Source organism: Phyllostomus discolor, chromosome 1 (assembly GCF_004126475.2).
Source record: "Phyllostomus discolor isolate MPI-MPIP mPhyDis1 chromosome 1, mPhyDis1.pri.v3, whole genome shotgun sequence".
Taxonomy (NCBI): Eukaryota; Metazoa; Chordata; class Mammalia; order Chiroptera; family Phyllostomidae; genus Phyllostomus; species Phyllostomus discolor.
In genome coordinates this window covers 61,933,716-62,510,431 of record NC_040903.2, presented here as the reverse complement: position 1 = coordinate 62,510,431, position 576,716 = coordinate 61,933,716, and the positions used below count along the sequence as shown (strand labels likewise).

The window sequence follows — 576,716 nt, the reverse complement described above, 5'->3', positions numbered from 1 at the left end:
AGCATCTAATTATATTTTATTTCTCCCTTTCTCTTGTTTGTGTTAAGAAAACAGATTCTTACGCATGGGTGAAGTGGGACGTTTATCTTCCTCTTTCAGGTGGATTCTCCCTAATACTTCTAAATTTTATAAAATATGTTGGAGCTAATTAGTCAAGGAGAAAATTAGTCTAAGCAAATTAATCACTGGTACTCAATGTGGAATTGCAGTGCTTTGTGCCTCAGGGACTATTTAGTGGCTTCTCCTGCTTTTCTGTTTTCTGTGACATGAATTCACCCGTGACAATAGGATGGCTTGTTAAGGGCTACCCTCTGTTGTCCCCTCCCTTTCTGCTGGCACAGGCTCAGCAGGGAGCTCTGAAAACATGGTCTGAGCTGATGCTTTTATACTAAGTAGGGAAAGCACTACCCTCTCCCCACTCGGAGTACGTGCTTCATTTGGGTAGAAACCTCGGGGCTGTGGGAGAGAGAAATGTACATCGCAGGCACAGAACATATTTAAAAACTGCTTTTTCTTCCCCTACCTGTATAACTGAATCAATAACCCCTTGCATATGCATACATACATTTTTAAAAGGCATAATTAATAAGCCATAAAAGCAGAAGTTGTGGCAATGGCTTTTCATGGCTTCATACACCTTAACCAATGCTCAGGCAGGCATGGGAACAGGGCAGTTGCCAGATGCCCATTTCCTGGAGCGACAGTCCTTTAGGGCCTAGGGTCAGCAGGGTACAGTCAGGACCATAATTTCTACCAAAAAACAAAAGACCAGGTATGGAACAGCTGGGCATAGATAATACTCCACAGTCTACAATGGACTTTTATATTTGTTGCTTAGTTCTCATGCACATTCTGTGAGGTGAGTTGTAACTGTTACTGCTTATAAGAGGAAACTGAAGTCACTTGATTCCCCAACAGCTAGAAAGTGGCAAAGCTAAGCCTCAAATCCTGGCCACCCTGACTCTATTATTTACTCTTAGTGCCACATCTGTCTCCTCTACACTTAGAGACGTTTCCAGAGTAAAGCTTAATGTGATAAATGGACATTTTCAGACCATTAAGACTAGAAATTTCTCCTTGTGAAGCTCTCCTAACAGACAAAGATTGAAAAATTAACTACATCACAAACAACTGTATCCCTACTTTGTGAAGACCTGGGAGGCAAAACCACGTAGGCATTCATTGACTGAGGAGACAGGAGACATAGTTTAAGATCTCATTCAGAAGGTATCCCTGGGTGACTTACTGCTCAGCTGCTCTGCACCTTTATTTCTTCAGCTATGAAATGGGGAAATAATTCCTATTCTGTAACATTATTGAATTACAAATATATGCTAAAGCATTTAGAATATTGTTGAGCACATAGAAGGTATTCAATTGTGAGTCCTACTGAGCTTTGTATGTTGTAGTTTTCTGAAAGATGGAATGTAAATGTAGAATGATACTGACTCCTATAAGCAAAAGTGATATACATGAATTTAATTATCATAGCATGTTGCTATAAAAATGCCTAATAAAAAGAAAAACAAATCAATGGCTATAATGCTAAATTGTAAATCTTATCTAAAATATATTAAAAATGCATGCTGCTTCTGAAGGCATTTTCTTTCTATATCCTTAAAAACTGAAATATTATAGCATGTATGACTGAAAAATATAGTGTAATAAAGAATTCAGAAATCTAGAGGTTAATTTAGGATACCAATAACAACTTATATTTGAACATATTTCTCCAGATTCTGTCAATTGTAAATGATTTCTGTATTCTTGTATGACCAATTTTTCTGAAACATTGTTATATAATACATATACATAAGTACTTCATTCTGTGTAATAAATATAATTTAATATATTGCATGTTCCATAAATGTGTATAGTTTGGATTGCACATTTTTCACTTTATGGTTCTGGAAATATAATTATTCTTAAAGCAATTCTTTCATCCTCTCCTTTAGCACTCTTTTTTACCTTTTTTATATTATATAATTTTATTCTCTACTTTGTATCTCAGTTATTTTCTATAATATGTTTTTACTTCATATTTAAATTTATACTCCTACAAATCTTAAAACATGTCTTGCCCACCCTCTATGTATCTAACAGAGTTCTCTTGTACATAATGAGCATTCAATAAATATTTTATGAATAAGAAATTACTGATTTAGTGAGGAGTACTCAGTAATCAAATCGGAAGAGTAGGAAAACTAAAGTTGTCTATGTGTGCTCTCATAATAGAAGAGCCAGCTGAAATCGCTTAAATGAGAAACAATTTATTGGCTCATGTAGCTAAAGTGTCTAAATGCAGAGGAGGCTTTGAACAAGAGCTGATGGAGAAGTTTGCAATGCCATTAGGTTGTTCCTCCATCCCTCAATGATTTCGACAGCTCTGTCTTCCTATTAGTCTATTTTAGCTCTGCTGGCTTTTGTAGCAGAGTGGTAGCAAGAGGACTCCCTGAGCTTACAGGGCTCCATGTTTCCTTTTTCACATCAGAGTTGGAGAGAGTATGTCTTCTTTACAAATGCACCCCATGGTAATAGAATTCTTATTGGACGAACTGATGTCCGTGTTTCTTTTTTCTTTAAGATTTTATTTATTTATTTTTAGAGAGAGGGTAAGGGAGGGAGAAAGAGCGGGAGAGAGACATCAGTGTGTGGTTGCCTCTCACATGCCCCCTACTGGGAACCAGTCCCACAACCCAGGTATGTGCCCTGACTGAGAATCTAACTGGTGACCCTTTGCTTCGCAGTCTGGCACTCAGTCCACTGAGCCCACCAGCCAGGGCTGTCTGTGTTTCTTTGTGAACTATCCCCTGTTGATGAGAAAGGCCATGTGGCAATAGACAAAATCATGAGACAAAACATTGTGCCAAGGAGACCAAGGTAACAAACCCTAAGGGTCAGACTGAGGTTCAATCCCAACCAAACCATAGACATGCTTACAATTTGGTGGAGGGAAGGGAAGGTGCTAGTGTGGTTAAATGAATGTGAGGGGGGTATTCATAACATGCACTATAATTTGGTAGTAGTTTGTACTTCCATAGGTACAAAAAAAGGCTTGCAGTCATTAGGTATCTGAAATAAATGACAAAACACACAGCCCCATATTAGCTTAAAAATTAGTTTTTCTTCATGTTCGTTTTACTTATGGGTGCTGTCTTTAAGGAAAAAAAGTGATTTTCTTCCCTTCTGTCAAGCTTAATAGTTACTTTTATTGGTTAAACTAATTCTAATGACTCAGTATGAAAATATAAGACCTCTAAAATAATTATATCACATGTAACATTTTCTTTTTCTTGACATTATAACAAAACAAGCAATCATTCTAATTTAGATTGAGGTGTCTTAGTGTTGCCACAAGTATTATACAGGGTCTGGCACAAAGAATGCCCCTTTTTTATTACAAAATCTTTTTTTACGAAATCATAAGCATGTAATTCTGCAACATAATAATATCACACTCAGGCACACTATATGACATTTCAGATGAAGTGTTCAAATTAAAACTATAAATTATTACACCTATATTATTACTCTACCAACCGCACTCAAGCATGCCTTACATCTGCCAGGCCTTGCATAATACTTATAGTCTTTATGGAACCATTTGGATTATACAAAAGGTTAAATTACAATTGCATTCAGCCTTGTTTAGTCATAAAATAGCTAAGATACAACCTAGATGACCTTTCTTAGCATATCATTGGTGCTGTGGTTTAGACTCCCTGAACTTTTGCATGGCTGGTCATACAGTTCAGACCCTCCCCTGATCTTCCTCCTCTGGTTTGTCAATAGTCATGTGGTAAACCTCCCTAGAAGAGGAACAAGGGGCCCTTTGGTGAACCAAGTTCTGGTAACATTCTGGTGCTATCTTGCAGCTAATAGTTGATAGGTAGATTGATGATAGATGGATGATGATAAATAGATAGATTATATATGTATATATTCATATATAAATATATAGATAACTAGAAAAATGATAATATATTGATGATAGATAGAAACATAGCATTCATGCTTTTTCTCAGTATGGTTTGGATTTTCCCCATTCATTTTAAGATGTTTCCCACTGATATTTATCTTAATAGATACATTCAGATACCCACAATATACTAAGTGAAGATTAGTACAACCCTGATGCCAGTGAAGTGGCATTTTCAAAATATGAAGGAGCCACATTAACCCGAAATGAAAAGCTGTCCCCGTCTCCAGGCCACACCAAGTTTGTGCACATGTGAAAGACTGGCCTGTAGAATCACACTGTCAATTGAAGATGGACAAGAACAATGTCCTAAGGGTTGTGAGGACAAAGAAACACAATGTTAATATGTGCATGTGAGATGGGATGCCACATTTTGCAAGGACACTAGGTGAAAGAACATACTTTAAGCACTTTAAAATGAATGACCATTAGAAAAGAAAAATTTAAAGTGCAGAATGTGAATGAAAGAGAAAAATAAAGTAAACAAATAAAGGAAGAACAAATAAATAAACTCAAAAGAAAAAATATCCAATTCTTCAACAGTTCTAATTTACTTTAATTTGAATTTCAGAGACAGCAAAACAATCACATTGTCATAAATTTATACCTTTTAAAGAATAGCTACTAAGGAAAGAAGGCATTTTTATGTACTTCCTAAAACCTCTAAGCTTTTTTTTCACTTTTTATTCTATTTTATTTTATTTTAATTGTTGTTCAAGTACAGTTTTCTGTCTTTTACTCCCACCCTAGCCCACCCACCAGCCCTCCCCACCTCCCTCCAATTTCCACCCCCCCTAGTTTTTGTTCATGTGTTCTTTATACTTGTTCCTGTGAACCCTTCCCCTTTTCCCCTGAAATTCCCTCCCCTCTCCCCTCTGGTCACTGTCAGCCTGTTCTCTACTTCAGTGTCTTTGGTTATATTTTGCTTGTTTGTTTGTTTTGTTGTTTAGGTTCCTGTTAAAGGTGAGATTATATGGTATTTGTCTTTCACCACCTGGTTTATTTCACTTAGCATAATGCTCTCCAGTTTCATGCATGCTGTCACAAAGTGTAGGAGCTTACACCACTCTGAATGCGCCCAATCTCATCTGATCTCCGAAGCTAAGCAGGGTCGGGCCTGGTTAGTACTTGGATGGAAGAGCCTCTAAGCTTTTTAAATTAAAAAAAAGCTATTGCTTTGTGAAGAAATTGCTATTGAGCATTCAAATTTTCAAGTTCAGAAAGAGAGTTGAGAGAAACTATAGTAAATGTGTGCTGAGGAAGCATTGCTTCTAACATCCAGCTTTTATTTAAAAGCTAGTTTTTAATACTATTTTGTAGCATGTACCGTGAACCTGACGAGAAATTCAACTAAACCCTTCTTAATTTGTATCCGGTTATTTATGGTAAACAAGAATATGTATACAAGCGTTCACACCCATAAACAAACACATACTACCAGAAATATTCTGACATGTTTACCACTTAGAAATAAATATTCTCACTCTGTAAGGCACAATCTCATCCCCATGTCTGAACTGTCTGAAGGCCACCTATATCAAAGGAGATGCCCCCAGTAGTTAGACATTTCACCATGTATTTTCCTAAGTAAAGCAAAGGGACTGAAATTCTAGTAGTATTCCTCATGCCTTCTGTGAGACTATTAACCTTATTCCAAATCAATGAACTGGAAGGATCATCTGTTTTGAATGAAAAATAAATATACTCTGTGATCTATATTTATGTTATTCTGTAATTTGAATATCTTCTATCAGTATCTAAAATAACTTATATCCACTTACTATTGGAAAATGTGCTAGATTTTAAGTGAGACAAGTGATGAGTAAAGTAATAGGGACACTGGTGAAAGGCAAGTCAATTTTTGAAAACAAAAAAGGAAACCTGTGAAAACCAAGTTCCCACCTTATAAAGTCAAGAAGAAGATAAATCATGAACAATCATTATCTTACACAACAATGTGAAAATAATAACATTTAATTTTGTTTTGGCTTTAGGTTCTTATCAAAGTTACCCACATGGCTGGTGTCTCACTGTTTATTGACACTCATCATTTTATTCCATGACAATACTGCTAAAATATGTCTCTACCTTTTTTTTTCCCTTATTATCATGTTTTATCTCATTTCCAGATGTGGACAAGGATGGAAAGGAAATCGATGCCACATCAACGCTAGCCTGTCTACAGCAGATTTTACATACTCTCAGCATAGTGGGTACCATTGTGACTAAACAAGTCACTTGGTTTTGAATGTCTAATATTCTTAGCTGTGTATTTACCTTTTTCACTAATTTGAAATTCTAGATGTTTGGACTCTGCTGGGTGCTGGCTTAGCTTTTCTGATGGCTAATATCACAGTCACTATCTTGTGTCTCCTTGCAAACAGAAAAGTGCCAGTAAGGTAAGTGATGCATTTGATTGCTGAATAAAATATTCTATGGTAGGACAATTTTCTGAAACATTTAATTTGCTGTATTTTCCTTTCACTTCATTTTCTGTGCAGGTAACTTTAGCATTTCCATAGTTTATGGATTTCTTTCTCTGGGCAGAAAGCAGGAGCTACTTAACAGTAATTCTTTTTTTTGGACAGGGAGGTAAAAAACCTTAAATTGACTTTTCAGATTATGTTAGGAGCATTTTTGATAACAACAAAAAGAACATGGCATTCTCTCCAGAAAAGACAGGAGGGGATGGGCATCCCACTTTCGTGTAGTTCCCAAGGAAGAACTGCAAAAGAGATCCTTTCACGTCCTGCCCAGGTAGGCTAAACTCTAGGCACCAGGTTTCCAGGCCAAGACCCCCATGTACTAAGCAATGCACATAACACAGGCCAAGAGCTGCTGCACTGGAGGCACTCTGCAGGCTGGGTGCAGGCGTAGCTCCAAAGACCTCACAATCCACAGTGCTGGTCAGAATGCTAGGTGCTGCCTACTACCCATCTTCCCATCACCTGTATGGGATATAGGTCACCCCAATAATGAAAGTGACTGGTTTTCCATGAACAGAACAAGATAAAGGCTGAGAATAATATTTAATAACATTTTAAGAAATTGAAGAAATGCATCATGTGTTGTATGCTGAGTTTGTGGTCAGGGGGTTAAATTGGCTCCAATGCTGATGTGTCAGAGCCCAGAATAACTCAACTACATTTTCCTTGGTGTCAATTGATAGGTGCCATGACTTGATGGATTATCCTCAGATCTTCAGCCTGTGATCTTGTTAATTAGCACACACCAAACTTGGTATCATCAATTAAAGCAAAATTATTCTACAACTGTGGTGTTTATTAGAATAAAAAGATGACATTTTTAGTCCATTACTATCTAGAAGATCTTACTGATCTATTAATTCTATAGTTATTTCTTATGTGCCTAAAATATACCAGACAACTTAGATACAAACATGAATGAGAAACACTCAGGACCTAAAGGAGTTTGTAATCTAGTGGGAAAAACAGACACAAAGCTACTAAGTAGAATCCTACTTCTGTGATAGAAGGTACACATGCATTAGTCAGTGTTCTCCAAAGAAACAGAAATGATGGCTAGCTACATAGATATATTATTGTTTCCATCTTCATATATGTGTATCTTGAAATATCTTATTATATAAAATAGTCTATAATATTAATACATCATCAAATTGAATACATTAAGATAAGAGTAGCATGTATATATGTAAATAATAAGGTATATTAACATTATCATTTAATAAATTACATAAGATTAATTATACTTATTGGGATATTAAATAATCACTAATGTAATCATGTTAATGATGTACAGAGAAAGAATAATTTTGAGGAGTTGGCTCATGCAGCTTGGGTTGGGAAGCCTAAAAGTTGTTGAGCAGGCTTGCAAGTTGCAAATTCAAGTAAAAGTTGATGGTGCAGGCTTGAGTCCCCAGTCTGCCAGGCGTGCTATCAGTCTGGAAACACAGGTGGGGGTTTCTATGTTGCAGCCTTGAGGCAGAATTCCTTCTTATTTGGAAAACCTCAGTCTTTGTTGTTAAAGCTTTTAAATGGTTGAACGAGGCCCATCTACATTATGGAAGGTCATATGCTTTACTTAAAGTTGGCTGATTGTGAATGTTAATCACACATAACATACATTTACAGCTCCATCTAGGCTATTATTTGAGCAAAGAACTGAGCACCATAGCCTGTACAAGTTGACCCATAAATTTAATCATCACACTCTGTGAACAAGTTATCATATTAACACAACCAGTGAGAATACTCAGGGAGAACCCTAAATTTCACACCTTTTCCAGATTTGTATTGGACAGGCTATGCCACTGGGGCTTTGGAGGGACCTGTCAGGCAAATTTTGGTGGCATTATGCCAGAGCCTGAAAGAGCTAGCTCTCCTTTCTCTCCTTTCTGTCGTTCTTCTTCAGTGTCACACTTACTAATCACTTCTCACCTTTCTTTGCCAAACCAATTCTATTTCTGTTTTCTCTTTTCCTGTTTCTTTATTCATCACTTCTTAATCTTTCCACTATCTCTGACTTTCTAAAAATGTTTAGTCTCTTCTCTTTTCCTTCTCACCCCTTACTGATGGTCTCCGAGGTTTGCCTCTATATCTAGTTTCTTTCCCACCCTACTTATTCTCCATGGAAGATGTCATTCATTTCCAAGCTTTCAAATGCCATCTATGCATTAATGGCTTCAAATCATCTCTCTCTTACTGGCATTCTGTTCCATGCTCCAGATTCGTGCTATACTTTCAACTATTTTTCTAGCTACATTGACTTTAATGTATAAAATATTAGTGCCCATCATTTCCATACCCTGGAACCTACCTTTGAGAACCCCAAAATAAAGAGTAACTTCATTATTTGAAATGGAAAGTGGAGATTGCGGTGCTTTTATCATCCTTCCTGAACACACCAGAACTTTTATCTTATAATAATAACCCTTCTTGCCCAAGATGCCTGAGATATGAAGTAGAATTTGCTACATTCTACAAACAGGAGGCTTCTAATATCACAGATTTGAAAGAACTGTCTAGGATTACTAGTAGTTGGGATGAGATGCAACCCAATGAGGCTCACTAGTGGAAGCAGAGCCATCTATACTGCCATCAGCCTATATTTCATTTTTCTAGTCTATATAAGGAGAGGACTGGGAAGAGAAGAGAAGGGATCCTTGAAGTCATTGCCTTTGGAGCAGTGTCATGTTTGTAGTGAGAAGTTTTTATCCCTTTCCCAATGGAGAACAGAGAAAAATACCACCAGCAGCATTACCCAAAGCAACATGATGGAAGGGCCCCAAGAGAATCAATAGTTAAGACTGGTGATGCCTAGAAGAAAAGATGAAAATTCTGCAACATTGATACCTGTGCTGCATCGGAGTGCAGTGTAGAGAAAAGGTTCTTAGGAGTATTTAGCACATGTACCCTTTGTAAAAAGACATAAAGACAATTTTTGGTGCACTGCTCTGGAAGTAGATGGCCCTGGGAGCATCCTGTACCAGCTGGACTTAAAAGGACCACAGTATAATGTATCTGGGAACAATAGGAGAGTGAGGGATGGAGGTACTCTACTGTAGCCCAGTTATGCACAGCCCTCCAAACATATGCAACAGAACCTAGTGTTTCCTGCTTCAGTCCACTTGAAGAAGCACAGAGAGTAGAGATAAGTTGGTGTTGTGGTGTTGTTAGGCAGTTTAAATGAGGTGATGCCCCTCCTGAGAAGAGCTCTGAGGAAAGGACTGAGTTAAAGTTGACACAGCTGCCTTACTTTTGAAAGGTATTCAATGATAGAAGGGGCCCAGATGAAGTTGATTCACACACACAGACAAATGCACGCAATTCATGTGCTGTCACCATGGAGGCCACAGACAAAAGGGACAATCATCCACTGTGCCATCAAGGGTGACTTCCAGCCAATGACAGTTGACTAGTTACTAAGAAAATTCTAAGTCTGCATTCCTGTCTCACCTCTATGTCCCCACAATAGGGCCAAGCTTTGAAAAATGGCTGAGGGCAGGGGTGTGGGGTTACTTGAAGCCAGCTCATGAACTTCACTCTCCTCCTGACTTTAAGAAACAGCCATGGTCAGATCTCAAGACTAAAGTGGGGAAAGAACAGTCAACAAATAAAATCTGGTGTTTCTTGGCAGCTTTAGAGGGGATTGGACTACATTTAAACATTAAAAACTGCCTTCTAAAAAAGGGCTTCTGTTGTGAGTGGCACACATAGGGCAGCTTGATTGCTCTACGTACGGAATTGACATCAAGAGATTTCGGAAGCATAACTTTTTGGTACCTGGGCAGCTAGTGATTTTTGGTCCTGGCACCCTTGACATACTAAAAAACAAAAACAAAAACAAACAAACAACAAAAAAACAACCTACCTTTTAATCATTAAAAGAGACAATAATGTTATGAAATTTGCCTAAGATGTATGTGAACTGGACCAAGAAAGAAGAATGGTTGACAGAATATGGTGGAAATAAATGATTGGAAATAGATATAAATACCTCCATCAATCAGTTACCCAAATCTTAAGTCTCTGCTCCTATTACAGGCAGGGAAAGTTTAGGGCTTGAGAGCCAAACTAGTATCTCTCTCTGACACTGATTCACCACCTCACCCGCTTCCCTCTCCCTTGTAACTTCTTTTCTGATTTCCAAAACCTCAAAATAAGTTTTATTCCCTTTTATTACCCCCCAAAAAACACTACCGAAGACTGTATCCTCAGTCTTTTTTGTTAAGATTTTATTTATTTATTTTTAGAGAGGGAAGGGAGGGAGAAAGAGAGAGAGAGAGAAACATCAATGTGCCGTTGCTGGGGGCCATGGCCTGCAACCTAGGCATGTGCCCTGACTGGGAATCGAACCTGTGATGCTTTGGTTCGCAGCCTGTGCTCAATGCACTGAGCTGTGCCAGCCAGGGCTGTATCCTTAGTTTTGAGTGATCTCCTGAATCACTGATTGTACCTATTGCCCTGGAGGCCACAAGGATGAAGTTCCAAGTAGTGGTACTGAAGAGAGAAGAACTTCCTCTGAGAAACAAGACTGGCCTTGACCCAAACATGGGCAGAATGCAAGCAGAATTACCACCATTCACTATACAGGGATCTATAGACTGGAGGATGCTTATCTTGAGGCCTCGGAGACTTCTTGAGGGTACATGACATAAATAGTGCCAAGTGAGTCCTTTTGTGGATGCTTAAATTTCATGTGTTTTCTCCCAGGTTGAGAAAGATTCATTTGGCCTGCTGCTTCTGCTTTCTCATTTATTCATTAGCTTGTGTCCTCTTCTTTGCCCACATCCATCCTGATTCTTATTAAAATAAACTACCCATAATAAGTAGTAATAAACTACTACTACCTGTAGAAGAAGGGCAGGGAATGCTCCTGGGAGCCAAATAGAGATAAATTGAGAGTAAAAGTAGATTATTTCAGGTAAGCAATATGGAAAGGGGAGAAGAAGGTAAATTTTTGCCCATTTTTTCCTCTCTCTTTCTCTCTCTCGCTCTCTCTCTGTCATCCCTCCCTCTCTTTTCCTACTTAGATTTTTTTTTTTCAATCAGAACAGATGACCTTGTTTGGATGTTTCCAATTTTTTTTATCCTCACTAGAGAAAATGCTTATTAATTTTAGAGAGAGGAGAAGGGAGGAAAAGAGAGAAACATTGATTAGTTGCCTTCTTATATATGCCCTGATAGGGGACCAAGCCCACAAGCTAGGCATGTGCCTGACCATGAATGGAACCCAGAACCTTTTAATTTGTAGGACAACACTCCAATACACTGAGCCACACTAGCCAGAGCTCCCACTTAGATTTTGAAATCACAATTAATTGATATGATTGCCCTAGGACACGTTTTAGCATGCCTATTTGTGTTGAACATTGAGCTCAATCTTTTTCAGTCAAATTATTTTAAAGAAAATGCAAGTGACAATGGTCAAAGACCACTGCACCAAGTTTAATTTCTTGCCATTCAAACCCTTCCGCACCCAATCTTTGGGGAAAGTCTCACCATTCCCCCAAAGCACATGGCTTTCTCCACCCTCTACCTGGCAGAGCTACTCAGCCTCACACATTTTTGATGACAGAAAAAAATTTCCTAGTGGCCCTTTGGGGTTAGTTACTGAGATGTCAGAATATTGTCATCAAGAGGATAGATACAACACTATTATGTAGTGTTATTACCTAACTATTTACATATTAAAGAGTCTTCACCTTTATATTACCAGTAGCTAGCTTTGTGTGCATAACTGATACCCAATACATGACTATTGAAAACTGTGCTTTACTGAATATTATCAATACTCCTGAGCATCACCAGAATCAATGTTTATTATTACTAATTACATTCAAATAAAATTTTTTCACATCAAATTTTTTAAAAAGTTTTTTGCATGAAATTATTTAAGCTATAAAGCAAGCTGGAATGTTTGGCCCAGAGATGGATAAATGAAACAACAGTGAGTCACCTTGAAAATAATACTGAAACTTTGAGATATATAGGAATTCATGGAAGCAGGAAATTCATCACCGTCTATAAATAAACCTTAACCTGAAGATTTTCCATTAGATTTTGTAAAAAGAATCTGTAGCAAAAGAGGCCTTTCAGTGACTTGGAAGAAACATTTCTAATTAATTTTTTAAAAACATAGGATGGAACACTGTCTGCTGAGGTAATGCTAAGCACAGCAATGAACCTCTTAATGTTGTTTTTAGAGATCTGGTTTCCTGGATTTTATTGTACATCCTGTGACCTTCTGTTGGGTATTTGCCACCTAAAGTATTAGTGAGGACACTTTGATTGCAGGTAAGAAAGTCAACTCAAGCTGCCTTAATCACAATAAAGAATTTGGTATAAACATACTCATGTCTCCCAGAGTTCAAGGGTAGGAATGAAAGAAGTTGGGCCTCAGAAAGGCTTAGAACCAGTGGGGTTCTCCACCTGCCTCTCATCTCTGCTTCTTTTTGCTCCTCTGCTTGGTGGCTTTTCTCTGAAAGCATATTTCCTCTACTCACTGTCTATTTAACAAAACGTTGTCACCTATAGGATGGATGCTAGACACTTATTAGAACTCAAAACATGGGGATAAACTAAATATTAGTCTTTTTGTACCCATTCAGTATTCTAAAAGAAGATCTTTGATTAGCCCACTTGGGTCAAGATCCCATTCTGGTCAAGTCTACATGGGTGAGATATGAGGTTAGGTCAATAGTATAAACATGGTTGCATGGATCCCTATCAAGGCATTCCAGTGGTGGGGATGGGCCAAGAAAGGGGTTATTGTGAAAAGTCTCTGAAAGGTATCCACTAATCTGTCCCCATGGTCCAGACTTCACCAGACTGTCATTCTGCCATGGTACTTTAGAGGAAGCAACAAATATGGCAGCCTTCTAGAGTTGTTTATAGTAATGCAAAGAAGACCTGATAATCAAAATCTATTCCTAGAAATCAAGATTAAAGTATACAAATAAATAGTAGACTATGCTTTCCTTACCAGCAGCCACAAAATACCCACTATTTTCCTAGTTTATATGGTATCATCTCTTTTTTTTAATTAAATGTATTGGGAAAACATAGATTAATAAGATCTTATAGGTTTCAAGTATACAGTTCTCTGATACCTGATCTGTATATTGCATTGTATACACCCCAAGTCAAATCACCTTTTGTCACCATACACTTGATGCCCTGTACTCTTCACTACTCCAGCACCCCCTTTCTGGTAACCACTGTATTGTCATCTCTGTGTATGAGTTTCACATATGAGTGGAATTAGGTGGTTCTTAGCTTTTTGTGACTTATTTTACTTAGCATGATATTTTCAAGGTCTATCCATGTTGTTGCAAAAAAGCAGTATTTTATCTTTTTTTATGACTCAGTAGAATCTGTATAAATGTATCATATCTTTTTTTTTACTATGCTATAGTTCTGGAGCTCAGAAATCTGAAATGGGTATCACTGGGCTAAAACTTTAGGTGTTCTTTCTGGGGGCTTTAGGAGAGAATCTGTTTCCTTGCCTGTTTCAGTTTCTAGAGGACTTCTGTATTCCTTGGGTTGTGGATCTTTCATCCATCTTCATCTTTATTTTATTTTATTTTTATTTTATTTTATTCTCTTTTACTTATTTGTTTATTGATTTATTATTTTTATTGTTGTTCAAGTACAGTTGTCTCCATTTTCACCCCACCACACCTGCATACCCCACCCATTCCAATCTCCCACCCTTGAACATACCCGCTTTGACTTTGTCCGTATGTCCTTTATACATGTTCCTTGATGGCCCTTCCCCTATAATCCCCTATTATCCTTCTTCCACCTCCTCTCTGGTTACTGTCAGTTTGCTCTTTATTTCAATGTATCTGGTTATATTTTGCTTGACTGTTTGTTTTGTTGATTAGGTTCCACTTATAGGTGAAATCCTATGGTATTTGTCTTTCACTGCCTGGCTTATTTCACTTAGCATAATGCTCTCCAGTTCCATCCATGCTGCCATGAAGGGTAGGAGTTCCTTCTTTCTGCAGCATAGTATTCCATTGTGTAAATGTACCACAGTTTTTTGATCCACTCATTTACTGATGGGCACTTAGGGTGTTTGCAACATGTGGCTATTGTAAAGATGCTCCTGTGAACACTGGGGTGCATAGGTTCTTTTAGATTGGTGTTTCAAGGTTCTTTGGGTATAATCCAATCAGTGGAATTGCCAGGTCAAAAGGCAGTTCCATTTTTAGTTTTCTGAGAAAAATTCCATACTGTTTTTCACAGTAACTGCACGAGTCTGCATTCCCACCAACAGTGTACTAGTGTTCCCTTTTTTCCACAACCTTGCCAGTACTTGTTTTTTGTTGATTTGTTTATGATGGCCATTCTCACCAGTGTGAAGTGGTATCTCTTTGGCTTTAATTTGCATCTCTCTGATGGCTAGTGATGCTGAGCATCATTTTATATGTCTCTGGGCCCTCTGTATGTCTTCCTTGGAGAAGTGTTGTTCAGGTCTTTTCTTCATTTTTTAATTGGATTGTTTGTCTTCCTGCAGTGGATTCCTGAGCTTGTCAGACATTTTGGAGAGCAAACTCTTCTCCAAGGTATCATTGGCAAATATATTTTCCCATACCAGTTCCCTTTTCATTTTGTTGATATTTTCTTTAGCCACACAGAAGCTTTTTAATTTGATGTGGTCCCATTTGTTTATTCCTTCCTTTATGTCCCTTCCTCTAGGGGACATATCAGTAAAAATATTGCTGCATGGAATATCTGAGATTTTCTTCCCTATGTTCTCCTTTAGAACTTTTATGGTTTTGTGACTTATATTTAAGTCTTTTATCTTTCTTGAGTTTATTTTGGTGTATGGTGTAAGTTGGTTGTCAAGTTTCATCTTTTTGCATGTAGCTGTCCAGATCTCCCAACACTGTTTGTTGAAGAGGCTAGTTTTATTCTATTTTATGCTTCTGCCCCCTGTGTCAAATATTAATTGAGCATAGAGACATGGATTTATATCTGGGCTCTCTGTTCTGTTCCATTGATCTATGTGTCTGTTCTTATGCCAGTACCAGATTGTTTTGATTACAGTGGCCTTGTAATATAGTTTTATATCAGGTATTGTGTTCCCTCCTACTTTGCTCTTTTTTCTCAAAATTGCTGAGGTTATTTGGGGTAATACATTTTTGTAGTATTTGTTCTATATCTGTGAAATCTGTCATTGGTATTTTAATAGGGGTTACATTGGATCTATAAATTGCTTTGGGAAGTGTGGACATTTTGATGATGTTAATTCTTCCAATCCATGAACGTGGTATATGCTTCCATTTATTTGTGTCTTCCTTACTTTCTTTCTTTAGTGTTGTGTAGTCTTCAGAGTACAGGTCTTTTACCCCCTTGGTTAGGTTTATTCCTAGGTACTTTGTTTTCCTTGTTGCTATAGCAAATGGGATTTTTTTCCCCTAATTTCTTTTTCTGATATTTCATTGCTGCTGTACAAAAAATGCCTTCAATTTCTGAATATTGACATATTGGATCATGCAGGTTTTTGGTGGAGTCTATAGGGTTTTCTGAATATTGACTTAATTCACTTATTGGATCATGTAGTTTTTTGGTGGAGTCTATAGGGTTTTCTATGTACACTATCATGTCATCTGCAAACAATGACAGTTTTACTTCCCTATTTCTAATTTGGATGCCTTTTGTTTCTTTTTCTGGTCTCATTATCATGGCTAGAATTTCTAATACTATGTTGAATAGAAGTGGTGAAATCAGACATCCTTGTTTTGTTCCCGATCCTAGTGGGAAAGCTAGTTGTGTTTAGTGTTTGCCTATTGAGTATGATGTTGGCTCTAGGTTTCTCATATGTGGCCTTTGTTATGTTGAGATATGCTCCCTCTACTCCCACTTTGCTGAGTGTTTTTATCACAAATGGGTGCTGTACTTTATCAAATGCTTTTTTAGCATCTGTTGATATGATCACGTGATTTTTTCTTTCCTTTTGTTTATGTGATGTATTATGTTTATTGGTTTGTGGATATTATACCATCCTTGTATCACTGGGATAAATCCCATTTGATCATGGTATATGATCTTTTTAATGTAGTGCTGTTTGTTGAGGATTTTTGCATCTATGTTTGTCAGCAATAATGGCCTGTAGTTTTCTTTCTTTGTTGTATTTTTAACTGGTTTTGGCTGGATTCATAAAAAGAGTTTGTGAGTCTTTCCTCTTTTTGGACTTTTTGGAATAGTTTGAGAAAGATAGGGGTTAGCTCTTCCTTAAATGTTTTGTAAAATTCTCCTGTAAATCCATCCGGTCCAGAGCCTTTGTGTGCTGAGATTTTTTTTTTGATTACTGCTTCAATTTTATTAGCTGTTATCAGTATCTTCATGCTTTCTGCTTCTTGATTCAGTTTTGGAAGACTGTTTCTAAAAGTTTGTCCATTTCACCCAGGTTTTCAAATTTCTTGGTATATAGTTCATAGTAATTTCTTACATTCCTTTGTATTTCTGTGGTAGTCATTGTAATTTCTTCTGTTTCATTTCTGATTTTATTTATTTGGGTTCTCTCTCTTCTTTTATTGATGAATCTGCTTAAAGGCTTGTCAATTTGTTAGCTATTTAAAGAACAATCTCCTGGATGTATTGATCCTTTGAATTGTTCTTTTAGTCTCTATGTCATTTAATTCTGCTCTGATCCTGATTATCTCCTTCCTTCTTTAAAAAAAAAATATTTTATTTATTTATTTTTAGAGAGGGGAAGGGAGGGAGAAAGAAAGGGAAAGATACAGCAATGTGTGGTTGCCTCTGGAGTGCCCCGTACTGGGGAGCTGGTCCACCACCCAGGCATGTTCCCTGACCAGGAATCAAATCAATAACCCTTTGGTTCGTAGGCCAGCACTCATTCCACTGAGCCACACCAGCCAGGGCTACCTCCTTCCTTATACTCACTCTGGGCTTTGTCTGTTGTTCTTCCTCCCATTCTTGTAGATGCAGAGTTAGGTTGTTTATTTGAAATGTTTCTATCTTTTTAAGGTAAGCCTCTATTGCTATGAACTTCCCTCTCAGGACTGCCTTCGCTGTGTGCCATAGGTTTTGGGCTGTTTTGTGGTCATTTTCATTTGTTTGCTGGATACTTTTTGATCTCTTCCTTGATCTAATTATTAATCCATTCATTGTTTAATAGCATGCTATTCAGTCTCCATGAATTTTAATGTTTTTGAGTTTTTTCCTTAAAGTTGGTTTCTAGTTTCAAGCCACTTTTGTCTGAGAAAATGATTTCAATTGTCTTGAATTTGTTGAGGCTTATTTTTTGTCCTATCATGTGGTCTATCTCTGAAAATGTTGCATGTGCATTTGAAAAGAATGTGTACTTTGCTTTTTTTTTGATGAAAGTTTCTGTACATATATATCAGTTAAGTCTATTTGATCTAGTACATCATTCAGTGCCACAATATCCTTGTTATATTGTTTGAGAGATCTACCCATTGTTGACAAAGGGGGGTTATAATCCTCTACTATAAGTGTGCTGCTCTCTATATCTGTTTTGAAGTCCTCTGAGATTTTCCTTATATGTTTGGGTGCATATATATTTACAATGTTTGTGTCTTCTTGATGGATTTTTCTCTTAAGTATTATGAAGTGTCCTTCTGTGTCTCTTTTTACGGCCTTTGTTTTCAAGTTTATTTTGTTTGATATAAGTATTGCTACACAGGGTTTTTTCCTGTCCATTTGCTTGGAATATTTTTTCCAACCCTTTGCTTTCAGTCTGTGTAGGTCTTTTTTCCTGAGATGGGTCTCTTGTAGACAGCATATGCGTGGATCATGTTTTCTTATCCATTCAGTGACCCTATGTCTTTTAATTGGAGCATTTAATCCATTTACATTTAGTGCTGTTATTGATAGGAGTTTATTCATTGCAATTTTTCCCTTTTGTACCTGTGTTCCTCTCTCTTTCTCACTCTTTTTCTTCTCCATCTCAAGGCAGTCCCTTTAGCATGTCTTGCAATGCTGGTTTGCTGGAGGTGTATTCTTTTAGCCTTCTTTTGTCTGGGAACCTACTTATTTCATCTTCCATTTTAAATGAGAGCCTTGCTGGGTAGAATAGCCTTGTTTGCTGGCCTTTGCTTTTCATTACTTGGAATATTTCCTGTCTTTCCCTTCTGGCTTATAGTGTTTCTGTTGAGAAGTCAGCTGCTAGTTTTATCGGAGCTCCCTTTTATATTACTTCCTGTTTCTCCCCTGTTGCCTTTAAGAGTCTCTCTTTGTTGTTGAATTGTGCCATTTTAATTATGATGTGTCTTAGAGTAGGCCTCTTTGTGTTCCTCTTGATTGGGACCCTCTCTGCTTCCTGGACTTATGTGGATTTTTCTTTCATCAAATTAGGGAAATTTTCCATTATTACTTTTTTGAACAGGTTTTCTATCCCTTCCTTGTTCCTCTTCTCTTTCTGGTATCTCTATTATGTGGATGTTAGTGCTTTTCATGTTGTCCTGCAGTTCCTCAACACATCTTCATTCTTTTTAGTCTTTTTTCCTTTTCTTGCTTTTTCTGGGAATTTTTTTGTACCTTGTCCTCCAGCTCGCTAATTCAATCTTTTGCTTCATCTAGCCTACTCTTGATTTCTTCTACTGTGTTCTTCAATTCAGAAATTGAGAACAAAATTTCACTGGGCTCTTCATTTCCTTCTGGCTTTTATTGATAGTTTCTATATCCTTTTGCATGCTGATGTTATTCACAGTAAGTTCCTTGTAGCTTCTCTATAGTTTTTTGCAATTCTCACTGAGCTCATTGAGCTTCCTTATAACCATCATTTTGAACTCAATATCTGATAGTTTACTTGCCTCTATTTCACTTAGCACTCTTTTGGGGGATTCCTGCTCTCCTTTTGATTAGGGGTTGTCTTCTTTGCCCATTTTAGGGGAGATTCTTCCTGTTTTCTTCTGTTTCTTAAATTGATCTGCTTTGGCTGTCTATCTTTGTGGTATGAACTTTTATGGTAGGAGACCTATGTGATTCAGTGGTGCAGCCTCCTTAGTCTCCTGAACTTGATGCTCATGGGATGACTTTATGCCATTTATGTTGGCTTTCTGGATGTAATTGGGTTTTGATTGTTGTTGGGTCATTCTTTGATGGGTCCTACCCTCCAGCTGGCTGACTGAAAATCACTCTGCCCACTGCATCTTGTATGCTGTTGTGCAGGTGCTGCCAGAACAAAATTACAAAGCCTGGGAAACAAACCCACACCTGAAAAAATAACTCCCACCTACAATCCCACTATTAGCAGCAATGAACCAGTATTAGTAAAGGTATAAGGAGGACATGACCACTGGTCTGCAGTGACCACAAAACACTGCGGATGACTCGTCAAAACACGAGAAAAACATACACAGAGACAACCAGCTCCTGTGGGGAAATAGGGATGGAACGGCCGCTCTATCTAGTGAGGAGTGCTTCGGCCACCCTCCCTAGGGGAGAGTGCCCCATTCTCCTACCTGAGCAGGCTTTTATTGGGTTCACTTACACAAGAATTCAGGTAAAGCTCATTAATCATTGCCAGGAAGTAAGGATCAAACAATAGATAGAAAAGAACGCTGAGGGCCTATTTTGAGTCAAGGTCAGATAGCTAAAGAGTTGTAAAACTTTGAGGAACAAACTTACTTCTTGCTTGGACCCTTATCAGTTAATTGAGAGTATTCTAAACAAAGCAGGTTTTACAGGATTTTACATATTCTTTCTTAGGCCTGATTGCCTGGGGAACCCGCCCTTTCCAGCACAGGGCTGTACCACCCTCTGTCATTGTTTCAGGCTTAGGTGGAGCAAGGGAAGTAAGGCAGCTAAGAGATTAGATTTTCTCACAGACAATGAGGACCCAGGCTTTGTCAAAGCCAATGGGCAGGGGTCCGTCACCCCCTTTTGCTGTAGCCCCCAAAGTCCTTCCTTGGGGGCCTCTCACGTGATCGTGCCTGTCTTAGATCGTGCCCCCCCTCCCCGTTGGGGAATCTTACCCATTATTGGCTATCCAACCAAGCATTGGGGGCCAAGCAGGGTGAAGTAGAAGGAGCAGAAGCAGTGCGTCTGCCAGGGAGATAAGCTTTTGTCTCCTTGCTGGCTTATGTCCAAGGTCATTCCCTCAGCCTTAGCCTTGGCGGGGGTTACAGCTTCTGAAAGCAGGCAGTTCCCAACATAAAGAGATTAAGACTATTATGAGAAAGGAGATAACCTACTGAAAGAAAAATTTTGGCAGGGTAGAGGGAGAAGCACTATAAGAGTAGGGAATCAGAGCAATATGAAGAAAGAAAGTAAAATCACATCATAAATAAAAAGGTGGTGAATAATGTAGAATAGAGTAAGAGAAGGGAAGCATATCATATTAAGTTTAAACATAAATTTTAAAAAATAAAATAAAGTGAAAGAAAGAAACATCAAAAGTAGCTAAATAAATAATTAAAAATAGGTAAGAAATTGGAAAAAATGATCTACCACAGCACTATCTACAACACATGAGCTAAAATTAATATAGGTGGGATGGTAATAAGAGGGCAAAAAGGAAGAAATAAAAGCTTAAGAGATGTGTAGAAGAAAGGGAAGTGGGTTTGAGATAATAGAAGGAGTGGGAATACTAAGAATTAGGAAAGAAAGCCTGGCTAATACAGGGAAACATTAAAATTTGAGATGAAAAAAGAGTAGGAGAGGGAAATGGTAGCATTTGAGATTTTAAATACAAAAATAGTGAAGATCTAGAGATAAAATTGAAAAAAAATGCAACAACTACCCTATTCACAACCAATGAGCAAAGATTGCTAAAGGTGGGGAGAGAGCGCTGGTATTTTAAGAGCAGAACAAAAGAATGTGAGATGACCATTGACAAGAAAATTGATTTTGAGAGGCTGGACAGGGGAGAAATAATAAGAATGCAGAATGGAAACAAGTTCTAGCAAGAGAGAAAACAGTTTTAAATGAAAATAAGAAGAAAAAAGAAGATAAAATGAGGTATAAGAAAAGAGCAAAATATGTGAGTTGAAATAAATTATAATATAAATTTTAGTGACTTAATATGTACAGACTTAAAGGACAAGAAATGAGTGTTAAAAATCTATGCAGGAAAGAAAATATTGCAAATCATGGAAAAGACCATGGTGGATTTTGTCTCAGTAGCCTCTAGTGTTTACCACTGTTTTTTTCTTTCTGGATCTGTCTCTGGTAATGGCAGATGGTGACCCAGTCTGGCTTTAGGCAGCCTTTTCGAAACTACCAGGGGTCTATTGTCTATGGCTGACACCTTCAGTTGTTAATCTAGTCACTTTTCACTCATCAGTCAGACTTAAGTATCATAGGGCGGGGCAGAGTCTTCCCTTCAAGGTGCTGTTGCTCATAGGGGAGTGGCCTGCCTGAGCAAGATGGCTGTTGCAATATGGAGGATGACTCAGCACTGGGATCCTGCCTGCTACTCTCCATTCTCTTGCCAAAGCCTCCATCCCCACTCTCTCCACATGCATCCCTAGTCCGTTCTGCCCAACGACCCTGCCTTTGCCAGAGCCCAGGGTAAGTGGCTACAAATGAAAATTTATGTGTTGGCCTTTTAAACAGTTCTCTGTGTCTCCAGCTGTCTGTCTCTGGCAGAGAGAAAACCTACTATTTTTTGCAGCTGGATGTTATCTGGGTACTTTTTGGGTTCTGTTGCTTTAGACTGACGATCCCAGCTTAGAGTTTAGATCGTTCACTTCTCAGGGGATTCCAACTGGCTGCTTAAATATCCACCCAGCCAGCCCTCTCCCATCTCCACTACACTCCTTACCAGTCATCTTGTGTTGAACCTAATTCTTCTGTCTGTCCTTGGTTATAAGGCTTCCCTCTCGCTATTGTTCAGTTGTTTGCTCTGGATGATTTCTACACAATTTAATTATAATTCCAGATTGGTCCTGGAATGAGATTAGTGTAATTTTCACACACTCTTCCACCATCTTGGATCTCTCTAAATGTACCACATCTTCTTTATGGAATCACCTATCAAAGGACAATTCAGTTGTTTTCATGTCTTGGCCACCATGAATAGTGCTGCAATGAACATATGGGAGCATATATCTTTGCAAATATTTTCAAAGTTTTCTGACAGATACTCAGAAGAGGGATTGCTCAATCATATGGGAACTCTATTCTTAATTTATTGAGGAACCTCCATACTGCTTTCCACATTGGTATACCAGCTTATATTCTCACTGATAGTGAATCGGGGTTCCTTTTTCTCCACAGCCTTTCCAACATTTGTTATTACTTGTCTCGTTGATAATAGCCATTCTAACAAGTGTGAGGTGGTATCTCATTGTAGTTTTGATTTGCATTTTCCTAATAGCTAATGAAGTTGAACACTTTTTCATATATCTGTTGGCCATTTCTATGTCATGTTAGGATAAGTTAGACTGTGCCATCTTTGCTTGGGGAAAATTGTCAATAAATAGCTACACTGAGACAACTTAATAAATACACTAACAAAACTTTAAAAAGCAAATATTTTAGTTAGTTGTTCTAAGAAATAATATGTCTGTGTAAGGATTTTTTGGAAAAGTTTAGATGTGTAAATTTTCTAAATAATTTTGTAGAATTGTAGGTAAGTGTGTAATAGTAGAGAAATTGCCAAGTAGGAAATTATAATGCCTGAATGTAATCTTGAGAATTCCTCATGATTCAATTCCACAAACCTTTATGGAGACATCCTATGTCTTAGTCTTGAGAGATCTCAAAGATACATAAGATGGTAGCCCAGGTTTCTGACTCACACTCAGTTACAATATATGTTTGAATATGATGTGTATAATGGTAGAAATGTACACCAAAATACTTTGGGGGTAAAATGGAAGGAGAGAATATTCAAAAGAATAATTAAAAATATTTTTGGTAAAAAACAAAGGTTATTAGAATCCCAAAGCCGGACATGCTTTTTATTATCCCATTAATTACCTATATTACCCCACTGGAGATATAGATGCTCTTGTTTTTTGAGATTCATAAACAAGTGGTCCTGCCCTCCAAATAAAATATCTATCTTTGTAATACAATCTCTCTACCAGACCCTTTCCTACTGCTAACACCTTGTACAATAATGTGGAGCTTTGGAAATAGAAGTTTAACCGCTCATGTAGTCAGAGATCCTAATTACATGATCCTAGTTGCAGAATCCTAACCTGGGCCCAGCAGTGAATATTTATCCTTAACAAAAATTGTAACCTTGCTTTCTCTGTGCCTCAAGGCATTCAGCTGCTTTTATAGCTAGAGTATCACCAGTGAGCCTGTCCTGGTCCCACAACTGAATAATTAGTCCTAGTGAAGTGGACTCCACTAGTGGCAATGACCACAGTGGTCTCACAATGCTGACAAACCTTTGCTTTCTCTGCACGTGTGTCTGCCCATAGAAAGTACAGCTCTTAACATCCATGAACCTAACTTCCCAGTCTCAATCCCTCATGCATATAGTGACCAACTCTGCCAACACAGCTAAATGTTTGTTTTGAACAAGAAAAAGGAAATTGAGAAAAAGAATTCAAAATCTTTCCCTTAAAAATGGGATTGGACCACCTCTCATGATTCCTCCTCCTTTTCCTTCTCTACCTCCTCCTTCTCCTTCTTTTCTATTTTAAAGAGAAGCCTTTGCAGCCTGCTCCCTAATACTTTCCCCTTATTTCTCACCTTTGTTTTCTTGTCCTGAAATGGTAGAAAAGGACCATAAGAGAGAACTCAGAGGAAAAGAGCATTTGTCCCAAGTTGGACACATTTCTATTCCTCTCATATGGCCCTACTTCCTACCCTGTGGCCAGGGATTTCATCATAAAGTTGTAGCTCCTCTTATCAGAGTGGAGTAAATGGTGCACTGGGCAAGTCTTGGTCTATCATGTGGAGGTGGTATATTCCAGGGAGCCAACATCCAGATGGATGGAGTAAGAGGGCTGCAAAGGGGATGTAGCATTTGTATTAAGACTTAAAGGATGAAGAAACCAGGCAGAAATGAAGAAAGAGGGTTTATGAAAATAAAAACAATGTAGAAACTCATGGTTTCAAAATGTCTCACATAGCTATAGAATGTGGGAGGGGAAACAATAAATTGCACTTAGAAAATTATGTTGCAGAGAGATGGTTAATGGATTTTGAATGCCTACTAAGGAGATTTTGATTCATTTTAAAAAAACAGGACTGGGTACTGGCTATCTTCTGTCTGTCCCCAGATCTACTCTACCTTTCTTGACCAAAAGGAATGGAGAAGTATAAAATGTAAATGTGGAGACTTGACCTTTTTTTGGATTGCATCAGTGACCTCCCTTGTCATTTGAATTTATGTTATGTTTGGTCAATGGGGAGCACCTTGAGGAAGAACAGAGAAGGGGCTGGTTATCCATAACCCTGTCTCCTTCCTGCAGTGGAGTTCCAGCTGGCTGCTGTAAATGATGGGTCCAACAGGAGCCCCTATGCCTTTGACAGCTACCTGCTCCCTAACTTGTCCTTTTTCCTCCTTCCCACCTAAGGTGACAACAAGCCTGATGTCATTGGCTCTGCAACTGCACCATCTCTTATTGTTTCTCTACATTCGGGCCATAGTTTTGCAAATTGTCACTTTATCAAACACTCCGCAAATTTTCCAAATTGAGTATTTCAGCTATTTCTCACCAGGGTCTTAACTGATACAAGCTAGGAAAGGATGGCAAGACCATGTCTGTGCTCAGAAAAAAAAAGAACAAAGAGCATAAAAATAGATTAAGAAAGATAATTGGCAGTCTAGAGGACATACACCTGTTCAAGAGGTTTAGATGAGAGATGAGAACTTGAAACTGACCAGCGGTGATTGACTTAATATCAGAGATGAGGAAAATGCAGGTGTCAAAGTTGACTTGAGGGTATTATTCCTAAGCACCTGCATGACTGATGATGCCACTAACAGATCCAAAAACCCAGGAAAAAAGATAGACTTGGTTTGGGTAATAGAGAAGAGAATTACTTTAATATTCTATATTTTCTTATGTATATAATGAAGAAATTTAATTCAATCAATTTTTCCAAATTTTTATAATTTTTAGGCCACCCCACAATTTAGGACTTGGCTATGTATTATGTTTACTATTACTTTTATTTATCTTTAAATAAACTACATTTTTTACTTTGCCTTCTGTTAAGAAATTATATTCATGAAATCATGGGTTTAATATGCCATTTATATATTTTATTATACTTTTAATATAAAATGTAACTATAAAGTTAAAATGTTTGTGTTGCCTAAATTACTTTCTTATAACCATTTCTTCATGACTACATAATGGGAAAAGATAACTAAATTATTTTAAATTTTCTCCAAGCTCCAAAATGGCAGGATTCAAATAGAATACTGAGCTTGGTTCTTTGGTCCCTGAGTATTCCCTATTTGTAAAGTAAGCTGCATTCAGCTATCAGGGTGCCTTTTATTTGAGTAGTACCCAACCTATCTGTGCATTACAATTCCTTTAGGTAGTTAATGCTTATTTTAAAAAGTAAAAAAAAAAAAAAAAAAAAAAAAAAGCCCTGGCTGGTGTAGCTTAGTGGATTGAGCACCAGCCTGCAAACCAAAGGGTCACTGGTTCGATTCTCAGTTGGGGCACATGCCTGGGTTGCAAGCCAGGTCCCTGGTGGAGGGAGCACAAGAGGCAATGACATGTTGATGTTTCTCCCCCCACCCCGTTTCTTCCTCTTTCTCTAAAAATAAGTAAATAAAATCTAAAAGAAAATAAAAGAAAAGTGCCTAACTTGTAATTGAATATTAGACCAAACACGTGGCAAATCTATCTGCACGGTGGTCTCGACCACACAACTAACAGTTATAAACCACAATGTCTGGGACTCGGTTGTGATTCTGTTCACTGATGACTCTGGAAAGCAGAGACAGCATTGTTTGTTTATCTTCAGTCTTGCCCAACATATGGCCTGCATTTCACAATAACATGTAGGGCAGATTTAAAAAAATCAGATGGCTAGGATTTGTAGATTTGCAATAATGCATCAAAGTCTTGGAGTTCTGGCTCTGTGGGCTGATTATACTCAAGACTAATGCCAACTGCCACCTTTCCAAAATAAAATGGCCAAAGGAAGGTAAAACAGATTTCCAAAAATGCTAGGCTTACTTCTTTCTTCACCATAAAAAAATAAAACATAAAGAGCTAAGACTTTCACAAAAGCTAACCACAGAAGTGGTGTCCTCTGTACATCTTCCCAGGGCACTGTGGGGAAAAGCAACCACTCCTGCCTCTGAGCTTCCAGAGCACTTTGTTCTCAGCTGGGTTTTCACTCATCACATTGACTTTTGGTTTGATACCTTTCATAACAGATTTGAGTCTCTTCATGGCAGGGTCCTTGTCCTATTCATATGTATATCCCTAAGGTGACAAATAGCAGGTAGAAATTCATTTCAGTAAATATTTGTGCAATAGAATTTCTCAGCCTATCTACAATAGGGTGTTCGAGCCCAAAGGAACAATTTATATTCCAAAGCAATCTTTCACTTGGACTTAACACTCCAGAATTTATTCATGCTAGAATCCTCACAGATGACTGACTCTAGATTAGAAGTCCAGATATCAGTGCTGGGTATTCTTGAAGAATTTCCACCCAGTTTGACTGAACTTCATTGTGATCTGTGAAAGCTCAAAGCATATCAGAGAACACCAAATGGTGCTACATGTATGACCCTTGGCAGACTGATTACTGGGGTCCATGACAGACTACAAAATCAGTCCGTAATCAGAAGCATAAATACTAGGATATTGATGAAGGACATTAGAGAGTACCAAGATCTGCAAATATAAGCATTCAAAATCTATGGAAGAAATTTAGCATCAAAAAAACTGGGCATTTCAGGGAGGCAGGAAATTGAATTTGGTTAAAATTGTAACTGTGTTCACTTTCCCCCAAACTGTCCTCATACTAGACCATTTAATTTAGATGTACTAATGCATGACAGGTTTTACCCTGAAACTTCTGAAACAGAAGTTGCCATCTGTCAACCTAATGTAATTAACAATTATACTTATGAAGATATTGTTCCTCTCATTCTATTTTCTCAGGAAAGTCATTTCCAAATTAGTGTATAGAGGAACTCTTTTCAAGAAAATAGTATTCATATTATCTATGGAACAAAAGAGGAAATTTTATAAGAGTTTCAAAATGATTTGCTATTTTTCCTAAATATCTAGTAGATTTTAAAATAATTCCCTGATTATTTAAAAATATATTATTTAACTAAACAAAATTAGTGTACATGCAATGTATCAGGAATACAAGTCTTGAATAGTGTCAGATTCATTTGGTGTGTACATGTGTGTTGTTTCAAATTTATTGTCATTAGACCCAAATTCCAAGTAGTCTAAGAAATTAAATCTGTGTACAATTTTTAAAGAGCACTTTACTATATAAATAGCCCTGTACTCTAATTATTTGCTCTGAAGATAGCCATGTCTCTATTTTGAAGTAGATGACCCTTTGGCAGAGACAGTTCCCAGGGCAGGATTCAAGACACTTTCCTCAGTTCAGTGTAAATCTTACATAGCAAAAGACAGCATTTCAGGACACGATATAGTTCTATGTTGCAATTGTTTCTCTGTATCCAGCCATCAGTGTATATCAAAGTATTATAGGAACATCACAGTTGCTCCTTGAAGAGGGAAGCTTGTTTAAATGAGGAAGGACAAGAAGGCAGTAAATGTAAGTGAAATGTGTATTATTAGTAAACCATACAGCTCTACCATGGCATGCAGCAAATATATTCAGCAACTTTGGGGAATCAGAATTCTAAACGTTGTTCTTTATCAGTGTTACTAGAGGATTGGGAATTTGGAGCAGGGGAGGATGGGAGCAGCTTCACAATTTTTCTTTAGTAACTGCTTTAGTATCCTCTTGATAGACTCCTTCCTGCTTTCAAATCATATTTCACACAATTTCTCTTTAAAAGCATCCTTTGGGACCCTCCTACAAGTTCAACACTATGTTTATTGTGTTGGAATTTCTAGCTCACTAATGAATCAAAGAAAAGATTAAAAAGAGAACTTAATTGAACACATTATTTTCATCTTTGTAAAAAGAAATACATTAATCAGAAACTGAGTGATTCATTAATATATTTGTTGGTAAACATTTATTAAGCACCTATTATGTGCTAGGTACTGTGAAAGGGGCTGGGAGTAGAAAAAGTAAAAAATACTTTACACTGTGGTAGACAAGGCATATAGTAAAGCAAATAATATCAGTCCTTCAACAAGCATAACTTTTTTTTGAGAGCTTGTTTGGGGGTTCTAGCAGGGGAGCGCAGCTACTCCTACACCCTTGACTGAAGACTGGTCCTCTCCTCTAGTTAGGAAGGTCATCCTCTTTGACCCAGCACACAACTTTTGGAGGGATGCGCATGGATCAGTGAGGGAAGAAGAGGATACCCGCCTAGCCAGCCAGAGCAGCTGAATCAAACCTGGCAATCAATGGGGTGACAGATGTCACTGCCCGATCGCCCTCACATCCAAGCATAACTTTTTTTAAACCCTCACTTAGGATATATTTATTGATTTCTGAGAGGGAAAGGGAGGGAGAGAGAGAAACATGAATGTGAGAGAGAAACATCAGTTGATTGCCTCTCGTACCTGCCCCAACCAGGGATCAGAACCACAACCCAGGTATGTGCTTTGACCAGGGATTGAACTTACAATCTTTTGGTGCACCAGATGGTGCTCCGACCAATTGGGCCATCTGGCCAGGGCAACAAGCATATCTTAATAAGCACATACAGTTGCTTTCTAACAAGCACCAGAGAAACATGGGTCACGGAGAGGTTGACATTGCTTCAGGGGTGAAAGTAATATGGTGGTGAAGGATATAGAAAGGATGTGCATCATCACAAAAGTCTGAATTCTTGGGTTGAAATTAACCAGATGAAAAGGATGAAGAGCATTCCAGGACTGAAGCACTAGTGTAAAGGCACAAGTTGTGACAGAGAAAGACTGGGTTAGTGTGAATAAAACATGGGTCAGGTAAGAAAAAAAAGGAGGGAATCATGCTGGGAATCAACAAGAAGGGTTATTTCTAACAAATCTACATGGAAAGCTAATTGTGTGCTTGTGCATTTATAATCATTTTTATGTTTAAAAACACAAGAAAATGCAATTTTATTGCTTTTTAAAGTTTGTAAGTATTGTAAACTGAACTTATTCATAGTTCCAAGAGAGCTTTAACTACAAGTATTAAATTCAAAATAGGGTCTATTTAAAGGAATTTGTGAATAATTGAGAGTTATAATAAAACAAGCACATTTTGCTATACAGATTTCCATACAGCATTGTCAAATTTAAAATTATTTAACAATAGCCCTGGCTGGTGTGGCTTAAGGGATTGAGTTCTGTGCTGTGAACCAAAAGGTTGCCAGTTTGATTCCCAGTCAGGGCACATGCTTGGGTTGCGGGTCAGGTCCCCAGTTGGGGGAATGTGAGAGGCAACCAATGGATGTTTCTCTCACATGTCAATGTGTTTCTCTCCATCTCTTTCTCCCTCCCTTAACCTCTCTCTAAAAGTAAGTAAATAAAATCTAAAAAAAAATATTAAAATATGATCTAACAAGGTTTAGAAAGAAGCAAGTTGCTAGGTGATTGCTAAGGGAAATTACAGACTCTGATAATTAACTTCAACACTGCAATCACTTTAAGTAAACAGATTATGTGTCTAAGAGAATTCAATAAGAAAATTAGAGTGAGTTTTCATATAAAGCAATTTACATGAAAGAAAAAACATTTCATTCTTACCAGAGGAAGTTATATAGTACTTGGTATTCTCCCTTTGTTGGAGAGGACCAAGCACGATAAATGCGATATTTTGCAGTATCAGGAAGAGAAAAGAATATTTTCAGAAGAGGTAGGTAGCTCAAGTTATAGAAGGAAAAGAAGTCAGCCAAGCAAATGAGTATTTGCTTATATGTGGATACCCAGTGTTTGAGGAAAAGAGCCATTCAGACTATTTGTGGTGAAGGACCAGCTCTGTTTTGGTTTGTTGTTTTCAATCCATCACATACCAATGCTTTTGTAAGAATTGTTGGAAAAATGAAACTGAAAGATATAAATACTACTCCAAATTTCTTATTTTTAGCCTCAACAGACATAAATGTGCTCTGTCAGATTGCTACAAATGATTCTAAACACTGCTTCTCAATTTTTATATTTATCTGATCATGGAACAATAAATAGAATAAGACCAAAGCATAAATAAGTCACACTCTGAGTGACTCTGTAAAAGAGTACATGGCATATAACTGGGGCTCAGTAACAATGCTCCTGAAGAAATTGTAAAATAAAGACTTTAGCTATGCCCAGAGGTAGTTAACATTCAACTTGGAAAAACGAATACAAATAAATAAATGCAATTAAGTCCATTTTCTAGACAGATTCTTGTATAAGGTTTTCAACTTTAAATTGTCAAAAAGACTTAACAATGAAGCAAGTTGCTAGGTGATTGCTACTGGAAACCACAAAGACTGACTATTAACTTCAACATTGCAATTAGTTTTCAACTAAAGAGATTATGTGTCTAAGAGAATTCTATAAGGAAATTAGAGTGAGTTTTCCTACAGAGCAACTTACATGAAAAATATTTCATTCCAATTTAAGAAGCACTGCATGTCCCGAGAGGAAAATGCACAGCACACAATGGAGTACAAAGAAGAGAAGGGTTTATCTGGCTCTGGAGCTAGCAAAGGTTCTGGGTGATGCAGAGGGCATTTGAGAGCAAATCAGGAGTTATGGGAAAATGTGACCCATGCAAAATCTGTACATAGTGCAACAAGACTGGCAGGTGGACTTTGGGAAGAAATATTAAAAGAAGAGTCAGGAAAGATTGGAAAAGGAAAGACCACCAAGGATGTGGATCTTCACTTTTAGGGAAATGACTCCCAAGGAGCTAGGGCAGGGTGGATGTGAGGAGCGCAAGCAGGAGAGATGCCTCGTGATCTCTTCCCAACCGTAAAACCTTTACCACAATATTCTTGTGCATAGCCTAATGAATACAATTTGGAAAATACAATGAAGTACCAGGAGAAAATTTAAAATTACATATAATGTCATCACCCAACTATGTATACTATTACCATTTTGATGTATTTTTTCTCAATTTTTATCATTGTGCATACATGTACACATGCATACGCATTCTTTATATCTTGAAATCTGAATTATTGTCTATGAATTATTTCTCCTTATTTCTCCACATTGATCATTTTCACATTTTTTTGTTCTCAAGGTACCTTTATATCTTTAAAATTTATTGAGAACCCCAAAGGGGTTTTCCTTAAAATGTGGTTATTACTATCAAAATGTATAATACTAAAAATTAAAACTAAGAGATATTTGAAATTATGTTTATTAATTTATTTTTAATTAATTATTAATTATTTTTAAATTAATTAAAAATAATTACATGTTAACAAATATACATGTTAACAAATATACATGTTAACAAATATAACAGTTATGAAACTATAACATTATAATATATTACATATTATTAAAATATAAGCGAAATATTATAACACTTTATGAAAAATTACCTTTATCCACTATAGGATTTTGAGATATCACATTCAGAAGGGAAAAGAAAGCAAGTTAAGTATTTTCAGAAGCAATAACTAGGAAAAACTTATACTTAAAAATGTATGTATTAGCTAGAAACATGAGTAGTTACTGATATTTGAAGGCTCAGTGCTTAGGAGAACAGAGGTACTCAAATCAAAATAAAATTTTAATGAGCTCTGACACTAGAGTCATATCTACTTTTGCATTAAAACCTTAGCTATATTGTTCTGATTTAGTATAATAAAGGAAATTTAACATCACATATACATATATTTTGAAAGGAGAGGTATATTTTCATAATTCTTCAGGTAATCATTCTTCTAGTGTAGTTGTAATGTGGAATCTGAAACTCTTACCAGTAAACTTTCTGTACTGTTACATTAGAAATTCATTAGCCTATCTTGCACTTTGAATGGGTCATTTACCCATTGGTGATTTTGTGATGCCATGCATTTTTCATTTAGAAAATATTGGTTTGGTGAATTATGCAGCTTGTCAAATTTTGAAACATTTTATTATGCAACATAACAAAAATATCTCATCAGACAAGTCTTTAAAGTTTTGGGTAGCTGTTGCGCTCATGATGAACAACATAAGCTTTTTCAAAATGCTAATTTTTGTTTGAAAGTTCAAATTTTATTATTGGCAAGACATCTTCTGATGTGTCTTATTTTATGTTAACCAGCCTTGCTCCATTCATTGTTAAGAAAATGTCTGCCAAATTCCCTAGTCTGAATGACCAGAGTTTGTCTGCCACTCATTCATTCAAACAAAAATGTTGTTCCATGAAAAAGTGGTTAGTTTAGCAAGTAATGCAATCTCACAGTGCTTTTCCACATAACAGCATTCACTTCAATATAGCACAGAAGTGTTTTATTTATATTTTTGTAAGTGAACCATAGGATAAAATGGACTCAGAAAACAACTTACAGCACAAGAAGGGCCCTTGGAGCTTAGTGGGGAAAGAGGGGGTGGGGGGGAGAGAGAGAGGGAGACACCCCTGGGGAAAGAAGAGGGGCAGGGAAAGGCATATTCCGTAGAGAAAGCTGTCACAAAAGTGTATAATACATACTTCTAAGAATATTAAAAAGACTTACACTGAAGCCCATGGCAGTGAAGAATATAATGTATAATTCAGTAGTACTGTCCTGATTTCTGATAAGAAACCAGTAGTTTTGACCCACCATTGAACTTGCACCTTTGGTGCAAATATCAACACAGTGAAAAAAGTAAGTTATAACAAAATTAATTGATCTAGTTTGCAATTTGAATTAATCTTTTATCCCTGTGTCTTATTCTAAAAAACAGTTTTGAAGGGTTTAGCCTCTAGAGATGTCTCAGGACCTCCAGTGGTCCACAGACCACACTTTGAGAAACACTGCCTTCACACCACCAAGGCATTACTTGGAAGGGCTCTCTAATGCTCTTTCAAGTACACGTATCATTCAACCATCCTCCTACTATTAGACATTTATGTTGCATCTATTTTTTTCATTATTATCAGTAATTTGTAATGAGGCTCTTTCTGTGTAAATCTTTGTCCTCCTATCTAATTACTTCCTAAAGATTGACTCCTAATAATTTTACTAGTTGAAGAAAACATTTCCCAGTGTGCTATCAAATATATTTCCAAAGGACTCTACTGCTCTGCATCTGGTTCACGTTAGGCGGTTGTGAATGTGCCAACACTGCAGGCAGAGGAGAAGCAGCCCCTGGATCCTGCGCTCCCACTGGCAGCATGGGGTCTCCTGCAGGTTAAGCTACAGGAACCCGGGTCAGCTTTATTCATGCTAATTGCATCCATATTCCTGGGTATGTTCCCATTTAAGCACCCTGCCACAGCAAGATTGCATTAAACAGTGACAGGTTTTGTGGTCAGTGATACTTATTCCTGACTGAAAAGAAAGGAGGAAAATATGACAGCTGCTATAACATGTGAAGGAGTTTAGTAAAATTTGGTGTCCTGGTTGATGGTTTTGTGACCCCAGATGATTAATCCTTTCCTCTCACTTTTGTGGCATTCCCAGTTATGTTTGTTAACCCAATTCTTTCTGAACTTTTTCACCCAAACATTTGGTTCAGCTTGTTCCTTAAGGGCTTGGAAATGAAAACCTGAGTTTGTTCTCTTCTATTTTTTTCAGTCAGCTTGTTTGTTTTCTTTCTTCTTTTGCTCAGATTGTTTGTTTGAAATATTTTTATAAAAAGTCATCTTTTTGCCAGAAGTAGAGAGTATTGTATAGCTTAATATTTCCATTCACTACTCTGCATGATTTCTTTACTTTTTTCTTTACCAATAGTAAGATAATATATATTAGTATTTTACAGGTATATACACTCAATGAAAAAAGTTTGATTTGGTAGACTCAATTTATTCTTTCTTATATTGCTTTGTGATATCAGATAACTTATTCTACCTATAGATTCTTATAACAGATTTAATATGCCAACTCTAATTACACACTACATATTATAATCTTGGTGACTATTTTATGATTAACAACACCAAAAAAACTAAATTATGGGTACCCTAGTTAAGAAACAAACATTTCTAAAATATCTTTTTGACAGAGACAAATATGTTTAATGAACATTTAAAATAGATACAAGCAAAAGTGGAAACCCAGGAGTTTTTTATTTTTATTGGAAATTTACATAGTATTTTCTTTTTATCTGAAAGAGTAGCACACTCAAAAGGGCTTTAAAGTCCCAGGACCAGAAACATTTGGGGAAAACCCCTGATTGAAGAGGTTAAAATGACAGAAGTGCAAGTGGGGAGAGTGGGATTGAGGTTTACTTTCCAGGGATACCCCCAATTTACCATTTATCAGGCTAAGCGAAGTTTAATGTAATAGGCAGAACACTCAAAATAAATAAATTACATCTCCACCAGTGAAATGGTTATATTTCATAATTTATGTGATTCATTTTTTTAAAAATGTATGGTAAATGTACTTTTATGGTTAGAAAACATTTTCCTCAGTAATGACAAATAAAATATTTCATAGCCTTAAATTCATTTTAAGACCCTGGTATTTATACATGGGTATTTCATGCCTTTCATGTTTCAGATATATATGCTATATTAGGAACACAGACCTTTATTTTTCAAATATTATAAAATGAGTTATTTGTCCCAAATTAATTTTTCTTCAATAATATGACTTTTTTGGTTTCTATGTAATAGAAAGGGATAGAAGGGCCATCCTATGCTGTTCTACTCTGCTCATCCTCAGGGAAGCCCCTAAGCTACTGCTCAGGCTGGCTGGAAATAGAATGAGAGAAGGTAGAGGACAAAAGTAGGCTCCTGGCCCAGTTAAAGTCTTCTGCTAAGTGGAACAGAAAGCTAACTACAAATGTGGATCTATGATAACAATAGCAAAAATGAATGTCTTTTCTCTCTGGGTACTAATGAAGTATATTTTTGGAAGTGGGCGTGGGAGAACAGGGTAGAGAGAAGTTAGTGTATTTTGTCCCATCACTAAGGCTTCAGATTATATGCATTCATGAAATTATCCTTTCTATAAGTATTCAATTGATTTCTACTAGGCACTTCACTACCAAACAAAATTCCTTATACCTTCTGGTGGGGTAAGAATCTCAGTGGCCCCATCTGTCAAAAAGGCATTAACAAGATGATTACAAAAGTACTTGCTAGCTTTAAATTAAGAAATCTACTTTTAAAAATTAAAAAGTACTACAGTGATAATTATTACTAATTTTGATTATTCCTTACTTTTTTTATCTTTATCCTAACATCACTTCAATAATCCCAGGCTTTGGGTTCAAGTTTTAAAGAAGTTTAAAAGGAGATGTCAATGACAAAAGGAGGAAAGAACAGGAGAAGCAGGTAAAGAGAGTAGCACTCAACTATTAGTGAACATCTACTTGTGGAAGGCATTTTTATAAACATGTAATTTCAGCTAAGAGACAGAAATCTCATAGCTGTTATCCTCCAAAAGAAGTTCCAGAGTCAGGAACCATCCAGGACCTAGTGTAGTGTTTAGTATGTAGTATGTGTCCTAGAAATATTGGATAAATTTAAATAATTGAATATGAAAGATGGTAAATAACATAATCAACACTCTGTCATTTTACCTCTTAAGGAGTGAGTCACTACATTGTAGAGCATTGTTTTTCTTAACTCAAGATAATCATTTTTTGGATCTTAGGATACTCTTTAGCATTTAGAAACAATATATAGAAATCATTTTATTAATGGAATCATGAGAACAATTTCTTCCACACACATAGGCCCAGCAAAACCTTTTGATAAAAAAAATTATCATGTTTATCCTTTCAAATCATTTTGACAGCTGCATTATCATTATTCTAATTTCAGTAGTGTAATAAGAAAACTTGACTAGAGCCATTAGACAAGGAAAAGGAACAAAAGACATCCAAATTGGAAAGGGAGAAATAAAGCTATCTTTATTTACAAATGACATGAGTTTATGTATATAGAAAATCCCAAAGAATCTACAAGAAATTTACTAGAGCTAATAAATGAATTCAGCAAAGTTGCAAGATATAAGTTCAACACAAAAATAAGTTGTGTTCCTAAATACCAGCAATGAAAATTCAATGAAGAAATTAAGAAAGCAATTTCATATGACAATAGCAGCTAAAAGAATATAACACATTGGAATAAATTTAACCTGGGAGGTGAAAGATTTTTACTATTAAAATTACAAAGCATTACTGAAAGAAATAAAGAAAACCTAAATAAATGGAAAGACATTTCAGTCTATATATTGATAGGAAGACAATATCGTCAGGCTATCAATACTACCTAAAGCAATCTATAATACAATGCATTTTCTATTAAAACTCCAATTGCTTTTTCTCTGCAGAAATGAAAAACTGATTCTCAAACTCAAATGGAAATGTAAGGGCACTAAAGAGCCAAAGCTATCTTGATAAAGTATAAACTTGGAGAACTCACACTTCCTGATTTCAAAACTTACCATAAAGCTACAGCAAATTAAGCAGCAAGATATTACTGTGTGAATGGACTAAATCAATGAACTAGAATTGATAATTCAAATATAAACCATACATCTATGACCAATTGATTTTTGGCAAGGTTACCAAGTGTATTCAATAGGAAAAGAACAATCTCTTGAACATGTGGTGCTGGGACAACTGGATTTTCACATGCAAAAGAATGAAGTTGGCGCCTGGCTGGTGTAACTAAGTGGATTGAGCACGGGCTGCAAACCAAAGTGTCACAGGTTCGATTCCCAGTCAGGGTACATGCCTGGTTTGCAGGCCATGACCCCCAGCAACTTCACATTGATGTTGCTCTCTCTCTCTCTTTCTCACTCTCTTTCCTCTCTAAAAAATAAATAAATAAAATCTAAAAAAAGAAAAGAAGAATGAAGTTGGCCCCCTACCACACAGCGTACACAAAAATTAACTCAAAATGGATCAAAGACCTAAATATAAGAACTAAAATCATAAAACATTTAAAAGAAAACATAGGAGTAAATTTAATGACCTGGGATTTGGCAATGCATTCTTAGATATGCATGACACGCAAAGCACAAGGAAAGAACAAATAATTAAATTGCACCACATCAAAAACTTTCATGCATCAAAGGACATTATCAGTAAAGTGAAAAAATAACCTGCAAAATGGGAGAAAATATTTGAAATTATGTAGCTAATACCCTAGAACACTGTTGATGGGAAAGCAGACTGGTACTACCACTATAGAAAACAGTTTGGAATTTCCTCAGAAAACTAAAAATAAAACTGTCTTTTGATCCAGTGATCCCTCTGCTGAGATTATACCCTAAGAACTCCAAAACACTAATTCAAAAGAACTTATGCACCCCAATATTCATAGCAGCGCTATTTACAATAGCCAAGTGCTGGAAGCAACCTAAGTGCCCATCAGTAAATGAAAGGCTCAAAAACTACAGTACATTTACACAATGGAATACTACACAGCAGAAAGAAAGAAGGAGCTCCTAACCTTCACAACAGCATGGATGGATCTGGAGAGCATTATACTAAATCAGGCTAAAAAGAAATAAGCCAGGTTATGAAAGACAAATACCATATGAACTCATCTGTAAGTGGAACCTAATCAACAAAATGAATAAGGAAGAAAAATATAATCAGAGACATTGAAATAAGGAACAAACTGACAGTAACCATAGAGGAGAGGGGAGAGGGAAAATGGGGCAAAATAGGGGAAGGATCATCAAGGAACATATATAAAGGACACGTGGACAAAGCCAAAGGGGGTAGGATTGAGAGTGGGAGGCAGGGATGAGTAGGGAGCGGGTAGTGGTGAGGGGAAAATGGAGACAACTGTACTTGAACAACAAATTTTTAAAAGCTTAAAAATAATAGTTTAATATACATATACAGAATACATTAAAAACTCCTAGAACTCTCTTCAGCCAGGTAGCTCAGTTGGTTAGAGTGTAGTCCCAATATGCCAATGCTGTGGGTTCTATTCCCAGTCAGAGTACACACCAGGATCAACTGATGAATGCATAAATGAGTGGAACAACAAGCCTCTCTCTTTCTCTTCTTTTACTCTCCCTCCCTCTCTCTCAAATCAATAAATTAAAAAAAAAAACTCCTACAACTCAACAACAAAGAGATTAAAGACCCAACACCCCAATTTAAAAAAAATAAGCAGATTTGAATAGACATTTCTTCAAAGAAGATACACAAATGACCAATGTTAACATCCTTAATCATTAGGGAAAAAGCCAATCAAAATTACAATTAAATGCCATTTCACACCTATTGGGATACAAGAATAGTAATATGAAAAAATGTGTTTGTGAGGATGTGGAGAAATAGAAAACTGCATACCTTATTGGTAGAAATGTAAAATGGTGCAGCTACTATGGAAAATTGGTGCTTCCTCAAAAAGCTAAAATAAAATTACCATATGACACGGCAATTCTACTCCAAGTTATACATGCAAAGGAATTGAAAATGGGACACAGATATTTATATGCCACTGTTCATAGAAGAATATTCACAATAGCCAAAAGGTGGTAACAGTTCAAGTGCCCATCATCAGATGAATAAATAAACAAGATGTAGCATATGAATACAACAGAATATCATTCAGCCATAAAAGTGATTGAAGTTTTTATAATACTAAAGTATGGATGAACTTTGAAAGCATTATGTTGAGGGAAATAAGCCAGACACAAAAAGATAAATATTACATCATTTCACTCATATGAGGCATCTAGAATAGGCAAATTCTTGGAGACAGAAAATAAATTAGAGTTTATAGGGCATGGAGGAAGGGGCAAATGGGGAGTTACTGTTTAATGGCTACAGGGTTTCTATTTGTAGTGAAGAAAACGTTTTGGAAATACATAATGGTAATGATTGCATAACACTGAATATAATTAACACCATTAAATTATATATTTACAAATTAGTAAAATGGAAACTTTTATGTTATTTTACAACAGTTCTCAAAATTAATAATTAAATGAAAAGAATATTACCTAAAATTTTATTTTTTCTTTTTAAATTAGATTTTATTGATTATGCTATTACAATTGTCCCAAGTTTTTCCCCTTTGTCATTCTCCACCCAGCATGCCCCATTCCTTCAGGCAATCCCCACACCATTGTTCAAGTCCATGGGTCGTGCATATAAGTTCTTTGGCTACTCCATTTCCTACAGTGTATTTTACATCCCCATGGTGATTCTGTACCTCCCTATTTATACTTCTTAATCCCTTCACCTCTTCACCCATTCCCGCATACCCTTCTCCCATCTGGCAACCATCAAAATACTCTCTGTATCCATGATTCTCTCTCTGTTCTTCTTGTCTGCTTAGTTTGTTTTTTAGATTCAATTGTTGGTAGATATGTATTTATTGCCATTTTATTGTTCATAGTTTTAGATTCTTTGAAACCTCAAAACTCTTTCTGAATGCTGTGCCTATCCACAAATAAAGTAAGTTAAACATTGCATTTTTAGCATTGATGCAGACTTACCATTGTACCACACAATGTTAGAAAATTTCATAATCAATCATTTTGTTTTCCTCATATAAGGATAAATCATTTTAAGTAAAATTGTTTATGTTTGAATATCAAACTTATGAAATTGATGAAGATAAGAAACTGCATCATAAAACTTGAAATCATATATGGAGATGACATTAGAAATTCACTTAATGGAAGTATTTATGGGTGGTGAGTTATACTTTACCTCATAAACAAGAAAGACATTAAGAATTTATCCTAACAGTTCAGATATTTCCAATATTGGAAGACATCTTTTGATGTGGAAAAAATAAAAATTTGAGATTGCTGATAAAGATAATTCGAAGTAGAAAGAATTAACCACTGCTTACCTTCCACTGCTCATAGTGTGACCTTTTCCTCTTTATTACAGTCCTACATCTTACCCTCAGTAGCACCCTTCCTTCTTCACAGTTACCAAATCCCCACAGGGTAGCCACATACATTTTTTTATTTTAGTAGAAAATTTCTTAAGACTTAAAATTATTTTAGAAGAAAAGTAGATTCGATGCCTGAATTAAGGGCTGGACAAGTGATCTGCTTACCTGACTTCTGCCTGCTAATCCTGGTCTAGCTTGTCTGGGGTCCCTGCAGTCCAAAGCCAAAAATAATTGCCTGATATCAAGATCTTCTGTGTTGCTTGTGCCTTACTTCTATCCAGTTGGCTGCCAAGTCTGTCCCTTGGTTCCTGGTTGCCTGTCTGGCCTTTGGACCCCCTGTTCTGTCTGGTTCTGTGGTTGGAGTTTTCCTCCTGCTTCTGATTTCATGCCTGAACTCAGCCAGGATTAATTCTTCTGAGCTGCCGATATCTGTGGCTGTCCCCTCTTTACTTAGTTCCTAAGTTTCATTTTGTTTTGATTCTCCCCACTTCCATGTCAACCTCTCCTGTACCAGCTTTTCCTTTGACATTTTGACATATTTCAGAACTGCCCTTATTTTCCTACCAAGTCTCATCTTTGAGAGCTGCCCTGCCCGCGCCCTAATTGTACCATTTACTAAGCTTGCTACTCTGAGAAGTTAACATCAATTCGTCTTAGGAGAAGAAAAGCAAAGAATCGCTGCTTGTTTGATTTAATTGTAGTGAATCACAAGTATTCAATTAATGATACTTGTTGATTCATCATTTAAGAGTATTCTATGATTTTTTTTCAAAATATAACCCACAAAAAGGCTACTCTTGCCCTCCTCATCAATAACCAAAGCTTAGACTTAATGAAGGTGAACTGGTGAGGCTATTGCCCATTTAAGCCAATTGCACAGCACAGTGGAGGTCAGCAAACTTGGAAGACAATGAGTCCACAAGCAGAATGCATTGCCAGCCCAACACAATTACTCATGTTATGCTGTTAGACTCACTCTTTTCAAAGAGGACCATGTGTTTGGTTTGGTGTGTGAAATAAGAGGTCATGCCTGTGACAATTTACTTTCAAAAAGCAAATCAGCAAGGACTTCTTTTTTACTACCTTTTCTTTTAGGATTAAAGGTGTATTATTAGCAAATTTATTGCCATTATACTCCAATTAAGCAAAAGTATTCAGGAATATATTTTTCCACAGTTGCCCTCAAGACACTGGTAATCCTGGAAATCATCTTCTATTCTCCATTATGCGCATATGGGTATCTATATGTGAGTGTGTATGTATGTGATCCTTCCTTCTATCTTTAATAGGGTATATTTATTATCTTGTTATACAATTTTCTGTTCCTGTGATGGGCATTTTTTGTTATCTATTGTGAGCAACTATTCCAAGGCTAGTTGTCTTCTGATAAGTCTATTGACTCTTAAGTAATTACAGTGTAAAATGAAAATGATCACTTAGGACCTCAGTAAATCTGAGTAAATGATTCAGATTTAGGATTTATGTGAGATTACCAATGACATGTCTTTTTGTGATTCATAAAAGGAAACAAATACATAAAGAACTCTTCAAAACACTCATATTTAAATTTTCTGTTTAAAATATTAAGGACTATGATGCCATAAATCTTTATGACAGACACTATAATGGAAAATACACCGTACCATGTGAGGGTTTGTTACTTTTGAAGTTAAACGGACTTCAAGGTGGCCTTTCTTTCTAACCAGTTCAGTTTTATATTATATTGTTCTTTCTAACATTGTATCCCTAATACTAAAATCAATTTTAAGACCAATCTATGCCATTTATGTCTTTGTTTGGGTTTATTTGCATCTAAGCATTCAGAGGTCAAATAATATTTGCTTTCAAGAATGTGGTTGCTTCGGTGTTCTGCAAAAAATTCTTGACTTAAGGTAATACATAAGTGTGCTGGCTAGACAATGTGTCTCTCAAAGATTTTTACTAGATAATAACCTAAAAATGTACTGTGGAGCAATGCAATACACACTTTTTGTTTTGGCCCTGTGTGCTTTAAAGAAAACTAAAAGAAGTGTTAATTGTGCAATTTGTTAATCCAGTTTATGGGAACTGGATCAACCCAGAGAAACCAGAGATAAGAGGTGACTGTGAACTGTACTATTTCAGAAGCAGAAACACACACACACACACACACACACACACACACACACAATGTTGTCTGAACATGTTTTCACTAAGAGGAATGTTTTAGTGGAGGGTGGAAAGGAATTTCAATCTCTCTAAATGTATTAGGAGAATTTTCCATTCCAGGACAGTTTCAATCTGCTTGTAAAATCAGCTCACTGTTAAATGACTTTGTGGTCAATGTTTGTAGTCAGAGAACTGACACATCTGGAGAAATATCCATTTAACGCACAGAGTGTTAGTCAGCTACTCACCGTGCCTACTCACTGACTGTTCTTCATATTTTATTGTCAAAGACAAAAGGGGGGATGGCATTCTGTGCTCTCTCTCATTATAGGTGTGGGCAGTGAGGGCCTCTACTTGATACTCAGAAACTAAAAGGAGAAAATAAGTGCACTCCATCTTTCTCGATTCTTTTTAGGGCTACTCCTTACCAGCATAATAAGAAGTAGGCCAGAGAGAAAATGGCAAGTAAAATCTGTCTCATCCTTTACTTAAGTAGGTAATATAAGCATTCATTTGGGTATAAAATGGGGTTATCCATGGCACAACGGTCCAATCTATAAAAGCTTCCCTAGAACTGATTTTAGAAATGTTGTATGAAATCCATTCTCTTGTCAAAGTGAGCACATACAAATTTTAATTTCCCCTATTATTCTTTTATGAAAATAGGCCATGAACAGTCATTATTGTTATGGAAAATGAGTAGCAAAGGTGTCAGATCAGGTGGTTTCCAGTAGTTTTGAGTCTTGGTTGGTGAGGCTGAAGTCTAAAAAACCCTGGACTTGTTTCTGTTTCCATCAATAACGATGTCATACACACCTTTAGTATTGTTTAGGCAGGAGTGAAAACAAGAAGTAAGATTACTTCCCAGAGCACAGAGAGAACTAATTTGGATAATGTGCCAAGTTAATCAACACATTGAATAAAAGTGAAATGTAGTACTGCTTAATGAGTAATAAACAAATAAATGCATATTTAAGGAAACCAAATGTATCTTTCTGACAAAGTAGGAAGAAAGTATAATATAAACCTTTTTCATATTTACTAAAGAAAATAAATTATAATCTGCTTTATTTTTAGCTTAGTTTAACCTTTAGTACCTGAAGATATAAATGATGTAGGAATTAAAATGTAGTATTTTAAGTTTGGTATTTCTAATATGAATATCTCATCAACTTGCAATAATTAAGTATATGCTAGGAAGATGTTATTCATCCTTTACTTTCTACTGAGAAGATGGCTTCTCTGGGGCCCAGGCAGAGGTCCGTATCCAAGACCCACGTTTCAAGGTGGTTTCAGGATGCTTTCTACTATGTATGCATGTGGCAGTGCAATTGATGATTCTAGAAAACCTTGGAAGCAATTTCTTTTCATTTTCTATTCTAATGAGAAAATTCTTCCTCTTTCACATTCCCTTTTCCTTTCATTAAGAATGGCTAGAGCCCTGACTGGTGTGGCTCAGTTGGTTCGGCATCATCCCACAAAGTGAAAGGTAGCACGTTTGATTTTCAGTCAGGGCACACACCTGGATGTGAGTTCAGTCCCTGGCCGGGGCTCTTACAAAAGGCAACTGATTGATGTTTCTCTCTTACATTAACCTTTCTGTCCCTCTCTTTCTCCCTCCTTTTCCCTCTCTCTAAAAATAACTAAATGAAATATTTTAAAAGAAGAAAGAATGGCTAGAGAAGAAATCCTAAAATCTCTCTTGATCTTTGTTGCAATTGTGATTATCTGGTTTCAGAAACAAATGCCTTTGTATTAATTAAATTAAGTGTATGTATCTTCCCAGGCTTTATAGCAGAGAAATAGACTTCTCCAAAGTACTATTCTAAACACTCAGAGAGCCCTGGCTGGTGTAGCTCAGTGGATTGAGTGCGTGCTTCGAACCAAAGTGTCGCAGGTTCGATTCCCAGTTAGGGCACACGCCTGGGTTGCAGGCCATGACCCCCAGCAACCGCACATTGATGTTTCTCTCTCTCTCTCTCTCCCTCCCTTCCCTCTCTAAAAATAAATAAATAAAATCTTAAAAAAATAAACACTCAGAGAAAACTCTCATAATCTGATATAGAAATTGAGATAATTGTATAATTAACCACTAGGTTCCAGTCAGCAAAATTCAAGTTATCAACCCATGGCCGTTCTGGCTTCACTTCTAATGTCACCTACTTTCTCCACCCACCAGTGTGGTGGCAGTTTTTTTTCAAATTGATCTTATTTTCTTAGAGTAGTTTTAGGTTCACCCAAAATTGAGCACATGGTGCAGAGAGCTGCCACATATCCCTGCCTCCACTCATGCACAGCCTCCTCAGTCATCAACATCCCACCCCAAAGCACTAAGTTTGTTATCATGACAAACCTCTATTAACAAGTCATTATCACCCAGAGTCCATAGTTTACAGTAAGGTTCACTTTTGGTGTCAACCAGAGTGTTTTTAAGCAAATCCCAAATATCATTTAATTTCATCTGTAAAGACCTCGGTGGCATTATTAAGGGATTAAGACTTTTAAAAAATATAATCACAGTATCTCACCCAAACATTTAACAATGATTCCTTGATACTATCAAATGTTTAGTCAGTGTTCAACCTACCCCAATTGTCTCATAAATAAGTATAGAGAGGTTTATATTTGTTATTGATGTTGCTATATTTTTTAAAAATCAGGGTCAGTATAAGGTATTGGGTTGGACAAAAAGTTCATTACATTTTTTACACAAGATGACTCTAGTGGCATTTTGTTGTCTTTAACTTCATCCAAAACAATTTTGTTAGATTGTATTGTGACAGCTATCATATCAGTGTACATTAAAAAAAAACATTAAAATTGGTGAATTTTTATGTAGTCATTTTAATCTTGAAGATGGAAGAAAATAAGCAACATTTTTGAAATATTATGCTTTATTATTTCAAGAAAGGTAAAAACACAACTGAAACACAAAACAGATTTGTTCAATATGTGGAGAAGATGCTGTGACTCTGACTAATCAAACATGTCAAAAGTGGTTTGTGAAGTTTCGTGCTGGAAATTTTCATGCTGAACAATGCTCCACGGTCAGGTATAGGGACTAGATGAAGTTGATAGCGTTCAAATCAATACATCAATTGAGATCAGTCAATATTCTACCATGCAGGAGCTAGCTGACTTACTAAAAATATCCAAGTCAAAAAAGTTACTGGTGAAAATGAAAAGTGTATCTTTTATTTTACAGAAACAACTAAACAGACTTTTATGCAGCCCAATACATGCAATCCAAATTTGTAGACATGTCTCTTGAGTCTTTTTTAATCTGTAGATTCTATTTTCTCTTTTATTTTTTCCTTGCAATTTATTTATTAAAGAAATCAGGTTGTTTGTCCTATAAATGTTCCAGATTCTAGATTTTCTAATAAACTCTGCAAAATATAAGAATTCCAACTGAAAGCTGTTGGTTGTTTCTTTTATGATTTTTTCTTTTGTGAAACCTAAGTAGAGTGAATACAGTGGGCTTAGAGAAACCAGCACCATAAAAAGTAGTAGACAGGATCCTGACAGCTGCATCCCCCATCCCACCAGAGGTGAGGATGCAGCAGTAGCTCCTGAGCACAGGCAGCAGGAACACATCAGGACCAGGTTTGTGTCAGAGGTTCAGGCAGTGTAGAATTAATGTGATGGAGGAAGGAGGGGCTGCTCTAGTCATTACTCCAGTAGAAAGTCATTAAAAAGTCGCTTCATTCTGCATGATCAGGAAAGAAGTCTCTTATTTTAATGCCTAAAATCGTAACTTTTTCAATGTGTTTTTCTTGATAGTTCTATATATTTCTTCTCCAATCTGTTATATGGCCCAACATCAGGAAGCCTGTAGACTGTATCTAATCATGTCAAATAGTGCCATCAAGATCAAGTATCATCTAGTATGTGAGTAGATAGAAAATTCCAATCTGTCAAATCTGATAGAAACTCATGCAGTAGTAAAAACAAGGCATAGTAAAAACAATACTGCTGTAATTATTACATTTAAGAATAAATATTTTTACTGAATATATCGAATGTTTTCATGGAATCCGAATCAGAACTGTGTTATCATTGTATATCTGAATATTTTAAAATATTCTAGTTAAGGTTCTCATTTTTCTTGCTTTTATCATGGTTATTTAAAATAATGAATCAAATTGTTTCAGATCCTGAATAAGAAAAGTTTTAAAATGATTATTTACATGCCATAGGCTTAGAAACAAAGGTGAACAATCAGTATATAAACTCTCAGGAACAGAAAAATCATAGTAATAATTCTACTCAACATAACTATGAGTAAAATTTATTTTGGAAATTTGGAAAAAAATATGATAAACTATTATCCTGAACTTGCCTTTATTTGAATAATCATTTAACACATTTTAATGTACAAGTCATTATGTTTTATACCTTAATACAATGGTGTATGTCAATTACATCTTAATAAAACTAGAAACATATAATTCTTCACTATAAAAATAACTTGTATTATTAACTGCTAAGAAATTTGAAAATCTGGATAAAAATGAATGATTTTGTAAGGAAATGCTGGTTAAAAAAATTGATCCAAGGAATGACAGAAAATATGGAGAAATCAAAAACATAGATGGCTTCAAAAGAAATGACTTTACATCTTCTAGAAATAAATTTCTATTCTATTTAAGCAATTCTAAACCATCATTCCCTTTTCAATCATAATGCATGCATTATTTTGTTACCATAACTAGAAGATGAAAATGGTGAAGAAAAAAATAAAATTTTGATTCATTTTTCTTATAAAAGTATATATAAAATCCTGGGTTATATTTTACCAACTCCAAGGCAGGCCAATTCTTTCTGATGGATTTTTGCATCTTAGGCAGACACATGAGAATGGAAGGCTGTTGGACCGAAGACTAGAAGCTGAGGCATCTGATGGAAATGCCTAGAAAGATGGTGATCTTACTCCTGCTACAATATTCAAGGCAATTCTCCATTCAAACCCTTCACATGTTTGATAGTTCTTCTTTTTCTTTGATTTTGTGAGCTCACTGGTATCTTTCCAGTATATTTTGTTTTGGTTAGAGTCAGTTTCTAACAACTGAAGAAAAACAACTGAAGCATAAATTCAGCTTGCCTTAGTCAGCTGGAACAGCCATAACAAACATAGCTTAGCCTTGTGACTTAAACAACAGAAATTTCTCTTTTGCAGTTCTGGAGCTTGGAAGTTTAGAATCAAGGTGCCACCAATGTAAGTTTCAACCTGAGGTGGCTTCTCTTGGCCAGCAGGCAGCTGCCATCTCACTGCGTGCTCATATAACCTTTTTCTTGAGGGAGGGAAAAGAGCTGGGGAAGTTAGTGCTCCCTGTGTTTGTTTTGATGAAGGCACGAATCCCATACTGTGGGCTCCACCCTCATGACCTCTTCTAACCTAATTACCTTCTGAACGCCCCATTTCCAGATACCATCACATTACAGTTAGAGCTTCAACATATGAATTTTGAAGAATACAAACATTTCACTGCTGTTAAATGGGATCTGCAATGATTTCTTTTTGTGCCATTGTTAGTTCATAGGCAATAATAGGTATGGGGAATATATTAAGAATTGACTAAGAATGTAATAGGAAAAGAGCATAAAGTTCCAACTCTAATTTAGATAATGACCTGTGATTATAGACCAAGAATGGATCAGGAAATTCATCTGTTCAGGTATCTAATAATTCTTTCATTCTTTTTTTACAGGTACAGTTTGCATATTATTCATGACTATGGATACATATCAGTGGAAAATTCTTAAAATTATTAAAGTAATATAAAAATGCTATGTTTATAGATTTTTGTGACACATTCTGGTATGAGAACAGACTGTTAGAGCAGGATAAATAAAAGCAGCCTTCATTAGAAACTTTTAAGAACAAAAACTTATAGAAGGTTAATTAACACTGAGTTAGTGAAGTTATTAAACCTGCTTTTAAAATAAAGCATAAACAATCACAATACATATTTATTTGCCAAGATTTCACAGATTTGATTTAGTAGAATACAATTCCACTTAACTTTGCCAAATTGTGTTTGTTCCCTGCAAACACTATTCCACTTAATTTTGACTTTCTCAATAAACATTCTGTGCTGACGATTTGGAGATATGTTATTCCTCAGAAATTAATTCGTAGTACTTTAGGTTTGTTTCAGATGCAAATGTGTCAAGTTTTGAAGTATGTTAAACTTGGGAACAATATAAGTAAAAACAAGGTCTCAGTATTATTCATTACTAATCTGCACATGACACCAACTTTCAAGAAATGGAGGTTACTTAATGCTAAATTAAAACAGTCATTGGATAGAACTTGCTGTTATAGTAATGTCAATATCAAGAATGATAATAATTTATGTCAGTGTGCCCACAAATTAGTAATGATTTTCCAGGTATAGTAGCAGGAAATATATTCATTTAAATTACATTAATTCTGACTAAGTAGGTAAGCAGCATGATCAAGCCCATGTATAATTCTATTCTATGTCTATACACAGGTGTTACATTATAGGAGAGAAAGAAAACATCCTCATGTCTATACAATGTGCAATTCAATAGAGACCTTTGTGGAGATGTCGCAAACTACTGATACAAGTTGAGGGCTCTCAAGAACAATATATACATGCAGATGTGGGTACAGATGCAACAAGATATAGATACAGATGTGGATATTGATGCGGGGTATAGGTGTAGATGCAGGTGTGCATGTGTAGATGTTCATGTAGGTTGGTAAATAGATAGGAAGATGATACATCTAGAGATGGGGGAGAGATCATACATTTTGGTTTGAGTCAAATCTTGACATCGAGGCCTAAATCCTTTCTTTTGAGCCCTTCTCTTCAGTCTACCCAGATCAAATTAAGACAGCTTTACCATGGCCTTCATAAAGAGAAGCCACCTCTCTATACCTGCCCAGGTGAGGCAAGACAGGAAGCACTCCTAGTGGTAAAATTCTTAGGTCACCTGCTCTATGTCTGCACACTCCTTGGGTTTCAGGAGCTCTGCTGCTCAAGAAGGACCTGCTGTGACAAGTCTTTCCCTACAGGAAAAAATATTAAGCATTAGAAGCCAAAGAGCAATTTCTCACAAGATTTTTTAAAATATAAAATTGGTTGTTTTACATTCTTAATAATGTGCCTGTTAGAAAAATTTGTTTTTTTCTAGTGCCTGTAAAGCTACAAAAACCACGCCAGTTTTTAATACATTTGTATACATCTTTCAACAAAATGAATCCTATGGAAAATTTTTGTTAGGAAAAGACCTTGGAAGTTCACTTTCTGAAAATAGTTGATGAAGTACACCATAATCAGAGATTTTGTATTATAAAATGAAATAGAATAAAATATTTAGCAGTTTCGTTAAAGTTATAAATGTTAGCAGAAAAAAATGGTGCAAAGTAGCCAAGCGCCCTAAACATGAAGACAAGACAAATTATGGGTATGCCAAGTAGGATTATTATGGTTTCTGAAAACAAATTTAAAGATTCTCAAGAGCACTAGATATTTTGCTCTTAATGGATACGTATTTGGCAGATACCCATTTGCAGTTCCCTGAAGCATTTGCATTTCTCCACACGTAAGGCACTTGCCATATATAAATATGAAAATAAACAATTTCTAACTCAAATGTCTGCCAGTTCAGCACTTGGTAATATACATTTCAACGCTTGATCATTTAGTATTGCCACAGTAATTAAAACCAATTCTTTGAAAATGAATTACTCATTTGATGTGACTTTCATTAACTACAGAACCACCTACCAAACTAAAAATGCACATCCAAAAGAGAGAGGATATCTTTCTTGGGAAAGCCTGCCTCAGAATGATTATTTCTATCTGATGCTACAGAAAAAGCTTCAACAATAGGCACATATTCATTCTGCACAATTCAGCTCGTCTTTCTATGATGGATGCATAATAGGTACTGTTGTAGCTGTTCCAAACATTCTTGTTCCTTTTCGTCACTCTCTATTATACCATGACTCGAAAGACAATGAGCATGTTGCTGCTTTTGAGAAGCTTTGATCTACTGCAAGCATCTAGAAGCAGAACGGAAGAGAGAAAAAGGAGGATGGAAAGAAATTTCAGGAAATCAGCCCAGTTGCTGCTCATTCCCATGCAGAGCATAAAACCATCCCCAAGCCAAAGATTAAAATGAATGTAGTTCAATTAATGCAAGAAAAAATGGTCAGCATTTGATGTATTTCTATCAATTATATTACAGCAGCAACTATACTTCTGAAGTTACAGAAAATCTTATATTCAGATTAAAAGCTCAACTTTTTATGTTTCATTGGAGCTAAATGTGTCTTATGACAACTGAAAAGATAAATATCCTATTTTCCCTATGTCTTTTGAATCCAAAATACCAGTGTAAGAATGAAGTAAAAAGTATGAGGAACACTCTTCTTTCTTCCCACTAAAGTCCCTGCTGTTGCTTGGGACAATACTGTCTGTAGATTTTCAATGGTGTGTTTGAAAACATGGTGCCCTGGAAGGTGATGTTATAATGAAAGACAGTTATTTTTGCTACTGTTGTAGGAATGGAAAGTAGAATAGCTCAGCTCAGCAATTATTAACCTTTTTCATCTCATGGCACACATAAGCTAATTACTAAAATTCTGCAGCACACCAAAAAAAATATATTTTTTGTTGATCTGCCAAAAATAGGTATAATTTTGATTAATTCACACTGGACAGCTATTACTGTGTTGGCTGTTGTCCTTTTTTAAATTTGACAATCTAAGGGAAAAGTGGCCAGTGCCCCTGACTAAATAGTAAGGTATTGCATGATTTAAAAATTCTCGTGGTACACTGGTTGAAAATTGCTGCCTCAGCTTACTGCTTGCTGTTTAAGACAACCTGGTTTTAAGCTGTCACTATTAGATTTAATAGTGCTGAGAGTATCTAGAGTAGAACAAATATTACCCACATTGTCCACTAGATTCTTTACCATGTTAATCCTAGTAATTTTATATTTGAATATGTAGGGAGCATAAAAAAGATAAAGTGTACTGATTTTAGGATTAATGACTTACATTAAAACTATTTGTGTTTTCAATTGATAACAAATTTTTTATAAGAGAACACTGTCTTCACTAATTAACAAGGTTTTTTGGAAAAAAGGATAGAACTTTTTTATTCTAGAGGTTTCCCATATTATATAGTTAAATTGTTATATTATTTTTCAACTACTGTTGTAGAGTTTAGAATGTATGTCATGTTATTACAACCTTCACATATCATTTCATGTATAGTGTAAGAACTTTCCATTTTCTCTTAAACCTATGTGCTTTTTTGTCATACCATTTAACATCTATACTGATATGTCAAAACTATAAAATGCATTGTTACTACCTCTGCATTATCTTCTAAAGCAATTAAAATCATGAAAAACATCTCCTATAATTTACCATTATTTTTACCCTTTCTACTACACTATTTCTCAATTTGGTCCCAATTTCCATCATATTTGTCTAAATAACATACTTTAACTTTTTAAGCATAAATTTATAGTAATAAATTCTCTCAGCTTTTATTTGCCTGAAAAAAGTTTTTATTTTGCATTAACTATTTTAAAGATATTTTTGCTGAGTACTGAAGACTGTGATGAAAGATTTTTCTATAATTACTTTAAAGGACATAACCCCATTTTCTTTTGGGTTATATAGTTTCTAGTAAGAAGTCTGGTGAAATTATTATCTTTGTTCCTATGGGGTTTTGTTTGTACTTTTTAATTTTTTTCCAGATTTTTCTTTTTATCATTGAGTTTTAGCTGTTTGTCCATAATGTATGTAGATGTGTTTGGGAAAAATTTATCCTGCATCAGTTTCTTTGGGTTTCATGGATCTGCGAGTTGTTGTGTTTTTTTCAAAATTTCAAAATATGTTCTAGATGTTACATTTCCATATTCTTATTGTCTCATCCTTTCTCTCTCCTTTTGAGACTAAAATATCGTGTCTGCTAGACCATTTGATATAGTCCTGAAGGTCTTGAGCACTCCTTTTTGTGTTTTGGTTTGCTTTTCCTCCAGGGTTTTTATCTTTGAGTTTCTGTTTGAGTGATGTTCATTGACTTACCTGCAAATGTAGTTTTGTTTTTTCTTTCTTCAGTTGCCCTTTGTCTGCTGTTTAGTGCATTTGAGGAATTCACCATCTCTGGTATTGTTTTATTTTAGTGTTCTCATTTGACATTTAAAAAATAGTTTTCTCCCTGACTGGCGAAGCTCAGTGGATTGAGCACAAGCCTGCAAACGAAAGGATTGTTGGTTTGGATCCCAGTCAGTGCACATGCCTGGGTTGAAGACCAGTTCCCCTGTGGGGGTGCGCAAGAGGCAACCACACATTAACATTTCTCTCCCCGTCTTTCTCCTTCCCTTCCCTTGTCTCTAAATGTAAATAAATAAAATCTTTAAAAAATATTTTATTCTGTCTGCAGAAATCCTGCATCTGCTCGTAAACACTTCCACTTTTTCCACACAATTTTTGTTAATTATAGCTATTTTAAATTCCCTATTAGATCATTTCAACCACTGGGTCATTTTGAAACAGGGTCTTTTGATTAATGAACCTCTTGATTATGGATTGATTTTTCTTGCATTTTTGTCTGATATTTTTACTGAATGCTTCAATATCATAGGGAGAATAGATGGGACTGAGGTAAGTAGTATTTATCCCAGAAAGGAGTATACCTCTGCTTTTGTCATGCCTCAGTGTGGGGAGGTCTTATTCCAGTCAGGAGTTTTGGCTTGTTTGGGGTTTTACTGCTGCTCTCATAAACTTCTGTTTGCCACAGATTTCAAATATCTATAACAGTTGATTATTATTATCTTCTTGTTAGAGTGAGGCCTGAGGTTCCACAGGTTGGTGTTTTGTTTGTTTGTTTGTTTGTGTATTTTCCTATTGTACCCACATGTTCAGAAATATATAAATTATTTACAAATATTTTCTGTCACTCGGGGGATTGTCTTTTCACTTTCTAGATGGGTTCCTTAGAAGCACAAATGTTTTTAATTTTGATTATTTCAATTTATTTTTAGTTTTGTTTCTCCTGTTTTTGCTGTCATATCTAAGAATCCATTGCCAAATCCAAGTTCATAAAGATTTACCTCTGTTTTTCTCTAAGAGTTTTATAGGTTTAGCTCTTATATTTAGACCTCTTTTTTTAACCATTTTGTATATTATTGTGTACAGTGCGAGAAAGAGGGCCAAATTCATTCTTTTGTTTGTGGATATCTAGTTGTCTCAGACATTTTTGTTGCAAAGATGCTTTTTTTCCCATTGAATGGTTTTGGCACTGTTGCCGAAAAGCAGTTGACCACAGCTGTGCGGATCTGTATCTGGACTCCGAATGCTATTCCACTGCTCTGCGGGTTTGTCCTGCGTCAGTGCCATACTCTCTTGGTTACTCAAGCCTTGCAGTAACTTTTCAAATAGGAGGTGTGAGTCTTCTTTCTTATATTTTCTTCAAAAATGTGGGCTATTTTGAGTGCCTTGAGATTCCATATGAATGTTAAAATCTGCTTGTTAATTTCTATAAAAATGTCAGCTGGAATTTTGATGTGCACTATGTTACATCATGTATATCAGTTTGAAGAATACTGCCATTTAAAAATATTAAGTATTTTTATCCATAAACATGGAATTTCTCCAATTATTACATCTTCTTTAATTTCTTTAACCATTGCTTTGCTTTGTAGGTAATTTTCTAATTATCTGATTTTTCCCCATGTGCGTAAGTCAAACTTTGCCTATTTATTTGCTTATCTCAGAATTTTTTTGCTAGATTAAAGGAAAGTTTATATAATACATTACAGTAACTCTGAATATTATCTCCCACTCCAAGGCTTGTTGTTATTATTTGCTTATTTATTTGTGTACTAGACAGGGGGCCTGGCCTGAGCGGGTCTGCCTAGGTCCAGCTGGTAGCATGTGGGTCCATGACCTCCTGTAGGAAAGATTTCATAACACAAGTCCCAGTGACTATGAGGGTATGTTTATTAAAGCTGGGACAGTAAAACAAGGAAGGGCTCAGCATAGAAGAAGCAACAGGAGAGCCTGGGCTGAGCTGCATAAGCTCACAAGTCAGAGAAAAGGGGGCCTTGGGGACAGGCTCAGGGGATCAGCCTGGGATGAGCTGCAGCTGCCATGGCTCCCCTAATTGCAAGTCGCAGGATCCCTTGGAGTTCAAGAGACACGTGCTTGGCGGTGGTAGGGAGTGGTGAGAGAAGAAGAGGGGAAATGGAGTGGGTCAGGCTGCTCCCCAGAGAGACAGCATGTGCACTGGGTCCTTATTCTCTCTCTTGAAGGCAGGGATCTTAAAGGAAGTCTCAGGGGAGGATGTTAGCAGAATATTCATCAGTTCTCCAGGTGTGCTGTCAGGGTCAGGGTCCCCACTGGTTGGTCAGTGCCAAGGCAGGAGGTTCTTTGTCATTGTTTTGCTGTTTTTCTGGGCCTAACGCTGAAATACAACTGAGGCCCAGATGTTCTCTCTATGGAGGTGACCTGTATCTGGCTGAAAATTGCTTGGCCAGTTTGTTCAGCCATTTGTCTCAGTTTCCCTATCCCACTTGACAGGGAATTTTTCTAGCTTCTTACTGTCCTGGCTCAGTAACTCTGAGTACTGTCTCCCATTTGGGGCCTTGTTATTATTATTTGATTATTTATTTGTATGGTACTCAACTGGATTACTTTAGTGACAGCTGTTCCAACCCCATCCCTCCACCCTGGACCCTCAGTGTCAGCTTCTGATGTTATTCTTCAGGGCAGTACAGCTTCGGGCACGACCAATCTTCCTGGAATAACAGAGGTACTGGTAGGAATTTTTTCATAGTTTTGCCCTGACCACCCACCCATCCTGTTCAACTCTACAGATTACTAGTTGATTGTTTTTAATAATGCCTGAGGCCGTAAACTGTTCTGCAAGCTAATCCGATCACATGTGATTCCTTTGAAGGGACTGTTTCTCAGACATGTGTTCAATTTTTGTTCTGCTGTCAGGAGGACTTCCCCCAATTGCATTATTTCCTAGTTTTCTCCTTCAATGTAGCTGACCTACAATTTAACTATAACTTCAATCTCCTTCCAATTGCCTTCATCACAGCCTTCATTATTCTTCAGAGTGCCTTTAGCTGGGATTTCTTCCTTCTATTGTAAATGAAATCAGTTCCTTTGGGCAAAATGTGTAGTTATGTTTTTGTTTTGTGCTTGTTTCTCTTCCTAGGCAAAGGTCTCTCAGCCAATGTTCTGGAGTTAGGGGTGGGGACAGTAGCAATCTTCCATGGGTGGAACTCTAGTCCAGGAACCCAGTGCTTGATGGGTGGGGGCAGGAGCCTGAGGTCCTTCTGGCTCGCCTCACTTAGCACGGAACCACCACTTCACCAGCTGGGGCAAGAGTGATGAGAGTGCCAGCATTTCAGCATGCTGCAGCCAAGGCAGAATTTCCATTCCCTAACTGCAGGCTGGGCAGAAGAAGGGGGCTCTAGTGTTTCAGTTGCATTCATTCACCCAGGACTTATCCTCAGTAACAGGTAGCTGGGGCTAGAAATAAGACATGCTGACGCCCTACTGCTGTTGCGCAGAAAGCCCTCCCTCTAGGATCTGCATTCTTGAAGACAGTAGCATGGAATAGAGTCTCTGCCTCACTGAGCTAGGAGAAGTTAGGAAGAAGTAGTCTTGGTTCAAATACTACGGACAGTCACCTTTATTACCAAATTTTCATATAAGTTCTTCAATAGTTTTTTTTAAAAATTTGCTGTTTGTCCTTGGGACCATTTTCAGAGGTCTTAAATGTTTTGTTTTGGTTATTTAATATAATTTTCACTATTTTCTCTGGGGAGCAAGGCAGTATAGCTATACATACTGTCCTGTGGAAGTCTATCACCTGATTTTCTCTTACCTGGCTGTGTGGTGCTACCTCTCTCTCCTGCATTTTTCAGGTTGGAACAGTTGTATCTTCTCTGTCCTCCAAAAGGCAACTAAGGAATTCAGTCAACTTGCTTTATCTTTCAGCTTCAGCTCTCTAATAGGCTCCAAAAGATCTAATTTTGTAGGTCATCTGGGTTATTTTTCATTGTAAGGTCAAAGTGGCATACTCTTTATTTTCTACATCCTAAGCTATAATCTGTTTTTATTTTTTAATATTAAGTGGCAACTGTCTACAATTCACTTACATTATAGATGGTTAAACTACAATACGTATAGTTTAGGAGGCAGAATGTAAGGAAAGAAAATAACAAAATTGTCCAGACCTTTCTATATCTAAATATTATTGAATACAAATATACTCAGATGTTACTAAAATAAACTGTTTTAGCTTTTGCTTGCCCTTTGAATTTCCAGTGTATTCAGAAATAGACTATTAACATTTGTTTAAGAAAATTTATCACATTCTTCTATACACAATGTTCTATATTGTAGTTGTCACTGACTGGGGGGAAAATCTTGAGTGTTAGCTTCTAGAAGATGTTAGTCTACTTGAAGAAACACATATGTGGACAGAGAACTAAAGAAAGTCTTAATAAAGGAGATAGTATAGGCTAAGTCTGAAAAATAAATGGGAGATTTTTAAGGCAAGAAATATTGGGAAAACCCAATGAGGTACAAGTTAGAACAAAAGCACAGAAGTAGAAAAATTCTGGATAACTTCTAGAAGAATTTAATGAGTATGAGGCAGGCAATGTAAGATAATAGGGGCAAAAACATAATAAGAAATAAGACCAAAAACATAAGTCAAGGCATATTAATAAAGAACTTTTTGTCTTGACAAGAAGTTTGGATTCTAACCTAAATTTGCCAGAAAACCATAGTGGTTACTTTAGCAAGGAAGCAACATAACCACACATTTTTATTATTATTTTAGAAAAGTATGTATGTTTTCAACGTGATAGATAGTTTCTGGATAAGAATGAATAATGGCAGTGGGATTAATGCAAAGGCTGTCATATGGACCAACCGTTATTTGACTTGGACTAAACACATAGCTGTAGAGATAGAAAGATTTTTGAGACCCACTTTTATGGTATAATTGGCAGTGTCTTTGTAACACGGTGTATCTGGCCACATCACTGTGGGGCAGGAAGGAACCCCGAGGCAGTGTAAAAAAGCCAGCCTTCTGCAAGAAGAAGGGAGGGGCCACAGGTGGAGGCTGCCTGAGGCAGCAGTGGAAAAGCCAGTGGGGTGTGGCAACTTACGTTACCCCACAACTATACAGCACAGTAGAAGGAAGTTAGCACAGGGCATGTGCCAGGCTAGTGGAATGTTTGAACAGAGGAAAAGACCCTCCTACACGCTTCTGAATTGTGGTGGCAGGAGCAGGGGCAGAGACCCAGTGCAGGCTGATGCAGGCGATGGATGTTAGCCTAGACTGAATGGCAAGCTGGACCCTCCCAAAGAGCACAGGATTTGGGGATGGAAGATTTAAACAGAGGGCATGCAGAACCTCACTCTCTTTCCTTCCCGTTGCTAACCTGGTCAGGGGTCAAGGGCCAAAGCATTCCTGGGCCTCAGACTCTGAAGACCTCTCGTCCAAGCAATGAGCGCCACACCCCTACCTGCATAAGAAGTGGCCGCGGTGTAGGCAACCCATGCTGCGCTGCATGGTTCTGGCCTGCCAGGTGCACAGATGCAGGCACAGGCCAGCCGACAGCGGGGGTACAGGGTGTAGGGCCTGGGCCAGTGGTCAGAGGCTGGAGGAAAGGGCAGTGAGCACCAAGCAAGACTCCAGCAAGCACACAGTCTCCAAAAGCCGCCTGAAGCTGGACTGGGACTGGGAACCAGCTAAGCCACCTGGATAGTGCAGCCAGGTGCATTTCGCAAAGGACAGTAATTTGTAAATAGGAGAAGGAATTCCAGGAGCAGCCTTGAACTGATCTGGCAAAGGGTGGAGGGGTTGTCTTTGAGTATCTTAAAGGGAATGGGCTTTGAGGTAGAAGGCTGTTGTTTTTCTTCCAAAACTGCATAGCCTTTAAATAAAAGACCCTTTTTTTGTTTTGTTTTGTTTTATTTTGTTTTGTTTTGTTTTTCACCAAACCTCTGCCTCCAGGTTTAATGGGTGGTTAGCAGTAGAGCCCCATGTGGCTGTACGGTAACATCTTGACTATACGCTACAGTTGGTTAGGGGAAAAGAGGAATGTACAAAGATACTAGGTTTCTGGCTTGAGAATCTAGGTAGATGTTGATATAATTAACTAAATTAGGGATGTAAGACAGAGAAACTAATCTTGGAAGGAAAATAGTGAGTTTAGATGTTAAATTGAACTAACCTAGATATCCCAGTGAAGATTCTAATAAAGAGTAGGTAATATGGGTCTACTGTTCCAGATCAATGTAGAGGTGAAAACTGAACATTTGCACCCTGATTTTCTTGAACAATATATTTTAATTTCATTTTTTAAATGGAGACAATATCAACTTCATCACAGAGTTTTTAGTGGGCAAGTAGGTGGGAGGTACACAGTGCCTCAATAAATGACAGCTCTGTTGCTTTTTATTTTTGAAGTTATTTGAACTAATAGAAATGAGTTAAGTCAACCAGAGAGAGCATATATAATGTATTTGAAGTTAAATTCAAAGAAGCACTTCAAGGTGCATTTTTGTGGGTTAACAAAATACTTCAACTGTAGGTCAAATGTGACACTTTGGGTAGCAGAGCAGGAGAAAACCGAAATATAGGTTGAGATTTGTGCAATTTTGCATTTTCCAAAGTGCTCTCCCAGGTATCATTTTATCAAATTTTAAGCAGCTATTATCATCCCAATTTCATATCTCATGACTTGCCTGCCAATGGTAATCCACAAAGTAGAGTGATGAAACTGACCTTGCAGATCTGGCTTCTGACCCTTAGCATGCAGCCCTGTCATATCAAACCTGCCACTCAGTGAGCTTAACATTCACCCCCTTGCTCTGGAGTTTACCCTAGACCTCAGTAAAACAGCTCTATGAAATAGTGCATTTGAAAGGCAGCTCTGGTGCACAATCTTTTTGATCTTGAAAGCACTTCAGTAGTTTATTACTCCCATAAAAAATATCCAAGAGGAAGACAAAGGTTCGAAACCTACAACAAAATTAAGATGTTAAGTGCACAATTCAATTAAATAATTTGGAGATATAGGTGTTACTGATTTTTTCAGAGTTTTTGTTGAAATTCTGATACTGTTATGACATTAAACCAATAAAAACTTTAAAAGGTGTCTATTATCTCTAAAAATTCAATAGCTACCTTTACAGAAAAACACGTAGTGTGTTAGTACAATGCCAGTATGATCAAGTTTGAGATAAAGCAAAAAAAACATATGCTATAAACTTGTTTGTTACCTTTTCACCCCTTCCACACTAAAAGTTTTTTGCAGGGGAGGGTGTTTAAAAGGTAGGAATTCTTGTTTTATGAAGAAAGTTGAAGCATGCCAACAGTATTTTGTTAACAAGTCCATGATACATTTTTTTGCAAACCTGCTCCTCTAGAGGCAGGCAGTAGGACTCCCTACCCTATGAACAGTTTCACCATCTGTAAAATGGAGTTTACTTTTTACGTTAGTTCATGTGGCATTTGGCAGTTTCCTGTCTTTAGGGAACTTCAAAGCATTCCTAAAGTGACACTTTTGTTATTATAAGCATTTCTCCTCAAGCTAGTTTCTATTTCACTCTCATCTTCCATGAGATAATATCCTATGACACAGGATGATTGGAACTTAATTCTGTTCAGGCACATAACTGCTCTAGTCCATGGAAAATAACAGCAATAGATCTGGAATTCATCTAAAAGGTATAATTACATATTAAATGATCCAATGTAGGCTGGACATCTGCAGCATATCATTGTAATTAATCAAGAATGGGTAAGTGTAAAAATATTAAGTATGAGAATAAGCATGCTCTGTCTCTAACTTTTTTCCATTTCACTAAAAGTAAAAACAAACATCCTGGAAGTATGAATACATTGTGAAAGGTTTATTTGAAAGAAAATCTTGAATCTTAAGAGCTTTTATATAAATAACTCTCAAGAAATTTGATTCTGGGTAAAACCTTTATTGATAAATCCAAAATAGAAAGAGTTAATGGAAAAAATTATGATTCCCAGAGAAGAAATAGAAAAGGGAGTGGAGGAGAGAGGTACTTTGGGGAAGTTTTAGGCTAGCCATCATTCTTTGAGGAAAAGTTAAATGATCAAATAGGATTCTAATATTCTGTAACAACTCAGCCTTAGGAAAAACTGCAAGGTATTCAAAACATCCAAGAAAAACACTACACTGTGAGCCCCAAGATTATGTGCATTTTATGATAAGCATACATAAACCCCCATACAAGAAGGATTTCCAGTGCTCTCACATCTACACAGAAAAGGAGTTTAATTCAGGAAACAACTGTGAGGCACCTACCGTATTACCCTGCGAGTTGAGAACACTTGAGAACAGTTGAGAATGTCTTGGCTCGCAGGGTAATATGGTAGGAACACAGAGATGAGTAACATGTGGTCCCTGCCTTTGATAAGCTAAGAATCCAGGCAGGATATTAACGCACATCCACCAACCAACCAACCAACCAACCCTCAAAAATTATAATCAACTCTTGCAATAGTAATATGAACAAATTATCATCAGGACACAGAGAAATATATTAGCTTGCCTATTTAGCCTAGTGGAAGCAGAAATGCAGAATAAACAGCCTCTTAGAGGAAGTGGCACTTGAGCTGATGTTTGATAGAATAGTTGTTTCCAGGTAGGCCTGGGGAAAAAGTCCTTTGTAAGTTCTGAACTCTCTGAAATACTTAATGTTCCATCAAACATGTTTAAAATGTGCCCATATCAGATATTACATATACTTTATAATGTATACACAATCATATGAGTTGGATTACATTCGACAAGAGGCTGTAATGCTACTGCTGTTATGTAGACGATTAATTAGATGTTGATCAATTTCATTTTGTGATTTTTCCCCTGCATTTAGTACAATATATTTAATAATAAGATCACTGATTAGCCCTTTGTAGGTAAACTCATTTCCACATTTGCATAAAACATTCTTTCTTTCCTGTGGTCAGATGTCAGCAGCAAAGTGCTTGAGTGAGGGCCTACTCTGAGAATTCATTTCCCTAAAACTCTGTGATCATGGACAGCACCTCAGCTTCTTCGGGCTTTGTTTCCCTGTTCATAAAACAATGATGGTGGTGTGGTGCAATAAATGTGGTATATTTGAAGTTTTATATGGAAGAATTTCTAGCGATGGGAGGCATGATAGCAGCCAAAATGACCCAGTGCTTTTTATCTAGCACTTTTTTAAAAATCTAGAACAAGGAATGGCATAAGTTCTTAAATTTTTTTACTATAAAAAAAAACATATGAAATACAAAATGAGAAGGACCCCTCTCTTCTCTAAGGAAGCATTGAAAGAGACCTTGTTTGTTCCTAAATAGAAAACTCTTGAAAAATGTTGATTTTCTTTGTGAATTATCATTTGTTAACTTTTACTCATTGTGGGTGGGTTTTTGAAACACAGTGAAACCATGAAGTCGACGGTACTGGGAAAGCAAGCCTGCCAGGAGCAGCGACATGCAAGGAGCATGTGAGATGTCCAAGCCAATCCAGCGCCCTCCATGCCCGTTTGGTCCTGGCCATAGGCCAAGAAGGGGAATGAGTAGACTTCAGAACTGGACGAGGGTGCCTCCCCTATTTCATGTTCAGGGCCACATACATCTGTCTTTCTTCTGTACAACAGTGTGCAAATATATCTGCAAATATCTCCACACGGAGTCACAGCGTAAGTTCTGCTGGGCAGTTTTGGCCTAAGAAACATTCGGGCAGTGCAGAAAGAATCAGGCAGTTTCTTCCAGTCCTTCTAAATGCCAAGTTGCCAGCTGCCTCTGACCCTGCCAGCCAGGCCTTCACTCAGCATGTCCGCTGTCACCCTCTTCAAGAGACAAAACCGGCTTCTCCTTGCCACTCAGCAGTGTTTCCTTCACCATCAGCTATTGAATTATGGCTTCGTGTAACACCACTGATAACATCAGAAAAATACTGTTATGCCAAAAACAAAAAGCAAGATGCAGAAGGTCATAAAGATTATGAATTTAACCAGAAGTTAAAACTTGCTTTGCTAAACAGAGCTTTGTTTGGGGTCATAGTGTTGATGAAACTATACAGAACATGACGATAGCAATAGAATGCTTAGGATGGGTTTAACACTTAGGAGCAGGGGAAGGAAGGAGAAGTATAAGGAGCATGGAGGAGAAGGATCTTGTAATTGTTCATTTGTTATGATTGTTTTCATACATCACCAGTACTTAATAAATATTATGTATTGATTCAATGTTCAAGAAAAAAATTAAACAGTGATCGGCAAATTACCGGCAGCAGCTATATACACTTTTATTTTCGGCTTATCCCTATGGTTTCTCAGTTCCTCCTTACCCTTCTCCATTGTCTACCTTCAGGGATTCGCCTTAGTTTCTTGTAGTTTACCTACACATTTAAGAAGATGTTTGTTATATATACTTTGTCCAGTTTTCTGCTGGGAGGCTTTCCAAGATATGTATGTTACCACATTGCAGGAAACTAAAGCCTTTCCATTCACGTCTCTTATTGCCCTCTAAGTCAGACTCCAGATCCCCACCCTCATCCCATTAAAACTATTCTTGTCAGAGATTAAATGTTTTCCACGTTAGCAAGTCTTAACAGACACTTTCCTTTTTTTTTTGTACTCAATTCATTCAATTTAATTCTCCACTCATGTCCATTCAACACAATTAACAGCTCCCTATATTTGGTACATTTTCCTTTCTTTGCTGCTATGAAACCACAGACTTGGAATTCTCTTACTATGTCTTTTCTCAGCCTCATTCTCTGGTTCCTTCTCTTGTGCTGGTACCTAAAGGTTGAGGGCACTAGGGCTCAGTTCAGGGCCCTTTTTTCTATCTACCCTTCCTTCTTCCTACCTGATCTTATCAATCTCGTGACCTCATTTAATTCTCTTAATATCTCCCAAATTTTCATCGTCCGCCCAAGTCTCCCATTTTAGAACCAGATTTCTATATCCAGTTGCTTACTATTTGGATGTATGATGGGCATCTCAAATTATCATTTCAAAACAGACCTTGACATTCAGTCCCTCTCCTCAAGCCATTTGGTATTACTGGAGATTGAATTCAGTTCAAGTAAAAGAAAAATATCAAAAAATAGTGGCTTGAAAATACAAATTTTATTTTTCTCTTATATGAAAGGGGCTTGAAGTTCAATATTCAGAGCTGCTATGTAGGCTGCTTGGTCATGGGGTGGGGTATATCATTTTGATTTACCATCTTAGCCGGTTCTTCCATCTTTCAGATCATTTCAGTAAGCATGGTGGTCTTGGCATGCCACCCTCATAGCCAGGTTTCATGGAGGCCGACAGAGGGAAGATAAAAGGGTGAAAAGGGAACCTCACTGTGCTTGAAACAATCTTCCCAGAAATCTCACAAAGTATTTCCAATTACACGCTTTTGGCCAGAACCTACCCAATGGGCACTCACTTAGCTTCAAGGAAGGGAATGCAAAAAATGGATTTTAACTGGATCTGTTTCCATCGTTAGTAAAATACGAATTCCGTTACCAAGAAACAAGAAGAGAATTGATACTGTGTGTCAAGTAGAGGTCTCTTTCACACTATTCCTCCTTTAATTCTTACCATCTCAGTAAACAGAATTATTGTCCACCCAATGATTTAAATTAAAATCCAAGAGTCATTCTTGATTCCTCCTCACATCCAGTCTATTAGCAAGTTCTCTTAGTGCCATTTCCAGAATATACCTTGAGTTTATCATCTCCTCTTCTTCTCTCCTCTGCTGACCCTTTAATATGCAAAAGCCACAGTCATCTCTCAGGTAGGTGTATTATTACAGTGCCTCCTATTGGGTCTGTTTCTTCTAGTTTTGATCTCCCGCCACCGGCCACCCGTATAGCAGCCAATATGGTTTGATTTGGTTTTTCCTGCTGGTGGTTTGTTTGTTTTTAAATAAAACCACGTCAGCTCCCTACGTAAAAGCTTTCAGTGGCTTCATACTGTGTATAAAGTAAAAACTCAGCTTCCTAAACAGTGGCTGGCATGAGCGCCTACATATACCACTCTCACCCTTTGTTCACCTTTTCCAACCACAAAAGCTTCCTGCACATGAAGTTCTCTCCACTTTAGGCCCTTTGTGCCGGAACAGTCCTTCCAAATGTTTCGAGCTTGTTTGTTCATTTGTTTTGTAGTCTGTCTCCAAGCAGGGGAACACAGTCTCCAGGAAGACAGGGTGATTGGGACTCCCCACCCACCCCAGGAGCAGTAGGTAGTACTCAGGATTGGTGAATGAATCGATGCATCTTTTATTTGTGAAGCTATGAGAAACTTTTATTTATGACTTCCACTATATTCTAAATATTCCAAATATTCTATAACAAAGACGGATTGCTTTTGAATGTTAAAAAGGTTTATTTGAGTTAAATAATTTATTTTAGTTAAATGAATGTCAACATCAAATAATTTGTAGTGTATAATTATTGTCTGAAGTCAACTAATTAGTTAAAATCTAATATTTTGCAGCAGCACTTATAATATGTAAGATCTGGGCTAGGAACACCAGGTGATGAACAAATGAGTTACATCATAACTTCAAGGAGCTTACAATTCAGAAATGGAGCTAAGAAATAAGTATAGCTGTATGTAGTCTACCCCAGACTTTGATGAGTACTAAAAAGGACACATAAATTACATCTGAGCACTGCTACATAATGCCCCACCTCACTATACCGGGTAAACAGGGCCTCCTGTGCAGCTGTTACATAGACAAATTCAAGTCATTTCTTGCTCTTGCAGCAAAATGTTTATTCTATCCTGATTCATATTTTGCCATTATTTACTCCAAAAGCAAATCTAAACAAAAATAACAGAAAACCTAACAAAACAAATAAACAAAGATATTCCATTTAATAAGTGACAGAGTTAGAATAATATTTTCATTTATAATCCCCAAAACACATTACAGTGTTTTCTCAACATTATAGTAAAATATGCAAATGTGTACTAAATACTTCAATGTACCCAGTTAGAATTAAGTTTTATGAAGGATATAGGAAAAGTAAATATTAAGTATTTTTTAATCTTTGCAGAGTACTGTTTGCACAATAAATAGCATCTTATTATTATTATTAAGTACTTTATATCTAGAATTCTGAGTATGCATTATATGGATAAAACTCTAACTGCTTATACTCTCAAAAAGTAACTAGGAAAAGAAAAGATAAAGGAATCATCTAAATGAATTTAAAATAGCACCAAACATTATTAAATTTTGCAGTGCTTAATATAAATAAACAGCTTACTGGACATCTTTCAATGTCCTAAGGTATTTATTCTTCCAGGTAAACTAAGGCTATTAAATGTTTCCTCTTTTAATTCACTTATACCTTATCTCGAGAGCTCTTTAGTGGCCTTAAAGTTTTTCTGCTTTGATTTTCTAATGGTGCCTTTCCCTGAGCCTGTTATTTAATAAAAAAGCAGATTAATCAACATTTAACAGGTATGCTGCTTACTTTCTCTGACGTAAGCAAAGGAGCATTTCTAAGTTAGGTCAGGTGCCAAAGAGGAACTTTGAAAATACTGGGGTAGGATGGCAGGTACTCTGGGCACTTGAAGCACAGAGACAAAAGGTAGGTAATTATAGGTGGTGCTCATCTTCCAAACACATCAGTGCCTAAACCACCTTTAAGATTCTGAATGTAGACCTTTATAATCAGCTGACAAACATTTCAAACTGTCACAAAAAGAAACTCTTCCTAGGCTATAGTTCAATTTAAGGAATATCACCATGTATGTGCACCAGTTTTTGTAAGTACAGGTGGTCCCCAAGTTGCAATGGTTTAATTCAGGATTTTTCAATCTTATGAGGGTATAAAAACAGTGGGCAGTCAGTAGAAATGAGCTAGGCTAAGCTAGGATGTTGGGTGGGTTAGGTGTATTAAATGCATTTTCAACTTACAATATTTTCAACTTAAAATTAATTTTTCAGGATGTAACCCCGTGGTAAGTCAAGGAGCATCTGCATTTAATATCTTTTTGCATTTTGTTCTTACCCTTTTATGAAAAATGTGAAAACTGGAAAACAAAACATGCTGAGTCAGGTGTCAAGAAGTGTAGATATAAACCTAATATATGTAGAGAACAGTAGAAAATGTTTAAAGTTTTAATAAACTCATATCATCACCAGATTTTCACTAGATTTAAAGAAGTCAACTATGTATTTGATTGTCAAATTAAAACAACAAAAACACATTTAAGGACATATATATGGAATGTTGGAACTTTTATCATTAAAGATTATGACAGCTTTGAAGAAAAGAGATCATTTTTTTTCCTTTAAACTCTCTGAGAAGAGAAACTCTTCCTGTAATTATTATTTGGCTGTGTACAGGAGACTTTCACACACATTCTCAGAAATGCACTAAATATGAAAGCAGACCCACAAATGGAGGTATCTGGTGGCCTCTTGTTGGTAGTATTCATTCCACACCAAAAGTAGCCCTCCCTTCCATTTCTTTTTGTTTGGCTTTCCTTCTACCTGCCTTACTGCTCCTTTGTGCATTTGTAGTGCTTATACATTAGACCTGCTAGTGACACCTAAAGCTGCTCACAGCCATAACATAGCTTAAGATAGAGCTAGGAAAGCTAGAGTGGGTTAACCTCTGCTGTGAATTTTAAATAGCTGGAAGTTTTGAAACCTATATGCTTCTGCTCTCATATTGCAGAATGCTGCAGGGTATTTGAAAATGTTAATCTTAGAAATACTTGACTAGCATAGCACGGCATACTGGAAATGTGTGTGTATGTTTGCACTAGATTGAAAACTTGACTCTAATTGATCAGCTGTGTAACCTTGAACTATTTATCCACTGAGAAGGTCTATTTTCTACTTGTGGCCAAAATGGAGGCATAGGTAGATACACTTTGCCTCCTCGCACAACCAAAAGAAGGATAATGACAAATTTAAATACAAAAAACCAACCAGAACTGCCAGAAAATCAAACTGTATGGAAGTCTGACAAACAAGAAGTTAAAGGAGAAACATTCGTCCATGAGTAGGAGGGACAGAGACATGCAGAAAGGGCAGACAGGGCAGAGAGAATGTGTTACAAGGTGGTGGCTGGAAGACCAGGTGGTCCCACATTTGCATATGGATAAACCAGGAGGAACAACTGGGGAGCAATACAGACCATGCAACCCAAGTTTCCAGCACAGGGGAAAGAAGGTCTCAAAATGTAAAAACACGTGGGGGTTGTGGCAGTGGGAGAAACTCACAACCTCACAGGAGAGGTTGTTGGAGAGGTCCACAGGATGCTAGAACATCCAAAAACCCACTCTCCCTGGAATCAGTACCAGAAAGCTCCAATTTGCTTGTGGGTAGCAGGGGAAGTGACTGAAAGGCAGTGGAGAGCTGAGCAAGCGGCACTGTTCCCTCCCTGACCCCTCTCCCACATACAGCACCACAAATCAGTGAAGTTGGTTGCCCCACCCTGGTGAATAATTGAAGCTCTGGACATTAGCAATGGCTGGACTTTTTCAGACAGACCTGGTATCTGGTCTAAAGCATCTGGTATATGGTAGACACTCAATAAATGGCATTATTAACATGATGCTAATTATACTGATTATTTTTTATTATGTTGGAGTAAATTACTATTATGTTCAAAACATGGATATAGTTTAATGAAATTAGAAGTTCCTTCCTTTGAAAAATCTTAAAAATTAAAAGTAAATTTACTGCCTTATCCTATTTTTATTTGATACTAAGAAAGTGATAATCAGCCCTGGCTGGGTGGTCCAGCTGGTTGGAGCATCATTTCATATACCTAAAGGTTGCAGGTTGAATCCCCAGTAAGGGCACATACCTAGGTGGGGGGTTCAATCTCCAGTCAGAGTGCATACAGGAAACTACTGATTGATGTTTCTTTCTCACATCAATGTTTTCTCTCTTTTTCTTCCTCTCTCTAAAATCAATAAATGTATCTTCAAGTGGGGATTTAAAACATTTCTTTATAGAAAGTGAAAATCAGTTCCTAAATGTTCAATAATAGAGTCTTGAGAATCAGTGACAAATGCTAAAATAATTACAACTGAAAAAGTTAATTGTTAAAGCAGACCTCTTTCTTAAAAATTAGACAATGAACAAAACATTTATTGATTTTCTTATAACACCAAAGTACCAAAATGGTAGTGAATCATGACTTCCCTCATATCTTCACTTAGTAACACAAGAAAACTTCCCAGAAAGTGTGCAATTCAAAGAAGTTATATCTGGAAACGAAGCTAAAATCAAAATAGCTACTTCTCTCACCTTTCTCGAACTGTAAAGGCCTTTAAATATTCCAGGAGCACACAGGCTACCATCAAAACTAAGAAAAACCAACAGCCAAGGGACGGATGTGAATCACTTTCCTTCTTCAATATTTATTGCTTTCCTTAATACAGTTCCTTTTCTTCTCCCAAAAATTGTATTTTCCTCCACCATCCTAGATAGTGACTTCTTTTCTCAACATCTCAAAACTCTTCTCACCACTGTTTCTTTTTATCCTTCCTCATGATTTGTTTCGCTTGTAGTCTGTCAATTGATTCTGCACTGTAAGATATGAGGACGAATTGAGAATGTGCTGAGCTCAGGAACAACATTAAACAGATAAAATATGAGCTCTGAAAATCGAGTCATGGACACAAAAACTGTTGGTCTTTTAAAAAGCAATGGGCATAAAAAGGAAAGATTGCATTCTGTGCTAGGCTTCCTCTCGTAAAGGCAGTGGGTTAGGTCTTCAATGATGGATAGAGTAGGAAGTGAGGATGCAATAAGGAGGTAGTTGTCCAGGGTGGAGCAAGAGTAGGTTTGCAGTTGCAAGCACATGAACATGGAATTTATTCCTGTATTGTTATTTATTAATTATTATTTTCTGTACGAACAACCGTAACCCTACTTCCCCCCCCCCCACTTTGTACATTTTTGGTACATTTAATGTCACAAGCAAATAAACAGACAGAAAAAATATAGGTTTGGGCACAAAGAACAAGCAATGGGATTTTGGGGCTACTGAAAGAAGAGCCAAGAAAGGTGGACAACACTGAGGATAGTGTGGAAGGAGTCTGACTCTAGTAAAGATTTCTGAGAAACTGCTCTGGCAACAGAGCAGAGAAGAAGGATCACAGGCCAAAGTGCAATTTGCAAATAACTGTAAATAATCCAGGCTGAAGACTTCAAGTCCTTGGAACATGAAATTTGTGAAGTAGAGAACAGTGTTAGTGATAGAATGAAAAAAGAGGATGAAACGCATTAGACCAGAAACACAAAACCTTCTCAAATTACGGGGGGCTTGGAGAATGACATTGGTATTTCTAGAAACAGTAAAGTCAGAAGGAGAAGCTTGGTGATGGGAAAGGGGGACAATGAGTGTGGTGCGAATGGTGCCAAGATAGCCAGAGTATAACCGGTAGAGCTGTAGATCTTGAGAGAGTTATGGTACAAAGAAGATATGAACTTATGTTTTCCTGTCAGTGAACATGAGCTTCAGAGTTAGAGTCAGTATGGTTTTCTCCACTGTGAAAATCACAGTAAAGTTGCGAGTGAGGCAAGAAATAGATGGGGCGTGAATCTATACTCCCCACATGGGAAAACAAGAGCCATTCAAACTTGGCACTCAGCAAACATTTGTTGAGTGCATGCATGGTCATGGTTTTTCAAAGGTCTAACTACACATCTAGGCCAAGGAAAAGGAATTTCATGGACCCTTATTTTTTTTCATTATTGTGGTAAAATATATATAAAATAAATGTTACTAATTTCATAATTTTAAAATGGATAATTCAGTGGCATTAATTACATTCATAATGTTTTTTTTTAAGATTTTATTTATTTATTTTTAGAGAGGGAAGGGAGAGAGATAGAGAGAGAGAGAGAAACATCAATGTGCGGTTGCTGGGGGTTATGGCCTGCAACCCAGGCATGTATCCTGGCTGGGAATCGAACCTGGGACACTTTGGTTCCCAGCCTGCCCTCCACCCACTGAGCTATGCCAGCCAGGGCTACATTCATAATGTTGTATAGAACATATCCATTACCCCAAATGAAACCTCTGTACCTATTGCGAACTCCCATCCCCCCGCCCTACCAGTCCCTGGTAACCTCTAATCCACATCCTGTGCCTGTACATCTGCCTATGCCGGGTGTTTCATCTCAATAGAATTGTGCAATCACAGCCCTGGCTGGCATAGCTCAGTGGATTGAGCTTGGGCTGCGAACCCAAGTGTCGCAGGTTCGATTCCCAGTCAGGGTACATGACTGGGTTGCAGGCCATGATCCCCAGCAACCGCACTTTAATGTTTCTCTCTCTCTCTCTCTTTCTCCCTCCCTTCCCTCTCTAAAAATAAATAAATAAAATCCTTTAAAAAATTTTTAAAAATAAAGAATTGTGCAGTCACACAATAGAGTACTTTTTTATTTTATTGTAGTGAGAACACTTAACACGAGAGCTGCCCTTTTACCAGACTTTAATGTGCAGCAGGTTGCCGTTGACTCTGAGCACAGTGCTGCACAGCCGATCTCTAGAGCTTCTTTATCCTACTTCACTGAAACTGTATCCCTGCAGGTTTAATAATTCCCCTTAATTCTGGTTTTGATTCTATGAATTTGACTACTTTACATACCTCATAGAAGAAAAATCATATGATACTTGCCTAATGTGTCTCATGGTTCCCTATTTTCTAAAGATGGATAATATGGAACAGGGGGACATATTTTAGTAACACTGAAGCTGAGGGGGCTTATCCAAGCACTTGATATCTCCAATAGAAAATAATATTGCATCTCTAGTTGCTTTAGAGTTTACAACATGCCTCTATATAATTTCATTTTCACAACCTTCCTGTGAGGTAGGGCAAGAGTTATTATCTACACATCACATGGACAGTGAGGCCCATAGGTACTGGGTTGCTTGCTGTGGAACATGTAACTAAAAAGTTACAGTTAAGTGTCAGGTCTTTTGATTGAAGCTAGAGACGTAAGAAAGAAAACAAACAAATAAATAATCACTAATAGTTATTTAGAGTTATCAATGATTGGGCTAAAAATATGTAAACGTTAACATTTCTATCTCTAAGTGTGATACAGTTTCCATGTAAAGCTACAAAATATTTCTAAGTAAAAAAGTAAAAATTAATTTATCTGATGAGTTAACTACTCATCAGATAATGCCTTAATGACATTCATGTTATTAACTTTAGAGCATAATCAGAAATTATCTATATCTGAATTACTAAAACTGTGGTTGATGGAATTAGCCAGAATTACCAACATTTCAAGAATATAGGTACCTTCCCAAATCTTATTTTTAAAAATTTCTCCAAATAATAAAAAATGTTATTAGATTGTCACAGAGCAAAAATACACAGAATAATTTATGCATTTTAAAACATTGCATTACTTTAAAGTCCTTGATGAATATTTGAGGAGAAATTGGCACTTATATTTTCTACAAATGTGAAGGGAAGAGTCTCAGGAAGGTTTTAAATGACCAAAAGAACATGACTGGCTATGGTATCCATGTAGTTAAATTTCTTCAGATTTTTCTTTTTAATAAGCCTTTAAAATATAGTGCCTCAATACTTGGTAATTTCAATAATGTGCATTGTTGAAAAAAGCAGAATCGGGTGGAATCGTACATTGAATTCTTCGGTCTTTGGAATCGTCACCTGTGGGAAGCCTGCAGGGTGAGACCAGCCCACTGACACTGCATGTCAGCCATTTGGTGTGTTCAGGCCGCGCACTCTCTGGTTTAAAAAAGGTTCAGAATGGTGCAGCATCAGTGTTTCTTCTAAAACTGAAGAGTGTCCCATATATAGAAAGGGAATGGAAAGTATAAATAAGCAAGATGAAAACTTGTACTTACAAATAACTGATTTCCCTGCTTTGCTTAATTTCTAAAAACAGCTGTCTGTGTGCTGTCCAGCGAAACAGATGGAAAACTCCGAGCCTGAAGTCACCTGACAGCCTTCATGGAAGGTTCTGAAGGATGCGTTTCAGACCCAGGTTTTTACTCAATGCAGTTTTACAGTGATGGTCAGTAAGAACATAAAAGACTAATTGCTTTGTAATCAATTCTACCCAAACATGTGCATATTTCTTATATGTGTATGTGTAAAGTGATATACTAGTAATGTTTAAAGAGGCATTTTCATTCCCCACTGGTTTATTCTATGACCCTTAGTCAGATTGGCATGTTGTTTTCTGATGGTTTTTCAGGGCACCCACAGTTAACAACTACATGTGTTTGAATTAATCTCCAAAAGCACAGTAAAACAATACCCTGTGATTTGGACAAAACTATAAGAGTGGTTAGGGTAGGGTGGTATGGAAGGAAAGCAAGGCTAATTAATAGTTGCCAGTCTTACTGCTTCTCATCTAGAGTTTTGTTTTATCTCAGTCAACCCAGGGACTTGGGTGGAGTACTTGAAAGACAGACAGGAGAACTTGAAAGTTCCAACAAAGGAGGAACTGTCAAGTTTACAGATGTGGCTCAGTACCCAGCACAGAACCCTGTGTGTAACAGGATCTCATTCACATGTCCAACAGCTGTTTATTGAGTGCTTACTATGTTCTGGGCTCTATTCCAGGAACTGCAAATGTATCATTGGAACAAAACATAGAGTATTCATTGTCCTTTGGAATTTATATCTCAGCAGGGGAGGACAAATGATAAGCATAACAAATAAAGCATTAGAATACTAAAAGGTGATATGCTATGGAAAAATAACAAAGCTGGGTAAGAAGGATCAGGAGCATAGAAATGATGATACAGTAGAGGAAATTGGGGAAATTTTAAATGAAGTAGCCAGGGTAGGCCTCAGGGACCTGAAATGTGAACAAAGACTTCAAGAAGTGGGGATGCGAGCCACATAAATATCTGGAGAAGAGTATCCCAGGCACAGGGGAACGAACCTCAAGGGAGGTGGGAGCAAGACTCTTCTTAGGAACAGTAAGCAGTGGGTAAAGCTGCGGCTGAATACGAGCAAAGGAGGTTGTTGAAACAGGTCACATTAGAGGCCGCACATGGTGGAAGGCTGTGAGCTCTACTCTGAGTGAAATGGGTGCAGGGTTTTAAACAGGAGACACAGTCTGATTTATGTTTTAAACAGATCACTCTGGCCATTGTGCTGAAAACGGACAGTGGCAAGGAGGAAAGCAGGGCGGCCTGTGAGGAGACTATGGAATTATTCAGGCAAGAGACGAGAGTGGCTTAGGCTAGGTGGTGAGCAAAGTGAGCAGCAGTTCACTTATCCACGTGTTCCTTTTAAAAGTCACAGTTTAAAAAAGGCACCGTTTTAAATACTTTAAGTATTCACATGCCCTTATTTGCTTATAAAATGTGGTAAGCTAAATCATACCCCTCCTCCAAGGATGTCCACATCCTAGTCTCTAGAACCTGTGAGTATGTTACTTTCCATGGGAGAAGGGACCTGGCAGATGTGATTAATCTAAGCATCTGGAGATGAGGAAAGTCCACTGGGTGATTCTGGTAGGCACAGTGTAAGCACAAGGGTCTTTGTAAGAGAGAGGCAGGAGAGTCACAGTCAGGAATAGGTGATGTGGGGATGGAGACAGAGGGTTGGGGTCATGTGACAAGGAAAGGCCAAGAGCCAATGAATGCAGTCGCCTCCAAAAGCTGAAAAAGCCAAGGGGAAGAATTCTCCACAGAAGAAACACATCCCTACCAACCTCTTGATTTCTCCCAGTGAGACACACTTTAGATCCATGACCTCCAGAACCTTAAGGTAATACATTTGTGTTCTTTCAAGCCACAAAATTCATGGTGCTTTGTTACAGCAGCAATAAGAAACTAATATGAAAATAAGATTTCTAATTAAATGCATAATAACAATAGGATTCTGCTATAATTTACCATTCCTGTATTGTTCAAATTTTAGGTTGTTTCCATTTTTTCTTATTATAATTAACACTGAAGAGACTACTCTTATGAATAAATCTTGGCATGTACTTGTGATAATGTTCTTAGGTTTGGAAATGGAATAACTGATATAATAATTGATTTTTATATTTTAAAATACAGTGAGAATGCAGAGAATCATACAACAAATACTATATTCAGACACTGAGGCTAACTTTTATTAACACTAGCTGTTTAATATAATAAATACGATATAAGTAGTAGAAGTTAAGTATCCTTTAATCCCCTTTCCCGTTCTGCTTCCCCACCCCCATCTCCTCCTAGACGGAGACGGACACGTGCAGAAGGGTAGGCAGTGTGCGAGCCGCCTTCCCACGTCAGCTGCACTGGTCTTCTCCGTACTGTTTCCTCTTTAGTTTAGTGCATACCAACAAAGCAGGCACCAGGGTTTTCCTCTAATCCTAAGAAAAACTTGAAGAAACACAGCCAAAGTCATAAATTATAGCTCGTTTATGACAAAAACATGTTTAGACAAAAATATGAATCTTCATAGAAAGTAAAAGGCAAATACAAGCATTAAGAGAAACAAGAAATAAAAGATTAAAATGGGTAATGAACTGATCATAGCTACTTTTTTCTAGATGTGCATTTGATCTGTTTATTTTTAAAATCTCACATTCAAAGGATTAAGTTAAACATATGAAGTCTTTAAATTATGCACTTACAAGCCATTACTAATTTTGCCACAGTTCCCAAATTAGATTGGCCTGTGTTCTGAACTGGGAAGAAAAGGGTATTGTTTCTTTTACTGTAATTCTACTGTTTCATTGGGGTGGTACAGTGGCTGCTGCACAGTCCAGTTTGAGAATAGGTCCCTTTGTCAAGCTTGATCATAACTGGAGCAAACCCCTCACTTAAGCAGAACACAACTCAGTTATGAGGATGAGGATTCATTTCTATTACAGGATATCACGAAGCTACAATTTTGAGTAAATGCACTCACCAATAAAAGTGTCTGAAATATAAGATTTTCTCAAGATCTGTAATTTTTAAATAGAATTTCAAATTGCATATATAACACTTTAAGTTTGTATTGAAGCAATCATTTTGATTCATTCAGAAGAATACTTCTTTTACTCTGGTCAATGTAAACATTCTAACACAAAATTTCGATATTGTAATTTATGTAAGAACCACAAGGGGCAAATTATTACTATTGAAAAGGCACACTTTTTGAATTAATTCTTGTAAAATATTTTAAATAAGCAAAAGCCTATAATGGTGAAAACTAGTATTTATATAGTACTTGAAACACAAAATATTCATTTTATTTCTTAATTTCACAAGAGAACTATTGTGTACTGTCTTTTCATATAAAGCTAAGAACAACATGGTTTGTTTATTAGCTTGAATGATAATTGTTTTAAGAGTGGAAATGAGTAATTAAATCATAGATGTCTGTCTTTATATTACATTATACACAATGAAAGATTGTGTCTGTATTAAAAGGGCTAGTCTTTTGTTCTAGATAGAAATTATATCCCTCTTTTAAAACCATATGAATAATGAGCTGCCCCATATAGAGATATTTTTTTTTTACTTATTTTGATTAATGAAACAAGGAGGGAGAAAATTCCAAGTGTCTTTAAAAAAACTAAAGAGTTTCATTATTGTTTTGGGATCAAAAGGATTTAAGCTCTGACTGATAATAACTCATAACCAAGGAGAAGCTATTTAATGAGATGGGTGTGTCCTCAACTTGACTATTACTTTCTAAATTCTGAATTACAACACCTCATCATATAAGTGAATTTAATCTTAGAGGAATGTGCTTTATCATTAATTTTTAATTTATGCTTACTTTCTAACCTGCATAAGACTGAATGCAGAAATTTAGATACTCGAGAAGGTTATTTTTAAAAATATCATGCATTATTTTATAGAAGTACCTTTCCTTTTCTATTGTAATTTACTATGAAAAAATGAGAAATAGTAAAAATATGAGAAAAAGTAAAAATAGTAAAAATATGTGCAATTATATACACATGTATAGTGAAAAGGATCTTTATTGTCATTCTTTTACATTAGGTAAATGTTTTCCAAGTGTGGTGTTAGGATAACTTGTATCATTTAATCACCTAAGCAGCTGTTAAAAAATTAGTTTCCCATTTTTCACCCCAACTCAGACTCATTGAAGCAGAATTCTCAGGCAGGGCTGTGGACCAGAGGTATGTACACAAACAAGCACACCTGGCAATACTGATAGAAACAGTTCAAGGAGTGATCCTAAAGTCATGCTTTATGAGTTAATGTCACATTTTTCTAAGGTTTGTTTATAGAGCTTCTTTGAAGAATTATAATATAATGTCATATGTGTATCTATCATATATTTATGAGTCTTATATTTGAACTTTTGATTTATAATTTGTGGAACTGATCAGGATTTTGGCAATGATCACAAATTTTTAAATATCATGAAATTAGCGCAATGCTTGCTTTGGCAGTAGGCCAGTCAATACCACTGAGATGCTGACTGGTGCTCACGCTTGAGTGACAACCTTGGATTCGTCATTATGCCACATTGACATTATTTTCTGTGTCATTTCATATTCCCCTTTGATAAACATAAAACTTGCCATCCTGGAATCTAATGAATCAAATGAACTGACAAACAAAATAGAAACAGAGGCATGGATACATGGAACAGATTGACAGCTGTCAGAGGGGCGTGGGGAGAGGGGGACTGGATGTAAGAAAGCGAAGGGAGTAGTCAAAGAACACACATGCATGACCTATGGACACGGATGACAATGCGGGGACTGCCTAAAGGAGGGCAGGGTCTGCCTAAAGGATAAAGACGGGCAGAGGGGGGAAAGTGGGGACAACTGTAACAGCATAAACAATAAAATATATTTACAAAAACTGCCATCCTTTCTCATGAAGATTCTGATATGACCCCTGCCAACCTATGCCAGCTCTGTCCCAGCCCAGTTAAGGATCATAATCTTATTCGCATTCCCATTAGCTCAGGTTGCAGTTTTTTTGTAGTTTGTATTTTCAAAAGTAGATTTTCAATGTTTTCCCAATAGAAAATTATAACACCAATTTTTTTCTGTCTATGCAGCCTTCTTCCCCCCAAGTATCCTCTTGCCCTGCAGGAAGTACCAGTGTGCTCATCCTGCTGAGAATCACATTTATATAAAATACTATCATGCTTCAGATGAAAATTTAGAAATCAATTCAAGTTGCCATTAATCTTGGAACCAGTTTTACAGTTTACAAGATTGACTCCACAAGTCACATGGTTAGTGGGTGGTGCTGGGACTCTCAGGTATCGCTTGGAATGGGGAAAGAGATCATCCTATGGCTGTAACTCCGTGACTGCCCTCTGATGATGTTTTCTTTGTATATGTCTCTGTCCTCTACCTAAAATCATTCCTTGGTACTGTCTCCAGAAACCCTCTGTATACTATTTCACATGTCAGTTATATGGGAGACCGAAAAAAAACCCCAGAATTTATTTATAAAAAATTGTGTATTTATTTTTCATGTTTAAATTTAGTCACTTTCAAAGTATCTTCCATTTGCTGCAATATACCTATGGAGACATTTTTGGCACTGCTCAAAACAGTTTTTGAACTCATCAGTTCTGATGCCTTTTAATACTTCTCCATTTGATTGTTGCACCTCTTCCACCTCGGCAAAATGTTTCCCTCTGGGGACCTATTTTCGTCTGGGAACAAAAATAAGTCATTGGAGCAAGATGGGGTGAAATGGGAGGGTGGGACAAGGGGGTCAGGCCATTTTTGGTCAACACCTGCTGAACACACAGCATGGTGTGGGCAGGTGTGTTGTCATGGTGGAAGAACCAGTCACCTGATTGCCATCATGAAATGGGCAGACACTTGCAAGAATCTTCAAAAATAAATTTGCTGAAGCCAAATACAGCCTCTCACAACAATACCAGCTGGTACGCTGACACAGATGGCTTCCTAGAACACTCAGCTAGTGGGGGAAGCCTGTACTACAAAGAGCCTACCCTCAGAAGATAATTCTGGGTTTCTTGCCCCTTCCCATACATGGTCATCATTTGTTAATATACATCTCATCTCTATTTAGACCACGTTTTATCCTTGCAGGCTTTCAGAGATCTTCTGAGTCTTTATAACACAACCTCCTGATTTTTACCATTCAGTGCATTTTCCTCCATTTCAGCTTTGAGTTCTTTGTTCCTCCCATCTACACTCATTCTCCATTTCCATAATTAGATACTGCCAAAGAAACTATTGTGTATGTCCTCCCTACTGTAATGCAAACATTTCTTGCCTGGACCTTTATCTTGGTTGACCCTCATTAGGTAAATTCAAAAGTTAAAATTCAAAAGTTAATCCTCTGTCCCTAAATATGTATATCTTTCCTTTCCGTGCCTCACATAAGAAAAAGTTTAAATGATCTCCTAAGAATTAAAACTAAACACTTCATAGTTCATAAAACAAGAAAAAGTCAGTAGCTAATGATCATCTGAATCCAATACATTAGAAAACTATTACCTCTAGGTGTCACAGGATTTAGGGGTTGTAGAATATTTGCAAGCTATATAATGACAATAGAAGAGTGAGGTTTTTTATTTGGGGGAGCTCCTTATTTTTTGATGGTCACAAACAGTTATGGAAATCTAAATTTTCAAAAGTTAAGTTACATTTGCTGGGGAAGAGACTTAAAGTATAAAGAATAAGAAATAGAAAAATGAACTGACACTAAAGTGAAAATTAAAATGCTATAAAGGCATTCATTAGAGAGTCCTGGCAGGTGTGATTCAGTTGGCTGGAGCAACCTCCTGTACACTAAAAATTTGCCAGTTGGATTCCCGGTAAGGTCACATACCAAGTTTGCAGGTTCGATTCCTGGTCAGGGTGTGTATGTGAGGCAACCAATCAATGTTTCTCTCTCACATTGATGTCTCTCTCTCCCCTGTCCTCTCTTTCTAAAATCAATAAACATATATTTTAAAAAATTTTCAAATGATACTAGAAAATTTAATGTAAGAAAGTCACTGAAATATTTTCAAAGTGACATATCTGGAAGAGAAAGTAGCAAGTAGCTTAAACTACTGAGGCAATATTGAAAACCAATAAGGAGAAAAATCTTCCTAAAAATGATGGATGATTTAATCAGGACAACTAGAATTAAATCAAAAGAGAATACACACAGGTAGCAAAATATGTCAGACCAGATTTTGTAGAGCTAGGGAAAAAATAGGTTATTGGATTCTTTAATAATAAATGGAATACTCAAAGTGTTAAAAGAAACTAGTAGACTTTTCCAGTTATGTGCAAAAGGCATTCATTAACAATAGCACATCAGATTCATTAAATATTTTTGATGCTGTATGAGATTCTAAAGCTTTCATTTGCATTTTATTATAAATTATAAATTTATTACAAATTACACTGTGATTTCTGTCACTTTAAGTAGGCCATAGAATGCCTGAGTTTTAATGTTTCTTCATTTTTGCAGGATTCCAATTAATACTGCATATTTCAATGAATCAGCTACAATTAAATAAAACTGATGTTCTAGAACAAAAATGCAATGACAACAAAGTTCTATGTATTGGAAAGTATCTAACTATGACAAAGACAACAGGACTCTGTAAGAAAGTTTGAAATTGACAATAACATATTACTTGAAGATTACTTTTGTTCCTTTCATAGTCTATTGCCATAGTATTACTTCTTAGATCCATATAATATTATCCCATGTATTTCCATGAAATATCCTTTACCCCTTTCTGTCTCTAGTTGAATAATAGGATATTTTTAGGTATGCACTCAATATATGATAGTATTGATTGTGTTTTTCTTTTGACAATCTTTTTTTTTCTGAAATAAATACAATTTCAGTAGTATTATGAAGTAAAAAGACATTTTGGACTGTCCTGGTAACTTATTATGATATTAACATATTTCATAACATATATCACAGCATATTTGCTATAAGAATACTTGTTCTAGGTTAAAACTTTTAAATGGCATGCTGGGATCACTGGAACACAGTGCCTTCTAACCAGGATTCTACCTCTTCCTCTCTTGAAAGATGCTGGTGAGCTACTTGGTTTTAAAACATCATAAAAGGAGTCTTATGCAAAACTTGATCATACCATTTCCATCAGCTTTCTTTGAAAGCTATTTTAAACTTTTTTCCAATCAAAATGGGGATTGCTTGTTAGATTATGGTCAACTAATTTCCTACATATTCGTCTACTAATTTTTGATAGTGCAATAGAATTTATCTAATACTTATTTAACACAACTTAATTTTATTTTTTAATTATTTTTTCATCCTCACCCAAGGATATGCTCATAGATTTTAGAGAGACAGAAAGGGAGAAAAAGAGAGGGGGAGAAATACTGATGTGAGAGAGAAACATCAATTGGTTGCTTCTTGCACATGCCCTGACTGGGGACTGAACCCACAACCCAAGCATGTGCCCTGAGTGGGAATCGAACCCGCAACCCTGAAGTTTATGGGACGATATGCCAACCAGCCACACAGGCCAGAGCTAGTCTTTAACTTATGTGAAGGGAACATGGTTTATAAAATTTGGGGTTTATCTTCTCATTCTGACATAAATAAAGAGGCATAGTTCAGAATCTTCCAGATGACTATGGTTGACAGTCTGTTTATATGGGTGTGTAGGAAGTTACTGGAGCCATCAAGTTTCAGCTGAGTGCACAGCTGAGTTTCACCACACCCTTAGCTGACTCTTCAAGCTTTTGCATCATATTGCACAAGCAATCCTGCCTCTTGCATTGCTGGTTTTAACCATCCTCATCCCACGTGAGGTTTGGCCCCATTCCTTAATGAAGGTTGCTATAGTTGTGATAGCCTATAAACATTTCTCACATTTAAGTGGTGCGTATTTGTAATTGTGTTCATATTAATTTCCCTTCCCAACAATAATATAATGTTGACGTTAAGTCAGCTCCATGGTTTTTTCTTATTGTGGAGTAAAAGAGAAAAATAAAAAATAGAATCATAAGGTCTAATAAAAAATTATAGTAATATTTAAAGAAGCAAAGGAGATCTTTAGAGGGGAACCAAATGACCAGAGAAATTCTGAAATGAGTGACAAAAAAGCCTAAGTTAGAAGAAAGAATGGAACCAGACTCACTGGATACCAAACAAAACACGCTTATAGCAGAATCAGTGCCATAAAGGATACATTGTAAAATATTCATGAAGACTTCTGTTGTGGGTTATGTTTTATGATTCTTAATGTTGAGAATAATTAGAGACTTTTGCACAGAGTATGTTAACCTAAAACAAAATCAGATGAATGTTAAATTTCAGCCAGGAATCAGTGTTGTGCCCATATCCAGGTAAAGAGATGAAAAAAAAAAATCAATTTTACCTGCATACTAGCCATGTAAATGTGTCATCATAATAGATGTATGTGCCTAAGGGATTTATATCTACTGTGATTTCTTTTTCACTTGCTGACATAATCTTTTTCCAACTCAGTTCTCAATTGCACATATGGACTAATTACATACCATTGTCCTGTTGAGACAGCCTCAAATGACTGTCAGTGGATGAATGGGTAAACAAAATGCGGCACATATATACCACAAAGCTGAGACTCAAAGCCATTTAGAGAGGGCTAGGAATGAGGAAGATCTACCCCAAGACACATTATAATAAAACTACCCAAATCGGAGAGACTCTTCACAGTAGCAATGAAAAGAAGTTTGTCACTTTCATGGGAACCCATTTCCATAAGGCTATAGCAGATTTCTCAGCAGAATCTTACAGGCCAAGACACAGGAAAGTAATATACAAGGGGGGATTCAAAAAGATAAAACCACAGCATTTATTGATGAAAAATTGTGTGTTTATTTTTACTTGTTTAAACTCCAGTCATCTTCAAAGTACTCTCCATTTGCTGCAATACACCTATTGAGACATTTTCTCCACAACTCAAAACAGTTTTTGAACTTGTCAGTTTTGATGCATTTTAGTGTTTTGTGCTTTTTTTGTTTCACCTCTTCCACATGGGCAAAACGTTTCCCTTTAAGGACTTTTTCATCTAGAAACCAAAAAAAAAAATGTCATTTGGGGAGATCAGGTGAATCAGGAGTGTGGGACCAGGGGGTCATTCCATTTTTGGTCAATACCTGCTAAATACTCAGCACAGTGTGGGCAGGCACACTCGTAAATCACTCATCATGAAATGGGTAAATATGTTGAAAGGGCCTTTAAAAAAAATTGCTGAAGCCCAACACAGCCTCTCACAGCAACACCAGCTAGTACACTGATACAGATAGGTTCCTATAACACCTAGTGGGGGAAGCCTGTACTACAAAAGGGGCCTTCCCTCCAGAAGATAATTTCTGTCTTTGGGGGGAGGTCCCCCTCATATTTATAGGCCTTAAAGGAATAAACTGACAACCAAACACTTTGTCTAGCAAACCTGTCCTTCAGAAATGAAGGAGAAAGAGTTTTCCAGACAAAAGCCGAAAGAGTTCACCACCACTAGACCTGCCTTGCAAGAAATTTTGAAAGAAATTGTTCAAGCTGGAGTGAAAGGACACTAATCAGTAACATGAAAACTTGTAAAAATATCAAACACATTCATAAAGGTAAGCACATAGTGACCCTATAGAGTACGCTAATGCTGTAATTTCGTGTTATGTTAAACATTTCACTCTGGTATAAAGATTAAAGAATAAAAGTGTTAAAAATAGCTATAGCAACAATAATTTGTTAATGGACACACAATATAAAAATATATAAATTGTGAAATTAGAAATAAAATGTGGGTGTAAATAAAAGGGTAGTTTTTTTGTATAAGAATAAAATTGTTATCAGCAAGTCACAAAAGACAGTAAGAGAGGAAGAAAGGAACTACATTTCAGCCAGAAAACAATTAAGAAGGTGGGATCACAAAGTCCTTACATACCAGTAATCAACTAACTCTAAATGAAAAGGGATTGAATTCTGCAATCAAAAGGCATAGGACACCTGAATGGATTTTCAAAAATGAAAAAACAAACAAACACATGAACAAACAACAACAACAAAAATAAGACCCAACTATATGCTGCCTACAAGAAACTCACTTCAGCTTCAAGGACACGCATAGGGTTATAATGAAAAAGGAGAAAAAAATTGCCCATCCATCAGTAGAAAGGAGGGGTAGGCATGCTTACATCAGGCAAAACAGACTTTAAGTCAAAAACTGTAATAGTAGATAAAGGGTCCATATATCAAGTAGATATAACAATTGTAAATACATATGCACACAACAGCAGAGCACCTAAATATATTAAGTAACTACTAACAGATCTTAAGGGAGGAACAGAGAACAATACAATAAGAGTATGGGAATTCAGTAACCCACTTTCAACAATGAACAGATCATCCAGACAATCAATAAAGAAATATTGGATTTGAAATGTGCTTTTGATCAAATAGACCTAATAGATTCAGAACATTGCACTCAACAGCAGCAATATACACATTCTTCTCAAGAACAGGCAGAATATGCCTCAGAAGAGATCATATGTTAGGTCACAAAACAAGTTTCGGCAAATTTAAAAGGATTAAAACCATACCAAGTATCTTTTCCCACTACAGTGGAATGAATCAGAAATCAGTAACAGGATGACAACTGGAAAATTGTCAAACATGGAAATTAAACAGCACACTCGTGAACAACCAATGGGTCAAAGAAGAACTCAAAAGGGAAATCAAAATATATCTTGAAACAAATGGAATTGGAAACACAACACATCGAAATTTATGAGATGCAGGGAAAGCAGTTCTAAGAGGGAAGGTGAAAGTGATAAATGCCTATATTAAGACAAACACACACAAAAAGATATCTAATAAACAATCTAACTTCACATTACAAGGAACTAGAAAAGGAAGAATAAACTGAGCCCAAAGTTAGTAGAAGGAAGAAAGTAGCAAATATCAAAGGAAAAGTAAATAAAATAGAAAATAGAAAAACAATGGAAAAATCAACAAAAATCAGACTCCTTTTTTAAAAGATAAACAAAATTGAAAAACTGTAGTTAGACTTACCAAGGAAATAAGAGAGAGGACTCAGGAACATAAAATTATAGATGAAAGAAGTGACATCACAAATGATACAACATAAGTACAAAGGATCATAAGTGACTATTATGAACAGATGTATGCCAACAAATTAGATAATCTAGAAGAAATGGATAAATCCTAGAAACATACAACCTACCAAGTCTGAATCATGAAGAAATAAAAACTCTGAGCAGACCAATATTAAGGATAAAAGTAGAATAATTAATTATAAATCATCCCCCCCATAAGAGCCCAGAACCAGATGGCTTCACCAGTGCATTCTACCAAATATTTCAAGAATTAATGGTAATTCTCAAACTGTTCAAAAATGGTGAAGTAGGGAACACTCCCAAACTTATTTTAAGAGAGCAGTAGTTTTTGGATACCAAAACCAAATAAGAATACTACAAGAAAAGGAAACCATAGACCAATGTAGCAGATAAACATAGTTGCAAAATTTTGAATGAAATATTAGCAAATAGAATTCAACATGTTTAAAGTATAAAATAATATGATCAAGTGGTATATATTCCTAGGGTGCATGGATGGTTACCATATGCAAATTAATAAATATAATATACCACACTAATAAAATGAAAGCTAAAAATCACTTTATCATCTAAGTCATCCTAAAACAATCAATTACCCTGGTACCTTGGTACTTGTTGTTAATTTGTTTCAGAACTTGTGATGAGTGCCAAAACCATGAGGAATGAATGATGAAGCATTTTCTCTTATGGGTGGGGCTGTGACTTACACAAGTTCTAGCAAGTGTAATGAGTCCCAAGAAAGTGCCAAGTGCAGAAACATTTTTTTTCTTGTCAAAATGTGACAAGTACAGGGCTTGACAAGTTCTGAAGCCAATGGGCACTGAGATATGACTGCATTATATTGTTTTAAAAATGTAAATTTCATATAGAGCCACAAAAACATTTCAAATATCCAAAGCAATCTTAAGAAAGAACAAAGCTAAAGGCCTCACCAAGCTACAGTAATCAAAACAGCATGGTACTGGTACAAAAGTAGATATGTGGACCAATGGAACAGGATCAAGATCCCACCAATAAACCCACTCATATATAATCAACAAATATTTTAAAATGGAACCACAAATACTAAATAGGGAAGGGATAGTCTCTTGAGAAAACAATGCTGGGAAAACTGAATATTTATATTCAAAAGGATGAAATTTTCACCTATTTTGCATCACAAAAATTAACTAGAAAAGAATTAAGGATCTAATGTGAGACCTGAAACCATACAACTCCTAGATAAAAATACAAGGAAAAGCTCCTTGGCTTTGGTCTCAGCAATGACTTTTTTTCTTTTTTTTTTGATTTGGCATCAAAAGCACAAGCAACAAAAGGAAAAATTAACAAGTGCAATTACATGAAGCTGAAAATCTTCCGTACAATTAAAGAAACAATCAACACCTTAAAAAAGCAACCTGTGGAATGGGAGAAAATATTTGCAAACCAATAAGGGGTTAGTATTCAAAATATGAAATATATATAGGACTAATAAAATCTATTAGCAAAATTCCCCAAATAATATCATTTTAAAAAATAGCCAAAGAGCCTGGCTGGTGTGGTTCAGTGGAATGAGTGCTGGCCTGTGAACCACAGGATCGTCGGTTTGATCCCCAGTCAGGGCACATGCCTGGGTTGCAGGCGAGGTCCCCAGTAGAGGGCGCAAGAAGCAAACACACATTGATGTTCTCTCCCTCTCTTTCTCCCTCCCTTCCCCTTTCTCTAAAAATAAATAAGTAAAATCTTTTTTTTAAATGGCCAAAGGACCTGAATAGAAATTTTTCAAAGGTAACATAAAAAAGTGTTCAACATCACTAATCATCAGGGAAATGCAAATCAAAACCACAAGGTATCTCATACCTGTTAGAATGACCATTATCAAATAGGCAAGTGATAACAACAAATGGTGGTGAAGATATGGAATAAAAGGATCCCCTGTGCACTGTTGGTGGGAATGTAAATTGGTTCAGCCACTATGGAAAACAGTATGGAAGTCCTTAAAAAGTTAAAAGTGATCCAGCAATCTCACTTCTGGGTGTATATCCAAAGGAAATGAAATCACTATTGGAAAGAGTTATCTGCACCCCCAAGTTCATTGCAGCTTTATTCACAATAGCCAAGACATAGAAACAAATGAGAAGTTCATTTATGAATGACTAGATTTTAAAAATGTGATGTAAATGAATGAGTGAATATTATTTATCCATAAAAAAAAGTAATCCTGCCATTTGGAACAACACAGATAAAACTTGAGGGCATTATGCTAATTGGAATGTCAAAGGACAACAAATAATGTATGAACCCACCTATATACAGAATCTAAAAAAGATACATTCATAGAAACTGAGAGGATTTTGGTCATTACCAGAGGCTGAGGGATGGGGCATATGAACAGATGCTGGTCAATGGATACAAACTTCCAACTTAAGGGTAATAAATTCTGGAGATCTATGTATGTATTGTGGTTGTAGCTAATAATGCTACTATATAGTATATTGGAAGTTCCTAATTGTGTAGATCTTAAATATTCTTACCATAACAACAACAAAAAAATGATAATTATGCAAGGTGAAGGGTGTGTTAATTACCCTTATTGTGATAAACATTTCTCAGTATATATTGGTATCTAATCATCACATTGTACACCTTTAACTTACATAATGTTATGTCAATTTCATCTTAATAAAGCTGAGAAGAATATCTAAAACCAGTAACCTAGCTTTTCACCTTCAGGAATTAGAAAAAGAAAATAAGCTAAATTTAAAGCAAGCAGAATGAAGTAAAGATTAGAGGGAAATGAATGAAGTAAAGAATTGAAAAACAATGAAGTCAGCAAAACCAAAAGTCATTTCTTTGAATAATCAAAATTGACAAACCTTTAGCTCAGTAATCAAGAATAAAATAGAAAAGACTCAAGTAAGTAAAATCAAGAGTGGAAAGTGCACATTACCACCAGCCTTACAGAAATTTTTAAAAAATGATTATAAGGAAATATTATGAACAACAGTATGCCATCAAATTAGGTAACAAATGGGCAAATTCTGAGAAAGATACAAAGTACCAAAACAGGCTCAAAAGAAGGTAGAACATCTGAACAGGCCAATAACAAGTAAAAACATTGAATTAGTAATCAAAACAACTTTCCACAGAGAAAAATCCCAGACCCAGGGGGTTTCATTGGTGAGTTCTACCAAATTAATACCAATTCTTCAAACTTTTCCCCCAAAAAAGAGAAGATGAGGGAGTACTTGTTAACTCTACATTCTATGATGCTAATTTTATCCTGATTTATCAAAATTGGATAGCACTCACAAGAAAAGAAGAATATAGGACAGGCCACTATCTCTTAGGAATATTGTTGCAATAATCCTAAAAAAATCCTAGAAAATTGAGTTCAGAATCTTAGTAAAAGGAATGTATCCCATTGAAAAGTGAACTTTATTTCATAAAGGCAAGGTGTATGCGACATACCAAAATCAATGCAATACACCACACCAAAGAATAAAGGGAAGAAAGGCCTAGTCATGTGAGTAGATGTGGGAAAAGGAATGTGACAATATCCAACATCCACTCATGACTAAAAAAAACACTCAACAAACAAGGGATAGAAGGGATTTTGTTAAATCTGTTAAAGGGCATAAATGAAAAATGCACAGCTAATATACTTAATAGTGAGAGAGTTAAAGTTTTCCCTCTAACATCAAGAACAAGACAAAACATTCACTATCAACATTTCTATTCAGCACTGTATTGGGGAGATTAAGGGGATGGAGGAATTGAGCAAAAATGGAAAAGGACTCATGGACATGGACGACAGTCTGGTGATTGCAGGGGGAGGGAGGTATAAGGGGTTTAATGGTAATGAAAAATATAATACAAATTTTTTAAAGACAAGCTCATAATAAATAAATTAATTAAAAAACAAAACACTCTATGGGGTTCTGGCCAGGGTAATTCAGCAAGAAAATGAAAAGTAATAATATTGGAAAGAAAAAAATGTTTAACTATATTTGTAGATAAAATGACCTTACATATGAAAAAATAAAGAACCCATACACCTATAAAAATTACAAGAACTAATAAATGAGTTCACAAAGGTGGCAAAATTTCTTTTTAAAGATTTTATTTATTTAGTTTTAGAGGGGAAAGGAGGGAGAGAAGGAGAGAAACATCAATGTGTGGTTGCCTCTTATGCACCTCCTTCTGGGGCCTGACCTGAAACCCAGACTTGTGCCCTGATTGGGAATCAAACTGGTGATCCTTTAGTTTGCAGACCAGTGCTCAATCTACAGAGCCACACCATCAAGGGCCCAAGGTTGCAGAATTTGAGACTAATAAGCAAAAGTCAGTTTTATTACTGGTCAGATCATATTCCCCAACATTCATGTTGAAGTTCTAATCATTAGTACTTCATTATGTGACTCTGTTTGGAGATAAGTCCTTTAAAGAAGATATTATGTTAAAATGGGGCCATTGGGTGTGCCGTAATTCAGTCTGGCTGGTGTTACATGAAGAGGAAATTTGGACACAAAGAGAGAAACTTCAGGGATGCACAAGCACAGAGCAAAGACCATGTGAGGTCACAGAGAGAATGTACGTATTAGCAGCAAGCCAAGGAGAGAGGCCTCTGAAGAAATCAGGCCTGCTGACATCTTGATCTTGAAATTAGCCTCCAGAACTGTGAGAAATGAATTTATGTTGTTTAACCCACTCAGCTTGTGGCATTTTGATCCCGCATCTCTAGCAAACTAATATACTAGCCATGTACAATCTTGAAATGACATTAAGAAAACAATTCTATTTATAATCGCATCCAAGAGGATAAAAGGCTTAAGAATAAATATAACAAAAGAAGTGCAAGGCTGGTACACTGAAAACTACAAAACAATTTTGAAAGAAATTTTAAAAAGCTTAAATAAATGGAAAGGCATTCCATGTAAATGGATTGAAACATTCAGTATCTATCTAACTATTCATATGGTAAAGGTGAGAGAGGAAATTGAAATTTTTAAAAAAGAAGAAATGAAAACAAGAGGAAAGCACGATGAGGAAAGGAGTTTCAGTAGGAGCCATCAGGACTGACGTGGGCCTGCCTGTGCCCTGTGGTACAGAGCCCTCCAGAAGTTAGTATGAGCCCCACGGACTGCCTGGAGGAAGAGCCTCCACCAAAGGCTCTGCAGAAGCACAGTTTCTGCTGAGGCTGACAAACTTAGGAAACTTAAGGTCTGTCCAGAGGTATCCAGCCATGTACTATGAAGAATAGAGGCGTTTATGGAAAAAGATACAAGATAACAGGAAACAACATACACAGGACAATGACACTTCAGTCTCCTTTAAAGCAGGTACTTTGGAACCTCACACAGTTCTCCCAATCACCATCAGCTGCCTCATTGCATTTTCCTGAATCTCAATGACAGTCTAAAATCTCTTCCCTTTCAAAGGTGATTTTAGTTTTGGGAAAAGCCAGAAGTCACAAGGAATGAGTTCCCAAATCTGGGCCGTAGGGGGCTGGGTGACTTGATGTTTTGCCAAAAAACTCTGTGTGACACGGGAAGCATGAGTGGGTGTATTGTGATGAACCTGCCAATCACCAGTTGCCCATAGCTTTGGCTTTCTGAATCATCCAAATAGCTTCCGATGAGGAACGTTCAAGCTTAACGGAAAATATGGTGCAGGTTTACGGCCCTACTTGCTCAGTCGTTTTGAATGCAATGGCCACACATATACATGCTCACTCAACGGGCTCCGCCGTCTGGCCTCACTGACTAGCACAGTGAAGTCTTCATTGTTCACACATGTGCATTCCAGTCCACTCTCCTTGGCTGCCAGGTTACATCTATGTTGTGCAAACAGTTCTCATTATATTAATAATGTTTGGACTTTTTCAGGACAGACCTTGGTATGTCCTGTAATTCAGATATTTTTATCACTTCAGAAAAATCTGGACAGGATTTAAGGCTGACAGTGATGTCCACAACATTCAGCATTTTCAGAACTTTTCATTTGCTCCATTATTAGGCATTGTGCAGCATATTCGTTAACATGTCTATTTTATGTGTTAAGTCACTAAGTGCTTGCTGAGCACTTGCCCATTTTCCTTCCTTACAAAATGTAGGATTTGAATTAATCTTCAATATAATTGAGGGATAAGGTCTATGTTTCTACTACACACTGTTACTACTTGAAGTGTAAGATTATGCTCTTACCCTTTTAAAGAATGTACAAGTCCATTTTAATAATTTATTTTCTACTATTTTGTGTAGTAGTTTTTGTACTTTGCTGTATGCTGATCAAAAACACACATTAGCTTATTGAGACTTAAAAAGAAGATGGTATAAACATTTGCCACTTTAAAGCAATATATTATTTTTCTATGAATGAACCAAAAATAATTTTAGTGTTAATATCATAAATGTAGCAATGATATGAGGATAAAAGGCATTATGTATTCTTGCATGTTAAATGTTCCCATAAATAAAGAGTAATGTTAGCTGTTAGGTGGATTTTTTTAAAATGCTTATTTGATTCAAAACACTTCATAAAATTTTTATTTAAAACTATAAAAGAGCAAAAAACTAAACTATGCATAAATAATGTAATGAAATTCCTGTTGATTCTGAGAGCAGAAGTTAGCCAAAATGAACGAATGAGTCTTGTAATTGCATACTACAGGTCAAAAATTAGCCCTATAAAAGGAGCAGAGAAAGGAAGTGCCATAGACCTAAAGGAAAATGTCATAATATTAGTTTAGGATTGAATTAAAGCAATCCACTAATAGCAATTTTCCTTTATCCGACAGCAACTATAGAGAGTTTCAACAAATTCTATTAAAATGAACACTAATAACAATAACAATAAAGATTACAATAAATACTAAGCACTCCACAGCCTGTTTTGCATCTCATTTTTTCCTTAAGTAAGCATAATAAGTATCCTGTTAGCCAAGCTTCATTTACAACAGGTCCTTAGAAACACAGAAAAGTAAGAGTTGGAGGTGGGAGGAAGCGGGTTAATTATAATTACCTTTATAAAGATAATATTGCACTTGTAGTGTTTAAAAACCTCTGTGAAAGCTGGTATAGATAAGGGTTGCAAACACATTTGAGATCTGTAGAGACATTAGCTCAGGGGCTAACGTCTATCTAAAGTTCTATGTAGTTGCAAATGATTCTGAGATATGATCCCAAGATCTTAAAGGAGCCAGTGTTCCTCTAATTCCACACCTTTGTCATGGACGAAGAACTCAAGTGGTACTCTTCTGTGATTTCTGATTCATTGTTCTTTGAGAGGTGAGCTAAAATTAAACCAGTGGGTTAAAAAACAACAACAACAACCAGCAATTCAGTTAACTACAGTAAAATAGAAAGAGAACTCACTCATTATAACACTTCTGACAAGTCAGATGGACAATGACACTTTCCATAAGGAAATCTTAGTTTCTCTCCATGAATTCAAAACAGACAATTCTATGGTGAAATGTATTGGCAAACTCAAAGGATTTAGGCCACAAGGTACTTTTTTGCTACTTTTAATTAATTAGCCAAGGTTATTTGAGTAATCAACTCCATTACACTCTGAACATATTGTCTTAAGTCCATTTCAATGATTGGTTGCTTGTTACAATGCAGAGAAAAAATATGATTGATTTTTGCTCATCTTCATCTTTCATACTTATTTTCTATGTGGTCGGCTCTTCAGAATAAGATTAAGATATGAGCAAAATGAAATAATTAAACAGTACCAGTGAGAGAGATAAAACACATATATTAAAAGCCTCTCCAGACTCTGGATTACTTACTACCTGGCTGTCTTTCATTTTGGGCATCAAATTTCCACTGACAGGTTTATAGCTTCAATCTGGAGGGCAAAGCATTCCTGATAACAAACAACAAGAAAAATAAACATGGCTAATTTGTACACATAATAACGTTAGTTAAAAAGAAAGAAAATGATACCAGGAAGAGGTGGGGACTTGTTTGGGAGACACCCATTTTTCTACTGTGAAAGTAGAGGGAAATACTCCAGACCAAAAGAAGAGATGCTTTCTTGAGATGGCTCCTGCTGGGTTCCTGTGATTTTTCATGTAGTGGAAATTGGAGTTGAATGAAACATGGTTTTAGGATGCTTTCCATATAGATTCATGTAGACAAAGAAAAAAAATCAGTTAAAAGACAACCACATTTTGGTAAGACTCAGTTTTCCAATTTAATGTTAAAAAGATAGTGTCCAAGGTGTGTGGGACATGTCCAATGTAACATCCTATATGTAATATTACATTGAACTTAAAAATTCTTGTTGAGCAGAAATTGAAAAAAAAGTTTTCCTATGTATATTGAGGAGGGAGAAATGAACCTGCTGGGAGACTGCAGCCATTGGGCATAACAGAGTGTGTATGATCTCTCTCTCTCTATATATGTATTTACATTTAATTCTTAAAAAAATACATATTTATTCTGAAATAAATAGCAACTTGAGTATTGAATTGGGGAAAATGTTACACTTCCTGTTTTCCCTCTCACCAGCTAAGTGACCAGGAGACAGCCATTCTTTCTGCATCAAATTAGCAAAGTGGTGAAGTGTTTATTGATGGCATCTATAAACTCCTCCGAGCATGGAAGAGTGCACAAGAATACACTAAAAAGACCTTTTGCACTTAGAACACTGAAGTGAAATTTCCATTTGATTTAGGAGTTCCTCTTTCCTCTCCCTTCTCTGAGAAACATTGTAAAAAGTCATGTACTTAATTCCAGGCACTGATCTCAATTCTTTAAAGTCTGGAGTATTAACTCATTTAATCCAATACAACACCTACTAGGGCGTTACTACAATTCTCCCCATTCGATGGTTGGGGAACTGAGGCACCAAGATTAAGAAAATTGCTTAAACTCATATAGCTATTTAGTGGGGGAGGTGAAATTCCAGCCCATTCTAGTTACAGGATCTGTACTTTTAACCAATATGCTTTACTTTCTTTCTTTGCATTATCCCATTAAAATGAGGTTAACTGCAAAATAAGATGTAAACTAATGAGAGGAGGTGGAAAGGGTTAACACTAAAGCACATCCGCGAGCATGAAAAAACAAAAACAAACTAGCTAGCGAAAGCCAGTTAAAGCCTCCGCAGGATATTCAATGGGCCTCCTGTTTCTTCAACCTCTTGCTTTCGCTCCGGCTTACACTTTACAAAGCAGCTGTGGCCAGTGGACCACGCTGCCGCGCGCCTCCGTCCTCGACTCTCCTCGCGGAACTGGGGTCCAAAGGGGCTTCAGGCGCGCTCTGGTTTGCTTTCCTCACACTCCAACCACCGCCACACACACTCTTCCGGAAGAGAACTGTAATTAACCCTTTAGCGTCCTTGAAGAACCCCTTCAGTGGGCCGCGAGCCCCCGCAGTCCAGCACGGGAGGCGACGCTAGGGCCAGGTGGGTGCGGGCAGCTCCGCTGTCTAGAGGGCGGGCGGGGTGCAGGGATGGCACTTGGTGGGCGCAGAGCTGTCATCCAGCACTCCCGTCCTGGTTCGCCTTTCTTGCTGCCTTTCCTAGTGCGCGGGGCTGGAGTTGCCCTCTCACTGCCCCTTGCATTGCTCCCGGAGTATAATCTCTAGGCGACTTTTCAGCCAGCGCGGAGGAAAGTGCAGCCATTGGACAGGTCGGTGCTAGCTGCTGGTTTCGGGGAGGAAGCGGGGAGGGGGGGGGGGCTGGAGGAGCAAGGGGGAGGGAAGAGAGAGGAGGGAGGAGGGTGCAGCGGCGGATCTGGCAAATTGCGAGCTGCCTTTCCTTCCCAAAGTGTGGAGCAGGAGCGCTGGGGTGCGCGGCGGCGCCTCCTCCGCCAGCAAACTCCAGGTTTCGGCTGGGCTTGGGGCCACCTCTTCCTTAGCCAGGAGGAACCCTCTCCCAATAGGTTTCACCCTGACTTTTTTCCACCCATCTCTTTCTTTTTCCTTTTCCCTTTTTTTTAAATGAATTTTTTTTTTCCTGGCTTTGGACTTCAGACTGCTGTAGCCTGAGCCTTCCCAGGGCTCAGCTGTTTGGGGCTTTCCATCCCTCCGGCTGCGAGAAAGGACACGCGCCCGGCGTCGGGAGAAGAAAAGAAGAAAAACTTGTCGGAGGGGTTTCGCCAGTCCACAGTAACCCCTCCCGCAAACCCAAACCTCCCTCTGGGCCATCCCAAGACTAAGGAAAGTTCGTTCAGTGCCAACTGCTTTCTTGGATTTGAAGGAGGCACCCGCGCTGGCTGTGGAATTAGATCTGTTTTGAACCCAGTGGAGCGCATCGCGGGGCTCAGAAGGCACCGGGGTGGCGCTGCCTGTGCGGAAGCGAGAGTTTGCGAGCCCCGGGTGCAAGTGGTCTTACCTCCCCGTGGGTGTTGTTTTGTGTTGGGGTGAGGGCTGCGAGTGTTGTGGCAAGTTGCGAAGAGAGACCCGGAGGTCCGGAGAGGACTGCGCTTCCCCTCGTACTCCCTTCCTTCTCCTTGCTGCAGGGTGTGAAATCCCAGCGAAATATACAGAGGCCTCCTGGTACTGCCAAGACCTGTCCGCAGCGTTAAACCCTGCCATCCCCATTCCCACTGGGAGCCCAGGGCGCCAGGGAAGGACTGGCGGGTAGGAGGAGGGAGGTCGCGGCGGCGGCATGGCGAGGTTCCCGAGGGCCGACCTGGCCGCTGCAGGAGTTGTGTTACTTTGCCACTTTTTAATGGACCGGTTTCAGTTCGCTGAAGGAGAGCCTGGAAACCAAATCAGTGGTAAGATGCACTTTCGCTTGTTGATTTTGTGCGCAGCTAAAGACCTCTCTGGTACCCCTATTCTCAATCCACCCGCCCCCCACCTCATCTGTCTGCCCTTGGGAAAGTTAATGCAGTTGATTTTCGGGTAAATTTGGGCTTCCCAAATGGGGAAAATAGGGCTGGCTAGCAAGGATGGAGGGGCCTGGGGGTTTTCTTGAGGATTCGGGCTTGCGTCACCTGAGCGCCAGGGGGTGGTACTGACTCCTCCAAGTCACCAGAGAGGACTCTGGTTTAAGAGCAAATCTGTGGATTCTTCGCCCAGGAGCTGCCATCCCGGGGTTGTCTCATCTCCGGCTCCTCCTCCTTCCCTGCCGCCTCGATAAACTGAGCGAGCGAGTGATGGGGGCTGTGGGTGGGAGACGTGGTGGCAGCTGGGGATTGCAGGGCTTGGGTCTACTGGACGAAATTACCAGTTGCCTCACCTTTCTCCTGTACGCAATCCCCCGCTTAGCTCCGTTTCTCTGTCTAGTGCTGAGTGCGTGCTGGAAGTGGGGCGGAGTGGGTGCGGCGGAGAGCAGAGGAGCCTAGGAGGTGGCAGAGGTGGAGCGGGCGCGGGTCTGTAGACCGACCCTTGGCGTCGTTGTCCTCCCCGCCTGGCTTCGTAGACAGGCCTAAAGGCGCCGGGGTTCTTGCGAGTGCCCTGACATTGCCCACCGCCCCTCGCCCTGAGCAGCCCTGGCATCTTCATTTTCCCACGGGCAGCGCCTCCTCCTCCTGCGGCTGCTCCTCCCAGGTGTGCGTCGAGCCAGGAGCCGCGCCCCCGCCCCCGGGGCTAGCGCGGAGCCCTGAAAGCCGCCCTCCGCCCGCCTCCTGCCGGCTCTGCCAAACGAGGTGCTCATCGGGGCTATACCTCCCGCGACCCTGCCCACTGCCAACCGGTGCTGCCCCCCATTTCTACCCCTCAGGAAGAAAGCGAAGAAACAGTCAGAGAGGGACCTTGGCAGAAATTTGTAAACTCGAGTGGACTTCGAGAGGAGGTGAAATGAGAAAATAAACAAGAAACACAAGGAAACATTTCTGTTTAGGATAATAAGGTTTTGTTTTCATTTTGAGGGCGGGGTGTGGGGGATGGTAAGTGATTTCTCCGGAAGTACACAAGTGTACGAAAATGTCAAACATGTAAGTGGCAGATGAAAGAAAGCTAGAGAGGGAACCTGGGGATTCCAGGTGAAGTGCATCTCGAAGGAGGTCCGTGAATGAAATGTCACAAGGTGGGACCTAGAAGACAGCTCAAATACTGTGTCTAACCCAGTTGTAAATTTTTAGAGAAAGCACAGATTCATGATTGCAGGGTGTGTGTGTGCTTGTATTGGGAGCGCTGGGGCAACATGATAACAACACTTTTAAAACTGTGAATAAAATGCAAATTTCCTGGATGTTGATTTGTCTTTGACACATGTAATTGTTCTCCATGCATGGACATAGGTCGTTCTTGACTAGGTATTATTTAGATCAGTAGATCATACCTCTGTTTATTTCTCTGACACATACCATTTGTTAAAGAACAAATAAGACTGACCCCTCCAGGAAACAACACATTTATTCTAAAAGGTGCACCAGTAATTTTCATGGACGTATTTATGGAATGAATGAGCGGCTTTAAGCATGTAAACAATTTAATTCATTTCAAAGGAGGTTAGTGATGTGTGTGCCAAAATGCATCCGAAGTTACTGGAAAACTTATTTGGCACTGGGTGTAAGTAATGCATTACAGTAAAAAATAAAAGAAAGGTCAGCAAATTTTTCTTTTTTCTGAAAATTTTCATTAATACTATATTAATGTGGAAAGAATATATATACAAAAAATTACTATTCTAAGTTATTGATGAAATTCATTTCACTATAAAATTGGTTAGATAATTAAAAACCTTTGGTTTGGGAAACATGAAATACTTATATTGTTCTACATAAATATTCAGGTATCATAAACTAATCCAATATTTCTGGTGGAAAACTACTCTAGAAACCTGTATATTTTTAGGATTGAGTGAAAAAGGAATAGTTTTAAATTTCTTGATAAATGTATTTGGAGATTTATTCAAACTGAAGTTTTCTGGATACTAGTCCACACAGTTTTATGAAATAATCTTGGAATTAAATGGTTAGTGTACTGAATATATAAAATACAGCAATGAAATGGAAGAAAAAATACAGCTTCTTTTGTAAAGTAGTCTCGCCAAAAGTTCAACATGATAAATAAAAAAGGGCCCAACAGTCTTGAAATTTGGCATGTAACAATCAGAATTTTTATTACAGACAATTTGGCATGGGGAGAAAAATCTGATTTCATAACAGGGCTATTTTATTATGCATTACTTCAGCAAACTGCAGTTAATTTTATTGCCACCAGAGGGCAGAAAAACTGCTATGGTATTCTATTCCTATCTTTCTCAAATATCTGATTACATGATCCTTAATATTTTGTTTTTCATATTTACAGTTTTTTTGGTATTTCAGTTTTTATCAATGCATGGCAGTTTGATGAGAGTTTATTATATATTTGCTTTTGTTGAAATTAACTATTAATTTATTCAACCCCTGACGTGTAAAAAGACCTACACTTTGAATACTTCTTGTGGAAAGTACAGTGGAAAAGTGCAGTGGAAAAACAAAACACCCTCTTTTGCATTATTGCTGCAGATTATTTAAAAATTACTGTGCAATTGCCAAAAAGATAACTTTAAAATACCTCTCATTAAAAAGTTCATTATTATATAATTAATTTAACTTTAAGATTGAATGTACTTTATGCATATCCAAAAAGCATTTGCTCATACTAAATAGTATATCTCAACACCAGTATTTAGAGAAAATAAGCTTAGGATAATTTTATAAATCTCAAATCTATATTATTAGACACTCATTTTTACACAATGAAGTTTCTGAAAAACAGTTTAGAAATGTCAAAGGAGAAGGATGTCTTAATGTCTTGAAAAATTCTAAAATTTAAGTGAGGAAAAAAAGCCTAAAACATGTTGTTAGAGTTTGATCTGATTATTCTTAATGTGACTTAATGCACTACAATGGTAATGAACTAGTTTATTAGTAGAAAGAGCAAAACTAGTTTGGGACCCAAGGGAATTTTAACTTTTTAAATTTTCTAATATTGTTATATTCTAGGGACAGTTTATTTTGAACAGATTATTTACATTTTTTAGTTGTTTCTCCAGTTTGATATTTTTCTGTTACTTTCTGCTTTCATTGGAATTATAAAACTCAGTTTGAAATATTAATAATTTTGGAGTTGAGAGTGTCTCTGTTGAGATAAACTGTCACTAGTATAAAATTTCTAAGTGTTCATATGTATGCCTCAGACAAATAATAGCCATTACTTGTGACTGCATATAAAAATTTTTAAAATATGAAATGTGAGAGTCTTTTTTTTTTAGATAATAGATACAAGTTGAAGCCTGAAGTTCGGCAAGTTTGGACTGGACTTCAGTGTGATCTACAACATATATGTCAGAGATAAGGCTTTAGGTCATGGATGTCTGCATAGAGACTTTGAATTATTATAATTAGAACATTGTGCATTTATGAAATCTGATCTTTAGAAATGGGTTTCTATCAAGGAGAATGTGCTTGAGTAAAGATAATGGAAGAACTTGCTCTAAACAGTTTTCTTTGCAAGAATTATGTTTTCATGCAAAGAGGTAGCTAATATGGATTCTTTTCAGTTTTGTCTAACCTTTCTGCTTTTTAAAAGACACCTTCTGTGGTAGATAGAGTATAAAGAGGAATGGATTGTTCTACAACTTCAATCATGAAACCTAAAGTCTTGAGCCATTTCCTTTAAATACAATCTCTTAACCATGGCCTTCAAGCGTGTGTTCGCAAACTACTTTCCTACCCCTCTCTCCTCTGCATGTTTTTTAATACTCTGACCAAATGTGTTTCCTTGATGCTTGCTGACTATGTACCATGTGTTACTAGCTCTTTGCCATTCTTCCTTCTTTTGCATTCATAGTCCATCTCCATCCATGCATCTTCCACTTTTCCTTACAGGCTTATTGGGAGGGATACCCTCCACAAAAGGATGTGATTTTTTTTTGTTTTTGTTTTTTTTTAGTATTGCTATGGGCTTTTTCTGTTTCTTTTTTTTTTTTTAAGATTTTATTTTATTTATTTTTAGAGAAGGAAGGGAGGGAGAAAGAGAGAGAGAGAAACATCAATGTGCAGTTGCTGGGGGCCGTGGCCTGCAACCCGTGGCCTGCAACCCAAGCATGTGCCCTGACTGGGAATCGAACCTGCGACACTTTGGTTTGCAGCCCGCGCTCAATCCACTGAGCTACGCCAGCCAGGGCGGATGTGATGTTTTAGAGCCCATAGAGAACTCTGTGCCTTGTTTAAGGCACATGTTTGACTCTGCTTGATATTGTAGGAGTACCTTTTCCTTCCCGCTTCTGCATCCCTTTTATATATACTCTTAGATCACATTACATGTTCTTGGGGTCACGGTTGGAGTCGTTCATTTTCGAATCCCCTGTGGCATCTACCACATAGGCATGCAATAAACAGTTGAACTGAGTGGAATTATAGTTCAAGCTGGACTGTTGACCTGAATGTCACCTTGGGAGGTGTTTTTCTATTTCTTATTCTATCACTTTTTTCTGTCAATAACATGGAAATAAATATATAAATGGGCTTCATAGAATAATATTTAAAAATGAGACAGTGGGATCTACAGGTCTGCCCAACTGCTACAGTGCATCTGGTGGATGACATATACACTAAACTTTCTGTTCAGTATAGAACTTTCAAAAAGTTTATTCCACCATTCTACTATCCTTCTGGTTTCTGACTGAGTTTTCACTCCTATTCTTAATCTAACATGTAAAAATACAGTGTGTTCGTATATGAAAATGCATATGTGCATCATATACAGAGTCCAGCACAAATAACACCCCTTTTCATTACAAAATATTTTACTATAAAGTCATAAGCACTTTCTGTAACATAACTGTCACACTCAAGCACACCATATGACATTGTAGGTGAAATGTTCAAGTTAAAACTATAAATTATTTCACCCATATTATTACCCTACCAACCACACTGAAGCAGCGTTACTTCAGCTGGACCCAGCAGACAGCGGTGGTAGTCTGGTTTCATGGAGATGAACGTTATTAAATAATTTTAGTTCTTTGTGAAATTACTTCAGAACTGAACTGGGCTTAGGCCTCATGCCATTAGCCTGTAGTGAAGAAGGCTTTAAAAACAGTCTCGTAAAACTTGCTATGGTGGCATGGTGGGCGGTCTTGTGCGATGCGTAGAATGTATGACAGTGCCTGCTCCCTGAGTGGCTTAGAGGAAAGAAAGAGACAGGGAGTGGAAGAGGGGGAGAGAGAGTATATTGAGTCTTAATACCAGAAGTAACAGATATAGTTGTTCTTCCAAATGGGTTTGTTTGTATTTGTTTCCATTTTCTGGACATTATGAATAGTGACCAATGCACTGCCTTTTAAATTTTAGTTTCTTCAAAGCTCAGAGTACAATTCATGCCCCACCTCCAACAAGTACATAAATATTTTGTGTGTATGGGACAAGAAATAAGTAAATAAAAGGCAGTGGTTATTATATATAAGGTTATATATTACTAAGTTGCTCTTGGGCTTCCTTTTAATCTGACCAATTCCAGTCCTTTGCCTTTATTCTGAGCACATTTTCTCAAAGCTTTAATTATCTCCTTAGAGTACTCTACTCTGAGAAGTCTTTCTTCTTCACAAAGGTTCACACAGGATGTTTTCCCTTACCATCCCCCAGAAAGGATGGTTCTGTTCAGCTGAGGAAGTTACTGCACAATGCCAGACTAAGCAGTGATGCTTTTAAGACAGCTTCTCCAACTCCTTCTTGAGTCATATTGCCTGGCCAAATTCACAGGATAGTATCTGAGGAAAGAATAGAATATAAAATATCTATGTTGTGTTGTAGCCACTTGGAACCCGTTTCGTGTTTGTTTTTTGGTTTGTTTCTATTTTGCCCTGTTAATTAAAAAGGTGGTGAGGTATGGAATGATGGTCCTGATTTGGGTATTTAAATAGAATTAGAGGTCTTGTCGGGTGCCTGTTTGGAATTAGTATGGCCTATTAAAGATTGCAGATCTGAGCATGGGGTCAGAAACTGTGTGACCTTCCTTGAAATCCAGACTTTTAATCCCTTTCTACAGAGGCCATACAAACAGCTCTAAGCATTAGCAGTGCCGCCCCCACCTTCCTCACCCCCACCACTAAATTAAGATCAGCTGACTTTACTGTTTTTGCTGCAGGCACTCTATTTGGGAAATGGCCTGTGGTTTTGTGAAGAGAGGATCATAAAGGCCAGGATACGGAATGACTTTCATTTTACTTTTCTGGACTCGTTAATTACTTCCTCCCTCTTCTCCACCTACTATTTTTCACTCATTCAGTGGAAATGTTTCCTAGAGTCCACATTACTGAAGATTTCATCATGTAGATAAGGTGCTTAGCTCATTGAGTCTTTGAGAATATAGAGAGAATATGAAGAACTAGTCCAGTAGATAAACTTCATATGAATCAAATACTTAAAAGTAAATTTTCTACCTATTCCTTGGAGTGGTCAGTGATAGAAGTCTAGATGAAGCTGAGATGTTTGGCATGACTGTTAAGTGTCTCCTGGTTTATTTAGATTGGGGTAATACGTTCTTTGGTCCAGTAGGAATGTGGAACATTCAGCATGCAACAATGTTTTTGAGACGTAGTAATATTCTTCTGTGTGTATATGAGGGGGAACCCCCAACACTGCATTTATTTATTAAAATTGTGTATTTATTCTCACATGTTTAAACTTCAGTCACTTTCAAACTACTGTCCATTTGATCTAGTACACCTATTGAATTTTTTTTTCCCATTGCTCAAGACAGTTTTTGAATTCATCGATTCTGATGCCTTTTAGTGCCCCTGCCATTTTTGTTCCACCTCTTCCACATTAGCAAACCGTTTGCCTTTGAGGGCATTTTTCATCTGGGAAACAACAAAAAAAGTCACTCTGGGCAAGATCTGGAGATCTGGTGAGTAGGGAGGGTGGGGCATGGGGGTCTCGTTGTTTTTGGTCAGAAACTGCTGAACACTCAGTGCGGTGTGGGCAGGTGCGCTAATAAATCACCCTTCATGAAATGGGCAAATGCACTGTGAAAGGGTCCTAAAAAATTCACAGAAGCAGAATGCAGCCTCTCACAACAAAGCCAGCTGGTACACTGATACAGATGGGTTCCTAGAGCACTCACTTAGCAGGGTAAGCCCGTACTTCTAGGGGCTCACCTTCCAGAAGATAATTCTGTTTTTTTTTTAGTTCCTCCTTAAATATATCTGTTGGTTGGTGAACCCAAATAAAGCTTCCCATCTTTTTTACCTCTGGAAACCATAATTTGATATCCAATAAAATATTTATTTCCCTAAGCCCTAAATGGGGAGTAATATAGGCAGAATTTGTAATGTTAGAGTATAAAATTCACAAATAATAATGGTTTGTAAGATGTGAAATAGTCTTGAAGGTACATTTCATGTATGGCTCATGATGAATTTAGGTATCTTTGCTTAATTTTCTCCAAGATGCTAAGTCAGCCCATAGCTACACTAACAGTGAAACTGGTTATTTCACTGGCATGTGTTTTCATTTGTTTGGTCAAAGGCCACTGATTTTACTGCAGGCAGGTCTGGGAGCAAGTCCAGTATGTCTGACTTCTCTAGGCTGTCCTGCCTCCTTTTGCTGTCCGTGTACTTCAGTACATTGAGAAGGCATAGACACAAATGACATTAATGGACTATGTATTCTAAAATGCTCATAAAAAGGAAATGTGAGATGCTTTTTAGTATCCCGAATCATAGTCTCAGTGTATATGGGGTCTTGCTATTTAAAGCAATCCTGTCCTGAACTTAGATTGAAAAATAACCTCTTATTTATTTTGCTAGTCCATGCTTTTATGTTTAAAATTAGCTGAAATGTACCACATATGTAGAATTATTTCAAGAGTTATATCATTTGGTAATATCTATTTGAATTTTATTTAGTATTTGTGTAGGTCCTAGAAGTTTACACTTTTGAATATTTTTTCTGTAATTTAAACATTATAGTAGACAATCAACTTGTGATTAACCCTATGTTATTAGTTGCTAATTTACATGATATTTTGATCCGTTTTTAGAATTTTAATTTCAGTTCACAATTTGCTGTTTTACAAAACAAAAAACTAAAAGACATATTGCTGTGATTTGCATTTTTGTTATTTGGTTCTTGCTTGGAGTGCGAACAGAAAGAGTCATTGGAGCTTTTTGTCACACAATAAAATTTTAAAGAGTATTTTCAACACCTATTTGAAAATTCTGTAAAAATAGACTTGTAAAGGTTAAAAAATGCCATTTTATGTTTTAGTTTGATTGAAAGCATTGTTGCTATATTACAAAGATACCACTGATGTTTTACTTCATATGCTTATTTAAAATCATAGGATATTACATGTCTTGTGTAATATGCACGTGTATGTTTTGATTCATAATTTAGATTTAAAAATTTTACATTTTTAAAATGTTTATTTCTTTTAATCAGATTAAATGAATTTTATGAAAGCTTTTCATTTGACATGAACTATATATAAAATTATTTCCTGTGTCAGAATATTGTTGTAACATTTGTTAATCTGCCAAGACTAAGAAAACGCTGAGGAATGTGTTACCAAACACCTTTGGTTGGGGCTGTACTGTGTAATAATTCACATCACTTGCTGTTTCGTACACACGTATTACACATACATGTGTCGGTCCTACTTTTCCCACAATCGATGTGCCTGCAGTTGGTTTATGCAGTCTTCCATTAGTGACAAATTAGGACTGTTCTGCACGCTGGTGCTATGCCTCTCCTTGCATATGTTTCTTCATATGCAGGAGATACTCAGCTTCTGTTTAGAGGTGGAATTCATAAGCTTTTGGGCTTATGAATGTTCTATAAAAGATAATTCCTGATAGATCTTCCAGGATTCGGTACTTCCAAGTTAAAGAGGGGAGGAGGAGGTTAAAACCCTGATAACTATCCATGTAGAGACATCACAAGTCTTAATGACTTTGTTTCATGTCTTTATATCTGGTGGGGCAAACCCATCCTCTGTGTTCTTGATTTTCAGAAGTGTCCTGGCTATTCTAGAAGTCTCTTTGCTTTTCCATACCTGTTTTAGAAGAAGCTTTTCAGATCTCACGAAAAATTCTGTTGGACTTTCAATTTGAAGTCACATTAAATCTCAGGGTCGTTTGGTAGAGATTTCAATTTCGAAACCCCTTGGAAATGATGTAATTTCTTTCCTGCATCGGAGCAAGAGCCACAGTGCTTCCTAACACATTGCTAATAGGGGCTATTTGGCAGTGACCTTTTTCAGTTGAAAGATGTCCCTGGGCTGGGAGTTAGTGATGTTTTCCTGATCACATCATTAAACTAACCCTACATCTAATTGTTTCTTATGAAATACAAAGGGAAATCATTGGTTAATTAAAATGAACAATTCAACTAAGGGAAAGAATGTTAACTCCTAACTTCTTGGGAACTGCCACAAATGAGAGGTGAGTCCCCGGCAAAAGCTACATGGGAATGATGACATTTTTACAGTGTCCCTTGACCAGTGTAGGAGTTCTAAGGAGGACTCCAAGTTTGCTGCTTTATGGGGAATGTCCTGGATTTAGGATTATTCTTAATGTTTAAGGTAATTAATATCAATTCCATGGGAGATTTACCTTAAAGAGAGTACATGAGCAGTTGCTACCATTTAAAGATAGTAAGTTTATGATTTTATTTAGACTCCGGGCATTTATAAATTAGTGGTTTATAATTTGCTTGATTTGAAATTCCTAACTTGACCTCCAGCCCAGCACAGTTTATGACTGGCTGCTGCCCTGAACTCACGCATACTGATCTGGATATTTTTAATCAGGAGAACATGCACATGCTGGGCAGTCTGGTCTGTTTCTTTGCTGTTTAGTCTTCATTATCTTTTTAACATCTGTTGTTCATTTCAGATATTTTTAAAAACAAGCATGATTCAAAGTCATTCTGCAGAGGATAGTCTCATTGTCTGGACATTGCAAAACAGCTTTTTGCGGGAAGTGAGATTTGTGCAATCTCTGTTTTGTCAAGCTGTTTTTAGAAGAGAGATTTGTAAAATAGGCACAGACAATAAGAAGCTGGTTTTTCTAAAGGCAAGTACTGATGTTTGACTTTAGATAGCTTCTCTCTGTCCTCTAGTCCCCTTATCCTGGCGCTGGCAGACCGTCATCCTTTCTAGCCTGGCATACTTCAGTAGCTTCCCATTCTGCCTCAGACAACACCCTGCTGCAACCCATTCTTCACTCCACAGCCCGAAAGATTTTTCGGAAATGCGAATCTGGCTGTGTTATTCCCCTCTGAAACTGCCTTTCTGCCTTCCTACTGTTCCTGGTTTACCTCTGCAGGTTCAAACTCATCACCTCCGACTCTCCCAAGTTTCCTCTCTGAAACTGCACTTGCCATTCACTCCTCTAGGAGCACCCTTTCCTCCTTTTCTCCCTGTTTGTCCTTCAGGTTGGTTTCAACTTGATTTTTGGCATATCGAATTATTTCTCAGTGTTTCTCTGCCACTCTGAGTCTGAGACAAGCCAAAATGCACTCTACACACCCTTATCATACCACTTATCCCCCATAATATAATCAGCTCTGTGTGTACTTGTACTTAGTCCCAATCTGCCCAAGGTTCGAGACCACTCATCATTGCATCCCTAGCTCCAAGTATAGGAAGCCCTCTTTGAAAAGGTGTTGAATGAAGCAATCTTGTTAGTGTCCCACTTGTATGATGGTACTATATTTGTTTGGAGGCATCACAGAGCCAGAATTTTGTTTGTACCTTATTTCTACACATTTCTTAAGACAAAAATCTTAAATCATAATTTTTGTAATATGATGGCTCAGATTTAAATATTAGTGATGAAAATATATAAAGAAACAGATTGACCTCAGAGTAAGGGAACTTATCATATGTATGTGTGAGGAATTCATTTACAGAATGATGGTTTAGGAATACTCAAGGCATTTACTGAGCTACCAAGAATAGAGAAAGAGATGATGTTTGAATGCTTTATCAGGCAGCAACTTGAATAGTTTGACAAAATACTAAAATTCCTTAATTTCTAGGAAGAATTTCATAGTTAATTTTGACCATTGGTTTAGTTAATGAATTAAAATGGGTAATTCTCTGGAGAGAATGCCATAGTTAAAAAGGATGTGTGGATAAAGAATCAGTGACGTAGAAATTAGAGACAAAACTATGACATTTGTGCAAATAGTTTTCCCGGTGCCTCAAAGCTAAAGATGCAAACTGGGAAATACCCAGATTAGATATTGAAAAGATTTCCAGATGCAAATCATTGGCAGCCTTTTAAACATTTTTTTTCAACAAGAGTCTGAAAGATCTCAGTACTGCCCTCAGTGAAGTGAGTTACCTCTTTCCAAGGTCATAAACACACCTGCTGAAGGTCACACTGGTGTCATCTGCACCCTTTGTGTGCTCAGCACCTTGTGTCCATTATTCTACAAGCACATCCTTCTCACCTTTGTCTGTCTTTGTTGTTTTTCTGGAAACATTCTCCAAAGTTCTTCCTGTGTTCCATACCCCTTTTCTGGTGTGAACTTCTGATGTTTTTATTTGCCCAGTATCTCGGACCACCTTCTTCTGGTAACAGCACTTTCTCGTGGATCAGGAATGTCCTCCTGCACACTCTGCTGTTCTCCCGGGCTTTTTATCAGAGTGCGTGCCACCCCAGGCAGTTCAGCTCGTGCCCCAAAGGTGACTGCTCATAATGACCCATGTCTTGGACCTCAGGTTAGTTAGTTCTTCCCTAAATATTCCATATCTATTCTAGAAGAGAAAGGGTTTTGAGTTATTTAAAAAAATTCCTCTAGGGGCTGCTGCATTAGGAAGATGGAAGTCTAAAACATCGGTAGGCAGTCTTACACTTACTAATAGCATAAACCAGAAAATTCTAGTTTTCTCCTTTTTATTTTTATTTTTCAAATATATTTTATTGATTATGCTGTTACATTTGTCCTATTGTTTTTCCTTTGCCCCCCTCCACTTGGTACTCTCCTTCCCTCCAGCAATCTCCCATCCCCTTAGTTCATGTCCATGGATTGAACGTGTAAGTTCTTTGGCTTCTCCCTTTCCTATACTATTCTTAACATCCCCTGTCTATTTTGTTGCTACCACTTATGTTTCTTGATCTTTACACCATTTCCCCCTTTCTCCATCTTCTCCTTCCCAGCTGACAATCCCCCAAATGATCCTCATACCTATGATTCTGTTGTTACAATTCGGGAGTGTCAAATTCATTTTCACTGGGGGCGACATCAGCCTTGTGGTTGCTTTCAAAGGGCCAAATGTATTTTAGAACTGTATTACTGTAACTACTCCTGAACTAGGGCCAAGGAGCTCGGTGCTGCTGCCGGGTAGAAACAAGGTGGAGGGCGGGATTCGGCTCATGGGCCTTGTGTTTGTCACCTGTATTCTAGTTGTTTGCATAGTTTGTCTTTGTTTTTATCTTTTTAGATTCAGTTGTTGATAGTTGTAAGTGTGTTGTCATTTTAATGTTCATAGTTTTGATGTTCTTCCTTTCTTATATAAGTTCCTTTAACATTTTATGTAATAATGTCTTGGTGATGATGAATTCCTTTAGCTTTACCGTATCTTGGAAGCACTTTGGTTATAGGTCGCTGCTTTTCATCACTTTGAATAATTCTTGCCAGCCCCTTCTTGCCTGAAAAATTTGTTTTGAGAAATCAACTGATAGTCTTATGGGAATTCCTTTGTAGGTAACTCCCTGCTTTTCTCTTGCTTCTTGTAAGATTCTCTCTTTATGTTTAACTCTTGGCATTTTAATTATGATGTGTCTTGGTGTGGTCCTCTTTGCATCCAACTTGATTGGGACTCTCTGCTTTCTGGACTTGCATGTCTATTTCCTTCACCAAATTAGGGAAGTTTTCTTTCATTATTTTTTCAAATAGATTTCCAATTTCTTGCTCTTTTCTCCTTTTGGCACCCCTATGGTGCAAATGTTGGACTTGAAGTTGTCTCAGAGACTGTTTATACTATCCTCCTTTTTTTTTATTTTTTCTTGTTGTTCCAATTGGCTGTTTTTTGCTTCCTTCCTTAGCTTCCTATGTACCAAATCATTGATTAGATTCTCAGCTTCATCCACTCTACTGTTGTTTCCCTGTAAATTGGCTTTTATTTCAATTAGTGTATGCTTCATTTCCGATTGGATCTTTTTAATGCTGCTGACATCATCACTAAGTTCCTTGAACGTCCTTATAAAGAGTGTTTTGAACTCTGCATCTGATAGATTGCTTACCTCCATTTTGTTTAGCTCTTTTTCTGGAATTTTGATCTGTTCTTTCATTTGGGCCACGTTTCTTTGTCTTGTTTTGGCAGCCTCCCTGTGTTTATTTCTACTGTTTTAGGTAGAGCTGTTTTGACTCTGTGTCTTGGTTGTGTGGCCTAATGTAGGTGTCCTGTAGGGTCCAGAGGCATAGCCTCCCCTGTCACCCAAGCTGGGTACTCCAGGTGCACCTTTTGTGTGGGCTGAGTACACCCTCTTCTTATAGTTGAGCCTTGGTTGCTATTGGCAGATCAGTGGGAGGGATTTTCCCAGTCCAGTGAGCTGCAAGGACTGGCTGTGACCACTTAACACCAAGCTCTGCCCTCCGTAGAAGATCAGCTGTGCAGGGGCAGAGTGGTGGTGCCCTGAATGATCTGTAGCTGTCCACTGGGTGCCTGGCCCTGGGGCTTCTAGGATGGTGCATGTCAAGGTCAGTCCCCACCTGTGTTTTGCCCGGGGCTGCCCTTCCTAAACTATAAAACTGAGAAGGCTGCTACTTGGGCTTGGCTTAGAGAATCCCAGGTGAAGCCAAGCTGTAAAACTAATCTGGCTGCTGCTAGTGTGAGGCCTGGAGCTCACTGAGGCCAGCTGTTGCTTATTTGATAGTATTTAGGAAGCTGTGAAGCATGAAGCAAAACCAGTTATTCATATGAAAAGCAGCTTGGGTGGGCCCATAAGTTGGGTGGTGGGGGGAGTCTCTTGGGATCTCCAAGGTGGGTCAAACAGTGTTAGCCAGGTTGATGGTGCCTCAGATACAGCACTGGCCTGCCAGCTCTGTGGCTCTGTGGGGATAGGACTCAAAAAAGGGACAATGGCCTCTGCTCGCATTGATGCCAGATACTTCAGCCTCTCTCAGTATGCCACTGGTGCCCTACAGCTGCCACCCCAGCACTGGAGCTCAGAGGGAGTGAATCTGAGTAGGTGAGTCCGTGTGTGGGTTCTTTAAGAGGAACTGCTTGGGACTTCAGCAGTTTCTTCTACCAACTCAGTCCCTGCTGTTTTTTGTAGCCAGAAGTTGTGGGGACTTATCTTCTGTTACTGGAACCCTGGGCTGAGGGGCCTGGTGTGTGGCTGGTATTCATCACTCCTGAGAGATTCCTTCTGAATTTTTATCCTCCACACATGTGTGTTGGACCAGCCTGTTCCTCATGTGTGCTCCTCCTAGCAGTCTGGATGGATGTGGTTTCTTTAATTCTGTGTGTGTTAGACTTCCATTCAACTTGATTTCTGACAATTCTGAGTGATGGCTCTGTGTTTTAGTTGTACTTTTGATGTGGTCGTACAATGAGGTGAGCCATGTCTGCCTGTGCCGCCATCTTCAGAAAATTGCAGTTTTGATTTGAGATTGTTACCTGCCACTGTAAAAGTCTTGGCGAGTACCCACACATCAAAGTATTCAGTTATATTGCTACTTGACTGAAGACATTTTTTTCCCACTAAATTGTAAGTTCAGTGAAAGTAGGATCCGTGTTTGTTTTACTTTACTTTTTTGTTTTCTTGGCACTTTTTACAGTGCTTGGTATATAGGAGGCATTCAATTAATTATTATTAAATGGATTTCCTGCATGAGTTCATTGGGAGAGTGTTATCTTAGTGACCATTAACATAATTCACGTTTCAGGCATCAGGTGACATTGATTAGACGAGTCAAAAGTTTTGACTGCAATAGATTCTTCCCTTTGATTTCCTGAAGTAATGTTTTGTCTCCTCATTTTATACATTAAATTTTCTTACCTAGGTCTTATTTTTCTAGTAAGGCATAGTTTCCCATACTTGGTAGGTGTTCCATTTAAATATTGTTAACTTATTGAATACAGACCCACAAAGATCTGTTTCACTTCTAATAAAGACATTGACTCACTTCTACATCTATTTATCTATTCAATAAGTAATCTATAATTTAAATAAATAGGTGGGCTAAATTAATGCCCTTATTAGAAGTAAAATGGGCTCTTGTAGGTTAATTGAAAAACTAGCTTTTATCTCATATTTTTATATGTAAATTGGGTACTGCCATATGTTATCCATTTATGTGTGATGTCTGCTTAAAATATATGACATTTTCATGATATGATTTGAAATCCCTTTATAAAGTTCAGTTCATCTAATTTTCATATTAGTTCAGCTGTTCATCCAACATGTTAAGTTCAGTTGGAAGATATTTTTATTCATCAACTTAGTGTCAAAATTCACTGTTTTAGATTGAAAAACATGGTTTCTATACTTCAGGAAGGTGATCTTCAGGGGAACACGAGCATGGGCATAGCATGGGTCTAGTGGGAGAACAAGGACGAGCGTGAGTGTAGTGAAGGGACAAACCGATGCCTGTGGGAGCAGCAAAGCCCAGGGAGGGCCTGGCCAGGTGGGAGTGCGGGCAGGCTCTCTAGGGGAGACGGGGTTAGACTCCCTTACTGTTTTAAGGGATGCTTCTGATGCTGGGCTGGCCTGGGCCCCAATCTTGGCTCTGCCATTCACTAGTTAGGTGACCTTGCACAAAAATATTAACCCCTCATACCTCATTTCTTTATCTGTAATACAGGGATGCAATTGCCCAATAGTAATAACTGTAGTGAAAATTTTCTGTTCCCTGAAGTTTTGGTAGGGTTGCTATGGAAATATAAGGAAGCGTGGAAGCAGTAAGTTGAGGGAAGAATGTAAACAAGAATAATGAAGTAGGACAGCAAGGCAAGGAATTCTCTGCAGAGTATTGAGCAGTCTGAGAAGACTTTCATTAGTACTTTTTAAATGTTAACTATTGAGCTATCCACGTTTCAAACTGCCAGAGATAAAAACCACATCATCTTTTGTTTAGTAATCGTGTGTAGTGGTATTGTAGTGGGGTTAGGAGAAACTCAGAGCAGTTAATGCTTCTGAGGGTCAGGTGAACATTAAGTGGCTTGCAGACGGCACCTCCAACAAGCTTTGACTTGCATGACTTGGTCGGGGAATGCAAAGCCTCACTCTTTTCCAGAATCCTCTCCTCCCTCAGTGATAGCCTAGGGCAGTCTTTGGATTTGAAGATTATTCCAGTAAAACATGCATTAAAAGAACACTCAAAGAATTTATTTTTAACAAACCCACATTGTATAAAATGAGGCAAAGCTCCCAGAAACAGATTTCTTTTCCCTGCCTGAGCCGAGGACACACAAAAAAATTCTGCCACATCATCTACTTTGATGCAAGAAAATAAAACTTTGACCTTATTAATATACTTGTTTCTTAGGGTAAATAAACTGCCTTAAGAGATTACACAATACACTTGGGTAACAAGTTAACTTTCTTGGATGATGGTGCTCTGTTTATAAATTGGTCCAAAAGGTTACCTGTGTTTTTGTGAATTTATCTGGAAAGGTAAGTGGTATACATGTAAAAGCAAGACAGCTAGCTGTTCTAAGATTTCATCAGTGAATGAAAGATAAGTAAGGTTAAAGTAAGAAATGAGTGTCTTTAAAAGTCTAGAGTTTCCTGAGCATTTCACCCTTAGCATTTCTTCCAGAACTATATGGAGGTCTTTGGTGTTTTAGTTGAGGCTAGCTCTATATATATGGCCAGTGGAGGTGGGGGCGTTCATGGTGTTATTTGAGAATGATGGAATCATTTCTTATTCCTAAAACAAAGAAAGGTCTCAGCTAACACAGACAGATTCTCAATCTGAGGGTGATAGCTGAGTGTTATTCAGGTAACAACTAGCTGGATAGTTGTTACCTGAATAACACTCAGGTCTCTTAGAAGGGTCCCTCTAGTATTGGTATGGAGAGAAGATAGAAAGGGGGCTGACTTGGAGACAGAGCAGAATTAGGAACTGCTGGATTAAGAAAGATGAAGTGACGACGGCTTCCAGTAAGGGGGAAAAGTCCAAGTTCCCAGGTGTTTTCAGAAATAGAAAGTTTTAGACTTGTTGAGATGCTAGTAGAACATTGCAGTAGAGATATCAACTCTACCAGCTGGGCTTGGGTAAGCTCAAGATGTTGAATCATCGATGTTTAAGCAGTGGTGGAAACCAGCCAAGAAGCATGAATAGACGGAGATGAACAGAGAGTCAGAGTCCTAGTGCTGTGGTCTGGGCAGGGTGAAGGGAGGGCACCAGGGAGGAGAATGAGGAGGAGCAATGTGGAAGGGGGCAGGTCTGTAAGAGGAAAAGCAGATCCTGAGAATTGACAAGGAGGGGTCATCTGGGATTCAGTAAGAGTGTATTTGGTGCAGAAATGGGGGCCGCTGGTGCCAGATTTCAGTGGGACAGGTGATGAGGGTGAGAGGAGAAAGTAGTGATGTGCATGAAATGGCTGAGATGGAAGTAGGAGAGGAAGTCATTGAAAGGGAGCGTGGGTCAAGGGAGGGTTTTGCTAGAGTGGGAAACCTGAGCCTGCCTCCAGGGATGGGGGCGGGCAGCCAGTAGATGGACAGGCAGATGGGGATGTAAGTGTGATGTCAATACATTAAACTGTGTTGGAACTGTCTTTGCGAAGATGATCACAGCTCTCCCAAAATGCGGCCTGACTCGAGGAACCTTGTATTACTTGTAAGAAATTTGCTGTGACATCTAATGAAACTTTAATTAAGGCTTAGATGAAATCACATTTATGAAACCTGAATCATGAAATCCGTTAAATCTCTCAAATATAATAAAGTTTGTTTGAAAGTGAATTTTTTACCTTAAGTAGCAGCAGGAAAATTCAACATTTTATTTATCAGTTAAGTTAGGGCTACACAATGGGTATAACATGATAAATAATATCTGCATTAGAGAAAGTAGTATTTAAAGTCATTTGTTTAGTTTCAGGAATTTTTAATTTTAAGGCAACATCGTACCTTGAAGGAAAAGGGAATGATCACTTCAGTGTTCCTTTACCAACAGGGAGACCAGCAATCAAAATAATAAACTGAGCGAAGAGTGTTGTTTTTTCTTCACTGTAATTAATTTTATGACTCTTTTCAAGATGAATTTTTATAGTGATTAAAACATAAAACAGTGCCTGGCACATAGATGGTACTTGATAAATATTTGTGAACTATGAGTTTTCTAACCTTTATTTGTATTGAAGCAGTGGAAGTAAGGATCAAAAAAAATTTTAATAAAATCACTGGAACTGTCTTTTCACCAATAAACTCTTATTAAAGAAGTATTTATTTCTACCAATATTGCCTTCAAGATGAATTAGAGTCTTTATAAACAGCTTCTTTATAAGACCTTAAGAGGACTGATTGTTATCATTTGTAACATGCTACCCAGCAAGACATTCCTGACCAGCTTGAAGTTAGAAAAAAAAATTAAGACATCAGCCTTATGCAAGTTTGAAATTAAAAACGATAACAAAATTAAAACCGATAAACCCTTCTTGTCTGTAGGTTATCTTTCAGGATGAATTATAAGTGTGTTTCTCTCAGTAATTGGAAGATTGCCGGTGCCTTCTGTGTGTGTGTGTGTGTGTGTGTGTGTGTGTGTGAGGGAAGGTAGTGAATAAGTAAAAGATGAACAATGACATGACCTATGTCATCTTCTGACTATTGAATGATATTTATGGATGTACCAAAGGTAGTTACTTAGTTTGTGTTTTTGTAAGTGATCTGCCCTATTTTAACTTTGTAACTCATTACAAAGACCAAAACAAAATGCAGACTTAATGAATTTTGTTTTATAAGACAAGCAGAAATGCTAATACAGAATATAAATGTGCATCCATCTACAGCAATTGGTTGGCTTGTCACTGAATTCTTTAGGTCGTTTATCACTGTTTGTGTAAATCGCTGTGTCATATGCTTTCTTGTTAATCAGAAACATATACCTCTTGTTTTTTTACTTAGGTTATTTCTAATTCACATAAGACAGTTAATATTTCACCTGACCAGATACTAGTAAAAAGTCACTATCATAAAGCTACTTAGTCTTTCCATTACTTGCATTTTGGTGAAACAAAAAAAAAATAGTTAAAATTCAGTGAACTTACGTAATTTTCTCTTAGTAAAATTTGCAGCCTCTAAATCTCAGATTTCTAGATTATGTAATGTTTTATATATGTATAAAACAGTGAATGCAGCACAAATTGTGCTATTTTACATATCATTTGTAATATATTATAATGTTATTTTTGACCCTGTAGTTTTTCCCAGCATGTAATAATGAATACATTTGAAATTTGTAATCAAGTATGTTTATATCCCAATAAAAAAGACAAATCAGTTTGTTAGTCTCCTAAACTTAATGGAGGTTTTGAAACAGTTTTTGAAAAGTGAAAGCTAAAGTGAACTCAAGCCAATTATTTAATCCTTTACAGCACAGGGGGCAAACGCAAGGCCCTTGGGCCGAATCTGACCCTCCACCTTGTCTTAGACTTTTTGTCTACCTGCAGCAGCACCAGCTCCTTGGCCCTAGTTAAGGAGTGGTTACATTTATACAGTCCTAAAATTACATTTGGCCCTTTGAAGGCAACCTTGAGGCTGATGTGGCCCCTGGTGAAAATGAGTTTGACACCCCTGCTTTAGAGCAAAGATGGAACTATTGGACTGATAAAAAAAGTCAATTTGTAGCTTCCATCTTGTAGCTTCTGTACTGTCAAAAAGCCTTCTGAGAGGTTTTCTCACATTTCTTTGCCTTTTTCTCAGTTCCTGCGTGTTCTGTGTGCACCTGTCAGTCTGGTAATCAGTCATACATTTCATTTTCTAATTGCTGCATTAGTTGAGTCTTGTCTCTTGGATGATTGCGCACATTTGCAGGGAGGGACTTGAGTCAATACTTGTGTACTGATTTACCTGTTTTTGACCTGGAAGATAAAGGGCTTGGTTTTCTTCCCTTTTCAACAGTGGCATTTGTGGGGTAGGAGTTAACTGAAGATCCGACTTTTGATTTGGCTGCTGCTAGCTACTTCAGATCTAGCTGTGGGCTCTCCCATAGTGGGTGGTGGGTCGCACTTCACGGGTCATAGAGGGAAGCTGTGAGTGGTGCTGGATTCAAGCAGACACTTGGGAGTCAGAGAGACCCATGTGGCAGTGAACTCAGCCCCACCACTTCTTTGCGCTGTCATTTGAGCACCTGTTACGCTGTTCTAAGATACTTTCAACAGTGCACCAAAGGGTTATTGGGCGATTCAAATGAATGCTGTATGCAGAACACTAGTTTTTGATGTACTCCACAACTACATTAATAATAACACCTAATTTAATAAAGTTAGGATTTTTTGTCACCAAATATGAGAAATCCATCTTTAATTAGCTTAATCAAAGCAGGAAATTTGGGGAGAAACCTTGCAAAGCCCAAGAACAGTGTGCCTGGGCCTCAGCAACAGTGGTCCACTCTTTCTCCATCTGTCATTTCTGTAGCAGTCTATGCTTTTGCTTGGCTGGTCCATGTGGCAGGACACAAAGTGAGTGTCCTCTTCAGACCTCAGCCACTCTGAAAGGGCTCTGCCTGGTCCACTCCTGGTCTGGAGTTCAGAAGTCCTGTCAAAGGATTTCCTTGTCTACCTCAGGACCAAAGCACTGTGGCCAAGAGGCCGGATTCCATTAAATGTCATCTTTGTATGATGGTGTGCCCTCGTTTAAAGCCTTCCGATTACTTTCCGTTAAAATAAGTATGCAATCCAGTCTTTTTTCCATGGCTTGCATGCAGGTGTGAGCACGCCCCTGCCTACCTGCTGGACCTCATCACAAACCACAAGTATTTATTGTTCATTTACTCTCACACAGGATACGCTTCCCAGTCCTGTTTCCTTCTCGTGACTCAGGTCTCAGTTTAAATGTTATTTCTTTGTAACAGTCCTGCTGACTACTCATTAGACCATAGCCATTCTCTGAAATTACCATTTATTTTCTTATATCTGTTTCTTTGTTTTTTTCCACATATTATTCTCTCTGTGGTCAGGTCAGGGATCTGGTCCACTGTTGATTACTAGATTCTTAAGCTGTGGCTTGGCACATTCTGCAGGATCACAGCCACTGTTTGTTCCAGGGATAGCCTCTTCCCTTGCAAACAGGCAGATGGAGCTAGGCCGGGCTCAGGGTCAGCTCATTCCCAGAAAGAAAAGAGGATGGGCAGGCTTGAAGATGAAGAAAATGAAAGAGCCACTGCACAGATATATGGCACTTTAAACTCTGCAAAGCATTTTATCCTAAAATATCTTATGTAAGCTTCATTCCAATTCAATGACTTTTCCCGTTTTTAAGTTATACTAAATATACATAACATAATCATTTTAAGTGTACAGTTCAGTGACATTAAATACATTCGTGATGTACAGTCATCACCTCCATTAGTCTGTCTCCATAACTCTTCTTGTTAAATTGAACCTCTGTACCCCTTAAACAATAAATTCCCATTTCCCACTTCCCCGTGTCCCTCACACACACTGCTATACCTTCTATCTTCATGAGTTTGAGTACTCTAAGCACCTCATGTAAGTGGGATCATACAGCATTTGTATTTGTCTTTTTGTGACTGACTGACTTCACCTAGAATGATGTCCTTAGAGTCCATTCACATTGTAACACGTGTCAGGATTTCCTTTCTTTTTAAGGCTGAATAATGTTGTCTTGCATGTATGTGCCACATTTTGCTGATCACTTAATCACTGATGGACATTTGAGTGACTCTTACACTTTAGCTATTGTGAACAATGCTTCTGTGAACATTGACTTTTACCAATAAGAGGGAAAAAAGAAACTTTAGGAGGTGAAGAGACTTGTCTGAGATGACACAAATAGTGAGAATAAGTAATAAACATACCACTCCAGAATTCAAATTTGGTCATCTTTCAGCTATGCAGAAAGAATTACATAGCGAACTTTCTCCCTAACTTTCTGGTTATTTGTATACATGTGTGTTCTTGATCATAGTCAAGAAATTCAAATTTTCTTGATTTCATATATTCGTAGGTGAAGTTTATCTAACTTATACTGTGTAAGTAGTATAAAACCAATAGCTTGTACCATTTACTTCCAAATCTATTCAGGAGCGTGAATATTTTTGTCTTCAAGGAGTCTTTTTCAATAAAGAGGTTTATTTATGACACCCATTGAGATCATTATTCTTTAAGGATACCTACTGCCTTGGGGTTAGTATTCAATAAAAATCAATTGGTAAAAAGTATTTATTTTTCATGTGCAGTTTTTAGTTTTTAAATTTAGTACTTTCCTTCACTGATCCTTCATATCTCAGATAGATAGGAAAAGGCAGATGGCCATAGAAAATATAAAACCTTCAGTTACTCTAAGAGGTATTTTAAGTATTCATTACATAATCCAGCTTCATGTATGTTGTTTTTAACACGTGACACGGTGGTCATCATCATTGTAGTTGTTTTGGGATTTGAGTGTAATGTAGCCTGTTCGAAAAGCTCCATTTGAATTATACTTAACTGGAATTAATTTTCATGGTCAATCTCTCACTGGGATCGAAGAATAGGTAAAAATGATTTAAATGCTGACTTGTACAATCTGTTGGTCAACTAGAGAAGGGGTGTGACAAATGCAAACTGGGTGGTGGAGATCAGTGGTGAGTTTTGATGACTTTGGTGTTGCAAGGTTAAGCCACAGCTCCTCGTAATCAGTGCGGAAGATCGCTGCTGTGCTGCGTTTATGGTAGAAACAAAGCAGAAAGGCTGAGACTGGGCTCTCATCGGCCTTACAGATCTGGCCTGCACTGGATTCCCAGTCCCATGAATTACTAAGTCTGTGATTTGGGGAAGTTGCTTCATGCTCAGTCCCTTGGTTTTCTCATCTGTAAAACTACAGTAATAATGCTTATGTCACAATATACTTGTGAGGATTAAAATGTAAAATACGGAACATCCTTAGAACCCCTTCTGGAGCATAAAGAGTGATCACTAATGATAGATATTACAGATGCCAAACAACTATTCATGTACATCAGTGTATTCTTCCAAAAATATGCTTTGAACATGCACCTGTTTACTTTCCTTTTAAAAGTGAAGGTTAAATATGTATTAGCATTCTATAATAACAAAGGTTGAAGCTGTATTCCTCTACTTTTATGTACTAAAAAATAGCCATTTCGATTGTCTTCAAAAAAAACTAAAATTTCATTATGTTTCAATAGTTTAGGCAGTCGAGTTTTCTTTTTAAGAAAAGGATACTTGATCTAGAGGAATAATAGAAAACACAGCCACAGAGTTTTTACGACTTTCAGAGGCCACAGCATGTGCTGTGGTGGCAGGGTCAGGCCTGGAAGGCGCTCCCCCCTGCACGAGTACTCAGTGAGATGTAGCACTGCAACTCACCAAGTTCACAGGTCCAGGACAGAGCGCCCTGAGTAGTTAGCTTTGGTAATAAAAATGTAAATAGAAACAATTATTCACAGATTGCATTTCATTATGCCTTGAGCAACAATATGTACATTTTATTCCTTGCTACTTCATAAAGGACTTTCACATTTACATGAATATGGCATCATAAAAATTATTGAAAATAAATTACTGTGAGAGGAGAGTAAGAGCGGGCCTAGCCTTATCACTGTATGGTGCATCATATACAATATTACGTGGTAGAAGGGAATTTGGTGAGGGGCATATGTAACTGGTATATAACTTCATTTTTATTTTGGAGAAGCCTTAGACATTACTGATTAGATATACTCGTATACTATTTGTGTCATTGCTATTATCAAAGAAATGATTATGACAGGGAAACAGATGTCAGAAAGCAATTATACTAATAACAACATGATTACTGCCACCAATTTAATTCTAGAAACCTGCCTAGAATCCTTATAAAGCAAATAATCTTCCTCAGCCGTGAAGAATAGGCACTGATCTCTTTCTCTTACCCATCACAATTTAAAAAGAAAAAGTGCAAACACTTTAAATTAGATCTACCGTATAACATCAGTTTTCCAGTCCTCCTCTAAATTTTCAATCTTTTTCAAATTAATTCAACTACTTTTCAAAGCTTGCTTTCACAGACAGTGGTTCCCTTCTGTTTAGATGTTTGTGTTTATTTGGTCCGTGATCATCCTTGAAATGTGCACATTATGATAGAAAATAAGTCCATGCTCATTCTTGTTATTTTTGATCTAACATCAGTTTCCACCTTGTTACTCAATGTCTTGTTTGGTTTTCTATTTTTTGTCACTAAATTGCAGTTTTTAATAGAAATATTGTTTGCTTTCCCTGATTTTTCCAAGTTATAACTGCAGTCTTTGTTAATTATAGATATTTTAGGAAGTACACAGTGGTGTGCAAAAGAAGAATCTTGCCCATCACCCAGCGGTCAGGAATTATTAGAATTTGATGTTTTTTTCTCTTTTGTTTTAAAATCCCTGTCTATCTCTATACTTACCTGTCTGTCTATCTACTACCTACCTACCTATTTACCTACATATCTGTTATTTCTCTATCAGTCATTTTGCTTCCATCTGTCTTGGCTTGACCACTTACTGTGACTTGAGTCAGTTAAACCTCTGTGTGTGCCTAACTTCCCTTATTTATAAAATGAGACTGATAACAACCCTTACCTCACAAGATACCTTTGAGTATGAAACAAGTTAACTCATATAAAGCAGTTAGCACAGAGCCTGACACAGAGTAAACTCTCAGTAATCACTAATGATTTGTATTCCAGATTTTAAATTTATATCTTATCTGCCTGCACTTCTACAGTAGTGTTTAAATTCTAAAAGAGAAACAAAACAGAAATCAAAAAGAACAGAGCACCCAGTGGGGGGGGGGCTGCCCTGACCCACCTTGGACACCACTGGGAATGGGAAGCTGACAATTTGCAAGGAGGATAAATGATAGTATTTACAGATGTATTCACACAATTATATTTATTTTTAAGGTTTGGGGTAGAACTCTGATTTTATTTTGAATATCTTTTTACTGAATGGAAATATGATTAAAGGTCATCTTATGGCATTTTAGTTTGAAGCTTCTAAAGTAATCACAGGTTTATATTACGAGGTTCAAAGGCTGGAATTAATTTTAGGGTTCAGCTCAACACCCACTTCCCACTCCTGCTACTTCATAAAAATTTTCCTGACAATTGCAGTGCACAAAAACCCTTGTCTCTATTGATTTCTCCCTGTGCAGTTACTCACTTGAACTTGGACCATTTAACTGCCTTTTCTTCTACCATGTGTATGTCGCAGCATAATGAACATCTTTGCTGACTTCAGGCTTCAGCTCGAGTGAACTGAAACACACAGCCTAGAGATAATCTGCCAAGCCCAGCTTGTAAGAAGCTCTTCTCCTGCTGGGGCAAGTTGAATGTGAAGGTAGCTAAATATGTTCCAAGTTTAAAAGTGGGCCATGGATGGACAGTTATGCTAGGCTTTTCCTCATATACTGTTCATGGGTATCTTCCTCACAGTGGTGCATTCTCTGTAACATGTCCCACAAAGAGGGCCCTTCTTCTTTGCTGCATGAAGGCTTTTCATCCTCTGATGTTGTGTTTATATTATCTGGCATAATATAAATATATGTAATAGGAGTCATTTTCTAAAAGCACAGCAGAACTAAGATATAAGTATTATTGCATGTTTATTAGCATAGTGAATTTCCCCATATAGCTGGACTTTAAAAAATGTTTTTATTATTCTATACTATATGTGCTCCCTCTTAGTAATGCTTTTTACTTATGGCACTTTTTTTTGCTATAAAACTAAACTCCTAATATCTGTGCAATTACATATTCTTTTGTCGTGGTTTGAGGGTTTCAATTTCCCACCAATGTTTGTTTAACTCATATTTTGCACAATAACTTATTTATGCATATTGTTTCATAATAACATGTTCATGTTCTTTGGCTGCACTTTAAAGGGTAACAAATGCATTTGAATAATGATTTTTATGTTTTATGTTTTTATTTTTCACAACTTAAAGCTAATATATTAATTTGATATTATTCAATACTTTAGTTTCATGTTCTGTATTTGCAATTTTTTTCTGTATTTCCAAAGAGTTAACTAATGTTATGTCCACCTTATCTCTATAAGAACTCCATTCATGGGTGTCACTGGGAAATTTTTATTATTTTCTAGTGAAGAAGATGATCAAGGAGAGAAAATGTTAGAAAACAAAAGAGATGAGAAATGTGGAAAAATAAAAAAAAGGAATCAGTAAGGTAGAGACAATAAAGGAGAAGACAGCGGTCCCACGCCCGTTGCCTCAGTTTCTCTTTAGTCTTTTACGACATGACTGTGAGGAGGAGCAGCAGCGTGACTTGTTCAGCAGTGACCTGATTCTTCATGGTGGAACCAGGATAACATCGTAGCTCATTTTGTAAATTTGCTCTTGAACCACGTTTTCTATCTCCATGGATAGAGAATTACATTCAAAATTACTAACAAAGAAGCTGAGTTAAACTGCATTTTCATGGGTGCTAGCTGAAATCCATGCCTGACTGCTTAAAATTATAGTTATTAACTGGCTTTGACTCAGTTAAATGATTAACGGCTAACTACCAACACTTACAGCTAGAGGAGGATCTTGCTTCCCCGAAGGCTATAGGAATGTGGAATTTTGTAATGCTGTTTTCAGATTGTATACAAGGTTATTTGTTATAAGCAAAATTCATGGAGTTGTGGCCATTGGAAATAGTGATATAAACTCAGGTTTTTCCCTATATGTTCACAGCCTAATTTTATACTACAAAATGTCCCCCTTTGGTTTATTCTGGTTATTAATTTCTCATGGGTGACAGGTACTTGCTGGGATATAATGCAAATCCTTTCTTAGCGAGGTGACTGGACCTTGATGTGGTTCTCCTGGTGAGCCTCCCACTCCTGACATGTGGGGCCGGTCACTTACCTGCTGTGTTTTCACGTTCCCCGTGTGCATCAGAAGACCTTTGCACCGGCTCTGAATGTCTCACCAGGTGCGCTGTAATGTAAAGCTTTCACAGGTGTACTGACAGATGGTAATAAATCTGTAGGATTTACTTTTTGCTATGCTTTTTGAGAGGCAATTATGGTGACTTCTTGTCAGATAAAATGTTAAAATGAACTGTGTAGTGTAGGGGCAATTTATTATAAGCAGGGGGTAAAAGTGTAATTTTAAGCCCATGCTAAGAGAAGAACAGGTGTTTGTCGGACCCTGTGGGAATTCTTCTCCTGCATGTCAATCAGGCAGCAAAGCGCAGCATGAGACAGTTCCTCTCGGTAACACCATCCGTGTCAAGGGTGACCAAATCAGTAGGGTTTTATCTAGGGAGGCTATTTATTTAAATCCTTGAAGTCAATTATCTTATTAACAAAATTTTGCCAAGCTGCACTCAATTTTATGCATCAGACCTCCCACTTCTTGCTTGGTACCTCTAGGTGTAGTCATGGCAACCACCTTAAGAAGTAAATATAAACCTGATGGTCGGGCCAAAGGTGAGTAATTTGGATCTGGTAGTGGCAGGAAAGCTATTTTTAGGGACGGAGGAGGAGAAAATGAAAGGGAAAAGGGCATTAATAGCACTTCTTCCTTATTTCCTTATGGCTCAATGTTTTTACCATAGAAGATAGAGAGGAAAGGGAAGGTGTGGGCTTTACGAAGTGATTGAATCTATAGGGAAGGCAAAAAGGAAAAGTGAAGTCTTACTGATGGGTTATGAATTACTTGCTCCTTCAGTCTTTTAGCTTTTGAAAGCACAGTGTTAGTGACATGATATATTTTGTTCATCTTTTCTTCATGTATATTAGTTATCTTCTCTTTGTAGAAACAAACCTTAACCGTAAACAAAATTTTGTCCATACAGATATACTTGAGGTTTTTGTTTGGGTCCACAATCACATCTGAGTGTCCAACTTCCTTTGTCTCCCCAGTTATTTGGAGGTTCTGACATCAGTTATTCTACATGGAGCCAGTGACAAGAGGCATGATATGGGGAGGAGGGAAATGGAGGGGAAAGTGTCAGAGGTCAAGACCACGAGGCACATAATTGACTTAGTGACAGGTGGCCATTTGAGGAGTGTGACGAGCCTCCCACAAAAAGAATTTATTGGTCATTTTGTTCCATTCTATTTCAAGTCCTTACTGAATATAATGTATTTTATAGCTTTGAATGTACATGCTTTGTATATTTGGCCTGAAATAGAAAAGTCCACATTATTTCAAATAGATTTTCATGTGTGACAAAAAAAATATTCTGAGTAACCATTACAAATAAATGGAATGCATATCCTGGAAATTCACAAGTACTCACTTTGGTGTTCCTGCAGCTCTGTAGAACACATTTGGAGAATCACTGATGTAAGTCATTTTCTCTGGTAGAAGGTGCTTCACTGGCATGCAAGTCTTAACGCGGTGGCTCTCCAAGGGTGGAGCGTCATCATCGGTTGGGAACTTAGACCTGCAGAGTTCAGTTCCACCCCAGATCTATTGACTGCAAAACTTTGCGGTGGTAGGGACAGGAATCTGTGATTTAACAAAGGAATTGGGATATACACTGAAGTTTAAGAATCATGGCCTGAATTGAACTTGCCTTCAGATCCCCTTCTGCCATTTCCTTATAGTCCTGAACTCAATTTACTTCAGTGCAACACTTACATGGCTACGTATTACATTCTAAATTGTATCACAGACTGTACCAAGTGAGTATGTGCATTGTTATGTTCTTGGAACAGCCCTATAACATAGACTGTATAATCAGTTTCATTTTAAAGATGGGATAATAGGCGCTTACTGTGATAAGCTTTCCCAAGTTCATGTGATTAGCACATAGGAGGGACTGAGGTCTAGACTGCTTAAACCCTAAATCTGTGCACCTAACCACAGAGCTATATGCCTCTGATATATTTTATGAATGCAGGGCAGTTGGATATTTGGGTTAGAATAAAATAGTCCCAGACCCAGTAGAATCCCATTTTATGGTGGCAATGGATCTGTCTTTGCTAATTTCCCCTGTGCATGCTGTTTTGCTGGGAAAATACTGCTTCTCTTCCCCTTTAATCCAGTTCTGTGGCTGCTTTTAAAATCAAATTTGAGACACACCTACTCCTCATGTACTTTGTGGAATGGATCATTTCTTTTTTTATATATCATTTCTTTGAGTCTTTATTTCTTTATGAAGACCCTGGTGTCATATAAAACTTATCATAAATAAATTCATATACTTTTCTTCTGTTCCTCTGTCTTTGTCAGTTTAATTTTTAGACCCAACCAGGGACCCTAAGAGAGTGGAGGAAAACTTCTCCTCTCCTCATCCCCCTCCACAGTTTGTACCTATTTTTTACTAGAACTAAACTTTTACTCTTTGTCAATGTTGGCATACCTCAAAACTGTCAATTAAATCTTAACCCATTATATACCCTATTATTATATTGAGTATATTGGGTAAGAAAAGTTAAGAGTCCATACATATAAAGTCTATGGGATATGTTTTGGAAAATACTGTTTCTAGTCTTATTTGAGGGTTGGACCTAATTTTAGAGATGTATCCTTAGAAGTACTGAAGAGTTAATTTTTAAAATATAGGTATGTATATATAAATATCAAGGTGTTATTGGTTTTATTTTATTATTTTAATTACAGTTTACATTCAGTATTATTCTTTATTAGTTTCAGATGTACACCATACTGGTTACAAAATTATGTATTTTACAGAGTGGTCCTTCCCATAGTTTAAGTACCTACCTGGCCTCATACATATTTATTATGATATTACTAACTATATTCCCTATGCTATAATTTATACTATTTTGTAACTACCCATTTCTACCCACAGAACCATTCCATTCACCTTTTTTCACCCATCCTGCCAACCTCCCTCCCCTCTATCAGCTGTCAGTCTGTTCTCTGTATCTGTGAGTCTATTTCTATCTTTTTTTTTTAGATTCCACTTATGAGTGAGTCGTGTTATTTGTCTTTCCCTCACTGACCTTTTTTTAAAGATTTTATTTATTTTTAGAGAGAGGGGAGGAGAGAGAGAAAGAGAGGGAGAGAAACATCAATGTGTGGGTGCCTCTCGTACACCCCCTATTGGGGACCTGGCCAGCAACCCAGGCATGTGCCCTGACTGGGAATTGAACCAATGACCCTTTGGTTCATAAGTCAGCACTCAATGCACTGAACCATACCACCAGGGCTGATTTATTTTACTTAGCGTAATACTCTTCAGGTCCATCTGTGGTGTCACAAAAGGGTAAGATTTCATTTTTTTTTTTTACTGCTGAGTAGTATTCTTTTGTGTAAATGTACCACAGATTTTTTACCTACTTGTATATTAATGGGCACTTGGTTTGCTTCCAAATATTGGCTGTTGTAAATAATGCTGCAATAAATATAGGATAGGGATGCATATATTCTTTAGAATTAGTGTTTTAGATCTTTTCTTTAGGCACTTATTTGCCCATGGTTTTTATTGTCATCTTTTATTCCTGTAGATTGGTGGTTTTGCACCGTTTGCATGCTTCCTACTTGGAATCCTCCAAATGAATTGCAAATTCTTCCAAGACAGAAAAAAATCTATCTCTTATTGCTGACTTCTCTAATTTCCCCAGCAAGTTTCTGCACATGGGAGGCATCCATGCAAAGCTTGTTGAATGACAAGGGCTTATAAAATCTCTTTATTGTCCTGGAGTAAAATTTTAGGTACTGTGGAGTAGGGGCCCACCTTGGAGGGAAATGGCTAAAATAAATTAGAAGTACTTAATAAAAGCCCTGAAAGTACAGACAGTTGTTGTTTTTAACTTACATTTCCAAAAGTCTTCAATGATGATCAAGCAGAATTTCAAATGTTATAATGAAATACCCACCAGGTTTGCTGTGGCTCTTCCTTTCTGTGTTGTGCCCACCGGTTGTTCTTTTTGGCTGAGCTTCAATTTATTGAAGTGATTCTATTTGCCTTAAAAGAGACTTTCTTAATGCGTTTTTTAAATGAACTCACTCATCATCTCATAAAAAGCTTTCAGAAAAGTTTCTTTTTATCGCTGTACTTTTAAGCAATGCTACAAAACTTAAACTTTAAAAGAGAATTAATATTTTATCATATGAAGAAGGAATCCCTACTAGTACCCTATTAATATCTCTTGTCACATATATTTATGAAGCATTTCATTTTTTTGATCATTAGGTGTCATACATTTATTTAAATAGTGACTTGTAGAATTTATAACCAATAGTTTTACAAACCATTCACACATATCTGTAGTATTTTAAATGAAAAACTAGTATGTTTATGACAAAAGAAACATGTCTATCATAGAAAGGAAAATAAAATTACACAGTAAAATAAGCTCATTTTCTTTCCCATGTGGTGAACTTAGTGCTATATATTATAAATTAGATAACATGTATATGACAAGTATTCTCTCTCTCTCTCTCTCTCTCTCTCTCTCACACACACACACACACACACACAGTTGTCAGATTTTTAAATGAAAACCTATTCTACAAAATGAAGTATGATATGTTATATGTTCTATGTGTTTTCCTATTCCATTGGGCAGTATAGGTGGTTGTGAAGTTAAAGAAATATAAATTGAAATAGGCACTTAATAGTAGGACAAAGTAGAGGAGAAAATAAATTGCAATAAGAGTTTTCCAGATTTCTTCCATGAGGGAGGTCTGCTTTGCCTGTGGTTTGGGTACTGGGGACAGTCAGATTTGGGGGGTATCAAATGCAGTTCTAAGTTAGATTCACTTATTCCCTAAGTTATTTTAGAATAACTTGATAGACGTAGGTCATTGTCAGTAATAGCCACTCCACTTCAGCAACTTTCGTCAACATATTTTGCAATCTCTAAACCGAGCAAGCTGGAGGAGGATTCTGCTTTGTGCCAACCTCACTGTCTAACTTCACGGATAATAATTTCTTTCCTTTTCAATTTTTTTGAACTGTATAGTTAAATTAGAAATATCCCTTATCTTATGTAGACAAAAGAATGTCCAGCCTAAGAAAAAAAGTCTTGTAAGAATTTATCTGAGCCAAAATGACCTTTGCTGGGAAGTGAAAGCTGAACAGATTGAGAAAATGCTACAGAGAATGGAGGTGTGGTGGCTTATTTTATAATTCCAATCAAAGGAGGAGGCAGAAGAGGGCTTACATGAAATCTATTGGTGGTAGATTAGGGAGGTAGAGAAAACAAAGTGGGAAATCTCTGTAATTGGTTAAAAAGTAAAATGGAGAGACATACACTTATTTTACATTAGCAGGTGCAGGATAGTTAACATTTACTGCACATGGAGATAGCATTTGGGGAGCGAGATAACAATGAGTGATTCTGTCGTCTGCTGCTCTGGTGGTAGATTGTGTCCTGATGAGTCTGAACGAGAGTAGCCCGACATTCCAAAGGGATGCTATTACAGATGCAAAAAGATAATGGCCAGGCTCAGTTAAGGTAAAGATGGACCTTTGTCAGGGAAGATACCAGCCTAGGACATGACTACCTGCCAACACTCGCTTTTAGTGAGAAAGTTTTAATTTCAGACCATCCTAGGTGGTTACTTTAGGTCTCTGAGTTTGTGAAGCCACTGCACAAGCCACTCCTGAGCTGGTCAGGTTTTGTATGTGGCCCCTTTTTTGTCAACACCTACCTAGAAGAAAAGTGCACCTGCCCAACTGACAGATGTTTTAGATACACACACTTTTTGAATAAGGACAAATTATGCCCCCCCCACAGTAATTTTGAGTACTAATTCTTCCTTTAGTAAAAGTGTTTGTATTTTAAAGACACTTTAACCGAGAAGTCAGTTGTTTATAGATGCTGTGTCTTGAAACGTTTTCTTAAAGGTGTTTTGTGGTTTTTTTTTAAGATTTTATTTATTTTACTTTTAGAGAGAGGGGAAGGGAAGGAGAAGGAGGGAGAGAAACATCAATGTGTGGTTGCCTCTTGAGCGCCCCCTACTGGGGACCTGGCCCAACCCAGGCATGTGCCCTGACTGGGAATTAACCAGCAACCCTTTGGTTCGCAGGCTGGCACTCAATCCACTAAGCCACACAAGCTAGAGCTTGAAACTCTTTAGTATTTACTCTTTTATGGGTATTATAATTAAAAGGAAAAATATAAAGCAAATTTGCTTAAAAGATTATTATCTCTTGGATGGTTAGTCATGAAAGACCCACCTAATTGGTTTCTACAGGACTACAACTTATACATCTCATACTGAGAGATTGATTCTATAGCAAATAACCTGTATTTGAATTACCATCTGATAAATTCTTTATAAGAGACACCAAAATATGTATTTTAAGTGAAATATCCTGTATACTGCAGTTTGGCAAGACATGAATGTTAATATATTTTCAAGTAGCCAATAAGAAAGCAACTCATGGCATACTCAGAACTCTCAAATGATAAGCGAAGACCTTAGAGCTAAATGCAAGTGGATTCCACCAGAAACTGACAGAGCTCTACTCTAGATCTGGAGGAGGAGTATCTTCGTCAGGGGGAGCAGACCCTCCTTATCATTCCACTGGGTTTAACAAACATTTGTTGAGTTCTTACAACATGCTAAGCATTCAGATATGTAACCCCAGATGAATCAAACAATAAGACATAACTTACTGCTTTTGAAAGTATTTGAAGATAAAGGATTTTACAATAAATGGACAAAGATAGACATAAACAAAATATTTTATGATGCTAGTAAGAGTTATAAATAATGGTACTTTCATAACGCTGTTTCAGAATGTGATGGGGAGCAGTTGTTCCTGTCAGTGGTCATATTCCAAACAAAGAACTCGTTTTCTCTTGCTTTCTTGTCATCCTTCTTAAGAATAATGTAAAACCACAGTCTAAGGCCTTCCCCATAATAATAGCTCAAAACTTAGTTGCCGGATTGACCTGAATTAAAGCATTTACAGTTCTTGAATTTTTTTAAAGGAATGGTTACACCAAATTGGTACTTGTTGACCAAGGTTTCACCTCCTGCAGCCCACCCTCCCTCACTAACATGTTCTGGTGCCTCAGTCGTCTCTTTCTTCAGTTACCACCTAAAAGACTCTGAGAAGCAGTTTTTGATGGAGTGTATGACCAAGAGAAAGAGCTGGGATATCCAACATTTTTATTCAGCTCTTTTTCTCTTGCCCCTGAAGAAATCCAGTTAGTCAGGCATAGGTGAAATCTCAGATGGTGACTATGGGAGCAATGAACTCAGGGTGATTTTAGTGAAGAATTACACTGACAGCTAAATTTAGGTGAAAGAGAAAGTATTAACTCAGGCTATGAAAAGGTAATGTAGAGTCTTGCTCCTCAAAGTGTGGCCCATGAACTAGCAGCATCAGCTTTACTTCTGGGCTTTTTAGAAATGTGAAACCTCCCCAGACTCACTGAACCAGAATCTGCGTTATAAGAGTATTCTCATGTCCTTCCTTTGCCGTTACACTTTGAGAAGGATTTGTTTAGATAAGCTGAAAAGGGGCCGAATCATTGAGAAAGGAGAAATAACAATAGATTCTAGAAATAAATGTGTTTTTTGCCTGTGGTGATGCTGTTAAATTTAATAAAGTTTGTTGACTATAGAAGATAGAGTATGTAAGTGAGGGATGATCAAGATGTCAAAACACATATTCAATCAAATGGACAATTTTTCACTTCAAACCCTCCTGATAATGAAACTCTGAGTTTCTATGGGGGAGTTTGTTATTTTGTCTGGTCTAGAGAATAGTACATATCAAAAGTATGTACTATGTTAATTTTCTGAACCCTCTGAGTTCAAAAAATTAACATGAGTCCGTTGTTAAGCAGAATCTGACTGTTGAAAATATTTTTGATCTCTTTATATTGTTGTGATGGTTTCTAACTTAATCATATATTCAGCTTGGTACAGTAAAATAAGGAATACATCGTCACCAGGCTGAGGGTGAAAATACATTTTATTAATTTTATGGATGTGAACTAATCAGAATAATTTGAATCTTGGACACAGTTCAAGGAAGCCATTTATTTAACTGCTCTGAGATGTGTTTTTTTTTTACATGCTGGATAAAGGCTGCAGATACAGAAAACATGAAATAGATACAACAGTTTTTAAGGCCAAAGGAATGGACCAAAGTATCCAACGTTTGTTACCTGAACCTGTAGAACTTAAAGTGATCAATGTCTTGCTTTTGTTTATAGGTTTTGTGTCACAGGTCATTACAAGCAGTGCTGCTTATCATACCCATATTGTTTAACCTGTGAAAACTGCAGAGAGTCCGGGTATAGTGTAACTAGATTTACTGTTTTACTATCACAATGTTACATTCCTCCTGTTTTCCTTTTCTTACTGCACTTCTTTTTCTTTTTTTAGTTGTGTCTTGGCTTGGGTCTCTAGTACACTGAGCTTGAGGCTGTTTTTGGTTATTGCTTTTCCAGGAGGTGTGCACTCCCTAAAAACAAGAGTGAGGGCAAAGGGTAAATAAGGAATAAGGGAAGGCAAGTGAATAAAGGTGACTCTGCACTGGCCACCGTTTCACAGGAAAGCACAGCTGGGTGCTTGGTCCCACAAGTTGTCTCATTGTCTCCCAAAAGGATGTATGAAGCTACTCCATCTTGGATCAGAGTTTTACTCAGATTAATTTGTTTTCTGGCTTCTCCCATTTTATCTGTCTTTGGTCAAAACTTATCCCCAAATGACTTCCACTGCTCTGCACTTTGTCCCTCTGGGCAGCCTCTGCAGTACCTGGCATCTCCTCGGATCTGCTTAGGCCAGACCTGTGCACTGGAGGCATACACAGTGCACACCTCCTGGCAGGAATCCGTATGATTTCCTGCCACGGTAGGTGCATTGGAATCCACATGGGACCTGTAACTGAACAAAAATGGTTTGTCTGCCTGTCGCCACAAAAGCCAAACTTGTGAGGCAGATACTGGTGCAAAAGGAAAGAGGTTTATTTCAGGTGCCCTGTGCCCTGGGATAATGGTGGACTCCCGTCTCAAAGACCATCTCCTCTTTTTGGAAAAAGTCCAAGCATGTCCTCAGCAAGGCCAAGACAAAAGCCACAGTGTCCAGAGTTCCTGCCCCATTTTAAAATACAGTCCTTTGGAGCCCACAGGTGTCTGCTAAGTGGTCTTAGTCCCCATCCAGGTAGTTTAGCTTGTTTCCAGCTGCTGTCCATTTCAGCCTCCCTCTTGGAGCTGCCTGGGGAGCCCACATGGCCATGGGCCATGTGGCTGTTGGAGCCACATAGTTTCATGTTCCTGGGCAACAGAACATAGGAACACATAGGCTGGAGTATGACCTGGTGAGCAGAAGAAAGAGGGGCTCCCTCCCGGAGGCCATGGGCCATGTGGCAGCTCAGGTCACATGACCATGGAGAGAACAGTGAGTGCAGGACATGATCAAGAGAGAGAGCTTCTTTGTTCCCTGGGCTGATTTTAGCTTGGGTGTGGGACAGACTAGGTGCTTTCTCAAAATGACCAATGAACTTCCTAAATTTTTGCATGCTACAGGAAGGCTAGACTTCTTTCCCCAGGCTAGACTAATGGCCTCTTTGGCCCAGCACCTCCCCCTGTGCCCTTTTGACTTATATGGCACCTGTGCCTTCCTTCCCCTGGTCCCAGCCCCAATCTGGTATGAGGTGGTGGAGGGGCTTTTTCTATCAATTATGTTGCTAGCTTTTCACATGCTCAGTGTAAGAACCTCCCTGTGCTGCCATCTTGGCCAATGGGGGAGACCCCTGGTGCTCTGACTGGCTGTTTTATGGTAAAACCACCCCGGGAAGGCTGAGTCCCTCTGCTACCATAGGAAGCAAGGCCACTGCAGCAACAGCTGAGTGCTTTACAGGACTGGACTGGCGGAAATCACTGGGGACTGCTCTGGCCTGAATCTGCGCAAGTTGTTGAGGCCTGGGAGGCAGGTGTGCCGAGTGTATCTGGACATCATGTGAATTGTGTTCCATACAGTCACTATGTAGTTGACTGAAATGATAGCATCTTGAAAGAAAATACCTGTTTTTCTTTCCACAACAATGAAACTTGCCTAACACATATGAATCAGTGGCCGTAGGCTCAGGGTAATTGTGCCTCCCAAGACATTCAAGCAGTGTCTGGAGACATTTTGATTTGTTGCAACTTGAAGGGTGCTGCTACTGGCATGCTGTGCATCCTAGAGTATGGAGAACCACCATCCACAACAAAAAAAGCACATGGCCCAAATATCTTGGTTGAGAAATGTTGACATTGGCAAAGAACATACTTTTTGGTTATAGGGTTAATTTAATATTTTTTAAAAGCAACTGAGAAAAAGAAAAATCTCACTCTTTGTTTCTTGAATGCTGGCTGGGAATTCTAGCCTAGTCTGGCCTCCCGAAAGCTTCAGTGCCTCTAGGTACAATCTATGCCTCAGGCAAGAGGGGCTCCAGGGGGTGTTGCTGGGGGTGGGGGTGTGAGAGACAGATTTCAGTGATTTAAAAATGTACCTTAGCCAATTAGGAACAATGAACAGAGGTTAAACTTTGACCTTTACTGCTTCCTTCTCTGTGGTGCCTTTTTGTGACCAAATTCAAGACAAAGAATTTGGATTAGAATCTTTAAGTCTCTATAGTTCCAGTAGTTCTTGGAATAAATATACATCTGTGAGCCTAGCCATTTATATAAGTTTTTCATTATTAAACACTTCTTGACATATGTATCATCGGAATACTACCCATGGTGCATAAATTGAGGCCTTTGGGCATTAGTTAGAACCAGTGTAGTATTCATTAAAAAAATGTTTATATATCACAATTTGAAGAAGTCTCCCAAAGTTTTAAAAATTACTTTTGTTATTCTATCCATTAGTTTGATTGAGTGATTGATGAATTTTTATACCCTAGATCAAAATGTGAAACATTTTATGTTCAATCCATATTTGTCTTGCACATTATAAATGCATTTTTATTTATTTTTAGTAATTTAGGGAAGGGGGAGGGAGAGATGGATAATAATGCCTGTAATGTAATTCACAAGAGCAGCTGTGATGACCTCCAATCAGTTTACTTCATTTCAAAACTATTTCCAATCACAAGGAAAGATTTCTTTAAGATACACTTTTACATCTCATCTGTGGAAGTCTATGACTTCATCCTCAGTATGGTCCCAAATCCATGCTGGGAATGAAAGGACAAACATTATTCTGGAGGGTTTTTCTACTAATTATTATGTGCTGTTGGAACACTGAGCATGTCAGATTTTGTTATTTGAAGATATTTAGTCAACTTACCATACTGCTGCAACAAGTCTTTATTTGTGAACTGTTGTCCACAAGTGTTTCCTGTGCTTTTGTTAATTTTTTTCTTTAGGAGAAATCTTTTAAACCACAACTTTTTTTTTTTGGCACTTTAGACATTGGCATGGGAACATTATACTAAAAAAGGTATGTTTTTCATTAAGGATAGCTAATAACTGAAGCTTTGCACACACGCTCGCACTCTTACCCTGTGCGTAATATCTTACGGTTAAGTGGGGCTTCAATGACAGCAGTGTTTGCCAGTTTGATGATGTGTGATGTACGTGGAGCCAGCGCTGGTCCTTGACACCTTCGTCTGTGAAGTCCGCATGGTGCTCGAGAACTGCTGGTCAGCCCCTGCAGCATCAGTGAGCACTAGGGTTCCGAAGGTCTTTCTGTGCCTTCCCATGCTCGCTGCTTCTGGCCCGACAGCTCTGCTTTGGCTTTTCGCTTGCGTCATTGGCTTTCCTCATACCCAGGGTGAACTATTTCCAGACACAAATGGGAAGGGAAAATCAAAACAACTTGTACTGAAATCTGAAATTTTGACAGTTTTGAAAAATTTTTATTCGTTTTCCAGTATATCTTCCAATTATTCTTAAATATCTTGTTTAATTGCATCCATCAAGATATATGGTGCCCTGTGATGAGGATAAGGAAAAAAATAATTGATGAAATTACTTAACGGAAAACCATCAGGAAAAATAGACATGTACAAAACAACCGGGACTGGAAACTGAAGTTCTGCTATGGCTAACATTTGTTTTCACAAGGGACAAATGATAGTTAAAATTTATTAATCATTTTACTATGTGAGACATGAAGACATGCACTTTACTGGTTTTACTGGTTTCAGTTTTACAGTAAAGTCATACAATATAGTTCTTATATTTCAGCAACAGAAAACAAAGGTTGACTAGAGCTACCTCAGTCTCTGTGTCTCTCCTTTTGGTCTACAACCTACCCACTCCTTAAAGCCTGAATCAATATTAAAATTGTAGACTGCACAAAACTAATTTAAGGGATCAGATAATTCATGTGCCTAATTATGTACATTATGTTTGTGTACCTTTTGGAATAAGAATAATTCATTTACTTACAGATTCTTCGTGACACTTTAGAAGGTATCTGGAAATGATACAGAAGGACCATCCTTTTTATTCGTGTTTAACAGAGAATTATCTTGTCCAGTTGCAAGTGTCCAAAGGGTTCATTGTCAGGCCACTATTTTTCCCCTTTGGAAAAATTTCATCCCTGGCCAGAGCTTTGAAGAAACACGTTACATCATGACTTAGGCTTCAAACAGGAAAACAACAAAGATATTAGAGATGATGTACTTTTAATATATGCCTGTTCTCCATTCCTCTCAGTGGTCAGGAAAGCTAAGCTTAAGTTTTAAAGTATTATTATGCAGGCCAAACAATACCCACAGGGATAGATATACAGAAGTAGTGTTTACCCAGTTTGTAATAGATTAATGAACTCATGGCCAATGGGGACATTATTTAAAATCAACTTTTCTTTTTTCTCTAGAATTCAGACTTGGGACATTTTAAATATATTTGTTGATAGAGTTCAGCTGGTGGGTGCATTTCTCACAAACTTGCCTGTTCCTTGACTTATTTAAACATGGCCTGGAAATTATAAATTACTGCACTTCCCTCTGTTTGCCTTTATTACTGTTTTCTTGGGAGCAGCATCCAGTCAAGCCAGTCAACCAGCCACCTGGTCTTTTGGAGGAACAGATGCAGAAGTAGAGTAAGGGCAGAAGTAAGACTAGAAGATACGAATGACAAGAACAGCTTAGAGATGTTCACTTCTGGGGACAAACTTTAAAGCAGAATGCTCCCTAGTGGAGGAGTCTGGTCTCCAAAATGATCTTCCTTTGCCAGTCGCGTCCTAAGGTTCTTCATCTGACAGGAACCTGTACCACTCAGGTCATCTGCTGTCTTCTACTCTTATGGGCAGACCACATATTCCTTTTTCAAAGTGAAATCTGCAGTTCTCTCTATCTTTCTTTCATTGCTAAAAATTTCTTGTTCCTAAGATTCATATTTCAGACCATACCATTGATATTATATATTTCAGATATATTATGTGTCAAATAAATTGTATCAGGTTGACCTAGAGACCTATTGCCATTTGTTACAGCCTTTCTATGGGGAAAATGCGGAGGAAAGCATGTCAGAATTTTAAGGAATCTTAGAAATTTTCCAACTCAGTGGATTTTTAATGTATTTTAGATTTAGAACCCCTCTCCCACTTTTTAGAAAGTCAGTCTTCCTCAGAGGTGAAATGTGTCACATAGATAAAAGCCGGGATGGTCGCACTACCAACTCAGCACTTCCCCTCTCTCTCTCTTCCTCCCAAGGTGGTTTGGCCTCTCGTGAAAGCCTGGGTGTTGCAGTCAGTTTGCAGTCACTGACCTCACACTTACTCTTGTTTACTGGTGAAGGAAATCCAGTGACATTTAGAAACTTGGCAAAACAAGTTAAGAGCAGACCAAGTCCAGCCATCAGCATAAAAACACCTTGCACAATGGTAGCATAGTGCCTGCCACAGGAAAGATCATAAATAAGTAAGTGTTGTGAAAGTGACAAAAAAGTGAATGAATGAGTACTGGTTAGAGATTAAAGAGGTGTCCAAGTATGTGATGTTCTGGCTCTTGAAGAGTTTGGAGAATGCCTGGGCTTGTGGAATAAGTCAGTAGAGAACTTACCACAAGGCTGTTTTATCATTTTCTGGGAACATCTTCCGCTGTAGTCAAGATCTCCCCATAGAGAAAAACAAACATTCATGAGGGTAGAGAGTATGCCTGTTCTGTTCACCCTATACCCAGTGACTAACACAGTGTGTTAGACCAACCAGATGCTCAATACCAATTTGAGGAATGCAGTGTTCACCAGATCCCTCTGTCTATAGGACTTAACTGAGCAATTAATGTGCTTGAAACTAAACTCATTTCCTTCAGTATTTCTAGTATTGTTAAGGCATCAATAGGTACATATGCTTCATGCCAGAGTAAATCTGAGAGTTAGTTTTAACTAACTTAGTTTTCACCTCTTAAAACCAAATGATTGTCAAAGCTTGATAATGTTGCCTTTTCAATATGTCTTGAATTTGTCACATTTTTTTTCTGGTGCCCAAGATACTGCCTCAGTGTAGGACCTTTGCAGTTCATCCCTGGAGTATTTGTATTTTGCAGTAGCCTCTCAACAGCTCTGCTTTCCCTTTACTTTTTCTTTTTCTTTTTTACAGTGTCTTCTTGTTTCCTTACTCTTGCCTGATTTGTCTTTCTAAAAGTGAAATCTCACTTTGCTACATCCTTGCTTTAAACTTTAATGTTTCCCTAGTCCTTATGAGATTGTCTAAGCCACTTAGCACAGCATTCAAGTGACCTTTTCAGCTTCATTTCTGCCACTTCATTCTCAGCTTCCCCTAAATTACCTGCCTTTGCTTAAAGCACTCTCCTGTCTCATATATGTCTCCTGTTCTTTTTGTCTATGGTGCCCTTTGGGCCCTCTTTTCTGCTCTGCAATTTCTTGCTCTTCTTCAAATCCTCAGTTCAAATCTCCTTTTTTTCCCTCACCTTTCCTGTAGCTTTCCTTTAACCCCAGCTCTGCCTCAGTTAGAGCTGGAGCACATCTTTTAGCAGCCTTCTGGAAGCTAAGATAATTGGCTTCATGCTAATATCTCCATTGGACTATGAACTTGATGGCAGAGACTCTTACTTACACAGAAGCTACATCAAGCGTCCGGTCTTTTACACAGAGAACGTTTCATTTGTGGGTTGTTCACATTGATTAGTAAGTGGTATTTATTTAATATTCCTAGGGAAACACTTGCCTATTTTCTTCAACTCTAAATAATGAGGATATACTAGATGATGTTATTTAAAGACCCTTGACTCTAAATATGGGAGATGGCTTTAAATATCTTCCAATTATCCACCTAATTGTAGAACTTTTAGTGGCAAGATGTTATTAATGATTATAATAACTAATACATAGCATAGCCTGACCTAAGGAAATTCAGACTAAATTATTACAATTCAACTAGTGTTAACTAAATACCTTTAATTATTTCTCTATAAAGCTTATGTGGTATTCTTTTAATTAGTATTTATATGGTATTTAACTAGTATTTAATATGAAAAAACATAAATATAAAATAGATATAAATGGATATGTGTGTTTAGATATATTTAGTATAGTAGTATATAGTGTTTATCTAGTGTCCAACTCAGATGTAGTACTTTTTTGTAAAATATAAGTACATATTACATTTTTACATACTAATTGCGTAAGTAATCTCTTTCAATCCAGAAGAAAAGATTTTATGCAGCCAATATTTGTTGAGTCGTACTATTTATGAAATGTTCACTGTTTTCCAGGCACTAAAAATTCAGTGGTAACTGAAGAGTCGCGGTCAAGGTAGCCAGATGTTGCAATAAAGATAGTTACAGAATCATAGGAGATGAAGAAGGTTCTTTTCTCTTTAGTTTGTCTTCTTTAAGTTTAAAAATTTGAATTGGCTCATTAGTCTTGAATGAGAAAGTTTGCTTGTTTTATGTATTGCTACTGAAGGCGTTTATATTACCCGATCTACACAACACCTCCCCTACAGCAACCCTTTTTCTTTTTTCTTTTTTTTAAATGTTGAATTTCCCATTGAGAAAAGATGGAAGTTAATAGTCCAGGATCTACTTCCACCCTGTCAGGAGTTAGCCAAGCTCTTTAGAGTTACTGTAGGTTTGCATGTAGTTCTCGGGTCCTGATCTCTCATTTCTTTAGAACCTAGGAGTGAGAGATGTGAGCAGCATGGAGCCCTGACTCTTCCCGAACCTGTTTGAGGAATGGCAGAAGTAGGTTGTGAAGAGTCCCCTACAGTCCACTGAACCGAAGCCTGTTTTACATGAACTCTCTTCTGGTTTTCAAGTGATGTGAACAGCTTAACAATTGGGAGGCTTCTTTTCCCCATTTGTGTTAGAGGGTGAGAGGAGGTGATTTGGATCTTTAAGGTCTAAAACAAGAGCCCACCTTGCCCCTATTTGAGTCTTCATGTCATTCTTCAATTTTTTAATGGCATCTGAGTTGCTGAGGAAGTGAATGTTGTACTATTATGTGTGGACCCTCTCTTCCCTCCAAGCTTTGTTTAGATGAGTCTTGGATCATGTTTATGCAAAAGTTGTATTGACAGAGACATCTGTGTAGATCCCAGTTCAAAACAATATGTAGTTCTGGGAATTGTTCACAAACAGCTGCCAGCTGACATTACATTATAAAAGTATTTGTAGGGCTGGCTGGTACACTTTATGCAGCGTTTTGCATTTGTCTCTTATGAATTGACAGCTGGTCTGCTTAGAAATTACATTTCCTGTTTTGAGGAGCAGCATGTAAGGCCGGGTATCCTAGCATCCAGAGGAGCATTGCTGCCCCACCTGAAATAGCCCTGGCAGGGAGCTAGTGTATCCTGTGGCAACTCCTTGTTTGTAAGTTCTTCTTCTTATACATAACACCAAGACTGGAACTTTTGTTTTTGCCTTTTTCCTCAAAGTATGAATGAGTTAATGATTGAGTATCTGAAAGGAGCAAGAAATACATCCCTAGGTTTAATTCAGTATCATATTTTATAGGTTATTATTTCTCCCTGCAAAGGATTGGTGTTTCAATTTTTGAAGGGAGTAGAGTCCAAGGATTTTTTATATTAATATAAGGTTTTATATTAATTACTATTAAGCACTTACAAAATTTGGTTCCAGATAATAGGTCATATGTTGGATGAGAGAGAAAGCAAAAACTGGTTTAGGGAAGGCATAGACCAAACATACTTTCCAAAATATTTTTTTACTATCAGGGGGAGGAATGTTGGGCTTACTAAATATGTGATTTAAATATGATAATTCTTGAAGTACATGGTGGATCTCTGACCAATTCAAACTCATTATCCATGAATTACATATTATTTTATTAGGAGAGGGACTAACATGAATGAATTGAAAGAAAATGCCATTTGTGATAAGCCTAGGCAGATTTTTCCATTTGAATATGAGAAAGAATGGCTTCATGGTGAGTAATCCTATTTTGATTTCTTGGGCTAAAATAGGCACCTACTTGGTACACCATGTTAGGTTAAATCTGAAAAGGTCACTTACAAAGCCATCTTAGTATCCTGATTTTGATTTGATTTGACCAACTGATTTAAATGTATCTTCTTTAATCACATTTGAAGTAAATATTACCACAAACATTGTAGTTACTATAATTTACTATAAAGTTCTATAAATATATTATTTATTTGATTGGCTTGATGTATTGTTTTTAATTTAATTCATAATGGTAAATCCTGCCATGCGGTCGTGTGTTTAACATCATCTTGACTAATAATGTGGCTGAAGCTCAGGCTTACACGTCTGCATACGCTTTGCCTTACACTGTAGCCGAAAATTATATTATGACTAGATTCAGTAGGCCAGGCCAATAACATGTTTCCCAAAAGGCAAAGTGATGTTTTTGCTTTATATCCTTATCTGCTAAATGCCATTTTATCTTAAGCCTCATATTCTTTCTGAAAATATCTAAAGCATAAATAGTTTAAAATAAATAAATGGAATAGTTTTATAAGTGCTTTTTATCAAAATACTATTGCCTTTCTGCTTAGACTAATTATAGCAGTGAAAAGTGCTGATAAAGTGTTAATTAAGAAAAATGGGGAAAATGGACCCTTGATGATAATTAGCTAATTCATTTAATTATACATGCAATGATTATTCATTGAGCAACTATTATATGTGTTGGGCTAGGGAATAGAGATGCAATGATGAATAATATGAAGATACGTCACAGAAAACACAGTAAGTGAATTGGGCAAATAAGTATAAACATCTCAGAAAAGTCACAGCAGGCTGTAGTTGTATATGGTATTAGAGAAACCTAATGTAAGGTTGAAGGGTGAGTCAAGAGGAGCTTCCTGGAGAAGGTGACACCACTCCTCAGTTGCAAAGGACAATTGAGAGTTGGAAAAGCCAAAGCAGAAGCATTCCTGGCAGGGAAGGTCAGCTTAGTTAATGCCCAGAGGATTCAGAGGATGGTGCTTTAGAAAAAAAGACTGCAGTTCAAGGTGGTCAGAGAAGATTGGAGGAGAGAACGGAGACGTGGGACTAGTTCTTTTTAGGTGTTTTACCAGCAACGTAATAGTTTTAGATTGTCTGTCAATATTGTGTTCTGCGTTATCGCAATGAGGATAAAGAGGGAGGAAAGTTGATGTAGTTGTGCAGGGCCATGGACTCTCAGAAAGCTGGTGCATCTGCAGAAATCTCAGGGCCCTTCACCTGTGCTCCAGGTTAAACCTGCACAATCAGAAGAGTCCTCTTTTGCGCACTTGGGCTGTAGGGAACTTAGTTACATGTTGGCTTAAAATCATTTGCGTTCTCTTTGAACAAGAATTCCAAAGGCTGATGGAAAAACTTGGTTCTTCTTTATGCTTGTGAAATGTATTTTTCTACTTCCCAGAGGTATAATTGAGCTGTGCTTCACATTGCAAATTCGGAAAAAGCTTTTATATGTGCTTAAGGCCCTGCCTTCTCATTATTGGGATGAATTTGCCAAGAGATGCCCTCTTTGGTTTTGCGTTTTTAAGGCTGTCTTACATCATTATCATTTGCTTTGCTACTTCTTTGCCATTTGTCATCCCAAATACAGTGAGGAGGAAAAAAACCTCTAAAACACCTTCCATTCCCTGAATATTCCTGTGGGAGTTCTAATTGAAGAATGTTACTTTCTTTTTCAGCCTTGGTCATCTCAGGAAGTTCTATAAAGGATTGAAATGTTAAAAAAAAAAGGAACATTTAAAAAGAACAAACCATTATGGCAGCACTAGTACAGCAGGTTTTCACTTCCTTCACACATTTCTCTAAGCTCTCTCTCAGCTTTCAGACCTGCGATGAACACGATACACTGATGCTTTCTAACCCTCCTTCCATTTCCTAACAGATACACAGCCTCTGTTACCACCCTGCTGGTTTCTGTTACTTCAGCCAAAGCAGAGGTGCTTCCAATCCCTGGCCAGCTCCACGAACTCCCACCTTTATCCTTATTTCTGCTTCATTGCCTGTGAAAAGAGGAATCACTGGCATGAACACATTGTAAAAGCCATCTGCCTGAGCTTTGTAGTTTTCTTGGCTCTTTGGGTGATTAAAATATGAAGAAATGAGGTGAAATTTTGTGGATGAAACTGAGTGAAAAGGTATCACCTGCAGTCTCAGGGTATTCTAAAATGTGGGAATAGTGACCGGGTTAGAGGTAAAATACCATCTGGGAAAATCCCAAGGGAACAAGAGGTAATTGGTATCTATAAATCTGTCTTTGAAAAACCGAAAGGCGTGCCTATATGAAATTTGGTTAATTATTGCTAATATCAGTAAATAGAATTCTAACTAAATCTGTAAACATCAACGTTAAAAACTAATAAATGGTCTCAACTAAGCTTAAGTTTACCATCTCCAAATATGCTAATTTAGAAATTAAAACTGTTATTTAGGGGTGTAGAGCCTGTTCAAGTATAATTGGTGGTTTTATATGTAAACTTGAAAGTCTTATTTGAACTGTCTTCATGTGCATTAAGTAAAGGGGGTGCCTGGTACTGACGATTTCCTCACGCCATTGACACATTGTCAAAAATAAACACTGACATTTTGCAGACACTGTGCCAGATCTCAATTTAATGTAGTCTATCCACTTCTGACTATAAAATGTGCTTCAAAAAGAAGTTTAAATCTACGCTATTAAAAGAAAATATATAACCATTATTACTTTGTTCATATTTTGTTAAGTAATTGCCTAGTTAGAAGGTGAAAGCTACTCCTAATACAAATTCTGTTGATTTGTGGAAAAACATCCTTCTTACTTAATGAATCATCTTTGTTATCCTTGAAATAATTTTGTAGTGTTTTTATTTCATTTGTCAGCCTACACTTTTTTAAGTTGACACTTTATTCTTCTTTAAATATTATTTCAAAACATAGCATTGCATAACCACCAGTATGAAGCATATTTGTGCTTAATTAAAAAAAATTTAATGGGAAACTGCAAATCTTAGGTTAAAATGTGAGAGGTGTTTTTGTTTCTTTTAATTTTTCCCTGTTGACATTCCATTATATGCTGTTAATTTTAAATTAAGTATATGCTAGCACCTTCTGCCATGTGCTACAGACTATGAGAAATAGATGATAATAGTTGCACATAGGCCTCTGAGTGAGAGAACTCAGGGTTCGAGATTTGGCTCTGCCCCTTTACTGACTATGAACAGGTTCATGTACTTTCTCCAAACCTACGTTCTGCTTTGTTCAAAATATTATTCTATCATTGAACTCTTGAAAGGATTAAATAAGAGTCAACACCATATGGTTACTTATTATATTTTTAATTTCATTTTTAATTTTTTATTTTAAATGTATTTTATTGGTTATGCTATTAGAGTTGTCCCATTTTCCCCCTTTATTCCCCTCCACCCTGCACCCCACTCCCACCCACATTCCCCCCCTTTAATTCATGTCCATGTGTCATACATATAAGTTCTTTGGCTTCTACATTTCCTATACTATTCTTAACCTCCCCCCTCCCCCATCTATTTTCTACCTACCATTAATGTGACTTATTCTCTGTACCTTTTCCCCCCTTTCTTCCCCTCCCACTCCCCTACTGATAACCCTCCCTGTGATCTCCATCTCTGTGATTCTGTTCCTGTTCTAGTTGTTTGCTTTGTGTTTTTTTGTTGTTGTTGTTTTTTAGATTCAGTTGTTGATAGTTGTGAGTTTGTGGTCATTTTACTGTTCATAGTTTTGATCTTCTTTTCTTAGATAAGTCCCTTTAACATTTCATATAATAAGAGCTGGGTGATAATGAACTCCTTTAATTTGACCTTATCTGGGAAGCATTTTATCTGTGCTTCCATTCTAAATGATAGCTTTGCTGGATAGAGCAATCTTGGATGTAGGTCCTTGCCTTTCATGACTTTGAATATTTCTTTCCAACCCCTTCTTGCTTGCAAGGTCTCTTTTGAGAAATCAGCTGATAGCCTAATGGAAACTCCTTTGTAGGTAGCTCTCCTTTTCTCTTGCTGCTTTGAAGATTCTCTCCTCTTTAATCTGGGCTAACATAATTATGATGTGCCTTGGTGTGTTCCTCCTTGAGTTCAACTTGCTTGATACTCTCTGAGCCTCTTTGACTTCCTGGAAGTGTATTTCTTTGCCAGATTGGGGAAGTTCTCCTTCATTATTTGTTCAAATAAGTTTTCAATTTCTTGGTCTTTTTCTTCTCCTTCTGGCATCCCTATGATTCAGGTGTTAGAATGTTTAAAGATGTCCTGGAGTTCTTAAACCTCTCCTCATTTTTTTTAAATTCTTGTTTCTTCCATCTGATCTGGTTGAATATTTCTTTCTTCTTTCTCCTCCAAACCATTGATTTGAGTCCTGGTTTCCTTCCCATCACTATTGATTCCCTGTACATTTTTCTTTATTTCACATAATGCAACCTTTATTGCTGCCTAGGTCTTTTTCATGCTGTTGCAGTACCCAGTGAGTTCCTGGAGCATCCTGATAATCAGTGTTTTGAACTGTGCATCTGATAGGTTGGCTATTTCTTTGTCACTTTTGTATTTTTCCTGGAGCTTTGATCTGTTCTTTCATTTGGGACTTTTTTTTTTGTCTCACTATGCCTGTTACATAGTAAAGGGTAGAGCCTTAGGTGTTCACCAGGGCAGGACAACTGCTGTCACTGGATTGTGATGCTCTATGTGGGGCAGGGGTCCCAGAGGGAACAATGGTGCTTGTTCCACTCTCTGCCAGATTTCAGTCACTTTCTCTGCTTCCCACAAGCAAATTGGGCCCTTCTGGTGCTAATTCCTGGGTGGGTGGGTTTGTATACATTATAGGACCCTGTAGGTCTCTCCAATGAACTGTCCTGTGAGGCTGGGAGTTTCTCCCACTGCCTCAGCCCCCATAGGAGTTTTCATTCAGAGGTTTGAGGCTTTATTCCTCCCCATGCTGGAGCCCTGGGTTGTATGGTCTGTCTTGCTCCCCAGTTGTTCCTCTTGGTTTATTTGCATGTGAATGTGGGACTGCCTGGTACGCCACATGCTGCCTTACTTTGAGTCCTCTCTGCCCGGCTGCCCATCTCCACCCCTCCCACCGGTCTGGATATATTTCTTCCTTAACTACTTGATTGTTGGACTTCCATGCAGTTTGATTTTCTGGCAGTTCTGGTGGTTTTTTGTGTTTAAATTTGTTGTTGTACTTCTTTTGGTTGTGCAAGGAGGCACAGTGTGTCCATCTACACCTCCATTTTGGCTGGAAGTTCTACTTTTTAATTTTAATATTAAGTTTAAGTAATATTTAATCAATGTTATATTGAGTAGTGTTTATAGTTAATTATGTATAATGTCTAATTTTTATGTTATTTAATGTAATGGCAATGTAATATATTTCTGAACACCCTGATTATGCTAGAAACATAGCTCTATTTTCATTCAGAAAACTCATGAAACTATATTTTAAAATTCATTGTGGAAGAATATGCAGTAAACTAATAGTCATCAAAATATTTAATAAACCACCACAAGCATGCTCTTAGGTGTTGTTTTATAACTTTAATGAGCTACTATGGAATAAGACTAAAATGCAGAAAAAATAGACACAAAGGAATAGAAATGCACTTCATAAGGAAAAGATCAAGAGTGCTAGAGTGTTTGAGGAAAATTAAAAGTGGAAAGCATGGAATCTGTTATTTATCTCAAAATATGATTGAAGCTGCTAAATTAAATGAAATATCGCATATAAAGTACTTAGGGCATTTCCTGGCATTAGCAGGTACACACTGAAGAACAGTTGCAGTTACAACTACCACTAGCACCGTTTCCACTTCTGTACCTACAGGGTCTGCAGAAGGAAGGCTGCTTGAGTGTGGTTGGTAGGGTAATAATATGGGTGTCATAATTTATTTAAATTTGAACACTTCACCTAAAATGTCATATGGTGTGCTTGAGTGTGATATTGTTATGTTACGGAGTTACATGCTTATGATTTTGTAATAAAAGATTTTGTAATACCGAGGGGCGTTATTTGTGCCAGACCCTGTATTATTACTTAGATGTTAGCTTGCCAGACCTGTTTGGTGTTAGGCTCAAGGGAGGAGGGAAAAATCTGTCATGTAGGATTCATTTTCTGCTTACTCTGCACTGATTCTGTGTTAAATGCTTTTTATGCATTATCTCATGTAATATATACAGCAGTTCTGTGAGGTAGGTTGTATTATTGTCTCTTTTGTTTGAATGTCTAAGATGTGAGCAGGAATTTGAACTCAGGCAGCCTGGCTGCTAACCACCGTTAGGATCTGATTTAATTCTTTCTCACAGTGAGGGACTGGAAATGAGATAAAAGGCCAGTGGAGATCCTCTTAGAAGCTGGAACATCACAGTTTTTAATAACCTAAAGAAAGGAAGGAAGGATGGGAAAGCAAGGAATCACAACAGCATCATTTGTCTTTTTAAAGAATTAGGACCTGATGAAGAAAGTAGTTTACATATATGGCAAAAGTATTCTTGAAGAAGTCATTCTCTTAGCTATAGTATGTTGACACAGGGACACATCAGAGCTTGAAACCGTCCATCATGGGGCACACACAGAGGTAACCAAAAAACTGAAGACAGACAAGAGCATGTGTCAATGTCAGATTTTACCTGGATTGCAAATTTTATTAAAACTTATTCTTGCTTAGATTCTTTGAACTAAAATTCATGTTCAAATGTAATTTCATTAGTGAGGACTTTCTTGACATTTCCCATTAACTGTGCGTGCTCCACTCTTGGTATCCATTTCCTGCTCTGTTTTTCCCTATGGCATGTCTTTTCTAATGTGCCTTGTGACTCTATGTAGGGTTTAGTGTGTGTCACCTTCCTTCAGTGTAAGCCCTGTGAAGGCAGGGATTTGTCTGTTTTATTTACTCCCATGCCACCAGGGCCTGGATACATGCCTGACACATACTAGATGTTTAATAAATATTTTTGAATAAATATTCTGGAATACTAAGCTGATAATGCTTGTCGAGAACAATGGGTGAGTTATTTTTCTTCAGAAGGAACTAGTGAGTTATTTTTCTTCAGGAAATTTAATAAGTCTGAGAAGGAATTCCTGGGACCATTAGCCATAAAGGAGTCCAGAAAGTGAATGAAGACATCTGCAAAAGCAAACTCAGGACGGGCAGGGGGAACACTGCAGAACGTGGCCAAGGCAGCTTCATCCCTGAGGTGAGGTTTCAGCCTGCAATGGCAAGCGCCCAGATGTAAAGAAAACATTGAGAGCAGATTTGAGGAGCCCACAAAAATACCACTAACCCCGACAGTGATGGCAGCCCTATTAGAGTATGTAATAGGCCAGAGGAACATGTTAATCTGGCAGCCATGCAAATCGAGACCTGGAATGTGTGGCCTCATAAAGAGAATCAGCCCGGCAGAGCTAGGATCAGTCTTTAGTCCTCAGCACACCCTCTACCTATTTCTGTGTTTTTGCAATTTTGCCTTAAGTGCCTAGTAAAGTTGCCTGAAACATTTCAACATTGGCTTAGCTCAACTAAGAGCAAAACTATCTCAGCCACACCTAGACAAATGTGTTTGGAATGCTCCAGAGGAAGGGGTGTGGTGGCTGTGGAATTGGGAAACAGGGTGGAGAGAAGGGACACTGGTCAGAGTTAGAATCCAGGCCAGGGTGGTGAGGCTGGGTAGATGTTTGTGATCTCTGGTGCTCTCCAGCAATGAGGGCTTATGGTCATGGGACATAGATTTTCTCTGGGGTAAGTCAATGGAAGTGTAAAGAATTTCACTTTCTTGCTCCCTGAGAAATGCTTTTCAAGTTTCTCTGGGTCTTCATAAAGGTCACCAGTACCCGGGAAAGAGTCTGAGACTGTTTTGTTAACGCCCCTTTTCCACATGTCTAATCCTTATGCTGATTCAAGTGATTGCACAAACTCCTCACAGAACATTTTGAGTGTTTATATGACACCAAAGAATTGTTTTGACAGAAAACCTCCTAGTAAAGCAAAAGGGTCGGTACTGGTTCAAAACAAGGGTGTTCATGCAATGCTTTTATCATGTGTGCCAAAGTCACCATAGTTTAAGTGCTGGTATTTGTCCATGGAGTTCTTTGCTGCCATGATTTAGGATGGGGTGAGCCTAGAGGAGCATTGGAAACAATGAAGGGCTGTTCTGTGGAAAGTTGCTAACTCTATGGTTATTGTACTGCACACCTAGTAGAGACATGTGTTTGTTTTTGTTTTGTAGATGATTCTAGACTTAGAGGTATGTGGATCTGACCCTGGTTCCTCTAGGGGACAATCACTTACGTTTCAAAGTATGATCTTTTGTACAATGGCCCAGGAGGAGACTTACAATGGTTCTAGAATGGAACAAAAAGATTTATTAACAAAACCTCATGAACAATGTATAAAATGTACTCTTTCATTAGAAATTTTAAGAAATTCCATTTATTTTTTGGTATCATGAGAATCTGTTTCCATTGCAGTGTGAGAGGAGGTGGTTACGTGGAGGCCGTGGAGTATTGGGTGCTGCCTAAAATGGTTTGGAGTCAGAAAAGCTTTGAGAGTCAGTCTTGGAACCAGTATTCAGTTCTTATGAGGACATAGCATACAAGATATATCAAGCTTTTTAAAAATTATGAATCCAGGTTTTCAAATTCTTAAAATTTTAGACCTGTTGGTGGGTGGTCAAAGAAAGAATAGAGAAGGGGAAAGGCATTCCAGCAGGTGGGGGATATTGTGTGAAACTTTACCTGCTGAAGGTAGCTCCCAGAAAATAGCAGAGCTGAACACAGTGTGATTGGGGTTGATTAACTCTGCTTCCTCCTGCCAGTGAAATGAGTAAAGTGCGTACCACTACTAAATGGATTTGAAGAATGAGTGCTGTGAAATGGCATGGAGTGGAAAGCATGGGGAGCATTTAAGATAAAGTCTTCCTTCTGTTTAAAAACAATTTATATTAGGCAAATGTACGAGTTTCTCTTAAGTCATTGAATCCCCTCATATTGATGAGTGTGGTGGAAGGCAACTCCCTTTTTCAGAGACATAAGGAGTGTTAAACAGTCAGCAGGGACACATCAGTCACTGTCTCTTTCCTACCCTACTTGCTTCCTCAACTTCAGACAGTCATTGACTGTTCTTTAAAATAATTATTTTTCAATTACAGTTGACATACAATATTATTGATCTGATTAGTTTCAAGTGTACAACATAGGGATTAGACATTTATAAACTTTACAACGTGCTCACCCCAGTAAGTCTAGTAACCATCTGACACTGTATATATAATTATGTATAGTGGAGTCATTGACTCTTGAACCTGAATTAAAAAACCAAATAAGCCTTTGTAAAATGTAGAAATTACAGATGTTGACTCCCTGCCCAAGAAAAATATAGGTCTAAGAGAGGGATAAGTAAAACACACAACACTTAGAATACAGAAAGCAACAGGCTGGGTGCTAGAGAACAGGAATACACTGCTAAAAGGGTGAGGGAGTCATGCAGAAAATGGAGTTGGTTTTGGGGGGGAGCTGAGAAAAGACTAGATAAGCTCCTTGATGGCTGTGATGTTAGCAGGCAGAATTGAAGGCAGAAAGGATTACAAGACTAGAAAAGCAGAGTGCTTGTGAAACTGGGGAACTGGGTGAAAGTTTCCTCCAGTGTGATTGGAGTTGGCGGGTGGGGGACAGGTGGAGTCTGGGAATGTTCATTGGCACCTGGTCTTGGAGGTCCTTGACCCAGGATAATGCATTTTAAGTTTGTATGAGGAGGGAGATCAGCTGCCAGAAGTGTGGAGGAAACCTCCTCATGGGGTACATGACTAGTCTAAATGATTTCTCTGATGCCTTCTAACGGGATCACATAAGAGCCAGTCACATTATTCTAATGAACATTATAGACTGAAGGTCCAGCAATTAAATCAAAAAACCAAAGCAGTTCCCAGTGCTCCGTACTGTGCTCAGCCTTGTTGTGCTTCTTTGGGATTCAACATGGAAAGTGGTACCAAAGGCAGAATTGTTTTCCATTTTAGTTTTTTAAAAAACTTAACAAAATGTGGCAGTGATAGAAAATAAATAGAAAAGAAATGTGAATGTAGTCCATGGCTCTTTTGAAGTTTTACTCATTGTGTTATAAAAATAAATAACTGAAAGGTGTGTGGAACAACATGGAAGTAAAAGAATTACATATATACATTTACTCAGAAAGAATAATTAGAGGCTAAAAGATAAAAAGAGATTTTAGTTTTTAGAAATATTTTTAAGTGGTAAATTTAAATAACCAAGTTAAGTTTAACAGTCTTGGTAAATAACAGTGAAAGATAGTAAAAAGCCCAAAGTTTGTCAAGGAAATGAATAAAAGTACAATAAAAATAAAGGTAACATATTTTTTGTGTGTGTACATATGCTTGCGTGCACAGACTAATCAAATTTCTCCCATAATGCTGAGCTGAGTGCTACTAGGACTTAGAATTCTTGCAATGAATTTGTGTTTTACAATGTAGATGGAAATACAAACTACAGTAATTAGTTCAACTTTTCTAAGACATCAACAGCAAAATTTTTGTTTTCTTCAATTATATGATTTTTTGAGTTAAATAAAATTTGAGTTTGAGAGTCAGCAAAGTGAGAATTTTGTCATCTCTCTCTAATTCAATGTTGTATAAAATATGGGACATGTTATGAGAGAAAAGCTCAGCACATTCATTTTCTTGATATATACAAAATCACTCAGTGCAAATTTATTCCTGAAATTTTTGTAAACTTTTGCCTTGGAAAAAAATTTTAGTAATTTGCCTGCAACATTGGAAGATAGTCAAGGGTGATGCTAGTGAGCCCAGACAATGGTCCATAATTTATTCTTCCCAGTTTCTTATCTTCAAGTCCTATTTGCACCATGCTTTTGGGAGCATGGTAGAAGCACCAGAAGGAAGAAAATACAGGTTGGAAAGGAGGGGTGTAGGATTACAGACTGAGAAATTTTTTCCATTTGTGGCAAAATGAAAGTTTTGCTAACTTTGGAAGATGGTTTTAAAACCAGTAAGAAAAACTTGTAAAGATTTGTAAATGTCTGAGAAACTAGGTATCTTTCCCAAGTTTAGTGAAATGTATACAAAGCATTGATTTCTGGTTTCTCAACCAACATTGTGCTATAGGTATATTTTTCTCTATAACAAGAAAAGATTTTAAAAACCAATTCTTTAAGAGTAAGCAAAGCATCACAAAAATGTGAATAGTTATGACAGAATGGTGTGTCTAGTTATAGCAAACATAATTTTTTCCCATTTCATTTTGCAGTGTCTCTTGGATTCTTAATCATGATAGTATCTCTTGAGTGATAAAAGCATTTCTGCTTCTAAAAACTGTTTACTGTTGTCAGGTTAAATTCAGATATTTATTCAGTGATATTAAATTGAAAGTACTTTAAAAAAATCTCATACAAAAACATATCTGGTTTTGTGATAATTAAATTAATATTAGTCATAGTTGCCATTGAAAGAAACCTAGAAAACAGGTGGTCCTTTATAAAATGCCACTACAGTCATGGATATGAGAATGACCTCAACAAATTGTTTGAGTCCCACTGAATGATTGTTCAGTTCTGTGGAGATAAAATGACACAGGGAAATCCTGATTAAAACTCTTTTATAGATGGAGCTGGGAGAAAGAGGTATAGTAAATGACTTCCTCAGTGCACGCATACAGTCAGCAGAACCGGGACTAGACCAACCCTTTCTGAGTCACCATTATTTCTATCACATTTAATTCAAATCCAGCTCTACAGGTTGCTTTCTGCCCACAGTATCTGTTCTCCATTCCTTTTAGTTATAATTTTTATCGGGCACATAGTTACATAGCTAGTGATGATTTTTTAATTACCACCCATGCATTTAGGTATGACCATATGACTAGGTTTTTGCTGATCATTGAGCAGAAATGATGCTTGCAACATCTAAATCATTGCTTAGAGAATATTGCTTTCTCTCTGAGTGGACTGGAATGGAGATCTGGTAACCCAGCTTCTACTCTGAATTCAAGGTTCACACCCTAGTGCAGCACTAAAGTGGAAGGGAGCTGAGTCAGTGGGTGAACTCATGGAGAAAATCCACTCACTTTCCCTAATTGTTGCCTACCTCTGGAGAGATGTAGAAACTTGTTATCTCAACTGCGTCACTGAACTTTTGGGCTATGTTATAAGAACTTGGACTACTCCCTAACTATGGTTACAATAGCTAAAATGTATAAAGCTTTGATATGTTTTTCTTCCTCTTCCTTGGTCTTAAACATGGGTTAGCATCAGTGGAAGAATATGTCCTACTTAACATGATGCCAGTAAATACTTTGGAGGGAGGAGCTTAAAGCATCTTCAGGTCCCATTACTACCCAAATCAACCTTGCCTTTTTGGGGGGATATATATTAGAGAAAGGGATAGTGAAGACATTTAGAGTGGAATAGGGCAAGAATTTGTCAGCTCATTAAGAATAAGTGATAGCTACTTCTTTATGAGTTATACATTGTGTACTTTCATAAAATAGTGACTATAGCATATGTAGGTATAAATATTCGGGACATATCACAGGAGCATCACATGTACTTTTCATTAGATTTGAAATTTTATTATTTTGGCCATTATCTCACAGCAAAACAGAAGACAAATTATATTATTTTCTCCCTGATCTAAAGTAAGAGAGCTATTCTTATCTCTGCCAATAGTATTAGCCAGTTAATCACTGCAGAATCTGGGGAATTAAATTTCATAGGTACCTGTTAAGAAAAAATAAATTCTTCCATTCAGGGATTCAAGCAATGAAAGGACAGCTAATTAGAACTCTGAGAATTACAACTTGTAGGATATGATTCAGAACAAAATGCAAAGTGAAAATCTGCTTACACTTGAAATACTTATTAGGCTCACATTAACATTGATGACTTGTCAAAACTCTGTGGGTATCACAGTGCTGGCTTATATAATGCACTCAGTCAAGGTTTGCTGACTGAGTGTAAAATCATATCCATTTAGAATGTTCAGATGCTGTTTTGTATAAATTTAGTCAATCGCTGAGTTTCATATCTCAACATGTGAATATACATATCAAATTATTCTATTATTTATTAATTTTTTTGTCTATTATCTATCTGTCTATCTATCTATCTATCTATCTATCTACTTTTAGATAGAAGGGAAGGGAGGGAGAAATGGAGAGAAACATCAGTGTGTGGTTGTCTCTCATGTGCCCCCTACTGGGGACTTGGACTGCAACCCAGGCATGTGCCCTGACTGGGAATGGAACCAGTGACCCTTTGGTTCACAGACTGGCACTCAATCCACTGAGCCACACCAGCCACAGCTATTTATTAAATTTTAGATACCTCAAATGTTAGGTATTTGCCTGGTGCTTCCATTTTAACAAATATAAATATTTAGGGATTTAAATTTGAAAGCATTACTATTTGAAACTTTCTTTTTTCCATCCAGCTATTTTAGTATTGGGTAAGGTAAGTCAATTAGGTATACAAAAAACTGCTGCTGCAATGACCATAGCTTAGCTACTGTGTTATTTACAAGGACTAAGGGATACTCCCTTGATTGTGAGCAAAGCATGGTCTTTTCCTTTCAAGAGAATATAACTAAATTATGGGTTTGTTGAATTACTTATACTCTGTCTACTTTCCAAAAGATAGTTAGGGCAGGCAGTCGTATTGGTCTGGATTCAGGTGAGGAAGGAGACAATAGAGTTGGACACAGTAAATAAGCAAATGCTTTAGGAGCTGGAGTGTGCTCTCAAAATGCAAAAAAGGGAGCCAGCACATGTTGGAGAGATTACAGCATCTTTGTGGTCACGATGCCAAGTGAAGGATCATCCTGGAATGCAGAGAGGGCACATCAGATCAGTAAAAGTGTAGAAAATATGTTAATGCTGTTAAGTGTAATAATCATGCAGTGCCTGTTTTGGAGGTCAGAAGAACATTATCAGAGGTACAGTTCTGGGAAATTATGAGGTGCATTTGACAAATAACAATTAGTTCAGAATTTCTGGGCCATAGTGTAGATATTGTGGGGGTTGGAGGGCTCTGGGGAGATGAACTCCTCCAGGGCCATGTAGGGACAGGCCTTGCTTTTCAAGCTGAGGAGGTTATACTTAGCTTCAGTAGGCAGTGGGAATTCATTGAAGGCATAAGATCAGCAACATGCAGTAAAAGTGCATTCATAAGGGCTAATTCAGCTGAGTTTTATAGGCTGAGTTGAGGTATAATGGAAGTAAAGGTGGGACATCAATTTGAAACTTATTGTGGGTAATACAATACAATTCACAAGTAGATAATGCAATATTGTGGCTGACCTAGCTCTGGTTTTTTGCCAATAAGTTGATTTAGTGAACCTGACCCTTTGGAATGTTTAGAAATACTTCGATCTTGGGGCTTTTCTTTTCCTTCTGTTGTGCTATTGAAAAATAAAAATTTTAGTTGCTTTGGCTCATGTGGACTGATAGCAAAACTGTTCTACATAAGAAACCACAATACGAGTTAACACTGTAGACCATAATTTAAGGATAAAAATGTGTGGGCATGGTCTCAAAACATTAAAAACACAATGTGATCATCAATACCTTAAAGCTTGGGTGAACACATTTTGAACTATGTTAATGAATAATTTTTGTTGTTCTGTGGTATCTATTACATGACCATCTTGAATAGTGATTCTTTTTTAAAGTTTTCTACTTGGAATCAGTGAGAAAAGTATTTTCTATTGTATTTATTTCAAAAAACACATTATTAATGTTAAAAATGTCACATACAATATGTTTGGCAGGGGGGCTCTTTTGGAATTCTCTATAAAATAAAGCACCAGGACTCTTCATGAATTGTCTTCTTTCAGCTTCCTCCTCCTCAGCTCTCGTTGTTTTCTTTCTAGACCCAGTCATCTCATACTAAATTTTTACTCTAATGCTTGTGCCTTACTTCATGCTGTTGTTACTGCTGGGGTGTTTTGTTTTGTTTTGTTTTTCCCAATATTCCTGCTTCTTTAAGAACTGCTTGATCGGTGGAGGTGAGGAGGGTATAGGCTGGATGAATAGTAATGGAAGAAATACAAAATATGCTACAGAAATTGGCAAAACTGATTTTTAAAAATAACCATATATGTATAGTTTTTAGGAGTTTGAAAAACATTTTTCTATCAATTAACTCATTTTAATTCGAGTAACACCGTTTTGAGATCCAGACCATTGTATTTACACAAGAGTAATTTCAAATGAAGTTGTGTTCAAAAGAGCCATGAACTTGCCTAAGTCTTTGGATGAATTGGGTGTTTTCTCCCAATATTGTAACTATGTCCCATTTTTCTTCTCTCTGAAGTTATATGTAAGATGTCAATTTCCTTTAAGAATGGAGTATTTCACTTTCTTCCCCAATGTCTCCTTTATATTGTGAGTCTTTTAACTAGTAAGGCCTCGGCTTATTACAAAAATAGCCTTACTGAACTAGTAACTGTGAGACAGCTTTACAATATGGTGTGAAATACCTACTAGATTTACTATTTAACATCAACTATATGGTGCCAGATAACAGAATTTTTAATGGAATATTTTTACTTGTGACAATTTGTTTTAACATCCCATTCATAAAGTGTTACAAGGCTGCTCTGAATTGCTTGAAGGGCAGATGTGACAACAAAAATCTTAAAGGTCCATTACATTATTGATATGTTAAAAAATGTTAAGGGACTTCAGTAGTTGATTGCAGTGCTAAATAAAGTTGTTTGTAAATTTCTCAATTATTGAAACTGCCAGGAAGTTCAGATAACTTTTCCAAGGTCATGTTATAAAAGGCATTGTAATTATTAGCAATTTCAAGTTATTGTGACATTAATTTTATATATTTTATATATCTTATAATACAGAGCTCATATATTTTATATTCTGTAGATCAGGGGTGTCAATCAAACATATTTTCACTGGGGGCCATATTAGCCTCACGGTTGCCTTCTAAGGGCTGAATGTAATTTTAGGACTGTATAAATGTAACTACTCCTTAACAGTTAAGTGAAAGCTTGGTGCTGCCGCCAGGTAGAAACAAGGTGCTGGGCCAGATGAAACAAAGTGGAGGCCCTCGGGCCTTGTGTGTGCCACCTGCGCTATAGATTCTCAGTGTTGTCCTCATTGGACTGAAAGAATGTCCAGCTTAAGTTAATGTTCCAGTTGCTTCTTCAAGCAATCATCATATCTTTTCAGATACCTATTTTGACAGGGCTTTCATTGCTGGTTCCAGCTCAAGTTCATGTATTAAAATTTGACATTTTCCAATCAAAGTTGATATTGAGTGCCTACTAAGTGCCTAGTTAAGTGACTAGTGGACTTTTCTTTTGAAGGATTCCCCATTTTGGAACTCTGGCTCACATTGAAGTAATTCACATGTTCATAATAATGTTAGGGATAACACTAATTCGCAGTTACTTGTTGGTTTCTTATAAGATCTTAAAATTTTCATTTATATGTATTTTTGCTACAGCTTCACACAATAAAGATACATTCATTATTCTACAGTAGGAATGTTAACTGAATATGGCAATAAAGACTAGGGGGGTCAGGGTTTGTAGCCTCTGATTAAGGAAAACAGGAAGCCCATAGATCGGTATCAGGAGGCCAACAAAATGTGTATGCTAATTAATAACAGTAAAACAGAGGAAGATGAGGTTATTCAGCCTTTGAAGAAATCAGACAGTCAAGGAGCAGATCCAGGATTTCAACCCAGTTCTGTTTCACTCTAAAGTCAGGCAGTTCTTTTTCACTGCTGCTGTCCTGCTTCCATAAATAGATGTCACAAAGCAGCAGGGCAGAGCTAAATCAAGGAATTAAATGCAACAGTGTGAAAGGTTTATAAGGACAGATATTAAGTTCTGCACTTGAATTCAGTGAAGCAACTGTGAACAAATGGATGGCATGTGGATAAACAGTGGCATATGTCAAAAAGATTTGTTTAATGTAAGTTCAGTGTTAGACAACACCTGATGAGGTCAGCCAAGATTACACCTTGACCTGTGTTTAAAAAGCTCAAAATTGAGAACAAGTAAGATGAGAGCCTTGTTTTACATCGGTTGCCTGTGCTTGAATCTTGGCTTCTTTATTCATCTTACATTTCAAGGGAACTGAAATTTATTAAGAAAAGGCAACAAAATGTTAATAATGCATGGATTTTAAGGAATGAGGAAAAACTGGAGGGTGTTTAGTAGGTCCTCAGAAAACCTGGTTGGACAGGATAGATGCCATTAAAACTTGACCTTTTTAAATTAAGTTTATTGGGGTCAGGTTGGGTAATAGGGTCAAATAGATTTCAAGTGTACATTTGATATATTATCTGTATATTGCATTGTGTGCCTTACACCCAAAGTCAAGTCACCCTCTGTTACCATGTATTTGGCCTCTTCACCCTTTACTACCCCCAACCATATTCCCTCTGGTAACCACCATACTGTTGTCTGTGTCTGTGAGTTTCAGTTTTATATCTCACATAAGAATGAAATCATATGGTGCTTCGCTTTTTCTTGACTGACTTATTTTGCTTAGCATGATATTCTTTTTTTTTTTTTAAAGATTTTATTTATTTATATTTATTTTTAGAGAGGGAAGGGAGGGAGATAGAGAGAGAGAGAGAGAAACATCAATGTGCGGTTGCTGGGGGTTATGGCCTGCAACCCAGGAATGTACCCTGGCTGGGAATCAAACCTGGGACACTTTGGTTCCCAGCCCGCGCTCAATCCACTGAGCTACGCCAGCCAGGGCTAGCATGATATTCTTAAGGTCCATCCATGTCACAAGGGGTAATATTTCATCTTTTTTATGTCTGAGTAGTATTTTGTAGTATTTCATAATATATATGTACTGCATCTTTATCCAATTAAATTCTCTTTTGAAGGACACTTTGGTTGACTCCACATCTTGGCCTCCATGAATAATGCTGCAAGGAATGTAGGGGTGCATATATTCTTGCGAATAAATGTTTTTGAGTTTCTCAGGTAGATACCCAGAAGGACAATTTCTAGGTCATATGGTAGCTGTATTCTTAATTTTTTGAGGAACCGCCAAACTGTTTTCCACAGTGTCTGTACAAGGTTACATGCTCATCATCAGTCAATGAGGGTTCCTTTTTCTCCACAGTGTTTCCAACACATGTTATTACCTATCTTGTTCTTTTTTAAATATATTTTATTAATTATGCTATTACAGTTGTCCCATTTTTTTCTCCCCTTTATCCCCCTCTGCCCTGCACCATCCCTCCCTCCAGCATCCCTCCCCCATAGTTCATGTCCATGGGTCATACATATAAGTTCTTTGGCTTCTCCAATTCCTGCACTATTTCTAACTTCCCCCTTTCTATTTTGTACCTACCATTTATGCTTCTTATTCCCTGTACCTTTTCTGCCATTTTTACCCCTCCCCCTTTCTGCTAATCACCCTCCATGTGATCTCCATCTCTGTGATTCTATTTCTGTTTTGCTTGGTTTGTTTTTGTTTTTGTTCTTAGGTTCAGTTGTTGATAGTTGTGAGTTTGTTGTCATTTTACTATTCAGAGTTTTGATCTTTTTCTTAGGTAAGTCCCTTTAACATTTTGTACAATAAGGGCTTGGTGATGATGAACTCCTTTAACTTGACCTTATCTGGGAAGCACTTTATCTGTCCCTCCATTCTAAATGATAGTTTTGCTGGGTAGAGTACTCTTGGTTGTAGGCCCTTGCCTCATGACTTTGAATATTTCTTTCCAGCCCCTTCTTGCCTGCAGAGTTTCTTCTGAGAAATCAGCTGATAGCGTGATAGGAACTCCTTTGTAGGTAACTGTCTTCTTTTCTCTCATGGCTTTTAAAATTTTCTCTTTATCTTTAATCTTGGGTAATATAATTATGATGTGCCTTGATATATGTTTTCTTGAGTCCAACTTCTTTGGGACTCTCTGAGCTTCCTGTACTTCTTGAAATTCTATTTCCTTTGCCAGATTGGGGAAGTTCTCCTTTATTATGTTTTCAAATAAGTCTTCAACATCTTGCTCTTCCTTTTCTCCTTCTGGCACCCCTATGATTCAGATGTTGGAACATTTAAAGTTGTCCTGGAGGTTTCTAAGCCTCTCCTCATTTTTTCGAATTCTTGATTCATCATTCTCTTCTGCTTGAATGTTTATTTCTTCCTTGTGATACAAATTGTTGATTTGAGTCCTGGTTTCCTTCCCTTCACTGTTGGTTCCCTGTACATTTTCCTTTATTTCACTTTGCATAGCCTTCACTTCATCCTCTATTTTGCAACCACACTCAACCATTTCTGTGAGCATCCTGATTACTGGTATTTTGAACTCTGTATCTGATAGGTTGGCTGTCTCTTCGTCACTTAGTTCTATTTTTGAAGCTTTGATCTGTTCTTTTATTTGGGCCATATTTTTTTTGTACGCCCCTGTTATGTTGTAAGGGGTGGAGCCTTAGGTATTCACCAGGGCAAGGCAAACCATATTGCAGTGTTGTGGGGGAGGGGTCCTAAAGGGAACAATGCCACTCTCTCAGCTCTCTGCTTTCAGATGGCTTTCAGTCGCTTCCCCCACTACCCATAAGCAAGTTTGGCCCTTCTGGTGCTGATTCCCAGGTGGATGGGTTTGTGTGTGTTCTGGGACCCTGTGGGTCTCTCTCATGAACTCTCTTATGAGACTGGAAATATCTCTGACCAACCCCACCCCCCACAGGTTTTTCTAGTCAGAGGTTTAGAGGCTTTATTTCCCCATTCTGGAACCCTAGGTTGTGTGGTATGGCTTTCTCCCCAGGTGTTCCTCCCAGTTTATGTGCATTCAAATATGGCACCACCCACTCTACCAGCCTCCACCTTGCCTGACCTGCCAGCCGCCACCTTACCAAGAGTCTTCTCCACCCCAGCTATGTATCTCTGTCCTTCCTACCGGTCTGGATGAATGTTTCTTCTTTAACTCCTTGGTTGTCAGACTTCCATACAGTTTGATTTTCTGGCAGATCTGGTTGTTTTTTGTTTTTAAGTTTGTTGTTATCCTTCTTTTGGTTGTTCAAGGAAGCAAAGTGTATCACCTGTCTTATTGATAATAGCCATTCTAACAGCTGTGTGGTGGAATCTCATTGTGGTTTTGACTTCCATTTCCCTAATAGCTAGTGAAGTTTAGCATATTTTCATAGATCTTCTTTTAAACATATTGATGTATTTCATTCAGGTTTAAAATATCCATAGCATAAAATTCAAAACTGAAAATTCTTCTTCTTCCTATTTTAATTTTGTGTAATTTATTGTACATCTTACAAGAATGTATAATGGCTTACTTCAAAGGGCTGATCAGTCAAGAAGAAAGAAAAGAATGCTGAGAACTCATTTACAGCTCCTGTTTTTTCTGGAATATTGCATTAGTTTCAGCAACACTCCCTAAGATCCATAGTTCATCTTATCTTTGCAGTAGAAAGCAGGATGACAGCTAGAGGGGCAGAGGTGAGGATGAAGGGTTTGAGCAAAAAGGAAAAAGGACTCATGGACGTGTCCCCAACAATCACCACATGAAGGGGAAAATAAGGGGACTAAATGGTAATGGAAAAATGTAATAAAGATAAAAAAAAGTATTTCAGACTTGAAATCAATCATAGGAATCAAAGAGAAGATAGTGAAAATTAATATTTAGCTTAGTCATTTGGACTCAGACTCTGTGTGCCTTTCAGTCATCCAACTTCCCCCACCTCTATATGTTAGTGTTGCAGAAGCTCATCTTTATTTAGATTAGTGGTGCTCAAATGTTTCTGTCTTAGGAGCTCTAGAAATGTTTAAAAATTATTTAGGATGCTAGTAATTTTTATTGTGAATTATATATCTTAATATTACCTGTATTAGAAATTAAAAGTGAATTTAAAATATTTACCTAATTTATTTAAAATGTCACATTTATTTACATGTGACATTTTTATGAAAAATACAGTATTTCTTAAAACAAAAACTTTGGGAAGTAAAAATATATTTTCCACTTCTATAAATTTAATATTCAGCTTAATAGAAGATGTCTTGGTTTATACACCACATAACGTGGAAAATTCCACTATAGATTCATGAGGGAATGAGGGTGAAAAGTAAAAAATGTTTCAGTTTTATAATGAGAATAGTTTTGACCTCACACCCCTCTGAGAAAGTCTCAGCAACACCTATGGTTCCTCAGGACACACTACTTTGAAAAGCACTACTTTAGATATTAGGCATGTATTTTTGAATCTTTTAAATTATGTCTCTTTGGTAGTTACAGATAATATGTTCTGTGTAATCTGGATCAGCAAAACTCTTCTCATCAGGGAAGCTGATGCTGAAACCTAGAACACAAGTACGTGAGTGAAAGATTGGCTTGAGAATGAGGAGACTAAATAAGAAGCATGTGAGTGTGTATGTGTGCACACATGTGCTCACATTTAATTTCTGTACATGTACAATGTAAATGTGTTCCCCCTCAGTCAGTCAAGAATGAAGTAATAGAGACAATTCAAAAGCATAAATGGTATAAAAGATAGTATATGCCTTTCTCGGATGTAAAAGTGTTAAAATTTATTCAGGTCACTTGACACAAAAGTAAAAGTAAAATAGTATTTGCCTGAAACAGGATGGAAAGCTTTTTATACTTACATAGACACCATAGTCAGAATGTAAGTCATTAAACGATGATATTAGTGCTTAGCCAGTCTAAAGACAGAAACACCTAGGTGCTGAGTTACTTCGGCACAGCCCACACTCTGCAGTTTGCAGTTCAGTCTGGTGCAGGAACATGAGGATCGCTGTGCTTCTGACAATGCAAGACGCTTTGGTGTTCCCTATGAGAGAGTACTAACGGGTTGCTATAATTAAAGCATTCATCTTTCGAGGACATTTCCTTTCATATCTTTATGTTCCTTTATTTTTTTTAATAAACTAGCATAATGAGTTGCCTGCTTTGCCAAGAGAATGATAAGAAAGTATTGGTTAGTAAGTATTAATTGAACTGAATTGGTCAAAGGTGATGTGAGTTTTACTTGAGAATTCTGGGAGTATTAAAATTATTGGGAAACTCTTCACCTGTATCTAGGATTTGGCATAAATTATAGATTTTATTTTTCAAGCAAAGTCCTTTTTCTTCTGGTTATTAATCTCCAATAGATAGTTGGGCAGCCTTTAAAGTAATGATTTAAAATATGACCAGGGGGATTACCTACAGCAGGGGGCAATGGCCTACGGTGAGTTAGACCATCATTAGATTGGTGTCTAAGGGACTGTTGAAGAGACTGAAAGAATAGCAAGCTGGGTGACACTATTGTAATTACAGCACAGCAGCAAGATACCCACAAACAGGGAAGCTCAGTACAGCCTGGTGGACATATTTCATGGGGCAGATGGAGCAGAGGCTCACACAGTGTTGGAGCAGACCATACTTGAACAGATCAAGGTGGCCGAGAGACTGGCATCTGAGAGGTGTGTCAGACGGCGGGGTTTGGGGTAGGACTGGCCATACCTGGTGTACATAGGGAGGGGTAGTAACATCAATGAAAAACTCAATTACTGAAAGCGCCATTAAAGAGGGAGACCTGCTGCAAACCTGGAAGATGCAGTATCACCTGAGAGTGCAGAACAGGAGTGTCCTGGTTTCAATGATGCCAGCTAATGTTCTTTGCAGGCTCTCTGTGAAGAAATTTCAGCTTTTATGAATGTTAATTAAAAACTTTAAAGTAATTTGATATAAAACTTTCTTTTCAAGCTTAGCCCATAGCTTGATTTTACATGCTGCAGAGGTTAGTAGAAACAAATACCATCTACCTGTAGGAAACATTCTTATAATATGACAGGGCCTAGTCTTTTACTCATTTCTTCTTTCGAAAGACAGTTCAGTGCTAGTGCTCCCATCTTTTTCCTGGTCTATTGTATAAAATGCTTAAGGACCATATGAAAATTTTTAGAAGCGGCACACCCTCCCATTTGGGGTATATTCTTTAAGTTTACATGGTGACAAGCTCTGCTGATTCTTTTAATTGCCAGTTATTTTTTTTTCTCTTAACAGCACTTACGCTTTTCATCGTGCTCTTGGAGGCATATGCATTAACTCATTCAAGCCTCTTGGGCTTCTCCAAATATATGGATGTGCGATTCATTAAATGATTCATTAATTGTTTTCAAACCACAAGGGTCTCCTTTAATAACTTGCTGTAGTCTGCAATTAAAAAGTGTCCTAGTGCCCTCAAAATGGAGCCTCATTTAATGACTCAGGCACTTTTGAAAAGGAAATTTATTAAGTGACCACAACTATGCCAGGGGTATAAAGTGAACTGAGTTGACGTCTCTCTGTTGCTTTTTTTCCCTTTCTCTGTGGCCTCCCTAGTGTGTTTTGCAAAAGCGCCAACTATGAATATATATTGTCACTAAAAGCTGGTGATTTTGCAATTTTGAGACTAATATGTTTCTCAGCCTTAATTGTAGACATCTACAGCAAGGAAGATTGTAGACCAAGACAGATCTTATACCTTGTGCTCAGAGACAGGCTCTACAAGAGTTTCAGCAGGTAACTCATGTAATTAAAATGAGTGTTGACTATGTATAGACAATGACCCATGTCTTTATCTCAGTTTTCTCACTGAGTTCTCAAAAAAATACCGTGGGTTGTATGTTTTCATTGTAGTCTGGATTTTAGGCAGTTGAGGTTTAGCATAGTCTCAGGCAGAGCAAGTGGTAGAGCTGGGATCCTAACAGAGCCTATCAGCATTCCATCTCCATGTGTCAGGGACCTCTGTCACTCATTCCTAATTGCTTCGTACATTGCTCCTTTAATTATTAATGCCCATTCTGTGAAAGTGAAGGGCATGGAGCCTATTACATATTGTACATTATAGAAATAAATCAATTTGGGGGAAGCTCTGGTTTTCCTTCGAACCTTAGAGGTATGATGGAGACCTGTTTTTTCAATCAAGGATTGCTAAGTCCTTCTTTCAAAACTCAACTATGCATAAGTGTTATAGAACATGGGCCAGGGGGGTATGATATACTGTTACCAAGGACTTCTCACTAGGTTTGCATTGTCCACCGCCAGAGGAAAGATCTCTCAATGCCAGAGATTTGTGAAAAGGAAAGGAAATGTTTATTTAAAGCTGTATAGACTTAAAGTAGTGATCTGATGTCTTCATTAAGATATCAAAGTCATTTAGGATACCCACAAGTGCACACAGTCCTTCCTTCTTTCTCTGCCCTAATTTGGGGTACCATATCTCAAGAAAAGAAGTAGATTAGGCTCCTGACACCATCGGCTGTGTTGTCGGCCAGGATAAAGCTGTGTGGTTCTCCTCTGCAAAGCTGTGAGGGGGTCTCCACTCTGCCAAGACTGTGTGGTTCCCTCTGCAATGGCTGTGAGTGCAGGGATCACCGCTCTGCCAAAGCCGTGGTTCTCCTTTTTATTGCCACAGCCGTATGGTTCTCTCCCATCGCATGGCTGCCAAGTCTGGATTTAAATACCCACACCAGTCTTCTTCTGCAGCCCCATTTCCACCTCCTCCCACAATTGGCTGCACTTGCCAGCACTCCCATATCCTTCCAGCTTTACTGGGCTGCCATAGTGGGTCTGGGCAGGCGTGGCCCCATGTCATGGAGCCAATCACCTCCAACCTCTCAGGCAGGCACTGTAATCAGGGAGACCTGCCCCTCCCCCATTACATCTTGGGTGGAAGTCACTTCCATCCCCCTGGCTCCAAGCATGGCCACAGCTATTTAACAAATCTATGCAACCAGTTAAAGGTTCTAGATATGTTAAATGACCATGCCATGGATTAGCTGCAAAGCTGTGGCTGTACAAAACAGCTATGCATGCCTGCTCCATGTGTCCCTTCCACCAACTGACACCTGTGGGAGGAAGGGGTGAGGACATCCTAATATTTCCTGGACACCTTGAGTTCTGGACCCCATTCCAAATCCCTATTTGGGCCCCCCTCTTGGCTGCACACTGTTTTATAAGCATACAGTGCACATTTATGTGGCACAGTTAAGTCTTCTGCTTGTAAAATGCAGTTAGATGTATGTGAATGCATATATAACTAATGTAACTATTTGTCAATTTTTTTTGTATTTCTCTTATTTTTGCTATAATCTCTAGTGTGTGTGTGTGTGTGTGTGTGTGTGTGTGTATCCTTCTTATAGAACTCTAAAATACAAGTAGCCACCTGGACATATTTAGCTACAGAGTTTATTTTTTCTCCTTTTCTGCTTTACTTTGGGATTCCTTTTTCTCTGACTTTCCCACTTTTTTTTCAGTTCTAGGTTCCAACCTCTATTTTCACTTCTTTCTCAATATTCTGCCATGCATTCTCCTTTTCTACCATTCTCTGCACGTCTTTAATTATTCCTCTCTTTAATCTTTCTCTGTCTTCCAGGTACCAGAAAATATAATTGTCTAGCTAAAGGACTTAGAATATAGTATAATATGCCCTATTCTCCTTTGAAAAAGTACTGGGTTGTTAGTATTTCTGTTCTTTGTAGTAACACAAAGAGGTGATAGTGTAGTGTTTTGTGTTTCATTCTGTATGGATAAAAGCACACAATTTCTCAGCTTTCAATTTTTTTGTCTTGACTTAACCTATACTCACTATTTTTTTACCTCCTTCCCCAGTACTTCTCCTTCCCTCTTTCTCTTTCCTCCTGTTTCCTTTTCACAATCTTCTGTAATTACAATTCCCATCTGTTAAATTGCCTTACAGGCTTTTGAATGGCTTAGCCACAGAGTCTAACATGGGAATTATTATTTTCTGAGTTGTGCTTCCTACTCCTCAAGTACCTACTGCAGGCGCTGCAAAATGAAAGCCCCCAGGTCCCCACCTCTGCCTCCTGCTTCAAAGCTCCCCGAATCTTCCCTACAAAGAAATTAGGCCTAATTTTAGACCCTCTGCCCTTGGAAGGTCATTCACCTATGCGGTGATTGTGAAGCTAGGCATGATTGAGGAAACCTCTTTTTTGCTTCTAGGCTAATGCCATTTAGCTGTTATAACCTGTTTTTAAAGTAAAACTCAAGTCTAATAACACAAAGAATTGGTTTTACCTTTAAGGTCTGAACAAAGTAAACATCAAATGATATTACATGTGGAATTGCTTCTTTGATTTAAAAAATTGGATTTTCATTTTCACAGAATAAGTTAAGAGATCCTTGTGGAAACAAAAAGGACTGTAACTTCATTCTCATGTTACATTGTTTTCTCTTAATGAATTTGCTTGTTTCTGGCATAAAAAAATGGCTCTTGCCAGGAGACATTTCCTTTTGTTAATGAAAACCAGGAATTTAGAAATACAGAATGTTAATACCGTGCAAAGAAATTTCATTTCACATTAATATTTACTACACAAGAGTCATATATCCTACTTAATAGGTACTTGATAAGTACTTATTAAATAATTGCACTAGCTATTACTTAAATCTGTTTTCTACTGTATGTCAGCCACTGTCTAAGGACACAGTTAGCCCCACAACCACCTAAAGAGGTGTGTGCTCTTACTGTTTTGGAACTGTGGGTGAGTATTTGGAGAATGGTGAGGTTACATGTTTAAGTTGTCCAAAGTCAAGCGGTGAGAAGTTGAGTCAGGATTCAAACCCGGACAGTCTGGCTCTCCAGTTTTGCTATTACCCCCACGATGCACACTGCCATCCCAGTGCAGGTAAAGAAGAGGCTTGCTCTTTGCGTTGCATGCCAAAAGTCCTTCTGAAAGGGATTCTGCTCATGAACATTTATGGGGTAAACTTACAACTGTGACGCTAATCAGAGTTGTTGGACGCTATGTATATGTGATTGCTCATCCATAGGAATATTGATGCTGTGATTTCATAAATCAGGCTCCTTCCATTATTTTATCTTTGGCCATAAAAGCTTAATCCTATGATACAAAATTGGTTCAAAAGAAATATAGCTTCTATAAATAAAGAGAGCCTTTTTATCCTTTGAGATCCCTTTCATTCTCTCAAACTGCCTCCACATTTGATGGTCACTTCACATAGCAGTGTTTTGTCTTCTCTGGTGTGTCTACACAGCAGTAAGTTTCAGTGTGCATTTGTTCATTTCTAAAGAAAACCCTTCGTGTACAGTGCAAACTGACACCCAAGCCAGGCAGCATGAGACATTCTTTCTTACTTTCGCCTTAGTTGGAACGCCCTCTGACATTGTTATGACTCACCATTGTCCTCACAAGGAGTAGGTTCATCTAAGGCAGGTCAGTTCTATAAATACTTAGAGATACAGGTTTGTTTTTATCTTATATCCTCAGGGTTTGGCTCCAACTTTCATCAATAAAGGGTAATAATCCTATTTAAAGGGGCTTATATACATAATCATATATTGCTAATCAGCTTATGAGTCCAGTGTATTTGTGATGAAAAATTGTATAGGTATCCATATAGAAATATTGTTATGCTGAATTTTAAGTCCTACTGCATATTTTCAAAGCTGAATATATATCAGAAAAATCTATTACTTGTGATGTTTGTTGTAGGAAGTGTTAAGTAACATTTGGGAAAAAAAGTACCATGTTCATTATTGCACAAGTTGAAATAGTTGATGGCTTATAACAAAGTGACCTGTTTGTGTAGTGAATGCCTCTACATGCATTTTTATAATGTTCATCCTCAAAGTCCTAAATGCCTTTAGAAAGCCATGTAATATAAATTAATTGAGAGAGGTGGTCCTTTTTTTTAAAGAATGGCCATAAATTCCATATGATGACTCTAAGGCTTGTTTTAAGTTGGGTGGGAGTTCTGTGTGCAGAGAAGTGTCTATGTTCAGCATAATAATGGCTTTCTTTGCAAAGAAACAATCCTTCTGAAGTTAAAGGCAATGCTTTAGAAGTTTATTATAGTTGAAAATAATCTTACAAAGCCCACTGTAAGTGAAAGTTTGTAGTTATTAAAACAATCCCCCAAATTCTTTTCACTTTTTCATCAGCATGTCACAAGGACAGATGACAACTCAGTTCCAATCAACTAATTACACAGCCCTTCCCAGAAATGTTTTCTTCCTTGAAGCCTCTTTAGTGAACTTTGAAGAAGAAACCTGAATATTCATGAATGGAATTTAGTAAATGACTTGAATGGTCTGGTCCAGGGTCAACCATGGTGACAGCTCAATTCCTTTGAACCCACTCCAGTGCCCAAATGTTGGACCTGGTGGGGTTCCACTCCTGAAAGTGGAATAAAGTCAGAGAAATACGCTGGTTCTGAGGGAGTCAAAGCCCAGTCTTCAGGAGGAGAAACTAGCCTGGGCACCGCTCCACGGGGTGGAGGTGCAGCAGGAACCAGGATTGGGAGAAATCTGGGGGAAGAGAAAGGTGTGTCTTAATGAGAGTTCTCAGGTGTCCTTCAGCTGTCCAAGACCTGAGGGGTCCTGGGAAGCTGAAGGACTGGTACTTTCCATTTTATAACACAATTCTAAGCAGTTCATTTGTTCCCTAAACTTTTCCATAACATAGTGTGAAATTTCCTTATGGGTAATAGTCCCATAAATCAAAGATTTATTTGAATTAACCACTCTAGTTTCTATGATTTTGTGTTCCTTAGAGGGTGAAATGAGTGGGTGGGTGAGGAATTTATTTGTCGATATCTCCTTGTAGATACTATTAACTGTATTACTTAACAAGTAGGGGAAGTCATGAGCCTTGGGAATCATGATTGTTTGTAGGACAAAGAGCGATCTCCTTCCTTAGATGAGTATATGACTTGTCTTGTTTAGAGTTCCTTTATGTTCCAGGATGATATGAGAATACTATTTCTTTTTGTCATTGCTATTCCGTGACTCTCTACTTTGCTATTATAAAGAAAACTATAAGTATATGCTTCTTGCTGTATTTAAATTTTCAACAAGTTTATTTTTAAAAATATATGTAGAAGGGGACTTTTTAAGAGGTCATGCAGCCCATCATCAGTTTCATAGTTGAAAACACCAACATCCCGAGAAATGGAATGATTTGGCCAAGGTCACACAGCTAGTTAGTAGCAGAGCTGGGAATAGATGTTGGGTCTGTCTGCTGGAAGTATGTATGATCATATAGATGTTTTTCATATGTAATTATTAATAACTATGCATAAGTAATTTATTATTACCTAATATATAATATGATATGATTTTAAGGTAGAAAAACTGGCTAAAAGCTAAGGTTATTTTCTTAATTAAAAATTTTACTGTCATTTACCATGCATTTCTTCTATAATCAATGAAACTGAAGAATACCCTGCTCTCCCATAAATTCAACTCATTAAATAAAATGTTTTATCTTGACTATGATTTGTTTTTTAGAAATAAAAATAACTAACACTGTTTTCATATAGAGCGATGACTTGAAATTTAGCCTTGAGTCATTCACTAAGTAGAAAGAACAGGGAAGGTAATGATCAACTATGGTTCTGCATATGTATGTGTGATTTTTTTTCTTGCTCACTGAAGAATTTCACTATTATATTATTATGTACTTGGAAATATTAAAACAGGTCTTAACTAGGGTATGTCTTGCAAACACGACTGGTGAAAATTAGCAACAATAAAAATTAACTTTACCATCCACAACAACTAAAACTAACTTCAGTTCAGTGTGGCAAATACAACCAGTAAAAACTTAACAGCAACAACAAAACTTAACTGTAACAGCAGCAACAAAAACTGACTTTAACTTGGGGAATAGTAAGAACATTTAGCTTGTAAACCAGGGCCCCTTTTCTTTGCCGCCCATTCTTGCCTTTCCCTGGAACTGCAGAGTAGGAGAAAGTCTTATCGGTCTGGGCTGAGAACTTCCCCACAGTCAGATCACTACATGGAGCAGACCCCAGGGTGTTTGTTCTCTGCTCTCTGCCACTTTCGACCTGGCACAGTTCCCTGCACACAGCAGGCATTCATTAAAAATAGAGATCACATTAAAGCAGGGGTGCTGGAGATAAACAAACATGTACTTAGACTTGCAACGGTGTAGTCGCTGCGCTAGGTTCTGGGTACAAAGTTCTTGCCCTCGGCAGTTTTACTGTCCTTTTAGCCCCTTGTCTGGGCTAGAAAACAGAAAGAAAGAAACCTCAAATGATGACCCATTAATCACATCAGAGTTCATTCAGGCTTTGCAAGGAGGAAGGGAACTGGGATTATTCCCTTTGTCTTCTACTCTGATTTCTTTTTCTTTTCATTCTACAGAATCACCCCAGTCTCCTTCAATATTTCTCAGTGCACTTGTCTCCCTGAATTTTGCATTATGGTGGTTTCTCATAATTTTTGCATTATGGTTGTAGAAAATTGGCACACTCGATTGATACATTAAATGCTTAAGGGATAAGAATAAGTTAGCATAATGTCTAACTTCTTTTCCAACCAGGTAGTTTATATAGATCAAACCTGCCTGTCCTCCGTCTGCTGCCAAAGCTAGTGAGGTCTGGGTAGTTTAATGCTCTGGTCTGTGAAATACCAATTGCTGCCTAATTAAAACATCATTTTACAAAATTAATGCAGGAGATTTAATGGCAATTGTATGGGAATAAATACTCATGAACACTATTAAGCAGCCTCAAAAGAACTTTGTAAAGCTGGGCCACTATTGTCAACATATACAACGGAGCAATACCTGCTAATAGTTGTGGATGATTAAAGTATATTTGGTCTAAAAGTATCACTAAACTCTTATTATTGGGAAAAACAAAATTTTAAAAATTTTGTCAAATTTTGTCAAATTTGACAAAAAAATGTGAAAAGTGGTAGGATAATGAGTTAGTATTATGTAAGAACATGATGTTTGTTAAGTATCTTAGATTTATTTAAAATTTGCATCCATGATATAAAATATTTTAAGAAAATTACAGTATTTTTATTATAATATCTGGCTCACCTGTTCTGATTTTATTTACATTTCAAATATTCATAATTTTGGGGCCAAGAACTTCTGATTATTTGACTTTTTTGTCACATTCTTTTTAGGTTAGAACATGGTTTTATTCATTCTTGTAGATACATCATAATGGGGAAAAATATATATAGAGACATAAACATGTGAAAGGTCACAATTCTTAGATTTTTCAGTTTGGCCACAATAAAATTGTTTTTCTGTGTCGCACTGAAAGGAACTTGAGTGATTTGTTTCCAAAGGCACAGAGAAGTGAGTTTTTATTTGCCAACTTCTTTACTTAACTATATCTGTATCATTTCACAAAGGGCTGGAATAGCAGTGAGATTGGAGTATAAATAAATGCAATTAGAATTGGAGAGAATATGAAGAGCAAAAGACAAGTTGGGGCTAGGAAGTACATGGTGGGAAGTGGTACTTTGGAATGAAAATGCATGAGCTACGTATTTCTCAATAATCATTTGGTGGAGTTGAGATTTTGGTTTTCATCTTCCTGATGACTAAAGCAAAAAGGGAAATTAGCAGTTGTATGAATCACACTGTTCATTAGGGTAGCATGTGCTATTTCTTTAAAAGAAAGGAAAAAAATTCTTAACCTTAGGTAAGGAAGAAGAAGTTATGCACTGTATGTTTCAGAAGAAGTATTAATGAATAAACTTCTCTACATCATGTGGTTCAGGAATAATGAGTGCCTCAGAGCTCTCTATGTTTCGGCCTCAGTGTGCCATCAGGAAAGAGGATTTTCGCAATTAAGTAAATGAGTAACTATTCCAATTTGAGGTTAACACTTGCAGTCTATAAACCAACTCTTGGGGAAATAAACTCTGTCCAATCTCCACTCTACTTGGTGTCATAAAGAATAGGACATCTCATTGTCAGGAATGTTGGCCAGTCTTCTTCTTTTATTGTTCCTTCTCAGATTTATTGAGATATAATTGATATTTAATATTATGTAACTTTAAGGTATGCAAAGTGTTGGTTTGATACATTTATATATTGCAAAATTATTACCACCATAGCATTAGCTAACACCACCATCAAATCACGTAATTACCATTTCTTTTGGGAGGTAAGAACACAAGATCTATCCTTACAGCAACTTTCAACTGTATAATACAGTAGTATTAACAGGACTGTGTATACTGTATTGTACATTAGAGCCACAGAACATATTTTCTTCTAACTGGAAGTTGGACTGACATTGTCCCCTTTTACCCATGCCCAGCTTCTGGTAACTACCATTTCTAAGTTCAGCCTTTTTAGATTTATAAGTAATGTCATTCAGCATTTGTCTTTGTCTGTTTGACTAATTTCACTTAGCATAATGCCCTCAAGTCCTATTTATATTGTTAAAAATGTCAGGATTTCCTCTTTCACTCAGGGCTGAATAATATTTTCTTGTATACATATATTAAATATGTATTACATATAAATTATGTATTTTATTACATTTCTTTTGTTCTCTTTTAAATTGTTCTAGTACAGTTGTCTCTATTTCCCCCCCACCACTCCCCACCACCCCAGCCATCCCCACCTCCCATCCTCAGTCCTATCCACTTTGGCTTTGTCCATGTGTCCTTTATACACATGTCCCTTGACAACCCTTCCCCGTCCCCCCCCCCCATTACCCATAGGTTACTGTCAGTTCTTAATTTCAGTGTCTATGGTTGTATTTTGCTTGCTTGCTTGTTTTGTTGATTAGGTTCCAGTTATAGGTAGGATCATGTGGCATTTATCTTTCATCTCCTGGCTTATTTCACTTAGCACAATGCTCTCCAGTTCCATTCATGCTGCCACAAAGGGTAGGAGCTCCTTCTTTCTTTCTGCTGCACAGCATTCCATCATTTTTGATCCACTCATTTACTGATGGGCCCTTAGGTTGCTTCCAGCACTTGGCTATTGTAAATTGTGATGCTAGAACATTGGGGCGCATAGGTTCTTTTGAATTGGTGTTTCAGGATTCTTAGGGTATAATCCCAGCAATGGAATTGCTGGGTCAAAAAGCAGTTCCATTTTTAGTTTTCTGAGGAAATTCTAAACTGTTTTCCACAGTGGCTGCACCAGTCTGCATTCCCACCAAGAGAGTACTAGGGTTTCCTTTTCTTCACAACCTTCCCAACAAACAACAAAAGTTGTTTGTTGATTTGTTTATGATGGCCATGCTGACCTGTGTGAAGCAGTGTCTCATTGTGGTTTTAATTTGCATCTCTCTGATGGCTAGCGATGCTGAGCATCCTTTCATATGTTTCTGGGTCTTCTGTATGTCCTCCTTGGAGAAGTGTCACATTTTTTAATTGGGTTGTTTGTCTTCTTGGAGTGGAGTTGTGTGAGTTCTTTATATATTTTGGAGATCCATCCCTTGTCTGAGATATCATTTGCAAATATATTTTCCCACATGGTTGGTCCCTTTTTCATTTTACTGATGTTTTCTTTTTTTTTAAAGATTTATTTATATATTTTTAGAGAGGGAAGGGAGGGAGAAAGGGAGAGAGAGAAACATCAATGTGCGGTTGCTGGGGGCCGTGGCCTGCAACCCAGGCATGTGCCCTGGCTGGGAATCGAACCTGCGATACTTTGGTTTGCAGCCCGCGCTCAATCCACTGAGCTATGCCAGCCAGGCAACTGATGTTTTCTTTAGCTGTGCAAAAGCTTTTTATTTTGATGAAGTCCCATTTGTTAATTCTTATGCCCCTTGCTTTAGGGGACATATGAGTGAAAATAGATTTATTTTTATACACATATCCTTATCCATTCTTCTGTTTATGGACACAAGTTGTTTCCATATCTTGACTGTTGTACAGAATGTTTCAGTGAACATGGAAGCACAAATCTATCTTCAAAGTTCTGATTTCAGTTCCTTTGGTTATATTACCAGAAGCGGGTTTGTGCTGGATAGTATGGTAGTTCTAGTTCTGAGTCTTAAAGGGATTCTCATATTGTAATTCATAGTGGCTGCACCAATTTACATTCCCGCCAAAAATAAACAGGAGTGCTCTTTTTTCCACATTCTCTCCAACAGCTGTCATCTCTTGTCTTCATGATAATACACATTCTGACAGATTTGGAGCAAAACAAATCAGAGATAGGGACTAAAGTGCGTGAGCATGTGTACATGCTCACATGTGTGTATGTTTTAAAATGTAAGTTTAATTATTACTTAAATATAGTGAGGCTAGCAGGTTCAAAGATGGTTTCAATTGAAAAGATGATATGATGTAAGAGAAGGGACACACTGTGCTGCACACGAAGCACCAGAATGGACCGGCGGCAGAGGAAGTGAAGAAAACCAGGAGAAGGTCTTTATTGTGGTTTCCACAAGAAGGAAATGGCAAGTCAGGGAAAACGGGCTTAAGATTGGCTAGTTTGAATAATTTCAAGGTCTACAGAGTATAAGAGCTGTCCCTAGGGTTTGGTATGTGGCTCCAGGCTGATTATGGCAGGTGGATAGTGGCACTGAGCGTGTCAGCTAGAGGAGGTGGTGGGAGGTGTGAGCGTCATATTGATTGGTTTACAGATGGAACGTGTGCTCTTAGGGTAGTGGTTTAGTACCTCTGGGCTAACCTTTGGAGGGGCAGTCCCTGTAGCACCAGCAGGGCTTCAACTGTTAAAGCATCAAAAAATATAGAAAATAAAAGACATGTTTAAGTCAGTGTGTACGTGTGTGGGCAGAGAAGATTTCACACATAAAATGACATCGGGTCCAGACTTGAAGTTGCCTGGAAAAGGAGCCATGTAGTTGTCTCACCTCCAGGTAGACAAAACAGTAAATGCAAATGTCCAGAGACAGGGGCACACTTGCTGCTTTAAGGGAAAACTATGGAGGCCTGTGTGGCTAGAGCAGAGTCAGTGAGTGGAGAAGCTGGAGATGAAATCAGAGATGTCAGGCAGAAGAGGAGATCACACAGGCCTGGCGGGTACCATGAGGACTTCAGCATCCACTCTGGGTGGGGAAGCCCACTGGAGTGTTTTGAGCAGAGGAGTGGCATGAGCTGGCTGACATGTTAGTGAGATTATGCTGGCTGCTGCGCTGAGGATGAACTACAGCGGGGGAAGGGTGGCAGCAGGAGGGGAAGTGCAGGGGCTACTGCAATAATCCAGGCATGAGATGTGGTGTCTTGGTCCCAAGTGGTTCTGGTGAAAGTCGTGAAAATTGGTCAGATTCCAGGACTGTTTTGAAGGTAGAGCCAAAATTATTTTCTAAAGATAAGATAAAATGTGAGAGACAGGAGCTAGGGAAGACACAGGCTATAATTAGCCGATTGTGCACTTTTATAAGAGTAATTCTCCTAGAAAATTTATCCCAACATCATGTGTTTATGCTTGAAAATCTTTGACTGGTCAATTTGCAATAAATATGTAAGTAAATTAAAATATAGCACTCATAAGTTCTCTGTGACTATAATTCAAAATATAGAATTATAAGTATAATTGTTAGAATTTCCTAATTGATCAAAGTATCATAACTATATTCTATGTTATGATAAACAGTTATTGAAAGTAAAAAGCAAAATACTATTGAGATTGCATCTGAAAGAGGTGTTGGGCCTTGACTAAAGAAGATCTAACACAGGTATGTTGGAATGTCCTTTGTTTGGTGCTTAGGAGGATTTAACATGCCTGAGAAATGCACCAGAGTGAGATTTTGATGAATAAAAGGTGTTCTCCAGGAGACCAGTTAGGAGACATAGTGCATATGGAAGTTTAGGCCAAGATCATAAGCATCTGTGTTCCCTCAGGAGCACATGTAACCCAATTTGAAGAATACTGGCATAGAGTAACTGCTAATTATCTGGTAGTTTATCTTACATATAATACCTCATCTATTCCTCACAGTGGTCTTGAGGACTCCAGCAGGATATTGCCCATAGGCCTTTCCATACATCCAGAGGAGGGAGTCTTCTAAAGAGAGGACACTAAGCTCTATTCCTGTAATGGGGAAGAGAGCCTTTCCCTTCTTAGCTGATCATCGCTGTATTAAGATCATCTCATTTTTTTTTTAGTTTTGATTACTAATCAACTTTTTATTATCATTTTACTACTATGTGAAGTTCTCTTCAAGGAAAGAATGCACTAGCAAAGCAATCTTTATGACTGTCTGCTAGGTTGTGCAATGAAAACAGTGGCATTCTGGTTCATATGTCAGCGTCTCATGAGTTTGCATGGCAGGAGTTGCTGCTTGGTTGCCCAGTTTCCATGGATAAGAACTGGAACTCCGGAGCTGAGAGTAAGGGGACCAGTCTCAACAGAGCTGAGAATCCCTGAATCAAAATCTCAGGAATGTCAGTTAACTACTGTGTATTAGAGTTTTACACACAAACACAATTATGAAGCAAATGTCACTTCTTTGTTTAGATTCATGTTCTTCTAGCTCAAACTAGTCTTTACTTTTTGCTCATAGAAAAGCTAGAGTTTATCCCAGAGCCCTACCACCTCAGCAATGTATTATCTAAATACAAGTTGGCAAGAAGAAAGAGATTAATAAAGCTTGTGGAAGCTGGCATATATTTCACCAAAGTCACAAATCAAACCTAATACAATCTGACAACAGTCTGGCAAGAGATTAGAGGAATGACCAGATGGCCACAGCAGAATAGAACATGACCAAGCAATCTATTTACTGATTTACTCACCTTAATTATTGGATTACTCATTCATTCTTTCATTCATGTCTGTATTCAGTTATTCATCCATAGTGAATATTCATTATGCGGTCAAGCAGTATTCAACATACTAGAGATATCAAGAAGAATAAACCATGAGCTCTGCTTTGGGAAGCTTGCTGTCTAGTGGCTAGAGGGAACAGACAGGTATAAGTCATTACTAAAATGATGATGATGATGATGAGGACACCTCTTTCTATAAGACTTACTGTAAGCTAGGCACTGTGCTGAGAGCTAAAACTCAAATACCCAAAGGGCTATCAACTACCTATGTTCAATGTATTGCTAGTAGACTCATTGGGATATCCTATTATGATGTCATTTGTAATTAGGACAATGGAATTTTAATCCCACCTTTAAGGAAATATTTAGTGAAGGATATACAATTGGTGTTTGTGTTGTATCAATCAGATGTACACTCTCACAGGCCTGAGTGGTACAGAAGGATGTTCAAGTCTCTGTTGTCCCCTCGTGGAACGTCAACATCTCTGACAGCCAGCAGCCCCAGGGACGAGGGCACCAAAGGACTAATAAACTGCATGTTGATGTGTTTATTCATCTTCAGGTTTGATGGGTTTGTACTTGTGAACTTCTTTCATCTTTGGAAATTAATTATATATTGTCCAGGGAGTGAGGATGATGATGATGAATGTGATGGTGGTCAGAAAATAACATTTATATGTCAGGTAGTATGCATGTCCTACATTTCTCTAAGCCCTTAAAATGGGTTGTCTTATTTAATTTTCACAACACAATGGAGTCGATATTGCTATGATGTCCACTATCCCAGAGGAGGAAAATGAGTCGAAGAGTCTATGTGAGATTATGAAGCTAGGGCCTTCTTGTAAATAATAAAGGATGAAGTCCTCCTAGCAGAGCACTGATAACCACTCTTGCCCTTTTCTTCACCTGAATGTTGAGAGTGATCACTTTTCAAGTTGCTGCTTGTTTTTTGCATTGGAAGGGGTGGTTGCTGTTGGGAGAGATGCAGGCCAGTTGAGCTGCAGTCAGAGTCAGAAGACAGCACATTCCAGTGTCTGTCTTTACCCACTGCCATACTCTAATGACCGAATACATCTTACTTCATGACTCTCTCCCCTGAAAAACCTAGCCCTTCTCTGGGGTGTGGGCTTCCCTCCAGGAAATGGGCTACATGTGTGGCCTGGTGTTAATCTTCATTGCTCCAGGACCATCATATTTGAGACTGTACAGATTATCTAGTGTGCTTGCTTAAAAACAAAACCAAGAACATGAATCAGTGAGCTTTTCATCATTTTTGATATAGTAGTAAAAATTTTCAATTGTGTCTGCTGAATGGAGTCAAGATTTAAAGATTATCTTTCTGCATATATTTCATCTGTACACATTTTTAAAACAGGCATTCTCAATATAATTTTTATTTACTTTAAATACTTGATGCCTCCTAACACATCTCTAATTTGCTGTGGCATAATTTTAAATAAGATCTTTGTAGCTGTCTTGTTCAAATTCTCTAAGGTTATTGTTTTGTCCTACAAAATTTCCCACTTCTTACAATATATTGGGTCAATTTGCTTAAAACACTGTAATATAAGCCCAGTAAAGTTTAATAAAGTTCATTTAAGAACAAAAATATTTTATCAGTGGGGTATATTGCACTATATTTTGGGTTACAGATCAGTATTTAAAGTCTTTTTATGCAAAAAGAGATGGTGAATAGATAGATATGTAATGCTCCGAATTGTGAATTGCATGTTCTGTGTAAGCAAATTCCATCTCTGGCTTTGAAATTTCTGTCTGCTGCATCTCAAAATACTTCCCCGAAGCTATTTCCTTTTCTTAAATTGTCTCTACTCTATCTTGGTTTATTGCTTGTTTCATATTCCCCTGACTTAGTTTATTTTTCTCAAACTGATTCCACATGTTACTTTCAGTCACTGCATCTCAGGATTTGGGACAAATGGCCCCGAAGCATCTCCCTGGTTTGCCTTTCTGCAGGGACTCCAGTCTGAGTGCACAGAACCAGCAGAGCTGAGATGGGGGCTGCGTTGTCTTAGTGCCGCCTGTTCTCCCATAAGCCAGCAGAGACTTCAAGATAAATGCACACAAAATTTGTTTTATCCTCTGTCTATAAATACAGACTTTCACAAGCTCATCTTGAAATCAAGTTAATCAAGTAGGCAGAAATCAATCTGGATTTTCCCCCTTCGAACTTCTGGTATTTTATTTAACCTTATCACACCTGGAATTTTGCTATAATGTGAAGAGAATGGGATTTGGGGAGGTGAATAAAAACTATCAAATAATTCTCATGTATGTGAGCAAAGAGCTCATCATTACCTTAATCACCTTATCATGCATATGACTTTGATATACTGTTTTTTCAGAGTCCAACTCAGTGACCATGGCCCCTTAAAGGGAGCACTGGTATGAGCAGAGTCTGTTGTTAACAGGTGCTGGTAACATCTGTTTTCTTTGCTCCTCTCTAAGGTCTACATTTTACTTACTTTAAGAACAATCATATTTAACAATATGATTAATTTTGGAAACTGCCACTAATTGTTTCAGAAGTTAGTAGTATATAACATATAAGAACATAAACATAGAGACATGACAGCAGTTAAATATTAAGAAATAAATTTAAGAACTATTTAGATTTTTCTCTAGCTGGACAATGGATTTGCCTTCTGAAAAATCATCCAATAGTCTAATTACATTTTTAAAGTTACTCTTTTAACTTATATAGTCCAGAAAACCAATAACTGGAGCTTTGTTTGCCTGGAACTTGTTCCCTAAGGCAGTTTAATGATCTAGAATGCAGCTTCTCTCAAGACTCTTTCCTAAGCTTGGCCCTGAGAGAGCATGACCTGTAACGAGCTCTGATGTGTGAGTTCACACAGCTTTTCAAAGTGACCCGAATGTTTTTGCATGCAGTGAAACATAATGAATTGAATTCACATAAAAAAACCTATGAACATCAGTTTTATTCCTATTAATAAATTTATAACTTTAAACTTAGATTATTTGAGATTTTATATTTTGATTCATTTACTATTATCATTTAGTAACTCATTTGGTGACTAAGTCATTTCCTAAAATTAAGTTAAAATTTAAATAGTGTAAATTTGTAAGTTCCTTTGCTTCACTCTATTCTTTTGATCAATTATGAAAATAATAGTGCCTACTGTTTGGGGTACTGTGCTGTCATCAATGAAAAGCAAGTGGTAGTATACCTTTAGGGGTGGCATTCATTTTTTTCTCTTTTTTTTCTTCTATTAAATCTTTGTTAGTATCTTTTGGAATACTAAATTTTGTCCCAGACCGTTAAGTTAGAAAATAGAAAAGTTAATTTGAAACTAAAATTTTTATTTGAATTCTATCCAAATCATGAGTTATAGTAGTCAACACACACTTGGGTGAAAATTATGCTCTAAAGAAAAAGATAAGATATTCCATTCTCCACCAAAAAGGAAGATCCAACATACACACAGAAACTGGAAAGAAAAATAGAAAGAAACAAAAAGAAAGGATAAGAAAGAAGAAAAAACATCAAATGAGATTACTTGAATAATTGTTCTCTGTTCTTTCTTTTTTGCAATTCTTATTTTGTAGAATATTAAATAATAACTACATGATATAACTTATTTCTCTTGTTCCTTACCTTTACTTCCTATTTTAAGTTTGAAAAGAAGAAGCAGGAAAAAACTTGTAAGGATCTGGATTCCATTCCATTACCGTCTTTCATTGATCGATTCACCCATCATCACACAATGATCTCTAAAGTTAATTCAAATCTACGTTTCCAAGCTCTTTACTAATTTACCAGTATATTCTCCTTGCAAGAACTCACAGTTACAGATGATGGTCTGCAAATAATGCTTATAGCCATTCATGTGAAAGAAATGCTATGTAAAGAATTGAAAAGTTGAGGTTACTTTGAAGATTTTTCTTGTCCATTTTTAGCTTTCAAGGCCAAAGCATTTTTCAGGGTAGTGGAGGGACAAAGAATACAGAACAAGAGCTTCGAGTTTTTATGTAATGACCTCATTTATGTATTTGAACAACTCTATGGCATAGACATAGAGATACAGTCCTTGTCTGTGTGTGTTTGGGGGGGTGGGGACATTGAAGCTTAGAGAGACTTAACAAAACTGAATCCCAAGGTCCACAGTATTAAGTGCAGTAGTCAAAATCTATCCCTATGTCTTTGTAACCATCCTTATACTGTTTTATATTTTGGCACTTTTATTATTATTCAGTATTACTTTTTGCTTCTGGTAATTTTCTTTAGTCTGAAGTGTACTTTATATGACATAACACCATGTTTTTAATTGTTATTTTCATGGTATATCTTTATTTTTATCCCACCTATTATTGTATTATAAATGACTTTCTTGTAGACACCATATAGTCTACAAGACTCAGGTCATTTTTTATTCCACTTGGCCAGTTTCTGTCCTTTGATTGGTATAATTGGAACTCTTACATTTAATAAAATTATTGATATTTTGTTAGACTTTAAGTCTGACATTTTATTATTTTCTTTGATTTGTGTTTTCCTGCTCTTCCTTTTTCCTGCCTTACTATGGGTTATGTGAACATCTTTTAGTGTTCTATTTTGCTTTATCTATAGTGCTTTTGGGCATGTCTTTTTATTTTTTTTAGTAGTTACTTTTGGAATTCTACAATATATCTGAAACTTAATTACAGTCTAATATCATTATTTTGTCACTTCAAGTAAAATGTAGGGCCCTTAGCCCCTTTTCCTTTTTCCCCTCCTTGTTTTATAATTTATTTTTTTACAGGCATATAAAGTTGAGAACCATGTTGGAAAATATTATAATTTTCCTTTCAACCATTTGAAATAATTTCAAAACCTCAAGAGAAGATGGTTAGTATCCTTTTTTACCCATATATTTATCTGTTCTGTTGTGCTCTCTCTATTCTGAGCACAACAGAATATGAAAGAAATGCTATGTAAAGAATTTGAAATGTTTCAAATTTCCTTCTGTTGCCATTCCCTCTCCTTGAAGAACTTTCAACAGTTCTTTTAACACAGGTCAGTGAGTCGTTCTTTGCATGGCAAGGTCCCTAGAAAGTCTGCCTTCTGTGCTCTACCTTCCAGAGTCTTCTGCTGCTGGTTTCATTCATTTTATCTAGGGATTTAGGTGTGCTTACTTGATGATTCCAGAACCAGAAGTCTTCCCTACACTTGTTTTAGCACAGCAGGCTCAAATCAAACATGGAGGCTGCAGCCTCAGCAGTGTGGATAGGAATGCAACACTCATTTCTCCCTTTCTTCTGTCAGGTAGGTTCCAGGGTCCAACAGCCAGCTGGTCCTTAACTGTTCGCCTCTCTCACACCCTGAAAAGAACAAACTGCATCCAATTTATAAATATTCTGTTGGGAAGAACGTGAGCTATCAAAGTAGATAAAATGTTGAAGGGGAAGTGGAGGAAGTTTTCTTTTGCTTTCTTTTCAAAACACATATGGATGGATGAGAAGTCAAAGTTGGGAAAATACTCAGCTAAATATTGCAACAGTAGGAGTAGCTAACAGTTATTTATAGGCACTATGCCGTGGCAAGCTGTTTACTATATTAAATCTTACAGTGTTCTCTGAAATGACTACTAATATGACCTCCATTTAATAGACTTGGAAACTGAGACACAGAGACAAATCTAAGAGCTCCATAGTGACTGTAGAGCTGCAATGAACTCAGACTTTCCCTCAAACATCTGTGGATTAGAAATAAATACATCAAGTACCTGGCATATACTTGGGGCTCAAAAGTACAAGTTATAGTCATAAATAAATATTATTCCTTTGTAGTTTAAATGATCAGTTGACCGAAGTATTGTATATTCCTGGTTTTTCAGCAGTGGAGCTCAAGAACAAAATTCCATGTGTCTGCAGAGCACAAGAAAATTTTCTAGCATCAGTGGTTAAATATATAGCCTTTCTGCCATTCAAAAACAGGGGTACTATTGCTACAATAGAAGTATTGCCAAAAGAGTCTGAAGACCTTTGCTTTTATAAAACTCGTACTTGTCAGAGTGGCTGTTGATTGAATTTCATCATTTAATTTAGAAAGCTGGTCTCAATTCTTCTCAAAAAGTGTGGAGTTTGTTCAGTCAGGGCTGGACTTAAGTCTGCGTCCTGCTCTGTATCACTCAGAGTAGCGCCAGGCTTTCGTTCCAGCCAGTGGCCCTGAGCTGGCTACTGGGCTAGGCATGGATTGGGGTTCATGCACTACTGTGACAGAATGAAGGATATTTTATGGTTGTGGTCGGGGGCAGTTGGGCCGAAGCTCTGGCAAGCCTTCTTACAAACTAAAGTGTATTTAGTGACACTTCAGATCCATCCTGGGGTTGATTGTCAGAAATATTCCAGAAACTTAAGTCATGTTTCATACTCATCAAATTCTGTGAATCGCCTTTGAATTTTGGACACAAACTCACTGGTATGATTTTGCAGTTCTGTAAAATGTCTGGTGCAGTTAAGCCCTGGTCCTTTCAGCAATGAAGCTTGAATGAAGCAGTTTCTCGTTGTTAATTGCACATGTTCAGTCTGAATTTCAATAACTGTCCTTTTAAATTGCGGCTGTTTGTGTTCTCTCACATCGGGAAGAAAGGGATTCAGACAGTTTGGGTCTCTCAGAGACCTTTAATTTTACAAAGGCTCTGATCTGTGTCAACAGCTGAGTAAACTTTTTAAGAGGTATTTAAAACCTAGTCATCTGAATGCATTACAATAAAATAAATTAAATGCTTATATTCTGCTTCAGCTTCCTTTGAATAGCTCATAAACCGGAGACCTGGATAACAAAGAAAACACACAGTCCTGATCAGTTTTTCCGTCAGATTAAAGCAGTGAACCTGATCTGCAGAGTTCATAGCGACACTCTCCAAGTGGATGGTGCGAAGTTGGGCATACTGTGTTTCTCTTAGGGCTTGAATGGACTCGTGAAATATTTCCACCCTTTCTTTGCAGGTGCCCCATCGCTAGTCAGCCCTTTTGTATTTTGATCTGTGTTCTCACACTCCCTTTCAACCACTGGTTAATTTGTGTATGGTAGCCATATAGATGCTATCTTCTTGCCAGAAATGTTAAGCAGGGCCACCCTGATTTAGATGAGCTGCAGTAGGCATCGCCACTTTCATCCATCTTTCATGTTGCAGGAGAGGAGATGAGGTTATGAGATCAGGAGAGCTGTGGTTTGAGAAAGACAGCTGGTTCGTGGCAGAGCCAGGAAGTCCCACATTGGTCTCAGAATAGAATGTAATTAACCTGAGTTGCAATAGTTGAGAAATAGCTTGGGAGAGAAGGTAGGTTTTCTGATCAGCCTAAGTGATGAGCAGCACTGAGTAGGCAGAGTTCAAGTTCCCACAATCTCTGTAGTCAGAAAATCTATGAAAGGAAGGCTGTGAAAACGTTGAGAAATGTGGGTGGGCTTGGAGGACCATGAGCACGCTGGTTGTGCTCGATCCCAAGATCGAGTACATTAAACACAAGCGGAACAAATTGATGCAACTATTTTTTAATTAAATAAAATTGAGCTAATACTTGTTTAAAAACAACAAAAAAATGGAGGCTTGCCTTGGCCTGAGTAGGTGTGAAAGGGCTGAAAGTTGTAGGGAAGGGTATATTAAAGAAAAGTAATAAATTAACATAGGTCTTGCTTTCCTGTGTTCTAATACCAACACTCCCAGAGGGCGTAGGTATGGAATCAGTTGAGCATGATTAGCTTTTCTTACCGCAGACAGCAAATACAGCTTTTGTAAAGGGCATCTGTAAGGATGAGTTCCTTTCAGTGGCAGGCAACAGACTGCTCAGAATTTCTAAATTGTGAGGTAGTTAATGTGTCATGCATGGGGTGCATGTGGAGTTGCAGGACACATGAGCATTGTTAAGTCGAATGTAAATGTGCATTACTGGATCTGAGGGTCCTTGAACATTCCTCATAGGAAACAAGCTGGACAGTTACTAATGCATTTGATGTATTAGTGCAGACTGTGTGAAGTGAGGTGGCAAACACATTAACTTAGACTTAGTACATTTGTAAATATAGAGGGTTTACTATATTGCTTTGTGGCTATAAATTATGGAGAAATCTAAATAGAGGGTCTCACTCTTTGAAAATGGCTGCTGAGTATTCCTAATTGTGTGTTGTTCAAACACTGCTTTTAAATCAATGCTTTATGCAAGATTCTTCCAAAAAATTAAAATTATAAAAGGAAAAAACAGTGAAATTAATAGCTCTTGTAGCTGAAGAATAGCTCTTCCTCTTAAATACTCTGCTGATAGGTATCAGAGGATTGGTCCTTAGATTTAGGGTTAACAGGAAGATTTTCTTCTGTTGGTGCTGGTATGCTTCTTATAGTAGACCTTTAGTAGTTACAATTCCTTCATAGAGAACTTGCATTTTTAAATTCAGTATTAACTGTTGCAACTGCAACAAAGCAGTGAAGGCCTGTGGGAAGTAGCCAGAGGTGAGGTCTGAGGAACAGTGCTGTATTTCCAGTGCTGCCAGCCATATCATGGGGGATTCACGTAAACATTCTGGGATTGAAATTCTGTACTTAAAAATTTTTATCTCATTGTAAAATTAAGCTAGTAAATAGGCTAGTTAAATTTAAAGGCTGTTCTATTTTGTGAATTTTCTGGTCTTATCAATAATAATGTAGAATCAAATGGTGCTTAGTGCGGATGCTTAGTGCAATAAGCCATTTTTATGAAGCAAATGCAAAGTACAAAAATCCACCTTATACACACTTTAGCTTTAATTGCTGTTGCATGTACATTTACAGCGTCCTCCTCATTTGTATTTGTACAAAACCCCCTTTTTAAAAATGAACATTGTATTGCATGTAGGAGCTGGCTAAAAAGAGTGAATCTTGCTGACAGAATATTCTAGGCTGCCAATCTCATTGGGAGAGCCTGATGTAAAAACATCTGCAACTTGGAAGACTTGGAGGTGGCTAATAACAGTCACTCTAATTAATAGTTATTTGTTTTAAGGAAAGCAATAAACAAATTGGGCTGACACTAAATTTACTGAATTACAAACAGAAAGCAAAAAGAATTCAGAAAAAAAAGAGTGCACATTGTATCCATGGTAGTTTCTTATAGAGATGGTTGTTAGGTTTTTTTAATACCTGTGTTTGATAGTGGTAATTTGAGCCCGTCAGACCCAGCCGATTTTATCTTTCTCTTCTGTCTTTTATTATCACCACTTGCACTTTGGCTATTGTGTGTTCACACATGCTCTGGCAGTCCATTCTAGACCCCCAATTTTAATACCAACATCCAACTGCTGACGGGCAACTAGGGTATTGAGGCCCATGATCAGTGGATTGGAGAAAGTAGCAATGTTTAGTCTGCAAAAGACAAGAGTAGGCATAGGCATGTTAACAACTTCTAGTGTTTGAAAGGCTATGTTTTAGTCAAGGATGCATTGTATTGCGTAATTCTAGAAATTTGATTTAGGACCAATGGATTGAAAGGAGAAAATAAATTGCCACTTTTACCCACCCTCCAATCTCAGAATCAAATAATTTTATAACAGTGACATAGCAATAAGTAACTGGACTGAGTGTTCCTACCACCTTACCATTTTCAGATGCTGTCTGAGTCAGTTTGGGCTGCTTTACAAAAAATGTTATAAACTGATAGCCTAAATAACAAACATTTATTTCTCATGGTTTTGGATGCTGGGAAGTCCAAGATCCAGGTGCTGGCAGACTCAGTGTCTGGTGAGGGCCGGCTCTCTGGTTTTATAGGTGGCCATCTTCTGTGCCCCCATATAATGGAAGGAGAGCTAACTCACTCTCTGGCCTCTTCTTATAAGGGCACTAATCCCATTCATAAGGGCTCTACTCTCATGATTTAATCATGTTGGGATCAGGGTTTCAACATATGAATTTGTGGAGGAGGGTGAGCGAAGACATTCAGTCCATAACAGAGAGGACAAATACATCTTCCTGTTCTCTTCACTCTTTGCTGATCCCCAACATTGAGTCCCAGCACCTGTGGTTGCTCTGCATTGCATATATATCTTGGTTTCATTATATATGACATCTGCACTTGTCAGTGGTACTTGATATGTCCCTGTAGGCATTTGAGTTTTGCCTCCTGACCTCTGAGGTTTCTTCCAGACCCAGCATTATGAGGCTTAATGGTTAGAATGACTGGCTATATTCTATTTAATTTTATTCTGTTTAAGCAACCATTCTATTTAATTAACTTCAATTTGTATGGTTTTTAAAAAAGATTTTATTTATTTACTTTTAGAGCATAGAAGGGAGGGAGAAAGAGAGGGAGAGAAACATTAATGTGTGGTTATTTCTGATGCGCCCCCCACCAGAGGCCCGGCCCACAACCCAGGCATGTGCCCTGACTGGGAATCGAACCAGCAACCCTTTGATTTTCAGGCTGGCACATAACCACTGAGCAACACCAGCCAGGGCCAATTTGTATAGTTTTTTTTTTTTTAAACAAAACTTTTTGGTTTTAGAATTTGAAAAGCGTAAGTTTTGATATAGCTTTTTATAGTATCATTAATTGTAACGAATTCAAATTGAGAAAATAGGTTCATACTATGTGAATAAAATACAATGAATCACATACAATGTATTACCATTTTACAGATGTCTCAGGGGGCAGTTTTATCTCTGTTGACCATTTTCCTTGCAACTAAATGCTGAGAACCTTCTGGATAACAATGACAGTGATCTAGGGATTTGGAGAGAACCCCAAAAAGACATGATTGCTGCTTTCATAGAAGATCTTTTCTGAGATGGTTACTTGACTTAGGACAGGTATCATATATAACCAGACAAAAGCAAAACATAACCTGTTAATTTTAGTTTCATTCTCCTGCCAAAGTCCCCATTATTCTTATTATTTTCCTCTCTTCTTTAAGGCTGTGGCTCTAGCTTACTGGGATCAACAGGGCCAGATAGGTTGCTGCACCACGGTTATGTGGTCTGAGCTCTGCACAGAGACACTGCCAAGGGAGGTGAGGGGCTGAAACTCAGCCACATTCTGCACACGTGCCAAATCCAAGGCAGTTGCAGCACCCGGGAGCCAGTCAGGACTCCCTTGTCTGCCTCACCCAGGGAACATCTGCTTCTGATTTACGTGAAGATACTCTCTGGGCTAGCAGAGGCCCTGGGCTACACTTGTGCATCTGCCCACCCACTGTGAGTTGAGGGACAGTTTGCCGGTGTGGTTAAAACTTATCCCAACTTATCCTTTACAGGGCTGTACCTTGAGTGTAAGGTTATGTGTGTTGGAGTGGAGAGGTGATTAGGCGTACATCAGTGGTCATGGGGATGAGGGGGAAAGAAAGCTGTTGCTGGTGTTGAGGCTTCCCTCTACTAGTCATTCTTCAGGTTGACTTAAGACTATTTACTCACTTTGAATAGGTCCTGTTACATCTACTTTATGGCTTCATTGTATGGCTTGGGCCTTACTCAAGGGCTGGGAATAAACAGCTGACACTTCAAGGAGCACATAGGAGACTTATCTTAGTGTTTTGAATGATAAAATATAACTCAGTGATTCTAAAACTAAAACATGTATTTAAAACTCATGAAATTGCTCAAAAGTGCCAGAAATTCCCATTTTGGATTGGTTTCCTAGGCAGTGAAAGTTTAGACACTGACTCATCAAACTATTTCCTTATTAACAGACGTGGTACCAAACATTCTTGAGGGTTGAAAAATAACTGATCTGTTGTTCAAACCCTTTGAGTGTCTCAAATACAAAGCTCTCTTAACCTCTTCATTTTGAGACGGGATTACAAAGGAAATAGGATCTTTGTGTACTTACATGTTTTTGTTGGCATTTTTTAATTCTTAACTCATCCAAATGCTATTTGGCCAAGAATCCTTATATTTGAGAAATCTTTTGGGCCATTTTATAATCCATCCAGTGCCTTATTTTTTTAGAGCAGTAAGTTACAAATTGCCAAAATTAAGCAGAAAGTACATACAAGCTTTATTTAGAAAGAATGAAGTTTTATAAATTATGTAAATAGGTATGCCTCACTGACAATCTACCCCCAAATGTCATAAAACAGTTGAAATTTCTCTTAGGTATAAGGTCATAGAAGTCTCACCTAATAAGAACAAAGTCTACGTAAATTGGTTTAACAAAATATAAACACATTTACATTGAACATAATAGAAGAGTTGAATTCCATAAGAGTAAAAGTTAATTAATGTGTTTATATAATGTCTTTTAGTGTTGATAAAATGTTATTGAGTGCTTGGCATTATCATACACATATATTAAACTGAGTGATTTTCATTTGATATAGGCAGAAAAATGTTTTACCTAGGTGTTACACTGAGGCAAATAAAGACAGTTTAAAAACAATTCATGACAGTCAGCAGAGGATGAGGGTTGAATAATCTTTATCTTTGCTTCTACTTGAAAAGATTGATTGCCTGTTTTTCCCTCAGAAAAACTGATATGTGAATGCTACTCAATTTTTGCGATAAAGTTGATAATCTTCAGATTATCCCCACTACTGTTAGTTACTACTTCATGATTTTTCTGTTTCCCTAAAACTCAAATCCCATATACTCCTTGTGATTCTTTTGACACTACTGATAAGTGGAGGCCCCTAATTCCTTAGCAGGGTTTTATCATATTGGCCAATAATGTTCTTATTTCTTTATAAGAGAAAACATTGAAACAAAAAATGGAAAATGATCTCTCAGAGTAGCAAAGTATTCAGTGCTGTTCCAACTAGAACTTTTGGGAAAAAATGTTTTTTAATCAATCCTGAGACCTTTATTGTAAGCCATCTGTGGAAGTCATTTGGAGAAGATCTGAAAAGGGGACAAAAACTGGTGCCCACAAATCTTTTTCTCTACCAAGGAGCAGTTTTGGTAAAGACATTCAACATCTTGACGCTTCAATTTCTACATTTATAGCATAGATATTGGTGGCCTATGAGTTGTCGAGTTAGTGCTGGTAAAATGTACTGCTCTTTTTGGATGACAAAGGTAGTTTCCTATTGACCATTTTATCACCATCTATAGAGATACTATAATGGCTTGTTCCAGATAACAGTGAACTTGTATTTGTTATCTGTTACTTTTTGGGAAGCTGACAGGAAATGGATTCAAAATCAGGGTGATGTGAAAGATCTGTAAACTTCTACTGTATAAAATAAAAGTGTGTGGCCTGCTGTAGACACACAGCACAGTTACCTCACTTAACTTCCAGCTGTGACACCAGTGAGCTGTATTTAACATCAAAGTGACAAAGAAGGTCACTCTGGTCCTGCAGGAAAGTCTGTCAAACTTATGGCAGCTCAGCTGGAACCATGAGGAAACTGAAGGTGTGGAGACTGCAGTCACTCTGCACACCAGTGGATCTGTAACCTGGTGGCACCCTGCACCATTCACACGGTTCCGTTTTGAGTGGGCCCCCTACGTGCAGTCTGAGAGACATGATATCAGAGAGGCAAAATAGTAAGGAGATTGCTGTGTGTTATTACTCATTTATATATGTTCAATGGGAGAAGGGCATGTAGTAGATGCTTTAGTCTGTTTTGTTGTCTTTAAGCAAATGGTGTGTGCGTCAGTATATTTGAAAATAAGGCCAGTATCTGAGTATATTTAATCATGGAGTTTTATGCAAAATTATACTTTACTAAACCATCCCATACTTTGCCCAGACTGTTTCTCACTTGGAGTGAGAGACTGCAAGGGGACTAGTTGAAGTCATGGACTTTTCTGTTCGGGTCTGCTCATTCTGAAATAGGTCTTCATCAGCCTTGGCAGGGTGGTTCTTAGTTGAGGAGTAACATTCATTGAACTGGAGTTGCCTGCTGTGTTCCACAGTGAAATGAGAAAGTACACAGCCTGCAGAGTTTCTCAGTGACTGTTTTGTGCTAGAGTTTATCAGCTGAACAGTAAGCTCATTATACCTGATGGCTGAAATTAGAGTTCCCACATACAGACATTTAAGGCATCCACATGGGTGCATTAAGCAGAACCAGTGATCCATAACATCAGGGAGGTAGCGTTGGCATTTTTTTCCTTATTTTTCAACATAGGGCAAATGTGAGTAAAAATAGAAATTTTGGAGAGTAAAGAGGGGACTTAATGCCATTCTGTCAGTCACAGTTTATACCAGAAGTGAATTTAGGGAAGTAAAACATCCAGTTACCCCTCTAACAGTCTTCATGGATGATCAGTCTGTGATTTTATACAAATTCCATGGTAGAAAAACTAAAAGCAAGAGAAATAATGATTTTTTATTCATGCTCAGCCAAGGATCCAGGTGAGATTACATCCCCGTTTAAATGGGCAGTGTCCCCATTCTAGCTTAGTTTTATGGGGGTGACAATTCTGTACTGAGCAGGTGGCAGCCAATGAAAAAATATTTAATGGATATATTTGCCTCTTTAACTGTATATTTATTTTGCAGAGAGTAAACAGCCCACATACAGGTTTTTATTGCCTGCAGTAATATATTGTTGGGAAATTGCCTAAAGGAGACGAGAAGGATGTCTGAGGAAGGGAGGCATCAGCGGGCAGAAGTCTACACGACTGCTGCCCTGTGAAATGGAATAGGCAATTCCTAGGAGGATGATGGAGTCACTTTTTCAAGAATCTGAGCTGGGGGCAAATTACACAAATGCAGAATTTCTTCCCGTGTTTTCCTGTTGTTGTTATCATATAGCAGGAGAGGCATTAGTATTGAGAATGGAATCTGAATGTCAGTTTTGCTTAAAGTGTGTCCTTCCCCTTTCCCAACACTACCTTTGAGCATTGTGGCCTGTGGAAGACCTTCCTCTGAAATGAGAGCATGGGGTGTGTGGAGTTGCCTAGAGTTACTGCAGTGAGACATGTCATGAGGCATATCAATGCAACAGGCTGATTATTTGAAGATCTGTCTACACCAATGAGAGCACTTGATATTTTGATGGCTGCATCATCTATTAAAAGAGACTGGAGAAGTTTACAGGTAGCTTGTGATCTGAAGAGTTTTCCTGCAATTTGGATAATGATTGTTGTCCCAACTCTTCCTGTCTCTTTCTTTCTGTCTCTTCCTTTTTCCAGCTGGTCTCCAATGTACCATGAAGTTGATGTTCCTGACAAAATTCACTCACATTCATTCATTCCTTCATTCAGCAGTCATTTAATTTGTTTTGCATGCTTACTACATTCCAGGAGCTGTGCTAGAATTCTGAGAATAAAAAAGAAAAAATAAACCTCACCTTGAGAAATTAACATACACCTTGAACCTAACACTAAACTGCAGTAGAACATGATTGGTTAAGAACCATGTGCACTGGGAACATAATGGGAGTGAGGGTGGAGTGACAGGGAAGGCTTCCCAGAGGAAGCTGATATTTATTTGACTGGACTTTTGAAGGATGAGATGACATTTTTCTGATGAGGGAGGAATAAAGCGCAATTCAGATGAGGAGACAAATTTACAATAGCAGGGACTCTGCTTAATGTATCTTAATGTAATCAAGTCTTTTAAAGAAATAGCTTTTAAAATACAGTCTGTGTTTATTATAACACTTTGAAAAACAGATAAGTAATCAGAAGAAAATAAAGAGCATTCATCCCATTAACAGTCTGGTGACCCATGGGTGACGGTGCTGTGATGAAATGTGCTAGAACTCCAGGCCACACTGGGGTGAGGCGTGGCTCAGTAGATTTTGCTTCCAGAGGGAGAAAGGACAGCAGTTTGAGGTTTGGAGAATTTTATTGTAGGAAGGACTCTTGGCCTGCCTACCATTCTAGAGTGAGCCACCTTTGGTGGTCAGAGGGGAAATAAAGGCTTTTTATCCTTTAATTGAGGACCTGCTCTCTAACAGTTTCCTACTAGAAAACCCCAGCAGAGGGCTAGAACCGTGGATTTGTACCCAACCTTCAGGTTTCTATATTGGAGATTGAGGCTAAGCCTACATTGGTTCTAGAATTGCCTTTTGTACACAGAATAATTTGCTTCTGTTTCAGCTATGTGGAAAGTTAAGTAGATAGTCATAGGAATCTATATTTTTTGTGGATCCTTTTAACAATGCATTGATAATTTTTTAAATGGTAATTTTTGTAAAAGCAGATTCTCACATTCCCCTGAATATATTTCCTTCTGACTTTGAGGCTGGTTTATACACAAGTATAAAATTGAGGCCAGTTTTTCTTCTCTTTGGCAGAATCAGAGTATAAGCAATGGCTGATGTAAGACAATAGGTCAGGAATTTAAAAATAAGACAAATCTGCTTTTCCATCTTAGCACTCTGAAGTATAATGACTGATTACTAGAAACTTCCTGTTTATTACATGTCCTGAGAAAAGGGGAGAGAGACTTGTTTCTTTTGCAATGTTGTGTTAATGTCCCCACACTCATTTCATTGTCTGAGCTCATTCATATTTAGTTGCTGAAAATCACTATATTGATAGAACTGTTTTACCAATTAGGTAGTTGTCTGCTTAGGGAATCCAGAAGAAAAATTTCTTCTGTATCCTAGAAAATAGGTCCTTTGGACATCTGTTAGTGGTCACAAAAGAAATTCTTGTCTCTTCCTTTTTTTTCTCCAAGGACTTAAACACCATTTTCCAGCCCTTCCTCTTCCCCGTCCCTTCCCTTCTTCTTTTCCTTTTCCTTTTCCTCCTCCTCCTCCTTCTTCTTCATTTTCTTCCTCCTCCTCCTCCTCCTCTTCTCCTCCTCCTCTTCTTTTTAAAAATCTTAACTTCACAGATTCTCTTAATGCTGTTTAAATATATGAGGTATTGTACTCTTTAAGCCCACATTCTAAAATTTCATTTTGGGAGGTTATTTCATTAAGAAGTTGTCTGAAATCAGTTTTTAAAATGAGGATGAGATATTTCAGTTGAAAATTGTAGAACTTTAGGAGCAAACATTTACTGATGTATAAAAGGAATTAACCTTTTTTTTTTTTTTTTTCAAAAAAGAGGCAGGATGTTTTTTCCACTTCAGCTCTTTGCAAACCCCTAATAAGGTCTTTACCTCTGTGATCTTAGCATATTCATGGTTGTCAAGGAGGATATTTGCCTACCTAGAAGATATGTCAGCTCCTACAAATGAAATGCAATGAAGCTGGTATTCGTACTCAGAAATTTTTTATTGGACGTGGTCCAAATACCCAATAAGCTCTATGATAAGCACAACTGTACACTGATTTTGTAAAATGTGTGAGCGACATTTGGGAAGATTGCTAAACAAGGGAAAACAGAGCAGCTGTAGAAAGGAAATGAAGAGGTGATCCTTGTGTTTACTGAACGATGGGATACGAGCAAGTGTTGTCTTCTGTGTGTGGGAAGGAAAGCTTGTCTGGGTCAGACGGCCTGGTTCGTATTGACTAAGAGAAAAAAATGCAGTGAAGAGGGATTTTAGTGATCCAATTCTCCCTGTGAGTCGAACCTGGGATCTTCAGAAGCCATGAGGATGAGCCAGCTTGGCACATCCCTCTCCTCTGGCACCCACCTCCTCTCTCACTCCCCTCCCTGAGTGTTGTGGACAGCCTCTGAACTGACCAAGGCCCAGGCTGTGAGCCAGGCTGGTGTTAATGGCTTTCCTTAAGCTTCAGCCAAACAGCTATTTTACAGGTACACATTGTTCAACAGTTCACAGTTAATATATAATTTAAAAGGTGCACATAAATCATTTAAAAATGTGCTTTTAAATGATCTTCAGTGGGCTCACTCATTAAAGGAACCCTCAGCAGTTTCTTTATTTTGAAAGGGGAAGAATCTCTTTATGATGTTAGTTAATTATCAGTGCCCCCTTGGTTTGGCCTTGTATAGATTGGATAGATTTGAAGTGGGGTGGTCCAAATTGAGTTTCACCAGCTCACTTATCAATTTTGTTGTTTCCTGCCCCACGGGAGGGTCACAGGACTTGGCAGAAGGAGAAGGCAGATTGTTTGTGACACTCTTTTTCCTGCCATGCAGGGTCCTTTCAGGCTTTCCTGCAGATTCCCTAGTTCTGTGAATGAACATAAATTATGGAGCTTTAAGGATGACAAACTTGGAACTTAGTACGGTTAAATTTCAAAACAGGAAATACCTTCTAATTTGGAAAATTTTGGTGCATGTGTGTGCATTTGAGTTAAATAATGAAATCTAATAAAAAACTTCCCGCCTGAAGAACTCACATGGTTGTGCAAACAACACATACTGTGCAAATCAGCTGTGAGTCCCAGTGGCTCCCAGGTCAACAACATCCCTTCCGCTTCATTGCATCACAGTGACGTAGTTTTTGCTATTTTAGTAAAAAAAAAATTGACAAACTGACAGATACCAATTCAATTGCTGGTGTTATTCTTACTTTTGATTTATTTGTTTTCTAGGTTCTTCCAAAGGGTTTCTTTTTTTTTTCTTTTTTTCTTTTTTTTTTTTACTTATCTCCTCTCCTCTTGTCTTTCTTCCCACTCAGTCTATTTCCTTTTGTTCTTGGTACACATGTGTCTTTCCTGATGTTAAACTTGTGTTACCTGCTTGTCTTTTCTTCCTTCCCAACTCCTTGCAGCCACCCATCTGGGGTTATCAGAGTGGCTCTTCTTACAAATTCCAAGTCTCCTTCAACAAATACTAAAGTAAACATGCATTTTCAAAGATTTGTTTTCATCTTCCTTTGTTTATTTTTGGTTTGGCACACTCAGTGGCATTTTGTGATTTCCTTTCATTTTTGATTTTCTGATTTAGGATTCTGTTTCTTCTGCACGGTGAGACAGCTACCACATGTGTTGTCATTTGGAGAGCAAAAGATAGCTTTCCACATGAAATGGCTTTTAAGTAAATTGTAATCTTTTGATAGATTACCCTCATATCTCATACTGGAGGTTTTAGTTGCAGAGTCCAAAGTCAGAATGTTATGGAAATAAAAACCACATTCTTTCTGAGCATGTTTGGATACCAACCTTTCCAAACCAAATAGTCTCCTGAACTCACATGCTTCTTGTAGGCAATCTATCACACTTGAGATATGCAGAATCAAGACCGTATATTTGGGTCAAATAGAAAGTGGTTAGGAAAAGCACAAGAGGGGTTTGGGTACCTTCAGTTAGTTTTGGCATTTGTCCTTTCATCTAGGACACCCTTGCTGCCATCTGCATAACTTCCTTTTGCCAAAGAATGGCTAGACAATGTTTAGACAGCAGATTAGAAGGAGAAAATCAGTGTAAGCCAAACGATTGTGGTAACAAGCATGCACTGAGTTAACTAGGTCTGGGCCACTTGGTATGTGTGAGGTGTAAGCCAAAGGACAGGCCCATGTCAAGGACATGTTCTTCTTCAGCAAAAGGGACTTGTTACCTTCTGCATGTGGTTAATTTGCCTATAGTTGATCTTATAATTTCTGGCCCAAAGTAAGTGCTCACGAGTGTGAGCCTTGCTATTATGATAATGGTGTTAATGAACTTGATGGAAACAAAGATATACCTCATCAACAATGACCTGATAAATGCTTTGACACCCCCGCAATTCAGTTAAATTTGCTAAAGTGTTTTGCTAGCAAAACGAGGATTTATCATCATAACTACTACTTCTCTTTCAATGTTAGGGTGCAGTTAGTATGAAACAAAAATGCAGTGTACTGGTTTAAAAGTATTTTCTATCCCAAACAATGTGAAACTAGTTGGTTTCTAGACTGCTTTTACAGGGGCTCCCAGAGTTTGTGTAAAAGTGTTGGCCTTAAACAAATTAGCAAAGATTTCTCTAAGAAATGGTTTTATTTGGGAACAACAGAGAATTGTAATTTGAGACATGTAGTTTAATGGAAAACCACTTGCAAGTCTAGAGAAACAAAGGATAGGAAGACCCTTTTATAGACTTGAGAGGGGCTGTTGTAAAGAAGAGTCAGTTGGAGGAAACTGAAAATTGGTAGTGACTTTTCATTGGCTGAGTATTCATAGTGTCCCATTGACTGAGCTGTTACTGGGCAAGGAGGAATATGTTCTTCCTGCACAAGTAGTAAAGTCTTATCATTTCCTGTCAGGGATACAAGGGACGTCTCTTCCTGTCAGGGTCAGCAGTGTGCATTGAGTGACATATGTGAGTTCTCTTCTAGCCTCCCAACTCCATTTTAAATGAGGTTTTTTTTCATTAATTTTCATAAGAACCACCTAACCATCTATCATTTTTTAAAAGATTTTATTTATTTATTTCTAGGGAGGGAAGGGAGAGAGAGAGAGAGAGAGAGAGAAGCGTCAATATGCGGTTGCTGGGGATTATGGCCTGCAACCCAGGAATGTACCCTGGCTGGGAATCGAACCTGGGACACTTTGGTTCCCAGCCCGTGCTCAATCCACTGAGCTACGCCAGCTAGGGCTCATCTATCATTTTGAGGTCCTTATCCACACCTAAAAGATACTTTGCTCTTTTGTGACTGACTTACTAAAGTGAAACAGGTTCTTTCAATGGCTTCTTTATTTAAAATTATCCAAAGAAGCCAGGTGGTGAGGGACAAATACCATATGATCTCACCTTTAACTGTAACATAATAAACAAAAGAAAAAAGCAAACAAAAAAAGGGGAAAGGGACAGTGAGGGGAAGGGTTTTCAGGAACTTTTTAGGAAAAGGACACATGGACAAAACCAAGGGGGAGGGTAGAAGCGAGGGAGGGAGGTGGGTTTGGCTGGGGTGGGGGTTAGTGGTGGGGCAAAAATGCAGACAAATGTAATTGAACAACAATAAAGTAATTTAAAGAATAAAAAATAAAATTATCCAAAGAAAATATCTCTTATGTATGTGGGGAGGTTTATTGACTCTTAGAGCCATAGCATTTCACCATCAGTGCTGGACTCAGTAATATCCTAGGGTTGCCCCTTTGCTAGATAGAGGAAATACATTTCCACTGAAGAGTCAGTAGAAAAATAGAAAAGTCATGGTTATGCTCAACAAATCATTGACCATGAGGACTTTTAACCTCTTCCCATCTTTTATACACATTGTGTGGTCTGGGCCTGCCTTGAAGTTCATGGTTGGTAGATGCTGACAGTGGGAACCCGATGCTCTCTGACAAGACCTATGGCCTCCTCACACGCTGCCCCAGTACCCTGTGCTCCTGTGTATTAGCATCAGGGTAGGGGCTGACCAGCTGCTAGAGCCAGAGTGTGTACTATCCTGACAGCTGACAGGTGGTGTGAGCCTGAAGCTAGAGGAGTATCTTCTCTGCTCTGAAAAATTGCCAGGGTAGGACCTGGCACGTGGAAGAGCCCAAGGCAGTGTGAGCTCCCGCTCCTCGCATTTCATTTTAGAAATGTAGACTCTAAGAATTTGTGGAGGGAGCAGTATGTGTTTAGGAATCACACCTGGGAGCTCAGGCTTGGCAATGGCTGCCTCTTCTTTGGCTCCAGTGCACACATCTTGGCTGTTGCCAAGCATCTCTTTGTCTTAGCCCATCACCTCACAGAATGTTAAAATTGATATGATTGACCTGCCTCACGTTTTTTTTAAATCTTGGGCATGAGACTCACAGCACTGAAGTTACTTCCCTAAGGAAATGCAGTGAGCCTATAAAGAGCCTGATCATAAATGACATTCAAAGGGGTTAGTATTCCGAAAACTCATTTTAAAACAGTGGAGTTATAAGCATGAAAAGTGCCAGGGTGGTAAAGATGGGAAAAGACTAGTATAATCCATCAGAAGGAAAGTTTTGACAAGAATCACACTCAATATACTAGACTTATCAGGACGATCATTTTGTAACTTATATAAATGTCTAACTACTGTACTGTACACATGAAACTAATACAATACTAATACAATATAATTAAAAAATTAAAAACATTTAAAACAATAATCACACCCCATATATAGATCTTGTTACTGCTATTATTAATATATATATATCTATAGAATTCATCAGCATTTGTTATAAATCAAACAAATATGTCTTTGTTCTGCTGATATAAACTGATGAACAGAATTTTAAAATTTTTTCTTAGAATATCTTGATTTAACAATATTTTTAGGTATTTAAGCATAATTTGCATAAAGAAAAATGCTCAAGTCCTAAATGTAAACATGATTTGCTTTCACTAGGTGATCAGCATGCTGATGGAGAACCCGTATTCCCAGTGCTCCGAAGTGCCCTGTGCTCTTCTCTGGTCACTCTTCCCCACCTTCTCTCTCTCAGGGTCTCCACTACCCTCACTTCCAATATGTAGGTTGGTTTTGCCTACTTTACACTTTATATTGGGATTGACATATATTTTTTGTAAAAGGCCAGGTAGTTTAGTATCAGTAAATATTTTAGTCTTCTGGGGTATTAGACTCTCTGTTGCAACTATTCAACTCTGCCATTGCAGTCCAAAAGTAGCCACAATGAATACATTAACACAGGGGCATGGCTGTGTTCCAATAAAGCTTTGTTTACACAAACAGACGCTGGCTAGGTTTGGCCCATAACCATAGTTTGCTGACTTTTGCTTTATATATTTATTGCCTGACAATATGTTTGTGAGATCCACTCAGTAGTGCATGGGGGCTAGCTCACACCAACTCATCAGGACTGATGGTGCATATCCCTTCTCAACTCTGCATTCAATGATTTCTTGTTGATAGCTTGAAATTGTCCGTGGTGGAGTATTTACACCATGGGAATTGGCAAATGCTACAAATCATGCTGTAATGTGACAGAATTGGGTCTCTGTGACAATTCACTTGATGTTGCCTAGCTTGTGTTTCTTCATCTGTAATGCGTACATGGAAACATCAGAGATAGCATATGTAATGACTTATTATATATGCTAATAAATATATTAATAAACAGCTTAAGTATTATTGTTTGAGTATTCCATTTCAACAAAATGATCTAGAATATAGATATCAGATAATGAGAGCTCATCTTAGCACTTTTTACTTTTTAATTTTGGATCTTTTATGTTCTTACTGACTTTGAAAATGTCTTCAGTATTTTCTCCCTGCTCTCCAGTTACATTAGACTTACACTCTCAATTTTTCTTACCTAGCATTAGCCTAATGTCCTCTATCCCTCTGCTCCTTCAGTTCATCTTGCACAAGGGCCATCAAAATTATTCTTTCCAAAGTGTGACATTTACCTGCTTTGGGTCAACTTAATGGTTCTCAATGCCCAGAAATTCAATGTCCTCCCCTTTGGCAAGCCATGTATGGTCCTAATCACACATCTTCATTGTCATCTCCAGATCTTCTGCCTGCTCTGCCCTACCCTCAGAACATGTCAGGGCCTTTGTCATGCTGTTGTCTCCAAAGAATATCTCCCCATGTCAGCTCTACCTAAGCTCTGAGGCCAATTTACGTAATACTCCCCCACTCTTCACCCTTCTCTACCCCTTGCCTGTCCCTTCACCCACAGCCGAAGGAATTTTCCCCTCATCTATGTCCCCACAGCTATTTGACTTTAATATTTATTATAAAACGTATCACATTAAGACCTGTTGTTTACATATCCGTCTCTCCTATTTAAGTCGTGAGTTCCATGAGGACAGACCGTATTTTTTATCCTAATACCATGCCACCAAAACTCTTCTGGGAATACCAATAGATTGTTGGGATGCAAGCCACCACAGGGGAACACAAAGAGAGTAATCATGCAGGTTTATTGCCACAGTCCCCAAAAAGGCCATGCCATCTCTGGGCAAACTCATCTAAATAGAATTTCTGTCTGGATAAGGAAGGGTTCTTGGCCAAATTGGCATATAAAAGGATGTGACCAGTCTTTGATAGCTGTTGCGTCTCCAGAACACCTTTGGCAGAGCTTTTAACACACTTAGGTGGTATGGTATTGCCTTGTGGGGTACCACCTGTAATTGTGGCTTTTGGCACAGCATAACCAGTAGCTAACACATTTTTTCTTCAGCCCTGGATACCTTTTGCATTTGACTTCTCACTGGTTGTAAAAACTCAAAATCCCTGTTTGCACGGTGTCATTGCTAGCCTTCCTGATTTGGAAATCTCATTCTCATACTTGTAACATCAAAATGTATTATGTGTAGTGCATGTTGCTTATCTTATGTTGCCATATGCCACTATAGCACAGCCAGGAAGCTTGAGGCTCTACCTGAGGCATAAACCCAAATGGTTCCTAGAGCAGGAATCTGATTTTTCAAAAGCAAGAGTTTCAGTTACCTGGTACTACAGGAAGATAAGGTGGGAAAGGTATGAGATGACCTTGGAATAAAACTTCAGAGATGGGTTGCCTTTGCTGGGTAGGCAACAAAAAGTAACCAAAAGATGATTATCACGGGAGTATTGTCACAGAGTTGGCTCATGGGAAAATTAAACTGGCAATTGTATGTGGAATAAATTTGAGTAGGAAGAAACAGAATCCAGACATCCTGGGAGAAGCTTGTTACAATAGCCCTGGCAGGAAGTAAGATGTTGCTAACTAGGGCTGTGACAGTGAGAATGGTGTATTAGTCAAGCTTCTCCAGAGAAACAGAACCATCGCTATATATACTGATTTACTGTAGGAATTGGCTCATCTGCTTCTGTAGGGCCAGAAGTTCCATGATCTGCTGGAGAACCAGGAAAGCCAGTGATATAATTCAGTCCGAGTCTGAAGGCCTGAGAACTAGGAGCTCTGATGGCGAAGGGCATGAGGAGCCACATATCCAACTCAAGAAGAGAGGGAATTCACCCTTCCATCACCTTTTTGTTGTATTTGGACCCTCAGTAGATTGGATGATGTCCACCCACATTGGTGAGGGGGATCTTTGCTCAGTGTACTAATTCAAATGCTGATCTTACTCAGAAACAGCTTCACTGACACATTAAGAAATACTGTTTTCCCTGCTATCTGGGCAACATTTACCCTAGTCAAATTGGCCACCACAAATTGGAAACAAGGAAAGAATGGATATGAAAAATATAACAGAGATAGGCTTTTCTGAACTTCATGGCTAGTTGCATATAGGTGAAGGAAAAATACTCTTGCAATCAAAGAACAGAATCAAAAAAGATTTTGAAGTTTTGTGCTCTAGTGGCTGAGAAGGTTCAAATGAACTGAAGGTAAATACACAATTAAAGGTGTAAATTTGTTGAATAATACAAATTAACCAATCAGCACATTTGAGTGTTCCCTCTGGGATGTTTGTGCTGGGAATTTTACACGTCAGTAAAGTGAAAGGCCATTTGTCAGCTGAGATGCTATAGGACTTGAACAGTGTTAAGTGACATTGTCAGCAACCTGGGTTGGGGAGATAGATTACCTCCGTCCAAGAATGAAGGACCACCTAGAGAAAATGTTATCTTAAAAGAAAAAATTCCAGAGAGTTGCATCTGCCAATCAAGGGCAACCCTGGGTCAGAGTTTTCTCAATGATAGTTAAATTTCATCAAATTAGCATTTGGAAACATGATTTTCTCAAGATGAGTGTGTATGTGTGTGTGTGTGTGTGTGTGTGTGTGTGTGTGTTTCCAGGAATTATCTAGCAACACTCCCTACTAATGTGTAAGATTTTATTACCATGAAAGCTCATGAAACATTAGGTTTAAAAGGGCTGGAATTTTTCTTCTTTCATTTTTTTTCTTTGGGAAAATGTCACTTGATGATATGTGGGAAGGAGAGAGCAATACAGTAGCTCAAAAAGACCTAATGTTTATTGAGTTCTACTGAAGCATTCTGTTGGGCAAAATGTGACAAGTGTGGCATAAATGGCAGAAAACATGAATGTGTTCAGCTATGAGAAGAAAGTTCTGTTTCCAAGTTCTAAAATCTGGAAGATGCCTATTGGGACTTGGGGTGCCAAGGCAGGAGGGAATTACATTTGCATGGTTGACATTTTATGTAATATATATATTTAGACATACATATTCAAGCTGTTGCTTTAATAAATTCAAATTTTAATAATATTCAATAATTGAAAAAAATGTATGTGATTTAATGCAGTCATGTGAAAGAATCTCAGAGCAGAGGTTTTTATCATTAAATTAATTCATATCCTGGAAGCTGAAGGTTAAAAAATAACATGGTTTAATGTCATACTAATAATACATTCTGGGAGGCTTTATTTCATTTAAAATAAAGTGAGGAACTTTGAACATTATGTGACAATTTGTACTAAGATGCCCAGAATTTGGAAATATATACTCCAGCAAAATTTTTTAAAATGCTAGGAGGTTATAAGTTTTAAATGAACACTAATATTCAAACTTATAGAAAGAATTAAGGAAATCATTTGCATGACTTTTTCCTTTAAAATAAATCTGTATTTTGGCCTTAATTAATTGGATCGTTATAGAATAAGTATTTTTATTTGCATTTTTAAGACAGGTAATTTCCTCATTGTATACTCTAGTAGAGTAGGTACAAGTACATTTCTTTACTTATAAAAGCTTATTAAATTGTAAAAAAAACAAAAGAACCCAATGTTTTTTGATTGTTCAACCACTTTGAAAATAGTTGTCTGAAAATAATGGCATTTTCATAAGTTTTAAATTTTCTCCAGCAAATAGAATTGAATTTTCTTTTAGTTCCTACTGGTATTTGAACATGGATGGAAGTAGGGCAGAGCAACTGTGTGGGTTGGATCTCCTCCTCGATTTAATAATTGTCATCTTAACAGTTGAGAAATTAAATTGGTTCTTAAGCTTACTAGGCTTTTTTTTTTTTGATTCTCAGACTTACTTTACTGTGTTTCATCATCTGCAGAGACAGAATAATAATATCTAAAACCCAGATTTATGAAGTACCTTGAGTCTTTTGTTTGAAATAGAGAAAAAATAAACCATCATTGCCCCTTTGAATAATAAGAAATAAAAAATACATGCCAAATCACCTATTACTCTTAAAGCTTCATAAAAGAATTTCAGACATTTTGGTGCTTCTGAGATTTAACAAGAATTTATAACACCAAGAGGCAGAATGAAATATTTTATAGGAAAGAATTCTGTCAAAGTGTTCTGGGATGTTTATCCTTTTGGTGTCTCTGGAACACACTGGAGAAGAGTTGTCTTGGGACACACATTAAATACACTGTGACACAAAATCACACACAAAAAATCTCAGAATGTTTAAGTAAATTTATGATTTTGTGTTGGGCTTCATCCATAGCCATTCTGGGCCACATGTGACCCCCCCGGCCATAGGTGGGACACCCTAGAATTGTTAACAATTCTTCAAGTTCTCATACTTGTAAGTGTTGAGTATTTCTAGCCTGAGATATATCTGGGATACAGGGTATGTTTAACATTTAAAAAATTACCCTGTTGTGACTTCCCATCAAGATGGCAGCAGAGGTAAACACGGCTCACCTCTCCGTATACCTGCATCAAAATTACAACTAAAATATAGAACCACCATCACTCAGAACCATCATAAATTATTTGAATGAAAGTCTGAGAGCTACAGAATTAAAGAAAAAAAAAACAAGCATCCACCCAGATTGGTAGAAGGGGTGGAGATGCAGAATGGGTGGGTCCTACATCCACGTGTGGTGGATAAAAATTTGGGAGGGATATCTAGGGAGTGAGGGGGTCCCACCCCTTCAGCCCAGGGTTCCAGTGCCAGGAAGCTAAATCCCCATAACTTCTGGCTGCAAAACCAGCAGGGATTGAGTCAGTGGAAGAAACTTCTGGAGTCCCAAGCAGTTCCTCTTAAAGGACCCACACACCGACTTACATAGACTCACTCCCTCTGAGCTCCAGCACTGGGGTAGCAGCTTGAAAGGCACCAGTGGCATACAGAGAGAAACTGAAGCGTCTGGCATCAAGGTAAGCAGAGGCCATTATCCCTTGCCTGGACCCACCCCCCACAGAGCTGAGAAGCTGGGGCCATATCTGAGACTCTGTCAACATGGCTAACACTATTTGCCCCACCCTGGAAATCCTCAGAGACTCTATCCTACCCAATTTACAGCTATTAATAGTGGCTTTCCCATATGAATGGCTGGTCTTGGCACATGCCTCACAACTTCCTAAATTCTCTCAAACAAACAACAGCCAGCCTCATTGAGCCTCCCACCCCTGTACCTCTTGCTGAGTGGTTGGGGGCTAGCACTAGCAGCCACCAGCTGCTGGGAGATTCACAGTTTGGTTTCACCTGGGAATCTCTAAGTCCAGCACAAGTAGCAGCCATTTGCAGATTGCTTTATAGCTCTGGCAGGTAGGGGCTCACCTTGGCTTGCACCACGTGTGAAACCCCATAGTTGTGTGCCCAGTGGGCAGCTACAGACTGACTACATTGGAGCACCACCACCCTGCTGCTGCACAGCTGATCCTCCACAGAGGACAGAGGTGGATGGTCAGCAGTCATAGCCAATCCTTGTAGCTGACTGGCTCAAGTAAATCCCTCCCATTGACCTGCCAACAGCAGTAAAGTCTCAACTATAAGAGAAGGGTGTACTCAGTCCACACAAATGGTACACCTTGAGTATCCAGCTTGGGTGATAGGGGAGGCTGTTCCACTGGACCCTACAGGACACCTACTGCATTAGGCCATACTACCAAGATAGGGAGTCAAAGCAGCTCTACCTAATACACAGAAACAAACACAGGGAAGCTGCCAAAATGAGGAGACAAAGAAACATGGCCCAATTGAGAGACCAGATCAAAACACCAGAAAAAGAGCTAAACAAAAGGGAGATTTATTTGGTCAAATTTATGGAGCTATGTGGTGTAGAACAGGGCTGTGGATCCTTGGTAGAATCCCCATGCCCTTACTTAATTTTATTTCAAGGATAAATGCTCCTTATTCCTGGATATGCATACTTCCACAAACACTTCCCAGAGAATATGTTTCAAAGTAACTGGATTTATAAAAATGGCACTACATATGTCTGGTCTGTATTTTCACTTTTTAGACAAAATGTGTTCTTACCAGGTTACTCCCTCTGTGCTCTGATGGTCAGCTGCCCTGAACTGCTGCCTGAACTGCTGCCATGGGCACAGATCAGCTGTTGGTCCAGGCTGGGCCAGCTCACTGCTGCACCGGACGTGAGTGGGCTCCCAAAGGGAAGTGGGTCGATCAGAGCCACTACCACTGAACTGACAATTGTAACAAAGTTAATTTCATATCATTGCAGCGATTTTCAACCTTTTGATCTCATGGCAACATAAACTAATTGGACCGTCTAGTGAATGCAGCTGCCATTGGTGGCATTATGTGACTTTTGGAACAGAGGAAACTGCTCTGTGAACAGCAAGAAAATAATGGGCAGAGAATATTGCTGTAGCCTTCCTGGCTCCACAGTCTGGGCTCTAGTCATTACTGAGAACCAGCTGCATTGGGTTATATATAGCACACGGCTGAATCTTTATTAGAAGTTCCTTTTTCTTAAAATATTTTCTTAAGCCAGCACAAATGTGATTCTCTTGAAACTAAGTATAGCCTAACTTGTGTTTATCCTTTTAAACATCTTTACAGAAGAAAGATGCCCTTTATTAGTATGAAAATTACAGAAATTTATATTTCATTCATGGACATCTTGAGGTTCATCTTCCTTAGATTCTCTTATTTTCTGTTTCTTCCCACCCGCCCCCAACTCCATGCCTTTAGATCCCACTGACATTTGCCACGTTTCCATTGTGAGCCATGTGTTGGCTTCCACATAGGTCTTCTTACCTCCTTTCTACCAAATATATATCTTCATATTTTGTAAGATGAGGTACAACTAACTGTTCTTTAATCAGATCTTTTTTATTATTTATTTCCATCCTTTGAAATTTGGAAAAAATAATACCTTTGTTTTTTGAGTAGATTTTTCTAAGTGACTGAATAGTCGAACCCAAAAAGCAGAAGCTCCTGGTGTTGTTTATCTTGAACTAAGGGGAAGATTTAATAACTATTCCCCTTGCTATTCTGTAAAAATGGTAGTGTTTTGCAACCATTCTCCTTCCCTTCTAAGGTCAGGGAAAAATAAATGGACTTAAACTGAAATGTGAGAAATGCTGTTGTAAAGCAATGCTGTGGAGAAGGAAAGATTGTCCAGGTGGGAAAAGCTGTGGACTCGCATGTGCTGTACAGAGCGGCCTTGCACAGCGCTGTCCACGGGGCCTGCGAGAGGAGGGCGTGCACCTGTCCAGTTGTTGTAGGTGTTTCCCCTCAGAGTTCTGAGGACCGTCCTGTGGAGGCTGCCTTAAATCATTCCATAGAATGCCCTTTGATAAGCACCTTCTGTAGTTTTTATGTGCTGCTTCACACGACTCCAAACTTTACTCATGACACTTAATTGGGTTCTCCAACAATTCTAAGAACAGTCTATATATAGTACAATAGTTGCTTTTTGGATCCAGTTTAATGTGTATAGTTTCATCATCGGTTGGCTAAATATTAATTTAAATATTTATAGGGGAAAAGTCAAGGCAACCAGTGCTTATTTGCAATAATAAGGGGATGCATATTTGAATAACTGTATCTCCAGTGAATTCAAAATCAGTATTTTAGCCATTAATTATAATCTCTCCACCTTACAGAAGCCTGATTCTTAGGCTATTACTCACAGATGTTGTAATTATTTTGAATTTGGCTTCCCAGTAGAGTTGCTAAAAGAGTATAGCTCAAAAACTCTTAGAAAAAGGAGACAGCTGCAGACAAAGTATGCAGTCCCTCTATAATTTTATATTTAGCCCCAGAATATTCCAGACTTAGCCATGCTTTACTGCTTGCTTATTTCATGGGGCAAATTTCCTGCTTACAGGTGTTTTGAGCAATAGGATTTTCTTCAATATAGGCATGTATAGCATAGCACCCAATGGCTGCTAAATTTAAGCGTCTCTGTACCATTTTATTCCACCTACTTTAGGTCTTAGATAGATATTCTAAACTTCTAATGCTAAAGAGTTCTCTGTCTTTGCCATCATTCTCTCGGAAACAGGGTGAGAGGGAGCTCACTCCTTCCCTCTGGCAGGGTGGAAAGTTTTTTAGCAGAGCAACCATTATGCAAGACTTCTTCTATAGAGCAAGTGAGTGAACGAGCATGGCCGTGTGCTGTCGGCATAGCTTTAGTTTACTGGTCAAGATCCATTAAACACAAAATTGCTGTGCTTGGTAAAATAAAGCTCCCCGTGTCACTGGGTTTTCTTCCTGCTATTTGCTGAATATTTCCCCTTCTTCCAGGTACAGTACCAGCCCTCTGAAGAAAGTCTTAAAGTAGGACACATTTCATCTTGTCCTTTTAGAGCTATTAAATCCAATGGGCCCATCCTAAGAAAATGAGTTATTTTCGTGACTTGTTTATTTGGAAAACCAAGTAGTAATAAAGGTCATTTGTGTTTCTTTCTTGAGGAGACAGACTTTTGCTTTGCATTGTTCATTGGAACAATCATTTGCTATATTTAATAAAATTCAGCATTTGAACCATTAAAATGCCTGAATATTAACACTTAATCACTTTCCTCTAAAAACTTGTGGGCTCTTTTACCTTTCTGGTAGCTATTATACAGAAGTAGCTATAAAGTAAATTTGATAGTAATTATTATAAGATAAATAAATATATACATATATACACACACAACATTCTCATAAACCTGAAATCAATTTGACACACCTTCCAGTAAGTGTAGAATTTCTTTATTTTTTCCAGCTACAATTTATTTAGAGGGATTTTCTTATAGCCTGCTGATAATAAATATTATTTAGAGAAATAGAGAAATGGTGCTATAATTTCCCTGAGAAGCCATCACTATGTAATTGGTTTCTGCATTTTGAAGAGATGGAAATAAAGACCAGATTAAGAATCTATTTTTTTCTCCACCTTCTGACATGAAAACCTTCAAAATCTATATTAATTCACATGGATACGCCAGCCATTATACAGTTGAACTGTGTACTTTTTTACGTTATCTTCTGTGGTTGGTAACTCATGTTCAGGTTGTTGGATATTGTAGTGAACCTTCTGTAAATGCTGCTACTCAGACACATGAAGAGCTGTGACCTTGTTCACCCTTTTAAGGTCTCCGCTGCTGACTTACTAACTTTACCGTGAGCCTCACTATTGAGGAGCCTGCCATTTTGTCAGTATTCCTTGTGGCTAACAAGAGAATCTGATGAAACTTTTATAAAATTGTGCTGATGATTAGGCATTATTCCCAATTCTGTAAACCTTCAATTTGTTTAACAGTGGACGCCATGTTGGCAACACTCACCGACCATCAGCCTTTCCAAGTCCATGCTGGCCTGGATTCAGTTCTCTTGGCCTTGGTCTTTTATTCTTCCCTGTGCAGTGCTGATGGAACTGGAGAATGGCTTTTAGTCTTGTGATGCTAGTGAAATCCTTGGCTATGAGCAGTTTGTTACATGTCCTGAATTATCTTCAGGTTCATCTGACTTGCAGAGAAGTCCACAGTGTTTCCCTGTCACCTTGCCTGGGCTTCAGAAGTACACTCATATGCTTAAAGCAAATTCAATGGCCTCTTAATAGCAGTGAATTAACTGTCTTGTGGAGAGAGAAAAGCCCTATCTAACCCCAACAAACTACTTTCAGTCAGTGTGACAAAGCCTCCAATTCATTCCAATCAGATATGAAAGATTTATATTATGTTGTACCCTGTTAAGTTGAAAAGGGTTTCCAGAGAACTGGAAATGTATTTTTGCACTAGCTTCCAAATCTCTTGTTATAATTTTGGACAAGACCATGTAGAAGAACAATCATTTAAATTGGAACTAATACTATGTGTCTCTCAAATTCACCCATTGATTAAGGATAAGAATGATTCAGGCAGAATGCTTTCACATTTGAAAAGACTGTCACCATCATATATTGTTCATAGCTTGTTAAGAGAATTTCCTCAGTGCAGCTCAGCTGAATCTGCTGATACCTAACTGAACTTCCTGCTTCCAATCACCGTGCCCTTCAATTCTATACACCACTGCCTCAGCAAGTCAACTTCTAAAGTTTTTGCTCTAATAATGCAGGGGAGGGGGAGAAGCTTATCGCCCACCCTAATGCTCCTTTCTAGCTACAGCTTCCACTCTATCCCTTTGATCCTGCCAAATTTAATATCCGGTTTGTAGTAGGCAGAATAACACCCTCCCAGAATGTCCACACCAGAACCTGTGACTATCTCAGGTTGTTAGGAAGAAATTTGCAGAAGGAATTAAGTTTGCTAATCAGCAACCTTGAGATGGGAAGATTATCCTGGATTAATTGCTTGTGCTCAGTGCAATCTCGCGGGCCTTTATAAGTGAGAGAGGGAGGCAGGAGAGTGAGACTCAAGAGAGAGTTGGAGATGCTAGTTAGACTGCTGGCTTTGAAGATGAAGAAGGGGGTCAGGAGCCAAGGGATGCACGTGACCTCTGGGAAAGGCAAAGAAAGGAATTATCTCCTAGAGCCTCCAGAAGGAATGCAGGCCTGTGGAAACCTCAGTTTTAGCCCTTTTGAGACCCCTTTTGAACTTCTGACCTCCACAACATATGGTAATAAATATGTGTTGTTTCAGCCACTGAAATTTGTGGTGATTTGTTACAGTAGTAGGAAACTAAGACAGTACAGTAGTTATGAAAACATACTCTGAACTCAGCCTACTAGGCTTGCATCTTGACCTTGACACTAGCTGTGTATCGCTAGGCAAGTATGTTGAAGTTTTCTAAGGCCTGGTTTTCTTTCCCTACTCACCAAGGCTTCAGATGTTTGGGAGGTTGGTCTCTCCAAAATGTCTTGTGCTTCACTGCTGCTGTGCTTTTCCGATGTTATGCCCATATTTGGAAAATATTTGCCTATCCTATTGCATCCTAACCTAGTGTATTCACTTCCTCAAAAATACCTCTGATCCCTCAACAGTGATTTTTGTCTCTCTCTCTCTTTTTTGCTGGTGCAACTCTAGTGTTTTGCTTTTTATCAGGTTATAACTTCTACTGTGATTAGTTATATTTGCTTTATGATTGCTATTAATAATAAAAACCCTGGAGAATATGGGTACATTATGTTCGTATTTGCATCTCCCATTTCCTTGGGCTGTAGAGAAGTACATTGCTTATTACAGATGTCCCTCAACATGTGGAATCATTGAACTTAACTATTGACCTGACTCTTGTGAAATTAAGAGTCCAGTAAGGTATCTTACGTCAGAACCTGTAATGCCCATTTTGATAACTAAATAACATTATGTCCCCAGTAAGCACTTAAAACATGTTATAGGATGAAATACTGAAATATGCTGATTTAAAGATTTCCTATTAAGTGAATTTTTAAGTTGACAGCTGACATTTCTTCATAAAATTACTACCCAAAGTGATCCTTCACTGTGTGTTAGGTAGTGAAGAGTTTAAATACTTAGTATATTATCAGGGCTTAGAGTGAGGCTACACACTAGCAGAGATATGCTTTCTTTTCTATTGCCCTGGCCCTTTCCACACCCTATTCTTCAGGTTCCAGTGAAGGGAAAATGGAAAGTATAAACAAGGGTCTTAAAAGCAAGTGCACAGAGGATAGTGTTGCAGAATCACTGTGTCCATCTCGGGAGCGATAGATAGAAGGTAATGCCCTCAATTATGAACGATTTTGGTAATCCATTCTGCTTCAGACTCTGACTAACCGTTGCTAGCTCCACTTCCCCACTTATGGCTGGTCGTTTTCTCTATAAATTATGCTTGATAGCTTCAAAGGAAAATCATGCTTTGGACAGAAGAATTCTGTTATTGTGTGGTAGTTAAATTAATGCTCTGTGCTCCAGAGAAGGACAGACATGGATGCAGGTTTCAGCTTTGTCACTTAGGATTTTTGAGGCTTTGAGCCATGCTTAACCTCTCTAAGCTTCTCTTTTCTTCTATAAAGATGTTTATCATAAAGCAATTTATCTTAAAAAATGATTATTATTTCATATATTCTGTTGCCTGTATCTTTTGTATTTTTAAAAGAACAAAGAATTGCATTATTATTAATGAATTATACATACACTATATATTTATGTTAAAAAGCTATTTGTAATATATGCTATTGTAGTCATTCTTGAAGAACCTGAATTTGTGCAGGAGCATTCTACATGTCAAAATACTAATTCTCTGAGTGTTTGGAGGCTAGTTGAAAATGTGACCTTACATAGTCAAGTGGGAAAAGATTTTGGTATGCAGAAATGAAAAATTTAGCAGCTCTTCTGACATGATCATTTTCCCAGTGCTTGTCAGAGCAGTGGTATCTGAATATCTTCTGGGAGTACATGAGGTTAGACACAGAGAAAAACTAAACAATTAATAGGAACAGTAAGGGGTGAGTCAGAGATGGACCTTTCACCTCCACTGAAATGTAGTTCCAAGATTAACATTTCAGAATACTATTAGGGAGATAAAATAATGGGAATGGTACTTATATTAGAATGTAAAAATAATCTTCATTTTTTGATGTATACTGATTTACTGTGTGACTAACAAAAAACAATTCATTTTGATATTAAAGACTTTTCTGTGAGTGGGTCTATATACACACTGGACAACTTCATAGAAACTGGATGATACATTTTATTTTCTGCAGTTACAGAACACATATTAAGTGAAAGAGTAGTTTGTACATGTGTGTGTGTGTGTCCTGTTGGCCATATTCTAATATTATTAAAAGAACATTGAGTCATAGAAAATACATTGGTAATTTCAACCATGTTTCATAGGCAGAAACATTATAACCAACCATTTGGTGACTAAAGTGAATAATAGAAGGAGAAACTCTTTAAAATTGTATTTCCTCCCTCCCTCCTTTCCTCCTTTCTTCCCTTTTTCCTAATGAATACTTATTGAAAGCCTCATATATGCTAAGCACTGGGGAAATATAGTCCAAAATGCAGGCCAAAATCCTTAACCTCATGCAGTTTACCTTGTAAGGTAATAAAATAGAAAAAAGACAGATAATAAACAAGACAAATAAGAAAACAAATAGTGTGTTAGAGAGTGATCTGTCTTAAGGGTGAAGTGAGAAGCAGGTGAAGCAGAGAAGAGAGAAATATGTACTTGGGTAGAGCGTGGACAGTTTAGATTAAATGTCTAAGGAAAGCAACTTTGAAAGACCTGAAGAAAGCTCAGGTTGTGTGGGTAAATGCATTCCAGGAGGAGGGAATGGCAAGGACTTCACTTTTGGGGAGTGAAGTGGCCCAGCCTGTTCAACATACTGCAGGGAGCTGGGGTGGCTGGATCAGAATGAGCGAGGAACATGGGGGAGGGGCTGGCGCCCAATCTTAACTGTCCTAGTGTGAGGACTTGCATAGTGAGGCTTTGACTGAGTGAGCAGGGAGTCTTGGGAGGAGTTTGAGCAGAGGAATGACAGAAATGACTGTTTTATTGTCTCCTCCCCCCACCCCCAGATCATATTGGTGGTGTGTGGAACATATACTGAGAGACAAGAGACAAAGGTTAAAGCAAGGAAACTAGTTAAGAGGCTTACTGCCAAAATTTCAAATTTGAGCTTAAAGATAAGAAGAAAGAAAACCCATCTAGTTGAACTAAAAAATCATTAGATGGCCAGGGTCAGATTTCTAAAGCCTTTTGTCAGGATGTTAGTAATATCTTGAGCTTAACCTCTTATACCCAGGTAACTCTACAACCCTGTAGCAGTCTGTGGACAACCTTGATCTGAACTGGTGGAATTCAGCTCTGTGTGTTCAATCTTCACTTGCTCAGATAACTCCAAACTGGAAAATTGAGTGCAGCACCATTGTGGCATTTTCATTATGAATCTGGAAAACCAAATGGCATTATTCCCTAAAGTTAACCAATAAATACTTTAAAAATAATTGAAAACGCCACATAAACATAAGACATTGTCTCTGTAGCATAAACACAGTAGAAACTCTATTAGAATAACACACACAAGCAGTTTATAAAAGATTTTACTATACCCAGGCTATAAAATGATTGCTTCATACTGAATATAGATGAATATATATTGAATATGTATGAATACTGAAGATAACACTGAATATATAGCATGAACCTCACTTTGGTAGTTTCAGCTAAACAGTCTTGGCCTGCTTCGGTACTTCAGCTTATAAACTAATTCAGTGGCTGGCTTGGATGTGTGTTCACAATTACTTGGATTCGTTAAGAACAACATGGTGCAAAGTTCAGCATAGGAAATGTAGGTAATAATATTGTAATAACTATGTATACTGTCATTCGGGTACTAGAGTTACTGGGGGGAGAGATGACTTTGCAAACTATATAAATCTATAACCTTATGCTATATACCTTAAGTTAATATAATATTGAATGTCAACTTGTAATTAATAAAATAATAATAATATATTGAAAAATAAACCACAAAACCCTGTAATCAGTGCCTTTGAAAAATACTTTTTGGAGCAATAGTATTAGTGCTTGGCTTGTATAAAATGCTTCAAAAGTATTTGTTGAATGAATGATTCCTTAACAAGTCCTCCACCTTTTACAGCAAAATAATAATTTTTACCTGCATATAATTCCTGTTTTAAAACAAGATCTCATGATTTCTCATACACTTACTAACTTATAATGACCACCTCTTATATTTTGGATGTAGGGAGTCAGTCTACTGAATTTTCTGATGCATGATGGGGTATGATTCAACTTCACCCTACACATAAGTGCTTTAGAGGCCACGATTTAATATTTGTGTTTTTCACATGCAGAAATTACCCATGTTGGCTAATTTTAGTCAGTATGAGAGATAAGTGGTAATTTATGTCCCTTCTACTCTCTACTATTGTTAAACTGAAATTATGAAACAAAAGAAATATTTTAATGGCTCACCTAATTCAGAGAAGTTTGGAGTTAGTACTGAAAGTGCCCCTAAAATTTTACTTCCTTGAATTTTGTCTTCATTAAAATACCCTAGAATGAGGAGGAGGTTGAATACGACTGAGAAAGTTAAGCTGACATACTTAAGAAATCCAAGTATGTTTAAGACCTGACTAATAACCTAGCATTTTCTTTGAAGATTCATATATCATTTTAAAATACATGTGATTTTAAGTTTTAGCTAATATACATTTTGATATTAAAAATCTTATTTCTTTTTCATATTTGATGGAAAAATCATACCCTACTTACCCTCATGGCTTTAAGTAATGCCTGCCTCATGTTCACATCTCTGCCAAGGTATAGCCCAGTTTGTTTGTATTCTTGTTACTGTCAGATTTTACTGAAACAGAAGAATTTTTGAGTCATGTGTACACATCTAAAATCTCAAGTGTCCAGAAGATCTCTTTTGGCCAGTTAAGGTACTTAACAGCAGCTGTTGTCTGGACCACAAAGAGAGGTATTTATTAAGTCAGCCTTTCCACCAGCTGACTGGCTGCTAATTTCCCAGGAAATGGCACTGACCATTACAAGTAATGATAATCAACAGCCTAAAGTCATTCAACTTTAATTGAACAAATATAATATAGATTCTCCCACAGGATCTCAAAACGAACCAAAAATTGTTCAGCTAAAATTGAATGATCTCTGGCTGTCTGAAACTAATAGGAGTAGAATGTGGGAAATTCCATTTAGCAGTCAGAACCTCCAGAGGATTCAGACTTAATCAGAGATTGCCTCCATGTTTGGTTCAGAGAATATATAGGAAGATATTCAATATATGACTTTCTGTGGTGATTGCTAGGGTTGTAAGGAACTGCTTGGGTGTGTACCTATTAGAAAAGCAGCAGTCTTGGAAATATATTGAGCTGTAGGTAAATTCTGTAGAAGAATTGACTAGTTGTCATGCTTCAGATTTCCCAGGAGGGGAATGAGACTGAGATATAAGGGCAAATTGTAAACAGGTCAACTTATTCTTGTCTGGCCTGACAGGAATGGGCCAAGGGAAATATATTTCAAAATAAAAAGAAATCTTTATACTTGATTGTATACGTGTAACTCCGAGTTATTTAGTTTCTGTACATTTCTTAGAATCAAGAATTCCAAATATCATGGAGGTCATTGTTTGAACTTACTTATACAACTAGTTAATTGTGCAGTGTTGAGTTTCTATAGTATTTGGGCAAGAGCGGGTTGTTCTAATAGGAATTATTTATAATAAGGTGATATATGCTACATATATGTGTGCACATATATAATCATTATTCAATAAACTAAGTCAGCACATATTTATTGAGCATCTACTATATGCCAGGCACACAGTATTAGGCATTTGAGATCCAGCAGTGGAAAAGACATACCAGTGCTTATTAAAGGAGGATGAAAGTAAGTTTAGTTGATGCCAGAGAGCTAGTGACTAGCTGATTTCAGGACTTTGGATGTCAACGAGAAGCCACATCAACGGTGAGTGGACATGAGATACTAATAGTGTCAGATTTACCTTTTCAAACATTTAGACTGCTGTGTGGAAACACACTTCAGGGAGATAGCTGTTAGAACCAAGTGACCATTGAGATTGTTGTGGAAGCTCAGGCAAGGGGTGGTAGGGATTTGGACAAGGGCTGAAGGGTGGAGAGGGAGAGAAGTAGAGGCATTTGAGATTTAGTTTGGTAAAATCAATAGAGCTTGCTGAAACATTCAGTGCATGTGCAGGAGAGTGTGAGTCCATGCAGCCTGGGTTGTTAAGGGTGGAGGGTGATGAGGCAGCAGGAAAAATCAAGAATAACTTCTACTTTTTGGTTTGAAAAATAAAACAGAAGAACAGTTCTATCCAAAATACAAGTCTTGTTTACAATTAAACAAAACTTCAAACTTATAGGAGGTCGAAAAGTATTAGCATTAAAGTGGATATTTTTCTGGATTTGGTTTAAAATGAAAATATTATAAGGGAAAAGATATTTCAAATTTTAGTTTCAGATATGTCAATCTTGTATCTTTCTTGAGCACTAGAATTATTTTTCTTAAAGGAGTTTATAATCACACTTTAAGTGGTCTCCAGGAGTGATTTACTTTTTTTTTATTATAAATCATTCTTGTTATAGAAAGGAAGGAAAACAGCATATTTCTTTTTTCTTTTAATATGCCAGTGAAGGTACTGTCTTATTGATGAAATGATGTTCTTTAAAGCCTTGGTTATTGCCTTTTAATTTGAAAGAGGCCAAAGAAGAAAATGACAGTTGATAACTTTGGGAAGCGTGGGAGGGGTGATGGAAGCATGTATTTAAATCATATTAAAAGCTTGACTTGAGTCTTTAGAAGTTAAGTAATTTATAGCAATTTATATAAACCCAGCTGGATCTGATGAAAAATAGACAGGATAGGTGGGCACTGGAACAGGCAGAGATTGTGAGAATAATGTAAAAATAAGCACAATTGACTTAAGCAAAATATATGTGCTTATCTTTTAAAGCATTTTCTTTGAAGGCAGTTAATAAAGTGTACCAAGCCTTGTATATTGACTGATTTTCTCTGTCAGCCCATTTAATGCTATTTCCTGAGGACAAAATTTGGTACATGTTTAACCTTCATTTTCCTTCCAAACAGTTTGAATGAAAATTTCCTCTAAAGCAATCTTTAGCAATAGACAGCTAAAGTAATTGTAAATGCTCTCCAAGGGGGAAAACTCAGAAGTGAGTACTGAGCATACTACCTGGGTGATATGTTACTGTTCAAAAATCTAGAACTCTTTGCTGCCAACTAAATCAGGCCCAGATGCAGCTATAGGTGGGCTTTCTCTGTAGTAATCTTTTATAGTTAGCTCTCATTCTACCCGTTTTTGACTTTGTATCATTCTGAACTATTCCCCCCCAAAATAAAATCTCCTACCCCATCCCAGGAAATCCATGGATCCTACCCATCTGTATACAGTATATAGCTGGCTTCCTCCCACCACTGGTATCCTGGCTTAGGGAGAGAAAAAACCATGGGATTTCAAGTCTAACAGACTGTAGTGTGAGGGCTGAGTTCATGTTGAGTGAAGGATTAAATTTTTCAGCTTTAGTTTCTTTGTCTGTAAAGGTAATAGAGCACTGTGCTAATACTACGTGATTGCTTTAGGGACTGAATGAGACAAAATGTAAAACATATAGACAATGCCTGGTATACAGTGGGTGCTGCTTAGTAAAAATCAGTTCCCTTGCTCTTTTGAAAACTTTGTCCCATCTGTTTTCTCTTGCCACTCTGGAAATAATCTCTCCTCCTCTGAGCTGTCATAGCATTCATTTAAACTTTGTTCATATCCTTACCTTTTTTCCACTATCAGACTAATTATTGGCTATGTCATCTATACTGGCTGTAAATTCCTCAAAACTATAGATGTCTTATTTTTTTCTGTAACCTTCACAGACCAAAAACAAATATCTTTTACATGAAAACAAGCATTTACTAACTGGACAGGTGAGTGAATGGATGATAGCTGCTACCCTCAGAAGGGGCTCTGAGGACTTACATATTTTTTAAAAGAGTGCAGAATATCTCAATCATTTTTATATTGATTATATGTTAAGTGATATCATTTTGGATATACTGGGGACTAATATTATACTATTAAAATTAATTTATCTCATTTATTTTATCTTTAATTGCATATTTTAGAAAATTTACAGTTGCATATATGTGACCATGTTAGAGAATTCACATATGTTCTTCATGTTCACTTCTTAATGGCATGTATTAAGCATGTGATTAAAAGGTTTTGCTAATGGAACATTTATATTTTAAGGTCTCTTTTTAATGTTTTTACTCTGACAGATCTTTATTTTTCCTTCTTGCAAAGGATATATTCATATGAGTTTGAGATATACTCTAGTGGGGAAGGCATAGAATAAATTCTCCTTTTCCACGTTAATGAATCTTTACCTGAGTAGCCCATCTAATAACCGCATCACTGTTCACTTTATCATCATAGTTTTTTTCCAACAGCTTAGCTTTTTATAGGCAGGCTAAATCACTGTCATTTAAACATGTGTAGGATTCCAGCGTTTACTCTTTTATGGTTATATTTAGAATGTAGAAAAATATTGCAGTTATTTTCTAATTGGATATTTTTGTTGTAGTATTTTCAGTCACATGTTTGAATAGCCTTAAATTATTAAACACCAGAAAAATCCATTTAACTATTTTATAAAAATTATACCTACAAATTGGCAAGTCCTTAAATATGACTCTTGAAATGACAAGGTTTTCCTGGGGCAGAGTTCTTTTATTCCCTGCCTGTCCTTTTGTTTTAGCCTGTCTCTCCTTTTTAGGCTTCCTGAGATGGAAGCTCATATCACTGGTTTTCTACTCTACTTTTTTTCTAAATAAGCATTTGAGGCTATAAATTTTCCTCTAAAGACTGTGTTAACTGCATCCTCTCCATTTTGGCATTCTGTTCTTATTTTCATGCAGTGTAAAACATTTTAAATGTCCTCTGTGATTTCTTTTAGTATATTTGATCTCCAAATTCATGCCATTGGGGTCAAATAATATATACTATATGATTAATTTGTCTGAAAATCTTAAGACTGTTTTATGGTCAGCATATAGTATATATCTTGTTGACTAGCCCATGTGTCTTTGAGTAGGATATATAGTCTGCAGTTGCCAATTGTAGGGTTCTTTAAGTGTCAGTTAAATTTAACTGCTTATAAAGATATAACATCTCTCATGACTTTGCTTTTATCTACTTGTTCTAGAAAATACTGAAAGAATATTAAAATATGCAGTTAATTTTAGATGTTCATCTCCTTCTATTCTTGTCATATTTTACTTCATATATTTTAAAACCTACTTATTTAGGATATACATGTAGGATTATTTAGTTTTCTGAATGAATTGGTCATATTATCATGAATCAGTGTCCCTATTTATGCCTGATTATATCCCAAGTCCTGAAATCAATTTTGACAGTGAAATAGGTGCACCAAATCAGTGTTTGCGTAGTGTTCCTTTACTTATCCTTTTACTTTCAACTGTTTGTATCTTTATTGTAAAGTGTGTCTCCTGTGGAAATTATATAATGGACTCTTGCTTTTTTATAAATTCAGTCTAACATTCTATCTTTTCATTTGGAAGTTAGTATATTTAAATTTAATTCAGTTATTGATATGGTTGGCTTAAGTGCACTTTCCTGTTAGTTTTCTCTATGTTCGCATTTCTTTTCTGCCTCCTTTTATATTAAGTATTTTTAAAGAGTTTTGTATACTCTGTTGACTTTTCAGCTGTTGCTCTTTATTTACTGTTGTTCTATGGACTGCAATATGCACTTGAGACTTATCAGAGCCTAACAGAATTTTTTGACTGAATATTATATTCCGTATGTATAAATAACTTATAGTAACATACTTTCATTAACCTCTCCTTCCATTCTGTGTGTTATTTTAATATGTTATGGAACCCATAGTATATTATTATTTTACTTTAAGTATGAGTTGTCTTTTAAAGAATTAAGCAAGGAGAAAATATAGGTTTTAAAAATATTCACTCACATTTTTAGCATTTCCCATCTTCTTATTCTTCTTTTCTTCCTACAGATCTGAGGTGTAACCCCGTGTCATTTTGCAGATCAACTGTTTGTACCAGTTTCTCTCAGCCTTCATTTTTCTGAAAATGCATTTATTTGGCCTTCATTTTTTTAAAAGACACTCTTTATATTTAGTGTTCTAACTGAACATTTCTGTTGATATTTTACCCCCTTTTCATCAAAGAAGTTGTTTCATTATCTTCCAATATTTGTTGTCTGATGGTGTTGACCATCATTCTTATCACTGTTCCCATGTAAGTAAGGTGTCTTTATTTTCTCTGGCTTCTTTGAAGCTTTGTCTTTAATATTTGGTACTCCACAATTTATCATGTCTAGCTGTAGTTTTCTTTGGATTTGGGAAATGACAATAATACTCTTCCCTCACATTTCCTCCTTGCAGCCTTAGAATGAGTAACTCCAGAAAAAGATTTAAAAAGTAGGAAGAAACTCTTCCACCAAAAACAACTAGGACTGTGTGGAGATTAACTTTGGAGCCAATAGAGTATACTATTGATGCATGTCCCATTATAAAAGGGCTATTGATCTCCTTGCAGTTCATATTGACCATAGAAATGGTAAATGCTTGTAGTGAGAACAATGTGAAATATACACAGTTTAATACGTGCAAATAAAAAGAGTTGTGTTTTTGATATCCAGGAGGTAACCACATTTAATATTTTTGTATTCAAATATCCAGACAGCTTTTCATTCCTATATAGTTTCACAAATTATGTGTCTATAGTTTCACAAATAATTGCACAAATTGTGTAAGTTTTTTTTACTTAATAATATGTTGGAACTATCTTCTTTCCATGTCACAATATGGAATTATCACTTTTGTGGAAGCATAGAATTGCATGAAATTTCTGTATCATAATATGTACCCAGGCCACTAATATGGACATGCATGGGCCTTGCTGGATCAAGAGCATACAAATATTAGTACATGTTACCAAAGAGTCTTCAGAAAAGTTGTACCAGTGTACATTCTGTGCTCATGTTCCTTATCAATACAATATGACTTTTGCGACAAAAGTTATTGGGACAGTAAGATTTATTTTTCAGAGTTTGAGTTCTGTGCAGTCTTGGTACCTGTTCTGTGTGTTAGGTGATTCCAGAAAGGCCAGCAAATACACATATTCTTTTCTGATTTTCATCTCCTGGTGGTCAAATACTTAGCCTATTCCTTTGAGATTGGCTGATTTATATCAGCATATTTTTGTAAGCTCAACTCTTAACTAAAAGTGTAGCTTAGTTTTCATTAGATCTGATATCTTCTTGGAGTAACCCATTCTTAAATGAAAATTGTTTGCATGTATATTGTTGCTATTTCATAAAGGGAAGAGCAGAGGAAGTTAATCACCCATTTCTTTATCATCTCAGGGTAGAGTAAGTTTCATAGTGATAAGGCTCCTGTTAGACAATTACTACCTAAGATAGACAGAAGTGACTAATCTCATGGATTTGTCCATGCTCACCCCATGCTATTGTGCAGAGTGAATGTTTGACCTCCCTGAACCAAGATAAAGTTCTTGGTCACTCACTATGTGCTTGATTCAATATGTAATAAAGCCTACAGACCTAAGGTAAATCATTATAACTGATTAGCTTTACTGTCCTTTGACATTTAATATATAAATCAGAACTGGAAAACTGACATATCTTCCTTGGCTATTCAGTACAGGGTCTGAAAAAGCCTATAGTGCCTCTGTAACCAGATCTCCTCTCTTTCTAAGTGTAATTAGAATTATATATGAAGTAGTATTGGCCAGGGAATTTAGGATTTAGTCCTTTTCATCAAGGCTGTGATATAGCCCCATACTCAAAGTTCTTTCTGCAGTTGCCTTTCTGTTGTATTCAGACTTAGTCTGCAGGAGGGAGGTGTTTTTTAATTTGTTTTTGTTTTTGTATAAAGGGAGAATAGACCATCTCAAAAAATTGTGTGTAACTCCATAACTCAAGATCAGATAAGCATCATGTCAGTTTTTGTTGTTGTTTTTCAAATTAAGCTCCCAGACTGAAGCCGTTTACCAGGTTGTCAAGCCATGTCATCCTGTGGTCAGCAGAGGAAATTTGGAGTCCTAATCAGCTGTTATACAGACTGTTGAATCAGTTGTTAGAAGTGGACAGGCTTCTGGTTAGAAGCAGAAATGGAAAGCAAAGTATCTTTCTGATAGCTGAACAGAAGGAAGAAATTAACCTAAATTTGGACCTTAGCTGTCACTGAATGCTCATTTTACTAGTAAAGAAATTAATCCTAAAATGTCAAGCAATTCACCCAGAATTACCATCCCTTTCATAAAAAGCATTCAACCATTTATCTGATGAAAACTTCTTATCTTTCAAAGTTATTGAATGATTGATTTTAAGGAAGTGGTAATAAAGGTAACCAGGAATGGTAAAGTTAGTGTTTCTGAGAAACACATTTCAGATAAAAAAGGGAAATGAAATCAAAGCCTTTGTTATTAGAAATAATTGAATGGAGATTTACCTTTTGATAAAAAGCTAGTAAAACTGATTTATCATGGAAAGAAAAACAACTAGCAATAGAGTAATATCTTTATAGTTGTGAGTTTATTTGCTTCCTTTCTTAGCAAGAATCTTGTGTAGGTTTTCACTAAATTTATGGTTACTGTGAGTTGAAAATTCATGTCTTAATTTAAAAACCTTGAAATACCTTATAACCTTAGTACTTACCTAAATTAAACTGAGAACTATTCATATCTGAAATATATCTTAATGTAGAGTGAACCACAAAGGCCTTTATTTAAATCAGTCATTCTAATCCTGGGATCTATATATTTCCTGTGGAATCTACTCTAAGGAGTGCCAGATTTCTTTAAAATATAAAATATTCGGTAAACCAAGTATAACTGTAGGCACTGATGTATCTCTTAAGATCTCGGGAGAGTTTTTATTCAACCCCTTTTTCCCCAGTTCTATGACCTATAGAAATGCAGAGCTATTGCCAGGATTTCTAGGACATTTTCTGTGCCTCTAGCTTTTATAGCTCTATTTCCTGCTGATTTTCTCTGTACTGTGCTATGTGGCATAGATGTGAAAATCAGCACAAGGATTTTACTGCTACTTACAGAGGGTGGATTTTGGGGAAGGGGTTTATACAGCAGAAACAAACACTGGTAAAATGGAACCAAGTTTACCTCTGTTGTTGTAGTATGTGTTAAACACTCCAACTGTAGTTTTATAAGGGTGGAGCCTCATGATTTTTCCCAGCTCCTCCTCTGTCTCCCTATTTTCTCTTTTAGTTGCTTATATTCTTCTCTTCTCTGTGAAAGTAGAATGTGTCTCTCCTAATGCTGCTGAAGTTGAATGGTATTCAACTCCTATGAACTTACACTCGTACCATCAAATATTTATGGTAGTTTCCACGCAAAACTAGTTCCCTTTCATCCTTTGACCCAGGAGTTGTGGTGCCAGGGTAAATATTTTCCCCCAACTACATTACGATAAAAATTTTATATTAAACTATATCAGCTACATAAAGTCTATTTGCACAGGCCTTGAATAAATTATTACTCCTCAACTGCCATTTTGCATAATCATTTGGACTACAAATCATCAATGTACATAGCTCACTGGCCCTTGAGACTCAAATATATAAAATTGATGAGGGCTTAATTTTATAAGTTCTTTCAGTGCCATAGAAAGCAGAACAGCAGTAAGTTACTTGTTTTGAACTGTGATATGTTATCTTAAATTGGACATCTGTATTGCCATGCAGTTCTGGAAGCTGCTGCTGTGACTCTACAGCATGGCACTGTGTTTGAATTTACTTAGATGTTGCTAGCAGGATGCTTCCTGTTGGGTTTTCAACAGAATTCTGCAGTGTTTTTATGGATAGTACCTCTGCATTTTCTTGCACATCCATGAACAATCTCAAATTGAGGGATTACTTCCTTTGATTTATGGAGGTGGGTGTGATGCAGTAACAGCAGCGTACAATATACTCTGCACACTCATTGTTTTTGATATCTAAATACAAACCTTTGATCCACTGAATGTATCAACAAGGACCACAGCCATCCAAACAAATGGGATAGTGATGCATTGAGGTTCAATGTTAGGGCCAAATTGGATTGTTATGGAACTTTAAGCTCATTGAATATGTCTAACTTGATTGAAACCTCTTGTTCTTAACATTTTGTTAAGTTTCTGATGCATGTGCAACATTAAACCTTCTGAGTGAAGAAATATTAGCAAAATCTAATACCCTAGAAGTGACAAAAAAATTGCATTAAGCACAAAGAAGTTTCAGCAGGAATCTTTGTCATGACATGATCGGCTCTGAAATTCATGAGATGAGCCAGGTCATGAAAGATGTCAAAGGCAACTTTGTTTTTGTAGGTGTCATCCAAATGTGACAAATCGCACTGATGTACAGATTCAATTTAAAGAGATGTTTGTGTGGCACATTGAACAGAGACATCTTGGAGAAATGTTTTCACGTAGAAGCATTTTAATGACCTATGAAAGCAGTCAACTTGATTGGTTCATCAGGGTCTGCCTTGATTTCTGAATCAGAGCTGAACTGCTTTGTATTGGTGATGTCTTTACCACTGTAGAAAGCCCCTCAAAATGATGTATCATGCCCTTGCTGAAAAGCAGTTACCTGTAAGTTTGAAGGTTCTATTTTCTAGTGTGGTTATTGCTGTATACTTGAATAGAGAACTTGCTCTAATAATCATTTCTCTCAAACCCTTTTTCAAAGCAATCGATACTGATCGCATTGCCTTTTTTTTCATGTGGGATACAAGGTGACTTTTTGTGACTAGATACTTATTTGTATGTTTGAATATGGAAAGAAATGAATCAAGGCATTATTTTCTGCCATAAAGCTGAAATTTAGTAGGTACTTTTATATTGGAAATACTTGCTTCATGAAATAAGGGGATAAGCCTTGCAAATGAAATTATATTGAATATAGAGCACGTAGGTGTTTTCATGTCTGACCATGTTTCCCTGGAAAGCCTACAGTGAAAGGGAATAGATTGTGTGGATCACTTGATGGAAAGAGGATTCCATCTACAATAGTGATATGATGAAATGCAATTGAAATGGATTTTGAAGCAGGACCCCAAACTGAATTTCATTTAAGGCAACAGAGGTTGAGGCTTTGTATGTGCTCCATTAGCACTTTTTTCTTTAACAGATAAAGGCAGCAAAGGGAGGCTGGTCATTCAGGAAATACTTAATGACCCTGACCGTGGGCCAGACACTGTGGAAGATACTAATGATACAGGCGTAACCAGGATGGACATAATCTGAACCCTCACTTGTGCCATGTGTCACTCCATCTTTTCCTGAATTAACCTTTACCCCAGTTTGTCTTTTACATCTGAAATCAGTGGTTCTCAAACTTCATTGAGATCAGCATCACCTGCAGGGCCTTTCAAACCACAGATCACTGGACTCCACCTCCAGTATTGTTTTTAAAACTTTTTATTAAGTTATTTTTACAGTTTTATTGGGGGTGTAATTAACAAGATTGTAAGATATTGTATAACGTGATGATTTGATACATGAATACATTAGAAAAGGATTCCCCCATTGAGTTAATTATGTATCTATCACCTCACAAATTAACATTTTCTGGGATGAGAACATTTAAGTTCTGGTCTCTCAGCAAATTTCAGTTACACAATACAGTGTTATCAGCAGTAGTCAGATTCAGTAGTTCTAAGGTGAGTCCTAAGAGTTTGCATTTCTGTCTGGTGTCTAGGTGATGCTGCTAGTTTGAAACCTCACTTCAAGAACTACAGGGTGGGGCAAGAGTAGGTTGACAATTGTACGTGAAACAGAGTTTAATCTTGTATTATTATTTGTTAATTGTTGTATTATTTTCCACATGAACAGCTGTAAACTGTTCATACTTTTGCCCCATCCTGTACTGCTCTAAATAAAAATCAGAAACTGCTTAAATGTGAGTGAGTCAGTATTAAACCACAGTTCACTTCGTTCTCTGAATAAAGGCTATACCAAGAGTCACTGTTCCAGTAAACTTTAACACATTGTATGCAGGAAACCTATTTACACGTTTTACATTGACTGGTAGTAGAGAGCGCGATAAAAACTACTCAAAAACAATGTGTTAAAAAGTGTGTTATATTTTGCATGCTCTAGTCACTGTGAAATTAAAATAAAACACTTCTAAATGTTTAATTCTGTTTTATAATATATCTAACTTTTTAAATTTAAATTTTATGTTTCAATTACAGTTTACATTCAATGTTACACCTAACTTTTAAATATATTTTATTGGTTAAGCTATTACAGTTGTCCTAAGTTTTCCCTCTTTGCCTCCCTTTACCTGATACCCCCACTCCCTCTGGCAATCCCTCTCTTAGTTCACATCCATGGGTCATGCCTATAAGTTCTTTATCTACTCCATTTCCTATACTGTTCTTAGCATCCCCTGTCTGTTCTGTACCTAGCAATTTGTGCTTCTTAATCCCTGTATCTTTTCCCCCATTTTCTCCCTTCCCCCTCCCAATTGATAACTCTCCAAATGAATTCCATATCTATGATTCTGTTTCTATTCTGCTTATTTGCTTAGTTTGTTTTTCTGATTCAATTGTTGACAGTTGTGAATTTACTGCCATTTTAATGTTCACAGTTTTGATCTTCTTTTTCTTCTTTTTCTTGAATAAGTTCCTTTAACATTTATATAATAATGGTTTGGTGATGATCAACTCCTTTTTTAGCTTTACCTTGTCTGGGAAGGACTTTATCTGCCCTTCAATTTTAAGTGATAGCTTTGCTGAATAGAGTAACCTAGGATGTAGGTCCTTATTTTTCATCACTTTGAATACTTCATGCCAGTCCCTTCTAGCCTGCAAAGTTTCTTTTGAGAAATCCACAGTCTTATGAGAACTCCCCTGTAGGTAACTAACTTCTTTCCTCTTGCTGACTTGAAGATTCTCTCTTTTTCTTTAACCTTTGGCATTTTAATTATGATGTGTCTTGGTGTGGTCCTTATTGTGTCCATCTTGTCTGGGATTCTCTATGCTTTCTGGACTTGCATGTTTATTTCCTTCACCAAATTTGGGAAGTTTTTATAATTTTTTCAAATAAGTTCTCAATTTCTTGCTCTTTCTCTTCTCCTTCTGGCATCCCTATGAATCAAATGTTGGTACATTTGAAGTTGTCCCAGAGGTTCCTTACCCTATCCTTGTTTTTTTCAGATTCTTTTTTCTTCTTGCTGTTCTGATTGAATATTTTTTCTTCCTTGTATTCCAGATCATTAATTTCATTCTCAGCTTCATCCATTCCACTGTTGATTCCTTGTAAATTTTTCTTTATTTTACTTAGTGTAACCGTTATTTCTGCCTAGACCTTTTTTATGCTTTTGAAGTACCCAGTGAGTTCCTTGATCATCCTCATAACCAGTGTTTTGAACTCTGCATCTGATAGATTGCTTATCTCCATTTTGTTTAGTTCTTTTTCTGGAGTTTTGTTCTTTTCTTTCACTTGGACCATATTTCTTTGTCTCCTCATTTTGGCAGTCCCCCATGTTTGTTTCTATGTTTAGGTGGAGTTATTTTGATTTCTTGTTTTAGTAGTATGACCTAATATAGAAAAGCACATTGTAAGTTGAATGGGGTGGAGCCTAAGGTAATTACTATGGGCAGGGCACCCCATGTGAACTAGGCTGATGGAGTCTCAGGTATGATGTGACTGCTCTGTGGCTATGTGTGGGGGAGGGCTTAGAAAGGGGACAATGCCACTGCCTGGCCTCTGGAATTTTGTCTGGGAGGAAGCTCTCTCTTGGCACTAGCCCTGATACCAGGCACTTCAGTTTCTCCCTGTATGCCACTGGTACCCTTTAAACTGCTGCCCCAGTGCTGGAGCCCAGAAGGAATGAGTCTGTGTAAGTTCTAAGTCTGTTGCAGACCCTTTAAGAGGAAATACCTGAGAATCCTGCAATTTCTTCTGCTGCCCCAACCCCCACTGGTTTTCACAGCCAGAAGTTATGCAGGCTTATCTTCCTGGCACTGGACACCTGGCCAGGTCATCTGGTATGGGGCTGGAGTCCCTCGCTTGTGAGATATCCCTTCTGATTTTTATCCACCACGCTTGGATGTGGGATCACCTGTTCCATGTCTCCATGTCTCTGCCCCTCCTACCCGTCTGAATGAATGTGGCTTCTTTAATTCCATGATTGTTGGACTTCCATACAGCTCAATCTTCTGACAATTCTGGGTGGTAGTTGTTTTGTAGTTTAGTTGTGATTTTTGCTGTGGTTGTGTGAGGGGGCGAGTCGTGTTTACCCATGCCTGCATCTTGACTAGACATGTATACCTAACGTTTAAAGACTTCACCAAGTTGGGCAATCTCTGATAAAGACATTCAAAAATATTTTTTGTTGAATGAAAGGAGTATAAACTATAGATTAAACATACAGGTTTAAATAAAAGTGTAGCATTTACTTTATAATTGATTGTGAGCTACAGTTAATGTCATTTGATTACTTGATTTGTTCATATTTTAGGGAGTCCATTTGACTTTTCCTTGTCATTTTCACTGAAGCATCTGTAGACATGTTTGCCAGTGAATCGTTTACAATTTTTTCTCTCTTGTGATTGTATAATAGATGTGGCTCAAAGCCTTTCCCTCCCCTTTGTCTAGCAGACTCCTTTGTCCTGCTTCTTCTCTACTCTGGTAGTAACTCATCTTATATAGAAGGCTTACAGCACTTCAGAAATAAACTTCAGAGTATTCCGCAGCACATTCTCTTCCTCTTACCTTAGTGGTATGCACTCTGTTATATCCTGCAAGGCTCTGATCACTTTTCATTACTGTGATTTTCTCCTGACATTTGAGGTACTTGAACGAGATCTTGGGGACATGATGGGAAATGTCTGAAGAGCCTTTTTGATTATCACTGATTGGAACCAACCCTGTATTTCTTTAGGTTTTAGGTCATTTCTGAAAGTCAGAAAATGAGTTTTCTCTCTGGTTCTTTGGGAAGGTAGTGGTAGCTTTTTACCTTCTACATACTGGGATTCTGAAAGTAGACATGTGTATTGCAAACATTGTCACCTCATAATTGAGTGATATACAGAGAACACAGCAACTAGGAAAATCTTACAGCCAAAATGATATCAGCTAAAAGCTATGTTGTACCAGTAAATGTTTAATAACTGGCTCTCTGAGGAAAGAAAGTAGCCCTGATTTGTAGCGTTTGCCAGTTTCCGCGGTGCTAGTACTCCCATCATGACCAATTTCAAGCGACCACCTAGATATCCCTGAAAAATTGAGTTGGCAAGAGATGCATAGTGTGGGTTTCTGAGAGCTGGCTTTAGTGCACCACACGCTGCTTACAGCTTTATTGGTTGTTTGTTTCACAGCAAGAAGGTGGAAGAGAATCCTCAGATTTTCACTATCAGTCCTTTACTGGACCAAAAATTAGTTTCAAGGTTGGGCCTTTTCTCAACTAGTAGCTTCTTACTTTTATACACTGTATTAAATCCTTCTCCATCTTTCAATCCTGCAGAAATAATTCAGAAATTCAATAGAAGCACTAAACCAAATGCAGTAAGAGCTCATCGTTCATCGCTAAAGGGAAAGTGAACACACAGCATCCTGGCAACATCCTTGTAGTAATGCCGGTGCACTGTGCTTTGTGTACTAGGCAGTCCCCTAGCACAGGGTCATACACGGCTGTCACAGCACTTGTCACCCTGTATTGTGTCATTGTGTCATTTGCATACCTGTCTGCCCCACTAGACTATGAACTCCTTGAAGGCAGGTACTTTTTTTTCCTCTATCTTTAAACCATAGCATAATGTTTGGTTAATAAGAGGAGCTAGTGGTGGTTTCCGTGCATCCACAGAGCAGCTCTGCGGGGCGATTCTAGCTGCAGGCCGCCCCTGCAGTCACCCCAGGGCTCTGCTGTAACTACATTCTAATTGAATTTTCCCTCTGCTTATTCTTGCTTTCCTCACTCCTTAACAAGTGCTGCTCCCAAGACAATATTACAATGAACCTCCTGTGTGCAAATCTCCAGTTCAGAGACAATATTTAATATATGAGATTTTGAAAATTACATAATGAGAAATCTGGAAAGTTGAGCACTTTCCTGCCATGGTGCACTTCAGAGAAACATTAAGTAGTTGGCATTAACTTAAAAAGAAAGAGCATTATTCTGCTTAAGGGCGCTATTAAACTAGATTCTTAGCTTCCTAAAAATTTCTCTGCACTCTGCATTAAAATAACCTCACTTAGCTGTGATCAGTGAAGCAGTTTCGTTTTGAGAGTACAAACTCTTTTGAGAAGGAATTCTATCATGGTCACAAAGTCTCCCAGCCAATCTGGTAAAGTTGGCGTGGACTGTTGGCCAATTTGCTTCTTGGGCTTTCACTAAAAATGTAGGTTTGTGCCTTTCGTCTCATGTCATCAGTCACATTGAACGTACCTTTTCATCATCTTACTTCCTTGGTATAACACCTGGGATTCCTTAGTACAAGCAAGTCCCACTTGTCCTGTGTTAGCTTGTGGCCAGAAAAATATCTGTGTCTTGAATAAGAAAGTCATGTCTATGGCACCAGCAGATCTCCTGGCTGTGGTGAAACAGACTGTGAGGAAGCCTGTCATCCACATGCTTGGACCCCACAGATCCTCAAGAGCATAACATTCTCTGCAAAACATTTCTCTTGCTACATGATTAGATGAAAGCATCTAAATGTATAAATCTCAGAAATCAGGATGATTAACTTCAGATTCTTCAGCGTGCCCCAGAATAGCTATTATTAACACTGGGTTTGCGTGCCCTAGTTTTGGAATGAAGCTCCTATTTCATTATATCCCAGTAGTCCTCAAGTGGATTTGCAGTGTCCTTCTCACTAATAAGATTCCATTCTGAATTCTAGGAAGTACTTTTTGTACATATCAGTTAAATGGGACAAGTAAAATTTCAATAACTTTTCTGAATTGGGGAAAACGATTTTATGGGCTATTATAATCACATTTGTGATCATCATGATTACAAGTCAGAGAAATGTGTAACTGCAGAAATGCAGGTACTAGAAAACAGCACAAATCTCTCCCTCTCTCTCTCTCTCTGTATGTGTATACACACACACAGATATATATACATACACACATATATTATGACATTGAAATATATATTATTATAATTTGGGTTATATTTTTAAATGGTTCCACTGTAAATCAGGAAGTGAAATTACAGTCATACTCAGCATGCACATTTTTACCTTTTTGGTAAATGAACAGAAGAAAACATCAGATTTACTCTGTTTTATATTTATGTATCACATCTACACTCAAATGGTAGCAATACAAGCTCATTTTATTCCATTCTCTTATTTCATGAGCTTAGCATGCAGTTTTGCATTTTATTACGAGTCACGCCCCCCTCAACCCCCATCCCTTTGTCTTTTCTAAGGTTCAGCAGCCAAGTTCAGCCACACTGGGTCTGAGACTTTTTCTGTTGTGCTGAAGCCCATAATTTGTGAGCAGGTCACCCAGAGAAGAGAACAATTGTATTAGCAATTCCACCTGACATAGGCAGGCCTGGAATATGGAGGCGAGAGTGGTAAACATGGGGGGAAATGGCTCTGAGGACCCAGCACTGCCGCTGTGGCAGCTGGTGCTGGGGAGGCTACATCCATAGCCACAGTTCTGATTTCTGAATGGCCTGTAGTAATGTAAATCCCAGACTGTCTTCTCCTTTGTTAGGAGATGGCAACCTTGTGGCAAGACTTGCTTTATGGCACAGATTTTATATGCATTTAGGAGCTAACTCCTATGCGTTGTGTAAAATGTGACCATAATGATACCATCACATTCCTTACATCTAAAGAGCAAAAACTCATTTTTTACATGTGTTTTAGTACAATGCATAGAATATAACCTTTTTACATTAACTACTTTATTCTAAATTTTGTTGTGGTATCAAAATCACAAATGGGTTGATTGAGCAAAAGGAAGTAAGCAACTTAGGGAACCAATAGGAGTTCGTTAGGACTCCAGTATTGGGCTACATTTTCCAGACATGTCCAGATGATGGAAAGATGGTGATAGTATCAGACACAAGTGAAAAGAAAGGATATTAGCTGAATTGTGTCTGGATAAACTCAGAAAAAATATGGCCATTTGAAAAGACAAATAAATGAGCAAAATAGGCTCAGAACACTATCATGTAATTACTTCAACTTTGACCCAGGAATACCACTTAGTTTATGTTCTGCCTCATTTCTTATTGTTTACAAATACCATGTTCAAACTAGAAAAGGTAGAATAAGTATATTAAGAGAAAACACTGCCTGGATGGAACTGGAGAGCATTATGCTAAGTGAAATAAGCCAGGCAGTGAAAGACACATGATCTCACCTATAAGTGGAACCTAATCAACAAAACAAGCAAGTGAGCAAAATAGAACCAGAGACACTGAAATTAAGAATAAACTGACAGTAACCAGAGGGGAGGAGGGTGGAGGATATGGGGGAAAGAAGGGGAAGGGTCAAGTCAAGGAACATGTATAAAGGACCCATGGACAAAGACAAAGGGAGAGTGAATTGAATGTGGGAGGTGGGTGGTGGGTAGGTCAGGGAGAGTAATGGGGGGAAAATGGGGATAGCTGTAATTGAACAACAATTTTATATATATATTTATATATATACATACATATATAATAAGAACAATAAGTAAAATACATGAAAAATATGTTAAAAACATACCTGTTAAAATTAGTTCAAGATTGTAGACACACATGATTGACATTTCAGTGCACTGGAAATAATTGCAAATATCAGCTTCCTCATGTGCACCTAGAGTCTTGAACTAATTTTAAGTTCTCTAGGTGGTATTGGGTTGGCCAAAAAGTTCATTTGGTTTTTTCCACAAGATGACTCTAGTAGTACTTAGTTGTCTTTAACTTCATTGGAAACAATTTTGTTAGATTGTATTGTGACAGCTGTCATATCAACATGCATAAAAAAAACTTATCAAAACTGGTTGATTTTTGTGTACCATTTTAGTATTGAAGATGGAATAAAATAAGCAACATTTTTGGTATATTATGCTTTATTATATCAAGAAAGGTAAAAACGCAACTGAAATGCAAAACAATATTTGTACAGTGTATGGAGAAGGTACCGTGACTTGTTGAATGTGTCCAAAAGTGGTTTGCAAAGTTTTGTGCTGGAGATTTTTCCCTGGACGATGCTCCACAGTCAGGTAGAACAGTTGAAGTTGCTAGTGATCAAATCAAGACATTAACTGAGAACAATCAATGTTCTACCATGCAGGAGATAGCCAATATACTCAAAATATCAAAATCAATAAACTTATTGGTGAAAATAAAAAATGTGTGTCTTTTATTTTACTGAAAAAAACTACTGGTAAATAGACTTTTTGGCCAACCCAATACAACTTTTGGTGGTACAACTTAAAAAGAAGGGAGACCTTGTTCTCTTTCTTGTTTTAAAGGGTAAAAACAAAACCACAGAAAATGGAGCATAATGCATTAAAAGCAAAGAGACTGTTAGGCTTTATTTACAGTTTAATTTCCAGAAAAAAGTCAGAGACTACATCCCAGTTAGGGCTGTTATTTGGTATTGTGTTTATTTTCAGAGAAAGGTTTTACACTGGCATTGATGCAACACATTTGATTTATATCAACTATAATGATGAAGAAAAGGAAACAAATATTATGTGAATTAGCTGAATGAACTTGGACTCTTCAGCCCAGAAAAGAAAAGATGTGAGGAGAAAGATGGCTATTTCACATATTTAAAAGGCTGTCATATGGACTGTGTTTAGACTTTATGTTGTCACTGCAGTGTGCAGTGACCAATAAGCAAGTTGAAGTTGCAAATGGACAGGTCTCTGATGCAGGCACTGCCCCGCAGTGTCCAAGTCATTATGGATGAAATGAGACATTCACGCTGACTACCGAGTCTGGTGGAGGAAAAGGGAGAGCACAGCTTTTCTCTCGAGAGGAGCAAAAGCTGCGACCTCTGCCATGACAGGCCTTTACTCGGTTTCTCTGCCCATTACATGATGGTCCTCATTTACTATGCACAGGTTCACTTTAGGTGGTTACCTTTTACAGAAAACAAAGAAGCCAATGTGCTACTCACATCACAGAAGAGGGATATTTGCAAATGAAAAGGCAAAAGTGGTTGAACTGGTTACACTCATCCTTGGAAGGTTTAGCATGGATTTTAGGAAGTTACTTTGAAGTAAATGTCCTCAATTCAGGGTGAGGGAGTTTTAGCAGAAAGCAAGACTCATGGTGGCCTAGGTACATTGCAGGCCTGATTTCCCCACAGGAGAACCTATCTGTGGGCGTGGGTCCTGTGCATCTCCCAGTGGGAGCTGGGCCCACACCACGCAGAAGTCTCCTACAGGTCTCAACTCAGTGTAAGGAAGGGTTCTAAGTAAGACTGCCAGCTATTTAAAGTACATGGCTGTAGGCTGCTCTGTGAGTAGTCATCAGGTTCAAATGGAAGGTGAAGTCAGTTGCAGGTTTATGGTAGAAGGAATTCTTTTTACATGAGACATTAAATATGATGACATCACACCTCCTTTGCTTCTAAATCTCTGGGTTAGAGGAGAGTGTCACTTCAGACTTGATCAATAACTATAGTATATAGGGTTTTAACATTTGAACAGTACAGTTCTTTGGGGGCATTTTTTTCATGTATTATAAATAGTAGCAGAATAAAAGGGAAAAGCTAAAATAAAATGTCTTTGAGTAACATAGATGGTATTTAATAAATACCACCATCAGTGCAGCAAATGGCACAGCCCAGTGTCAGACCAGTGAACTTCATAAGGTGCAGCTGCCAATCCAAAAACTGAAACCAGGTGGCAAAAGGTCTCTGGGGCACTTGGTGTCTGTAAGTAATCAGTTATTGTAAAAGCCCTGGTCAGACACAAAATTAGCTTCATTGCTGATGACATTTTTAATGGCTGAAGGACCTCACAGCTTTATTTAATTAGAATTGCAATACTCTATATATCAATACATGTAAGCTACCTTTGACCAGTGTTTGGTTCTCTTCTACTTTGTTAGCTTAAGTTGCAATATACCAGACATTTATTTCTGTAATGCAAAGGGATCGTAAATACGTGATGGAAGACAAGATGCACTATCTACACTGCCCCGGTGGTTCTCTGTGGCATTTGCTCTGGTTCTTCCATTCATCCGTAACCAACCCTTAAGGAGAAATCAAATACATCTGTATTTGGTTTCTGCTCAGTGGAAATTAAATCCCACAAAAACCAAACCATGGTTTGAACTGAAAATGTTCATTTTAGAAGTATGTTGCTGCCCTTTTGCCCCTCCCCAGTGGATATGGAAGTGAATTAAAGTTTATTCACAGGGGGAATTGATAGATAAGAGATGGATAAAGACTTAAATTGCTAATGTTGTCCAAAATCATTACTTTCCAAGCCTGGTCTTGTACTTCAAAGCTTTTTAGAAAACTGTGGTGGAGATTGAGAATTTTGTGTAAAGGCCAGACTGTTCAGTGCAGAGAGAAATGAGTAGTTGGAGTCCTTTAAGCACGTCATGGGAACGTTCTTGTAGGTTCCTGTGTACCATTAGCTAAAATTTCAGTTAATATGGTAAGGTAAGTTTTCTTCTGATTATACTTTGGGTAATTTGTCAGAAAAGCATTTACTTTATTGAAATAGTAGTTACTGTACTTATAACAATTGAGACTGGCCATAAAACAGGATATGTATAAATATAAGGGAGAATAGCAACATGATTCAAAATTCCCTATTTTGGAAAAATACTGTGTGAAATCAAAGGACAATGAACTGCGTGTTATCCAGAGGTCTATTTCCTTATACTTTTTCTGTTTTCTCCATAATAATGTGGAGAACTATAAGTCAGAAGTCTGCTGCATGTTGGGACTACATTGTTAATCAAAATAATGAAGTAGTAGGTGGAGTGGGTGGAATTCCAATCCTCCTCCCAGAGCTGTGCATCAGCCTGCCTCTGCCCTCCCCCTCCTACTCCGGGAGAAGTTGTATCTTCACATGTTGCATTATTCTTACTAGGCATTTATCTGTTATCAGAAATGAGGAAAGCATTTTTTCATTATTGGCTTTGTTGAAGGCCTTGGTTTGTATTTTAGTAATTCATTTAGTTAGGTAGTGAATGGCTGGCTTATCATTAGGGATCAGCTTTCTGCTCATGATGATCCTTGTGCCTTTTATGTATCAACTGCTGACCTAATCAGCCTGGTTCTTGTTAAAACTTAGGAACAGTAAGCACTTGGCAGGTTACCCTGACATTTTCACGACAGTTCACATGAGGAAAATATAACCAAGAAATAAGAAATAGACAGTGAATGCCTTTGTGTTACGCGTAACTGTAATGTGAATTTAAGCCTTCTGTTTATAATAAAGGCTCTGCTGGATTACCTCGAATAATCTTTCAGATTTCGCAGCAGTTGCTAACTGTGAAGCACATGTAGTCATCTCCTCCACATCTAATGAAGACATTACCTTGACTTATTTCCTTCACTTAGAAGACTGTTACGGATTTTTTTGTTGGTTACATTGCACCAACACAAAGACATATTTAGGTCTTCTTAACTATAAGATTCCTCACATCCTCTTACATGGCCCTGTAGACCCCCGGGTTACCATTATGGTTCAGGAAGAGATTTCTAGGGAATAAGATGCAAGCTGCAGTTACCTCCAAGAACAAGCCTGTGGTCCCACCGGTGCCCCCTGAGCAGTGTTGCAGGAGCCCTGAGGAATCGAGGCTAAACCTGTTCTGTGATGGGAACCTCACTCTGAGCTTCATTCCAGCATCACAGAAGGATTTGTCAGAAGTTGGCTTGGACCTGAAAAGTATAAAATCCCTTGGGTATGTTGGGATTAAACCATGCAGCTGTTCCCAGTTTCTTCAAGTTCTGTACTACTCCTTTCTCTCAGTCTTAGTAAGATTTTTGAGCTTACATGATTTAAAAAAGATTAATTTATAGTGTAGGCAATTTGTAATTGTTTTGTGGACTTTAAAGTTGTTAAAATATGCAGATTAATTGTTTCTTCTTGGATTCTGCTGCTTACCTTTTATTTCTATTTTTCAAGAAGCCATTAGTATGCTAATAATCACATGATGAATGAGTTGTTTTGAGAGGCGAAAATCACCGGCTATAACCAAGTTATAAACTGTGTATTTGTTTATTTGTATAAACTGGGTCTATCACACAAGCACAGCTCCCTGTTATGATAGAAAAAAATTGGGGACATTCTATATGCTAGCTAACAGTTCAACTTGGATAATCAAGGGTGCTATGTCCTAAGTCAGAGAGAAAGAATAAATAAAAGGGCTGAGGTGAGGGATCTATTTCCTCTGAGGAAGGAGATGGAAGTGGCTTAGCCTCGTGAATCAGCAGCCTGCTTAAGGGGCTGAATATGAAGGCATATAGACATTGTTGTGCTCAAATTTCTAGGCTGAAGGAAAATAAACAGTCCCTAGGCAAAAGAAATACCTACATTTGGGCTTTTCTACCTTCATCAGGTTATTAAGTAACTATGTGTCATCCCAGACTTCTGCTTGGCATGTGTTTTCTCATTCATCTCTCAGCAAACATTTATTAAACTCCTTAGTGCAGTGATGCATCTGATGTGGGATCCTAGGGAGAAAATAGGGGATTACCTGTTATAAGTCAGCATATCTGACTGTCATGACAAGGCAGAGAAAGGTCTTGTGAATGTGAAATCAAGCAGAAGGTCATAATATGGGGCTTAAGGAACAGTGCAGACATTCAAAGAACAGGGAGTGGCATGAACCAGGCATAAAGGTAGAAAGGTCCAAGGATCACATGGGCGGTGAGAGAGCAGTTCATTTTACCTATGAGGCTTGAAGGGTGAGTTGAGACATCATTTGGAGTGGCCTTGAGTATCAGACTAATAGGTCCAGGCTTTATCCTGTCGATAAATTAAAGCCAGTAAAAGTTTTGATCAGGTCCTCTAAATCTGTCTCAAGATCCATCTGGCAAAGTGACCAGGAGAGACTGGATGAGGAGAGAACGCATACTGGGGGATAGTTAAGCTATTAGGATACAAAAAAGACAGAACAAAAGCCTGAACTGTCAGTGTTAAGATTGAAATACAAAGGAAGTGGCACACTTGATCAGTTGGAGAAACTTGAACTAATTAATGTCCTTTAGGTCCTTTTTCTGCACTGGTGGAACAAATTTATTTATAACATCCCTATTCCCCATCGACCTGGAATGGCAAGTCAGAATTAAGAAAAATATTGAGCCCTGCCTGGTGCAACTCAGTGGATTCAGCACCAGACTGCGAAGCAAAGGATCTCGGGTTTGATTCCCAGTCAGGGCACGTGCATGGGTTGCAGGCTGGTCCCCAGTAAGGGGCATGTAAGAGGCAACTACACATTGATGTTTCTCTTCCTCTCTTTCTCTCTCCCTTCCCCTCTGTCTAAAAATAAATAAGTAAAATCTTTTTTTTTAAAGATTTTATTTATTTATTTTCAGAGAGGGAAGGGAGGGAGATAGAGAGAGAGAGAAACATCAATGTGTGGTTGCTGGGGGTCATGGCCTGCAACCCAGGCATGTGCCCTGACTGGGAATTGAACCTGCGACACTTTGGTTCGCAGCCCAAGCTCAATCCACTGAGCTACGCCAGCCAGGGCAGTAAAATCTTTTTTAAAAAAAGAAAAAATATTGAAATGGTAGAGAAATTGGTATTTTTGATCAAAGAAAGACCTGTAATATTTTATTAACTTTTGACAATTGGGGCACTGCAAGAACTCTGTCAATTCATAGTTAAAAATGTAGTTCAAACTTAGAGTCCCTAATTTTGAATTTTAACTATTTTATTCTTAGGAAGCTGTGCCCATGGTTAATTTCTTCATTTCTATGGTAAATTTAGATGACCGATTTTGTTGCATAGTTGCAAATCTTGTCATTTGAGGCTGATGCGGATATTTCCACTGTCTAACATCCCTCAGGATTTGAGAATACACATGCTTCTGTACCTCTAGAGGGAACTTGGGCCATTATTATTACTGTATTTCCAATGCAATCATTACCTTAATATAAAGGGATTTAGTAGACAAAGATATTGCTTAAGGATAATTTGGCCTTTCAAGTTCTAATTAGAAATTTCTAATTTCTACTCAGTACCTAAAATTAGTGAGTAGAAGTAGATGACCAGATTGTTCTGGGGGACCCTGTGGAGTCAAAGGGCATAGGTTTCAGGTTTACCTTTAGAGAAACACCAGTGTTGCTGGTACAGAATAAAGTTATAATAATGGAATTTTCCTTCTGATGACGAATTACCCATCTGTAAGGAAGTGGTTAGGGAATGGTAGACCATCATCTAGAAAGCCCCAAGAACAACCATTAATAAGCACTCTTTGGCTGAATACCTATCATTATGGAGACTGAGCTCCCTGGGAGAGCGCCATTCTGCCTCCTTCTGACATGCACAACAATCAGCAAGAAAATGGAAGAAAGTTTAAAAGACTGTCAAAAACAGACTGAGGAAGTCTTCACTTGGAATAAAGAAAATAAAATGAGAACATTTATTTCTTTTAGTTTTTTAATAATTTTTATTGAATTGGTTGGGGTGATACTGGTTAATAGGATCATACAGGTTTCACGTGTGCATTTCTGTCATGCTAGATCTGTACATTGCACTGTGTCTACCACCTCAGAGCATTTATATCTAAGGGAGTTTTATAGGTAAAACCATAGAATATTCATTCAGAGTTACTTTCGTTAACTTATAGAAAATAAGATATGTGACTTTTTATGTATAGTATTTTAAACATTTAAATATTTGGTATTTTTATATAATACTTTATGTATAATATTGAAAGAGTATTTTATTTTTTAAAAAACCTCAAAAAGAGGAAAGCAGGATTAATAGAGGGCATCAGTAGTTTGCCTTTTGAAGTTATTTTTGAAAGGTCAGAGAACTGTTTACAATGTCCAGATTATGAAACCACTCCTTTAAGTAGAGTTTCTTATGTCACATTTCCATCAGGAAGTAGGTAAGGAGCCGATTTCCCATGTAGTTCCACAATCCTCTACAAAATCAACCATTGCTGGATCTTCATTGCACCACAAGACGTAAATTGCTAGTTACCCAACCAGCTAGCGGTTTCTGTGGCTCCGGGAAGGCTGTCAGCCAGTCTATGGGCTGAAAAGCTGGCGACAAAGCAACATTAACATGGAAGCTTGAAGCTGTTTAAAGGCCGTCCTCACATGCTGGTAGCGGTTGGACCCTTGGCACTGAGGAAGGAAAGAAAAAGAAATTTTCTTGGTGCTTACTGTGTCAGTAAATGAAGAGTTCGACTATCTGGGGAGAAAAACTTCCATGAGGAATGTAATGTAGAAAAAACAATGGATATATGATTACAGAACTTAATTTCCAAATCTTATGGGCTTCTAGTTAGCTGTAAATGTCATATTAATGTCTTTTAGCAACTTGCAGAGTCCATGGGGGCAGACACCGGTCTGCTTTGGCTCATTATTATACCTTGGAGAACCTAGTCAGTAGTCAATAGATTTTTGTTAAATGAATGAGTGAACAATTATCTAAATTTTTATGACCGTGATTACATTTAATAACATAATCATACTAGTTTAAATAATAAAACAATGAAATGTTTTGGTCCTGAATCTTAAAGGGTACTTGTTGAGGGACCTGGACAACCTTATAATTCTAAGTCTCTTGGATTCTTCATGATTTAAAGGAGTGAGTAGACTAAGTCATTATAATTCTTTATATTTTCATAAAAAGTAGTGGGAATAGATTGTTTAAAGAGGTGAAAACCTCCCTGGCTGGTGTAGCTCAGTGGCTTGAGTGCCAGCCTGTGAATCACAGGGTGGCTGGTTTGATTCTCAGTCTAGGGCACATGCCTGGGTTGCATGCGGGGTCCCCAGTGTGGGGCATGTGAGAGGCAACCACATATTGGTGTTTCTCTCCCTCTGTTTCTCTCTCCCTTCCCCTCTCTAAAAACAAATAAATAAAATCTTTAAAAAAAATAAACAGGTGAAAACCCATCATCAGCCCATGTCCATAGTCCTATCATTTTCTCACTTTCCAGAGGCAGCTGTTTTAACTCTTTTCAACTGTTTCTCTTGATATTTTTCTACATATATCTAAATAATATATATGCTTATAGGGCTAGCTCTGATTTATCCATTTTAATAACTATCTCTTAAGTACAGTAGAAGATAAGATTTTAGCCCTTTAAATCAGCTTCAGCCCTCTCTTACACACTATTCATCCAACTCCTCAATATTAACATTGTTAGGACCATGAAAACACTTTTCCAGAGATAAGTCATCTATTATTTCCTTGTATCTCTTTTTAGTTGGATTTCTTGTTTTATTAATTCTTGATCATATTTTTTCTTGATTTACTATCTGATTTCGATACAGTATAGCCTCCAGTAGTTTCCTGGGGATAAAATGCTTGGGGGTGGGTAGCTTTTTGAGACTCTACATATCTTAAGCTTTGTACTCTCATGCAAAATTGGCTGCATGTAGAATTTTAAGTTAGAATTCAGTTCCCTCCCAATTTTGAAGGCATTGTTTTTTGCCTTCTAGTTTCCTGTGATGTTGAGAAGTCCTAAGTCATTTTCAGCTTTAGATCCTTGATCTAGTCTCTCCCTCTGTCAACTTTTTTTTTTGGTCGTCATATCCACAGTGTTCGAGAGTTTCAAGGTGATGTGCTTAGACGTGGTTATATTCATGTCCATTGCAGGACACCCAATGGGTTCTTTCAGTCTGGAAACTCCTCAGTCCCGGAAAGTTTCCTTGGCTGATTTCTTTAATATATTTTTTCTCCTTCATTTTATCTGTTCTTTGTTCTGGGGTTTCCATTATTGAGATGTGGGGCCTCTATAATAATATTCTTTCTCCACTCTTTTTTTAAAGTATTGCTTCCCTTTATTTTTTACATGTTTTTTATTTTGCTCATTTTTCCTCACTATTCTCTCATAAAAGTCCTTTTATTCCTAATATCAACCTTTGTATTTCCGAGAGCTCTATTTGCCCTTATTTAAAAAAATAACATTTTTTATGGATGAAATACTTTCTGATCTTTCTAAGGTTATTATTGATAATATCTGTTCCCTTTCAGTTGCCTTTGTCTGTTGGGTTTCATTCTTTTACATTAGAGTCATTTCTCAGATGTCTCAAAATCATCATCTGTTTTCTCATATTATAGAGAGGGATGCCAAAAAGCTGGTTGGCATTGACTGTAGGTTGACCTGGCTGGGTCTTTTTGTTGAGAAATCCCCAAAATAAGTCTCTGTCAGGCTTTCCTGTTGGTCAGTCTAGAATTTGCTACTAAAAGTTTAGGCTGTGACCAACATCACCAGGAAAATTGTTAGGTATAGTGTCTCTGGCTGTCACCCCAAAGCTGTTGATCAGAATCTAGTCTTGATGAAGATCTCTGAGTGAACAATTTCCCTTCATTTACTTGGAGTGCCCGAGGCTGGACGCTAGCAGTCTAGGAGGCCGGTGGGGGGTGGGGCAGAGGGCAGGTGTTTCCACATTCAGATGATAACCGTCTAATTAATCTCCTGATGACAGGGCAGTGTCCCTGCTTTCGCCCTCGCCTGACATCCTAGTCAATTTGGGCTGCCATAACAAAGCACCGTAGACTGGTGACATCAGCAAGAGCAGATTCTATTTCTCACAGGTCTGCAGGCTCAGAAGTCCAAGATCAAGGCACCAACATATTCAGTGTTTGCTGAGGTCTCTCATCCTGGTTTGCAGGTGGCCACCTTCTTGCTGTGTGTTCTTCCATGGTACAGAGAGAGATTTCATATTTCTTAGTCTTTTTATAAGGGGACCCTACTCTCATGACCTAATCCAACCCTAATTATTACCTAAAGGCCCCACCTCCAAACACCATCACATTCAAGATGAGTCTTGAAGGGGTGAGGGCACAGATATTTGGTCCATGGCACCTGGTATCCCCTCTGTTTTACCAAACCTCCAGCCTTGTTTGTTTGTTTTGCTCAGGTGAGCTGATCATCTAGTGATCTGGTTGCTGCCTAATCCTTTTCAATGTTCTCACCTCTCTTCCCACTTCCTGATGTAAGTGGTAGATCCAGTTTCTGAGCGCATCAGCCTTCTGTTTTTTCTGAGAGCAAAAGTCTTGTAGTTCTTCCTTTCTCCTCTATTTTACTACCGGGGCAGGTTCATGGCACTTAAAGATCCCCACCCTTGGTTTTCAGTGGGCTTTAGAGTAAGAGCACAGACAAAATGGAGATGTGATTCACCATCTTTAAATACAAGTAGACTAATTAATCTTCAATGTTCCTCTGCCTCTCAAATGTTGTGTCTTAATTTCTCTACTATCTGTATAGACTAAATATGTCTTATCTGTTTGTTCATCTGCTTGTTTTTTATAATGTATCTTTATCCCACTGTTTAAAATATCTGAGCTTATTTATTTTCAGTTGTTTCCTATGAATAGCAAAAAGTCCTATGCTAAAGAGGATTAATTTGTATAGACATCCACTGAATATTCTTTTAAAAAATCTTTATCTCCAGAAGGAAGTTATAGTGCTTAAGTTTAATTGCAACCAAGTTCTGAGGTCAAAGTAAATTATCACCAGCAACATTATATGTACATTATAAAATACATTATATGTATTTTATTTCTTGTTTTACCCTTCACTAATTACTTGACATTTGAACAAAATTTCAAATAAAATGCTGTCAATCAATCATAATTTCGCATAAAACTTAGTGTTTTAAAAATTTTAATTACAATTGGACCTGCTATTGGGTGAGTAGTGACGGAAACTGGAGGCCTTGCAGGCAAGTGAATTTCACAATGGCAGGTTTTTGACCACTCTGCAAAGTACCAGTTACAGGATAAGTTTTCACAGTGGTTGGTTTTTATATCTGTGGAAATGACTGAACAAAAACATGGTAATATTGACTCTCATTGCTTTACAAGCATGTTCTCATATGATTGTGTGTGAGTATGAATGTATGTATGCAGGAACCACATGGAATGCTTCTGGAAAAAAGTTCTCAAGGCTGTCAGTCCTCCAGGTTGGTTCACTTTAATATAGTAATGAATATAAGTGGACTTTCAGCCTTCACACACTTGGTTTAAATAAGCCTTCTTGAACTTTATTTGCTACAGAGGGTTCTAACAGGGGAGATTTGGGACTCTTCTCTTGGTAAGCTCTTCCAGACCTAGAAGAATCTTTGCACGACCTCATAAGTTGAGGTGGGATTTCACAAAAAAACGAGAGTCAAGCTGATGGGTGTCAATTTTATTTCTCTGCTGGGTCTTTTGCCATTTACAGCCAAGTCATTATAACATGGTATCTATCCATCTAAACACAAAAATTTGAAATTATGTAATCAATAATGTAGTGGATTCTTCCAAATTAGTATGATATTGATTGTAAAGATGAGCTACAGAATAAGAGCAAAGGTGCTCTTCACGCCATTCTATAGATAAAATCCAACCCTTGATTCATTGTAAAGCCTTCCCATAATAATTAACCATCCGTAGATTCCTGACACACCCTCTCTTTGAGCTGGTCAGGTAGGCGAGATAATGCATCGGACAGCACCTGCAGCCTTTTGGGAAAGAGCAAAGCAGGAGTCTCAAATGCTGCTATCATTTGTTCAGAATACAAGGTCTCATGATTCCTGCCTCTGCAGAGTGCCACAATTAGACTTTTTGTGAAAATAACAAGGACTTTTCTTCAACAGAGTAAATGCATTAATTTTTGTAAAATCTTAAAATCGGGGAGTCATCTGAGGTAGTATTTCAGAATCTTTTTTCCTTAAGGAAGAAATAACAACACTTTCCATGACTAATTTGAATCCTGGAGTCTCTGAGTGGTCATTTGTGGCTGATTTGTGATAGTCACATTCAGAACCGTCCCTCCATTCTTTTAGCCATTTACAAGTCTAATACTGCGGTATTCTGGTTCAGTCATCACTTTTACAATCATTTTTCTTCTTGAATATTTCAGCTTCTGTGCTTATTTTAGCTTTGGGACAGCAGCTTTTGCAACACAATACAGTAATGCAAACATAATACCTGTCTGATTTTAATCCCATATTAGGAGAGCAAACTTAATCTATGTTTTTATACAGGATTGACAATACACTACTTATATCATTTAAGAATAGAAATCGTGGTCACTAGCTAAATTATTTTTATGGACAACAGCAATACATTTTTAATAGACTTTAGTTTTTAGAGAATTTTTAGGATCACAGCAAAATTGATTGGAAGGTACAAAGATTTCCCATATAACTTGTCACCACACATATGTAACTGACCTCACCTCAACATCCCCTACGAGGGTGGTAATATGTTACAGTCCACATTGTACCTGCACTGATACTACATTGTCATCCAAAGTCCGCAGCGGACATTAGAATTCACACTTGATGAATATTCCGTGGTCTTTGACAAATACATTTCGCTGCCCTAGACATCCCCTGTGCTCGCTCTACCTGTTCATGCCTCCCCATTCCCTAACCCTGTCAACCACTGCCCTTGTCTTGTCTCCTTTCTTCCTTTGCCAGAATATCAAGTGATTGGAATTATACAGTTTGTAGCCTTTTTCAGATTGGCTTCTTTGACATAGAAATAGGCATTTTAAGTTTCTCCATGTCTATTCAGGACTTGAAGGCTTATTTCTTTTAGCACTGAATAATATTCCATTGTCTGGACACACCACAATTTATGTGTTCATTCACTTGTTGAAGGACATCCTGGATTTTGTTGTTTGAAATGCCTATTCAGCATTTAGTAAGCAGGTTTATACATTTAAAAGAAAAAGAAACCTGTGATAAAAATCAGCTGCTTTTCTTAGTGCTGGTAGATACAAAATGAGCTATTGCAAGAAGATAAACTATGTAACTCTCTTTCTACAATGATGTCATTCATATTCCTGAGGGAACACTGAATCATTATACATATTATCATCAGTAATATTATCAATAATACTGAATAAAGAACTGCAGATCTGCAAAGTCAACTTATCTCTATGAACAGTGAGTCTGCTAAAATTTAAATACATTATTACAAAAATTTCATATCAACATATGCTTTTTTATTCCATTTTCATGTGATTTATATTTTTATGGGGATCACTTTGTAATGTATACAAATATTGAATCACTGTGATGTGCTCCTGAAATCAATAGGATATTATATGTCAATTATACTCTAATAATAGAATTTTAAAATAAACTTATTTATATCACGTTTGGTTATATAAATCCTCCTCTATGCAGCATATCTTTTCAGGGAACCCCAGTTAGTCATTAATGAGAAAATTCTAAGTCGTTACTCTTTGGTTAGAATCATTTGATACGTGTACCAGTGGTAGATTTGATAGGAATCAGGCCTGTGATGGGTAATTGCTGAATTCTGTTCCTTTTTTCTGAATTAATCTACCAAACCAGGATGAAGAAGACATCCTAGTTGTCTCATAAAAAACAAAAAGAAGAGAGGGAAGACACAGTTTTCTTCATCTTCCTCTGTGTGCCTACATTGATACATGCACCTTTCTAATGGTCTTTATTGTTGTTCGATTTTTGAGGACAAGTGGCTAATTGACGTTTTTGGAGGTCAAAGTTAAGGGGAGGAATTGGCCCTTGGATTTGAATAATATCTGGCAGAGAGGGCAAAGGAATGAAGTGCTTCCGGTGTAACAGCTACTCTCACTGGATTGTTTTAGGCCATCCCAAGGACTGCAAACACCCACAGAGATGAGAACATTTACACAGCTTTTTTTCCTTCTGCCTCCCACCTTTGTATAGGTTCTCCTGTGGCTTCTATTACCCTCTGGAGCCCAGGTTCAATCGAGCCCTCGTAAAGCCTCGCTGCTCAAAAACGCTCTGTGGACAGGAACAGAATCCTGGCCCCCATCTTGGATAGGCTGAGCCAAATCTGTGTTTTGTTTCCTGGGTCAATCCTGTGCTTCTTTGAGCAGATAGAGTCTTAGATTTTCCTGAGTACCTGTTTGTCTATCACTTCACCAATTAATCTGAATATTTACAATATAAAAGTCAGTTCTCAACTGTAGGATATACATGATAATTGAATATCTTCAGAAAAATAGCATTCACTTTTTTTTACGTTTACCAGTTGAACCTAAGATAAGGCAAACATGTTCTCTTACAAACCACTGTGCAGAGAATGGGGAGGTGGTCTTTGTGATGTCAGATCATGCTCCTTCTTGTTTAAAACCTTCCAATGGCTTTTCAACTCTTCTCAGAGTAAAATCCAACTTCCTTACACACTGAAGACCCCCTGTGATATGCTTCCTACCCACTTCCCCAGCCTCCTTTAAAGCCACCTGCCCAGACACACTGTTTGTCCACTCCAGACACACTGGTCGTCCTTCCACTTCTCCGATGGAATGCTCTTCTCACCTGTGCTTGTGTTCTGACTGCTTCCTCTACGAATTTCTTCTACATACTGGGAAGCCTTTAGAAGGCTTGAAGCTGGCGAGGAACTGATCTGATTTATGAATAATTAATTAATTAATTAATTTACAATTAGTTGAGGGGAAAGCATTTTTTCCCTTCAATAATAACCTAGATAGGCATTTTGCAGAGTGATTTGGAATGTTTTAAATGTCTGATATTGGGAAATATATTGTACCCACAGAGTTTATATATGGTAGAGTTAGGATTAACGTTCTCTGAGCAGACCTGAATCTAGGCCTAGAATTGGAAATTTACATATAAATAGAAAATTAAATCAGTTTTCTAAACAGGTATTGTTGAAAATCCAATAACAGGTTATCAAATTTAAGGTTTATACAAACACAGAATATTTTTGACTTAATTTGAATTAAATTTCATAAGTATTTGATTGATAAGTGAGAAAGAAAGAAAGAAAGCACTCTCTTGGCATTCTAAATAGCATTGAAGGATATTGATGGCTTTTAAAAAAAATGATCACAGACAGCGTGTCTATTAACCGGCCAAGCGATTCATAACAAAAAGCAGGTCAAAACACTTCACTGTAGAGCAGTGTGTTGTGAGATATGAAATATTATGTAAAGTTAAAGGGAGAACAAGCTGATGTGTTTTCTTCTCTTTATTCACATGCCATTCTTTATGAGCAATATACTTCAAAGTTTGTCTCAGAGCATTTTGCTTTCCCTGTGGGGAAAGGTGAAAGGAAATTATGTAGAATAAAAGCAGGTTAATGTGTGTTAATTTACTCTAGAAGAGACACAGGAGAGTTACATTTAAGTGGCAATGGACTTCTTGTCAAGTTACGATTTCTGTGCATGAATATCAGAACTGCTCGTGGCCGGTTATCAGCAACGTTTGAACTGAGAAGTGGTTAGGGGTGAAAAAAATATACACACAGTTCACTGGTATATCACTTTCTCAATTTTCTCTTTTCACATACTATCATTTTTAAGTGTATATGAGTTGAACTATGGATAGAATGAAGCTATCAGCCAGGCTTCAGTGTGGAGTGAAAGGACAACTGAGGTTAATACCATTTGGTTTGAGAGCAGAGAAAGATGTCCTCAGAACCAGACACAGGGCAAGTCACAGCAGGTGATACCTTCACAGAGAAACCACATGCTGGATCAGCTGCTTATCTCCTAAGGTGATCTCTCTGCTTTCACCAACCCCCAAAGTTATTTTTATGAAAGTTTGCCATCATTCTTCTAAACACCTACAATCAAAGCCTCCTGGCTTTCCTCTTTTCCTTAGCTTGGTTCTCAATATCATTGTCTGCCTTTTCAATGTAATGTGTATCCCACCTCCCATATCATAGTTTTACCTCAATTAAATTCCCTTAGTGCCTAGGCTCCTTCCTTTTGGTCTCCAGGGTATTATGAATACACATTTTGATTTAAGTCAATTGAAATTTAAATGTATAAGTACATGTGCCATCTTTTATGCTAGCATTTTTCTCTGAGTTTAGATGTTGCTTTTATTTTTACTTAATTTTTTATTAACAGAAATTAGGAGAAAGGGTTCAGAATTTTAACTTTCATTTTATATCCTATCCCTTTTCCCCTACTCTATTTTGTTTAAAATTTAAATTCTTATTACCAAACATATTGTAGTAGTACTTTTTCTCCTTGTGGACTTTATTACCGATGAATAACTTCAGTGCTTTTGTCCTTGGTTTGGAACCAGATTCACCATTTATGTAACTGCTCTTGTTGGCAATACCTGTCAACCCACCATTTGTTGGAATTTTGAAGACTTAGTGTTTTTGAAAGCCTTTGAAAACTATCTGATACATAGGGAAATACAGAATTTGGCAATACCTGACATATATAGCTTCCAGGAAAAATGAAGCCATCCTAATAATTTATATGAATTTGGCTCTCCCCTTGATTAACCAACTTCCTACTAATTTTTATAAATTCTGTTCCTTCATTCATCAAATATTAAATAAATGCTTACTATGCACCAGATCCTATTCTATGGAATTAAAGTATAAAGATATATAAAATCGTGAAGAATAAAAATATAGAAAAATAAGCAATTGGCCTATTTTCATCTGGAGCTTAACTTTTTATGTGATAAATATATAATATGTATCTGTATAGTCAAATTTACTATCATAATCATTTTTAGTTATACAATTCAGTGCTATTAAGTACATTTATAATATTTTGCATCACCCCCATCTATCAAGAGACATTTTCATCACCCCAAACTGGAACTGTACTCATTAAATAATAATTCATTATTATTCCCTCCTTCCTCTTTCTGGTAACCTCTACCCTACTTTCTGTCTCTATGAATTTGACCACTCTACATGCCTCATTTTAGTGGAATTACACAATATGTGTCTTTTTCTGTCTGGCTTATTTAACTCATCATAGTTTCTTCAAAGTTTGTCCATATTGTCTAGTATGTATACAGTTTCTATGGCTGAATAATAAACACCTATATACACCTCATTTTGTTTATCCATCTGTTTGTTTATTTGACACATATCCAATTGCATATTCGTGTGCTAATAGATACTTGGAGTGTTTCGGCCTTTTAGCTAATGTGAATAATACTGCTGTGAACATTGTTATACAAGCATATGTTTGAGTGGGCATTACTTTTAATTAGAAATAAATTTGAATTTAAGAAAAGATGCAAAGATAATACAAATAACTCCTCAGTGTCTTTTAATTAGACTAGAAATGTTAACATTTTGTCCAGTATGCTTTATCATCTGTGCCATTAACTATTTGTAAGTCACAGAAATCATGCCTAACTTTTTCTCTCAAGATCTAATAATCCTCATACTTCTATTACCTACAGTACTTGAAATTGACTGAATGTAATATTTAGAGTTTTGTGAGGTATCAAATGTGAATATTTAACTTCACAGTGGATTTTAGAACTAGCACACTTTAACCCACACCACATAGCTATTAAAAAGAAATATTTAATATATGACATCTTCAAATTGTACAATTTGACAAGAATAAAATAAATATTCTCACTGTTCCATTCTAAAATCAAATGTTCTATTGTTTTCAGTGTTGTTATTTTTTGAGTCAATATTTTAGCACTTTTGATAAGAACTAAAATGCTTTTATTAGCAAAGTTTCACATTAGTTTTAGCTTATTAATGTTATATTTAGATATCTGGCAACAACAACAACAAAAACAATTTACTATGATTTACTCTGAGAATGACCAAACAAACAAACAAACCCTAGTGGGTGCTTAATAGACTATAGACTTTATAAAAATAAGCAAGTATTTGTAGTGTATGTTTTAAATCTTACCATCCAAAAAGTGGTATGCTATTGTTTTATCTCATAGGCTAATGTAGATAATGATATGGATCAAAGAAAATATTTGGTTTATACTTTAATAAGGTCTGCTTGTTAGACCAAGGTCCCTAAGTTAGGGACATGTAAATGGGCACACTTCTTTCTGTGGGTATTGTGTTATAACTGGCACAATCCGACAAAAGTGGGTGATTTTTTTACAGCAGTGTGGGAGATGATCAATAAAATGTTTTAGACAGGATCTTCTGAAGGAGTGGAAGCATTTCCCCCACTTCATAGAGTATGTTTCCCAGTGACATGCGCTGAAAGTAAATATGTAGACACCATGTTTGTATACACAAACATAATCCTCCCATATTTCCCTAAAAGTCAGAACTGTGAAAAGCAACTGAACATAATACTTCCATGTATTAGGAAAAATTGTGTCAATTTCAATAAAGTTATTTCTGATGGATTTATATGATTTTTCTGAGTATTGTTGATAAATGAGTATTTCCTAAACTAAGCAATTCTTTAATTAAAAAAATAGAGTTTCCTATCCCACAGAAAGGATTTAAATAAGATTGTCAAAATGGAAATAGCATCAACATGTTGACTCATTAGCAATCAAAATAGTGAGGTTCCACCTAATAAATAGGCAATTTTTTTTGAAAGACACCAGTAAGTGATTGATGGAAATATGGGATGCCCACGTTCATGTCACACTGATGAGTGTGGAAATGGATGCAGTCTGTGTGCAGTAGAGGACAGGTCACTCTCATAGAGTTTGGTTCTAAAAATAATTGAAGATGATCACAACATTTCAGCCTCTAGTATAAACTTAAAAGTTCAACAGTTGAGATTTAGTTAGATTGTTTGTGGTAGACACTAGTTATTCTTAAATGTAGCATATACTCAATAACATATTTATTTTGTAGTGCTGGAATAAACAAGTTACACAGACATGCACACACACACATACACACAGTTTTTTGTACACAAACATGTGCATTTAGAAAGGAAGGATTTCCAGGAAAGATATCCAGGAAGGATTTTCACTAAGGTGATAATTCTGTGCCTTGCATCTGGGACAGAATAATAAGTATTTTAAATTTTCTCCTATTTTAAAAAATTGTATAATTGTCGAAATTTTGATATTAGAAGAAAGAATATTTTTAGTTAATATTTGTAAAACCACCTAGGTTATTCACTTTGTAATATGAATAATGACTTTTTAGTAAAATAGAGAGATGCTTACTATAAGAAAACTGTATAAAATCCATTATTTAAAATTTTTATGAACTGAAGCAAGATTTCCTTAATCCACATTCCTCAGATACGGCTTATTTGTGAAATAAAATAATTCCTAATAATGTTATACTGATCATTAATGAATATACAAAATAAAATTGTTGACAATTCTCTGGCAAGGAGTATTTTTGCCCAATAATGAAAGTTACAGGTTTTAAATTAGTTTATGAAATTCAGATATTTTTCTTGGTCACAGACTGAAGTAGGCACACCCATAGAAGGGAAGTTTTTTAAAATTTTTATTTACTGATTTTAGAGAGAGAAGAAAAGGGAGCTAAAGAAAGACTGACACATGGATAGACATCAGTTTGTAGTTTCACTTATTTATGCATTCATTGGTTGATTCTTATATGTGCCCTGAAGGGAGATCAAACCTGAAACCTTCGCCTGTGGAGACAGTGCTCTAACCAACTGAGCAACCTGGGCAGGGCCTTTTTGGCAAATGTATATTGTGTTAAATATTTGGAGCAGAGACTTTTTCAGTATATCAGACATTTGTTTGTATGAACAAAATACCATTTACAGAAAAAGTGATTTAAGAATAAAGGGAGAATGAAACAATTGGATTCTAAAAGTTCCAGAGTTTTACTAATCTCTAAGTTGATGGAATGTTACTTTGGATTTCCATCTCATTTCGGTAGCTTGATCCTTAACTGATAACGTTTTAGGAATATAGCACAGAAATTGAAATCTAATTTTAGTGTAATTTTTCCTGTCTTAATTCTTTTTTAATGTAATTTTGTTGATTGTGGTTTATTTACAATGTTAGTTAAATGTGTAATCAGTATAAATATATGCAATCATACAATTTAATTAGGAATGTTATTTAGGAAAGCAATTACAAAATTTAGATATTCATGGCATTTTTAAATTTCTTGGGAACTTTATTTTAAAACTGTTATTTGAATGAAAAGTAGTTGACATTCAAATTTAAGCATTTCTGTTTTCCAAAAAAAAGTGAGAAAAATCTTGTTAAATTCAGTAGATTAAAATATATTATTAGAAGTACAATGCAGTTTGTAAAAGACCAGAATTTCTTAACTTTATTTATTTATGTATTTATTTTTATTAAATCATTTTTATTGTTATTCTATACAGTTGTCCCAATTTTTACCCCTTTGCCCTCTTCCACCCACCCAGCCCCCACAGTCCATTCTCACACCATTGTCCATGTTCATGGGTCATTCATACATATTCTTTGACTAGTCCCTTCCCCTTCTTTCCACCATTATCCCCCTTCCCCCTCCCCTCTGGTCACTGTCAGTCTGTTTCATAAGATGTTACACTTCCTATTTGTTATCATTTCTTCAGTTTTGGGCTTGACATTTCCCATTCTTGTGAAATAGGCTATTTAGAATATAATATTTTTAGCTTAAAATTGTAGGTTTACATAGAGAAATATATATTATTCTATGGCAAGATATTTTACCTCAAATAGTAGCTTGAGTTAGTCATAAGGAAAACTCAGCAAGTGGGTAAATTATGCAAGTAATTAGCAAGTAAATACTGAAAAACACTTAATGGAGCAATACAATTTTCTATATATATATATATATATTACATTTTTAAGTATAAATACCAGTGTTAGTTTGGGTTAAAGAATCATACACCTTCTGCTGTAACTACTGTTATTTATGAATCCTTGCCTTAGAATGCTTTTGACATTGAAAAGCATAATTTTTTCTGTGATTTTTTTGTAGAACTTATTATAAAGTTTTTGGAAATATTAAAACTAAGTAGTTTTGCCTATTGCTTTGCGGTTCTGAGGTTGTTTGAATATATGTTTCATGAAATATGTGAATCAAATGTGAGAAATAGAATAACTTGGGGAAAACTTGCTGTGGTAATCTCTGAACATTTTTAAATACTTTGATGTAATAGTGTTTTAACACTGAACTTTTCTTTTTACTCAAATATAGAGAAAGAGGTAAGAAAAGTATAGGAAATCGCACAGAATTTGGCAGGCCTGTTTCTAAATGTTCTGAAGAAGTAACTCAGCATATCTAAGTATTTAAGTGTAAGAATGTTAAGCAGAGACGGAAGACTGTCTTAAAGAAGAGCTGCCATGATGGGAGGGCAATGCCAGGTCACCGTCTCAACTACATTGCGGCATATCCCTGGGAAACAAACAGACAGGGCAGCCTGGGCAGATTCAGTGAACTTTCTTGTAATAACCAAAAAGAGCAGAGAGATGAGTAAATGACACTTTTCCTGGCTAAGCCCATGGTAGTTTGTGGAAGACTGACACTTGATCAATAATTACAATGTGATGAGAAGAACACAGCAATGGGTTTGAAAGTGATTCTATGAGATCACATTTAAAAAACTCTGCCTAGGAAAGTGACATGTTGATGATGGTGAAGCCTTGACCAAATTGGAATAATTTGAACTTGACCTTCAAAAAGTAGAGACTGGGGACTATTTTTCTCTCACTACAGAAACAGCACATTATAGAAAATGTTTAAAATAAAGATATGGCAAAAGAACAAACCAAAAACTAGTTGCTGCCATTTTGCATACTACAGAGAAAAGTACTGTTAATACTATAAGGTATTTCTTTCTGCCCTTTCTTGTGTATAGGAATATATACAAATTATATATGCATATATATTTTACCCAATTCAAAGACTGTATACAGTTTGTTATACATAGTCATGTCTTTTTTGCACATCTTACAGTATCAAATACTAGAAGACTTTACTACAGATTGAAAAATTTCCCATAGAAAATTTTGATTTAAAATTATGATCCCACTACCAATTTTAGATAATACAACAGTTGGTTCAGAAAAAAATGCTATAAAATACTGACAAGCATGATTTTACTATAAATCTCTGTGAATGTGGTAGAGAAAAGAATTATATTTTACTGTATTTCTTCAACTTCTTATAATGTTAAACAATTTATATATTTATTAGTTATTTATATTTCCCTTGAATTATCTATTTATGGAATTTGCTGGGAGTTACCTGTTTATGGCATTTGCCAATTTTTTAAATTGCGGACTAATAAAATTTACCAGTATCTTTATTGATATATATTTGTATTAAGATATACCATATGTGATTGCCATTTTGTAGGTCAAAAATTAAATAGGTACACATAGTATTAATCATGATGCAAGCTGTTGATGTTTTCTGCTGACCTTTTAAATTTATATAAAGCTGAATAGAGAACCATTGTATTTTTCTGCTTACCATTCTTTCATGGTTTGCTGTTGTGCTTGTGAGTTTTATATAATGACTGAGTCTCCAACGAGAGCATTTAGAGACAATTTTTTGTTTATCCTGTATTTTCAATACTCACACACAGAAGAAGGGAGCTCATAAATGTAGATTTTGCAGTTTTATTTTTCACCATTATCCAGGAATGATATTTAATGTTTAGCAACTAATAATCTTTGGTTAGTCAGTTGGGCACAGACAAGACAGTAGGGCTGAGCACAGATCTAGAGGCCTTGCCAGACAGCTGACCCAGTTGCATTACCTGGAGGGCATTGCTCATCTCTTTGCAGGGAGGTAGGGAGTTGGGGTGCAGTTAACCTATTAATTTGTTCACATTGAGCTTTATAGTCAGTCAAATTTCAGAAAAATACTGCTGGTTTTGATTCTAAGAATATGTCTTCCAATTACTAAAGTCATCTTTTAATAAAGAAACATAGGCCCAGAAGGGTGAGAACTTTCCTGAGGTTACACAGTTATAACCTCCTGGGCTGCAAACCTAAAGGTCACAGTTTGATTCCTGGTCAGGACATATGCCTGGGTTGAGGGCCAGGTCCCCCACTGGGGGCATGTGAGAGGCAGCCAATTAGTGTTTCTCTTGGGCATCAATGTTTCTCTCCCTCTTTTTCTCCCTTCCTTCCCCTATCTCTAAAAATAAATAAATAAAATCTTTTAAAAAATAAAAAATAAACAACAGATAATTTTGTGGTGAGGAAATTAAAAATGTTATTGGCCTCTCGTCCAAGTCCACACAAATCTCTAGAGGACATTTAACCTATAGAAATTAGATGTTATTGTGATTACAGTAAGATTTATATAATTTAGATCAGATAATATTTATAAAACATAACCTGACAGAAATGCATTTGTTGGTTTTCATGTGTGGCCATTGGCTAATTCAGCCTGAGCTCAACAGTGGGCCATTATAGATTCTGGCCCCCCGACTGGATGTGGCCTGATAGCCATACGCAATGAGATGGAGTCTCTCATACATCTGGCCGCCGTGATTTAACTGAAGGTCCTCAGGGATTTGGGCCCTAGGCATTTGGACATCATCTTCGACACTGGACACCATTATAACAATTGATTCCATCTGGTATGTTTTGGCTCAGAGGACTCAGATTTTCCTTAGAGATGCTATTGGCATGACTGGTCCTTGTTTATAGAATTTTCCATCTCCCCTTGCTGGTAGAGTCACATTTTCATTCATGGGACTGAGCTTTTTGTGCATAGCCTATTTTTAATGCACAACACAAGGGTAATGTAGGATGGCTAATGATAAATAGAAGTGTTAAAGTGCTTTACCAAATAAGTTTTAGGGTTTTCTTGGTACTGTGGAGACTCTAAACTCTCACAATGCATTAATATTCACAAGTTAATGGAAAACCTGAAAACAAATACTGAATACTAACATATGATCCAAAATAGCCCTAAGTGTGTTAAGATATTTAGCTAGCTGTGGATGACAGACTGTTGTAGCTGGGAGGATCTGTAAAGGCTATAGAGCTGCCCCCTCTGATTGTACAGATGGCAGGAAGTCACACACCTACAAATCCCATGTATGCGCTGGTTCATGATACAGTGTTTTCTACAGCAAATCCCAAGCATCTTATTAAAAGATAGATCCTCAGATTTAAGAAAATACCATTTTCTCTGTTTATAAATTATTATAGATTATGGCTCATGTGAAAATGAGTTTATTCTTCAAATCTGGCAACTTAATCTGAAAAATCAGTGAATGGTCTGAGTTATTTGACAGTCGGCCTTTTTATTGTGAAACAACAGGTTAAATCACTGTAAAACAAGTGCTGGAATCTATTTGAAGGAATTTATTTATTTTTTTTCTACTGGGCAGTTAATAGAAAATTCTCCATTATCAAGAGGATTAATTATTTATTTTAAAGTATTTCCCAACCTTTCAAGATACAATAAAAATATGATCAATATTAATATGCTATTACTTTCTGCTGTGTTTTTACATTAACGTTGTTTAACTTACTCCTGTTGGTAAGTCAACTTGAGGGATATTGTATTCCTTATTTGCTTTCAGATGCTGGCTTGTTTGCATATTTTTGCTAATTTAAATAGCCCATTATGTCTAATTTAATTTTTTTTTATTTTAGTTTGTTTCTTTTTGTCATATTATTAGACTTTGTAACAGAATGCTAAATTGACTCCTGGAAAGATTAATCAGAGGTGGATTAGATTAATAGTTAAGGCTAAGCCTCTGGACCAAGCTCTGGTTACTTTCCTAGTCTATCACTTACCCTCTCGTATACATCAATGTCCTCATATGTAAAATGGACTAATAATACTACATGCCAAATACACTAAGGTATGCAAATGTCTAAAACAGTGCCTGGCATTTAACTAATCCTAAATGAAGATTAGTTATTGTTATTATTAACCCATGTTAAAAGCAATACATAATAACTCCTATTAACTTAACATAGTGTTAATCTTTCTCTAATTTTTTATACTTTAGTTAATATGTAGCAGTACTTTAAAATTGTCTTAAACTTTATTAATGATTGCTTATAAAGTTGAGTAGTATGTTTTCCACAGGATAATTTTTCATTTTTATATAAAATGAAAATATCTTACTATTTTTATTTAATAGTAAAATTAGAAAATAATTAAATTTTAGAAGTATAAGTTGATTCCATGCCCATTTGGAGTGTTTGATTAGATTTTCCCATTCTGTTTAATGTTTCATATATTTTTCTTATACTGCCTGATATTCCGCAGAGGTCTGCCCTACAGTGACCCAGAACCCTGCGATGACTCAGCAGTCAGAGAAGGGGTCGGTCAGAAAACGGGGTGTGCAGGCTCTCACATCTTGGCATTAGGCTATTATGGCTCTCGTGTTTTGCTCCCTCAGAGACTGAGCTCCTCTGCATCAAACTCCATGAGTAATTCTCACGTATTTTCTGCTTTTAACTTCAAATTGTCCTCGTTTCATCTACTTTATAGCTTCTCAGTTGCACTGGGCCAGGCCCACATTCTTCCAAGACATGTGCTGTATTTCTTACTGAGCCCATTAGTGGAAAAACACCGAGATGATGAACTGCAGCGCTAACTGTTGCTGAACGTCACTCAACTGGCCAGTGGCTATTTTGGAATCAAACTCATATAAGATAAATAGGAGCCGTTATAGATTTGCTTTCTCATAGTTTTCTCCGTCTTCCACCCTGTTATCCCACTATTCAGAAACATGGTTAAAATGTTAAAAAGTTGGACAAGAAATTGCATGCATAACTTTTAGGATGCTATCTCAAATGAACAGCAACCTAGCCAATCATTCATTTTCATTTCCTCATTTATCCATTTGTTGTTCAAAAACTTTAGATAATTATTATATGTCAGGGTCAATCCTTATACTGATGGAACAAAAAATATAAGCGAGAGTCCCAGTTGTAAAACATCTCTGCATCAGGCACCTTCCAGGCCAGGTTAGGGGATATGCTGCAAAGACTCACAGAATTCAGCATATAGTTGGGCCCATGGCTATGATTTATTACAGAAAAAAGGTATAAAGCCAAGTCTGCACAGGGGGAAGGCACTCTGGGGAACCAGGGCAAGTTTCCAAAAGCCTGCTTCAGCGGGAGGACACAGGACATTTAAGTCCCCCAGCAGCAGGTTGTGATGACACATGTGAACTGGTGTTGTCAACAAGGAAGATCATCAGGAACTCAATGCCCAAGCTGTTCTAATGGGGGCTGCGCATACAACTGCCTGCTATGTAGCACACACCCAAATTCCAGAGTCCCAGCAGGAAGGCAGGTGTTCAGCATAAACCATATTGTTTGGGTAAGCCCAAAAGGTTTAGCCACAGCGAACTACTTGTACCTGTTAGGGAATGGTGGGAACCCTCACTAATTCTAATTTCTCAGATGCCAGCCAAGGGACTTACAAACACAATTTTCTAAGGGTGTCAGTCTTGGGCCTGCTGTTTTAACTTTTTTCAGCATGATCTTACATTCAAGTGAGGGAGGCAGGAGAGTGTTTAAAAAGGTAAATAGAGTTATTGGATTATAAAAGGAAACTCAACTAGCTCTGCCTGGGAGAGCCAGGGGAAGCTTCATGTATGAAGACAATCTTTGAGCTGGATCTTGAAGGAATGGTGAGATTTCCCAAAGTCTGGAGTGAGGAAAGGCTTTCCTCCATGCAGAAGTAACTGTGTTCAAGGCAGTAAAGAGATTATTGAGAAAGTCTGTGTGGTGTGAGCACAGGGCCTGACGGGCAGCCAGAGACAGGGGAGACTGGTTGGAACAGGAACATGCAGTGGTGTGGTAAGGCACCATTAGAGATTTTAATCGAGAGAGAGATGTGAATAAATTTGAAAAGTATATCTGGTAGCAAGATTGGACAAGGGGGAGTTTGAAGACAGACCAATTAGGAGGCAAAAGATGGTGATGATGTGACCTAAGGCTCCTGTGGTAGAACCAAGGCGTGGACAGTGGCCCTCAACCATGAAGGTGCAAAGAATTACACAGGAAGCCTAAAAAGAATGGGATGCCTGGGTCCTACTCAAAGCCTTTAATATCTCTTAACAAAACATTCTGTATGCTTGCTTTCTCTTCTGTAGCTCTCTTACTCTGTATGGCTATCTATCAGAACCTCCAACCCCACTGTGTAGTTATTTCATTATTAGACAGAACCAGGGGCATAATTCCCTCCTCACTTTGACAATAAATTGAGATGCAAAGCCATATGGCAGTCTACCTTGGCCAAATAACTTTATCTATTCTCAGATGATTCTAGCCAGTAAATCTTTTTGCTGTGAGAAATCTTAATGTTTCTGCAGAGGATTCAAAGAGGTGATTTTTTTCCCTTTTAAAGTGTAGACCAAAGTGCTTGTCAAAAGTGCGGTTTTGACAGACCCTAATTACATAAGATTCACATCAATTTATGTAATTACTTCTTGGTGGTTTGATGCGTATTGTGCATGTGATTTGTATGCAAGACTTAAGAAATGGGTTTAGAGATGATTTCAACACATATCATAAGTAAATGCAAAGTATTTAAAAAAGGTCATTAAGGTAACACAAATATGAGCATATCCAGCCAAGTACAGTTTTCTTTGTTTTTGTTTCAGTATTATTTTACGTTATTTCATTTTATAAATGGGACAAAATAGACTTGCAAGGTTTGCACGAAATAATTTGAAAATATACATGTGTTTTTCCTTTTACTTTCATTAACTACACATTGGGTTTCATAGTGATATTCTATTTGAAATATAATGAAGTACCTTCTTCAAAAACAGTTTATTGGCTATTTTAATTGAATAAAATATTTCAAGAATGTGTTAAGATCAACTTACTTGTTATATACACAAAATTATGTCTTTAAGTTTTCTCTCTTAATATCCAAGTGGGAGTCATTAGATATATTTAATGTTCCCATGAGCTATGTGATTAACAGTTGTAGCAAAATATGTTGGAGAAAACTACCTTCGAAGGTCTTCCAGTGGTGGTTTAGTTAACATATAGTGGTCAGGAAGCAAACAGTCTGTTCAAACACACAATTCAAAGATCCCTCCTGTTGCTTTTGTTTTCGCTGCAGCTGGGAAGGGAAAAATTACATTATATATATCTCTTCATCTTGCTTCCAGTGATTTGTTTTGGTGGTGATTTAAAATATTTTTCAGTTTGAAAACGCATGAAGTGTATAGGAATAATTTACAGTGTAGATAAACCAACCTGTGGTTGGTTTTGGCAGTTTTTCTCAGTCTTTATTCCTGTAAAACATCCATTTTTGACTTCTTTAAAAATGATTCTGAAGTGGGACCAAAATCTAAGCCAATTTCATACTTCAGTCTTGATGAACCACATACTACTGAATTAAGAACATACAGGGACACATCCTCTGTGGGTGGTTGGGTAGTCGTGCTTATAAATAACATAAACAGAGGAAAAGAATTGGCTCTAAAATAGCAACCAAAAGAAAATCCTTGTTTTTCTAGGACCTAAAGCTCACAAATATTGTCATTATAGAACTCTCAGGTCCTCCTTTAGATTTTTGTTTATGTTTTTGCAAAAACGGTTAGAGCCAGCAAGTGATCCATTTTGATCATTTACATGGGTTAAGGCAGCAAATTTTAGAAGGAGCAAGCCCTTCCATGATGGAGACAAACCCATCGATGACTGCAATAGCTGATATGACAGTAAAGCAAGAGAAAACATTTTATAAGACCCTGCTAAAAATTTAAAAGAACAAACACCAAAACTCCACAGCTACGTGGAGACCTACCCTTGTGAGTGCTACAGTGAGCGTTTGTTGTTGTTTCGTACAAGAGGCCTACCTGTCTGCCCAATTTCCTTTCCCCAGTAATCCTGCTGACAGAGTATGAATGGTCACTGCAAAAACAAGAGTGTGACACAGTAGTGAAACATCCCAAACTTCAGCATAAGTGGTGTTAAAAGGTGACGTTCAGCATATTAAACATTTCAACTTCACCTGAGCAGTAACTGATTCCAAAGGAAGAGCACCAAACCAGAAGTGACTAAGAGTGCTCTAAGGACAGGAGCTAGGGGAGAGACTCTTATGAAGAAAGGGTAGAAGCGAAGTAAGGAAACTATTTGATTGGTTATTGCTTAAGCATCTGCTTGATTTGGGAAAGCTATTTGTGACTGGTTGTCTTTAGGTTTTGATTCTTTAATCTTGAGGAATGTGCAGGCTTAGGTTTGGGTTTGCTTACTCTGTGTGGGCTGCTAATGCATTAGTACCACCTCAGTCTACGGAATGGCCTCCTTTTTTAATTCACCATGGGGACTATGAACTTTATATTCCCTAAATTTTGCAACTCCTTTTTATTTCTTATCTTGGGTAAGAAAGCAGGGAGAAAATGAGGAAGGAGAGGGGACTCAGGAAGTTGAGAAATCCAATCCCTATGCAGACAGCTGCTCCCCCAGTGTTAGATATCCCACCCACTCCCTGCAGGGGCCAGGACCTCAGGGCGTGGCTGTTACTGGCCTAACGGGCATCCTGGAAAGTGCTATATTTGTCTTGTGCTATAAACATCTGAAAAGATAGTGATAAAATTATTACCAGTCAACTGATAGCCAACAATAATACCAATTTAAAGGAAACCCAGGGTTGCTTTGAAATTCTGTTTTGAAGATTTTAATAAAGTCTAAGTCTTTGAAGTTTTCAGTATATTTTCCCTAATTTACATTACAGAGGAAAATACCTCTGGTTTAAGCTATTCCTTTTGAGTGATTTAAAAAAAAATTTTATATCTAGGGCCGTTTAATCTATTAGCTGCATCACATTTGCTAGTTTCTTGTCTAGATTGTTTCTAACAAAGACTCCGTGTAGATTTTCAATCATTCCTCCATGACTACTTGTATGCAGACAGCCACCACCCCTGGTGCAAGGCAAACAAACAACTCTAAAGTTAACCTAAGTGTTGTTCTAGGAGGTCTTAATTTGGTTTTTATAAAACTTTTATTGCTTGCTTTTGTTGTAAGCTTCCTCATACATTTTTGGTAATGAGGCAGAATGTATAAATAAAGCAAATCAAATTGCTTTATGTAGCTCTCTGCCTAGAATCAGGTCTTAGAGCCTGATACACCCTCAGGAAGAGCAGCCTGCTTCTGCAGGTGAGGTACTTTCATTCCCAGTTAAAGTATAGGGTAACTAAAGCACAGAGAGTTTTGTGAATTATGCCAGACCCCATTTCTAGCAAACATAACAGGAAAAATTCCACCCAGGGTTTCCTGAATCCTTGTATAGTATTTCCCCTATTATGCAATTCTACCTGGTCCAAAGAGACTATCAACAGCTCATTCACCCATTCACTCATTCATTTATTCATTCAGCACACATTCACTGAGCATGGTTCAAATGCCAGTAGAAACAGCAGTGTAAAAAGGAAACATTTCCTGGAGGCTGAGAGGCAACTGTGATCAACCCCTAAAGTACATGAATTCTTTTCAGCCTTACAACAGTTCTATGAATTGAACACAGTGCTTCATTCTTGTGATTTTTGTGGCATTCTTGACCATTCCTGTCTCCATGGTTTTTTTAAATTCTATTATTTTATGAGCCCGTGGAAAGGTCTAGATTGCCGACACTGTGGTGGTGTTTCTCTCTAAGCCATATCCACTAAAGCATCAGGCAGTGGGGGATCTTTTAAGCTCTCACAATGAAACCAAAGAATAGTCTCTCTGTCTGGAAGAATTATCACTTTTTTGAGGTAAAAGGGAGATATTTTAGACTATTTGCCTGTGGTGAGTACTGGTAGCTTTACCTTAGTTATTAGAGTTGCAAATAGCTGATTCAGTGGTATTATAAGCCACATGAAATACATTTTGGCTTCTTGGAATGTTCCTGCATGGAGGGGAACATCACAGTTATAATTGAATCACTGCTCCTATAGCTTTTTTTGAAGCCATATCCTGCCAGTTATAAAGCCTGTCGATTCATATCTTTTGGTAATAGTTGTGTGGAAGAGGGCTGTTCTTCTTAGTCAGAAACTGAATTTCTCATGCTTGTGCTACACTTTCCCCTGCTGACCTCCTGAAATGAAAGACTAGGAGTAATGATTAAATTTAATTTTCCCTCCTGCAGTGGGGCAGGATGAGCGGGGCCAGTCCCTGCAGATGGCTTTCGAATACCTTTGTGATTTGATCTCCTTGCCTTCCCATCCATTTCTCTAAGTGCCTATCACTGTCACTCTTTGCCTCCCTGACAAGACTCCGAGGTAGGAGCAGCACAAGTGAACAAGAACGTTTGTGATGCTTCCTGAGGGCGCTGCTTATTAAATGACTTCAGCTGTGAACCAAGTGTGACTTGTGAGCTACAAGGCAGGCTAGCGCATTGACATGAAGATCATTCCGTGTATTATTTAACCCATTCAAACACATGGGTGTCTCTTTGCTGTTCAGCACAGCTCACATGAAACAAATAGAAGTTCAAATGTTAACCAGATCAGACTTTTATTTTCAAATGGACTGAGAATCATTTGGTTTTCATTCCTTTGTTTGGATTACAACTCGTTTTCTCAGAACAACTGAAGAATGTATATGAAGTGTGTGTGGAAGGCAGGGAAGAAAGCGAATAAAAATGCATCGCTTTAGGGCTGCACATCTGTTTTAGAGACTCTGCTGCATCTGCACATTAACCATTGCCGCAACTTGTGATGTGTCCTGAAATTGCATTCCACTCAGAGATGTGCATACCAACTCAAAATATTGCAATTAAACAGATTTCACTTGTATGAGTTAGTTTTCTATTTTCATGACTAGCAGAATTTTTTTCCTACTCAAGTTGATAGTGTGTGTGTGATTCTTAGCAAGTAGTAATATCTTATTTTATTTCTTTTCAAACAGACTGGCAGCATCAAGTTCCTCAGGCTCTCCCGCAAGCAGAAGAGGAGATAGAAGTAGACACACATACATTCAGCCACCGATGGAAAAGGAACACGGATTCCCTCAAGGCTGTGGACACGAACCGAGCGAGCATGGGCCAAGACTCCCCAGAGCCCAGGAGCTTCACAGACCTGCTGCTGGATGATGGGCAGGACAACACCACCCAGATCGAGGTAAGTACTCTGGGCAATTGAAATGGACTAATGGATGTATTTCTTGTAAGGCACTCAGCATATGCTGTCCCTTCAGCTCAACCTAGAACTTTTGGACTTTTTTTGGTAAGGATCAATTTAATTCATTAGTAAATAATTAATTTGTTAATATTTAGAAACTCAATAATAAGTAATTATAATGATATCAAATGAATGAATGGCTAAACCATTCAATCACCCATACATTCATTTACTCATGAAACAGACACACATGGGCTCTGGTGTGTGATGACAGTGAGGGGACACAGTGATGAAGAGGATACGGACCCTGCCTGCAAGGAATGTATTGTATAGGAGGGTCTAAGCACTGTTATCAAGCCACCTCTGTGCCATGTCATATGTATAAAAAATGTACAGGCTGTAGTGTGGCGGGCATGGAGGAGGAAGTGATCATCGGCTTGGGGTCGGGTGGGGGGTGGGCTGTTGTCAGAGAGGTTAGTTCTAGGAGTGGGCTTTTAGGCAAGGGCTTGGCAAATTGAGAGGAGCGCCCAGGTTGATGTCCTGTCGGCGGTAAAAAAGGATTCCTGGTGGAGTGAATTGCATCTGCGGTGACTGAGTTGCAGAACAGCATAGCACATTGCCGTGTCTCGCAGGATGGCCAGCTCTCCTGAGCTGCCCAGAACTGGGGGTTTCCTGGAGGGTAGGACTGTCAGTGCCAAAAGTGGGGCAGTTCTGGGCAGACTGGGATGGTTGGTCACTCTCTGACTGTAAGTAATTCTTTGTTACGGGCAGAGCTATAAAGTGGAGGGGGGAGGAGTTGGAGATGGGTTTGGTGAGTCTGGAAGTTCGCTGAGGGCAGATTTAAGGCAGATTTTAGGGTGACCCAGAGGCCTCGAGGGTAGTATTGCATTGCTGAAGTTTCCATAGTCCTTAGCATTGCAAATCATAAAATTGAACTAGTTATTGTGCTAGATATAGCAAAAACAAACAGATACATCTTAAGGGAATGAGCAAAAACCACCCAAATGAGAACAAGAGCTGTTTTATTCAGTTTGCAATGGCACAGGGGCCAGCCTCCATCACTTGTCTTTGGTGGAGGCTTAAAACATTCAGGGGAGTGGGAAAGGTTTCAGTTAAGAAAAGAAAGATTTTCATGTAAGTTCTGACCTGGAGAAGCTGGAGGTGGCTACTGAAAAACAGCATCTCGTGTGATTGGTTGAGGGAGCATGTGTGGCTTTCTGTGGTTGGCCCTGACTTGGATGCAAGGAGAAAGAAATAGGGAAGCTGTCAATTACTACTCAAGTCCTGCCCATTGTTGGCCAGTTGCTGCCTGGATTGTGTTCTGGCTCCCTGAACTATTTGCTCTGGAGGTCAGGGTCAGAGTTCTGCTGTCACCTGTGGTGTGGCCATTGTCTGGTTGTATATTCTCTTTTACTCCGAAGTCTTAGTTTCTAACTTCTTCCAGGTGACAGACCTAATCTTTTTTAAGAATCAGGCATCGTTCTTTTTACTGCCCTGAACCACTCATTATTTAGTAAAAAACTCAACTTCATGCAACAGATACTACACAGTCCTGCCAATAGTATCAAGGCACCATTTGTTCCCTCATTAGTGAGAGGACTCTTCAGAAGATCTGAAGCACAGGCCAGTGGGGGTCTGTGCATGTGAGAAGCCTGGCAGTTTTCAAAACCCCTCTCCATTTCCTTAATTAGTATGGACTCTGGTGGTCTCTGGCGGCCTCAGCCAGGCCCCTTAGCAGCCAGCAGAGGATATGCCAGGAGCAGAAGTGATACAATATCTATAAGAGGCTATTCTGACTCCTGCAGTGTGCCTACTATTTTGGCAACTGTGTTGTTATAGCAACACAGAGTAGGCAACATTATTCTCCCCTGAGAAGCTCTTTAGCTAGGGTGCAACATAAAGAAAGGAGAACTGAACAGAAGCGGAGGTGTTTACTCTCTGCACAGAACTGTACCCACTGAGACTGGAAGAGGGGAACACAGATTCCGAGGACTCTGTGATCTCCATGCAGGTTGCTGAATTTTCCTAATCACTTGTGAAATAAAAAATGTCTTTGCTCAGGGATATATTACACTCCTCAAAATATAATCCCACTTGTTATTATAGCTGTGATTTTGTTATTCAGCTGGGTTTTTTTTTTCTTTTTCTGCCTTAACAGAGGGGGACTGCGTAATACCATTGATTCCAAATCAGTAAAAAGAAAATTCAAGGATGGTTCAGGAAGCTGTTTGCTGGGTGCTCACTTGGTGTTTAGATCCTCCAGGCATTGTAGGGATAGTCCTCACATTAGCCTAGTGAGATTTGCATCCCCAGGTTCACTGGTAATCTCAGTGACTTTTACATGAAGGCAGTTTTAGATTTAGGTCTAGTGTTTTTCCTGAGGACTCCCATTAATGAGTAAAGAGGCCAGTGTTTAACCTTAGGCACTTCCCAGACCCTCAGATTTAGCACTTCTACTTGACTTGGCTTTCTCTAATATACAGGGAAAGATTAATGGGCAGCAGCAGCACCCAGATATCTGTGTGAGAGCAGCTTTGGTGCTTCAGTCTGGCTGGAAGGGGTCTTGTCTTCCAAGAAGCTAGATATTACAACAAGAGGACTGCCTTTATGTTGAGAGTTTATTTCTTTTGATGGGGTTCTGGGGATCTTTTCTAAAGATGATTGGGGATCTTAAGTCCCGTAAATCATTTCTTGACCCCACTACTAGTGCTGAAAACGAAAACCTCTGTCAGAAACTTTTCTGCAAAGTGTAGTTATCCTGGCCCTTGAAATAGTATTTTTGAATGCCGTTGTATTTCTTTGGGGGAAGGTACTTCTTCTGAATTGAGGTAAACAGGAGTAAAAAGGAAAGGAACCAGATGGTTATAGAGGAACTCCTCTGTCCTGGGCCCTGGGACGTGATCTTTCTTATCTTTTAGGAATAAACATTTTGCTTTCTGTTGCTTATTGCAAGCAATAAGCATGAACAACTATGAGTGCTTTTTCTTTGAAAGGCTTCCACAGTGGATCTCAGGAATCATAATTGTTTGGCCTGAGGGCCCTGGCTACAGTGGTGGCTCGTAAAATAATCTGCCTCCCAGTGAGACTGAAACCCCAGGACGCATTCTTGTGCACAGCCTCCTTGCTTCTGCCATGTTTGGAGTTTCTGTCCCACTATCACTCATCAAAGTCAGAAAAGAAAAAAATAATAGCACATTTAGTATTTTGGCACAAATTCATTATGAAACAGATAGTTGTTATCTTAAATTTGTGACTTTTTTTTCTGGCTCTGCACAAGAACAGATAATGGAGGGATTGTAAAACCTGGTATCCCAGCTAAAGAATTCTTCCAATTGAAGTTTGTTGTTGTTGTTGTCACCATTTAAAAAAAATATCCTTCCCTTGAAGATAGAAAGGTGTTTTAAAAATCCATTGTATTTCAGCCCTGGCTGGCGTAGCTCAGTGGATTGAACGCAGGCTGCGAATCAAAGTGACGCAGGTTCAATTCCCAGTCAGGCCATATACCTGGGTTGCAGGCCACAGCCCCCAGCAACTGCACATTGTTGTTTCTCTCTCTCTCTTTCTCCCTCCCTTCCATCTCTAAAAATAAATAAATAAAATCTTTTTAAAAAATCAATTGTATTTCCTGTTGAACAACCAGGGACTCAACAGTAGGAAATGCCACTATTGATCAGAATGTCGGTTTATATAAGATTTTCTTCTTATATTTTCTCTGATCGTGTAGACATGTAACCACTTAGCCAAGTAGAAGAACAGTGCCTTCTTCCGATGTGTAGGTATTTAGAGTGAGGTGTCATAAAGCAATCACTCCTGTGCTACTTTTTGAGATGACTTTGGGAATGTAAGTGCTTCCAGAACTTTCAGGTCAAGTAGAATTCCATTCATGGCACAGCCTTGTTTGAACAGCCTTCAGGGAACTCGTGACCCCAGGGCACATGCATGGATGAGCTGGGGTCATATCTCCGCCTCGCTGCCAGCTGCCCTTCCATCTTCTGGCACAGAGAACTCGGTGGTGCCTCATAGAATGGAGGGGCCTGAGCAGACAGTGTTTGGTGAGAGTGACTGATCCTCATAAAGCACAACTTCATTATTTTATTTCTGTGTAATGGTGTTGGTAAAATATAGTTCTTCACTTTATAAACACCAACCCCTAATTCCTTTCTAAGGCACTGAGCCAAATACGTGCTTTTATCCACATGCAGTATTTGGAGCTTCCTATTCCATCTCTTGGGACAATGAGAGGGTTTCTGAAAACCATTATCAAGTGTGATTTTTTTTTGTCTTGATTGACAAGCACCTGGGTGACTTAAAGAAGAGAAGATTTAAAAATAGGGCTTATGGATCACATCAGTGAAGCTTTATGATCCAAACTGGCTCAGAAATTGTCAGCTTGACCACTGTGTCTCAGGTGGTACAGGTGTGTCTGGACCACCAGCCACACTTTAAGTTGCAAGGACTTAGAGCACCTAGTAGCTAGTAGTTTGAAGGATGTAAATGTTCTGAAAGAGATTAAATTGAGTTGCTTACCAATAGCATGTCACATGGATTTCCCATTCTGGTATCAAGTTAAAATCTGCAGATGTTTCCAGCAACTGTTGCATCATCTGTGTTTGTCTTACAGCCCTGAGGAAGGTGCATTCGCGAGTGGTCACCAAATGTATGTGACAATGTAGTTAAAAACTAGAGATCTGCCATTCTTCTCCTAAATGCATTAGGGGAAAACTCTCTTTGATCTTCTGTTATGGTTTACATTGTCCATGTGTCTGCATCTGATTTTTATGACTTGTAAAATATGTTTCTTTATAAAGTTAGCAATTGCTAATTGCTGCACACCTGGTTCTTGTGTGTGTTCTAATATTTTATTGCACTCTGTCAGTAGGTAATATATTTGAAAGGCAAGAAATCACTGTCAAATACTTAATCTAAAAAAGAGTGCAGTTGCTTTGATGATTATCTCACAAAGAAGAAGGCAAATTCCATAATATCCCATGTGGGCAGAATGTCCACAGTATGTTTGTAGGATGGAGAATACATCAGAATATTCTCAGATAATGAAAAGCCTACTGCTCGAGTGTCTCAGAGATCTGAACATTAGCAACAATGAATAAAAATATAGGTTAGTCATCAAACACATTGCCCAATTCCACAGAAATAGAATGATGAAAACTAGCAGAATATTGCTCTGCTGACTCTTTGCAGGCCACTGTTCTGCATAGTGATCTCATGGAAGAGAATACTTACATATGAGATGTGTGTGATAATGAAGGTTTGTGACATTGTTTGAAAAAAAAAAGGACCACCTGATACTGCACAGCTTTGTTACTATATTTATGGTGAATGTGAAAAGCTTGTGACGATTTCTTGAATGAAACACTTCCAGTTTAGGGGAGGTTCCATTCGCAGAGGTTTCAGTATGTGGTTGCAGAAACAGAAAGCTAAGCAAAGGGAATACTAAGATTAGTCCTGAAGAAGCATTTACTTGACTCGAGTAAACTGAAGTTTCTCAAACGCATATAGGTGTCGGATTTGCTTCCACAAATGATAAGAAAGCACATGAGGGCACGTGAACCAAGTTATGAAGAAAGCGCTAGAAGGTAGCCACATACTAGTATTTCTGGGCAGTAAGTTACACGCAGATAAGCAGGAGCAGGACATTAAACCTCCTTTTATACTTAGTGTCTCAGTCCCTTGGGCTGCTGGAACAAAAATGCCATAGACTAAGTGGCTTAAACAGCAAATATGTATTGCTCACCATTCTGCATGCTGAGAAGTCCAAGATCAAGGTGCTGACAGATCTGGTGTCTGGTGGGAGCCTGCTTCCTGACTGACAGAGGGCCATTCTTCTGCTGTGTCCTCACGTGGCTGAAAGGGCTAGAAAGCTCTCTGGAGTCTCTTTCATAAGGGCACTAATTTCATTTATGAGGGCTCCATCTTCATCACCTTATCACCTCTCAAAGGTTTCACTTTCTAATTTGATCACATTGGGGTTAGAATTTCAAAATATGAATTTGGAGGGACACAAGCATTTAGCTCATAACACTATATGAAGGTGTTTGGGATTTACCAGGAAAGTATTGAATTCTTGGGAGCCATTGAAAGTTTGTAAACAGGAAAAGGCAAGATTGCATTGATGCTCCTAAAATATTGCCCTGGGTTGGGGTGAGTGAGGATTTCATCAGACAACCCACATCCTGACATAGGAAGATGAATTAACTTTAGATGAAAATGGTGGAGTGACAGGACACAGTAGTTAGAGAAAAGGCTATGTTTGAGCATAGGAATTTGAGGAAGATTTAGATTTTGAATCATTAACTTACATTAGCTGCTGTGGACAAAGTTTTCCCCAACCTTCTGGTGCCTGCTTGACTCGGAGGGTTAATTGTAGACCCTCACCATTGCTATCCCTGCAGGGGAGCCGACCACCACCCTGGACAGCACCCGTCCTGTGTGGGTTGGGTACTGGCCTTATGTCTTCAGCTCTGCATTGTAAAGATTGTATGTTAACTGACAACAAAATCTATTTCAATTTCTTCTGTTTTGGTAATTGAAAAAAAAACATGTAGTTTTAAGCTTCTGATTTAATCCCATTCATTTTCTTATGGAATATTGATGAAGGCTTTTAGTTTTTAAAGAAAAAAACACACTGAAAATAGTAAAGCAGGCAGAACTGATCTGCAATTATTGCTCATCCTCTAAAAAGACAATGAGGATTGAAATAGACTATCATATATCTTGCTTGGTTATAGATTATTCTTTGCTTGACATGCTAGGTCTTTATTGAAACAAAAATGGAAAAAGATTCATAACTGTCCTTCAAAGAGTTATATAAAGAATAACTGCATTATCTCTGTGATGCTTCCTCGTGCACTAATTAAGTTTACTTATAGGTATGGCATGGAAATAGTCTTTGGAATGATGCATATGGGGTGTAAAATTATTAAGTGTGTTAGTCATAATTTATTTGCAGAACAAGAATTATGTTTGAGTGAATAATATACTTGAATTCTCAATGTCCAAACAGAAATAGTATATTTAACTTCACCCACCAGGACCCTGAGATTAATTACAAGAATATTGCAGAGTGTTCCCTACCTCAGCTTCTTAGCTACTCTTGAGGACCCTGTTATGTCCTCTGTCTCTCTTTGTATTAACTAGTAACAGTGATAGGGGACTTCTCATATAGAAAACATCAGATAACTATTACTCATTTGAATTTCTATTTTATCATCTTGCAATCTCATTTTTCTTCTTTGCTCAGACTAACATTCAATAGGAGAGTTAAAATACACTTTTGAGAAAATTATTATTTTCAATACAAAAATACAGTACAGACCAATGTCATAGGTCTAGATCTGTGTTTAATAGATTTGAAAAACTCATGCTGAAGAAACAGATTAATTGGTTTGATGATCCAGAATGTGCCCCATCTTCATATGCTGAGCAAAGGGTTCAAGGTGAAGGAGTAAGTGGCCCTGAGTGTGGGCTGGACTTCAAGAGCAGAAGAACCAGCAGATGCTCCCATCTGCTGTCCTCCTGGCAGCCAGACAGAGGTGGCCCACAGTGGGCTAGCGCTCCAGGAGGGATGGCGTCCTGTTCGCTGTTCCTCCTCATTGGATAAGCACGAGAAGACATTTGCACAAGGGAAGTAAACATTGAAGGATCAAACTCTGAGCAGCCCAGGCTCGCTGCCAGCCATTTCAGAAGGCTTAGAAAATGTCAGCTACCAGCACCTGGGGGCGGGGGCGGGGGGTTGTCAGGTCCCATGGAATGTTGTGTTCAAGATCAGTTCATCTCCTTGTGGAGAGCATATCCTATTGTGGGGGCAGAAAAATAGTTTTCCTCTTATGCTTAGAAGTTATTCTGGCTGGACAAATAATCAAATTAACATAATACAGATTAACAGAAAGAAAATGCCAAATTTATTAAGTATATGTGGGGATTTCATATGAATGTTAGACCTGAGGATGGATTGGACAGTTAAGAGCTTATATGCCATCTTGAGCTAAAGAGAAAAGGAGGTGGGTTATGGTTTGGGACTTAATAGGGTGGGAAGGCAATTCACGTGGAGATGGAAAAGCAAAAGCTAGTTAAATAAATGTTCCTGGGCCATCTTTAACCATAGGGCACAGAGACTGATCAAAGGGTCCTTGCTAGGTTCCTCCCCATCTGTCACACTTAATTTATATTAAACTATTGTTATCTGTGATGAAATCCCCCTTTCTGGATGAGATCTTCTCTATCTAAATTCCTTTTAGGCAGTTGTGGGGAGGACAGAGGTTTGTTCCTGAGTCTTTGGCTTCTTGGAAATAACCAGCTTGAAATAACCAGTATCTCAAAAGGCATATTTTTGGGTTGGCAAGTTCTACTCCCCTTCACGATCTCCTCAGCTGTCTGGTTTCTGGGGAGCAAAGAGAGAGCTTCTGGGGTCATTCGCCGGACAGTCTCATTTTATATTAATGTGCTATGTTTTAAAGACTGGCTTTTTTTTCTGTGATTTTTTTTTTCAGAATGAGGAATAGAGTAATAAAAGTGATTGTGGCTCAAAGACTAAATAGGAGTGGGAACAGGGATGCTGATAGCATGGCTTTTATTACTACATCTGGGGGAATATTAGTGCCACTGCTTACTCCCATGAAGATCTGTAGGATCATGAACCTGCCAGCCCCACAGCATGAGCTCACTTACTGTTTAGAAATACTAATACCAGTCTGGTACACTAAATCATATGAGGTCTTTGCCGTATTTTATCTAACAAATTAATAAGCACTTTATAATTTAGCACCAATTCACTGAAAAAAATAAGGAATATAGGCCTGTGATAAACAATGGTGTTCTATAATTTTATGTGATTACCTACAAGTTTCTAGGGACCTTTGGCAAAAGCGTCTCATGTGTCTTTGCCAAATGTTGTGATTTAGGTGGAAAGACTATGAGGTCTACAGAAAAAAATGGGCCATTACAAACACAGAAGATAATTAAAATTTTCTGATTACTTAAACTTAAGGTATGAAATATTATATTTCTATTTTAAGCATACTTTGCTGAGCATGCACAGAACTTGTACACCTTGTATCTCCAAAGCAGCTTTAAGGTAGATCAGGGTCTCTTTATTACAGAGCATGCATGTGTATACTCATAGTCATTGCTTTGTTGTGTTTGTCATAAACAAACTTGTACTGTGCCACTCTATTTAAAAAGGCATCTAATGGCGAAAGGTCTTTTTAAAAAAGGGTAGTGACATTCAGAATAAAAAGAGACTGTCCTAATTTTCTTTCTGTGTATCCCTAAAAGCAAACCATTTTGTTCATGATCCTGCAATGCATAGATGTCTAAATCTGCCCAGAGTCAAGAGAAAAATTGAACTTGCAGCCCTTGGGAACTGTTGTTCTGAGCTATTTTCTATATGGTATTTCAAGCCTGAGCTATTAAATTGAAATAATAGTTTGGAATCCATGGCACTGAATTGAGTGAATGAATTAAACACTGGTGATACTATTTCTCTTTTCCAAGTAATTTCTCTTTTGTAAACTGCATATATTTACACTACCTTTAGCTTAAAAGAATAAAACTACAGAACACATTGACATTCATCTTTTAGACAATATCTATTAATTAGTCACGTATTTATCCATCTTATTTTGGATTCACAGTGCTGATCCCACTTGTGGTCAAAGGGATTTGAAAGAAAACTTTGCAAAACTGATTTCTACCTGTTTACATTAAATTTTTCATTTAGGTACAGTCATAACTGCTACTTCAAGGATTTAAAAAAATTGCTTTGTAAATGTGTATTTCTTACCTTGTTATTAAAAAGAGAATGTGATATATTCTGTATACAAAGTCAATTGCATAAAAGGACAAAAGAAAAAAACTGTACTTTTAAAAAGGTTTTATTTATGTATTTTTAGATGGAAACGAAGAGGGATAAAGGGAAGTAGAGAAGCATCAGTGTGTGGTTGCCTCTTACGTGCCCCCCAATGGGGACCTGGGCCACAACCCACACACGTGCCCTGACTGGGAATCTAACCAGTGATCCCTTGCTTTGCGGGCTGGCACTCAATCCACTGAGCCACACCAGCCAGGGCAAAACTGCATTATTCTCTAGTTAAGAAAAATGTTTAAACATTTTCAAAGGAAACTGTTGTTTGGTTGCTGATCACTTGTGAATGCAAATTACAGTAAATGGTAAATGACTGTGGGCCTGTTCTTTCTGATTTTCTACTGACTTTTTAAATGTTGGTAATAAAGAATCTGGGGAGAGGAAATGATTTCCAACTTTGAAATAATGCTTGATACAAAGCAGTGAGTGAGCCAGCCTGGAAGCAGAATCTGGGACCCACATTAATTTTCTCTGTTCCTTTCTGTTCTCGCACTAGCAGTGCTTTCTCCCAGTGATCTTCCCCGTCTGCTCAGTGGCCACCATTCCAATACATCATTGTCTTCCTTTGGGCTGCAGCTACAACATTAAAACTGGAGAACTTGGCGTTGGATGTAGAGATTATAAAAACCCTATGTGTAGGCAGAGTTGCTGTATACTAGAGATTTTTTTCAAAGCCTGCCAATGGAAGTTTGGATGATTTGTAAGTGCATGTTTTTGTGTGTGTCTATGTTTTGCCTGTATGTATGTGCACATGCATACATGTGTGCATCATTCCTAATCATGGTAAAGAGAGGAAAATAAATGGCCCCTTAGATAGCCCCTTCTACAGACATCTAGGTTACCCTTGAATTAGGTGTTTTCTTTCCCTGAGTATCCAGTCAGAATCTTTTTTCATGAGGACAATGATAAAAATTATACAGCTACCTGGAGGACTGGCTAACACTCCCTTTTGCTTCAGTGAATGCCTTAAGCTTTAGTTATACTCATTAGATTATGGCTCTGGAAGATAAGGAGGGGACGCAATGAGAAGAATCAAAGCATAATGAATTTTTTTTTAATAATGGGGTGTGAAATTGGGAGAACTGGAAAGCAGATACAGTGGTGGACTCATGACAGTGGGGCAGTCCAAATGAGGTTCTTCAGTTCTCTCTTCCTGAATATTCCCCTTTCGCATATGCATGCACCCCTGTGAGGCTGGCTCCCCATGTCTGTGTCCATCACTGCAGCCCTTCTTCTTTCTTTGTGGCGTATTTGCCCTCTCAACCAAGTATTTCTCTTGACTAGAAACTCATGTACTACTGACAGTGTGCGTAGTCCGAAACCATTGTGCGTGTCTCCATTGCTCTAACCCTGTGGGAAAAGAATAAGGAGACTCTCTCCTTGAATAAGTGAGAGAGCCTGTCTGTTTAAAGCACAGTCTGGCAATAAAACCCCATAGGTATTGCTCCAAACCATATCACCATGAAACAACCAGACTATCTCAAAAGATCCCATCTTGGGAAATCTCATTCAGATTACTACTTCCATGAGGGCTGAAACAACGCTAGATACATTTGTTGATGTTCATAAAACATCCATCGGTTTGAAGCAAATATTACTGGATGCAAGGAGAGTAATATTTAACTGATTATTGGACATAAAACCCCAAAAGGATAGAGAGGCTATCCTTCCTTTTTGACCAAGAAAACCAAGATTCAATTGTGGATTGGACTGTAAGGAAAATAGAATGTGACAAGAACTAGAAGGAGATTTCCAATAAAAAAGCCTGATAGTTTTGTTGGCCACTTTCACATTAAAATGAGTGGTGAAGTGGGGTGTGTGATTATAGGGTGTCCACTGGAATTCTTTGTATAGCAGTAAATTTGTTTTTACACTCAAATGACCTGAGTACCATTTTCTTCTGCAAAAGAAGAGATGAGGGGTGAGAGAGAGTGAGGTGCTTACAGAGGAGCAGATAGTGTTTCCACCATGGCCATAGTCTGGAAGCCCTTGTCCCCAGGCACAAAAACAGTGGTCCAGCCTCAGTGCCCGTAGGGAAGCCCTGCTTGTGTCCACTGGAGTCCCCCATCTGCTTGTGCCAATTGAAGCTCATGCTACCTGCACAGATTTTCTCCCCTCCCCCCTAAACAGTAGTTTTGATGATTTACAAATTCAGGTCTGTCCACATATAAAATAATAGTGAGAGACAGCAGTCGTGTGAGCACTGTCACCCCCTGCACCATCTCTGGAGCAGGGCAAAGTGAAGCCACCAGCAGTTTGCAAAGGGGCAAGGATGAACTTGCAGGAAAAGTGTCCTTTGGCTTTGGCAAGCTGCTGTAGCTTCTGCTCTTACTCCAGTCATTTGCTTCCACTGTGGCTGTTTTAATTCACTTTGCTGCCTTTCTGTCTGCTTCCCATTTCAGGCAACCACAAATTGAAATGCTGCAACAGCACATACGCCTAGAGACACAGAGGAGAACAGAGAAGCACCTTAATCATCTCTGTTCATGCCAGTGATGACAACACCTGAAGCCATTGCTGTGAACCTTAAACTACCCGCCCTGAGTGCTCATCGGGCTTTCTCAGTTGACAGCGGGCATCATAATGCTTCTAGATAGGCAGGGGCCATTGGGCATCTAGGTAGAAAAAAGGGTATGGGGCTGATGAAAACACTGGGGCCTTCCAGGGTTTTGCAGCCACTTACTCCTTGGTGAATTACCCATGGCCCAAGGCGTCCTTTAATAGAGCAATCCACATCTTAACCTCCCACAGGGGATCAGGAGAGTCCTATTTCTACGGTGCCCTGGGATGTAATCGATCTGGAATTTCTCTTTCCATTTTTTGACGGATTATGTATCTTCCCACTTCTAACATGAAGTCACTGAATTCCATTTTTCAAAATGTCTGTGTTAACCACTGTTTTGGATTGATTATCCCCTTTCATTTCATAGAATTCCATATAGTAGATTAGATTTCCACTTCCAAAATTGCTAACACATTCCAAATTTGTTTTCCTGATATTTCAGTAAAATTGCCTTGTTCGGGTTCTGAGTGTTCTGAAACTCTTCAGTCTCATATTTAAAGACAATCACTGGATTGACATTCAGTTGGCAAATTTGAGTCTTTGGGGTCATGCTAGTAATAGCCCAGGTGTTAAAAAAAGACATCAGACAGTGACATGATTGACTGCAAGAGAATTTATTCCTGGACATAGGAAAACCACGGGGTATGGGGACTGTGGCAGACAGATGCAAGTGCCCAGCCTGATGAGGCAGCTGCTGCCTAGCTACAGCAGGTTGGGGACATGTGGGCATAAGATGCCAAACTTTTGTATTCTCAAGAGATAGTCAAACACTTAGGTATTGGCTCTTTATTCGTTTTTTACCTTAATCACATATGGACCAATGCAATGATGTCTAAATTAAATATGTCCACAGGCCCATCTATCAAATGGGCCACAAGATGCTATTGCTAGAATAATATACAAAACAGATGACTGATCATATTCTTAATTGATAGAAACTTACTAGGTCATCTCCCACAGAACCATCTAATTCTCAGGTTCTAGGAGGCAGCTCACTGTGGCCTCATGTGCACCCTCGAGGCAGCATTCTGTATGTTAAGTCGAATTCAAACACAATATGATTCTTAGGTATATGTTCCAGAATTCTTCTGTCTTGCTTTCCCCCTAAACTTATTTTATGTTGGTACAGTGTAGGCAGATGACTTCCTAATGCTTCCCTTAAAAACATGGTATTGAAAACAAGAAGTAGAAGATGGTTTTAGAGGCCTTACCTGAGATGGTTATTTTGCAGGAAGCTTCCAAGATTATTTTCTTGTTCCTCTGAAAGAAATATTACAGTGCATGAAACTGCATTTACGAGAACCCTACCACTTGGTTATGATTGATTTAATGTTCTAAGTTTTCAAGAGTATTTAGACATAATAAAGAATAACTTTTGCATATTCTATTAATTATACATAAATACTGTAATTTATTTTTTTTTAAATTTTTATTTATTTATTTTTAGAGAGGGAAGGGAGGGAGAAAGAGAGAGAGAGAGAAACATCAATATGCAGTTGCTGGGGGTCATGGCCTGCAACCCAGGCATGTATCCTGGCTGGGAATCAAACCTGTAACACTTTGGTTCGCAGCCCATGCTCAATCCACTGAGCTACACCAGCCAGGGCTATAAATACTGTAATTTAAACAATGACATGTCTTGAAGCAATCATCTTTTTTATTTCTTAGAGAACTGAAACATTTTAGACTTTGCAGCAGGGCAAATTTAGAAAGTCAAAGAGATTTGAAACATTGACAAAAGGTTCAACTTATAATGACAGAAATATGGTCTGGTCTATGTCTATAACCACTTTACTAAAAAATTAAATAACAAATGAATTAAACTGTATGATTAAATGGTCACCATGTATTCAATAGTATTCAGTATACATAAATTACTAGCCATAAACATTTCTAGTTTGCACATCAACTTGGAGGGGGAAAAAAAAGAATGGAACTCAACCAAATAACTAACTGTTTGGGGGAACAAGTTTTAGGCTGAGACTTTGCATATCTTTTCAACTTTATAGAAGTTTCACCAGCTGTAAGTGCTACCTTACACAGAACACTTTTCTTCAGAGGCATGATGGAGTACCTGGGGTCAGCTTAGGCTATTGGCAGGGCCAGGATAAGGACCCACAGCCCTGTTTCTGGCTTCCGATGCCAGCCAGCCACTTTCCGTGCTCTATCATGCTGTAGCTCTTTCTCTGACTCTGGAAATAGCTCTTTCTTGAACTCCAACACCAGGTGCTCTGGACTGAACTCTGTCCCTCTCAAGTTCATATGTTGAAGCACTAGCCCCTCACTGTAACCGTGTCTGAAGCTAAGGCTTTTAGGAGGTAATGAAGGTTAAATGAGTTCATAAGGCTGGGGTCCTAATCTCATAGGATTTGTGGCCTTATAAAAAGAGGAAGAGAGAGTGCCCTCTTTCTCCATGTGTACAATATTGAAGAAAGGCCACATGAGGACACAGTGAGAAGGTTCCTGTTTGCAGCCCAGGAAGAGGGTTCTCACCAGAACCTGACCATTCTGGCATCCCGATGTCAGACTTCCAGCCTCCAGAACAGTGAGAAAATAAATTTATGTTGTTTAAGCGACTCGGTCTGTAGTACTTATGTCCAAGTGAACTACGGTAGCTGGTATGTGTAAAGAGATTCTGTGTTATTAATACATGTCATTTTCTGAAATGGGTCCTTATGAAGTTTCTAACACTTGAACACCTAACCCTCCAATGTGAATCTGGCTTCCATTTTATTAATCCTACTCCTATTCAGTCATGTGACTGGCTGCATGGATCGTCCCAGTACAAGTCTCATATTGTATCTTCCTTTTGCCCATTTCCTCAATGCACATTTCCCAGTGAACTCATGATAGCTTTTCTCTTGAAGTAGCCACTTCAATTGGACCTTTAACTTCCTCTTTCTTCATTCATATGGACCCCTGCCTGTGGCACCAGAGAGATTCCTTAACCTCTTTTTTGTAGGAATCTCTCTGTTCATGGTTGATTCTTCATGAACAATAGTTCCAACCCCTGAAAATTCTGGCTATAGAATTCTGGAAACCGAATCATTCAGCTAAACCCTTCACATCTACCACATTTTGTGTGTGCTGACAGAACCACTCACAGCTCTGTATAGCCTTCAGTAAACAGTAATGCCTGGTGAGAAAATTAAATGTCAGTTAATGCTGTTTTTCTTCTTATACCCATATAACTCTATTTACCTGAGATTTTGTTTCATCAGGTAAAATAGTATCCTAAGAGCTCTGACCCAAGTAAGTGAGTACAAGCTAGAGATGGAATGTAGAAAGAAAAGACTGAAGAGAAGACAAAAAATGATCTAGAGCTTCTTTGAACATTCAGATAGATCTCAGGTTATTTCCTACCTGGATAGCAAATTGTTTAGTCACCAGTTACTTCAGGGAGTATTTTTAAATGTAGCTAAACTGAACATAGTTTAAAGGTAGTTATAATAATCTGATATATTATAAAATGCTTTTTTATTCAAATATATGCTCTTATCTATTTGCTCAGAGTCTGCTAATGGGAATTTTAGCCTGTTTAAGAGAGAAAGGTTTGTTTTTGACACTGCAATTTTTCTCACCTTTAGCCAAACATTTTATCCCCCAAACGTCTACCCAGGAATCCTTATTCTGACCTCTGCACACAGAGGACAGTTCCTCTCCATTGTTCAGTGGACTCTTCTCCATCCATTTCTCACATGCCTGGACCCACAGACCTCTACTTAGGTCTTTCTGCACTAGCTATGTTTTAGTAATTTCATTTATCATTAAACTGCTGAACTCACAATTGTACTCAGCAAGAATTCATCATGGAACTATTGTATCTAGTAGCCAACTAGCAATTGTCCCTCCACTTACTATTAGGTAAATATTATAAATTTATTTATAAACTGACATGTAGGGATTCAGAATACTTTTTTTATAAGATAAAACAATAAGGTCCCTCAGTTTAATTCGTCCATTTGTTCATTTATTCATTCAATCAATACCTATTGCTAGTAGTTTTTAGTAAATAAAGCAGATATGAACTATGCCTTTTTGAAGCTTAGAGTCTAGTGGGGTAGACAGGCATAAAGTAAATAAATCAATATTGAATCATAAACATGAAGGAACAAAGTGGGTAAAGAGATAAGGGTTAGTAGCTGGAGTGAGAAGGGTCTTGTAAGACGATTGAGGGAGATACCTTCAAAGAAGTAGTTTATATTGAAAGGTTAATGGTGGAGTGAGAGGGATGTAGCAGTCCAGGTAGGGAAAGCAGCATTTTGAGAGGATGATGAGCAGTGAGGAGATAGATATATTCCAGGAACTGGAGGAAGGCCAAGGCGGGAGAAAGAAAGTGGCACAAGAAGGGACTGGAGAATGCCCGAGGACCCTCGGGGCTCCTCTCTGGAGAAAGGACTGGAAGATCAGAAACGTGAGCAAACACCACCACCAGTCCCCTGGAATCCTTTTGAGGACTCACTGTGGGTCCAGTGCTGCTCCCTATGTAGCCCATCAGCCACTCCCAGGGAACCAGACTGACCTTAGGAGTTCTTGAGAGTTGATGCCAAGGAGAAGAAATGTGTAGCATGTGGAAATACTCATTTGCTACATTCATTATTACCATTTTCAGGGGGAAGGCGAGTTTTCACTTTGACGTGGTGCCCTTGCACCTTTCCTAGAGTCCTCGTGAATAAAATGTACTGTGTCGGAGTATCAGAATTCTGTAGGCTCTGACTCAGCAGTTATATGATCAGTATTTTTGATTCTTAAAAGATGTTCTGATCTATCACAAAAGGGGAAGACAGAAAACCCTGTGGGGTTTGTGTAGTATGGATATCGTCATAAAACCAAACTGCAATAAAGACAGTGTTTTTATTTGAGAATTAATGGCATTTAAATATGTATTATTAGAGTAAATGATAGGTATTGAGGTGTGTCTCTTTATAAAAGTCAGTCACCAAGTTATTCTTGTTTTTACTTTTTTCACATTTTACTTTTTGGGAATCACATTGTGAATTCTTCACCTTGGATCCAAAATATTTTTCTGTATCATAAATGCCTTGATAAGTATGCTAACAACAAGTTATTTTTAGGTAGCCACTTTCCAGAACTCCTATTGAAATGATTAACCTTAGAATGTTATTGCTTAATAAGGTATCTGAGGGAAATGACCCCTTTGTTAGTGTTCAAGACCATCTGTTTGTTTGCTTCCTCAGCTTCGAAATTCATGCCTGTCATTCCTCTCCATGCTTTGCAAACCATTGTTGGCATTATTTTTGCAATAAAACCCTCTGGACCATGATGAGTTACAGGGTGGGGCAAAATTAGGTTTATGGTTGTAAGTACATGAAACATAGGGTTTATTCTTGTATTACCATTTATTAATTTCATTATTTTCCTTGTGAACAGCTGTAAACCTACTTTTCCCCCACACTGTATACAAATTCTCTGCTACACTAGGGGACCAAATATGTGTCAGATTTGGGAAACTCTGTCCTACATATTGGACTGGTTACTTATAAATTATGTAGTCGAAACCGCCTCATGCAGAGCCCCAGATGGAACTTTGGCTCTCATACTAGTTGTAACAAAACACTGATGTGCTGTGTGTACATGCCTGTTCTCACTTGCCTGATTCCAAGGAGTGTTTACTATATTCTTTGCTTTCTGAATAAACATTAGAATTTTATTCTTCACCCTCCTCCCCACTGTCTCCACTTTATTCCCTAGGGTAATAGTGTTCCTTTCAGAGCAAAACCCAGGGATAACTTTGATATAAGCTTTCTTCATTTTTTTCCCTGGGTTGTTTTTAATGTTTTCACCATTAAGTAATATTCTGAATTCTACCAACAAATTAGCTGAATTTGTTTTATTAACTAATGAAATAAGTTAGCTGAATTTGTTTTATTAACTAATGACTATTCTAAGCAACTTTTATTCACATTGTAGATTAGCGAAGAGAACTCCTTAGATATGGAAGCCAAGACAGAGGAAATCGCGAGTAATTGGGAATTCTCTGCTTATACAAGTATTTGAATACACATAGAATTCTAATGGGAGAACAGGATATTAAAACTTTAGAACTTTTCTAAAACTTTAGAACTTTTTATTCAAAACATACAAGTAAATCAAGTTAAACTTCCAAAAGCAAACTCTAACCTTCTTCTAAAAGTGCTATTTATATTATGTTTGGTATAGTCACATTCCACTTACCACTGTTTAATAACTTACATGTTTGTGCAAAGCCTGATGATTATACTAGGAGGGACCCCCTCAAAAAAAAAAAGAATTAGCTTCTGGAGGGCAGGCCCCTTGTAGTACAGGCTTTTCCCACTAGGTAAGTGTTCTAGGAACCCATCTGTATCGGTATACAAGCTGGCATTGTTGTGCGAGGCTATGTTTGACTTCAGTAATTTTTTTGACTCTTTCAGCACATTTGCCCATTACATGATGGATGATTTATGAGCACAACTGTCCACACTGTGCTGAGTGTTCAGCAGTTTTTGACCAAAAAAGGGGCATGACTCCCATGCCCCACCCTCCCTGTTCACCAGATCTCACCCCAGGAGACTTTTGTTTGTTTGTTTGTTTAAAGGGAAATGCTTTGCTTATGTGAAAAGGTGAGACAAAAAAAAAAAAAGGGAGAAGCACTAAAAGGCAGCAAAATTGACGAGTTCAAAAACTTTTGAGCAGTAGAAAAAAACATCTTGATAGGTATATTGCATCAAATAGTACTTTGAAGGTGACTGAAGTTTAAACATGTAAGAATAAATACACAATTTTTTATAAATAAATTCATGGGGGGGTTGCACCCCTCTTCATATATGTGGGCTGACTAATAGTCTTTAAAATTACATTAATACCTCAAAACAATATATCCATTGCACTTTTAAAGTTGCTTTATCTTGAAACTTCTTTCAAAGCTAATATACTGGGGGGAGGGGGCACATAAATGTTACATCAAATTAATGCAGCAAAACTATATGAGGATTCCAGATTTATACTATTTGGGACATGTAAGATGCAACTTATGAAACGTTCAGAAAAATATCTCAGAAATTCTCCAGATCCGATATCCATTAAGGAAAAGAAATCTGGACTCAGCCTTTTTTATTGAGATCCATTTCAACAGTGCTAGAACTCTGGAGAGTCACCATTTCAAAAATAGATTGTTTATTATCCCTACAGTTCTCTGGAATATAAACCTTGCTGCATGTAGTATGGAAAGTAGTAAGCTCAACATTTAAAAACATGAAATTCTTAAAATTTTATCATTAAGGATAAATTGAGTTTTCATTTTTAACATCTTGGTTTGGGCATGATCATGTAAGATATAGAACATGCTCAACCTGAAAATTGAAAATGTCAGCTAGTAGGTAATATATGCTTTTACTCAGTGTTTTCCAGACTTTTCTGCACAGTTGTGCTCAGCTCCGCTCTCCAGACCAGATTCTGATTTAATTGGTCTGCATATGACCTCAGCTTTGAAATTTTTAAAAGATCTCCAAGTAATTCTAATGTGCAGACAAATGTTGGAACCACCACTGAATTTCAAAGGCAATCCTTTAGCTCATGGCATTATCCCACCTTGAGCATTTATTCAAGTTCAGTGAAAGCAAGGTAGAAATACAGGTGTTCTATGAATGTGGGAAACCTTTCATTTACATCTGGTTATTCCTAAATCCCTGCTTCTGTGGCCCTTGGTGTGCACTGTATTTGTAAACCAATGACATTATTTATTTCCTGTATTTGTTTTCTAGCATTTAAAGTGACATATAGGTACACCAAGTTCTGCTTTAACATGTTAACTGACACCAGTCACTCTGAGCCGTCACATTGTCTGGTTGTCCTGACTAAATGTCTCAGTGTCGTTTTTCAGTGTTCTTCAGTATTTCTCACAATTCCTCTTTTCCTGTTACTCTCGCTCTTACTAACTTACTTGGAGCTGTTATGAGTTTACTCTTCACTTTTACAGTAGTTTCCAACCCAATGTCTGATTCTAATCTCCCCCTTCTCTAGTTCATTCTATTTTCTAGATTGTTCCTTCTGAGTGTCCACTTAATCCATTACTTCTAAGGCTTTCACCTTACACAGAATCAAGTTCAGACACTCAAGGGATTGTGCAATCTAAATACGCATCTAACTGTACTCACTTCACTTTACTCCTCTGTATATGTCTGTTGTTCTCCTTAGTTTCTGTAATCTTCCTAGCTTTTCCCTGCTTGTTCCACTGGTTGCTCAAACCAGCCTTTCTCTGTAGTTCCAAATCATTTTTGAAGGCCCTCATTAAATATCATAACTCTATGAACCCACGTCCCCTGCTTTAAATCACTGGAACTGAATGAAATTTTCTCCTTCTTTGAAGGCTCACATAACTGTGCCAATAGAGCCATAGTGACCTCACACTGGTTAAGAACAGAGATATCTGAGTACCCGCATTATCTCACTCTGTTGCAGGAGGGCAAGGACAATATTGTAAATATCTGTTGCCTTTCAAAGCACTCAACTCAAAGCCTTCCACATATATAGTCAGTGCATCATAAATACTTGTTTGCTTAAATGAGTGACACTTAAAAGAAATGGTTGTAAATAAACAGGCCATTTTATAGCATCTTCCTACATTAGATGGTAGTGTCTTGAAAATTTGGCCTGTGTATATTTTTCTTGGGGTTTTTCCAGCTAGTTCTTAGGAAAGGAAGAAGCTAAAAACACTGATTTCCCCCTGTATAATTTTTGTGAGACAGAAGCAAAAAAGGAAAACATGTTTCACAGTCTGCACTAAAATAAAATATTTCTAGCTATCTTGTAATTTTATTGTAAGATATAAATGCCAGTTTTATGGATTTAAAAGAGACTCTGCAAGGTCAGCAAAACCATGTTATGAAAATAGTTGTTTGAATCTAGCATTGGTGATTTTACAACAAAACTATTCTGCGGATTGTGCTTTTCTTTTTGCTTTTTTATTTTTATTGATTCATGAAACTATCTATCATAGTCTCCCTCCCTTTGCCCTGACCTCGTTTGACCTCTAATCAGCTATCTAAAATTAAGAGAATTGTCAACAAGACTTTCCTTTTTTAAAGATGTGATCTTGAAGAATTTATCATCTGAAATGGGCATTTAAATTCTTATTTAGAAAGCATTGAGAAAATTCACATTGTTGAAACAAGTACCTGTGTGCCAAATGAAAGCACCTTTACAGATATTTTTTTCTTTTTTATATTAAATCCCCCAGAGGGTATTGTCAAAATGGTCTCTCAGTGAAGTGGAAATGATAGAGCATCTCTTGGGGGGCAAAGTAGCTCTACATTTTACACTTAGCAAAACAGCTCAAACACACATGAACAGAAAATTGGATGGCATGGTGGGTTTAAAAAAGCCAAAAATTTCTACAGTTTCTCAGAGGTAGCATCTACCTTCCCACCCCTTGAATTCAGGATGTGCCTTGTGACTTGTTCTGATCAAATGAGTAGGATGGAAGTGAAGTTACGCAACTTATAAGCAATGCCTCCAGAGGCCTTGCAGCTTCCACTCTTACTCTCTTGAAGTCTATCACCTTGTGAATAAATCCAATCTAGCCTCCTTGGGAAGGACAGGACACATGGAGATAGAGACCCTAAATGTGCGAACAATGCTATGGTGAACCAGCCAACTTCCAGCCAACATGCAAATTGGCTGCAAACCAGCTGTGACCCAGCTGACCCTGTAGAAGAGTAGCAACACCCAGCTGAGCCCAGTTCTCCTCAACAGAATTTTAAATGGCTGAAATGCAGAATCCTGACTGTTGTTACAAGTCACCAAGATCTTAGGTTGTTTGTCTGTGATCTTCTGCATTTTCCCTGGTGTTAAGAAGAATACTCCAAGGTGACTTCTCTTCTAGGAGGTTATTACAAAGCCAAAGAAACAAGCTTTGAGAAATGTAAAGAAGCGCTAACATCAACAAATATGTATTGAATGTCGGTCATGTACCAGATGCTCTAATCCTAGAATATGGCAATAAACCGAGTAGAGAGAGGGAGAGATATTTTAAAGATTTTATTTATTTATTTTTAGAAAGAGGGGAAGAGAGAGAGAAAGAGGAGAGAAACCTCTCACATGGCCACTACTGGTGCCCTGGCCTGCAACCCAAGCATGTGCTCTGACTTGGAATTGAACCGGTGACCCTTTGGCTTGCAGCCCATGCTCAATCCACTGAGCTACACCATCCAGGATGAGAGGGAGAGATATTTTAGATGGGGGTGGTGATAATTTTTTTTAAAGTATGATAAAAAATTTTATAAAGGAAATTGCAGCAGACTAAGAATTACGGCACGATAGAATACGGGGGGATTGTTCCAGATGCATAAAACAGCAGGTGCACAGTCTGGTGGTGGGACACATTGGCATATTGATGGCACAAGAAAACCAGTAGATTTGGTGCAGACTGTGTGATGGAGAGGATGCAGTTGAAGAGATAGCTGTGTCAAGCACAGTGATTATAAGGACTTTGGGTATTATTCTAAGTGTGATGGGAAGTTTTATTGGAGGAAAAGAGGGACATGATCAAATTTCTTCTTTAAAAGGAATACTCTACTCTGGGAAAAATAAAGTGAAAAGAACCAACAGGAGAAGCAGGAAGATCAATGAGGGAGCTATTTCAGAAAACCTGATAACCTTATGGAAACAATTGACCAAATATAATTTTTGAGGTCCTAAACATGTTACTACCTAAAAGGTGTTATATGTAAGTAGAAGGAACACAGACTGAAGTTATACAGAGCTGTTTTTACATCCCTGGGATTTAAGTGATGTCATGCAACATACTTGGTGTTTCTGAGCTTTAGAATCTTTATAATTCATTGAGTTGGTAGGATTAAGTGCATGATGTATATTGTGTATCAAACTGAGAACTTGAAATGTTATATGCACTGATATGTGATAGCTACACTTACTAGTTCTCATAAATATGTGATTAGCTATTTTCTTATTTTTAAAGTAAAGGATGCAAAACAAAACCAATCACCAAAAATCTAATGGTGGCTGGATTCAATATGGTGAAATTACTGAACTTTCATTCTCTGAAATTTGAGAATTCATAGTTCAATAAATCTTAGTACCATAAAAATATAGAATTTCTAAAAATTTTTTGTTATCTGAATGTTTATGTCAAAAGTAGTACCTGATAACACTTTATGGTTTCCAACATATAAGGTTTGTCCAGAAGTTATCCAGCCATGTAATATGAAAAATAGAGAGATTTACTGAAGAAGATACAAGACACAAGAAACATTGTACATAGGACAATGATGCCTCAGTCCCAAAGTAGGCACCTTGGGACATCACACAGTTCTCCCAATCACCATCAGCTGCCCCATTGCATTTTCTTGAATCTCATCAACAGTCTGAAATCTCTTCCCTTTCAAAGGTGATTTTAATTTTGGAAAAAGCCAGAAGTCACAGGGTACCAAATCTGGGCTGTAGGGGGACTGAATCACCTGGGTGGTTTGATGTTTTGCCAGAAATACTGTACAAGACATGATGCTTGAGCAGGTGCAGTGTCGTGATAAAGCTGCCAATCACCTGTTGCCCATAGCTGTGGTCTTCTGAATCGTCCAAATGGTTTCTGAGGAAAAATGTTCAAACTTAATGCAAAATTTGATGTACATTTTTTGCTCTGCTCACTCAGTCATTTTCAATGCAGTGGGTGCACAGTATATGTGCTCACTCAATAGCATCTACCACCCCCACTGACTAGTACAGTGAAGTTGTCATTGTTCACACATGTGCATACCAGTCCACACTTCTGTACTACAAGGTTACATCAATGTTGCACAAATCATTCTCATTATATTAACAATGGCTGGACTTTTCCCAGAAAGACCTCATATGTTCTCATGTTTATCTCAAGAATTTAACCCCAGTATTGTTACATGACTATTTTTATTACTACTTTTCATTTTATAGTCTTAAAAGTAGAGGCTTAGAAAGTTAACTTTATTTGCAAAGTGTTACCTAGAAATGTACATTAGTATTAGATTCTAAGTATAAGTGGTATCACAACTCCTTTGACAAAATTTTGTTGGAGAGAATCTTAAAAGTAGCAAGAGAAGAGAAGACAGTTACCTACAAAAGAGTTCCTATAAGGCTATCAGCTGATTTTTAAAAAGAAAACTTACAGGCAAGAAGGAGCTGGAAGGAAGTATTCAAAGTCATGAGGCAGGGACCAACATTCAAGATTACTCTATCCAGCAAAGCTATCATTTAGAATGGAAGAGCAGGTAGAGTGCTTCCCAGATAAGATCAAGTTTAAGGAGTTCATCATCACCAAGCCCTTATTATGTGAAATGTTAAAGGGACTTATTTAAGAAAAAGAAGGTGATCAAAAATAGGAACAGTAAAATGACAACAAACTCACAACTAGAAACAAAAACTAAGCAAGTGACTAGAACAGAAACAGAATCACAGAAATGGAGATCACATGGAGGGTTATCAGCAGGTAGGGGAGAGGGGAGAATGGGGGGAAAGGTACAGGGAATAAGAAGCATAAATGGTAGACCTAAGATAGACAGGGAGAGGTTAAGAATAGTATGGTAAATGGAGAAGCCAAAAAACTTAGATGTATGACCCATGGACGTGAACTAAGGGGGGATGATGAAGGGGGGATGGTTGCAGGGAGGAGGGGGAGAAAAAAGTTGGGGACAACAGTAATAGCATAATCAATAAAATATACTTAAAATGTAAATTAGTATTAGATTCTAAGTGTAAGTCATGTCACACCTCCTCTGACAAAATTTTGTTCACAGCTTATTAATCACTGACCGACTCCAGGACTAAAATTTTGAGGACATGAGAAGTTATAAGAAAAGAAAAAGTAACAGAAGAAAAGCTTTATTCTTTGACATAAAGGAGTGAAAGTATATATGAAAAAATCTGACTAATTAAAAGTATAATAACCTGTCACTTGGAATACCAGACTGGATAATTTGGGGATAGTAACAGTTACCTTAGAAATGAGACTATTGGCCAAATGGTTCACAGTTGGTTGGAGGAAACCATCCAACTTTTTCACAAATGTTGATATGTAAAAACTTTCATCTGAGTTATAATTTTTAAAAGTTGCTTCTGAGTAAATGTTTCCATAGTTTTTCAAAATTATAAATAGTAGTCATTTCTTTTTGAGAACTGTGTGGATTTTCCAAAAGTCTTCCTATATAAAAAAGCCTGAATGGCAATTTTGATTAATATTAGAAAATGACGTGAGTTTTCAAAGCTAATAAATCTAGAACTTTTGTACAAATCCAAACTTAATAAAGAAACTATATGTGCCATGGAATAAATTGTGTTTTCCCAAAATCCATGTGTTGAAGCCCCGTGAACTATACTTGGAGATAGTGCCTTTAGGAAGTAAATACAGTTAATTGAGGTCCTAAGGGTGGGATCCTAATCCAATGGGATTGGTGTCCTCACAAGAGAAGGGGGAGACACCAGAGAACTTCCTTTCTCTACTATGTGAAGACCCAGTAAGAAGGTGGCCATGTACAAGCCAGGAAGAGTGCTCTCACCCAAAACCCAGTCAGCCAGGACCTTGATCTTGGACTTCCCAGTCTCCAGAACAGTGAGAAATAAATTTTTGTTGTTTAAGCCACCCAGTTTATGTTATTTTGTTACGGCAGCCTGAGCTGGTGAAGTCTGTATGTATATAATACCCAAGTTTGGCTCCATGTGGTTGCTAAATGTGAAACAAAAATGTCCATCCTTTTAAATTATGATGGTCCTTTTTAATTATCAGAATATTTGAAACCTTCCACCCAATTGTTGTTTCTTCCTGGTTGATTAGAAAAATACACCATTCCAAGAATTACAGAGAAATTCAACAACACTGTAAAATGATCACACATTTACTGTTTACTCATCATGATATATGTTCAGTGTATTTGAAAACTAGTGCACACGTATGCAAGACCCATGAATTTTTCAGTGTGCACAGATGACACACAGTGGTCTTAGGGGTTCTTGCACCCCCTGCAGCAAGTCTGTGAATTTTGCCACTAATCCTGCGGCCAATCTATAATTTATCAAGAATGATTAAGTACCTATTGAAATTGTACAATAGTGTGTACACTAATAGTGTGTACACTGCACAGTTTGTGCAGGTACTATAACTAGCTACCTATTCTGGCTCTTCAAACTGCACACTTTTATTTCTTTTGGTGAGTAGCACTTAAAGCAGAATCTTTTGTTCCATGCTTACCAGTTGCTTCCTAATTGTCTTACGGCTTTACTACATCAGATCCTTAGTTGAAAGGCAATTTAAGAGAGAACCTAATTCAATCCTCTTATACAAAGTGGAGTCCAGAATTTACAATGAGGCACAAACTGTACTTGAACCCAAATCTCCTTTGAGCTATGTTATTTTAATGGCAAATTTGTGTGTTTTAATAGAATCTTATAAATAGTTTAAATTTTTTCAACTGCACATTGTTTTACTACATTTTTGGAGTCTTCAAAGATCCCTTGTGAGTCGGCATGCGCCTCTTTAGTGGCCACCATTTGGGGATGTGTGCTTGTATTTATAAAAGATAAATTGAAATGTTAGTAATTCACTCAAAACTGCTTCAGAATTTCTCTCTAGCCACCTCTTTCTCACAACTCTAAGCCTGGAAATAGTCTCTAGGCTCATTCTTGCAAAGGTTAAAGGTTTCTACCAGGGGCCTATAAAAGCATCCTGTATCCAATGGGAAAATAGGTTCTGCTTCATTGAATAAGCGAATCAACATAAACATGTAGCAGCACATCTCAAAATGCCTGGAGATCTAGGCAATTGCTTAATTGAACTGTAGAGCCTTGATTTTGTTGTTATTTTGGAAGATCACAAGTAACGATGGTGTGCCTCTGGCCATTCAGTTTACCCTCCTGCCTAGCACTTAAAATGATCTCCTCTGCAAGAGAGACTGTTACTGGAAAAATGGAAACTATTTTGTAGTAGAAATATTGCTGGAAACCCAAATTTTATGTGTTGCACAGCAGACCTCACAATAAACTCTCTGTCTGTCTGTCTGCCTGTGTCCCTCTGTCTCTCTCTCACACACGCAGACACACACGCATACTCTTACATTCCTCAAGGTCACTTAATTAAACTCTTGTGAATAATTAATACAATAAATCATGTATATTAAGAGTCATAGACAAGCTGTAGGGGGATAGGCCAATGTGCAAATCGATCACGTAGATAAAAATCCTTAGAGAAATGGTGAGAATGTGTAACAGGTGAGCATAATGAGAACTGGTGCAATAATCTGATATAATCAACAAGACAGAGGGTTTTACATTTTCCAATAAATTGAATTATACTCCAGTAATGGTTCTTAGTGTCTGAGAGGGTGTTGCTATAGTACTTGCTGATGTATACTGAAGGCTATTTGAAGGTACTATGTAATTCCCATGGTGCTGAAATTGTGTAGGGTTCGTTTAATAATTCTTTACATTCTGTTCATAGGCTTTTCAATTGTGTTTAAATACATTGGTCTAATTTACTCCATTGGAACCCCAGTGAAGAAAGCTAAATATTATCCTTTGCTTTTTATTAATAGAGACACTCATATAACCTAAGTATCTGCCCTCATCACATTCTCTCTTAGTCACCGTCTTCATATGTAGTTAGGAAGGGTGAGTTGAGGGCTCACACTTCTTTCCATCTCATCTTCTCCGTGTCTCACGATACCCTCAGTGCTCCCAGCCTGGCCCATTTTGCTGGGCTATCCCTGCAGGTCCTGGACTCATACCTTTTTCATTATGATTTTATCTCTGGCAGAGGAAGAATTATGTGCCCAGAGAAGTTCACACTTTTAATCCACTGAAATGAACTGAATGAGTAATTGACTTCACTGAAGTGACAGATTACCAGAGATGAGTCCTGTGAGAATTAGGGGCCTGAAACCACAGCACTGTTCCCTTCCCCAGCCCTTCCCCGCCTCTCATCCTCTATCCACAGCTTTGTCAGAATGTAGCTGTCCTCAGCCAGCTCCTTCTTTTTGAGATCTTTGAAAATGTGTCCTAAAAATAAGCCAGTTGTTTGTACTAGGATAATAACAAAACAAAACAAAACATGAGTCACTGGTTCAAAGTCTCTCACAGAATTAGACTGGTAGACATTGCCAAGATCTACCAATGCTATTGAATAATTCTTCACTATTATGTCCCATATGTTCTATCAAATGTTTCTCACTAAAAATGAGTTGTATCTTTTAAACTTTTTAAAAGATTTTCATTTAGTTATTTTTAGAGAGAGGTTAAGGAGGGAAAAAGAGAGGGAGAGAAACATCAATGTGTGGTTGCCTCTCACACATCCCCCACTGGGGACATGGCCCACAACCCAGGCATGTGCCGTGATTGGGAATCCAACCAGAGCCCCTTTGGTTTGCAGGCTGTCCTCTGAGCCACACCAGCCAGGGCTGAGTTGTATCTTATACACATGAAACAAATGATTTCTGCATAATAGAGTCAAAGAAGAAGAGAGGCAATTTGTTGATGTGTCAATAAAATACATACATCATAAAAGTATTTTATAAAGATTCAAACTTTAATCTCAATCAAAATTTATTGGGAAAGATTGTGCTGTACATCAACTAGCTCATCAGAGCTGGTATTTTAAAGAAAAGATTTAATGAAAATTTATATAAGCTATTTTATGGAGCAATTTCAAGTTATTAACCTTAAAGCTCTACACTGAGTATGATTATCTGATTTATATAGTATGACCAGGACTCTTCTTTAAGCACTTTTCAAAGTACTTAGTATAGAAATTCTATAGTAATTGAAAATGACATTGTGGCCTTGTGTCTTTGATTTCAAGAATCAACAATTAATGCTTTTAAGCATCTTGACATATGTTTAATACTTTATGTGAACAAAAAAAGAAAGGGGTTATACATAATGTATATCATTTTTTAAGAAAACACAGATTAAGGACAAAAAAATCGCCCAAATCCCATTATCAGGAAATAACCAATCAGTGTAAGTCAGATATCTTTGGCACACATCTATCTGTCTATCTATCTATCTATCTATCTATCTATCTATCTATCTATCTATCTATAAAATTAGAGAGGGTAGAGAGATATAAATTAAAGGTATAGTATATTTATATTTAGATGGATGTACTTTTATAAAGTTGGGTTACACTATGAATACTGTATTTGAGGAAAATAGTGAATTTACCTGCTGGCCTTGGTGGCATGCATGCATGCCATCTGCAGGTCACCGGTTTCCGGCTTTTGCCTCAGATGGTTCTCTTAAAATTAAAAATTTGGGTTTCTTACTTTTTAACACTAGATTTCTATAGTTCAGATTTATCTATTGATTACCTGCTATGAAATATGATAATCAACTTAGACTATTTTTTAATTTATTTTCATGGTTGATATTTGCAGTGTGACTTATAACCATAATAACTAAAATTTCCTGTTTCTCTGAACATAATTTCTGTGGAGTCAGTGCATCTAAAGCTTCCCTCTTCCTGGGGACATGTGTGATTCACCTCATAATTGAATTGGTTGTGTGACAAGTCATTACATTGTTAAGAAAGTTTCATTTGTGGTACATTCCCTCTGCATTTGTATGTGTTAGAAATATATTTGTTGCCCTTTTATGTAAGTTGTAACTTGGTTGGGTAGATAATTCTTGAGTCACAACTTGCTTCTCTCAAATTGTGTGGACATTTTTTCCACTGGATATTATGAGGAAGTACAAGACTCTCTGAGGATTTTTCCTCCTTATACATAGCTTGTAAGACTTCTTTAAAGAAAATCTGCCCTGGCTGGTGTGGCTCATTTGGTTGCAGTGTTATCCCAAAGGATTGCAGGTTTGGTCCCCGGTCAGGGCACATACTTAGGTTACGGGTTCTGTACCCTGTCTGGATGCACATGTTCCCCTATCTGGGTGCTTACAGATGCAGCCAGTTGGTGCATCTTTCTCAAGTTGATGTTTCTCTGTTTTTTTTTTCTCTCTCTGTAAAAAAGCAATGAACAAATGTCCCCAGGGAAGGATAGAAAAAAATATCGGTGAAAAATCTCACCAGCAAGTTTCTTAGTACTCAAAATCCTATCATAAATTTTTGGGGGACATGTTGTATAAGTTCAAGTCTTTCTCTATCTCAGAAAAATTCTTCTAACATTTTGAAAGAATATTTCTATGCCAAATACATATGTGTTTGTGTATCCTTTTTCATAATTTATTTGTCTATCTTTGACATTTATTTTATTCTTATTTTCCATTTCATCTCATGTATATTTTATAAGACTGTTGTCTGTGTCCTGGCTAGTAATTTTATGTTTATTCTGCTCTTGTTAATAGTAAGTTCATCTCTATATTTTTTTTCTGAGTACTGCCAGTTCATTCTTTCTTTTTAAAAATTTTTATCATGTGCTTTGGTTTCTTATATTAAGGTGATTTTTATATCACAGTGAACTATTTTTAAATATTTGATTCTGAGTGGTTTAATATACACAGGTAATACTTTAAAATAGTTTTACCTTAAATGCACTGTACAGTCTTTGTGAAATAATTTATATATTTGTATATATTAACACCTAGCAGAAACTATTGAAATTATAATATTCCTTTACTTATTGTGAAACTATCTTTATGAGATAACCAGTTGATATAATGCTAAATAAATTTACCTAAGAACTTTGATTGTATTTTATGTATCCATATATTTTAAATGACTAGCACAGTGGTATTCATATAATATATTCTTGATTTTTTTAGTGCACAATGAAATTAATTTGGAATGCAAATCCTATTACTGCATAAGGCAGTGTCAGTATTCATAAAAGTTATCCATAATAAAAGCAAACTCAACTGCCACGATATAAAAGAAGACAGTGTTTGGGTTAGGAATTGTATCAACTGCATGTTGCAGAATGGTTCGGCTACAGTTATGAGCGTTTTTTCTCTGTATTTTTGGAGGATGTCCCCTGTCTGTTTACAGTTGTGCATTTCCCAGCATGTTTGAGAAACATGGCTTTATAGAGTTTATAGCTGCCTGCTGTGCAATCTACTTTCAGTGACTGTTGCTTTCCCAAAGGAATTGGCAACTAGGTGTATCACAGTAGTGTTTTGTTTCATTTTCTGTGGTATCAGAAATAGTTTGCTTTTGAGAAGTAAAGGAAAACCTTTGTGCCTGAAGTGGCTTTTAACAACTCTTGAAGTACCATTACTCCTATAAGGGACAACATGTGGTCTGAATAATTTCATAGTGCTAAAATGTCACAGTTTTAAGGCAGCTATTTCATTGCTTTCCTGAATTACTGAGCTCAGCGATTCTCCCTAATCTTTTGGAAGGGAGTGCTGGCAGCCCTAAGATGTGAAATCTCTCTTGGACTACCTAGAATTTTATTCCTGCTTTTGTCTTTGTGTCTCTTTTATTCTCCTTTTTCTACAGAATTTCCTAATATGTCATCATGGGTATACACATAATTTGTATGTGATACCCAGAGTTTAATTGGAGTTTACTTACGAACTTTATTATTGTTTAATCTTACTGCTAACATATAATTATTGTTCTCAATATTTATATTTAGTGTCATTATTTTCAGTCATGCAGCAAAATCTATTTAGAATATTATTTTCCTTTATGTAGTCATCTTTCTATATACATGTGTATATATTTAGACTGATGACTTTTGAATAGGTACCTGGGGTTTTTGCTTTCATAGGATTTCAAGAATAATTGTACTTTAATTAGCACAACTAATAAGTGTATTAGACAAAATTCATATCCCAAATATTATTCACATCATAGACACTCTATTCAGTAACTGTTATTCTTACATATATCTGAATGTTTTAAATATATTTTACCTAGTGGACTTCTCAAATTGATATGTATAATTATATTTCATGGTAAAAAATTTAATTGCAATTTGAATTAGTCAAGAATCATGATTTTTTCTGGGTGTACCTTAGCAAAATAACCTTTAAAAACATTTAAATCTCTTCAGTGAGTGAGAAACACATGAGAAAAAATAAAGATTCTGTGACAGGCACCATGCTGATATCAATAATAAGAAATAAGAGTAGAATTTAGTAATCCAAGTTACAGAGAAAAATGTATTATTTCCATTTCTAGGACCACTAACTGAAAGTGGGCCCTAATATAACCCTAGTGATAAAGAAGAGAAGTTTGAATTTGTTGTCACTCAATAGTAATCACAGTTCAAGTTTTTAGTAAAAAGTTCCAAAAGTGACATTTTCTTTGGTCAGCAATTAGAGCAATCCCTAATATTACTGTAGCAGAAAGACTATGACACACAGAGTGTACCTTTCCCTCTACATTTTATTTATTTAGCAATTTCTTCTAAAGAGGCTTATTAATTTTACATATTTTTAAATCTAACTCACATGCCTTAGAGTCTATTTAACTCTTTTGTCTACTTTGAAGAATACTAATTTTATAGTATCATTTTTGTTTGTATTTTAAGAATTTTAGGGACACTCTCTGTTCCTTTCTTTTCCTTTGAAGACTGACTGTTTTATTTCTTTTTAAGGGAACTCTATAAATTACATAAATTAGATATATAGTGATTTAAATGCTTCTTTTTTTCAGCTTTATTCAGATATCATTGACATGTAACATTGTGTAAGTTTGAGGTATCCAACATGTTGACTTGGTACAGTAATATATTGCAAAATGATTACCACCATAGCATCAGCTAACACTGACATCATATTACCTAATTACCAGTTCTTCGTTGTGGGGAAGACATTTAAAATCTACTCTCTTGGCAACTTTTAAGTGTATAATATACTGTTAATATAGTATTAACTGTAGTCACCATGCTGCAGAGGAGATCCTCAGAACTTCTTCATTTTATAACTTGAAGTTTGTAGTCTTTTTTTAAAAAATACATTTTATTGATTATGCTATTGCAGTTGTCCCATTATTTTCTCTCCCTTCTATTCCCCTCCCTGCTGCACCTCCTCCCATCAGCATTCCCCCCCGCACCTTAGTTCATGTCCTACATATAAGTTCTTTGGCTTCTGCCTTTGCCATACTATTCTTAACCTCCCCCCATCTATTTTGTACCTACCATTTATGCTTCTCGTTCCCTGTACCCTTTTCCCCCATTCTCCCCATTCTCCTCCCCACTGATAACCCTTCATGTGATCTTCATTTCTGTGATTCTGTTCCTGTTCTAGCTGTTTGCTTAGTTTGTTTGTTTGTTTTTAGGTTCAGTTGTTGATAGTTGTGAATGTGTTGTCATTTTACTGTTCATATTTTTGATCATCTTTTTCTTAGAAGAGTCCTTTTATCATTTCATAATAAGGGCTTGGTGATGATGAACTCCTTTACCTTAGCTGGGAAGCACTTTATCTGCCCTTCCATTCTATTTATTAAAGTATTTTTTTATAGTTGTTCAAGTATAGTTGTTTTCATTCCCCCCCCAGCCATCCCCACCTCCCACCCTTGATCCTACCCCCCTTTGGTTTTGTCCTCAGTTCCTTTATACATGTCCTTTGAAAACCCTTTCCCCTTTCCCCCTCATTATAGCTTTGCTGGATAGAGTAATCTTGGATGCTTGGATGTAGGTCCTTGCCTTTCATGACTTGGAATACTTCTTTCCAGCCGCTTCTTGCCTTCAAGATTTCTTTAAAGAAGTCAACTTTGACCAACATTTCCCCATTTCCCCAAAACCCTAGAACCTGATAGCCACCATTCTACTCTCTGTTTCCAGGAGCTCAGCCTTTTTTAGATTCCGCATATCAAAACATTCAGTACTTGTCATTCTCTGACTCATTTCACTTAGCATAATGCCCTGAAGTTCCATCTCTGCTCTTTTCTTGACATGCATTATTCTCTATTATTATAGGAGGACACAGATCACAATTACTATATATCCCGGATATATGGCCCATCTGATTCTGCCAGCCGCGATTTGTGGGTGAACATAGACCAAATGGAAAAGGACAAAGTGAAGATTCACGGAATCCTCTCCAATACTCATCGGCAAGCTGCAGTAAGTGCTTTAACATTTTGAATTTATTTTTATCTGCTGTGAAAAAAATTTTGCTTTACTTGGCATATCAACACTTTGTGCTTATGATCACTTTTCAAGTATATTTATTTGTGCAATTGCAAGTTAGATTAATAATTTCATGTATTATAGAAAATGAAAAAGAACTATTTTAAGAAGCCACCATTAATTCAACTATTAATTAAATTAATAATTAATTTCCATAGTGAGAGGATGAATTGTGTATTCACAGTTAAGATAGATTTTGAATGATTTTCTGTTTTTTTGTAACCCATGAGTTTACAGAACATTTTTTAAAAAATTACATTAATCTAGTATCTTCCATTTTACATGGGTTTCTTACTCTGAGTCTGAGAAAGATTTAACCAGAAACATTTATGATTCAGATAACACATGTAGACCAAGTTATGGATCTAAGTGAAGAAGTTTGATGTGAAGGGAAAAAACGAAAATCCTAGAAGTCTGCAAACATATTTTAAGTCTGAGTTCATTGGTTACCAGCCATGATTTCTTAAACAAATAATGTAATATTCTGAGGCAGTTTCCAGATCTGTATAGCGGATATGACAGGGCAATTAGTGCAGGCCTCACCTTTCATGACCATTGATTTCCTGTTTCACCTGTTAGGTTGAATGTTTACACAGGTTAGCTTTTCGGTCTTCACAACAATCCTATGATTGCAATATTTTGCCACCCAGGTATTGAGGATAAGAGAAATGAATCCTGGAAAGATAAGCAACCTACCTAAGTGATCCTAGTTAGTGAGTGATGACTCACTCCTAGATGACTCTAGGAGACTGACCTAGGCAGTCAAGCCCACACTCAAAGTGTGTGTGTAAAATTTACCACACTAGGTTCTGAGCAGTTTTTAAAAATTATTTATTTATTTATTTATTTTTAGAGAGAGGGGAAGGGAGGGTGAAAGGAGAGAAATATTGATCAGTTGCCTTTTGCACGCCCCCAGACAGGGACCTGGCCCACAACACAGGCATATGCCCTGACTGGGAACTGAACCAGTGACCTTTTGGTTTGAAGAATGATGTCCCACATGCTGAGCCACACCAGTTAGGGTTCTTCTCAACAGTTTTTTATAATCACTTCTGGATACATGCCTAATGTAATGTTTTAGAAATTATTTAGTTTTTCTATCATGGACAATAGCAGTGATCTTACCGTCGATGAAATGTTGTTCAGTTTAGTGTGCCTTAAAGTAAAAACAAAACTTTAACCTTTCAAGTGTTATAACATTGTTGATATGAAGACTCGATGGCTTAAGTGATTCAGAGACACAGATTTCATAAGTATAAAATATCAAAATTTTTGGCCACAACCATCATATATATGTCGATTTTCCAATTTCAGAAGGTCAACTTCTAAGTTAAAATGCAATTATAATCCACCATGATGATTTATTCAATTTTCAGTGTAGAGCACATGTTTTCTGAAGCAGAGAAGGAAAGAAAGTAGCCACCCCTCCTTGCTGAATTTCATCATCCTTCCTTTCCATTCCCAAACAACCCCAGGCGAGATGATAGATTCAGAAATGATTCACTGCTAGGTTTAGAACAGATCTTCAAAAGAAGTGAAAATGAGAAAGATTATATTAGGACAACATCTATTCCAAAGTTACTGCATTTGAAAATCCTCCGATTATATTACAGTGCTAGTGTAAAATATACTTTGTAACAGTTTGAATGTTGGTGTATCCAATCAGAGAATCCGAAAAGTGGCCAAGTTCTGGTGTTGGCCACTATGGGTGATGTCTCTAGGCAGAGATAGGTCATTAGTTAAAATGTTAGCTGATTTCTTCTTACACACGTACATCACCATTATCTCTTTCTCCTGTGTTCTCCAAAAGGTGAGATAGTTGGCGTGTCCCTTGAAGATTTTTTTTTCTCTTTGGATTAGGGTTTGCTTGGTTGCCTTGTGACCTCAAGTCTCTGGTAGTTTTGAGAAAAATCAGGATACTGTAATTCATTTTTTCTTACTGTTAGTGTGACAGTGACTCTGTCACTTTCAACACCAGAGAGTTGCCTTAATACAATAGAAAACTGGAAACTGGAACTGGTGCTTGGAACTTACCTGGTGCTCTGCGCACTGCTCTTTTAAATGATTGGTAGAAGCTTTATGTTAGCTGCTCTGTTATCTTAGACTGGTTTTCTTTTTTTTTATGAGAATTTAAGCCATTTTCATACATTCCTTAGAGTTAAAAATTGGTGCATTTTCCCTATCACCACCAACAGAACACACACACACTTCCATTTACAACAGTGAACTTAATAATGTAGGGGAGTAAAAACGAGTTCCCTGCTATGCTTCTAAATTCTTCTGGCTGGAAAATAGTGAAATTAACATGAGGCAGATTAATAGGAAAAAATTACCTGATCTACTATTGTGTACCTACAGGGGTTTCGAAATGAGAGCCCAGGACAGATCAGACAGTTCTAAGGCTTATAGTCCCTCTTGAGCTAAGGAGAAAGGGTGAAGGAGGTCTGTAGTTTGGATTTCAAAGTGGGAGAAGGCAATTCACAGGGAGATGGAAAGCAAACGCTTGTTACGTAAATGATTGCTGGGCCACAGTTAACAAGGGGACATAGTGAGGACTTTGGTCAAAAGATTCTTGCCAGGTTCCTCCCTGTCTGTCACACTTAGTTCATATTATCTAAAATGATAGCCCTCTTCCCGGAGCAGGTTTTCTATCTAAATTCCCTTAGGCAAGTAATGGGGTCAAAAATTGTTTCCTGAGTCTTTTCTTTCTTGAAAATTACCAGATTGTAAAGCAATCAGTATTCCAAAAGGCATATTTTGTGGTGCCATACTCTCTGCTGACCTTCAATAGTATTACTTAGTTTCCTTTTTTATTTTGTTTTTTAAATTCCACATAAATGTAAAGTCATAAGGTATCTTTATCTGAATTATTTCATTTAGCATAATACCCCCTAGGTTCATCCGTGTTGTTGCAAACATAAGATTTCATTCTTTTTTATGTCCAAGTAGTATTCCATTGTGTATAGCACCACAGCCTTTTTATCAATTTGTCTATCAATGCACACTTAGGTTGCTTCCCTATTTTGGCTATTTAATAATGCTGCAGTGAACATAGGAATGCATGTGTCCTCTTAAATTAGTGTTTTGGATTCCTTCAGATAGATATCCAGAGGTGAGATTTCTGGGTCATATAGTTCTGGAACCAGAAAAGTCAGTATTCTTGCTGCCTGTCACTTCCAGAACCAATAAGTAGAGACAAGGATTGAATCTTTACCAACGCTTTTATTCAGATGCCTGCAATCTGAGAAAATGGTGGATTATGTACCATAAAAACCATCTTAATCTCTCATCTCAAACCAACCTTTTCGTAAGAAGAAGAGGGTAGGTAAGGGGTTTGGAAAAAAGGTTAATCAGATAAGGGTTGCAGTCCTTGCTAACTTTCCTAGTATTTCTTTAGCTGCTGATCAACAGTTCTTTATCTGCATCTCAGACATTCCCTCCCTGGAACACAATGGCTCAGATACCATCTCCATTGCTTGCAGACCATTTGGGACACAAAGGTTGAACTGCTCGTCTCCACCTCCTGGAGTCACTTAGGTTATGCATTCCAGTTCCTGGAATAAGAGCTTTCCACATGCATTAATCATTAAGCCTAGCAGTTATAACTAAGGCTAAGATCTTCAATTCTTGAGTTCCCTTATCAGTTCTATTTTTAATTTTTTGAGGAACCTTCATACTGTTTTCCATAGTAGCTACATCAGTTTATAATCTCACCAACAGTGTACAAGGGTTTTCTTTTCTCCACTGGAAAATTTTGCCACTTGGATTCTGTTTAAATAAGTTTTATATCTTGAAACTTATAAATTGAGTTAATGGAACATTACAATTTTTCTATAAATATTCTTTGTTTCAAAAATGTGATTCTTAAAAATTACTATGAGATTTCCAAACTGGAGAGAGTGATGCATGGTTTAACATTTCTGTAGCTGGCTTCCTTCCCTTTCCAATACTGCCTGGATCTCTTCTGCTCATATTCTATTGTGCCTTCCTCAGAGTAGAATTAGGTTGTTAGAGAGGACAGAATTGTAATGTTAAGGTACCAGGTGGCTCGATAATGTCCACGCAGTCCCTCCTTCCAACCTCCACAGAACGCACACAACACAGACCCCAAACTGTTACCAAACAGCAAGTGGATCCTGCCACCTGCACCACCCTCTAGGGTAAATTCCAGAGACAAAGGTTTGGTGATAAAGGAAAGGAATCTTTATTCAAAAGCTACACAACTTTGGAATAACAGCTTTCAGTATGCATTAGTCATTTAAGCTTATCAATTAAGGATCAAATCTTGAACTCTTTAGTTCCAGCTATAATCACTTAAACCTGTCAATTAAGGCTAAACTCTTTAACATCTGAGTTCTCCTGTCATTCCCCAGTTCATTTTTAATTATGTTATTTCTATATGCTTAGTTTGTAAACTAACACAATATAAGATACAAAAGTGACACAATTTTGGAAGAATGGCAGTCTTCTGCCTCAGACCTTGGGCCCTCTAGAACCCCCCAGCCAGAAAAATAACCCTGCCACCCTCTGCCAGGCCAGCCTGATCCTAGGCTGCACTTGGAGTTCCTTCCTATCTAAAACCCATCCAAAATATCATTCTCTGGGAAATGCAGGCAGCTGCAGCACAATCATCCAGGCATCCTCAAGGAAGATGAACCCGAGTGCCATTTTCTGCCATCTCTTTATTTTAAATCTTCTGGCCCATAATTCCATGTGCTCTAAAGGCATTCAGCTTCTCTGCCAATCCTGTCCTAGACTGTATACCGTTGCCTCCGGCAACCTCCACCTACCACCCCTTCCTACTCCTCCCAGTGATCTGATCAGATCTCTCTGTGTCAAAACCACAGGTACTATCTCTGTTTTACTACTGAGAGGTTTTAGCACAAGGAAAAATGGCAAATGGGGAAGAAGGCATCAATTTTATAAGTGTGATTTGCTGATATCATAATTATCATAACCCTTGATTCAGAGCCCTAAGGGAAAAGAAAATTTTCTATAATATGATCACCAAATGATATCATTTGTATGCCCAGGGGCATGTATTCTGTCAACAAGTCAGGCAGGAGAGAGAGAGAGGGGGAGAGAGAGAGAGAGAGAGAGAGAGAGAGGGAGAGAGAGAGAGAGAAAGAGAGAGGGGGGGAGAGGGAGAGAGGGAGAGAGGGAGAGAGAGAGAGGGAGAGAGGGAGAGAGAGAGAGAGAGGGAGAGAGAGGAAGAAAGAGAGATCTAGCTAGGGGCAGAACCAGTGGCAGACCCAGGGACAGAGTTGGTTAATGAATCCAGCCTTAAGTAGGAAAACTAGAAGATTGATTTTTCTGAAGGCACAGCTTCCTCCTCCTTCCCTGGCTTCCTCAGAATGGGTCAGAGGAAGACAAAGGAGTATCTGACTTGGAAGCATGATTTTTAAAATTTTTTTTCCTCTTTTACCACCATTCATCAATGTGATCCAAAGAGCACTTTGGAATCTTAAATTAATATTTTAGAAAGAGGAAAAGGGTGGAAACAGAGTACATATTTTCCCTTTTCTTCATTAACAATAATATCTTATAATTTCAGGATGGGATATTTAACTCTGAATCAATTAAGTGATTTATAAATCATTTAGTTTACATGTTCCACATGCCAGACACACTGATTTATCTTTCCTTTTACAGTGCAAGCCATACTCATTAGTATTTATATTACATATGTATACTGTAATTTGATTACATATTCTTTCAAACATCTCTTTGTCCTTCTTGGTTTAAATCTCTATTGTCCTTTTTGTTTGAATAACATTTCTTAAATCATTGTCACACAAAAAGCAGAGGCTAAAACCTACTTTTATCTTTGACAAATTAAAGGAAGGATCATGCCCTGGCCAGGTGGCTCAGTTGATTGAAACATCATCCCATATACCCAAAGGCTGTGGGTGCAACCCAAGTCAGGGCACATGCCTAGGTTGAGGGTTCGATCCTAGTTGGGGTGCATATGGGAGGCAACTAATCACTGTTTCTGACATCAATGTTTCTTTCTCTCTCTCCATCTCTCTATAAAAATCAATAAACATATTCTTGGGTGAGAATTTTTTTTTAAAAAGTTCAAAAAACGGAAGGATCATATCTTCCTACATAAAGGCAAGTTGAAAAACTTGTGTTAAGTCCCTACCATATGGCAAGCAATGAGCCAGGCACTTTATATTCAAATACTGGTACTCATTTGTTTTGGGGTTTTTTTTCCTTCATAAAAAGCTGCACAGTTGTCAGGTTGCAGATACGGAAGTTTCTGACGTACAAACCTAGGAAGCAGTGTGCACATGTCTGTTTCCCTTTGTGTGGACCTTCAAATTCCAAAGTTTTTATATTTTCCTCTGTGCTTTTTTATCATAGACTTTTATTCTTTGCTGGGCACAAAGTTTGATTCACTAGCCAGTCAATTTCATAAACTGCAGTGTATGAAATTTTGATTCACAGTATGATACCACTCTCCAGTGGAAGGAATCTGGGATTATAGAAGTTATAAAACCATGGCTCGAAAAGTTATTTTCTCAGATTCTGGCCTCTGCATCTCACTTTCATAACCTGCCTGCCTTAACTACCCTTCAGTTCTAATTTGAGAATAAAAATAAAACAGACATGAAAGAATATTAAAAACATCAAATAAAAGTAAGATTGTAAAGGCATTGTTATTTGAAAGTTCTAAATTTTTACAACAAAAAAACATAAATAAATGAAATTCTAAGTATTCTCTAAGAGTCTAGATGGATAGATCTTTATATCCATATATCTCTATATACTTTCTTTGCCAGTTAATTGTCAGTGTGCTCTTTGCAAGACATAAACACATCCTTATCTTAAAAAGATGTTAAAAAGATTGATTCTTTATATAAGAAACCCCAGCAAAATGAAATAAAACTTGTACTTTTTGATATGGCAATTGTTTTGAATTTTAAAAATTGGAATGTTCTTGGCGAGGATTCTCAGACTACTTGAATATATACAGAAACCTTCAATTAAAAAATATTTATTTATTTTTATTTTATAGAGAGGGAAGAGGAGGGAGGGGGAAAGGGATAAAAACATTGATGAGAGAGAGAAACTTCAATTGGCTGCCTTCTGCAAGTGCCCCAGCTGGAGATGGATCATAGAGCCTGAAACCCAGGCATGTGCCCTGATGGGAAATCAAACCAGAGACCTTTTGGTTTGTGGGACAACACCCAACCAACTGAACCATGTGGGTCAGGGCTACAGAAACCTTCATTTAAAAAATTAAGTTTTCTAGCCCTGGCTGGCGTAGCTCAGTGGATTGAGCTCGGGCTGGGAACCAAAGTGTCCCAGGTTCGATTCCCAGCCAGGGTACATTCCTGGGTTGCAGGCCATAACCCCCAGCAACCACAAATTGATGTTTCTCTCTCTCTCTCTCTCCTTCCCTCCCTTCCCTCCCTAAAAAATAAATAAAATCTTAAAAAAAAATTAAGTTTTCTGAAGGTTTTTTTTTTCAGGAAAATAGCATCATTTCAACTAGTATTCCCATCTGTAGTATATTTGCATAATGTTGATGTTGGGAGAGCTAAATTTGGATGCCAGTGGTGATTTTAGTCCATTGTTTGCTCGTGTTGCATAATTTTATTTTTTTCTGTGCATCAGAAAATCCGCTGATAAGTGCATATTTTTCTAAATGATTAACTCGGGAGGCAATTGAATTTGCTATCTCTATTAGGCTATTATCCAGACCACACATTTCTGTCTGTGTTCTGTTCACACTGTCTAAGAAGTTGCTTTTACTTATTTTTATTTTGGTTGGGTGAGTAAACTTGCGGCTTTTTACCTTGGGAATTGCTCCATATCAAGTAAGACATCCACAAATTCATCCAACTAGCTTTACTTGCCTCTGTTCATGGGATTTTCCTCTATTTAATAGCAGACTGAGATGAGTTGGGTCTGCAGATGTCAATCCATCTAGCTTGATTTGGATCTAATTAATTCACTTTACATTACTATTGTAGTTAAGTCACCTACTAATTTTGAGAATAATTCTTTCTCTCCTGAAGACAGTATTACTTGAGAACCTTTGTTCCAATCAACCACTTAAGGTGAGATCAGAGTAACTGAGTTCTGTTCCTCTGAGTGCCGAAAAAATGAGCTGGTCCACCTGCCTCAGAGCCAGGAAATATATGGAAAGAGCCATTCTCTCTTCCATCTTCTGATGATGGCATTGACGACTTGAGTGCATCCCTTTTCAGTTCACTTTCTTCTTAATCTTCCATATTGTGTCTTTAATGGAAGATGAACACCATTCTTTATATAAAATTAGCATAGGTAAATTAGGATGCAATTTTATACATTCTATGTTACTGATGATGGCTATGGAATAAATATCTACTCGGCTTTTTAAAGTCGTAAGTGAGGTGAATACTTGAGGTTTCTGTGAAACCCTCTTAAAAGGTTTCACATTAATCATTCATAGTCACAAAGCTGCCAAAACAGGATGACACAGCCATGTCCCTGATGAAATAAATCCATCTATTCCCGTCTTTCATCCTAGATTCTCTTCTCCAAACTATTTTCAATCCTGTTTTCCAAGATCTCTTCATGAACCCATGAAGACTTAACAGCAGTTAATTTTAATTTTTTTATGTATTGATTTGAAATCATCAATTTGTTGTTCTACTTCTTTATGCATTCATCGGTTGCTTCTTGTATGTGCCCTGACTAGGGATCAAACCCAAAACCTTGACACATCAGGAAGATGCTCCAACCAACTGAGCTGCCCAGCCAAGACCAACAGCTTTATAATTAACCTATAATTCAGGTTAATTATAAATAACATGAATGCAAAATATTCTTATTCTGAAGTCATTCAATGATTAAGTTTACACATGATTCTTTTGCAAGAAAATATTTTGTAAAAGAAAAGGTAGCAAACTGTATATAGAAAATAATATCCGTTAAGACCACAACTGAAAGCAAGTAGGTTTGATTCTTGTGAAATATCTTAAATTATACAAGATTAAAAAGAAGACATTTTGGGAAGAAGATTTCCTCTGCAAGTTAGTATTTCAGTATCTTTTAAAAATATTTTATGGGTATTTCAATATCTTTTATTTTTGTCTGTTTCTTCTCACCAAATTATAGCCTGTCTCTTAGTTGTAGATGATTGCCTTAGGGCAGCAATTTTCAACCTTCTCCATCTCATGGCACACATAAACTAGAGTCATACCTCGGTAATCGTTGGCTTCAGAACTCGTCAAACCCTGAACTCGTGGCATTTTGGTGAGGAAAAAAAGTTTCAGCATGTGGCTCTTGCTCAGGACTCGTCCCACTTGCTAAAACTTGTGTGAGTCACAATGCCGTCCAGCAAGAGAAAAATACTTCATGGTTTAGCACTTGGTTTCAGCACTCATCACAAGTTCTGGAATGAATTAATGATGAGTATTCAGGTACTGCTCTAATTACTAACATTCTGCAGCACACCAAAAAAATAAATTTTTGCTGATCTGACAAAAAAGGTATAATTTTGATTCATTAACACTGGATGGTTATCATTGTGTTGGCAGTTGTCATTTTTTAATTTGACAGTCTAAGGAATAAGAGGTCAGTGTAAATAGTCAAGTATCACGTTTTAAAAATTCTTGCGGCACACCTGTTGAAGATCACTGCCTTGGGGAAATAGTCAAAATGACATGCGTTGTTTATATATATATATATATATATATATATATATATATATATATATATATATATATATATAGTTAGCTTCCCATCAGAACTTCTACAGCACCAGAGTCCAGCCCCAGAAAGTGGGTGTCTTCCTTTCTTCACTGAGGCCGTCTGTTAAAATGCCAATGGGAGTAGAAGTGAAACTCCTGTAGCTACTCTCAAGGTAAAATGCCAGGAATTTCTTACCATGCAATAGTTATCTGAGAAGAAATACCAAATAAGATTCATTCTTGTTAAATAGGCCAAGGTTAGGCATGTGTGTCGTGCTCTCAGACAGGTTAACCTGTGGATGTGCTAGGGTGTCCGAAGGGAGCAGCTTTTAGAGGCTGTGTGGGGAGTAAGGAGGGGCAAGGTCAAGTCAAGGAACAAGCATGTATAAAGGGCCCTTACACAAACACAACGGAGAGGGGAGGATTAAATGTGGGAGGCGGGGAATGGGCAGGGCAGGGGAGAGTTATAGGGAGGAAATGGGGACAACTGTCATTGAAATACAAAAATTAAAAAAAGAAGCTGTGTTGAGAGTCATCAATTTCCTTAGGTTTTGAAAAAATCCAGAGGTTGACAAATGTGGCCAAATGTTAAGCATTGGTGAATCTGCGTAAAATATATAGGGGCCTCATTCTATTATTTTTGTAACTTTTCTTTAATTTGAAAATATTTCCAAATACAAAGTCAGGAAAATGTGAATTTAACAGAAGAGGATGAAGATTTAAAATTGGACTTGGTCTAGTTTCAATTTCAACCTGTAATCAGATTTTGGATTATTTGCCACTCTTCTGATGTACTTTGCACTGAATTTCAAATCATAACACGTCTGTTGAGGGAGAGTGTGGTAATAGTGTTTAAACAGGCTGACTTAGAAACAGGCTGCCTGGAATTGAGTCTTCTCTCCCCCCCTGCTTGGCCAACTGCTAGCCGGGTGACTTTGAGCATGCTATTTACTCTGTTAATCATTTTCCTCATCTGTAAAACGGGAATGAAACAGCAGCAACATTTTAATGTTGGCTTTAGAATTAAATGGTTTGACATTTGTACAGTGCTTAATTTGGTGACTGGCCCAGTGTTGTAGATGTCTGTTCCACTGATACTAATTAATAATCATCATGCAAATATTTAACTTTAAAACAGTCACTTTCCACTGACAGGAAAGAAGCAGGACAGATTGTAATCCACTAGCAGAGACTTCAAACTCTTTTTCACCAGGGGCCACATCAGCCTCGTGGTTGCCTTTGAAGGGAAGAATGCAATTTTAGGGCTATATAAATGTGACTACTCCTTAACAGTTAAGTGAGCGCTCGGCTGCCACAGGGTAGAAAAGGTGCCAGGCCGGGTAAAACAACGTGCAGGGCCAGATTCAGCCCGTGGGACTTGTGTTTGCCACCTGTGGACTAAGGTGAGACAGGCACTTTTCAGACTGTAAAGGATAAGCTAATAGGAGTACTTCTCCTGCCTCCCCTGTTTGAGGATCACTGGTCAGGGAACTAACAAGAATGTCAATTGTCCTCAGGTGTACTAGTGCTTCTGCAAAGAGCTTTAGCAATTCATTGCTTAAAAGGCCCTTGGCAAGCAAGTACTGCTATGCTTCAATTCCTGAAATGGAAAATTTCAGGACATGTAAGTACTACCAGGTGAAGTGAGATGATGCTATCCAGAATCGAGTCTATTTATCATTTTCATCCATTTCACGCTTGTCAAAGTCCTCACAACAATTGTTTTGGAGTTTCAAAGATATTTATATGATCTCAAGGGTTGCCACTCAAAGTGGGCCCCTGGGGAGTAGCGGCAGCCCTGAGAGTTTATTGGAAACAGAATTTCAGCCCCTTTATCCCAACACCTACCAATTCAGAATCTGCATTTTAACAAGAATCCTAAATGTTTTCTGTGCACACTCTAGCTAGAGAAGCCTGAGGGATCCACTGCCTTGCTGCTACAGCAGGGTACAAAATCAGGAAGTGGCTTTCCCTGGTTCTCTCCCTCTCCCATACCCTCCAAGGGTTTCCTTAGGAAATCATGTTGTACCTCCTGTGTACCTTTGAACTTGCTGTTGCTTTGTACCCTTCCTGAATGGTAGTCGTGTAACTAATTTGAATAATTCTCAAAATGTTCGAGTATAGGCAGGCTACTGTACATCAGGTGTTGGCTGGGAACCATGCAATACAAGAGGCCAAAAGATATGGTAAGAGTTCACTCACTCTGTTTCACATGAGCGAGCATCAGGTAGCTGCAAAATGTTTACACGTTGTTTTCTAATTTATGAACAGTTTCATGCAGAGTGTCATTCAATATACAGGGTTAATGAAGTTCTCGGTTCTGTTGTGGAAAATGTGCTGAAGCCGTTAGAATTCCTTACTCAGAAAATCAATTCAATTGATGGGCTTTATTTCTGAAAGACTGAGTATCCAGTCCCTTGTTTGTATATTTGCATATTGATTAGCCAATTTCCATGAACATTTTGATCTTTTAATTAGGTTTCCAGTGTTTTCAGTCGTTGGATCAATGACCCACGTCCTGTTCACTCCTCCCAGGGTATGAGGGTTGGCTAACATTCCATTTTATAAAAAATCCCAGATGGTAAAAGCATTATGAAATATGCTGCCCACTGCAGCTATTTTTTTTCTGGAATACACTCAGCTCATTTTTGGACTAGAAGCAGAATTTTACTTTAGGGTCTATCAAAAGAAGTTTGCACTGCTGTTCCACATGCATATGCCTCTCCATGGTCCATTTTCTCTCTTTAATAGTTGCTTTTGGGGGAAACATGTTAATTAAAATGTTTCCATCTATATCTACAAGCATACATATATATGTACTTATATTCACATCCCTCTGCTATCTTTCAGTTTCTATTACTTTTATAAGTGAATTGATTTCAGTTAAATAGGTGAATAAATCAGTGAAAGGCAACTACCATGGAGAACTGTAAAAAAGGAAAGAAGTGTTCTGCAAGTTTAGAAAATAGGCCCCTGGATCTATTCTTGGGAAGAGGACAATGGAAGCCTCTGAACCCCAACGTGAAAAATAAAGTGCTGCTGGCTGTGCCAGTCCTCTGACGGGAAGGTGCTGCCCTCGGGCCTCAGTGGGGTGGGGCTCGCTGTGGCTCTAGCCAGAAGGCGCTCTGTTCCTCTGGTCCCTGTAATCTCAGGCATGTAACCTGAGAACAGCTCTGAACCTTTTTCAGACTTTGTATTTTTTTTTACTTTGGCCTCATGCATCATTATAACATTTTAAAGAAAATTGTTACTGACAATGTTAAGAGTTCCAGGTAGAAAACAATTATGGAAAGTCTGGTGACATAGGTAAAGAATTACCTCATATGAAAGAAGAGAGATAGAATGGTATAGTGGTTAAGACTCAGCATTTTGGAGTCAAACATACATGGATTGAAATCCTGGCTCCTCTACTTATTATGGTATGAACATACTGTTTGCCCTTTCATGGTAATGTGTTTTTTTTAAATAATTTCAGGCTTATAAAAAAACTTGCAAGAATTATTGAAAGAGTTCCCAGTAGCTGTTACCCAGCTTTCCCAAATGTTAACATCTTACGACTCATGGTACACTTATCAACACCAAGAAGTTAGAATATGGCGGCATTGGTAAACATGACTCACCTCGTCACACAACCACATCAAAATTACAGCTAAACTAGAGAACAACCATCACTCAGAACCGTCAGAAATTGAGCTGAATAGAAGTCCTACAACTACAGAATTAAAGAACAAACTATGTGGAGACTGGTAGGAGGTGAGGAGTCTCAGTACAGGCTGGTCCCACACCCATTTTGGTGGACAAAAGTCGGGAGGGATATCTCAGGAGCGAAGGGTCCCAGCCCCATACCAGGCTCCCAGCTCAGGGTTTCAGTGCCAGGAAGAGAATCCCCATAACTTCTGGCTGTAAAAACCAGGGGGGATTGAGGCTTTTGAAGACAGAAACTGCTGGAATCTCTGGAAGTTCCTCTTTAAGGGCCCATGCACAGAATTACTCAGACTCACTGCCTCTGAGATCCAGCTCAGGGGCAGCAGATTGAAAGGCACCAGAGACACACAGGGAGGAACTGAATTGTGTGGCATCGGGACTAGATCTGCAGAGCAGCTGTCTTCTAGGCAGAAGTGCTAACAAAGGCCATTATTCCTCTTCTGAGTCCTCCCCCAACAGAGCCACAGAGCCAGCTGGCAGGTACCATATCTGAGATTCCATCAACCTGGCTCACACTGTTTGCCCTGCCCTGGTGATTACCTGAGGCCTTGCCCCACCCAGCTTTCAATCCCACCCAAGCTGTTTCCAGTGATTTTTCCATACAAATAGCTCTCTTGGCCCATGCTTCAGATTTTCCTAAATTCTCTCAAAGAAGCAGCATCTGGCTTTGGCGAGCCTCATACCTCTCACTAAGTTGTCCCAGGCCCATCACTAGCAGCAGCCAGCTTTAGTTCAGAGGTTGGCATTGCCTGGGCACCTCCAAGCCCAGCACAAGTAGCAGCCAACTGCAGATTGCTTTGTAGCTTATGCTGTGTGGCCCTGGACAAAACACAGGTGGTGACTGACCTTGGACATGCCAAGAGCAACCAAGGCTCAACTACAACAGGGGTGTGTACACAGCCCACATGGTAGGTGCACCTTGAGTACCCAGCTTGGATGAGAGGGGAGGCTGTCTCCCTGGATCCTACAGGACACCTACTACATTAGGACACTACCAAGCCTGGGAGCCATAGCAGGTCTACCTAATAGATAGAAACAAACACTGGGAGGCTGCCTAAATGAGGAGACAAAGAAACATGGCCCAAATGAAAGAATAGAACAAAACTCCAGAAAAAGAACTAAACCAAATGGATACAATCAAGCTACTAGATGCAGAGTTCAAAGAACTTGTTTTAAGGATGCTCAAGGAACTTAGGGGAAGAGCAGATGAATTCAGAGAGAACTTCAACAGCATAAAAGAGTACATGGAAGCCATGAAAAAAAAAAACTAGTTAGAAATGAAGGATACACTAACAGAAATGGAGAACAATTTACAGGGAATGAACATTAGAGTGGATGAAACTGAGAATCAAATAAGCAATTTGGAACATAAGGAAGCAGAAAACAACCAATCAGAACAACACAAAGAGAAAAGAATCCCCCCCACCAAAAAAACAAACAAACAAACAAGGATAGTGTAAGGAACTCTGGGTCAACTAAAAGTATACCAACATTCGCATCACAGCAGCGCTGAAAGGAGAAGAAAGAGAACAAGAAATTGGAAACCTATTTGAAAAAATAATGACAGGATTCTTCCCTAACTTGGTGAAAGAAGTAGACATACAAGAACAGGAAACACATAGAGTCCCAAACAAGATGAACCCAGAGAGGCTCCACCCCAAGACACATCATAATTAAAATGCCAAAGATTAAAGACAGAGAGAGAATCTTAAAAACAACAAGAGAAAAGCAGTTAATTGCCTTCAAGGGGGTCTCCATAAGACTGTCAGCTGATTTCTGAAAAGAAACTGTAGGATACAAGGGATTGGCAAGACATATTCAAGGTGATGAGAAGCAAGGACCTGCAACCAAGATCACTCTACCCAGTGAAGCTATCATTTACAATCAAAGGACAGGTAGAGCTTCTCAGACAAGGAGACAACTAAAGTGGTTCATTGCCACCAAACCAGTATTATGTGAAATGTTAAAAGGTCTTCTTTTGAAGGAAATAAAAAATCTGAACAATAAAATGGCAATAAATACCTATCAACAATTGAATCTAAAAAAACAAAATAAACAAACAAGCAAAACAGAAACAGATACAGAGAACATTTTGGTGGTTGCCAGATGAGAGAGGGGTGAAGGGTTGGGCCAAAAAGGTGAAGGAATTAAGAAGTTGAAATTGGTAGTTACAGAATAACCATGTGGATGTAAAGTACAGCACAGGAAACAGAGTAGCCAAAGAACTTATATGTATGATCCATGGACCTGGACACTGGGGTAGGGATTACCTGAAGGAGTGAGGGAACTGAGTGGAGGGGGATAAAGGGGAAAAAATTGGGGCAATGGTAATAGCATAACAAATAAAATATAATTTTAAAATACTACCAAGAAAATAACATTATTACTCTACTAGTAACTAATCTATAGGCCTTATTCATATCTTGTTAATTGTCCTCTTTTTTCTTATCCAGAATCTAATCTAGGACCCACAGTGTATTTATTTGTCCAATCTCCTAGTCTCCACCAATCTAGGACGGTCTTCAGTCTATCTTTCATGAACTCAACACTTTTGAAGAGTATTGGCCAGTTATTTCAGTTTCTCTGATTTGGGATTTGTCTTCAAATCTTTGTTTCTTCATGAATAAACACAGGTCTCTGTTTTTGGCAAGAATGCTACAGCAATGTATTTTGTCCTTGTGCTTTCGTTGAGGAAGTGCATGTTGTCAGCGTGTCTTGTCACAGGTGATGTTAATTTTGGTCACCTGCTTAAGGCATCTAACAGATTTTGTTTCTTCACTGTAAAGTGACAATCATTCCTTTTGTAATTATCAAGTATCTTTTGGCATAATATTTTGCAACTATACAAATGTCCTGTTTCTCATCATACTTTTACCTTATTTTAGGACTCATACTTGCTAAGAACAGATTAAATACATAGCATGTCTTGTGTGTGTGTGTATATATATATATATATATATACATACATATATATTAAAGTATGTATTTATTTTTAGAGAGAGGGGAAGGGAAGGAGAAAGAGATGGAGAAAAACATCTCTGTGTGGCTGCCTCTTATGCATCCCCTACTGGGGACCTGGTCTGCAAGCCAGGCATGTGCCCAGATTGGGAATCAAACCGGCAAACCTTTGGTTCACAGACCTGTGCTCAATCCACTGAGCTACACTAGCCAAGGCGATGGCTGATATATTAAATACTCATTTCATTCTCCTCATACCAGTAAACACAGTAGTGATAACTATTTCAATATAATAAAGTTGAGGGCATCATAACATTGCTCAGGAACATAATATCTAATTGTGGTATGATTCTATTAGAGATGTAATTTGCCAGCATTGGTATTAGAGACAACATACGATATCAAATCATTTCCAGATATTTACTAGGAATGCAATTGGAGCTATTTTTTTTTTGTTTCTTTGTTTAGGAAACTTTTTAAGGAACTATTGCTGTGCTAGATACCTTCATGTACATGATACAATATTAACCATCTTTGAATCGGTGTTTATGAAGGTCCAGGTATAATTTGATCATTTAATCCTTCTAATAACCTTTGAAGAAGTGTCTTGACTTTACAAATGAGCAATCTGTGGCTTAAAGGAGTTAAATGACTCATGAAATCGTGGAGCTTTTCAGTACCAAAGCTGGGATATAATTTCAAGTCTCCCTGAGTTTAAAACATGCTATGTCATTCCAAAATTAGGAAAAGAACCATTTAAAATTTTAAAAATAATTCTACATCTAGTTTCATTAAAAGAAGATTGCAAAATGTATGTCTTATGGTAAGTAAAGTAGCAAGACTCCAGTAATCTCTTTTAAGCATCCATAGGTGAATGTGTTTTATTTGGATCTTAATCAGTTTTGAGAAAGTTAGTGAATTGTTATGTGCATTCTTGAAGAATACAGCACATTCCAATTAAGAAATTTACTCGGGGTTATCTATTAAAAAGTCATGTAATAAATAATTAGTTAATGATGTTTATTTACTAGAGGTATAAATCTTACTGGAAATAAGTCATTTATTCAGGTATTTCCGATGAAAGGCAGTATCACTAGAAATTGCCCTTTAAGTAAAACAAGATGTGATTTTTCTCAAGGTTTTCAATTTCTCTCAAAGTTAATACCCAATATACATAAATAAACTGAAAAGGATTTGAGTCAAGATTTATTTGACCCACTTTTTGAAAAAATAACACAAATATCACTTTACTGCTATTACTACTAAGTAATATTCCACCTATTAGAAAGCTTTAAGATACTTATTTGAATTATTAAAAACAATATTAATATATGGGTATAGAAATTGGAAATTAATCCATTAATTCATTCTTGAATAAATGAATAATCCTATATTCTTTAGACCCTCTGCTATTATGAACTCATGATGTCAGCAATTATGAAAAGTTCAGTTACTGCCAGTCCCTTTCCACATGCTGCTTCCAGTGGGGCCATGGCTCATACAGGTCACATACAGGCTCCAGGGAACCAGAAGCACATTGCTTTATTACTGTGAGGAAGAAGCTGTCTTAAAAAACGCAGTTTTTATTAGTGACATTTAAAATGGTTTTGAGAATCATAAAAGTGCATAATCCAGATTCCTAACTCTTATTAAATGTTTCTGTCTTCTAGGTTTTACAGGCTCTGACTACCTAATTTATCTTCATAATACAACTGAGAAATAGGCAAGCAAGTTAACTGGAACCATGTGTAGTTAGTATTAAAATTCTTGTGTTATTAAAAAAGAATTAAGAGAGATAATTAGTCAGAAAACAAAATGCAATGGGCATAAGAAAAATATGTAAAAGCGACAATAAGAGGTGTGGATGCACTTAGAAATTTAGGAGCATGACCTGATTAAATCTGGTCGTCTATCCCCAGCAGGAATTTCGCTTGCCTGACATTTGGTCCTGTCCAAAATGCCCCCATAATGTTCATGGAGATGAACATAGTGGTTCAAAGTATTCATGCCCAAAAGTTCTTTTTATTTGATCTTGTCCAAGACATCCATGGACACCTCTAGTCCATACCAACCCATTTACCTAACCCCATGTGCCATTACTAGCTAGGTTGCTGAGGCAAGAAGGGTTATTAGTGCTGATACAGCCACAGCACAATTATTGGACCAATAAAACATGATAGTATTTTTTATGTATTCATCCTGTTACTGAAAGTATAGATAAACATGGGTTGTTTGAACCCAGGGTTGTTTTCTAAGCTTGGACATTTTAGACAGGACCAAATTTCTGCTAACTGTAATTTAAGGGGGCGTGGTGTGGGGAGAGGATGATGTGGTTTGAAAGGTCACGGTCATGTACTGGCTGTGCCTGTCATACATTTATCTGCTTCACCAAACACTTCAAAGAATGTTTCATAAATTTGTCCTCCCCCATATGAAGAAATGGTACTTTCTTTGTCTCAAAATTATCCTACCTCTCCTTTCAAATAGTTAACTCCTTTCCACAGAGTACAAAGAAGTAGTAAATTTAGTTGATTTTATTTATCACTCATGCTCTTGAAAATTTCATTTTCAGACTTTTCTGTGTCATTTTGCCCAGTCTATTAATTAATTTACTGTGCCTTCACATGGCAATCTTCCCGAACCCTTTTCCCTTATACATTAGGTATTTTGTAAGGGATGAGATCCAAGACAGCATGAAGTTCAAGGTGTAGTAATTACACCATGGTCTCCATATTACGTTTCTTTTTGTTTACAATGGTTTTTTGTGACAATGTCCAGGATTCTATTTAGCCTTTCTGGTTACAGAAGAGCTCTTTTTTGCATATACAATTTTAGGTCATTTTTATTTTTACTATTCAGTTAAGGGAGCCTTAACAGACTAGTGACATGATAGGTCTTCTCACACCTAACCAAAATAACTCGTCCTCCCGTATTTGTCATCTCAATTGGTGCCACTATGGTCCACAAGACATTCAGCCAGAAACTGGTCCTTTATTCTAGACTGCCCTTCCTCACACCCCGCCCTTTTGCCCAATTAATCACAGAGTCCTTCCAATTTTACTTTCTACATGTAATTTGACCCATCCTTTCTGCTCCCATATCTGCAGGCCTCATCTGGCTAACTTCTGTAGTTCCTTTTAAAGAGTCAGTCACAGTGCCATCTCCTCTGGGTTAGGTGTCCTCTCCTGGTCCTCACTCTGCCCCTGCCTGGTCCTGTCATTTACCCTCTCTGATCCTGTCCTGAACTACTTGGTGAACTCCTTGAAGCAAGGAACTGGGTGGGACTTACTGTTTTGTCCTTAGTCCGTGATTTAGTTCCTGGTATATATGAGGTGTTGAATTATTGATTGTCGACTGCATGAATGAATAAAGAGACAAATAAAACTTCTTTCCGTTCCCTAAATGCCTGTTTTATTTATCACACTGAGACAGAATAATGATCCAATTACCCAAAGGTAATTATATTGAATATATAATCATTTAGCTTCAAAGCACTTCATGAAATTCTAGTGTTTGTTTTTGTTTATGTTTTAGTATTTTTTGGTCATATGAGGTTGAAAGAGGGATAATAAAATTTTCCAAGAATTTGTCTTTAAGTGTGACTTTTCTCAGTAGTTAAGTACATTGCCTTCTTGTCAATCAAACCTGTACTCAAATTCTAGTTTCCCACTTGAGCTGTACTTGACTACTCTTTTGCTGAGTTAGTTTTGCTTCAGAGAGGTTGTAATAAGAACCTGATGGAGTCGTTTTATGTATGCATGTGTATCTAGAGAATGCTAGGTGAGATATAATAGGAAGACGTACCTCAGACCAAGAAGTCAAGGCATGACTCTCTGAGGATGTGACCCTCAGTTGGTCCTGTCAGTGCTTTGCCCCGTGTCCCTTCTGCCTTCCTGAGTTCACCAAAAACAGTGGGGGACAGTTTCTAACATGCTTGCATCTTTCTAGATCAAGTGCTGTATCTCTTCTTTCTGGCTTAGGGTACCCACCCCCAAAGAGCAACCTTCAATCACTAGGGGATGGGAGTTGAAGGGTAATGTTCCAATTCTAACCCCCAATGAAATGATTCTGAGGCATGTTTTCCCTACTGTTTCTCAAAGACACTCTAAGGGGAGACCTGACTATAGTAGTTACACACACAATAATGTAACTAGTACTGGTTTCTCTTTTTTCACTTCCTTTAACAAACGCTTCCTAGGAGTACCTTCCAAAAAACTATCTGCCTCTGAGTCCTTATGTCAGGGTTGGTATTTGGGGCCCCCCAAACTAAGCCAAAGCTTAAAGAATATGGAAGCCATGACTAACCAAGACTGAGAGATTATAACAGTCAGAAGAGACATGATGTAAAAGTACCAGAGTCAAGGGTTAAGCATGGCAGTTTCAAGGAACTAAAAAATGTTCCAGATGGCTAGTTGGAGCAGAGACTCTGAAGAGCAAGTTGTGAGGGAGCTGGAGCCGGACAGTTAGTGATGGGCCTTAGAACCATTTTCGCTATTTTGGCATTATTTCAGAGACAGTGGGATTCTAGATTGAAAGATCTGAAGTACTGGAGTGATAAGCTGAATAATAAGGAGAATGAATTGTAGGAAAATTAAAGCCAAGACACCCATGAGGAAGTTACTGTGATAATAATGACATGCACTTGGGGAAGAGTGGCAGTAGTACCTGGAGAGAAATGGGCAGATTTCACAACTATTGAGAAACTGGCATTTTTCTCAATTGTCATTCTTATTTCTTACCTGTGTGAGGCAGTATGGTGTTAATGAAGGTAAACTGATCATTTAAACAGGGGCGCCTTTCAGTTATTGATGTTTCTCTTCAGGATGTTTTATTAACAAATTTTCTTTGAGAACTTATTTTCTTTTTTAAAAGTCTTTATGTATTTGTATATCTCAGTCTTACTCTAAAAGTATTCAAATATTTGTAGTGGTGAGAAACTCATGTCATACTCCTCTAGTTCATTATTGGGGGTTATTGATAGAGTTTATTAATGATTATAAACTCTATAATCAAACAGAGTCTAAACCAAATTCCCATTGTGGGAGTGAGAGTGTCAAAGGGCTATAAATTTTACCAATTTTCTCATGAGCATGGAAATAAATTAGAATGATGGACAACAATATACTATAGCAAGTGTCTTTATAAAATCATTTGCTATTTTCTTTGAGATATATATTTTTGCTATTGAAGCTTTTTATTAGTTACTAGTTATCACCCCTTTCAGTTACTGCAGTAAAAATGGGCTTTGTTTTTCCCACTAGTCAGCAAAAAGTAAAAATGATGATAAACCCACTCTAAAGATTCAGCTTTGATTAAAAAGGAAAGAAAATCTAATTGAAAACCACCATAAATTTTGAATGATTAATTTCTTGCCAAATAACTTATTAGAAATCTCTAATGGATATAAAAAACAATTATTTGCAAAATTGGATGAAGCTAAATTTAATCTATGTATACTTCTGTGTTTTTTTTTTTGAGTTTGTGCATAGGGAGAGATAATACAGAAATTGTCAAATTTGAACACAATAGCCTTTTTTTAAAATACAGAATTACCATTGGTAGGGTTTGTGACTTGGGTTTCATTTTTTTATTATTGTTCTATTACAGTTGTTCTAATTTTTCCCCCTTGGCCCTCCTATGCCCATCCAACTCCCCGACCCTGCTCCCACAGTCAATTCCCACACTTGTTGTCCATGTCCATGGGTCATTTATACATGTTCTTTGTCTAGTCCCTTCCCCTTCTTTCCACTATTTTTTGCCTCCCTACTTCCCTCTGGTCACTCAGTCTGTTCCATGTTTCCATGCCTGTGGTTCTATTTTGTTTGTTAGTCTACATTGCTCATTAGATTCCTTTATAGGTGAGATCATATGGTATTTGTCTTTCACCAACTAGCTTATTTCACTTAACACAATATTCTCCAGTTCCATTCATGCTGTTGCAAAAGGTAGGAGTTCATTCTTTCTTTCTGCTGTGTAGTATACCATTGTGTAAATGTACCACAGTTTTTTGATCCACTCATTTACTGATGTGCACTAAGGCTGTTTCCAGCACTTGGCTATTATATATAGCACTGCTATGAACGTAGGGCTGCATAAATTTTTTTGAATTGGTGATTAGGGATTCTTAGGGTATAATCCTAGCAGTGGAATCACTGAGTCAAAAGGCAGTTCCATTTTTAGTTTTTTGAGGAAATTCCATACTGTTTTCCACAGTGGCTGCACCAGTCTGCAGTCCCACCAACAGTGCACTAGTTGCACCTTTTCTGCATCCTCTCCAGCACTTTTTGTTTGCTGACTTGCATTCTGACAGGTATGAGGTAGTATTTCATTGTGCTTTTAATTTGCACCTCTCTGATGGCTAGCGGTGTTGTGCATGTTTTCATGTGTCTCTGGGCCCTCTGTATGTCCTCCTTGGAGAAATGTCTTTTCAGGTCCTTTGCTCATTTTTTAATTGGATTGTTTGTCTTCCTGATGTTGAGTCAAATGAGTTCTTTATATATTTTGGAGATCAAACCCTTGTCTGATGTATCATTGGCAACTATGTTCTCCCACACAATTGGTTCCCTTTTTGTTTTGATGATGGTTTCTTTAGCCATGCAGAAACTTTGTACTTTGATATAATCCCATTTGTTTATTTTTTTTCCTTTATTTCCCTTGCTGTAGGGGATATGTCAGCAAAAATACTGCTATGTGGGATATCTGAAATTTTCCTATGTTTTCCTCTAGGACTTTATGGTGTCATGACTTATACTTAAGTCCTTTATCCATTTTGAGTTTATTTTGGTGTTATGGTGTAAGTTGGTGTATAGTTTCATTTTTTTTTTTGCCTTTATCAATCCAGTTCTCCCAACACCATTCATTGAAGAGGCTATTTTTACCCCATTGTATCTCGTGACTCCTTTTCAAATATTAATCGACTGTACAGACTTTGTTTATTTCTGGGTTCTCTATTCTGTCTCACTGATCTACATGTCTTTTCTTATTCCAATACCAGACTGTTTTGATTACAGTGGCCTTGAAGTATAGTTTTATATTGTGTATTTTGATCCCTCCTACTTTGTTCTTCTCTCTCAAGATTGCTGGGTCTTTTTTGATTCCATATAAATTTTTGAAATATTTGTTCTAGATCTGTGAAATATGCCATTGGAATTTTAATAGGAATTTTGTTGAATCTATAGATTACTGTGGGTAGTATGGACATTTTAATGATGTTGTTAATTCTTTCAATCCATGAACATGGTATATGCTTCCACTTATTTCTGTCTTCCTTAATTTCTTCTTTAGTGTTCTATAGTTTTCTGCATACAAGTCTTTTATCTCCTTGGTTGAATTTATTCCTAAGTACTTTATTTTTCTTGTTGCTATATTAAATGGAATTTTTCCTAATTTCTCTTTCTGATGTTTCTTTGTTGGTATACAAAAATGCCATTTATTTCTGAATATTGACTTTGTATCCCCTACTTTGCCAAATTCACTTATTAGGTCAAGTAATTTTTTGATGGAGACAATAGGGTTTTCTATGTACATTATTATCTTGTCTGTGAATAATGACAGTTTTACTTCCTCCTTTCCAATTTGGATGCCTTTTATTTCTTTTTCTTGTCTCATCACTGTGGTTAGAACTTCCAGTACTATGTTGAGTAAGAGTGATGAAAGCAAACATATTGTCTTATTCCTGATCTTAAGGGGAAAGCTTTTAATTTTTGCCCATTGAATATAATGTTGGCTGCAAATTTCTTGTATATGGCTTTTATTATGTTGAGGAATGCTATTCCCACTTTGCTAAGTGTTTTTATCATAAATAGGTGCTGGATTTTATCAAATGCTTTTTCAGCTTTTATTGATATTATCATGTGATTTTTGTCCTTCATTTTGTTTATGTGGTGTATTATGTTTATTGATTTGTGAATATTGTACCATCCTTGAAACTCTGGGATGAATCCACTTGATCATGGTGTATAACCTTTTAAATGTATTGCTGGATCTAAACTACAAATATTTTGTTGAAGATTTTAGCATTTATGTTCATCAGAGACACTGGCCTGTAGTTTTCTTTTCTTTTTTTAAAATTACCTTTTATTGATTATGCTATTATAGTTGTTGATTTTCCCCCTTTGCCCTCCTCCACCCAGTACCCCCTGCTCCATCAGGAAATCTAGCCACCATTTTTCATGTCCATGGGTCATACGTATAAGTTCCTCGGTCACTCCACTTTCTCTACTGCAATTTACATCCCATGGCTATTCTGTAACTGCCTATTTTTACTTCTTAATCCTCTCACCTCTTCACCCATTCTCCCCCTACCCCCTCGCATCTGGCAACCTTCTGGCAACTAACTTCTTTTCTCTTGCTTTCAAGAGTCTCTCTTTATCTTTAACCTTTGGCTTTTTAATGAATATGTGTCTTAGAGTGGGCCTCTTTGCATCTACCAGTATTGGGACTTTCTGTACTTCCTGGACTTACACATCTGTTTCCTTCACCAATGGGGGAAGTTTTCTTTCACTATCTTTTCAGATAGATTTATAATTTCTTACTCTTTCTCTTCACTTCTGGCACCCCATGAAACAAATGTTGGGCCTCTTAAAGTTGTCCCATAGGCTGTTTATACTATCCTCATTGTTTTGGATTCTTTTTTCTTCTTGTTGTTCTGCATGGTTATTTTTTGCTTCCTGATGTTCCAAATCATTGATTTGATTCTCGGCTTCCTCCATTCTACTGTTGTTTCCCTGTAAATTGTTCTTTATTTCAATTAGTTTATCCTTCATTCCTGACTGGGTTTTTTTATACTGTTGAGTTCCTCACTAAGTTCCTTAAGCATCCTTATAAGCAGTATTTTGAACTTGGCATCTGTTAGATTGCTTATCTGCATTTTGTTTTGTTCTTTTTCAGAAGATTTGATCTATTCTTTCATTTGGGCCATGTTTCTTTGTCTCCTCATTTTGGCAGCCTCCCTTTGTTTGTTTCTATGTATTAGGTAGAGCTACTTTGATTCTGTGTCTTGGTAGTGTGGCCTAATGTAGTAGGTGTCCTGTAGGGTCCAGTGGCACAGCCTCCCCTATCACCCAAACTGAGTACTCGAGGTGCACCCTTTCTGTGGGCTGAGTACACCCTCCTCTTGTAGTTGAGCCTTGGTTTCAGTTGGCAGGTCAATGGAAGGGCCAGTTTGCTCCAAGGACTGGATGTGACCACTGACCCCAACCTCTGCCCTCTGTGGAGGATCACCTGTACAGGGGCATGGTGGTGGTGTTCCAGCATTGTCTGTAGCTATCCACTGGGTGCAGTGGTGGACATCCAGTGGGCTGAGTTTTCCGGGTGGTAAACTGAGGTCATCCCCCACCTGTGTTTGCTCAGGACACCTTTCCTGAGCTATAAAGCAATCTGAGATGGCTGCTACTTGTGCTGGTCTTGGAGATTCCCAGGTAAAGCCAAGCTGTGACTCTGATCTTGCTGCTGCTAGGGCTTACTGAGGCCAGCTGTTGGTTGTTTCAGAGAATTTAGAACCCAAGACAAGCCATTCCTATGGAAAAGCAGCTTGGGTAGGCCCATAAGTTGGGTGGGGTAGAGCCTCTGTGGATCTCCATGGTGGGTCACACAGTGTTAGCCAGGTTGATGGTGTCTCTGATATGGCACCAGTCTACTGGCTCTGTGGGAGTGAGGACTCAGCAAAGGGACGATGGCCTCTGCTCACCTGACTGCCAGACACTTTAGTCTCTCCCTGTATAACACTGATGCCCTTCAAGCTGCCACCCTGGTACTGGCGCTCAGAGGGAGTGAGTCTCAGTAGTTGAGTCCATGCGTAGGTTCCCCAAGAGGAGCTCCAGCAGTCTCCTCCACTGACTCAATCCCTACTGGTTTTTGCAGCCAGAAGTCATGACCTTCCTGGTACTGGAATCCTGGAATGGGGGGCATGGTGTGGGACTGGGACTCCTCATTCCCAAGAATTCTCTCCCAAATTTCTATCCATGTGGGTGTGGGGCCAGTCCATTACATGTCTGGGCCCCTCCTACCAGTCTGGATGGATGTGGTTTCTTCAGTTCTGTAGTTGTCAGACTTCCATTCAACTCAATTTCATAGTTGCCAGACTTCCATTCAGTTCAATTTCTGACATTCCTGAGTGATGATTGTTCTATAGTTTAGTTGTAATTTTGATGTGGTTGTGGGAAGAGGTGGGCCATGGCCACCTATGCCACTATCTTGTAGTTTTCTTTCTGTGGTGTGTCTTTACCTAGTTTTGGAATTAGGGTGATACTGGCATCATAAAAAGACTTTGGAGTCTTCCCTCTTCTTGAATATTTTGGAATAGTTTGAGAATGATAGGAGTTAGTTCTTCCTTAAATGTTTGGTAAAATTCACCTATGAAGCCATCCTGTCCAGGGCTTTGTGTGCTGGGAGTTTTTGATTACTGCTTCAGTTTCACTAGTTGTTATCAGTCTATTCAGGGTTTCTGCTCCTTCTTGATTCAGTTTTGGAAGATTGTATGTTGTTAGAAATTTGTCCATTTCACTCAAGTTGTCCAATTTCTTCGCATATAGTTGTTCATAGTAATTTGTTACAATCTTTTGTATTTTTGTGGTATTGGTTGTAATTTCTCTGCTTTCATTTATGATTTTATTTATTTGGGTCCTCTTTTTTTCTTGATGAGTCTGGTTATTTTCTTTATCTTTTGAAAGAATCGTTTGCTGGATTTATTGATCCTTTTGAGTTGTTCTTTTAGTCTCTATGTCATTTAATTCTGCACTGATCTTATTTCCTTCCTTCTATTTGCTCTGGGCTTTGTTTGTCATTGTCCTCTTGTTCTTTCAGATGTAGGGTTAGGTTATTTATTTGAGATTTTTCTGTCTTCTTTAGGTAGGTCTGTATTGCTATGAACTTCCTTCTCAAGACTGCCTTTGTTGTGTGCCCTATGTTTTGGGTTGTTGTGTGTTCATTTTCATTTGTTTTCTGGATATTTTCTGATTTCTCCCTTGATCTCGTTATTGACCCATTCATTATTTAATATCACATTATTCAGTCTCTATATATTTCACATTTTTGAGTTTTTTTTTCCTTGAAGTTGGTTTCTAGTTTCAATCCATTGTGATCTGAGCACATGCTTGATATAATTTCAATTTTCTTGAATTTGTTGAGGCCTGTTTTGTGTCCTACCATGTACTCTAACTTTGAAAATGTTCCATGTGCATTTCAAAAGAATGTATATTTTGCTTCTTTTGAGGTGAAAGCTTCTGTATTGATCAAGTCCATTTGATCTAGAGTCTCATTCAGTGCCACATATCCTTGTTGATTCTTTGTTTGGACAATCTATCCATTGTCAACCATGGGGTGTTAAAGTCCCCTACAATGACTACATTGTTTTCAGTATCTCTCTTGAAGTCCTCCAAGATTTCTTTATATATTTAGGTGCTTCTATGTTGGGTGCATATATGTTTACAAGGGTTCTATCCTCCTGTTTGACAACTCCCTTAACCATTATGTATTGACCTTCTTTGTCCCTTTTTGTGGCCTTTGTTTTGAAGTCTTTTCTTGTCTGATATAAGTATTGCTTCCTCAGCTTCCTTTTCATGTCCCTTTGCTTAAAATGCTTTTTCCATCCCTTCACTTTCAACCTATGTAGATCTTTTGTTTTATGTGGGTCTTTTGTACACAGCACATATGCGAGTCATGTTTTCTTATCCATTCAGCTACTCTATGTCTTTTGATTGGAGTATTCCATGCGTTTACATTTAAGGTTATTATTGATAGGTATTTTTTTATTGCCATTTTTGCCCCTCTCTCTCTTTTTCTCTCTCTCTCTGAGCAGCCTCTGGCCTGCTCACTGGGCTGGGCTGGGGCTGAGAAACCCCCTTGCTGTGTACCTTTTTGATCCCTCTGCCCAGCTGCACTCAGTGAGAGCAAACCATGCTTTCAGTCTTTTCCCTTTGCTGGCAAGGCAACTGTGCACAGGGTCCCTGCCTAGCATGCTTATCTCCCCTTTTAAAAAATCTTTCTGGGCACACCCACTGCAGTATTCAGTCACTGTCTGGTTTTCCACACGTAACTACCTCTCCAAAAGCCAAAAGTCTGTCCTAGTCACAGCTGGCCATGGCCTGCCTCCACCTGACCCAGGTGCAAATTCAGTGCCCCTCTCTCTCTGGCACTCTCCTGGATAGCATTTCCACTACAGCTATGGGTATACTGTTCGCTGTGTGTGTATAGCCTGGATCTCCCTGACTTTGTGTATCTAAGTCACTTCTGTCCCAATTCTGAGGATTCTCTGCCCTGGGATTGGAGGGAGTTTCAAAACTGCAATTTTTGACTTGGCTGTCCACGGCTGCAGGTGCCATACACAGAGTATATCCCCTTCAACTTATAAAATCTCCCTACCACCCATTGTGAAGCGTCTTCAGTTCTCCTTGGCTTCCGAACTTCATGACAACTAAGATTCTGTTGAATGTTCAGTTCATTTGTTGGCAGATAACCCAACTCTCCAAGTTGGGATACAAGAACAAGTGGACTCAGCTTCCACTTACTTGGCTGCCATCTTCCCTCTCCCAATAGCCTTTTACTGTAGACAATCTGCAGTGCTGTTGGGCTCTAAACCAACTAATTAATTTCCCTATGGGTTTTTTTATTTCAGTGGATATTTGTTATAATTCACCATTGTTCTTGTTTCTTTCCTAATAATACATCTGGATCATATTATTTCAAGCATACAAAATATCAAGAGTTTTTTGTTTCTTTGTTTTGCTTTGTTGTATTATATTTTGTTTTTATTTTTACTATACATTATTATATGTGTATTATATATTATATATTTGTTATATATAAAGTATGTAATATATAAATAATATATAACAAAAATTAGATATATAACATATATATGTATATAATATATATCTAGGATTCTGATTTTAAAAATCAACTACAGCAATAGTGGTATAAATAGATGCGTCAATTTTTTAAGTGGAAAGGTCATTATATATATCAAGATATATCATCAAGATATATATATACACATTAAGATATATATAGACCTCAAGATATATATACATCAAGATAACATATACATCAAGATACACACACACACACACACACACATCAAGATATATATAGACATCAAGATATATATATACATATATAGCTTCAGGCCCCTCTTTAGAAAAAAGAGGGGCAAGATTTATGAACTTTTTTCCTAAGTCTCCCCAAGTATTCTCTATAAAAGGAAAAGTACCTGTCCAGTTACCAGCATTTCCTGTTCTTTGACTGTGCTTTTAAAGTAGACATAATATACAAAATATGGACAATTCAATGCCTCTAAATAAAGAAATATCCACAGGTCTAGATCTATAGATGCAAGGTAACTTGTTCTATGAAACAGCAGTTTGTTATGGGATGAATAGAAAATAAATTGAATACATAATATGTAAAAGAAAATATTTTTTTAAGTCAATGTAACTTGACAGATAACGTGTGTACATTTTTGGAGAAAAATAATCAAACTAAAAAAAAAAACCCAAGATAAATTTTTCATCATGATGACTGAACTGATTTGCAGTGAACATGTAACAGACAATGGTGATATTAGAGAGAATCATTTTGTTTAGAGTTGATACTTTCAGGTTCTCTTTATAAGCAAAGAACAGACCAACAGACTATAACAACCCAACTTTATTCTATTCACACACTTCAAAGATGTAATTACCAGAAAAAAAATCTTTCATTATCATCTAGGATTCTGGTTTTAAAAATCAACTACAATAATAGTGGTATAAAATAGAAGCATCAATTTTTTAAGTGGAAGGGTCTTGATAATACATTTACTATTATATAAATTATTGATTTTCTTTTCTGATTGTCATTCCTTGCAGAGAGTGAACCTGTCCTTCGATTTTCCATTTTATGGCCATTTTCTACGTGAAATCACTGTGGCAACTGGGGGTAAGTAGTTTTCTATCCACTCACCCTAAATAATCTATAGTTTTGCTACAGTTATTATTTTTAATTTACTCCATATTTCAAAAGGGACATTTATTGGTAAAACTATTGTCTTCTATCATAAAGTCGCAGCTATAAATAAAACTTAGGAACAACTACTATAGCTATTGGAAAAACTATTCAATAGGAAAAATAATGTAGTTCTAATAATTTTCAACTTAGATTCACCACCTCTGCTTTCCTTCTGAATTTTCATTAGTTTTTGGTAGTATGGTAATACTGCATGAATGGGACTAAAGTAGAAAGAAAAGTTGCTTAAGAAAATTTTTCATGTATTTTTGTTTAGTTGATAGATATAAATATACATATAGCTATAATATATATAACCATATGTATATTAGCTTTAATTATTTGCTTTCTTTTAATGTCACCTATGTTGACTGGCAACTCATTAGAGAGTTTTATTTTTTTAAAGATTTTATTTATTTATTTTTAGAGAGAGGGAAAGGGAGGGAGAAAGAGAGGAAGAGAAATATCATTGTGTGGTTGACTCTCACATGGCCCCCACTGGGGACCTGGTCTGCAACCCAGGCATGTGCCCTGACTGGGAATGGGACTGGCAATCCTTTGGTTTGCAGCCCAAGCTCAATTCACTGAGCTACACCAGCCAGGGTGAGAGTTTTATTTTTTTAAATATATTTTATTGATTATGCTGTTACAGTTGTCCCATTTTTCTCCTCTTTATTCCCCTCTGCCCTGCACCCACCCTCCCACCTGCAGTACCAGCCCCTCCCCCCATTAGTTTATGTCTATATGTTCTACATATGAAGATCTTTGGCATCTCCATTTCCTATACTATCCTTAACCTCCCACTGTCTATTTTGTACCTATCATTTATGCTTCTTATACCCTGTACCTTTTCCCCCATTCTCCACCCTCCATATGATCTCCATTTCTCTGGTTCTGTTCCTGTTCTAGTTGTTTGCTTAGTTTGTTCCTACTTTTATATTTTTTTAGGTTCAGTTGTTGATAGTTGTGTTTGCTGTCATTTTACTGTTCATATTTTTTTATCTTCTTTTTCTTAGATAAGTCCCTTTAACATTTCATATAACAAGGGCTTAGTGATGATGAACTCCTTTAACTTGACCTTATCTTGGAAGCACTTTATCTGCCCTTCCATTCTAAATGATAGCTTTGCTGGATAGAGTAATCTTGGATGTAGGTCCTTGCCTTTCATGAGTTGGAATACTTCTTGCCATCCCCTTCTTGCCTACAAGACTTCTTTTGAGAAATCAGCTCATAGTCTTATGGGAACCCCTTTGTAAATAACTCTCTCCTTTTCTCTTGCTACTTTTAGATTCTCTCCTTATCTTTCATCTTGGGTAATGTAATTATGATGTACCTTGGTGTGTGCTTCTTTGGGTCCAACTTTTGGGGGGCTATCTGAGCTTCCTGGACTTCTAGCTAGTCTATTTCCTTTGCCAAATTGAAGAAGTTCGCCTTCACTATGTTTTCAAATAAGTTGTCCATTTCTTGCTTGTCCTCTTCTCTTTCTGGCACCCCTGTGATTCAGATGTTAGAACATTTAAATTTGTCCTGAAGGTTCCTAAGCCTCTCCTTATTTTTTTGAATTCTTCTTTCTTCATTCTGTTCTGGTTGAATGTTTATTTCTTCCTAGTGGTTTAAATCACTGATTTGAGTTCAGATTTCCTTCCCTTCACTGTTGGTTCCCTATACATTTCTCTTCATTTCACGTTGCATAGCCTTCACTTTTTCTTCCGTTTTGCAACCATTTCTGTGAGCATCCTGATTACTGATGTTTTGAACTCTGCATCTGATAAGTTGGCTATCTCTTCATTGCTTTGTTCTATTTTTGGAACTTTGATCTCTTCTTTCATTAGGGCCGTATATTTTGTCTGGGTGCAACTGTTAGTTATAAGGGGTAGAGCCTTGGGTATTTGACAGAGTAGAGCAACCCACATCACTGCATTGTGGGTCTGTATGTAGGGGAGGGGTCCAAGATGGAACAATGCCACTTGCTCAGCTCTTGGCTGGCTTTCAGTCACTTCCCTTGCTATCCACAAGCAAACTGGGCCCTTCTGGTGGGCCCTCTCAGGTGGGTAGGTTTGTGTACATTCTAGGACCATGTGGGTCTCTCCAACAAACTCTCCTGTGAGCCTGGGAGTCTCTCCCGCTGCCATGACCCCCACAGGTTTTTTTTCAGTTAAAGGTTTTGAGGCTTTATTTCCTATACTGGAACCTGGATTGTGCTGTCAGTCTCACTCCCCAGTTCTTCTTCCCAGTTACCCACATGCAAATGTTGGACTGCCTGGTCTTCTAGCCATGGCTTTGCCATGAGTCCTCTCCACCCTGGCTGCCCATCTCTGCCCATCCTACCAGTCTAGATGAATATTTCTTCTTGAAATCCTTGATTGTTGGATTTCCATACAATTCAATTTTCTGGCAGTTCTGGTTGTTTTTATTTTTAAATTTGTTGTCCTTCTTCTTTTAGTTGTATGAGGAGGCAATGTGAATCTACCCACACCTCGATCTTGGTCGGAAGTCTTCATTAGAGAGTTTTAAAAATAAACACTGGAATTCGGTTTGAATGCTTTTTGTTTTATTTTTCCCCACAGACTTTGGAGATTAGTGTAGAGATTAGCAATACCCTCGAAAGGCAACGATCAGTCTTCGTTGTCTATCCCAGAAGTCAGAAGTATTTTAATCTTTGAGTGTTACTGAGAGATAAGCAAAATGCCCAATAATATGTCTGCAGACCTAACATGGAGGAGTAGAGAAAATAGAAGAATAAGACAAAAACATGAATATTAAAGAGTAAGTAAAGAAGCAAATTAAAAGAAATCTATAGATGTGTTGAAAAGGCTGCAGCGCATATGTGCCTAAAGCACCATAGGCCAGAGCCCTTTATCTTCACAGGGTTTTATTATTGTTCTTCTGGATGGCATTAAGAACACATTGATTACTCTTCCCATATTTTAATATAACACTTAGGAGATATGTAGGATTCTGAAAAAGATATGTAATCAGAAATATCAATGGTCAAATAAAAGTTGTTGAGTAGCTACTTGGAGCAATGGTGAATAAAACTGCACTGCATTAGGAACATAAAGCCTAGTAAGCTATTAGAAAAAGTGAAGTTGACTATGGAGAGAGTTCCCTGGAAAATACTCATGATTAAGTATAGGTTTCCAGGGATGATAAAGCTCAAACATCTGTGAGAATTCTTTAAGGATTTATAGAAAAATTATTGTTTAATTGAAGGCTATCACAACTGCTCTGGTTATATAGGAAAAGAATGGATTCCAGGGAAGAACATCTTGAGTAAATATTCAGAAGAGGAAATGAGTATCATATATTTGTGATAGTAAACAATTGAGTGTGAGTAGAAGTGGGAGTATGTTTATAAAAAGTGTGGCATATTGAGGTGTTAAAAAATGTAGGTTGGGAAAGATTTACATAATGTCTCTAGGGTCAGTTTTTGTCACTAGTTCTTAATTAGGTAAGTAATAAATTTTAAGTAAATGGATATAGACATTTGTATTATGCCTTAAAGTATAAGAAATATACCAATGTTAGTATTGAATACATATAATTGAAAGAACACCACAATAGTTTGTGTGACAAATATGTTTTGGTGATTCTGTGGCTTCAAACCAAGAGAGAGGAATGATGTTATGAACAAAAATTATGAATTCAAGCAGAAGAGGTAGTTTTAAGGAAAACCAAAGGCTTCCATTCTAAAACTTTTAAATTTTGTGTAAAAAGAAGGACTACATATAAGCAAAATTTACACGAAGACTGACTTCCTGAGCTCATGTGTATTTCTGCACTAGAACAGTGCCAGGCATTTAACAGGCATTTAAATTTTGTTATTTATTATATTTTTATTTTATTTTATTTTATTCATTTTATTTTAATTCTTGGTGCAGTACAATTTTCTATCTTTTACTCCCATCCCAACCCACCCACCCAGCCCTCCCCTCCTCCCTCCCATTTCCACCCACCCCTAGTTTTTATCCATGTGTCCTTTATACTCATTCCTGTAAACCCTTCCCCTTTTCCCCTGAATTTCCCCTGAAATGCCCTCTCCTCTCCCTTCTGAACTCTGTCAGTCTGTTCTTTATTTCAGTGTCTTTGGTTATATTTTGCTTATTTCTTTGTTTTGTTCTTTAGGTTCATGTTAAAGGTGAGATCATATGGTATTTGTCTTTCACTGCCTGGCTTATTTCACTTAGCATAATGCTTTCCAGCTGCATCCATGCTGTTGCAAAGGGTAGGAGCTCCTTCTTTCTTTCTGCTGCGTAGAATTCCATTGTGTAAATGTACTATAGTTTTTTGATCCATTCATTTACTAATGGGCATCTAGGTTGCTTCCAACACTTGGCTATTGTAAATTGTGCTGCTATGAACATTGGGTTGCATAGGTTCTTTTGGATTGGTGTTTTAGGGTTCTTAGGATATAATCCTAACAGTGGAATTGCTGGGTCAAAAGGCATATCCATTTTTAGTTTTCTGAGAAAATTCCATACTGTTTTCCATAGTGGTTGTACGAGGCATTTAATTTTAATGCATTGAAAGATTGAATGAAAAGGAAAAAGGTGAAATTAAAAGAGTGCCCCTATAAACCATGGCTTAACATCATGTTATCTCACATCTTTAAAATATGATTAAATATTATTTTAGAATATGGACATTAGTCAGTTTTTCCTAACATTCAGGCTTCTATGGTTCCACTGAAATTTAAAGTGGGTGATTAATCACATCTGTTCAAAATGTATATACACAGTGATAAAAATATTAACAGCTTTATACTTTCAGTTTCTCAAATTGTTATCTTTAAAACTCATGTCAGTGATTCAGCTAAAATGAAATAAGATTTCCCTTAGCTGAATTGGTAGAAAAAAACCCAAACAGATGGCTATATCATGTATATTTCTCTAAGTCCAATTTCCTTTGAAAAGATCCTCAAAATAATAAAAAAAATGGGTGTCTTGAATGATGTATGTCTTCATTGAAGAAAATACTAATGTAAGGAAACTTTTTTCCTCTGCTTAAAATGCGATATCATGGAACTTGCTACCTCTTTTAGAGAGGCATAGGCAAGATACCTTAGACGTTGAGCTGGGTTTCTCCCGAATGAAACCAGAACCTCCTGAAAAAGTTTTTGGCTAAATAAATAGCTTGTTTGCACTTTCATTGATTATTTATTTAATAAATATTGATTGAGCTCTTACTACATGAAAGGTACAGTACATGATACTTCAATGTATGCAGAGAAGAAGAAACTAGAGTTTTTGTTCAGGAGCTTAGAATCTAAGAAGAGAAGGTACATACAACTTTCAGTGCTGATGGAGCAGGAGGTTGCTCATTCTCGCTGGGCCAGTCAAGTACAGGTTTGTGAAAGAGCTAACATTAGACACTGGCCATACTGGATTTCTAGTAGGCAAAGAGGCAGGTTGAAAAGAGGTGGATAAGGAAGGGGCATTCCAGACAAGGGAATGCTGAGCTAAGTGTCAGTGCTGAGCTCATAGTGAACATGTTCAGAGTTCCACTAAGTAAATATGTTTATTTTGAATGAAGAGTTGGAATAAGAGTCTACTAAAGGGAAGATGAGAAGAGCAGTGTAGTAGTACTTTGTATGTTAGAAATTTGGATGGCATCCAATAAGCAAACCCTTTTCCCAAGGGTTTCTTTGGGAAAAGAACAGACCTGGCCCTTTCCAAGGGTTTCTTTGGGAAAAGAACAGACCTGGCCTGCTCTGGCAGTGGAGAGCAGGATAAGGTGAGGGGGTGAAGGCAAAGAGAACAATTATTACCAGGTTTTTCAATACTTCTGTATGGGTTATGGTGCCTGAACTGAGATGTATTCAATGGAGCAGAAAAGAAACTAGTGCAAGACCATCTGAGTTGTTTAATCACTACGGTTGCAAAAATTCACAGCCAAAAGAATCTATTAGGACTCAGTGAATAAAAGTAAGAACACTTAAAAGAAGACTTCTGAACCACAAGCTTTTTAAAAGAATTGTTGTTTACTTTATTACAGTTGTCTCAATTTCCCTCCCTTTGACCTCCTCTGCACAGCCTACCTCCCTACTCCCACAGTCAATCTCCACACCATTGTCTGTGTCCAAAGGTCATAGGTGTTCTTTGACTCGTCCCTTCCCCTTCTTTCCACCATTCCCTCCTCTGACAGCCCTCAGTCTGTTCCAGGTTTCCATGTCTCTGATTCTCTTTTGCTTGTTACTTTATTTTATTCATGAGACTCCTCTTATAAGTGAGATCATGTGGTATTTGTCTTTCACCGACTGGCTTATTTCACTTAGCATAATAGTCTCAAGTTCCACCACAGGTTTTGATGGTTGTTTTTTATGTGATTGACTAGGTATTATAAGCATACAGACCTGCCCAACAAGTGCTCATCACCTTACAAATTTTTAAAAAGTTATTAACTGTGAAAGGCTTAGAAGAAAAATTGAAACCACAGTCAGGTTAAATAAAGTGTACTGCAGGCCATTCTAAAATAGACTGAGGACTAGGATTTGTAAGTAGGAAAACATAGGTTTCTTTGAAACTGAAGTGAATAGAGATATTCTTGTCTGTGTCTATAAATTCTTCTTGAACTTGTTTCAACATTGGATTTGGGAAAAATAAACAAAATCTTAAAGTGGACTTTTTAACTATAATTTCCTTCATTCCTACCTCACTGTTTTCCCATTTCCCGTGCCTTCCTTCAAACCATTTTCACCCTCCCTCTCTCTAATTTTCCCTCTCCCTTCCTCCCTTCCTGCCTCCACTCTCTCTCTTCCCATAGACACAAATTTATTTAAAACTGAAATGAACTTAAAGAGAATATCTTCTGTTATTGCTAGGATCAATATTGTTTCAAAAAGAAAGTAGTTTGAAAATAGAGATATATACATAATTTACTGTGACCCATCTTTACATATTTTTAAACTATGAATAAAATAAAAACTAAATTATATGGTCCTCTATTTATAAACTACGAAAGTGAATCTTTGCTTCTTAAGCATTTTAATTTTCAAAAGCTTCAATTATCCATACAGATAATACACAAAATGAATTGGAAGAACCATATTATATTCTGGTTCACTGGTAGCAGAATCTGAATGCAATAATTTCTTTTTATTTAAAAAATACTTCAGAATATAAAGATTTGAGGCATTAAAAAGCTAATCTCCTATGCATTTCATAAAAATATTTCTATTAATGGCACCAATAATTTGTATTGTTTGCGTATCACATTGCCTTTTATTTTCTTTCTACATGAATACTTTAATTGTTTTTTATCATTAGGTTGCTAAGGTGACCTTTTAAATGCTTTACAAAGTAGATTTAGGTTTGAAGATATGATTTTTAATTCCTGCAGCCATCACTAGTGATTATATTCTTCATGTGTCTATCGTGGGTACACATAACTATGAAGGCAGGTGGGGCAGGGAAATGCTGCTTTAGATATTGAGGAAGAGTTAAAGTCATCTAGATAATTCTTGCACCAAAATTTAAGTATGTAGGTGGATGCTGATTCATAATTAAAATACTGTGGAATTGCAGGAGTTGTACATGAAATTAGGAATCAAAAATGACAGGAATTTAAAAGAGGATAATGAACATGTATTGTTTTCATTGACTGTGTGAAGGATTTGCCCTACCTTCCTTTCTGCACAAATTCCTAGTTGGAGATTTAATAAGAAAACCACTTAGAATTAGACCTATTTTATTTTGTTATGCAACATAGTAATTAATAAAATATAAAATGTTCATTAAATAATCCATTTTTAATATCTTAAAGGTTAATATATGACATTAAAAAAGTCAAGCATGCAAAAGTAAAATATAAATCTCCATTGTTTCCCTGTCTTCTAGTGCACTAGCTCCTCTCCCATGAAAAAAATAACCATTATTCTTTGAGCTATGTTTCTTTTTCAATTCAAATTGGACTAATTTTTTTATATGTGGTAAAATTCATTTGTTTTTCCCCCCTTTAAGTCCCCAATAAGAGAGGTTGAAGAGTAGTGCATATTATCTTGATTGGGTTTTCAGGAATGATAGTATCAAATATTTTAGCTTCTTTTTTGTTTTTTCAAATGGTAATATTTTAGCTATATTTCCAAATAATATATTATGCTTTTTAGAGGAACTTGATTAATAATACTTATAGAAGGCTTTTAAGAGCAGTAGAGAGTTATTACTTATGATGATCAATTTATAAATATCAGCCCTGTTGTGGTTCAAGTATATAACCTCATATAACAGAATTTGATGCATCCATTAACTTTCCGGATGTAGTGAAAAAGTAAATGGAGTTATTTTGTCTTTTTTATTATTATCAACACAGAGCAGAGACAATGGGTGTCTGGACATCTGATGCATGAAGGGAAGGTACTGAAGGGCAGTACATGCTGGACAGAAGGCAGTCCATTCAATTAGGTTCACTAACATAACACAACAATCTCGGGTCTCAGGGACTCCTGGACAGAGGGTAAATTGTAATATCTGCTGTGTGACGTCTAAGTGATTTTTCTGGGACTTACCTCTGAAAACCTGACCATTCGTCTGAGCAGTCTTCCTCGATAATTCACTCTAGTGTCTAATGTCCAGGATTAGATTCAGCAGATTCACCAGCATTACTACATGTCTTTTTCTGGTGGCTTTTTGAATTGCATATATACAAGACCTTTTGTGGCTACTATGCATCAAGACCTTTTGTTGCTACTATATATAAACAGGGGGCATACATATTTCATTAGTCCTGGCTTCTGGTGGATGGAGGTGAAGTATGGTTGGAGACTAGAACAGCAGGAGACCCACAGAGAGGCCACCCAGCAGCTAAGACTTGTAGGAATAAAAAGGAGCTAAGTCAGTAGGAATAAAAGAGTCAGAAATATGGGTAGAATGAAGGAGGACACTTGTAGACAAACAAAAGAGAGAGGATCATTGGTACATAGTAGAAAAATCATGACTAGGAACAGTGATGGAGGAAGGTTGATGAGTGGAGATGAGGGCCTGGGTAAAAAGTAGTTTTTTTTTCTCATCCTATTCCATTGTCACAACAGCCACAAAGGAATCTACTTGTCAGTAGTGTTTGGACATTCACTTAGGAAAATTTGCTTCTGGAAAGCACTATTTATACTGTGGTAGATCCAGGCTTTACTTGAAACATTGGCAATAAGTGTTTTGCTTGCATTCTTCCTTAGTCACTCTATCAATAATTCAGATAAATAACAATCTTACACAGATGCTCAAATACCTCACCTAGTTGAATATCAAGGGAGCCTTGGTGACCCTGTTTAATCAATAAAGTAACAACATAACAGCAGATGCTCTAACTTTGTTCAATCTTGGTAAAGGAAAAAAAAAAACACTAAAGCAGTGCAGGACTAATTTAGATCCTGGTCATTTCAGGAATGAGTTCAAAAGAGCTCCCTCAATTCTTGCTGATTCTAGCAACTGAAATTCATTTTCTTGGAGAAGCACCCTAGCATGTAGGTGAAGATAAATACATGTTTGATTCAGAATGTGAGTTCATTATTCAAGCTGGTCATAACTGTGTGATCTTTAGCAAATTAAATTCTCTTGTCTCAGTTTCCCGATCTGTAATATAGCAAAAAAAAGTACCTTAATCATATGGATTTTTGTCAACTAATATACGTTGTTGCCTATTTCATAGAAAATGCTATAGAAATAACATATATTATAATTTTTATATGTAAGTGTCCTCTTTTATTCCTTTTCAAAATATTTTCTCTGTAAAGCTGGAGTTGCTTGTTAAAGTGGTTTGTTATTTTCTTTGATGGCATTATTCATAGCACGGGAGTGTTTGGGGACTTAACTTACCATCACTTCTAACTGCTCCTGTTAAATCTGACTCATCCATTCATGACTAGTTGCTATGGTAGCCTGTGGAGGACTTGGGACGTCCTCTTTATCAACCTGGGGCATATCTGTCATCTCTAAGTGCATTGCATAATCTCTACTAAAGACCAGCCAGGGCTGGCATTCTATGAATCTGTGACTGTCCGAAAATCTTACAAAAATAAGCAATTCTGTCACACATGGTAGAAAAATTTTGAAATGTTCGTCTAATTGTGATGTCAGTAGTCATAACTGGGTAACAGGTGTTATTATAATCAGCAGATCTCACATATTTGCTTCTTATTCTAGCCCTTGTGTAACAAGAATGCCATGAAACCAGTCATCAAAAGCACAGTTAGTTAAGGGTGAAATGATAGGGATAGAGGATGGACATTGTCCCAGTGGTATCCAGGCTGCCTTTCATAAACTTGACATTCACTTAATTGTTTATAATCCAATTTGAGAATGTATTAAAGACCCACCCTGAAAGTATATTAAATATTCTTTCAGTTATATTATGTATGATGTGTTGCCTTTGAATTAGAAGGCAGCTATCCTTATGTGTACCTAGTATTTCAGCACTACCTTTATTTTCAGGATTTTTTTCTTTTTTTTTTAGTATGTCACAGAAAACTAGTAGATATACTGTCAGAACAGCCCAAAATTGTGTTCTGAGCTCAACTGATAAGCTCTGGAGCTGAGACACAATATGGAAAATAGATCTAAATGTTTTGCTGGCTCTTTCTAATGGGATTGTTGTGGGTACAGATTACCTTGTTGATCTGACTGGACTGAAGACTATAGAGATATTCTCGTTTAATTTCCTTAAATTATCATTCAAATGAGAAATTTTTGCTGAAGGCAAAAAAGAAGAGGAAAGTGCCTTTAATTGTTTCATTATCAATTTTCACAGCTACTTTGAAAACAAAGCTTCCCTCTAGTAATGGTTTGTAGAGAAAATCCATAGCACTGTAGATTAATCCAGAAAAAAAAAGAAATTGGAACAATTAATTCTTCAAAAAAATGTGACAGGGAAAATGTTTAATTTTTTAAAAAATTTGGAAAAATATAATAGCATAAAATTTCCACTTATGAGTTTACTATTTATGAAGTTTTAGTCACTAGGCTCAGCTCTGAATAACTTTTTTGCTTTGATAAGTGGTAATCTCCATAGGTAATTTATGTCATGCTGTGTAGCTGAGACAGCCTGTAGAAGCTGGGTAAATGGCTCTTCTCTGTGAAATCATGGAGTCGGGGACAAGTTCAGGTCAGAAGGCATGAATTCCAGAGCACAGGATTCCTCGAAAAGGATAGTTATACAGGACAACAGCTGTTGGATGCTTTTAGTAGACACACTATTGGACAGATAGAAGGAAAGAATGGCCTGATGGAACAGCCCACAAATAATTCAGTCTAGTATTTGGTCAAGAGTATGTAGAATGAAGGATTTCAGGACCAGTTCTGAAGATGCTCTGTAGGTATTGGTAGAAATAAGGACTTACAATAGCTCTGTGTCTGTAAAACTATCTCTATTGAGAAGTCTAGCTTTATAATATTGTCCAAGTGGCTTCCTTGTTTCAGTGTATTCCTTGTCCAGTGAATAATTGTCTGTTCTACATACATACAGAATATACAAATTACTGGCTTTTTCCATACACATATAGGTGGCACACCTCTCTGGTCAAGGACAAAAGCATGCATTTCTCTTCCCCCCCTAGCCAATGGGCTGTTTGTACAGTGGTTGATCTACAGCATTTCTCCTGCAGCTTGGCACCATTCGTGCCTGGCTCTCACCTGTTGGGGGAGAAGGGGAAGCTGCTGTTCAATTCACTTTTAAAAATCTTATTTTCACATCCTGGCTGGCGTAGCTCAGCAGATTGAGTGTGGGTTGGGAACCAAAGTGTCCCAGGTTCGATGCAACCCAGCCAGGGTACACGCCTGGGTTGCAGGCCATAACCCCCAGCAACCACACATTGATGTTTCTCTCTCTCTCTCTCTCTCTCTCTCTCTCTCTCCCTCCCCCTCCCTCCCTTCCGTCTCTAAAAATAAATAAATAAAATCTAAAAAAATCTTATTTTCATAGATTAAACTGCAACTGTATCTTTTAACATTTCATGCCTAGCAGGTGGCTGCCACTGAACTGATAAAAGGTTAGAATGAATAATAGACTCTGCCTCAGAATTACCTGGCATGTTTTCTTGAAATGTGGAGGTCTGAGCTCTGCACCAGACCTATTCTGGGGAGGGGGTGGCAAGGACTCAGCACTCGGGATAAAAGGTGAAGACAGGAAGTAATGCTCTTAGTAAAGGATATTTAAGGTGAGTTTGCATAGCATGCACACTGTTTCTGCCTAGGGTCTGTTTCATTTCAGTAAAAATAGCAGAATTTTCTAATGGTCCATATTTAAAAATGCACACAGGATTTGTACTTTTAATTAATTATTATTATTTTACTTGGGGAGACAGGGGGAAGTTAACACGGATAGTAGTGACTAAAAGTTCCAGCCACCTCTAGGTAGGAGTACCACCCTCCCTATTCAATCAGAATTTCTGCTAACAAAACTCGAGAATCTGCTTTTCAAAAATTCCCTGGGTTATTCTTGCTAAGGGAGCAAAACACATTTGAAGAAACAGAGAGCCTTTATGTAACATCTGGTCAGTGGAGACTCTGTAGTAAAAAATGAACTTACAAACATCTTTCTACTTACACATGTTGCATGCGGAGAAAACAATGGTAGGTTTTAGGCAGAAATTCAACTACAGCTGCCTATAAACCATAAAAGAAAAAAAAGTCACTGCTCATCCCTAGATAGCTGATCTAATTACTCTCTTGTAATAGTTTCCTTGATGGGTCAAGATTCAGACTACACACACCAGATTGTTCTGAAAAGACTCAATGTCACCTCTGTTCTGTGTCTGTCTTCCAGAGCTTTTCACTGGGGAGGGGTGTAATTGTTTTCATTTTGCTTTGGTTTGGCAGTATTTAAAGATAGTTTGTGCCTAATGTCTTTCATTAACTTTTCCCCTAATCTATGTTCTATGTTATAATATGGTTCCCCCCCCTGCTCTTTTTTATGTTGTTTTCTTAAGATTACTCTTTTTAGATTTTTTAGTAAATTCATTGGGGTGACATTGGTTAATAAAATTATATATGTTTCAAGCGTACAGTTCTGTGATACATCATCTGTGTATTGCATTGTGTGTTTACCACCCAAAATGAAATCTCCTTTTATCACCATATATTTGGACCTCTTTTCCCTTTCATACATTTCCCCCTACCCTTCCTTTTCCTCTGGTAACCACCATCCTGGTATCTGTATCTATGGGTTTTTGTTTGTTTGTTTTGTTCATTTTTGCTTTTCATTTTGTGTCCCACATATGAGTGAAATCACATGGTTCTTGACTTTTCCCCTCTGACTTATTTCACTTAAGCATAATTTCTCAAGATTCATACATGTTGCTGCAAAGAGTAGTATTTCATCTTTTCTTATGGATGAGTACTATCCATTATTTATTCATAAAGGTATGAATGCACCCCTGTGTTCATTGCTGCATTATTTGCAGTGGCCAAGGCATGAAAACAACCAAAGTGACTTGGTTGCTGTTTTAAAGGCAGTTTTGCATACTGTTGTTAGTATTGTCCCAGTGCACAACCTAGATCTACAGTCTCCTCTGAGCTTGTTTGAAATGCAGAACTTGGGGTAGCCTCTTCGAATTAACATCATAGACATATGCTATGTGTATAAGATCTCAAAAGGGGCATAGAAGACTTTTTATTTTTTTCCCTTCAAGAGCAGAACTTAATAAGACAGTATCTGTCACAACTACTTCATTCAAATAATCCATTCTTGTAGTAGTTCCTTGGAAATCCAGGCCTGCAGCACATCCCAGCAGTTAACTTCAGAGAGTGATGTAAATGACAGTCTGAGTAACGGTTCTGTCACTCACACTCGGCTTAGTTTAAAAACATTGTCTTTTCAGAGGTTAACGTTTTCTATATGAGAGCCTTTTGTGTCCTAAATGTAAGGCAAAGGATGTATAAGAAACCTGTTTTTCAAACTTTTAAAGGATAAAGAATAAATTAATACCTAATTAGGAGCTTTCCTGAGTCCTCAGTCTTAGAAAGGCAGAACTAAGAAGAAAAGTGTGAAAAATACCAAAGTGGCAGTCTTGATTTTAAAGCTTATCGATCTATTTTGGGTGGTTAGTTCAAATGCACATGGCCCGTGCTTTCCCGTAGGAGTCAAACTTCCTTCTTCTTGGCCCCCACAGGCCAGCATTTCATGTGGAACCACATATTAAGTTTGTAGAATCTGCCCTTAATTCCCATATTTTGGCTTGAAGAGCAGGTCTTCATGTGTGCTGTCCAACTTGAAGATATTGAGAATTTATCTGTAATTCAGAATATTTAAAATAATTTATTAACGCTGAACAGTTAGGATGAAAATGTGTACCTTGCACATTTGTCTATTTCCATAAAGGAAAGTAAAATTCATTATGTTCATCCCATCGCTTTGTACTGAGAGTAGCTTCAAGCCAATAATGTCAATATCGTCCAGTGAGATACTTGTTTGTTAAGCACATATGTAAAATCCTGAGTGATCCTGTAGCCCCTGGAACCTTCCAACCATAAGTGATTTTTCTTCCTCCAGTAGATGAAGTTTAAGCATTTAAATGTTGACACCTGACAGTTAGATACACTGTCCCTGATGAAGAGACCGGACTTGGTAGTAATGGAAAAACATTTTTTTAATCTAATGAAGGACTTGTAGATCATTTAAAACTAGGGGCAATATATTTGCAGTTTGTTTTAAAAGAAAAACAAATAGGCTACATTTAGGAGGAGCACTTCTCTGAGTGGACTGTGGCTTCCATATCCTGCATTTGTTTCATTAAAATCATTTTATTAATGATTTCCATGCCCCTTCTGACATATCCTGGAAACTCCCAGGGTTTTAATTAAGTATATGGTGGTTGTAGAATTTGGTCACACCACCCTGCCTGTGGCTTCACTCGAATGCTAATGCATTTAGCCTGTGCAGAATGAAGGAAATAAATATATAAATTCCCATAGCATAGGCTTCATAAATCACTATACTTTTTTCCCCATAAAATCAAAATGATCTAAACAACAATGGGTGAAAAAGTGAAAATTTAAATACTTTCTGGCACTAGGAACGAGGCAGCCTGGAGGTGTTTCACATCTCCCTTAACTCTGTTTCTGACGAGCAGTCCCTAAGTGTGGACTAAGGATTTCTCCTCATGCTGCGCATTCTGTGCCAAGGCTTACTTTACACAGTGGAAGGAACTAAATGATTCCAATATGTATTAAATTAATTTTTAGGGGAAAAATCCAAAGGCAAGTGAGAATTTGTAGGCTTGCATTAGAATTATGAATGAATGAGATATTTTTCTGGGTTGAAGAGAAGTATTGATGTTCAATATTTTAGTGAACCTATTGTTATTATGAGAGTCCGTTATTTAAACCATGTTGGGCACTACTGATGAAACATACCAAAAAGCATGGTCTCTGCCCCCAAGAGAGGTAGAGGTATATGATATAACTGCACAGGGGTGCTGTGGTACACCTGTGCTAGACCATTCATATCTACCAGCAGATATACAGCAGAGTATGTTGGTTAAAGGCACAAACTGTAGAGTAATATGGCCTTGGTTCAAACCTGCCTCTGCAGTAAATAGTTTTGTGCCTTCTTTTCCTTAGTATTCTTATCTGTAAATTGGGTATTTCAATAGCAGCTATCATGCATATTATGAAAATTTATATGCTATAATACATATAATGTGCATAGAACAGTCCTCAATAAATGCTAAACACTCAGTAAATGTTAAGTACTTTTTGTATTTACTAAAGAATATATCTATGGCACAGTTTAAGAGGATTTCTACAGCATATAATTTTCCCCCCGAATTATATTTGACCTTGTCTAAAGAACACCGCTGCTGGGTTCTGGGACACAAGCTAAACTCACAACCAGTTATAAGGTTCATTCTAGCTTGTCCTCCCACAGTGGGTAATTCAATCAGTACTTAAGCAAAACCATAAATAATACATGTCATGGACTTTCAGAATTACTCACAAACAGGCAAAAGAGGAAATGTTACATTAGTTAAATTCAAAGGTCTACTGCTAAATTTATAAACACATATCATACATTACCAAAGGGTTTGAAAGTCCAAATTTTAAAAAACAGAGACAAAAAAAACCACAACAATTAATTTCCACTGCATGTGTCGTGAATGGATTTATGAAAGATGCAACATTTGATTGAAGCAAGAATAGGGATTGGGTAGGCTGAGAAGCTGGGGAAGAAGAGCACTGCAGGCAGAGGACGTAGAAGTACAGTCAACTGTTCACAGCATGTACAGAGAGTGGTGAGTGGTCCAGTGACTTGTGCATGAGGCAAATGGAGATAATTACTAAGAGATTAGGTCAAGTAGATAGGTCAGAGATATGTATTATGGGTATGTCCTTGAAGGAGAAGGTTGAGCTTAATTTAGTAACTAGTAAGATGGAGCCATTGAATGTTTTGTGGGTAGAAAGGAGAGTCCTGGCTGGAAAGCAGCCCTATTGTCTGGTTCAAAAGCAATGGGACCTAAATTGGGCCCAAACAGAAAACCTGGAAGGAAGGGATTGAAAGAGGTGACAGTTCATTGACGGATCTCTTACACATGGCCATTAACTGACAGTGGAAGAGAGCCCAGAGGAGAGTAATAGTTAACTTACACAAGAAACACAGGATAACTAGTACTCTGATGTATTTGGTGATAGTCCCACCTTTATTTTCACGTGGGCTCCATCTTGATTGGTAAAGATGAAAGTCAGCATTGAGTTCTACATCCATTATATTCTTTAAAGAACTTTTTGCAGTTGAGTAAAGAAGAAGGGAAAGACCAAATTCCCTTGCCTCACATACCATGGTAAACCATGGGGCTTGTGTAGTAGCATTGCCTTTGGCACAGCTGAATGTCAGAGAGGATTGGCTTACCACAAATGAAGCTGAGCCTTCACCACTGGCTAAGCCAGCCGACCTAAGTGCAGGGTGCCTGGTGCCCACAGATGTAAATGGTATACCAATCCCATACCACTTTTTTGGAAGAGAGTTGTAGAATCAAACAGTAAACAGAAAAAAAATGTCCAAGTGTATTCTGGGATGCCAGGTTAAAGATCAACCATGATTCCCACCAAAATCAAGTAACACGACCTACTTTCCATAGAACCTAAAGACAAGGCAAAACTGACATCATTCTTAGATTTACTAACAAAATCTGAAATGTGACAACAGAGGATAAGGATGTCATATAAAATCTAGGCAAGAAGTAGCCCTGGTGATGAGCAGAGTGAATGAATTAGATGAAGGAAAAATACAGAGGGAGATAGATTGTGTAGTTCTTCTACTCCCATGACCTGGAGACACACAGTGAGTATATTTAACTTTTTCCATCTATATACAAGGGAGCACCAAAAAAAAAAGAACCCTAAATTTATTGATTAAAAATTGTGTATTCTTACATGTTTAACTTTAGTCACCATCCAAGTGCTCTCCATTTGATGCAATACACTCATTGAGACATTTTTCCACTGCTCAAAACAGTTTTTGAACTCATGGATTTTGATGCCTTTTAGTGCTTCTGTCATTTTTTGTTTCTCCTCTTCCACATCAGCAAAACGTTTCCCTTTGAGGACTTTTTTCATCTGGAGAAACAAAAAAAAAGTGGCTTGAGGTGAGATCAGGTGAATAGGGAGGGAGGGTCACATGCTGGTCACGTGAACACTTGGCAGGTGCACTTGTAAACCACCCATCATAAAGTGGGCAAACATGTTGAGTCTTCAAAAAAAATTCACTGAAGCCAGATGTAGCTTCTCACAACAATGCCAGCTGGTACACTGATGTAGATGGGTTCCTAGAACACTCATCTTGTGGGGAAACTATATTAAAAGGGGCTCAAACTCCAGAAGATAAGTCCAGGTTTTTTTGGCGACCCCCTCGTACGTTCTCCTGCTGGTTTACCCTCCTATATTTTGTGTTATGTGAATGCAATGGCTAAGCTACAATAAGTGCCTTAAATTGAGTTATTTGTTGACAAGGAAAAACAAAGTTAGAGAAAGTCCCGAAATTCTGGAGCAGAGTTTTTCTTGTGTATAATGTGTGTGGATATTCTACAAACATTGTATGTATGTTGCACATTGAAAACAAAATGGCTTTGGTGTAAACTATCATTACTTGGCTATTTTATTGAAGGCCCCAGAAAATAATTACTCCACAAAACATATCCCAAAAGGTAACACTGCCATGTGTTAATATTAATTTAAAAACCATAATTTTGAACCACATTAGGAATATTATGGGTATGGTATCCCATTTGTAAGATTTCTTATATTAAGGATATTTTACAATATCCCAATTAGATGCTGAATGAGTAAAAGTCAGACATGGTATTCTGAAATAATAGATAATAAATCACTTTGCTACCTGGGGCATTGCACACAGGGTGAAAATAGCCTTGTGAATTTGATCACTGCCAGCTTATCCATGATTTAAGACATCTGCGTGCAGATGTATCCAGTCTAGAATTTGCTGGGGATTTACACCTCAAAGGCATTACTGAATTCAACACCCACCCCCACTTCTCACCACCGGTGTACCCCTCCCACCATGTTCCCAGCTTTTTGAACTAAACTCCACCCACTACTTTGTTCACACCTGAAACCTTGCTATCCTTCCTGACTTCTGCCTTCTCACAAACTCTTTTATGTCTAATAATTACCAAGTCTTGAACACTTGCACTTTTGAAACTTTTCCACATGCTGTCTTTACCCTTCCTGCTGTATAACTTGCAGTTTCCTAAGTTTTTGTTATGCTTCTAATCTTGCCCCTCCAAACTTTTTTCCATGTGCCAAAATGATATTTTCTGCTTCAGCAGGAATCCCATGAAATGACAGCTATTTATGTTTCTTTATTGCTTATTGAACACCCCTCCTGTACTGAGTTTCAGCCATTTAAAAATGTCTGGGTTCCACTAACCTGCCCCTTGTCCAAGGCCTTCCTTCCTGCTCCTCATTCTCAGATCCTGACCTGCAATATCCCTGCAGTCCTTCGGGTCTCAGCTTGATGTGTTTCTTCATAGAAAATATCCACAGCCCCTAGACTGGGTGAGGTGTTGTTCCATTGTGCCCTCCAGTACCTGTCCTCGCTTCCTGCTGTAAAGTGTCTATTCCTCTATTGTGCAGCCCCCTGCCTTTTGTCTCCTCCACTTACTTCCAAGTCTCCGAGAGTATGGATGTCAGCCCAGCACCTGGGCCAGTACCTTTACAATGGTAAAGGCAATTAATAAATATTTGCTTGCCAAATACATGAAAGAGTTTCATAGCTTCAACCACAACCCTAGTGCATAAATATTTCACTAATACAATGTCCATTGATTATTTCTTATAGTCTTATAATAATGTATATACCTGAAATGGTAGCTGCATTCCTAAAACAAATAAATCGAGGGATAAAACAGGTTGCTCATTGGATTCAGCTACCCTTTATGGAACAACTTCTTGAATTAAAAGACATTATGATAATATTTATTCTGGTTTTCTTCTTCCTCCCTATTCAGGACAATGTATGAAAATATCAGTAAATTATAGAATGCAAGTCTGCACTGATTTTTGAGTATATGTCTCTTTTTTAAGAATTTGTACAGACAGATCTGCTTTCCATTGAAGATTCTTCACGTTCACCGAGCTGCTCTTGAGCGCCTGTGCCCTCACCGCTGATGCTCGGGGTCCTGAAGGGAGCGGTCCTCGGCCGCCTGCGCCATTGACCCAGTGCAGGAGTGTTTGTCACTCAGTTAGCAAAATTAACACTATTTTTTTTAAATCTCATGAATTGGTTATTACAAAATTTTTTTTAAAACACATAAGAGAAAGTGGCAAAAAAACAAGCAAACAAGAAACTTTGCTTCTAATTTCAGGTGAAACCTTTGTAAATAATGGCTCATTTGGTTGCCTTTTACATTAATTGGAAACAGTATAAATGGCTTCAACAGAGATTTATATTCTGGTATATATGGAGAAAATGTGGCTATACATAGAGAATACATGGAGACAACCCAGGAACAGGGCAAATTATTACAGAATATTTTTCTAGCTATTAAATCTATAAATGCCATCTTCATCTATTAATGAAATAACCATTTGGATTTTTATCTGAAAAAGGAACATAATATCATGCACATCAATGATGATAATTGTGATATAGATTAAAATATTGGAGGTAATCATCCATAGCATTAGGTTCCAATTACTGTACAGAGTTTTCAGAGTTATTTTTTTTAATTCTGGAATATTCTAAGACATAGACAGTCAGCAGTTCTCTCGAGGTGATACAGAACTGTTCATTAAGATAAAATCTCCTGTGGGTTTGATTTTCTGTCCATTTTTAGACCAGAGCCTCTACTTCATTTCTGTCAAGGATTATGCACTGAAAGTGATTCCTGGAAGAAATACCATGACTGAAAGCAACAGAGGGCTTGAGCAGCCTTACAATTGAGACTTCTCTTCTGCCTGCATTAAAGGACAGTAGCATGGATTCTGTAGGAGGCTGCGGAGGATGTGATGTTATTTATAGGGTCATTATGATACTGAGCTTTCCCTTCCCTTTTCCTCCCTCCTCTTCCCTTCCCACCCGAGAAAGGGATATGTGTGTTACCGTGATGCCATACTGACAACAGGATGCCATATGCAAGGTTTTAATCATTAGGCATTTGACTGGATATTCTTGGGGGGTGGGGGCGACCTTAATATTAGAAATTTATACAAATGTGATGCCATACTCATAATACTCTTAATATTTTTAAAAGTATGCTTTTTCTACTAATACTAGTATGTGATGAACCTTTATATTTTAGGATTTATTGTTGGGGGGAGTTATTTCCTGGGGTCTCCAATGAAATAGCTAAGTAGTGATTATTTACATTTAAGCTGTACTGTGCCATGTATATGGCATAGTCACACATATTATGCACAAGAAAAATCTAGAACTTCAGAACTTCAGGAAGTTTTTCTAACCTTGTTTCTAATGTGCTAATAAATCACATTTATTCAAGAAACATTTGCTGAGTATCGAGTATCCATAACAGGTAGGTGCTGTGCTGGTAAGAAAGAGTGCCAGCCCTCTGGAACAGTGCTGTGCGATACGACAGTGTGGTCCATGAATGTAAGCATATCTGTAACTGAAATGTTCTAGTCATATAAAAAGTGAAACAAACAGGCAAAATTAATTAAGGATATATTTACTTAACCAAATGTACCCAATACATTAGCATTTCAACATATAAAGTTATCAATACTATAGTTTTACCTTAATCTTCAATATCCAGTGTATATTTTGTGCATGAAACACATCTCAGTTTGGATTAGCCACATTTCATGTGCTCAAAAGTCACATTGTGGCTCATCCTACCATATCTGTGCAGGTGTAGAGGCTTGACATTTACTAGATTCAGTAGGCTTAGTGGGATTAATGTGTCTAAAGGTGTTTATAAAGTGTATGGAAACACAAAGTTGGAAACAGTGAACTCACTTAGATAAAGGAGAAAGAGGGCAATAAATTCTTTTTTAAAGGAGCATATCAATAAGCTATACAGAAAACAAAAACAAGAAAGAGCATACAAGGAGCAGGAAAGGGGAACAATTAGTCATAAGTATTTTCCAAATTTCAAATAACTCAGTGATTGTTAGAGTGTTAAATGAAGAGAAGATAGTAACAAAAAAGGTATGAGCAGAAAGTAGGTTAAAGACGGAATTACTAGAAATCCCTCTGTGTCCTACTGAGAATATGGATATTATCTGGCACATAATCTAAGGCCCATAGCTGGTTTTGATCAGGAGTTTTGAGGCGTGATGTGTTTTGTGGATGGGTAGTCCTGGTGGAAGTGTAGAGTGAATTGGAGTGGGTGATGCTTAAAGCACAGGATAGTTAACAGGCTCCTGCATTGGCCAGAGGGATGTTCATGAAGATTAGCTGACTTATAAAACAGATTGCGGGGTCAAATAAGTTTGTGTAATATTGGATTAAATACAAACACACTTATCTTCTCTAAGATTTTTCAATCTCTGTGATGCTAATATTTATTGAAATTCACTAAGGATAAGTCATATGCAGTCTGTTACAAATTAATTTGTCACTTGGACTCTTTTTCCAGGAGTATCTTGCAGAACAAGTATTTTCTGGAATATCTGGCAAATGCTGATTTAGGAAGAGTCTTAGATGGAATAAAAGGAAGCCTCTGTGTGAAATTTCAAAGGTCTTTCTACTCTGTTTCTGGTCCAAATTAGGATCTTACTTGTAGGCAACAAATCCTTTCATTTGAATAAATGGCTTTTGCGTACGTCCCCTCCTTTTTCCTTCCTTCCTTCCTTGCTTCTCTCTTTCTTCCACCAGAGCTGTAAAAATCAATTTGAGACCTTATAAATAATAATCTCTCCATGGAAGGAAATAAAATCAAGAAATGTTGGGGTAAAAAGTCAAAAAGAAAAAGAAGAAAAGAGAAGAGAGGATAAGGGAGGACCAGAAGAGACAAGAGGGAAGGGGAATGGGCCCAGAAGAGAAAAGAGAGGGGAGATGATTTGGTGGAGGGAGGTCTGGGGGAGAACTAGAAAGGAGAGGAAGAAATAAAAACAAAGGAAAAGGGATAGGGTCACTTGTATTTAGAATAACTGGCAGAACACTAATTAAAAAGAACATAAACACCCCTATATTCATTGAAGCATTATTTACAGTCACCAAGATATGGAAGCAGCCCGAGTGTCCATCAGTCGATGAGTAGATAAAACAACTATGGCATTTGCACAATAGAATACTACTCAGCCCTAAAAAAGAAGAAAATTTTACCCATTATAACAGTATGAATAGACCTGGAGAACATTATGCTAAGTGAAATAAGCTAGCCAGAAGAAGACAAACACCATATGATTTTTCTCATATGTGGAATGTACTGAACAAACCAAACTAACAAGCAAAATAGAGACAGGCTCACAGAGAGCAGGATGACAGCTGAAAGAGGGGTAGGATGAGGGTGTAGAGATTGAGCAAAATGAAAAAGGACTCAGACATGGACAGCAGTGTGGTGATTGTGGGAGGGGAGGGGAATATAAGAGAACTAAATGGTAATGGAAAAAAAACACAATTAAAATTAATTAATTAATTTAAAAATACACAAACTTGAATTTATCTTAAAGGAAAAAAATAAATAAAAACAGCTAGCAGAAGAAAAGAAAAAAATGGAGAAAACTGAGTAAGGGGACGGAGGAAGGAGAAGAGGGAGGAGATAGTTTGATGAAGAGAGTGGCCAGCAGAGCCCAGTGGAAAAGGGAATCAAGCAGGAGAAACCTTCTTGCATTGAGGACTCCAGCTTACATCCTATGAGAATTATTTATTTGAAAGCTAAGTATTTGTTTCATATGTTTAGTTGTTCAGATTTATATTCTAGCCTTGAAACTTAAAAGTTCATGAATATTTATAAGTATATGTCTGGGGAAGGGAATCAAGAAAAAATGTTAGCTAAAGTTGGTGAATATAAAATCATTACAAAATATTTGACAAACAATGTGTTCTCCTAATGGTAGGATATGAGTATTTGTTTTGTACTTAATTCCCTTCTTAGGCTTATCTGAATGAGATTTTTAGAGCACTTCTTCAGGTTTTCCATTTGTCTGGTTTCAGACCTCCCTAGTCACTTCATTTCTATCTGGTAATCTGCAGATTGCTCTCTTGTGAAGCCTCGGGAATGGAGTTTTGATGGGCCCACTGACAGAGATCAGTGCTTCATATTGATCCAGGAGCACTTTTCTTCTGTAAATAAGTAATTTAGAGTTGAGAGCATATTTCACAGAGCCAAAGTTAAGTGACGTCTTATTATTTCACTAAGAAATGGGTCATTTGAACCAGGAAACACTGGGAGTGTGCTAAAGGTACTTACGTGAAGCAGGTGGTCTTCACGGCCAGGGCTGACGTGGATGGGGGAAAGATCATACTCTGAAAATAGCCCATGTCAGATTGAGTTCTGGAAAGGAAAAAGGAAAAATTTAATAGCTGGCCTTGAAGTGAATACCCATACCCATATTCTGTCACCCCTCCGTAATTTTCCATGGCAGATTAAAGATGCTGTTACTGTTCTAACCGTGTTTCTGTACGGAGATTGAGAGCAGTGCCCTTTCCCCATTTGCGTCATTTATTCCTTAAAAGCTTGTCCCATTCACATATTTTGGATTTAGCATGATTCTATTTGTTTTTACATACAAATTTATTTTTCCTCACTTATGTTCAAGATTGAATAGAAGAGAAAATGCTGACTCTGAAGCCAGCTCCCAGAAATTATCATTGTTCACATCTTGTCATACACTCTTCTGGCCATACAGAAGGGATCTTGAAATACGTACCCTTTTAGAAATTGCTGCTTTGGTCTAATTATGTCATGATCATTACCTCATGTCATTAATTTGTAAAACTAATGTCAGCATAGTGGTCCCTCATTTTGATAAATCATAACTAACTAATCTTTACTGAAATTTTATTTAAAAATTAAGATCTGAATATTTAAGTACTTTTGTTTTCAATTTATTTCCTACAGACCCTCAGTCAAGGTTTGTTTTTCATTTCTGTTCTTATTTAGTGTTTCTTTGTCCAGCAATAAAATGTAAAATGATAGTCCATGAATAGCAAAACAAGACAAAAGTATGCTGAGTTGTGTGAGACAGGGCCTGGCCTCTAAGCCATAAAAAATTGTTCCTTTTAGTCTTGCCTCTCACTTAAAGAGATCTGATGGGAAAGTTTTAGAAGGATAAAATCTAGTTAGGGTTGACTGAGGGAGGATTATGTTGCTAAGGCGCTTCTCTTAATTATGTTACGTAGGAAACATTCATTTGTTTTACTATTTTGTTTTACCTATACCTTCTCAATCACAAAATCTCTTTCAGTTGAAATAGCTTTTGTGTAACAGGTAACATGGCATAGTTGTGATATAGTAAGCCTTGAAACATAAAATCAACATGTAATATTGATAGAAAAGAAAAATAGAATATTTTCCATATCATCTGTTCAGAAAATGACTTAACTGAAAACATAAGTCTAACTAGTTATTCTCTGCTTTTTTGTCACTGGAAATAAGTATATAATAAGTTGCAATAAGTAAGAGAATCTCATTCTAGCAAATGTTGACTGTCCATGGAAATATTCCCAATTGTGGAAAACCATAAGTAGCAGGGGAATGGGGGGAGTGTTGAAGGATTTCTGGTTAAACCAGTGAGTCACACAGAAAATCTGATACTGTTGTTTCCCACTGAGACCAAGATAACAAATGCTTGATCTGCATGTAGGAGTTTGTAATAAGTTTTTATATAAATTTGTAAATCCACTTGTGTTTCCATTTCTAATTTTATGTACATATGGGGGGAGATGTGACAATGAAAGGAAATAGTAGGTTTCCATAGCAACATTAGCAGAAAATCCATAACATGGAGTTGATGTGGTATAAACAATTTTTCTTCTTCAAATGTAAAGGGTGGAAGTACAATAAACATTGTGTAGTTATCAGCCAAGTGCAGACATTTTGTGTAATTCAGAAGGCACTTATTTAACTCACAGTTGACTGTAACCCAGTTGCTCAGAGCATGTTATTCCTATTCTTTTCTCTTCCCCCAAGTATGTGATTTAAGGTGAAATTTCCTTGGCCTGCAGAGTAATTTAAAACAGCTTAGCCACACAGGTGACAGAGAATTAAGAGAGAGGAGTCTTTACGTTAGTTAAGTAACTTTGCCAATAATTTGGTGCATCCCATACTTTGATTTGCCGTTTAGTCTGTTGATCTCGAAAATATTCATCACATGTAAAGCATACACTTCCTTCTCTTCAGCTTCATGCATTTCATCTCTCAAATCATGAAAATTTTTGTTTCGTTCCATTTCTTTCCTTAGTTATTATGCTATTTTTCCTTTTATTCTATTATAAAAGATGTCTTTGATTGATACCTTCATTGAAAAGTCAGTGTTCTTTTTCTGCTTTGTAGACTTGTCGGTACTAAAGCTGAACCACTAACACAGTGCCCAACACCTGGAAAACTCTAACAGCAGTAGACCAACCTTCATTGTCATTGACCTTTTTATAGTATCATGCTCTGCTGATCATCTCCTCCTCACAGAACATTTTCTTCCCCTGAATTTTATGAAATGACAGTATCTTGGTTTTTGTTTGTTGTTTGTTTCACCGACAACAATTTCTAAGAGATCCTTTTCTGTCTCATTAGTGACTGCTCCTTCTGTCTTGCTGTGTGCACAAGCATGCCCCAAGATGGGACTCTGAGCTTCTCATCTTTTATTTTTATATTTCAGATGTTTTTGTCCTGCCCTGTCCCCAAATCCATACTCTACACCCCATATTGTTATTGTACCTAAATATCATCCAACATATATTTATTATGGGTAACTCAGTGCTTCCTAAAGTGTGGTACATTTGGGTGATTTTCATCGCCTCTGTGAGAGTGACTGAACTCTCTTTCCAACTTTTCTTTTTCTATCAGTAACACAGCCCTTATCTTAAGACATGGTCACTATTTATTCCTACAATCCTTTCACCTGTAAAGCTAATCACTTGTTTTTATTAAATGGGCTAAACAACTGTGCTGTTCTATTGCCATCAAGGGAAGGTTTCTGGATATATTTTGAAGGTATTGCTGAGAATTTTTGCTGATAAATTCAGTGAGGAGTATGAGAAAACGAGAAAAGTCCAGGGTGATTTTAAGAATTTTGGTTTGTACAACTTAGGACACTGGGGAAGAACAGGATTGGGGGAGGAAAGAGTGCATTTTAAGCATTTTAAGTTTTAGATTCCTCTAAAGCATTCAACTGTTGACATTAAATAAGCAGTTAAGAATTCTGAGTTCAGAGTTCCAAGAAGTGGGGGTTGGAGATATAAACTTAGGAATGGCCAGTTTTCAAATCCACAGGGTGGGTTGAAAGTACCTAGGGACTCAGTGTAGGTGGCCAGAGAAGGGCTCCTAGACTCAGCCCTGGAGCACACCAATATTATAAGGCAAGACGGAAGGAGCATGCTTTGGGAAAGACTGAGAAACAGCAATCAACAAGGTGGGAAGAAAATCAAGAGTACATTTTCACTGAAGACATTTGCAAACAGTTTCTAGAAGAGGAGGGTAATCAGCTCTGTGGAATGCTTCTGAAGGCCTGAGTACCAGGGCCAGGTCATACATTACCTACAGGTGGCACAGCGCCTAGGACTCACGAGGCTGCAGGGCCCACAAATGTTTTAATTTTTATTAATTTTAAATTAGAAGAAAAATGAATATATAATAATGAATCCATCTTAGATTATATTTTTCTTTATAATAATGTAATCATAAATTATCATTTTTAATATTTTTATGCAAGAAAGGGCTCTGGAAGGTCACAGCATGGCCCTGCTGAGCATTAGATAGGCAGTGTGGGTGTCACTGCTCCCCTTGGTAAGAACAGCCTTGGAGGAGACCTGGGGACAGAAGCCCATAGGTATGGATTCAGGGAAGAGTTGGAGAGGAAATTGAATGTACAGACAGGAGTCAGCATTTTAAACAAACCTTTAAAAGAATTTTGTACAAGGGTGTAGAAAAATAGGATCATAGTGGGAAGAGATGTGCAGCCAAAGGAAGTTTGTTTTTTTTTTTTAAAGATTTTATTTATTTATTTTTAGAGAGGGAAGGGAGGGAAAGAGAGAGAGAGAGAAACATCAATGTGCGGTTGCTGGGGGTTATGGCCTGCAACCCAGGCATGTACCCTGGCTGAGCATTGAACCTGGGACACTTGGGTTCCCAGCCCACACTCAATCCACTGAGCTACGCCAGCCAGGGCAGAAGTTTTTGTTTTATATTGTGTGATGCGGAGCCAAAGGAGGAACGTGTGTGTGAGTGTATGCCTGGGAAAACACATCTTTTAGGAGGTGTAACTGAAGGAGCAAAGGCCTTCAGGATAGAAGGGCATGGGATCATCCCAGTGGGTGGAGTTGGCCTTTGAGGGGAGCCATTTCTTCCTGATGCTTCTGCTTCCACAGTGAAATCAAAGGTCAAGTCATCAGGAGGGAGTGAGGAGGTCTGAGAGCGTGTAGGAGATTTGAGGAGAGGACAAATGTGCCATAGTCCCTTTTATATTGAGAGAATGGATTATCTGGGGAAATGTAATAGAATTACTGAGAGAGAGAGAATGTAAGAAAATTGAAAATGTTAACAGCAGTAGTTATCTTTGGATAGTACAATCAATTTTTAAATTTTGCTTTATAATTTTTGTTTTCAGAGCTTTTACATTAAAGTACTTTTGCTGCTTTAAAAAGCTATTAACATAATAGAAAAGAAAGCAACAGCCTTGCTACCCGTTATTTCTTGGCTTGGTTCCTGTTTTCTATAGGAATTTTTCCTGGACCAATTCCAGCTCCTTGTTAAAATTTCCCAAAGACTTAATCTCCAGGGTATGATGGTATCCTGTCATATATATTATGTTATTTAAACAACTTTATGTATGAATACATTATTTTCCAAATGAATTTACCAACTCTTCACTGCCAGCAATGAGGTCCCATGAAGGTTTTATGCATCAGTGTTCAAAAATGTCTTAGATGTCAACCTTCTTTGTTAACATATGGGTTTTCTCTCACCTCTCATTTACTTTGGCAGAGCCTGCTCTGTCCTTGCAGGCCATGTGGTCCTCAACCTGTGCTTAATCAGGCACTGCTTCATTCCCCCTCTTGCAAATGCATCTCAGATTTGTTGAGGCCATAAGGTCTGTACTTATAGAACAGAACTTGAGGAGTATGAACAAGGAGGAAATGAGAGAACTCTGCCACTCTCTTGTTTTCACGCTCATTCCTTACCTTCTCCCCTATGGTAAGTACTCTTTAATGTGTCCCAGTACTACTTGGGTAATAGGAAAGACATAGGACTTAATCTTCTGTCAAAAATTAATTCTCATTTCTGAACAAAATGGTGATGAGTTGCTCTAGAGTTCAAAGAGAGAATCCAGACACTTCTTCAGAGGAAACCGAACTATGCAAGAGGTTTGTGAGAAAGACAATAATTCATTAGACAGAAGGGTCTTCAGCGAGAATTCATAAAAGTGAAAGCCATGCCATGTTTCCCCTCCCTCCCCATAGACACTCCCTGAAGAAGTCCCAGGGGGGCAGGCTGTCAAGTAGCTTGCAGTGAGAGCAAGGGCAAAGGCAGGAGTGATGTTTGGCAACAATGCACGTTGTTCCCATTGTTTAATGGGTGCTGGGAAAGATAGCCCAGGCTGAGTTTCTGGTCAGCACCCTCAGCAGCTGGGACAAGGTGAATCCAGCAGAAAATGTCTGTGTGCTGACTACTGAGGGTTAGATGTGGGGACAAGGGTCAATGATAGCAGTGTCGCCCTGAGAACACATCACTCAAGTCAGAAGGGCAGTGTTAGAGAGCCCCAGGGAAAGCATGGTAGTATCTGAAGAATCCATAAATTCATCTCGTGGATTTTGATATCTACATGCTTGTCTAACACCTAATAAAGAGAGATCCAGGGAGAACCAGCTAATTTTGAAAAGGCCTTTCCTTTCATCTCATTTCCCCTGTTGACTGTAAAGGAGTCAAGGAGCTAGAAGAGGGTGGAGTAAAAGGACAGACTGCCACTGCTCCAGGTCCTTGAGCCCTAGGTTCAGTCTAAGCTCATAGGAGTGGGGATTACCTTTAAACTAGCTTTAAACCAGAGAAGGCAGAAATCTTCATTTCTTAACTCTGTACTCTAATCCCTAAAAAATACTACTATTCATTAATGCCTGAGATGATGTGACTTTTTCCTGAGATGTTATCAAGGGTAAGGGAAGAGACCCAATAGAGTGTTTGAAGGCTGTGGTAGGAAATGAAATAAGGCTGTATCCTCTGGGGTCAGCCCATTTATTCAGCTAGTGAATAGTGAAAGCACTAGTGGTGGTAAGAGTAGCAATAATCATCGTAGCAGCGCCAGTTACAGTGGGGATAGACACCATTCACAGAATGCCGACTGGGTGCCAGCTTTCATATCACAGGCTTCAGGTGTATTATCTCTAATCTTTACTGTAAACCAGCAACGTAGTTCTATCTTCATAAGCACAGTAGGAAACTGAGACTTGCAGAGGTAAATAAATAGGGTTACCACAGGCAAGCATTAAAAAAAAAAACCTTTTTTTTTTAATGAAGGAAGGAAGCACAATGAAACTGAAAAAAGAAGGGAATGCACTTTCAGAACTCGCCTCTTACTCTCTGCAATCTTGCCCACCTCCTCAGTGTCATAAGGGCTTCCAGGTCCTAATGATTCTGGGCTCTGGGTGGCATTCCAACCACCAGGCTTTTGGGGAATAAGGTGATCCTTAATGTTCCACTTTGGCCTCCAGGAGGCTTTTACTGGTGTATGGCAAAACAGTGTTTCCACACTGTTCTACTTCATTCTGTTCCAGAAATGTTACACATGCAGTAAATATTTGTGCCACATAAATCAATTTCTTGCTTTTGGTCTGGCCTGCAGACATAACCACAGGTACATGTAATGTCATCTCCATAGGGAAATCTATTCTGCATCTTAGGTGAAACAATTCACAAGTAGTCTCAACAGTCTCAACCTCAAATGAATATTAGATTACATGTGAATACCCACATTAATGGTAGGAAGCGATGACATATTAAAAATTAAATATTTGTTCTCCTTAACTTCAGAATGCTTTGTGGAAGTTAGTTCATATGTTCTCCAAGCAGTGGTCTGGGAAGGGTGAGGGGCGCTAGAATGGTGCTGAGTGGCAGGGGAAAGCCAGTCTGCAATAATTCACGAAGTAGATTCTCATGAATAAAGACATGACTGCAATCTTTATTTTCCCTTTCTCTTTATGGCAGCCCTGACAAAGTCAGGAAATAAGGAATGTGAGTATGTATAGTCACTGGTAAAGTCGAACAACCATATCTCCCAATGGCCCATTCTTTATCTGTCCAGCTGGCCTGCTCTCACCGTGGCTGGGCTCTCACCAATCATGGTTGAGAACCTTCTGAGGAAGAGCTCCATGCCCATTGAGATAACAGCATTCAGAGGCATCCTTACCTGCTCTTAAGCAATATGACCTGAGTATCATTTACTTAATCTCCACACTTTGATTTGCTCATTTAAAAATTAAGCTATTAAATTACACAATCAATAACTTAAACACTGGAAAATATGATTATTTAAAATGTAGTGTTGGTCTTGACTAGTTTAAAATATTCATTAATTCCATAAACATTTATTGAGTGCTTATTTTGAATTAGACATTATACTCAACAGCAGGGACGCAGAATAATTAAAGCATAATTCCTGCCTTTAAGGAGTTAGAAAGTTAATGTTCAGAAATAAAGCGATTCACTTCCGTGCCAGCAGGAACTTCTTCCAAATTTATTTTTTGCAAAATTCATCTGTCCGTTGGGGACTTCACTTACATACAAGCCTGACATCTGGCAGTGTTGATCACACGACTCATAGGTTGATTTTAGGAAGGTAATTGCTGTCTTGAAACTTGTCGGTTTTCTTCCAATGTGAGGCAGAGGACAGAGTGAGATCTTGCTGGATGACCATGTGAATAACCCATGTCAGGGGCCACACCACACAGGCTGGGCCCAGCCATGACTTTGGACTCTATTCTAATAGCCACAAGAGGCCATGGAGGAGCCTAAGCATTGCAATGGAGTCCCTCATACCTGGAGGGATATTGGAAAGGTAACTGGCTGACATACTGGCATCATGAGGGCCTTCCTACCAGTGGTCATAGTGCAAGAATTTGCACTGTCATACCCCTCACCATGCTCCTTGGGAACTATTGTTCCTTTCTGCCCTGCTATACAAAGCTGCTTGCTGGCAATGTGGAGGTGGATTGTGCATGGGGAAAGGAGTAGGTTGTGGTTGGATAGAGGTGGAAAGACAAGGTGGAAGCTTCACATTGGCTATTCCCAGCAATGTTGATCTCCCTTCAGTTTCTTAAAAGAATCATGCTCCTTACCATCTCACTGTCATAACCTGACTCCTCTGTCTGGAACTCTTCTCCCAACAATCCATCCTTTAATTCCTAAGCATCCTTCAACTCTTCACCTTTCAGCTAGCCTTTGGTAAATACTATATACTATATGCTGTATGCTATATGCTGTTTACTATATTCCATGTACTATACGTTATCAACTATGTATATGTGCACTGTATGCTATATACTATATACTATATACTATATGTGGGTTATATGCTATATACTATATAACTATATACTATAAACTGTACACTATATACTGTATACTGTATATTTCCTTTAGAGCATAGCATTTATCATTATTCCTTAGTATACAAGGTCTGTCCAGAAGGTATCTAGCCATGTAATATGAAAAATAGAGATATTTATTTAAGAAGATACAAGATACAAGAAACATTGTACATAGGACAATGAATAATGCCTCAGTCCCCTCCAAAGTGGGCACTTTGGGACCTCACACAGTTCTCCCAGCATCTCTTCCACCATTCAAACCACTCTGCAAAATCGTTTATTGTAATTGCCATCAGATGCCCTGTCATATTTTCCTGAATCTCATCAATGGTCTGAAATCTCTTCCCTCAAAGGTGATTTTAGTTTGGGGAAAAGCCAGAAGTTGCAGAGTGCCAAATCTGGGCTGTAGGGGGGCTGAGCCAGCTAGATGATTTGATGTTTTGCCAGAAAACTCTGCACAATAGGTGATGCGTGGGTGGGTGCATTGTGTTGAAGTTACCCATAGCTGCAGCCTTCTGAATCATCCAAATAGTTTCCTCGGAGCAACGTTCAAGCTTAATATAAAATTTAATGCAGGTTCATTGCTCTACTCACTCAGTTATTTTGAATGCAATGGCCACACAATACACATGCTCACTCAGCAATGTCTACCTACTAATGAGTACACTGAAGTCGTCATTGTTCATGCATACACTTTCCAGTCCACTGTCCTTGGCTGCCCAGGTTACATTGATGTCACCCAAACCATTCTCGTCACATTAACAATGGCTGGAATTTTCCTGTGCAGATCTCCTATCTTAATGTTTCTGGTTATTTAAGTATCATTTCCCCTAATAAAAAGATTTACCAGGTTATAAACTGTGGCTGCATTGTTTCCTATTATATACCGAATGCCTCCATAAATATTTCTCAAAGTTTCAACTATGAATGATGATCATAATTCTGGAATAGATTAATTTTGAGATTTCTGAGGGAAGGTTTATGGATTGATGGAAAATTGGGAAGGCAATAGCTCGGGCAAAACCATAAAAAGAGGAGTACATGTCTAACAGGTGGTATCTAAAATCGTGTTCTGCTTTCCATTTTAATCAGGTATGAGATGAAGTCAACCTTCATGAAACACTGTTGAGAATAGTGATAGGCAGTGGACTTTCACAGGCAAGGCCCTTAAATGGCTCCGGAGACTTATTATGCAAAGGTGACTTTCAAAATCTTCCTGATGAGCAGACAACCGTGCAAAAAAAGGGTTTATTCAATTTATGACATTTTGAATAGTGTGTATTGAGTTTAAAGTATTTTGGCTTTTTGATTTGGATACCTAACCTCAGAATAAAAATTATTTCAAGAAATTTACCTCTTAGATGTAAGGATATATACATTTATCTAAAGGATATATATATATATATATATATTTATTTATTTATCTCTGTGTGTGTATATATATATATATATATATATATATATAAACAATGTTACAAGTTAATAAGAACAAAATTAGGAAAATATTTTAAATTAGTCTTTGTCCTAGCCTTCATAAACAGTTCCAGATACAAGTTAAATAATTTGCAATTCTCCCTATCAGACTCCTTGGATTCCTACTCTCTGCCAATATATCTTTCTCAGACTTTTGAAATATTTAAAATAAATTTTCAATACATCCTTAGAAGTTCACTGACAGCTATCAGAGGGGAAGGGGGCAGGGTGGCTGGATGAAAGAAAGTGAAGGGATTAGCCAAAGGACATACATGCATGACCCATGGACACAGATAACAGTGTGGTGATGGCCAGAGGGAAGGGGGATATGGGTGGGGATGCAGTGGGCAAAGGAGGGGAATGGGGATACCTGTAGTAATGTCAACAATAAAACTAAAGTAAAGAAAGTAAAGAATTTCACTGAAGAAGAACTTCACTTTCCATTTGCTTCATGTGTTTGCTCAAAGAAATTAATTCAGAATTTTGTCTTATAATCAAGGTGAGGGCATAAATTCAGGGAATAGACAAATACTTTTAGAACAGAAGCCAATTGTTAAACAAGATACTTTGGTATTTTTCTCAGAATGGGTGGATTACACCTCGTTAACCAATAAACGTCAAGTGGGCAATAGGTCGGTATTTCAGGTCAACCTCGGCAGTGACTGTCCGGGACCTTTCTGCCTGGCTCTTGTCACCCTGCTGTGGTGTTTTTCATATTGTACCTGTGGGGCTGAGGAAAAGCCAGCAATTTAAAAAATGTGAGGTCCTTACTCAAATAAATGTAGGGAATGATACACACCAAATTTCCCTCTTGGAAATGAACATTAGATTCAAAACTCTAGGACTTCCTACAATGTTTAGGAAATGTTATTCTAAACTGCACTAATAAAGCATTAGGGGAAAAAAATCAAGGCATGGAGAACAGATATAACAGCAGTCCTATGTTTCCATCATCCTCCAATGCTCTGTTCAAGGTCGGTATTGAATATATACTGTGTGAAAGAGAGGAGAAGGATGTTAGTAGCAGTTAAGGAAAAAAATCAGTTCATGATAAGTCAAGTAAAATATAATGGCAAAAAAGAACTCACAGTTTCATCAGTATTTGAAAAGGATGGGTATAAGCTATTGCCCATATTAAAATTGGAGAACATCTCCTCATTGCCTTTTTATTATAGAGTTTATGTCATTTGGTATCTTTCAAAATTATCATTTATCCCTAATCTCTTTTTACTTGTAGAAACTTTCCAGTATAGGACTTATTTCATTTATTCCTAATCTTCTGATGTTTTTACTTTTAGAAACTTTCAAGTATAGGACTTATTCTAATTTTTCTTTATTTTTTATTATTTTTAAATCACTTTATTGAGATATTACTGGCATATAAAAGTCTGTAGATATTTAATGTGTACAATTTGATGAGTTTGGAGATAAGTATTTATCCCTGAAACTATCACCATAATCAAAGCTATAAATAAATTTATCATCTCCCCAAGTTTTCTTTCACTCTATTGATAGATTGATTTTTCTTTTGTGGTGAGAGCACTTAACATAAGGTCTGCCCTCCTAACAAAATTTTAAGTGTAAAGGATAGTATATTGTACTATAAGGCCCTGTGTTGTGCAATAGATCTCCAGAAACTTTTTTGAGCTATTTAATAATGGATATTAAGTTTATTATAGATGAAAAGTTCACATCACAACTGGATTTTTAAAAAAAGACTGAGGGTTTTTAAAGATTTTTTTAATGCAATCAAGAGAAAGTAATATGAATTGAGGATTTCTTGTATTTGTTTATATATAAAATAAGCAATGAAAAATATCAGTTAGCAATGGAATTTTTTGTGTGTGTGAAATAGAATATCACATTTCCCCAAATTTCTGGATACACCAATTAATACTATGATGTATTTGTATCCTTCTGTTTCCAGGATGTATTTAGCAATAGCTATTGAGTTTTGAGCATTGTCTCAATGACAATATGTCATCGTTTTTTATAATGCATTGTTTTTACTGGTATAAGTTACCATATTACTGCCACCAATGGGAATTACTGTCACGTAGTGGTTTTAAATTTTTCCATACAAATTGGCAATGCAACCATATTAAATATTGTTATCCCTTGAGTAAAATAGCAGCTTCTCTCTGAGACTGATAAATTATATTTTCAGTGATACACTAAACGCATTAAAAACTCATTATACCAGAGTCTTACTTCTTCTAGGACATTCTGCCCCAGTGTCTGTAAGCTTAGCTCTACAGAATTAGATCAGTAAGATTATTTTGTCTGAGAACATATCTTCTTGTCTATAGGTTTCTCTTCTTAATGATTGTAATCAGTAATTTTCTATTGGAAAATAGCCTTTCTGGTATCTTCTTTCAAATGGGAAATAATTATAAAATCTTTTCAGTGGAAATATTTTACTATATTTTTAAAATACTACTATAATTATGAAATAATCCCTAGAGTAATAACTTTTTAGAATCAAAGAGAACCTTAACTAGTCAATGTAATTCCAAAACATGAAAAGTAACCTCCAGGAAGGCAGGACACTCTCCATCTGCTCAGTGCTGTGTCCAGCCTCCAAAACAACATTTGGTCTGAGTCTACTTTTGGATTTATAAATGTAGGAATAAATGAAATATGGAAAGCACAGTCGTATTTTCTAAGCATTCATAGGGATGTAGTAAATGCTGATTCTGGTCATTTTTCCTTTGAAGGGAGACTAATATGTCTGACAAAAGAAACAAGATATATTCTGCATGCTGCCATGGGAAAGTTGAAAAACAGTGTGAAAGTTCAAAGAAACGTATCATCTACTGGGTAGGGATGGAGGTTGCTCAGGAAGAAGTGTTGAAGAGAAAGCTGGCGAAGGAGGTGCAATTTTGGCAGATGTGGTTTAGGCAGGAGAAGGGCTCTCCAGGAAGGGAAAGTAGAAATGAGAGCATACAGAAAGGAACTAAAAGCAATCAAGGGTAGAAGACCTGACTTTGCCTACCCTAAGGAGAAAACCTGGTAGATAAATTAGTGCTGCAACCCCAAGGGTGGTGATAGGCCATGCGACTTAGGACTGTTTTATTGTTACCTTTCATCAAAACTTAGTTCTTTCTCCTGTGATCTTCATCCTAAGCAATAATAGGAAATGGCCTGAGCAGACATGTTTTGCTAATCACCTCAGTGGTAGCGTTTGTAGTGTCGACCCTGCCTCTTCACACTCCTGTGACGTCATGTTTCCTGGCTCATCATCTCCCCGCTCGAACCTTGGTTCTTGTTCCATCAGTCTTTCCAGTTTTGCAGCATCTACATTTTTAAGGTTTTTTTTTTTATTAGTTGTGCTCCTTTCCCCACCACAGACTTGGTTTTTGACCCACCCCGCCCTTCCATTCTCACTGCCAACACTTAGGTTCCATGTCACCTCACACCTGGATTATTCCAATCACTTCTGGTGCCTCCCTGGGCTCCTTGTCTGCTGTCAGTCTATCACCAGCAAGTATAACTCTACCAAATTAAACTGAAACGCGGTTTTATTACTCTCCTGCTTCATTCCACAATAGAAATCAGCCAATTTTTATGGAGAGCTTGTTACGTGCTGCACAGAACAGCAGGCAGAGGGGGTTATGACCAACAGTGCATCCCCTGCTCTACCGGAATGCCCAGTTTAGGGTGGGTGATGGACTGGGAAACCTAAGTTATACACAATGGGAAAAATTATAAAATGCCTGAAAATGCTTTCTATTATTTTTAATACTTTCACATAAGCTTATTTATTTTAACCTTAATGATAAAGTTCTCATGCCATTTTAAAATAAATCCATTATTCTATTTACTTAAAATTATTTATTTTACCTACACTGGAAAATAATGTTATGTTTTAAAATTTGAAAGATCAATAAATTTTTTTCTGTTTTAGTTTTTGAAAGCAATTGTGTTGAGATCCAGAGAAAATATTTTGCTTGAACCATAGATGTTCTCCAAGAAAAATAGACACATTTATGAACTAATATTTGGTTTAGTTTAGTTCAAAAGCTAAACCAAAAATGTCAATGTGAAACATTTGTTTTGTCAATAAACATTGTAAAGAATCACTCTGTGGTCATTACAGGAAAGACATATTTACTTCATTTTCAAACCAATTAGGAATGACCCAAATACTGGTCTTATCAGCTAAAACTGACTGTTAAAACTCGAGATGTAAGCCAGTAGTAACCACAAAGAAAATACCTATAAAAGATACATAATAGAAAAAGAGGAATCAAAGATTATCATTACAAAGAAAACAATGAAATATAAAGGGAGACAAAAAGAGAGGAAAATAGGAATAAAGGAGCTACAAGACAGAAAACAACCAACAAAATCACAGCGCTAAATCCTTCCCTCACAATTACTTTAAATGTAAATGGATTAACCTCCCTAATCAGAAGACTTGGTGCTGAATGGATAAAAAAATCAAACAAAACAAAAGAAGATTGCACCATCTGCTATATGTAAGAAACACCTTAGGCTTGAGGACACACACGGGCTCACAGTGCAGGAGTGGGAGATACTCCGTGCAAACGCTCACCAGAGGAGAACAGGGCAGCTGTACTTGTGTCAGACAAAGTAGACTCGTGATGTAAGTGTAGCCTGTCACAAGAGACAAAGAATATTATGTAGTGATAAAAGAATCAATTCATCAGGAAAAGATAACAATTTTAAATATATGTGCCCATAAATATGTAAACCAAACAAAGACAAACTGAGGGGAGAAACAGACAGGAAGAAATCATAGCAGAGGATTTCAATATTCCACTTTCATAATGGATACAACATCCAGACAGAAAATCAATACAGGAACAGGGGACTTGAATAACAACTTGAATAGGCCAAATGAAGCTAATAGACATAACGCACAATATTTCATCCAACAACCCCAGAATACATGTTCTCCTCAAGCCCATATGGAACACTCTTCAGAAATGGTTACGGGTTAGGCTAGAAAGCAAGTCTTAACAAATTTTAAAAGACTGATATCACATCAGATATCTTTTCTGAAAACAATGGTATGAAACCAGAAAATTAATAGTAAAGGAAAACTGGAAAATTTACACATATATGAAGTTTAAACAGCATACCCCTAATCATCCAGTGGTTCAAAGAAGTGTTCTTTCCACAATTAAAACAAACCAAAAAAGGGATGAATGACCTCATTTTGGGAGAAGGGGGTAAACTTTGAATAAGAAACATTCCCCTTTCTTATAACAAAATTAATTTTCCCAGAGGACAGTTATTTTGGGAAGCACTTGATATCTAGAAAGTTCACATTTCCTAATGTGATTATCACTTGAATTTTATTTCAGTATCTCATAGAATCTTTCAGTTACTGAACAAAATAGAGATATTAGGTGGTTCACTTATGAAAATAAAACATTTCTAATTTCCTTTTTGTATTCACTCTGTACCTAGCCTCACTTTGGATTTTAAATTGCTCCTTTCCTCACTGTATAGTCTTTATTACTCTTTTCCTGAAAAAGAAATTGTCCTCTGCATTTCAACTGCACGTTTGTTCTCCCCATTACCCTCCTCTTCAGTGAGAGAATGTTCAGTGGGGACCTTGTGTGACTTTTCTTTTCTCTTGTAGGCTGTCTTGTTTTCTAGACTAGGTTGGGATCCCTCAAAAAAGACTTCTGTCACATTTTTATAACATTTCTACAGTTTCTACTTGTTTTCTAGACTAGGTTGGGATCCCTCAAAAAAGACTTCTGTCACATTATTTTTATAACATTTCCACAGTTGTGTTTTTTAGATTTTGAAGTATAATATTTTTATTGCTTTGTGTATGTTTAACTTTATGTCAGCATTTAAACTCCCTTATTTTAATCCAAAGAGAGTCTGTGTCGAAGTTGGAAAGAAAATCTGTCTTATGGAATATTTTTGCTATCACTCCTTATATAGTATTTGTGAACTTCTGATATTACAGACAAATGCATTGTCAGCAGGGAAATACATGCTAAATATAAAGGCTCTACTTAAGGTTTAGACCACAGAAGAAGATAGGTCAAAATGCAATAAGTGACCCTTGAAGTGATTTTTTTAGTTCCTCTAAGAGTAGCTTATCTATGCATGTTCATGCGTCCTCACCTTATCTGGGATAGAGACATAAATCCAGTTTTATGGTGAAGTTAGCAGGTAATCCCTTGCGTTTTCAGGTCTTGAAATGCTGCTTATCCATGGAAGGAATACGATTATAGCCAGATCCCCAGGGCTCCCAAGGGCTTAATGCAAATGCAACTGACTCAACAAGGAAGCTTCAGTGACGGAAAACCATCACATGACCCCTTTTATACCTGAAGTTGCATATGACTGACAGGAATTGGATTAAATTGTTTGCATATTTTTATTCTGAAACTAGTCTGTAAGCCTAGATTTAGCTTTTTCTCCACCAGTTGTTTCACTTTAGTAAATGGCACTATCATCCTCCATTTACTCCTTCCACAGCACCCCACCTTATATTAATGAACCGTCTGGGCATTGATGCTATTTCTGAAAAACCTTTTGACATGTCTACTTCTGTCTCTCACTCCTAGTTCAGAGCCTGTTCCACCTTTCCACAGATTGTTGTAATAGACAGTAAACTGTTCACCCTATTGCAAGTATGATTCTTCCTTATTCATTGTCTATACTCTGCCTGAACAAACTTTTAAAACTTTAAATATATCAACTATATAAAAAAACAGGAATATAGAAACTACCACTGAACCCAGTTTAAGGGGTTGGTGCAGAAATAGACCCAGTTGAATTTTGCTATGTACCCATTCTTCATTCTCCTACTTTGGAAATATACAGTCTCCTAATCTGGTTATATTAAGTAAGTCTCTGCTTTAGCACTTCAGTGCATTCTGCTTGTCTTTGAAAAAAAAATCTCCAAGCCCTTGGTTGGTGCTTCCATGGTCCCCCATGGTCTGACCCCTGAGGGTTGCTATCCAGCCTGGTCATGTGCCATTCTCTGTGAAGCCCAGAGAATGTCCTTCTCCTCCCTCTAACCTTAGTGCCTAGTGCAATCCTTCAAACACACCTTGCATTCAGTAATTTCTTGCAAATTGGAAGAGTACATGAATGATGGTCAGATAGTATTAGGGCACAAACATGAAAAAGTCACAGCTACAGTCCTAGAGTCTCTGACTGGTGATAAGAGGTAGAAACAGGTCAGGGGATGGATGTGAAAATAAACAATTGTAACTCAGTGTGCTAAGATCTATAATAGAAGTCTGGATGAGCATAGGAATAATCAGATCTTCAGGGGTTGGAGTGGATAAAAGAAGGCTTCACAAAAGAAGAGATGTTTCAATTGAAGCTTGAAAGATGAATAGGATTTTTCAGGGCCTAGAAGGAGGACAGCATGTTTCAGGCAGAAAAGCAGCATGTGCAAAATTCATAAACCACATGGACCTGCAGAGAGCTGAGTAGAGCTGAATGCCAGGATACACGTGGAGGAGAGGTAGGAGATGACATTGAAAAGCCAGGCAGTGGCCAGATCAGGGAGGGCTTTCTATCTCTGCTGCAGCATTTGGAAGTTCAGCTAGTCTCATTCTTGAAACCCACTCTATTGCTTGTATGCCAGACACCGTGCCAAGGCAAGTAGCATATACAAAGATGAGTAAGTTGACCCACCTATACTGAAAAGCTTATTTGATAAGGAGATGAATCCACAATGCAATATGTTCTGCCACTTTCTTCTCAAATATCAGTGTCGCTGTAATGACTAGATTCTAATGCACTCGTGGTTCTGTATGTTTTGTACATTATAAAGTCATTGGGCCCCAGCCATAAACCAGGAGCCCCATGCCACTCCAACACCCACAAGCCAAGTTTGCAGTGTGATTGTGTAGTGATGCCGAGTCTTCAGAAAGCTACAGCATTGCAGAGACAGCTCAGGGGGGTTACAGCCACCCGAAGGGCTGTAAGGGAGCCACATGCACAAGACTTCAGCTTCTACTTTTTGCAGAATTATAGGGATTAGTGGGGGACTTGCACTGACCCTCTACCTGAGATGCTCTGTGAATAGATTCTCACCTGCATGATTTCAGTGCCTTGTTCGTAATAACTGCAGAGAACCATTCCTTTACTCTAAGGACAGTCATCTTCCTCAGTGACATGGAAATACTCCTGAGAGGGGATAACATGGTAAACATTATATACCATTCACACCATAGTACATAATATCCACCAATTTTTTTCCCTTGAGAGATGGTTTAAACAATAAGAAGAGAGTGGAGGATCATTAAGTACCCGATAGGGTTTCTGACACTGGTGATGTATGAAAAAGGAAATGTTGAACAAAGAACTCTTAATTTTGTCTTTCACCCATGCCTCCTATATCTCAAATTTGTGGGAAAGTTCAAACATTATTGATTTTTGTTTAAAGGGGTGTTACTTTAGCACTGGTGTCTGGTTGAGTACCCTGGTTTTACTGAGCTTTGGGCACATGTAGCAGGTACACTGTCACAGCCAGGTTCTATCCTTGAGGCCAAGCTCCACCTGCAGCCCCCTGGACTGCCCCACTGAGGCACCAAGCAGGGCCTGCAGATGAACGTCCAGGGAAAGAATTCCTCCCAGCATGTTCAACTTTTTCATTCTCCACCTTAGCAGACACAAAGTGAAGTAACTTTTTAAAAATTGTCCCTTCAGTTCTAATTAATCTGAATCAGTTCCACAGAAGTTATGTGCAATATGGGTCTTGCTGCCCTTCCACAAAAGCTAACCTATTAGAAAAGCAGGTTCTCAGTTACAATGTAGCTGTCATGCCCTCCTGCAGTCCCCTTGGAAAAGGGCCTCTTTCAACCTGAAAAGATGACAGCTTTACCCCCTGAGCTTTTTGACATATATAAATGTAAAGGAGTTGAAAAAGTAAATGAAAGAATCCCTTATTTTCCTTGTGAGGCAATAAAATGTTGCAGCTGCTCTTGGAAGGTCTTTTTCTACCATTGTAGCGGTTAACCTAAGAGCTGGGCAGGGCAGCGTTCTTCCTTCGCTCTCTGAGCCTCTTGTCCCAGAGTTGCGGTTTTACTGCTTACCCTTTGTTTGCTATGCACCCCCTTTCTTCGGGTCCCAGTATGTATTGTTCTGGTCGAAGGCACAATAAATTCAGAAGTAATGAGCAACTTTTGAAAATAACATTTCCTACTCTTTGTATTGGTTGGATAATAAGACGTTGCAAAGGATATGGCTAAATGACATCTCAAATGAAATATCAAGAGAAACAAGGTTCAAGTATCTGTGGATTGATCACTTGAGAGAAGTTTACCCATTTCTCTCTAAGGTGTGTATGAATTTCCTAGAAGGAGAAACAGATAAGAGAAATAATCAAAATTGGTGTACTTTGGCAGTGACATTCCAGTATTTTGTAATTTTTTTAGCCTAATAAAATATCTTTATGGTAGTTGTTTTGATTAGATTCTGAATTGTATTTCTTTTCATGTTCTACAGATTTTATCATTTAAATATATTTATTAAAAAGGAATTTATTATTTCTGCACTAAAACAAGTTACATATACAAATGGTAAATAAGAAATAAAAGCTGTAATGGTTAGAAAAATATTCTCATTATTTTCAAATGATGTGACTGTCAAAATACAAAGCCCCCTTCCCAAAAGAATGTACAGACAGGTTATTAGAATTAGTTTGGGAGTTGAACAAGATTGCTGAGTATAAAATCAATATACAAAGACAATTGCATTTTTGAATGCCACCACAAACTGTAGGAAAATATAATTGAAAATAAAGATTTTAATAATAATAGCTTCAAAAAAAGGCTACCTACATTGGAGTTAATCTAAAAATGATGTAAAAGACATTTTTTCAATTAATTTATTTTTTTATTGTAATTGTTGTTCCAGTACAGTTTTCGGTCCTTTACTCCCATCCCCACCACCCCGCCCTAGTTTCTGTCCATGTGTCCTTTATACTTGTTCCTGTAAACCCTTCCCCTTTTCTCCTGAAATTCTCTCCCCTCCCCCTTCTGGTCACTGTCAGCCTGTTCTCTATTTCAGTGTCTTTGGTTGTATTTTGTCTGTTTGTTTTGTTGTTTGGGTTTCTGTTAAAGGTGAGATCATATGGTATTTGTCTTTCACTGCCTGGCTTATTTCGCTTAGCATAATCCTTTCCAGTTCTAGCCATGCTGTCACAAAGAGTAGGAGCTCCTTCTTTCTTTCTGCTGTGTAGTGTTCCATTGTGTAAAAGTACCATAGTTTTGTGATCCATTCATTTACTGATGGGCACTTAGGTTGCTTCCAAAACTTGGCTATTATAAATTCTGCTGCTGTGAACACTGGGGTGCATAAGTTCTTTTGGATTGGTGTTTCAGGGTTCTTAGGATATAATCCTAGCAGTGGAATTGCTGGGTCAAAAGGCAGATCCGTTTTTAGTTTTCTGAGGAAATTCCATACTGTTTTCCATAGTAGTTGTACCAGTCTGCAATCCCACCAACAGTGCACTAGGATCCCTTTTCTCCACAACTTCTCCAACACTGTTGTTCGTTGCTTTGTTTATGATGGCCATTCTGACTGGTGTGAAGTGGTATCTCATTGTGGTTTAAATTTACATCTCTCTGATAGCTAGCGATATTGAACGTTTCATGTGTCTCTGGATCCTCTGTATGTCCTCCTTGGAGAAGTGTCTGTTCAAGTCCTTTGCCCATTTTTTAATTGGGTTGCTTGTCTTCTTAGAGTGGAGTTGTGTAAGTTCTTTATATATTTTGGAGATTAAACCCTTGTCCGAGGTATCATTGGCAAATATGTTTTCCCATATAGTTGGTTCCCCTTTCATTTTACTGATGATTTCTTTAGCCATACAAAAGCTTCTTAATTTGATGAGGCCCCATTTGTTTATTCTTTCCTTTATGTCTCTTGCTCTAGGGGACATATCATTGAAAATGTTGCTGTGTGAAATATCTGAGATTTTCCTGCCTATGTTCTCCTCTAGGACTTCAATGCTGTCACGGCTTATATTTAAATCTTTTATCCACCTTGAACTTATTTTTGTGTATGCTGTAAGTTGCTGTTCAAGTTTCATTTTTTTGTACATAGCTGTCCAGTTCTCCCAACACCATTTGTTGAAGAGGTATTTTTATTCCATTTTATGTTGCTGCCCCCTTTGTCAAATATTAATTAACCATAGAGACTTGGGTTTATTTCTGGGCTCTCTGTTCTGTTCCACTGGTCCATGTGCCTGTTTTTATGCCAGTACCAGGCTGTTTTGATTACAGTGGTCTTGTAATACAGTTTGGTATCAAGTATTGTGATCCCTCCTACATTGCTCTTCTTTCTCAAAATTGCAGCAGCTATTCGGGGTCATGTGTGGTTCCATATAAATTTCTGAAGTGTTTGTTCTATGTCTGTGAAGTATGCCATTGGTACTTTAATAGGTATTGCATTGAACCTATAAATTGCTTTGGGTAGTATGGGACGTTTTGATGATGTTAATTCTTCCCATCCATGAACACAGTGTATGTTTCCATTTGTTTGTGTCTTCTTTGATTTCTTTCTTTAGTGTTGTGTAGTTTTCTGCATACAGGTCTTTTACCTCTTTGGTTAGGTTTATTCCTACGTATTTTATTTTTCTTTTTGCTATATCGAATGGCATTTTTTTTCTTGATTCCTGATTCTGCTGTTTCATTGTTAGTATACAAAAATGCCTTTGATTTCTGGATATTGACTTTATATCCTGCTGTTTTGCCAAATTCATTTATTAGGTTTAGCGGTTGTTTTGCGGAGTCTATAGGATTTTCTATGTACACTATCATGTCATCTGCAAACAATGACAGTTTTGTTTCCTCCTCTCCGATTTGAATTCCTTTTATTTCCTTTTTTTGTCTGATTGCTGTGGCTAAAACTTCCAGCACTGTATTGAATAGAAGTGGTGAAAGTGGACACCTTTGTCTTGTTCCTGATCTTAGTGGAAAAGACTTTAGTTTTTGCCCATTGAGTATGATGTTGGCTGAAGGTCTCTCATATATGGCCTTTGTTATGTTGAGAAATGCTCCCTCTATTCCCACTTTGCTGAGTGTTTCTATCATAAATGGGTGCTGTACCTTATCAAATGCCTTTTCCACATCTATTGATATGACCATGGGTTTTTTGTCTTTGCTTTTGTTTATGTGGTGTATTACATTTACTGATTTGCAAATGTTGAACCATCCTTGCATCCCTGGGATGAATCTCACTTGGTCATGGTGTATGATCCTTTTAATGTATTGTTGGATGTGGTTTGCCAATATTTTGTTGAGGATTTTAGTGTCTGTGTTCATCAGTGATACTGGCCTGAAGTTTTCTTTCTTTGTTGTGTCTTTATCTGGTTTAGGGATTAGAATGATGTTGGCTTTATAAAAAGAGTTTGGGAGTCTTCAATCATTTTGGATTTTTTGAATAGTCTTTGAAGGATAGGGATTAGCTCTTCCTTAAATGCTTTGTAGAATTCTCCCGTGAAACCATCTGGTCCAGGGCTTTTGTGTGTTGGGAATTTTTTGATTACTGCTTCAGTTTCATCTGCTGTTATTGGTCTGTTCAAGCTTTCTGCTTTTTCTTCATTGAGTTTTGGAAGATTATATTTTTCTAGAAATTTGTCCATTTCACCTAAGTTTTCAAATTTCTTGACATACAGTTCTTCATAGTAATTTCTTATAATCCTTTGTACTTCTGTGGCATCAGTTGTAATCTCTCCTCTTTCATTTCTGATTGTGTTTATTTGGGTCCTCTCTCTTTTTTTCTTGATGAGCCTACTTAAAGGTATGTGGATTTTGTTTATCTTTTCAAAGAACCAGCTCCTGGATTCATTGATCCTTAGAATTGTGCTTTTAGTCTATATGTCATTTAATTCTGTTTTGATCTTAATTATTTCCTTCCTTCTACTTGTTTTGGGCTGTCTTTATTGTTGTTCCTCAAGTTCTTGTAGGTGTAGGGTTAGGTTGTTTGTTTGAAATGTTTCTTTCTCTTTTAGGTAGGCCTGTATCACTATGAAATTCCCTCTCGGGACTGCCTTGGCTGTGTCCCATAAGTTTTGGGTTGTTGTGAGTTCATTTTCATTTGTTTCCAGGAACTTTTTGATTTCTTCCCTGATTTCATTCGTGATTTCACTCATGACCCATTCATTGTTTAATAGCATGCTATTCAATCTCCATGATTTTGAGTGTTTTGGGTTTTTTCCCTTGAGGTTGCTTTCTAGTTTCAGTCCCTTGTGGTCTGAGAAAATGCTTGGTATGATTTCAATTTTCTTGAATTTGTTGAGACTTGTCTTGTGTCCTATCATGTGGTCTATCTTTGAAAATCTTCCATGTGCATTTGAAAAGAATGTGTATTTATTTCTTTGGGATGAAGGGGTATATATAATATCAGTTAAGTCCATTTCATCTAGGGCCTTGTTCAATGCCACAATATCTTTGTTGATATTTTGTTTGGAAGATCTATCCATTTCTGACAGTCGGGTGTTAAAATCCCCTACTATAATTGTATTGCTATTAATATCTTTGTTGAAGTCCTCAAAGATTTTCTTTATGTATTTGGGTGTTCCTATGTTGGAGACATATATATTTACAATGTTTGTGTCTTCTTGGTGGATTCTTCCATGAGTATTATGAAGTGACCTTCTGGGTCTCTCTTTATGGCCCTTTTTTGGAACTCTATTTTGTCTGATATGAGTATTGCTACCCCAGCATTTTTTTCCTGTCCGTTTGTTTGGAAAATTTATTTCCAGCCCTTTACTTTCATTCTTTGTAGGTCTTTTGTCCTGAGGTGGGTCTGTTGTAGGCAGCATATGTGTGGGTCATGCTTTCTTATCCATTCAGCTATTCTATGTCTTTTGATTGGAGCATTTAATCAATTTACATTTAAGGTTATTATTAATAGGTACTTATTCCTTGCCATTTTCATACCTGTGTTCCTCTCTGTCTCTCTCTTTTCCTTCCTTTCCTTAAAGCAGTCCCTTTAGCATCTCTTACAGAGCTGGTTTGGTGGAGGTGTACTTTTTTAGACTTCTTTTGTCTGGGAAGCTCCTTATTTGGCCTTCTATCTTAATTGAGAGCCTTGCTGAGTAAAGTAGTCTTCACTGCAGATCTCTGGTTTTCATTACTTGGAATATTTCTTGCCATTCTCTTCTGGCTTGGAGTGTTTCCATTGGGAAGTCAGCTGCTAACCTTATCAGGGCTCCCTTGTATGTTATTTCCTGTTTCTCCCTTGCTGCCTTTAAGATTCTCTCTTTGTCTTGGAATTTTGCCATTTTAATTATGATGTGTCTTGAAGTGGGACTCTTTGAATTTCTCTTGATTGGGACTCCCTGTGTTTCCTGGATTTGTGTGCCTTTTTCTCTCATCAAATTAGGGAAGTTTTCCATCATTACTTTTGCAGATAGGTTTTCTATCCCTTGCTCTTCTTCTTCTCCTTCTGGTATCCCTATTATATGGATATTATTACGTTTCATATTGTCTTGCATTTCTCTTAAACCCTCTTCATTCTTTCTGAGCCTGTGTTCCTTTTCTTCCTCTTTCTGTGTGTTTTTCCTACTTTGTCTTCCAATTCGCTGATCCAATCTTCTGCTTCATTGAGCCTGCTTTTGATTCCTTCTACTGTGTTCTTCAGTTCAGAAATTATATTCTTCATTTTCTCTTGGCCCTTGTTGATAGTTTCTATTTCCTTTTTCATGTTGATATAGTTTGCAGTGAGTTCATTGTAGTTTCCCTGTAGTTTTCTGGTAACTCATTGTGAGCTCATTGAGCTTCCTGATAACCATTGCTTTGAACTCAATATCTGATGGTTGGGTTGCCTCTATTTCATTTAGCATTCTTTCTGAGGCTTCCTCCTTTCCTTTCATTTGGATATTGTTTCTTTGTCTTCCCATTGTTCATGAGACTCTTCTTGTTAGCCTCAACTTCTTAAATTGATCTGCTCTGACTCCCTGGGTTTATGGTAGGAACTTCTGTGGTGGAATACCTGTGAGATTCAGTGTTACAGTCTCCTTGATCTCCTGAGCTCACTAGTCTTGGGCTGTCGTTTAAGTTGGCTCTGTATTTGTCTTTAGGTTTTGATTGTTGTTGGGTCTTTCTTTGGTGGGTCCTTCCCCCCAGCTGGTTAACTGAGGGTCCCTTTGTCTATCCCCTGTTGTATTTTGTTGTGCTGGTGAGGGCAGGTTGTGTTGAAGCTGGTTCTTCTGTCTGTACAAGGTTTTGAGGATTCTCTTTTGCTCTTGTTCAGTGGTTTGTACTGGGTAGTTTTCTCCACTATTAGTTGTATTTCCAGATAGGTCCTGGATTGAGGTTTGTGTGGTTTCTCCTTCCTCCTTCACCTTCTTCTGTTGTTATCTGTTAGTGGTTCCTAACAGGTTATTGGGTTTCCTCTTCCAGTGGGTATCCTGGTGTTCACCACTTTCACCTACTCTTTTTTGTGATCACTTGGAGGGGGAACACAAAATGGTTTAAGGCAGCAAGAGAGTATTCTATGATATTTACCATAGCACCCTGAAGAGAAGGGATAGGAGATCCTTTGGCTATGTATAGTGTTAACCGTGATCTTCCAGCCAACTAGCCACTTTTTAGAAAGGATGGAAAGAAGATAAGACTCTTGTTGGGGAGGGAAGGATTGTGAGTTGGATCTAGGAAGCAGTGAAGTTGTGGGAGGTCAGATTCTGAGGTAAGGTGAGAGTAAAGGATAGTAAATAGGAGTAGTATGTAAGAGAATAGAGTTAATCACTACAATAATAGAGTTTGGGAAACTGTGAAGTAGGCTAAGATCTGGGAGGGGTGTTGTGAAGTATTTACAATTGTATGGAACATCTATTACGTACAATAATATTAGAGCAACAATCATATGACAGAATCTCTATGTGATCTGGATAACAAGAATAGGGAGTATAGGACCTTGAGTAGTGTGCTAATGGAACACAAGTGATGTGAAGGACAGTAAATTGGCAATACACAAAAATATGGAATGCTTCACGAATTTGCATGTCATCCTTGCACAGGGGCCATGCTAATCTTATCTGTATAGTTCCAATTTTAGTATATGTGCTGCTGAAGTGAGCACATAAAAGACAGTTTTGAGAAAATTACTTTTAAATGTGAAAGATATCTAAGACTACCTAAATGAATCAAATTATTTACCATTTTCATGGGTGGGGAGACCCAAAATTAAAAGGAATTTCCACCCAAATTGACATAATTTCAGTGCAATTTCAAAGTCTAACATGATTATTTTATTTTCAGATGTGTGTGTATATTTATATCTTGACAAATTAATCTCAAATTACATATGGAAGAACAGAGGGCCGGGGTAGTAACTGTTACTTAAAGAAAAAGACAGGTGATGGTCTTTTGATTTACTAGATATGAACACACAGAAATAAGACATTGTAACATCCACCTAGGAATATGAATACTGACCAGTGCATCAAAATAGAAACTATAAGAGGAGTCATACAGATTTATGAAAATTACACTTATCGTTAAGTTGATATTTCAGGTCAGTAAAAAAGGATGAAATTTTCCAAAAATTTTATTGGGTTATTGTTCTAGAAAAGAAGCACCAATTGACTGATTTTTTACCCTTTAAAATAATATTAAGTAGAAGAAAAAATGTGTCAAGTAAATTTATAAAATATTTAGAGAACATCGGGGTATGGAAGAATATCACTATAATATCAGAAAAAGAAGTGCCTTAAGAATACACAAAAAGCACAAACCATAAATAGTAATCCGATTTTTTTTTAAGCTAGAAAACGAATCCTAAAAAACAATCAGAAAAAGGCAAGGAATTTTCAGCCACTTCACAGAAAATGAAACTTTAATGGCAAATAAACTTCTGAGACAAATATTGAATGTTATTCTTAATTGAACCTTACTGGTGACTAATGTAATTAATCAAAGTACCTGAATAATTTTAATTGAGTAATGTAAATAAGTGCCACAATGCAATATAATTTTACACCAACCAGATTAGCAAAAGTTAATTTAAAAGTGTGATGATATTTCCCTGGCCGGGTGGCGCAGTGGGTTGGAGCATCGTCCCGTTCACCACAAGGTTGCGGGTTTCATCCCTGGTCAGGGCACATTCTTAGGCTGGGGTGCCTACAGGAGGAACTGATTGACATTTCTCTCTCACATCGATGTGTATCTCTCTCTCCCTCTGTTTCAAAAATAGGTATGCATATTCTCAGGTGAGGATTTTTAAAAAGTTTATAAAAAAGTGTGACAATATCAAACTTTGATAGTGATATAAAGCAAAATGTACAGATGTAACTACTTAGAAAAACAATTTCCCATTATCCAGTGGAATTTCACATGTGCATGCCCTGTGAGCTACCACATAGCTTCTGGATTCATACATTAAAATACCTTGGACAGATAAGGTCACATGTAGAACTGTTTAATGATAGCAAACAAATTGAGACAATATGAATGTTCAATATGAATGTTCTCAAGAGTCTAATGGTAATTTAACTGTGATTTGTTCACATGGTGTGGACTATGATACAGCAGTGAAAAGTGAATAAAACACAGCTACTTACACAACAGGGATGAGTCTCTCAGGAATGTAGATTTACACAAAAATAAAGACTTTCAGAAAAATTCTTACCATACAAGTCAGTTACTTTGAAGTCTAAATGTATGCAAAGCTAATTATTTAGAGATGCAAATATACAGCATAAAAACTATAAAGAAGATAAAAGAAATGTTAAACAAAAATTTATAATAATGATTAGTTCTCAGGAGGGAAACAGTGCATGTTAAAGGTCAAATTTATGCTTTATTATATATAACTATGTATGTCTATATACACAGATATATCTTTTAGTCTGGTTTGTAGGTAAACTGATATGTGGGTGCTCACTGCTTTCTTACTCATATGTGCATAAAAGCACATATTCTATGCATGTAATATGAATTTTTAAACTTTATTTTTAAAACCATTAAAATGCAGTCACATATATAAACAAATCAAAATTGATTGAACATCTCAAAATATCCATATCTGAATATATGTGAATATTTGAACATGTATTTAATAATTACAGAATCTAAATAGTACTTGCAGAACTTCCAAGGTCAAGAAAAAATGCTTTGTCCATATCTTGATCAAAATAAATACATTCAGTCAAATTTTTTGCCAGTAGAACTATAGGAAGTAGAATCTTTAACATTTGAATTAGGATCTAATTTGTGAGATAATTTGCATAATTTGGAAAATACTATCCAAATGGTCTCAGTGACCATATCCCAAGTGAATACAAGTAATTCTATGCAGGAACTGTGCTAGAAGAATGTATATTCTAATAAACCCTCCCCTGAGTCAACTCTAGGGAGAGGTGACTCTGAATAAACTTGATTTTTTTATTTATATTTATTTATTTGTTTGTTTATCTTTTAGTTTGAGGGAGAGAGTCGGGAGAAAAATACAGAGCACAGATATAGAAAGTAAGTGTTAGGACTTTCCCCAGTCTCTCACTGCTGTCAGTAATTACAGTGTTCAAAAATAGGGTAGATCAATGTTATGTAAGAAAACATATCTGTGAAAATAAATGCATTTTTGAAAAGTTACGTGTAGGTAATATTGACCAAAGTATTGATGGGGCGGTGCATCTGGGTCAGCAAAATGGTGAAGCCGTGCCCAAAGTACTTCCAGAGGAAATAACATGAATTTTTCTGTGCTTCAGATTTTATGATCGAAATATGTTGTATATTGATTTACACAATCCACAGACTCTAAAATGTGTTCTCTCTCTCATGTATATAAATATATTATATATTTTATATATGTATATGTACATATACAAATATATGTGTTTATGTATGCATATACCCATATATAAATGTGTACCCATACATGTGTGTGTATATATACACATAGCACATGCACATATATGTATATTAAAGCCATATATGTAAATTGTTTTCTCAAACAGAGCAATTTTTTCTTTCAGCAGCTAATGTTTTGAGTGTTCACATTGTAGGGCGTATGGGAATTACAAAGTACAAAGTGTAATATGAATATACAATTGGGTCAGTGCTTTTTGCTATGGTTATTTTGTTGCTCTCATTGACCACTCATCACCCTAAGGGACCAGGCTGCTAAAACATGTGAAAAAATATAGTGATGATCACAACTCCGAAATGATCACAACTCTGAGACTATAAAAAGGCACACGTCTCAGGGAAGGTGGAAGCATGGAAGCATCAGAGAGATTTGAGCCTGACCCTAGGACCGCAAAGATAAGAGGGCAGACAGGAGAGGAATCTGTGCAGCTGCAGAAGGGCCTCTATGGAGCTCTGCCTGTGAGAGAATGTCAAGGCCATGCCGATGCTCCATGTGCATGTGCTGAATGTGGAATTGCAGCTATGGTTGTGTGGTCCTTTTCACTGATTCATGTGCATAGCAATGTTGTTTAATGTTATCTATACTTATCTATCATCTACCTAAACAGTAGATATCTGAGCCATCTGAGGCAACAGTTGGGCTGTAAGGAGCAGGCCCTAGCCTGGGGAGTGGTGGTGCAAGGCTGATGGCCGTCTTTGACAAAGTGCCCCTCTTCTACTCCCTTTTAGCTTCTTGCCTGCCTAGATGAATAGTATTTCTCTTTCACTGAAAAGGGAGGGACAAAGAAGAGATTGTCAGTACATTCAAGACCGTTCATGACCCTACTTGGATGGATTCTGGTTCAACTTAGGGATGAGACTTCTATCTCTCCTAGAAGTGTAGTGATGGAAAACAACAACATCCCTAGAAGAATGGAGGTGGGAAATCCTCATAATTTAAAAAATGTACAGTAAAATTTACTTTGTAAACTAGAGAATGGATAAACTACATTTCTGGACAGAAATCCAAATGAGCTACTCTCCTTCTAGGAAATATTTTACTTTAAACATAACTGATTTTTAAAGTAAGACATACAGAACTATGATTATTGCATAAGTACAGTGATGTCTGAGAATATAGTGGCTCTCTGAAGGTGGCCTCTCTTTACATTTGGCCACCCTCCTTCCAGGGCTGTTATTGGACATTTAAAAAATGGATTTCAGTGATAGTTTATAAGTCTTAGAAAAAGAAGGGACAGTTTTCATTGTTCCCCATATTGGACCACTGTGGGTGGGGGGTGGCGGCACAGTGGTAGTAATGGCAGTAGAGTAAAAAACAGAACAAGGAGCGACCTCCCCTCTCTTGAGAATAACAGAGTCTGGATAGAAGCCCAGCTGACAATTTCTCTCTGTCCTAGATAGTTCCCAAAGGGATTATTTGGGAGGACTTCCACAGGAGACTTATATTCATAAGTCAGGAAGTCAAGTGGTTGCCTTCTAGAAAGACTGCCCACAGGGAGCGAAATCCAAGATGGAATTCAAAACAGAGTCCTTGCACACATGGGAAGCATACCGGGAAACCAGGACCTGGGGTCCTGGGGACTGCCTGCCAGCTAAAATTTGACTACCACGTGTGAGTCCAGAATTTGACAACGGATCCCTGAATCTTCAGTCTAGGAGCATGAATAATTTAAATCAACCCTCCTTGACTCCCCCATGTAGGAGTAAGTCTTTTGAAAAATTATAGAATATGCCCTACTAGACAGGATGAACTTCGTTTTCAAGTAACAAGGAGCAACAGGCCAATGCCTCCATGAGAAGCCATGTGGTTCATGCACTACATACCTCCAGGGGGCACCATTCTGCAATGTGAATGTAATTATCTGTGGAAATCCTAGCGAGTCAGAGCATTTTGAAAGGAGAGAGGAGAGGAACTGTTGACATTGACCATTGCACATTAATATGTGTTTACCATGCATTCACACATGCTAAGAACAAATTACATTGATTTGACAAAATGGAGAAAACAAAAACTATAGTCAATTTATTAATATTTCAAAATGAAAATGAAAGAATTTACATATTTTTATCTTTCTTCATGTACACAATTCTGGCTCCCACTTTTTCTCTCTGGAGTTGGAGAGAGGCACTTTCTATAGCCAACAGAAATTTTTATATTGGTAATTTCATTAACATAACTTGCAGCCAATAACCAAGTGTGATCTGTTGCTTTTTTCCCCAGAGGATGACTTTGTTGTAATTTGTAATACCCAATGGTGCCAATTAAGGCAATAGAATAAAGAGCGTATGAGAGGAGCTATATATTAACATATGTATTTACAATTTCTCATTATATAAAATAGATTTGATATATTTTACTTTGACAGTTGGTTGGAATTGAGAAAGGAAAATATTTTGTGACTGACAATATCGTTGGTTGCTTGTGGAGCCAGTGGTCAGTGAGCTCACATGAACTTCAGAAATTCTTTTTCTTCCTGGCTGCATTTGTAAACCACTATCCTCACAGTGAACTGCTGGTCTAGAGGAACAATTGTATCCAGAGGAAGTGTGTTACACGAAACCTGTCATTGTTCAGTCGCAGCTGGCCGACAGTTACACTACCAGATAACTCACCACAACTTTTAATTTTCAAATTAGCAATTGCTGCCACACATGGCTTTGTTTAAAAGGTGGACTGAGTTACAAACAAGTTTTGTCTGCAGTGGGGTAGTCTATAGCACGTGATGTATTATGATTTCATAAAGTGGTATAAAATACAAGTTGAGTTATGATCAGACGTCATCTGTCTGTTTGCTTCAAGCAAGGTGTCCACCACAAATACTGAGCAATTGGTAAACAATAACCACAAACAATGCCCAGTTAAATAACTCAATTCTTCATGAATACAAATGAAACAGATCGTATGTGAAGTTAATGAGGAATGAGTTTAAAAAATCTGTTTTCTAAATCCGTGTGGATGGAAGACCATACATTCGATTCATGTGTGAGGATCCCAATACATATGTCATGGAAGTGGCAGTGGCGGCATACACCACCGTCATTTTCACTCTGAAAACAACGTTTAATTATCACTGTTCAGTGCCATACAGGCATTCTCATCAGCTCCATCCTCTCCTCTGGGGTCAAAATATCAACTGAACGATGATGAGGTAGAATATCCTATGCAGCCCTTTATACATTAATGTTTCACAGAATGTTTCACAGGCAATTACAGCCTCTTCGTGCTTCCTTTATTACTATGACAATTTCAATTAAATGAAGCAGCCATTTACAACCAGTAGGCTAATATTTTTACAAGCTGCTTATTCCATCATAACATAAGGAAATGTATATCTAATGAAGAACTTGGACATTAAGGCTTTTTGTTGCCTGTTGCCTTGCAGTTAGATCAGTGGTACGCCTTACCCCAAACTGGAATAGTGCAAAGGAATGAATGTCATGCCATTTGGATCTGAAGCTCAATTTTGAAGTCATATAAACATCTTAGTTCAAGCCTAATCAACTACTATGCCTTAAACAGAGAAGACTTCAAGGGGTAAAAATTAGAGAGAATTTAATAGATTGGTTATTTTCAGCAAAGTTTTATTTTAAGCACTGTTTTCAAGTGCTATTCATTTACCAACTTACTCAAACCTCACAGCAGCTCAATGATAATGATGCCATTACTCCTCCTTTGAGTAGATAAGAGAACTGAGGCCCAGAGACATGAAGGCCCTGGCCAGGAAATAACTGGCTTGTACTGTTAAATAAATTATCTAATTGTATGTCACTCACCTACCAATTTAAGAGTCACTTGGTATATTGCAGTAGAGGAATCTAACTTCAACCTACTTATACAAGTTGCCAATTAAAGGAACAGAGGCTAAAGTAATACGAGTTATAATAAAAAGTAGTAGGATTTGAAATGACTACAACTTTGTTCTAAGGCGTAGGTGTTGGAATTTTCAGAGAGAACAGGTCTCTTCTTCCTCAAACTCCTTGTTTAAGTATGAAATCCAGTGAGGAAGAGGATGTGGTTCTCAAAACAATGAATTCTGAAATATATTGTAAAGAGGTCATAATATTTGGAATTAGAAGACTGATTCTAGCTATGTGGCTTTAAGCAAATTACCCAGCTTTATTACATGCCTCATTTAGTAAAGGGAAATGATAATATTCTTTTCAAAGTTATTATAAGGATACATTGAAGAGAGTACATGAAAACAATGTAATTGGTAAAGGTGAACAGGTATTTGTTAATTTCACTATATCACAGTAGTATTGATGAATAATAAATATGTAACTATAGTTAGTAAATATAAAATGACTGAGGAGGGTTTATTCATATCAAGACTTACAATGATAGAATCCTCAAATGACTTGAAAACATTTAGATTTAAAACTAGATTGTTTGCTCTGGTTGGGTAGCTCAGTTGGTTAGAGCATTATCCTGACACGCTAGGATTGCGGATTTATCTGTGGTCAGGGCACATACAAGGAGCAACCAATTAATGCATAAATGAGTCTCTTTCTCTCTGACTTTCTCTCTCTCTCCCCCTTCCTCTCTCTATCTAAACAAAAAAATAGTTTTTTAAGTGACTACAAGCCTTCGGCAGAAAGCAGTGCAAAGAGAGCCTTCAAGATGCAACAGCAAAGCTGTCGATTAGAGTTGAACTCAAAACTTGACGCCAGGTTTACTAGTAAAGGCTGAAGAGAAGTTCACTGTGTTAGCTATCATTTGAAATTCAAAAAACCAAACACATTTGCCTCTCTTATTTGGATCGTTCAAACGGAGGTATCTTTCTGGTTACCAGGTTATCTGGATAACAATTTGTCTGCAAATCTAATGGCTAGATAAATAAGTGATATTTAAAGAAAAGCATAAAGTGAGCAAAAAAAGAAGACATTTTATGATTAGCCCTTCAAATAACTATAACTGTTTAAAAAACTCAATAATCATATTAATACTATTATATATATATATATATATATATATATATATCCTAAATTACCTCAAAATGTGAAAAAGCAAGAAGAATATTTTTTCTGTACAACTGGACATGCCCGAGACAGCTAAAGAAAAGAAGTAAATGTAAATAATGCTACAATGAACATAGGGGTGCATATACTCTTTCACATTAGTGTTTTGGGTTTCTTCAGATATATTCCCGGAAGTGGACTCACTAGGTCAAAAGGAAGTTCCATTTTTAATTTTTTGAGGAAACTCTTCACTGTGTATAGTGACAGGTGGACACCTGAAATATTGGGGGAACACTTTCTAAAGTAGATGATTGTCTAACCACTGTGCTGTACACTTGAAACTAATACAAAATAATGCTGGATGTAAACTGTTATTGAAAAACAAAATTTGAGAGAAAAGAAACATCTGAGTGGCTCTGGGTGCCTTTGAAGCTTCGGAAATATTTATCACATTAAAGTTGTCCTTAATTTGCCTGACTGGTTCTCACTCAATACCTAGGTACACCTCCCTGCTTTCAGCGCCTTTAGGGTGCCCCTCCACTTCGTCATTAACCACTGCTGACATGGCATTTGAAAAATCTGCGGACGTACGGAGAACTAAGTAGAGCCCAGCAGCTCAGTCAAGCGTTTTACTTCTTGGTCATTCAGAACTAACCTAACATACTGAAGGAGTTAGAGTTGGACCTGGCTGAGGAACACAAGCAAGTAGTCTCTGAATTCGCCAAATTAAACTCATTTTGAGGAGTAATTGAGCATTTGCCCCCTTGGATTGCTTTCACATTATTCCTGGTGGTGACAGTAGTGACAGTGGCAGTATATTATTAGCGGAGTCGAAAGGGCTAGTAAGGATAGCAGTCGTTCCTTTTTCTTAACGGTTGCTCCACCTGTAGGAGTCACAGCAACAGTGATTGTAATTTATTTTAATTTTACAAGGTGTAGATAATTCATAATAGAAGAATCAAGGCTTGTAATTATAGCTTTTACATTGTAACAAATTCTTTTGTAGTTTTACTTTTTTCTTTGGGAACAATTCGAGACTTCATACGGGTATGTGATTTTAAATACCAACAGTAAGAATTAAGTATTTGAAATCACCCATGTTTCTGCATTTTGTAACCCTTTTTTTAGGAATCACCGCTGCTTTTCATAGAGTTGTTTCAGAAAATGAATTCTGTATCAATTTAAAGTTATCTTACTGGCTTCAATTATTGCCTTTATTTTTAAATCAAGTAAAGTTTCTTCTATTAGTACTCAAAGAACATAGAGAAATAATTATCTAGAGCTACTGTCCCTGAAAGAACATTGGCAGAGTATAATTTAATTTTTCCCTTAAATTCTCAGACTTAGAGAAAATTTCTTACCATTTTAATGGGGAAATTATTAAGGCATATTGGTGAGGAGCAGAGGAAAAAATAAATCATACTCCCTGAAAAAAAATAATTACTTAGCATCCTCACAATTTTGAGGATGTGATGTGGGGCTTTGAACTTCAAGACTGTCTCTGAAAATCTACAGGAAAATACAAGCAATGACTGCATCACTTTATATACTATCTTTTAGCACATGTGAGCTATGTGAAATTGCGAATGTACAAAATTTTTCTCCAGACATAGGAAATTTATTTTGAAAGCTATTGTTCATCAAATGAGAAACAAGATGTGATCAGTGATTAAAACACATGCTAAAGACTGTACTAGTTAAAATACACTGTAAGGTTAATAGCTAGAATCTAAGTATACCTTTGGAAAAAATGAAAAGGAAGTCAAGGAAAGAAGACATTGGTGCAAAAACAAATTAATTTCAAAGTAAATAACTATAGATTTAATTTTCCAGTAACTCACCTAGAAACTCCAGTTGAGAATTTGAAAAATAAAGACCACAATATTTTAATTAAGTCTTTCTTCAGATCACAGAGTAAGATAACAGAGGTTTTAACACTTCTAGAAGTTTTGGTCTCACCCAATTTTGTATTTTTTAAATCTTGCTTGTTTTATCAATTACTGGGAAAATAGAAAAATGATCTATAGTGGCCCCAGATATCTAGTTAACTTATAATTACCCAAACATTACAACTGCATTTTCACAAATAATTTGCTTTGGATTTTATTTTGTAATACTGTGGTATATCTATTTGCATATATGTTCTTATTTGTGCATTTCTTAGATTAATATTAAAATGAGTTAACATTCCTTGAGCTAACTCTCCTTTCCTTTGCAACCTAAAGATTTACAGGCAAGAAACCAGTACAGGATTAACAATTTGTCATGGATAATCCACAAAGTAAATAAACCCAGTGTGAATAATTCAAAGTGGGTAGTGTGGTAACATAGAAGCTATTGAAAGTTAATTCAAGAGGAAGTTCTCTATAGTAATTCCCTCTCATTATCCCCTGCTAAGATAGGCTGGTACTGGTAAGCACAGAGGCATTTGTGCATTATCAGTGTTTTGCCATCTTATCTGCAGACACTTAATCTTTATCTTTTTGATGAGGTGCTAGCATTATAAAGACTTGGCTAATCTGAGAAATGTGCAAGTTTTCCATGGGTGCTTAGCCTCCCTTCAACTTAAAAAAAAAATCTGAAACATTTTCTCCATTTTAGTACTGGAGAAAGATATAAAAATAAATATAAAAACATGCATATGTAGTTTTTAGAATGTCCTAAATTGAGATTACAGTTTAAGAAATTGCAATCAAACACCATGAAAATATGTTCATTTGTAAAAAAGGATTTGTTTGCATGATTGGGTAGTGTTAAAATAACAAGGGATTAATAATAGGACATTAAATGTTAGAATACTGATGGTACTGTGTTAGTCTTTTCAGCCTAATAATCTCTTTCAGATAATAGTCACTTTTCCCACAATTACAGTTGTTCATAGTGTCAATTTCTGATTGGACAGTCTATCGGGTGCTACAGAGTCCTTTGCAAATTTGTTACTTAATCCAGACCCAACTACCATCGAGCAGCCAATCAAACATTAATTTTGCTCCTTTTTTTTTCTAGCTTCTATGATATTTTATTTTCAAAATAGGACTGCAACCAAGTTGGACGTATTTTAATTAAAATTTTATCTGGGCTCTTTTTAAAACCTATTTCCTACTTTTCCAATTACAGGTTTCATATACACTGGAGAAGTGGTGCATCGGATGCTGACAGCCACGCAGTACATAGCGCCTCTGATGGCAAATTTCGACCCTAGTGTCTCCAGAAATTCAACAGTCCGATATTTTGATAATGGTATGTATTGGTCAGTCTTTTTTTTACTGAATGTATACTTTTAAACAGTGATCATCAGATTCATTTTAATATTTGGTAACTTGGGGTACTTTGTTTTATTTTGTTCTTGGTAGACTGGATTTGTAAACTACTTGGTACAAATCCCCTAAGATGACAAATGTTAAATGGTTAATATGCGAAGTAAAGTATATAGTCAAATGTCACTCGTTTATTCATTTGTTTGTTCAGAAAATGTATATTATCATCTATTAGGCATTATAATAAAAGAGTTATACTAAGCAACACCTCATACCAAGCAAATACATTTGATGCTATTTTCAGTAAACCCTTGCTGTTATATTTGAAAAGCTAAATAAGGATAATTTCTTCTGATCTTCAAGTAGAGGCAAGTGGCATAGTATGTTGATATTAAACTTTTAAAAGTTATGAACTATATATCATAAAATGAACATATCTTTTAAAAATACAGGGTAGTGAATAGTTAGAATACATTTTTAAAAATCTAGTTTTCCTGACTTTAAAATATGAAATAGAGCCTATTAAGGTTTATAACATATACTGGCAACAATTTATCCCTGCTGTTTCTTTGGGGGACATATAAAATAGTCAGAGAAAACCTAGACTGTCTCACTAAGTGCTATTTAAACCTAAGTAAAAATTTAAGGTCCTAAGGACGTAAATGAGTTTTCACACCTACATCTAATTGAAGGCTCTAACTTTAGTAGAGAAAATATTGTAGCAAAAGAAGAGTTTGTTGGGAAACTTAATAAAAGATAGAAGTACAAAGTCCCAGTTACGTATAAGTATGGACATGGAAATCACAGCACAGAGAACAGAGTCACTCATATTGTAATACTTACCTACGATAAGGATGGTTACTAGACTTACTGCGGTGATCACTTTGTAAGGCATATAAATGTTGAATCACTTTGTTCTTTACCTGAAACTAATGTAATTCAGCATGTCAAGTATAATTGAAAGTGAATTTAAATTACTTAATGATTTAATTAACTTTTGAAAAGATAGACATTTCTGTACTCTATAATATAGGAATAATATTTAATTGTCCAAATAAGATTTTTACCTTTTAAAAGAATAGAAGCATTTGGCATGAACATAGCTATTTCTACTCTTGTCTTAATGATCAGGGAGAAATTCACTAGTGGATGGTATAGACTCAATGATGCAGCTATTTTGGGGAATGTGATCATTTTACTAAAAGCCATCTTCTGACCAGTATGATGAAACTTTTTATCGGTCAAATTCGCAAAGGAAGAAGGAAACTAAACATAGTTAGAAATATACTCTGAGAAATAAAGTTCAAGCAATTTGAATAACAACAAAGTGTGATCCAGTATTAAGTAACTCTGAATGTTACCTGTAATAATAGCTTCCCCCGATTATTTTAAGAATTGTCATCTAGTTTATCTTCTCTCTCTAACAAATTTAATGAGGTACTAAAGCTCAATAAAGCACAGATAAATTCTAAGTATACTTGAGGCAGAACTATAACCAGAAACTTACCTGAAGCTTATTGTATGACATATCAGACAGAATCACCTGTCTGATGAATAGGAAATGATTGATGAAAGTTGATTATTTTCCAAGCTCTGTCACTTACTAGGTGCAATTGAGGACATTCACTCATGGGCACAGGATTCTGATGACCAAGTTTTTATATCATGAGCATCAAAGTCATAAAACATATAGAGTATGTCTTTCTATCCACATACTCTCTCATATAGCATGTACCTAGACAGCACTTGATATTTGAATTTTACTTTTATTTGAATAGTTTTAAAAAAATTAATGTATGCTACTCCAGCTGAATGCTAAATTCCTTGAAATAAGGGCCATGACTATAAGAAATCATTTTCTCTTAAGCACCTGGCATAGAAACTTATACACAGTAAGTCTTCCATAATTATTCTATGAATGAGTAAATTAAAAATAATAAATATGTAAGATGAGTTTTTAATTCCGAGATCTGTAAAAGTAGTAATACTCAAGAGTTAATATATTCTACTTTATCGAAATATCTGCTGGGTAATGCCCAAAATGGAAATATTGATTTCCTACGATATGGCAATGAAAGATGAGTACTTGCTTGTGTTTCAGGAAATGAATGAACCACTTTTGAATATTCCAGGCTCTTCACAATGTCCTTTTATACAAAAGCAACTTACTGAAATATCTCCAACATTATTGGTTAGGATCATTGAAAGAATGCTAAAGGATGGAAAACTCAACATTTTAGGAAAGCAAGACTTTTCTAGAGGAGGCACCAGCAGTTTAGAAAATTTCTCAGATAGTATTTCTGTAAATTTAAAAATCACTGGATTTTGAAAATAAGACAGTGCTTCCTAATGTTATAGGCAACCTAGATGACTACAGAAATCTGAGTCACAGAATATTAATGCAGAAAAACTAGAAAAGTAATTAAAATAACCCTTTACTAGAAAAATAACTTGAGTAGCAATTTATAAAGTATAATTCTTACTAATGATCAGAGGTTTGATACATATAAAAGTTCTACATTTTTATACCCTGCATTATATTTTATGTTTTTGGTATAATAATTTATATATTTTTATATTGTATACCCATTAAATTATTTTAGTTATAGTTATTTTAATACTGTTGTCTTTTAGCCTTTACACTAGATTTATTTGTGATTTACTGACCATCGATCACAATATTGAAGCATTCTGAATTTAACTATATATTTACCTTTACCATTGAGTTTTACGGTTTCATGTAATTCCTTTTATAATTAGTGTGGTTTTATTTCAGCTTGAAGAACACTTTAACATTTCCTGTAAGGCTGGTCTAGCAATGATGAACTCCTTCAGCTTTTGCTTGTCTGGAACAGTCTCTCTCCTTCACATCTATAGGACAGCTTTGCCTAATAGAGGCCTCTTGGTTGGCCCTCTGAATATGTCACCCCACTCCTTCTCTGCAAGGTTTCCACTGAAAAATCCATTGGCAGTCTTATGTAGATTCTTTTGTGGTAAGATTGCTTTCCCTTCCTGCTTTCAAGATTCTTTCTTCAGCTTTATATTCTTGTAATGTTTCATTATAACATGTCTCCATGTGAGTCTCTTGATTTATCTTGCTTGGTATTTGGGGGTTTCCTGGATCCAGATGCCTGTTTTTGTCCCTGGAAATTTTTAGCCACTATTTCTTTCAATAAGCTGTCTGCCCCTTTCTGTGTCCTTTATCCTTCTGGGATCCTTGTAATGTGAATATTGGTCCAAGCAATGGTGTCCTCTATGTCCCTTAATCTATCTTCACTCTTTTCATTCTTTTTCTTTTCGCACCTCTGATTGAACGAATACCACTGCCTTGTCTTCAACTTAATCTAGCCTGCTGCTGAACCCCTCTGTTAAAATTGTCATGTCAGTTATTGTATACTTCAGTTCTATGATTTCTATTTAGTAGCTTTTAACACGTTCTCCCTCTTTGTTGAAATCCTCACTTTGCTCATGCATTGCTCTTCTGACCTCAGTGAGCCTCTTTATGACTATTATTTTTTAACTCATCTGGGTAAATCATCTACCTCTTTCATTAAGATCTGTCTCTTGGAGATTTATCTAGTATTTTTATTTGAAACACACTCCATTTCTTCATTTTCTTGACTCTGTGTTTGTTTCTGCACATTAGATAAAATAGCCAACTTGTCTCATCAGAGTGGTCTTGTATAGGACATGAACCTCATCCATCCATCAGCAGGGCTGAAGCTCCTGGTTGTCTCAGAAACCCTTGTGATTCAGGGGTGTGCAACCCGCAGGCCACATGAGGCTCAGGATGGCTATGAGTGGGACCCAACACAAAATCAAATTTACTTCAAATATTATGAGATGTTTTTGTGATTACGTGTCGCAATGCATTTAATGTGTGGCCCAAGGCAACTCTTCTTCCAGCGTGGCCCAGAGACGCCACAAGGTTGGACACCCCCTCTAAGACATCATTGTTGTTCTCAGTAGTTGAGTGTGTTCCAAGTCCCATTGATGTCCTAAAGGGGAAGACCCTAGCCAGCACCTTGATGCAGGGAGGTTGTTGCTAGACCCTCGGGGAGTAGTCGGGAAAGAATGCAGTCAAACCCCTTCTGGGCAGAAACTGGGAGGTAGGCATTTTTACCTGCTCTCTCTTCACTGGGTCTGTGAGTTTGATCGTGCAAGTGCTCCTGCACCCATTTCGAAACTTCTTCATTTGCTATAATCTCCGACTTATAACTGCAAGCCCTGTTGGGTCTAGGTGCCTAAACCTCAGTGGCAGCCATAAAAGATGGGGCACTACGTGTGTCTACAGCATTCAGATAAATTTTGGCAAATTGGTTTTGTTGTTGGAGTGAGCTGGAGGGTAAAGGTGGAAGAAGTGTCCACCTGCTCCTTTGGGTTCGGGGCAGAATAACATTCAGCACCTAGATGAATGCTAATTAGATGGTGGACCCTCATGCAGCAGCTTGTAAAATATGTAAATATGGCCCTAAAGGAAAAGACTGGGAGATGGGCATTTTTGCATGCCCTCTCTCTGCTGACTCCTGGGGGAATAGCCATGGCAAGTGCTCAAGAGCAAGTCTGTTGACAGGTACTTCTTTGTCTGCTACAGGCCTGTTGGAACTCAGGAATGCAAATCGCATTCCACATCACAAATAGGCAATCTGGGGCCCTGTCCCTCAGGTGGTACCACAAAAACTGGGTGCTAGACTCATACATAAGCTCCTTCCAGAGAGAGGCTAGTGACCTTGTTTTATTGTTGGAGTGAGCCGAAGGGGGGACACAGGATCCACTGGCTCCTTCGGGCTCCAGAGAGGATCCCAGTCAGCGCCTCGTTATGTGCAGTTTCAGTGTAGGTGTTTTCTCAGTCACCTGATGCACAGCAATCACTTGGCTACTCCCTGGATCTCTCTCCAAAGAAATTGCTTCCTGTACGCTGTACATTTAGTGTGTCCATGGGAGGAGGGGAATTCTGGAGCCTCCTATGTTGCCATCCTGGTCAAAAGCTCTCAACGTTGTTATACTCAAAAAGCACATTAAAGACCGTATTCATTCTGCATGGGTCATCTGGTACAGGGATTAACTGGAAAACAGTCAGAGGGGAGAAAAGCAGAGAGTAGGTTAGTGCTGAGGGGTGTGAAGCTTTCCTGACCTCTCCGGGTTCTCCTGTCCCAGCACCTCCACCTCGTCAGTGATCCAGAAACTCTCTGTCATACAATCTTGATTTTTTTTTTCTTTTTAATCAGATATTTAATGACCTGGAAGACAGGTTGTGATCTTTTAGTTCTGCTTGTTTCATTTTCTGTAGAACATTTTTCAGCAACATGTTTTTTTAATTAAACAGAAAATCCAATACTTAGAGCTAAGCAAAAATGTTAGCCACTTATTTTTTTTCTTTAAAAAATAGAGAAAAAGCAATGGCAGTTAAAACAAGTATATGAATTCTCATTGGTAGCTATAAAACTGTTGTAATTTATATTTCATGTTAATAGTTTCATAGTAAACCCTGGTAGAATGACTCATTAGAACATGATACATAACACTAAAGATTTCCCCAGTATACTTCAAGGAGGCTTCAGAAATCTTAGCCTGGGGCCCTTTTAAGCTACCTTGCAGCCTGCTGGAAGCAATACAACAAAGACAGAAATGCAGGCATTGTGAAATCAAAGAAAAATATTTCCATTAGTGTTAAAAGAATTTCTTCAGCCTGGAAAAGTATAATTCTAAGAATGGAAGAGACATTTTTAGGTCTTTTATAAGTGGTTCTAGCTTTTCTGAATGTGTTCCTTTCTCTCTCAGCATTTGTCAATGTATTTGAAATTCATGCAGTTCACTTGGGCTGCATTTTGAAAGTGGCTCATGGAAGTTTAAGCAGCCGGTACCCATTAACATTAATGGACTTCCTAAGGCAAAATTCCCCCATACTGGGCTCAATATTAACCTCAGTATGAGGTTAGGTTTTTACCAAATATTTAGAGAATACTCAGTTCTTTGACAATATTCCAAATACTGTTTTTTTTTAAACTAGCAAACACTTGTTTTATTCATTTTTTCTTGTTCTCTATTGTTTAACAGCAGATATTGTGGTCTTTTACCCTTAAATTCCATTGCATCAAAAGAATAAAATGTTAACATTTCACTTGAAGATATATAATACTTTAAAACAATCAAATCAGTCTGCCTTAGCAAACTGCATTTATCCTAAAGTTTTAGTATTCTTAACAGATGATGGCCAAAATCCAAACTATAGAATAATACTCTGAAACCGTGAATTCAATTTAGATATCATCAACCTTCACCATCATCTTCAATGTCATTAAACTGCATTTCATCATCATCTCCAGGACAAAATGTATTTGTTTCATTGATTTCAGCATGTTCTGGAAGCTCGCTATATGCCAAATGTTATTTCAGGAACAGAATTCCACTTAACCTTGTAAAATTTAAGTAGCCCAACTACTAGATTTGAAGGCTAGATCCATGGTTTTGTAAAAGGCTCCCACCAGAATTGACTGGCAATGTTTTTCTCATTGTATTTTTTATATTCTGATGGGGTTTATAGGTACAGCACTTGTTGTCCAGTGGGACCACGTACATCTGCAGGATAATTACAACCTGGGAAGCTTCACATTCCAGGCAACCCTCCTCATAGATGGACGCATCATCTTTGGATACAAAGAAGTAAGTAACACATTGAAGATTGTCTTCCCCCTTGACCTTGACCTCTATCTGTTCTATCCTTCAAATGTCAAGAGACACTTTATAGTCATGAACCTTAAATCATTTTCTCACCTCTTGTTTTTTTTCCTTGATAAAAAGTGTATGTTTTTAATCTACAGGATATCACTGATTGTTAATTCTTTGGGTTTTGTTTTGTATTCTTATGTCATTGGCATTGTGATCCGTGAATTTTATAAAATCATTGAATAATTGATAGTGAAATATAGTGAATATTGATAGTGAAATATAGTGGAATATAGTGAAATAACTCTAAAAGAAAATACGTTCAATTTGGAATGCAATTGTCTATATGTATGTGTTTGTTTGTTTCTTGCCTTGTCAACTTCTGAGGCATTTTTTGGTTCCGTCTCCAAGAATATTAGTAGACATGAAAACTTGCCTGGCTCAGTGACCCAGAACTGCAAGTGTTCCAAGGCAGCCTTTCACCGGTGATTATTGCAAGCCAATAGAAAAGATTAATTAGAGATCTAAGTGACAGAAAGAACAAGGGAATTTAAACTTAAGATTTGTTTCATTTTACCAAATTGACAAAGAATGAAAACTTACTAAATTGTAGCCTTAAATGTAAGGAATGTCTAAATTAGAATAATAACATCTTTGGTTTAAAACTCTGTTGGCAATATAATTGAGATCTATTAGACAACCTAAACGTTTGGGGAAGAAACAAACACTATAAGAGTAAAGTGCCAGGAGCAGCAGATGTGATGTTTTAGGCAGTCATTAGGCAGGAGAGAATTTTCAGCCATGTGGATTGATAATGACATTATTGACACATGGACTGGTGGGTATTTTTGATAATATAGTCTTAATATCTTCTTTTCAATTGAAGGGTTATTTTCTCTTCAGACAGGAATCCCTGGCTATGAAGAGGAAGTTGATAATTTAAAAATGGTTCGCTTTGGTCAAGTCTTCTGAAATTTATCCTTTCTATAAAGTGAAGGATAGTTGTATTTCAGTTAAATAAGCCAACTTTGGGAAATTTTATGATTAGGCTAGATGTTTCCACTTCTTGGAAGAATTCTTGCATGTGGAATTAATCATATGCTGGAGCAATAATATAGATTGTAGTATAGGATCTGTTCTGCTTTGTGCTTCTTTATCCAGAGCTATGTTTTGATATTATAGGCCAACATATTCTTACCTTACTCCCTGGAAGCTGTGATAATATCACTCAAAGAGACATACTCGAGTTTTTTCTATAATGTAGTGTGCTGCTGGGACTGCAGAGCAATGTTCTGGAATGCTAGTTTTCAACAGTTTAACCAACAGTGGTAAAGTTTCTGGAAAAACACAGGGTCAGTAAGTCCAGGGTCTTAAACCTCACTAACTTTGTCAAAATAAAGCCTTTGTCAAAATAAAGGTTGTGTTCTTATTGTGGTCTCTCTCTCTAGTCTTTATTATCAAAATTATCACCTCCATTTATACTGTGGTCAGTGAGAGTCTCGCATTGAAGAGTAAGTTTATTTTTCCTATTCTCTCTTTATAGTGTGTTTGGTATTTTTAAATATTTTTCCTTTTCTTTATTTTAATCAAATAAAAATTTTCTATGATGGTTTTTTTGTTTAGTCATGGGAATATTAAGCTGACAGGCAGTTTTAACACCTTCTTGATATCTTACTCTATTTTCCTGTTGAACATTGGTCCCTCTGAATTCAGAGTTCTAGATAGTCATTATTATATTATTTTGCCTTATTGTCCTTTCTCTGTCCTTTTTACAAAACAATTTCTTATTTTCTATTCTACCTTTTTTTCTGATAATTATCATGAATTTTATTTTGCAGAGGCTAATTTGTATTTGTAAAATTTGCCACAGTGAAAGTACCCATGTACTTGAATGAGTACTAGATGCTTCTGGCACTCCTAGAAAAAATACTTAATTGTAAAAACATAAAATAGTTGTTTACATAATGTACTATCCTTGACAAAATGTTTTCACATACATTATACTCGTTTTCTATTCTCCAACAATTTTTGGCCTTCACAAAGGCGCTGGCACATAGAAGGAGTTTAATAAATATGCCTAACTTAATTATGGAATTAGATCATGCACAATTAACTTTATTTGATAGCTAAGCAGACCGAGTCAGAGAGGTTAAATGACATGCTTGAGGTTGCAGAGCAAGTTGAAGGCAAATCCTGGCCTAAAAACCATAATTTGGTGACTCCAAGAGACCTCAGCATTTTTTTCCAAGGAGATTGTATGTAACTATTCACATGTATTTCTCATTTGCTTTCTCAATAAATATTTGTTAATGTTTGGTGCTTAATAACATTTTTTATCTGAGTCCAATATATTATACAATTTTCATCCCACAAAATCAGAAAAAGTGTTCCTATTTAAGTTGCATAGCTTACAAAATCATGAGAATATAAGAATATAAAGTCTATAATTTTGTGTTCCTGTACAAGTTAAACTTACAGAACCAAAATTATAGATAAGGAGTAAGTACAATTCTTTCTGTAATATGTTGCTTCTAGCTGGTAATGCCTGCTTTGTTTTATTTTATTGTATTTTATGTAAGAAGACAAAAATTTGATTTTTGCAGAAATTACCAGTAAAGAACTTGGTTATATTGTAGAATACAATAAGATAAATGCTGTGGAAGGCAAACCTTTCTCACCCTGTTCTGTCAAGTGCCTGAGTTACAATATATTAATAACTAACCAGGTACACTGTCACTTATATCAAAATGATTGAAGTAGTTCAGTCATTTCTTCAAAAGGAAGCTTACAGGGAGGCATCATGCTACACTGGATAGGCCTACAGGCTCTGTGGTCAGACTGCCTCAGATGAACCTTTGTTTCATAATTTTGGGAAAGTTACTTAACCTCTCTGAGTATTTCAGGTTCCTGCTTTGTAAATATAAATGCAACTACCTCTTGGTTTTTGTGAGAATTATGAGATAAATTTTAAGCACTTAATAACTGCCTGGTATACAGGAAGAGCTCAATAAATGCTAGATTTAGCAAATTTGGAAGTTCTTATTAAAAGCAAATAGGACATCTGGTTAAGGCAGAACTTGTATAAGACTATTTCTACTATTGAGATTAAGAGGAAAGGTGAATAGCATGTGGAAAGCATATGTCGAAGGCATCAGGTGGCTATCAAAGAACAAGGACTTGAAAAGCCATGATTCCAGAGAAAGGAAATCACAAAGTGACCCCAACAAGACATTTGATACTTCACAAACCAGGCTGAGCAGATGCTGAGCAGAACTTCACTCAGTCTCATGGAGTTGAGGAAAATACAAGAATTCAGGGCCACTAAGACCAGAGGTCCATAGTAAGTGCCCAGGCATTAAGTGGAGATTCCTTAAGGACTGGACTGTAGGAGTAAGGGCTAATCAGAAACATGCCGGCCTTTATAATCACCAGTGCTCACCTTAGAATGAGCATAACATTAATCTGCTCTATCCAAACCACCAAACAAAAAGTAGTTAACCCTCTCTGGAGGAAGGAAATATCATCTACAACCTCACAGTATCTCATTAGTATTTTGCAAACAATGCCCTGTGTTTGATCAAAATTTACCTAGCAAGCAGGGAGACATGAGCCATAAATGAAAACCTACAGGAAAAAAAAAAAAAACAAATGATAGAAACAGACCCATAAGAAATCTAGGTATTAGAGTTATCAGCCACAAAATTTAAAAGAACTGTTATTAATATAGTTAACAAAATAGATGACAAGATGGTTGATTTCAAAAAGTAATGAAATTCATGTAAAAGAACCAAATGGATACCCTGAAGTTAAAAAGTACATTAAAGTGAAGAGTTGATAATTTGAGAGGAAATTTTTTAAAAGATGATTTTGTGTGTGTGTGCTTTGGCCTCATCCTACATAAACTTATCTTTGAAGTTAACTAAAATAACAGCTGTATAACAACAAAGGTTGTATAACTTATGAGAATCTCAAATCTTTGGTTGAGTAATGCAGAGCTATGACTATGGATGACGAGAGATGACTATGGAAAGATTCTGTGCCTCCACTCTTTCTCTTACCAGTACTGCTAGAACACTAGGATTTTGGTGAAGGAACTCTGAATGCTGTGGGCAAATCTTCTATCACTTTTATCTTTATAATATTTCAGTAACAAATGCGGGAGGGAGGGAGGGAGGGAGGGAGGAAGGAAGGGAGGAAGGGAGGAAGGGAGGAAGGGAGGAAGGGAGGAAGGAAGGAAGGAAGGAAGGAAGGAAGGAAGGAAGGAAGGAAGGAAGGAAGGAAGGAAGGAAGGAACCTAAAAGAAATAATTCTAGAAACAGAAAACTTGTAATGCCGGCCCTGCCATTAGTTGGCTATGCTGTCCTTAAACAATGTATTTGGTCTTTCTGTATTTGGTCAATGCATTTTTCCTTCCAAGCCTCCATTGCATCCCTGAGGTGTCATTGAGGGGCCTCTCTCACAAAGTGCTCTTACTAGAGTTAGACCAAAAGCATTCTTCCTACCCTGACATTTCCTGACTGAAGAGCCCCCTCGTTACTGAGGCAAAGACTTCTACATTCCTCCTTCCGAAACTCAGGGTGCAGAGATTCTTAGTCCCCTTTCTTTTCCCCTAGTGTTTTATTCCCAAGCTGTGTTTAGACAAGCTCCCTTGTCTAGCTATCATTCCAGAGAAGGTTCCCACCGTGGTTTTGACTCTCCTGAGCTGAGTTGCACCGGCTTCTTTAGGCGCGGGCACCTGCCTCTCTGTCGTCTTTATATGAAGCTGCAACTCTAGTTTGTCAAATCCACGGTGGGTGGCCTTTAAATCAGAGGTCACATTTGTGTATGTGTGCTCACAAAGTGGATATTTGCCAAAATTTAAATATTTGAAGGTTTCAAATAAAAGTACAGATTTGCATTTTGTCTTGAGAAATCAGAAGCCTCCGATCACTCGTTCGTTACTCAGGGTGTGCACCCTCCAGTTTCTCCCTAGCCAGCTTCTTTCTTACCCCAGGCCAGCACTAGCTTCTGAAGAGACTAAGTTTGAAACTCCTCTTTTAACGTAGGGGCTGTCTTTACTTGTCAGATTTATGCTGTTATTTGTATCCTTCCAGATTTTCTGTAGGGTGTGATTGTGGACATAGGGCAAGAGAGATGTTAAGAATGTGTTTTCAGCATGAGGCTCTCCCTTGCTTTCATGCCGTCAAGTGCATGACTCAGTGCCTGGCCTATGAAAGAGTTCAGTAACTGTAAACTGAAAAGGGATTTAAATAATTGTGTGAAATGTTAATGACATACAGTAAAGCAAATGAATTGTTTAATTGTCAAATGTAACCGGAAGCCTTTCTATTCAAATATAGTTTTTAGACAACTGAACGCTAACACTCTGGACCTTATGTGTTGTTTTGATAATAATAAAAGACTTTTTAAAATTGGATACCCTACTGAGTTACACAGAAGCCAGATCAGACATTAAAGAAGGTGAGGAAAGAAGTTAAGGATTGAATGCGGGTGAGAATGGGTCAAATACTAAGCTTTGTGTTAATATATTTGTTATCAAGCACCATATTGTTGATAAGTGAGTGGGAAAAAATAGTGAGAGAACCAGAGTGAGTTTAGAGTAATTCTTTCCAGTTTCTTTCTGATAGACATATGATTCATACATTGGCACACATACTACACAATCAAGCCCTTGCTGAGATGTTGTGCCACTTATTAGACAGCTAGCTGGGTACATAATGGGAAAGAAAAAGAATGCCTTGGCAAAGGTTGCAGGGCAGAACAGACAGGAAAATAAAACCCCATTACCTCTGAGTGAAGCAGCTGCTGTTACCTCCCTGTTTTAGAGATGGACATAGAAGTTCACATTTTAGGCATTGCATTGGGCACTTGTATCCTGGTGAATGATACCACAGTGTAGAAAAGGGAGCAAGCTCTTGACTTTGGATCTCCTTCCAAAGGCCAATGTGCTATGCCCTACCTTTGCTTACTCCTAATCTTTCCTGCCTTAATGGTGACTAGTTATTGCAACTCCTTTCTGCACCTATACTTAATTTGGTTCACTGTATCATTTGCAGGAAAAGTTATGATTACTTAAATAATAAATACATCTATATCTTTTAAAATGACATAAAAATTATATCTAAAAAATAATTTATAAATGTTTCTGTAAGCCAAACTGCAAGCACATTTTAACTGACATCAATGCCTCTTTTCTATATATATCTTGTGGGTGAATATATTGTGAAACTCATTCTTGGAAATTTATGATTCAATACAAATCATACAGAGGCCAAGCAAAAATCTGGCTTTGCTTTAATTGTGAAAGGAAACTATCATGGGTACATGAAAGTCATGAGGCTACATTAAAAAAAAAAAGCTTATGCAGTAAAGAGTTTATATAATTTCTGATTGGTTCCCTAACATCCCAAGGAACTAACTTAAGAGAAGCATTTTCCGGATGAATATAAACTTGTAGAAAGGAGAAAAACGAGCTTCTCATAAGCAAAGTTTTTAGAGTTTTCATACTTGGATGTCATCCTTGGTGGTGGCTTCTCTGGCTTGTGTCTTAAATCCTTATAAATGCAGAGTCCTCCAAAGAAAAGGTGACTGTGACAATATGGCAAACATGTTCTTGTGCTAATTGTGTGCAATACCAGTTTATTTCTATACACACGTACAGATGCTTTGTTGATATTAATCAAAAGGCAGCCCATTTGAAACATGATTTGAACAGTACTCATTCATCTTAACGGTCTCGAATCACAGAGTGACGTGGAGACGCGCGGACAGCTCTGCCCTGCTCTCAGAGTGCTTACACAGCTCACTCACTTGGCTGCAGTGAGGGAATGAGTGGTCCTTTCTCAGAACAACCCCACACCTTGTTATTTGGAAGTAAAAAGATTACAAGCCAAAAAGGCAGAGTGGAAATGATAATGACAGGATCAGATGGAGACAAGCAGACATACTTCTGAAAGAAATCTTTGAGAGAGCCTGGAGGTATCTCTTCCTCATTAATCTTTTACAATGTTAGTTATTTAATTCAATTGACAAAAGCAGTTTTTTAAAACCTGATTTGTAATCATTTCATAAAAGGCCTGGGTATCATCTAGGAAAATGTGAGGAATCAAAAGCTTCTTATACATTTTTATTTCAATATTTAATCAGCATAAAATACCACAGTTTTGGAAAGCCTAAGTTCTTATTCATGAATTCTATAAAATTTTAAAGAAAAGCATTTGAATCCAGTATTCTTGCCATAAAGTTATCACCCCTTCCCAGCCTTTCTTCTCCTAGTTTTCTCTGCCTCAGAACACCAGTCCTCGTCTTCAGAGCGGCACAAGCCCCTCTGCACCCCCGGGGCACACTGTTCTTACCACATGCACGGTGAATAAACTGAGGGTGTGCAACACGGCAGCCCTGACGAAAAGTATAGTTCCATTTTTCCTGCCAGTAAGACCAAAGTCTTGGTGGCATTGTTGACTCTACTCTTATACTTTTCTTATTAAATGTACAGTGTGTCTTGATGATAGTACCTTCAGAATTCATCTCTCTGCTCTGTTCTCACCTCCTACACTTACACTCCAGTATAGTCCAAGCAACCCATCTCACTGGGACAATTGAGATGCTCTTCTAACTAGTTTCTCTGTTTCCCCTTGGCCCTACAGTCTTGACCACACAGTAGCCAGTATGATCTTTTTCAGATGTAAGGGTATGTCCTCCCTCTATTGAAAATCCTCTAAAATCTTCCCCATATGGCTTGAGATAAAATCTAAAGCCATTGCCATATCTGTCAGGGAGTACACGCTCCCTATACCTGCCCCTGCCCCCTCCCATCTCCCTTGACACTTTATTTACAACTGATCCATTGATAACCTTTTAATTCCTATAAGATACCAAAAGAAATTTAGTCAAGGCTGCACAACAGATCACCCCCAAATGGAGTGGTTTAAAACAACCACACTTCTTATTTCTCACAAGATACCTATGGATCAACTCAGTGGCTCCAGTAGTCTGGGTTGGACTCTGTGATGCTGCTACCTGAGCTCATTTGTGTGTCAGCTGTTAGCTGGTAGATTGTCTAAGGGCTTGCTGGTCAAGGATGATCTCTGTTGGAAGAATATTTCTCCACATGTCTCTCATGTATCTTCAGCAAACCAGCAGGGTACATTCTCATGACAGTGGCAGGGAACTGAGAAGGGAGGTGCAAATGTGCAAGCACTTTCTTGAGCATCCTCTTTGCTTCACGTTTTATCTTCTTTTCCTATGTTACTGAGCCCAGAGTTAGAGTGGAAGACAACAACCCAGTGAAAAGGCAAAAAGTGTGGGTGCAGGAAGCTGCTACTGCAGTCAATCCACCACAGACAAAAAGCACCAGAGGAAAGGGTTTGACTTTAAGACAGAATATAAAGGAAGGCAGTGAAAGGAAGGAAAGAGCTGGAAAAAACAAAATCAAATGAAAGATGGCTAGGTAAGGGACAAAATGATAAGGAAGAGAGCTAGGACAGGTAGAGTGGAAAATCCAAAGAGAAGGAAAAATTGCTATAGCAGGAACCAAGACATGTGAGCTGGAGTACAAACTCCAGTAGGAAAATATTATATTCTTAACAACATAATAGGATTTTTCAATTGACAGTAATAAACACTCAAGATGATGTGTTATAGAATTGTATACCTGGAACCTATATAATTTTATTAAACAATGTCACCCCAATAAATTAAATTTAAAGAAGACATAATAAAAATGATTTGAAAATAAAAAGGAAAGAAAGAGATAACAATTATTACCATAGAGTTTTCTGGCAAAACACTTCTCACCTAGCAGAGAGACACTGCAGTCAGAGATGCTGGAGGGGAGAAGCAAGTGACTCGTGCCAGAACAAAGTCTCTGTACTTACTTCTCGGCAGGCGTGTCTCCATAATGCAATTTTAAAATAATTATGACTTCGTCTCATTAGGATATACAAAATATAACCCAAGTGGGGATTTTTGTCTGCACTTTCACCATTCTTTGGTCTTTTCATCTTTAACTGTAAGTCTGTCTTAAATGTAAATTGCTCCTTCTCATGGAGCATAGCCCTGGGTAACCGAGTATAATGCCCATTTGGAAAAGGGATTCATATATTGATACTGAATAAGTATATCAGAGTTTCATTTAGTAAATGAACTTTTAGGACCAAAAATTGAGGTTTGTTTTGTCTTCTTGTCCAAGTATCAGAATAATTTTTAATGATGGTTAAGAACTGGGCACACCAATGTGGAATTGGCATATGACATTGTCTGAGAGAGGACTGATTTAGTGCATAAAGGGAAAATGTCATCTTCCATTTATGCATTTCAGGATCATTTCAGAAAATTATGAAACATTTAAATTTCCTCTTAATTGGTCAATTTCAACAAAATAGCCCTTTTCAATTTCATGATGTCATGGGCAAAAGTAATCAGTACAGCCCTTATTATGTCTTCTCTCCAGTTTATTTTTCCCCATCTTATTGCTATACCATTTGTGAAGGTTTATACAACAGTGTCTGATCTAATATTTTCTGTAATGAATTACCCACAGATGGCCCACAACCTGTTGATTCTGCTTAAAGATTTTTTGATGCATATATTCTTTCCTTTTTGTTTCTTGTTCTTTTATTTATTGAAGATAATTTCATTCCATTTTTATTTCTATAAAAGAAAATAAAGTTAGTAATCAATGTTATCCTTTTAATTTGTCTCATTTGTAACTGCTGTATTATGATTAGTATATTCTCAATGTGTCCTAATTCTCTAAACTGAAATATTAGGAATGTCTGTCATGTTCAGATTTGGATTTTCATTGAGGTTTAAATTATGGAAGTGTGACTTGGAGGTGACCCATCATAATTCATGTTTTCCATGTGAGTTTCAACCAAAATGGTGAAGTTTCACATCTATTAATTGCCAAATATCACTACATTATAGTAAATATTGACCAATAATATTGTTAAGTATATCTTTAGGAATGCACTTATTTGTCTTTCTCTAGATTTTCTTCTATAAAACCACTCTAAACAAGGTTTTTAAAGAAAACTATGAAAATAATTATATAATTAAGTCCTTTATGAAAACAGTGGAAGAAGAATTTGTATTCCTTAAGTGATAGGCAGCACTAACTGCATTTATGGTGTGCCTGTATGTGTGATAAGTTTTCATTATCCAGCATCAGTTACATGCTCTGAGCATCTATTGCTTTCATCATCAAGTAGCCGACTGTAGGACCAGAAACTTGTCACTTTAGCTCATCAGTTAGCACTAAATGGATGTGATTTTAGTTACTGTATGCCTTTCTTACTTAATATTCACTGCTCTCTCTCTAGTTCTTCATCTCCATTGCCGGATTTTATTTATTAAACAAGATGAAATTAAAATCTAACACAGCAATCTGATTTTTCTTTTGTAGATTCCTGTCCTGGTCACACAGATAAGTTCGACCAATCACCCAGTGAAGGTGGGGCTGTCTGATGCCTTTGTGGTTGTCCACAGGATCCAGCAAATCCCCAGTAAGTACAGGAAGGGACATTGGAGGGTCTGAGCCCACTGTGGGGGGAAATGTAAAGGGTGGATCTGGGCTGATGTTAATTCTTTGAACAACCAGATCGCTTAGATAAGTGCTGCTTGTTGATTATATTGTTTGGTTTATAACTTTTACTGAGGTTTGCTCTCTTCTCTCTCTCTGTTACTCTTGAACTAATACTGGTAATTTAGGTAAAGTGAAATTAAATAGTCTGGCAACAGTGTATATTTTGGATTCTTTAGGACAGTTAGCTTGGTTGTACAGATATATTTCTTTTATTAAGAAGAAGAAGGACATGAAAGAGAGGCAGATTATTTCACTAATAGGTATATGACTTTTTTGTATGTTGAGTTTAAATACATTTATCAGCAAATGAACAGCTTTGTACCTTTTTGTGTTTAGCATATTTGTATGAGACTGCTTAAGAATCCAAATGAACGTGAAAGGAAAAGTATAAGTTGAGGTAAATAAAAATTTTGGTGGAATTTTATAACTATCAGAGAATATATGTATTTTCTTTTTTTAATGTGTTTTTTTTTTTTGCCTGCCTAGTCTAGCTTACATTTTATAAAATAAAAACATATGTGGTACTTTGGTCAGCTGTTCATCATATTAGAAATTCAAAATATAAGTGCAGTTTGTAGTAGCCTGACCATGTAAATAGCCATTGTTAGAAAGTTTCTGTTTTTTAAACCTCCTTGATTTCAAGGACAGTCCTGAGGGATGCTTGGGTGTGTTCATACTGGACACGCCTGTTCGGTTGTGCCCCAGACATGCTAATGTAAAGCAAGAGGTGATAATAAAACACACCTCAAGGTTAGGTCATTTCTTTCCCTTTTGTTCAAAGTTCTTTTTCTTCTTTTATGATATGCTAGACTTAAATTATCAAATGCATATATGCTGTTTGGTCTTGACTTGAGCTAATTCTCTTTAATTGTGAGATCTCTCAAGTATAGAAAGTAGATGGAGTGGAAATGAGAATTTTCAGAGCAGGGGATTGGCTGGCAACACAGGGTTTATTTTACAACCATGATTCACAAGAACATTCATATGTGGCAGTTTTGCTGGGGAAGAACATTTCTCCATGTTAGCTCAGAACTTGTGGGAGGCGGTATTCAAGGGAACTGTCAAATTAAGACAGTTTTCCAGAATCAGAACTGTGCTGTGACAGAGCAAGGATGTGTAAGCACATGTAGGCAGCAGAGACATTCAGACAGAACTCTTAAGTAAGCTGAGTCCTGGGAAAGACGACATCAGCTCCTGTTGAAAGAGGGTTGTTCTCACATTTTTTCTTTCAGAGGCTTTAATCGAGCATGACTTGAGTCAGTTATTGCGCAGGTAAAAGGGAACACCACTTTCAGTTTGTTCGTGGTGTCTTTTCATCCCAGAATGAATTTTATTCACAGCTTCCTCAGAAAGTGTCTTAGTCCACATGGATGTCCTCATATGTTAGTGTTCAGAGAGGAAGATAGTCCAAAGTACAAAGGAAATTTTTTTACAATTTTAACATTTTAATATTTATTATTTTAATATTTTAATATTCAAGTTTGTGAGAACTTAGACATGATTAAACTGTATTTAAATAAGTTATTAAGTTGTCCCCAACTGCAATTTTGCATCTATAATAGGGAACCATTATGTTTTAGAGAAAAAAATATCCTTCCCAAATATTAATTTTATTGAATAAATTGGCAAAACTCATGAATTTTGAGAACAGATTATGTCTAAAGTTTAGGACTCAGCATTCATCTAAAAAAATTACTCAAGCTTTTAGTTCAAAGAAAAGCTCCTCTCAGGCGAGCTGATGCTGGAGCAACATTCACATTCATGTTTTTGTTGACTTCACTGAGAAAATTAGCCAAAAATGAATGAAAGTTCTGAGTTGCTAATCCACTCATACCTGCCCTTAGACTGGATCATATTTCAGCACACACACACAGAGGAATAGATATGTTCTACTTAAAAATCTTTTGGGGGAGAGAAAAATTTTTAATCTCCTTAGAAATCTTTTCCCACATTTATAAAGTGTAGCAGTGTTTGCTACATGAGCTGCTGTATGAGAGGAGAGCTGTGGTTGCATTGCAGTCTTAGCTAAAAATAAATTTATCGTACTTGTTTACACCAGAGATTAGGTTGACCCCAGATTAACATAATACAATTATGCAAGGGTTATTTCTCCTGAGAAAATAAGATGATTCCTAGAGATCTATATGTTTCTTACGTGTGCAGTCAGAATTTAGATATGTAAGTTGTTTTCAAAATTCTGTTCCCTTATTTAACAGCCTCATTGTTAGGAGTTATCCTCATAGGAAATTTCAATCCCTCATCTCTGTTACCCCTTTTTCCTCTCCTGAGTGAATGTAGGGAAAACTGATTGTTATCCTAAGAAGTAGGCAGTTTCATTTTTTCTGTGCTCTGCGGTGTATTATACAGAACCCAATTCTCATAAGATAAATTTTCTGTTCCTTTACTCATTTTGGTTACATGGGTTATGGAACCTATATCCTAGCCTTAATCTAGCCATGGCCACATGGGAACATGAGCTACAATCTTGAGAATAATTTTTCCCAGTGGGACCACAGTTGCTATAACGTTTTAATCAGACTTGGTAAAGGTTTGGTAAAGCACTCAAAAAGCTGTAAGGCAAATGTAATTTATTTTTTACAAAGATTTCTCCCTACACCTTCGTCATAATATCAACAAGAACAAAGAAAAACTTGGGGTTTGTTTTTTTTTTTTGGTTATCAAAAGCTTCCAAATACTAAATGGTTTCGATGTAACTTTCAAGCATAAAGTAGGCTTCATCTTTCCAAAATGATCAGGTGATCTCATAGTTTAAAATATCAAAGGGAATTCAGGCATGGTTAGTGAATTAGTAAGTAGTTCTGAGGTTACAAGGGAAATGCCTTTGCTCCTTCAAAAAAAATGAGAAAAGTCGATGGTGAAATTAACCCTTATATTTAAAAAAAAATAAAAGATGAATTTTAATGAAAAGAGTCCAGGACACATAAGGGACATAAGTAGTGTGGATACTGATCATGAGACCTTAGGCATTTTGTTTAGTTTCTATAACTTTCTTTAGATACCAATTGAAATGTGTGTATAGCATGCAGTACCGGGCACAGAGTTAGCACTGTGCTTGTACTTATACCTGTTGTTTATTCATCATCATAAACATCATTACTTTAAAAATGCAGTGATGCTAAGGTGACCACACCCAGGCCAAGGGCTCCTGGAGTGGGTCCACAGGGGATTTCCACTAGAAACACCTCAGCTCCCTCTCTCTGAAACTCATCCTTTCTGACTATGTCATCATTGGTTTTTTAACATCTTAGTGTCTGCCCATGTGTACTCATTTCAGCATTACCATTTGTGTTTCATAAACTTCAGAGATAGAAAGAACCAGACATCAGCCCATTCAAACTCCACAGGTACAAACATGAAAGACAGGTTTGCATACAGTGACTGGGATTATTCATTACAGAAATACAAGTTTAAAACCCTAGTTGTGAATTTAGTCATAATGAATGTTAATTTAGAGGAATTTGTAAAATAACAGAAAACACAAAGAATAAAATTTAAATTGCTTATAAATCTATTATTGCAAAAAGTTAACAATCATGTTTCCATGTATCTGCATACAATTTTTTGTTTATAGTATACATACACATAAGAAAATCAGCATTATGCTACAAATATTTTTGCTACCTGTTTTCCCATTATATATAAAATATATTTTCTACATTGCTAAGTTCATGTCTAAAATGTAGTCATTAGTAGCGGCAACAAATTCTTTTTTCATAATTTATGTAACCTGTCTCAGCATTGATTTGCCTTGTAGGTTGCTTTCGTATTAATTGTCAGTAAAATAGTGCTGAACATCCTTATTTTTAAATTTTTACGCATACTTGATTCTTTAAAATGAGTACATAGCCTTTGAATGTTAATGTGTTTTTTACACACTTTGACAAATTGCTTTCTATAAAGGCTGTACTAATTTACTCCCCCACCAGCATTCTATTATATCCCATTTCCCCAAATCCTATTGGACTATTATAATTTTTTACACTTTGTAAATTTGATAAGCAGCACAGAATATTTCATTGTTTCTCTAATAGTCTTTTGGTTACCAGAAAGTTTTAACATTGTTATATATTCATAGGCCATGTATGGTTTCCATAATTTCTTGTTAAATAGCTCCATGAAATAAAACTCTTTCTCAGCCTTGGTTCGTGTCCCTTCGAATCCTTCTATACTATGTGCAGTGCACAGAGGTCTTCCTGGGTAAACGGTATGGGTCTCTCTAGTACCATTCCTCCTTGTTTGTTTCCCTCTCCTCCAATTTAATGTTTTGAACTTCAATCTTAATCTCTCAGGGGCTGACCTTCACCATCAGGCTTCACCTTTTCTCCACCCTCTCAGCTTAATGAGTATAACATTCTCAGCAAGAAACCCACAAAATCCACTCACGCCTTTGTGGTTCTTTTATTTGGAAACCTCAGGCTGTGCCATTTCAGTAACTCGAAATTCACTTGCACACACACAGGCAGAACTCTTGTAGCAGAAACCAGTCTGGAAAGCTGCCGACCGAACCTGGAATGGCCCTACAAGTTATGATACCATTTCTGAATCCCTTAGATGGCTCCGCTGTATTCTTCAAACCAGCAGGGCATCATCTGGATCTTTCTTCAGTGCCACTCCCTTTCTCATCAGCATCTACTCTTTTACATTTTTCGATGTTGTTCATGCTACAATGTGCATTTGCTTTCTTGGTTATTATTATTCACACTCAATAGAAGCATTAGCATTTTAACTAACAATTAATTTGGAAAGCAAATATATTTTAAAATATTTAGGGGTTCAGTGAACTTTTTGAGTAACATTGTAAATAGTTTGCCATATATGGTCTCTATATAAGGTTACAAACCAATCAGCTGTTTTTCAAAGAATTTGACTGAAGTTATATTTACAGACTGTAAAAAAATTCAACAAACAAAAACAGAGATTTGCTTTTTACTCTGTAAAATGTCATCAGCTTTAATTCTCAAATAATAATAATAATAATAATACCATAGTCCAGTACTGTTCAATACAACTTCCTGCACTGATGAAATCATCTATATCTGAACTGTCCAGTACAGTCTCACTAACTCTGTGTGGCTACTATGTTCTTGAAATGTGGCTAGTGAAACAGGGGAGTTGAATTTTTAATTTGATTTAATTAATCAATGTTAATTTAAAGAGATAGATGTGACTAATATTTATTTTGGACAGAGCATCAATAAACCATATACACATATTTAAAGAAAATATTAAATTTCAAGTGTAATTTTATATAAACATTCTTTTGACTTTGCCTCTTATAAGGCCTTAGAATTTTAGATATGATTAAATAATACATTTTTAAATAGAAGCATTCCATTTTCTCCAAGGTAAGATACAACCATTATAGTTACTTACTAACTATAATTTTAAAAGCATGTTGATATAATACAGAAGAAATAAAACATCTTGGAAAAACTCAAAGATTTTTTTTCTTTCATAATATTTTACATAACCCAATTAACATTCTTTCAAAGGAACTGAGCTTCACTTATGGTTTTGTAAGTTAGTAGGGCCTTTTCAGTCACTTAATGACAGATCAATCTATAAATCCTTCAGTGAATTGTGTCACCTTACCTTCTCTCTTCTCAAAATGAAAAACATTTCAAAATTATTTTTTACAGGAGACAAAATTGCTTTTCATTACAATGCAGCCTCTTTAGGTGTTTTTGTTCTCAAGCATGTGTACCGGCTTACTCAAATTTCAAGTAAAGGAAAAAAAATAGACATTATGGCATTTTGTCCAATAAATATTCTCTTATGAAACTCTTTCAAGATAGAAAGCATCATATAAAGTGATATTTCATTGTTTTAATAGATACATTTCTAATATATCCTATTTGATTGACCCTAACTTGATTTTTAAAAAGTTTGAGAATTTTCTGGATATGAGAAATTGCTGATTAGTTCATTTTAACATATTTAATTTTTTTCTTTTCCTTTGTTGTTTAAATTTCTATGAACAAAAAAGAATTCCTTCAGGATCTTGTGGTTAAGTTGTTTCTGTTATTTCTATTTATTCATTCATTGGCTTTTTAGTCTATACCAATCTCAGTTAAAGTAAAGACAGTTTAGAGACATTTCCCTCAATTTATTTAATAATATTTGAATTATTTTATTTTAACATAAAATCCTGAAATTCACAGAAAGGACTTCAATACCTTAAAAAAGTATATTTCAACATTAATTTATTTAATACATCTTTGTTATGTACCTAGTTGGCTAGGATTTATTGGTCTAGAGAAAAGAAACCCAGTTTAATATTCTTTTCAAAATAGAGAATCAAAAACTCATCTTTGCAAAACTACCCTTTGGGGTAGCCTCACTATGGAGGGCATAGAAAAGTAGCCAAACAGTTCTCAAAAATAATTCTCTGGAATTTTTCAATCAAGTTGCATCTTCCATTTTTGTTTTAAATTATGATCCCAGATATTAGAGTTTTCACTTTTCTCTTTCACATTTGCCTTCAAATTTATGTCTTACTTTTTCCTATTACATAATGATTATTTCCATTTTAACTTATACTTCCCTACAACAAAAAGAATATTTCCATTTTTAACTAACACTGGTTGCCTAAATTTATAAACATGTCCAGGTGTTAATTTTTCCAGTTCCATTTTGCTATAGGAAATTTAGTTTCTTAAAAATATAGGGTCATTTCCTTATGCATGTTCCAAGCTTCTGAGTGATTTAACATAAAACACTTCTTAAAAACTTGATATTGAAATAAATAAATTTTATTGCATTTCACCCAATTGTAAGAAAATCTCAATCTTCTTTTCTCTTAGAAAAAAAATAATGACATTGCAAATGTACATTACAGAATCTTCCCCTAAGTCTCAAGAGTACAGAGATGTGTCCCCTGGGTGGAAGCTCCCTCTTCCGAGGCAGAGCCCTTGAGCCAGTGGGAGCCATGGTGGGAACCAGGCCTGCGGTCCACGGGTTACCCAATCCGCCAAGATAGTACATTGACCGAGATTACTGTCCTGACTCTTCGTGGGCCACGTGATTACTGAAGGAGTTCAAGAAATGCATCTTGTTTAAGTCATTAGTAAATATGTGGAAGGAGGACAAAAGTGAAGATTGTTTTTAAAGTTTCTGATTTTTTTTTTATGCTTGCTCAAGTAAGTTATGAAATCTGGCCACTAGGATTTTGCAGTGACCTGAAATTTTGCAGACAGTGAGGGAATGATGAGAGGAAAATCTAAAACATTCAGATTAGCACTTCATAATCACCTACATTTTATGTTGCCGTATCCAATATTGAATTACATTGCTATTTAATAGAATTAAAACTATAGAGAAAGTTTTTAAAAAGTTGGAGGCCAAAACCATCTTCTGTCTGTAGATGCTTTATTTAGCAATGACAATTAGCTAATTCTGTTAATGTATTGCAATTTTATGTAGAAAACCTGTAACTGCTGTAACAGTGCACTTTTCTCAAAAGTCTGTTTTTTTCCTGAGTCTTTGCACTGGGGATGAAATTGTAATTGTGCAATATATGCTATTTACATTAAAGACTGTTCAGTAAGTGGTCCTGTGTAGTAGGCTCAGTTGGAACAAGAAAGAAAAATAAATCATTTGGGCCAGTCATTAAGCACTGGCATCACATAAGTAAGGAAATGTTAGCAAATCATTTACATGATAATACAGTCTATTAAAATATTTATATAAATATAAAACCGACCAATTTAGGAAATCACTCATACATTTTTTATGTAAATGTTAGCTTTCAAGACAGGCTATGTATGACCCATGGACATGAACTAAGGTGGGGGAATGATGGTGGGGGGTACAGGGGAGAGGGGAATAAAGGGGAGAAAAAAATGGGACAACTGTAATAGCATAATCTATAAAGTATATTTTTTTTAAAAGGCAGGCTAATGAACTAGATCATGGCTAATCAGGCCACAGGGTATTCAATAAACTGTTTATTTTGGATAGAGTACATATTGATTAGAGAGGGTTCCCAGCGTTCCCATACAATCGCTCTGTTTCTCCTGCAGATACTGCTCAGAACTTCTAAAAAATGCAATTCCATAGTTACATTTTGAGTCACATCACCTGAAGATTTTGATTATTGAACTTTCTCCTCTATTAGTCTGCCCAGAGATTTATTTTCTTTTTCAATTTTAAAAGCTCTTAATGGGCATTATTGTTGATCTTGGTTTTATAAAGTTGTAAGAAGACAATTGAAGCTGTATCACTACTAGTATGACTAAATGCTTGGTACAACATTTTTTTTTTTTTTTTGACTTTCTAAACAAGACACATGGGTTAAATACATTTCTGGAATCAAATGAAAGCATCTACCATTGGCAGGAGCTACCAGTAAATAGATTAGTAATTACTTGTCATTGATAGGGATATCTCTGAAATGCAACAGCATTGACCATTTGGAAGCTGTCATTAATTGGCAAGTCATCAAATAAAAATTATTCTCATTAAGTTTGGTTTTGTTAATCTCCTCCCCACAGTTGGAGGTGTCTGAGCAAGTGGTAGAAGTAGCATAGAAAAATAAAGCACTTTTTCCCTTTTCCCCACATGCATGACCAATAATTACCTCCCAGGGGCTCCACAGTCAGTATGTTAGCAGTTTGACCTTTTTAAAGTAAAATATGAAATGAAAAGAAAACTAGTATTTTAAGCGTCTACTAGTATCATAGATACTGTGTGAACTTTAAGATGAAGACTTGAAACCTCCATCTCAGTGGCACAGCTATTTCATTTATTTATTTCTGAGACTTAAATTGTTTAGCACAATATTTGGCAAAGCAGTATATAGGAACACATCCAGTTTAGAAAAAGGCAGAAACTGAGTAATCTTTTTATGTGCCTTAGAAGTTAAAAAAAAAAAAGAAGGCATGATTCCTGTGCCTCTTGAAACCTTGCTAAAAACCGTGAAGTCAGCATTTTCTCTAATGTTTGATAAATTTTACACTTTGAGATGTATATATGGATCTTTCAGTTACACCAAAAAAAAAATTAATTGGGATAGGGTTCTAAGCAGTGTTTTCCAATCTGGTAAACCTGAAGGTATATTTAGTGAGTAGCTCTAAAATCACTCCTAGCCCCAAAAAGTTCATTTGGGGCCACACCCTCTTCCTTCCTCTTCTGGAGTAGAATTTCATGGCGAATAACCAGAAATGGGGGAAAGGATATGGGTGGAGAAAAGTAGAGATATGTGCAGGTTGTAAGTATGTGTTTGACTTTCCTCCTGGATGTGCACATATCTATATTTCCTAAACTCTTTTACTGAAAGCCAGCTCCATATCTTCTGGGTTACTATACTAGTTTTGCTTTACGTCCTAAAGGAGATTATTGTTGGGTCTATTAATTTTAATCAAAATTGAACTTTCTCTAAGATAAGTTGGGAGACAGATTCCTAGAAGCCTGATTTCAGGACTTCAGTGTGGTTTCAGTGAGTTTAGATCTACAGAATTTAGGCCACATTACATTGCAGCATATGACCAGTATTACAATCTACAGTTGTCATATTGAAGACAGGACAAAATTATATCTGACATTTATTGAGCACTTGCAATGTGAAAGGATTATTTTAAGAAATTTTTATTACCTCATTTTAATTCTCTGAACAACTCAATGCTATTATCGCTATTTTGTTGATGGAGACTGAGGCACAGAAAAGCTTGTGGGGCCCCAAGTCACACAGTTATCAAGCAGAAACACTGGTATTTGAACCAGACACACTGTTTAACATCATGTGCTATTAACCACTATGAAATATTACTTCCTAAGTTTGGATATGGTAATATTTTTGAAGTAACTTATAGCTTCCTAAATAATTCCTGACAGGTATGACAGTATTCAGGAAATGCATCTCTGCATTACAAACATTCCAAAAGCTAAATAAAATGCTGGTAACATTACCACTATAATTTACCCAACTCAGACAGGCTTACTAGTATAAGGCTCAGGTCTTTTATTAAAGGGCAATTTTAAATATATTTTATCAACAGTCTTGTTTGCTTATATTTGTCTGAGTTTTAATTATCAGAATTCTTGTCAAATCTCCATCTTGCCTATTTTCCATCTTGCTGGATATGCTGATCTATTATTATAAATTACTGCATACAATATAACCGCTAATTTATTAACCTTTCTTAGACATAATATGATGTATTTAATAAATAGCAATATTGATTTTATAATGATTTAAGTTCTATTTTTACTTTTATTAAAGACATTTATTCTAAATCTTTAATGCAGTCAGACTCTTATTTTGGCAAAATCAACCTAATTTAGGCTGTGAAAATTTTTTAATTACTACCTGTTCCTAAAGGATTTACTTTAGGATAAATGATTTAGGAAATTGATTTAGTTTCAGACAAATGGTGTCATCTTTCCTCTTTGACTTCATATGTCAAAAATAATCTATCGAGGAAATGTCTTAAGTAAACTCTGGGTGACAATGCTTGGAGCCCTGCTAGCAGCGTGAGATATCTGAGACCCTCATCATCACTTTCAGCTTCATTGATAAAAAGACTCCTGGGTACATGGGCACATGACTTGCAGGGTCTTTTTCATTTGTTTGTTAGTTTTTTAATAATCAATCTCAGCAGAAGAATTGCTATTTTAAATCTCTATTTTAAAATTGCACCAGGTGAAAGTGTTTAATTTCACATGCATTATTAGAACACTTATTTTATAGGTAAAGAAATGTGGAGAGTTGATTTTTTTCCATTTTTATTTTTACAGATGTTCGAAGAAGAACAATTTATGAGTACCACCGAGTAGAGTTACAAATGTCAAAAATTACCAACATTTCAGCTGTGGAGATGACCCCATTACCTAGTAAGTTAACACGTGAACACACCTAGTTGGAAAAAATTATCCACATGTTTAATGGTCTGTTTACCAATAATTATAGCATGGTGCTTAGCATGTGCAGGCATGTAGGGATGGGTGAGTTGTATTGAACACGCAGTCATTGTTGGGTTGTTTCCCTCCATGATCCCAGTTAGTCTTGATGACTCTCTCTCTCTCTCTCATTTCCTAGCCTGTCTCCAGTTTAATGGTTGTGGCCCCTGTGTATCCTCTCAGATTGGCTTCAACTGCAGTTGGTGCAGTAAACTTCAAAGGTAAACACAAATACAAACAATGTGAATTTTAAAAAGACTTGCCACTTCTACTTATCCACTGAATGTTAAATGTGTCAGGTGTGTTATGTATACATTAACAAGTGTACATGTGTAAAAAAATGCCATGACCAAATGAGAAAGAAAATGCTCACAAGTGGGAATTTTAATACTTTTTAGTACTTTCCTTTGTTTGCTCAAAATTACCAAGGAATCCTCATAGTCAGTAAGATCATTCTCTGACACACATTTATAACCTCTATGGGGCTTAAGATGGATGATGATTGCAACTGATGAGTCTTTAAATTGATGCTTCTGGTCCATATTCTATGGAGAGCATGTCATGAGGTATCTTTAGTATAACAAAGACAATTTATTCTTAACCACTTGAACATTTTTTGAAAATCCTATAAATACCTCAAAGGTTACTGGCTAAGATGAGACATGTAGTCTGAGGCTAAGGAATAGAGTGACACTAACTGGCCCTTAAAACAAAACATGTGGCTTTGGTCTGGGTTGTGACTATTTTTGAAACTTAAGCTACGTAACTTGTCAAAGAGGGTTGCTGATTTTCATGAGTGGTAAAGAGAGTTTTTCAGTTCCTAGTGCTCTGAATGACCATTTGTTAGAAATACAGAGTGCAGATCTTTCAGTGTGTTTTGGTATTTACTTAACCATTTGTGCATCAGTTATGTCCCAAGCACTGGGAAAGCAGCAGTGAATAATATATACAGACATGCTGCCTGCCCCCGATGGACCTTACAGTCTGGGAATAAGTCCACCTCTCACCTTCAGATTCTGTGGTAAATCTGCGTCTTCCTCCAAATGGAGAATCAAATCTTTAAGCTCTAGTCAGTGCATACAGAGTAAGAGCTTTCTGTTGCAAGCAGCCTGTGTCTTATCACCTTGTCACAGCATTTGCTGTAATAATGACAGAGGCATGCTGAGGAATATTTTAAAAGTTATTCAAGTATAGAGAATAGAACACCAATTACTTGATAACAAGCTTTAGGAAATATGTTTAACTTGCTAACTTGGGGGCACCCACTACATTATTCTGGATAGAACAGTATTATTTATCATAAGTTATGTTTTGTTTTCAGTTTACATGTTGTTCTAATAATTTCCTTTGGGCAATGAATTTCAAATAATGAAAAGCAAGCAAGCAATTAGCATTCTTACAAGTAGATTTTAACTAGCTGTATCTCCAGAGTGGGAAGAAATTCTATAAAGTCAAGGGTGTGTGGTTATTTATAGTTATATTTTGCTGACATTTCACAAAAATTACATGCATGTTAGAAATTATTCCAAATCTGTTAGAAAATGACCACAGTCAATCTAAAGAGGTTGTGTTTTAGTACATATGTTTAAGGAATACTGAGCTCAGACATGCAAAATGCCCAAAGAATAAAGTAGAAAGCTCTGGTTTAGGGTATAAATCTAAATCAAGGTCCAATTTAGTAATCAGCTCCTCTGGGAAGTCTCCCTAAACCACAAGTCTGTGTGCGGCATCCCACCCCTGTGCTTTGCCAGCATCCTCATCATTAGCAGTTAGCTCATTTGTCTATCTCCTTTACGGCTCTGGGTTTGTTAAGGGTGATTTGCCCTTTTATCTACAGCACCTATGAATGTACCTGGTGCTGCAGAATATAGATGAATGAATGAATGAATGAATGAATGAATGAATGAATGAATAGGTTCCAAATAAAGAAATCATGATTAGATTTGTCTGGGACTGAAGGGTTTCCCGGGACGAGGGACTTGCAATGCTGAAACCAGGAAAACCAGGGCAAGGTTGCCACCCAGCCAGAATACTATTAGAACAATTCTCAACTGAAATAATGTTTGGGGTAATTAAAGGTTTGGGACATTAGTCTAGAAACCTACCAACCATTTCATTATGGTTTTTGAAATCGTATTGGTGGAAATACATGTTAAAGTATAAACAAGCAGTTTTAGTAATAAAAAGACATCTGCAAATTGGAAACTGCTTTATACTGTTAATACTTTCTTTGTATTGAGAGATTTCTCTGCCAGACATTGTGCCATGGAGTTTTCAAATATATTTAACTTGTGCAACATTTTGACAGTGGAGGAAGCTAAAGCTAAGTTACTTGTGCAGGGTCCCATTGCTCCTCAGTGTTAAGTTTGGAACTGAAGCTTAACCCCTGTGACAACCCTGCCTGAGGTCTTGACACCTCAGCTGTCATCCTCACACCTGCCAGGCTTCAGGGGCAAGTTAATCTTCATCACTGTCTAAAAAAATAGTAGACATACTACTGAAAAATAAATATTTTTATAATTAATGTTGCAAGAAAGTGAAAACATTTTATAGTCATAAATAAGATTGCAGAAAAGTCAAGCAAAGCATAAGATTATTGTATGTTATTGAAATTGGTTTTTAAAGATTAATAGAAAAAAGAAAGGAGGTGATACATATAAATGAGGAAGGAATTTGTCAAAGAATGCTACTAACAAAATGTGACTTTTCTTCCTGTTACCATTTGACATTTTGTTGAATATCAAATCCTGGTTTAAAATCTTGGATTTGTTTTTAATTCTTCAGCAACCTTGTTATATACATATCAAAACCTGCCTAATTAATTGGTTTAACTATGGCTCATTGCACTTTTGTTCAACTTAATTTCCCCACTGCATTTTATTAATTTCTCCTTAGACCTGTGAGCTTCAAAACTTTGCTTTTGCTACCTGGAAGCATTTCCCCAGACCTTAGAACTTTTGTTAACAAATTCAATAAAACAAGAAAAGTCTCATTCTTAACAGCACACAAGATGCCTTGCAGATTTTTCTTTTATCCATTTTACATCTCCTTTGTTCTCATTTATCCTTGAATGATAATCTGTTGGTAGTGATTATTGAAACTATCAAGGTGGGTTGGCACTAAAAAAGATACGTTTAATTGGTTCATTTCCTTTAATTCTCATTTTTAGGGAGCAAAAACTGAGGTAGAATTCGAGTACAAATGTCTGATTGGATCCTTGTTTTCATTTTTTATTGTTAGTATGTAACCAGAAGTGGACTTGGTAGATCACATAGTAATTCTATATTTGATTTTTCTGAGGAACCTCCATACTGGTTTCCATAGGGCTGCATGGTTTTACACTGCCATCAGCAGTGCACAAAGGTTTTTCAACCTATTATTTCCATTGCATTTCCCTGAGCAACCATGGCACCGACTGTTACTTTCTGGTGAATGAACTGATTTTTTTTTTTTGCTATAACAAAAAGAGAAAGTACAACATGTAATATATTTTTTAAAAATCATAAACAAATTAATTAAGAATGGAAGCCCTTTTTATAAAGTCATAGCTAGTTTTCAAAAACAGAACATACACATATTGTTGTATGCTAGTTTAACTTACAGAAACAAAACTACCTAAATTCTGAAGCAGAGTGAGACTGAGAGCAAATGTAAATAGTGCGGCGGATCCCACCTTTCCCCAATCGGTAATCTCATGTTCCTGAGAACAGCACCAATGAGGCTTGAATATACTTTCCTCCTATGGTCTTGTTCCTGTGGACCCTTAACAGTGACACATTTGCAGCACTGAGTTTGGCTCTAGTGTTTAAAGACACAGTGGGAATTTTTCATACAATATGGTCCTAAAAGAAGCCAACATCTTCATCTGGGGTGAACTCCCAACCCCATAGTCTATTTTCACATTGGAGGAAGAACTAGTTTTATCAAAAGACAGAGTGTCAGGCTTCTAAGGGGGGCTGTACTAAGGGAATTCCAGCATATTTTGACACAGTATGATTTTTGCCTGTTCACTCACCAACTCCACTGTAATCCCTTGAGGGCCATGGAAAGCAGTTGTTGATCTAATTCAACTGTAAGTCTTAATATAGTCTCAAGATTCTAAGACTGAAAGGGGAGGATCAGAAACCCACAATTGTTTAATGACAGGTCATATGCTCTTGGAATATATGACCAAGGCTGGAATTTTAAAAATTAAGGTAAATCAGTAGTTAGACTCAGTATAATTGCACTTGTTTAAATGTACCTTTTATATCCTGCACAGAGCTTTGAAGCTACCTGTACACTACCCATTTTCATGATCCTTTCATATAAGGAAACCCATTAGAAGCCATTTAGGAAATCTGGGATCCATCATTCAAAATTATAACCTTAGGCTTATTTTAATGGATTGGGCTAAGATAAAGTTCTGCTTGGGAAAGTACCTAATTTCAGGTGGTCAGTTAGAACTTAACAATGCTTTAAAAATTTTAAATAAACTGTTACTGATCTATGTTTCAAGTTGAAATCAACTCCATCTACTTATCAGAATTATTGATTAATAACATTTAATAGCCCAAAATATTACCATTTTAGTATATAAATTGAATATCAAACAGAAAAATATATTTAAGTGAAAAATATGAAGTTACTTATAACTCTAACAAAATCTATTTTTGTGTCTTTGATGAAGTACTAGATCCAGCAAAAGTATTTAATTGAAGAAAAATAAATTGGGATGCCTTATAGTCAGTCTGCCTGGTCATGATAGGAGGAAGAGCATTGCTGTCATTTCTGATTGAAGGCATCAAAGAAACGTAGCTTCAGTCATGTACACTCAGCAACAGTGGGTGAACAGCACATAGGTCTGAAACTGTTGACCACACTAGCCCCATTCTAAACAAAATGAGATTCTTTCTCTTAAGTGTATTTTTATTAAGTGTATTGATTGGGCTTTCTGCATCAAGGAGTACTAGCCAACCAAGGTTCAGGAGGAGCCCAGAACTAAGGAAGCATTCTTGCGTTATTCAGAAGAAGCCAGAATTTCCAAACCCCATAGTAGAGAGGAGGCCATGTTTTGTTGTCTGAGGTGGAATGGACTGGGTGTCTGAAGACCTAGTAGCACAGCCAGCAATTAACTGACTAATCTTCCATAAACCAATAGAAGCTTTTTGACTCTATATTCTGAAATGTGAAATATGTGTCATCTAAATATATCTGATTTTTTATCTTCTTGAAATGCTTGTGGCCCCAAATTTTGTCATTCTCAAATATTAGTTAAGAATCACTATAGGAGCTTGTTAAAATGCAGATTTCTCTGCAGCTCACCAAGAGATTCAAATTCAGGAGGTCCAGAGTGGAGCCCATGACTTTTGCTTTTTAATAAACCTCTTCAGGGGCTTCTGTGATCATGAGAAGAACACAGTGGAAATAAATGCTAGTCGTGTGTATATGGGCTGAGAGTCCTGTAAGTGTGCAAAGGTATGCCACGGTGGTGTGGAAACACTTATTCTTACTTTGGAATGGAGAAATATTATAGAAAAAATCTAAAGAAAAAGTGTTTGTTATTAATATTTATTTGAAGTTAATGGAGTAGGTCTTAAAAGAAAGCAAGATCTTTTGGTATATATAATCAATAAATCAGAAAATTTTAGAACATTGTTTGCTAGTTAAAAATCATTTCAACACCTTTGATTTCTGAATTTTTATTAAATAACTGGTACCAAAGTGGAAATTCACTCTTCTAAAGGAAGTAGGTTGCTTGTAGAAATACCATATAGGCAAGATGACTGGTTTTAACATGCCATGCTTATAAGAAATGAATTGAAATTGAAATTTTTAAGTGTAAGACCCTTTATAATTTTTTCAAATTTAAGTAATCTTATCATTTTTACTAATTAGCTTATCCTGAAATGTAGCAAAGCAAATGGTCTTTTAAGAATATAAAATTAAAGTCCTTCTTTTTTTCCTTTTGAGTATTGCAAGCCTCGCTTTAACAAAGGTGTACTAATGATTACTTTTATGTGAATGAATTATAACAGTACAATGAAATGTGATATTATTTTATCCATTACATGAAAGCATTTTGAAGTACATTTCAACACAGGGAATACTTTTGATAAGATATAAGTAACAAAAGCTCACCCTTGGGGAACTGCAGTGAATTAGAAATTGGCACCAGAAAGGGAATATTAGCATTTTCTCATATTCCCCTTTGTAGAGTTTGAGTGTTCACCACATGCCCACATAACCTACACTTAATCAATAAATGGATATTTTTAAAAGAAAGAAAGATACATGATAAGATGTGTTAGGAAAATGTAAGTACTCTTTCAGAAAATTCTGTGTTAAAGAACTGAGGAGCAGAAAATGAACAATGCTGAAAGTATAGGTGACTTTTCTTTGTTCTGGAAAGATGGCATTTGATTTACTAGCTTTTTGGGTATGAAACACACATAATTCTTTTCTTTTTAAAAAATGGTATTGAGCGTATTGGTGTATTTCTATCTGTCTGCTTGCTTGTCTGTCTATCTGGTTGGCTATCTATCTGTCTCTCTCTCTATTTTACATTTTGGTTTCTTTCCTCTTGGCCATTGGCCATGTGCAGGTCTGTAAGGATGGCTGTGAATTCAGGAGAGAAACCAGCTTTCCTTTTCCAAACTCTGAGGCAGCAGGTGCTTGAGCCAATTCCCCTGATAACCAAGTTCCACCTGATATATCAAAGTGTTGTTTTAAGTGGTCAGATTTTCCAGCCAGTGAATGCTGTGTTTGTCTTCATCCTGATCGCCATTTGGCAAATTAGTGATAAAATCTGTAAAATTATTTAGGATTACATCTTTTTATAGCTGCAATTTCATGATTATTCAAGTGACTGTAAAGTTTTACTTCTGTATTAACCAGCTGTAGTAGCCACATATTTTATATGTGCAATTTAGAAAACCAGAACTTTCAACAAATGCAATCTAAAAACATATAGAATATACAAAAATAAAGCATTTTAGTGCTATATTACATAGAGCATTCCCTTAGTTTGTTTGCACTAATAGTGGGTTCCCTTGGAATAATTAAAAGTTAATTGTCCAAGAATGAAATTGAATTTGTTCAATTTAAAAACATAGATGCTAAATTATTGTGGAAAAACTATGATCCTTAAAGGACAAGGAATTAAAATTTTAAAAAAAAGTTCACAGTTGGGTTCTGTAAAAAAGAAAAATGATATGAATACTCAGTATTGGGAGAATCTTTGATTAACGATCTTATATTGAAAAGACTGACATTATGGTAAAGGAGAACATTTAGTAAAAGTAGTTTATGATTTAATTATTTGTTTTGCTGGGAATCTAATGTCAAAATACAACAAGACATTCAAAATGCAATATGTTCATACTCAAGCAAGCTTTTTTAATACTTACAAGGGAAGACCTGCCAAAACCAGAATTTATTCATAAAAACTTACATGTTAATCTTACATGTTTAAACTTCAGTCACCTTCAAAGTACTCTCCATTTGATGTAATACACCTATCAAGACTTTATTCCACTGCTCAAAACAGTTTTTGAACGTGTCAACTTTGGTGCCTTCTAGCGCTTCTGTCATTTTTTGTTTTGCCTCTTCCACATCGGCAAAACATTTCTCTTTGAGGACTGTTTTCATCTGGGGAAACAAAAAGTTGCTTGGGGTGAAATCAGATGAGTAGGGAGGGTAGGGCATGGGGGTCATGGCATTTTTGGTCAAACACTGCTGAACACTCAGTGTGGTATGGGCAGGTGTGCTTATAAATCACCCATCATGAAATGGGCAAACGTGTTGAAAGAGTCTCCAAAAATTTTTCACTTTTTTGTGAAGCCAAATGCAGCCTCTCACAACAATGCCAGCTAGTACACTGATATAGATGGGTTCCTAGTACAATCACCTAGCAGGGGGAAGAAAGCCTGAATTACAAGAAGCGTCCCTCCCCAAAGATAATTCTGGGGTGCTTTGATGCCCCATCTCATATGTAAGAAAATAAAAATGCCGTTGGGATAGTTTCTGATTTTTTTTCTTTCTGCTAAAAATGTACCTGTAAGAAAAGTTGAGATAAAACTATTTCATATTTCTTGATATGAACATACTACTTAAGATTTTTATGAAAATTTCCAAGCGCTAAATAGTTTATTTTCTGACAAGTCCCAAGTCAGAGATAGAGTCTTACTCATTAAAAAGGCCTACCCAGAATTTTGAAGGAAAATTTATGGTAGGAATTTTCATTCATGAATAAATTCTGGAAATCCAGCGATTTAACAATGCACACAATTACCCTGTCATTTCTTTAGTTCTAAGAACCCCTAAGTGTCTTTTCATATAACTTTTGGGCCATCTAACCAAGATGGAGTACATTATTAGGCAAAACAGAGAAGGTATTTTGGGATAAAAATAAGATTTATTGTTTGAACAAAGATTAGCATTCAAATTTTCCTTTTCTGGGATATTATAAAAGGAATTGGCAGAATCTGGATTAGTGAGATTCATTTATTTCTCCTTCTTAGAGCGACATTTTTTCTTTCATCTCAGCTCTTGAATTTTCCCTTCAATGATCCTTCATAGTCAAGGGGGAGCTCTTCTCTCCATGAACATGACCTTGGCTGAAACAATTTCTAATGATAGGCTTTCCTAATAATACAGATTTTATATCCCTAAAATAATGTCTTTTGACCACCCAAGAAGGCCTCTATACTGATCTGTGCCCTGATCAGAATTAATCTCTCACTCCTCTGCACGTGGCTGGCACACAGGTGTATTTTACACTTGCCTAGATTTCCTGCTGCCACTGCTGCTGCTGCTGCTCAATTGCATGAGCTTTGAAAGAAAGGACAGGGGAGTTATTTTAAGGGTAGAAATGCCTTGCATGTGGAGATAATTTAAAAATTGTAATAGCTACCTTTTTTCTATATTTACTATGCACTCAGCATCACCTGAAATCCTTTACTCCCACTGAAGTCTCTTAATTCTATTATCTCATTCAGTCCCTGCAATCACATTAAGAGGTAAATGTTAGGATCCCTGTTTTATAGATTAAGTAAATGAGAAATAGGAAGATTGAGAAGCTTAGCCAAGGTCATGAAACTTAGCCAGAATTTGAAATTAAAAATATTTGAATTATAGATGGTTGGAGAGATGAAAAAAAAGACAAACGTTTGGGTTAACAATTCTCCATTTGGCTTCTATGCCTAGTCTTAGTGCGTATAGCTTAACAAGTATGTGCATACATGCTGGACGAGTGATCCCCTGGGGAAGGGAAAGAGACCCCTCCCTTGCCTACTAAAAGGATTTTATTGCCTCATTTACATTAACATCCATTCAAAACTTATTTGAATCATTTGTTGTTGTGTGTGTATGTGTATATTTCCTTCAGCAGTAATTGAGGATATATTCATGCAAAGTGCATGCTTGGCAAGATGGAGTCTTTGTGAAAAAATGAAAATGATGAATTGGAGAATGTAATAAAAATAGCATTAAAGATAGGATTTTCATGGGGCAAAAACTTAAATGATATATAGCAAAAAGGTATACAGAGAAATTTGTATTTTGTATAGGCGCTGTATCAATCACTTTGTGTTGTTTTCTGCTCATATATCAGAAGATGGATCATAAACAGACATCTGAGTGTATCACCCCCAGACCCATGCACTCAGTCTATGAGAAGTGAGACCAATTCTTGAGGAACAGGTATAAAATACCTCAGAATACACTCAAATTTTAGCATCCATACATAAACCTAGATTGTCTAAAAGAACAAAGTAAATACCAAGAATATATACATGGTAGGTGACAAATATACAAGAAAACTTGGCTGAAAAAGTTTACTAAAGTTAAGCACAGAATTTGTGAATAGAAATGTCTGCAAAGTGTGAGAATCATGTTTATCCCCTAAATGCCGTGACCGGTTTTCTCAGGACAGTCCCAGTGTCCCATTTCCTTCTCTTATAATTTTCTAAAAATTTTATTAAATTTGTTGTGGTGACATTAGTTAACAGGATCAGACAGGTTTTAAGTGTACATTTCTGTGATATGTGAGCTTTACCATATGACCCAGCAAGCCCTCTTCTAGGTATCTATCTACCTGAAAAACTCAAAAACATTTATTCACAAAGATTTATATATCCCAATGTCCCATTTTTTTCCTTTCAAAAGTATACTTGCTTGTCTCATGAGTGATGTGGTCAGCCTCCCTAACAGCATTCTGGGAAACACAGCTATTGTCTAAGTTTTAAATGCATTTGTGTATTCAGAACTGAAGGCAGTGCCAGAAATACTAGATTAGCTCAGTTATTCTCCACAGCAGAGGTCCTGCGACAGACTCCATATGGCCCATAACCTGAAATATTTACTCTCTGGCCTTTTATAGCAAAAGTTTTCTAGGTGAGTAGAAAACATATAACAAATATATTGACTAGTGAAAAAAGTAAAATATGGATTTACTATAAATGCTTGTGGAAGAAAATATTGACCATTTTTGAGAGGTTTCATGAAGTGAACAGTGACATTGGAACAAACTAGAAAACACCTAAGAAAACATTAGATAAAAAATAAAGGATCAGGTCATACTGATAAAACAGTGTTTGAAAATGAATAATTAAAAAATGTGAGTGTGTCAAATTGATGGGTCTTGTGAGCTGAAAGAAAGAATAACATGAAAATTCAGGTCTACTTATCCATTCTACATAGGCTTGTATCACTTTTTCTATAAATATTTTCCTCTATCTGGGTTAAAGGAATATGCTCTGAAATACTAAATCAGTTTCATTAAAAGCAAATCTGAAGAGAAAATTACATACCCAAGAATGCTTCTGTTAACATGAGGTGACATTAACTATATTTTATGAAGCAGAAAATTACTTCATACCGAAATTCTTAAAATCTTTCTTTTTTGCTGCCTTTAAATAGACATAGGACATTTGTACACATGAGCTGCATAAAACTCTAATAGAATTAGCATTTAGTAATTTGATATTTTATATGCCTGACAAATCTGATATAGAATAAAGCAAGAAAATAAGGAAGCAGAACACTGGTTTATGTCCAAAATCATTCCTTAAGTGGAATGAATTTACTAATACATGGTTAGTAATCTCTCCATAAGGACCTGAGCTTGGTGCAATGGCAGAAGCAGACCCTTCCAGGTGAGCTCACAGATTTATAGTGTAGAGAGAATAACAAGAATTTTAAAAGAAAACAGTGTTTTATATATACCAAACTTATACATATTATTTTTAAATATCAATATTATAGCTTCATTTCAAGAAGCAAATTGAACTCATATATATTTATATATAATTGTTTCAAAATTCTCATAATGCATTTTTTAAATACAATAATAAGGAAATCAATTTTTATAACATTGCAGCCAACTCTAGCAGTCTGGGAAGTGTTTTTACAAAAATCAATTTGCTACTCTTTGAAATAATCACCCTTGAGACATCAAAAGATAAAACTGAATTTACCAGGAGCTGAAGATATGAATGAAACATTAGTTCTTTGATCAAAATACATTGATAAGATGGAATTACAATTTTTAAGTTTGAATGACTAATTTAAGCAAGTATGGACTACCACATATGTATAAAAAGATATTCTACTTTAACCTGGATCTTAGAAAAGCTGAAACATCCCCTGAAAGATAGAAGTGTATTATTAAAAAATCATTAAGTAAATATTTTTTAAGAGACAGTGTTTGTTGGTTTTTGTAAGAGTCACTTAGGTGCCATTATCTGACATCATAATGCCTTAAATTGCAACTTCTAGGGACAAACAGGCAGGGAAAGTTGTTTGTCTTCTTGGAGTGCCCTGTCAATGTTATCCTATTTCAACTGAGCTCATAGTACATGCCTCAAAGATTTAATTACATTGTAAAATGCAATGATAACAAGCTTGATGAATTAATCAGGTGAGGTATATTAAATGATTTAATAAAATGGTTTCCAAACCTTTTCTTCCTAAACTGGGGAAACATTTTTTTTTATTTTATTAAATTTATTCAGGTGACATGGGTTTATCAGGCGATATAGGTCTCAAGTGTTCATTTCTATGATCCATGATCTGTATATTGCATTGTGTGGCCACCACCCAAAGTCAAATCATTTTCCATTACCATGTATCTGATACCCCTATACTCCTACTAACCTGTGGGGGTGCTCCGCCCACAGGCTCTCCCCACCCCCTGCTGCCCACCACCGATGAGAATAAGTCTACCAAGACAAGATGTGCTTGGGGAGGAAAGGTGGCCAATCTCTCAAAGGAGAAGGGCCAAGAGCCTGTTCCTCAATGGGCTTTTATTGGGTTCATTTGCACAGGAATATAGGTAAAGCTCATTAGTCATTGTCAGGAAGTAAGAATCTAACAATAGATAACAAAGAACTCTGAAGGCCTGTTTTGAGTCATGGTCAGATAACTAAAGAGCTGTAAAACCTTGAGGAACGAACTTACTTCTTCCTTGGACCCTTATCATTTAATTGAGAGCATTCTGAACAAAGCAGGTTGCACAGAATTTTACATATTCTTTCTTAGGCCTGATCACCAGGGGAACCCTTCCTTTCCAGCACAGGGCTGCACCAGCCTCTGTCATTGTTTCAGGCTTAGGTGGAGCAAGGGAAGTAAAGCAGTCAAGAGATTAGGAGATTTCTTGCAGACAATGAGGACTCAGGCTATGTCAAAGCTGAGGGGCAAGGGTCCATCACCCCCTTTTGCTATAGCCCCCAAAGTCCTTCCTTGGGGGCCTCCCACGTGATTGTGCCTGTCTTAGATCGTTTCCCCCTTGAGGAATTTTACCCATCATTGGTTAACCGACCAAGCATTGGTGGCCAGTTATGGATGAAGCAAAAGCTGAAGAAGCAGTGCTCCTGCCAGGGAGATAAGCTTTTGTCTCCTTGGTGGCTTACGGTCCAAGGTCACTCCCTCAGCCTTAGCCTTGGTGGGGTTACAGCTTCTGATACCAGGCAGGGTGGTTCCCAACACTAACCCCACCCCCTCCTGTCTGGTAACCACCATACATTTTTCTTTTCCATTACCATTTATCTTGCTTATACCCTCTTCTACCTCCACCTCCCCTCCCCCACACCCACACTCACCACCCTTTTGTCATAAAGCAGATAGAATTAGACCTCCTTTGGTCCAGTCTGTGATGTGGGGTTCATAGCCAAGCCCTCCCACTTTCTCTACCCTCACTCCAGCAGTCACTGAAGCCTCTGCAAAACTAAACCCTGAACTCTGGATACAGCTTGAAAATCTCTGATTAATGCAGGTTTTCCAAGTTAGAAAATACTACTTTTCTTAATCCACCCATTCTTTCTGCAGATCTTTTGCAAGGACCCAAATGCACTGTCATTGGAAACACTTTGTCTCCTCTGAAATAATAAGAGACAGACCTTTATTCATTTGGAACATTTTCTCAATTACTCTTCCTGGAGGGATGGGGTCAGATAATGGTCTTTCATATTCCCTTAGAGTTCTTTCCTAAGTGTTTATGGGTCAGAATATTTCATGATAGGAGTTCTCTGAGAAACTTGAAATGCCATCTATTTTTATTTCTCTGTAAATCTCAATATTCCAAATAAAATTCTGAAACTTCTTATAGTAAAAAATAAATTAGGATAAAACCTTTCTTTGATTAAACTGTCCATCTCATCAGAGGGATTTCTTGTTCCTGGGCAGGACAGAGGTGCTCCGATTCATGCATTGTTGATCCTGAGGGAGACAGATACTCTGAAAGCCCAGTGCCATGAACCTGAGCACCGTGGAATAAAAATTTATTGGTAAAAGGGTGGCATTTTCCAGAAGCACAGCTCACCTCAACCCCTCAGACTTTATGTTCTATTTTCTAAACCAACAACAAAGTAAAACCACTGTTCTTTCTGTCCCCTTTTATGCATTTAAAGGTACCATTTAAGCACAACATTTAGGATGAAGTCAAGACATTTTAAGAAAGGGTGTCAAAAATTGGATTCCTGACATTTCCAGTAGTTTTATTTGTGACTGTTTATTTTAATGGCCTACAGCCATGAGGAGATTTCTGTGCCTTCTTTTTCTCTTTTCCTGGACGACTCAGCTCTCACTTCTGTTCTACCAAAAAGTGAAGTTGAATGCTTGGCAAGGAATTTTTAGATTCTGAAAGAATTCATTTATCAAAAAGAGAAGATTTTTCCTCTTTGTTTTATAACCCTCACTTTTGTGGTTAAAGAAGCTGGGTCAGAGCTTGGAGGATGTTATATAAATTTTCAATTATATGGTTTCAAATCAAGTTATAATGTCTTTTGTTTTCAATAAGCACTTTTCAACCTGTGCTGGATATTGTGCATGGTAAAAAATATAAAATAGCTTATATTTATCAAATACTTAGTATATTAATCATTTATATTACCTCACTTAATTCTTGTCAAAACTCAACAAAGATAGATTTTGCAATCTCCATTTTATGAAACCTGAAGCTCCAGTCTCCAATAATACCTTGTCGTGGATCACAGTTGATAGCAGAGTCAAGAACTGAACCCAGTTTTATGTGTACAGTTCTAAAGCTCATGCTTTTCCCACTGAATAGTATGGCTTCAAGATTTTGCCGTAGTTAAATGGGGGCAATCTCGAGAAATATTGCATGGCTGGGGTGAGAATTATGTAACTGATGGTTATTGATACATGTCCATGATTACATGCTTGAACTCTACAATAACTTCTACTTCCTTCTCTTTCTTTTTCCCCTTATACTTTTATTCAATGAGATAGGTAACATTATTAATTATTAAGTCAAGGCTAGAGACACCACTGCTCTCAGCGCCTGAATCTAGAGAGCAAGTCGGGCAAAGTGAAGTTCTCTTTTCTAATGTGATACAAAGCACTGTGTTCCCGAATTCTTCAGAATATGGTAGTGTGCTACCCAGAAACAAGACTCCAAAAGTTGCACTTATAATTAGGTGGAAAAATAGCATTATTTTTTAATTGGAACAATCATTTTATAAACATATTCTAAAAGCTACAAAAATGATTCATTTTCCTCTTAGAAATAATTGCCAATCAATATTTTATTCTGCCTTTTCTAAAATAACTTCTTTTTCATGTATATAAAATCTGAAGAAACAAAACTATTTAATTGTAATCATAGTCTTCCTCAGTTACCATACCTCTGCCTCAGTTTATCGTTTATCTTACTGGAAGAGTTATCGTGTTTCTAACGGAGTTCAAAATCTTTCATAAGTAAGGAGCCAAATTGTTAAAACACATTTGCAGCCAGATTCTGGCTAGTTGGCAAAGCCAAGTTTGTGATCAATCAGTGAAGAAATATTTTCTTTATAATGTGAGGATAACAATTTGATTTTAAGTGTTGATAGTCCTTGATAAACAAAGTGTTCATTTTTAACTGTATAACTTTTATTAGATAGTAAGTGTTCTGTTCTCAAGATAGGTCCTATCACCTTGACTGAAGCTTTCCCTCAGGAGAAGGATAATTCTCGATCCGAAGACATCCTCCTGGGGCACACTTTGGGTTAGGTCCCGCAGCAGATATGAGTGGGAGGGAATGGTTGGTAATAGGGACTTTAAAAAAACAGAAGGCAAGGAAACTAAGTATATTAGATATTCAAGGGAAAAGATCTGAAAAGGAGTTTGAACAAAGCAAAGGGAAGGTATCAATGAAAATGTTAAGTCTTTGTTATTGTTTGAGTCTTCATCTCATCTAGCCCCCAATGGCTGTGTTCCTCAGAAAGTCCTGGAGCTAATCTAGTGTCAGGACACATACCTAGGCTATGGGTTTGATCCTAAGATGAGGATTAAAAATAAATAAATAAAAATAAAAACTGAATTTTACTATGAGATTAGTTTTGCAAGTCAGTCAGCCCAGGTCTTTTGAATCAGATAGCTTTTATCTGTTTCCATGTGGGCAAATATTTCATTCTCTTGTCCCTTTCAAGTAGCATTCTGAGAAAGATTTAAATGTAGGTGTACAATAACTACTCAAGTATCTAATCATCTAGATTTGGCATCTTCCTGTCTGAAACACAGTGGAAGTACACAGCTCTGGGCTCCTACTAATTTAATTACTTTGCCCTGATGTGTGTTTGATGATTCTCTGGTGTATCATTGACTTTGTTGTCATGCGTCACAATTTCAACCCATATTTCAGTCTCCTTTTCTTTAAAGTAGACATGGGTCCTTCATTCCCTAAAGCATTGACAGTGACAAATGAGGTTATTTTGCCAACATTGGCAGTGGCTTTTATTCAGAATCCTTTCTGAAAAGATTAGCTTTCTTCCCTGTATGCCTAAATGCTGTCGCTTCACTCCCAGCATCAGTCTTCCTCCCCCTGCATACTCCAAAACTGAAAACAGACTCGACATCAGGGGTGACACCAGTAGGAAGAAAGAATTCCAGCATGAAAAGCCAGTTATAAAAACCATTTTCTTTATTGAAAATATTGTTTTAGGGAAAGATGGAATAAAAAAGTAATAAAAATATGTTTTTTGTTACTTGGGAGGAAAGGAACAAGATTTGATTTTTTTTAATGAGATAAAAGAATTGATCTTGTTATGCTTTTAGGCACATACTAAGGCAACCCTAGATTTTAGAAATTTAGAAGAAAGATTAAGCCTTTACTGTGTAAAATCTGCTACTCTGCAAGATACCACCTGTGTAAAATGACAAGGTTCCGGATATCAGGTATCAGGTGATTTAACCCCAGTTTTCCATCTGACATTTTCTGCATTCTGCATATAACTATTCTTATTGGCATTGGATTATGATTCTGAGCTACAAGTAACATCAAGAGCTTTCATTAAAAAAACATATTATGCAAACATAATATGCATACCCTTGTATATTATAATGATTTGAAATTTCATAATAGATCCTACAATATTGTCTCTGTAATAGGTTATATAATTAGATTCACCTCATACTCCCAGAGAGATTCAAGCAAAAGATTCTGAAAAAATGTAGGCTCAAGTTTCTTGATTAGAGGAGAAATCTTTCTAGAAGTGAAATCATTTATCTCATGCCTAAGGCCAATTAGAAACAATAAGTATCCTCCTTACAGGAAATGAGATATGTTTTTTTACAGTTTTTTTTATTGAGAATCATGATTATGATCAAAATCTTAAATTTCATGACCTACCTTTCCAATTAAAATTTTTCAGTATTTCAAAATGAAATAAATTTGCCATATCTTACAGCTTCATATTATCTATTTTACCTTATGACAAAATATTAGTTATCACAGCTGCTTTTCATTAAATTTTTCTCATCTAAAATACTTTTGCTTTTTAAAAAAGCATCTTTCCATTTCTTTGATGCTGGAGGATCATTTTTCACATTTTTGCAGATTGTGGCAAGAAAATTTACTAAATGTACAATTGATTTTTCCATTAGGTTGCACGCTATGATAAATACACCTAAGGCTGCAAGGACCATTTAAATCAACAGACACCTTAATGAGGTATTTGTCCTAAAGTTTTCAGATTTTACAGATCTTTAATTTTAGATAGCAACTAGAACAGAGTTTCAGCAAACCATAGCAAATGGGCCTAATATGCCCCACTTCCTGCTTTTTGTTACCACAGTTTTATTGGAACACAGCCACACCCATTTCTTTAAGCGTTTGTAGTAGCTTTTGAGCTACTCTGGCAGAGGTGACTGCCTAGGACAGAAACTAGACAGCCTGCAAAGCCTAAAATACTTGACCTGGTCCTTTGCAGAAAACCCTTTGTGATTTCCTGATCTAGAAAGTAACTGCTTCCTGGGACTGACGATTCTGTGAAGTTTCTTTTCCTAAATTCTCTTTAGTAGATGTTTCTTCTCACTGGTGAAATGATACATGCTCAATTGTGTAGTGAGACACACTTTGTTTGTAATCCTTATGTATTGCTTATGTATGTATTTTAACAGTTGCTCTGTTTCCTTCACCTGAATATATTACCCTTATAAAATAAGTCAATTTCTGAAACCCTTTCTACAGACTGAGGTAAATTAGAGATTTGATGACATTTACACTTTAATCTCTTGAGTGGATACATGTTGCAAGCTATTGTTTGTTTTCTAGGCTGCCTTACTTAGTGGGGCTCACTTAACATGGTTCCTGGGGGCTTTGAAATCAACATCGCATCACTCTCTATCCATTTGTTTTGGAGTTAGGTGATAGTGAGAAGGAAATAACTTCTTCAAAAAAAATTGGCAACATATTAGAGTTAGGAGCTCAGACTTTATTTAAATCAGTTTTTGAGAGATATTTACAAAACCATGTAATCTCTGCCATATTTATAAATACTGAACAAAGATTTGTCTCATGTTTAAGAGCAATTTAGAGTTCCACCTCATAAGATTCTATAATACTAATTTGCAAATATGATGATAAAGGACCATCATATAGTACAGAACCATCTGTTAATATGGTACACAGAATTATTCTTAAACATTTTTCAAAACACTGTCAGTAAAATGAAAATCTCATTTATTTTCAACAGTTGTTGACCTTGCTTCATGCCTACTACAAAGTCATCACTTAGGTATGAGAAACAGTTGATATTTACTAAATGTTGACTGTGTACCAAGCTCTCACTTTAATTCTTACATAAGCTCTCCTACCTCACTTTAGAGATGAGGAAACAAACTAAAATGGGAAATGTAACTTGCCTAAGATTAGATACCTGTTTTGTGCCCAAACCCAAATTCCATCTCAAGCAGTTTGATTTCAGAACCTCCCTTTGAACCATGTTCTCTCCTGGAGTCTTGAACCAGTTGCAGTGTAATAATACATGCTAGCACTTCACATTTGGTTGATATTGGGGGTCACTGCAAAAGGGTTACTTACTCTTCTGGGTGGGCTCAATTGGGTTTACTAATTAGAAACAAGGCATGTATTCCAAACATAAGTAAGAGCATGTTCAAAGGTGGAGATGGGAAAAAGCACAGCACATTCAGGGAGGGGCACTGAAGGGCGAGAGGACAGGTTGTAGAGGTGGCGGGAGGGGAGGAGCCTACCTTGTGGACATATCATACAGGATGTCAGCGGTTTTCCCATTTTGGTGTGATAAGAATCACCTGGAGTGCCACAGTGAAAATTGATGGACCCAAATTGCCAGAGAATCTTTTTTGTACAGTAAGACCCAGGAATTTATAGTTCAACAGGAATACTGGGTGATTACAATGTAGAAGAACCTCTTTGCTAACAGTGTGAAAAATTTGGGAAATTAATATGTGAGAGCATGACATGGTTAACGTCTCTGTGTTTTAGAAAAAACAACACAGCAGCTCAGTGGAAGTTGTTCTCAGAAATGATTTTTGGTTTATTTTCAATTCAGAAATAACATAAAGGTGGTTTTCCTTAATAATTTATAACATACACTCAGACTTCTGTGTGTAATTGCTTTTGGATACTATTTAGATTACTAAGGTATGAAAAACTGTTTTTAAAAAAATGCTGCATCTGGTGTTGTTACAATATTAACCTGTGAGCTACAAAATGCATGCGCTCTTCAGACCAAATCTTATTTGTGTTTGCCATTGTCAGTCCCTCCTACCCTAGCAATTAGTAAACTGCAGATCAATTAATAGAGAATCAATTGTGAATAAATGAATTGTTTAATTGAATCACATATTTTTAGTAGAACCTAATTTCACACAATATAACTGGGGGACTATTGAATAAATCAAGCAAAATGCAGTGTTTCTGAGCTTTTCCTGAGAATTGATTTAACCACTTAAAGGACTAATTACTTAATATAAAATTTCAGTTGACCTATAAATTTAAGATTTCCTACTGTCTTCTTATAATGTAAGGTAAATGTTATTTCCCACTGGCTTGGAATACATCTACAATAAAGTATGTGAAAACAAACTGCATTTTTAGAATTGTCTTTTCCATTTAATTATTTGTAGTCAGGTAGCTCCCCAAAAAATTTTTATTGTAGAAAATCGATATATTTCCATCTAGCAAAAGACCATGTCAGTATGTACATTTTTCAATATTTAAAGAAACTCAAAAGGCAAAAAGAAGAGGGAACAACCATCCAATTCATTTGGAATTAAATAGACCCAAACTGTTAGGTTCTTGTTGGGTAACCAGAGAAGGCCTTGACCACCTGGAGACTCTCAAAGTGAGCATGCTAGATCACACTGAGATGTTTATTCCACATTAAGCTTGTTCAACACAGATGGTAGGCATAAACTAGCTAAACTCTTGTGAATCATATCTGGGCAGAATGATCGATATGGTCTCTTTTTTTGTTGTTCTTGTTGACAGTAGAATTGTTTTCACATTCCACTTGAATTAAATTATGCTCATTCATGCCATAGTACATAATGTCTGGCAAAGATTCTTAGAATAAGTCATCGTGTGGACCCACTGCAAAACAAGTGGGGAAAAAAGCAGCACTATAAGCCCTGTAAGAAAATTTAAGACAAAAGTTGAGCAACCTCTACCTATTTTTTAAAAATGTATAAGTATCTTTAGATTAGCATTCATCAATATGGATTTATATATGTTATATATAAATGTATACATAGATATTAAAATTCAGGGACAATATAAACCTTTAATTTTAATAGACTAACAAAAATATTTTGAATTTGTAATATGAAAATGAAATCATGTGTCAGACACACTAGGTATGATTATATGTGACACTGGGCATAACATTAAAGTATTCACCATCTAGTTTGGTAAATAGACACATGAAATTTTATATTAAAGAGAAAAGTTAAATAGTAAAGTAAGATGTGATCAACAGCAACTATGAAGCTTTATCAGAATGCGCTCTGGAGAGTAATTTCTATATCTTAAAAAATCAATGGACTGTGGCTAGAGGGCAGGAAATTAGTCCAGTCAAGGAGAGAGGAAAAGTGGACAAAATCTTACCCAGCCCTTGCTGAATTGGACTTTTTAGGTATGATGTAATCGTACTAGTGTTAGGGATCCCCAAGAACACACTCAAGATGAATGATTCATCCTGAACTCACAGAACTCAGAAAAGCTCTTATACCCAAGGTTGCCATTTATTATAGCAAAGGGTAAGATTAAAATGAGCAAAGATGAAAGGCACACAGGGCAGAGTCCAGGAAGGACTAACGTCCAGTTGTCCTCTTACGGGGAGTCATACCGGCAGCACTTAACTCCCCTGGCAACAGTTTGCAAACATACACAGCATGTCCTGCCAGCCAAGGAAACCCGTCCCACCAAGCCTTGGTGTCCAGGGTTTTTACTGAGGCTAAGTCACGTAGGTCTGAAATTCTCTGTGACTAACCTTATCTCTAATCTCCAGCCCCACAGAGTTCACACTGATATAACATGGCCTGGGGCTTCTGGTGAATAAAACAGACATTCACTCACCATGAATAATGTTGTTAGCATAAGCTATCTTGCATTTCTCCAGCAGGATGTTCCAAGGGCTTAGAGGTTATCTCCCAGGAGCCGGAATGTGTGGGTTTGAGTACCTCAGACCTACTGAGATAACCCTTTGCTATACAGTCACGTTTATATGACTATGGATCTTAAATATAAAAATTTAAGAGAAACAAAAAGATCTGAAATCCCCAAAAGTGATACCTGTACAGTGTTTTTCTGTATCCATGTGTTTGAGTGATAAGAAATAAAAATGAGGAACACCAACTTCATATGACAGCAGTCAGTCTTACCTCTGGGTGGGTGCACAGCGAAGTGGGCCTCCGTGGGGACATTTGTTGCCGTGTTTGATCCTAATCAGATAACTATGTGGGAGTGAGCTGGTACACTGAACAGTGGAAATTCTTCACTACTGCTCTGATTACCAGGTCTGTAGAAGAATGCTTCTGTTGTGGTAAACTGAAAATTTGAGAATTAACTACTCACCAATCTTTTCCTTTTAATTTTTGCCCCTCACTCTGTGTCCTATACTCCCTTTCCCAAACTGCAATGTGGTCTTCTCTGAAGATGTTCCAGTGGATTTGATCGTCATCGCCAGGACTGGGTGGACAGTGGATGCCCTGAAGAGGTACACATGTGCTTTATTATGACAAGATTCTGGGGACCAAACTGTCATGTATAGCTGCTATAACTTAATGAAAGTGGTACCTAATTTGATAAAAGTAGGCAGCAGTTATTGAGTACCTCATATGTGTCAGACTTGGGGTTTAAGTCTGTATGTATTTTCACAGTTATTCTCATACCTGCCCTGTGAGGTCTGAGCTGTTATGGCCCTCACATTACCAAGAGGAGAAGGGGGTAGGGGGAAGGGAAGTGGGGGCAGGAGTGCAGTGAGGGTGTCCAAAGTTGGGAATGTGGCTAGGGAATAACAGAACCAGTATTTGACTTTCTGTGAGCACAGGGTAGTTCTCTTAAGCCTGTGCTGCTTTTCTAAGACCTAGGAAGCCAGTTTTCATATTTTTCACTCAAATTGTAAAATGACTTGTATGGAGGAAAAGATTGATTGCAGGAAATTGGACTGAGATAAGTTAGAAGTGATATAACATGGACACAGTAACTCCTAGGCAAACATGATAGAGACAGTGATGCAATGAAGTGATTCAAACAAATGAATGCAATTCAGAGGCAGTTTTAACCTGTTTAAAGGATTTTTAGTGAATTGCATTTACAGTCATTTCAGGGTCACATAAAGATACATGTAAAGTATCACACATAAAGTTCAAAAAGAAAAGTATGTTTCTTCTCCCTTTTTTATGTTTTAGGGTATGAATTTTGAATTAAAATAATATATTTTTTCTCATTCAGTAAAGCAAATCTTGTCAAAGTACTATTTTAAAAACTATTAGGTGATCAATAGTTACTAGATTATTAATTTTAAGTTTTTATGTATGGTATCATAAATATCTTGATAAATTACACCTTTGAGAATCTGCTTAAACTTTAGTCAACTTTTGACGTTCGTGTAGGTAATTATAGTGACAGATACTAATCCAACTATTTCACTTCACTTAACAACATAGTTTGAAAAGAAAATATATTGATGGAGTCATAGTTGTGTTGTTAGTTTGATATTTATTTTATGTAATCACAGTTACCTCAATTATTTATATTTATATAAAGATTAAGGGTATAATTCAGACATCTCAATTTTCTTGCCTCAGTGTGGGCCCACCATGATCCATGGAGAAGAATCCATCATATTTGATGCCCTCCTAAATATATTTGTGGGGAATTTACCATGTTCTTTGGCCTGTGCTAAGCACTAAAATTACAAAAAAAAATTTTTTAATTACTCTCTACTCCCAAGAATCTCGTAATCTAGGACATTCTGTCATATTCGGTGTTTCTATTTTATTCTGAAATTACATTATCAACCTTACTAGCTTTATGGTGAGCAGTTCCACCCTTATTTTATACATAAGAAACAAGGTCACTGATTCCAATCCATTTTCCATGCCTAAAACCAAGATTAAATTTGCTTTCTCATTTTGAGATGAGTTTATTCAATAAGTACAAATCCTAATATGAGCACTTACATCTACTCTTCTAAGCATCAGTAACGTGGAAGTGCATAAGAAGCATGGCCATTGGGTAGGTCGACCACTGGACAAAGGGCCGCACTCAGAGAATGGCATGAGCAAAGACACAGTATCTGCAAGTGCATGGCCTTGCTAAGTGGAATAAGAGAAGGTTTGCTGAAGAGGTGATATTTAAGGTGATGGCTAAAGGGTAACCAAAGAGGAATAGCAAGAGATGACATAGATGATGTAAACAAGGACAAAAATGTGACAAGTGGAAGGAATTTGGACTTTATGTTGGGCAAGAGAAAAACTACCTGAAGGGTTTCAGTTAAGTGGATGATTTGATCCAAATGACTTTTTAAAGCATCACCCTGGCTATGGGTAAATAATGGATTATAGTGAAAGAGGCCAATAAGTTGTCTTTAGCTATACATATATACACACACTTTGATCTATACACATATAGATCAATGATGCTGATGATCAGGACTAAAATAATAGGAAGGTGGTGGTGACCACAGGGGTGGGTGGAGACCACAGGGGTGGGCTGATGAAAGGATCCTTAGGTAGCTAGTTGAATGGAAATGAGTGCTATGAAAGTGTTTTAATTTTTTCTTTTGAAAAATTTTTAAACATTTTTATAAAATTACTGGAGTTTGAAAACAATAAAAATGAATATTTATGATTGTACTAACCAATTAAAGAACTGGAACTACTGATGACTATAAAACTGGTTCTTTGCTTCAGCTCCATTGCACCCTTGCATCTCCCTCTTAAAAATAAGTAAAACCAGTCTGAATTTTGAGTTTATCACTCAGAATTTGTTCTCACCACTTGTACCAGGTGGTACTTATGGTGGTGGCTTACATTCATAGCTGTATATTCCATGGTATGAATATCCTCTTCACTGACTCATCAAATATGTGTTGTGTGCCCCTGTGTCCCAGGCACTGTTCAGGCGCCAGGGTGCATTAGTGACACAACTGTAGAACAGAGCAAAGCCATTGAACCTCGCCATCCTAGATCTGTGTTCTCATAGTCGTATATTTTTCACTCAATCTTCTGTTTATGGACATTATTTCTAGATTTGTTTTTTACAAAAAGATTTTATGATTGTCTCCTGAATCAAAAGTTTCTCTAATATTCCTTAAAGTGGAATTACTGAATGTCAGTTAGGTAAATGTTCAACTGTGAAAGTCAATGCCAAACCACACTAGCAGCACAGTACTGGTCCTCAAGTTCTCATTATTCCACAATCCTGACAACCCCAGTTTGGTCATATTTCTTCATTTCTGCAAATTGTATTGGGAACTTAGAATGGTATCTTATTGGGAACTTAATTTACATTTATCAATCATTAGTGAAATTGGTTATACTTTCATGTGCTTTTTAACTTCTATGTTTCTTCTTCTGTCTTTTCTGAGATATTTGTTCATATCTCTTTCTCATTTTTTAATTGAGTTGTTATCTTTCTCTTTATTCATAACAACAAGTCTTTATTGATTATATGTAACAGACATAGCAAATCGGATTGATGGCCACCTTACAAAACTCTCTTCCTAATTTAAAAAATATATATTTTAAGACACGCAGTGGTTCTCTGTTAAAACAATCATATCACCTGTAAGTAATGACAGCTTTGCTTCTTATTTTATATTCCTTGTATCATTTAACTATATTTTTTGTTGTATTATTGCTCTGTTATCTCCACTTGTATATATTTTCTTCCAAATTTTGGATCATCCTTTTGGTTCCTCTATATTTTTTAGTTACCATTTATTCAAAATTTAATGTGCCTAATTAATCTTTTATGTTTAGTTTTCTGTGTATGTGTATCTTGTTTAAAAAGATTTTTTCTACCTAATTTCATAAGGTTGTTTTCAAGTGTTCTTCCAAGTGTCTTAAAACTTTGTCTTTCACATTAAAATCTTTACTCCATTTGGAATTGGTTTCTCTGCATAATATAGAAATTCAGTTTTGCAGGATCTCCTTTTTATGGATAACTTCAAGCAGCATTTACTGAGTAGTCTTTCCTTCTGGCAATTTCTTTCAAAGGCACCTCTTTCTTATAGAGTTTTCACACAGACAGGGATTGGTTTCTTGGATCTCCTCCTCTAATACTCAATGTTTCAATACCCTGACCAGCGTTACACTGTTTTAATTACTGTAGTTTTATAAGAAATTTTACTACCAATATGGCAGGTCTCCTCCCTCTTTCTTTGGAAGTATTTTGACCATCTGGGGGCTTTGGTTCTTTATATAAATTTTGGATTCAACTTGTCAAGGTCTGTAATCCATCAATCAATTTCATTAATATAGTCATTGTAATTACATTGAATTATGAATTGTATCACATTTCTAAATTATGGGCATTTTAAAAATTGATATTTTTACTAGTGACTTCTAACATAATTAAATTGTTGTTAGGAAGTATATTCAACATGGCACTGGTTCTTTAAAATAGGTTGGTACTTTTTTATAAAATAGCACATGGGCAATTTGAACCAATGATCTACATGTACTCGAAAAATGTGTTTTCTAATCAATTGGGTGTCAAGCTTGATAAATGTGCTATTTAATCCAACTTTCCCATTTTCTTTTTCACCTTCTGAGCTCTTTGGAGTTAGGCTTTGCTTTCTGATCACTTTCTTATATCTTTTATGTCCTTTGTGAATCATCTACCTTGTTTTTCTCTGCTGCATCCTGCGAAATTTCTTCAGATATAGCTGCCAGATTATTAATTCTCCCCTGTTTAATTTCAAGAAATATATCTGTATTTCTAAAATTTATATTTGGCACCTTTTTTAAATCTGCCAGGTCACTTTTATAGCCTATTATATTAGTTACTTTTAAATTGTACCTTTCACTTATTTAAATTATTTCCTATATGATTTAAAATATTTTATATAAGGTGATTCCTGTGTCTAAAGTTTTTGGTAGTGTACACAAGTCATTCATTGTTTCTCTTCTTTGTCAAGGTTCTCTTTTTCTTTCTCTATTTCTTTTTGTATCCTTTCATTAGAAATGCATATTTGTTTGCTCTATTCCATGGGAATCCCTATGACCTGAATAGGTGCTGCTTTCCCCCAAAGGGGATTTGATGATTGGAACCAGAGGGTTTTAGAGAATTCTGCGTGCCTCTTCCTTTATATGAGAAGGAGTGATGTAGCTTTTTCTCCCCCATCTAGTGCTGGCACACGGCCTGAACTCCTTCGAGCATGCTGATTTTTAATGTTGTTGCCCTCAAGGCAAACCCTCCCTGTCTGTGTAGTGCACACTGCCCCTACTGTCTATATGGCACGTAGCTGCTGCTTTGTTTTGTGGAGGAGGCAGTAGAGAGGCACTCTTGGAGATTTTCTTTCCTTCCTGCAAATCCTAGAAATGCTTTAAAATTCATGTTTTATCCACGATCTATCTGTATTCTATTCTACTTGCATTTAGTCTTTATCTTTACTGGCATAGGCACATAAAATCCATAATTTCCTCAAACTTGAGGGTGTTTGACAATACTGGTTTTTTTTGGTGGGGAGGAATTAGAAACACGGGAGGAGACTAATATGTGTGTGGCAGGTCACATTTTAGACTTAAGGAGTCTGAGATATCTATGACTTCTCCCAGTGGGAGGAAGTTCACAATTTCCGAGAATCTGGGCTGAGTTGGACCGGTGTGGAGACTGAGAGAATAGCTGTAAATAATGTACTCCATCTATTATAACAGAAGGAATTGATAGGTTAGGAGATTCAAACAAATAAATGCTGATTTGTACAGAAAATTAAAGAATTCTTGCTGATGGCTCTTTTATTTAGGAAATAAAAGGTGAGCCCAAGGGGTAAAATGGGAAGAGGCATTATGGGATTAGAGTTCTTAAGTAGAGTGCAGAGGGTTTGAAATTGATACTCAGGGTGAAGGGTGAGGAGGTTAGCAGAGTGGGCCAGTGTGGCCAAGCGGCCCTGGAGGCCCCGCTGAGGATGCTGGAGGTGAGTTTGCAGAGCTCCCTGTGGGGGGTTGTGCGAATGTTCCCCAGCTGTGCCTGGCTGGGGAGCGGGCAAGGAAAGGCAGATCTTTTACTATATTCAGTATTGGTGATTTACTGAAAAGGTGATATAGGAAGAAAAATGGTATAAAAATACATGATATTATTGAAAAGAGAAGTTGATGTAATGGGAAAAAAAGACTTAAAGGAAGAAAATTATCGTGCTTGGGCTTTCTGTGTAGTCACAGTACAAGGAGCAGTTGAGTGAACAGGTACATGGTAGGCTGAAGATAGATCAGCTGGAGTCATTATTTCAGATCTAAAGTATTTCCAGCTGCAGATAAGGTGCAGAGTGTGCAGATGACAACTAAGTGGAGTCAAGAGGGAGACCATGAGACATCTGGGGCTGAAGAGATGCAGGAACTAAAGTTAGGGGACTGATTGGAGCCCTGGGATGATAAAATAGAGAATAAGCCTGTGTTACATCCAATGGGTAAAAAGAAAGCTATCTCAGGAACTCTTCCAAAGCAGCAATAAAGTGCACTGTATTTCACTAATGACCAGAAAAGTTTAAGGTACTTATTTAATAATAAATTCAAATGTGGCACGTGTACCTTCCCTGAACTTCCCCAGTTATTGTCCAGGGCTATCAGAGGCTTGGAGTTTTTTGAAGCACAGAGAGATGGGGAGAAACACCAACTTCTAAACCATACAAGTTTGAATGTTGAAGATTGTTACTGGTGAAGGTTATAGGATTTATCTTTATAGGCTGTAAGTAGTAATAGGCATGATATGCACCTTTCCTTGGTATCCAAGAGAAAAGACAGGCTAAGCAACCACACAACAACTGTCCAATCCTTTGCTTGGGTGGTTTCAGTATTTCACAAAGAAAAAACAAATTTTACATACCCATTCGATCTTTAGGGGGATTGTTCTTAAACAATAAAGTAGTATGGAACAGATATCAAATTTTTAGAATTTATAGTTATCAGTTTGATATGAAGGGAATTCATTCTTTCTTCACATACCTAAGCATGTTCTAACCCTTAAGTGTGTATTATGCACATATTTTTCTTCTTCTATGAACCTTTCCCTTTTGACATTATGTCTTTTACAAATATATTGATATGAAAATTAGGGCAAGATAAACAGCAATATTATGGTAAACAGAAAGATTATCAGCAGAAAACGGTGAAATCCAAACATCCAAAGATGGCAATGCTTCATTCCATCCAACTTTTTCTCTCATCTATTTTACCCTCTTGGTAAATTAACAGAATCTTTAAATACAGTCCTGTACAAAAATGTATCCCTCGTGTTCATTTGAGAGTCTTTTGTGCTTTCCAGACCACCTTCTCTGATGTAATTTTTAAAAATACATGATTACTCTTAAACTGTTTTCCCACTTATTTCTCTCATTAGTCAAAAGAGAAGATGTGTGAGAACACAGAGCCAGTGGAAAGTTCTTCTCAGACCACCACAACCACGCGAGCGACCACCACGCAGTTCCGGGCCTTGACGACCACCCGCAGTGCGGCCACGTCCCAGCTGCCCACCAGCCTGCCCACCGAAGGTGCCCTGGAGACACTGTGGCTTTTTCCTAAAGGAGGAAGGCTCATGGTGTTCACATGTCCTGGGGTAGCTCTTTCGAGGGAAAAGTTTTTTTGTTGTTTGTTTTTTAAAAACAAACTGAATTTCTGAAAGGGAAAAGACAAAATTATTACGGAATAAAAATATGTGTGGGGCGTCTCGTAATGTACTGTGCCTCCCAATAGTTACTGCTTGCCCTCCCTGGAAAAGAAATACAGACTTCCTTTCATATTGCTGAACTTTGCAGTAACTGAATTTGATATTTTAGTCACAGGATAGAAAGGCAAAATTCATTTAAAATATCCACTGATGTTGGATTCTGAATAATAGATAATTCTATTCATATGAACTTCTAATATTTTCCTGAATACAATCAATAAAATATGTTGGTCCATAACCTATAGAAAGGCACTGTAGAAATCATAGAAATTGTCCTTGGAAACATTTCCTCTGCCAGGGAAGGAAAACATACCAGAAACCATTAATGCACAGGTACAACTCATTGGGGGAAGAGGTCTGTAGCCAAAGTTTAACCATCTGTTCTGAATGGCCCCACTAAGAACAATGTGAGACTAGCTGGCCAAGAGCAAGCTTGGATGGGTGGGGAGGGGGGGAAGTTGGGGGGTTGTCTCACTTCTTTACTCTCATAAATCTTGGTTTCATTTGAATAAGAAATTAAACTTGAAACCTTTTATTTTAATTGAAATTTAAAACTTAACTGAAAGTGATAAAGTGAGGTGGAGAACAGCTGCTAAATACATTTCATTTAGATATTTTAAACCAACATTATATATTAATCCGTATGATTTCGGTTGTTACATAGCCTATGAAAATATTTTTGCAGTTTCCTACCCTATGAAATATTCCAACAATTTGAATCCTACCTTTTAGAATGAAACAGAGCTACTGAAATAAAAAAAGTGTCCTACTTATATTTTGTCCATTAAAGATATTTTTTCATGTAATGTTGGGTATGTTCATTAGCAATGAATAAGCATTTAACTTTTGAATTTAAACTTGTAAATATTGACAAATCTTTACTATTCCAAAAAATTTAGAATTTTCTTGATCTTAATATTTAAAATAGATAAAGGTCACACTATAACATATAAAAACAGTAACTCATTTTAGAAACGTAAATGTGTTTTAATTTACAATTATAACAGTGTACTTTTCTCACAGATCTTAAGACTCATACAACATTTTACTAAAGTTTTGGACCTTACAATCTCACGAAGACATTTCAGTACTACATCATGTAAGCTAGGATTTGCTCTCATTGAACTAGAAATTAACTCACTAAAGCATTAAAATCTATTCATGTAATCATTAAGGCATTAATAGACAATTACTGCTCATGAGATTTATGCATGTTTAAATTTTTTTCTCTTGTAATAACTTTGAATTTCTCTTTCAGATGATACCAAGATAGCACTACATCTAAAAGATAATGGAGGTAGGAATTGACACTTTTTCTTATAAATATTTTTTAGACACTAATCCATTTCATTAATGTAAGTGTGAGAAAGCACTTGGGCTTCTAGATGAAGAACGAGGTCATATTTTGCTCTCTGTTGGCATTTAACATGAGACAAATTCAGTGGGTTGGCTTGAAAAGTGAAATGGTTTGAAGAGTGAAGGGAGTTTCTCATCCATGTACTTACCTATAAAAACTACATGACACCAATGACCAGTGAAAATTTTGTATGCTGCGCTTTTTTCTTTTGATGTATGGAGTATTGGGATAATGACTAGGATTAAGATTGAGAGGATTAGGGCTAATGTACACCAAAAATCTTCGTATTCTTTGTTCCTCTGGTTCTTTGTTTCATTGTACATGTGACTTTCTACACAGAGCAGGTATTGGGTTCAACTGTTATTTTTTTTCTTTCACTAACTTGACTGTTTAATATCCTTTATAAATAAAATTAAGAAATAGAGCAATACAGGCATATATTGTATTAAACATTTTTATCCTTTATGTGAAGCAAGGGAGAAATATGCAGAACATTTAGTTAGGGCATACTCAAAGCATGCTCTAAGCAAGTTCAGAATTACCGTATCTATAATGATACTTGAAAATTTGAGGCAGAAAAGTTTCACCAAAATAAGGCTATGAAAAATACTGACTAAAATTTTTAAAATAGTTCTTTTCCTATTGGGCTCTATTAGCTCACGGTGCTTCTCTGTCATAGTGTGCTGGATCCCGTTAAAGGAGATTTGTTTTATTACTAACTGTGTGTTGAGCTCAGGAAGAGGGTCTCCTCCCCTTCTTCGCAGCATCTATCACATAACCATGGGCATGCTGTGACACTGATGAGCCACAGTGTTACTTCTGCAGCCTCGGGCGATTTTGTGAGTATGTCAGAATTGTTAGGGTAATTTTCTCTGCAGTTGTACAGAGTGGTTTCTAAATTACTCAGGTTAGGTTAAGTAACATATATTTTTAAGTTTTCTCAGGTCATTGTGTATGTATACAGTGACCTAAGATATATGCATGTATCTATATTTAGATTTTATATGAGTTTATTTGTGAAAGAAGCTGCTTAGCTTCTTTATATTCATCATTACATCAGTTGTCCATTGCCTTGCTTCTGTATCATAGTGTTATTTCCTTTATTTCATACTTATTGTATTAATGCAGTAAGTGGATAGTTTTACGGATGACCATTTGTAAAATGCATACTATATCGAAATCAATTAAAATCTTAGTGTTTAAAGGGACTTTAGCATCCCCCCAGCTCAGGATTTCTCCAAGTGGGGTATTAGTAAGTCTCATGTGAGTGTTAGTCCTGATGTTAGGGTTACCTCACTTGGGGATGATGTGTGCTATGAGGTGAATATGTGGAAGAGGGTTCCCAAGAGGCTCCTGTTGTGTTTGTAACTTAATTCTTAAAATAGATCATGGTGGCATGCATGCTTGTTATTATTCTCTGTGCTCTCTTTTCTTTTGTTTGTAATAAGATATTCTGTATTGCTACCAGAACAAGCAAAAGATACCTGTGATTAAATAGGTGTGGGATACTGTGTGTGAGAGAAAAATGAAAGAAGTGTATTGAGTGGAGAACTGTTCAGAGCTTTTAAAATTCATTTGCTCATTCAGTCTTGTATTCCTGCTGAACACCTGGGAATGGAAAGGCATCCTTACAGGCTTGGAGCTAAGGCAGGGAACAAAGCTTAGACTGCCTTGCTTTCAGCCCGCGTGTATTATTCTAAGTAAACTCAGAGCTGGCAATAAAGATGGAGTAGCTAGCACTTCTCATTTGGTCATAAAATCTTTTTATAAGTAGCATCTCATAGAGAGTGTTTTATAAAATACACATTGGGAAATAGGTTTTTAGAATATTGCCAGTTATTCCAAGGACAATCCTTAGTGTTTAATGCAGCAAGGAATGATAAAGCTGGAGATATTAATTCAGTAGATTGGAACTACCTTATGATAATGAGATATCAAGTTAAATAAATACCAAGATTTAAATGGAAGACTTTTTTCTTTTTTGTTATACCAGAAAAGTTGACTGTTGGATTTTCAGATGATATTTAGATCATTGATACGCAGCAGGTAACCATCAGAATTTTAAAATACCACAATACAAGTTCAACTATGTCTGTGCATTGGAACTCTCTTCATCTCTAGGGCCATTTATAAAGTACTCTTCCTGAAAGTACAGTTAGAGCAGACCACCCTGATCAGCATTAAGATAAATGTTCCTCCAAAAGAGCATTTGAGGAAAATCACACACTACAGTTTGAGCGCCTTCATCAGGATAGCATGCTGTCACTGCTTTTTATTTTATGGAATATGGGAATTCAGGAAGAGTTGTCAGTCTAAATCCAACTGCATTAGTTAGTTAAACACCCTGTAGCTTAACATTTTGCAAAATTGAACTGATAATAAAAAGGATGCCTAATTTAAATATTTTCTCACGTTTATTGAGAATTTTTTAAATACAAGCTAATAAATTTTTATAAACTGCTATGTATTGTTGCAAAGAAGTTTAGCATGTTTTATTTCTTTATTTAATTTTCTGATTTAATTGGCTGTTCTTAAAAGCATTTTATTTTAGAGGTCTGTACTTTTCTGGAAAAGGGACATTTTTCAAAATAGTATGTTGCTAGAAACCAATGACTGTCTTTATATACATCATTTTTTGATATTGGATTACCTTGTCTCTGAGTCTTTCTGGGACTTTCTGTGGGTTAAAGGAGTTGATTTTCTTTGTGGAATCCTCAGCTGACATGATTATACATTCACCTTCCCAGAGATTTTCCTTCATCTTTGATATGAAAGCATAACATACTTCTGAGCCGCAGGACATCAAAGGTGCACAGTGGGGTTCCTCATCGACAGGACCCAGACCGACTGCGGTCAGCTGCATCACTCCTCCCTATGAGTCTTCAGACGTGTTCTGAGTCTCCCGCTACCTTTAGGTTAGGTCTAGGTAGGGCTTCTAGAAGTTTCAGACTAGTTGTTTGATTGAAAGTTTTACTAGCCTTCAGGCTTGAATGGAAATTCTAAGCTCTTTAGATAATTTGGAGTAGAGAACATGAAAAAAATGTAAACAGAGGAATGATATCTAAGGAGTACAGTCCCCTTAGTAAGACACAGAATTAACTGACCATTTTAAGTAGCTGAATACAAAACCTCAGAGGAGCCGATCTAAATATAACTTGTCTCCAACTGAAATATTACAAGTTGCATATTTATAATATCATTTATAGAAACCCAAAAGTCTAATCAAATAGTGTACCTTATTTATGCGAGAAACAGAAGAGAAAGAAGAGGAAATAGAGGAGGGAAAAGAAGAGGAAAAAGAAATATTTATTGAGTGTTTAGTATGTCTCAGACACCATTCCAAATGCTTAACCTGTATTACCTCACTTAATTCACATAATACCCATGAGTTGGCCCTATTTTTATTTTCATTTTATAACTGAAGAAATGAAGGCATAGAAAGGATAGGGTGCCTGGCAGTGTGTGGCAAAGGGAGGATGAGGATCTATTTAACCTTGGTGTGGATTTCTAGTCCCTAAAACCTGCCACTAGGGCTGCTTGCTTGTAGTGCAGATCTCTTATAATAAATCCCATGTGGAAGATGCCACTATAAGGTGTTTTACACACACTTATTATACTCTTTTTTCTTTTCAATAACAACTGATTATACTTATAAGTGCTTGAAAATGAAATGTGCCTTTTGCATGTAATCATGCATTAGCCTCCATTCTATCCTTCCCGTGAAAATCACAGTGCCTTGATTGTCCTGTGTAATTGACCAGTGTCTCTGTATCACTGGCATGTGGTCTCTGAACTGCAGGGCTGCTCTGTAGATTATGTTCAACGCCTTAAAGTTCTTTCAGCCTACTTGGTTTCTCTAGAAATTCCATTTTAATTCACCATGAAGGTTGACTAGAATGTATTCTTTGAACATATACAAGGTCAGTCCAGGAGGTATCTAGTCATGTACTATGAAAAATAGAGACATTTCTTGAGGAAGATACAAGATACAAGAAACACTGTACATAGGACAATGATGCCCCAGTCCCCTTCAAAGTAGGCACATTGGGACCTCACACAGTTCTCCCAATTGCCATCAGTGGCCCCACTGTATTTTCTTGAATCTCATTGATGATCTGAAATCTCTTCCCTTTCAAAGATGATTTTAGTTTTTTGAAAAGCCAGAAGTCATAGGGCACCATATCTGGGTGGTAGGAGGACTGAATCACCTGGGTGATTTGATGTTTGGCCAAAAAAACTCTGCATGAGATGTGATGCATGAGCAGACTCATTGTCGTGATGAAGTTGCTGATCACCAGTTGTCTGTAACTACAGCCTTCTGAATCATCCGAATAGTTTCTGCAGGGGAATGTTCAAACCTAATGCAAAATTTGTTGCAGATTGATTGGTCTACTTGCTCAGTCATTTTAAACGTGACAGCCACACAGTACACATGCTCACTCGATGGCGTCTACCACTCCCACTGACTAGTACAGTAAAGTTGTCATTTTTCATGAGTATGCATTCCAGCCCACTCTCCTTGACTGCCAAGTTATATGGATGTTGCACAAACTCTTCTCATTATATTAACAATGACTGGACTTTTTCTGGGCAGACTAAACATATAATGCACAGGTGGCAAACACGAGGCACATGGGCCAAATCCGGCCCTCCACCTTGTTTTATCCAGCCCAGTACCTTGTTTCTACCCAGCGGCAGTGCCAAGCTCTAGCTTAACTATTAAGGAGTAGTTACATTTATACAGTCCTAAAATTACATCTGGCTCTTTGAAGGCAACTGCAAGGCTTAATGTGGCCCCTGGTGAAAATGAATTTGACACCCCTGAATAATGGTTATAGCATTTAAAACCACATCTACCTGTTATAAATGTAGATAATTGTTATAAGTTTTTAAACCATATCTTGTTATATAAATATTTAGCCACTATACTATATACCTGAAATTAATATCATATTATAAGTCAACTGCAATCAAAAAACAGTTTCTAAAAACTACATCTTTGGATTTTCAAATCTGGGCAAAATGTTATTAGAAGAGTTTCATTTTTAAGGAATTACTTAGCTATTTATTTTAGCAGATACACTTATTAAATGCATTTTTTGGCATTAGATTAAGTTGCTTTCAAATGGCACTCATCGCCTTAGTAGAAACGTAGATGTCTTTAAGGTGTGAAGTGCACAAAATTATATCCAGGACTGAAGAGGGTCGAAAGCTCAATCAATGGCAATGTCTTTAAATTGAAAAGTAAAATCTTCAACCAGCTCAATTCAGCAGATGGAATTGTGCCATTCTGCTCTACTGCATGTGTTAAAATGATTTAAAGCTGTAAAATCCAGTGATTTGATGTTATTATTTAAAATCTGTTGGCTGATATTTATCCAACTACCAAAACTACATTCCCTCTTTGTTCTTTTAAAATGTCTTCCTTTGATAAAGTTTTTTTTAAAAAACAGTTTGACTGTAAGTTTTTCATTGCTAATAATATTTAAAGACAATCAGCACTCCAGGCAACTATATTATGCAGGTACTGCTGTATTTGTCATTTCTTCTTATTTCTAAGAATTTTACTAAACCTGGATTTTGAAAGGCTGTATTCTTTAGTCAGAACGTGGTGTTTCCAGCACTGGCCAGTGGCTCCATTGGTTGGAACATTGTCCCATGCACCAAAAGGTGATGGGTTCAATTCCTGGTCAGGGTAGAAACCTCGGTTGTGGGTTCACTCCCCAGTCTCCCATCAGGGCGTGTACAGGAGACAACCCATCATACGTTTCTCTCTCACATCAGTGTTTCTCTCTCTCTGTCTCCGTTTTCTCTCTCCAAAATCAATAAACAAAAAGTAATAATAAAATCAATAATCATATCCTCCAGTGAGGATTTAAAAAAAAGAATGTGGAGTCCCCATCAAAGAGACACTGAAACAGCTACATTAAGCAGCTTGCAGAGTATGATTAATTCTGAGGTACATACCTGCAAAGTGACTTCAAACAGCTAATACAGATACACTTTGAATGAACTACTGTGGAATGGGTGGTCTAATTTTTGTTTTCTGTTCTGTGTAGTTTCTTATTTCTGAACGTGTCATAATACTTTTCATCCCAAGAGAAAAATGTAAGAACATTATTCTGACTCTTTTTACTTGGAACACCGCAAAGGTTATATTTTTATTACCTAGTCTGTAGTGACAGATCAAGTGTCTAGTATTTCATTCATCAGTCAGTGGAGTTATTTTTGACTCTAATACATAAGTCGTCAAAGCAGCAAATCTTTCATTTCTTTCCCCTACCTCCCTTTGCTATTTTTTAAATCTACTTCTTTTGCACAGATCAGAGTTTTGTAAGCAAAGGGAAACTGTTACTTCCTTTTGACAGGCTACTGAGTACCTTTCACTTACTATTTCTAAAATTGTAAGCCATCTTGGCATTTGGTTTTATCTTTTGCTTTGTTTGGCTACTTTTCATGATAGCTCTCACTCTTCAAAGTATGTATATGCGGTAATAGTGAACACTTCTTATACTTCAGAATGTTGTGTTGAATATCCCTGAGGATTAGAAATTTGTCTCCTAAAATCTTCTTCAGACCAGTGGTTCTCAACTGTTTGTATACATTGGAATCTTCTAGTTATTCTCATCTAATTTTGTTATTCCAGCTTATAAAATCCCCAGTGCTCAGACCATTCTCCAGGCCCTTTAAACTGAACCCTGGAGCTGGGATCCAGGCATCACTGTTTTGAAACCCCCAGGTGATTCCTATGGAAAGTTGAGTTGTGAGCAAATGATCTGCTGCAGTGCTTCAGAAATAGTGTGAGCATTGGGAAGTTGGGGGAAGAGGGAGTCTTGTTACAATGTATTTTCTGTTGTGGTAGTTCCCGGTGCAGCCCAAACTTGCACTGCATTTCGAACACCACCAGGTCACAGACCACACTTTGAGTATCAAGACTTGAATGAACTCTTGATTTCTTTCTGCCAGAGACTCTAAAAGAAGAATGACATCTCTTACTCTGAGTCCACCCATTGGTCCTTACCTATCCCTCGTGACTCCCCTAAAACAAAATTGGAATTAGCGGCAACAAGTATTTACCTCTGTACTCATGTAAAGAATGCAGCTTGCTCAGCAGAGGCAGGGGCCCCGAAAGCATTATGTCCATTATATTGTGTGACTCATTTTAATATAGTGTGTGAAAATGAGTACATTTTAGCTGTTTCAATTATTTATTTTAGTAAAAAACAGTTAAATTTTCTGTATTTTGTTGAAACATGAAATTGCTCATTCTTTTCTCATCGATTTTTGGCCTGCAAAAATTACAACTTCATTGTTCAATCTAATAGTTTAAAATATTATTATCCAGCACAGGAAAAGATAAAGAAAAATCACATTGGAATATACTTTTCCTTTTCATGTTAACTTACAGAGTTTATGCTGCTGATAGAACATAGAGCAAAGTGATGTAGCAGAGGCTCTCAAGAAATAACAGAGCTTCCAAGAGTAGCTCTAAACACACTTTTAATTTGCCATCAGCAAAATGTTTTACTACATCCCCCTGTCTCATCAATGCCTCCTTTCCTTTCTGTGTTCATGTCATGTATAATTTTCTATCTACCCTCTTCAAGTCAGAACCTGGGCTTGGGAATCTCCTGCCAAAGGAAAGAAATTTCCATATAGCATGAATTTGTGGAACCTGAGATGTATCAGGTGCCCCAGGAGCAGTTTTTGTGTTACCTAAAATTTTTTAAACACCTTCCCAGGGTTGTGAACATATGTAAAGTTATTATATATTTTTAAAATATGAAATGTCTAGTGATCAAGGTTAATTGCTTTGTGTTAGTAAAATAAGATGTATGTCACTAGAAAATTAGATTAACTTTGATGTTGATTTTACTTGACATGATTTGATTTATTCAAGAAACATTTCTCTTTTTTCATCACTTTTTATTGAATTTATTGGGTTGACACAGAGTATAATCTCAGGGAGGAAGTAGTGAACAACATCAATGCCTCAGACAGATCAAGTGAAAAAAGAAAGGAAAAAAACTGAAAAAATGACCATTAGATTGGGTAATATGTTAACATTTGTTGACCTTGACTGAACAAACCTGCAATCCACAGTTGCACAGTCCCCAGAGAGAATTTGGGAAGTGTCTGGGCAATCGTGAAATTGAGGTCAACAAGGAAAAGCTATTTTTTCAAGAAGCTTGGTGAAAAGGAAAGTAGGGATTTATGTTGTGGATGTTGTTTTATTTTAGGAGCATAATTACATGTTATAGGTGTTGAGGAAAAGAACATACAGGGAAGAAAGGAGTTAAAAGATGGCTGAGGGTGAAGTGGTATATGGACAAGCATTGCTGGGTAGTCAGCATGGGTGAGAGGTGAGAGGGAGAGGCTGAGGGAGTTTTATATGAGCTTGTTTTTTCTCAGCCTAATAGGAAGCCCAGTAATATGGTAAAAATGAGCAGGAGAGCTCAGGGCATGGTGTGTAGGAGTTGGGAGAACCCATAAAACATTTCCTCAGGGAATGGAAAACGAAGCCTCCTATTAATGCCAAAGGGCCTGCTGAACTGTACTCAGAGCCCACTCACTTTGGTGACCATCCTCAAGGTCAACACTAGCTTTTTTCATTTCTGCTTAAATTTCCAGGGCTTATTAGTCATGTAATATGCTCATCCAGTTTAAGGGAAAAAGGAGGAAATGTTGATGGAGTAAAAATAGATGCTATTTTTAAAAAGGCATAAAGCTTTCAAGAGAGTAGTTTAACCCGTTAGATGATAAATTTACTTGAAACTTTTTTCAACAGCTAGGTTTTCAATGGCTTGCTGTTCCATACTAATGTTTGCCTATGTTTTATTTTCCAGCCCTCAAATAATACCATGTAAGATTTAAAATGTACCTTGGGTAGGAAGGACAAAGGTTAATTAATACATTCATAACAGTGCTGTGAGATACTGTGTCAAAATATTATTTCAGTTGTAACAATGAGTTAACAAGTTGTTGGATAAAATTTCAACCATAAGTGATGTTAACATATGTTAACATCATGCTCAGCAACCATTGAAGAAAAAGAACTAAAAAATATAGAGTTAAATTTAAATGGAATTCTAAGAAATATTTGTTTAACCTAAAGAAGCAAGGGTGTAGTAAAAATCAGCCACATAATGGATGGACACAAAGAAAACAAATAGCAAAATGGCAGATCCATACCCAGCTGTATCAATAATTATATTAATAAAAAAAACCAAACCCTTCATTTAAAAGCATAGATTATCAGACTGCCTTTTTAAAAAGCAAGATCCAGTTATGTACTATAAATAAGAGATGAACATGAAACATAAAGGCATAAAGACGTGAGTGCTTTAAGGTAAAATTGCAAAATGTATGAAAATCTAACCATACAGTGACTATATAAATATTATACTACATGGAGTTAAGGACAAGGACATTAAGAGAGGTAAGGAGGAAAGTATTAAAATAACAGGATCAGTTCATCAGGAAGACAATAAATATTTTAAAATTAGACCAAAATATTAAAAATTAGTAAGTATATAGATTTAAATGACACTATTAAACTCCTTGTTCTGGTTGATATTTATAGAACATTGTTTCTAACAACTACAGAATATATATATTTTTCCAAATATACATTAAATGGTCACCAAGATAGACCATATGCTGGAACATAAAGATATCTTAAGTTTTAAAATATTAAAGTTTTATAGATTCTATTCTCTGTCTACAAAAGAATCAAACAAGTATCAGTAACAATATATCTAGAAAAACCCTACATCTGTGAAATGAAAACCACTTCTAAATACCATTAGTAAATATTGCAGCTGAAAGATAATGGATACAGCATACTAAAATTTGTGAGAAGCTGCTAAAAGTACTAAGAAAGAAATTTATAGTTCTTAACTCTTACATAAGAAAAAAGATTTAAAATTAAGGATCCAAGCCTTCAATTTAAGAGTTTAATAAAATGAGCAAGTAAGCCCAAAATAAGGGAAGGAAATAGAGGAGTACAAAAAAAATGAAATAGAAAATAGGCAAACGATAGAGAATATTAACATATTTTTTGAAATGTTGGCTCTTTGAAAACTTTAATAAATTTAATATCCCCTAAAAAACTGTTCAAAAATTGATAAATTACTATACCAAAATTGAAAACTTATATTCATCAAAAGCTCTATTAAGAAAATAAAAAGTTAGATCACATAAAGGGGAAAAAAGGTTTACAGTATACATATTGCAAATACAAAGGGCTTATATCCAGAAAATATTAAGAACTCCTGCAAATTAGTAATAAAAAGGTAACAAACCAAAATCTCAATGAGCTAGCATTTCATATCCATGGTAGTGGCTAAAACTAAGAAGACATGACACTAACATTGAGGATATAGTGCACGAAAACTGGCAGTTCCTTTCAAATATAACATAGATCTTCCTTTTCAGCCATGAATTACACTTTATGTATTTATCCAAGAGAAAAATATCCACAAAAGTAATACATAAGAATATTCATAGCAACTGTGTTTGTAATTATGAATACCTGAAAACAATCCAAATGTTCAGCAATAAAATAATAAACAAATTGAGTTTATTCACACAATGGACTTACTATTCATCAAAAAAAACTATTGATACATGCTATAATGTAGATACATTTTTTAAAATATGTTAAGACAGAACTCAGGCATGACAGAATACATCTATAATAAATTCAATATAGGCAAAATTAATCTGCAATAGTAGAAGTCAGCACAGTGGTTGGCCTCTGTGGGGCAGGGTAGAGAGTGGTAAAGACTGACCAGAAACAGGAAAAGGGGACTTTGTGGGCTCATGAAAACGTTCTGTTTCTTGATTTGGCTGATGGTTATTTTGGTATATACAGTTATAAATATTTGTTGAATTATTCACTTGAAATCTGTGCATTTCAGAGATGCAAATTTTACCTCAGTTAAAAAAAATTAGGAGAGAGAAATTTTGATATGCTCCTCATAAAGCAGATATAGTTTTTCTTTTTTTAATTCTCGTGTGTAAATTCTAAGCTTCTCAAAATTCTCAACGAAAGAAAGAGGCATGTCCTTAGCAAACCACCTTCTCTAATTAGTAGGCATAAAATGTAATACTTCTGATTATTTGTTTCATGTTTTGCTTTAAATTATTCTTAAAACCTTCCTGCAGAGTTTCTAATAATGATCAAATAATTTAGCAACTATTGGGCTGTTACTATATACCAGAAACCCTTCTAAGGGCTTTCATGTTTATCTCATTTAATCCTCACAGCACCCTATGAAGAAAGTACTATTCTAATTCCATTTTACACATGAAGTATCAGAAGCACAGGGGTTTAAGTCATTTGTCTGGGGTCACACAGTTGATAAGGGACATAACAGGGCTCTACTACCAAACTCTCAGGTGTCAGATCATGTGCCATGTTCCCTATTGCCATTCCGTCCTGCACAGAGGGTTGCTCCTGTGTTCCACAGTCAGCTGTGTTGCCGTTTGGTCATCCTCCCCCTATTAAAGCCACCCAGGATCTCAGCAAACACAGCAGCACCAATTGCAAATCAAAGAGTCTGAATGGGCTTTATGGCTCCTCCAGTCCCACCCTCCAATGCTTTGAGAGTAAAGTGCTTCCAAATGGGAAGCTCACAGGAGCGCTGCATACCTGTAAGTGCGGCCATTGTACAAAGCTGATCTGCTGGAAGAGGTTAGACTGAGACTAGTGCTCACCTCCTAACCATATTCTGTCCCACATTCAACATGTGGAACTTTATGTTTCAAGAAACCTGATATTCCACGACCTGGGAGGCAGACAATTGTGTTAAACATTTTATAGCATCTTTCTTCCCAAGCAGGTTAGCTTATTCTTTCCCTGTTGGAGTCATTATCTGAGTCGTGTTTTGCCAGTATTGATGCTAAGCTGTGAAGTATAAATACCCTGCAAAACTGGTTCTCAGCAGTTTCAATTTTTCTTTCTACCCTTAATATATTTTATTAGTTCTGGTAACACAAAAGTAAAATGAAATTTTAGACTCTGCCCATTTTTTCCCAGTATCTGGTTGTCTCCTTGAGATACAGAGCACACATTTAGGGTCCTGCCCATTTACCCTCCTGTGGATTGTATACATCAAACCACAGCAAATAGCAAAAGGTTCTTAAGGTTGTTAAGAACATCAAGGGCTAAGGTTTCTACCCTGAGGCACACACTAGCCAAGTGATACATCCCATCCCGCACCTAAATTCATCCATGCTTTCTTAGGAAGCCCAAAGGTTTTCATTAATTCTGAGCATAAAGTCAGGTGTCAGAGAAATTGATTTAATATTCAGAAGTTCTCAAAAGAAGCTGCTTATGGATAATTAATAAAGGGTCAATTTTATTTACATAGCCTACTGACAACTTGACCTCTGGCATCTGGGCTTTTGCATTTCAACTTTTGGCTCCAGGTTCATGACCAATGTCCTAGTTACTGCTGGGTTCTGGGTTACTTTGGTAGTCTGTTTACCTAGGGTGGATATACCAGAGCAGGTGCGCATGAGATAGACCTTGATTTTTCCACAGGAAGAGCTAGTCACCAAGGTGCCCTTATTTCCATCCAGTATGCACTCAGACCTCACCGGAGAATGAATCCCATTTCCATGAATCATTTCAAGAAAGCCTCATATTGACCTAGGAGGTACTAAGGTTCCATATGAGCTGAGAAGTTTGGACACACATTTATCTTTCCATTAGGAGCAGGGCAAAGAGGATCCGTCCTCTATATTCAGAAAAATTGATTGACACGATAAAAAAAGGAAGCATTCACTGTGACAATGAAAAGTTTGTATATAAATGGACTTTTTTAATACATGACTTCATGGGTTAGAGTCACCCTGTTCTGTACCCTTAGATCTTGAAAGTACGTTTTCAACCTTATTTTTAGTATTTCATAATTACTGTGAATACACTCATTAGCAAACACTCTAAAATTTTTATGTAATTTAAAACCCAAATTTTTTAACTGCTGCAAGGACTTGGCATGGAATTAAAAGAGGAATTATTTCCACAAAACCCTTTAGTCTAATATTTTGCTGGAGAATTAGGGGTTTTTTAGGTACTTTAGAATTAGGTACAGTACTAAGATTTTTTTCTGTGGATTATTTTCTTAAAAAATATTTTTTTCTAAAAATTTTTTAATGGAGAAATAAGATGTCTTGGTACAGGATGCTGATGCTAGGAAAGTTTAAAAGTTAGGTCTTACAAAGAGCTTGGTTGCTGAAAATGCTGGAGGCAGAGGCAGATTATTTTTTAAAAGTACTACATACACACAAGAAATGAAAACTATAATGGGTTATCCCAGAGACTTATTTTTGGTCTTATGTAGCTGTAAATACTGCCAGTCTCCTGTGCTTTAGATGCTCAGGCAGGCGCGTGCACCGAAGCACTGATTGCATAATGAGACCAGAGGCAGACTGGGTGGTGGCTGCTCTCCAAAATCCTGCATTTTGATGGAATCGAGCATTTCTTTAAATAGGATTTCATGAGAATTTATTTAGCTTCATTTTTCTAAGATAAAAAGTCATGGATTATCGTTTAAAAAGATGGTCGTGCCCTTAGCTCTTTTAGCCCAGAATGTGGTATATGTTTCCCTGAATGAAATTTCACAGTGACCCTGTAGTAAGTAAGCAGCACAGGCTGCGGCGGAGAATCTGGGCCAGCTGCTCCTGCCAGATATTGTTCTCACCACATGCAGTGCACTTAGCTGTGTTCGGTGCACTCATTCAATATCTTTTCACAGTACTTACCCAAATCCCTTGTTTGGAAATGTCATAACTTAAATTATGAATGTATTGTCACAGTGATACATATTGTGGATTAGGTATATAGCTTGTATAATATTTCAAGGTACCCTACTACTTGCATAATATTGACAGACTGGTAAGCATCCAAAAAGTAGTAATATCAAGACTAGGAAAATGAAAGCATTAGGGAATTATGAAAAATAAGAAAATACATAAAACACCAGGAGAAATGCTAAATGATCATGGCTGCAGAAAAGTTAAAAGAGCTAAAAGGAAAAATACATGAGCTACAAAATGAGCTCAGTTACAAGGGAAACTTCAAAAAGAAAGTCATTGCATGAAAAATTTTATCACTTGATTTTCTTCAGTTATGTGTTTTAGCTTATAAATGGGTTAGATAATATTCCAGAGGGAAAGCCAAGTGTCTGTGTATGTTTTTAAGCCAAAAATGGAACACTAATATTTTAAGCATTTATACTTTAACTTTGTTTAAACTTTTTTAAAAAGTGCATTTTGACATTGTCTGTGTAAGTGAACTAGTTTATGCAAGACTTTTTCCAAAGCCTCTTGCTCCCTCAAAGGATATTGATACATTTCAGAATTTACGAGCTACAGTGTATCTTTTTAAAGCCAAGGGAAGAGTTAGTTCTAAAGTGAGTAAAATTTCAGAGAAGGAGTATTTGTATTTTAGTTTTATTTTATTTCTGGACTTTAATTATTGGCAAGATTTAGTAGTGGATGCAGATCATTTTAGCAATGTGTTAAAATATATTTCGTATACCAAAGAATTGTACCCATACAGCGTATCTATGCTACATGCATGTAAACCCTGAAAAAAAATATCAATCAAATATGTCAATCATAGAAAAAACAAGGAGATAGAGAGGTTTAAAATTAAATGCTACACTTTGAAGAAAAGTGTCAAACTTTCTTCTACTTTCTTCTTTTCTCCTACCTTCTTTCTTCTACTTCTTTTTTTCATCTTTCCTCTTATCAGTAAGTCATAAACTTTTCTTGGAATGCAGCAAATTAAACACATTTACATGAGGTCTTAAATATTTTCTAATCTGTACTTCATGTCTTTTAAAATTCTCTTGTCTTTGCTATCATGATAGCTAAAACTTCCCCCAAAGAACGGATTGTTTTGATAAGTTTTACAATTCTCACAGTCCTCTCTGTGTCTAAATATGGATCTGTATGTTATAAAGCACTGAAAAACTAGAAATTCATAGTTTTTGAGTTTCATATGATAATATGAAATATCAAAGATAATATGAGAGCATATTATCTTTGATACTATTGAATTGGAAAGAGAATATGAGAGCATATTATCTTGGGTACTATTGAATTTCTGTGCATGATGTCTCTCTTAAAATGTCTTCAACATAGTACCAAAAAATGCCTTGATTTGATAGACTTTTCAAATATATTTATATACTTGTTTTTGTGGCTTTGAGGCTTCATTTCATGGTGACTTGTTGTCCTTTAACGTTAATTCCTCTTACTTGAATACACAATGTAAACCTAAAAAGGCTAAAGATTTGAATTGTTCTGTGTGTGAGTGGTGATGGTTATTTGACTTTTGTTTGCCTTTGGTCATAGTGAAAGGGTGTAAGATATTTCTAAGAGTAGAATAAAAGTTTGGGTCTTCAAGCCCTGGCTGGCGTAGCTCAGTGGATTGAGCTCGGGCTGGGAACCAAAGTGTCCCAGGTTCGATTCCCAGCCAGGGTACATTCCTGGGTTGCAGGCCAGAACCCCCAGCAACCATACATTGATGTTTCTCTATCTCTATCTCTATCTCTATCTCTATCTCTATCTCTATCTCTATCTCTATCTCTATCTCTCTCCCTTCCCTCTCTAAAAATAAATAAATAAAATATTAAAAAAAAAAAAAAAAGTTTGGGTCTTCAGACTAGATCCCTCCTGGCCTTTTTGAATATTCCCCCAGCTTCCAATAGATGCTGATTAACTTAAGAAGTTTGTACCTGAAACAGATTTTAAGTTTTCTTTGACCCAATTCTATCTGTGGATTTCCAGAAGAAATCAGTCAAGCCATAGGAATGAATGACACTTTTCAAAGCTGACATCTTTGTTTACTATCTTTTCTGAAGGAATCAATTTATTTGAGCAATCTGCATTCAATATGAATAAGCTAAATTTCAGTTATGGAAATTACTAGCACTTTCTTACACTTTTAAAATTTCAATCTTGCTTTGGAGTGCTCATCGTTTTTAACACAGGATGTCCTGCATTCTGTTCACAGGTTCCCATAAGTATGCAAAGCCTGTACCATTTAATTGAGCAGTAATATTAAACCAAAAACCAAACAGTAAAAGAATTTAAAGTCAGCGTACATTAATGGAGTGATCACTTCAATGCCTGATTCGACATTTAATAAGCCATCATAATACTGTTAATTGAGGAAGCTGCTAGAACAGAGATGCAGAAACCTTGCTTAAATAACATGAAAGTAGAAAATTAAGTCCTCCAGAAGTATGTGTGCAATTTTGGCCACTCCACTCAGGTGATCACTCTGAAGCATTTGCAAAGAGCACTGGCTTGTGACACAAGAATACTTCTACAATATTCTGGAATTGAATTTGCTACATTGCTCCTTGAAATAGTTTACTCTAATTATGACATCATGAATTTCTGTGTACACTTGTAGATTCCTAAATATTTATTTCCTCTACTGGTTAGTGACATTTGAGAATTCATGAGATTGTTTATTTTATTAAAATCATCATCATCCAAAAATGTTATAAAATTCGTATTTGGCTAGTAACAAATTATCATCTATACAGATTTCATTAGACATGAAATGGGTCTTAACATCCACAACACTGCAATGGAGAATCTTAAAAAGGACTTACAACTAAACCATTATTGGAAATATAAATATATAATAATGGTAAATGTAAATATTTTTGCCTAAGTAAAGGGAGTGAGATTTTAAGGTATAAATTCAGTTATAATTTTATATTTTAAAGATTGGCAACCTGTGTCCAATGTGTTGTTATTGGGTGTTGCATGTATGTCTGTTACATACATTTTGGTAGGTCGGTCGAAGAAAATTATGTATATTTGGAGATAGGTCGAAGAAAATTTTACAGGTTCTTTGCTGTCTTCTCCCATCCTGGGAAGGGGTGCCTCTTGCCTGTTGCCTGCCGTCTCCATAAGAGGTTCTGGGTCTCTGGTCTGCTTGGGAAAGTGGCAGCCTGAGGCCAGCTCAAAAGTGCCTTGTCCTTCCCTTCCCTGTTCTGCACACACAAAAGAAGAGAGACTGAACTTTACAAATACTAATCCCAGAAATAGAACTGGATGCTGTTTGGGTTTTGTTGTTGTTTAATTTGTTTTTCAGTCACAGTTGAGATACAATATTGTATTAGATTCAGGTGTATAATATTAGATTACACATTTAGGTAACCTTATGAAGTGGTTACCCTGGTAAGTCTAGTACCCATCTGACACCACACATAGTTATTATAGTATTATTGACTATATTTCCTATGCTGTACTTTACATCTCCGTGACCATTTTTATAACTGGCAATTTGTACTTCTTAATATTTCACCTTTTTCATTCGCCCTACCCAAGCCCCTCCCATCTAGCGACCATCAATTTCTTCTTGGTATCTATCAGTATGTTTCTATTTTGTAAATTGGATGGTGTGTGGATGGATAAATGAATGGATGGATGGAAGGGAGGGAGGAAGGGAAGGAAGGATGAAAGAAGGGAAGGAAAATGGGGGTAGGGAGAAAAAAAGGTCAGGGAGGATGGATGATTAGATGGATTGATGGGTAAAGAAATTGGAATTACAATGGGATTTGAAGAAACATTCAGGACTTCCCTTCTTGACTCAAGTAAATATTTTTGCCATATTTACTCCAAAGCAACATTTTAAATTAATCCTATTGCCCCATGAAAGTAATCTTCCATACTCTTTCAAAAACAAGAAAAAAGCCACATGCACAAAGTGCAATGATACAGGCATACTTAAGAATGAAACCAAATCATTAAAAATAACAAATGTTACGGGGAATATAACACAGTTTATATGGTATCGTGAATCTTGCAGCATACTTCTGTATTTCATAAGTTTCAGTATTTGTGTTTTTGTTTTTATTTGTCTCTTAAACATTCTAATTTTCATTGATCCATTGGTTGTTTAAAAGTGTTTTGTTTAATTTCCATGAATTTGTGACTTTCCACTTTTACTTCTATTATTGATATCTAACTATCTCATTATGTTTAGAGAGGATTCTTTTAATGATATTCACCTTTCTAAATCTGTGGAGACTCCATTTGTGGCCTAATATATGGTCTGTTCTAGAAAATGCCCTATGTCCTATGTTCACTTGAAAAGAATGTGTACGTTGTCGTCGAGTGTTGCACGTGTATCTGTTAGATGTATCTTGATTATTGTGTTAAATTCTCTATTTCATTACTTATCTTCTGTTTGGTCATTCTATTCAATATTAAGAGGAGAATCTAGAAATATGCAACTATTACTATAGAACTCTTTCTCCTTTCGATTTTGTCAGCTTTTGCTTCATATAATTCGATGGTTCATCATTAGGTGCATAAATGTTTTTTAATTGTTTATCTTCTTGCTGTTGGAAACTTTTATTAATATATAATTTTCTTTTTTGCCTTTTGTAATATTTTTGAATGAAAATCTATTTTGTCTTAGTATAACAACCCTATAGTTACAATTATAACTTTTAGTTACTATTTTACATAGAATATTCCATACTTTTATTTTCAATATATTTGTGTCTTTGGATTTGAAGTTAGTGCCTTATAGACAGCGTTACATGTTTTTATCCATTCTGCCAATCTGTGTCTTTTGATTGGAGAGTTTAATTGAACTATATTTAAAGCAAATCTCTGTGATAACTAAGGACACCTGTAGTTCTGTTCTTTGTGTATATATTTTCTTTGTGTATTTTCTTTTGTGTATATATTATAGCTATTTTTCTTTGTGGTTATCATAAGGATTATATCTAACATCCTAAAGTTATAACCCTTTAATTTGCATACATACCAATTTAATTTCAATTATATAAAAAATTATTTCTTTATATCTCCATCCATGGCACCTTTGGTTGTTCGTGTCACAATGTCACATTTTTATGCATTCTTGTTTTCAAAAACATAAATTAACAATTTTTAAGTGCATCAGTCTCCTAAAGTATATAGAAAAAATTTAGAGTTAAAAACTAAAGTTATAATAATATTAGCCTTTAAACTACAGTAATTTTAGTAATATTCACTTTTATCATTTTCCCATGGGTTTTCCTTTATTGAGATTTTTATTTTTTATATGGCTTTCAGTTATGTCTCATGTTCTTAAGGTTCACCTTTCAGGAATCTTCCGAGCATTGCTTGCAGAGCAGATCTAGTGGTAACCGCTTCTCTCAGCTTTACTTTATATGGGAATATCTTAGTTTCTCCCTCAATTATAAAGGACAGTTTGCCAGATATTAGATTATTCATTGACACATTATTCTTTTGTCTTTGTTTTTGTTTTGCTTTGTTTTGAACATTCTGTATATATTGGCCCACTGCCTTCTGTCCTCCAAAATTGCTGTTGAGAAATCTGCTAATAATTATATTGAGAATCACCTAAAGGCGAAATGGCACATTTCTCTTACTGCTGTCAAGATTATCTTTTGTTGTTGAAAGTTTGATTATAATTTGTCTTAGTGTATGTCTCCTTGAATTCATCCTACTTGAAATTCCTTGAGATAGTATTTATTTATATGAGTGTCTTTCATCAAATTTAAAAAGTTTTCAATAAGTATTTCTTCAAATATGCTTTCCTCTTTTCCCTCTGAGACTCCCATGATGCTTCTGCTGGTCCACTGATGGTCCCCCACAGTTCCTCAATCTGTGTTCACTTTTCTTCAGTCTTTTTCTTTCTGTTCCTCACACTCAAGAATTTTGGTCATCCTATCTTATAGTTTTGCCCATTTGTTCTCTTATCATCAAATCTGCCTTTGAATTCCTCTAGTGATTTTTAAATTTTATTATTTATTTTATTATTATACTTTTCAGCTCCATAATTTCTTTTTGTTTCTTTAATATCTATCTCTTCATTTATATTTCCATGTTGTTCCCACATTTTTAGTTTCTGTCCATCTTCTTTTAGTTCTTTCAGTATCTTTAAGGCGGCTATTTTAAAATCTTTGTTGAGTATACCCACATCAAGTCCTTTTCAGGGACAGTTTCTGTTGATTTTTTTTCTTTGAACGAACCATACCTTTTTGTGAATTTTTGTCCAAAAGTGGACACTTGGATCTAATAATGTAGTAAATCTGGAAATCAAATTCTTCTCCTATCCTAGAGTTTGCTGGGTTTGATTATTGTTTTTGGTTTTGTTTGTTTGTTTGTTTGTTTTACTGTGGCAAGCTGTCTCTGTATTGAGGTTCAGCTTCAAGTATAAAGAGGACCCTTCAAGACTTGAGGGTCCTCTCAAGTCTTTTCTGAGCCTTTTCCTGGGCATGCACTACCACTTTTCAGTGTTACACATATACACAGTTGTTTTGAGCATTCTACTGGTTAATAACTGACTCCCTGAAAGGGAAAAATGAGAAAGGTAAAAGGGGAGGAAAATGGCACATGCAGTCTCTTCAATTCCCTTGGAAGTCAGGTCAGCCAAAGGGGGAGGGGCTTGCAGTCACAGGGAGGTGCAGCAACCAGGGAACCAAGGCTGCTGGTCTTTCTATCTGCACCTCCACCTCTGTGATCACAAGCACGAATCAGTGATCAGAGCAGGTGCATCGCTGCCTGTCCCAGGAGTGAGGGGTGAAGGATAGACAGCTACTACTGTGCTAAAAGCTGAAATTGACTAAAATCAACCACAATTTACAGTCCAAGCCTTCCCCTGGAAGTTGCAAGCCTTCAGTAGAGTCCAGAGTTACAAAATAGGTATCTTAGACCAGCAATCTTCAACCTCTTCCATCTCATGGCAAACATAAAGTAACTACTAAAATTCTTCAGCACACCAACAAATATATATTTTCTGCCAGTCTCACAAAAAAGGTATAATTCAGATTTATTCACACCAGACAGATATTGTTGTATTGACTATTGTCAATTTTTTATTTAACAGTCTAAGGGAAAAGAAGGTCAGTGCCCTGGACTAAATAGAGAAGTACTGCATGTTTTAGAATTCTTGTGACACATCAGTTGAAAATCGCTGCCGTAGGCAGATTCAGCCAGTGCTGTTGGCATCTAGGTGGGGAGACAGATTCCTGATATTTTACTGCCATCTTCCCAGAATTCTTTCTGTAAACAAATTTTTTATAGTGAATTACTCTTTAAATTTTACATTCTTTCATTAATGAATTATTTCTGTTAGGTAAGGGAATGCTTTAAGATTTTGAGGTTTATTTGATTTGGAGGAAGATTACTGAACACTAAGGATCTCAAGCAGAGTAAACAAATGATAGCAGCACTATTTAAAGGAACGGTGGGAAATTTGGGAAATCGTGTCTTTGTGCTTTAGCTAGATTGTGTTTCCTAGTATTGACCACATATTCTGATACACAGTCATGTTTGTTTTCTATTAACAAAAATTTAAAATAAAATAAGTAAATTGGAGCTTATTAAAGAGGCTTAATAGACCAAAAAATCTTTAAAACATAGAGGCAAAGGGTGAAAATAACAAAGTCATAAGTTGGTAATAAAATAATTAGGAATTACTGTTCTAAAATTTCTATGAGTCTTAATTTATTTTCTAATTTAAAAATACCAATAATATTTTGCAATAAGATACAGTTACCTACTGCGCATACTTTAAGATCTCCTCTAAATGTCTGAGTAGTTATCAAAGACTATAGAATTTTAGAACCAGATAAGACTTTAAAGATTACTTGTATTTGGTTGATTGACTTTAAATTGGAAAGTTATTAGTTCACAAATACCTCTCTGAGTATTACCGTGGAAGGCATCTCAGTAAAAGTAAGAGAATACTGTGTTGGTTTGTTGTGTAGTAGGTTATTTTTATATGCTGTGCATTTCCTTTGGATAGTGATAAAACTATCGGAGGCTCGTTTAGCTTCCATCTGTTATAAAGAGCACTGCAGTTCAAGACAGATTTTGAAAATTATCCTTTGAACTCATTCAGACTTTCTGAGAATGCCTGTATAGTCAGTCCACCAAGAGATGTCCAATATTCTCCAATTTAAAGTTTCCAAAAGAAAATGAGAGAGGAGCTTTGAAAAACTAATCAATTTTTCATAGGTCAAAGTGCTTGTGGTTTAATGAGAAAAATCAAAGTTAAATTTATTAGATAGAGGTTTAGATTTTCTACAGTACTTTTAGAATAAAGGCTATTGATCTTGTTTATTGAACCAGAAATTAAAACACAGTGATAAATGTATTTTAATCATGAATAGTATAGATTTTATACTGCCCAAGTAAAGAGTATTGGACTTCTAAAATGGGTGGCATGGAAAAGAAAAGTTGCCCAGGAAGTAAAAAAAGATCTAACAGTACTTTATTAACAATATAAACACCCTTTCTAATGAAAATTCAAGCTTAAGAATGCAACCTGAATGTCCTGACAGCCGTGTTGTTCCCTCAGCTTCCACAGATGACAGTGCAGCCGAGAAGAAAGGGGGGACCCTGCATGCGGGCCTCATTGTTGGAATTCTCATCCTGGTCCTCATTATAGCAGCAGCCATTCTTGTGACAGTCTATATGTATCACCACCCAACGTCAGCAGCCAGCATCTTCTTTATTGAGGTAAGTTTCGAGTATTACACATAAAAACCATGCTAGCTGACAAACTCTCGCCATCTGCTAACATCACTTGTATTTTAATATTTAGCACATTACTTCTTCGTTTTGCATTTGGGAGCTGGCTGATTTCTCTCGCTCTCTCTCACACGCACACACATTGATAGATTGCTTTCATATGATGAGTTCAGTTATCTCATCTCAGGAGCTTTTAAAAAACAACCTGTCTTGCCTTTTATAGATCTAAAAGAAAATAGAAACCATACTTTTTTGTCCTATTACTCCAAATATGTTAACCAGCTGTTCTGACTCTGGAAGGCAATGCAGCATATGCTGGAGGCTAAAGAACATTTCTTAAATCAATTAATCAATAATTGAGTACTGGCTGAGATACATGATACTATATGGTGAGCCTGCTCTCATACTGCTCACAGACAATTCAGGAAAAATAGTAGCTTTCACTATAAAACAGCAATAAGATAATGGGATGGGCTATTACCACTTCATGTAATGTGTGTATATTTATACATTTATATATAATTGCACATGCATTCTTCATACAAACAAAAGGAAAGCACCATGCTAAATCAGTATTGTGTTTTCATGTACAGAACATAAGTTCAGGGCCAGTGCCCCAGAGCAGTCAGGTGAAGGACTAGGGCCTGTGTATAAAGGGCAAGAGCCAAACCCTAATGACCGGAAGGCCTGACACTGAGAAGCCTGAGGGCCACAGGATAAAGTCAATGTGGCCAAGTCACCTCTGTCCTCCAGATGATTGGGCTTCTGGGCTCCCTCTGTGTGCGGCTTTCATTCCAACATCTTAGTGGGTCACTGCTCTTCCAACATTAGTAAAGCAATAAAGGAAATCTTTCCCTTCAGATTTTCAAACATGTAAAGTTTAAATATTTTCCAATTCATTGGTTGATACATACAAAGGTTACTTAGAATTTTGTTCATTTGTTGAGTGAGAAATTATACTGCCTTTTAGAGTACAAAGTCAAAATTACTTCTGTCACCTTTAAAAAGTGGGGATGAAGGAAAATCAGTTAAATAATTGCTCAGAAGCCCTATATTGCCTCTCTACTGTCTGTTCAATCAAGTGCAGCTTCTTTAGGTTGGCGTTCAAGGCCTTGGCAAACTGGATTTGTCTGTCTTTTTGGTCTTTATCCCTTGGCTTCCCAACTTCAAGCTGGTACTGCCACCAAAATTTACTCTTTGTTCTTCTCCATGCACACCCCCAGTTTTTCATGCCACCAGGGCATTGCTTATTCTGTTTCCTCCACCAAGAAAGCCACCCACTTCCACCTCAGTTTTTAAGTTCAAGACCCAAACAGCCTTTAATGCCATGCACCCTATAAGCTTTCCTGGACCATTCTCTTTCTGGACAGCTGGACATAACCTCTCATTCTCCTCGGAAGTTTGATCCATTGTAACAGCCATGTTTTCTCCTGCATTTCTGTTCTGCATTAGAGCTAAATATGTGCATGATTTATTGTACCCTAGAGACTTTTAAGTTCTGTAGGATGTGGAGTAAATAACTTAAGTTTCTTTCAAGTAAGTGATACCCCATCAATATTTCCTGTGGGGAAAAAAGATAATAAATATACTAAGACATCTCAAGATTCCACTAAAATTTCACATGTGACATATACCAGAAATGGAATCTTATTTAAAACCCTAAGAATGGAGACATTATCAAGAGTTTCACTAGTTGGAAAGCTGTTAAGTTTTGTTACTGTGCTGGATTTCCACAGAAGAGAGTAGAGAGCTAACCCGAGGTCACGAATGCATGCCTCAAAGAGCTGACAAGTGACAAGCTGTAAGCTTCAGTGACTAACCAGACAACAGGCTGCTGCTGTCACCCTTCACGTGTTTAAGCCTTTAATACGCTGTGCAGTTTATTTTTTCATGTCGTGAGAGAAAAGATACTGTGAAATATCTGATAGCAATGGTATTAGTGGAAAATTGCAGAGTGCAAAAGACCTACTTCACACCAGCTCACAGCAATCCCTGTGTGAATACAAAGGGAGACTGGAGAATAGTGAAAAAGTATTTTTTCTGGCCTTTGCCTCTTTGAATCAATCTTATTCTTTTATAAGCAGAGCCTATATGTCCCTGTGTTTGTGTGAATATTTGCACATATATTATTTACAGAATATTTAGCGCTAGAAGGCATCCTAGAGATAATTTGGTCCTTTTCCTTCATAATACAAAGGAGGAGACCAATGCTCAGAATGGTGGAGGACTTCTCCAAGGTCAAAGAGCCATAAGTCTAGAATGAACTCTCTGGTCTTTCCACATTCAAGTGAAGCAGAACCATACTGCAGGTTCCCAGCTTTTCTCCTCGTGGCCTTTTTCCTTCCAACTGAGTCAGCTATCAGTTTCTGCTTAAATCACTACCTCTCTGACCCCCTGCTGTCCTTGTGCAGCTCACAGTGGCTGCAAGGTGGGTGGTTTTTGAAGATGATAATCTTAACTTTACTACGATTAATGCTGACCCGAGTTTGCAACACGAACCCAGATCCGTGATGACTGTATAGTTAGTGAAATGTCAGATCTTTGAATTTGAAGGCTTCGAATGACCTTATATTATAGTTATTGGTGCATAAAGAGATGGAGTTTACCAATATTGTGCGCATTGCTTTTTATTTCATGTAATACTACTAATTTTCAAAATGAAATTGATGTACTTTTTTGCATTATGAAAGCAATGCCTGTTCATTATAGAAAACTTGCAGAAATGTAAAAGGAAGGAAAAGTAGTCACTTATATCCCAACATGCAAAAACAGTCATTTTTTTTCTATTTTAATTTATTTTATTCTGGAATTTTTATGAGTATTTTTGATGTTTGCCCATTTAATATAATTCTGTTTTCAGTAAAATGCAAAATGACATTCTTTTTTTATCAAATAACTTTTTCTACTTTACTAAATCTTTTTCAACACACTTTAATGACTGTATATTATTTCATCAGCATTCACTCAGTAGCTTTATAGACATTGCCATTTATGCTAAGTGGCAATTCAGAAAGCACTGGGGGCTTAATGTTGCCCATATATCAAAAAGAACCCCATTTCAAACAGTTTAAGACTATGTTAATTACTTTCCTACCGCTGCTATAACAAATTACCAAAAGCCTAGTAGCTTAAAGCAGCACACAATTATTACCTTACATCTCTGGCAGTCAGAAGTCTAAAGTTAGTCTCACCAAGCCAAAGGCAAGGTGTCAGCAAGGCTGGTTCCTTCTAGAAGCTTCAGGCTTCAACTGCTGCTTTCAGCTGCTGGAGGCTGCTTGCATTCCTTGGCTCCTGGCCCCTTCTTTGCATCATTCCAAACTCTGCTTCTGTCATAATATTTTTTACTACTAACTCTGAGCCCTTACCTTCTTCTTGTAAAGCCCCTTGTGATTACATGGGGCCCACATGGATAGTCCAGGATAATCTCCCCATCCCGAGGTCTTTAATCTAAACACATGTACAAAGTTTGTTTTGCCATAGAAGGTACCACTGACACTTTTGGGCAATTAGGACAAGGACATTTTGGAGAGGTCATTATTTTGCCTACAACACACATCAAATGCAGTATGCATCACACACTACCCATTAAACTGTGACACACCCTGGACCATAAAAAACATGCCAGTTTCAGTGCTATTAAAATGTGACCCAGTGTATATCTTCTGTATTTCACAATGAAATCCATATTGCTTTGAACACTTACAGAAATTAGTTCCTGTGCCAGATACTGTGTATATTTTGATCAAATTTATTGATTTCAGTTTCCTGACAGGAGTGTCCAACCTTTTGGCATATCTGGGACACACTAGAAGAAGAGGAGTTGTCTTGGGCCACACATTTAGATACACAAACACTAACGAAAACTGATAAGGAAAAAAAAGGTTTTAAGTAAATTTACGATTTTGTGTTGGGCCGCATTCATAGCCATTCTGGGTCACATGCAGCAGCCTAGACACCCCTGTTAGTGGATACAGCAGCATTAATGCAACCAATCTAGTACTCTGGAGCATTGCGGCTCTTCTCATTTTTTTGCTGTTACAATTAGCCCCATTATGAACGTAACAGTGGTAACAGTGAACATTTATTAAATTCACTAGTGGAGGTGATTTGCTCTTATCACCTCATTTAATCTTCATGAAGACTTTATAAGGTACTAAGATGATCTCCCTGTCATAAATGAGGAAACTGAGGTACAGAATTTAAGTAACTCACTCAACATCAGGCAGCTAGTCAGTGGTGGAGCCCGTACTGAGCTGAGGTTCTCAAGACACCATATCTTTAACTACTAGGCCACTCTGCCGCACTGGGTGTAGAAATATAGGAAGATATATACCTATGGACATACATTGTGTGCTTAGAATGGATTCCAAAAATAGAATCAAAAGAAAGAAATAAAGAGTTTAAAGGTACTTAATTAATATTACCAAAATCACTGCCACAAAATGTCTAACAACTTACATAACAACTGTTGTTATTGTCTATTTATAGTGCTGATGAAGACAGTGGTTGTTATTTATGTGTTTTTCTTGCAGAAAATATACACCAATTATATATTTTGTGGATACAAACACTCTTAAAAGTGTTTGCATAGTATTTTTAGCTTTTAAACTTCTTGTTTGTAGGAAGGAAATGGAATAAAGTATGAATTAAAATCTAATCTAGAAATATATTCTTATATGGAATTCTAAGTAAATGTGACTAAATCCAATGAAATGACTAAAATGAAGAGAAAAGTAGGTGAGAATGAGGAAGCCTTGATAATAAAGCAAATAATCACCCCATGTATTGTACAGTTAAACAGTAATTGAATTAACTGTTTGCATTCCATGTGTTCATATATAGGATCCATAACAAGGGTTCCAATTTTCCTAAGACATTCAGTAGTCCATTTTTCATGAACTTACCATATTTTGCCATATATAATGTATTTCTTTTTCTGGTGTGCTCCCACATTTTTGGCCCAAATTTTCAGGAAAAAAGTCTTTAATTTTAATTTTTTAATTCAATTATTGATTTATTTATATTTAGAAACAAAACTGATTATTGTATTCCAGGGTGTTATTTTGCATACAGATATCATTATTGCTTTCTAGAATTGCACTTTTAATTCATAAGCATTAATAAAGTAATTAAAAACATTTATATAGATACAGAATTAGTACTACCCATGTATATATAATATGCTTTCTTTTCAAAACTTTGGGCAAGAAAGTGTGTATTATACACAGCAAAATATGGTGTCTTCTGTATTCCCTTTTCAGATCTTATACTGAGCATTTTCTTTGACTTTTAAATACTAAATAGCTTTCATGTTATGTTTACCTATCTGCCCTTTCTCAGTAAATTTTATGTATTTTTCTTTTTTCTCTCTAGTAAATTTTTAAAAGATATTTTATTTTAACCAAAATCATCGTGTTAGTGTAACAGTGACTAAACTAACAGTAACTGTTACATACGATATAACAATTACATCGTATGTAACAGTGACTAAAAGCTTTTTAAAAATTAAGTTTATTATCTTGAAACAAAAGAAAAAAATTCAAATATGCATATATCCCTTAATTTTTAATATATTTTAATGAAACTACTAAATCTTTAATTTTTCAGATGAATTCGATATGCCTTAGGTTCCACATTATTTTTGCTGAACATTTCTAGGCAGAAATTCTGTGGTTTATAATACATTTTAGTGTTGCATGAATATGGGTTATGGATATAAATGTTCCCACTGTTACATACTATCACACAACACTATTTAAGATTTTTAAATAAAATACATAAACTGTAATCTAATTGAAGGTAAAGAAAATGATAGTATAAAGAGGTAATCATATAAAACATTTCCATGGAAGGATTCTATGTGGACTATAAATGAAAAAATGTAGACTAGCAAAGTTAATAAAAGAATTCGTTTTGAACATGACCCTTGATTTTTCTTAGTATTTTAAACAATAGCTGGTGTTTAAATATTTATATGCAGAGTTATTGTTCTAATTTAATATAAAAGAAGAAATGTATAAGACCCTAATGATCAAAATGATCAAAACTTTAAAAAACAAGTGCTATGAGTAAAATATTGGAGGCCTTTTTTTTGAGTAATAGAAAAGTAAAAACGAAGAATTCTCACCTTGCTGCTGATGCTGCATAATAGTACTAGAAATATATCCTCAGAGAGAAAAGAACCAGTACTAAGAACTCATTTAAAGAAGGTAGAAAAGGAGGGAAAATGATGGGAACAATGTCCCTCGTGTCTCAGGAAGGCACTAAGAATTCAGTTGCAGTGGAGTTTGCTGTTGGACAGATAGATTATAATTCTTACCCTGAGGATTGGGGAAAATGCAGGCGATAGAGCTGTGCTGTCAGTGTGGTAGCCAGTACCCATGTGGCTATTTAGCAGTAAAAATGTAGCTAGTCTTGAATGAAACCCATGTAGAATATATGCCAGCTTTCATTAAGTTTTACATTAATTACATGTTGAAATGAAAATAACTTGGGAATATTGAGTTAAATAAAATACACTCTTAAAGTTAGTTCACTAACTTGTGCATGTGGCTACTAAACACATAAAACTGTGTGTGTGGTTCACACTGCATTTCTGTTGGACAGTGACAGTTTGTACAGAAAACTTTATAGAAAAGGAGGGGTTGGAAAGAAAGTCTGATTTGCTCCATATTTTTCAAAAATGGAAAACCAAGTGATTTTCAGCATGGGGGAGATAAGAAACTTGAGGAGAGAGATGGCTCACAAAGCTGTCCAACATGTTGACACATATTCATTCAGATCATTCATTCAGATTTGTGGGGCTCCTGTTCTGTGCCAGGTAGCCAAAGTGTAGAGATCAACAAAAGTGGGCGGGAGGCCTCATGGAGCTTACTTTTTCTAGTAGGTAGAGACAGAGGATAAACTTATTAATCTAGATGTGGATTTCTAAGTTGAATGTTTAATTTTACAAAACAGGCAGTCTTCATCAAAGCTTGAAGAAAAAGTAAGATATTATTAGTCAAATAACCAAGTATATAAGAGTTTGTGATGGTATTTGTGCCCAAAACTTGCAATTTGGTAATAAGTGAGATTATTATTATTGCTATTCTTATCATCTCATCATTTAGAGCTATGGATACATATTTTTAAAAAAGATAAAATAAAATAAAAGTGACTATTCTCCAAAACAGTTGATTTTCCTAAAGGACAAAATAGTCTTACCATTCTTAAATTGTTCACACCGATTTGAGTCAGAAATTGCACGCTGGTGTTCATAGTAAAATCTGGATGTAAATGTCTAAATACCAGTCATTGTTCATATTATGCTTTAAAATTCTTATTGTTGCAAGAACACCAAAATACCTGCCTTTGGTGTAAGCGCCAGTATTTTCTGTCAGCAAAATCACAGCACAGGGTGTCAGAACAAAAAGAAGCATGAGCATACGTGCAACCCAGGATTCTGCAACTTTTCTTGAATAAAACGTATGAATTCCCCAAGTATCTACCACAGACACATTTCCTTAGGGATTTATGCTTTATCTTAAAAACTTGTGTAAATTTTGCATTATATTCTATAATATAGATATATTTTCTTGATGTTAAAAAAAAGTGATTTCTACCAGTCTTTTACCAAAGTTTACATTCCCAAAGACAATTTTTATTTCTTCCATAATTGAGTGCATCCCCAGCACCCCAGTTACCACATACTTGTAAATGCTATAAAATCTAGGTAAATTCAAACTAGCAAAGCCCTCTGTTCCCGGAATTGACCTTGGTTGAAGTCAATTCCAATGAAGAATTAGAAATCCAAGATGGCAAAACAGTCTGCCTTGGTCATGTGATACTGAGTTTCAGAGCTGAGTCTGGAACCCAGAATTCCTCGTTCTGGTCCTGTAGGCTATGCTGCTACAGAACAGCATACCGACAAGCTGCTGAGCGGTTTGCCACTCAAGGGATTCCTCAGCCCAATTAATATTTGTGGAGAACAAGGCCCCGTGGAGAATAAGATTGCAGAAAGACAGGCAGCTGTGGCCCTCAACTTTTCCTGGCAATCAGTTGTGCTGCCAGGACAGAAGCCAAAAAGGAGTAAGGCAAGGATTCAAAGGCTGCTGCTGGGAGGAAAAAAAAAAGTGTTTAGAAAGTCTGGCCTCTTGCTTTGCAGCTGCTGCATGAATAGCACTTGGGAGTCAGGAATATATGAACCATTGCCTAACCTGTATAGTAAATACAGAAATCATTTCACAGACTTACAGAACTTTTTTTTATCTTGCAGTCAGATGTTTTTTATAAGAATTTTGCCCTTAAGGTATTCCTTAGTCTTATTTCTGTCTTAAAGAAAGCTCAAGGAAAAACTGATTCACTGAAACAAAATATTTTTATTTCTCAGAGGAAGCAAAAGATAGTCTTCACTTTTGATGAACTGCTTGAAGGAAAGAAAGATTAGGCTAAACCTTACTGAAATAGTTTGACACCCTGGTTAAAGAAGCTATTTTATTAGATGGCAACATTTCAGAAACATAGTAAAAAGAAGAGAAAATAGGTGAAACTGGTTTGTTTTGTTTTTGTTTTTGTTTTTGTTTTGCACTGCTTGGGTGTTTATGGTTTTCTTTTCTCTGTTCTAAGATGCTGGAATTTTATTAATGTGTATCACTAAATGTTTTTGAGACACTTCAAGTTCATAGTGATTCTTCTTTATTTAAGGTTTCTTCTATAAATGTCATCTTTAATTTACTCCTGTGGATAACATATTTTAATTTAAATTCCTAAAAGTAAAATATTGTTTCTAATGTAATGAGATGTTTTCTTCCCTTCATTGGGAACAATCATTAAAACTACTGGATAAAATATTTAACACTTCACTGAGTTCTCTGCTCTAATTCCTTCCTACTTACTGTTCCCTGGCTTATCATTAATAATGCTGCAGAAAGCCATGAAATGAATATGTATTTCTACTTATGTGTGTACATTTTACATATATATGAAATATCCACAGGAAAGTTAATAAATGAAAGAACCACATGAATATATAAATAAAAACAGGCAGAAGATAATTCACTTGAGCATCTGTAAGCACATGACGTATGTTTTAGGTCTTCAGACCCTTCCCTTCTGTCACCTCTTTAACAGAAGATTATTCCACTTACAGCACCAACTGTTGAGTAATTTCTTCCTTGTGACTTTGGTAACTGTTCTTTGTTAAAATAAGTATATCTTTCTGTTTTTGGAGACAAAGGGTAGAATTTTAATTTTAGTAGTAGTTATTGCTTCATAACAATAATGAATGTATTCAATTATAAGGTTCTTTTCCCCACTAATTCCACATACCATAATTTGTTTCTCTGGCAGAAATACAAAACAACTAAAAATAAGCTGATTATTGTGACATATTTTGGTTTATAAATAATACTAAAATAGTTTGTGACTGTTAGAAGATTAAAATGTTGAATTTGAGTTCAGGAGGTTAAAAAACTCAGAACTGGAGGAAGAAAAATATAAGGAAATGTATTTTAAATGATAGAAGTAATTATGCTTTTTGTAATCATATTAGAAGTGATTAGCCAAAGGTACTTTTAATTTGCAAATGAATTAAGATTATTTTGCTCTATTTTGTAGAGGTGGTAACTCTATTAAAACTTTCCTAATATAAACAAAATAATGCTCATTCAAAATCAAAATACCTTTTTATATTAAATAGTAAGTCAGAATTATTAGTTATATTTCTACCTTTTCTACTTTCAGCTGATTACAATATTTATAGTTCAATAAAAAAGCCATTCATCTGTTTCACTGGTTTAAAAAAAATTCTTATGAACACTGACTCTGTGCCAAGTGTTACCTTTGGCAAAGACTTTGAAGAAAAAATGATATTTGTTTCATTAACAGAAGAAAAAAATATATGATAGATTTTCAAAATGTTAATGCACAGTAAAGTTCTAGGGTTCTAGCAAAGGTGGATCTCTTAACTGTGTATCATATGCTTTTTGTTTTATATCTGAATTTGTCACACATCATTTTTTCCTTACTATTTCAAATTTTCCTTGCTGTTAACCTTGAAATGTCTGTGATTCAGTAGCTTGAAACTGTACTTGAATTTTCAATATGTACACATTTAATAGGGAGAAAATTTGGTGTAGAGTGAGGATAGATAAAGAACATTCAATTTTAGTGAGAAAAGTAATCTCAAAATGTGTAATTGGTAATGTGTGACTATCAAGTTAAAAAACGCATCATGTTTACATGAAGAGCAGGAAGGCATCTCACCTAGGTGGTCGGGCGCATTGTGTATCCCATGGTTGTGGGGGGACGTGGATCAGCCTCTGACCCATGCAGGAAATGGCAACAAACATTCTGGAAGTGCTTGAAAAATGTTTACAATATTTTTCCATATTTTATTTCATTTATATTTTTAAAATGCAGTTGCTAATATACAACTAATATAATATTATATATCAAGTATACCACAATAAAGAATTTAAAAAGTAAATGCAATTGCTAATTTATACATGCATACTGTGATTTATGCAATAATTATATATTATATACTGTATAATCATGTGCATAATTTATATATGCACATTCTAAACTGCCACTGTGTGCATTGGGTGCACACAGTACCTAGGCAACAGAGAGGCCAGGATAGGTAAAGCCTGGTCCAGGTGTGGAAAGAAGTGGCCTGCCTATGCAGTTATCTTGGACTATTGTGTGAGCAAGGAAAAAACTTTAAGTCATTGAGGAAATTAAGAAAAGATGGATTAGTAATAGATAAAATAGTTACCATCAAGTGGATATAAAGCCACATAAGAAATACATTAAAATCATGAAAACTCAGGGAAAATCGTGGGGCTGGGTGTGTTTTGAACAAACAACATAATTGCACGAGAGTTTGTAAAGGAAGAAAAGTATGTAAAAAAGGGATCAGATGGATTAACCATTGAGGATGCTGAGCAAAGCCATATCAAAGGGAAAATTACGTTATAAATCTATTGATTGTGACAAATCCAAATGTAAAAGCAATGAAATTATTGTGGAAAACATCAGAATTATAGGAAGTATTGAGAAAGATACTGTTTATTAAAAAAACTGGGGTACAAAAAAGATAAGACAAAAAGATATATTTTAAACAATTGTTTTTATTTAAATTTTTATTTACCAAATATAGAATCTATTTAGCAGAATATATTAAATATTTAGGGTAATTGGAAATTTTAGTTTATGTCTTTTTAAAATGGAATGATTTATGGTATCAGTGGGGCAAATAAGTAACCAGAGTTTGTGAGATTTAAAATGTTTTTCTATTAACTCTGGATTAAGAGGCGGAACTGACTGATGGGTTCTTTAGAGGAACTGACTTAAAGACAAAATCAGAAAAACTTTATTCATTTTTTTTTTAATTCTTGGTGAAATTTGATAACAGTATGGAAACTTCAGTGGATGGCATATTTGTCTCATTCATTGTTTTTATCCCTGAGGAAAAGCACAATGCTTAGTAAATATTTGTTACATGAATAGGCTCATCTAAAACTACCCAACTGAAACTTTAGTAAACAGAATCACAAAATGATAGATAATTGAAAATGGCAGGAAACTTAAAGAAAAATCAAATGAGTGGCTCACAACTTGCTGTATTATATGTCTCACCTAAAAAGAATTAAACTCCATTTATCTGAAAAACACATTTGCATGCTTAAAAATATAAACAACTTATTAAATTGCACCATTGATGTTGCAGGATTTGATGCATTCAGACATTTCCAGCTCAAATCTTATTGGAATATTGTAGTCAAGTCATTCATAGTATATTTTAAATGCATAAAAGTAATGTCATTGATTAAATACAGCCTCTTAAAAAACATTGGCATATATTTACCAGTTATAAAGGCTTCTTGGAGGTTGTAAGCTCATGCTAAGTAGAAAACCAGTGTTTGTCTACCTTCTCATTTTACACATGAGAACATGATTGACAAGAGATGGAAGGTGATTTGCCTAATGCCTTAGTGTTTGACAATAACAGAACCAGGAACCAGTAATATATTAGCAGAAAGATGGCAGTGCAAAGAAGGCTGATCTTGTCTAAATTCTAGCTTAGCTTACTAACTTCATGACTTTTTAGTCAATTCCTCATCCTCTCTAAGTAACCCAGCCAGGAATTAAAACCAAATTTGCTGACTCCCAAACAGCCTTCCTTTGTACAATGTTAAAAGCACTCTTTTAAAAAAAATAGTCATTAGTTTCAGCCAAAATTTATTTATTTCCTATCCCTATACCATTTTCTTAAACAAATGTTGGTGAGTTATCCAAATGCTAAAAGGAAGAGAAAAAGAACAAGGAATCTAAATAATTCACAAACCATGTTATCAACCCCTGGCTATAAAACTATAAATTGTGCGATAAAACAGTCAGCTTTTCTATTAATTGTCATATTTCAGACATGTTGTTTTTTAATTACTTTATTTCATTTTTAAAATGTTTAAACATTGGAGTTATTTCCAGGACTATAACCTGGCTCATATAATGGCATTAAAATGGCTATCAGTACTTCTTCATCATTGGATGAACATCTACTTACGCTGTTAACTAAACTTTCACGGTAATTACATGAATCTTTGTAAAGCACAGTAATGAAGATCGCTGGAGGCCCTAAGGGATGATGAAACACTGGCATGTGCCACATGGAACATTATATGAAAATATAGCTATCAGTGAATCTGTAGTTCCTCTGCAATTGATTTTCTAAAGCACATATTTCTTGACTTTTATTTTTCTGCCATACTAATGTTACCTAGTTCTCCTTCTCAGAAACATAATTTTTTCATTTTAATCCCCAAATTGATTTGACAAGAGATAGTATGTATCCAAAGTTCCAAAACAAATAGATCAAGATTCTCAAATTTTAAAAAGGGACATCATTATGAACATTCATTTTAATGTAGTACCTTAAATAGGTAAAAGATTTTCTATCAATCGTTTAAATTTTTCTAACACTTTTCATTTCATTTAAACATAGGCAAATTAAACATGTCATAAAATACCAGTCCGATATGTTAGGTCTATGTTTGCCCTGGTTTGATTGATAAGCATTACTCTAAATCTTCAAATAAATAATGTTCACTCTTGAATTTTATGCCATAAGTCATTTTATTGGGTTGAGTCCTAATCTTGTGATGAAGTGTGGATTAAAGGACACAACCTTTTAGGGCAGAAAATAGCAGACTACTGTGGTTAAGATCATGGCTAAACAAAAGCTTAATTTGCCAGCTTTTTTGTCTGACCTCACTAAGAAACACACTGATGCTCAGATACAAGTAACTTTATGAGAATAACCTCTGGAGGAACAAAGCCTGCCTCATTGTTGTGTGATGGGTATTGCTAGCTCACATTGGACTTTTATTAGAACATTTATGACCACAGCAGCATTATCTTGTCTTTTAACCAACAGTAAACTGCCCTGTACTCTCATATTCATTGAAAATTACTTTTCCTCAGAGTAAACTGCCTATCTAATAGCTAATTATTATTCTATGTTAGTAGAAAACAACTACTTGTGGCAATGAGGTTCAAAAAAAGCCAAGTGATATTGCCAAATGCAGTATCAACATTATATTATGAAGTAAAGCTACTGCTGAGGAAGACTAGAAACACTTTTATCATAGGAAATCAACCCAAACTAAGCTCACATGTATGCAGTGCAATTTGGTAGATGTGTTTAATATCACAGAGGGATACAACTAGAGTAAACACTATCCCAGTTTGCCCAGACTGTCTGTCCCAGGTTATGGCTGTGTTCTGATATAATTATTAATAGTTGTCCCATTTCTTCTAATACAAGTCACATAGTCACTCTATGTATAATTATATTTTCCAGTTTATTATATATGTGGACATATAGAACATAAAAACTTTAGAGGCCAAGTAGCTACATACAAACTCAATAATAAAACAAACATTAGAGGTATAATCAATGCTGAATAAAGGTACAGTCGAGCACTATGAAATTCCTAGGAAAGAGAGAGAGAGATTAATCAGAGGGGATTTCATTTCAGAGGTATTTGAGCAGAGTATTGAAAGAGTGCTGTGCTGTACCTAAGCAAAGAAGAAGAGGAGATGACATTTCACATGGAAGAAAGGTATATCATTTTGCAAAAACATAAGTCAAGAAAGAGCAAGATGAATTGACTTACTCAATGATATATTAATATCTATGGACAGATACTGAGAATGCCTTTAACATAAATGGAGGTTAGATGTGACAGGCATTGACAGGCATATAGAATAAATCCCAAAATCTTGGATTTATTCTATAGGCAGGGATAATCAGTGATGTAATAAAGAAATAGAATTTGAAAATGGAAAGAGGCTGGAAAAAGCTAAAAGAGTAAAAGAACACACAGAGCAGAGTTAGAAGGCTTTATCAGTAATTCATGTATGAGGTGATAACTGAGAGCCAAACTAGGGTGTCCGTAGGAGGGATAGAATGGGGCTAATTCAAGAGCCATATGAAAGAAGAGAGAACTCAACAGTTTTCATTTGCATAAAGCTTTGTGTCTGAAAGTACTTGGAATCAATTATCTTTGATTCTCACCTGCTTCCCAATGAAGTTTATAAATGTAGGCATTATTATATCTCTCTTCTACACATCAGTAATTGAGATTCCAAGAAATTAAACAATTTCCAAAAATTCCTGTAGATAATTAGTAGTCAAGGTGGAGGCTTTGTCTTGATTCTTTGCATTGAGTGTGTGAGGTGAAGAAGAAAGAAGGAGAGAAGTACAAAATCCGAGCAACTGTGAAATTAACGTTTCCAGGAGTGGAATTAGAAATGTCAGAAGACAGTTAAGAAATGAAAAGAAGGAGTGAGTATTAAGCAAATTTGATTTGAGCTGATGGTCAAATTACATTTGGGCCTCTCAGAAAAAGCACTGAGGAAAAGGAATCGATTAAAGAAAATGATTGAAGTTATAATAGTAGAAGTTGAAACCCAAGAAAATAAAAAGGGATGTTAGGGGAAGAAATAGATTAGAGCATTCATGACTAAACTTTAGGACACATTCACATTTAATGTTTATAAACCAGGAAAGGAGGTAAGTTCAAAAGTGGAAAATAAATAGACAAGATGCAAGATAATAAACCATCATAGAAAGCCAGCAAAAGGGATTGAGTCAAGAATGAAGTTTAGGCAGCAGAGTTGGGTGCTCTAGAGAAGTGGCAGAACAAGAGGAAAAAAAGTACTAATGTGACAATAAAATCATTTTTAACCTGCTAGAATGCTTTTTCAAGGGAGGGGACAGGCACCAAATTTAAGGGGGTAAAAAAATGAGTTTGTAATGTAAAGGCAGTATATTCAGTCAGACGTTCATCAAAGATATAGTCCTGGGGATACAAATTAAAGTCAAATGAAGAGTTTTCCCCATATTGATTGCAGGCATAAGGTAAAGAACCAACAAAATGTTTGTTTCAAGGTATTTGGGAAGAGGAAGAAATGAATTGACTTCATAGCAAAGATATGATTGAGTAGGAAAAACAATTATGCAACAAAGGAAGAATATCTTTTTATTTCAGATAAGAAGAAAGGATGATTCATACAAAGATATTAATGAGGAGAGAGGGCACAGGTTTGGCATCTTCCTAATGGCTTAATCTTCTCTATAATAAAAAATGGGTTTGGAAATACAAAATTGAGAAAGGGCAGCATGGACTGGATGGAGTTAGGGTGTGCCATAAGGATACAATGAGAAAGCGTAATCACTGACTTCCCACTCTGGGGAACCTGAATGTGTGGCTTTTTCCTTCAATGGTTGGGATTCTGTAGGGTCTGGAAGAGGAAAAGGTAGAAGTTGAGGATTTTTATTAAGAATGGTAGAACTTATGCAGGATAGATTATCAGATATGTGAGGGGACAAAGAATACATTGATTGAACTGGCCCACCATGGCATTCGACATGGCTGGAAGGTGAGTGAAGTCTGAATGAACTGTAGAGAGTAATAAGAAGCAATGTTTTGTAATCTGAAGAAGCTTGAGGCAATGCAGTGCCATGAGGTGGCCTGGCCTGGGAGGTGGCTGTTTGAGATGGGGTAGAATGAGCAATACAGAAGAGATGAATATGAATAAACAAAGCACACAAAAGCAGTGGGTGAAATTTTCTAAAAACCTGGAATGAAAAGGTGGTGGCATAGAGAAACACAATTCACCTCTTTGCACAACCACATAAAAATTACAGCTAAATTATAGAACTATCACTCAGAACTATCAAGTTGAATGGAAGTCTGACAACTACAGAATTAAAGAAACCACATCCATCCAGACTGGTGGGAGGGGCAGAGATGCAGAACAGAATGGCCCCACATCTATATGTGGTAGATAAAAATTTAGGAGGGTTATCTTGGGAGCAAGGATTCCCAGCCTCACACCAGGTCCCCCAACCCAGGGTTCCAGTGCCAAGAAGGGAAGTCCCCATAACTTTTGGCTGCAAAACCCAGCAGGGATTGACTCAGTGGAAGACACTTCTGGAGTCCCAAATAGTTCCTCTTAAAGAACCTAATCACAGACTTACTCATAATCATCCCCTCTGAGCTCCAGCACTCGGATAACGGCTTGAAAGGCACCAGTGGCATACAGGGAGGAACTTCAAATGCTTTCAGCAGATACTTGATATTATATTGAGTAATCAAATCTTTTGTCTGTGTGTTTTTAGCTTGTACTACTGGTTAGCTCCTGTCCAGGCATTTGTATGGAAATGTCTTATTTTACTTAAACATGCTCTAAACGCTTTAAGTTCAGTACTGTGTTTTGTTATACAGGTATGTAAATAGAAATTTTATCAGCTGACCTCGTGCAGTTATTCCCATATGAATGCACTAATAGTGGCTATCATCGGTCATTTTGGGTTACAAAGTGGCCAATAATGGGCTGAAGTCAAAAGAGGAAAATAGAAAGTCGAGAGGATAGCTTGGCACTCAAGAATCTGCATGCTGTGCCCGTTGTTGGGCATAAACCACAGAAAAAGTTCTGTGCAGTTCAACACAAACACTTATTGTGAGTCTCCCTGCGCATACCACTTTACCGGACATGGGAGATCAATGGGAAACCAAGGGCAGGACAGTGGGAGCTATCTGCCCCAAGTGCAGGTAATAAGGGAGTGCACTGCTGGTAGAAAGTGGTAAAGTTTTACTAAAACTGTCTAGATTAAGCTTAGCTTTTCATTACCATAGTGTGCCAGAACTTCTAAAGTGAGTTAGAAATTGTGCTTATCTAAGTTCTAAAGAGTTGATGCAGTTACTGTTGAATTTTACTGACAATACATATGTAAACTTCAACTTAGCACAATTTTACTACTTAGCCTTCAGTAAACATTGTCTTCTGCATGGAAGTTAATTCGGAGAACTCCCCATTACACACTTGGCCCTGACAGTAGACTCGGCTGTGTGCATTCATTTAGAGAATGAGTTCGTAAGAGCCTGGAATCCTGTGCACTCGTTTTAGGCTCAGTGGGTAATCTAGCCCATATGGCACTACATATATCTGTGTTAAAACAGTAGATTTAAGATAAAGAATGGGAGCATTGTGGCTGTAAAGATGAAGAAACAAGACTGACTACAATTAGAAACTACTTCAACTCTATTATTACAAACTGCAAAGCATTCTGTGATCCTTCTGGAGTTCATTCATTTGGCAGTATTCCTTCATCTTTTTTACCTTTTTTTCAAAATTATGTTAATTCATCCTACTTTTCCTTTTTTGTATGGTAATATTTTTTTGTAATGTTTTTCACTGAAATGGTTATATGTATGAAGTGCAAAACAGGAAGAATTTCTTTTCTGGTCATTTTTTTTTTCTGTCTTCATTTCTTCCCTGGTCATTATTATTATTCATTTTTTATGATTATTACAAAAGTAATGTTGTCTTACAGTGGAGGCAGAGGGTGCAAAATAGGTCTTCTCCACATGTCAGAGAGCTTCAGTGCACCACTGCCATGCCTAATTCAGAGTCGCACAGAATATGACATTTGACCACAGGGCGTAGACAGACACTGTAATACATGTGCACCACATACACAACCACAGTGTGTGCTGAAATAGGACCGAGGATATGGAAGCACTGCCAGCACATGTCTGAGACAGTGCAGGAAAATGCAAGTGACTTCTGATCTATAGCTGAAAAGCCAGAAAGCTTTATTGGAAGTAAGATGAAATAGTGTTTGAATCCGTAAACATGATGAAGTAAGTAGGAATGCAGGTGAGGACAATAAACACAGGCAGAGGCTCAGAATGGGGCATTCTGGGACACAGACATGGAACCAAGAGAAACATGGTTTGACGGTGGTTCTCAACTGTCCCTGTGTATCGGACTAACCTGAAGACTTTTTTAAAAATACCCCTGCTTAGTCCACGGCCAGATATCCTGAATCAGTTGGCCGAGATAGGCCTCAACATCAGTACTCTGTTGTTGTTGTTGTTGTTGTTGTTATCTCCCTAGGTGATGTTATTTTCAGTCAGGTCTGAGAACCACCATGAATGAAGGGCTGTGAAAGAAAACAATGGACATTAAACGTTTGAAATGTATGATTTAAAGATGTTTCTCCCCTCACCCTATGCCCCCCCAAAAAGATGTTTTTCACACATTAAAGAATTTGTACTTACTTTAGCAGCCAATGGAGAACAACTGAATTTTTGTTTGAAGAATACTTTAACTTTCAGAAAATCACATAAATCATATGAGGGTTTTGCTAATTCCAGTTTATAGCTATTCTCTACATGCTTTGGGACAGTTTTCATCTCAGACATGTACCAACTCTGGTTGTGTTAACTGATTCTTCAAGGTCTTACCAGGGCAGTTCTAGAATGAAGGCAACATGCCAATGGCGAGTAGTAACTGTAGGCTGAGAGAGAGGACAGTAAGACAAGAAGAGCAACCGATATCAGATGAGCAGAAGTGTGTAAAGGAACACCCAGGTATTTGCACACGAGTTATTGCTTGGAATTCCTGGGCACTCCACAAGACAGATGAGTCCATTTGAATTACTCTTTTTAAGGAAAAAGAGACCTACAATTTATGAAGCAAAGTGGCAAAACCACAAAGAGGAGTAGTTTGTTTTAATTACATTGCAAGTTTGCCTTGGCCAGGGCCCCAAAACATTGTGTGTCCCTATTGATAAGATTGTCAAATAAAATATAGGACACCAGATAAATTTGAATTTCAAATTAAAAATGAGTAAATTTTAGTATAAATATGTCCTATGCATTATAGTTTTTTAAAAATTACTCATTGTTTACTTGAAATTCAAATGTAACTGGTGTTCTGTATTTTGCTAAATCTGGCAACCAAGACATACAATTTGTTAAGACTGAAATAATAGTCAACATAGAATAAGGATAATAGACAATAATTGGTATTTAAAAGCATAAAAAAGGAAAAAATCCCTTTTCATGAATAAACTTTATCAAAACTAAACACAGAAAGATTAGCCCAGCTATACTACATGTGCTCAGTTCCCATGAAGCTCCCCGGGAGATACAAGGAAGGTTAAAGTTCACTACTGTTCCTTTCACTCACTCTTTGAAGAGACCTTAGACAAATCACCATCCTTGCTCTTCAGAGTGTGTAGTGTGGACCAGCAGCATCAGCATCACCAGGGCCTTGTTTGAAATGCAGAGTCCCAACCTCCCCCGACACCTAATAATGAGTCAGCTTGTGCATTTTAACAAGATCCCTTGAGATTTGTATGCGCAGTCCAGCTTGAGAAACACAGGTTTAGTTCTGTAGTTCCTAGAAACATGCTCTGAGGCGGTGCAGGATCTGCAGATAGGACTCATGGCCTGGGGAGAGTATGTGATAGGGGCTCCTCCATCACAATGGAGGGAGACCAACTGTGCAATCCTATTTGGGCTACAAGGTCAGATTTCATTGGGTCTGTGACTTAAACACTTTTTTCAATGAAAAAATAAAATTTTAAAAAATTATAATGTAGTTCATTTCATTTTTCAAATGTAGAAACTGAGTAACAAAGAAAACGTGACTTTGCCTAAGTCCTGTGCTGGAAATTGACAGATGCTGTTTAAGTCTTCTGATTCCAGCTTCTTTCTACTTCCCCAGTGTTAATTGAAAAAAGCAGCACAAAAACACCAGAAATATCCAGCCAACTGCTTGTCAAGTGCCCTCATGCACCACAGGTGTCTTCCAGCTGGGCCTTGAATTTCAAAATTGGTGCCTTTTCTTTACACTCATGCCTAGTAACTTCCTTTCAAAGCTCATCTAACCCAACAAAAAGCACTGTCTGCTTTGCTGCCTGAGAAGTCTCCAGCTGCAGTTTTGAGTACACTGCTAACTGAGGGTACCCTGCAGGTTTGTTTATGGATATTTCAGCTAATTATCTTGCCACCGACCACAGAGACAGATTTGGGTGACTGTTCAATTAAGAGTACTGAGGAGTAATTAGGGAGAATACCTGATTGCACAGCCCACTCCAGTGCTGACATAACAATGTGCACATCGACTTCCGAACGTGATTAATCACATAAATAACTCTGCGACATGAAATTGGAGCTCACCCACGCATTACACCCACTAATGTTTTAAGGCATTATTTCCTGAACGTCTGTAATGAAGGATAGTACATTCTGGTTTGGGTTTTTCAATTTCAGCACACGTTCTGCTCTGTAAGAAACTCATCCTGTGTCCCTATCAGGTTCTGCAGTAATTTGATTAGCTTTTCTAAAAAGAAGACACATTTGGACATGACCAAGCCTTGAGAGGGACATATAAATGCCAGGTTGTGACCACAGCACTTCGTGCCAGAGCCAGACCCCAGGTTTCTAGATCCCTCTGTCCATGGGGTAGATGCCTCATTGGAGCATTAACATTAAAGATTTTTCTATAAGAACCAAATATTCAGCCATTCCTTCACTGTCATAAGATGGCCCTCGTTATTGTCATTTAGAAGAAAATCAGAAGTTGTTAACAGAATCTTAGGGAGAAAAATGTCTGTTCTCTTCCTTTCCTTTGTTCTTACTTTCATGTAAATGTGTTTCATTATGTAAATCTCAATAGGAACACACACAAAAAAGGAAAAAAATTTCTTGAGCACCTGAAGATCAACATAGAAAAAGCAATTTCAGTTAGGACTAATTTATATAAATTTCCCTTAAATTTAGAAATCCTAAAAGCTTGTGGAGAGAAGCAGGAGGGATAACGATCACAAGAACCACCATACAGAGTTTTTAATCATTATCTTTTCCCACAATACTAAAGTCCATTATCTCAGGCAAGCAGTATAAGGATCCTATGAGTTTCAAGAACAAACCCTTAAATAATATTTTACAAATGAGGAGACAAAGACTCAAAGAAATCACGTAATTTAAGATCATATAATTGATTTGTATGATACATGAAAGTATTCTAGAAAGCAAGCATAATTTTGGAAAAGTTATTGTTCTTTGTTTGGTATCCTTAGGGCTAAGATGGAAATATCAAGGAAATATAAAAGAATGTAAAATTAGACCAAATGTTTAAAACTGCAGTTTTATGATACTTGTTAGAGTTCATTATGAATTTTAAGATATTATTATTGAAAAGGTCTTTTAATCTAGGCACAAATAAAAGAGTAATCTTGAGTAATTTTTGTAGCTACATTATATCTGTTCTATTTTGTTCAACTACAAAATGTTTATTTGAAACCTGTATCAAATCTTGCTTTCCATATTTTCCTCACCTGCCCAACATACACTGAAAATCCCTTTCCCCTGAAATGATTTTATCTTCCATATGAACCAGAAACTATGTTTCTTTGGTCATATGTCCTTCAATACATCTAGCACCTTACTAGATATTTCAGGTATTTTATAAATAATTTGTGCATTCTCATTGCCCCCAGTGATTTCACTTCTAAGAGTTTATAAAAGGAACTAATAAGAGATATGCTTAGATGAGCAGCAAAGATATTCATTGTAGCATTATTTATATGGTCAAAATATTTGGAAAACTACTTCAAATATTAAGTTGACTATATAAATCATGATTTAATGATAAATGATATACACTACAGACGTTTAAAATAATTTTTATGAGTATTTTTCAGTGTGTACTTAAGTGGAAAGTAAAGGAGCTCTTAAAACAGTATGTTCAATGCTTTCATGTTCCAAGAAATGCATGTAAGTGGTGTACACCAATAGTTGAACCAAATTACCCATGAGTACTAGGATCTCTAGTGATTTTCATTGTTGTTGGGGTTGTTGTCTTTTCTATGATGAGTAGTAAAAAATCATGAGAACTTTCTAAGGCTATGTAATTCAGAAAATAAGTTAGTATTGTGTTAGCAGAGGAAACTTCACTGTCCATATTTGTGTACTTTACGTTGAGAACCTCTGTGATGAGCTCACCAAGTACATAAGCATTATCATTAATCCTGCAATCTTTCCAACTAAGACAGAGAATTATTAACTTAGTATTTCTGACTTATTAACAGAATACTGAAGTTGATAATGTTATAGTTTTAAGAATGAAATAAAAATGGAACTACGTTCACAAATTTCAGATGAGCCATACACAACCCACTGAATGTTAAGAACTAGTTCTACAGTGGGGAAAACTAACTTTGGAAATAGATAAACCTTGTGTTAAATCTTGGCTCTGCCAGTTGCTAACTTCACAGGTTTGAGCAAAATGTAAGTGACTGGGTTGTACAGATCAAATGAGATTCTTTATGTAAGACACCTAATAAGCAGGAAATACTGTTAGAACTTAGCAAAATATAATTTTCACAAGCATCATCATCAATATTCTTGTCATCTGTGCCTCTTGTTAATGGAAAGTCACCTATAGCACAATGTCTTTACGTGCTGGGCTGTACTAGCGCTGGTTCACATGGCTACACTTGCCAGCTCAGACCCACGCCCAGGCGAGCCTCGTAACGGCGGGGATTCGGAGCAAGACGTAGTTGTGCTGCTGGATTCGGAGAAGGCCTAGGGCAGTTGTGGCTTCAGAAGCCCCCTTGTAAAGTCACTGAAACCAGAGTGGGGTTATAGATAGTGAGTACAGTGGCATGTTAGTGTTTTCCCACAAAGAGGAGTGACCACGGTCTACAGGTCCATCTCCCGAAAAGTGCTTTGTATATTTCCATTGATGACGATTTTCGGTTCCAACAAAGACACTATTTTGCTGCCTAGCTCTTAGTTTTAACTTGTTCTCTTGGAAAATAAGGATAATTCAGTTCCACTTACCTCATGGAATTTAATTGACTATTACATGTAAAGTATTCTGACCACATAATGTTACATAGACAGCACATGATGTTATTAGAAGGCAGAATGTAATTACCTTGATTGGTATTTTCTCAGAAAGTAGGGCTGATACTCATTCTTACCTGATTGGAAAATTCTTCTACAGCCAATAATCGTTGACACTGGAATGTAATTAGCAAATCTAGAAAGTGGCCAAATGCCAGGATATCTACACTGATATTTAACGTTTTTCACTTTAAAATTCTTTAGATAGAAATAAACTTCCTTCAATACTTAATACCTTATTTACTCCAAAACTGCAGGCAGTCTAATCAGTGGAGTAACAGTTTCTAGTGTCATTGTGACATGAAGTACATGTTAGTGTGTCTGGTGCCATAACTTGATGATTCACTCCTATTTGTGAACCACCGAGGGCTTGTTTGACAGGGGGCATGCCAGGGAGAAATGCACTCCTCTGTCGATATAGATAACCTGCATTTTAGGACTTGTGTCTGTATGTGCAGTGATTTGGTTCATAGGATCAAGCTGGTTTGCATCCTCTGATGTGAGATTCAGTTTTCAGGGCATGACGGCTGTTCATTTCGAAGCACAAAAAGTCATATATGTAAAGTCTTAGCAAATAATTTCTTAAGATATTAGGTGGTTTTTCTTTTAGTTTATTTGCTAGAAAAATCTAGCACTTCCTTTGAACTACACCTCTAAGTACCCTGCAGAATTTCATGGCCTTACATTTTGAGTGAATTAATGAATAAAGGGAAGTGATGCCACTATTGACTCCTAGAGAAAAGAGTCAGCAGCTACATATTAAAAAGACTTCTGTTTTATTACAGTTCATTTTTGCCTAGTAATATTTGGGCACGTACGGAATCTTGAAGACATAAATGTGCATAGGCCATAAAACTTGCCTTTGAAAAGTTCAACCCCACGGTGGCAGGTATGGCAAATGGACTGTCACCTAAGAGACGCTGAGGGTGCCACAATGGACAGCCAGGCATGGGGCTGTGTGGGTGTGTAATTCCAACTGTGGTGGGAATAAGAGATAATTTTACATGTCACTAAATTTAATTCAGAAGTTAATTAAAATATTTGACAGATATATTTTTCTTCCAATGAGATCATCACCCTGGTGTTCATTATTTTTTCATCTTCTCTTTCAGAGACGCCCAAGCAGATGGCCTGCGATGAAGTTTCGAAGAGGTTCTGGCCATCCTGCCTATGCGGAAGTTGAACCAATGGGAGAGAAGGAAGGTTTTATTGTATCAGAGCAGTGCTAAGATTTCTAGGACAGAACAGCACCAGTGCTGGCTTACAGGTGTTAAGACTAAAATTTTGCCTATACCATTCAGACACACACACACACACACACACACACACACACACACACACAAAGGAGCCCTAAGCTGCTGTAACCTGAAGAAAACAAAATTTTTGGACAAGCTCCGCCCAGGAAGGGTACAAGAAAAACTAAAACTTACCCAAGATACTATTTCCACTGAACACAGAATTCCTTAGTGGGGTGGCATCTGTAGTTCACTCAGAATATCTCCTGTGGACTTATCAGAATTATGACAAGATTACAGTGCTATTGGCTTAGGTGCAGGGTTGCAAAGGGATCAAGAAAAAAATACTAATAACAAAACGTAGCTCACGAGGGATCTACACCTTTGGTTCAAATATTCTTCTCTAATGTCTCAAAGATAACTGTGTTCGAAAGCCTGAACCCTTTCACTCAAAAGAGCAATGATGAATGTTTCAAGACTGCTGAGAAAAACAGTTCATGAAGGAACAAAAACAAACACAAAATAAGAGATTTTCTATCTTTTCATCAGACGTGTGGCCAAAGGATTGTGGTTTTCTGGTCTAGATCTACCTGTTCCAACAAATTCATTACTTTATAGGATGAATCTTTGATCTGCACAGGAAGTTTAAACTATGCTCCCCTCTTTCTTGTTAATGAATGCCCTTTCTGTGATCTGTAACAGAATTTTCAAACTTTTAGCCAAGGTTTAGGAAGGAGGGAGTAGCAAATGAGGCTTTCCATTCTCGCTCCTCAGAATAAAACTTCAGATTCGTTTTACGAAGCGTGAAGTCCTATGAAGCCACATTTGCTCTTGGCTGAAGGAAACAAAAGGATAAATGGCTCCATTGCCATTTTTGAAACAAAAATGTTAAGGGATTCTAAGTCTATGGGTATTTTTTAACTTTTTGCCATTTCAGTACTAAAGGCCCATTTCATTGTCGATTCCTTTTGAAGAAGCCGTTCAAATCAGCATATCCCTGGTGATAAAAGGAAGGAAAGAACCCTGCTGAATCATCCCATAATTTTCTTTAAAGCACATAGTAGTTACATAAATATATATATAAATATATTTTTGTTTATAACTAACACAAGGCAGGCTCTTGTGACTCTACGAGTGCATTTTGTCATCGAGACAAAACAAATGCAAGGAGCATTACTGCATACTTCCATGGAGTTGTAAAATAATCCTTAATATTAGAATATTTTTATGTCACTTAGCAAAAGTGGCTCAATTGGTTGCAGTGCAGATCATCTTCCTGCCTATTTGAGCCTCCCTTTTGTTCATATCAACCCCTCCCTCCCCGGCTAAATAGAGCAGATGCCAAAAGCTCTTTCAATGGAGCCGTCGTTTGCCCTATAATGAAAATCCAGATTTTGAAATTTCCCCCTGAACGAAGATAGAAAAGAAATTCGTTTGAGGAGGAAAGTGGTTAATATATATACCAAGCTCCTAATGTTTAAAATTCAGGTACTATGTGTACAATTTCACTAACATCTTAACCCATGAAACTTACATCCTGTGCCAAGAAGCTGTTGGTTTTTGTAGGGTACAGTGTCTACCATTTGCAGATTCGGGTATTAAGAAGCAGAGATGTCTTCAACAGCACTTTACTAACAGCGTAGCATCTCTACACAGTGTCTAGGGTGAATGACATCAGTTTACTAACAGTATCATATGTATATTCACACTTGTCTAACATAAACTAGTGCCATTTTCCATCATATATATTTTGCTTTATATTTTTAAGTACCTGGTGAAGGTGGTAATTATTTCCCTAATCTACTTAGTTAAAAATTGCAAGAAAAAAAAATGACAAGCAAGGTGATTAAAGTATGTGATGACAATCTCTCTGCCGTAGCTTTGTTCAGTTTATATGATATATCCCAACTTGCTTTTTTGTGGAGTAGGTTTGATCAGATAGAGATAACCAAATGACTTGCCAATGTAACTGGTGCAACTGGTATTCTACAAAGACATAAGGGACACATAGACGATTCCTTTTAGGATAAGATGATGCTTCTTTCACTAGCTCTTGTGGTAGGTGTGGCTTCTAATCGCAGTTGATTGACAGTTATATGAATTCTATCTATATATACAACTTCTTGCACAATTCTTTGAATCAGGAATGTTATCTTTATGCCCTCCCATCTTCCACTTTTGATTCAAAAGAATTGGCAATTTTGTAGAAAAACATAAAAGCCTCTAAATTGTTCAGTGAACTAAAGCACCAAGTGATAGGGACAACTTTCTGGAAGGAAAAGGGCTGCTGAAGTGTGGGGAAGCTTCCTAACGTAACTAGGAGTTAAAGGTGGTAAGATGTTTCTACTGTATAAGGATCTTTTAGTGGTAAGGGAAAGGCTGGCTGAATCCCTTTTTTCATGAAACTTTCATTTTATTGTATGCATCTCTGTTATGTTCTTGGTGTCCATTTATTGAAAAAGAAGAGCAAGCATACACAATATTTCTGGAAATTCAGAATAGATGTTGATGCTTTGAACTTCACATATATTATGTATTAGAAAGAGCACATCTGTACATTGCTTAATAAACTATGAACATAGAGAATAACAATTTGAAAATTGAGAATAGCGAGGTAGTACATACAAACTTCTGGAGAAATCAGGTAAATAGTTCTATACAGGAAGTTAGCTATTTCATCTTAATTAGTTGTAAAAACTATATTCAATGATTAGATAAAGGTATTAAAAGTCAAGAAAAATATCTTAAGCCAACCAGATATCTGTGATCACAGTGTTGGTTTGTTTATGAAGGATTTGTACTTCAGGATATACTAATAAATAGAAAACTAAAGATAAACAATAACCTACAATTAACCCCCAATTATTATTTTAGTTTGAGATACATAGGGTATTTGATAACCTGTCACTTGTAGCTTCTAGAGTTAGGGTGTCCAATATTATATCCAGTAGCCAATGGATACTAGCGGATAGTTAAATAACCACCCAGTAGCGGATGGTTATTTAAATCTAAATTAATTAACATTAAATAAAATTCAGTTCTTCAGTCACACTAGCCACATTCAAGTGCTTAGTAGCCACATCTGGCTTGTGGCTACCATACTGGACAACACAGAACATTCCCATCATCACAGAAAATTTTATTAAGTGGTACTATAGAAGTCTTTTGTTTCATTTCCCTCCCCTTGAAGAGAAAGGAGAAGGCGGAGAAAGAGAAGATCTAGTAGTTCTTGGCTGTATCTAAGAATTTGGATCTCAGAAAGGCACAATGGAATAATGAAAAAAAGACAGCCAACCCAGCTTTGAGTCTCCACCATTATTTTGACAAATTCACTTTAATCTCCATGAGTCACCGTTTGCACTCTGAGAAAATAAAACCATTTTTCCCCTATATTCCTTTAAAGATTTTTATTATGCAGATTAACTAAACGTACAGATGCACTGACTTTAAAAACCTGATGTCAGTGCAACCCAAATAAAGCACAGCTCCTGGTACAGTACCAGCACACATTTGCATCCAGAGGGAAAAATGTCCACCAGTTCACACAGCATTCAAAGACAATCAGATCAAACACATTTCTTGAGAGAGTGCCAAAACAGGATACAGTCAAACCAAACAGCAAACTTGCTTAAGTTTCTTTTTCCTCATCTCAATATTTTGTGTTTTCTATGTCATCTGTGTGACATGTCTCCCAGCTATCCATCCTCTCCCACACCAAAGTCCCCTAGGTTCACCCTTCAGCTGGCTCCATTCTTTATTATGTAGTCACTTAGCCTCTCTGGTTTCTTCTGATTCCCCAGTTTATTCTCCACAGCAAAGGGAGGCCCAGAAGCTGACCAGCTGGCTTCTCTTTAGAAGGAAATACCTCAAACACAAATACCTTTAAATATTTAGTTTATCCCTGTAACACAAATGTAAGGGGCTGTCACATTAAAATATAAATGTGTGGAACTTAATTTTAATTGTAAAAAATTTGCAAATGAAGACTATATAAAATGAATAAAATTAATTTAAATTATGCTAATATACAGATAATATATATTCTCGGATTAGTATAATGTATTAAGTTTTGGCAAAAAAAATTCTTATGTTATTTTCTCATTCTAAAAGAATATAAATTTGGTGATGCCCCTAGGGTCTGTTGTACATTTGAGGAAAAGTTTTCTAAGAAGCCATGTCTTAGAAAAGACTTTCTAAGTGTCTTGTGGTTCAAGACACTTCCGTTCTGTGATAAGAAATGAGTATTTAAATAAGACTAACTGAGAAATAGAGCCTGTGGTTATGATTTCTTCCTCCTCTGAAATCTTATTTTGCTTTGCATTCCATCGGACATTTTTCAGGTATTTTATTGTGATGTGCTCTACTAATTCCAAAAGTTGCTCTTGCTTTTTCTTTCCCATCCCTGCCCTGACTCTTGGCTTCAGCATCCGTATACCAGAATCATGGGACACCATCTAATTCAACTTCTTTTTTTCACAGACCAGAAAATTGAAGGCCTGCTGAGAAAAGTAATTTTCCCATTGTCTGAAGTAGGTCTTGAACACTCCTGTCAGGTTATTTCTGTTCTAATTTTCCTGCCTACACCCCTTTGTCAGCACATGAGGCCCGCCAAGCAGCTCAGCAGGCACAGTCCATCTCAGAGCTAGCTTTGTTTCATTTGCCTGTCTACTGTGTCCTGCAGGACAGTGGACCAATCTTCCTCTATCATATCGCTGTCTCAAGAATGGTGCCATTTTCATAATCACCAGTGATTTCAAGTTCTAGTTATTACAGGGTTTTTATTCGCTTCTTAAACTATCTGAACTTTATTGCCCTAAGAAGGCTTTGTTAAGCAGATATGAGCTCTGTGGGATTACCTATTACATATATAGTAATATTCCATTGTGTTTGCAAAGCACTTTACATTTTGCAGAGCACTTTGACTCATTCCTGTAATTGTTTATTCATTCAACCACTCAATCAGCTTAAATATTTATTGAGCACCTACAGGAACCAAGCTCCTGTACTAGATCTGTAGTATATGAGTATAGTAATAAATACAAGTAGTGAGAGATCAGGCATGCCACTGATAATTGTAGTATGGTGGATCCCCAAACACAATTTGGCAAGTAGCTGCGATCAATATTATTACCCTATCTTATTTCCAATTCCAATTTTCTATTCTACTTAGATAAGGAATTATTGAGAATTTTCCCAAAGAATGTTTCTGAAATGTGGTACATCAATGCACACACATCTGTGCTGTTTGCTCTATTTCAAATGCTCTATTAATTTCATTGATGAGAAAAGTTACTCATTCAAAGTTGTCCCAGACCCTGGAGGACTTTTCAAGCCACTTGAATTATTTTTTACTAAATATAATAGTTCACTTTTTGCACCAATATTTCTGTTGTGCCTTTGTGAATTATTAACATTATAATTTTAAGGTATTCCAGAAGCACCAGTGTATCAAAGAAGCATTTGCACTTTAGGCATGTGTGGTTGTTTGTCATTTATTAGACTGTCTCAGGTGTTCTCAACCTCAGCACTACTGACATTCTGGGGCCCATTATTCTTTGTTGGGGAGTGGGGCTACAAACTGTCCTGTGCATTTGGCTGTTTCCAAGTTTCTACTTCTGTTAACTGTATGCCAAAAATTCTGTCTCCTCTCTTTCTCTCTTTCTCTCTATCTTTCACATACACACACACACACACACACACACACAAAACACACAATCTAGTTATGACAACTAATGTCCTCTAGGGTGGGATTTGGAAATCTACTGGATTAGCTAGTAAGCTTCATTTTGATCATAGATGGGTTTTTATTTACAACAAGACTGGAATCATAAACTCTTTGCATTAAAAGGGATTGTAAAAAGTCAGTAATTCAGTCACAATCCAATATCATCCTTATCTATTGCTCCATCTTTCAGTTCTACAAATTTACTGAGCGAAGATGTAAAGATTGGTCATCTCTAGAAACTTGGGAATTGACTTTTTGGTAGCTAGTGATCAGGCTGTTCGGCAGTTGGGCTTGCTGGTGTAGCAGCTGCTGCAGTGGTATTCACTTCAGTTTGTGGACTCGGCTTCACAAAACTTCAGTGTCTCAGAGACTGCTTTAAGGAGTTTACTCCTGGTCACGTCACACATCTACAAATCTTGTTCCTTCATCTTTATGTTCAACGTGTGCAGAGAAGTTGAAGTTTGGTGCTTCTAATTTTAAGTGTATCTGGTGAATTTTCTATTTCTGATACTGAATATTTTTTATTGTCTCTCTATGGGGAAAAAAATTAAAAAAACTTTTCACTATCCCAAGTAATTGAAAATTGGAAGTTTCAGATCAAGCCAAAGTTTCTACTGATCTGATGTGCCTTATGTCAGTTTTCCTGTAGGGTTAGTGATTTCCTATGGATAACTCTAAATCCATCCATTAGTGCTTGTGTCTTTTCTACACCAATTAAAACACTTGGTGAAGTTCTACAAAGCCTGCCTCTTAAGAATAGTCCCACAATTAACAGCAATGCCTCCACTGGCCTATCTGGTCTCCCTGTATTCCTTTGCTGAAAGCCCAACCCAGACTCTGAAAGCACTCCTAATTATGGACTACAAGTCACTAGTATGGATACACAATTGAAAGCCTGGACTACAAAGTCAAAGCATATAGAATATTGACAAGCACACCCAGAGTGAGCTCTCATAAGACAGTTGTAGAAATCAGAAAACCATAACTTAGAGGGCCTCAAGTATGCATATAATTTTCTACTCTGCTACTGTCATGTCAGACAATATGGTATTACTTAACATTTTGATTAAGTGGATCTTCAATTTCAACTTAAATTGTAATAGAATAGCCTAATTATTGCCTCACATAACTTTTAATCCATTTAGTGCCCTCTGTTCTCACCATGATTATTGAAAAGAAGTAAGATGATAATTATGAAAATAAAGTTATATAATTTCTTAAAAGTCATTTCTCCATAGAAGTTTATGGAATACATCATCATTTGCTGCTTAATGTTAATTCTTGTTCATTTCCAGATCATTATTCACACTATAAGATTCAATGTTACTTTAAACCCAGAATAAAAGGTTGGAAAAAAAACAATGCAAATCATATGCTGGTACTCATCATTTTCTAATTTCTAAGATTTATTAATATTTGAGAATTACTAAAAAAAATATTCTCTCCTAATGAAATACAGTGAAAGTGTTGACATGGCAGATAGTGACATGTTAATTTTGAAGCACGTCCTCTCTTTTCCCAAGCATTACAAAAAATTATGTTTATGTCACTTACTCATCATGCAGCTATAAGCCTTTTGTGCCTACAGAATAGACACATAGAGTGAAACTAATTTTAGAAGTTTGTATGTGGGGAAAGATAAACATAAGAGTGGGTGGATGGGAATGATTCACAGAAAAAATAAAGATCAAAATACGCTATCAGGCAGAGGTTTCAATTTCCTCTGAGCAATGTGCAAATAAATATTCCAGTAGGATCAGCTCAAAGTTAGGTCATTCAGATAGTGGGGCACAAATCCTACAAATCATGCTAGAAACACGTGACATAGAGAAAGTAAAGGATGCCCCCAATTAATCAAAAACTTGGGCATCATCCACCTGTTCCTCTCCTAGAGCACTGATCCTAAATCACTGAGGCCTTTGTTGTAGGGACCTGGGTTACTTATAGTCAGGTAATGACCAAAAACAGACTTCCCATTCATCTTCCTGTGACTTACAAACCACATTCTTTGGTTTCCTCATACCAGAGACCATGTGGGAGCCACAACACACAGGCAATTTTTTTTTTAAAAAAAGTAATTTTTTTTTTAAGGAAAAGATAAGAAAGGGCACTTTCAACTGTGGACCCATAGCAGGATCTCCATGAAGTCTGACCATCTCAGGGCAGACTCCAGGACTATTGTCTAGACATAGTAGTGGAATTTGTGATCATTTTAACAGTGTTTGAACAAAAACATGCTTGGATTGTCATATTTGTAGCAGGACGATAAAATCTCAAATTAAGTGTCCTCTACCAGGCTACTTGGAAAATACCATTAAGTAAAATCAGAGCTTCCCTTGCTAAGAAATGTTAAAAATCACTTTAGGGAAATAAATTAAGTTTCTTTGGACAGACATTTTGTATGTATTATCACTAAATCTCAGGGCCCTAGCTGAGAGGGGAAAATCTTTCACAGGTTGGTCAAAACAAATCTTTCACTTGCTTCATTTGAGGCATTTGGGCAGTGCCTGGGAAGTACACTATTTTCAGAGGGAAAAAGAGACAGCCTTTTTTGCATGCCAGCTGGGATCATGGGAACTCCCAATGCCAGGAATTTACTACTGTTTCTGGTAACTCTGCTTGTAGCGATTTGAAACGTTGAAGTGTGAAAGGAGAAGCTGGGCACCCGGGGGCTGTCTGTGTTTTATGCCAGTTGCACCAGCACACAGAATATTTGTAAATGCATTTCGAAGTGGGTATAATTGTAGCCTTTGTCAGAATCACAAAGCCCACTGTGGTGCTGCTGAGAGAGAACACTGGGGGGAAATCTGACCCTCTGAACCCAGTCAACCTCAAACAAGGCGGGAGGACTGTGTGGGTGAGCACAGCACATAGCAGGTTTGTTTCTCACTCTTTTCCAAAGCACAGTCCGTCCATCAAATCAAGGACGTGTCTTTCAGGCAAAGGTTAATTTTGCGGAAGTTTTCCAAAACTTCATTTACTACAGGGTTTGGAAAACGGAGTATTTTGCATTTAGTCCAGTCCTCTGGGTGTCGTGTCTGCTTCCTCGACCATGTTAATCAGACGTTCTGGGGCTGCACTCTCTCAGGCAGAGAATAACATTTGCATACTCCACAATGACCTCATGCTTGATGTACCTGAACCTGCAAATGTAAAAATGATTGTATCTGAATTTGCACTAATGGTGTCTGATAGCAGAAGAGATGTGATCTTTATTGAAATCTACTGTTTAAATTCAGTAATTCAGATGCTACATACTTCTGCAAGTTTCTTGCTTCTTTTCACTGTAAGAATAATTATCTAAGTTTGAATGTATTTCCTTACAGCTCATCAATTTGCCATCTCTCTTTTACCTGGAGATCCTATGATTGCAATAATTCATTAAAGGTTGCCTCACACAGCTTCTTAAACCAAGTGTTTCTATAATTCTTCTGGTTCTGCTTACAGTACATGGGAAATCTTTTTTTCTTCTTCTTCTGAGTAATGATTTTGCAAGAAAGCCAGTGTATCTATCGACTGCCATGGTGACATAATTCATGCTTAAAGGTCTGGAGGCGGTTGGTGGCCAAATGTTACCTGTGTTCTCTCTGTTGAATGCTAGTTTCAGGATTAAATCACATTTGATTTTGGTTTTCACTTTCAGTTGAAGTCAACAAATTTGGGATCTTAGAAGGCGGAGAAGGGAACAATTTGTGTAATACTGCTGTCATATTTAACTACATATTAAAAACAATAAATGATCGTTTTGTTTTAATTTCTTAAATATGTTTACCCTTGTCTTTCAACATACTTCTGTTTCCTTTCCACTGTTAGCCTTAGAGACATTTTACCTGTTGTGGGAGAAAAGTCAACAAAGTGTCCAGAACCACAGGCTAGTGACAAAAATCCTTTTTCTTCTAAACCTGCCCTAGTTTGGGGACTGATCCCAACTAGCAGGAACTTTAGAGAGTGAAGGGCCCAGAACAGCATACATGCCACTGCACGGAGGCTTGGCCCCTACCCACAACCCACAGAGCCCACATGTTGAGTTCTTCTAGGTCAGAGAGGTGGGGTTTTAGTGGCCACTTTTAATCTAACTACTGCAAGTCAAGGAGTTTCAGTTCAGCTCTTGCCTCTGTCACTAGTCTTGGTTTATGAACACTAATAACTTTCCAAGTGAGTTACTGAAGTTTCTCAAATATTCCATCCCCTTTCCCAAACTGGAAATGATTGTACCTGTTTCTCAGGGGCTTTTGGGTATGCATCTCAGCTAATTTTTGTACAAGGTCTGAAGCAAGATGTTAGGATTTCCAAATATTCTTTCCCTGTTTCCTCATCCACCATCCAAGGACAATCTTTTAATAACCACCAAATGTGCACAGGCCTGAACCCAGGGCCCGGCAGCAGGTGCTGGAAGCTGTTGGGAATTCCAAAGGAGGAGCAGTTGCTCTGTGCAGCTCCATCCTGCCTTTTTAAGTCTTACCTCTGTGTGGATCATTTGGACTGTATCACTTATACTTTGATATCATGGAGTAAATTCAGAACTGCAATTTTAAATGGTGTGAATTGTCTTTTTGATGCCAAAAGGGCAAAATTACTGCTGCAAGTCATGCAACTTTCCCTAAGAACAGGGAAAAAACTTAAGGTCAGTGCTTTTAAAAATCATTAACATGTGCCATCTCTTTAAATAGTGCAATGCAAGTGTTAAAGACAGATGCTAATGACAGTCATGCAACTTTTAAATTAGCTGTAGATATGTCTCCTGTGAATCTGGAACCACATCTTCTCCTCCCAGGTCACCTACCTCAGAATCAGAATCTTCTGCCAGGAAGTTGGGAGTGTTTTCCCCTCAGTTTATTTTAACAAACATTTATCAAATGTGTAACCTGTACTACAAAATCTGCTTGACTCCAAGGCTACAAAAACAAAAAAAGACAAGGTCCCTGCTAGCCTACAGCATAGTGGGGGAGACAAACATTTGAACAAATACGGCAAATAATGATTACAGGTCCCAGGACAGAAATATTTACATGATACAGCAAAGTCACAGGAAAGGAAAGAGTTCATTCAGCATGGAAGGAATCAGGAGAGTTCCCACAGAGCAAGTGATATTGAACTTGGTCTTGACAGGTGAGTAGGATTTCACCAGGGTCGGCACAGACATATTAGGCCAGCTGCTATGAGCCAATAGACTGGCTGTGAAAGAGGGAACAAGGAGGGGATGGCTGAAGAGTAGACAAGGCCAGAGAGTTAAGACCCTGATTACCTCGACAGGACTTCAGAGTCTACCTTCAAAGGTGTATGTGCAATTGAAAGTGTCTAAACAGAGGGGTCACATCATTCAAACTATTTTAGAAATATCACCCAGTAGGCAAAGTGATGGGCCAATTGCAGGGGAGAAAGCTGGGGACCATTCTGGAGACAACTGCTCAAGTCTGGCCACTGCTCCCCAGCTACTATTTTTTCTTAGTCCTCAGGTCTGCTCTCCACATCTCCAGATCTCAGGCCTCTACCAAAGAAACCCGAGCCCAACAGCATGTGTGAAATGCCCACTCCCTTTCAGCAAATTAAGCACTCCTTTTCCCCAAAAGTAACAACACAGCATAATTTGCCAGATTTCTACGTGAAATCAGCTAGACCTGCCAAGGTGTACCAATCTGTACAATAAGAGGTCTCTTTTTCATATATAAAAATCCAGGAAAACCCAGACAATCAAGGCCACCTGAAGTGGAAGTTAACTTTGCTCCTTGATGAGGATAAAACAGGATAATGACATACATCAGTTTCCTCCTGGTCAATATAAACTGATTAAATTATTTGGGGTTTGAATTTAAGGTGTTGTTCATCAAGTAAATGATCCAGTGATTTTTTTTTATTTGTTAGTTTGTATAACGTTAATACTTAACCTGCCAAGTTGTCCTCAGAATTAACGAATTAATAAATACTCTGTCGTGATCACAAAGCTCAGGGAATCTGAGTTAAGGAAAGAAATTGGAAAGATCAAATGGTTTAGCTTTCAGAAGGGGACCTGAGGCATGATGGATGAAACCTGCACCAGGGTTACCATCAAATGTCATTAAAGGGCAGAACCAGATCTCAGATCCAGCGGGAAGACAGGGAAAGTCAAGACTGAAAAAAACCAAAGCCAGAGCCTCAGAGATGTGAAGCAGTGCACAGTGAGAAGAGTTCAGTGCAAACTGCCTTTGGATAATTTGAGAAAACACTGAAGTATTTCAGAGATCTTCAAGGGAGCAGATAAATATGATTTAGTCATCAGGGGAGTTACTAAGATTCGGTCATGAAACCAGTTGGTTCCCATAAACCTGACTCTGCTTTTAAAGACGATGGCCATGAACTTCAATGCATTCTCAGCATGAGGGCGTGCCCTGGAGGTACAAAAAGCTTGTAGAAGAGCAGAACCCAACACTTGCCTCCTGTGTGCCTCCCACTCACAGGTAACCAGATTTCATACCTGTCCCCTACTACCCTAGGGTGGAGCATGAACATAGGCAGGGCAGATAAGAGGGTGGAAGGGGAGAGACGACATGATTGCCAACAGGAAACTGCCGCCTTAGCTGACGCTGATTCCCTCGTGCAGGCAGTGGGCATGTTAAGCTGTCATCTACATATGTGCTTCTTCAACTCTAAACGTAGGGCAATTGTAGTTTTTGGAAATTTAAAAAATGTGTCAAAAAAAGAAAACCAATGAGGGTCCCTTAGAGTCTGCTACTCTGGGCTGTGTGGGAACCCCACCCTCCACCCAGTGACTGTCTTATAATTTTCTGATTCCTACCACTTTGAATACACACAGAAATGTACTTGGCCACCCAGAGTAAATACACTTCACAAATGCCAACATCTCTTGATAAATGTTAATTGGCCCCTTTTAATATGCATTCCTCTTAACAGCTGCAACAAAATTTACTTGGAAGTTTTACACTTCTACCAGATATTCCCCTGACAATTTTTTTCAGTGAAGTTTACAAATATTTGGAGGTTGCAGAGTAACACTGGACTATTTTTCTCCCCAGATTTCTCTATACAATTGCAATTTAGATTTCCTTCCAAAAGGATTTATCGTGGTGCTAGCCTTGATAGAATGTGAAGGAAACTTCTCCAACGGCAGTCTGGCTGTTAGCCTAGAGGATGAGATGCACAAATTATTCTAAATGCCATAAGACCTTGCATTTTATTTCCTTCTAGAATGTTTTAAATCTGCATCAGAATGCCTTGAAGTGAGATTCTGAACAAGCAAGAGCAAATCACAAGAAACAGAACTAGTGACTTGCAAAAAAAAAAATGAAGCACCCATTCCTTTTTGTAAAATGCTGTCATTTAGAATTTAATTAAATGTCTTTTTTGTTTTTTTCCAAAAGAAATATCTGTTATTTGAACAAGACCAGAGATCTCAGCTGGTTAAGCAGTAGTCAGCAAGTAAGAAAGGAGCCCTGCTGTTAAGGAAGAACGTGGAAAGGAGGGCTTCAGTATCACAGGAGACTCCCAGTAGCACGGAGCACAATAAAGGGGCAGTGTGGGTGGGCAGGGGGTGGTATGTGGAGGAGAAAAGGAGTCATGTGGCTTTTCTGTTGTTTTATGTGGTGCCCTGATATGAAGCTTTATTGAGGTGCTGGGGGCAGAAAGGAGCTCCTTTCCTTCACATAGATCACTGCGGTCAGATTGATTTTCTTGACATAAAACCACAGCTGAGAGCTGACCTGGCTGGCAGTCAGAGCTCAGAGAAAGGCACAGGGCCCTTCATTTCCCCCTAAAACCAGGAAGAGGGCCCAGTGGTGACTGCTTTTTGCCCTTCTAATAAATGTCCAGCCAGGATACCCTTATTATCAAGAGCTTCCTCAGAGGCATCTGCTCTCAAGTTTACTGAAGTCAGTTTCCTGAGATAAGTTTTCTCTCTCTGCCAATAACATAAAATATTAGGCCATCTGACACCCATGTAGTAATCAAGCAGTGAACTCTGCCACATCTCTCAACTGACCTCTGAGAAGGGGGCTTTTTTACTGATAACACAACGATCTAATGGCACTGCTTTTCTAGGATTAGTGTGACAAATAAGTGACCTAAAATATTTAGTGTTGTGTTATGCTATAACACTCAATAAAAGTTACTATTTATGCCATCATTATTGTTTTTCGTGAAAGGTGCATTGATTCTGGTAGCGAAAATGCTGTCTTGGTCCTTAAGAAGATAAATTTAAGGCCAAAAACAGAGAGGAACAGTGAACCGAAAGGACGGAATTGCACAGGAGGAAAGCTACTCTCCTTCGAGTCCTCTCACTCTCGCTGCCAGTCTCATTTCTCTCCACTGTCTTTGTCAGTCTGTTCTTTATCCATTCTGAGAGATCTACCAGAGTAAGAAGGAGGTTTAAACCTCAGTTATGAAGAATAAAAAATGCCAAAACACAATAAGAAATCTGTATTAAACACTTGGGCCCCGGCTGGTGTGACTCAGTGGATTGAGTGCCAGCCTCTGAACCCAAGGGTGGCTGGCTCAATTCCCAGTCAGGGCACACACCCGGGTTGCAGGCCAGGTCCCCTGTTGGGAGCGTGTGAGAGGCAACCGCACACTGATGCTTCTCTCCCTCTCTTTCTCCCTCCTTTCCCTTCTCTCTAAAAATAAATATAAAATCTTTATTAAAAAAACATTTGGTCATAGAATTTAAAGAAGTAACTGCATACACACACACAGTTGACCTTGAACAATGCAGGGTTAGTCAAAAATTCATCTATACCTTTTGACTCCCCAAAAACATAACTACTGTTGACTAGAAGCCTTATAGATAACAAACAGTTGATTAACACATATATTGTATTATATGCTGTATTCTTACAATAAAGTAAGCTAGAACAAAGAAACTGTTATCAAGAAAAACATAAGAAAGAAAAAATACATTTCCAAGTACGGTTTGTGTTTACTGAGAAAAAGTAAACCTGTGCAGTTCAAACCCATTTTGTTCAAGGGTTTACTACACTTGAGTCATCCATTTATGGTTTTACAGAAAAATAAAGTAAGCCTTCTGAGTGTTATTTAAAAACTATTTTTACCTGTCCATATCTAAATTCTCTGAGGGCAGGATTAGTTAGGTTTCCGCTGGGGCCCCTGTGGATTGGCTAATTTGGTTTGCTAATTTGCAGGCTCCAGGGCATTGAAGCTGTTGCTACTTATCTGGTACCCACTTATCTGGCTGAGGAGTGAATAGGGCGGGTGTCTAATTGTCCTGAGTGGGAGAGCCCAACCAGGGAAGTTGTTGAAGTGCGGACTTAATCCTTAATTGGCTGCCGAGAAGGGAAGCAGACCAGCCTCCACTGGTGCCTCAGAACTGGGTCAAAGTAGCATTAAAAAGAAAGCTATATGACAATGAAATACTGACGATTTTGAGAATCGGTCAGATTATGGCTATATTTGGAGGAGGAGTCAATAGTGCTTGCTCATGGGTTAGACAGGGGATGCGGCAGAAAGAGGGCTCCACCGGAAGTCCAGGGCTTGGGGCCTGAGTCGGGAAGAAGGAAGCTGCCAACAACAAATATGAGTAAAACGGAAAAAGAACAGATTTGTAAGAAAACATTAGAAGCTCAGTGTAGTTGTGCTTGAAATATCATTTTGTTTTATTTTTACAAGACAGCTGAGTGAAGACGTTGAACAAAAAACGGATTTATGTGTCTGAAGTTCAAGGGAGACATTCAGGATCAGAGACATAAATCTGGGCGTGTCTGATATAAATATAGTATTTAAGGCCGTGAGACCAATTAGATCATCTAAGCAGTAAATGTAGAAAAAGAAATGTGGCCTAATGACTGACTCCTGGGACTTTCTTACGTGAAGTCGGGATGCTGAGGAGCAGCACACCGAGAAGGAGACTGAGAAGAAGCACCCAGCGGAGCAGAAGGACAAGCAGTGAAGTGGGGTGCAAGGGGCCCGGTGAACCAAGTGTTTTGAGGATGTAGAAATGTTCAAAATCACTGCTAACTAAATACATGTTAAAATGACAATAAGATACTATTTTGACTATTAAATTAAGAAGTGAAATAAGCCCTGACTGGTGTGGCTCAGTGGGTTGAGCATTGTCCCTCAGACCCAAAGGTTTGGGGTTTGACTCCCATTTGGGACACAGGCCTGGATTGCAGGACAGGTGCCCCAGCTGGGAGCATGGAGAGGCAACCTATTGGATTGATGTTTCTCTCACACACTGATGTTTCTCTACCTCTCTTTCTCCCTCCCACCCCCTCTCTCTAAAAATAAATAAATAAATAATTTTTTTAAAAGAAGTAAAACAAATACTTCATGGTATCAAGAATGCAGTGAAGTAGTTGTACCTATTTACACCACAACTGGGAAAATACTGGGCTGAACTTTCTGGAAAGCAATTTAGCATTATATAAAGAAAATTTTTATCCATAGTCTATATACCGAAAAGCAGCCTTTCCTTTTCTAGGAACCCACCTTAAGGAAATAAGCAGGAACTTAGCTATAGTTTTATACACACAGATGTTCACTACAGGGTTATTTAGATTAGTGAGCTAGAGAAAAACTGCATGTTCAATAAGAAAAATTATTTAAAAAATTAAGAGTCTAATAAAAAGTGTATATTGTAACCCATGAAAATAACGATTTAAAAGTATATTTAATGACACATGAAAGTCCTCATGATATTGCATTAATTGAGGAAAACAAGAAAAAGTACTATATAATAATAATAATAATAAAACTAATAATTACCATTTATTGGGTACCTACTGTGTGCCAGGCTCTGTGCTAATAATTTATACATATTGCTTCTAATCCCATAAAATAGGCATCAGGAGAAAGTGGAGATTCAAAAAGTTCATTGGACCATATTTTATTTGACTATATTACTACATTTTAAAACTAATAACAGCAAAAGAATAAAATGATAACCAAAATAGAATTAGCCCCTGCCCTGGGGAGTTTATTGTCTAAATACTGAGGGCAGCTGTTAAACAAATTATTTTTAACCCCATCATACACATAAATATGTGAACAAAATTGTGATAAGAGCCATGAAGGAAAAGTACCAGGTTCTAAACCAGAATTTAAAAGGATTACACCCAAATCTAGAGGTGAGGAAGGAAGCTCACCCCTAATTCTCTGAGAATTCTATCACTGCCTCTCACACATTAGGAATACACACAAGGATATTATATTTACTGTATCTGAAATTAACCAATGCTAATGGTCTTGAAGAAGAATGGAATTATAGATTCCAATGTGATTTAAGCCAGTAGCATAGCAGAATTTTTTTGACATTTTACCACATAGCCTTCCCAATGATTTGAATGATATAGTTGACCTTTAAAATATTTCACTGAAATATTAGTCACAAAAAAGAATGAAATCTTACCATTTACGACAGCATGGATGAACATAGAGGGTATTATATTAAGTGAAATATGTTAGCCAGAGAAAGACAAATATAATATGATTTCACTTACATGTAGAAATAAACAAACAAAATTGAAACTGACTCACAGATACAGAAAGAACCAATGGTTGCCACAGGGGAAGGTAGGTTGGGGCATTGGGTGAAAAGGTATAGGAATTAAAGAAGTACAAATTGGTAGCTACAAAATAGTCACAAGGAAATAAGTAAGCATAAGAAATATAGACAATAATATGGTGATAACTATATGTGGTGCCTGTTAGGGTGCTGAGAATATCAAGGGGAACACTATGTAAAGCATGTGAGTGTCCAGCCACTAAGCTGTACACCTGAAACCAGTACATTAAAAAAAAAATCCTGGCTGGGTGGCTCAGTTGGTTGGAGCATTGCCCTGCACACCAAAAGGTGGTAGGTTTGATCCTAGGTCAGGACACATACCTAGGTTTTGGGTTCATTCCCCGGTCAGGGGGCGTACAGAGTAGGGAGGCAGCTGATCAATGTTTCTCTTTCACATTGATGTTTCTTTCTCTCTCCCTTCTCTCTCACTTCTTCGCTCTATAAAATCAATTATAAAATATTCTTGGGTGAGGATTAAAAAAAATTCTGACAGTATTTTAAGTTCTTGATAAAATGATAAAGAACAGTAACTTTGTTCACATTCCCAAATGACATAAAATGGTCTCCATTTGTGAAATAGGGATTTTCAGACCCTTGTATTTTTTAACCAATTTCGTGCACTTTGTTTCTATATGACATTAACATACTTATAATACTGTGCTGTGAAATTCTGCGTTAATTGCCCTGGCTAATGTGTAGTATATAATTATCCTATGTGCTTTTTGAGTGATCCTATATATGCTATCTTTTTAATGTCCTATATTACCTCTTGTTACTGAAATAAAATGAATTATAAAACACACGCACACACAAAAGAAAACACACACAAAATTAAAGAAAAGAAAAATAATCTCCCTTGGAAACTCCCAGGCAGGAGTCTACACGAAGTGCCTTGAGCAGCAGGCCCACCTCAGCTGCCTCAGCTGGAGCTCTGTGCGACTCAAGAGCTACTTTATGCCTCTTACCTGGACGCTTAAGTGTTCTGTAAACATTTCTTGTGACATTCTTGTTCTGCAGCTTGACAGTCTGCAGTGGCCTATTAAATTTCACCTCTGTGTTCTGCACCCCACAATGAGTTCCCTTCACAAACTAGCTGCTGCCTACTCTTTCTTCTCACTGTTCCAGAGTCTTTCTTAAGATTTTATTTTATTTATTTTTAGACAGAGAGGAAGGGAGGTAAAAAGAGAGGGAGAGAAACTTCAGTGTGTAGTTGCCTCTCGTGCACCTCCAGCTGGGGCCCTGCCCTGCAACCCAGGCATGTGCCCTGACTAGGAATCAAACCAGCAATCCTTTGGTTCACAAGCCAGTACTCAGCCCACTGAGCTGCATCAGCCAGGGCTCAGGCCCAGAGTCTTTACACAGCAATCATGGCCCCATCTGCCCTGAGCACTCTTCTCCTGCAGGCTGTCCTGCTATCTCCCACCCTCCCTTCAGTCAGGTCTCTGTTCAAACACCATTTCTTCACAGCCACTTTCCCTGACTAGCTCATATTCAGAATCTCCTCCCTTCTCTCTCTAATCCCCAACACCTGTTTTTCTTCATAGCACTTACAGCTACCTGATATATTTCATGTTATTTATTTATTGTTGGTCTCCCCAGGAGAATGAAAGAGCCATGAGGCTCCTTTCTCTCTGCCCAATGCCTGCAAGAGTGCCCAGCTACAGGAGGTGTTCAATATATATCTGTTGACTTAATTAAAATGGATGAATGAATGAATGAATTACTGCTTGTCTTTCACTGGGCAAGCTGCTGTCTACTGTTGAGAGGTTGTCCTTAGTTCTGCCCAGAAGGGCATTCGCCATAGGTAAGGCTGTTCCAGGGAAGGGCAGGATCCGGGAGGGAGCAGTACTTTGGACCAAGATCTCATAGCCCTGGGCACTCCCCAGGGTCTCTCCTGAAGGCCTTTTATTTGATACACGGCCTAGAGTTTAATTAGATTTTGCCAGGCTACAAACAGTTCTCAAAGGGGTGTGCTTGAATGGGATGGTCACCTTTTGCCTGGATGTAACATGAAGTCATTTACCCTGGCCTCCTGAATCTGACAAGCTCTGAATCTCTACTCTCTTATCCACTACCCAGCCAAGGGAAATCTCTTTCTAAATTGGTGAAAAGTTTCCTAGTGTTTCTGGCCAAATTCAGGGGCTATCCACGATCAGGAATTCTGTCCTTTTTATTTCACTGTGAAAGTCATCTAAATGCTCCTGGTCTCAGGGGTGTCTTACTCATGGCCCGTGGGCTGCATGTAACCCAGGATGACTATGAATTTGGCCCAACACAATATAGTAAATTTACTTAAATAAAACATTATGAGATTTGTTTGTGATTACGTGTCACAATGTATTTAACGGCCCAAGATAACTCTTCTTCCAGTGTGGCCCTGAGACACCAAAAGTTTGCATACTCCTGTGCCTAGTGCTTAGGCTCTGGAAAACAAAATTGGAAAGGGAAGTATTTTACTCCTTAACTTTGTTTTTCTGCTGTGCCACATTTATGACTTATAGCAATGAGTGTAGATCAGAACCCTGTTTAATAGCAGGCAGCAGAGAGGCAGAACAGAGAGATTTAAAAAAAGACAAATTAATAAAACATACATTCATTATTACCTTGGTCATATGTTCATCTCTCTCCTAATAGGGAATAGGCACAGAAAAATTACTTGGTGCATGGCCATGAGTTTCCAAAGAAGGGAGGAATGGGTTGCTTTTCACTAAATATCGTATTTGTTGGACTATAAGACCCACACCCCCCCCAAATTTGGGAGGAATAATGGTTGTTAATGCTGCTGTTTAGTTCTGTTTATAATTACATTGGTGAAATATTATGTTATTTATGTTATTAAATATTTTACCACCTTTTTTGCTTCAAAATTTTTTCCGTACTTTTCTCCTCTAAAACCTAGGTGTGTCTTATGGTCCAAAAAATACAGCAAGTGTCTGAACACCAAGGTTGGTATCAAATATCAAAGCCTTGTGGTCTGTATAACTGATTTTTTCTTACAAAAACATGTTCCTGGAGTTTTACAACTTTATAGAAAATTCATTCTTAACATATTATCATTGCAAAGTATTTCTCAAAGAAGAGTAACTCCCCAAAAAGTGAACATTCTGGGTTTTAGGGGGTTTTGTTTGTTTACTATTCTCTTAGGAATACTTTAAAAGCTGATGTGGTAGCTTCAGCTGTAGTGGGATAGAAGTTACAGTTCAACCCAATTACATTTAGAGAACATCCCACTTCATTCTACATAAAAACTGAACAAACAAAATTATCCCTGAATTATTTTTAGTTTTAAAGAGATATATAAATGGTGCACAGTGAAACATAAATTTTGCTCATGTGTCTAAGAATATTTGGAGATTTATTTGCTCATCCTTATTAGCAAACATATTTAAATGAAATAGAAGACATACACACAAATTAGTTATAAAAATAATTTCTTTATTTAGAGATGGATGATGGCTTTGTTGTCATTTAGATTTGAAGGAATAACAAACGTAAGACACCCTGATGATTTTTTTCAATTTTTCCACCTCTATGTTCAGCCTAGGTTATCTTAAATCAATCACTCTGGCTCAGAGATGCCTTCCTACTATACTTTATAGCTGCCTCGGCAGCTATAAAGTTCAATTCATTACATTTAAATTGTATGTGCCTTTTTCTTTAACTTTCTGAAGATTTTGGTAAGTATAGGATGTTTATTTCTAAACTTTGACTTTATTCTCTTTATGCTTCAGTTTAAAATTACCAACTCCAGATAAAAATGTGTCTTCACAAAGAGAGGTAGCTTCTAGAACAATCCGCATTGTTTTGCCAGGTAGTAGGAGTGTTTTGGAGGAAAGAGACCTGAAGGGGTTGATAGAGCCTGATTAAGGATATGGGTCATCTCTGGAGATCAAAACCCTGGGCTGTATGTAACGCAAACACCTTCAGCGCAATGGTGGGCTCAGCTCTTTTGGAAATGATTTGTGATCTAATTTGAGATTGCTGTTTGTGATCCCAACACCTAGTTTATTTCATTCTGGCTGACAGCATAAACAGTTGTGTCTGACGGATGGGAAAACCCAGCAGTTGAGGATGAGCTATCCAGCTTTATGCTATTTCATACAGACTTTATTAATCAAATGCAAGGACAGTCCATCATTTTCGGGTCAAAGCTTTGCTTGTGTCCTGATGACCTATTACCGTTGGGAGCAAAACTCCAGCACTATACCTGGCAAAAAGCCAGGCTCAACGAATATAAATTTCCTTCCTCCACTGAGATCTGTGAGTTTGTGATTTATGGAGAAAACTAGTCCGACAGATGTTCTGCAAAAAAGTGTGTTCACTGGCCAGATAAGTGTAGGGAATTACATGGTCAGAGGAAGTGCACATTAGAGTCAAGCTCCCACTTGGAGTTTCAAACTGCCTATTAGTACATGCAAGGTGTTCAAAGTAGAGTCCAGGAACCAGAGTATCAGCTTTTCCTTTCTTAGCTGTGATTCCTTAGGCCATGCACTTAACTTCTCTGTTTTCTTATTGCTAAAATGAGGATATGTTCTACCTCATAGGATTAGTATGTTAGTATTTTTATAAATACTAATTAGCACTTACAACAATGCCTGCACACAGTAGGCACTAAGTTAATAAACACTAGCACTCACAACAATTTATTGCCTGCACACAGTAGGCAATTTAATGCTTGTGCACAGTAAGCACTAAATTTATAAATACTAGCACTTATAATAATTTATAGCTACTAGCATTTACAACAATGCCTGCATACAGTAAGCACTGTTAGGTATTTATTAAATCATAATTAAGTAACTAAAACTCAATGATAAGATTTTTTGAAAGATTTTTCAAAAATAATTTAACCTAGTGTTCCCCAAGCTTTCTTTGGTCCTGGAAATCCATGTCCCACCTAACTCCACCCCACTTCTTTTTTTCCTGCACAATGGCTTTCTCTGGGAAAACTAGGTTTCAAAATATTCTTTAGAAAATCTGCTGTAGAGAGAAGTTAATTGAATACACTCTCTTAACAAGGGATTAAAAAGAAAAGGTTTAAAAGGAGTCACCAGTGGGCATTTCAATCATAATTCTAAAAGCCTCAGAAATCAAAAGAGAAAATTTCAGAATATGCTTAGTGAAAAGAGTCACAGTGCATGTTTTTGCTGAGGAGAATCATATTAACACTCAGCAGGTGCTGTGTGCTATGAGGGGGAGACCCCCCAAAAACTGGAATTTACTTATGAAAAATTATATATTTACTGTAACATGTTTAAACTTCAATAACCTTCAGAGCAATCTCCATTTGATGCAATACACCTATTGAGGCTTTTTCCCACTGTTCGAAACAGTTTTTGAACTTGTTGATTTTGATGCCTTTTAGCGCTTCTGCCATTTTTTGTTTCATGTCTTCCACATCAGCAAAATGTTTCCCTTTGAGGTCTTTTTGCATCAGGGAAAACAGAAAAAAAGAGTTGCTCAGGGTGGGATTGGGTGAATAGAGAGGGTAGGGCACGGGGGTCATGTCATTTTTAGTCAAAAACTGCTGAACGCTCAGTGTGGTGTGGGCAGGTGTGCTCATAAATCAACCATCATGAAATGGGCAAACACACTGAATCTTAAAAACAAATTCACTAAAGCCAAACGAAGCCTTTCACAACACCACCAGCTAATACACTGGTATAGGTGGGTTCCTAGAACACCTAGCAGGGGGAGCCTATACTTCAAGAGGCCCACCCACCAGAAGATAATTCCATTTGGGTGGGTTACCCGACTTGTTTGTACACCAGACACTTGTCTAGCCTGTTTAGATGCTACTTCTTAATCCTAATAACACTGTTGAGAAGTAAATCTTTTGGCTCACCCCTTTTTATAGGTATGGGGTTTAGAGAGTGAAAGTGTAACAGAACAAAAATCTGGCTGCCTGCCACTACGAAAACCAATATGCAAGAGGCAGGTGCTGATGTAAAGAAAAATGGCTGATTTTCTGGTGCTGCCACCTGGAAGATGGGGGACTTGTATCTCAAAGCCCATCTCCACATGTCAGTGGTGTTTTTGTAGGGAAGGAACAAAAAGATCAAGGGGGCAGGGTTGGAAAGTTCTCTACATGCAGATGAACACAGTCCACTCTGATAAGGCAAGTGACAGCCCGGTGTGCCTCATCCTGGTTTAGTCATCCTGGCTTCACGTCTCACATCATCCTGGCTCCATGGTTGAAGGTCAGCAAACCTCAAGCTGGGATGCTGGAGTCTTTAAGATATTTTATTTTTAGAGAGATGAGGAGGGAAGGAGAGGGAAAGGAGGGAGAAAGAGAGGGAGAGAAACATCAATGTGTGGTTGCCTCTCGCATGACCCTAGTTGGGAACCTGGCCTGCAACTCAGGCATGTGCCCTGATTGGGAATCCAACCAGCTACCCTTTGGTTCTCAGGCCCATGCTCAATCCACTGAGCTACACCAGCCAGGGAAGGAGTGTGTATCTTTTGAAGCTAGTTCCTAGGATTCTTATACAAACACTCTGTTTATCTACAAGCTACATATTAGTCAGAATCAGCTCTTACAGAAACAGTGTCAAGAGAATGCCAGGGTAGGTTACAATTCCCCACCATTAACAATTTTCCACTGTTACAAGAGTTTCTAAGTTTCTTGTAGAATGTCACCCAGCTAGAAACCACTGGGGCCAGAAATATGGGCTCAAGATTTCAGACCCCAAGACCCAACTCAAGAGGTTGTTCAGCACCTTCAGCATGCAAATTACTCTTCCCCCTACCCCACTCCTTTCTCTTGGAGGACTCAGGAATTCCAAACCCAAAGCTTTGTACTAGAATCAACTGCTTTTGTAAGTGGTCCCCCATAAATTGAGATTTTTCCTCTGGGACAATGATATACGAGGTCTGCCTGGAAAAAGTCCAGCCATTGTTAATAAAACAAGAATAATTTGTGTGACATTGGTGTTGCCTGGCTGCCAAAGGAAATGGACTGGATGTGCATGCGTGAACACTGATGACTTCACTGTACTAGTCAGTGGGGGTGGCAGAAGTTGTTGAATGAGCATGTGTACTATGTGGCCATCACATTCAAAATGACTGAATGAGTAGAGCAATGGACCTGCCTCAAATTTGCATTACTCTTGAACTTTCTTCTACAGAAACAATTCAGATGATTAAGAGGGCTTTGGGGGACAATGCAATGAGTGCAGTGCAAATAAAAGTGTGGCACACACACTTGAAAGGTGGTCAAGAATCTGTTCAAAGTGATCCACATTCTAGAAAGCCTGCACCAAGCAGAACACCTGAAAATGTTGAATGTGTAAGGGCTGCAATTAACAAAGATCAGCAACTGACAGTGTGAGAGCTAGAAGTTGATCCAGGGATTCCAAAAACTACTGTGTCAGAGATTTTGACATAGGATCTTGGCATGAAATGTGTGGTGACAAAATTCGTTCTGTGGTTTCTGCTACCAAAGCACAAGGAACATTGTGCTGCAGTTGCTTATAACTTGATTCAAACTGCTACCAATGAACCAGATTTCCTCAAGGTCGTATAACTGGAGATGAATGGTGGGTCTAGGCTATGAGCTGGAAACAAAGGCTTGGTTGTCCCAATGGAAGTCGCCTGGGCCTCCACACCCAAAGAAGCTGCGGCAAAGTTGCAGGGAGATCAAGACCATGTTGACTGTGTTTTTTGATTGGGAAGGTGTTGTCCCTCATGAGTATGCCCCTCCAGGACAATTAATAAGGAGTACCACCTCAGCGTTCTTAGTTGGTTGAGACATCTCTCAAATAATGATGTGATACCATGAAAATGGGTGCAGCTATGGGCAACTCGTGATTGGCAGCTTCATCACAACAATGTGCCCACTCCTGCATCACGTCTCCTGCAGTTTTGTGCAAAACATCAAATCACCCACGTGACCCAACCCCACTACAGCCCAGATTTGGCACTCTGTGATTTCTGGCTTTTCCCACAATTAAAATCACCTTTGAAAGGAAAGAGATTTCAGATGGTCAATGAGATTCAGGAAAATATGACAGGGCAGCTGATGGCAATTCCAACAAAGGATTTTGCAGAGTGGTTTGAACAGTGGAAGAGATGCTGGGAAAACTGTGAAAGGTCACAAGGTGCCTGCTTTGAAGGGGGCTGAGGCATCATTGTCCTATGTACAATGTTTCTTGTGTGTTGTATCTTCTTCAATAAATGTCTCTATTTTTCATAGCACATGGCTGGATACCTTCTGGACAGAGCTTGTCATATAGCTATCATCATTCCCCATCATAGACAAAACTCTGAAACATTAAACAATTAAGCAGAATAATTTTACTCTTCATCTTTTCCCCTCCAAGATTTGACACTTTCACATACTCAGTGAATGGAGGACAGAGGACCCAACCTCGGTAGTCTCCTTTCAGCAGAGTCTCACTGCTACTTCTGGAACTTTGTGAATTTCACTTAAATCTGCCTTTGTTGTTCTTTTCAAACGCTGACATTTAACAAATACCACTGGTCAGTTTGCTTTCTTTTTCTATTAATGCAGAAATACTGTGCAGAGTTCTCAAACCCTGGCGTGCCTGCCTGCTTTGTTCCCTGAGGCTGTCCGTGCCCACGGGGCAGGCACGTGGGGGGACTGAGTGACACCCAGCTCCAGCAGCAGCATCTTGCTTCACTTTTGCACCATCTGGGCACCACAGCATTCAAGGAATATTCTAAATGGGCCTTTTGGAAAAGGAACAAAGATTTTTGAAGCTGTTATTTTTTAAAACTATTCAGTACCATGTCTTTAAACTAGTGAAAATTAACCCAACTAGGAATATTTTCTCTTGTGCATGGCAAACATAACAGATGGATTGATTTTTTTATAAAAAGAAAATAAAACATAACAGGATGTTCTCAGATCTCAGAGAAAAATGTCTCTTCTAAATGAAAATCTATAATGTGTTTATTTAAGTGCACAATCGAATTTTTAATATACAATCTGTTGACATTAAATGAAAATATATAATATACATTTATGTACTTAAATGCATAATAAAATTTTTTATTTTCAATGTGTTGAGGTTAAAGATATATACCTTGCCATATTATATCACTGTCAATATCAGAATTATAAAAGAAAAACCAGACCTAGAAAAAGTTAAAGCAGTGAAAGTAGATTTTATTAAGGACTGTGGCAATAGGGGAGAAGAACCTTAGCACAGAACCAGGCTCGATTCTAAATATCGCAGGGGTGATGGGGAGTGTATAGCCATGGAGCAGAGTAGAGGTCAAGTGGTGGAGAACTAAGAGGAAATATCAAGAGTTTCCTCCTAGTTCCGGCTAATTAGTTTCCTCTATTTTGGCTAAACTGAGCTAACAGGATCTTCACAGAAGACAGGCAGCAGTATGGTGGTGGAAGACGAGGAATCGGATTAGGTGCTAAGGGCAAGAAGAAACGCATGATGAAGTACTCTTACCAAACTGACTGAGCAGGTTCTTGACAAAACAGGATTTTACAAGGCAGTGCACAGACACAGGGTTTAGAAAAAGGTGGGGCCTAACTAAAACTTAGTCAAGCAACGGATCTTTATCAGTATTTTTCCTGGGTTTGGAGGGGCAATTTTCTAATCTTCAATTGCCATCACATATGTGCTTGTACATAGATGCCACACATAAAAATCATACGTACACAACACACTTCTACTATTAAATGAGGTTTAGCTTAATGACTTCAGGGAGTTCCACACCAGCCTGAAGAAAGCACCATTGTCCAGCAACAGTCAGGAAGGTCGCAGTGGACCAGATGTCAGGGCCTCCAATCATCATCACCTGAGCTTCAAGAAGAAATGTCACTCAGAGTGCTTGCTTTGGGGCATGTAGTTGATACCTAGAAACACTTGGTAGTAAGTAAAGTAACATGTATGCCGCAATTGGATTAATGGTCTGTGTTTCCTACTGAGAAACCTTGCAACCCCAAGGCAGGGATTAGCAGGAGTTGGAGCAGCTGGTTCTGGCTCCCTTCTCTCTCGGCTTACGTTTTTCCTCTTCCTCCGGTACGTGGATCCTCACTCAGGTCCAGGATTCTTGCTACCACCACACCCTGCCATCGGCGATGCACTGCCCCTCTATGGAAACCCATGTTCTTCTCCAAGGCGTTCTGCAGAATCCTTGGGTCCGAACCCTGGAGCAGCCTTGTTAAAATGCAGATTGCTGAGTCCCACCGCAGATCTATTGAGTCCTGGCACCTACAGGGAGTCCTGGGATCCAGGTGTTCGACAGACCATTTATCAACAAAAATCACAGAACCACAGTATTTACCAAAAATAGAACAAGAAAATGAAATTAAAAATAGAAAAGAATGAGGTTTCTAGATAAGGTATCCATATAATTTATACACTTTTAAGAATCAAATGGAGGCACTATTTCTTTCAGATACCCACACCCACCTAACCTTTTGTTTTCCTTTATTTTCCTCCGGCTCCCCAACAGCACCTGTTCCTGGGTACTGTTGAAGCAAATGGCAGGGTCTGTGGCAAGTCAGGCTGGTGTGCCAAGTGGTCATCGTGGGCGGCAACACCGAGTGCTTCTCCCACGACCACCTGAGACTGTGCTGTCTTTGAGCACAGTTGGTGCTATCCACAGGCCCTGGGCACGCTGTTATCCTGGAAAGTGACCTTATGTCTGGAAGGAGTCAGAGAAATGAAGACGAGCATCAGTGTTGTCTTTCAGATTGTATCACATTATCCCAGGCAAATGCTAAACCAGACAGGATGCCAGGTCAACAGGGGCCAATGAGGACTGTCCCAGACAAGCGGGGACATATGGTTACCTTATCTGTAGGGCATCTACCTTAAGCAATATAGCAGGGCCCCTTATGTGTGGTTTTACTTCTCGAGGTTTTAGTTACCCTTGTCATCTGTGGTCCAAAAATATTAAATGGAAAATTTCAGAAATAAACAATTCATAGGCTTTAAATTAATGCTGTTCTGAGTATCATCCTGAAATCTCATGCTGTTCTGAGTTTCATCATGAAATCTCATGCTGTTTTGGTCCATCCCTCCCGAGATATGAACCATTCCTTTGTCCAGCATCTAGAGACTATAGACACTCCTCGAGCATTAGTTACCTAGCTGTCTGGTGTTACGAGATGACTGCTGCAGGGCTGCAGTGATTCTGTTCAAGTCATCTTTACTTTACTTAATAAAGATCCCAAAACATGAGAGCAGTGATGCTGGCAATTTGAACACATGCCAGAGGGGAGCCATAACATGCTTCCTTTATGTATAGGAAAAAAATATAGGGTTTGATATTATTTTCCATTTCAGGCATCCTCTGGGCATCTCGGAATGCATCCCCCATAGATAAGGGGACTACTGTGTTAACCAAAGATAATATTCAACCTATTTGCTTTCCATAGCTTCTGCAGCAGTCTAAATGTTCCTTTTCTTTGGCTTCCTAAAGCACTTTTTTTTTTGGTTCTTGAGCTTTGCCCCTTTTACCTCTATTTTAGACCCCCTCTAAAGGAGAAACCCAGATAATGAAGTCATTCATTCATTTCTTTGCTCATCTATTCTTGTGAAAAATGGTTATGGATAGCCTAGCACACCAGAACCTGCTGATGATCCCACAGGGATGAAATAGATCGCAGTTCCTGACTTTGAGGAAACAGAGGAAATAACGGTCAGAGAGCTAACACACAGGTGAGTCTGTACACGTGAACCCTGTGAGAGGAGCCATGCAGAAAGTGCATGTGATAAAAATGGAAAGAGGAATACGAACGGCCTGGCTGCAGTGGGGAAGGGGAAGGGACATGGGAGCCGCCTGCAGTGTGCCTCACTCCGGTGCCAGGAAGTAACTGTCTAACCAAATACCCCTGTTGAAAGAGGACATGGTTACCTGAAGTTACACATCTTTATTCTGAAGGCTGGGGAAGAGCCCCAACAGGACAGATGTCATTTCCTATTCGTTGGCCTCCATGTCACCCCAGGCAGAGGTGACCCACCTGGAGTTTGGCCCTGATGTGGTCAGGCATGTGAAAGGCCAACGGCCTACGGCATGATGTGGCCAAGTAACCCAGGACCATGGTAGGGGAAAATTAATAGTATGCAGTCTACAGATCTGAATATTTGAGGTCCCAAAGAGCCTTTGTTTGCCAGCTGTAGGACCTTGGGTGAATTAGTTAAGTGTAGCATTTTCCTCATCCATAAAATGAAGATCATAATAGTTCTTACCTGGTGGGTTTTTGTGAGAATAAAATGCGTTGACATGCATAAAACAATGCCCAGCACATAGTAGGTGCTCAATAAATAATTTTAAAAGTATATATTCTACCTATACATTATTTTTAAAAGTATATATTGTGGAAAAATATTGAAGGGGTTCAGAACATGCTCTTCCAAAATGGTGCTACTGTGGCATGTTGTGTATTTTGAGCGAAACATACTTGAGAAACCGCAGATGCAGAAAGGGATCTCTGCCCTCCTTTCTATAGAAAAAAACAAGTCATAATATTTCCCCTGAGAAATGTGTCCTCCCTGTACCCAGAAGAGAAAATTATTCTTATCCCTGGAGACTATGAGTCAACACCAACATGTATCTGTACAGACAAACTTAGGAAAATAATTCTTACCTTCCAAGACTTCTATCACGTAATTCCTAGTCACCGCCCCACAGTTTATTGCCCCCAAGCCCAAGCTGCTGGTCACATCCTCACAGTTCACTGCTCCTCATTTAAGAAGATTTAAAACTTTTAGAACTGAAAGTCTTCTTTGGGTCTTCTTTTTCCTTATGAAGACGCCTGTGTGCATATAAAAATATTAAATGCAACATACGCTTTTCTCCTATTTGTCATATGTTAGCTTATTTTTCAGGCCCTGCCACAGAACCTAAGAAGGTACAAGGTTTCCTCCCCTGCTATATGTATAGGGGCCTGGAACTGAAATACAACTAGGTCTAGGTGTTACCTGTAGGGAAGTGACCTTCTGTATCTGGCTATATATATAAAATATATAGTACACATACAGTATATATATACACATATGGGATATATATATAGTTCATAGTTTAGACACGACATTAAAAATTTATATTTTTCTAATAGGAGCACTTTGTACAAGGTAGTGAAAAACTACCTCAATCAGGCATTCTTAATTATGTTGAACAGGAGGAGCACAGAGCAAGACCCAAAGAGTAGAGTAGCACAGGAGCCACGACACACAGGGACAGGGGCAGCAGTCCCTGTGTGCAGCAGGCAGGGGCCTCAAATATATGCTGCCCTGAGGCAGCAGTTGAAGGACATGAGTAAGCAGAAGCCAGAAGGCCTGGAAAAGGAGAGGAAACTCTTCATGATGGCAGCTGAGGCAGATGCCATAAAAACCTCGGAACCAGATTAGCAGATCTGTGGTAGCATACTAACATCACTACTTTATTCCGAAAATCGTTTCAATTTTTTATGAAAACTTCTTATATTACTGGATTCCCATGTGTTGAGGACACGCCCAGTCACCCTTCATGATGATGAAGTGGCAGTCAATGACTCTAGGCTTGTATTCCACATCTTCAAGGCGCATAGAAAATGACATGTGGTTCTGAGAGGGACTCTTGATCATCCCTGAACTAATGGCTGTGGCTGGCTGAACGCAGAATTCGGATGAGCCAGGCAGGAGGCACAGGAACATCTCTGTAGATAAGCTGATAACAGTAACTGTCAAACCACATGGGCAGAGATTGATGGTGGAACGGTTGTCCAAAGGAATATGGGGTAAAAGTGCATAGTGGCAACAGAAACAATAATCTCTACCACAGTTGGTAGGTATCAAAAATACCTGAAGAGAGTAGTTTGCCTTGAAATAAATGGAAGGAGCACATTCTGCTGTTTTGATAGGGAAATAGAATAGCTGAGCTCCTTCTTTTACCAAACAGAGAACTGGCCCTGAGTGGGTCTGCCTGGGGCCAGCTGGTAGTGTATGGGTCCTTGACTTCATGCAGGAAAGATTTCACAACATGAGCCAGGTGACAGTGAGGGTACATTTATTAAAGCTCAGGACAGTAAAACAAGGAAGAGCTTAGCATAGAAGAAGCAACAAGAGAGTCCAGGTGGGGCTGCCTTAGCTCACTGGGAAGTCAGAGAAAAGGGGCCTTGGGGACAGGGTCAGGGGATTAGCCTGGGATGAGTGCCACTTCTCTTTTGCCCCCTGATTGCAAATCTCAGGATGCCCTGGAGTTTAGGAGATGTGTATCTGGTGGGGGGGGGGGGGAGCTGCGGGAAGAAGAGGGGAAAGGGAAAGGTATGGGTTGCTCCCCAGCATGCTGGGTCCATTGTCCTGAGTCTTTTATCTCTTTCTTGCAGGTGGGACCTGGGAGGGTTTCAGCAGAATATTCATCAGTTCTCCAGATGTGCTGTTTTAGCATCATGGTCTCCACTTATTCATCAGTGCAAGGGCAGGGGGTCATTAATTACTGCAGCTCATCCTAGTATCACCCACCTGGTTTTGCTGCATTTCTGGGCCTGGAGCTAAAATATATTTGAGGCCAAGTGATAACTCTAGGGAGGCAACCTTCTGTATCTGGTGATAAATTGCTCGGCCAGTTTGCTCAGCTACCTGTTTCAGTTGCTCTATTCCACTTGTCAAGGAATTTTTCTAGCTTGTTACTATCCTGGTGCACTTCTTCACAGCCTGTCAGAGATGTGTGACTCAGAGAAACTGGCACATTGTTTCTGCGGATCCCTTCCTCTCACTCTGACCCCCAGGAGCAAACCCACTCTTTATCTAGACTGCTGCCTTAGTTGTAAATGTTTATGTTTGAGTCTTCTGCCAAAGTCTTTTGGCAAAGCATGATGTAGACAGAATGTTCTGGTGAAATTATTTAATCAGGGAACTTACATCATCATTTCAATAAACCCTTCTTAAAGTTAAACAGCTTTCAACTTCCTAGCATCAAGGAGCATGACTTTTACTTTACGGTGTAAGGAAGATGATGCCCAGCAGATCCAGGCTCTGAGTAGAAACATAGTATAAGTAAGGTGTTAAGGATCTGTCCTGTTTTATGAGTCAAGTCTTTATGCTTTTTTGGAGCAAATGCATGAAGAATTCAAATTTCAGAATCAAAAATTAGAGTACAGAACACCAGGTGGAAATGCTTTTAAAGGAAGAAAACAAAGATACGTTGGAAATACTTTTCACAATACTCCAGTTTGCTCTCTCATTCTCCATTAGCTCCGGCACTAGCAGGAAGCAAACTATATTATTTTGATTTCACATTCTATGGAGAATCCATCACTCCCAACTTCTCCACCCATCCTAACGTTTGGAAGGATAGAAAGTAGCCATAATTATTTAGATACCTACATCCAAACACCCAAATGTAATATGATGTCTACCAAGACTTAGGAATCTGCACACTTGATTAACAACGCCAGTGGGGCTCTTCGTCTCCACCAAACCAGGGACTGCGATAATAGGATTTCTGTGTTCTGTCCTTTAGATAGCACAGGCTGACATGCAATATAGATTGTTATCTCTGCAGCAAGAATACAAGTGATTCTGTGCTCCCAACCAAGAATGGATCTTTAAAAACCAAGATGAGAAAAAAAGAAAAATCCCACACACCCACAGACTTCCAGATCTTTTTTCTATTCTGCTGAGTCTATTCTTTCTACACACTTTTTGCAAGGTGCCAAACTTCAGTTTCAGCATTTACTATCATTTCCCTTCTCCTCCTTCTTCTTCCACTTCCACTTCTCCTCCTTCTCCTTCTCATCCTCCTCCTCCTCTTTCTTCTTCTTCATTTTAGAATCCCATTTTCTTTTCTTTCTGTAACTGAAATAACCCCCACACTGCACTTTCACCTTCAGGATGCATCTCTCACGTGTCTAGTCACAGGGTTTATTTTTATTCCATGTCTCAGCAACTCGCCCTGAACCTTCCATTTTCTGAGGCTGCAGCACCTCAGTATCTACGTCCACCTTTTCAGCTTTTCTTGCAGTCCCAGGATGTAGTCTTGGGAGCATATGACTACTATACTGAAAATCTTAGTGTTTTTAGAGTGGCAAAAGGCTTTCTTCGGAAGAAATAAGCATTTTTCTTTCTCTAATTTCAAAAATTTAAACTTGAACAGACCATTAAGTGTAAGGCTCACCTTAAAATCCATTCCCTAAAAAGGCGCCCGCAAACTGCACAGGTGCATAAGAATGTCGGCACAGAACTGACAGGTCCACCCACTGAAGAGACCAAAGGTGGACACACTGAAGCTTTCAGAGTGGTGTCTGCAGAATGGCTAAGGCAATGTGATAAAGCAAAGTTTAGATATGCTGGAGTTAATTATGAAAATAATAAAATTTCACACATATATATTCCGCCAATGATAACCTCAATCTGTCAACCAAGGACAGCTGGGGACAATACTATAAGAAAAGTTACAAATTGAAAAGCATACGCAGAAAGAAAATCTTATCCTTTGTGACAGGATGGACCTGGAGAGCATTATACTAAATGAAATAAGCCAGTCAGAGAAAGACAGGTACCATATCATTTCACTCATATGTGGAATCTAGTGAACGAAATTAACTAACAAACAAAACAGAAACAGAGAGTGAGAGAACAGACTGACAGCTGTCAGAGGGAAGGGAGTTGAAGGGCTGGGTGAAAAAGGTGAAGGTTATTGGGCCAAAAACAAACAAACAAAAACCCCATAGATCAGAAAGCAGTATGGTGATTACTAGGGGGCGAGGGGGATGAGGGGAGGTAGAAAATGTCAAAGGGGTAGGAGGATAAATGGTGATGGAAAGAGACTTGACTTAGGGAGGTGAACACATAAAAAAATACACAGATGATGTATTGTAGAATCATACACCTGTAACCTATATAAATTTATTTACCAATGTCCCCCAATAAATTCAATAAAAGAATTTTGAAAAGTTACAAAGGCACATGGAGGCTTGAGTAAACCCTGCCCACTTAAACCTACCAGTGACAACTTCCTCTTAGTTAGAGTCGAGAAAGTTATCTAGTGTTCTGAGCACTCACAGCATGTATGAATACAAAGCCTGTCTCTTTGGTTCCTGCAAATGGTAGCATACTTTACAAAAAATAAACAAAACAAAATAAAATAAAATAAGTGTAAAGATTGAAAATGACATTTCCTGCATGTTTTAGAAAATTTCAAACAAATCAGAGCAGACTTTCCTCATCTCCTCCATCCATTTCAGAAACTTACTTCATCTTCACACTATCACCCCCTCTGAATTTCTCAGCACGTCCTTCTGCCATTTCTTCCCCAGTTCCTCAACACCTTTGGTCTGACATCTGCCTCCAGGACGCTCAGCAGGTTCCCAACCCCAATCCTGCTAACCTTCCTCTCCCCTTACTGCACCCTTTTGTCCAGACCTAATTGCCCTGGAGGCCCAGCATCCACTGGTCTGTGGCACAGAGCGATGGCACTCTCTTTCTGCCTGCCTCTCTTTTCTCCACTGCCTCTGCTTGGTTCCTTCCCCACACCCCTTGGTCTCACACAACTCAGACAAGATTATTTCCTTCTGAAATTGCAGCCAGTCTATTGGCTTCAAACCCTAGAAGAAAGATACCCACATTCCCCAGACTATACCCCGCCATCTGCAACCCTGGAAGATGCCTTTTAGGTCTTCTTCCTCAGCTATTTCCCACTGTGCATGTCTTTACCCGACAGGGGCATCCAAATCTGCAAGATTATTCATACGAACTTCCCATGGTTCTTGCCTTCTCCATATTCTTGATTAGTGTTCACTAACATTTTTTTAGTTTGTTTGTTTTGTTTTCCCCTATGTTCTACCCACAGCAATAATCTCTGGTTGACCGGGGCTGGCAGTTTCTCTCTGACAATCTGAGCCAGCAGCCTCGTTCCCAGTGCTGGAGGCTAAAGGAGACGGAGACATGACGTCTGCTCCGAAGAAGCCCTCAGTGGCTGGGGGTGGGGGAGGAGGGTGGATAAGTAATGTTAAAATGCTCTAAACAATTTTAAACGGTAACAACAGGCTTAAAAAATGCACAGAGTCTAGAAATCGAAGTCACATTCAGTCTCAAGCAGGGTCTCCAGGGAAGATGAACTTGGAAAGGAGTTTTAAACGATGAAGATGAATATAAAGAGAAATGAGAAGAAATGGTATACTTAAAGCTTAGAAGCTGTGAGTACAGTTAGGTAGTCTGTATGACTAGAACAAGACTGGGGGGTAAGTTAGAGAATAGGCTGTACCAGGGCGAGTTTCACGGGAAGAGCTGTGCACTCCAAAGGGTTAAGTGTACAGGGCTCAACAAGAGGACTGTGAGAGCGCCGCACAGAGGTCTAACTCCTAACTCGGGCAGGAAGGGTTAACTGATAGAGGGAGCAAAGGGCAATGGTGGTGTGACTGGAATACAGGGCGAACACGGCTGCAGCTGGGTCGCAGTTGCTTGTATGCAGAGGTATGCCACCATATCCAGGCTGGAAGTGAGCGGCAGTGGAACCGAGAGGGTGAGGAGTGAAGAAGTCCATCCCTCTCTCACCTCCTGCCGTATGATCTCCTGTCAGTGCTTCTTAATGGATGTAGCCAACCAGAGCCTGCAGAGCAAGGAAGCCTGGAGTCTCAGTGGGCCACCTCTCCTGAACCTGGAGCCCAGGGTGAGAAGGAGAGAGCACAGACCTGGGGTGTGGGTGGGGATAAGCGCAGGTATTTCTGGGTAGGCAACTTTGTAGTTTGCAACTGTAACCTCTCTGGGCACAGTGATTTGTAATGATCTTTGCTTAAACATCTTTAGGGGACCCCCACTTTATGCCTTGACATCTTCATACTATTTAGTATTAAATTGATAAACCAAATCATGTACACTATCAGGAATTTCACTTTAATAATCTTTAAATTTACTTTAAGAACATGTTTGAATTTATATATATTCAAACCTAATTTATCTATTTTTTTAGGATTATATCAGTTTTGCCAGAAATAGTTTCTAATTTTTCATTACATTATTAGGCTTAAACAAACTTTATATTTTGGAGTATACAATAGAAATATAGGCTAAACATTTTCTTTTCTTGGCATCTGCCCCAAGCCATCTACTTTCCTCTGTGGCGTGAAATAAATGCAATTGGGGAGCAAAATCACACCTAAGTGAGGAGAGTGGTCTCATTTGATAAATGGAGTAAATGTGAACAGAATTCAATCTATTTGACAAATGGGTCTAATTTAACTAGTGTCCTGTGTCTGGGGGGGTTTCTCCACTTAGTAAGAACATTAGTGTTGCAGGTTATTTTTACCTCAGAATGTAGAGAAGTATCCAGAAGGTGACTCCTGGCCTTTCACTTGAAATTTCCCGAAGATTTCAATGAATAATGTAATACCACGCTTTGTCTAACAAATTGACAGGTATATTAAATATGATCACTGTGACATTTTGGGGATTTGCAGGAATAAAAAGAGGGAAGGAAGAGTTGGGGGTGGTTTATGTACTGAAGGGACCCGAATGGCATCAAGCATCTCAACAGCTACCCTAAAACACAGACGAGAGTGGGAAATCACCTTAAAAATAAATAAAAGATTTACTATCCAAAATTCTATTTCCACTCAAATAATAAACTAAAGTGTAAGTGTAGATTAGACTTTTTCAGACATTTCAGTTCTTAAAATGATGTATTCCTAGGGACCCTTTTGCAGGTTTTTGGAAGGTTCCACCAAAATGAGGAAATAAAGAGGGAGGGGGGGGAGAGAGAGAGAGAGAGGGAGAGAGAGAGAGGGACAGGGAGAGAGAGAACAAAAACATTCCCCTGAGAATACTGAAGAAAAACTGCAGAAGGCTAAGGATGTGCCCCATGCAGATCGAAAAAGGAGGATCATTACATATTGACATATCGTAGTGCTTTAAAGCAGCCTATTCCCCTTTGCCTTAAGATACTAAACATTAAAACTTTCCTTAGGTATGGTCATTCATACCTATGACATTCCATCTGTTTCTAGTACATATGGGTAAATAAGATGTAGTGGTTATCAAGATCAATTGGTTTATTTTGTGCTAAAATGCATAATTTAATAGGTTCCCTTACTAAGGGTGACTTACAAAGCAGACATTTATGCAGCGATGTGCTGTTTCTGTGTTTTCTTCATCATTTAACGTCACCAGATGTGCTGGGCTTGTGCTTTGTAGGGAAGCTGAACATGTATCAGACCTTAGGGAAGAAGGGAGGTTGAGGTTTATTAACACCCTGGCATGTTGGACAGAAGGCTGAAATACATAAGGCAACTAGGTCTATATGAACTTAGAATTGGCTGCAAAATCAGAGACACCTTCTATATGTGTGACTTGAGCACTTACAATCTTTGAATCTCAGTGTCCTCTCCTGTAAAACTGGAGCTCCTCCTTAGGTTGTGTTCAGTCTCAGATGAAATAATGTTTTTGTAATTGGGTATGGAAAGGTGAGGTCATAATGCTGTGAGGGTCAGTATTGCACCTCAGTTCTCTTACCTATGAATACACAAGTAGGCATGGTTCTCTGGGTCTCCGGTTGATAGCAATGCTAACCACATAGGCAAGTCATGATACAGAGGTTCAATTGTTTGCAATCGTCCATGGAATTAAAAAGAAATAGCGCTGGGTGTGGGATGCCACCCAGATGTCGCCTTCGGGACCCAGGCACTCACTCCTCCAGCTGCTGCAAATGCAGGCTACTGGCAGCTCGCAGCTGCGGTGGGCTCTGGGAATTGCTGCATCAGCAGGAGACTGCCTTCCCTGGAGCAGCCTGCTCGCAAAGATCAGCTGATAAGAGTACAGTGCTGGCCCTATGCCTCCATTTGGGGATAAGTTTGAAAAGTCTTCCAATTAGAGCACTCCGTGGGATTGGCCGAGGCCCCTGTGCAATGCCATGACAGTTCATGCTCTCCCCTTGTCCTGTCCTGTGTCCCCTGTCTCCTTACCGAGTGGTTTCCAGGTGCACTGCCTAAAAATTCTCCTGCCTGCAAGTCTCCATTTCAGAAATTGGTGTGTTGCAAAAAACTCTCCAAGCAATTTGGATATCCATCAGTGCTGCAAATGCAAGTTAGACCGTTCCAAGCCAAAGTTTGTTCATCTGGCAAATTGGAATAATAACTCCCTTAGGGAGTTTTTGTTGTAAGAGATGTATATGATAATACGACATCTGCAACATTGTACATACTCAGTCAAGTTGGATGTAGTTAACATGTAGCCGATCAGAAGATTATAGCTCCATGTGATTGGGCCTTAGGTAGTTATATTCTAATTAGATCTTCAGACAAATGCAGTAATAAAAGTAATAATGACATTTAATTCTAGAAAGGTGTAAGAGTAATTTATTTGAGTATCTTAGATAGCAAAACAGAGATAGCTGGAAGGCTATTACCTGAACTGAAGGACCTATGTGATAGTCACTACCGAGATACTTTTCTAGGAAAAGAACACACATCCCCCAAATCTGTTGTTGAGTGCTGTTTGAGAACTGCTGGCTGGAGTCTAACTATTGCAAGCTAATGTGCCAGCATCAGATACTTGTTGTCCATTGGTTCAAGTCATAGGGATAATTAAAAGATCAAAAATAGTAACTAGGGTAAAGTAGAGCCTTTGGGGAAAATTGGTATTTGTTACTGATGGAGGGTTTTTTCAGTTGCTATTATTTTATAGGAAATGGAGACTGGTTTTCTCACCTCAAGAAGAAAACTATCTAAATCTCATGGATTTCAGCTGTGGGGTGGGAGTGGTGTGGGGAGGCACACAGCTATTAGAATTTTTTATTTTCCTGCTCATGCATTTTTTAGAGGATCCTGGTATCCTTACCTTTTATATTAAAAAATTCATCAAAAGAAGCTGTTTAATTATCAAAAAAATCTGCAACTTAAGTAGGATCAGATGGGGCAGGATACTGTCAGGATTAATAGAAAATGATTATCCACCTTGTCACACACTAATCCCAATTAGTTTAAAAGCTTTAAATTGTTTAATTCAAAAGTTTTCCCCTAAAGCTTTTATGAATGATCATGTGACTTTGAGCAGAGAAGAGCTCACAAATCAGAGCTAGATTGTCTGCACTACAGTTCATCACTGATTGATGAAGAAAATCAGATAAACTGGCTGAGTGTCCTATTGTTTCCGAGTTGTGTTTACTAGTCACAAACCAGCACCCCTGAGCTGCGGAGTTCGTGGCTTTGCAATAAGGTCACAGTTACTTCCTTCCTAACTTTTTGAAAATTTTAAAATATTTTAGGCATTTAGGCAAGTAATACAGGGACTAACTAAATAAAGGCTCTTGAACATGGCACTTTATAGAGTGCCATCTATCTTTATGTTTTAGCACATTTATCTCAGATTATTTTAAGCCATGAAATATTCTGAGGGGTTTTAAAGCCCTTCCTATTTCCCACTATCATCCCGATCTCCATCTTCCCCACCTCAAGGAAACAGCTATCCTGTATTTGTATTTATCAGCACAGTAAGCATTTTTACCACTTTAATATATCTAGGTAACCATGAACAAAACATAGTATTATTTTTCATATAAATGATGTACTATTTCAGCTTGTTTCATTGTGGCTAAACATAAAGTTTTTAAGATTTAACTAACTTTTTATGTGTAAACTTTATTCATTCATTCACTTGCTATATAGTGTTCCATTATATGATAGACAACAATACACTTACCCATAATCCTGTCTTTGGTACTCTAGCCTAGTTATGATTTTTCTCTGTTACAAACGTCCGCTCCGCTGGGCATGTGGGTTCCCTGTGGTCCATCAGATGAATGGAACATCCAGGTCCCAAGCCAGAACCCCTTCAGGTTTGCTCAGTGTTCCTAATCTGCTCTCGGCAATGCTGACATCCTCTCTAGCACTGTGTAAGAATGTCCAGTTCCCCACGAACTAATCCTCACTTGATATTACAGATTTTTTAAAATGGCTAATCTGATGGTTATAAAATTCTCCTTCCTTTTCTTCCAAGGATCAGAGCTAAAGGTCCTTTTTTGGTGCTTGAGTTGCGGGATTTTGAAAAATTTCACATTTCTGGTGTATGTCATATAAACAGGAATAACAGTTGTGCCCCCTTTCTTTTCAATTTCATCATGAAATCCATAATTTTTTTAATTTTCTTTTTTGGCCAACTTTAGCTTAATTTCTAACTAATACCAGATTTGACAAGTTCAAATCTGGATCCCATCAGTCATTACCTGTGTTGCCTTGGGCAAGGCACTCAACTTCTCTTTGCCACATTTTCTTTAACTATAATGTGATCCTCATAGTCTTTGCTCTTCTTCTGTAACATTCTGTGTCCTGATTGTCCACAGTGGGTTTATTTGTAGTGGTATATTCTTTGACATTTTGTTTCCAGTTTTATTGCAATATAATTGACATATAACATTGTATTAGTTTAACATGTACAACATAATGATTTGATATATGTCTACATTGCAAAATGACCACCAGACTAAGTTTAGTGAACATCCATCACCTCACATAATTACATACATTTCTTCTTGTGATGAGAACTTTCAAGATCTATACGCTTAGCAACTTCATAATTAATACAAATGGATGAGTGGCTTGGATTCCAGGTTTACAAGAGTGGGCACTGAAATCCCAGTGCTTCAGCCTGAAAAGTCTCCTCCTTTCACAGATGAAGGGGCTCCTGAGCTACGTGATGTCTGGGAAATGCTTCAGAATTCCAAAATCAGCCATAAAACCAATGTTCCAGGGGCATGTGATTTGCAGGAGGAGCGTGGCATCCTAGCTCACATCCTTAGATGTCTCATGGTTCTGATCTCAGAAGCCTTGCATGGAAATAGAGGAGCACTTTGTGAGTGAGAAGCAGGACAGCATCAGAGTTCCAGTTGCTTACTTTATCTTTAAGTGACTTAGATTCACATTCTGCTTTTGCCACACACTTGCTTTTACTAAAGCCCTTTGAGATTTTGTTTCCTTGTCTGAATAATAATGTTTTATTTTAGTCTGGTAATAATATTTACTTCACAGGCTTATTGAAAATTTTAAATAAAATAATGTGCTTAAGCCCCTTGGGATAGATCCAGACATTTCATAATAACTATTATTGTCTCTGTTGACAGCATATATTTTTTGTAATTATTGTTGGCACACTTCTCTTACCCACTACACGGGGAGTCCCTTAAATGCAGGATGTTTGTTTTGCTCTTATTGTCTCTTCAGTGCCAAGTTTAAGGACATAAACAGGCTCTCAGAAATTTTGGCATTGATAATCAAAGTGGTACTTTAGAAATATTAATCTAGTGGATTGACACATGAGAAATCAGAACCAAGAAGGATGAGCCAGGGAGGTGGGTTAAGAAATCATTATAATATGAGGAAATTTGATGGGAAAGCAGGACTAGAAATGACAGTAAAGGATAAATAGGGATCAAAGGCTTTTAACCTTGGCATCTGAAGACTCTCTCTAGAGAGGAATCTGAGGTTTAATGTTTGATATTTTGTCCCTTTTATAGCCCCTGTTCAGTTGTCATCATCTGAGGTAACCTGATGTGTGACTGCTCTTTGAAGTCTGAGGAACCCTCAGTAACACAGGTGCTGGGGAATGTATGTGGCGGGGGTGGGGGTGTGTACCTGAGGCCAAGTCATTAACTTGCAGTTGATTTGGGCAGACACCACTCAGGCCCAATTGCTTCTTCTGAAGATTATATGTTTTCAAGTATTTTTCCTTTGGGTATATTTACTTCAAGGATATTTCAAATTACTCATTAAGAACTGCACTGCTCTTGCCAGCGGAACAGTGTGGAGGAGCATAATCAAGTGCGTCGGCAATGAGATGATGGCACTCCCTCTGTCTTTGTTTTCCATGCCCGTTTCAAAAGCTGCCAGTTGTATTGAAGTCATGTAGAATATTTTGTTTTTCAGGGTTGTCTCAGTTAAGTTTTTTTTTTTTTTCAGTGACTCAAGGCTGTGATAAAACCCTAGCCTTCCTAGAAAGCCACAGAGGCTGTGGTGCGGTACTGTGACCGTGGTCCGAGACCAGCCACACGGGAGCCCAGACTTCCAAGGACACGGGGACAAATGCAATTTCACTCACGAACTTCTAACGGCTGTCACTTACATTGCCTCTGGGTTTTGCTCCTAAATCTCCTCAGAGATGAGAGACTTGTCCAGGGTGCAGTTGGTGGCCCAGGAGATAAAGACAGCTACGTGACCCAAATACCAATTAAGCTGGGAACCCTCCAATGTAACCTGAGCCGTGTACTCCTGAGTGCCACTCTGGGGCCCCAGGAGGAGAAAGGCTGGGTTAACTTGACCTGTGAATGCAGTGATTACTGCCCAGACTCTGCCTCTTCACATCCTATTGCTAATCAATACCACTCTTCATTCTTTTAAAAAAATCTTTATTATATTTGTTCCATTACCATTTAGTCCCTTTACACCCTCCTCCCCACAGTAATCGCCACAGTGCTGTCCATGTCCACAAGTCCTTTTTCCTTTCTGCTCAATCCCTCCACCTGCCACCCTTCCCCTACTAGCTGTCATCTGTTCTGCATCCATGAGTCTGTCTCTGTTTTGCTTTTTCTATTGATACTGCCTGCCATTCAAAATTAAGCACAAATTCTGTTTTCAATTCATGCTCACTACTAGCATTCCAGTTTTAAAATAGAATCACTAATATTTAAAAGAATCCTCTCATTCCCAATTTATTCCTTGACATTGCTAGTTTTGTACAGCTTGTCACTCAGTTTCAGTCATACTTTCTTGATCAAAGTTATTCAGCACCTAAAGTGTTCTTGTCTGTTTATTCAGCCTTGTAAGTCATACAAAGATGAGTAAGATTTGGTGCCACCTTCAAGGACCTTACAAAACTTAGCTTCCATGAAACAGGATAATGAAGTGCTAAACTGTGTGGGGTGACTGTAAGCTCCAAATGTGCTTTCAGAAAGAAAATCCCGTGTTGCCTTGAAAGAGTCTCAGGGACTTCCTCAATAAGAATCAGTTTAAGGATGGGTCAGCACTGAATAGCCTGGGAAAAAAAGGAAGGACAAAGGTATAGAGATGAAAAGAAGGATTAAGTTAATTCTAAAGGATAGGGAAAAGAAAGTAATCTGGCTGGCATGTAAACTATTAGACCAATGAGGAAGCAGAGGAGCTTTCTACCAACTAAGGAAACAGGAATCCACTTATAAAACTCTTAATCCAATAATGGCACTGTTAATCCAATTATAAAGTTAATAACTCTAAAATACCACCAGTGGTAAAGCCACCAAAAATAAATAAATAAATAAAAAGAAAGAAAGAAAGAAAAAGATGGGCTCAAAGTAAATATCTCCATTAAATTTCTAAAGCCATCAAACTAATCCCAGTGCTATAAAAAAAATTACAGATGGCACTCAGTACTGTTGCAGAGTTTCTTTAGTATTGCCCAGGGCACAAGGAAGAAAGTGGCTAACTAATGTTTCTAAAACATTGTTACCATCAAACCATGTCCCTATGATTGGAATAGGAGTTTCTTAAGGTCAGAGACCACATCTCACACATTTTCCCTTTTCTGGTGAGACACAAAAGGTGGCAAAGTGATTTGTTGTTGATGGTGGTGACAGAAGATGATAAAGGGCAAAGACTGCTGACTACGCTGCCCACTCCCTCGCTGTCAGCTGTCACGTCTCAGCACGTGAACGGTCGGCACTCTCCTCCCCACCCACCTTCCTTCTCACAGTTCAATCAAGAAGAGGAAAATTGGCCAAGATTACTCATTTTTTTGTTTCATGTACAATTTCCTATAACTCATTCCTTTTTCTGTTTAATCTCTTAGGATGCTTTCTTGAAGTAAGAAAACACCCTCTCCTCTTCTAACATCAACTGTCTTGGAATGGTTCCTGACAACATTTGACTAAATGAATCTCCCCAAATAATTCCTGACTCTATCTTCATTCACTAGTTTCTTCATTCCTGTTTACCTATTGAATGTCTACCACAAGCCCGATACTGTTCTCGGAACTGGCAATACAACATGGAACAAAGCCCAAGTCCTTGTTCTCTGGGAATTTCCACTCCAGACCATAAATAGACAGTAAATAGACAATAAATATGTATTATGGCAGGTAATAGTGTGTGTTGAGTAAAATAAAACAAGGAAAGGGAGCTTGTAAGCTCAGAACAAAATTCTGCAACATTCCAGGAAGATGGAAAAGTATGTGCAAAGACCCTGAGGCAGCAGTATGCTCAGCTTGCCCGGGGAACAGCAAAGAGGCCAGTGTGCCCAGAATGGTGAGAGTGAATAAGAGAACAGAAGCCAATGAAATCAGAGAGGAAGCCGCAGGCTACCACGGGAGGACACTAGACTATGGTGAGAGAGGCAGAAGTAGGTAGACCATTTTGCAAGCTGTTCCATCAAGTCAGGCAAAAGATATCAGTGGCTTACTCCATAGCGATAGTACTGGAGTTGAAAATTTGTCAGGTTCCACATTTATTTTGAAGCTAGACCCAGTAGAATTAACTGATATATTGGAGATGGGGTGAAAGAGGCGAACCAAGCCATCAAAGATTCCTCCAAGATTAGTGACTGGAGCAGCTGGAATAATGGAGCTGCTCTAGCAGACATGGGGAGATTAAGAAAACCAGGTCTGAAAGGTAAAGTATGTCAAGTTCAGAAGTTTGATTTTGCACGCGTTAAGTTTCTCGACCTCTGTTAGATGCCCAGGAAGAGGCATCAAGTGAGCGGCAGGATACATCAGTCTGGAGTTCAGGAAAGAGTTTTGCACTGGAGGTAAAAATTTGGAAATTATCAGCATGTGGATGTCACTTAAGGATATTTGGTGGGATGCAATCTCCCAGAGAGAGATTACAAGTAAAGAAAGAAAAGAAACAGAGACCTGGGAAACTGATGTTTAAAGACTGTGGAGAGGAGGAGAAACCAGGAAAGGGGAGCTGCAGCAGCCCCACCCAAAAGCAGCAAAACGCAGGCACACAGCCGTCACTCGTGCTCAGCAAGCTTGCAGTTCATGCCGGTGCACATCTCCAGTTCCTATATCAGGGTAATTCCTACCCCCGAGAACAATCTGGCAGAGCCCTTGGCTCTGCTCTCTAAGTAATTAGTTCTGCCCTCTGAGCCCTCCTTCTTCCATAACAAATAACCCATAGTGCAGCTGTGCCCCTTTCTGAGCCTGCTTTTCTTTGTGTGGAATCTTAGGGATCCAAACACCTCTTTTTTGGGGGGGGTACTATTTGCCCTTTCATTTTTAACTGATACAATTTCCTTTTTTAAATTGTAGGTTTCTTATCTATCAATTTACAATCAATTTCATTACACAAAAGCCACACCTATATTTCTTTCCAAGGCACACCCTTCAATGTCATGGGTAATTAGTGAGGCTGTGGTGGAACACTGCTCCAAGACCTCAAAGCCCTGTTACTTAACCTAAAATATCTATGATTCTTTTTTTATTGCTATTCTATTACAGTTGTCCCAATCCCCCCCCACTTTGCCCTCCTCTGCTCAGCCCACCCCCAGCTCCCACAGTAAGTGCACACACTGTCGTCTATGTCCATGGGTCATTCATACATGTTCTTTGAATAGTTTCTTCACCTTCTTTCCACCATTATCCCCCTCTCCTCTCCCCTAAAGTATCTGTGATTCTTAAATACTGGCCTTCTCATTCTCAAAAATGCTACTAGACATACCCTGAAATCTTTCTGCGGTCTTAGCCAGGGATCTTAATGCCACACTCTTGAGTCCTTTGCCTGAAGCCATGTTTTTCTGGTGGAGCCCTGGATGTGGTCTTGGCCCTGCAACCATTTTGTCCTTTGAGAATTTTTTCCTGGATGAATGTGAGGATGAGAGGTAGTTTATTTTTGAAGCCAGAAAGTTCTGGCTCCTTTATAGTTCTAAAATCAGGTTAAAATTTAACAAGATTTTTTTTAAAGCTCAGGTCTCTCTTTTCATATTTTAACATATGTGGATTAAGAAAACAAAGCAAAATTAGTTGGCCCTTCTGATATTCTGTTTGGAAATCTTATCCAGAGCCACATGTTTGTAAGACACATGTTCTATTTTCCACATTCTGCAGATGAGAGTTTTGCTGTACTTTCTACCACTCTACAGCACAAGCCATCTTTTCTCCAGCGTTTTCCTCACTGTCTTTGAGGGTTCACTAATTGCCCTCTTGAGGCACTTTTAGCTCCGACCTGCTATGGGATCCCCAAGCCAATGCTACTTGTTTTGTTATTTGGTTATGGCAGCATCCTACTTCCAGATAACAAGTTCTGCTCTACATACATGCCAGTGTTCCAAGGAAAAGAAGGTGGGAGCCGCCAGAAACTTCACATCATCACTCTTATCAAGCTGGCTCAGATTCAAGGGTAGGGCCTATGGACTCTGCCTCTTGGTGGAAATAGTATCAAGTAAACTGGAGGCATCTTTAATCAGCCGCAAATGGGGAAACATGAAGAAGGAGCAGGTCTGAAGATGATAGTTCAATTTGGTTCATTGAATTTGAGACAGCCAAAATAATATTTCAAATAGGCCTGCTCATAGGACTCTGATGCTCCAAAGGGAGATGTGAGCTTGGAGGATAAATTTGGAAAGTAAGAAAATGAATACTGTTACCCCCAAAGAGAGTGTGGAGTAAGAAGAGAAGACTCTTAGGGCTAGTGCTTGAGAAATTCCAGCTCAGGTGGTGGAGCAGCTGGCGGTGTAGACCAAGGACGAGTGTTCAGAAAGGCAGAAGGAAAACCAGGCGGGTGCAATGGTATAGAAGTCAAAGAAGAGAACCAGGTGAGAAGGAAAGATCAGTCAGGTGACAGGTGTGTTCTGCCCCTTCAGGCTTCTGCCAGCTTCACTGGATGGAGCACATTCTAGAGCAAATAAAAACAATATACTTTTCTACTGGGTTAAAATGACCAGCAGGGTTTGGCCAGACTATAAAATTGTTTTTTTATAAAAAAGGAAATATTGAAATGATGTGAACTTTTGGAAATAATTAGAAACCCAATAAACCAGACAGCTGTGACGCTCATAGGCTGAGCAGGATACATTCCTCCCAACAGGAACAGTACCCAGCCACTAGGACAGGGAGCACGAGACCCACGGCGTGCCTGCAGACTGTCCTCGCAGGCAGCAGGCAGGCAGTTTGACACTCTATTTGCTTGTTTGTAAAGATAAAGGCAGTCTTCTGGGAAAATTAATCATCAAGATAGGATATATCTTTACACCAAGCATAAATCAAGTAAGAATGCTGTTGACAAGTAGAAATTTCCTTTTCAAACTATGTTCATGAAATTGAGTTTTGTAAGCGATGCCCTCCTGGGTGGTATTCCCTGACAAGTACAAGCTGGCTTGTGCTGATTGGAAGTGAACACAACCCTTTGCTTAAACTGTTTTTCCATCCAAGTATTCCATATTCACGCTCAGTCCAGCTCCTGCCCACTCCGTTGTCAGGATTTCACCTCCCTTCCTTCCTGGTCTTCTCTGTCCCTCAGTGGACAATACACATTGGACATGAAACAAGAACACCAAGAATCTTTGTTCTTTGCGAGGCCCTGGAACCCTTTCTATGGGTGACAGTCCTGCTGTGGAAAGAAATTACAATGCATGGCATGCACCGCTTTGTCAGCCTCCTTGGGGTAGTGGGTTTCATCTCCTATGGAGAGATGACTATAAAAACCACTTTTATATAAGTGTTTCCAAATTTCTGAAGCTCGAGGAGAATTGTCATCAAAGTCGTCCACGTTCAATAGGAAAAGCCAACTCAATGCTTTGCTGGCATATCTATCTATGAGGGCAGATGCCACCTGCACCAGGGTGGTCCTGTCTCTGAAATATGCCAAAAAGAATCATGGAGTCCTGCTGGCAATTAAGTATAAAAATGAAGAGAAGCAGGCTGAAAGGAAAAATGTTCATAAAGAGGTAAAATGTAAATGACTCCAGGAAGACACTGAATAATAGTACAAGTTTCTCCAGAAGATTGATTTAAATTTTGGAAAAGTCTTCTAATTGCCCAGAGTTCATGCAAATCCAAGTTCTGAATGTTTTCGAGGTTTGCCCTATCGATTGTAATATGTAATAGAAAGAACTAATTATCTTAGAACTGTGCAGCTGCATGCAAACTTCAGATTAATATCAGAGTTCAAAGACAGAAGCAGATGTGTAAAGCAGAAACAATGCCAGATACATACTTTGGAGCATTAAGAAATATTTGGTTTGATGAAAGAGTCTTATTCAATAACAATTTTCCATCTCTCAACCATAGCAATGGGATTAATATTCATGAGTCTGTCAACTAGGTTGCTGTTTTCATTGTATTTGTTATTGTCCATTTGGAGCTTAATAGACAGGAAATTGCTGGGATTTTTGTTTGTTTGTTTGGTTGGTTGGTTTGGAGCCTGTGTAGATTTTGGAAATTCCAAATGGAAGACACTCAAAAACAACTCCCATAAAGTGTTTCTACAGTTGTCAGTTGTGACTTGTTATTCTCCTTTTAGCAGAACTAAGAATGACAGCACACAATTCAATTTGCTGAATCATGTCTCTTAATTTTTAAGCTAAATGATTGAGGTTTGGACACAAATATTTAAGACAGCAAGTGTTTGTTGATATCATGATTTAAACAATTTTTCTGGATGCCCAGCCCAGCTACTGGTGGTTTGGAAAAGCCGAAGCCAAAAATGCCAAATACCTCGTGGGATTTTGAAAGAGACCTAACTTTGTGACATTGGCAAATCTTTACTGATATCCAGCCTTTTATCAGAAGAGCATCAAAACTTTTCACTTGGGAAAAGTCTAGTAAAAACTTCCCATAGCACAAACTACTGAGAGAAAATACAATGAAATGTAAACAGCCATCATTTGTAGATGAGAGGGCTTTGTGTGACTTCTGATCCCTTGTCCAAATGCTCTTTCTTTTCCTAAATTTTGTACAATGAGAATGGAATGGTGATAAACGGAGATGAAACTAAATGTTTTTAAATGTCCTAATTAAATGTTACCTTACATCTAACAGGACACTAGCTCCTTTATAAAGTGAACATGCTAGCTTAATCAGTGGTTCAATTGATAATGACTTTTTGCATTTTTAGTACCACTGGAAATGTTTATTCATTAATAGAGATCAAGGAAACTTATGGTCCCAATTTCTAATATTTGTGGGGTATGAAATTTTTTGTTTTAATATACTAATCAATAATGGGGTTTTTTCTTTATCTTATAAATTGAAAACAAGGTCCAGAGTTAATGACTTGCTTTCCCTGATACGAATAAACTGTAAGTATGTTGTGGCACATTCTGGTTGCCACACGGAGAGATAGCAAATTGTGGGGTAATGAGTTGTGCAGGTGTAGATCCAAGACAATCATCAGGGTGAGACAAGGCTGATCCTCCTGCACTTAGTCTAACACAGATGTTACCATGTAGAGTGAGTCTTGGAGATTCAAACTGGTGGTGGAAGCAAGGAAGATGGGCAGATGGTAAAATTCCTTGCCTGGAAAATAGCATTGATCAAGAATAGCAAGAATGAGGGAAGAAAATGGGTCTTCAGCAACTCTGCAATCCAAGGCCAAAAAGACTGGCAGATTTTCAGACCATCTCCCTGGTGCAAAGACGTGTGTGAGACAATAGAGGTTTGATGCCTGTCCGCACTGCCATTGCATCCACAGTGCTGGGAACACAGTGTGTGGTAATCAGCCATCTGCCATATTTGAGCCATTACTCTATGCCAGGCCTTGTGCCAAAAGCCTCACATTCATTACCTCATCTAGTACCCACAACTCTACAGCAGGTTTTATTACCCAGTTTTTCAGGAGAATCTGAGGCTCATGTGCTTAAGATTACACATGTAGTAAATGGCAGGGTTGGAGTCTGAACCTAGGTCTGTGTGATTTCAAAGCCATTGCCCTTCAGTGTGATGATACGTTGCCTCTTAACACCTGTTTCACAGAATAAAATACCTGTATTTTTTGGACCATAAGATGTACTTTTTCCCCAAATTTAAGAGGAAAATGGGGTGCTTCTTATAGTCCGAATATAGCTTACCTGGCTCGCTGTGGTGGTGGGGGGGGGGCAGCGGTGGAGCAGGGTCACAGGTTATTAAATATTTTACCACATTTTTTCCTTAAAATTTTTTTCCTATTTTCCTCCTCTAAAACCTAGGTGTGTCTTATGGTCTGGTGCATTTTATAGTCCTAAAAATATGGTATGTGTAGCTGTTGGCAGTTTCATAGCATCCTCACGCGAACCCTCACACCAGCATGGTGACATAGTTGGAGAAGATATCACTTCTATCCTATATGTGCTAGTACAGAGAGCAGAGAGATGACACACCTCTCCTAAGGCCACAGGCGTGGAAAACAGTGGTGATGACAACCTAGGATTCCTGCTTTTCCTTTTGTTCCTTTTAATCCATAACATTGTCTGCAATTTCCCATTTCATCAGCAAAATGTCTTTGAATGGCAGTGAAAGCTATATATTTTTTACCACCTGAACAGGAAGAATAATGACCCATGTACAGCATACTCAGGATGTTAATAATACTGCCAGGACATGGGCTTAACCTCTCCCTGCAAAGGGACAACATTTGCAGACTCTGATCACCCACAGGAGTTAGATTTGCATAATATACTAAGTATGGATTTCCTTGGTTACTTCATCTATGGATTTTTCTCTGAAAATTTTCAGCCTATGTGTTATGAGCAACAAAGCCCCATTAGATGCCTGTGATGAATTCCTTTTTAGCTTTTAGTGCAACCATCAAGATGATAGAAGCACTCTTTAATGATGTAACTGCAACCAATTTTCTACATGTATGAGCCCAGGTACTTTTTCACTGAATATTCTCTTCTTCAGACATGCTTTGAAGGAAGAAATGGAGTAAGATGGGTTGTATTTCTATGTTGATCAGCTATTGCCACAATAATGCTGGAAATCAACCTCTCTGAAACCAAGTGGCTTAGAGCAAAACTTTTATTCCCGTGCTTATGTTGGGTTGACCAAAAAGCCCATTAGGGTTTTCCATAAAATAAGACACATTTTTCATTTTTAGCAATAACTTTATTAATTTGGATATTTCGAATATGTTGGCTATCTCCCGCATGGTAGAACATTGATTGTTCTCAATTAATGTGTAGATTTGATAGCTATTAACTCCAGCTGGTCTACCTGACCATAGAGCATTGCCCAGCAAGAAATCTCTAGCACAAAACTTCACAAATCACTTTTGACACATTTAATCAGTCATAGTACATTCTCTACACATTGCACAATTTTTTTTCCATTTCAGTTGCATTTTTACTTTTCTTGAAATAATAAAACATAATATGCTGAAAATGTTATGTATTTTCTTCCATTTTTACTATTAAAATGGGCATACAAAAATACACCCATTTTGATAAGTTTTTTTAATGCTCACTGATATGACAACTGTCACAATACAATCTAACACAAACTGTTTCGAATGACATTAAAGACAACTAGGTGCTACTCGAGCCATCCTACAGAAAACAGCAGATGAACTTTTGGGCCAACACAACACATCTGCAGGTTGGCGCTGGCTCTGCTGATCCAGACTGGGCTTGGCTGGGCAGCTCTGCCTCAGGGAACAAGGCTTCCAGATACATGGTTATAGCGAACCCAGAGCTGAGCCTGGGCCTATGGGAAATCCCAGAAGAGTGACAGTAAAGAACTACACTTTTATTTGTTGCCCTAAAATTCTAACTTATATGGAGGAAACAATAAGCATCTGAGCTATGTACAGCAGACAGAAAAAAATGATGAGTAAAATATTGTCAACTTGGAACCCTATTTCCAAACTGATTAGAATGACAGGGGCAAAAATGAATATTCGTGATTTTTTTCCATGTTGAAAGACTCCTCTGTAATTATGTTTTGTTTTGCATAATGAAAGGATAGTGACTGCTCTAGTGGCCTAAGTGTACCCTCGCATGTTTCAAATATCAGCATTCATAATTAATGATCAACTGTTTTACACTCCTTCATTTAAGTAGACAGGAAATACTGTTCATTAAAAATAAATTTCTAACACATGAAAGTTTTATCTTCTCTATTTCCATGTTCAATTCTTAATAGTCATTGGCAAAGTATTGCTGCAATGTGAAATTTCGAATCCTGATACATTTTTATAGTCTTTTTACTAAACTCTGAATACATAGCCTATATCTGGGCATATTATGACATGAATAAAACACTGGAATATAAATGAAGCTATTTCACACGTCTAACAAGAAAATATGGAAATTCAAACACCCTGGTAAATCTCAATAAATTACATTTGCTCCAGGTTCAAAAACCTTGCTTGCTAGCTTGAGCCAAAGATACCGAGCCCCACCTTCAGCTGTCTACTATCCACGTACCAGTCCAGCTGCCTGTCCGTTTTGACTTCTTTGGATCCGTAGTTGTGGTAGGAGCAGTATTCCAATTTTACCCCCTGAGACAGTGTTTCCTTTTGCACTTTCTTAGTTTATCCATCACAGACCATGGACATGCAACTCCAGGCCTTGCAAATAGCCTGGCTTACAGGGAGATAGTGAGTGACCTGGGTTTAGCCACCCCATGAAGGTCTGTGTTTGCTAGGAGGGGGATTCTAGGAACAACAACATGGTCATAGAGATGGCAAAGAAGGGAGTCGGTTGTTGGCTTTCATTGCCAGCTTCAATCAGAAAATCTTTATTTTTATCAGTGAGTATATGAGAGTTACATATACTATCTTATTTGAAAATGGAGTTCTTCCATTCTTGAATTCCTTTGGAAGAGCACAGCCTTATATCCAGCTCTGAAAATAAGAAGCAGTGATGATATCCCCTGACACACTTTTGACTGAGTCGTAGGAAAGCTCACTTTCTTTTTTTTAAGTATATTTTATTGATTGTGCTAGTACAGCTTTCCCATTTTTTTCTCACTTTAACCCCTCTTCCCTGCACCCCTTTCCCTCAGCATTCCCCCTCTTACCTGTCCATGAGTCAGGTAAGTTCTTTGGCTTCTCCATTTTGTATACTATTCTTAACCTCCCCCTGTCTATTTTGTACCTACCAATTATACTTCTTATTCCCTGTACTTTTCCTCCCATTCTTCCCCATTGATAACCCTCCATATGATCTCCATTTTTGTGATTCTGTCCCTGTTCTAGTTGTTTCTTAGTTTTTGTTTTTGTGGATTTTTTTTTTAGGTTCAGTTGTTGGTAGTTGTGAATTTGTTATTTTACTGTTCCTAGTTTTGGTCATCTTTTTTCTTGGATAAGTCCCTTTAACATTTCATATAATCAGGGCTTGGTGATGATGAACTCCTTTAAGTTGACCTTATCTGGGAAGCACTTTATCTGCCCTTCCATTCTACATGAGAGCTTTGCTAGATAGAGTAATCTTGGATATAGGTCCTTACCTTTCATGACCATGAATACTTCTTTCCAGCCCCTTCTTGCCTGCAAGTTCTCTTTTGAGAAATCAGCCGACAGTCTTATCAGAACTCCTTTGTAGGTAACTGTCTCCTTTTCTCTTGCTGTTTTAAAGATTCTCTCCAAGTCTTTAATCTTGGGTAACTTAATTATGATGTGTCTTGGTGTGTTTCTTCTTGGATCCAACTTCTTTGGGACTCTCTGAGCATCCTGGACTTGCATATCTATTTCCTTTTCCAGACTGGGGAAGTTTTCCTTCATTGTTTTTTCAAGTAAGTTTTCAGTTTTTTGCTCTTCCTCTTCTCCTTCTGGCATGCCTATGATTCAGATGTTGAAATGTTTCAAGTTGTCCCAGAGGTTCCTCAGCCCCTCCTCATTTTTTTGAATTCTTGTCTTTTCATTCTGTTCCAGTTGGATGTTTATTTCTTCCTTTTGTTCTAAATCATTAACTTAAGTCCCGGTTTCCTTCTCTTCACTCTTGGTTCCCTGTATATTTTCCTTTATTTCATTTTGGATAGCCTTCATTTCTTCCTTTATTTTGCAACCATACTCAATTATTTCTGTGAGCATCCTGGTTACCAGTGTTTTGAACTCTGCATCTGATAGGTCTTGTCTACTTCGTCATCACTTAGTTCTTTTCTGGAGTTTTGATCTGTTCTTTCATTTGGGCCATATGTCTTTGTCCTGGCACACCTGTTATGTTGTAAGGAGCAGAGCCTTAGGTATCTGCCAGGGTATGGCAACCCACGTGAGTGTGTTGTGATGCTGTATGTGGGGAGGGGTCAGAGAGGAAACAATGCCACTTGCTTGCTCTGCTCTCACCCCACTTTTTCGCACTTCACTTGCTTCCCACAAGTGGATTGTGTACTTTCAGGACCTGTTTCCCAGGTGGGTGGGCTGGTGTACATTCTAGGACCCTGGGTGCCTCCCATGAGTAAAACTAATTAATTGCAGAACTTTTGTATGAGGCAAACTGATTATTGGGGAGATCACAGAATTTCATGTTGTCTAATTATGCCCTAGGCTCTCCTTGCTGTCCCTGGTGCACTTTTCATCAGCACCAAGAGAACAGCATGGCTCTGGGCATTTCCCCGGGCATTTCGCACAGCCTTAGAGAAATCTTCCATAGATGTCTTTTCTTCCTCTTATTTATACCTTTATGATTGTCCATGATTTTGGTATAGTAGTGCCCCCCCTTATCTGCAATTTCGCTATCCATTGTTTCAGTTACCCATGGTCAATTGTGGACCAGAAAAATTAAGTGGAAAGTCAAGACAAAAAACAATTCATTAATTTTAGATCCTGTGCTGATCTGAGTAGTGTGATGAAACCTCTTGCTGACCCATGCCATCCTTCCTGGTGTACATTTGTCCTGTGTACCCACATGTACACTGCTGTTAGTCACTTAGTAGCTGGCTTGATTATGAGATTGACTGCCACTATATCATAGTGCTTGTGCTCAGTCACCCTTATTTTACTCAAAAATGGCCCCAAAGCACAAGAGTGGTGATGCTGGCAATATGGATATGCCAAAGAGAAGCCATAAAGTGCTTCCTTTAAGTGAAAAGGTGAAAGTTCTTGATGTAATAAGAAAAATTTTAAAATTATATGCTAATATCACTAAGAACTAATCTTCTATCCATGAAATTGCCTAATTTATAAATTAAAGTTTATATAGGTATGTATGTACATGAAAAAACATAGTATATACAAGGTTTGGTCTACCCCTGGTTTTGGGCATCCACTGGGGGTCTTGGAACATATTCCCTGTGGATAAGGAGGGGACTGCTGTAGTTATATATTTGTACACATTGATGTTATTTGAGGACATACTTAATCATCGCTTTTTAGTATATTCTGTAAAGAAAAAACCCTCTACTAGTGCACAAAAAAGGTGATAAGTAAAAGAGACCTTGAGTCTCAATAGAGACCTTGAGTTCTCAAGGAGCTTTTATGTTGATTAATTCATATAATATTTGCAAACACTCTGGTAAGAAAGCAAATGCTACTAAAGTGACTGAAATGATTAAATTGTGAAAATAACTGGATTTTTAAGCAGATAAGTAAGAACCACGTGTTCTGTCTTTTAACAATCATCACAGTTCAGCCTGGTTCCAGCTCAGCAAGTGTCCTCCTCCATTTGTTTGTCAACCCTGATTCTCTTCCCTTGTTCTTGCCTTGGCCTTCTGCTTCAACTTCCTCAGCCAGTTACTTCACCTCTTGTTTCTTTATCCACTCTACTCAGGAAAGTCTTCATCCACCAAGCTGAATTAAAACTATTCATTTCAGTGACAGAATTACTTATTTTTAAAAAGCTAAGCTGACAAAATAACAACATACAATTATCCTTCTTGAGGAAGATTTTAGAGAAGTTGGAAATGAAATAAAATGGCATTTACTTTCCAAACTGTCCTTCACCTATCCTGAAGTTATCATAACAATTGGTTGAAATCTCCCTATGACATCTGGTCCATTCTTTACAGTAAAGTTGGTTCTGTAGGTCAGTTATTAGAGAATTACCTATATTACCAGTTACTAAGCTCTGAGTGCTCACCCTTTAGGTCTCAACTCAAATATCACTTTCCCATAAAACTTCCCTGGACTACCTGGCCTGGATTAGGTATGCTGGTAATGTATATATGCATAGTTCTTCAAACATCCCTTAATCCATATCCTGCAGCTTAATGGCCCATTTCTTTCTTCCTCAATAAACCAACTTCTATGAGGGTGGGAGATGCCTCAGTCACTTGCCACATCCTCGGCCTGCCATGATCCATTCAACATTTTGATAAATGTGAATAAATATAGGCCAGTGCACTTGCCACTGGAAGTGCCAAGCTCTAGAAGCCGTCTGAGAGTGTGCATTGTCTAGTTGAGCACACAGGAGAAAGAACTATAAATAGAAGCATTATAAAATAAAAATAATCAAATGTAGAATACACTTTAAAAAGCCCTAAATTTTCAGTGAGTCTACGAGACCTTTGAGTGTGAAGATTGCGGCTGGGGATGGCCAAGCAGGTTGTATAAAACAAAGGTAACAGACAGCCAGAGGAATGGAGCAGCTCTCCACCTAAGTGCAGAGTGAGTCTTCTTGGCAGGAGAGACGGTGTGAGCCAATTAAAGAGGCTCATGCATAGCTAATTCTAAGGACACATCTTTACTTTTCAGTTGTATTCCATAGGATACCAAAAGCAATAGGAAATTTTTTCTCTCTCTCTCATTTTTTTCTAGATGTACGAAGCAGGTAGGACTGAGGGCTTATGCACTTTTAAAACAAAGAAACAATAAACTTGTAAACTGGCAAAACCGGCTAGGGCAGTAAACTGTGGGATAGGGACTAGGAAATATATGGTGGAACCTAGTGGAAGGCAAAGATTGTTTTAGTAGGTTTGTTGGCACAGGTCCATTTTGATGTTGACACCCAGTCTCTAGTGAGAAGAATTTTCTATTGCAGGGAGGGCACCTTTCTCATGGGAAATCTTGCTTTTTTTTTTTTCAAGCAACTATTTAATGACAGATTAGAACAGTGATTTTCAACTGATGTGCCACAAGAATTTTAAAAGATGTAATACCTCACTATTCAGTCAAGGACACTGACCTTTTTTCCCTTCAATTGTCGAATAAAAAAATGACAACAGCCAACACGACAATAGCTGTCCAGTGTGAATACCCTGTCTTGAACCATAAATAGATAGGTCTTATAATAAATCTTATTGGTCACCAATCTTATTGGTCATGTTGCATAATAAGGTTGTGTCTGATTGGTTAATTCTTTGTACTAGATATCCTTATATATAATTATAGGCACCTGATTTTTTAAAAATTCACTTTGGAGCAAAAAGGGTAAATAATTACTACTACTACTATTACTAATAATAAATTAACCGAAATTACTGTATACCTAATATTTTTGTCAGACAGGCAAAAAATAACATTTTTTGGTGTTGGCAAAAATATATTTTTGCTGTGCTGAAGAATTTTAGTAATTGGTTTATGCATGCCATGAGATGAAAAAGGTTAAAAATCACTGGGTTAAAAGAATATTTGATAAGATAAAATGAACTTTCATTCACCATGTTTAATGATGTCATATTTTCTCCTAAGAAAATAATTATATTCTTCCTGCTGGCAGGTCACAATGGGGTATTTTTTAAATTAGTTTACATTCAACATTATTTTGTATTAGTTTCAGATGTACAGCATAGTAGTTAGATAATCATCTACTTTACAAAGTGTTCCCCCCATTTCCAATACTCACTCAGCACCGTACACAGTCGTTGCAACATTATTGACTCTGCATTTTATATTCCAATGACTATTTTGTGATTGCCAATTTGTACTTCTTAATTCTTTCACCTTTTTCATCCTTCCTGAGAAATTTTATGATCTGCTTTTAGGTAGAAAAGAGGGCAGAGAGCCTTTCCTGAGTCTGAGGTTTCTCGAGTGCCTTCCCTTCAAAATAATCAATGCCAAAGCAGCATATTGTGGGGTGGCATGTTCATGTTCGGAGTCCCTTCAGGGGAAAGGAAGGGCCAGGAGCATGGCCAATAAGACCTGATGCCTGACTAGATAGAGAAGGTGAAGAAGGGGGGAGTGTCTTAGAGGGGTCCCCTTTGAAGAGATGTGAAGAGTAGGGTGTGTGTGTGTGGGGGGGGGTGGAGTGGGGGCAGGGAGGATATGGTGAGAGCAGATGCCTGAGCTGGATATGTTGAGTTGAAGTGGCGACAGCACAGACTAGCAGGGAGAAATATCTCACATATGGTGTGATCTTGAGGCTCAGTTTGTGCCGAGTTACTGATATTACCAGTTACTGAGGACAACTGCATACAGATGTTCTGCTAGACTGAAAAACTCAGACAAGAGTTTTCAGTTAGAGAAAAAAAATATTAATGTATGGCCTTTGCTAATAAATTGAAGAGACAACAAATAAATAATTCAATTCTCTCAGATTCTCCCAAAGTGATACTGATCTTTCTGGCTCAAAGTAATCACACCCCATCAGTGATTTCTAACAGTCTAAAAAAATCTAATATGAGCATATAGATCAATATTTTGACCTTATTATTTACCACCACCTTCAGATGTTAACAGAAAAATTCAACAAATAAACACAATCAATGTTTAAGCTAGGCAGGTCACCAAGGCCAGAGTAACAACACAATAAGCACACAGGTTGCATGCTATCATTTACTATAAAAGAAGGGTTTTTGTAAGATGTGAACTTTTGTAGCATGATTTACCCCATACAAAAGAAAAATTGTTTTTGGCTCTTAGAAGTGAAGATCAAAGTGTGCAGAAATGGGGCCAAATACCGCAAAGTGTCAGCATTGTGAAAACAGTTCTGTAGTTTTTTCCTACAGCGTTGCCTTCCAGTAATTTGGGATGCACAATGTTGTAGCAGTTGGGTAAGTTTTTATTTGGATGTGTTGTGGATTCTTCAAAAAATTAACAGATAGTCAGCAACTACAGAGCCAGCTATTAAATTGCTGCAATTTCTATTGCTGAAATGTTGACCCTTCTGTGAATATGCCAGAAGCAATGATGAGACTGCAGGTTGAAACCAATCTGCCAAGTCCCACCTCATTAGGCTCCCATCTGATTTTAGCATATTGGCCCCAAACTCTGCAGTCCGCCTCCGTCCAACACAGGAAGCCCTTCTGACATTTGGCGATAGGCTGTGGGAGCCATATTGAGAAAGCCAGGAGTCTGACCAGATGGTAGCTCTCCTTTGGACTTCTTCAGAGATTTATTTTCTCTATGAAGCAGACAGAATTGGGCAAGTCCTCCAAGCACATGGCCTTTTTTGTACTTTCATTATACGAGGAAGCCTGGGCTAGTCTTTTGGCAGCTGAACATTTGGCAGGCTGGCAATCTTGGCAAAGCTGTGCAGTTCACAGACTCAGGGGCCCTTCAGACTACAAAGCAATTCTTACACTTTGTAGAGTTCCTAGATGAGGGGGGAAAAATGAAACGATCCATCACAAGCATCTAAAGACATTGTGGAAATATGACCAACTCTGCCAAGAGAGAGTGAGACAGAATGTATTTAATGAATCTTTCCAATAGAAACTTTATTTTGAAAGTTTTAAAGTGCATTAATGACGATTGGATGTTAATAGAACACCATTTGTGTATTGATTTCCACAAGTCAGCCTAGACTCCATGTTTTATTTTTTTTTCATAGTGAGAACAGGAACCTTTCTTGCCATTTTGTAATTATTATTATTTCCATATTTTCTTTTAAGAAAAAGATAACAAGGACACTAAACGGTTATATATGCTTTGACTCCCCAATCTTTAACTGACTTTTTTAAAAAAGCAGCTTTATTGATTGAGACAGAACTCATATACTACACAACTCACACATTTAAAGTGTACAATTGTGGTTTTTGTTATATTAATTTCTTTAATTTTTAAAAAGAATTTTATTTATGTATTTTTAGAGGTAGAGGAAGAAAGAGAGAGAAAAACATTGATGTGAGAGAAAAACATCAGTCAGTTGTCTCTTTTACACTCCTGGACTGCAGATTGAACCCACAATCCAGGCATGTGCCCTGACCGGGAATCAAACCGGCGACCTTTTGGTTGGCAGGATGACATCCAACCAATGAAGCCACACTGGTCAGGGCAAATTATAAATTTCTTTAAGTTATGGTAAGATATATAAAACATATTAGCCATTTTGACTATTTTAAAATTTATAGTTCAGTGGCATTAATTACATTCTTAATCTTGTGCAACTATCACCACTGTTTTCAAAATGTCTCATCACCCTAAATGGAAGCTCCTTAACCACTATGCAAAAACTCCTCGTTCCCTCCTCTTACAAGCCTCTGATAACCTCTAATCTCTTTTCTATATCTATAAATTCACCTATTCTAGATATTTCATATAAGTAGAATCATATAATATTTACCCTTTTATGGGTGGCTCATTTCACTTTGCATAATGATTTCCAGGTCCATCCATGTTGTAGAAATATGTTAGGATTTCACTATTTTTTATGGCTGAATAACATTCTATTGCATATATACATCATTTTTGTTTATCCATTAATCTGGTGATGGACACTTAGGTTTTTTCTACCTTTTGGCTCTTGTGTTCAATTGACTTTTGTCGATAGAATGGACTTTCAAAGGGGAGAATGTGGGCCCAGGTGCACGTTGCATGCAGCAGCACATGTGTTATGAATACTGTACGGTTGTAAATGCTCTAAGGAAAGGCATCCCAAGATAAGTCTCCCAGTGCCCAGCAGCACTAAAGATCCATTAAAATGAATTGCATATATATATTTATTTATATTTATATATATATATAAAATAAAGAGCAAGATCATGGAACACTTGATCAAACATCATCTGATTGGAAAAAGTATTGGTTCCCCTAAGCATAAATCATGCCTGACTAGTCAAATAGACATCTGTGAGGTGATACATATTTATGTAGGAAAACAGACACTAAGAATATGGCTTATATTTAAACTTTCAAAATGTCTTGGAGAAAGTCTTACACCAAAGTTGTATGTTTTAATCAAATCACCACGGGACTGGAAATAGGTGCAAACTGTTTTACCAATGTAAAAAATTGCCATTTAATTCAAAGAATATTTATTACATGCTTAGTTAGAAACTATAGGAAATACAACATAAGGAATACTCCTCCAAATCCACAACTCAATGAGAAAGGAAGTATAAAAAATAATGTAAAATGTATAGGGCATAAAGAATCACATTTTTGGAAAACAAAAGTAAATAATGGAATTCCTTAGAGAATCAGATCCAAGTTCAGTTTTATTTTAATACATATTTTAAGTGTTAGAGAATATATAAGAGGAAATCCTCAATTTACAGACACCAAAAAATTCTTCCAGGAAGGAACACCATAGAACAGTTGTTACTTTGCAATTGAACAACAACTACAAAAGTGACTAATACTTCTCAAGTGAGCATTTAAGAAGCTAATGTATTAATAATACAACAAAAATATATCCAAAGGAATGGATTTTATTTTATCAATTATGCTCCATTAAATATGACCCAGGATAAGAGATTAAATATGATTTTTTCTCACACCAAAATTATCATCTTAGACACATATAATTAAGAAAAAAAAACAATGGAGTAAGACAATAATAGAATGGCTATTTGGAAATAAGCCAGAAAATATCTGCTAACCTCATCATAATCTTAGAGCAATCATACCTACTCCTGGAATTAGATATTTAAAATGTGGAATTTATAGAATCCTGCAGGCTCACAAGTTCCATTTCATTGAAAACATCAACTTTATAATAAAAATCTCACTATTAAAAACATCAGAAATTTTTTAAAAACTTAGACTTATATTTTATGCAAGATGTGAAGAATCCTGTGGTACGAACTGCTAAAACATTTTTGGTAAACTATGTTTTTTTAAATTGTTGTTCAAATACAGTTGTCTCCATTTTCATCCCACTATGCCCCCTCTGCCCCACCTATCCCCATCTCCCACCCTCGAACCTACTCCCTTTGACTTTGTCCACGTGTCCTTCATACATGTTCCTTCATGGCCCTTCCCCTGTTGTCCCCTACTCTATTCTCCCTCTGCCCCTTCCTTTTGGTTACTGTCAGTTTGTTCTTTATTTCAATGTCTCTGGTTGTATTTTGCTTGCTTATTTGTTTTGTTTCGTGTAAAAAATCAGAACACCACATTAACAAATGATCGGAAACAATTTTTAGCTTTTAGCAAATGTCATTTTCAGTGTCAACAATTGCAACTTATTATCAGGTGGTAAACTCTGAGATATCTAATCATAGAAATAGTGGTATAAAAAATGTGAAAACATCATTAAACTAAATGAGAATTTAAAATACATCAGAATACTAAAAAAATGTCCAACCTTTAAAGTTACTATATGTACTAAACATTGATCTAAATTAACCATGGAGCTTATAACACACCAAACTCTTCCTCTTCTTTTGCTCACTAACAAAAATTCACTAGATCTTTTTGTGATAAATAAAATATAATTAATCTGGAGAGGTCCAGAGAAGACAAGTGAAACAATGCAAGCTGTGGAGGGCATGTCTGTAAAGACAAATGAAAAAATTTAGAAACATAGTTGGAAAGGTAAAAACTGAGTGAAGCTATTTTGTATGTTAAAAATTGTAAAAGGTAAAGATAGAGAGTCACAGCTAGTTCATCAGATCCTGAAATATGAGAGCAAGAAGGAAATTTTTCAATTGTCAGTGAGTAAAGTTGAAAATCAGTATTAGGGATATATCTTTTCTTAGAGCTATGTGAACTAGTGTTCTAGAGTATAATCATGAAGAAGAAAATAAACAATTTAAATAAACTAAAAAATTAACTAGTTCATAATATAAGAGGACTGTTAGTAGATGCGGGGATTTGCCTTACCTTCAGAGGGGATGCCCATATAGTAAACACAAGTATCTTCCAGAAACACATCTCCTGGCTGCACATGCACAGCAAGCCTGGTCCATTCCTCTCATCCTTATGCTCTTACACTGAAACCAAGCTCCAGAGGTGAGACCTGAGTGCAGTCTAATGAGAAATGAAGCAGAATGTATACTCTTAAAAAGTAGGGACTTCTTCCTCCCTGAGAGAGCCTAGTACCATGCCTGACAATAGATTTTTGAGTGACAGAAAGCTATCAAACTACTTTCTCTTTAATAATTAACTCTAAGAGAACAGAAAACGAAATCTAGGCATTTTTGGGAAACAATGGGGAGAAGATTCTCAAACCATCCAGATTCTGAAAAAAAAAAAATATATATATATATATATGTGTGACATTATCATACTCTTAAAGAAGCTAGAAAAGAAAGTAGTTTTTTCAAGTTTAGGAAAATACTATGAAAAAAATTGTATAATTTATATTTTTATTAAAGTATTATCATAATATTTATATAATTCTTTCATAATTTTCCCTGCATGTGAAATGAATTGGATGATAGATTTGATCATTTCTAAGTTCTTCTTTTTTCAAAATTAAAGCTGAATCCAAGCTGAAGGAATGTGATTTCAGTAAAAATAGGCTAATATGTAGTGATCGTTGTCTTTGGCAAAAACATATCAGTTCATACGTAGTTTGGATCAGGAGTTGCCTGATTTCATGAAAGTTCCAATAACTGCATCTAAGACAAGGAAAATATCCAGGATTTTATCAGGACAATAAACAAATTAAATCAGTAAGATGAAGATAGTTCTTCACTTTATCAGGAAGTCACCTTTAATCTTAAAATGTTCCAGCTGGAGTTACAAGAATAAACAGACGACTCCAGCAATTTAGTGAAAAAATAATGGCTGACTTAATTTGTTTCAGAAGTGACTGCCCTTTATCTGCTCAGGAACAGATGCCCTAGGTGCTTCTAATTATGTAACTGGGATCAGAACTCATTCTTTCCTCCAGTGAAAAAATTTAAAAGTAAAATCACTGTCTCTGTTCTCTAGATGCCACTTTCAACTTCTTCTGGATATGAAGCTTTAGTGAAAAACGCTGAATAGGCCTCAGCTGAATTGTTTTATCAGACAGCACCACCACAGGATCCAGTGTTCAATGGCTTAGCAGCTGGCTCGCACAAGAGCACTGTGTGCTCACAGGCCAAATGCCGAAGGGCTAGGACACCTATAACACAGGAAAACATACCTGCCACACACAGTAACTGATACGTGAATACTGTGTCATCTGCAAAGTTCTGTAAGGAAGCTATCGACCTAGTGTAGGCTGTAACAACAGCATTTTACAACCAACCCCCCAGAATGTTCTTCAAGTGCGCCAAACGTCCAGTATTGAGCACCTCTGAGTGACTTGTCAAAATCCTTTATCATCAGGCTGGTTTTGGGCATACCAAGACATGTCTTAAATTGCACTTGCCTCTGAGAATGCTTCCTATGTAAGATCAAATTTTCTTATTTTCTTCTACATATTAGTTCAAATAAACTGGTTTGATTTTACTAGCAAGTAGTGGCTTTCATTATTTTTTTTAAATGCCTATTTTTAACCCTATGCAAAATCCACAATTTTTTTTGCCTGATTTTCTCATCTTTTAAGTCAGGAAGTGGATTAAGCCAGCACTTCTGAAAGTTTGTGTGCATACAAACAACTTGAGGATGTTGGCAAAAAGTAAATTCTGATTCAGAAACTTGAGGTCTGGTATGAGCCTCAAGCTCCTAAATTTCTTACTATCTCCCAGGATATGCTGGGAGGATATGCTGGGATATGCTGAGGACCACACTTTGCATAACCAAGTTAAGCAACTATTATTTAACCCATAAATCATAACACTTGGGTCTGTTCTAAAGGTATGTTGAGAGTGCCATTGAAATTCCACATATTTAGGTTTTGAAAATTTTTGTATTTCTACTCAGAAACTGCTTCTCACTCTGCCTAGATCATTTAGCATGCTGTCCTTAAGTTGAATTCCCAAAATCAGACCACACCTTTGGGGACCACATATAAACCAAACAAGATCATTCAAATACAGAGAAATATCTTTGAGTAAATAAAAATCATTTTTTGTTTCAATAAGCTTTGCATAAAAAGAGTAAAAGTTGTTTTCTGCTTTCAAGTACTTCTTATCAAAAGGAATGACAGTGATTACATTTCCAAAAGGTCAAGAGATTTGCCTTGGGTTTCTGCAGTTGAAGAGTTTCATTGCTGTTTCTGTGGAGAGTTGAGCTGCTTGGACTTTAAAATGAAATATTCACTGTTGCAAAGATTTGTCTCAAGCATTGCAGTTTTTCACAGGTAAGTTTCTAACTGGAAAAACCTGTGAAATGCTGACTGGCTGGTCAGGGACATTGCCACAGTCTACAGAGGATGCAGATAAACCTTCAAGATGCAAAAATAATGATACATTATACATAAGAGAAGATATTAACAGAGTAAATTGAAAATATAAGTAATTTAATAAATTAAACAAGATGGTATACTAAATTAGAGATTTCTCAAAATATACATATTCATTGAAATTCTAGTCAAATAACCAATTTTAAGCGGCAAACATACTGGAAACAGGGAATACGTAAGGGAGGATTGAAGAAATGGAAGTATCCTCAGGCATAGCATGCAAAGACTCAAGTGGACTGAATGTGGAAACCTTGTATCTGTCCTCACAGTCAAATCCCAAAATCTCATGGATATGATTTCTTTTATATTAAGATTCCAAAGTCTATACTGAGTGAACAGACTACAGAAAAATAGAAAATAATAGATAGGCAAAGCTAAAATAGTAGAAACAGTTAAATGGATATTATACTGATCTCACAATATCTATTCAAAACTGGAAACAGATGTATGATTTACAGCTATTTAACTATATGATTTTATTTAGGACAAAATGCTTCTATAAGTAGACAAACATTAATTTGTACATTAATCTGCAATTTGATTTTATAGTATAGTCATTTTTACTTTGTTGAATTGGCTTATTAATTTGGAAGGCAAATAACACTATGTATTTGTTCTGTTCATATTGAAAAATTTTGGTGAATGGATTCAATGAGAGATAATGACAGAAATTTTAAAATAATGGGAAAATAAACTGACAGTCTCCCCAATACTTAAGAGCTAGATTTTAAAGTTAAAATAATCCCTGTGGCCAGAAATATCGGTATCTGAACATAATGACACTATCACTAGTCTAACAGGTAAATGAATGAGAAGAGAAAAATCATAATTTGGACAACAATAGAAAGAAAGGATTAAAGATGTTAACAGACACGATAGGGATAATCACAAAGAAAGTCCTAACTTGTTACCACACTCACACGATAGCTCATGACTCACTACTGCAGGAAATCCTTATTTCTAATTAGTTTTGGCAAATGAGTTTAGAAAGGAAGTACCTTTAACACAATGAGTCTTTAAAGGGTCTCATCCACTGTAAAAACTGAAATGGTAATCACATTAGATAACAGGATACCAACATATTGTGCTTCATTTTTTAAGATGTGTTTTTTTCCAAATTTTCACAGAATGTATTTTTGGTTGTTTTGGCCTTGGCCGGTGATTTAACACAGCAGAGGATTTCCTTTGTTATGCCAAGATTCCATTTAGTGGAAATTAGGATTACTCTTATTGCTGTGGTTCTTGGGAGGGAGAGGATTTGTTTAACTAATAATGATTTCACTAAGGTTAAAAAGAGTTTTGAAAGCTCTACTATGAAAGTCAATGGCACAATGGAAATATTGGCAGAGTTCTCTGATTCAAATAATCTCATTGGAAGAAGTTTTAAATCTCTTTAACTAGGTGGTATTAGCAGCTATCACTGCTCTCTCCATGGCCACTGACCATGGTAAGCACACATAACCTGCTTCAGGTTTGTTTCAGGTAACTGAGTAATGACTCCTGACTCTTCTTTGGCCCCCTTTCCAGGCTCTCGTCAGCTTTAAAGAAAATGCCCTAAAATGACTGTGCTGTGCCACAATTTCAATATTCAAATCTTAATTTAATAAAGGCATCTTCTTTTCATTCCATTCTCTTTTCTTACAACCTTTATCCCTCCATTGATCCCTTCTGTACCTCAAATATCATTCTGGCTCAACTTTTCTTACTTCAGTATCATAAAATATAAAATTTAACAGGAGGCTTTCCCAAAATTTCATCTACACTGAGGGTAGGTGAAGTAAGACAGGCACATACACACAGAGACATGCATGTGACTCTTCAGGAACATGCCTTTGTTCCTGTTCTTTAGGCTTTCAGTTTTTAGCTGCTAATTAACAAGAGGTAAATGAATTTCCCTTTGAAGTCACTCTTCACTTTGTTTAAATTAAAAAAGGTATATTATGTACTAAGTTCCAGGCCCTGTGCTAGGAGTTGGAAGTATAGAGATTATAACAACATAATTTTTCACCTTCATGAGGCTCACAGAATATAATAGATAAAACCAAAATTTTACCAAGCACCTGATTTATTTAAAATAGGGAAGTGTATTTAAATTGGAAAGGTATATAGAACTCTTCATTTATTCAATCATTTATTCATATATGAGGTGTTTATTTATTCATTCACTCATTGATTAGTTTATTCATATGTAGTGAACAAGAAAGATAAGGTCTCTACTATTGGGAGTTGAGAGCTAAGCAAAGACTGCCCACATAAGACCACATCCTTGAGCATGTGTGCACACATGTGTACAGAGGGTGCACAGGTACTGACTTGATAAGTTTTATTTTTAAAGGACATACTAGATTTTGCCATCACAAACACATACACACACACGACAAGATTTGTGAATACTGCTTCATGTTTTGTTGTGAATGTGCCCTTGAAGTCAGGCTCAACATAAGCCCTATATTTTCAATGTAAAATATTTTCCTGGTAAATATTTTACTGACAAGCACTCTACCTGCATCTGATAACCAGGCAAGCAGGAAACTCTCTGAAAAAGGTGTTCTGCAGTGTCACCTATACCTGGAAGAACCTTAAACCTTTACATTTAGCTATGTTTAGGAGGCTTATGATGGAGTTCAATAAAGCAACACAGGCATAATACGGGCAAAGAGAAATCTTTGTGTGTGAGAGTTTTCAACAGAAATGGCTTGATGAGATAACATTATAAAGGAAATTTGTCAGTTTTTTTATATTTATAAGCAGCTACTTTTGACTCCTGTCAAGTATACAAATTCTTTAGCTGTTTGAATAAATGAATCATTGATTGAGAATAAAGGGTGAACCTGAAGAGTTCATGGGCTGCTTGAACAAGGTAAAAAGGAGCTTACAAAACTCATCTGTAAAACTATGAAAAGCTCAGCCTTTTCAAAATAGTCCTAAATATCTTAGAAAAGGGAGTGGTTGCTAATTTCGTATTTCAATGGAGAAACAAAAGTAAGAGAATAAAGTTGGGGACTTAGGACTGCAAGGACAAAAAAGGAGAAACTTAAATTACAATGACTACAAAATAAAAAGTAGTACTCAATCAAAATTCTATAAAGTTATCTGTGGACAGCAAAAAATTCTATAGTTTATATGGAAATCAAAATACTTAGAATAGTCAATACAATACTTATTAAAAAGAACAAAATCAGAGGACTGACACTACCCAATTTTAAGATTTACTGTGGGAGCTAGACTAATCAAGATAGTATGTTATAGGCAAAGAATAGACAAATCAACAAAACAGAGGCAAAAAAAAACAAACAAACCAGAGGCCAGAAATAAACTCACACAAATAGTGTCAACTGAACTTTGACAAAGGAACAAAGGCAATTCAATGGAGAAAGGATACTCTTATCAACAAATGGTACTGGAACTACTGGACATCTAGAGACATTATGGCCTTCATAAAAATTAACTCACAATGGATCATACACATAAATGTAAAATGCAAAACTCTAAAACTCCTGGAAGAAGATAAATGAGAAAATGCAGGCGACCTACAGTTTAGTGATGACTTTTTCAAAAAAACACTAAAAATAAGATCTGTGAAAGAAAAAACTAAGAAGTAGGACTTCATTACATTAAACACTTCTGCTCTGTGAAAGACCCTGCTAAAAGAATAAGAAGACATCTTCCCACCAAAATGGCATAGGGAGGCATAGGTAGATACACTGTGCCTCCTCGCACCACCAAAAGAAGGACAACAACAAATTTAAAAACAAAAAACAACCAGAACTTTCAGAAAATCAAACCGTATGGAAGTCCGACAACCTAGCAGTTAAAGAAGAAACATTCATCCAGACTGGTAGGAGGGGAGGAGAGGGCAGCGAAGGAGGAGAGGACTCACAGCAAGGCAGGGGCTAGAAGACTGGGACAGGTGAGATGGTGCTAGTGAAGTGGGCAGTCCCACATTTACATGCAGATGAACTGGGAGGAACAACTGAATAGTGAGACAGACCACACAACCCAGGGTTCTGGTGCAGGGAAATAAAGCCTAAAAGCCTCTGACTGACAAAACCTGTGAGTGTTGAGGTGGTAGCAGGAAAAACTCCCAGTCTCACAGGATGGTTCATTGGAGAGACCCACAGGGTCCTAGAGTATACACAAGCCCATCCACTTGGGAATCAGGACCTGAAGAGCCCAACTTGCTTGTGGGTAGTGGGGGAAGGGACTGAAAGCCAGCAGAGAGCCAAACAAGTGGCATTGCTCCCTTTCGGACCCCTCCCCCACATACAGTGCCATAGCGCAGCAACAAGTGTTACCCCACCCTGGTGAACACCTATGGCTCTACCACTTACTATGTAACAGGCATACCAAGACAAAAAATATGGACAAAAGGAAAAAACAGATCAGAGCTCCAGAAAAAAATTCAGCGAAGTGACGAGAAGACAGCCAACCTATCAGACGCATGGTTAAGAACACTGGTAATCAGGATGCTCACAGAAATGATTGAGTATGGTTGTGAAATTGAGGAAAAAGTGAAGGCTGTGCAAAGTGAAATAAAGGAAAATGTACAGGAAACCAGTAGTGAAGGGAAGGAAACTGGGATTCGAATCAATGATTTGGAGCAGAAAAAAGAAACATTCAACCAGAACAGAAGAAAGAAATAAGAAATATGAAAAAAAATGAGGAAAGGCTTAGGAACCTCCGGGACAACTTTAAACATTCCAAAATCTGAATCCTAGAGGTGCCAGAAGGAGAAGAGGCAGACCAAGAAATTGAAAACTTATTTAAGCAAATAATAAAGAAGAACTTCCCCAATTTGGCAAAGGAAATAGAGTTCCTTTGAACTTCCTTTCTTCCAGGAAGTCCAGGAAGCTCAGAGAGTTGCAAAGAATTTGGACCCAAGGAACTACACATATACACCAAGGCACATTGTAATTAAGTTATCCAAGATTAAAGATTTGGATTTCTTAAAAGCAGCAAGAGAAAAAGAGACAGTTACTTACAAAGGAGTTCCCATAAGACTGTCAACTGACTTCTCAAAAGAAATCTTGAAGTCAAGAAGGGGTTGGAAAGAAGTATTCATAGTCATGAAAGGCAAGACCTACATCTAAGATTACTCTATCCAGCAAAGCTTCCATTTACAATGGAAGGGCAGAAAAAGTGCTTCCCAGATAAGGTCAAGTTAAAGGAGTTCATCATCATCAAGCCCTTATTATATGAAATATTAAAGGGAGTTACCTAAGAAAAAAAAGATAAAAAATATGAACAGTATAATGATGATGATAAACTCACAACCATCAACAACAGAACCTGAAAAAAAAAACACCAAAAACAAAAACTAAGCAAACAATTAGAACTGGAACAGAATCACAAAAATGGAGATCACGTGGAGGGTTATCAGTGGGGAGGTGAAGGAGGGAGAATGAGGGTAAAGGTACAAGGAGTAAGAAGCATAAATGGTAGATACAAAATAAACAGGGGGAGGTTAAGAATAGTATAGGAAATGGAGAAGCCAAAGAACTTTGCAAAACAAATGTCTGATAAAAGGGTTCTATCTAAAATCTGCAAGGAACTCTTTAAAGTCAACAACAACAACCACACACACACACAAACTCAATTTAAAATGGACTAAAAATCTGAACAGACATCTGACTGGAGAGGGCAAATATGCTCAACATCATATTTTATTAAGGAATTATGAATTAAAACAACGTTGACATACCAACACAACTTATTAAAATGGTCAAAACTCAGAACACTGGCAATACCAAGTACTGGTGAGAACAGCAAGCAGCAGGCATTCTCATTGATGGAGGGAGTGCAAAATAGTACAGCCACTTTGGAAGGCAAGTTAACAGGATAGAGGTGCTTTATTGGGAATGCTCTGTAATTTATACTCCATTTTTCTATAAACCCAAAACTGCTCTAATAAAATACAGTCTATTAATTTTTTAAAAGAGAAGAACAAAACTATTTCTGAAACAAAAATTACATGAAAGTACAAAAAAAGTGAAAAGAAAAATAGAGCAAAAGCCTAAACTTGAGAAGCAATCACAGGGAAGAAACGAAAAGTGAAAAAAAATTATCAATAGAATTTAATTTTTTTTTATGTAGAAACAGAAACAGCAAACCCAAGACTCAATGTTCAGTGGGGTTCAGTCCTGCATTATTTTTATAGGCAAATCCCCTCAGGACCTCAAAATTACATGGTCACTCTCTACATTCCAAAAATTCATTTTTTTCTATTTTGGCACATGCAATATATGTATTCACCTCTAATTGATATTATAGTAACTAACAGTCCAGGACATGGATCAACCTATTTTAATTAGTTTCTCAGGGAATCATCATTATGAGTTAACATTTTATGTGTTATGTGCTGCAAAAGTAAAAAAAAAAGAACAACCATAGTTCCATGTTATAATGATTCTCAACATTCGTAAAATTTGAAGGAATGTTATTTTCCTGCTAAATGGTATATTGGGAAAAGAAAGGGAGAAATGATATAGAATAGCATATGATGCTCTGAAGACTCAATAATAAACAGCTCTTTTTAGATACTGGCAAATGACACAGTATTCAAGCAGCTACCTCCTGTGAATGAATGTAACATCACAGAGAAAAATTGGGTTGTCCCTGAGTGCCCTGAAGTACTACAGCTCCTGTTTTGTTTTTGGAGAGTTCCTTGGGCATTTGTTGCTATGATTAACAGTGGTATTAGTTTCTGGCAATTAAAAACTTTCTTTTTAAAGACCTAAGTTACCTGATTATTATTTATTATGAAGTCCTCCTGTCTGTTAAGATGACTTTCTTTCTCAAGTTAAACGGTGGACAGTGTAAACTAACTCTCAAGTAAAATTTTAGTATTAAAATTACCCTCCATCTTTGGGACCAGGCATACTTTGTGCTTCAAAAGATAGCAGTGGCAGCAAACTCAAGTATGTGATGTCAGCTTTTTTTACTTGCTGGGTTTCACACACCTGACTGAGAAGCTTTTTTTCTACCATGATGGAAACAAATAAAATGTCACCAAGTTCCTGAGTCGACAGAACACAGACATTCTGTCATAGTTTCATTGAATAATCCAGATCATTTGATGTGGATATCATCTGCTTATCACATGGCAGAAGGAGCAGAATCTCTGGCCTTTTTTATAAGGGTAGTAATCCCGCTTAGGAGTGGTCTACCATCAATACCTAATTACCTCCCGAAGTCCCCACTTCCAAGCACTATCACATTGAAGTTTAGATATTTAACATATGAGTTTGGGGGCAACTCAGATATTTAGCCCTTAACATTATTTTTACCTGTTCTATTTCTCTTTCAGTTTTTCAGAAAAAATGTCTTCCTCAATTCAGTCAAGATCTGTGAAATACAATGGAAAACACTAATGAAATGCCATATTTTACCTATAAGATTGGCAAAAATTATATTCTACCATTGATGAGGATGTTGATTGGATTAAAAGTTCATATGAAACTGTTGCTCAGACTCCTTTACTCTTTCCAGAATGCATGGTTTTAGCTGGAAAGTGGTTGCCAAACAATTGCTAGCCTTTCTTTTAGCTGAGTGTGTCCTTGAAAGTAGTTCTTACCAGCTGAAATCAGAGTAGAAGTTCCAAGACAATATACATAAGAAGCAGGTGTGCCTCCTGCACACTCAAGTTCCTCTTCCAATAGCTGGACACAGTGGGTGACAGAACTGCAGGGATCAAAGGTTTCTGGTTTACTGCATGGGGAAGAGTGAACCGCAGACTGGGAATAATTGTAATGGACTGTTGGCCTTGGGTGTAGCCAACTTAGCTAATTTGACCAGATCTAGAAAGACTGAATATAGACATACTGTACCATCTAGCAGTTTCATTTCTTTATATGTTTTCTTGAGAAATACTTGTACCAAGTCAAGAGATTGCCTAATGCAGCTTTGTAGCAGCAAAATAATAGAATCACCAAATGTTAGCCAATCATGGGATGAATAAACAAAACACAATATTTTCACATGATGTAACAGCAGACAGTGAGAGTTAAAAAAAGTGAACTGTATGTTGTACTTTGAAAGAATTATGTACTATCAAGGCTAGAGCTCCAAACCTTGAGATTCTGTGAGGAAAAATAGCAAGTTGCAAAAAAGAATATTTATGATTCTATTTATTAAAAACACACACAAAAGAGAATGTTTATAGCATACTAATTATGAATATAAAAATATAAAGGATAGATTACAACACTAGAAGCATTATCTCAAGAAAGAATGGGAATAAAATGAGACCAGGTTTGAGGTCAAAAAGGACTTCATTTGGCTATAATATGTTCTATCCAAAGAAAAATATTGTTAGTATATATTATTTGTATAGTGATCTTGAAATATGGGGAACAAAGATAGAAAGCAAATGTGACCAAATACTGGCAGGGTTAAATAATGGTGGTGGAAATAGTAATCTAGATTATGAAACTGAATACTACTGCCTCTCCTGAAGTAAGATATATTGTGTGTACAACCAGCTCTCCCAAGACTCAGCCAGCTATCTGTCTTGTTTTACATTGTCTCACATCCTAGGAGCCATGGCTGTGAAAGAGATTGGGTACTGGTGTGGTAGCTCACGGGTCCCTCTCGATTTATTTTAACAGCTTTACAAGTTATAAGTCATGAAAAATTTACCCATTGTAAATATACAGTTCAGTGAATTTTAGTAATTTATGAGTTGTGCAGCCATTGGTGCATTCCAATTTTACAATACTTCCATCACCCCCAAAAACTACTTTTGTGCCATTGTGCAGTCCATCTCTACTTTTACCACTAGGCCCAAGGAAACCATTGATATGTTTCTGTCTCTGTAGGTTTGGTAGAGATTTCATATAAATGTAATCACATAATACTCTATTTAACATAATGTTTTGAGATTCTCACCCATGGCTTTGTGTATATCAATAGTTTATTTCTTCTTAATGTGAGTGTATTATATGGATGTGCCACATTTGGTTTATCCATTCATCTGTAAATGGATATATGGGTTGTTTCCATTTGGGGATACTATGGATAATGCAGCAAATGAGTCTCTGTGGAGAAATATCTTTTCATTCATGTTGGCTAGTGTAGTAGATTGAAAGGTGGCCCTCCAAAGGATATGTCCACTCAGAACTTGTGTTCATTGCCACAGCCTATGGAGGGTTCAGACAAACCTGTAAGATGCAAAAATAATGATACATTATACATAAGAGAAGGGATTAACAGTAAATTGAAAATATAAGTAATTTAATAAATTAAACAAGATGCTATATTAAAGGTAATTAGAGATTTCTCAAAAGATACATATTAGTTGAAATTTTATGTTTCCTTCTAGACATTTATGCATTAACATGTAGATTTATGATCCTCTTTGTGTTGTTCTGGGTATGGTGCAACATAAGGGAAAATATTCATCTTTTTACATGAGGCTAACCATCTCCCCAGCACCATTTTCTGCAAAGAATATTCCCTCATTGAATTATTTAAACACTTTCATCAAAAATCAATTGACTATACATATATGGGTTTATTTCAGTATCACACTGCCTTTATACTTTAGGTTAATGGTAAGTTTTGAAATCTGGTGGTGTAAGTCCTACACTTTGTATTTTCTACAAAACCATTTTGACTATTCTTGGTCCTTTATACTTACATATAAATTTTAGGATCCCTTTCAATGTCACTCCAATCTGGCTGTGTCCTGCAGCCTGTGGGATCTTTCACACATTGATGCAAATCAGTTCATATGTACCATTGTGATATTCAATGATATAGAGTGAAAATTTTGAGAGGGAAGGAACTTTTTTGAAAAAAAAATGCATTCTTTACAATCCAAGTACTGACATCCAGGAATGGCTACAACTGTCCATTCTTTAACACCATACTTTACATATAAAAGCACCTGAAAAGAGTCCTTTGATGTATTAGAGATCTGGATTCACATTTTATTCTGCCACTTTCTATAACAGATAATACTTTAATTTCACTGAACTTCAGGTCCATTACCTTTAAAATGCCGAGCATAATAGTTAACATATAGAGGATCATTGAGTATCTACTTTATTCAGAACTTATTTCACATAAAAATTAGTGAAAGTATTCTCTAAATATCCATTCATGTACCCACCATTCATTTATTCAATAAGTAAAAGTTGGTTAATGATATGGGTGATAGTAATACAGTGTTGTACCTCATAAAGTCTTGGTTCTCATAACTCTTACATTTCCATAGAAAGAGATGGACAAAATGAAGTAAAATAATAGATTATTCTAGAGAATGTTAACTGTTATAAACTAAAACAAGCAGGAAACTGAGGGTAAAAGTGATAAGGACTATTGAGAAAGTCCTCTTAGAGGAGGTGATCACTGAGCTGGGACCATCAGTGGTAAGAAGGAGATGGGAGAAATCATGTTAAGCAGAATAAATGGAAAACTCATGGATGAATTTATGAACTTATTATGAACAGGGTTCAGGAGTAGAAAGAACATTTAAGAGGCTGGAGGTAAGATAAACTACTGTTGAGATAGAGGGGGGAAAAGGAGAGGTCAAAGCCATTATAGAGATAATGCATCAATTACCTATTGCTGCTTCAAAGGATTCACTCCCAATATACGAGTTTAAACCAACAACAATTTATTATTTTTTGTGATTCTGTGGGTTGGTTGGGTGTTTTTTCTGCTTTACTTGTTTGGGTTCATGTGGCTGCATTGAGCTGGCAGGGTGACAAGGACAAGACTCAGATGAGATGGCAGGGGTAAGGGACCCCGGCCCTCACTCTGCCTTTCATCCGAGGATTCTTAACAGCATGGTACCATTAAGACAAGTAAGTGTGAAGGCCACTTAAGGTCTAGCGTCCAGAACTCACACAATGTCACTTCTATCACCTTGGGGAAACAGTTCCTCTTCGTAGAAAGAGCTGAAAAATAATGTCACCATGTTTTTCAGTCATTACACTTTGTCCTCTGGTCATAATTACTTACATTTTTCCAACATGCAAAATATGCTCCCTGTCTCCCTCAAAAATTTCATCGCATTATGGTACCAGACTCAGTATCAAGATCCAGAATATCATTGGCTAGACCCAGAAGTGAATAAGGCCCTTTAGGTTCAGATTGGCCAACAAAACTTAGTTTTCTCACATGTTTCCTCTCTTCAAATCCTTCAATATTCTCCAATGCCTTAAAAATAAAATCCAAACTTCCTATGATATCCTATGTGACCCCAATTCCTTCCTATGCCATCTCTCTGTCTCTCGTTCTCCTGATACATGGCCAGAGTCTTCCTCTCCCTGGGGCCTTTACAACACCCTTCTCTCTGTCTGGACCATTATTCTCCAGTTCCTCCCATGACTTCTCAGCTCCTGCATCTCAGCTCAAATGTCAGAGAGGACAACCCCATTCTTCCTTCCCCCACTCCCAGTTTTATTGTATCGACTTTCTTCTTCTCTTTATATGTTTCATGACTATATGAAATCAGTATTTCTGAGTTTTTTATTGTCTCCTGCTACCACAGGAATGCAAATTTGAGAAACACATATGCCTTCTCTCCTTTATTAATCACTGTCTACCCCAAACTCAGAGCAGAGCTGGATATAGGGTAAGTACCCAACCATGCACTGTGGAAGTGACATTGCTCTGTTACTAATGGAATGAAAATTTAAGACTAGTCTGACCTTTTCCATAATATTTACCTGATAGGGTTTTCTCAACATAACCCTGTAAACATTTACACTGTACTTAGTTTCTCAACTTCGCTGAGATGTAATTCACATATTATACAATTGACACATTTAAAGTGTACAATTCAGTGTTTTTTAGTCTATTCACAGAGTTGTGTAACCACCACCACATTTTTATCATACAGAAAAGAAACCCTAAACCCATTAACAGTCATTATTTATTCTTCCCTATGCAACTTCTAATCAACTGTTTCTATAGATTTGCCTTTTCTGGACATTTCCTACAAATGGTTTATACATACTTTTGTGTGTGACCGGCTTCTTTCACATAGCATCATGTCTTCAAGACTCCTCTATGCTGTAGCATGTATTAGTACTTTATTTCTTTCAAATGCCAAATAATATTCTATTGTATGCTTATACCATATTTTGTTAATCCAATAATCAGTTGATGAACATGTGGGTTGTTCCAATTTTGGTTATTATGAATAATACTGCTGCATATATTTATAAGTTTTTTGTGCATATGTTTTTGCTTCTCTTGGTTATATACCTAAGAGTGGAATTATTCATTCATATGGTAATTCTATGTTTATCATTTTCAAGAAATACCATACAGGTCTTTAAAGTTCCTACATCATTTTACACACCAACCAGCAATGTGGGAGACTTTCAGTTTCTCCACACTGGTTACTGTGTGCCTTTTGCTCACAGCCATGCTAGTCAATGTGAAAGAGTTACTTCTCTTGGCTTTGATTTGCATTTTTTTAATAACTAATGGTGTTGAGTGTGGAGCATCTTTCCATGTTTTTATTAGCCATTTTTATATTTTCTTGGAGCAAGATCTATTTAGATTCTCCTCCCATTTTAATTGTATTACTTGTCTTTTTAATTATTGAGGTGTATGACTTCCTATATTTTAAAAATACAAAATCCACATCAAATATATAATTTGCAAATATGTTTTTCATATCCTGTTAGATGTCTTTTCACATTCTTGATGGTATAATTTGCAGCACAAAATTCCTTAATTTTGATGAAGTTCATACATATTTTTATCACAAGAATTTATATTTATCACTAAAGTTAGACAGATAGCATTTGAATGAGCATCAGGCCTGTGTCACATAATCGGTAATAAGTAGATGAGTTTACTTAGAATGACAGTTTTTATTAACAGTAAAAATAAATGTTCCCAGGATAAATTTACCTTAGAAAAAATCTTTTGGAACAGCTCCCATGTAACTATCTGGTATAGTCTTCTTTTGGATGCCCTTCTGAGAATTCACCAGAGCAATAAAATTTCTCAGGTACATTATAGTTACTGAAGCACTTGCTGAATTTTACTATACAGAATTAACTTCATAAACGGGAACTTTTAGGTTGGTTAAATTATTTGTTAATTAAAGAGCTTAAAGTGTTGTGATGTCCAAAGGTGCAGTGTCTCGCTGTCATGTATTATATTCCTTCTTAAAATCTTCAGATAGAAAAGAATGAAAGCTAAGATTTATACAGCTCATAATATGTGTCAGTTACTTTACAAGGCATTTTACTACATAGTAAAATAACTCATAATACAGTCATTGAAGAGAAGATTGGCAGTCACAAAATATGGCTCACCTTTCTTCTATAATCTCTACAACAGAAAAGTGAATAATCCATTCAATCTGTTAGAGAAGATTTTATGTGACCGGTATTATACTAGATGTTACAATTGCAAATCTGATCTCTTTCCCTCCTATGGTGTTATAGTTTGGGAGGAACAAAGATAAAGATGTAAACAAATAGCTATAATGAGGTATTAGGGGAAAACAGCATCTATAGGATACAGAGAGAAGAACAAAGGCAATAATAGCAAGTAGTTAGTTTTATTTTAATATTCACAACAGCCCTGTAAATCATATCTTCTCATCTCTCCAAGTGAGAAATATAGGGCTCGGGAAACTTAAGGTACTTTTACAATTTCAGCAATACAATAGAAACTCAAATCAAGGTCCTTCTGATAAAAAAAAAAAGCTTTTTGTCCAGTCTTTTCTCCCCAGTCTGTCCCCAAAGCCTTGCTCGGCTTGTCCCATCAGGCAGGCTCACTATACAGTGGTGAGAAAAGGACAGACCCAGGAGCCCTGTCATTCTGTTAGCACATTGGCTAACATGTATCTACTGATATGTTATCAGTATCGTTCTTCTGCTTCTTCCCATCTAGGTTTACTCTAATATACTGCCTGATTACAATAGATTTTAGGAATATTTATTAACTCTAGAGAATCTTTTTTAAACAAAGTATTTTAGAGCCCTTATTTTTACCTTACAATGATAAACTTTATGGTAAATTGAATCACTGTCCATAGTTTTTTTTTTTATTTTTGCATTGTACTTTTTCCCCAACACCATTTAGGCCCCTTTATCCCAACCCACAATCACCACACTGTTGTCCATGTCCACGAGTCTTTTCTCCTTTTTGCTCACTCCCTCTTCCCCCTCCACTCCTTTCCCCCACAACACTTACCTGTCATCCTGTTCTCTGTGAGTCTGTCTCTATTTTGCTTGTTAGTTCAGTTTGTTCATTAGATTCTACATATGACTTAAATTATATGGTATTTGTCTTTCTTTGACTGCCTATTGCACTTAGCATAATGTTCTCCAGGTCCATCCATGCTATTGCAAAGAACAAAGTTTTCTTCTTTTTTATGGCTGAATAGTATCCCATTGTGTAAGTGTCCCATAGTTGTTTTATCCACTTGTCTACTGATGGACACTTGGGCTGCTTCCATACCATAGCAATTGTAAATAAACAGTGAACATAGGGGTGCTTATGTTCTTTTGAATTAGTGTTCTGGGTTCCTTTGGATATATTCCCAGAAGTGGGATCTCTGGTCAAAAGGCAGATCCATTTTTAATTTTTGAGGAAACTCCATACTGCTTTCCACAGTGGCTGCACTAATCTGCATTCCGACCAACAAGGCACACAATTCTTTATTTGCTTCCTCTTGATGCCTTATGCATCTACAACATTTGCCACTTGGTTTTTCAATGCCAATTGCCAAAGTGGGCAGAGTTTAGTGCTCAATCCCACTGACATTGGGTTTGGCCATCAGCTTGTTTTGAATGATGGAATACAGGCAAAAGCAACTCTGTGCCAGTTCCAACTGAGACTGAAGAGGCATGAATGTTTTTACACGAGCATGGTGTTATTTCACAAGCACTCATGATTACATATGAAGAAGTTCCTCTCTAGTTGCTGTACCTTCCTGGACCCCACAACAAGCACATATGGAACAGAGACCCCAACCTGCACTGAGAAGCCGAATGCAGCCTGGTTCAGGCGAACCCCAACCATTCCACAAATGCGTTAAGAAATACAAACTTATGGTTATATGTCATGGAGATTTTGTGTGGTTGTCATTTATACCTCAACAACTAAAGGAGACAAGCTTCATTCTCTCGTTTATGGGAATTTGGAATATGAGCACTCTAATTCATCTAGCCAATTTATAAATCTGCTTTGATGCATCAGATTTAACAGGTCAAAAATTAACCACTTTGTTTTCCCCCTTCAACCTATTTTTCCCTCAGTCTCCCTATCACAGTAAATGGCACCGTGAGTCAGCTAGAAACCCAGGAAGTCATCCTTGACAATTCCATGTCATTGCTCATCACATCCTATCCATCAGCAGTTTTCCCAAAGATTTTCTGGGACTCACTCTCCTCCTTGATTTCCTACAGTCTGTACTCTGCAACCAGAACCATCTCTTTTCTTCATTAAAACAGAGTGTATGACAAACTACACACATACAAAGATTTGTTACCAATCCAAGACTGGTATGAGTGAAGAACAGTGGTGTCCAACAGAAGTATAATGCAAACCATGTGTGTGATTTCAAATGTTCTAATAATCAACTTTAAAAAGATAAAAATAAATAGAAAAAT

General features: G+C 37.3%; 1 protein-coding gene, 2 long non-coding RNA genes and 2 other non-coding genes across 5 annotated transcripts; 3 read left to right on the top strand and 2 right to left on the bottom strand.

Moving 5' to 3' along the window:
• The first annotated feature begins 10,146 nt into the window (after positions 1–10,146).
• LOC114493708 lies at positions 10,147–10,280 on the top strand. Its single transcript, XR_003684315.1, has one exon. It is a non-coding gene; the product is annotated as a U11 spliceosomal RNA (small nuclear RNA).
• An 83,916-nt stretch (positions 10,281–94,196) lies between these two features.
• Positions 94,197–497,561, top strand: PLXDC2 (plexin domain containing 2). Its single transcript, XM_028507369.2, has 15 exons — positions 94,197–94,311; positions 94,655–95,403; positions 264,374–264,585; positions 298,862–299,008; positions 329,268–329,337; positions 389,919–390,041; positions 396,603–396,721; positions 407,130–407,229; positions 418,065–418,160; positions 418,366–418,447; positions 440,122–440,182; positions 447,031–447,181; positions 448,616–448,654; positions 471,078–471,238; positions 495,618–497,561. Exons 2-15 carry the CDS (start codon positions 95,292–95,294, stop codon positions 495,732–495,734), a joined length of 1,590 nt encoding a protein of 529 aa, XP_028363170.1. The 5' UTR covers positions 94,197–94,311; positions 94,655–95,291; the 3' UTR covers positions 495,735–497,561.
• LOC118500127 lies at positions 233,097–237,768 on the top strand. Its single transcript, XR_004902657.1, has 2 exons — positions 233,097–233,614; positions 234,143–237,768. It is a non-coding gene; the product is annotated as an uncharacterized LOC118500127 (long non-coding RNA).
• LOC114493543 lies at positions 378,950–379,056 on the bottom strand. The gene has a single exon (XR_003684180.1). It is a non-coding gene; the product is annotated as a U6 spliceosomal RNA (small nuclear RNA).
• A 3,774-nt stretch (positions 497,562–501,335) lies between the features above and the next one.
• On the bottom strand, positions 501,336–517,991 carry LOC118500126. The gene is made up of 3 exons (XR_004902656.1): positions 517,980–517,991; positions 517,887–517,897; positions 501,336–501,405 (listed from the first exon to the last, which is right to left on the bottom strand). It is a non-coding gene; the product is annotated as an uncharacterized LOC118500126 (long non-coding RNA).
• Positions 517,992–576,716: the final 58,725 nt, after the last annotated feature.

Coding starts and splice junctions, on each gene's coding strand:
- PLXDC2 (XM_028507369.2), top strand. CDS start 95,292: ATGGCGAGGTTCCCGAGGGCCGACCTGGCCGCTGCAGGAGTTGTGTTA. Junction 264,586..298,861: donor ACAACACCACCCAGATCGAG/GTAAGTACTCTG, acceptor CTATTATTATAG/GAGGACACAGATCACAATTA. Junction 407,230..418,064: donor CAGGATCCAGCAAATCCCCA/GTAAGTACAGGA, acceptor TTATTTTTACAG/ATGTTCGAAGAAGAACAATT.